This window comes from Pelobates fuscus, chromosome 10, assembly GCF_036172605.1.
Source record: "Pelobates fuscus isolate aPelFus1 chromosome 10, aPelFus1.pri, whole genome shotgun sequence".
Taxonomy (NCBI): domain Eukaryota; kingdom Metazoa; phylum Chordata; class Amphibia; order Anura; family Pelobatidae; genus Pelobates; species Pelobates fuscus.
The window spans coordinates 31,714,578-32,291,293 of NC_086326.1; the positions used below are offsets into that span (position 1 = coordinate 31,714,578).

General features: G+C 38.8%; 1 protein-coding gene across 1 annotated transcript; it reads left to right on the plus strand.

The window, feature by feature from the left end:
* Positions 1-8,403: 8,403 nt before the first annotated feature.
* On the plus strand, positions 8,404-479,295 carry SORCS3 (sortilin related VPS10 domain containing receptor 3). The gene is made up of 27 exons (XM_063435106.1): positions 8,404-10,952; positions 166,919-166,986; positions 194,793-194,892; positions 236,785-236,943; positions 281,012-281,085; positions 339,275-339,339; positions 371,938-372,056; positions 394,368-394,457; positions 395,264-395,443; positions 397,077-397,223; positions 397,757-397,859; positions 399,013-399,089; positions 401,308-401,399; positions 414,188-414,295; positions 429,806-429,923; positions 436,138-436,268; positions 443,131-443,244; positions 443,964-444,135; positions 449,110-449,296; positions 455,255-455,388; positions 464,368-464,491; positions 465,611-465,723; positions 469,981-470,112; positions 470,929-471,028; positions 473,268-473,373; positions 474,621-474,781; positions 478,021-479,295. The coding sequence occupies exons 1-27, from the start codon at positions 10,194-10,196 to the stop codon at positions 478,083-478,085; spliced, it is 3,798 nt and encodes a 1,265-aa protein (XP_063291176.1). The 5' UTR covers positions 8,404-10,193; the 3' UTR covers positions 478,086-479,295.
* The last annotated feature ends 97,421 nt before the right edge of the window (positions 479,296-576,716 follow it).

Genomic DNA, 576,716 nt, shown 5'->3' on the forward strand with positions numbered 1-576,716 from the left:
AAATTCCCCCTTGTGTTCTACTGCAGATTACACATGGTTAGTGCATTAGCTGTGGCATATACTCTTCCTCATTGTTACTGAAAGGGAATCTATATAAGAGCCCTGCAGGTGAACTCCATCAGGGGAAATCCTGATTACATGCAGGTATTATTAATAATGACTGCAGGGGCCAGCCAGCTCCAATAATAGGCAACCAACTATTCACACTGAATAGCACTGCGGGATACGATGGTACCTAATAAATACTATTAATACCTATAATGCAAATGGCTGAGATCATCATCCAGGGTAGAGGGTCACATTCAGTGACATGGTGGGGGTTATAAATTGAACATAGAGCTGTAGTAAATTACGTCGTGATTATATGAGTTGGAGGACTTCTCCAAATCAGCTCTTCTTGCCTAACTTTTGCCATATTGTTTGTAATTCCTTACAATTTTCTGTTAAACGTAATAAATGCGGCCTTCAACACAAACAAAATGGCTTCCACTCCAGGAAATGCTGCAAGGATCTGTGGTACATCGACTGCATGCAGACCTAGGGGGCTTATACTATTCCCTTAAAAGGTTACTCCAAACATTATTTAGCAATTTGTCCGACTTGGCCAATCTTGTTTTCATTTTTCATCTGGGTTGTCATGTCACTGAAATGCCCTGTTACACAATTGAAACTTTGTGTAAGAATGTGTTAGCAATGGGTTAATATCTGGGAGGAATGATTGATTTTGCCCCTGTCAGTTACCCAGACTGGGGAACATCTTATCTACCCGCAGGCCGACAAAAGTGGGCTTTTATAGTAACGTCCTGCGGCTCCTTCCTTCCGTTATTATTTGTTTTTCCTTCATTTATTTCAAATGACAAAAAAAAGGGACACGTGGAATACTGAACTTGGTAAACACAAGACATTTCAAAAGGGAAGCCTCGGGCAAACAAAATGTAACATGTAAAATATTACAACGTCCTTTAATAAGAATTCATTCAAAATATATTGACATGAGAAAGTTGAGTTAAAACTACTGTCATTCCTTAAACCATTTTTTCCATGCAGACTTTGTAAGTCCCAGCCAAGGGAGGTGTCGCTAGTGCTGCATAAACAAAACCAAAAGTGAACGTTAACTCCTACATGACAGAGATCTCCTTGATCTACACACCAAAACTGCTTCATTAACCTAAAGTTGTTTTAGTGCTCAGAGTGTCCCTGGTAAGACATGGTTAAAGTACAATTAGGATCAAAGGGTTAAACAAGCTTTGTGGGGTCAGTTACATTAGGGGTGTTTAAGGCTAGAGGGCTTAGAGTTGGGGGTCTGGGCTAAGAATGATTAAAGCGGATCAGTCACTTTTCAGTGTTTTATAAAAATATATTCCATTTGAAATGCTGATCAATTTCCAAGATACCATAAGACAACATTTGTCAAATCTTAGCAGCCATCACAAATGGTGGCAGTGGGATTCAGGCATTGACCTATGAAGGCTCCTGTGCTCTCGCAAGATCCTACATAGACCTCGGTGTTGCATTCTCACGCATGTGCGAGAGTAGAGCACTGACATGGCTCCTGAAGAGGACTGGTAGGAGGTAGATGGTGGTGGACTAAAGGGACAGCTTGACCCACATCGGATATGATACTTTAAGGTTAAAAGGAACTTATGCTTGCGGACACTACCATTTAAGATGTGGACCATAACTCATGATCCTCAGCCAGGTGAAGGTGTGCATCCAGTACTGGAATAATGCTGATCTTATTAAACTGTGCTGTAATAATGAGAGAGACCATTTGATAAAAACTAGATTTGAAGAAAAAGATTTGTAACATAATAACAAAGCAAAAATAGCTTGAAACAGAATGTCATATTGGAGCATAAACAATATTACAGTAACTAAATGACATAGGTATATTGTAAGGCAGGAGAATGTTTGTGCAGACAATTGCTTGAGGACAGTCTTTATAGTGACACTCTAATGTCACCTCATTAACCCCTTAGTGACCAGACTGCTTTTCAGTTTTCTTACCGTTAAGGACCAGGCCTGTTTTTACATTTCTGCGGTGTTTCTCTTTAGCTGTAATTTTCCTCTTACTCATTTACTGTACCCACAAATATTATATCTCATTTTTCTCGCCATTAAATGATTGTTCTAAAGATACCATTATTTTCATCATATCATCTAATTTACTATAAAAAATGCTAAAATATGATGACAAATTTTAAATACCACACTTTTTCTAACTTTGACCCCCAAAATCTGTTACGCATCTACAATCGCCCATGATAAATGGTTTCTAAATTTTGTCCGAAGTTTAGAAATACCCATTGTTAACATGTTCTTAGCTTTTTTGTAAGTTATAGGGAAATAAGTACAAGTAGCACTTTGCTATTTCCAAACCATTTTCCCCCCAAACTTAACGCAAGTTACATTGTAACCCTGATATCTGTCAGCAATCCCTCAATAACCCTTCAAATGTATATATATTTTTTAAAAAGTAGACAACCTAAGGTATTAAACTTGGGGTATTTTGACTCTTTTCATGCAACCATTTTACCACCAATCTATGCCAAATTAAAAAAAATAATAATAATTCGTGATTTTTTTTGACATACATAGCAATTTAAGAATACATAAGAACTTAAGGGGTTACTGCCAAAGAACACCCCAATATGTGTGCGCATTCCAGTTTTCCAACTTGGAATTTTCACAGCTGGTCATCATGCACCCATGTCCTATTTGGAACATTTTTTAAGCCGGCCAATGTAATTTACCCCCACCAAACCATATATTTTATAAATGTAGACACCCTGGGGTATTTCAAATGGTGGTATTTTAACACTTAACATGCACTAATTATACTAATTATACCAACAGTCTTTGTCAAACTTTTAGGTAGTCATTTTTGTTTGTTATTTTTCTCTCACATTATACTTTAGGCATGGATTCTCAGTACCATTATGTGTTACTGACAAAGAACACCCCAATATGTGTTCAGTAACATCTCCCGAGTACAACAGTTCCCCCAATGTACAGGTTTTATGGATTTTTGCAAAAGTTACAGGGGTCAAATGTAGGGCTTTCCCCTTTTCCATATTTGCACATTAAAATTTGACAGATTTGTTTGCTGGGCCTATGTTGCCTTTGAGACCGTATAGAAGCCCAGGAATGAAAATTAAACCCATAATACCATATCATTTGTAAAAGAAGACAACCCACTGTATTCAAAATGGTGTATGTCTAGTCTTTTTTAGTAGCCTCTTAGTCACAAACCCTGGCCAAAATTAGCATTTATATTTGTATTTTTTTTTTCATTTTTCGCCAATGATTTTATCAGTATAATACATTTTACTGCTCTAAAAAATTCATTTGTGTAGAGTGATGTCTCATGAGTACAATAGTACCCCTGAAGTACAGGTTTCATGGTGATTTGGAAAGTTGCGTAGCGGCAGACCGGACAGAGTGTCCATGATGACATCTGCTCACCACCGAAAGCGTCTTCAAAGGGGACGTGAGCATCAGAACTGGGCCATGGGGCAATGGAAGAAGGTTGCCCGGTGTGATGAATCTCATCTTCCTTTAGATCCGGATAGCCATGTGCATGTGCATCATTTACGTGGGGAAGAGATGGCAGGAGGATGCACTATGGGAAGAACACAGGCCAGTGTAGGCTCTGTTCTGCAATGTTCTGCTGGGAACCCTACCTTCTGGCATTCATGAAGATGTTACTTTGACATGCACCAGCTACTTAGATATTGTTGCAGACCACGTACACCCCTTCATGGCAATGGTGTCCCTGATGGCAGTGCCCCCTGCCAAACTGCACAAATTGTTCAGGAATGGTTTGAGGAACATGACAAAGAGTTCAAAGTTTTGCCTTGGCCTCTAAATTCCCCAGATCTCAATCCAATTGAACATCTGTGGGACGTGCTGGAAAAACAAATCAACGCATCCGAGCTGTTATGGCAGCACAAACGGGACCTACACGATATTAGACAGGTGGTTTTCATGTTGTGGCTGTAATTGCCGATATGAGACATCCCCACTGCAACACATCTCAGGAAGACGCTATGTTTGCATACAAGTATTTGTATGGCACATGTTGCTATAGAAACTGGTGTGGTTTCTAAAACTGGCTGAAATCCTCAGTTTATTCCTGGACTGTGTGTGGACTGCTCCCTGCGTAAGATTATAAACACTGAGTATTTTTTACTAGAGTCACCAGAACAACTACAGCTTAATGTAGTTGTTCTGGTGAGTATAATCATTATATGCAGACATTTCCATGCAAACACTGCCTTTTCAGAGAAAAGGCAGTGTTAACATTGCCCCCTAGGGACACCTCCAAGTGTGGGGAATCCAGTATCCAGAACCTTGTGGGAATTTTACCTACCTGATCTCATCTACATTTATCCAAAGGCGCTGTTGGTCTGAGCCTGCTGTAAAGCGGCTCAGCAATATGTGAGTGGGACCGATTTGTATTAATTTGCATTACAATTATTCAGATTTCACTATGGACAATTTTCTGTTTATATCTTAGGTTTTAGTTGATGCTAAAGTTGCATGTGTGCGTGTACTTTTTGTTTACACTGTTTTATCTTGTCATTGCAATTGTATTAGATACCACTGTATGTGTACTGGCTACATATACTTATTGTACACTTATCAGTGTGCTCTCACCATTTTATTTTGTTTTAATCACTTTTGTGTGTGGTCGGGTGACCTATGTACGGTGATAGTAGCACTTTCCCTATGGGAAAGCATTGGATTGGCTAAAGATCGTAAATTCTGATGATGTCACCAAGGAGATGGATCGGAACGGGGCCAACATCGGTGCTGGAAATAGGGTGAGAAGCCACCTAAATGTTGGATTAAACACTATAGGGTCAGTAATACATGTTTGTGTTCCTGACCCTATAGTGTTTCTTTTCTGCATGTTTTTTCATGCATTATGTATGTAATGCATTCAAAGGGCAACTCCCATGGGGAACCACAGATGTAGTCTTTAATGAAAATTAACTTTACTTGTGATCCTCTTGTATTATAGAATTGCACAAATGTGCTTAGGATATGTAAGTCTGTCAGAGCTGATATGCTCACTATTCACTAGATAGTCTCATATGCCGATTACCCACGGGCAAACGGATACAATTTTATTGAAGAGGAGGATCATGGGAAAGTTCATTCATTTGCATAAAATGCCTTGTCTGTGCCTATTTTTAGAATGTAATCATGATGTCAAAATGCATTTTGCCTAATACCTAAAAACTGAAGAGATGCGATTCACTCATTCCTAACAGGGGTCTAAACATCCCATTACTTTAGCGGAACACTAGAACCTGAGTAGTCAACCTTCAGCACTCCAGATGTTGTGCACTGCATCCCCCATCATGCTCTTACAGCTATAATGTTTGAAAAGCATCAGGGGAGATGTAGTCCATGACATCTAAAGTGCCGAAGGCTGCCTACCACTAGTCTAAGATATTGGTTCTGCATTCTTGCCTTAAACTGTTAAAAATCCCGCTGTTCGTTTAATTATGTAGGGTCTCTCGTACCCCATTACATTGTTACTTCAAAGAAAATTGATTATTTTTCTATTCATCTGTCTTTTCATCTCCAAATTATTCTGTCTTAACACCAGGTGGCAGAATTTGTGATTTAAAATTTCTGTGATGCAAAGGAACACTGCGATAATTTTCCTTAAGCAAAATACTTACTAGTTGGTGATTGTATTGTATTAGTGTGCATTTGTTTTGGTGGGTGGGGTATTTACACTCTGTGTAGGGTCACTTGTGACATTGAATGTCTATAATGACACTCTGTGTCTGAGAAGGGAGAGAAAGGGATAGCTTTCCAGAAATGAATATATTTTATCTGATTCCCAGCCGATACCATCACCGTGAGGATCAAACAGGAAATTAACCTTCTCTGAATTAAAAAAAAACAAAAAAAACACAGAGAGGCGTTATGATACATCAGTCATGATATATATACCTTGTACCTTATTATAATGGCACAGATAGGATTGATTGACTAAAACGGAAATAGCATAGAATTGACATGGGAAATGCAAATTGTAGACCAAAACAGCTAAAAAGGAAAAACGTTTGAGCTGTAGAATGCTTTGTTTGCCTTGGTTTAAGATCTGCAATTCCCTTGTGAATTATCCACAATTCCGAAGTTTACAGGGTTTAATTTTTTTTATTTTTTTTTTATTAAGGTGCAAAAAAGTAAATAGTAGAAGACAAAGTCTAGAACAGAGAGGACTAGATGCAAAATGGTAAAGGCTAGAACAGAGAGCCTAGAACAATATTTCTGACGCTGGATTGGATGCAAACAGGTAATGGTTCAACAGAGAGCCTAGAACAATAGAACTGATGCTGAGTTGCATGCAAACATAAAGATGCAGGAGAGAGCCTAGAACACTCGTTCTGGAACTGAGTTGGATATAAAGGTACAACACAGAGCCTGAAACTATGGTTCTGAAACTGAATTGGATGTGGACAGGTATAGCAAGAACAGAGAGCCTAGAACAATGGTTTTGGGGATGGATTGGATGTGAACAGGTAAACGCTAGAACAGAGATCCTAAATGGTTCTGGGTCTGGATTACACAAGAAATGGTAAAATATAAAACAGTCAGAGAGTAACGAATGAAGATTCTGGATTAAAAAGGTTTTTAAAGGGTTACTCCAACTGCCATGGCCAATTTTCAGCTTTTTGAAGAGGTCATAATGGTAGGAGAGTAGATGTGCAGGGTTTCAGCTTGTGCACTTGGCACATTGGCACTTGCACCGCCAGTACTCTGTTCCGCGGTGCCTAATGTCAATTCTGTGCATAAAAACCGTCTGTCGTCAGCGCGCACTGCATGATGGTGACGAAAGTGAAAATCTTCAGGCGCTCTGCCTGCAAGAGGAAGCTAGCACTCCCCTTTCTCTACTAGGTGAAGAACAGTGCTGGAGCAAAAGGAAAGTAAGGGGGGGCTTTAAAGGGACATCCCAATGCCTAAATAAAATAAATATATAAAAATCACTGTTAACTAGATACACCCTCAAATGAAAACATTAAATTAGTATTTTTTCATTGAGGATATATATAAAAACTGCTTGCCAAAGCTTCAGATTACTTGTCTGCAGTATTTGCAATCCCTCCCCTTCTAACCCCGCCCAGACTTTCTGTGGCTGTCCAATCACAGACTTCCCAATGCAGCTCAATGCGAAGTCTTTGCAAGGCAGGTGCTCTGGGCAATTGCTGCCTCTTGAGTTTAGCTCCACTGAGCTAATCAAACCAGGAAGTAACATGACCGGTCGCCTGACTGACAGCCGGGGGTGTAAAAAGTTAATATACAAAAAGTATGCTTTTCTGTTGAAAACCAGCACTTTTTGCAAAATGAAAAGAAGAGGACACACTCGTCACACATAAAGTGTTTCAGCAAGGGCTAAATACAAAATCAAAATTACAAATACACAGGCTTGGGAGGGAAAGAGTTAACCGTCAATGTCCCTTTTGCCTGTTATAAATGCATGAAGTAGATTCATTAATGTATTATTCATTCAGCTCCAACATACTCAGCAGCGCAGTACAATGGGTATTTAAACGGACCACGTAGATCACTAATTATCCCTACACCGTTATGTTAATACGACAGTTCGAATCTGGCAAAGCACAAAGAGAATTGCATTTTGCAAACAACTGCAGTGCCAAAGTTGGCCATGGCTGGTTTAACGTAACGAGATTTCTTACAGTTAATATAATACTGAGATGCTTATTTTACTAGAAACCATTTCTGGTGCTTTTCTATACATTTTAGGTTGTTTTATTATCGGATTGTGCGTGGAATGACTCACTGCTTGGGTGTTTTATAGTTATTGCCCTAAATTAGGGGCATCCAAGCATTTACTGCAAGACATGTAGTGAAGGCATTAATTTAACCCCTCACTGACCATATCATTAAAAGTTATGCTATCATGGGATAGGAGTTGTCTAGGAAGGGGTTAACTAATTCAGAGATAAAAAAAAATAAAAAAAAATCCATGATTCAATGAGCAATGCTGGCTGCGAGATGCACATCCAAACCTGATATTTGTATTTTATATTCCCACCAGCCTGCTGCTGCCACAATAAAGGAGACCTTCATAAATCCTTAAAGATCAGTTCAGCCCTCCCTTACCATTGGCATTATAGGAGAGGCATTGATGTGCCCCCTGGCAGGGATGTGTTAATAGGCTGGCAGGCAGACAGACAGCTACATGAGGAATAATGGAGGGAGCAGTCTGCAATCCCTGGGCTGCCCCCTGACTCTGGCTCCAGATGTCTCCTGCCCCCCTCTCATGCTTGCTGTTGGTGATGGGGGCTGGACCTGCCCCTCTGATTGTCCTCACACTGATCGCACCAATTGGGAAGATTTTCCTGAGGCTGGCTGAGCTCAGAGCATCACATCTCATTCAGCTCCAGCACTCACAGCACAGAGACTGCTGGAATTAACACTGCACTCATAGACTGCTGGAATTAACACTGCACTCATAGACTGCTGGGATTAACACTGCACTCATAGACTGCTGGAATTAACACTCCACTCATAGACTGCTGGGATTAACACTGCACTCATAGACTGCTGGGATTAACACTGCACTCATAGACAGATGGAATTAGCACTGCACTCATAGACTGCTGGAATAAACACTGCACTCATAGACTGATGGGATTAACACTCCACTCATAGACAGATGGAATTAACACTGCACTCATAGACTGATGGGATTAACACTGCACTCACTGCATACATACTGCTGGAATAAACACTGCACTTACAAACTGTTGGCATTAACACTGCACTCACTGGATACAGCCAGCTGGGATTAGCACTGCATTTACTGGATATAAATAGATGGAATTACTACTGCACTCACTGGATACTAACAGCTGGAATTAACAGCACACTTACTGGATACAAAACAGCTGGAACTGAGAAAGCACTCACTGGATACAGACAGGTGAAGTAAACCGTGCACTCAATGGCTACAGGCAGCTGGATATAAAAGCACACTCACACGTTACTGACTGTTGGGATTAAGGCTTCACTCACTCACAGGATACAGACAGATGGTTTTAACACTGCTTTCAGTCTGCTGGATTGAATCTTCACTCACTCCGCCTGTTGGATTTAACTTTGCAGTGAACTCGCATAATATGAGTACAGCCACTCAGCCTGCTGGATTGTAAACTGCAGCCACTCATCTCTGTCACTGCACTCACTCAGAATTTTCATTGGCAGCTGTCAATCATATTGCTCAGTACCAGCACTCAGTATCCAGGACTGCAAGCACAGAGCGAAATTCTACCTTGCACTCACCAACTAACACTGGGAGGACACTGCAATCCCTCATATTAAGGGTTTGCCCTTTCCACTCAGCCTTGAGTACACACTCACCCTCCTTCAGACAGGACTGCCTAGTGCTCCCACTAACTCTCCAGACAGGACTGCCCTGTGATCCCACTCACTCTCCAGACAGGACTGTCCTGTGCTCCCACTCACTCTCCATGTAGGACCGCCCTGTGCTCCCACTCACTCCAGACAGGACGGCCCTGTGCTCCCACTCACACTCCAGGTAGGGCTGCCCTGTGCTCCCACTCACTCTCCAGACAGGACTGCCCTGTGCTCTCACTCACTCTCCAGGTAGGGCTGCCCTGTGCTCCCACTCATTCTCCAAGTAGGGTTGCCCTATGCTCTCACTCATTCTCCAGGTAGGGTTGCCCTATGCTCTCACTCATTCTCCAGGTAGGGCTGCCCTGTGCTCCCACTCATTCTCCAGGTAGGGCTGCCCTGTGCTCCCACTCATTCTCCAGGTAGGGTTGCCCTGTGCTCTCAGTGATTCTCCAGGTAGGGCTGCCCTGTGCTCCCACTCATTCTCCAGGTAGGGTAACACTGCCATTCAACCAGGTTTCCATAGAGAGATACTGTGATGATGCTGGTGACATCTCCTGCGTGCTCACCTCATTCCATGACAAGCCGTGGTGGCTGATGGTGCTGTGTGTGGATGAACCTTTCTCCTGGAGCTGGCAGAGTCCATGTGAGGAGCAGTGAGTGTGGGGTCCCAGCTCTTGGCTTCAGTTCAGCTCCTCCCCATGTGGGGGCTCACTTGATCACATATTGGAACCTGTGCACTTTCACTGAAAAGCTATTTTTTTTAATAATAAAAAAGGATTTAGCTGCAGATGAGACTGAGGAGGAGACTGGGAGTCTGTGCTGAGCTCCAGGCTGGGGAGCAGATCACCCAACCAAGAATGGAGAGGAGGATGGGATTGTGCTCCTTCAGGATGCTGGCTTCTCTATGGATCTGTTTTCTTCTCTGCTCCTCCACCAGCGGGGACATCTCCTGTAAGCATTGTCACACCCGGATCCAGCCGAGAGATCCTGGATTAATGAGCCCACTGAGTGGGGGGGACCAGAGAAGGGGAATTAGAGAAGTTCTGCAGAACTCCTTTGGGGCTGAGGGGGCTGAATCACAGAACACTGAGGCGGACCCCCGACCATCTGGGGTCATTAAGATGCATTTTCTCAGTGAGCACCAGCAGCAGTCAAAAAGAGGGATCAGCAGTCTCTTGGGGGTCCAAAAAACTTCTCACCATAGTGGAGCAGATGGCAGTGCCAGGAGGTTCCCCAAACCAAAATTAGGACCTGTGGGAAGGGAGAGCAAACAAGGCAAAGTGACAGTGAGCAGGGTGAAGAGAGAACAGGCTGGAGAGAGGGTCTTCATGATGCCTTCTGACCCTAGCCAGGAGGACCCTCTGACTAGTTATCCCATGGAAGGACAGAAGGTCAAAAGGTCTGATGGAAAAGGCTCCAGAGATGAAGGGAGGTTAAACAGAGCCAGGACAGAGGAACTTCGCCTCAGTAGTACCAGCTTCGCTCTGACTGGAGATTCTGCCCACAATCAAGCCATGGTCCACTGGACAGGGGGAGCCAACAGCAGTGTGAGTATCACAGCATGCAGTGTGACCTGAGTGTGAGTGCCCAGCATTAGCTGTGAGCAGAATGTGACTATCTGTCATGCACTATGAACTTTATACCTCAGATTATCCCTCATGCCATGAGAACTCAGTGTGAGGTCATGTTTTTGTACTGTGAACTGAGTAGAACTCAAAACTTCTCAGTGTGGTTCCCTCACTGTTTGGTAAGTGTGAGGTTGGCCTGCACTGAACTGTTCTGTAAGATTACATAGCTTAACTCTGAGCTGAATGTGAGACAGCATGACTGCACTGTATACTGAGTGTGAGACAGCATGACTGTACTGTATGGTGAGTGTGAGATTCCATGACTGCACTGTATACTGAGTGTGAGATTCCATGGCCGATTGTATACTGAGTGTGAGATTCCATGACTGCACTGTATGGTGAGTGTGAGATTCCATGACTGCTCTGTATACTGAGTGTGAGATTCCATGGCCCACTGTATACTGAGTGTGAGACAGTATGAATGCACTGTATGCTGAGTGTGAGATTCCTTGACTGCACTGTATGGTGAGTGTGAGATTCCTTGACTGCACTGTATACTGAGTGTGAGATTCCATGGCCCACTGTATACTGAGTGTGAGACAGTATGACTGCACTGTATGCTGAGTGTGAGACAGTATGACTGCACTGTATGCTGAGTGTGAGACAGTATGACTGCACTGTATACTGAGTGTGAGATTCCATGGCCCACTGTATGCTGAGTGTGAGACAGTATGACTGCACTGTATACTGAGTGTGAGATTCCATGGCCCACTGTATACTGAGTGTGAGACAGTATGACTGCACTGTATGCTGAGTGTGAGACAGTATGACTGCACTGTATGCTGAGTGTGAGACAGTATGACTGCACTGTATGCTGAGTGTGAGATTCCATGACTGCACTGTATGGTGAGTGTGAGATTCCTTGACTGCACTGTATACTGAGTGTGATATTTCATGACTGCTCTGTATACTGAGTGTGAGATTTCATGACTGCACTGTATGGTGAGTGTGAGATTCCATGGCCCACTGTATACTGAGTGTGAGATTTCATGACTGCACTGTATGGCGAGTGTGAGATTCCATGACTGCACTGTATACTGAGTGTGAGTTTTCATGACTGCTCTGTATACTGAGTGTTAGACAGCACGACTGCTCTGTATACTGAGTGTGATTTTCATTAACTGCTCTGTATACTAAGTGCGCGATTCCATAACTGCTCTGTATACTGAGTTCTAAATTTAGTGTGAAGTTACTTTACTGCACTGTATGCTAAGTGTAAGGTTACATTGTTGGACTGTGTGCTGAGTTTGAGGTTACATTGTTGGACTGTGTGCTGAGTGTGAGGTTACATTGTTGGACTGTGTGCTGAGTGTGAGGTTACATTGTTGCACTGTGTGCTGAGTGTGAGGTTACATTGCTGCACTGTGAGCTGAGTGTGAGGTTACATTGCTGCACTGTGAGCTGAGTGTGAGGTTACATTGTTGCACTGTGAGCTGAGTGTGAGGTTACATTGTTGGGCTGTGAGCTGAGTGTGAGGTTACATTGTTGGACTGTGAGCTGAGTGTGAGGTTACATTGTTGCAATGTGAGCTGAGTGTGAGGTTACATTGTTGGACTGTGAGCTGAGTGTGAGGTTACATTGTTGCACTGTATGCTGAGTGTGAGGTAACATTGTTGGACTGTGAGCTGAGTGTGAGGTAACATTGTTGGACTGTGAGCTGAGTGTGAGGTAACATTGTTGGACTGTGAGCTGAGTGTGAGGTTACATTGTTGGACTGTGAGCTGAGTGTGCGGTTACATTGTGGCACTGTGAGCTGAGTGTGCGGTTACATTGCTGCACTGTGAGCTGAGTGTGAGGTTACATTGTTGGGCTGTGAGCTGAGTGTGAGGTTACATTGTTGGGCTGTGAGCTGAGTGTGAGGTTACATTGTTGCACTGTGAGCTGATTGTGAGGTTACATTGTGGCACTATGAGCTGAGTGTGAGGTTACATTGTGGCACTGTGAGCTGAGTGTGAGGTTACATTGTTGCACTGTGTGCTGGGTGTGAGGTTACATTGTTGGACTGTGTGCTGAGAGTGAGGTTACATTGTGGCACTGTGAGCTGAGTGTGAGGTTACATTGCTGCACTGTGAGCTGAGAGTGAGGTTACATTGTTGCACTGTGAGCTGAGTGTGAGGTTACATTGTTGCACTGTGTGCTGAGTGTGAGGTTACATTGTTGGACTGTGAGCTGAGTGTGAGGTTACATTGTGGCACTGTGAGTTGAGTGTGAGGTTACATTGCTGCACTGTGAGCTGAGAGTGAGGCTACATTGTTGCACTGTGAGCTGAGTGTGAGGTTACATTGTTGGGCTGTGAGCTGAGTGTGAGGTTACATTGTTGCAATGTGAGCTGATTGTGAGGTTACATTGTTGCACTGCGTGCTGAGTGTGAGGTTACATTGTTGGACTGTAAGCTGAGTGTGAGGTTACATTGTTGGACTGTAAGCTGAGTGTGAGGTTACATTGTTGGGCTGTGAGCTGAGTGTGAGGTTACATTGTTGGGTTGTGAGCTGAGTGTGAGGTTACATTGTTGGACTGTGAGCTGAGTGTGAGGTTACATTGTGGCACTGTGAGCTGAGTGTGAGGTTACATTGTTGCAATGTGAGCTGAGTGTGAGGTTACATTGTTGCAATGTGAGCTGAGTGTGAGGTTAAATTGTGGCACTGTGTGCTGAGTGTGAGTTTACATTGTTGCAATGTGAGCTGAGTGTGAGGTTACATTGTTGCAATGTGAGCTGAGTGTGAGGTTACATTGTTGGACTGTGAGCTGAGTGTGAGGTTAAATTGTTGCCCTGTGAGCTGAGTGTGAGGTTACATTGTTGGACTGTGAGCTGAGTGTGAGGTTACATTGTTGCAATGTGAGCTGATTGTGAGGTTACATTGTTGGACTGTAAGCTGAGTGTGAGGTTACATTGTGGCACTGTGAGCTGAGTGTAAGGTTACATTGTTGGGCTGTGAGCTGAGTGTGAGGTTACATTGTTGGACTGTGAGCTGAGTGTGAGGTTACATTGTGGCACTGTGAGCTGAGTGTGAGGTAACATTGTTGGACTGTGAGCTGAGTGTGAGGTTACATTGTGGCACTGTGAGCTGAGTGTGAGGTTACATTGTGGCACTGTGAGCTGAGTGTGAGGTTACATTGTTGGACTGTGAGCTGAGTGTGAGTTTACATTGTTGCAATGTGAGCTGAGTGTGAGGTTACATTGTGGCACTGTGAGCTGAGTGTGAGGTTACATTGTTGGACTGTGAGCTGAGTGTGAGGTTACATTGTGGCACTGTGAGCTGAGTGTGAGGTTACATAGCTGCACTGTGAGCTGATTGTGAGGTTACATTGTGGCACTGTGAGCTGATTGTGAGGTTACATTGTTGGACTGTAAGCTGAGTGTGAGGTTACATTGTGGCACTGTGAGCTGAGTGTAAGGTTACATTGTTGGGCTGTGAGCTGAGTGTGAGGTTACATTGTTGGACTGTGAGCTGAGTGTGAGGTTACATTGTGGCACTGTGTGCTGAGTGTGAGGTTACATTGTTGCAATGTGAGCTGAGTGTAAGGTTAAATTGTGGCACTGTGTGCTGAGTGTGAGTTTACATTGTTGCAATGTGAGCTGAGTGTGAGGTTACATTGTTGCAATGTGAGCTGAGTGTGAGGTTACATTGTTGGGCTGTAAGCTGAGTGTGAGGTTACATTGTGGCACTGTGAGCTGAGTGTAAGGTTACATTGTTGGGCTGTGAGCTGAGTGTGAGGTTACATTGTTGGGCTGTAAGCTGAGTGTGAGGTTACATTGTGGCACTGTGAGCTGAGTGTAAGGTTACATTGTTGGGCTGTGAGCTGAGTGTGAGGTTACATTGTTGGACTGTGAGCTGAGTGTGAGGTTACATTGTTGCACTGTGTGCTGAGTGTGAGTTTAAATTGTTGCCCTGTGTGCTGAGTGTGAGGTTACATTGTTGCAATGTGAGCTGAGAGTGAGGTTACATTGTTGCACTGTGTGCTGAGTGTGAGTTTACATTGTGGCACTGTGAGCTGAGTGTAAAGGTTACAATTCTCAGTATGCCATTTGTGTTGCCAGTTTAGTGTGAGGTCACATTACACACTTTGTGTGGTACTATAAGATTAATACTGAAATGTGAGAATTATTTACATTGCTGCATTGTGTGGTTACATTATTGTGGTGTGAGTTGAGTGTGAGGTTACATTATTGCAGTGTGAGTTGAGTGTGAGGTTACATTATTGCAGTGTGAGTTGAGTTAGGTTACATTATTATAGTGTGAGTTGAGTATGATGTTACATTATTGTAGTGTGAGTTGAGTGAGGTTACATTATTACAGCGTGAGTTGAGTGTGGTTACATTATTATAGTGTGCGTTGAGTGTGAGATTACATCATTGCAGTGTGAGTTGAGTGTGGGGTTACATTTTTGTAGTGTGAGTTGAGTGAGGTTGCATTATTGCAGTGTGAGTTGAGTGAGGTTACATTATTGCAGTGTGAGTTGAGTGTGAGATTACATGATTGCAGTGTGAGTTGAGTGTGAGATTACATTATTGCAGTGTGAGTTGAGTGTGATGTTACATTATTGCAGTGTGAGTTGAGTATGATGTTACATTCTTGTAGTGTGAGTTGAGTGAGGTTACATTATTACAGTGTGAGTTGAGTGAGGTTACATTATTACAGTGTGAGTTGAGTGAGGTTACATTATTGCAGTGTGAGTTGAGTGTGAGATTACATTATTGCAGTGTGAGTTGAGTGTGAGATTACATTATTGCAGTGTGAGTTGAGTATGATGTTACATTATTGTAGTGTGAGTTGAGTGAGGTTACATTATTACAGTGTGAGTTGAGTGTGGTTACATTATTGCAGTGTGAGTTGAGTGTGATGTTACATTATTACAGTGTGAGTTGAGTTTGAGGTTACATTATTGCAGTGTGAGTTGAGTGCGGTTGCATTATTGCAGTGTGAGTTGAGTGAGGTTACATTATTGCAGTGTGAGTTGAGTAAGGTTGCATTATTGCAGTGTGAGTTGAGTAAGGTTGCATTATTGCAGTGTGAGTTGAGTGAGGTTACATTATTGCAGTGTGAGTTGAGTAAGGTTGCATTATTGCAGTTTGAGTTGAGTAAGGTTGCATTATTGCAGTGTGAGTTGAGTGAGGTTACATTATTGCAGTGTGAGTTGAGTAAGGTTGCATTATTGCAGTGTGAGTTGAGTAAGGTTGCATTATTGCAGTGTGAGTTGAGTGAGGTTACATTATTGCAGTGTGAGTTGAGTGTGATGTTACATTATTGCAGTGTGAGTTGAGTGAGGTTACATTATTGCAGTGTGAGTTGAGTGAGGTTACATTATTGCAGTGTGAGTTGAGTGTGAGGTTACATTATTGCAGTGTGAGTTGAGTGTGAGGTTACATTATTGCAGTGTGAGTTGAGTGTGAGGTTACATTATTGCAGTGTGAGTTGAGTGTGAGGTTACATTATTGCAGTGTGAGTTGAGTGTGAGGTTACATTATTGCAGTGTGAGTTGAGTGTGAGGTTACATTATTGCAGTGTGAGTTGAGTGTGAGGTTACATTATTACAGTGTTAGTTGAGTGTGAAGTTACAGTATCATAGTGTGAGTGAATCCGGATTGTCAGTGTGTTCCTGAGTGTGAGCTCACATTGCAGCCCGCTCTGAATGAGTCCTGAATCTGAGTCTTGTTTTGATTCCCCCATAGAGATGGTGCTTGCTATGGGGAAAGTCTTTCTGGCTACAGAAATGCAATGAGTCAGCCTGGCACCTCTATAGCTGCTGTTTTACAGGCTGATACAGATAGATATTATCTTTATCTAATTTCATTCTGGAATAAAAGGCCAAGTTTCTGCCACAGTTCACATTCAATAAAAGTCTTCATTTTGGCAGAACCAGCTCTTTTTCTCTCTTGGACCTGGAAACTGGTCAGTTATAAACCGGATCAGACAAGTGGGTGACATAATGTAATCATTGCCAAGCACCATGGCACCCCCTAGCTACAAGGGGACCTGGTGTAAATTAGCAAAACTTCAGAGGGACAAAATAGCTGTTTTAGAACTACAGTTCCCATGATTCTTTTCCGGCCAAGAGCTGCAGTTCTAAATATTTGGGGATCATACCTGTTGGCTGGAACCCATAGCGAGAGAGTTTACTCCATTGGGATGCTGAGAGGGTTAAATCCCTATCTGCCCTTTAGCTATTCACATCACATGTCTAATTGATGACCATTGCACAACATATATAGCAACCCATCATGTTCTAATAGTCATAATGCATCACATTATCCAATACAGACAGTGTGCTCTGACTGCTGATGGGATGCCACAATACAGTAGCTGCTGGTGTATACCAAACCCAGGCACACAAGAGCCTCCTACCAGCTCCTACAGGCAGGGCATATCCAAAGGCTGGGGTGACCAGAGCTTAGTATAGTGACGCTAAACTGTCACATTGGAAGCATGAATAGTCAGCTCTTGGGCCCACAGTGCTTTGCCGATGGAGGCACTTTAACCGTGCCACCGAAGCTTACAAACTTAATCAATAACGGATTATTTTTTCTTTATTATATAATTGAGCAGTACAATCATAAAAGTTCATATTTTTAATCATGTCAAACTATGGCTCGGCTGCAAATTAAACAATCAATGTACCAATATTCGTTCCAATCATATATTATCTTTTAAATATAGTCGGACCCAAAAAGATTAACTGATTTTGAGATAGACAGATAGATAGATAGATACGTTTTAAACATCTGTTAGAAGAAAGTCACTGGAAGAAATCGTCTACACACTACTACAGAGATAGGCAACCTTCACCACTCCAGATGTTTTGGACTACTTCCCCCATAATGCTCTTACACCCATAATGCTGGCAAAGCATCATGGGAGGTGTAGTCCAAAACATCTGGAGTGCCGAAGGTTTCCTATGCCTGCACTAGTAGGTTATAATACAAAACATTTGCAAGAAAATAAGATCACATTAAACGCTTCCATATCTTGGATGGTTGACTGTTGTTTAGTAGATGGGCACTAGGTGGTGCTCTTGAAACCCTTTTCAAACAAATGTTACTAGTGTCTGTGCAGCTGAGATATTGCTGTAACTGCTCTGGTTATTAATGTGGGTGATGTAACTCGTAGCAGCAAATTCATTAAATAAACATATCACCGTTTATTAGTGCACAGTTTAGGAAAATGTTGGTGTATTATTCATATTTAACTTGTTCATTATCACAGGCGTCCAATCCGTAAAGTAGAGTTTGCATTACTCGGATGGTCTGTTGATGGTCTGTTGAAGGGTTAATCTAAGGTTTATGATAACAACATAATACTAGAGCCAATGGTTCCGGTTCGGAGTATTCAGATAGAATGTTAGTGATTTATTATCATTTTAGCACTTATATAATATAAATATATCCCCTCGCTGTATCTTTTCCTTATTCTAAGTCCTCTTTCCTTTTTCCATTTCCATTTCTCTTTCCCTTTTGATCTGTTCCTTAATTTAGGATTATCCATCTTTTAATCTAGAACCCCCCTTGTCCTGCACCAGTTACAGTCATATATCTGTTCCATAATCTCTGTTCTTCTCTCTTTATCTGCACCAGATCCATCTCTCACTTCCTCTATATCGATACATTAAATTCTGAAAACCTTCTCTCGTTCCTTGACTCCAATACATTTCCCTCCTTTGCTATCTTCTATTTAATCTAGAACCGTCTCTATCCTGCGCTAATTAAAATGTTCTCTTCATCTACATCCATATCTGAATCTAGGTAGGACCTTCTCTTGTTACATCTGTACCTCTCCCTCTTTATCTAGAGCCTTCTGTCTTTCCCTACCCTAGATACATCTCTCTCCTGCTATATCTGTAATTTAAAGGGACACATTAAACACTATAACCACTTAATTTTATATTTCACCATCCCACAGTTTATTGTTAAAGCATTTTTGAAATGTTTAACATGGAATAAAGGTCCTACAGCCCAGTCCCTTTCTACTCTTTGGCTGATTCTTCATATGACTGTTTGCAACCTATCATAAGTAGTGTGAGCTAGTATATTTAATACGGAGTCCCCCTTAGCCATACCGCCAGTGGAGGCTGGGCTTGTTCAGCGTTAAACCATTTAAAAACAATTTCACACTGAATCATGAGTTAGCACCAGTGGACTCTAGACACCATAACCACTTCAGTGAGATAAAGTGGTTATGGTGCCTAGAGTATGCCCTTAACCTAGGACTTTCAGTCTTTCCTTCCCACATCTTTATCTCCCCTCTATATCTCCCCTTAATGTAGGACCTCCATTCTTTGCTCTTTATCGAAGACCACCATTCTTTTCTGTTGAACCATTATCATGTTCTTCTCTAGTGAATTAATAGACTCTCTTCTTCCATGTGTCTATTATGCTCTATGTATCTCCAGTATTCCCTGTATTCTACCTCTGTAGACCATGTGTTTTGTACGGTTCTGATATCTGCTCAGCAGTGGACTCCTCTCTACACAGTGTGAATGGCTCGAAAGACATCAATCAATAGGTAGGTAAGGTAAACATAGGGACAGATAGCATTAGCAGCTTATTAAACACTCTACCTACATTGTGGCTTTTCGTTACCTGACAATGCGCGGTGTGTCCTTTTTCTCTCTTTGCTTTCATGATTGCAGGCAGAAGTAACTCTCCAATCTTCTCAGTGTAGTGATTTGTGTATAATTTAACCATTACATTTGTCGCTTTTGCAATTTTCATGTGACACAGATTAACTAATGTTAGAAGTAATGTCAGAATTATGTTCTCTGCTAAATTCTTTAATTATGAAAAGTGACTTGAGTAGCTACTGTAGGCTTCTAGACATTTTCTAATGCCATGTTCCAGAAGGCACTCTTCTCTTAACATTTTTCCCTGTAAGCTTGTATCTCCCGTGGGTCAATTCACTCTGTATTCTAAACTATTTCACTTCATTAACTACAATTTTCAATAGGTATGCGGCACTCACTTCGAGTGTCTCTTTGCCACCCCTCCCTCCGCCCTTTTATCATATTTTTAGGCTCTTAAGCACTTTTTTTTTTTTTTAGAGTTTTTTAACTCACTGTCCAAAACTTCAGTGGGACCATAGTCAATCTTTTTTTTATTTTATTTTTCTTATAATATTTCCTTCATAGGTTTCGACTTTTAACTCTTTTAGTCTTTAAGTTAACTTGATTAGAATTCTTGAAAGGTGTCGATATCCCATTCTAGAGTTTTTTTTTACTTTGTGCATTCACAATCTTTGGTGTGTTTCAGGCTAGAATGGTTAGTGCTCTATTCACCTTCTGTTATTTTTCATTAGGTAAATGTAATTCTTTACTTCCGTCTCATAGACTGTCTAGAATTTAATCACCAAGTGCCATTTCGATTCCTGGAAACTCCTGATAATCCCTGAAAATATTCTACATTCATTCACCTCACAAGCTAGTATTTCCATTCAGTAATGACCTGGTCATTCTCTTCCTAAATCACTTTCTTAAACTTCACTCAATGACTCATGCTATTATTACTAGGTACTTTTGTTTGCTATCATGGCAACCTTGGCGGGATCTGGTAGGCCAAAAAAACTCTCCTGATCTTCTCCTTGATTCTTGGATCAACATGGAGAGCACAGCATCTTCATTCTACCTGACCGTACGCTTTCTCAGACTCTTCCATTGACAATTCATAATTCAAGTTAAACATAATATCCCAAAACACATGTCCTCAATGAAGACTTATCTTTTTGTATTCATATTAATAAGCATCAAGTATAAGTCCTGCGCTCACTCCCATCACTCCTGGGCAGCAGCAACGACCACAGTACACATCAGCCCCAATATATGGTAAAAAACAAAGAAATAAAAAGTTACCTGAACTCTCTCCCTAATCCATATGTATATTTAGACAAATTGAGGTCAATTAGTTACTCCAATTGCCATTGGAGGGAATGCCCACCTGCCAACGTCAAGGTAGACCCCCCTAAGCGGGTCCTACACTGACCCTTCAACTTGCTTCCTTGAGCTTCTGGCTCAAGGTTTCAGTCTCCAGCAGTCAGCCACTAAAGGCAGTCTTAACACTGCAATAAAAACATTTTACATTGCAGGGTTAAAGGGACGGGGATACTGCAACGAGGCCCCAGGGATTCTGCAGGGTTTTTTGTGATTGCCCAATGAGATGGGAAAAACATCTTCATGATGGTCCAGATGGGCATTACAGCTCCTGCGGGCGCCCCCTTTTGAAGAGCTCCATAGGCAACTGCCTAATTGGCCTAATTGAAGCACCAACCCTGGGTATAACATTCTCCGGGGGTCAAGGAGCCAATGATGAATACTTGTACTGTCTAGAGTACATCTCCCCGGTATTTATGGGCCCAATAGACAAAGCGACAAATGAAGAAAGAGTTTGATTTTCTTTGATTTAATACATACGTCCTCTGAATCTTGCATTTCAAATACAACATCTTTCATTCTCACTGTTATTATATCTATTGTCCAAAGTGTTTTATATAACTTTCCACTATACAATAATGAAATAGAATGATCCGTATTCACTGTCCCCCACCCTGGCAGGTACTGCTTCTTTTATCTGGCTCAAAAAAACATCAATCAGCACCAATGAATTATCCATTTATTAAGGAACAACATGTTTCGAGAGAAGAAAAAGTCAGCCTGCTCCCCCCCTGCTGTTCTGCTGAGATTATTATATTTTTATGATAGATATTTTTTGAAATATCTGCATTTCTTGTCACAGAGAAATGTAATCAATGTGTAATGAGAATCCAAACACAGTTTAGGATTAGAAAGGGCTGACTGAATCTAATCTGATTCTAGCCGGAGGACCTATAGAAAAACGAATCTTAAATCTTAAAATCCTTCGCCTGTGCTTTAACAGGACCGAACAAAGGGCACAAGTTGCCATTTAGGCTGGCTGAGCATTATGGGAGCTGTAGTTTGCAATAATCGGGAGTGCCAATGTTGCCATCACTATTTTTTTCCCAGCTCTTTATGCTCCTGTTATTGTTTGGGATACAAAAGCCAACTCTAACAGATTTCAATAAAAGCATTTTTTTTTTTAACACTTGTTATTGCAACACTGATTTTATTATGTTATACTGTGGAGTCCATGCTTTATTATACTTTTTTGGGTTGAACGTGCAGTTCCTCAGGTTCTCAGTGTGAATGGACATATTCTGAAGGTGAGTGAACTGATTGCCAGGATGAATTAGCAGGTTCTCGGAATCTAGAGTCGAATGTGCATATTCGCAGAGTGGATGGGCAGGCTCTTATGGTTTTATGGTCATGGACAGAATTTAGGATGAATGGACAGATTTATATGTTTCCTTAGGTTCTCTAAATGGATTATTAGGAAGAATGAGCATGCTTTCAGTAATAATGGGAGATTCTTAGGCTCTCAGGGTTTATGGGCAAATCCACATGGTCTCAGAGTGAATAGGCAGATTCTCAGTAAGAATATGCAGATTCTCAAGCTGAACGGACAGATTCTCAGGGTGTCTCGGTGAATGGGCAGACTCACAAGGTTTCAGGATGAATTGGGAGTTTCTCAGCATTAATATGAAGGTTTTCTGGGTCTCAGGATAGAGAAGCAGATTCTCAGAGAGAATGAGCAGATTCTCAGAGAGAATGGAGCAGATCACCACAGATTCTATACCGTTATGCTCCAGTTAAACTCCCTGTTAGAATTATCAGGTGAATGAAATTTGACCAATTGTGTTTTTTCCTTAGCTATTGTATTTGAGCCATTATTTCTCAGTTGTTGAGCTGATACATAACATTTTGGTGATGTACTATGAAAGCGGTCATATGTTGACGTGTCTCAGGTTTATATCGGTTACACAGCATCCAGGTGATGTATATAAATCTTAAAATGACACGTGTTCTGCACAGATCCACGGCCTTTATACTGCAGTGTAGAAATCTGGAAATTATTAGAAATATCTGCTCAAAGTTTCCATTACATAAAGCGCACCAGGTTGGTTGTTTTTTTTTAACACAGTAGATAGTACACCAGATTCCATCTGCCAGGAATAACACAAGAAGAAATATCTTACACATGGTATTATTCTGAGTGAGATCACAAGTGTGTTTCCTGGTTGTTAGTATCAATACATTCTGCACAAGTTGCTCAGAAAGGGTTGGTGGCCCCTCTGGTCATGTAGAGGCTAAGAGAGAGGGTAAATAATCTCTCTATCATAGAACACATGTGAGGTTTAACCCTAAGCCATTGATGGCTAACCTTGCGACTGTAAATGTTTGCGTACTACATTCCCCATGATGCACAGTCAGCCATAAAAGATTAAATAGAGAGGTAGCTATGTATCAACTATCCTCAATTACCTATTGGATGCTTCTACTGTATATATCTGGATTACATAGTATCAGTGATCCTTATTTTTTTCCCCTTAGGTAACTAAATTATATTAAAGGGACACTATAGTCACCAAAACAACTTTAGCTTAATGAAGCAGTTTTTGTGTGTAGATCATGTCTTTGAAGTCTCATAGCTCAATTTCCTGCCATTTAGGAGTTAATTCACATTTGTTTCTGTTTATGCAGCCCTAGCTATACCTCCCTTTTGCTGTGACTGACACAGCCTGCACGAAAAATAATGTTTTCAGTTTAAACCAGACGTAACATACTTTAAAAGTTTTTATCTCCTGCTCTGTAATTTGAACTTTAATTACATACTGGAGTCTCCCGCAGGGTCCAGCAAGCTATTAACAGAGCAGGAGATAAGAAATTCTAAATTAAACAGAATTTGCAATAAAGGAAGTATAAATATTAGATCTCTCTTCACAGGAAGTGTTTAGGAAGACTGTGCAAGTCACATGCAGGGAAGTGTGGCTAGGGATGTATAAACCAAGTGATTTAAACCCTGTTTTTATTAAGTTTAAGTTGTTCTGGTGACGATAGTGTCCCTTTAATATATATTAGCATTAATGTATGATATGAGCTTGTGATTCATTAATTAATTGGAAGGTTAGATCAGTGGCTCTTTATCCTGATTAAATAGTTTTTTTTTTTTAAAACACCTAAATTAGACGCTTTCTAGTAGCAAAGTTACCATTGCACCAGGAGGAAGCACACAAACATAACTACAACTCCCATAATTCTTGGCCAGCCTTAAAGCATTATGGGAGATGCTGGTCTACAACAGATAAAAAGAGGCAGCCAAGAGATGGCTCTCTAAGTGATGAGAAAGTCGAGACTCCAGCATTACAGTGATGAATGTGACAAATAAAGAATTGCTAATAATTACTTATCAGACTTCACGTTCGTTTTGCAAAATCCCTGATGTACGACAGATTCCGTCAGTTCACAGCGATAATGTTTAGTAATAGATGAAGGGCAATCCTTTTTCAGTGATTCCGTGTACCTGTGTGTGTGTGGGCAGCTTTTATTATTCATTGTGCATCATAAACTATCATCTTATAAACATGGCGTCTGATCCTTGTCTCGAAGCAGCAGTTTTATGAATTATCATTTCTAAATAACCCATGAGACATGAGGAAAACGCCTTACGTTTACTGCGTGCTCGCAGACAATTTAACTTTTATAATTAGAACCTTTTATCTCATGGTATAGCATTCTATCCCGGCCCAAGACGGTCCGATTGAATAATCTAGACTAATAAACCAGAGCAAGTAAGCAGTCATCAAGGTTAATAAAATGCCTTTTGATAACTGAATCAAAACATTGTTGCAAAAAAAGGACCAGCTTTAGGGAAGAAATCAATACTCTTTAATTAAAAGCAGCATTTACTGATCTTTTTGTCCCATGCCCGAGGGTTTAACCTATGTGTCAGAGGGATGCACAATTTATTTAGTCGTGAAAATCTCCCTGGCGCTCAGAATGTGAACTATTTTAAATCAGAGAACCATTGGGGATCATATATAGTTATTTTTTGAGACATCGTTATAGAAAAAAATCCAAGCACCATAACCACTTACTAAAAGCAGAAATTTCAAAAGTGAATATTTTTTGGCATTTTTAAAGGGAAAATTTAACTTGTCTGGATTTAGCACCTTTGAGTAAAAAACATTGAAAATCACGTATAACTTGTGTAAGGTTTTTTCATGAGATACTGTTTTAGTTTAAAATTAGGTAACAAAGTTAGCAAATTACATAAACATTGCAAATGAGGAGGGGAAATTGAAACATTGTTGTACTTTTTTTTCTGTATCCTTTCTCTAAGCTGACTGTCAGCAGGTTCAAAGATCAGATTTTAGAACAATGACTGACAGGGAGCGTAGATGGAAGCAAAATAAAGAGGTGTAGGTTTATTTATTTGATTTTAATGTTCGCATTTCACAATTGCATATGTTAAAGATACAGGGTTATTCACTAAACACTGGATTTTGTCTGAATGGACAAAATCATGACAAAACAGCGAATTCCGAACGCATTGACAATTCTCATATTTACTAAAAGCCAAACGTGGTCAGGATTTGGTCAGTCTGACTGATTCTGTAACATTGGTTCGGATGAGTTTAGAAAATCACTAATATCCGTATCCGAACCAATTTACAGAACGGGATGGAGATATTTATCATCTACCACATGGGCATCTGATAATAAACTGAATGCGTTTGGCAGAATGCAAGTTCACAAATTGACATTTACTTGCTTTTTCTAAGAGAAAGCAGCCAGCAGGCAAATTGTTTGGATGGTTTATAAATTCATGAACAGAGATTAATCCTCCGAGCCTGGGGTTGGACCAGATTTCATGCGTTTAGCGGAGTTGGCCCGGCTTAAATCTGGACCGATTTCTGTCCCTGATTTACCAAATCCGGACATTGATGAATTCCACCAACATGGGCTGGATTTTGCAGTTCGGTGCAACCAGATGTTTTTGCCTCATTTGGTTTGGGGCTGTTCAGACTCTAGTGAATAGACATGACAAAGATAAGGTAAACATAATAAAAAATCTTGAGAAATTTTTGGGTGTTATATTTTATTAAATTATTCCCCCCGTATTGATTATACCCTTTGAGTTGCTGCACTTTTGTATAACAGAATTTAATTATTGGAGAATGAGATGATTGTTTGTTTGTGTTTGTTTTAATTATTCGTCATGGTTAAATGTCATGTTTTGTCTTTGTAAGAAAAAAGAAAAATAAATACTAATGATATATAAAAAATAAAATCTAGAGACGTGCCCATCTCCCCTTTAATATTTTTAACTAACCCTTTGCATGTTTTACTACATGATGTTCTGTAAGTCAGCAAAGTATATTGTTTTCAGCGTTGTTTTGACTGTTTGCGACATGTTCATATACAGGAAGAGTACACGTTTTGGCTGTTTTCAAAACTTTGCAGCTCCATTTTTGCGAATTTAATGAAAATCCATCCACGGTATCATTGTGCCGTTCTGTAGATAGATGCTCTGATTTTGATAACCTTTGATATTACATGATACATTTGTACTATTGTTTCTTTGTTGTGATTTTTTTAAAGCTTTGGATATTGATAAAGGATGAGGTCATAAACATTAATTTCGCGTTATTTAAGCATATTCATTCGTGCTTTTTCTGCTTTTAGGACGTGATAGCCATTCTTGAGTTAAATGGACACTCCCGACCCCTAAATGAAGTTCTTTATGTCTGAAGAGTGTGTTCTGTTTATTTTTTCATTTTACGAAAAGTGCAGGTTTTAATAGAAAATGCCATTGTTATAACTAGTCCAACTAGCCTCCAGCACACTATTAACAACATCTCTGTATGTGCAGAGTTTTATGCATACTTCTTCTACCATGACCACTTCAGATCACTGAAGTGGTTATGGTGGTTGAAGTAACCCTTTATATTTAAAATAGTTGTGAACATGGGGTAACAATAGAATAAAATCAGATTTATTACCATTATTACAGTAAGGTATTGGTCCAAGTCGAACACTCCAAATGTGATCATACACTTGCTGCTTAAAATACTGAATACAAATCTATATCTTTATCCAAATGTAAGCTGCAGAATGGTTCCTAGAGGACACTAACCTTATTCAAGGGAATCTGCATTATACACAATGCAATTTCAAATTTGTGAGCTCACGGGCTCTATCGAAAGTACAACTAGATAGAGCCCTGAGGTATTTATTGGAGATTGTAACCAACTCTGAATCCTTTTTTTGTATCATAGGAGTATAACAGAATTTCTCATTCCTCCGCACAGCCAGGTACCAGCACACAGCGCAAAGTGGCAGTTTAGGGGTATTCTAGGGAGCAAGTTAGACTATCAAAACATAACATTCTTCACCCATTTTTCCATATAACACATACACTTTTCCTTACCTTGCTATTTTTTTTTTTCCATGCTATGCCTATAACCAGGGCTGGACTAGAAAACAAATTCTGCCCGGGCATTTTTTCATCACAGCGGCCCACTGAAACGGGGGCGGGGCCAGGGTGTGTTTTGTTATCCCCAATGACGAACACGCCCCATCTCAAAGCTGAAGAGCTCTAGCCTGAGAAAAAGGCACTGCATTTGTTCTACACAGCGCAAGCAAATTTAATAACATGCTTGCGTTGTGTTTTCTTGAAACTTGTCTCTGGTGTCTCCATAAATGAGATACCAGGAGGCAAAAATGGAAAGAGTATTGTGCATGTGTTTGGAGCCTGCTTATGGGATTGCTTGTGTAGAGTGAGCTGATTGTGGTGTAGTGTTTTGTGTTAATAGGTTGGTTTCAGTCATGGTGTGTTTGTAGTGTAATGTAATGTATGTGTTTCTTGGTGATGTAGAGAGTGTGTGTATAGGGGGGCATAGTGTGTATAGGGGATGTAGCGTGTGTGCATACAGGCTGTAGTTTGTGTGTATAGGTGATGTAGTGTGTGTAGGGGTTGTAGATAGAGTGTGTGTAGGGGTTGTAAAGAGTATGTGTTTAGGGAATGTAGTATGTGTTTTCTTACAAGGAATCTAGTGTGTGTACAGGGGATCCAGAGTGTGTATGTCAGAAATGTAGTGTGTGTGTAGGTGGTGCAGTGTGTGTGTAGGGGACCTAGAGTGTGTTTGAAGGACCTGTTTGAAGAGACTGTGTAAAGGAGATCTAGTAAGTGTGTGTGTGTGTGTGTAGGATTCAGAGTGTATTTAGGGATCTAGTGTGTGCATATCTGTAGATGATCCAGAGTTGGGTAAGGGATCTAGTGTGTGTCAGGAATGTAATGTGTTTTGGGGTGCAGAATGTGTGTGAGGGGTTCTGTAGTATATATACATATATGTTTGGAAGTATTGTGTGTGTGTGTGTGTGTGTGTGTGAGTTGTGCAGTGTGTTTGGGGGCTGCTGTGTGTGTGCGAATGGGGTAGTGTGTATGTGTGAGGAGTATAGTGTGTGTGAGGGGTGCAGTGTGTTTGTGTGTGCGTGGGTGCAGTATGTGTGTGAGGATGCAGTATGTGTGTGAGGATGCTGTGTGTGTGTGAGGGTGATGTGTGTGTGAGGTGTGCAGTGTGTGTGTGAGGGTGCTGTGTATGAGTTGTGCAGTGTGCATCCCCAAGGAGGGCAAATATTGTCAGTGATATTCGAATGCTGGCATCGTTGCCAGTGTGCCGGCGTCAGAACATAGCGAGGTCATATCACTCCACTCCTATACTCCACTGGCTAGATAGTTTGCGCTGTGGCTGCTATGGGAGGAGAGCAGATGGACCTCCTGTTTTTAATATACCCCCAATGAAAAAATGCATAATTAAAAGGATATGTATTTTCATTTTGTGTATATCCACTAACGTAGAAAAAAAAAAAAAAAGACTACTCCTTTGGAGTGTTTGTTTAATTACTGTATGGTTGCATGTTCTTTATAATTATATTTTTTGATTTTATGTTATTTTTTGAGTATTCAATTAGTGACCTGTCCTTGCACTGTGCCCAGTCCCTCTCATTATTCTGGTTGTGGAGATTTAGAATAAGCAAGGTCAAGACAGACTCTTAATGTTCTTATTCATTTATTTGTGGTAAATCACTGGGGTAACTTCATTTTTAAGTGATGACTGAGTTTTAGTTTCTGTTTCGTGCTTAATGTTTGTCTGATGCCCCCTTGCTCATAAAGCATCTAAATTCAGGTGATTATTTGTATGCATTTTTGATTCTTCAGTATTTAAGATACAGTAATGATGGTTGCCATGACAACGGTGGTCTCAGACCTATGATTTCAATTTCAAATTGAAATGCTTCATCGCAAGTTGGTATAACTTTTAATGGACCGACACGTGAATTACTTATTGGCATTGCAATACTCACGCCTTCGGGAACTCACAGGTCACAAAATACATGGAGTACAAGATTTATAAACTCACAGAATGTCATGTACTGTGTACTGACACATAAATAAACTATACAGATATTCCAATAAAACAAAAAGAAATAATAAAGTTACTAAATAAATAAATTATCATTTTTGTTTTTCAAAAGCTGAAGGGTAGGTAAAGTTAAGGTATTACAGAATAGTATTGTTTTGCTTTGGTTTTCCAATCAAAATTCTGAAGTACCCCTACATTTGTGCGTTTATCAAAATTTTATAAATCCTACTAGTTTTTAGCTGCATGACTATGCAGGAGGTTACGAGAGTAAGGATATTTGGAGACCTTTTCCCAATATTTAACTAGTCTCCAAAATTTGAGCAGGGCCCTCAACCCCCTCTCTTCCTGTGCATCCAACTTGTCTGGTTACAAATACTTGTCTGTTAGTCCACCCATTGTACAGCGCTACGGAATTTGTTGGTGCTTTATAAATATTATTAATAAAAAAATAACGTACACACAATATATCACTAGCCTTCCCCACCCTTCACCACTTATACACAGGGCAGGCATTCATTCACTGACGCACTCCCTTTTCAGACATACCCACCAACATGGCATCACTTGTGAAATATAACACCCCTGCTGCTGCCCCCTACTTGCCCATCCAGCTTGGACACATTGTGGAAGTGTCCAAGTCAAAGTAAAGTGCAGTAATGCAATAAATAATATCCGTGTCGCTACAATCACCAGTGTTTTGTCACCCCAAAAAACACTTATAGCAATAATAGCAACATTGTGGAAATATGTTATACTCGCACAGACATATTCACACACTCAGATGCAAGCGCAAATGTTTTCAGCAACAAAACAAATAATCACAGACAAATTTAGATACCCTTATACTTTGACAGATACATAGACACTCAGTCAGACAGACTCACACAGACACATTTAGACACTCTTATACATGTTCTAACAAGCACACAGATATACCCCTACACTCTCACAGACTTTGCTATAGGAAAACAGGAAGGGGGAGGTTAACAGGAATACATAACCCCAGAAATTTTGGGAGAACTGACACAATTCCAATTATAATGGTCTAGCAGTTGTTAAGACTGTGTGTTTTATTTTTTAAACAATATAAAGAAAACTCACGCAAATAATCAAATACTCTTACTTTCTGTGTCAAGCATCTTTTACAGACAAATTCAGACTCTGTTACAAAGCTCTTGCAAATACACTATGATACTCTTACACTGTCAGTCCCACTCTAACTTACTCAAACTTACACAGTCGAACATACACAAAACCAATATGCAGTACAATACAAAACGTAAACATGAACAAAAGTAATCTCAAGCAAAACATGCCATAAGCATATCAATCAGATTCTTAGTTTTGTATCTCTTAAAAAGTGGTGTCTAATATCATGCCTCAGACTCACAGTGATCTCCAACTACCAGAATTCTCTACCAGGCAGCGATTTCGCTGGAGTAGGGAAAACTAGAGTTAGATGGTTACACAGCTTTGCTTTAGTAGATATTAAATTATAAAAATCCTTTAAGTGGAGCAAACCTAGTCAATTAAAGCACATAAAGAATGCCGTCTGCTGAGAATCGCACAATATCCCACAAACGCAGCTGTAGATGCGGCCGAGGCTTTGGAATATTATATGTATTTTTATAGGTCCTTCCGAGAAACAAAAATAAAAAAAAAATGAAAAAAAGCTAGAAAATGGCTACTTTAAAAACGTATATACGATTGAAGTAAAATCCCTGTTATTGGCGCACATTTCAAGACTCATTTCGTTTTAATAGAAAGCATCATATAATGTAAACTCAGGCGCAGTGTAAGTTTTATATTGATAATAACAGCTGTCTGCGCAGAACCATTTATTAAAGCGCGTGCAGACCTTTTCACTCTCCGGAATATGTGCGAATGCATCACTATTTACCGTCTCCTACCTTCCTAGGGGAACCTTTTCATTATAGCCTTTGTACTGGTGTAAATTGTTTTTAGAAATGTACATATACACCGATTCCTTAACTATTCGAGAACCAGGGGCCGGGGCACATGTCAAAACTCTCAGTGGCACTGAAAGAGTTAAACGTTTTATTGTGCAGCGAAAAAAGTGTCAATCAAGCTGTCACAGCTAATACTTTAATTTATTTTTATTGCATACATTATTTGGCACAAGCTGTGCTTCTCTATGAATCAAAACAAGAAGAGATAGGTTGCAAATCACAAAAAATTTAGCTAATATTTTGAAGGGCATGTAAGGCTGGATGAATTATCAACAGGAAGCTCTTTTAGTAACAAAAAAAAAAACTAAGATTTTTTTGTACCTTTTACATTTGAGAGAGGATTTCTGGGAATTCCTTCCAGAATCTGCACTTTTTTTCCCCCCACTAGTGAAAATATTTAGCAGTTGCACTCCATAGCTGTGGACACAGGAAGTGACTGTTTGTGAATATTTCTGATCTTAATTAACAGGAAATCCAACAGAAGTTAAAGGGCGGTAGGTATTGAGGATTTTGCAATCAACGTTCAGGGAATTATTTTCAAAACATTCGAGAGTCAATTTATTTGGGTGAAGGTGCACAGAGAGTTTTTTTTGTGTAAACTGCATGAGAAATGCAAATAATCAGCTAAAATAAGCAGGCGGGAAAAATGGCCTCTCCGTTAAAGAATGGAGAATGTTTGCAATGTGGTTTTAGCCAGAAATGTTCACTTTACAGCTAGTGTGGAAATGTGGAGTTACTCATTAATGAAGAGGAACTGCTGAAATGTGTTTACCTTATAGAATCGGAAACTTGGACAGTAAATATTCACTCATCAGTGTCTGCGTACTGTGCAGAATTTGCCCCTGAAGGTGACATCACCACTGGTGGTCCAGTGGTCCGTTGGCCACGCTTAGCAGCTAAGGGGGAGATTACATACCTGAACCTGTCCCTTGAGGGGGCTGCCATCTTTCTCACAATGCTCCTCTAACGGCTCTGCTCTGAAAGGGGTGACAAGGAAGTCTCAATGTCTGTTAGGTTCTACAGGATGTCTCAGTCTGAAACATCAAATGAATGTTGTAGTTATGGTGTGTTTTTTTAACTGTATGCTAATCTGCAAATTGGGAGCACATGTCTAATTGCCTGGATGCCATTTGAGTCAAGCTGTCCTTCATTCATCTCAGATAATGCTAAAACAATAGTGAACAAGAAGGTTATGAGAAGCGAATTAACATTGAGATGGCGTCTTCGATAGATGTCGCATTCAGATAGAATGGCAATGAGATTAAATAGTTCCTATATTATGATAAAAAGCATATCCACAATACTACTCGCAACAGCAGCAAATGCCAGCCAAAAATAATTAAACTAAATAAAAAATTCTCCAAAAGCACAGGCCTTGAAACAAAATATATACAAAAAAAACCAAACATACATTTCCTTAAGCCATGCATGCTGGGTCATGGATTTTGTCTTAAAAAAACAGTTCATAGTGAATTGCACATTTAAGGCCAATGTAGCACTACCTTGTTTTTTTCTAATTTGTCTATTTTGGTCTATATTTTTTTAATTTCCTTTGAATTCCCCAAAATTCTCACTTTAGTTAAGAAACCTAATACTGAATACTGCTGCACTTGGGAAAAAAAGAAACAAGGAATTCTTTAAATTCTTAAAATCTGTAGTGTGAGTTTACCCAAGTCTAATAGTGTTCACAAATGTGACATATATACACAGAATTAGAAAGAGAATTTATTAGTCACTGGGATGATGTGACTAGATGGTGAGAATTAAACCAAACGTCAGTCTGGAATGGACCAATTCCTTGCCAAAACTCTTGGCTCATCCAGAGTTCATCAAAGTTAATATGCTGTGGCTTGGCCTGTAAAATATTTACTAGCCCACTTTTTTGACAATCTTTTCTGGAATGGATCAAGGCTGCGTAAAATGTGTTAGCTTGGCAATCCATTCTTCATCTGTAAAATACTATGTGCCAGATTAAGGCCTCGATTTAATATATTTTGGGTAACCTTTTAAAATGGTGTCATAGTTTTGGATAAACTATTAAAACAATGTAATACTTTTAAAAAATATGTTAATATATTTTTTTCAATTAAATATATTATTATTTTTTTTATATTATATGATATATTTTTTATATTATACTATTTAGAAAAAAAATATTGTAAAAGTTTATCCCAAAATATCAAATCATATAAATTAAACTGAAAACCTGCTAAGGGCCCTTTGGTTTCTTATACCTCTATATGGAGGATAGAGCCAATGCCATGAGCCATTTAATGTCATCCGTTTCTTTTGATATAATCTGCCTCCTCCAATCAGTAGAGACCACCTGAAATAACATATTAAACCAGTTTTGGGCTTTGACCTAAAGGTTAAGAGCAATGTATCCTTTAAAATCAAACCTAATGCAGCATTACGAGAAAGGTAAAAAGATGTGTCTATAGCTGCAGAAATACCCTAGTGATTATCATGTAGGGGTAGGCAACCTTCGACACTCCAAATGTTGTGGACTACATCTCCCATAATGCTCTTAAACCCATAATGCTGGCAAAGCATCATAAGAGGTGTAGTCCAAAACATCTGGAGTGCCAAAGGTTGCCTATGTCTGGATTATAGGGTTACAAAAAACAAAAATCTTTTGATGTAAACACTAATTTTGAATAACAGCTATATACCTTTATCTGTCCCCCATAATTCCTTGTTTTTTTTTTTATTCTGTTTAACCCCTTAAGGACACATGATGGAAATATTCCGTCATGATTCCCTTTTATTCCAGAAGTTGGGTCCTTAAGGGGTTAATATTCTGAGCATATTACCCATATATTTTTCCTATGTCTAAAGAGAAAATAAAAATGTGCAGTATTCATTCTAGCTTGGTTCCAGTTGATAGAGGAATGTCTATCCAGCTGGTAAAATACATATTTGGACGCTACCTTATTGTGATATAAAAACATCTTGTTTTGGCTCAGTTGCAAGTGTATAAAAGCACAGCCAGCTATTCTATATTTTTAGCATGTGAGATTTTACTATGGCAACAGAAATGTTAATGGTTACTTTTGAATTCCGTGGACTATCAGTTTGTTTACTTGCAATTAAACAGATTATTATTTTCTTCTATTCCTTCTATTAGGATAGATACAATGTATATCTATGTTTTAAAAAAGATGGGCTATTTAGCTTTTTTTTTTTTTAAATGAAGATTGTCAATATTCTGATGATCCCTTTGATGCTGTGTTTGCATTTTACTTTATATGATGAATATAAATATATACCTTTACCTCCACAACGTTAGCAGATATGAAAGCAGGACCTGGAGGGACTGGGGCAATACGGGTTGTGCCTGTGACACAATAAGCTCGTCTTATGGCCCAGGGGGTATAGCAGGGTTGGATAGGTGACTACTTCTTTCAAAAACTGACATGATATTTTGGTATAGGGTAGCGCATGCGCAGAAAAACACCTGATCCAATATGTTTATATCTAAGCTATTTTGTTAAAAAAAGGTTAATTTCTCTGAATTCCAAGGAAACTATGGTTTGATAAATACCCCTTTGTGACTTTCCATACAGTACAGTACTGGAGAATAATAGTTAAAGAAATAAATATTTTAAACATTTAGTGTAATTTTGTAACATATTTTTTTTTTTTTTTTACATATTCGTACAATAAAATTATTAAACAATAATCCAATTACTTTTCTATGTTATTGAAGCTAAAGCCTTGGTACTTTACATAGTGATAATAATTTTGTTTATATGCGGAGACACATACAGCTTCTACTTACTTGCTAAGTAGTCTCATGTATGTTTTTTCATGAATGAAATTACTCATGACTCCTGAACTGCATATCCCATTAAATGTTCAAATGTTCACAAAAATAGATGATTTGGTCAGAGTGACTGGTCCCTGTCTTAGAAACACCACAACACTTGTATTTGACCAAGAGAATAGAAGATTAATAAAAGCAATCAAACTGATGTACCATACCTCCCAAAAGTGCAAATGGACATAGAGGGACAATTTAATGCTGGGGGTGTGACCAGGGACGGGGCTGTTCTAAAATTTGTTGGTGAATTATTAATAACAATTTTTGCAACTAAAATGTAATTTAGAATCTATTTTTTACAGATGATGGTTTTTAACCCCTTAAGGACACATGACATGTGTGACATGTCATGATTCCCTTTTATTCCAGAAGTTTGGTCCTTAAGGGGTTAAATATAATTATTGCAGTTTAAAGACTCATTTCTGTGAGTATTACTGCTGTGGAGCACTCCAACAATATGAAGCTCAGAGATAAGAGGGACAGAGGGATATGGGCCCAAAATAGGGACTGCCCCTCCTAAATAGGGACAGTTTGGAGGTATTTCAGAGTTTTATTGCACTGTATCATTGCCACAGCTGGTCCATTTTCCCCTGAATTTTTCAGTTTGGTTTTCAATTGATCAGAAATGTAAGCTTTTGAGAATGAATCCTCGAGAGTTAATTCTGTGCATTACTTGCTTGCTCTGAACCCCAAGCAGGATTAAGAGTTAATTTAATGTTTTGATAAATTGCAGCAGCTGTCCTGTGCTTCCAGACTCGGGTTCCGTATCCTACGCGCACCTATCGGGACTGCAATAATGAAAGCATCAAGTATTGCAGTTTAACTTCATTTCTGTCTCAGAGCTTAAAAGATTAGCTAATTTAAAGGCTGGGAATAATGCAGGAATGGGGATTTGGAAATCCTTGCTGATTATTTAAAATGTATTAACAGCAATAAAATATTTAGCCTTTAAACAACAAATTTAACAAGGAAAATTACATTTTATTTATTAATGCTGGTCGCAAGGAGAGTTGTAGGATTTCTGTTAAGCGAACTGTGCTGGTGATATTGCAAGATATAGTAATTAGAGGATATTTTCTTCAATTATTCATGTAAGTAGCGCTGGCATTAAAATCGCTTTCAATTCCTTTCTTTTTTCTTCCGGTCTTATTTTTTTTCTTCTAAACTATGAATCTCTAAGTAAAATTTAAAAGTTGAAAGTAATGTGAGTAAGAAAGAGCTTTGAGCTTCAACCACATTCCTTTCAAAATACTACGATATTATGTTTAAAACGGAGCTAAATCCTTCCCATAAACAGTCATAGGGTTCAAGGGTTTATCTTTCTGTCCCCTGGTTGTTAATGGAATATTGCAAATTATCTGGGCCATTTTTTTCTATAGACAAAGCTCTAGTACTGGAGATTTGAGGTCATGTTGTTTGAATATAAAGAAATAGCCACTAGGGCTCTGCCTAAGGCTCAGGTTTGTCCTGGACTAAATTGAAGGAACACTCAAAGTGTTATGGTACTTTTTCAGTAAACCAAAATGTTTAAGTGTCTATCTGTTCCTGTCCAAATTAAAGAGAATTGAATTGCGTATATACGCTGAAGTAATTCAGTCTGACACACGGAGTTCAGGTTAAAATAACTTCGAGGAAATTTATTGGCAAGTGCAGAATCAGCGGGCGCGCAGGCCCTTTTAAGAGACATTTTCGTCATCATTGATTATCAAGATATCAGTGAATAAACATCATTAATTGGATTAATTGTTAAGTGTCTGGGTTAGTGTCCACCTATCAATATAATTAATTGGATCAAAGGCTAAGTGGTTAGTTCCGTGTCCACCCACCAAGAGGTGGTACTTTTCCGGACACGGGTGGGGGACAAGGGGTCTTGAGCGTCATTTTACTCGGTCGGTGATGTCAAATCTCGTGGTTAGGTGCAAGGTCTCTTATGAATAGAACATTTCATTACTACTGTGTTCTCATGGCCTTTAAATTATATTATGTTGCGAGTTAGGGGAAATTCAACAGTTCCTGGGTTAGTCATATCCTTATGGAGAATACTGTCCTTGTCTATTGTATTAGATGTGCTGAGAAATACTGTCATGTAATGTAATTTTAAAATGAATAAGTCAGGTTAGGAGGACAAAATGGAGGATTGTCACAGTATAAGGTTAAAATGGAGTTAGTGCAATAATTGAATACAAGTACAATAAGGTTTTTTAATAATTCTACATCAGTCCCCCCTATGAAATGTTAGATTCTAAGAGATAAAACTTTATTAAGTTAGTACCAGGAAGACGTGTTAACCCAAAGGCACAGAAACCCTGTGGCCGCTAGCTAGGTGTTAATGCAAAGTGCAAGGCTGTCCCTAGTTCTGACCCTGATAGGCTAACTCATCCGTCAGTATGGCTCTCGAACACTTCACACCCATGGGTATCCCATGGCAGCTAATCCACCACTTCTCCAACACGGGGTCTTTACCATTCACTGACAGATGCTGTCCCTAAGTTAGTCCCTTCCTAGAATTCCTGCACTTTATCATCAAAAGGGATGGATTGCAGCGGCAAACAGGGTGAGTTGAGATCCTGGAAATCTTGGTCATAAACATCAAGTAGTGTGAAAGTGGGTGCCGCTTGGTCAACAGTCTTCGTGAGAGCTTTCCTTAGGCAGGGGAAGACACAACAAAAGAGAAGAGCAAAGATAAAAAAAGAAATTAGTATTGCCATACCAATATACATTAAAGCCTTTTTCCAACCTGTCATCCAACTAAACCATCTGTCCCAGGGATCTTTTATCCCAGAATTCCTTTTTAATTCTTCTGAGAGGTCATTTAATTTTGCTATGGCTAATGTAACTTTACCATTAGGACCTGTGTTTTCTGGGATGTAGGTACAACATGTCATGGTGTCGGGCAAAATTTTACATACCCCTCCTTTTTCGGCTAGGATCATATCCAGGGCTATTCTATTTTGGAAGGCCATTTGGGATGTTGCCTGCAATTGTTCGGCTAATCCCTGGAGGGCATCTCTGGTGTAATTAACAAAACGCTGTTGATTGTAATAAATGTAGTTTATCCAATTTAAGTTCTTGTTTGCAGTAACTATGGTAAAAATTGATTCAAATCCTGCAGCAACTTCATCTCTTGCTTTAAATTCATTGGGTACCCCCCTAGGCACCCCAATGGCATCAATGTAAATGTGAGGGTCAAAACTTCCTTTTACTGGGGCTTCACGCTTGGCCTTAGTGTGGCTGGACTCATGGGTGTTGGTGTGTGTGTCAGAAATAATGTGTATAGGCATAATGACCTTAGCCAATGTACACTCCCCCCACCACTCTGTGTCCATTCTGGATCTTAACTGTAAATCCCCACACAACCAGTAAATATCTCCCAGTGACCTAGTGTGCTGCTGCAGCAAACGTACAGGAACAGTTCTATATGTACTACAATAACCTGCGCGAAAGTTACCCACAAATTTACCAATCCCATCATGTTTGGCATAGCAAGTGTAATTACCTTTATATACAGTAACACCATGAGGAGGTCTTACATTTTTGGCTATAAGAGGATACTCCGTTGTCCATGCTTGACATTGAGACCTGTTGAAATTATATTGGTAGGCAAAAAGACTTAAAATGCATTTTTCATCATCTACTGGCAGGGTTAAGGGTACAGTGCCCAGATGAGGCCGGGCACCACCACACACATAGCATGCGGTTCGGTTATGTTTGTTGGCATTATATTTCATCCATTCTAACCATAGGTTAACATCATTAAAACCTGTTTCAGCGGCCATAGTATCTTCAAAGGTGGGGTTAGCAATGGCCATCATGTCCTTAAAGGACTGGATGTGTGGTTTTAATGGATTTGTGACCATATGAGTAGCTCCTCGCCACTCAGGGGAATTGCACATATCTTTAAGGTAGAAATGCCCTAATTTAGTATAGGAACCCTTTTTCCAGTACATTCCCAATACATACTGGTCTGCATCTGTTGGGCTTGGATGCTCAACATTAAGAATTAATTTCATTGGTGTGCCTCCTCCAGGCTTTCTCAGAGTCATTCTTTGAAGGAGGGACCTACCATGATCATCTACTTTAGATAAGGCACTTTTTGGCTTGTAGCCCCAGGAAGGCCCGGCATTCCATCCCGCCGCCCCCCAATGGCCACAATCATGTCCCCATTGTTTGTCAACTACACAAACATATGGATCTTTTGCATGAGGGATATCTCTATAGATATTCTGGATCTGTGTTGTAGTGAATGGGCATTCTACGATGTCACAATAATCAAAGGTATAGGTAGCCACACGGGTACATGATGAATTATACCAGAAGGTGTACCCACTAGCATCTTTAGTGATGGCTACTTGCTGGGCCTTAATTAAACTAATTAAGGAGACAATGTACCAGAGGTACATGGTTGTGCGGTATCTGCTTCCTCTGGGGCAGGAGACTTCTTGCAGTGGGAAGCGTGGATCCAATGTGGCCTGCCGGCCAATTTGACGGAAGTTGCGGTGATCAGGAGAACTTGGAATGGCCCGTCAAATCTTGGTTCCAGGGAGCTTTTCCGCACGAACTTCTTAACCAGAACCCAATCTCCGGGAAGCAGGTTATGGGTACCTGTGTTCAAATCAGGATCTGGAATTGAAGAGAAAACTTGGGCATGTATTTTGTTCAAGGCACTTGCAAGTTCAGTTACATAGTCTACTAAAACATCTGATTGAAGCTGTAACTGCTGTGGATAGTAACAACCTAGCCTGGGTGCTGTCCCAAATAGAATTTCATATGGGGATAACGAGTGTTTCCCTCTAGGTGTGTGCCTAACGCTGAACAAAGCTATTGACAGACTTTCTGGCCAGGGCATTTTTGTTTCTTGTGACATTTTTAACATTCTGGCTTTTAGAGTGCCATTCATGCGCTCTACTTTACCACTACTTTGTGGGTGGTAAGGGGTGTGGAAGGCTAGGGTCACTCCCAGAGCAGTCCAAATTTCTTTAGTCACTGTTGCTGTAAAGGCTGGGCCTTGATCACTTTCAATGACTTCTGGAAGTCCAAATCTACATACAATGTCTGTAAGTAGGCGTCTTGCGGTTGTTTTTGCAGTGATATTGGCTACAGGGTAGGCTTCTGGCCAGCCTGAGAACATATCCACCATTACTAGTGCATATTCATGAGACCCACTCTTGGGCATTTGGATATGATCAATTTGAATTCTCTGGAATGGGTACATGGGTTTTGCTAGGTGCTTTGCAGGCACCTTGATTGGTCTTCCTGGATTACATTTTGCACAAATGACACAGGCCCTGCAGAAGCTGTTGATCAGGGTTGTGATTCCAGGTGCTTCATAATATTTTTGAATGAGGGCGGCCATTAGGTCTTTTGACAGATGTGCAGGCCCATGGGCCCATTGGACAACTGCTGGGTACAAGCTTCTTGGAAGGCAAAATTTAGAATTGTTGTAGTAAATTCCGTCCTTTAGGACAGCTCCTTTCTTCTTCCATTTCTGGATTTCTTCAGGGGTAATTGTAGCTTGTTGTTCTCGTAGAATTCTTAGGTCAGTAGGAAGAGTTTGTAAGGTAAAGATAGGAACTTCTTCTTCTTGACCGGACACTTCTTCGTCCACTTCCTGCAAATCTCTGGCTGCTTGCTTAGCAGCCTGATCAGCCAAATGGTTGCCCTTTGCTTCATCTGAATCCAATTTCCCATGTGCCTTTACTTTCAAAACGGCCACTTCTTCAGGGAGTAGGAGGGCATCCATTAGTTCCTTGATTGCAGAGCTGTGTTTGACTGGTGTACCGGCAGTGGTAAGAAATCCTCTTGTCTTCCAAATGAGGCCGAAGTCATGTGCCACACCCAGAGCATATCTTGAATCTGTATAGATGTTGGCACGCTTTCCCTTGGAAATCTTGCATGCTGACGTCAGGGCTTGCAATTCAGCTTCTTGCGCAGACATTGCTGGCGGTAGAGGTGATGACTTGAGAACTTCCCCTGTTGTGGTTACGGCATATCCTGTATGGTATTTTCCTTCTTCATCAGCATATCTTGAACCGTCCACAAACAGAGTAAAATCCGGATCCGGTAATGGATTCTCATGCACAGTTGGTAAGTGTACTGTTTCCATTTTCATCTGTTCGAAACAGTCATGAGGAGTTTCTGGGTCATAGTCATTTGTTATAACTAGGTCTTTAAATTCTTTTTCTAGGAAGTGACGTGGCCATGCTTCCAGAAGGTCAGTTGTTGGGTATTTGACAATACCATTTTCCTGTAGCTGTTCTTCATCCATGGTGGCCCATAACTTTGCCATGGGCCCAAGATCATTCCATGACTTTGTCTTCAATTTGGTAACAGGAATATGTGGGATAGCAGTATCCCAATGGCGGTAAAGGTAGTTAAGTTGTTGAGGTAATTGGACCAAGACCATGCTATTGCCTTCAGAGTCACAATAGAAATCTTGAGCAGTGAGCTTAACATCAGTCCAATGGTAGAGCTCATCTTCATAGCAAGGCTCGGGAGTAATGTCTGGTTTGTACCACATGGTACAGAAGGCGTAATCTGGGCCTTCACAGAGAGGCTTTTCATCTTCATAAAATGTCAAATGTGGATGCATGACTTTCTTGATACATCCACAAAGCAGGTAAATGTAGGTTTCATCTGTGATAAATCCATAATAGATACCCCCCTCAGGGAGTGGAAGAAGAGTGGATGGGTTAAGAACTTGACATCTTTGGATGGAAATGTTGTCAGGTAGAAGAAGATGGCACTGCAGGCGTAGGTGTCTGGCTGGAGACACGTGCTTGAGCTGGACTTGGTTGATGATGGCAGAAATGTCATGAGGGGCCAAAACAACCAGGGGGTGGCCAAGGACCAGGTCTGAGGTTCTTTCTATGAGCTCTCTTGCAGCAAAAACAGCCCTGAGACAGGAAGGGGTCCCTCTGGCCACAATGTCCAGTTGACATGAGAAATATCCAATAGGCCTCTGGCGGCCTCTTAAGTCATTAGTTTGGGTGAGAACTCCTGTTGCGTGGCCTTGTCTTTCAGAGACAAATAATTTGAAAGGTTTGGAGTAATCAGGTAGGCCCAAGGCAGGAGCAGAAGCAATGGCACGCTTAAGAGATTTGAAATTTTCCAGAGCTTCGTTGGTCAGGCCGAATGGATCTGACTTGAGTGCATCGTAGAGAGGTTGCATAAGCAGAGAGGCCTCTGGGATCCATGCTCTGCAGTAGGAAATGAGGCCTAAGAAGGCATGAAGAGATTTTGAAGTCCTTGGGGGTTGAATGTCCAGAATTGTTCTGACTCGGTCCCGAGTGAGATGTCTGGTACCTTGAGATAGGCAATGTCCAAGGAAAATCACAGAAGGTTGACAGAATTGCAGCTTGAGAAGTGAAGCTTTGCATCCTTGTTCTGCCAAATAGCGAAGGAGACTAATTGAACACTTTTCAGTAGTGGGTATATCATCTCCACAGAGCAACAAATCATCCACATACTGGAGTAAAACAACTTCTGGATGTTCAGCTTGCCATGGGTCAAGAATAGTACACATGGCTTTGGCAAATTGACTTGGAGAATTTTGTGCCCCTTGGGGCATGACAGTCCATGTATATTGTTGCATTTCATGGGTGAAAGCGAACAGGTATTGACAGGATGGATCTAGAGGAACACTGAAAAAGGCATTAGCTAGATCAATGACTGTGAAGTATTTTGCAGAAGGTGGGACGCCAGAGAGCAGGGTATGGGGGTTTGGTACAAGAGGAGTGTCCAGGACAGTGGCTTCATTGACTGCACGGAGATCCTGAACCATCCTGTACTTTACTGGCTCACCTTTTAGAGTCTTTTTCTTCACAGGAAATAATGGAGTATTACATTCTGATTTACACTCCACTAAAGCACCCTTTTCCAGGAGCGCTTTGATGTGAATAGAAATGGCTGCAGCCTGTGCTGGTTTTAGAGGATATTGTGGTTTCCTTGGTAACTTAGCTCCTGGGATAAGCTTAACCACCACAGGTGGGACATTTAGATGACCTATATCCTCTGGGCCTGAGGACCATAACTTAGCAGGCACCTGAGTTTTTAACTCATCTGGGAAATTGGACCTAGGTTCTGCTGCTTGCTCATTGGATATATCTAATTGCAGCATCAAAGGTATGGAGCACAGGGCTGAAGTGTCAGAAACAGATAGAGGTGTAGACATTTCTACCTGTCCATCTGGAGTGAAGGTTATAGACGCCTGTAGGCGTGAAAGGACATCAGCGCCTAACAGGTTAATTGGGCATGTGGAGGAAACTACAAAACGAGCAAGTAAGCTTGTGCCAACCCGCAGAGGGGTTGTTAGAGGACTGTGTCTCGGTTGGCCATCCACTCCAACACAGGAGACATCAATACTTGACAAGAAAGATGGGTCTGGCAGGTCTTGTTCTCTGAGAACACTTCGGGCTGCGCCTGTGTCAATAAGAAATGTGGTAGGTTGGCCTTCAATCGGTAAAGTTACTGTGGCAAGTGGCCCCCCTCCCTTATCCCCTGTAAACACTGCCATGACAGGGGTTAATGACACAGGTTTGCCAATTTCCTAGTCATCATCTGGTTCCTCAACAATTGGAACCGTTTTCATGGTCTTAGGGGCCGGGGCAGGCTTGGGAAACTTTTTGGGCTCCCCTGTAGGAAACTTTTTGGGCTCCCCCGGTTCCCTTTTGGGTTCTGGACAGTCACTTCTGTAGTGTCCCTTAGCCCCACAATTAAAACATGATACGTCCTCTAACTTGACACCCTTGGTGCCAGGGGTGATGGGGGTGGCACGGGCCACCATGAGAGGAGCTGAATTGGGTCTTCTGGGGGTTTGGGCAGATTCCAAACCTCTAGCAACTAGGAGTAACGTATCTAGGGGAACAACCTTGTATTCAGGGCGTGCAGCAATGATTCCCTTGCGTATGGAATCTTTAACACCTTGGACAAACGCACCTGATAGCATTTGTGAATGAATTTTGTCAGTGAGATCAAATCCCAAATCTGTAAACATTTGATATAATCTTGCATGAAACCTTTCCACTGATTCTCCTTTTTCTTGCATAACATCAGTAAGGCCAGCAGCTTGATCTGCAAGTTTATCCTTAGCCCAATCTCTCAATTGATTGCAAAAGGTTACTCCGGAGGGATAATCAACATCACTTGTAAGCAGATCTGTACTGAGGTGGCGGGCCATGCTGGGCCAATATGCATCCCCTGCTTTAATAGCACAAATGCTCAGTAGGTCACGCCAGGCGGCGGAATAAGTCTTTTGTATCTGAACTATCCCTCGGTAAAAAGGCATAGGCTGTTTCTCTGGGTCAGGGAGAGATTTCATTAAAGCACTAGCTTGTGTGGGGTTAAAAGCGACATATTTAGGAGGGGCCTGTTCTCCCCGACCCTGATGGCCGAAGGGATCTTCAATAGAACGGTGGGCTCTCGCAGCCTCCATTGAAACCTGGGACAGCCTGTCATCCTCTCCCTCATCTAGCTCTATTATCTGGGACCTTCTGCGTGAGGGGATCACCTGAGGAGACAGGGCCGGGGGATAGGAGGGAGCTCCGGAGGCGGGAGTTGCCATTGGGTCATAATCTTGGGACCGGTAATCACCGGGAAGCACCGGCATCAGGGGTGCTGAATGGCTGGGGGCCGCCATATTGGAGGCGGGGAAGGAAGTTGCATTGGGGTTAAGGGAAGACGTGGCGGCCATGTTGGATGTGGGCACATCCGGGGCAGACTGAACCGGACTGGGCATGACCGGAACTTGGGGAGTGGCTTGGGGAAAGGGGTATGGCCAGTGAGGATAGGGGTATGGGAAGGGGTATGGCCAGGCCATTTGGGTGGGAGTTGGGGCGGAACCTGGAGTGGGCAGTGAGGTTGGGGAGGGATTAGCAGAGGGGGTGGGAACCTGGGCTGTGGTCGGGGCGGGCGAGGGAGAGGGTGGAGAAGAGTCAGTAGAGGCGGGTGAAGAAGGAGGAGCCGGAGTGGGATCATCAAGATTGACAGTGGCAGGAGAGGAGGGGTTAGTGAACTGGGCAGATGCAGATGGGAGGGTAGGATTATCTACGGAGACAAAGTGTGAGGAAGGAATGGCAGATAAGATGTTAGCATTAGACTCAGAAGGTGGCTTGGGGATGGATGAGGATGATGGGAATGTTAGGGAGGGAGAAGGGGAAAAGTAGGATCCATCAGAATTTAGGACCGGGCAAACGGGAGAGGTGACGGGATGGGGATTGGGAGGATTGGGAGTGGGATACATAGTCAGCTGGCAATCTCCCATTGCTGACTGGACCTTTGGGATAGACATCCCCCGGGCGCCATTTTGGGGCGCTGGCTGAGGAAGAGCCCCAGCAACACAATTATTATGATACACAAACAATTTCACACCCTTGTGAATTATTTCTTCCTCAACCCAACCTTCTTGCTGAATAGCCTTTGCTACTCTGTACCATGCTTCAGCTGTTTTTAATAAATTATAATTTGCAAGCTTGCCTTTCTTTTCCATCAACAATCTACGCCAACTTTCTGGTTGTAATCTACCACATGTCGGCACAGCAATTTTACAAACTTTTGCAATCTTTTCAACACCTTTAACCATCTCCTCACCCTCTCTGTCATCAACTAAATCACATGCTAACCAGCCCTTACTGGGCTTACCTAAATCCTGCCCCATAATCCCTTCTCCCCTACACCAGCGTCCCAGATATAGGGAAAGATAAGGAAAATTGAACCAGAACGTCTACAATGCTCGACTGCCACCTGAGAATCGTGGGTCTTTCTCAAGTGCGTCTTCCCAAAACGTAGACTAGTCACTGAATCCGCCTACCCGGGGTGGTAGACACGGATTGGAGCGAGGTGAGAAGTGTGTGACCAATCACTTCTCTATTAAGAGGAATGGGAGTGGATAGTACAATAGTACAGGAAGTGTAGAAAAGGTAAAGAGTAAGGGAAGAAAAATCCTTAGAGACAGATACAGGAGTTTAAATGACTCCACATTAAACAAACAAGACAACAATACAATTGAAATACAGTGCATGCATCACAGTTCAAATGAAATCAACAGTAATCCCTTTCCTTCTACATGTGCTTACTCCAAAGTCACCTTTCTCAACCTCGTAGTGTCCCCGCTCGGAGAATGACTTCCTCAAGTCTCACTACCAGCGGCCAAGGATAACAGCTAACACCGGTCCGAAATCCTTTCTAGCCTCCCTCGTTACAGCAGTCCACTTAAAGTGGCCACGCCACCCTCACTCCCGTAGTGCCCTTATAAAACCCACTCTATAAGTCTCACTACCACGTGATGCGGAAAACAAGCAATGCCTGCCTGAATCCCCCCAGGAAACTGAGTCCCCTGCCACAAGGCTAAGTCTCCTATCACAGTTAAAATAATCAGTGGACCTTTCAACTCAACTAGAGCCGAAGGGTCCGGGTCAGGATGTCCCCAACTCAACTAGAGCTGGATGGTCCGGGTCAGGACGTCCCCAACTCAACTAGAGCTGGATGGTCCGAAAGCGCACAGTGAAGCTAGCTAGGCTATCAAAGTGACACAAAATTGGATCACAGGAAACTATGATTCTACACAGATCCCACAATTCCACAAACTCCTTTTTCCTTACAGCCACAGCCACGAGGCTCCTAAAAGAAGTAAACAGGCAAAGAAGACCCCCAGGAACACATCCACAGGTCAACCCCCCTTTTTCCCTACAGCCACAAACACGTGGCTCCTAAAAGGAGTAAAACAGGCAACAGGACCCCAGGCAAATCCCCCGGGTCCACCCCCCCTTTATCCCAAAAAGGGGAAAACAGACAAACACAGGACCCTCAAGCAAACTACCACGGGTCCACCCCCCCTTTATCCCAAAAAGGGGAAACAAATAAACATTCAGCCCGGGCAACCAAACTAGACACACCCAGGCAACAGATAGACTAAATGCAGGTAACAAATGGGTAATAAGACTCCGGGCAAGATATTACCTGTCTTTGATGTCCTCCCGGGAAGCAGTCACAGACACGTGGACGGGTCAATCAAAGGGGCCGGAACGTACCGGTGGCTCTGCAGAAGTCTCTACCGTGTAACTGGAGGTGATCAGTCTCCCTTTCCTTCCCCCTGGATTCCTCCGTCCACCCTTGTCTTCCTTAGGACGGCTCACCGGCCAGACATAGCCCGGAGTCCCTGTTCGGGCGCCAAAGTTGTTATGGTACTTTTTCAGTAAACCAAAATGTTTAAGTGTCTATCTGTTCCTGTCCAAATTAAAGAGAATTGAATTGCGTATATACGCTGAAGTAATTCAGTCTGACACACGGAGTTCAGGTTAAAATAACTTCGAGGAAATTTATTGGCAAGTGCAGAATCAGCGGGCGCGCAGGCCCTTTTAAGAGACATTTTCGTCATCATTGATTATCAAGATATCAGTGAATAAACATCATTAATTGGATTAATTGTTAAGTGTCTGGGTTAGTGTCCACCTATCAATATAATTAATTGGATCAAAGGCTAAGTGGTTAGTTCCGTGTCCACCCACCAAGAGGTGGTACTTTTCCGGACACGGGTGGGGGACAAGGGGTCTTGAGCGTCATTTTACTCGGTCGGTGATGTCAAATCTCGTGGTTAGGTGCAAGGTCTCTTATGAATAGAACATTTCATTACTACTGTGTTCTCATGGCCTTTAAATTATATTATGTTGCGAGTTAGGGGAAATTCAACAGTTCCTGGGTTAGTCATATCCTTATGGAGAATACTGTCCTTGTCTATTGTATTAGATGTGCTGAGAAATACTGTCATGTAATGTAATTTTAAAATGAATAAGTCAGGTTAGGAGGACAAAATGGAGGATTGTCACAGTATAAGGTTAAAATGGAGTTAGTGCAATAATTGAATACAAGTACAATAAGGTTTTTTAATAATTCTACATCAAAAGTACCATAACCACTACAGACTGCCAGCACCTTCACAGAGTAAGTAGTCAAACCATTTGGAAAGAGTTGAACAACTTAAATGGGGTCCGCCAGGGGATGGTTGCCGGTCTCTTCTGTTGCCAGAATTTGCCTAGATTCAGCTAAGCCCAGCAGTGTTGGGCTTATCCTGTTGGTTGAGAGCACTCAGCGGACAATCTCTGCTGAGCTGGCTCTGCATGACACCGCATAGCTTAGTGGAGTTGATGGAAGCTACACGCAGAAGCCTACAGTTCCTGAAGAAGCTGTGACTGGCGCTTGATGGACCCAGGTAAGTTGTCAAGCTGTTCGCAAGTGGTTTGACTAATTAACCTTCCAGAGTGTGCCAGGCCACTCTCAGCACCATAACCACTACATAGGTTGTAGTGGTTATAACACTTAAAGTCAGTGCCGCAATTACTGTGGTTTCAGGGGTCGCATCTGCGACCTGGCCCATCACAGCTGTCGACCCCTGCAACAGTGAGCCGCCATAACTTCAGGACCACACAATTGCCAAGTGATGGGCGGGAGGGGAGCGCACATCACAGCGCTGCTCTCCTGCCGGTCACTGCATGTAGTGTGGCTGAGCAGATCGTCGTCTGAGAGGAAGTGCTCACTAAGAGCAATAAGCACTTCCTGTCAGATCGGGTTTGCTCGGCCAGGCTACATGACGTCAGAAGGTACAGGAGGGGAGGGGGGCAGAACGGGGGAAAAAGACTCATCGACGGACTGGGGGGATAGAATGGGAGAATAAGACACATGATGACGCTGGGAGGGTTGAATGGGAGAATAAGCACATGGAGGGGTGAGGAAAGGAGGAGACACGTGAAAGGGCTGAGGGGGCTCGATGACTTCTAGTAACGCCTCTGCTTGAAGTGTTACTTTAAGCAACAGAAAACTAAAGGCAGACTGACAACAGGGCCGCATAATCTGAAACTGGTGTTTTTATTAATTAAGCTGGGACAAACTAATCAAATGCTTTTAATCTTCACTGGAACAAATTGATCAGAATTTACAATGAATAAGACTCCCCAGGTAGATTCTGGCCAGATCGATTAGTTTGGGTGCAGATTACATGTAATTTGAGTTCTTCATCCCAGCTGAAACACATTTGTGCACAAGTCTCATATATTAATAGATAAAACATGTCCTTGCATACAGGTGACTCATCAAGTGGTATGTATAGGACCTGACACGTTGCAGTTTCTGTGCAGTATTTTTATAGTGCCCTCATCTCACATTTTTCCAGTGACACTTTCATAACATGTATCCTGCAGACACCCCAAAATCATTACAATCTAAAAGAAATGCCCCTGGCTAATTTAAGAGAGGACATGCCTTGATCATGGTATTATTGGACTTGCTGCTGATGATTACAATGGTCCTCTCTGATTAATTCTGATAGAAAGCACTCCTGAGCGTCTGGTAGAGGGACACTTGCAATATGCATTTTTAAGAACACACTTAAACCCCTGTGCATGTCAATCAATGTCTCGGCCCAGCCTACCTGTCCATCTGACAAACCCGAGAGCCCTCACCTCCTCTCTCTGACTAGTCACCAACTCTGAGTAGGACTATTTACTAAAAGTGAGACCTGAAAATTAATTTCACGTTACTCCAAACCTTTATTTCCCTCTTTATTAGCTTAAAGCTTTCTCTTTGTATGCAGTCGGGGACAGAGAAAGAGGTGGATGTGGTGAGTGTGGCAGAATGAAGTATACCACACTGCCACATGTTTACAAGAAGATGTTGGGCTGATCGAGAGAAGCAGCAAGAGCATTTGCTCAGTAGGCAAAGTCAACTTTACGCTAACTGTTTTTTAGCTAGCCAGTCTACACAAGTTTTGATCCTCTGAATCCCTCCTTAGTTCCTATACTTAGCTCCCTCTGTACAACGTCATAGAGTAAGTAACATTTTTTTTAGGATCAATGTGTTTTCGTTCCTTAGTCATGGGCCTGATGTTTCAGCTCCAGTAGGGCCTATATTAATCCGACGCTGGGCATTAGCATCGTAGAATCACTACATAGTATATTTGACATGCTGTGAAAGGTTAATATTTTGACGTATGATCCACTCATATTTGTATCAAGGTGTGTTAGGTGTATTCATAAAATACATAAATTATACGCATGTGCTCCACGGCTTGATATAGTGTTCTTGCTTTTAAAACAATGTGGATTAATTTAGAAATATTGGTATGACCGGCAGCTATTTATAAACAGAGCAGTAACATTTGCAATTCATTTCTAATATATTCCTAAATATATAGGCATTCCCAAAAGCCATTTGCACTTGGAATTTCTGTATGGAACCTCATCTATAGGTGTTATCATAGGTATTTATTCACTAATGTGAATTGAATAGAGTTATCAAGGGAATTGCAGACTTTAGGACAGGGGCGCCCATAAGGTAGATCCACAGATGTGGTAGAACTACAACTTCCTTGATGCGCTACATGTCTTTAGAATGACAAGGCATCATGGAAGCTGTAGTTGAAAACAGCTGGGGATCTAACTTTTGGGCAGCGCTGCTTTAGAATAACATTTTTTGAGTTGGATAAAAGCCAACACTGGAAAATATTTCCAGTTCAGCTATTTTGGTTCAAAATTAGCAATTCAATCATCAGTTCTGCAGAATCTCTGATGTGTCGAACAAACCTCGCGATTGTGATCTGAACCTGTAGACAGTATGCCCGAAAGTAAAGCAAAGATTTATAAGCAACGGGAAATTCAAAGAATAATATGCATTTCAAAGTTTGCCTGCAAATGGAAGAAATTGAGATAATTAACAAGTGCTTGTCTTCCTGCCTAATTATATAGCAGATTAAGAGCTTTAATTACGGTTGATTAATATTATCATTGAGAGCACTGACAATTCTATTTTTTGCCTCTGCCACTGATGCTTTGGTCTGTGTACTTGGTAACAAAATGACCTCTGAAATCAAGGGCAATATTAATCTGTCTCTCACTCTTGGCTCAGCTCAAATCTTGTGACCCAGATGACGAGTCGGGCTCAAGAGATCTTTCGAGTCTGACTTAGTGATTTAGCCTTGATTCTGACATGTCCGTTGGGGCCCAAACTACGCACAGTCAAAAGTGGAGATTTGCTGCATTGAAGTGCCAGCATTTCATTTGGAGGAACAAGAGGATTAAACTACAATGCCCCGCACTTTAGTGCTAGAGGCTTTATTGATACGTTGCCTGCTATACTTATTGGTCTTTCAAATGCATTTTAGAGAAATTAAATTCATGCTTTAAATTCTGGCAAGTGTCTGTTCACTGCTCTGAATTGAGAATATGCAGATTACAATCTTACGAATAACTAGACTGGCATATGCAACTCAGTTAAACAGAATAGTAGGAATTAAGTCATCACCTTTTCTAGATGATGGAACACAGCTGAATCTTCTCTGGGAAAGCTGTATTCAACAGGAGTATAAAAGCTGAGAGGCAAGCATGGAAGTCCCAGTTCAAAGGCAGCAGTCCAGTAACCTTAAAGCAGCCCTAAACTGATGTGTAAGAGAATGGAATGTCCAAGAATACTTAGCCAAGGTTAGAATCCAGTGAATAAAAAAAGCTAAAGGAGTAACGAGGCACATATACAGTCAGATGGTCCTTTATATTGGGCAAAACAAGGAGAGTTCAGTAAAGGTAGAAATAATGAACCAGGTAATCTGTATAATTGGGATTTAATCCCAAACGAATACTTCACCCATCATAATTGCTACAGCTCGCTGAGCAGGAGTACCTGGTGCCATTCCCTGATAATGGGGCAAATTGTTTTACAATGGTTCGCCTTCATAACTGGATCCGGATGGGCATCGGGAGGTCTTCTTTGCTGAGGAGAACTAAATAGCTTAGCTCCACATATTCAGCCTACACAACTGCCAGTGATAGGGACAAGTTTACATGACAGCATTCAATGTGTGCATGTCAGTGAGTGCTTGTGTTAGTGAGTGTTTGTGTCAGTGAGTGCTTGTATCAGTGAGTGCTTGTGTTAGTGAGTGCTTGTATCAGTGACTGTTTGTGTCAGTGAGTGCTTGTTACATTGTGTGCTTTTGTGCATTTGTCAGTGAGTGCTTGTGCCTGTGTGTGTGTGATGCTGAGTGCTTGTGTTGTGTGTCAGTTTGTGCTTGTGTCTGTGAGTGCTTGTGCCTGTGTGTATGTCAGTGTGTGCTTGTGCCTGTGTTTGTATCAGTGAGTGTTTGTGCCTGTGTGCGTGGGCTGCTGAGTGCCTGTGTTATACAAACACACATGGGTTGGGGGATAGGGTAAATTAAGGAAATTGGTCTTGGGGCAGTAGAGAGGGCAAATTCGATCCTGGATAGAGGAGAACAATATGGCGGCACCTGGAGACTGATATTCGGCACAAGGTTAAAAAGATAAAAATATAATATATACTATTAAACATATAAAGAAAGGCAAGCGTCAAGGAGTGGGAGTACAATCATTAAGATAAATAGGGATAATGAAAGAAAAACTGAAAGAATACCAGAAATACATTGAAGGTTTTAGCCTTCACAGTGCAGTGTGTATGAATTCCTCTAGAGGGCAGCAGCAGGATCCACTCTGCTTTCAGTGCTAATGAATAGCAGGGAAATTTGTGTGATAGGTATCAATGTCTTTCAACTACATTAAAAAAAAAAAAGTAACGTATTGGACGGGATCATAGGACATTTTTGGGACCCTTTTTGTTGTGTCCAATGTCATATCAAAGCTCATTAATAAATAAGAATTACTTGGTAGCCGTCATAGCCTATCTTGACACTGTACATGTTTAAGAGCGGCATTTCCCATGATGCTTTTAGGCTAGCCATCTCTGCTCCATAGATTAGGCTATGTATCACTTGTACATAATATACAGAGTGTTCTATAACTGGAACTAATCATATGGGATATAAATAAAATAAAAAAAAATAATAATAATCACAAACAATTAATATGGTATTGTATGGCCAATACACTGTTTTGATCCAGCTGTTCTGCTTATCTTAGCATTTTTCACTTACTGCACCTGCCCAGATGTGTGTGTGTGTGTTTGTGTGTGTGTATGTACTCTATATTTATATACGTTGTGGGAGACACGTTCAAATGCTGGGATTTATAGTAGCCTCTTATATTGACTTATAGCTGGCTTGTATTATACTGGTTTGAGTGTTTGTGCCCAAATGACTAAAGCCTCAGGGCTAATATCTTGTATGTTTATCTTGTTTGCTGATATATCCATTCTTTAATAAATACTGACTATACTGGTACCAGGCCTGTGATCTGTTGGTTTTAAATAACTGTGATTCTAATTTTATCAGTAATGGTTTCTGCTAATGTTACCTAATTATCTGAAATATCTGCCCCAGTGTATAATTATCAGGCAATATGAATATTTTAAGATGTTCAAAACAGATGTGATGATTGAATACCTCTATACACATTAGGTTTACATGGCAGGGTTTTATTGGGGCAGAGCTTGATACTAAAAAAAATAAAACATTATTAAACCTTGTTTAAATTAAATCTATTCTCTTTTTTTCATACCATTGATCATTGCACAGATCCCTCACCAAAGTCAATACTCAACTTACCTGGATCCGTAGCAAGTATACATTGTGAACAATCTATTATATATAATTCATATGTAAAGTAATTATTATATTTTTTATTCTCTGTCACAGGGATTCAGGGAAGTGCAGAGAATATGTATAAAAGTCAGAGTGACATTGTCTGTATTAAAGTGACACTATAGTCACCCAAACCACTTCATCTCGTTGAAGTGGTCTGGGTGCAGTGTCCCAATCCCACTTAGTCCTGCAATGCAAATCATTTTAGTCTTTGAGAAACTGAAATAATTACATTGCAGGACTAAGACTGCCTCTAGTGTCTGTCAATCAGATAGACAGATTGGTTGCTCACTGACACTGGACATCCTTATGCTCTGCATGAGAATATCCAGGGTCAGTAAAATCCCAATAGAAAGTCATTGAAGCAATGCTTTTCTATGGGGAGGGCCAGATGTGCTTGCAGCACTCGCCACGCATGCGCATTAGGCCCCCCTGTCAGGTGACGTTGATGTCCCACAGTGCTGGAATTGGGTACGTTTTTTTTTTAACCCTTTAGCCATCAGGGAGGGAGGAGTAGGGAGGGGTGGGGGGGTGGGGGGGGGGGGGGGACCTGAGGGCTCTACAGTGTTAGGAAAACAGATTTCTAGTCCTAACACTATAGAATCCCTTTAACACACTTCTGCTATGTAAGTGTAGTTCAGAATGGAACCTCAGAATTTTTAGTGAGGAGAAAGAATTACAGAATGCAGACAGGGAAATCAATAGCTTGGTATAAAGAAAATCAAACTGCATCAGGACTATAAGAACCTTTACAAACAGATGTCAAGGTGAGAAATACACAGAGAATGATGTCCTTAAAGTAAATATCAGGACACGTAGTCCAGAAGTCAAAGAGTTCAGTAAGAATTGAGACGCTGTAGTAATAGCTATTCATAGATTGAAGTCTCAGACTGTTAATCTAGAATTAGGGATAGCGTACAATATCCCGAGCAGGAAGGGTTTCACATTTCAGGCTTGGAAAGTTATGTTTAAAGAACCACTAAAGGCACCCAGACCATTTCATCTCTAGTCTCATTGCAGTTTTATAGAACACGTCTATATTGAGAAGATATAGCAATACTTTTGGGATTCAGCTCTTAGTCTAGAAAGCAAAAGAGCAATAAATAAATACACTGCACTCACAAGATCAATTAAGACAATTTTGCCTCTGGGTGCCTTTCGTTTGATTGCTGGGGTGCTATCAAGTATTCCTTCCTGATCCGGATCGTAAGCATCGTAAGCACAAATTCTCCACAAGGGAGCAAGCAGCCTGCCTACCCTCCCCAGAGTCAATCTTTAAATAAGGCTAGACCTCAGTCCCATTGGTGGTTTGTGGTGGCGGTGTCTTGTCCTTAGCTGTGTTCCATTGATCTTTGAATCCAAGTCCTGCAAACAGCTGTGTTCAGTTCCGTCTGTTGCGCATCTCCACTTCCGGCGTGTGCGCCCGAAATACGGTATGTAATGCGTTCCATGCGGCCGCCATTTATGTTACAAGTCCTTCCGGACGTTGGGTGAGGGTCGTTATTTGTATATATTATACACACATCTACATTGAGAACCAAGTCAAACTCTGTTCTCATAGAGCAACATTTAATTGTACAGTGCTGTGTTTTCCCTTGCATGCGCACTACCCTCCCAGTTCTTCCCCTTGAGGCAACATTGGATTGGCTGAGATGATCAATGTTGATGATCGGAAGCCAGGGAGATGGAGAAACTCACACACATGTTTGTATTCCTAAAACTATAGTGTTCTTTTAATTGACTAAGGTTTTAGGGATTTAGTGTCACTACTGGAAAACACTAGAACTCGATAGAAGAAACCATATTGAAACACAAGCAAGTTTAGACTTCATTTTCAATATTTCAGGTCATGTAGACACACCCAGTTGTGTTCTACTGAGGAGTTTATTACTAGCCAGTGAGAAGTAGGCACATTTAAACGAAATTAAAAATCTAATCTCATTTCATTAACATGAAAGTATTTGCAAAGCTATTTACAGGAAAAACTCGTTATGTTGACCATTCGTTTTGCACAGGTAATAAGATTGTAACAATGGTTCAATTTACATTAATTCAACCCAAAATCATCATTACTAAATCTGAAGATTGATACACCATTGATACACACACAAGACAAATGCTGTAAACACTCAACTTAGCATTTGTTGAATATATTTTAACTTACACACTATATAACCTCTTTCATCCCCAACATATTAATCTGGGGGGAAATCTCTGCTGAATCTTAGCCTTTCAGTAAAAGTTTAAGGTTTCAGGCAGGATGCACAAGCTTCAAAAAATTTGCAAAGGAATATAAAAAAACTTTTTTGTAACAAAAAGGGTAACAAGAAATATGCCTAAAATGGCCAGTGTGTTTGCTTATTTGTAAGATGTGCAGACATTTGTGGGAATACAGATTTCCAAAAACACAGAATGCTAATTGTTCACTGTGTGTGGATAAAAAGCAGGCATCTGAATTCTAAAAGGTTTTCAATGTGCATAAATGATGTGTAAGTCCAGAGCACACTCTACATTCTCTTTCCGATACTGTGTAGGAAGAATAATTTAATTAGGTGCTTGTACAGTGTGGAAAGAAAGTTGATAATGATTTTATTTTTAAAGGACCACTATAGTGCCAGGAAAACAAACTTGTTTTCCTGGCACTATAGGGTCTTTTGGTTCCCCCCCCCCTCAGGTTCCCACTCCCGCTGGGCTCAAGGGGGCTGAAGGGGTTAAACACTTACCTTTCTCCAGTGCCAGGCTCCCTCAGCGCTGGGGAACTCTCCTCTTCCTACGACGTCAGTGCTGAATGCGCATGCGCGACAAGAGCCGCGCGCCTTTAAACAGTTCGTAGAAATGTTTTTCTATGGACGTCAGCGTCTTCTCACTGTGATTTTCACATTGAGAAGCGCGGAAGCGTCCTCTAGCGGCTGTCAGTGAGACAGCCACTAGAGGCTGGATTAACCCTCAGTGAAACATAGCAGTTTCTCTGAAACTGCTATGTTTTCAGCTGCAGGGTTAAAACTAGAGGGACCTGGCACCAAGACCACTTCATTGAGCTGAAGTGGTCTAGGTGCCTATAGTGGTCTGATTCAGGCTTCATTTTTTTATTTTTCTTTACAATATTTTTATTCACATTTTGTAAATACATAAAGAAAAAATAAACAGAGCAACTGAAGCGATACAGGCAAAATGAAAAAAAAAACTTGAACCAGATGTACAAGAGACTGCTAGAGATGTTTATACACTGACAACAATAATTAAAAAATAAATCACAACTAAACAGAAGAATGACAACATAAAAAATAATTCAAAAAGTATATTTAGGAATATTATATCAAGAGGAAAAGAGAGCGATGAAAGAGTAGATCACGCCTGGCAATCTTTGGCTGCCAAAAAACAATTGAAAAGCACTTGCCTTAAAGGAGCACTATAAGGTCAGGAACACAAACATGTATTTCTGACCCTATAGTGTTAACACCACCATCTAGCCCCCCTGGGTCCCTCATGCCTCCCTAAATATAGCACAATCTTACTGTATTCAAGCCTGAAGCTGTAGCTCTGCATGCTGTTAGACTCAGAAAAACAAACAGTCTGCTGACATCATCAGAAGTGGTAGCCTGATCCAATCACAATGCTTCCCCATAGGATTGGCGGAGACTGACAATGAGGCAGATCAGGGGCAGAGCCAGCATGATTCAAACACAGCCCTGGCCAATCATCATCTCCTCATAGAGATTAATTGAATCAATTAATCTCTACTGTATGAGTAAAGTTCAGTGTCTGCATGCAGAGGGAGGAGACACTGGCTGTTTGGATGCATTTTAGGCAGCCATGACCCAGGAAGAATCTCTAACAGCCATCTGAGGAGTGGCCAGTGAGGTTATCACTAGGCTGTAATGTAAACACTGCATTTTCTCTGAAAGGACAGTATTTACAGCAAAAAGCCTGAAGGTAATGATTCTACTCACCAGAACAAATTCAATAAGCTGTAGTTGTTCTGGTGACTATAGTGTCCCTTTAACCCCTTAAGGACACATGACATGTGTGACATGTCATGATTCCCTTTTATTCCAGAAGTTTGGTCCTTAAGGGGTTAAAGATACACTAAACGCACCAAAACAACTTTAGCTTAATGAAGCAGTTTTGGTGTATGGATCATGCCTCTGCAGTCTCACTGCTCAGTTCTGCTTAATTCCCTTTGTTTATGCAGCCCTTGTCACTTATCCCTGCATGTGCCCTACACAGCCTTTCTAAACACTTCCTTTACAGTGAGATCTAATGTTTACACTTCCTTATTGGGAAGTCTGTTTAATTTAGAATTTTTTATCTCTTGCAGCTTTCTGGACCCTGCGGGAGTCCCCTGTGTGTGAATATAGTTCAATTACAAAGCAGGATATAAAAACCTCTAAAGAAAGTTAACATCTGAAAACTGAACCAATTTAAAAAAAAAAATGCAGGCGGTGTGACTTACAGCCAGGGGAGGTGTGGCTAGGGGCGCATAAAAAGAAACAAAAATGATTTAACTCCTAAATGGCAGTGAATTGAGCAGTGAGACTGCAGGGGCATCATCTATACACCAAAACTGCTTCATTAATTCAGTGTTGTTTTAATGACTTTATAAAAACTATATCATGTCCCTTTAATTAGGCAAAGAGCGGGTGAGAAGCATTGTCCACAGGACACAAGTTTGACCAATCTGGTAAGAACAATCCTGCAGAGAAGCAGTGAGTGATTACATAGAATGTAATTATGTATCTTTGGTGAAGGTATAAAAATGAGTGTCTTGTCCGGAATTAACAAGTGTTAGAACAGAGGTGACAGTAATGAGTTTAATGCTAAATATTTCACCTTACTTTACCTTTCACAAAACTAAACCGATAATGTGAATAAACATTTCACCCTAGGGATTTACCACTTTAGTGATTTCACGTAGGTTATTCTGTTTGAAACAAAATAATACAACAACACAGACACTTATGCTCATGTCTGAAATCCACACAGTGTTTTGGAGCTCGCTTTTTACTCATACACATTTTTGGCAAAATTGCAACTTTCTCAACACTGTAATTTGGAGAAGTGATGTCTGACAGCTAAAAGAATTCGAATTTCCATTAACCTTTAGATTACTAGGTGGAGTGGCTCACACACTTACAATTTCCCACCACCATTTACGTCTCAATCAAATGATTGCCATTTTCGAGTCTGCAGAACCCGGAGTGTGCCATAGTTACAAAAAAAGAAAAAAAAGACTCCCCTCCAAAATATATATTTTATACTGTTTCCACTTTAACCCCTTTGGAACTGGAAACTGTAATCGCTGGATGTGCAAACATCTGTTACAAAAATAATTTTGTGATAAATCTATTTCAGTGGGGACTTGACTTATGAGCACAACTCAACAACATTTGTTCACTCCAGTTATATGAACAACACTTTACTTTCAACATAATTTTCCACTAAAAAAATAATAATAAAAATAAAAAACAAATATGTACTTTTTTTTTACAACAGATCCTAAATGAATGTTTCAGCCGACCCTGCTTCTCTTATCACTTTTTATCGGATATTTACTAAACCCGTATGAATAAAAAAACTTGCAGTTGCAGATCTGTAATTGACTCAGAAAATGCCATGCAAAGGCCTCTGGGAAACATGCATGTTTTGTTTGGATGCAAGTTTTTAAACTACTTTATTGAACTGTACGAAGAATTCAAAGTGAATTGTAAATTTAAGGTCAAAATTGCCAAAACATTCCAAGACAGCTAGAATTTCAGTTTGGTTACTCTGGCCTTAAATTTAGTATTCACTATGAATTCTCACTTTAGTAAGTTATCCTGTACATTTTTGTTTAACAAAATAAATAATGAAAAAACAAAACAAAAGAAAAACATGCAAGTGGCATCATACTAAACAAAATAAAAATGTGTTATAATTTTAGTGTGAAGGAAGGATTTGGGAATAGTAGGTACCATGACTAACATTTATTTCGATCTGAAAATTCAAATGTGTTTTTTTTTTTTTTTTTTTTAATGTGACATGTTCTCTTTAATGACATGCACCTAAACCTGTAATTAGGTTAAAAGTTAAGTAAGTGTAACTAACTGCTTAATTACAGAATTAAAACTAACTTTGTGTTATTAAACTGCGCCCGTGTGCTTTTTCTCAGTGATGTGGGAATAGAGAAAGGACACTAATTCCCTTGTTCCTGAATCTGGGTTAATCTGTTTTTCTTAATGAAATTGTAGTTCTTTTACTAATAAGTATATTAGTGAACGCATAAGTCTAATGTATCAACTTAACTTATTTCCATTCACTGCACATGGCAAAATACTTTTTTTCTGAGCAAGATTAATTCATTGGGGAGATATTAAAAACGCCATAACAGCCCATTCTCTCTGCATAGGTTATTGGGTAAAGAGGCCCTTGTCCCTGTCGTCTTGCACACTGTGTATTATAATTGCATCTATAAAGTTATAGTGTAACAAGGTCGCCTGTCCCTTTCTCCCTGCACATGGTATATTATAATTGTATAACTGGTGTAAGGAGGTCCCCTGTTAAGGGGACAGAGACAAAAAGGCTATGGGGAGGAGGGGGGGGGGGAGGGGGAATAGACAGAGGGTCTGGGGAGGACAAAGAGAGAATGAGGGCTAAAGAGACATAAAGAGGCTAGGAAAGGGGCAAAAGAGACACACAAAAGGGGCTGGGGGAGAAAGAGACATACAGAGGGGCTGGGGAAGGGACAAAAGAGACAGAGGGGCTGGGGGGAGAAAGAGTCAAAATAACTGGGGAGATAAAGAGGCAGAGGGTTGGGGGGACAAAAAGACAATGAGGGTCAAAGAGACACATAGGAGCTAGGGAAGGGGCAAAAGAGACAGAGGGGCTGGGGAAGACAAGGAGGCAATGGGTATGGGTGGAAGAGACACAGAGGGACTGGGAAGGGCCAGAAAAGAGACATGCCGAGAGGAGAAAGAGAGTCTGTGAGGAAGGGCAGTAAGAAAAAGACAAAAGGGACCGGGGGAAGAAGCACACAGACGGACTGGGGGGGGAGGGGGGGTTAGAAACACACAAAAGTGGTTGGGGACAGACGGATTGGGGGGAGAAAGAAACACACAAAAGTGGTAAAGAGACACAGAGGTGCTGGGGGGGGGGCAAAGAGACACAGAGGTGCTGGAGAAGTACAAAAGAGGCAGTCATAGGCTGTGGGAGAAGACACCCAGAAGGGCTGGGGCGGGGAGACAAAGAGGGGCTTGGTGGAGGAAAAGACAAGGTGCTTTAGGGGAAGAGACACGCAGAGGGGTTTGGAAGAGGAGAAAGAGACACACACAATGGGCTGGGGGAGAAAAAGACATACAGAGGAGCTGGGGAGAAAGAGAAAGAGGGGGCAAGGGAGGGGGGAAAGAGAAACACAAAAGGGGCTTGGGGAAGAAGTACACTGAGGGTATGGGGAAGGGTAGAAAGAGACACAGAAAGGTGCTTGAGGGAAGTAAGAGACACACAAAGGGAAAACCTGGGAACAAGATATACTAAAGGGGTAAGACATTCAAAAGAGAGAATAATAAACACAAAAGGGGGTAAAAAAATCAAGAGGGGGATTAAGGGACACACAGGTGACGATGCATTTTTTTTTTTTGGGGGGGGGGGATGTTGGCCGCAAATGTATCTTCGCCTGTGTAGCCAAAAATGCTTGCAACTGCCCTGCTGTCTATCCACACATAGTGTACTATAACTGCAGCTGCAGCTATAAGGTTTTGGTGTAAAGGTTTCGCTGTCTCTCCATACACGGTGTATTATAACTGCAGCTGTAAGGCTTAAGGAGGTCCCTTGTTCCTGTCTCCTCACACACAGTGTATTGTAACTGCATCTATAAGGTTCAAGGAGGACCCTTCAGGGACAGATCCAGAACCTTATCTTGGGAGGGGCACTGGTAGATTATTTAAAGGAACAATCCAGGCACAATAACCACTACAGCTCTATGTAGTGGTAATGGTGCCAGCAGTGCCATGGTGCCCTCCCAGAGTGAGGAAGATAGACAGATCTATAAGATTAGGCAAAAAGGCAAAAAGAGGTTACGCAAGTTATAAGGACTTCCAAATCACACACAGAAGAGAAAATAGCACAGTCAGCAAAAAAAGGGGGACAAAACATTTTTTAGATACATAAATGAGAAAAGGAAGTAAAACAAGGAATAGTTAGATTAAAAACAAAAGAAGGAAGGTATGTAGAAGAGGATAAAGGTGTAGCTGACTGCCTCAATGAATATGTTAGTTCAGTATTTACAGAGGAAAATGAGGGAAAGGGGCCTCAGTTAGGAAAAGGGACAAATTAGTAATTTGTTACATGTGGGTTTAGAGAGGAAGAGGTTCTATTTCAACTGTCAAAAGTAAAGGTAAATAGGTCAATGGGACCTGATGGAATACACCTAAAGTTATTAGAAGAGCTTAGTGGTGTACTAGCAAAACCATTAACAGATTTATTTAACCAATCATTGTTAACAGGAGTAGTCCCAGAAGATTGGAAGTTAGTGAATGTTGTGCCCATTCACAAGAAAGGTAGTAGGGAGGAGTCGGGCAACTATAGGCCATTAAGCCTTACTTCAGTATTGGGGAAAGTAATGGAAACCATGTTAAAGGATAGGATTGTTGAACATCTAAAATCACATGGATTTCAAGATCAGAGACAACATGGGTTTACTTCAGGGAGATCATGCCAAACTAATCCTATAGATTTTTTTGATTGGGTAATTTAAATAAAATATCAGGGTGGTGCAGTAGACATTGCTTACCTAAATTTCAATAAGGCTTTTGACATTGTTGCACATAGAAGGCTTATCAATAAACTGCAATATTTAAGTTTGGATTCCAATATTGTTGAATGGGTGAGGCAGTGGCTGAGTGACAGGCAACAGAGGGTTGTAGTCAATGGAGTATATTCGAAGCTTGGGCTTGTCACCAGTGGGGTACTTCAGGGATCTGTACTTGGACCCATTCTCTTTAATATTTTTATTAGTGATATTGCAGAAGGTGTTGATGGTAAGGTATGTATTTTTGCTGATGATACTAAGATATGTAACAGGGTTGATGTTCCAGGAGGGATAAGCCAAATGGCAAATGATTTAGGTAAACTAGAAAAATGGTCAGAGTTGTGGCAGCTGACATTTAATGTGGATAAGTGCAAGATAATGCATCTTCAGAAGGATATTGATACCTTAGAGAGAGTTCAGAGAAGGGCTACTAAACTGGTTCATGGATTGCAGGATAAAACTTACCAGGAAAGGTTAAAGGATCTTAACATGTATAGCTTGGAGGAAAGACGAGACAGGGGGGATATGATAGAAACACTTAACTACATAAAGGGAGTAAAGGAGGAGACTATATTTAGAAGAAGAAAAACTACCACAACAAGAGGACATAGTCTTAAATTAGAGGGACAAAGGTTTAAAAATAATATCAGGAAGTATTACTTTACTGAGAGGGTAGTGGATGCATGGAATAGCCTTCCAGCTGAAGTGGTTAACACAGTAAAGGAGTTTAAGTATGCGTGGGATAGGCATAAGGATATCCTAGCTATAAGGTAAGGACAGGGACTAATGAAAGTATTTAGAAAATTGGGCAGAGTAGATGGGCTTCAGGGCTGAGCTCCTGGGTCCTCTCTCCCTCCCTGCTGGCTGTCAGCAATGTGCCTGCAAACCGGTGATGAGATCTCTGAGGGGCACATAGCAGGGACGGCGCTTGGATACCACTGGCCCTGCAGGGGAGAGCATTGGTTCTCGTGGGGGTGGGGGACACACAATTAATATTATGATATATATTTATTTTAACGCATTATCAATATAGTGCTCTATAAAACATGGTTCGTTCTGGCCTGGCATGTATTGATTAGTAATTAATTTTTTAATAAAAAAAAAATAACAAAAAAAGTAAACAAAACAAACAAACAACTAACCTTAAAGGAGCACTATAGCGCTAGGAATACACAACTGTATTCCTAAAACTGTAGTATGCCCATATTCCTAACTTTAGGCCCTCGATCAGTCTGCTCCTCCCGCTACATCACGCACGCCTCGCGCATTAGAGCCCACCCATAGGAAAGAGATGAATCAATGCTTCCTTGTGGGGCTATTGAAGATGCTGGATGTCCTCATACAAAGAATTCATGGGTCCCCCTCCCGCCGGGCTCTAGGGGGTGGAAGGGGTTAAACTTACCTCTTTCTCCAGCGCCGGGCGGGGGACACTCCTCCTCCTCTCCTCCTCCTCGGCTGAATGTGCATGTGCGTGAGGAGCCGCACGCGCATTCAGCCAGTCCATAGGAAAGCATTCTGAATGCTTTCCTATGGACACTGGTGTCTTCTCACTGTGAAAATCACAGTGAGAAGCGCGGAAGTGCCTCTAGCGGCTGTCAGTGAGACAGCCACTAGAGGCTGGATTAACCCTATTATAAACATAGCAGTTTCTCTGAAACTGCTATGTTTATAGAAAAAAGGGTTAAACCTAGCTGGACCTGGCACCCAGACCACTTCATTAAGCTGAAGTGGTCTGGGTGCCTATAGTGGTCCTTTAAGCTTCGTGAGAAGCCAGGAAGGGCCTCTAGTAGCTGTCTGCAAGACAACAACTAGATACAGTCTTAACCATGCAATGTAAACATTTTCACTTGCAACGTTAAGGGAACAGGACACTGCATGCAGACCACGTCTATGAAGTGGTCTGGGTGCCTATAATGTCCCTTTAAGAATGCAGGTTTTATGGTAATGTGACTCATTATGTGTTAATGTGTGTTGATGAGCAATGATGATCAGTCGCCACTATCTCCTATGTGTTATTCTTTATAGAGAGTATAAGACATAATATACAGAGTGCTGTTAATATAATTAAAAAAATTATATTCTTTATTATTTTAATTTATTCTACCAATATGGTTACTAAAACTGAGGAAGTCAATTCACTGTGCTGAAACATTCAGGTTGGAGAGAATACACTGTGTACCAAGTAACGGGTTGATATGTGAGTGCAATACAAAGTAGTTTTAAACATCATGTTAAATGTTCTGTGTCATCGATATACTCTTCCTTTCGCATAGCATTACATGTTTCTATTATCTCTGTCCCCAGACCCACAATAGAGTAACAGGAAGATTTACAGTTTTAGCTCAATGGACCATTTATAATCTTAAGAAACTTTCTTTGATAATTTGTTTTTCACTGGCTATTAGTGATGTCGCGAACATAAAATTTTCCGTTTGCAAACGGCGAATGCGAACTTCCACATATGTTCGCGAACTGTGAACCGGGCGAACCGCCATAGACTTCAATAGGCAGGTGAATTTTAAAACCCACAGGGACTCTTTCTGGCCACAATAGTGATGGAAAAGTTGCTTCAAGGGGACTAATACCTGGACTGTGGAATGCCGGAGGGGGATCCATGGCAAAACTCCCATGGAAAATTACATAGTTGATGCAGAGTCTGGTTTCAATCCATAAAGGGCATAAATCACCTAACATTCCTAAATTGTTTGGAATAACATGCTTTAAAACATCAGGTATGATGTTGTATCGATCAGGTAGTGTAAGGGTTATGCCCGCTTCACAGTGACAGACAAAACTCCCCATTTAACGCACCGCAAACGACCGCAAACAGTCTATTTGCACAACCGCAAACTCCCCATTTGCACAAGGTTGGATACCAAGCTAGCCATGTCCCGTTCCTTGTCCTTACTGATGTCATTGAAGGTCTCTTCCTCCACCCAGCCACGTACAACACCAAGGGTCCCGAAAGGTGACAACAAGCCCCCTATATTTTTTTTTTTTTAAATGTACACTGCTGTTACACCAGAACACTACTCCTAAGATTGGGTTGTACTAATGTCTCGGGTCTTTCATTTAGAATAGGGGCAGCTTCAGTCTCCTTCAACACTGACACTCCAGTGCATATTATTAAAAGATTGGGCAGATGGAAATCCTCAGTCTACAACCGATATATTCCTCATCCCGAGAAAGAAATTAGGAAAGCTTTTAAAAGTTTGGCTTTGTAAATTTGATGCAATAAGTGTGTTTTTCACTAATACCTTTTCACCCTCTTTGCATGAACCCGATTTACATATATTACTAATATGTTTCTGAACATATATATTATATTATTCACTCACTCACTCACTCTCTGGGCCGGCCTAAGACATCATGCTGCCTAGGTCCAACGATAAATGACTATGGGGGATAATGTATAATAAACACAGGTTACTGGCTATGGGGGGGATAATGTATAATAAACACAGGTTACTGGTTGTGGGGGGATAATGTATAATAAACACAAGTTACTGGCTATGGGGGAGATAATGTATAATAAGCACAGGTTACTGGCTATGGGGGGATAATGTATAATAAACACAGGTTACTGGCTATGAGAGGATAATGTATAATAGACACAGGTTACTGGCTATGGGAGGATAATGTATAATAAACACAGGTTACTGGCTATGGGGGATAATGTATAATAAACACAGGTTACTGGCTATGGGAGGATAATGTATAATAAACACAGGTTACTGGCTATGGGGAGGATAATGTATAATAAACACAGGTTACTGGCTATGGGAGGATAATGTATAATAAACACAGGTTACTGGCTATGGGGGATAATGTATAATAAACACAGGTTACTGGCTATGGGGGGATAAAGTATAATAAACACAGGTTACTGGCTATGGGGGATAATGTATAATAAACACAGGTTACTGGCTATGGAGGATAATGTATAATAAACACAGGTTACTGGCTATGGAGGATAATGTATAATAAACACAAACACAAAAAAAAAAGAATAAAAAAAAAAAAGAATGCAGCTTCAGAATTAATCTAAATTGTATGCTGTCTAGGAGGTGGGAGGGTCTGCTGCTGATTGGCTGTAATGTGTCTGCTGACTGTGAGGTACAGGGTCAAAGTTTACTCAATGATGATGAATAGTGGGCGGACCGAACATCGCATAGGTTCGCCATCTGTGGCGAACGCGAACAAGCTATGTTCGCCAGGAACTATTCGCCAGCGAACCGTTCGGGACATCACTACTGGCTATTTGTTAACTTTTTATTTATTCATTTTTTCCATAACCATCATTATTATTGTATTAAATGTTGTCCTTTAAACATATTTGTTGAGCAATTTTATTCTTGCTTCCCTTCTTCTCTCTTTACTGTTAATATAAGTCAATCTATGCAAATCAGAAGATAAAAAACGCTTCATCCCTAGGGCAGTGTCTTCTCAACATGCGTCTTTATTTTCCGCAGTTTCCTGCTGTGATGGTTAACTATTTAATTTAACAAATCAGCACTAATTATCATTGCATTTTATTGTTCTGATCTAGATTAAGAAGAAGCGTTCAAGGATTCAAGGACACTAACAAGGTTATTTAGTGTACTGGAAACTTGGGAGAATATGTATAGAAAATGCTAATTTTAACCCAGATCAGCCAAATTGGAGAAATTCAACGGTTATTGTGTCAGCTCAGCCATTTTTTTCAGTATTGCGAATTCTCTTGTCAATTCCTCAGAATGACATAATTAGTGTATATAAACCATAGTATATAAACCACGGTGCATTTGTACATGGAGGGACTTATTTACGAAAGATTGCATTGTAGTGGGGTGATAGCTGTTTGGTAATTTTTACAAATCAGCTCGTTGCTTAAATTTCGCCATGACTGTAGAGGAAACTTCATATTCAGTAAATAACTTGTGTATAACTTGTGGGACTAGTTTGTTTTGGTACTAATTGGAAGCAAATGTGTTTGAAGAATAACTGCAAAGTTTTTTTTTTAAACTATCAAGTTACTTTGTGAAATACATTGCATGTTCTAATAGATAAAGATTACTTTTGTATTGAGTTTCATTGCAGAAAATAATTGTGCTGTGGTGTCTGTGAGTTCCTCTGAAAACAAAACAGATACCCTTTCAAATTAGTACAACAGATTAAACATTTTGCTTACAGCCCCTCCCCTCATGGGTTTTTATTTAAAGTGTTTATTGAAAAAAAATCACAAACAGAACATTAAAGGATCACTATAGTGTCAGGAAAACAAACTCGTTTTCCTGACACTATATAACCCTTAGGTCCCCCCCCCCCCCCCCCACCCTCAGCGCCCCCCTCTCGATGGGCTGAAGGGGTGTGAACCCCCTTTCAGCTACTTGCTTTAATCCAGCGCCGGGCTCCCTCGGCGCCGGTTACCTCTCCTCCCACTCCGACGTCAGCTCCCGAGTGGAGCGGAATGCACATGCGCGACCAGAGCTGCGCGCATGAAAAACGCCCATAGGAATGCATTTCTCAATGCTTTCCTATAGACGTTCTGCACGCTGAATGCGATTTTTACATCCAGCGTTGCAGAAGCGCCTCTAGCGGCTGTCAGGAAGACAGTCACTAGAGGCTAGATTAACCCTACAATGTAAACATAGCAGTTTCTCTGAAACTATTTTTATGTTAGTCATATTGTTTTTTTTTATTAGATATAATGTTTAACCCCTTAAGGACACATGACGTGTGTGACACGTCATGATTCCCTTTTATTCCAGAAGTTTGGTCCTTAAGGGGTTAAAGACTTCAAGTAATGTAAAATATATGAAAACCCAAAACAAGGCACCCTTCAGTTTTCATGAGGGTAACTTACACCTTCCCCAATAATTCTGGGTTTAATCTAAAACCTTGGTTAAAGCTATCTATAATTTGATACCTTCCTGTGGTCTTCTATTGTTTAGTGTAACTGCCAGATATTGAAAACTGCATTTTCAGGATGCCTTGTTTTGGGTTTTCATATATTTTACATTACTTTAAGTCTTTAAAAATTGTATCTAATAAAAAACAATATGACTAACATAGAAACATAGTGAAATAAGATAAGAGCCATTTGGAGAATGTGAAGGAGATAAGAGCCTTGTATTAGTTCCTGGCCTTATCTTATAGTTAGAATAGCCTTATGCCTATCCCATGCATGCTTAAACTCCTTTGCTGTGTTAACCTCTACCACTTCAACCGGAAGGCTATTCCATGCATCCACTACCCTCTCTGTAAAGTAATACTTCCTGATATTATTTTTAAATCGTTTCCCCTCTGTTTTGCCAAATTGATAAAAGAATTGCAAAAACTTAAAACCTCAATGTGTGCACTGTGTAACACAAAGGCAAAAACATAATTTCATACACTTATCTTAACAATGTGTAACACATAAGGTGATTGCCACAGTCATCTACCAGTCACTCACCAGCAAAATCACACATTCTTCAAAAACGTGCAGGCACAACAGGTTGCACACAATGTTGCGTTTCGCACACTCGCTGTGTTACAACGTTTCAGCGTTACACACAACCGATTTCTGACATCAAATTATCACATTGTGAGCTTGGAATTCTCATTGTATTCCGTAGCAAGCATTGTGCTGTGACAAGACTCACATACAAAGCACCAATAAAATTATCAGGCTGAAATTAAGGGTGCCCATGGGGGTGTGGATACTATCTTGAAATGGCTGCCAGACAAACTCCGCATCTCTAATAATACCTAGGGATCATTTGGCTTTTCTTCAATATCTCCGATGTAAACCTATCAGGGGATTCAGACGAACTAGGGCATGGAATTTGAAGCTGGGTGTTTACAAAGCTCTAATCTAAGACGGATTCTGTTAAAAAGTATTCTGGTATCCACTTCATTGCATTTCAACATTTTTAAGAGTGATTTTACTTCAATTTTTTAAACTCGAAAATGTGTGTAATTTCACAGAACGTAAGGTAGTTCAGCTTCTATGGTGGCTCAGTGGTTAAGGGTCAGGGTTGCAAGGTCAATTTCTGGCAGGTTTAACTAGCTTTTTCATGCTTCTTATATCAATAAAATCCGTGCTATTGAAGTAATAATGACATCAATAGCTAGGGCTTAATTAACATTTGTATAAGCTCTGGTTAACCTTCCGATAATTAACTGCCACGGAATATGGCAGGCAACTCAGGTCTTCATTTAATATTTTTTGGATAATTCTTTTCAAATGTTTCATATTTTTGAATAAATGTTTGCAATGATTTTTTTTTTAAATATTAAAAAAAAATCACGTATAAAAAATATATTAGTTAATCATAAAACATCAAAATATTGAAATAATTTTATTAATAGAAGAGCATTTTATAAGTTTATTAAAAATATTATATCATTTGAAAAACGTATCCAAAAATATTAAGTCAGGGCCTTTTTTGGAGAAAAATGTCCAAATCCACTATTGTGACTTAAATTTACAATTTGTTTTTTAATTCACTACCATTTTCTTTCTACTTAATAAGCTTCTTTGTAATTTATAACTGTGAGTTTTGATGAACTGAACTGTAGACTAAATGCGTTGTAAGTGATTTTTTTTTAAATTTGAAAAAAAAATTGTGTGTGTTTTGTCACTTTTTTGGGGCTGTCAATGCACTGTCACTGGATATTTAGTGTGTTAAACCCTCTGTATCAACATGTCACAATTTAATCAATAGGGTCACCTTAAGAGATTTGCATGAGCTGTGATAATCAATGAAAATCCAATGAACTGACAATATGTACAGTATATATGTCAAAGATTACTTTAATTAAATAATAGCTATAAAATTGCAGTTCGTTCTGATTTCTCGCTGGAAAATTTATGTAAATGATGACCCCATCCCCTCCTTTTTAATGTCTTGGCTCCAATACACTAAGCACAAGGGGGTTACTAGGCCACCAAACACATTCATCAAGTGGTCTTGCCAATTTCTAAGGTTAAGGGTGATTGCAGGGCACATTATAATTACATATCTTCAGGAAACTGAAAGGCGTGTTGTCTGACAATATATAAACAATGCATGCTACTAGAATTCTGGACAATTCCATACACAGACAAATAATGTATTAGTTTTAATACACTGGATGGTACGTGCAGAATATTCGTAAAATAACTGAATTTTAGAGGAATAGACAATATAACTTTGCCAGTCGGCTTTATTTACTAAACAATGAGTAACGGTGAGTTGACGGAATAGAATAGAATCCACTAGGTAATGAATTACGTTGAGTTGAAATAGCTGTCTGGGGGGTCGCTGACTAAACAATAAATTGTGTAAATCTCAAATAACTGTCTGTGGAGTCAATTCAGTCAGGGTGATGTGCAGAGCAAAATCACTAAAGTGTGATTTGTGCAAAACTTGTAAAATGAAGGCCCAAATACCCCCGCAGGCTAAAAATCCCCAAGGCATCTGGTACATATTGTCTATTAATAATTGTCACTGTTTAATATTACATGTTTCCTTTGTATACAATTTATTTTAACGTAAAAGGAAATTGGGCCATATTTGTGCCATATCGTAAGGCTGACAAAGACAATACACACCAGAAAAAAAAAAATCTTTATATTTACTATGACTTTTTAAATTACCCCAGTTACCAATCTGGGTTTGTGTGAGTTTGTTAGGTTACAATGTAGCATGGCATCAGTGAATTCCTTGTTAGTGGGAGGTTTAGTTTCCCTGATCCATCAGCACGTCTCATCACAAATGCCATAGTTACGGAATTTACCATAGTGACACGGAAGGTCTGATATTTATCACTTTGCAATATAATTCAGCTTCTGTAATTGTGCCATTAATAACCAATTGTCTCCTTAATGTCTGAACTTTTACATATTTATGGATTATTAAGTGGTTTGAGAGGAACTAACATCCATTACTAATGGCAAACTCATTATAACACCCACAGTCCCCTACGAGAGGCATAGTAGATGCGAGCTGAGAGACTACAGAGGAATCCAAATTCTTTGTACAGTTTATTCGTCTAAAAATATGCAGAAAACCGAACGCAAACAAATATAAGCAGTTAGATAGAGGTTTAAAAAATAAAATAAAAAATAAAACCCCTCAGTAGGAATTGACCCACCGCACATGGCCTGGGTTAAGGCACAGCCTAATGATTTAGAGTGTTTGACATATCACGTCTTCATCAGGTATCTGTCAGGTATCAGGTATCATCAGTTAAAGAAACACTGCGGACACCATAATCACTGCAGTGTAATCTAGTGGTCATGGTGTCAGGAGTGCACTGGTGCCATCCTATATTACAGTTTGACAACTTACCTGGGTTTTATAGCCACATCCCTGCATTCAGTCTTTCAACAGGAGACAAAACTGTATTCCTAGCATTATAGCTCCCTTGCTCCCCCCCTTAGTGTAAGGAGTAAAAAAAACCTTAATGTACTTACCAATTCCAGCCCTGATGTCCCTCAGTGCTGGATCGGCACTCCGCCCACTCCATCGTCACCCGACAGGAGTGGGGGGATGGGGGCACTAGAGGCAGTCTTTTGTTCTCGTATTGGGCAGTGCTTATATTGCAAAAACCTGATACTGATTTTATAATTTCTGCCAAATACAAGTTCTGTAAATAAAACCCGTCCTTTTAAACTGTTAAAAGATATCCCTCTCTCCATTCCTTTGCTATCACTCTAATCATTATATATCATTTAAGGTCGGTTTTGAGAATCTGGCTACAGCTGGGAGCGCCCAGTAATTGTCAGTAATACTGGAATGTTTGTGATGATTTGTAACCTACCTCTTTGCAGCATGCGCACACATAAAAAACCTGAAATAAAAGCTTTTAATACCAATAAAAGTAAATGTTGCAATTATGAGGTATGAAGGTGGGATGGAGGGAGCTCAGCTGCCGAGGCAAAAAGCACTCCGGAAGAGAGGATGTATCAGCTTGAGCTGTAAAGGAGCCATTCAAATATTGCTATAAATGTGCTGAGGGCGGCAGAAACATCACATGGGCAAAAATGCCTTGCAAAGGAGTGTGCTTGTGTACTACCAACATGCCTTCACTTATTCAGAGACTTTTTCTGCTGCCTCAAAAACCAGGCACTTTTTTTTTTTTTTTTTTTTTTAGTGGCGACTCAGGACCTAAATCATGGGAATTGTATGGTGCTTATAATATTATAAACCGTTAATAGCTCCCGACTGATTCCTCTCTTGCAACTGTCACTAGTCTAATACTATCCTTACCTTTTGTGTCACTTTACCCCACTCCCATTAACATGTAAGCTCATTGACCAGGGCCCTCAACCCCTCTGTTTCTGTGTGTCCAACTTGTCTGGTTACAATTACATGTCTGTTCGTCCATCCACTGTAAAGCGCTACGGAATTTGTTGGCGCTATATAAATAATAACATAAAAATAATACATAAAGAAAAAGCAAACACCAAGGAATATGTTGAAGAAAGGCTGCGATCTTTATTGAACGAGCGTAGGGGTTAATAACAAAACCATAAAAGAAGAAAAACTACCACAACAAAAGGACATAGTCTTAAGTTAAAGGGACAAAGGTTTAAAAATAATATCAGGAAGTATTACTTTACTGAAAGGCTAGTGGATGCATGGAACAGCCTTTCAGCTGAAGTAGTAGAGGTTAACACAGTGAGGGAGTTTCAGCATTCGGTGGATATAAGATAAGGCCTGGGACAAATGAAAGTTTTTCAAAAATTGGGCAGACTAGATGGGCCGAATGGTTCTTATCTGCCATCACATTCTATATTACTATGTTTCATATATAAACCACAAAACCATATCATAATTTCTTTGCAAAACTCCCCTTCTGCCACTTCCACTTAATTACCGCCAATATCCACCCCTCTGTCTAATCTATGATCACAACACATTTAAAAAAAAAAAATAACTAACCTACTAGCTCCCGTGCTGCGCTACAGCCAATCAGCTCTACACTAACATCGCGTGCTACATAGATAAATTAATTTAACACTAACATGTCTGACTCTAACCCAAGCCCCAACATTTCCCATGAGAGACGATATGCTTATATATATCTGCTCTTAGCAGGACTGCTCTACAATATCAAATACTGAACAATCGAGACTGGTGTCAGGGTTTTCATGTGGAGATAGTTTACCATTTTTTATAGAATTTTATGCTTACCAAAATTGTCAAACCTTCTATCTCATTATACAGCCTATAGCCATACGTTGTTCTTTAAAATATTAGCACATAAAAAATTTGGGTCAAGTTATTGGATATGTGAAAGCCATTAAGAAATACTTAAGTCTACATTACTATCATTTAGTGGAACAGTTCCTGATGTTGTTATATGGAGGTAAGTTAGAGCTGATGGATCTCGTACAGTCTCACTATAGCTGATACCATTTGTAGAGGCTAAGTGGTCTTAACAACACACTCAAATAGGTCTGCAGAACAGGGAAAACAACATATATCATCTTTAATTTTGCCACTTTCCATGCGGACTAAATGTTTTGGAACATTGCTGTGAGCTGGTTTGTCACAGTATTTGTATAATGGCTCACTGGAGACTACTTTTACCATTAGGAGGGAGACGGAATAGAGAGAACTGGTTTCCAAATCGTGAATGATGAAAATATCTAGAGACATGTTTTCCACACGTACTACAATAAACTGCATCTACTGACAGCTCTTAATTTGGGTCTATATCCAGTTGGTTTTGTCTGTTGAATGCATTGTAGACACATTCTTACAATAAAGTTCGAGCTCTTCATAGATCTTTGTGTTCTACTAGATCTCAATTGTTTCGACATCTGGAAATTTGGAAGAATTAATTCCATTTGAAACATTAACATGACTGTGTTCAGATATTGTGTCCCTGTCTTTTTAACCCTGTAATGTAAAACATTCAGTTTTTTTTAGAAACAGGGTTAAATGCACCTGATACTGAAAGCCACTAGAGGCACCCCCACCCCAGTGTCCGAATAAAATTCAGTAACATGATTTGGAAGCCCCTATAGAAAAGCAATGATTACATGGGTATGCTTGGATGCACAAGGGAGACTTACCACACTCGCCACGCATGCACGTCATGTCACCAGTGTCCCACTGTGAGTTGCATTAGATTGGACCTACCATGCTTCCTCCATGATGTCGCGGGAGGCGGAGAGATAGGCAGCATTGAGGGAGCCTCAAACTTGAGAAAGATGTGTAAAAACCTAAATCTTTAATTCTCATTAAAGGGATCCTGTAGTGCAAGGAAAACAAGGCAGTTTTCCTGGCACTAAAGGTCCCTACAGTGCACCCCTCCTTCAGTCACTTACCTGAATCTACCGCCAATGTCAGTCAGCATTGGGTCAGGCTCCGCCCAAGCTAACGTTGGCGGGGGAGATCCAATGTGCATGCACAGCAATGGCCCCACGTGCATTAGATCTCCCCATAGAAAAGCATTGAATCAATGCTTTCGTATGGGGAAAAATCTGACGCTGGAGATCCTCATGCATAGCGTGAGAATGTCCAGTGTCAGATACTGGACCCTGGACCAGATTAAGAGCCCAGTGTGCCTGATGCTGACAATTATGAGGGGCCTAAGTACAGAACCTTATTGACCAAAAACACTCATACCTCTCAAGCGTAATGTATCTGATGGAGATGTTGCCGGAGGGAAACTCATAGGATGCAGCTCTAAGAAAACTCAGATACTCTTAAAATATGCTAATCTCTCTCTAATTCATGCTTTCATCTTTCAAGTAATTCCATACCCCCTAACAGCCGTGTCCAGTGAAGCAGGAAGTCAATTGGCGGTGTAAAAGAGTGGGCCATTGACGCAGATCATGTAACCAGAACTCCCGAAAGGGACGAACATGTCCAAAAAGGAGGTGTGTCTGCCTAAAGAATTGGAAGGCTTGCCTGGCATGAATGCATGTCAGGCTGCCTGCCAATCATGCATGCTGGCCAACAGCATCCTGAGCTTGGCATAAATACATCTAATGAGGTGCTCGCTCATCGCTTTCTAAGGCCAACAGCATCCTGAGCTTTGCATAAATACGTCTAATGAGGCGCTCGCTCATTGCTTTCTAAGGACTCACATGCCCACTTTTCTCCTTACCTTCCTTCTTACTAGCAGGCAGAAGCTCCTGGTATACAGTCTGAGACAGAGAAAAGGTGGATGTAGTGAGTGTAGAAGAAAGGGAACATGCCACAGTGTTAGAGAGAATAAAGTCAGCATTACCTTAACTAATTTAATTTCATCTAGTCCACACAAGTTTTGTTTCCATATATCCCTCTTAAGTTTCTACACTTAAGCAAGAGTATGTGAAAAGTAGTTAGGGTTGCCACCTTTCTTGGAAAAAAAAATACAGGCCTTACTAATTTGCATAACTAAATGTAATTTACATGTAAATCACAAGGAGTGACATAAGAGAAAATTCTGTAAAATCATCAAAAAACTACTTACAGTTTGATTATGTTGTATAGATGGATTGCTCCCAGTGTCTCCCTGTCTCCCAGTGTCCCCTTGTTGCCCAGTGTCCCCTAGTGTTTGTGTCCCCATGTCTCCCAGTGTCCCCATGTCACCAGGGGACACTGAGAGACATGGGGACACTGAGAGACATGGGGGCACAGACACTGGGAGACATGGGGACACAGACACTGGGAGACATGTGTCCCCATGTGTGTCTGTGTCCCCAAGTGTCTGCGTCCCCATGTCTCCTATCATCCCCTAGTGTCTCAGTGTCCCCAAGTGTCCCCATGTGTGTCTGTGTCGCAATGTCTCAATGACTCTTGTGTGTCTGTGTCCCCGTATCTCCAAGTGTTCCCAAGTGTCTCAGCATCCCCAGAGGTCTCCCTGTTTCCCCATGTCTTACAGTTTCCCCTAGTGTCTCAGTGTCCCCATGTCTCCCTGCAGCCTGCAGCCTTTACCCCATCCCTCACTTCCCTGAGCTGTAGGCTGTCTCTGCGAGGCTGGGAGCTGCTGTCTGGACTCTCTGTGCTGCTCCCCCGCGGATCAGTGAGTAGAGAGATGCAGGTATATGCTGTAACTTCCGATCCCTGCTTCTCTCCACACACACAGCAACCCCTACTGGCCGGTGTTGGTATTGCCGAGTAATCTCTGTTTATACTGAGAAAAATACCGGCATTTGTATTGCCATTATTACTGCAATATTGGCACCGGCCTGGCAGCCTCAAATAAATACCGGCCAGGTGGCAACCCTAAGAGTAGTGTGTATATATATATATTTTTTTTTTTTAAAGTACAAAAATAAATTACAATAAAAATGTTAATCTGGCCCTGACCCATTCAGGAAGCCCTTTAGTGGCTTTCTAGTAGACATACACTGTGGGCAGACTTAGAGTTGCATTGTAAACATTGCAGTTCTCTGGAACTACAATGTTTTACATTGCAGCACTAAGTGCAAAAGGGGCAGTGCACCCAGACCACTTTAATGAGCTGAAGTGGTCTGGGTACCTACAGTATCCCTTTAAATAATATGTGTTAGACTGAGTTAAAATAAGGATAGTAAAACAAGTTATTGGGAGTATTTTTTCTAAAAAGACAATTCTCAGCCTTTATATACATTTTTCAGCTCACATTTTCAGTTTACCTCAGTTCACGTTTAGAATTTGACCCTACCCATGCAGTAATTCCTGTTTTGATCAGTCACTATAGAAGCCTAAATTGTGGCATGCTGTCCATTTGTGTGTTTCTGCAGCATCTGTCTTGCGACAATAAAACACGTGTTTTGCTATTTTTGTATAATTTTATAAACTTGTGTTCTTTTCTTCAAAAAATTGCCTCCCTGAAGGGAAATCCCATAAAGCTTCAAATAATTATGTTGTTGCCTTGAAGTATACATGGGGAAATATATGATAGCATTGTCAGGCACATTAAATCCTTGCTTTAAGGACTTTGCAATACAATTCATACTCCCGAAAGCAACAGAAAAATAACTTGTCATTTGGGATTTGTTGTGAATGCTCCGAATGTTACCACAAGGCCTCAGGTACTGAAAAATGTAATTATATATTGTGGCAAAAGGAAGGATTTGGGAGAAATTTTGTTTGTCCCTCTATTGTCATTTATAATCCAATATTATGCTGGGAGACACATAATTTCCCAGAATCCTTTGCTGCCCCTTACAGATGCTTTCTCAGAGCATGACTCCAGGGAACTAAAGTGATAGTATTTATAGTTTTTTTTTCTTATATGAGAAGATTAAATCCATTCAGTCGCCATGTTGCCAAACACTAAGAGGATCTTTGATGGATAGGATTTCACAGATACATTGCTTGGTATTGTAAAGTGTAAGTATTTTACTGTTGTGTAAGATAATTCTTACTGTAGAGATTGCAGCTGTTGTTAAAATGCTAAAGTGTTCTCGTTATTATTTTAAAGAGACACTATAGGCACAAAAACAACTTTAGCTTAATGAAGCAGTTTTGGTGTATTGATCATGCCCTTGCAGTCCCATTGCCCAATTCTCTGCCATTTAGGAGATAAATCACTTTGTTTATGCAGCCCTAGCCACACCTCCCTGCATGTGATTTGTACAGCATTCCTAAACACTTCCTGTAAAGTGAGATCTGATGTTTAAACTTCCTGTGTAGCACATTCTGTTTAATTTAGAACGTCTTATCTTCTGCTCTGTTAATGGCCTTCTAGACTATTCAGGAGCTGCCTGTGTTTGATTAAAGGTCAATTTACAGAGTAATAGATACAAACTTCTACAGTAAGTCATATCTGAAACCATTTTGTTTCATGCAGATGTCTCAGTCACAGCCAGGGGAGGTGTGGCAAAAATCTCCAAATAAGCTATAGACAAAACTTGGCTGTTTTAGTCTATTTCCATTTCCATTTTTTTCACTTAATTTTAATCTGGTGTTTAGTGAATAAATTAAACTCATTAAAAGAAGCTTTTACCTAAAGTTTCATTTCCAGTTTTAAATTGTGTGTGCATAATCAATGCAATAGGTGAATGCATCCCTCTGAAACGAGGGATGCATGGGATCTGTCATCAGATAGAGGATAGATGGCTTTTGGCTGCTGAATTTTTTTCTTGCCAAAAGTCAGATCCAAAAACTATAGGGTTTTTATTTCAGACCCCAATAACCCCAATTGTACACACCTGTTCACTGCCACCTTCACTCACCCATAGCTTTATTTCCAAATACACGTAAGTCTTTAGAATATTTGTTTCATGTGCAGCTATCTGGTGTGCATTGTCTCTGCAGTGTTTGAATATTAGGTACGTTTTACATCAAGCCATCTGATATGTATTACTGCATCTGCTGTATATGGTCCAATAATATAATAACAGTTAGTTACTCTTAGTGCAATGACAATACCCCAGCTCTTGCTTGTCACTCAAGACACAATATGGAGAGTTGTAAAAGACCAAATAATGACAATATACTGCTTACTAACACTATTGTACTATTTAATATAGGCTATTTGGGTTTAAAATGTGAAATTCACTCAAATTCACGTAGGAATTCTGACAGGTCACCCTATAATAAATATCCCTATGAAATTATCACAAACAAGAGAACTGTCTGTTTTTCAATGTTTGTTCAACTGTCTTGGTTTGTAGCTATTCATCAGGTTAATTATAATAGTATTATTAGTAATAATAGTCTATAAAAAATGGTTCTTTACTACAGTGGGAATTCAAAGTGAATTTAAAATTTAAGGACAGAGTAGCCAAACTGCATATATAAGAAACTTAGAAGATTTTCGTTTTGCCTATTTTGACCTTCAATTTGAATTTAATTTTGAATTTTCACTTTAGTAAATAATCCAGAAAGACCTGCAGGGTTATCCACTAAAGAGAGAATTCCAAGTGAATTTCAAATTTCAAGTCAAATAAGCTAAACTGGACAAATTCTCTAAATAACTATACTTTAATTTCGACTACTATGGCTATAAATTTGAGATTTATCTTGAATTCAATTTGAATGATCAGTTTTTTAAATCTTATAAATTCAAGAAGAAATCCCACTGTTAAAGGAACACAAACATGAATCCTCCTTTGCCTCCCTAAATATAGTAACATTTTACTTGTATTCAAGTCTGCAGCTGCTGCCTCTGCCCCTGATCTGCCTGCTTGGAAGATATCAATTTAAGTCATTCTGTGAGCCAATCACAATGCTTTCCCATAGGATTGGCTGAGACTGTCAAGGAGGCAGATCAGGGGCAAAGCCAGCACAAGTCAAACACAGTCCTTGCCAATCAGCATCTCCTCATAGAGATGTATTAAATCAATGCATCTCTATGAGGAAAGTTGAGTGTCTGCTTGCAGAGGGTGGCGACACTGAATGGCAGTACTGCACAGTGTGCAGCTCTGCCCCAGGAAGCCCGTCTAGCACTTGAGGTATTCCTAGGCTGTAATGTAAACACTGCATTTTCTCTGAAAAAAAACCCAACAAATCAAGGCACAAATTTCCCATTTTTAGGTCAAAGAAGCTATTTATAATTTGTAGTGCTGGTTTCTAAATTTCAGTAGTGTTGCAATCACCTTGGAAACAAATGCAATATGCCCGCTGACCTCTCCAATTTAAAAACATTGGCCCAAAATGTATCTTTTCTAAATAATTTCTCAATAAAAATAACATAAAACAGTAATATTGCAATTGCTTACAATTGGAAGTTAAATATATAAAGTGCAGTTATGCGTAAAATTTCTTAAATAATGAAATAAATAAAATAAAGGGATCCTAAAAAAATAAAAAATAAAAAATCATCAAGAAAAGGCACAACTAATAATCCTTGCTTATCCCTGCAATTTCTTTTATGCCAGAGATAAAGTGATAGAGATTATTGTAACTATTAATTGAATGTTTGGAGATGGCAATGAAACTGTTTTTCTTCAAATCTTTTTGCAGAAAAAGAACATTTTTTGACTGTTGACGTCCCACATTAATTTTGCATTCAGCACAAAAGGCATGGAATAAAGAATTTTTCTTTTATGCAACGTCCTTAAATGTCCCCTTAATGTTATATAATATAGTATTAGTGTTTTATTATATAGTATAAAGCCTGCTTGTCATTTTGGGAGTTAACTCGTAGCGATTTATGAAATTGTCGATGAGACCTAAGCTAACAGCAGGCAATTATGCAAAAGTATTGAACAGCTGCTAAATAGCTTTAATTAAGAGCGGGAGAATATATTTTCATTGACTTTGTACAGGAGTGATATGCGCTGGCATAGCTAAGATTTAACTCTCATGTTATTAATGATTGAGTGAATATTAAATATGTAGCATATAACATGCTTCGCTAGAAGGAATAAATAAAAAGCCATTGCTTAATTGTTTGGGAACTATTTTGTAATGCTGAACACAGAAAAAAAAAACCCTTCTAATTTTTGAAGTTAAAGAAAAGTACTCTTAAGGTACAAAAATAAATGATGTCCCATATATAGTAAAGAAAAGTAGGATAGATGGATTTAAACCAGGCTTAGGAAACATCAGTACAATGCATATACATGTATTTAGATAAAACTCTGAAGTATTTTCAGTGGGGATAAAAAAGCAATCACAGACAGTCAGGGTAATTCTCTAGATTGGGGTGCCCAAAAGGTAGATCCCCAGATGTTGTAGAGCTACACCTCCCATAATACTTTGCATGCCTTGAGAATGACAAAGCATCATAGAAACTGTAGTTTTGAAACATCTGGGGATCTACTGTTTGGGCACCCCTGCTCTAAAGTGACAATTGCTGGGAATTCAGGGAGAATTTCAAATTTAAGACCAAAGTAGATTAACTGGAAACATAGCTGAGTTTTAAATTTTAAAAATTTTGGCCTTAAATGTGAAATTCATTTTTAAGTTGTTAGAATTCCCACATTAGTGAATTACTCTGTATATGTTTTCACAATAGTGCCCCCCACCTTCTCGTAGTGTAGAAGGGGTTGATGTCTCTTGGCGATGATGCCCACTTGAAGCTAGCTTTGGGTCCGCATTCTCCCATCCCCCTCCGACGTCAGCAATGGCCTCTCTCGCATTAGGATTGCCCCATAGGAAAGCATTATACACAGGGCCGGACTGGCCCACCAGGATACCGGGAAATTTCCCGGTGGGCCGTCAGCACCTGGGGCCGGGGAGACATGTGGGTGTCCTGCGGCCGCATGGAGAGCTTGGATGGCGGCCGCAGGGGAAGCTCTTCTTGCGGCCGCAGGGGAAGCTCTTCTGGCGGCCGCTGGGGGAGCAGGCTGTTCTGTCTCTGCTCCCCCTCCCTCGCGTGCAGCTTAATGAGACCGGGGCCGGAATATGACGTCATATTCCGGCCCCGGTCTATTTTTAGCATGCGAGGGAGGGGGAGCAAAGACAGAACAGCCTGCTCCCCCAGCGGCCGCCAGAAGAGCTTCCCCAGCGGCCGCCATCCCAGGACGGACCTCCCCCCGGTACCTCCTGCTCCTCCTCCCGGCCCCGAGCCCGTTCACCGAGCCGCCACCACCGCCTTCCTCCCCTCACTGCTCGCAGACATGTCCGCGGGAGAAGACTTCGGGAACCCGCTGAGGAAATTCAAACTGGTCTTCCTGGGCGAGCAGAGCGGTGAGAGAAACATAATATAATATAATATATAATAAATAATAATAATAATATAATATATAATAAATATAATAATATAATATATAATAAATATAATAATAATAATAATACACAGTGATTATAATAATATTATTATATATAGTGTGTGTACTGAGACATATAAACTGGGCTTCCTGGGTGAGCAGAGCGGTGAGAGAAACATAATAATATAATAATAATAATATACAGTGATTATAATAATATCATATATAGTGTGTGTACTGAGATATATAAACTGGGATTCCTGGGCGAGCAGAGCGGTCAGAGAGATAATAATAATAATAATATAATATACACAGTGATTATATTATTATTATATATAGTGTGTGTGTACTGAGACATTCCAACTGGGCTTCCTGGGCGAGCAGAGCGGTCAGAGAGATAATAATAATATAATAATAATAATAATATAATATAATATACACAGTGATTATAATAATATTATATATAGTGTGTGTACTGAGACATTCAAACTGGTCTTCCTGGGCAAGCAGAGCGGTGAGAGAGATAATAATAATATAATATAATAATAATAATATAATATACACAGTGATTATAATAATATTATTATATATAGTGTGTGTACTGAGACATTCAAACTAGTCTTCCTGGGCACTATCAGTCTGCCCACCCACCCACACAGGTAGCAACAAGTGTCTGTGTCATGCTGTGTGTGTGTCTGTCTGTGTCATGCTGTGTGTGTCTGTCTGTGTCATGGTGTGTGTGTGTCTGTCTGTGTCATGGTGTGTGTGTGTCTGTCTGTGTCATGGTGTGTGTGTGTCTGTCTGTGTCATGCTGTGTGTGTGTGTGTCTGTCTGTGTCATGCTGTGTGTGTGTGTCTGTCTGTGTCTGTCTGTGTCATGGTGTGTGTCTGTGCCATGGTGTGTGTGTGTCTGTGCCATGGTGTGTGTGTGTCTGTGTGTCTGTGTCATGGTGTGTGTGTCTGTGTCATGGCGTGTGTGTCTGTGTCACGGTGTGTCTGTATCATGGTGTGTGTGTCTGTCTGTGTCACTGTGTGTGTGTCTGTCATGGTGTGTGTGTGTCTGTCTGTGTCATGGTGTGTGTCATGGTGTGTGTGTGTGTCAGTCGTGGTGTCTGTGTGTGTTTTTAAAAATAGTGTTTTACTCACCTTTTTTTTTCCAACGTCGTGCTGGTCTCTGCCTCTATGACTGAGATCATCAAGCTTGATGATCTCAGCCAATCCGCACTGACACAGGAAGCGCCTCTAGTGACCGTCTGAGTGTCTGTCACTAGAGGTGTCACTAGGAAGCAATGTAAACACTGCCTTTTCTCTGAAAAGTCAGTGTTTACATTCAAAAGCCTGCAGGGACAGGCTATAGACACCAGAACCACTACATTAAGCTGTGTGTGTGTGCACGCCTGCTAGTGAGTGAGCTTGCTTGCATGTGTGTGTGTGCCTGCTAGTGAGTGAGCTTGTGTTTTTATGTCAATGAGCTTGTTTGTCTATGAGGCTATGAGGCTGTGTATCAATGAGCTTGTGTGTGTCAGTGAGATTGTCTGTCTCAATCATCTGGGGTGGCAAGACATAGCCTTACATATTACATGCGACAATATTTGGCGCAATGACTTATTGGGCTGGCATAGATTTTTTTTTCCAGGGCTGCTTTGGATCCCCAGTCCGGCCCTGATTATACAATACTGTCCTATGGAATTTTGGGTGATGTTAAATGTCCTCATGCATTGCGTGAGGATGTTCAGCGTCAGTTAGGCGACCAAAGGTTGCCTAACAACCCTAAGGTGCCTGTAGCGGCTGTCTGGTAAGAGCCACACGAGGTGGAGTTAACTCATAAAGGTATTTATTGCAGTTTCTGGAAAACTGCACCTAGACCACTTTAATGAGCTGAAGAGGTTTGGGTGCCTATGGAGTCCCTTTAATCATGTCGCCACTGGAGGAGAAGGTACAGGGGCAGAGTTAAAATCCAGAGCAAGGTGGAAATTCACGAGTGACAGGGGTATAATAAATGCTTTATTGTATACCCAACGCATTTCATCAGTAGAGAACCTAAACTTAAGTTACATAGGCATATTTAAATATATATTGTTTTGACTGGGGAGTTAAAATGTGTTATTTAATAGAATATTTGTAGATGAAATCAGTATTTTGATTCATACTACTGCATTGGAGTTAAATATATTTATTTTTGGAAATGATAAAATATCTTACAAAGCATAACTATCAAAAACGGCGATTAACTGATTATTACTAAGTCTGTTACAATACGGTAACAGTGTCTCGAGTTCTATTAATGGTAAAACAGGCAACAGAAAATGAGTAATTATGGCTTGCAGTTCAGGGATTATCACAGCACTAAACATTCACAAATAACATTCACAGAAATTCTGACATAAATTAAGTCTTTCACATAGCAGTGCTAAGGATAATTTGAAACATCTAAGGGTTTATTTGCTAAATCAGCATGTGCAGAGTATTGAAAGTGGAATATTAAATCTAACGCCAAAATAGCAGAGCTAAAAAGATATCGTTGTTATGTTTCAGGTTGGCTCTTTTGTCCAAAAATTTAATTTTTTTTTTATATATTACCTATGATTTCTTGTCTCTAAAATAACCCCTTACTAATTTATTTCACAGTCTTGGTCAGAGCAGGAACATTTTTTTAATGCTGTCAGCAGGCATGATTGCTGGAACTTGTACCCTTCTTGTGATATTAAATCGCCTTGGCGACTGATGCATCCAATGATAGGCTGAGACTGCAAAAGTGGATTAGTTGGTGGAAGGCTGGTCCAACGCATTTCACTACCCTTGCTGTACAAAACATTATGCAAGCCACTGCATAATGGAAATGTTTTTAGTGTCCGAAAAGCACCAGTATTTACTTTCAGTCTGCTGAAAAAATGGTTTAATAGTAACCATGCAAATACTATTAGCCTCTAATTTAGGGTAATTACAAAGAGTTGCAGTGGTTATGGTTTAAGAGCACCACTCAAGAAAAACCCTAGCACATGACTGAAAAGATGAATACCCCAGTTTGTAGCTATATGAAGAGTTGACACAGACTGCTTTTCTTCCTTATGTTTATTTATTAGAAATAATTCAGTAAGAGGACTTGTCACGTGGGCCTGCCAGATTATACTACCAGGAGCAAGAATTAAATAGGAATCATCTCACATGACTGGAGGAGCTTCTCTAATTGGAATTTTCAAGGACGTTTCAGGATACATTTATAGTTTTTTTTTTTTTTTTACCTTGTATGTCATTATCTTTTATTCCCCCGTGGAGATCTGACTGTTTTCCAATGGCGAAAAACCGTAGGTTTACAATGTATCATGCCATCCCATGTCACCTTCAAATTACCATCTTGCCTTGGGTCTTCATTATGCTGCTGTACCTTCTCTGTCAGAACCGAGATAGTTTGTTTCGATCCACAGGTTCCTAGTTAGGAGACAAATTGCGAGGATGGCATGGGGGAGGATTGTCTTTTATCACAGTTTTTAAAAACATACATGTTTTGCTCTTTCTTACTGTGTTATACCATTTACTTGTGTAAGTTTATTCTGTTTTATTTGATATCTTTTTATTTGTTAAATCATAACGAGGGAAGGCCAGTCAGAACAAGGCAGGCAAATGAATGTGTTCTAGACAAGAGTTGGATAATGGTATATGGATAGATCTAGGGTTAGGTCTGGAGGTAAATTAAAAAGAAATGGAGTTTTTTGCATTAAACTAACACATCTCTGTGTGTGCGATCCTACACATGCAACACATGCACTATATGAATTCGTGAGGTAAAGGCTGCTTGAGTGGTTAGGTTCGATATTATTTATCCCGGCATCCTCAATCAGTGTGACCTGAACAGTGTGAAGGAGCTTTCACAGAGATCTGTGCAAGACCTAGAGACACAGACACATTGTATAAATTACATCAATACAGAATTGTGTATTCCATTACCTCTCATGTGCAAAAGATGAAGCGTTCTAGGTTTCCTAATCCAAAAATAGATGATAGGATATCTCCAAAGACCTCCCCAAAGATACCTGTGATAAACCTAATGGGAGTTGATATACCCTTCAGAAAGATGGGTTAAAAAAAGGAGAATGTGTGAATAACACATTCCTTTCACAAGGTATATAAAAGTACAAAATAGACTTATGCTGCGGTTAAAGTCGTCTCCAACTAATGCCTCTTAAATGGTTACATTATATGAAAAACAAAAAAGGACAAAGAATAGGCAGTTTCCGGAGGTACATTTAATGAGGAAAGAATATGAAAAGTGAACAATTCCTTTAAAATGTTTTCATCTCTCGATGATAATACGGACACGAACGCAAGAAAACTGCGTTTTGCTACCACCCTGGTTACTTTATTCTTCAAACACCTATCAAAGACAGAAACGGCAAGTTTTACACGTATTGATTGCATGAGACGCAGTTCATTGTGTAGAAGCAATAAAAGCCAATTACTGTGGGGGTGTAATTTTACTTCATTCAACGTATCTCAATATGTTTAGTTATGCTTTTTTTTTTAAATAAAATTAAAAATAAAATGCAGTGAAATAAGGAATAGTACCTTTCCTCTCTGATCTAGCAATAAATAGTTATGCTAGCATATACATGGGTAAAGTGCAGCCATGTCTCTGTTGATTGATCCAGTGGGTTTAAAAATGTCTTGATAAATAACACAGTTCTAACATTTTAACACAATCTCTGTATGTTAATGCTCTGTTTGTATATGTCAAAATAATTGCGTGCAGTTCGTTGTCCGCCTTTTTTTTTTTTAATAGAATGAAGTTTGTAAGTACTATCGCTGTAGACACAATATCTGGGATTGGTACATATTGCAACATATAGCAGAAGGATTACATCTGTTCTATATTGAATGGTAGTTAGGAAACATTCTGCTGCAATAATAAACTGTCATGCCCCATTACATGACATTTATTCCACGTAGTAATTATGGCAATTTCTGTAACAGATACTCTTAATCTTCAGGACTTTATAATGTAATTAATTTACAAAAGAAATTCAATTAAGCTGGGATACATGGTGATGATCTTACAGTAAGCAATGCTGAAAAACAGGTATTGGACAAAACGCAGAAAGAGAAGGAGGGATGGTGAACAGGGAGAAATGGAATATAAGACGTGCTGAGGAGAGAGAGAGAGAATGGATCAGATGGAGAAAGAGTAGGAGATGGAATGGACAGAGGGATGAAGAATGTGGTGGAATGTTGAGGACACAAGTGCATAGAGAAAGACATGAAGTGAAGAAAAAGTGGGATGCCTTATCTTCATATATTCGACAAGCAGTCTGGGCGCCCCGAGGACTGCTAGGCTCACGACAACCATCATGATTGTTGGTAGACATGGGCATGGGGGAAATTTTCCTTTCGGCCAAATACGTTTGGGCGAATTTTTTTTATTTGTTTAGTCAGAACAGAATTTCGTTCATTGACTCATTCATTTTCGGACGCAATTCAGACATTGTTTTTATTTAGGAGAACCCATTCGGTCATTATTTCGGGAATAGAGTGTGAGCAAAGCATGGAAAGGAAGCAAAGGTAGGAAAGAACAAAAAGTCAGGTCAGGTTAATATGAACAATGACTGCAGTTAGAGATCACTATAAAAACAAGCACTACAATCCAAGCTCCACAATCAACAGCACACATGATGGAGTGCCTTGGTGCCACTCTCATTGTAAGTTGTAAAACAAAACTCCCTGCTTGCATGGGGTGTAGCTCAGGACAGGTAACAGAGGCTCCTGGCTCTCACCTCCGTCTAAAGGGAGGCAGGAAATGGCGGTTTCACTATTTACTACACTTGTGCAAATAATTTTTTTCCAGCCAGTCTGGATAAATCCATATCCAGATGCAATGATTTATCCGAGATTTACCCGTGGAGTCTTATTCATTGAAGGTAAATCTCAAATTAATTGAGATGTGTAGTGGTTGTGGTGCGTGGAGTGTTCCTTTAATGAGAATAATGGGAATATATAGTCAGATCAGATAAGTGGAAATAAAAGAAGGAGTTTGGGAAATTAAATTAAATTAATGGAATGGAGGTAGTGAAATCTGGAGTGTCTGAAATGGTAACAAATCCTCATGATGTAACATGTTCCAGCATAAGATTTTTACTTCTCCTCAAATAAATAGCAGAGCAGCCCAGCTTCCAGACATCCTACAATACACAAAGCTGGCTGCTCAGTCTTGGCTCTCTGACTACAACCCCCATAATCTCCTGCAAACGTTAGGCTGCTGTGGGAGATGGACAGCTGAAATTATACTAATACCAAAAGATCAACTCTGGACAGAATACAACATTCCAATTCTATTCTTCTGAGTCACGATCAGTGATGAGGATAAATCAATGACGGACATTTCCTGTCTATCCTCCTGCACATTCTATTGTAAGTTCTTTAAACACATTGCAATCATGTTCTTCAGGGAGTCACATACATAGGCTCTTTGTGTTCATTCAGTATTCTTGTGGAACAGTGAGAATCTATTTGATAGAGCAATGCAGTTTGTAAAAAGACATCATTTACTTAGCATTGATTTACACTCTTTCCATCTGAACAGCTGTAATGTGAGCAGCACTTTACATACTCAGTCAGTAATGGAATAAAACAGGTCTATAGATTAGAAAACACATCACATGAAGTTAACCCTGAAACAGAATGATCACCTGGCCGACGGGATGAATGGAATTCTAGAACGCTAATTGTGTTTCCACCTGGATATTCTCTGCATTTGTAAAATGTTATAGTTTGAAATGGTGGGTGTTCTGATTTTTAACACAAGGATGTCTACAAAAGTGTGAATTGTCATGCATTCCGAGTGAATTTCAAGTTTTGGGTCAAAATAACTAAACTCGAAACATTCTTCCAGTAGATATATTTTCAGTTCAACTATTTATTCCTCAAAAGTCTCAGCCTTTTGCCCAAGATCCTTTTTAGTACCCACTGGCCAGTGGGCTAGGGAATGCTTTGAAGCCTCAAGGTGCCATCTAGCCTAAAGTACTGGTCCCTCTGGTAATAGCTCTGTTTACTTGCATAGATTAGGGTACTGTCATATTTGAAGATGCATGGACTGTTGACGCTAAAACACGGGGTGCCCAAAATGTAGTTCCCCAGATGTTTTAAAACTACAGCTTCCATGATACTTTGTCATTCTAAAGATATCCTAAAGGCATGCAAAGCATCATGGAAGTTGTAGTTCTACAACATATGGAGATCTAACTTTTGGGCACCCTTGACCTAGATCATTCTTGAGCACTGTTCACCTATACTCCTCTTGTTGTCCAGGCAAGTAGGAGCATCTTTTCGCTTCCAGCTCAGTCCTGTTGCTGTCAATGGCTTTTAATTATCTATCGAGCCACAGTGCACCAGAAAATGTTTTGACTAAGTTTGTCTGTCTCTTTTTTTTTTTAAACTTCTATGCTTTTTTTATGGGTTTATTCGAACCTTATTCTGAGAATTCATCAGTGGGGCAGAGCCGTCAAGTTGAAAGATTTTAACCTTAAAGTCAGAAATGTTTGGTAGAAATGGTGGAGTTTAACCTTATTTAGTCTCCGCCTCTTCCTGAGAAACTTTAGGGCTTTTACTCCTCTGGAAGTGGGGCCAAGTAAAGGCACAGGGGCAGTGGCAAAGGGCCGCATTTGTGTTTTAAAACATCTTGACTAGTCTTGGTAGGCCAGAGAAGAGAAGAATAGTTGTAGCTTCAAACACTCCAAGTGCAGAGCTTCTGAAGACTGGTCTTGGCTTCCCATCCTGCAAGAGGTGCAACAGACATCTTGCACAGTTAATATAACTCCTCATACGCAATATTTGATCCAATTTGTGCCTGGACTGTACTGGGTTTTGATGCCATTGCTAAATCTTTTTAAAAGGAAACATCGCATCACATGAAAAAAAGGTTAAACCAAGTTATAGATAATTTTTAACGTTTTACTCAGTGCTGTGACGTCTAGAGAATGGACAGTTCCTCTGTAAGATCTAGAACCATGCTTTTGAACCATAATGAAATGATTATGACCAAAAACAAAAATGGCTTGAAAGATGATTAGGTGCATAGAATATACCTATAATTCATACTGTACAATGTTGCTAAGTATGTCTGCTTTTAATTAGCTAAATGATAGTGTAAACTATTAAAAGATCACAATCAAAATATTCTTTTGCCACCAATAATAAAATAAAAATGATTTCATACACACGCTGTATTTTATATGCACTGCAATATGCATTCATTGTTTATTTTTCTGTTTGCTCCATTTTGGAGATAATTTAATGTAACAAATATTATTGGAGAGGTAGGTGAGAAGTTCGAGGACATTGTGCTTGTTTCTTAGGATGATAAATGGGCAAATATATCACCGATTGTATGACAAGTTACAGCGGAGAAATTGCAGCCCTTAATGTTAGAATTATTCTAAACACTGAATTATGGCTTCCACCGGCAAGAAATCAATGTGGTTTTAGTCAGAACATTGATCATTATTGATATACAGTCTGATAACATAACCCGACTATGCATGGGATTTCATGCAAATCGGTTAATCTAGCTCTCATATGCTGTTTAACACTTTCATCACAAGAAGAGTGTGCAGTGAATCATTTAACACTGAAAGAGTTAAAGGGAAACTATAGGTTAGAAATACAAACTTGTATTCCTAGCTATATAGCTCCCTATAGTGTCCCCCGTGCTTGCGCGACCCCTTGCACAGTGCAGAACTCTCTTGTCCCTCGTCGCTGGGTCATGCTCAACCTAGACTCCTCCTACCCCGATGCCAGGGAGCTGAAGTGGTCTGGGTGCATGTAGTGTCCCTTTAACAGTACTGGTCTCATTTGAGACTAAAGTGGGAAAGGGGAAATTTTGTGCACGATAGCAATTGTTCATTTAAAGACGCCAATTTACTAAACATGGAGCTGTACTCAATTCGCAAAGGGGTATTCTCTAATCGGAATCTGAAATAGCTAATTTGTAAAGATAATCCACCTCTGCTATCGTCACAACTTTAGATTTTGGCTTTAACTTTGTCATTTGGATTTGCCAAAAGGTGATATGCAACAAGGCACTAAACATGCAAATATCTGCCTGATTTGATGATGCAGGCAGCGAGTGAAATTTCAGCAATTAAATATTCAGGAAATAGTGCCAGCACAATTGCATCCAATTGAGAATATACTGAGGTCGAGATGTTACAAGGATGGGAGTAAGTTCTTATTTATTTATTTGTTGCCCCTGAACAATGTGGTATTGTTGCCAGGTGGTGTTGACATGATAGAATATTTTGAAAGCAAAACATGATAGAGAGAATTAGGAAAAAAATTCCAAGAGACATTATAGTCACCAAAACAACTTTAGCTTAATGGAAACCATTTTGGTGTACAGATCATTCCTTTCAGTCTCACTGCTCAGTTCCCATTTAGGAGTTTGTTTATATGGTCCTAGTCACACTTCCCTGCATGTGACTTGCACAGCATTATGAAACACTTCCTCTAAAGAGAGATCTAATGTTTAAGCATCCTTTATTGCACTTTCTGTTTAATTTAGAATTTATCATCTCCTGCATTGTTAAATGCCTTCTAGACCTTGCAGCAGCCTCCTGTGTGTGATTACAATTTATAGAGCAGAAGATAGAAACTTTTAAAGGAAGTTAACATCTGATTAAAAACATAAAACTTTTTTTTAATGCAGGCTGTGTGAGCCACAGCCAAGAGAGCTGTGGCTCGGCCTGCATAAACAGAAACAAAAGGGACTTGACTCCTAAATGTCAGAGAATTGAGCAGTGAGACTGCATGGGGCATGAGCTATACACCGAAACTGCTTCATTAACCTAAAGCCCTCTTGATAACTATAATATCCATTTAATAGAAGCAAACAAAGATAACAAACAGATCATCTTTAAAGTTAAGTTCTTAAGGCCATAAACCTTTGGAATGAGCTAACAGAAAAGCTAAATAATAATCCATATTTAAAAAATTATCGGCATGCACATAGCATAGAAGTGTTGGGGATTACATATGTGAGGAGCAGGTGAAATCACTGTGACACAAAGTAACTAATGTAGTGGTTCAAGACAGTATATATAACTGTACTCACAAACCAGTGTTTGCCAATGAAGCCAGTGTGTTGGGGAGGGGGAGGAGGGGAAGGGGGAGAAGGAGGGGTATACTTTACTTTGGAAAGTGATCGTTTTTTTTCCCAGTGACTTTCAGATAACAGGTTGGCGGAAGGTATGATAGAATGAAAGGTGGGTATTATCACTGTTACAATTCTCAAAAACCAGCATCATGGGGTCTGTGACAGCCCTGGAGAGGGGCTAAATACATTTTAATAACACCTAAATCAATACAAGATTTAATTTCTATTGATGATAAATCTCATAGTCACTGTATAAGGAAAAGTAACCCGGACAAGAAAACTTGGATTATTTTAAATAAACGGAAGGCATACCTTATGAAGTACCACATGGGAGAATTAATGTGGTTTTAGAAAAAAGTAAAATTTTATTTATAAAACAAAAATTCAGTTATATTCTTTATTTTTTTCGCCTTTATCTCTGATGTCCTATCTAAGTAACAGCCATCCGCAGAGCCGGGATAATTCCCCGCAATATCATATATCTGGCCCAAGTTCACAGCAGAGCTGTAACAGACAGAGCAGAGGTTTCTGATTTTGATCTCTGCAATTAGTTTGAAACAAAGACAATTAATCGCGACTCTATTCTCCAGCAGTGATGATGTGCTAAGATCCTTCACTCTGTCATTACATCCCCGCAGGGAGCATCTCTCATTGGCTTCGGAATCTGATTTATGATTAAAAGTATCATCTGTATAATCGGATGCCATACATTTTTCTTTAAATTTTCTTTGTTCGTGCCAGAATGTTATAGATTTCTTGTTAACCATTGTCTGTTCCATTGACAGCAGAAGGATATTTTGCTGCTTTTATACGCGTTCATTGAATACATATCTATAAACGCCTCATTATTAGTCAAACAGATTTTAAAGCGGTATCTCTTGCAAGTATTTTTTTTTTAATTTAAGAAAAGATCCTTGAACTATTCACAAATGATTTTTCAAAAGAAATTTTCATACCAAAAACCACGTTTTACAATTAATTTTAAAATAAGCGTTCTGAATATCTTTATTGTTATTTTTGTTAAAGGGATTTCAAGATAATGTTCCCTGATTTGTTAAAATACGTTTTCTAAATATCTTTATTGTTTTTTTGTTAAAGAGTTTTCAATATAATGTTCTCTGATTTGTAGTAGTTTTACTACGTAAAAAGAAAATATGTTGGGTGATGTAAAAATCGCTTTGTATTTTAGATGAATAAAACAATGTAACTCCTGTTTAATAAGTACCTGGTACATTATCTTATTCATCAATACGCCCTAAAGACTATGCGTAAAAAAATATGCAAAAACACCCGATATAAAAAAATAATTATAAAAAATGCTCAGGATTAGAAGTTCATTATTTTTGTATAAATCCCACCACGGTACAACACCATCCTTGGAGGCTTGTCCCCTTCAAGATATATTCTTGTTTATGGATATGTTAGATATGTTTAACCAAGCACTAAAAAGGTTAAAGTGTAGGAGGGAGCAGCTAACGCATTTCAAAGTTCTCTGTGCACACCTTCAATTAGGTTTCCCTGTATTATATTCCTGACAATTAAACATCTTGAGGCATTTTTAACTGTGAATATTGCACAAAGGTCCTATCATGGAAATGAATGCAAGGCAGTACAAGTTCTGGTGAAATGGTTAAATAAAGACAGGTATCAAATTATTTAAGGAGATTTCAACCTTGGATGGGGCTGTATGGAACTGCAGTAATAGAAGATTGGGATATAGGCCGAATTCAATCACATCACAAAAATGGGAATCGGGGGCGCCCAGAACATGCATTTCGAAAAAGTGGTGCTGCCGAAAAAAACAAATCTATACAAAATACAGTTAAAGAAACCGCACACACGCACACACACAAACAAACTAAAACAGTATTACATTTTACAAGACTAGTTAAAATCACCAATCTTAGCAAACAAATATGGGGATTTGTCCCACCATATGATCATATCATGTTAAACCCACCACTGCAGTACACCAATATCGGTGGGTGCTACGCTAATTTTTAACATGGGAGATTTACATGTTAAAGGACCACTATAGTGGGCTCTAGGGGGTGGAAGGGGTTAAATGTACCTCCTACTCCAGCGCCGGGCGGGGAACTCTCCTCCTCCTCTCCTCCTCCTCTCCTCCTCCTCTCCTCCTCCCCTCCTCCTCCTTGTCATCGTCATCGGCTGAATGCGCATGCGCTGCAAGAGCCGCGCGCGCATTCAGCCAGTCCATAGGAAAGCATTCACAATGCTTTCCTATGGACGCTGGCGTCTTCTCACAGTGAAAATCATAGTGATAAGCGCGGAAGTGCATCTAGCGGCTGTCAATGAGACAGCCACTGGAGGCTGGATTAACCCTATTATAAACATAGCAGTTTCTCTGAAACTGCTATGTTTATAGAAAAAAAGGGTTAGTCCTAGCTGGACCTGGCACCCAAACCACTTAATTAAACTGAAGTGGTCTGGGTGCCTAGAGTGGTCCTTTAACTTATATTTACAATATTTACAGCTTCAACTGCTTTAAAATAATTCTCAATGTATGTCTTCCTGTGGTCACCTCCAAAGGGGTCACCTATAGTGAATGGGTGTGGTGCTCAGCCTAAAACCCTGAAAGCAGTTTAAGCTGTGTGTATTGCAAGTTAGTATGTGAATCTCCCATGTTAAATTTGGTGTAGAACCCATCGATATTGGGTACGGTGAAGTAGTGGTGGGCTTAGCTCAATATGGCCACAATAATGTAACATTTAAAACTGTATCTGATTCAATCACAGTTTATTAGACTCAATCTGGGATGGTATTGAATAGAACTGAACATATATGGGTTGTGGCAAGACGACATCTGGAAACATTTAGAGAGCCTTAGCCTTTCTGCTTCTGATGATCTCATATTGATTTGTAAAGTCAGTGATTAATACAGAGAGATATGTTCCACCGTCTTTAATGACCTTACAATTCTCGTAAATATGTAGAACAAAGTGGAGATGCAGCCATTCCTATAAGGAACACAAATAGCAAAAAATAGTGCAACACCTTGATACATCACCTCCCAAAAAATAAATAAATCATACACTCACAAACAAAAATATATAAAGAGAGCCTTGAATATAAATTGTATAATTTCCCAAGACAATCCATGGGTCTGGCAATTCCCTGGATAAATCTAAGGAATATAACTCTAATAAAATGGAAACAATATAATAAGGCAGGATGCACTTACATTTAAAATCGACCAAAAAATAATTGTGCATAACTTTATAATATAATCACAAGTATATCATAAATGGCACCAACAACTGCAGATAGTTCTTCTTCCCCATGTGCTTTCTCAAAATCGTGTTCTTCTAGAGTTCCAAACAGCTTTTATGATTTGCAGTAATAACATCCGTACACATAAAAACAACAAAGGAACACTGTGTTCTATATATCGTTACCCTCTTAAATCCCTCAGTTCTCATCCTCATCGGGTAACAGAAAGCAGTTGCACCAATTGGACGGAATCAGGAACCTCAAACAAGGTCCTCAATTCCCCGTGTGATCTGAAGTCTTGCATCATTGCATCTTCTGCGCAATTATAGTGTACCATCTATACCGTGCTATGGAATCCTAACATTCTATCGTATCCTAAAAGCTCAAAAACAAAGGACATTCCAATAACTCTCCAATAATATGTATCACAGTAGAATCTTACGTAGGCAGCTAGACTTATTGAGATACTAATGGGCCAATATACCCTGAGATCTGGGAAAAAAAGGAGAAAGTTGTACACATTCTGAATTGATGATGCCACATGTCTTTATTCAGCCGGGCGTATCAAATTTGGTATGTATCTTTCAGGCCTTTTGCTGAAAATAAAAATGTTAACCTTAAAACAATACATCTGGACATGTACAAAATATACATATATATTTAAACAGAAGCAAAACAAAGAAATTAAATAAAAAAAAATAAAAACAAAAAAGCAACAATACATGCTATAAAATACCTAACTTAATAGTACTCATGTTATTGATCTCGGTAGGGGCTTAGTTCTGGGAAGTGCCCCAAAAATTCAGAGATACTGATGTGGGAGCCCTACTCACAACTCTAAATTATAATTATATTCAAAAACAACTTTCTCTCTAATGTATTCATATACCTGAAAAAGCATATTCACAATGGAAGCCAAACCATCGTCAACTTCCATGATGGTAACTTTTTGTGCTATAATTAGGTGTTTTTTTGCTTGTAAAGAGAAAAAAACACTTTTTTTTTTTTTTGCGAATTGTATTTTCCCACATCCATTTTATTTTTTAAATTAAAGGCCACTACTCTCCAGGGGGCTTAATAAAGTTTAGGATGCTTTATAAAAGCTGTATTTAGCACGAGAAGTAAAACACTTAGATGTTTTATATTTTGAAATATTCTGAAGACTTGACTCTTGAATTGCAGCATTGTCTAGAGGTTACTATTTCTTTTATTATTTTTTTTAAAACCTACAAATATATTTAAGGAAAGTTACTTATGGTTGTTTATAAGGAAAGTGTCCACGTTCAGCAGATACAGTTGCATGGCTAAAACAAGGCATCTGGACTAGAAAATGGACATCAGGCTGATATCTTGGTGTCTACAACAAAGCACTTCAATTTAAGTGGTAAAATGTATAGTAACACCGAATGACCAATTCAAATCTCAGAAAACATGCTCAGGAGATGAGTTAAACGTCAATTCTCAACACCAAACATGCCCTTAAACAACCTGTTCCATGTCTGATGACGTTGTCACGTGTCACATGGAAGGTACAATCTAAACCATTTTTACCTTTTTGTTTGTGATGTTTAGAACCCTCTGGGTACATCAAGTTGATATTTTGTTTTCATTTAGAAATCTATCCATGGATTACTAACATGTTTAAGGAATAAAGCTAAAACATGCAACTTGTTTTCAAACATAATAGTTTTTTGTTTGTGTAAATTTCTCATCCATCCCCCAAAAATGAACACAAACACTTTAAAATTAACCCAGTATAAAAGCACAGAACCGCATGTATTGGATCAGGCTAGTCTCACCTGCAGTGAAGCCTCAACTTGTTTAAAGTCCCTCGCCAGGCCCCCGAGGGCTGTTTCAATGGTTCCTCTTTGTAACATCTTGTTTTATTTTAATATGCAAACTATATCATTCTGTGTCCTACATTATGGAGGTTATTTACAAACCAAAGATAAGATGGATATACAGGCAAGATCTATTCCACACACGCGCACCTGTTTTTTTACATCCTATTTTAGGTTATTTTATTGTATAACTTTCATGTCTGAACCCGTACATAGAGCAGAGACAATCATATTTTCTTTCCCATTCCAGGAGAAGCATGGGGATTTGAGTGTAAGCCTTTGGGATTAGTGTATGCTGTAAACATACTGCTCTTAAGCACTCAAAGCTTTAAACCCTCTTGACTGCTAACCCTATACACAAGTGTAAGAAGTATGTCTGTATAACTCAACACTATGTGTACACGTTTCACTTTTTATAAATTAAATTATTTTATTGCAATTTGTTTTTTCTCCAAAATATGGCCTTAATACACTCGGGCAGCCGGTAATGTAATGATAGATAGATAGATAGATAGATAGGTAGATGGATAGATAGATAGATGTAGATAGACGGATAGATAGATAGATGTAGATAGACAGATAGATAGATAGACAGATAGATAGATAGATGTAGATAGATGTAGATAGATGTAGATAGATGTAGATAGATGTAGATAGATGTAGATAGATAGATAGATAGATAGCAAAGTACATATGTGACAATCTATATGTGGCAATGGGGCATATATAGTAAGAATGTGTAATAATCAGGATATTTATGAGAGCATTATGGGGGAAATATATCATATGGAGCAGACTGTATCATAAATTATGAATATAAAAAAAATAAAAAATAAATTTATGATAAAAAACTTTACAGCATAGTGATATGTATATTTACTGACATGAATATAACCGAATTCCCTCGGTTCCTTTTAATTTGTTGTTTGCAAAGTGTTTGGCAACTAATTATTTAATAATTCAAAATGAGCTTATTTGCATACAGATGTTAAAACATACAGATGTTAATGTTACCCATATTCACAATTTGCTGAATGTTCCGAACGTTCTATATAGAGATCAGTGGAGATATGTATATATGTATTGTATTGTATTTCTTTATGCTGCGTCCTCCTGGTCGTTCATTTGGTTTGGAGCGTATTTCTGACTCGTTGCCTGGGATATCTGTGGCTGTACCTGCTGTTGTGGAGAATTGATTGGTTTACATTGTAATTAAAGGGATATCAGCTTAGCGCCCTGGAGCTACATAGCATTTGTATCACAGTTATGTTTGCTATAACAAACCTGTCAGCTCTCTGAGATTTAATTCTCAATGCCACAATTGTATTCATGTGTCAGAACACACTTGCTCATTTTATACATTATTATAGTCTGCCAATTCAGTGCTGTGTTTATTTTTTAATTATTCCAAGGTGTGAGCTTGGATAGTCTCTGATTACTAGTGATCTTGGACTAAACCCTGTACAGCTATAGGCAGCAACTTTTGTTATTTTACACACTCATTCCCTGTATGTGTCCTATACCAGGTAGTATTCACAGCACCATACACCTGGTTGGTGAAACCCTACAGTTGGAGATAATATAATTAGATGAGGGATGACTAGGAAAAGGCATGGACCAGTTAACGACTATAGGGGAGATTTATCTAAGTGTTCTAATCTAAAAAGTAGTCTAAAGTACCAAAGTACCTATGCTAAGGTAGCAGTCTGGAATGGCTAGATTCTGTACAATATTATAGTAGCACATTCTTATAATGTTAGTGATCAATATCCTGGCTTGAGCAAAAAAAATAACTCCCAAATCCTTTAACTGATATGTTCTTTGCTTCATTTAGGGAAGCTGAAAAATAAACACAAGTTAACTTATTCACCAAACTGTGAATTGTTGTGAACTGGTAATGGGATTGAGCTTTTTTGGTCAAAATAGTTCAAGAAAAAAACAAAACAGAAAAACTGAGCTGGAGATCCAATTTGATATTTTTGGATAAACTCTAAGTATAAAGTTCCCTATAATTTCCAGGATATAAAATAACCAGGAGTGGGATACATTCACTACAGGTAGAACTACTAGGGTTGCAAACGTTGCAATTACTGACCTCAGTAAAAGAGCCCAGGGTTACCATCACAATACTTTGACACATTCACTGAATGCCGATGGGAAGAGTGCTTACTGTGATCTGCATCAGACGTAGGTGCAGTCCACACACTCCCCCACTGGATCCCACTGGATACCATGAGAACCAAAGCTAGACAGGGATTCATTGATTATTGCCACTCCCTGCAAAAAGATAGACATGGGGGGTGGGAAAAAATATAGGTGGTCGTTTTTCATACATCTTCCCACACTCTTCCAACACATATCCCCTCACTATTCAAAACCACACATATCACCCTCAGCCAGTCTCACATGCATCCCAGTTATCGAAGCCCCACACATACACATCACATCCAGCCAGTCTCACTACCAGCCCACTCAGTGTAAACCCACACACATTCCTCTTAGCTAGTTCAATACACAGACACACATATTACTCTCAGCCAGCAAAACAAACATCACACTTTACCCACCCCCTGCATACACTTGGTAGGTAGAAGGAACACTTCTTCAATCCTTATAGTTTCTAGTCACCCTTGGCATTCACTAAATTGGGAATACGGATAGCTGACAAAGTTGCATATCATGGCCTTGAAGGTTTTTTTGCAGTTTTTTTTTAACCATTTTGACTATTATGGTGTTAAATTCTCAGTTTTGTGAATAAAGCTTCAACGTGTAATAATCAGATTTACTAATAGGTGAAACACTGGACAGGATAAATATAACTCTTTGCTCTTAGTGCTTTTGGGAAAAAATGAAAGCCATTGCAAAAGCAGCTTCAGCACTTTGGACAGCTCCTTCTAGATAGATCTGAACAACTAACAGTCCTCCCTCCAACCTGTTTTAGAGTAATTTATGAACTGGGGAGTTTCTGCAGGGGCTGTTATTTTTAATAATCATCTTTATCATCATCATCATCATCATCATCATATGTTTATAAAATATTAATATAGTCCATAAAAAAGTAGACTTAATGTAAAGAAAAATTAAACAATGATCGTGATGGAATGTGGTCTCTTTTCAAACTATATTACCAAGTCACTGTTACAAAGTAGCTGTTTCCATGAGCAACTAGCTGCAATATGGTGGGAGGGAATGTTTGGGGCCTCCTCAGCCATGATAAAGATCTGAACGATTTTCATCAAGATGAACTACTGAACAGATTTAATAACTTGCTGCCTATGTGCTGGGTCTCACTATATATAGGTTTAGTGTACTCGTGCCCTGCATTGTAAATTTGTAATGCAAAAATTAAATGTAAATACCTACTATAAAAAAATATAAAAACTTTAAAATTAGGTTGAATTAGGTGTTATGATATTACGAGCCTGATATTTTTGATTTTTAAATATACATACCTATGAAAACAAATCTAATTCCAGAGGGATAGAGAGCTCATCTTGAAGCAGGTACTACCTAAACAAAAAATTTAATTCCTAACCCTCCCATACTATAGTCTAGAAACCAAAGCAGGTATATACACACATATATATATATATATAGAAATTAACATCTGAATATCAGTAAAGATAGTGTATCATACTAACGGGTGTTTATGCAGATATACAGTTTTAATCAAATTTAGTCAACCCCCATTGAAAATCAAATATATTGACACAATTTACAGACTTTCAGCTGTTTGCCATGAACAAATAAAATAAAATAAACAATTGAAATAGCTCAAAACAATGAATGCTTCCAGGAGTTTCCTCAAATTCAACTGAAAATGCAATTTTTAATGACTTATCCAGTCTCAAAATTATTCAACCCCTTCATGGCAAACATCTTTAGTACTTAGTAGAGCACCCTTTTGCTGTTGTGACCTGCTGCAAATGAGTTGCATAGTCAGGCACCAGCTTCTGGCAGCGTTCCTGAGGAATCTTAGCCCTTTGCTCATGAGAAATGGCCTCCAGTTCAGTAATATTCTTGGGTTTTTCGTGTTGCCACTACCTTATTCGAATCCCACCAGAGATTTTATATGGGGTTCAAATCGGATGACCGTAATGGCCACTGTACAATTTTCCATGACTTCTTCTGCAACCAAGCCTTGCTGGAATCTGAGGTATGATTGGGATCATTGTCTTGTTGGAAGGTCCAATGACGCCCAAGCTTCAGCTTCCTCACAGACGGCATGATGTTTCCCTTTAACCACTTAAGTTTCATATGATAGGGCTCATTTATTTACTGCAAAGATTTTAATGGCCTATATCAATATGTTTTTTCCATATGACAGTCCAATTTAACATTTATAGCCATCAACATGGAACACAGATTAAGGGAAATATAACACAATATGTCATTGTTGTGTTTGTCACATAATTACTGAATATTGATATTCTTTCCTGTAAAAACACATGCACTTCATTGAATCCTGAGTTTAAAAGTGATTTTTAATTAGCATGCTTGCAGTTTTCCGTTAGAAGCTTGAAATATCTGTGTTACAGGCACATTGCGTAGTTCTGTCAGCTCAGTAGACAAGAGAACGCTAATTATGCTTCATTATTTCACAGTTGATATGACAATAATATTATTAAATTTTGATTTTCACAGCAAGGCCCCCAAACCTGGTATTGAGACTAGTACCTGCTTCAGACACTTCAAAGTTGATTTCTTTTTAACACCTGCCCTTTGTTCTTGAGATTTGCATGACAATACATATTCCACAAAGAGGTGCAGATCCTATGCTCTTTTAGAAGGAATAAGGAATGAAACCCCTGATTATTAATAGACACACAGCACAAAGTAGGCCCAGCATGGCATGTTCAAATTCCAATTCAGACAGAACAGAATATTTGCAGCCTTTACAAATTCACACAAAGCCTTTGTACTCCTTATAAAATTCAAACTCAAAGTGCTGGGAGGTACACCAGCAGAATACTTTTCACGTATTTAATAAAAAAAAGGGAGTAGACAAAATAATGGGGCGTTTTCACGAAATACTGAATTGTAGTGAATTTAAAAAGTGAATTTTTAAAATGTTACCCTTAAATGACCATGTCCTAGACTTTGCTGCCATACTAATCTTGCCCCTGTAGACTTCATGGAATCTTCTGTATATTTAACTTCAGTGTCTCTTTGCAAATCTGCATTTGTTTGATGAGTTGTCCATTCCAATTTGGAAAAAGATGTTCAATAAGCAGGCTGTTTTGATGGCATAGGGGTGGGGAACCTTCGGCACTCCAGATGTTTTGGACTACACCTCCCATGATGCTTTGCCAGCATTATGTGTGTAAGAGCATTGGGGGGAATGTAGTCCACAACATCTGGAGAGCCGAAGGTTGCCTATCCCTGCGACATAGACTATTAACATTTTTGTAAGGGCAAAAGCTAAAACATCCTAAATGGAACTATAGATAAGTTGTAGTTCTGAATACGCTGTTGCTGATTAAACTTTGCAATTCAGTTGTAAATTCATGACAATTTGTTTTTTTAGTGAATAAATGCTCAACTGCTACAAATCATATTTTAATTAATAAATATATTTTTCCCAGTACATTTAAAAAAAAAAAAAAAACTTTATCCTGTTTGGGAAAATGGATGTATTTCTGATATAAATTCAGTACCTAGACTTGCAGGCGTTTGTACGAAGCAGGCACAGATATTGCCGTCTGAGAGTTGTTTTCAAATGAAGATTATAAAGAAATAGGCTGTAGAGAGACATTGGGGTTTATTTAGTGAACAGTGAATTGTGATAAACTGAAAAACAAACTGTAAAATTTGGGTTAAAATAGTGAGGTCGAAAAGAGGACTGAATTTACCTTTTTCTGCCATTTTGGAGTAAAATTTACAACTTAAATGCTTATAAACTAAAGTCCGAACTCAAGGTGAGTTCAAAGCAAAATTAAACATTTAAGGTCAAAGTAACTGATATAAAAATATTCTTTAATCCAGCTTTGTTTTTCATTCAGTTATTTTGGTCTTAAATTGGAAATTCACTTTGAATTCTGTTTGGCTTCTCACTTTGGTGAACAATCCTGATAGTTTTTGATTCATCAAGATTTTAGGTTTATCTCAATGATGTGCACAGTATTTTGGGAGTTTGTTTCTGCAAGTAGCTGATTAAAATTGATTTAATACTTACCTGTGGTTACATTGATCAATCAGAACATAGGAAACTGTCACATTTACTTAAAGGGACACTATAGTCACCAGAACAACTACAGCTTATTGAGTTTGTTCTGGTGAGTAGAATCATTACCTTCAGGCTTTTTGCTGTAAACACTGTCTTTTCAGAGAAAATGCAGTGTTTACATTACAGCCTAGTGATAACTTCACTGGCCACTCCTCAGATGGCTGTTAGAGATCCTTCCTGAGTCATGGCTGCCTAAAATGCATCCACACATTCAGTATCTCCTCCCTCTGCATGCAGACACTGAACTTTCCTCATAGAGATTCATTGATTCAATTAATCTCTATGAGGAGATGCTGATTGGCCAGGGCTGTGTTTGAATCATGCTGGCTCTGCCCCTGATCTGCCTCCTTGTCAGTCTCAGCCAATCCTATGGGGAAGCACTGTGATTGGATCAGGCTACCACTTCTGATGATGTCAGCAGCCAGTGGGCAGGTCAAAAGGAAACAGGGATAAGGCCTGCAGCTCCAGACTTGAATACAAGTAAGATTTATATATTTATGTAGGCATTAGGAGGGGGCGGGGGGACTAGATGGTGGTTTTAACCCTATAGGGTCAGAAATACATGTTTGTCTTCCTGACCCTATAGTGCTCCTTCAAATAATTTACTTAAATCATTTTGGTAGTTTTAACATAAGCGTAATAACAGATTTTAGAGTAGTCTGTAAAATCCTCTAATTACCTGCATAACTGAACACCTTCTACAATACCAGCTATAAAACAAACTGAAAATGTTAAAATAAACATACACAAAGTACATAGTCAATCACAAAGAAGAAATTAAGAGGTGTACAAGGACTGTTTAGTTTTAATCCCTTAAGGACCAAACCTCTGGAATAAAAGGGAATCATGACATGTCACACATGTCATGTGTCCTTAAGGGGTTAAACTGCTCCTCTTAAAAAATCATGTATTTACGAACTATATTTCTATGCCTTGCAATGCAAAATGAAATCTAGCCCATTAAACCCCACATATCTTCCTTTCACCCAGGGCTGATCTTTACCCTGCAGAGAAACTATTTTATTTCCCAAGGCTCCAATAAGTCTCTGTGCCTGATGCAAAGGATTGAACAAGAAATTAGGGTTTCACTCTGTCATCAATTACTCTGTAAGACCTGGTATCGTTTACTTTGACTCTATTCTAAAGCCAGGAACATGTTGGAAAGGGCTCTGGGCACACTACAGGGCTTCTATGCAGGTTGCAATAACTTAAGGTACTTAAGAGTACTGTAAACTGCATGGAAAATTTTCAATTTTTATATTGATATAAAATAGGAACAATACCTTCAGCACATGACATTTTAACTTTTATCTACAAAATTAAAACATAGAAACATAGAGACATGGAATGCGACAGCAGATAAGAACCATTTGGCCCATCTAGTCTGCCCAAAAATTGTACCTCCATGAGGCAAAACGAGAAACTGTCCTTTGACAATTAGAAAAAAAATTATCTTTATTAGAATGCCTGTTTAGCAAGTCGTGATGTACTGTCAATTTTGATACAATGAAACATAGTAACAGATGAATCGCATCTCTTTTAAAACTGCAACCATGTTGCTATATATAGCAACTAATTAATATATTAACAATAATTGCCAGGGTTACTTTAACACAAAATCAGTTCAAAATGGTACAACGTGTGAGGTTTCTATCACTTGTTAAGAAAACTCTGTTTTTGGACAAACCCTTCCTATCCTGTGACCCCTCCCCCCCCACCCCCCCCCCCCCCCAGAAAAACAAAACAAAACAAAACAAAAAACATGGCTAAAGCTCACCTCTGCTCCAGCACAGAGGCCACTCTCTTCAGGGCAATGGATGTTAGTGAGGTTAGGCTGAGGAGAGGACATGGGCTTTATGGTGGGGGCCATGCTGCTATTGGCTGCCTGTTAGTGCATGCTGACAACAGCCACCAAGCATGCACAGAACCGAGATTAGCCAGCCTGGAACTATTGTCCTGCGCTATCTAATGACATCCAAATGATGCCGTCCGAGATGGAGTTACATCTCTGACAGCAGAGGGGTTAAACTATGTATGTGCAGTGCTTCGTTGCAAAAATATTGCACCTACAGACTCCATGCACCATCACCACTTCAAATCAGTGAAAGCTTGGAGGCTTTCATTTTATTTTTTTATTTTTTTTTGCGTGCATAAGGTTTACAGACATGCAGGTAATGCCACAATAGCAGGTACCGACAACTTGTATCTAACATATATATGGCATAGGTTGAATCAGCACAATTTTTAAATTAAAACATGAGGTCTTTGCACATTTTTAACATATATAACCAAGCTTAACGTTACGAGTACATGAGTTATCTATGGAAGACTTATGTCCAAGCTTAACAATACGTTGCGAAAAAGAAAACGGTTTGTGAAGCTAGCTTTAAGGTGTGGGTAGCTTAAAAACAAAGAGCAAGACATAAAAGCAGTGTTAACATTGAGAGTATTCTTTGCTGTGTAGATTGTCCACCCCATGTTGGGCCAGTGCAGCTAGTCAAGCGTCCTTTTCGGCATGCGGTCTGCCATAGTGGGACGAGCGGTGTAATGACTGTGGTGGTAAATACAGTCCCATTAGGTGTCCGAGTAGGGATACAATTTTTCCCACCTAGGGGCATTTGCTGTCCAGCCTGATGCCTGTCTTGTACAGGGGGAGAGTCCCAGCATGGTTACTTTAGGTTGTCAGGCAGTTTGTTTATGCCTCTCTGCGGTAAGTTAAGCGGCACAGTAGGGTAATCCAGGGCCTTAAAGCATTGTCCCATGGTGAGATTAGTACCCTCAGATGTTGTGTGCAGTAGTGCTGCGCCTCCCTGGCTTGTGGTACCTTGGTACTTAATCGCTGGTTCCTGCTAGTTCAGGGTCTGCAGTCCGCCTGTGTAGTATCAGGAGAGGGGGATGCGTCCGGCTGCTCCCATGCCAGAGTTGCCTGCCATGCGGTCTCCGCCATTTTGGGAGCGGACCCTCAACAATTTCGTGGCACTCCAGTGGGTCACAGGGTGGGGTCCGGGATCACCCTTGCCGGCCCAGAGGGGGGGGGGGGGGGGAACAGGGCCAGACCCGCCTAGCTTCTCGGTTCTGCTGTACCACTGGTGGGCAGGATAGCCGTCCACCCCGCAAACTGCCCGAGCGGTCTCAATCTTGTTTGACAGGGATCGTCCCACCGAAGGACTAAAACCTCACGGCAAGCCTCTCCCCGGGACCAGGGTCGCCTCTTGCGCTGTGGCACAGCTGCCAGTTGCTGGGTAAGGATTATGCCGGTTTTTAAGGGCTAAAACTGGGTAAATTGTCGGGAGCTATTCCTCTGTGCGTCCACTCGGCATGGCGGTCCGGCCCCGCCCCCGGCTTTCATTTTTAAACAGGACTGTCACTTCCAAGAATGCTTTAATAATTATATTTACTTATCCCAAGGTTGACCAGATCCACCATGTTTTCAAGGACACATATCACATTTACATATTGATGGGCAGCATATTGATGGGCAGCACATGAAAAAGGGTTGCCCTGTAGTATGAAGAATTCAGAAGAAGGTGTATTAGAGTTAGTAATTAGGCAATGAAGAATCCTGCATAATATGCATTATACATACAACAGGGAAACCCTTTTTCAGGCATCTCCATAAATATGACACAATTATATGTGTCCATGAAAAAGATAATTATCCCCTATTTGTAACAAATACGTATATGTGAGGTGAGCGAAATAAAAGAAATAAGAGAAAGGGAGAAATTAAACAACGTTTCTATGTTTCATTTTCATTTTTGCAATTTTTGCCCTGGCTTTGCCTTGTCTATGCCGGAGTATGATGTAGTTTGTTAAATATTTAAAGGGACTCTCCAGCCAAGTCTTTTTACTCACCTGGTTCCAGCGCCGGGAGCCTCGTGAAGCCGCGCCCCCTATTTCATCCAAATGACGAAATAGGCGGTCGCGAGTAGGGAGCAATCAGACGCTTCCATTTGGAAGCGTCATGGCGCACATGCGCACATACTTCAGAGGGCGGCATTTATGCCGCCCTCTGAAGTCCTGAGTGCAGTACCGCGCATGCACGCAGTGTGCGCGGCCGCGAGCTGAGCTGACTGACAGCTCAGCTCGCGGTCTTTGCCCGTCACCCTCCTCTGCTGACAGGCTGGAGAGAGAAGGCGCGCACACAGTGCCTTCTCTCTCCTGCACACGTCAGACGTATTTTAATACGTCTAACGTGTACAGGGCCTTTTTAGGACCCTGCATGATAGGAAGTCCCTCTGGTGGCCGTCTGAGTGACGGCCACTGGAGGTATTCCTATCAATCAATGTAAACACTGTATTTTCTCTGAACATTAGATTGCCTGCAGGGAGCTATAGATCATACCTGAACAACTACATTAAGCTGTAGTTGTTCAGGTGACTATAGTGTCCCTTTAATATAAATTAAAACAAATGAAAGCATCTTTAAAAAAAGATAAAAAAGATTAATTAAGTTTAATTCATTTAATTACGTTATATGTGTCCTATTCAGTGGTGCAACCTCCAGAGAAGTGCCAGTTCTCCTTTAAATCCAGACATTAGGAATGAATATTTGTAAATACTGGAGTTTATGCTTGATAGTTCCATTCAGCTGGAATGATACTAACTGCTCATGTTGCTGTATTATGAACGTGGTTGCACACATGGGTGTGAGTGCTTGTGTGTCATGTGTGTGTTTGTGTATATTAGCTACAGAAGCCAAAGCATGGAATTTGAGCAGGAAGCTAATTTTCGCCATAGAATATGTGCCATGGTTCTCAGATTGGCAGGTTGAATGCAAGACCTGCAGGGATTTCTGTATCACAAAATGTTTGTGATTCATTTTTATCAACTGAAACTTGCAACCTTAAAAAATGGAATTTGCTAGTAATTTATGGACGTAGCTGGCTAAAAACCCACATTGTGCCAGATCATTAGGATTTATTTAAGAGACAGGCGGCTATAGATCAGTGCGCCATCAGCAAATTTCCCATGATTTGAATGACAGCGCTTGCAATTTGCATTCATTTCAGACTATGGTTCATTCTTTGAAAATACAGATATTAAGCTGACCCGAGTCGTGCTTGTGCAGGTGATTCTGAGTACTATACTTACAGTGCTTATAAAATATTCTTTAAAATGATCACTGTTGCTTTCAGGAACTGTTATGAGATTGCTGTCACCTAATACTTAAAAAAAAAAAAAAACTGGCACAAGTGAGATTTTCCTTTATAGATTTGCTGAGACTTCAGCCATACCTGCCAACAATTTAAATGGACAAAGACAAAGAGGGACACTTTAATTTTAGGGTTGTGGGTGGAGGTGTGACCAGGGGCCGGACTGTTTCGAGAAATTTTGGGGGATTTACTAATAACCATTTATGTAACTAAAATGTTATTTAGACCAAGGACAATGTATCTTATTTAGACAGAGTGATTTCTAAACACATTTACTGTAGTTTAAAGACACATCACAGGGAGTATTATTGCTGTGGAGTTCTGTTACACTCAGACACACCAACAATATGGAGAGATGATAATTGGCCAGTTTGGTATTTGGCTCCATCCCTATCCCACCTCCTGGACTGAGATCATCAGTATTGACACTCTCAGGCAATCCAATGTTTCACATATGAAACCACTTGATTGGCTGAGATGATCAATACTGATGATCTCAGCCGAAGATGAGGATTGGGGGCAGGGCCAGTATTGGCAGACCTGTGCAGTCCTGGATATAAGGTGAGTTTTTTTTCTATTTAAAAAGAGTAAGGGAGGGGACATGCCACTTAAATAGCATTTTTAACACTATAGGGTTGTATTCCTGACCCTGCAGTGTTCCTTTAATTTCCCCATCAATGTCAATGGAAGCTCTGCTATTCAGTTACCAAAGTTAAATGTCTCAATTTGCATCAGTCACAATGTTTCCCAAATCAGTCCAACAGTACAGGTTTTGTCAGTATCTCTGTTGGAATAAAACAGGGAAATACATAAATCCTGTATTTTTGGTTGGTCATGAGGACTGGTTTGGGAGCCAGTGGCCAGTATGTCCCTATGTCTTTGAAACCTGACAAATTAATCTAGCACAGACATCATGTGGTGTCAACACAAAAACGCAACCAGCTGGTGTGGATCTAAGGCACGCTGTGAGATCATTGTTTTACTCATTTTTGTTTTAACAGATTTGGTATTTTGTTTTACAAAAAATAAGTGTGTTCTGGACATTTAACCAATGTATTTTGATTTCTCCTTTAATATAAAATGTTAGATTTCTTAGGAAATGTATTTCCATATATTTTCTTCACATGACAGTCATTAATAGTCACAGGTGAATTGTGACTCAAGAATTTCAGCACTTTAATTCGGTTCAATCTGTCAACTCTAATTGCAATTCCATTGAGGTTCTAACACAATAACCTTTTAATTAAAACGCCATTGTAAAAGAATTTATGAATTTCTGCATTTGGTTATATAATGAATTGAAACAGAAGTTTTACCTTTTTTAAATCATGCATTGACAGTGATAAACAGTGTATCGCAAACCTGTGTGAATAGGCATAATTTAACAAGGATATTTAAAGGGACACTATAGCTACCAGAACAACTACAGCTCAAAGGGAAACTATAGTGTCAAGGAACCAAAGTTGTTTTTCTGGCACTATAGCTCCCTATAGTGCCCCCCTTCTGTCACTTACCTTAGTCCAGAGCCGATGTCCTTTAGTGCTGGCTCTGGTCAGCTTCTGCTCCTCCCCCGCCCACGTCAGCCGGTGGGAGAGACCTAATGCTCATGTGCGGCAATAGCCACGCTCACATTAAAATTTCCCCATAAGAAGCCATTATACAATGCTTTCCTGTGGGGTTTTGGGTGACAATGGATTTCCACATGCATTGGATGAGGACGCCCAGTGTCAGCTAGGCGACCAAAAGTCGCCTAACGTGACCCGGAAGTCCCTCTAGTGGCTGTCTGGTACACACACAGCCACTAGAAGCGGAGTTAACCCATAACTGTAACTGCAATAATTACCTTTGCTGGGTTAAGGGACCTGGGGATATGCACCCTTGGGAACTGCAATGAGCTGAATTGGTCTGTGTGTCTATAATGTCCATTTAATGTAGTTGTCCTGGTGAGTATATTCTGTCCCTGCAGCCTTTTTGCTGCAAACACTGCCCCCTTGACAATCTCAGCCAATATAATACTTTTCCTATGGGAAAGCAATGGATTGGCTGAGATCATCAATTCTGATAATATCAGTCAAGGAAGCAGATCAGGGGTGGCGCTGGCACATGGACATAAGGTAAGTATTCTTATCTTTTAAGGGGAAAAGCCACCTAAATGGTGATTTTAACACAATAATATCCAGAATACATGTTTATATTCCTGACCCTATAGTTTTACGATAAGGGAGAAAGCCAATTTTCTTTATGAATAAAACAATTAAATGCAGTATTTGTTCATATTCCTGTTCTGAATTACACGTTTAGAACAGAATGGCAATCTAGAGAAATGCATTGTTAAACAAACCAATACAAATTGAAATAAAATCATGTACTATCTCTTTATATTCAGATGGTCAGTGACATCCAAATATCTATATTTTCTCTTTGTTACTTTGCAAATACCTATGAATGCAGTGGATTGGGGGCAATAGCAGAGGCAGCTCTTGAGTATTTGACCAAATCAGTAACATTTTGTCCAAATTTTGTGATCTGGTTTTTAGTTCACTACAATTTGGCATTCTATGTCTAAACCCTTTAAATAGGCGCATGACAGTTGACTTCACTCACTATTTTATATCATTAATGGAACAATTGAGTTTTTAAATATTTTATTCCTGAGCTCATCTCGAAGATAAAAATAGTCCTTAAAATAATCAGGATAAACTCACTGTGAGATACATTTGTCCCAGTGCATGTGGAATTAACCCTTATATTACTAAATTCTCAAGATTATATTGCAGGTGTGAGATGAGTTAAGCTTGAGTTTGTACAGCAAAAAAAAAAAAATGCAGTGTAAAAAGGCAAGTCGTCCTCTTATGATTTTATCTGCTAACACACCTTGAACCAAAAACCCATATCCGCATTAAGTGTGGCGCTGAATCAATCAGAACCTCTTCACACATAACATTTTCAGAGACGTGGCCATGTGGTGCCAAATTCATCAGAAGATTCCGTCAGATGCGTCACTGGACCAGATCCCGTTAGTCGCACTCGGAAGGTGAACGTGCTTTGTAGATAAACACTGCCTTGAGGTTTTAAACACATGACTCTTGCAGTAAGCGACCTGTGACCCAAGATGGATGCCACTCACAAATTGCAGGCATTTACAAAATGATCCAGAAAAGGATGTTAATAACATTTCTAGAACAAGATCATGTTTAACATTAGTTAATCCTTTCCACATTAGTTGAATGTCAGTTGACCATTTGTTATGCTGGTGAGTGCATCTTTGACTTTAAAGGGACACTACAGGCACCCGGACCACTTCATCTCATTGACATAGTTATGTGCATTGTCCCAGTTCTCTTAACCCTGCAATGGAAAACATCACAATTTTTGAGAAACTGCAATGTGTAGATTGCAGTGTTAAGATTGCCTCTAGTGGGTGTCTACCAGAGAGCCAATAGAAATTATTTGTGCAGTTTTACAGAGATTGACTCTATGAAACGACACGTTGCATGAGGATGTCCATCATCTAAAAAATCCCCATGGGAAAGCATTGAGGTAATGCTTTTCCATGGGGAAGACCTAAAGCACACGTGGCACTCCTGTGCATGCGCATAAGGTCCCCCCCATCAGCTCAGTGGAAAAATGTTTTTTAACCCTTTTATTTGCCACGGAGGGGGGGATGAGAGAGTGGGAGGTGCCTGAATGTACTAGATTGTTATGAACGCAGTTTTGTATCCCTAGCACTATAGATTTGCTTCCATTTTTGGCTAACTTTGGAACTCTGGATATTTCCAAACTACATTTTCCACAATGCTCAGACAGTTTTATAGACTATGGAATTATTATATATATATATATATATATATGATCATATATTGTAACTTAACCCCCATTATGTTTTGCCTAGGTGAGGTGTTTTTAAATAAAACTATTACATTCTGTGAGACTTGAATTTGCTGTTTAGTGAACGAGCAAGTGCTTTAGATCTTGTATGTTGTATGAATCGGTCCCAGTAGCATCCTTACAAGATATGCATGTTCCGATGAGTGCAGCCTCTTGGTTTCATATATATACATGGGTTAAGGGTAGAACTTTACTGTAAGGGCAGCACAGGGATATACATGTCCCAGGGCTGCCTGGGATTTGTCGGAGTTAGGTTAACTCCCACTTATGTATGTCACAGATTAGAGCTTCCAGATTGCCTTACGTAATCTGTGCATCATTTGACTATTACAATATCAAGGGAAAAAATTTCCACTCACCCACAAGCCTCTTGGCAAATGGAAATTCACTTCTGGTGGGTTTCTTATTCAGCCTTAATTGCCTTTGAGGCCTCTCAGGCTACATGGCTCTAACTATCAAGAGTGGTGTTAAACCACAGAGAGGGGCACAGGCAGCTTGTTGTACGTACCACATACAATCTCCAGACCTTCCAGACAAATTACAGATTTATAGGGGAGAGACCACAAAGACGTTCCTATCTCCTCTCCCTCATCTCACCTACCAGCTCCATTTCCAGAAGTCATAAAGTACAATATGTGCAGTTGCAAGTAAACTGTAGATATATATCTATCTACTCTCTCTAGCGCTCTCGTTTCCACACTTATCCCAGAATTCCCAGCTCGACATGCAAATGAGTACAGACAGGCATCATAAATAAGTCACAAACAAGTCATAAATGAAGAGTTGCATGCAAATTGACCTTTGTAGGAAACAGACTATTACAATACGTTGTTGTTGTTGGACTAAATTTATGACTATATAAAAATTTGGAGATACATCACCTTTCAGTTTAAGCTGCTAGAAGGATATAAATTACCTTTACTAAGAAATAAAATGTAATGTGAGGCATTATACAATCTTTTTCAGCTATAGTCTGAAAACGCAATATGATCCAGAATGCGGCTTATCAAACCATACAAAAAAAGTACATTAATTTTTATTAAAGAAGCAATTTTAGCATTCATTTGTGCTCGGTCATACTAGGTACAACCAAGGCATATTGTTAAAAATAGTTAAAGAGAGGAAAATCATGCAGAAAATTATTTAATCTTTTCCCGCATTAGAGCTTATTCGCTAAACTGAGAATTCTAGAAAATTAAAGGGAATTTGCGAATTTCAGTTCAAAAATACGCAGCAAAAATTCTGCGCACAAAGTTGAGTAAGCATTTATTAAACATGTAAAGTTATCACAAAACTCACTCTTAACTGAGCTCTGACAATTGTAGACATGAGGATAGAGGAGGGCCTGCTGGGAAAATTGGAGTTTATGACATCATCATGTGGTATGTAGTCATAGTACAACTGCTAGTGATGTTCTAAGTGGCCCTCTTGCCTGTACGATAACTGCACTCCTCACAGTTTTGCAGACTGATTTTCTAACAGGCAAATACAACTGGACTTAGCTTAACGAATCAAGCCACGGGATAAAGTCAATTGTATTTTTTTCGAAAAATGACACGAATTGAGACGCAAATCTAACTAACAATCTAACTACATCCCATTTATCACACAAAGACTGCCAGTTGGAGACGGGTCTTTGATAAATATGCTTCTTTATTGTTTCCCAGCTGTGCTCTGAATTTGCAGCTGGGAGGTTTTAATACAAACACTCGTCCCCCCTCCTATCCACACACCCCCTATGTTGTTTTTTTGTAACTTACAAAAAAAAACAATAGAGAATTGTCATTAAAATCAACCAACTCCATAAGAATTTAAATAGTTTCTCTCCTTTTCTTTTTTTTTTGTTGTTGTTGCGCGTCTCACTTCCATTGCTGACATTTTGCAATTCATTTCTCCGCATTTTCCAAATGAATGGAAAAGACGCTCTGCGTGGGGATATATAATTACATTTTGCTTGGTGCTCAAATATTGCATAGCAAAATCTGCCTCTTGTCGCTTATTGTTTGCTGTATTCAAATGATTTATCTGCAAAGTTCTCTTAGTGTTTATTAAAGGGAAATTAGTTTATTCCAGATGTGCTGTGATTATTTGTTTTGTAGTTTTTTTTTCTTTGCAACAGCTTTGCAGTCCTTGACTCCAAGAGATTATCTTGCTCGTCAATTTTAACCATTTAATTAACTCATTAACAGAATTGGACTTTCGCGGGTCTCAGGGAATGTGATGTTAAAGGGACACTATACTGCCCAAATAAATAAAACCCGCTCGAGTACATTAGGCTCCTGTATTGCCATTTAAATAATTTTTATAATAGTTTTTTCTCTTTTTTTTTCTCTTTTTTTTATTTCATAATTTTAAAACTGTCACATGCTTCAAATAGCAAGTATAATATTTGAATAAAAATGTGCACATATTAGAAAACCCTCTACTTACAGCCGCAATATTATATATATATTTTTACTGATTTAAAATACTTTATTGCATTTAAAAGTTAGGAAAGAATGCAAGGCTAACTTGTTGGACCTTTACATAGTTATTTACTAAAGTATTCATCGTTGGGAACTAAATTCACTAAAGGGAATTTAAATATTAGGCCAAAAATAAACAGATTTCTGTTTGGATTCCTAAAATTTTTGAGGTAAAATAAAACCTACTTTTGTTGTAGGATTGCCCATTTTTAATACTCTAAAAATATAAAGAGTGGAAATGGCTGCCTCTAATCATTTTAATGCTTGGCCTGAGGAGTAAGATTGACCAGTAACGTGCAATTATCAACAAGCAAAGACTAATCAATATGGTATTTTTTGTAACAGGCTCTGTCACACAGAGTCGCATTGGGTCACTTGTGATATCCAAAGGGGACATGTCAATCTGGCATGCATGTAGGCCACATTGACTGACCACAGCAGTGGCTGGCCCCACCGGTGAATGCCCTCAGTATGGTTTACGCATTTAATGATGTGGTGGCAGTGCACTTTTTGCAGACTTGGTCTCTACACAGATGTGGACACAAGAGACCAAACCAGGCTATTGGGACAGGATCACAAATTCTGAACTGCCCAGCTGTACCTGGGACTGTTCGGAGGAGTGCAAGCTTTTTCGTTGGTCTTCTGTTTATCAAGGAGATTTTTCCGATTTAAAAAAAAAATGATGCTAGTCTAAAATAAATTATGTAAAGACATACTGCATTACTCAATATAATATTTTGAATAATGAAACAACAAAAGCATTGTGCTATGTTAGAAATCATTACAGATCTAGGTAAAGATTGGCCAAGAGAACACTATTGGGAATTATACTTGTATCTGCATGACAAATATTTAATTGTTGCTACATAGCTGTGTACTAGTGCATGACCTCATTTATATCACAAGTGTTCACTGTAGTGGTTCAATGCACACCCATTTCACACTTCATCCAATCTCTCGTCGGGCTGCTTTTCATTATTGTACTACATTGGGTAGATGAGATGCTGAGAACTGCTCTGTCAATTCAAAAATGTGAGCCACAAACAAACCTAAAAATTTGATTAATTACAATAAGACATATGCAGCACAAAATCAAATGGCTGCTGCAGAACATTTTTTAAAACCAATATATATAACCCCTCCGCAATTCTTCCAGGGGGAGAACATCATCATCTACCCTATGATCTGACCACACAAGGTCAGTGATGTCTAACTTTGGCCAGATGTTTGTGACTTGCATTTCCCATGATGCATAGCCAGCTTTGGTCAAGGTCATAGTTGTCCCACAGGCTAGGCTCAGTAAGAGTAATGATAACTACGGTAGTTTAGACATGTTTCCTGGTCAGTAAGATAAATCACCCCTTCTAAACTCACAAAAATAGTAGCCTACCCTTACATTGCTTCAAAAAAAAACGTAACAGTTTGTGTTAAACGCAATTCTGTGTCAAAGTTCTAAACATGGAGCTATTGCCATGGAAACCAATAAAATCTTCCTGCAGATTGCTCAATTATTAGAATTTTACAACAGAAAAAGCTCTTTATGCAGAAACCCTCTGTCTTCATGAGAAAATATGTAAAAAAGGTGTCCTTTCCTTGCCAAATACATTGCGACGCGCCGCGCATATAAAACTATTTTAATAGGACGCTTCTGGATTAAGGTGCATAATAACCTGTGCAAAATTTACAGTCAATGGCTTCTGATAAACCAAAAACATGAACCTTTCCTTATTAAACTGTATCAATTCAAAATAGACTGTTTGCAAGAGTGTACAGATGACAGATAAGGCTTTGCGCTACTGCCAGGCTTCTTAATACGTTCACAATAACTTGTAAGCACAGACTACGTATGAAATATTCATGAAGATTTGTCTTCTCGTACAAGAGGCTTGAAAGCTTCAGAATGTGCGTTTGCACCATATGAAGTGTGTGGCAATGTTAGTCTCTGCTTAGCCTTGTGGACTGGCTTTGACCTTTCAATAGAAAATAAGACGTTTTTTTCCTTCTTTCCATTTCGATAGCCTTAGTGGATATTTTGTCCTCTGTTTAAGTGGCAGAATCTTCCCGTCTCGCGTCTTGCCATTTGATGAGGAAAATTTGTCATGGATTTTAGAATGCTTGTCTAGTCCTTTTTCTGGTGAATTTAATAAAGAAAAAAATGAACACAATGCTAATTGACCTTATGGAAGCAAATTATAAAGATAATTGGACAGTCTGAGAAAAGAAAACACATTAAAGGGGCTTATCCAATAAATGTCCAGTTACAATGTTTTTTCTAACCTGCGTGAACAATTAAATATCTGTCTTGGGGAAACGTGTGCAAGTCAGCCATTTACAAAAAGGACGTCAGTTGTAAAGTCACCTATTGCAAAAAGATAACAGTTTCTGGCTCAGTAACAAGTGGGTCCAGCTGGTTGGCTTTTACATTGATTTAACCTAGAGCAAAGTAACAATTTAGTAACAATGTTATTCACTAAACACCGGATTTTGTGCGGATGGGTAAATTCCCATGAAAAAGACCGAATTCTGGCCGCAATGGCAATTCTGATATTAACTAAAGCCCAATATTGTCAGAATTTGGGTATCCCATGTGAATCGGCAGCAATCCCCCGGATGCATCCGATGTCAGAATTAAAAGCAATGATTTTGCATCCGATACAAAGTACAGGGTTTGGAAGAATCACAATGCACCAGTTTTAATAAAATTCGTCAAAATGCATCTGGCAGGATTGTAAATTATTGTTCGATTGCTTTTGTGTAAGTGAACTATAATTTTAGTCCTATTTGCCGTCTGACACAATTAGCAGCCAGCAGGCAAAAGTTCAAATCCTTTGCAGCATGAGGATAAATTATGTGGTCACTGGCGATCGCTTGGCAGCCAGCCACCACATTAAATAGTAAATAAATAAATAAAAATCCATGGGGGTCAAAAAGACCCCTATAGTTTAAAAACCTCCCTATAGTAGAGACGTACTGGATACTGCACTCACCAAATAACCCAGGTGCTCTGAAGCAAGGGCCGGCCAGGCTTCCCTTCCAAGATATGCAGAATAAATAACGGTTCTGGCACTTTGGGATAACAGAAATAGCAGGGCAAAAGCAACAACGTTTCAATCTTCCGGGTCTTTATCAAGCTTAATAAAGACCCGGTAGGGTCAAAGCGTTGTGCTTTGTCACAATAAGGCTGCTAATTCTTTACCCCGGAGTGCCTGAACCATTATTTATTCTATAGTAAATAGGTGGCAACATATTTACAAAAAAAAGACCACAGCTGTCTCGTTACCCCAACCTTGTCCAGTGGTGTGTGAGGCTGATGTAATTTCACCTCCCATTAACCAGGGAAAATCTACTCATGGCCTCTCTAATCGCTTCCAAGCATATTGGAATGAAGCTTTCCTAGGTCCCCATTACTAGTCCTGGACAATATGACCAGGACATGGTATTTACTCAGCAGGTCACTGGATAATAACACTATTTACTCAGCAGGTTAAAAGAACACTACAATCACTATAATCATTATGTGATGTAGTGGTTATGGTGGCAGAAGTGGCCTGGTGCCCCCCAATATTAGTAGGCAAACCATTTTAGAAGCTGCCCTTTGCCTCCACTACATCAGCCACAGATCTGGAGGATAGCTCTTTGGATGAGAGCTTTCAGCCAATGAGCTGAGCCTTACACTGCAGGGCTTAGCTTAAACTGAGAACAGATGTTGGCAGAGGTAGTGGAGATGGGGAGCACACCTAGTCTGCCCCAGGCAACAAGGCATGCCTTATAAAATGACTTAACTACTTACAATAGGGGGTGCCAAGGCATTTCTGTCACCATAATCACTACAGCGTGCTGCAGTGGTTATAGTACGTGGAGCATTCCTTTAAGGCAGCATTCTAAGCATCATAACATCTTCAGCTCAGAGCAATAATTATGTCACAAAGGGACTAAGGGACCATGGGTACTATCTCACATTTTATATCAACCTAAACTAGTGTCTCCTGGCACTCACAGCCCCCCTCTTTCCAGCCATATTTAATTGATAATGGGTAAACTGGTGCAATTACCAATATCTGATCTGTGCAACCTGGTTTGGCTGAGAGCACTGGTGATCCCCAAAAGAAGGAAAATAGATATAAAGTATGCCAAACAACATGCATAAAAAGAGACTCTTTTCTTTTTTTTAACCATGCAGTGTATGTGGCATTACAAAAGAAAAGTATGGGGGTTAGGACACGGTGACCAGCTTTTGCCAAAACAGTTCCAACATTTACATTTTCCTTCTGCACTACTGATGTTGTTATATATTGGAATCATTAAAAAGAGGGCAAAATCACCTTGCAGACCCTCCTATCCTAGTGCAGGAGGTCAAATAACAAGAGATGTAGGTGTCCAATATCTTATTTGCTGATGGCTTTATGTATCCAATTTCAGGAAAGATAATTCATACTTTACATGTACGTATATCTGGTGACTGCTCAACTTTAATCTCCTCTAAGCAAACCCGAAAAGCTCTACTGCATTGATTGGCAACGCATTTCTTTTCATACCTTTCCTTTTTGATTTTTGCTTTACATACATTCCAAGTGTTCTCTGTCGTATTAATAATAAATGCAATGATATTAGTTTCTTTCGAAGCTTCGTAAGACATTTTCTAATACCCTTGGGAATGTCAGACCGGGCCATGCTGCTGAGTGATAGACTTTGTCCAATTACCATCCTACAAAATATTGCAATAACTGTCTGAAAAATCACTTGGGAGCAGTCTGCATGATACAGTTAAAATCCCGTTGTTAAAGTTACAGAATATTAGTGTATTACTTTACTTTGCACCCTGACGAGTTTAAGAAAGAGGAAGTTATGTTTTAATGGGATGCAGAAAGTCGCATGTCTATCATTTCCCCAAAAAAACCTCCACCATATGCGACACTGTTAAACCCTTTTTGCAATCTAATTAGCTTGCAAGACGCGCAGCAAAGAATTTCCTTGCAGCTGTAAGTACAGAAATAGAACCAAAGAGTTCACAGTTCTCACCCAAAGAAATCTTGTACCTTGGTAAGTGTCTCTCAAAGTCCTCCAAAACTTTGTAGTAATTTAGTACTATTATTCATCAAACTTCTTTATATCTTTTTCAAGTACATTTTTTTTTACCAGTGGAGGAAATAATATAGAGATAGTCCTGGTGCAACACATTTATTTATTTAGCACAAGGGTGGCCAAAATGTACGTTCTCGACTGTCCCCTGATGCTTTGTCAGCTGGGAATTAACCATTTGCCCATTCTAGAGGGTTGTTTTTGTGAGTAGTGTGTTCTAATGTAAGCATTATTTTGTATGGGGTATTTATGAGTGAATAAATGGGTGCTTTTGTGTTTAGGGTTGGATGAGGTTATGTATTTGCAGTTACTGTTGGCATTTGAATGCAGCTGTGTATTTGGGACGCACTGATGCACACCTACATTGACACAGATATTCACACACACATTGACACAGACATATGAACACAGAAAGAGATAAACACTGACACACAGCTGGTCGGCTGGTAGGTACGCTGATGCCTGTCCCCCTGGTCGTACTCGTGACCTTTGCAACCATGGATATTCCACCACTGGTTTTAGCCCTTTGACAGCAAGTAAAATGATTGTTTTCTTGGTTCTCATGATGTTATTTAGAACATTCTAGATTCAGTGTCTGTCTCAGTGTGAAAGTGCCCCTGCCATAACCATAGAATATTTTTTTTATTTAGTTGATTTATTAGCAAATACATCAGTATAACATTATTTATCCTTTTGCTATCCTCTCTCACAGCTAAGTTTTTACATAATGCTGCTGGCAAAATATTGTTTTAAATTGATTTACAATGCAAAACAAAGGTAAGCACACGCAGGGCCGGCTTTAGGCCTTCCGGTGTCCTGCGCAAGGTATAATGATAACACAATTGACAATGATCCTGACATAATATGGAAGGATGGTAACTCCCAATCTTCCACCTTCATGCAGTCTTCTGAAACCACTCTCCTGTACGGAACATTGTGGCTTTCCTGTCAGCTGTCGGACAGAAGCTAAAGCAGTTTTACTGTAGTAATAAAACATTTGGCAAATTATACACGGGCCATCCTCCATTTTCATTACCCACACATTCTGTCTCTCTGTTACCGCATATTTGATAAGGTGGCTGTGACCTTGTGCTGATAGGATTCTTGGGAGCTATAAAGACTCCGTCTTGTTTTACCGTCTTCACTTTCAGGTGGGGGGTTATACATCGTAGCTCGTAAGATTTGCTACAGACCTGTTTCTGTGGTCTACACTAGTGCAAACCTAGGGCAGTCTGGCTGAAAATTTTAGGAATTATGGTTGCACAGCAGCTGCAATTGCTTATCATGGGGATCAGTTTGAGTTTAGTGGGATGAGCTTGTCAATTAGGAGGAATGGCAGGATGTGAGTTTGGTGAGTGAGATTGTGGCATGTATAAAATGGAATAATGTTAGAACGGTGGGTGAGATGGTGACATGGAAGGAATGACATCATATGAGTATGCTGGGCTGAGAACGTGGCATGTGTAAACAACATGATGTGAGAGTGGTGGGCAAAGATGATGGTACGGGATGGATGACGGTGGGATTTTGATCAAAGAGAGACAGGCATGGCATCAAATATGCAAAGTGATAAAACCCCTTTATATAAGTTAGATATGGTCACACTAAATATGATAAATTTTGTCTGTTAGGCCTTAGCAATGCATAGTAAACATTGTATTTTTTTTTACCTTGAGGGGGTCCTTGAGTAACGTATGGCACCAAGTAGTGCTTCCAAATGTGCCACTGTATTTCTGTTAAAGAGTACAGGGGGAGAGGCTTGGGTTGAAATAAAGAGATAAAGACATTGCAAAGTTGGAGATAGATGACTACATGGGAAAGGATGCTGACGAAATCCTCATATGGCCGTATGCAGTATGACGTGACAGGGAGCAAAGAAAAAAGGCTTGAGATGAAATAAAAAATAAGGGAGTTCCAGGAAAGAAGATTTAGTGACGAGTCATGTGAGCAGGATGCTAAATTAGATGGTAATAAATATCCTAACATTATAAGCCAAACCCCTCCATTAATTCCCTGTGCACCCGTAAACATGGCCTGGGATCTCAGGTGTCTGTATAGGATCACTTCAACATTCCCTATAATTTACACATATGTTATTTACACATTTTTCTCAGTCGGATATCTTGCTTGAAAAGAAGCTGTTTTTCAGTTCCATTATATCTAATATTTTTTATTCTACTACTGTGTGTAGAATAAGAATTATAAGACACTCACTAATAAATGGATGATCTGCCGTGGTTCCAAGAAATGGAGCATTGGTTGCTGAGCCATTCTCAACGCGAGTCCTAATTATGTCTCTGTTATTTAGATTATCTTTTTTTCATGGCAATCTTTTATAATTTTTACTTTAATTTATAATCTGTATCCTCTAATGCAGTTGTTCTTAACTTTTTTTCACTGTGACACAAATTACATGGTGTTAGCCTTACATCACATTCTTTAATTGTAAATAACCCAGTGAGCCATTCTATAGTTTATATCTAATAGATAAAATATTTTCGGCAAAACCAAGGGTTTCCAAAGCACTGAAAAAGGCGTTCTTGCTACAGTAAGCTGTGTATTATGTGTAGTTGTCTGAACCCTCTTCAAAATAGGGTTAAAAGGCAATCCTCAAAAACATGAATGGCCAATAGTAGGACAAAAATTACCAACATGCTTTTAGCACATTATGGCAGCCGAGGGACAAACTTTTTGCTCAATGCTTTAATGTATATGAAATATAGTTGAAAATATTGGAGTTAGGAATGCTTTCATTTACAGGGTTAAAGTGAGAATTCAAAGTGAACTTCAAGTCAAAGGCTAGAGTGACTGTACGGAAAGCATAACCAACTTAGAGAATGCTTCCATGAATTGCAGGATAAAACTTACCAGGAAAGGTTAAAGGAACTTAACCTGTATAGCTTGGAGGAAAGACGAGACAGGGGGGATATGATAGAAACATTTAAATACATAAAGGGAATCAACACAGTAAAGGAGGAGACTATATTTAAAAGAAGAAAAACTACCACAACAAGAGGACATAGTCTTAAATTAGAGGGGCAAAGGTTTAAAAATAATATCAGGAAGTGCTACTTTACTGAGAGGGTAGTGGATGCATGGAATAGCCTTCCAGCTGAAGTGGTAGAGGTTAACACAGTAAAGGAGTTTAAGCATGCGTGGGATAGGTATAAGGCTATCCTAACTATAAGATAAGGCCAGGGACTAATGAAAGTATTTAGTAAATTGGGCAGACTAGATGGGCCGAATGGTTCTTATCTGCCGTCACATTCTATGTTTCTAAATTTGGCTATTTTAACCTGAAATCTGACATTTTCTGTGGATTCACCTTCAATCCTCAATTAGTAAATTACTCTATTAGTGGTGATACGTGAGCTGATTATTTGTTGCAGAACTACAACAATGTAATTGGATTGACTAGTCCTTTGTAGTAGAGCGGGGGTAGGCAACCTTTGGCACTCCCGATGTTGTGGACTACATCTCCCTTGATGCTTTGCAGAAAATGTGGCTATAACAGCATTATGGGAGGTGTAGTGCACAACATTGGGGGTGCTGAGAAGGTTTCCTACCCCTGTACTAGAGTAACTAGAGTACTAGTTACTAGACAACCTACCAATGAGTAGTTGATCCTCTTAACTTTAGCTACAAGGTCCTTATTGACCTTCACTTGTTGCTGATGTTCTCATGGACACTTAGTTTTACAAATGTTCAGTATACATTCTATAGACTGAGATGCACAATGTGCTTTAAATGGCTCTTGTCATATTCTTAATATTCCTGTTGAGACTTGGTGTCCTTCCGCTGTTCAGTGTGGGGGGCTTAGTCGAGGTGTCTGTCCCTTCCATCTAATTGGGAGCACTCAGTATTGTCACTGACCTGCAGGATCTGTGACCTGAAAACACTGAGCTGCCATCAGCATTTGTAAGCAGCGTATAACAAGCTCCTGTTATTAATGGCTGTGGACAGCGAGTCATGAATTATGTAATGTGATTTTTCACCCATCCTCCTCCTGCTTCTCTATTGTGAAATATGACAACTTGATGTACAATGGTGGTTACCGGCTTTTAAAAAAAATAAATATCTGTGTTGTTTGTTTTTTATTTTGCAATCAGTCCTTGGGTTTATTTTTTTGACTCTCCTAGCTTTTTATCTGCCAGTGTGCACAGTATGTAGAAATGTAGATTATATTTAAATATTACATATTCACTAAACTGGAAATTTTGAATTGCCAAGAGATTTGCAAATTTTCATTTAAATTACAGAATCTTTCTCGACATGTCCATTCGCAACATTTCCCAGTCTAGAGAATTTAGACAACTGAAATGGGCTGGATGGAGGCCATCGGTATTGACTCCTGGGCACTATAAAGTGATTGGCCTCTTTATATAACAGTTTGAGAGCAAATGTCTGTGTACAATTAGGCCCTATTCGCTTGCCTTTTTCTCTTTACGTTTATCTCTCCTGACAGTTAAAGGCCAAATGACAGCGGTGGGCCTCAGTCTGAGGCTGATTGGCCTCCAAGCAGTTTTGATTGTTAGGTCTTTATAATGCAAGTGTGGCCATATATTAAATATTTAGTTCATAAAAAAAGGAGTGAAGCAGACATAGATTTATTTGAGGTACAAGCTCCTAGGGGCATAGAATCCTTATATATAAATATATATATATATATATATACATATGTTGAGTAGTGATAGCAGTAGTAAGTAAATGATCAAAAAGAAGGTAGTTAGTAAACAGATTTATTTGAGCACTCAGATTACCTTAAAAGAATACTCCAAAACACCTAAAGCACTTTAGCTTGATCGAAGAGTGTGTCCTCTTTTGCATTTTACAAAAAAAGTATTAACCTTGCTACACCCACCATGGCTGTCAATCAGAAAAACAGTCTGTTACTTCCTGGTTCGGTTAGTTCAGTGAAGTTAACTCAAAAAGCAGCTATTACCCAGAGCATCTGCCTTGCAAGGCTTCTCATTGAGCTGCATTGGGAAGTCTGTGATTGGACAGCCTGCAGAGGCTGCAGTTTTTGCAAGCTGTTTTTAGAGTTACCCCAGGGAATAAATGCGCAATAAATACATGTTTTCATTATGGGTATACCTACTAAACTGGTGTAAACAAATTATATTGGAGTGTTCCTTTAAACATAGGCGGTAATATAGTTTTTAGCATACTGTTTCTTAAAATGGCATTTTTCATGTACAATTTTCTTTACTATTTTTCATGGATTACAATGAAACTCCCTCACATATAATAAAAAATTAGACAGAACTCTATTTCTGACTACTTTGTTCCTAAGTACAATAAATGTTTCAAATAGTATTATTGTATATAATATTATAGTATTGGTTAATATAGTCCTTGTATTCTTAATGAAAATCAATAGCTATCAATCAAGATAATAATTGTCAAGGATTTGCTTTTTAGGGAATCAAGAATGATCACATTGGGAATATCCTAAGGTCGGTTAAAGGGAAACTCCAGACACCAAAACAACTTAATCTAAATTAAGTTGTTATGGTGCCAGGAGGCCTCTGGAGGCACTGTCAACCGTTCTTGAACGGTTTAACTCCAAAGTTGGCTCCAGCAGAGAAATTCACTTCATTCCAAGCCAGTTTAGTGAATAGGGAGTTGCTGATTAGCTGAGAGCATCAGCTGACTGCACTCAGCCAATCAGCGGGGCCCTGTACTTCACACTTCCTGAATCAGAAATCTGCCGTCTTAGGGGGAGTGGACATTGCTGCTGGAGGCAACTTTGGGGTTAAACCGTTTGTGAACGGTGTAACCCCTTGAGGTAAGAGTGCATCTAGGGGCCTCCTGGCACCATATCAACTTAATTTAGATGAAGTTGTTTTGGTGCCTGGAAAGTCCCTTTAAGGCCCATGAGGCATATCAAAAGTAGAGGAAAAAGCGTGATGCATAATGAGTTTATTGCTGGTGTAATATGGCCCTGTGGAGGAGGAAACAGCAAAGGGCTCTGCTCAGTGTGGGAGCAGAACAATGCACTGCAATATGGGGTTAATGTTAGCAGTTAAAAAAACTCTGATGCCAACAAAACAACCCAACTTCACCCATTAAGGTCTCCCCGCACAAAGTCGGATTTTTTTTTGCATCAGGATTTTTTAACTGCTAACATTAACCTCTATTGTAGAGCATTATGTTCCCTTCTCCCACCTAGAGCAGCCCCTTAGTTAGGGTTTGAGTGCATGAGTGTCTAGTTCGACAACACAAACCTATACATATAAATATTTGGGAAACAACAATAACTTCAAAAAGGTCTTACCCAACCCGTCATACCCGAGGACAGCCCTAAAGGACAGAACAATACAGGCCTGTCCCTTTTTGGGCGCCCAGGATCTGATAGCTTAATGCAAAGCCAATGGGAGGTATTCAAAACCCTTTAATGCAGACTAGCCAAGTCTGAGAGGTCTTTACCTAGAGAATGGGGAATTTGTTAAAAAGAATATCCTAAACTCTTGTCATAATGTGTTGCTCTGCCCCTAAGCAGCATCTCCAGCAATCAATCAGGGGGTGAGGGAGGGGAGCAAAAAGCACACACTACATTAAAAGAGTGGATTTTGTTTGTATCACTACAAAAACTGGGGGTTGCTGACCCACCAGCCCCTAAGGACCACACTCCATTGCTGGAGGAAGAAGCTGCACTCTCCAGAGATAGGTCAGTACAGGGTTCAGTAAGAGATAGGACAATATGCATGAATCTGTAGGGAGGGAGAGTGTCTGTAGAATACAGTAAGTACACAGAGCTCTGCCAGATTTGGGAAGGAGCACCTATTTTTTAAGCAGGTAGGAGCGGTCATAACGCTGTGTCGAGGGGGTGCTGTACAAGACTCTGCAGAAAAGGGCATCATGTGACTCTGCAGAGGGAGACTATAAGGAATTACAGGAGACAGGACTAAGAGCAAAGCCTGCAGGGGGAAAGCACACTAGGCGAGAAAGGCTCTGCAGTTAAAGTAGCAAGGGATATAGAAAAATATGGCCCACAAAGAGAACGACATAGAAAGCTACAGCCCATAAAGTCGGAAATACAGAAATGTACAGCCCACAAACCTTGCTGGTAGCTATCTGTCACAAGCTGTTGTAATTCACAATAGCTGGCACCAATTAGTAATGGAAAATTACAGCCATGTTTCCAAAATTGATTCCTGTGGTCTACTGCTGGTAATGTGTGCTGCAACCGATGGTGAACATCCATAGCGATTACAATTCTGAACATTTTAAAAAGTGCATAGAACTATAACTGACATTAGTAACTGCAATTGGACAATGTTAACCTTCTTGAGTGCGGAAGTGGAGATCAGCACAATACACTGCTGTCTGGTGCAACACTGAAAGGAGCGACACACTTAGAAAATGAGAAAGTATATGGCCACCTGGATCACAATGATACCAGGTGTGGACAAGCCAAGTGACCACTACCCCATCCTTCATCCCATCAAGTGAAGGATAATAATATGGCCTAGGAGATGACCAGTCTCCGGGGACCATATGATGCCCCTGTACCGTGGTTCAGGAGATGCCCAATGTGTCAATATAATGCCCCGATAATAAATGTAAAATAATTAATAAAAAACAAACTGCAAAAAAACAAAAACCTTTTGTTTCGTCTGTGGTAAAAAAAAATGCCAAATAAAAATCCATCGTAATCAGCAAAACTGTTTAATATAAAAAAGGCCAATTTAAAAAAAGAAAAAAAAAAAAAAAAAGAAAAAACAGAGATGCACCAACAATGAAGCATGTGAGCTTATGGAGGGTTAAAGGCAGGAAAGGCATTTATAAAGGCCTTCCCACTCTTTGAGATTGCTTGGCCTTAGATTTAACTAATCACAGCACTTTGACGGGCAAGCATAGCCTCTTAGAAGCCATCCCTATTAATGTGTAACAGTGTTAGTTGGGAAAGGACTACATCGTTGGAGCAGGAAGTCCTGGCTTAGATCCTAGGTCCTAGGTCCTTTTGAATGTCACAGCCCCCCTGGGACTACAGACAGCCCGGGACAGGACATTGTGAGGGCGGAACAAAACTGCAGCCACCCAGGGCCAGACTGAAGCCCTCTTGCATCTGGGGACCACGATTTGCCTACCTGCCAGCAAAGAAGCACAGGAGAGCCTGGCAGTGGCACACATATGGGGCACAAACAAACAGTGACAAACACAGCATTCTGATGCATGGGCACTGGCTATGAGGCCTGAATACTGGCACCATTAGAGAGGATTGCAGTAGTAGGAAGGGTTCAAGGCAACTAGGGTGATGTTAGTAATAACAGAGGAGCTCCTAAGGGGAAATAATTATAACATACATTTTTATGATTAATTATATTTTCATTGCTTTATTAGCTGTTATACATTATGGGGGCCCTGTCATACTGGAGTGTGCCCTCATGCCTGATGAATTGGCATTATAAAACATGATATGAAATCTTCTATCGTATATGCAAAAAGCTTCCATAGTGCTTAGCTACAAGAAACCTGGAGCGATTCTTGTCTGGGAGCCGTCCTCTGTGTGTGAATAGGACACAGCATCACACTGATCAAAGCAGTAATGGGCTGTGACTGACTTTCTAGAGCTACTTTGGGATTAAGCAAATTCCTGCCTTCGGAAATTCACTTCTAAAATAAAAGTCCTGTGAGGCTGAGCAGTGACATCCCCTCTGTGATTCATGGCTAGATGGGATCTGTATTTCATTTATATAGGATACTTTGGAACTTTGTCTTGTTAAATTAGGTTCGGAATTCACTCAACCTTTTCCTTGCCCTTCAACAAGTTGAGATGTGACTTTCTGCCAGTCATAGACGCTATGACTGTAACCCTCGATCACTCACACACGGCTTCATCGGGCAGCTGTCTGTGTGGGCATCTCCGTAATAAATGGTGAAGGGACAAATGGATGTAACATATAATTTAACATGTAGTTTATTTTAGAGGGGAATTAGGTTCTTTCAATGGCAGCTAGTGACAGACATTTCCAATACTCTGGATTATTAGTGTTTCATAATCTGTTCAATCTTGTATATGCTTTATAACAAACAAGCCGTTTCATAGGAGACATATTAAAAACTCCCTCCACCTGGTGTACATGAAAGGGTTGAATTATATTATCATTATCTCGATTCCCTTCTTTGTTTTCTCTCCTCTGGTTTGTTACTTTCTCTACTTGTCTCTTTTGTGTCTCCATCTCACCTGACATCCATGTAAGTGTGGTACATCCTGCACCCCAAGTAAGGGGTTCAAGTCTCCAGGGGCTCTTGATGGGCACTTATTATCATGGCCTTGTCTCTCCTGCTGTTTTGTTCTGTTCCTCTTTTTCTGTTTGTCTCTACTTTTTATTGCCATTCTCTTTATATTTTTCTTCTGCTCTTTCCTTTCCTTCAATATCTGACTCCTCTCCTAGAGTCTCTCACCCTCTCCTTACTTAACTCACTCTCTGTGTCTCCCCCTTAATCTATCCCTTTCCTTCCTTACCCTGTCCTGTGTCTCCCTCCTCTGCTCTATCCTTTTCCATTACTTCTCTTTCTGTTTCTCCCCCTTTTTTTCCCCTTCCCATCCTTAACTCTTTCTCTATCTATACCTTATGTTATCTCTTTCCTTACTTACCGCTCTCACAGTGTCTCTCCCCTGCTCTATCTCATTCCTCACCCTTCTATCTGCCTCTGTTCTCTCATTCCTCTCCCCTCTATCTGCCTCTGTTCTCTCATTCCTCTACCCTCTATCTGCCTCTGTTCTCTCATTCCTCTCCCCTCTATCTGCCTCTGTTCTCTCATTCCTCTACCCTCTATCTGCCTCTGTTCTCTCATTCTTCTACCCTCGATCTGCCTCTGTTCTCTCATTCCTCTCCCCTCTATCTGCTTCTGTTCTCTCATTCCTCTCCCCTCTATCTGCCTCTGTTCGCTCATTTCTCACCCTCTCTCTCTGTCTATTCTCTCCTTCCTTCCCCTCTCACTCTATGTTTCTGTTCTCTTTCTCAATCCTTACCTCTCTCTCTCTGTCTCTGTCTCTATTCTATACTTCCTTTCCTCTTTCTCCCTGTCTCTATTCTCTCCTTCCTTACCCCTCTGTCTCTGTCTCTATTTTCACTCCATCTCCCTCCATATCAAGACCTGAATGTAATAATTCACCCTCTCCCTCATAATATTCAAGTCATTCCCTCCTCATAATCACATTATACATTCAGGAATGAATGAAATACTATTACACTGGGGAAAGCTGTGATCTCTCGCCTTTTTCATTATAAAGAGTTAACTGCTAGGTTATAGATAATGATATAAAAAAGTAATTGAGGAAAGACATACATTTAATAATAATGGTGCAAAATGTATGCAACATGCGCACCAACAGAGAAAACACATGCGCACACATACAGACTCCTACAAGTAAATAAAAAATTGCTATTAAAATTCTAAAAGTGGTGTGAAGGCGATGCCTTTATAGGTTAACTGAGAGAGAGAGGCCATTGCCAGCTTTCAAGACACTAAGGACTATTCTGAAGACTTGACATATGGGAAAAAGAAAGTACAACCGCTTTGATTTCTTTGGTTTTATAAACCAGGCCATAATAACTATCATATTTTCCTTTGCAGGTCTTACAAGTAGGTAAATATAACCTCAGATGAACAACAACACGTGGCATATTACACCGTGTCGTGATTTATTAAACAAAAATAAAGCCAAAATTTAGAGGCCAAGTGTGAAAAACGAAGTACACCCTTAGAGCTAAGGGTTCTTAGTATTAAGAGGGTAAGTAGCAGATAGGTGATGCTAATCAAATGCCCTTGATTCATTGGTCATCATCAAGTGTGACCACTTTTATAAAAGCCGGCGTTTTAGAAGTTAGCTGGTCTTGAGCATTCAGGTGTGTGTTAACACAATGCCAAGGATGAAAGACATCAGCAATGAATTTAGAGAAGCAATTGTTGCTGCCCATCAAACTGGGAAGGGTTTTAAGGCTATTTCCAAACAATTTAAAATATTTATGCAAATATTCAAGCCAGTTGCCAATATTCCAATGAGTGGTTGCCCCAGCAATTTTACCCCAAGGTCAGACCTTGCAATGCTCAGAGAAATTAGAAAAAAAACCAAGAGTTACGTCTCAGACTCTACGGGCCTCAGCTAGCATGTTAAAGTTCATGACAGTACAAATAGAAGAAGACTGAGCAAGTATGGTTTGTTTGCAAGGGTTGACAGGAGAAAACATTTTCTCTCTAAAAAGAACATAGTAGCACGGAATATGTTTGCAAAGTTGCATCTGAACAAACCACAAGACTTCTCGAGCAATGTCTTTTGGGCAGACGAGACCAAAGAGGAGATGTTTTGCCATAATGCACAGAGTCACATTTGGCAAAAACTAAACACAGCGTATCAGCACAAATAACCTTGTACCAGCTGCCAAGCATGGTGGTGGAGGGGTGATACTTGGGCCAACCACCACATAATTAACTCTTGCATTGCTGATGTTTTTTTTTTTTAACTATTTGACTGCTAGCTGCTAGTGCTGCCAGCAGGCAAATAGTACTCAAAATTATCATTCACTTGCATAAAGAACGTGAAAGATAATTTGCAAATGTGCATCCTGCCAGATTAATTTGGTTCCGAGTATTAGTTAAAGCGGCACCGTCATGCCCCCACCACCCACATAAATTAGTATTTCATAAAGATACTCACTATGACTGTGATGGGATTTCACTGAAATTCAAACCCAGTCAAGAGATATACTGAGACAAAGCAAGGACTACATTGTTTCTGTACATTTCCTCCTCCTGACTTTCTTAGACTCAGGGTGGAGCTACAGATTCAAGCCTCACAGACAATTGGCACTGTCTATAGATGAACCCATGGTCTCGGCGGTTTCTCCAAAGACCTCAATGCTGTACTCACGCACATGCGTAAGAGTACAGCAGTGACGTCAGTTCCTGGCCAAATCGTTTCTTCTTTCATTCTCCTGCATTCCCCTTCCTATCTCTCACTCCCGAGCCCCTCTCTTTCAGTGTCAAACTGTATCAAATTTGACTGGTCCTTAAACATTCAGTAAAGCACTGCTAATGACCACTTAATTTTTTTCTAGGGTTTTATACAATGGATACTTTATATAGCAAAAAAAGTTAGCTTGTTATTCTTAGTCCTATAATCTAAAAATATGCTTAAAAAAAAGAAAAAAATAGAATAAACTCATTTTCAGTACCATTCTTTCAATGATTTGGTTGGGAACTACGCATTTATTGGAGGTAACTGGGTGGTTTCTGCTCTTTGCGTCTCACTATGTTGAGCATGATAGAGCGGAATATTAAGCTTGTCAAGTTAGTTTTAATGAGGCATACCTCTCAATACATACATACATATTCTGGGCTGCATGGGGTGGGACATGTACTGAACTTTGCCAGTCATCATTTTACACAAATTGCAGGTATTGTAGGTCACTGTAGGTAAAATTGCAGAAATTGTAAGCCTCTATAGTGCTAGGAAAACAGCTTGGGGGTAGGGGAGGGCGTTACCTGACCACCCTGGAACATTATTAAAGATTACCCACTGTTGGCTGCTGTAACTACTGATTACTTCGTAAACAAGCCCACTGTGGGGAGGAGGATGTTTTATGGACTACCATGGAATCCAGCCCATGGTGAGTAGTTGTAAATAAGGAGTACCCTGCAAACAAGCTGTAGGGTAACTGGAAACATTTTCTTCTGGAATTATAGAAAGACGGCCTTAGTGATATGCATGTTCTCTCCGACTGGTGGCTTTATAGAGGTTTCAGTAGTGAAATGCTTTAGAAACCCTGAGGTTAAAACAGATATTTCTCCTGATAAGAATTTATTCCGGGTCACTTGTGTTATTAGAGCTCTGAATTATTGCACAGCGGTCCTTATCCATCAATTGTGATTTGGATAGGTACATTAACCTGCTGTTTGCATTGCTGTCCCTTGCACACTCTTCAAGGGTGATAGACTTTCCAAGGCAGGGGATGATAAAGATGGAAGACATTCTCTGTACGATATTGGAGCTTAGCATAGAGGAACAGCTGCTCGTTATTAATGGGGGTGAGCAGGGGTGACAGTCACAAGGAATTATACCTTCGGAGGGCATGCTTCTGAACAAATGTACATGTTAAGAGTCTGACTCTTCAAAAAACACGAACGGGACATGACGAGGGTAGTATAAATAGTAAACTGTCCCTTGCCTTATCTGAATATATTATAAAATAACTCAAGGCGTACTGATAGCAGTGTTGTGTTTATTGCCTGAAGCTTAGTGTAGTTGCTGGGATCATCGTAATGGGGATGGCTGATGTCTTGCCTAGGAGACACTGGCATGTATATTGAATTAATCATACTTAGAAAATGAATAGAATGTCTACAATCTAAAATGTGGCTTTACATCATGGGGTACTGAAGATTGCCAGTCATCATTTTACACAAATTGTAGGTATTGTAGGTCACTGTAGGTAAAATTGCAGAAATTGTAAGCCACTATAGTGCTAGGAAAACAGCTTGGCGGGAGGGGGTTACCTGACTACCCTGGAACATTATTGAAGACTACCCACTGTTGGTTGCTTTAAATACTGATTACTTCGTAAACAAGCCCACTGTTTTACCGACTACCATGGATCAATTTATACAACATTGTGTAGATAACAAAGAACTGTATATTGGCAACATACACCAATATCATTTTTTATGTATACTTTTTTATGCTGTAACATATGATATATTTATATATTTGACAAGACAAAAATGTATTCAATAACATCTTAGTATGAAATCACATAATATATAGTGTCCAGGTATAACATAATACGTTATTGCAGCTACAGTGAGACATCAGACTTGGGGAAATTCACATCAATTTAGGGTGGCTGCCATTTTGTATTAATGTGGGTCAATGACAATATAGCATTTTTTTTTGCTCGATAATGAGTTTAGTGTTTCTTGCAGTGTTTCATAGTTCTGAATGATATTCCATTTTTTCAATTTGACATCATCTTGAATTGCAGTGTACATCACCGTGACATCACAGAGCATTACATTTCTAATTTAACTTAAAGGGGAACCCCCACTACCCTTGAAATGTATAAAACATTGAAATATCAACTATGATTGTTATACAACCATTTTACGAGATGCTCCGGTTCAGTCAAAGCAGGACAAACACTGCAAATGAGGAGGACAAATAGAAACATTGTTTCATTTCTCCTCTTCTCTGTCTGCTCTCTCTATGCTGACTGTCAGGTGCACAGATAAGATCTTATAACAATAACTGGCAGGAATCCTAGACAGAGGCGACCATCTCTAGGATAAAGAGGTGGGAAGATCCAGATTTACATTTCTTTCTTACATTTTGCAAATACATGTTTGTAAAATGGATGTAGAAACACAATATTGCATGTCCTATGAAGCAATAGCTCCCATTTATTCTGTTTCTCTGGTAGTGTGTAACTAATCACCTGTACATTTTAGGCCTATTCGCTAGAAAGCAGCGGCGTTAGAAAATTCTCTACTTAATTCTTGACGATCAATCATGCGAGTAAATAACTGATAGAGCTACTTTACTGAGTGACATGATTGAATGTTACAGTATGTCTCAGTATGACATCATAGAATCATAGAATATTCCCTTTGTTCCCTGGTATCAATATAGAGTATTACATCGCATCTCAGTGTGACATCACAGAGTATTACTGTTACTAGAGTAGGCACATGCAGTATGTATGTACATTACTGTATTAAGCGTAGGATGACAGCCCTGGCTATTACTGTATAGAGTATAGGATGACAACTCTTATTATTAATATTATTATTATATGCAAGGACTGGCCAAATGGTAGATCCTTAGATGTTCTAGAACTTCAACTGCCGTGATGCTTTGCCAGTCTTTAGAATGGAAAAGCATCATAGAAATTGCAGTTCTACAATATCTAGCTATCTACCTTTTGCCATGTCCTATTATATACAGTATAGGACAACAGCATTGAGTATTATTATATACAGTATAGGACAACAGCAGTGAGTATTATTATATATAGTATAGGATGACAGTGAATAATATTATTACCGTATATACTCGAGTATAAGCCGACCCGAATATAAGCCGAGGCCCCTAATTTTACCCCAAAAACTGGGAAAACTTATTGACTCGAGTATAAGACTAGGGTGGGAAATGCAGCAGCTACTGGTAAATTTCTAAATAAAATTAGATCCTAAAAAAATTATATTAATTGAATAATTATTTACAGTGTGTATATATAATGAATGCACTGTGTGTGTGTATGAATGCAGTGTGTGTGTGTATGAATGCAGTGTGTGTGTGTGTATGAGTGCAGCGTGTGTGTGTGTGTGTATGAGTGCAGTGTGTGTGTGTATGAGTGCAGTGTGTGTGTGTGTGTGTGTTGCAGAGCCTTGGTGGGGGGTGGGCAATTTTATTATTATTTTTTTCAAATTATTTTAATAATTTTTATTATTATTATTTTTTATTTTTTTAATTTTTTTTGGCCCCCCTCCCCGCTTGATACATGGCAGGGCTCTCATTCCCTGGTGGTCCAGTGGATGGGCTGTGTAGGAGGGTGGCTGGCAGAGAGCACTTACCTCTCCTTATATTATTAGTGTAAGATAACAGCCTGGGAATTATTATATATAGTATAATATGACAGTGATGAGCATTATTATATATAGTATAAGATAACAGCATTAGTATTATTATATATAGCATAAGATGACAGTGATGAGTATTATTATATATAGTGTAAGATAACAGCCTGGGAATTATTATACCGTATAGGATAACAGTACAAGGATTATTAGATATAGTGTAAGATGACAGCACTGTTCATTGCTGAATTAATTTAATTTTCAGTGGCAGTTAAATAGTGAACATGCCACAACGCTGTAAATAGCAAATGTCTCTTTTTAGTAACAATATTAAATTACAGTGATTTAATTGGAAAGAGAGTAATATTTTTGATTGTAAATTCATGGGGGCCTCGGCATACGCTGAATTATTAGACATCGTCTTGTTATGCTGAGACACTAATTGCAATAAATTAGTTTCCATTTCTGTGATTAACTAACATCAAGTAATTAAATAGAAATATTCTGGTCACTGTAGAATTGAAATAAAGAGAACTCATTGTGCAGGCAATGCATCATAGGATTTGGAGTTCCACAGCAGTTTCATAGCCATGAATTAGCTTCCACCTTATGTTTGCTCAAATTCCAAAGACAGCAACTGTCCTGAATAATATTTTCAGCTTTAATATATAATACCTGACAGAGTTGGTATTAAATCTTGGTTTAAAAAAATGTAAATAGTAGGGTTTCCCAATCTTTGCCCCTGGGTCGAAACAACAAACATAAAGTAGGCATTTCATGGATGAAACTAGCAGAGCTAAAATCCCTACACGTTAAACTGGATATGGAAAATTTCATTTATTTTACTCTATTTAAATAAGATGTCTTCAAAAAAGCAAACATAATAATCGGCATATTGTCAATTTTCGATGATGACCTTAGTCAGGACACTACTGGTTGCTTCAAAACCATTGGTGTTATGTCTGAAGACAGAAATTTTAAACAATATTTCAGGCTCAGAGTCCACTGTGTTTATAATATTCAGTCCCTTGGGCACTCATTTTAAAGAAATCTTTATAAAGAAAAGCTTGAAGAGCATGTTTCTCCACATAATATCGGAAGAAGAAACCATAAAAATGAATTGGACTGCCCTTACGTGGAGCCAATTTAACCTCCATGGACTCTCTTCACTTCCCTTCCTTTAATTCATTTTTAGGTTTGTCCTTTTAAATAACACATAGCTGGTAATGAAAAAAATAGTTATGGATTTTTAGTTTAGTGAGTTATTATATAACCAATTAATTTAAATGTAAGGGTATTATACGATGAAAAAGAGACTAATTCCTGTACTTTTGTATATTGCGGTGCTCTTGAATTAAACGATAGGGTCACTGTAGAGGTCCGAGGGATCACCATTTCTGTTATAAATTTTATATTTTCTGATACCATAATTTTCCACTAAGAGGTAGCAGAGGTGTGATTTTATTCACTAGGGGTAGACATTGTTTCATCTTTTTAAACATATACGCACTGCAGTGACCTACTCTTGGCCAAGCTTTTACTGCCAGATATTAGCTAATGCCAGGATTCTGAATAAATACCATTCTGTAACTTGTGCTAAATGTTGCTAGTTGGTTCTAAACTCATTAAACACCAGTGTTTTTCCAATAAACCACTATGTGTAAAACTTGCACTCTGTATTGTTTAAATGGCTCCAATTTGATTCACTTAAGGACCTTGCAGTTTATCGCAGTTTCTCAAATTAATCCACCATAATTTCTATAAAGCAGTCATAATTTAATGCAAGATTTAACACTATTGTAAATTAATTTGTGGGTAGGGATTCCTCTTGTTGAGACTGATCCTGTGCAGCCTTAATCAGCTGTGTCTAAATCCAACTTTTATAGGAAGACATGTATTCCAAACACTACAGTGTTAAACGAATTGTTTAGCCCCCTCGCCCCCATCAGATCGCTTTGAAAATGTATTAAACATACCGTTTCTCCCAACGTCCACCAGTCTGGGCATGGCTGGCCCCACCTCCATGGCTGAAATCATCAATCTTGATCATCTCCACCAATTTTATGCTTTCCTATAGAAAAACACTGGGAGGGTATTGCACATGCGTGGCAAAAAACAGTGATGCACCAATCAGAATCAATGTATCTCTACGGGGAACGTTCAGCTACTCCATGCAGGGGTTGGAGATGTCTAATGCCCAGGAAGCACCTCTAGTGCTAGAGGTGTTACTAGGCAGTAATCTAAAATACAGTGTTTACATTGAAAAGCCTGCAGGGACATGCTATATACATCATAACCACTAGATTTAGCTGTAGTGGAACTGGTGACTTATGCCTCCCTTTAAGATAGCTGTCACTTTATGAACAGAAAGTCTTTAAAAGGCTCATTCACAAGACATCCCATACAAACCTTGTATCATAAATTTTCACTAACAATAATAAAGAACGTCGGCAACTTCGCCAGTCTGATAAAACATTTCTAATGGAGTACAGAGTCTTTAAAATAATCGTCACTACATACAAAGCCACTTCCGCAGACTGGCCTTCCAATTCATACAATGTTGACATTCACTGCGTCACTTTTGTGTTTTTTATTTCAAAATGTATAACTTGTTGTTCTTTGATCTTTGATCACTGAAAATTTAGCTTTTTAGGGCTCGAGAGCTAGCTGAACAAAAAAACTGTTTCAATAAGCTCTGCCTTAAGGTGTCCAAGGTATGTGAATCTTTCCATACTTTAAAACTAAAGACTAGAGCAGGGGTTCCCAATAAATTGTTTTAGTGGAACACTTTGACACAATGCGCTAACAACGTGGAACCCAAACATTTTTGGGCGCCGTAGCGCAGACAGTAAACAGTTAGTAGTACTTAGGAGCAGGTGTGCTTTTGTGTGTAAAGTTGGTGTATGTATATAATGTTAACGTTTTGATAAAGGGGTGTGTTTGTATATAATGTTAGCGTTTTGATACAGGGGTGTGTTTGTATATAATGTTTGCATTTGCATGCAGGGGTTTGCTTGGATTTAGTGTTAGCTTTTAAATGCGGATGTACATTTGTGTGTAGTATTAGTGTTTGAATGTTTGATTGTGTTTGAGTGTTTGTATATAAATTTGAAATTTTAATCCAGGCGATTTTGTATGTATTGTTTGTGTTTGCAGGAGTGTGTTTGCATGTTGTGTTGGTGTTTGATTGCTGGGATGGTGTTTGATTGCTGGGATGTATGCACATATGACTGCTGTACGGATGCCATGTACATACATACACAAAACAAACTAACACACAACAGACACACATATAAAAACATTGACACATACACACACACATTCATATACAGACTGGCATATACACACAGACACAAAGATACACACTTTGACACATGCACAGACCTTGACACACAGATACACACTGGCACATAAACACACACACACACACACCAATACACACATAATGACACACACACACACACACACACACTCAGACACACATACACTCTCAGTGACAAACACACATACTATTTGACAGACACACATATAAACACAGAATTATACATACATAAAACAAGTGGAGCTTTTAGATTTCAGCAGGCGTTCTGTAAAAGTAAAATACATACAGAAAATAGTGCAATATGTCTATAACACAGTATATAGAAAAGGGTTAAAATATTTGTCAAACTCACAAGCCTGGAGTCATACCCTCATATGACTCTGGTGGTATAAGCCTCTGGACCATTTGGGGGTTGTCCAGACCCTTCTTTGGCAGCGTGCTGGATGTTGAGTAATTCCTTTGGTGTCTTTCTGACTGGTTTCCAAAATAGGAGTAAGTACCCAGTGTGTCAGGATTTAAAAAACGATTTATTCCAAAGAAATATAAAAACAAGATATATATATAATAAAAAATACTTATCCCAGGTAATACTGGGTAGACTCAATAGTCTCAAGTTCAAGTAGATAGTCCAAAACGCGTTTCGCCTTCTCATAAGGCTTCCTCAGTTGGCTGTTCTGTGTTCCGTCTGTTCCAGTGGCTTTTTAAATGCCTTGTTTGCCGGTTTCACAAATTGTGTCGTTTACTTCCGGTTTCGGCACTTCCGGTTTCGGCACTTCCGGTTTCGGCACTTCCGGTTTGCGTCCTTTTGGAACGCAACGTGCGTTCCAACATCAGTTTCGTCGTTGGACTTCCGTGTGTGGGCAATTCAACAAGCTTTATTGACATAAGGAAGTGTCCATGTGCGAGAAATACTTCATATAGGAATAATTTAAGTAGAGAAGTTCGTATATTCAGAAAATTGGTACAGTATGGACTCATACATATAATATAATATTCATACTAATAAAAAATTAATTTAAAAGGTGGTTCTTTGCATTTTTGATAAGTGGACAAGCTGGGTCTACTAAAAAAAAAGGGATACACATATAAAGGAGGTAAAAGCATAATAAATACTAAAATGCATATTAATTCATAAAGTGACATAGTTCAAAATCTTTGTTTAGCCCATATGGTATCATGGTATTAAAATTGAAGATAAATTTCATTTCCTCCTTCCCTATCTTTCTAATATAACATATAAACACATATACACTCACATATACACTCACTGACAAGCACACATAGATTCTCACTGACAAACAGATACACACTCACACACTCACTGACAAGCACACATACACTCTCACTGACAAACACACATACACACTCAATGACAAACACACACACACACACTCACTGACAAACACGCATACACACACTCACTGACAAACACACATACACTATCAGTGACAAACACACATACACACACACACACTAACAAGCACACATGCACTCTCACTGAAAAGCACACATACACTCTTACTGACAAGGACACATACACACTTACTGACAAATACACATACACACAAACTCACTGACAAGCACACATACACTCTCAATGACAAACACACATACACACACTCACTGACAAGCACACATACAAACTCCTTAACAGACACACACACAATTTGTTTTTTAAAGTTCACTCAACACAGACTCCCTACCTTTGGGAGTGCTGGCATGGAGTCTCTATTTCCCTGGGGTCCAGTGGGGCTTCTGGGCTGAGTGGCTAGCGTGCAGACATACAGTGCAGGTGGTGAGGGAGCAGTGATCTTCCTGTTTAGCTCCCTCGCCAGAGTGATGTCATATTCCGGCTCAGACATCACTGCAGTGTGCACGAGGGAGCTAAGCAGGGGAGAGTGCTCCCTCGCCGCCCATCTCAATTATGAACGGCGGCCATTTTGTTTCCCAAAATTGCTTCTGCCGTGAGAACAATATGCAACCTGTCATTCTCTTGCATACTTGAAAGAAAAAAAAATTATCTTATGTCGTACTGCTGCTTAGCAATCAACAAATGCAATCACTGTAAAAGCGTGCAGCCCAACCATTGCAAGTCATTAAGGCGTGTCACATCTAATGATAATTTATACATTATGCGACTTGTAGTATTGCATTTATCAAACTATTTAAATAATCATGTGTGATTTCAGTAATACTTATCCGAACTTATGGTTTATGGTCCATTAGCGAAATTATCTTTCATTCTCCATTGCGACAGTCGAAATAACATGTTAACCCTTTTAAATAAAAGATTGAAGAACAGTGAATTGATTTCAAATCCTTGGCACACCCTCTGACAACTAGAGCGTTAAACATTTTTTCTGTAAACTTTTCAGGAATCGAGTCGGATAAGGTATTACTAATATTGTGATAGCAGGTAGTATACTAGTTTACAATGCTGTTTGTTTGAGACTTTATTCTGTATACTTTCGGTACTCGAATCTTACCCCCATATACCCCAATCATTCTAAAGGACACGTAAGCCGATTTTCCATTAATTCTATATCAAATTCTACCTATGCCCATATCCTCTCTTCCATTTCTCTTCTACTGGTCATTCGGTAAACAGAATTTTACCAATTTAAATTGGAATTGTACAATTCAGAGTTAGTCCTGTGAGTTCTACAATGTGGCGTTTCTGATTTCTCCCTCACTTTTCCCAATGTGAATTCTTAAGTGCCTTGTTACGATTTATCCTCTGTGATCTTATTCATATCTATCTAATGGCCATCCGCTTCTTTATTGTGATAGCCTAAACATGTTAATAGATTTTGGTAATGGCAACATAATTTAATATTACGTGTATGAGTGGGGTTGTGGCCAGGGGCAGGACTGTTCTGAGCCATTTTGAGTAACGTATTAATAACGATTTCTGCACTAAAATGTTATTTAGAACAAGAACACTGTATCTTATTCACACGGAGTGATTTCCAAACACATTTATTGTAGTTTAAAGACATTAGTTTAAAGTATTATTGCTGTGGAGCTCTGTTACACTTAGACTCACCAACAATATGGAGCTCCTACAAAAGAGGGACATTAGGATAGGATAGAGGGACAGAGGGATTTGGCCTGAAAATAGGGAATATTCCTCCTAAATATTGACACTTGGGAGGTATGTAATTGCCCAAATTTTCTTGTGTGAAATATATACGTTTTTTTTGTGAAATTTGTATTAGGCCAAACTGTTTCATAAACTGGCACAGGCCAAACTGTCCCACAGACTTGCAGGCACACTGACATAGGTGAAACTGCGACACAGGCAAAATTGTCTCACAGACTGGCGGAGTGACATAGGCCAGACTGTCAATCAAGCCAATAGACTGACATTGTTACAAAGCTGGCATAGAAGTAAAAGTCAAACTATCACACAGGGTGACACACTGTGTCAAAGGTCAAATTGTCGCAATGGCTGGTACAAAAACACAGGCTAAACGCAGCCAAGCAGTCTTTGAAAAGTGAATGCACGTGGTCATCGTTATGGTTTACAAATCAGTCTAGGAAAACTAATATTATGTTTTTCATTTTCGTTTGTTGTAAATCTCCAAATTTTATATTTGGAAATTAAAAAATTATTTAGAAACGTTGAAGGTATTCGAATTTTTGCATGGAATGCAAAATTGAATGCATTGTCCTTTTCAAAGACGCACCTTTTGCAGCAAGTGATTCTGAGAGGATGACATGCTATTGCTCGGGACCTGTTTGATATCCTTTCCGATGCCCTACGTACTCGCACTGTATCCTAAGGGCATGTTTCGCACATTATTCAGAATTATTTCAACGTTATTCACCAATCTGCATTTTCTAATGTCACTCTGTACTGATGGTGTGTCCGGAGACAAAAATGCTAATATATGTCAGTTCTTATTTCTCTGTAAGTACGATGTAACATGCTCCTTAAATGTGTTATGGTAATAGCTAAATTAAGCCACCAGCAATTTTCCTAGGCTTTTCAAAGTTTCCACACGCAATTGCTGCCGTAGCCTTCAAGCAGCAATATTGTATGACCTTAAAAAATCCCTTTAATGAGTAACTATTGTTGCCTTTATGTTACATGCCCTCACAAAATAGGCCCTTATTACCTTTTATTGCTCTGTAAGATTCACTCTATGCTGGTCTGTGAGTCACCCCATTATTTAGTTCTTTGGAACACGTTGACATTTTATGAATGCAAGTAACAAAGGTCATCTTGCTTCCTTTTCCCTAAAATATATTTTAATTTATTTAGGGTTAAGTTATTACCTGCTATTATCATCCGCTAAAATGGAGGTTTCTGGGTTTAGAATCTTTATTAAGAGAAAATGTCTGTTTTTTTTTACTTTTGTTGGATATTTTATACATGTAACATTTTGCCACCCACACGCCTGGTGATTGAGTGCACTGTTAACCATAAGAGGCACTCAAAGGCACAAACAACACCAGTTATAGCCTATGGCTGGTCCGCATGTTGTCTAGTTATACCACTGTTATGTTTTGCTGCTCTGGCTCTTTAAAACGTTTTTGAAATTTACTCTCTTAAAAAAAAATAACAGTTGGGCTCTCCACAGTAGGCCAAAAGAGGTTCACGTCCATTTGAGAAATAATGCAAGTGTTTTTCTTCAGTCACGCAAAACTTGCATTAGAGTCTATAGAAAATTCATAGCGTATTACTGGTCCTTAGAATGGCTGGGCTGAACACCAAATAGACAGAATTATCGTAAACAGTAACAAGCCAAGGTCAGGATAACAGAGGTACAAAAAACAAAACAAAAAAAAAACAGGTCAGGATAACAGGAAAACAGGAAGTCAAGAAATGAGCGAGGGTCCATGCCACAAAATTAGAAAACTAGAAAAGAAAGAGCTAATCAGGAACCAGTATAGAAACCACTACGGGGCCAAAGCTATGGGGCATAAAATGTAGTTATTGCTGAGGTGTAGTCTGATTGGTCTACATTATCCCTGCGACCCTAAAAAGTGCAGGAATAAGGCTGCAGGAATGACGTAGAGCTACTGTGTTTGGAAGTGACGCAATGCATCTTGTTGTATAGTTATGGCAATGCCGCAAGCGTGTAACATCTCTCTGTAGCGTGTAACATCTGTAACATCGCTACCCGAATTAGATCAACAGAAGGCTCAGAGCAGCTCGACAAGGCATGGCCTGGTAGGTGCCATCACAGCTTCATTTTTATAAGGGTTATTCTGTGAGTGGGGGCCAGGCAATTCCCTTCAATATGGCTCTATCCTTTTGCCCATGAGTTGGTGACTAAACATTATGGGATGTAGGGATGGACATAAAAAGATAAAGCTCAATTCACTCAGCTAATTCTGGTTACAAGTCGGCATATATATATATATATATATATATATATATATATATAATGGAATCATGTGTTGTCAGTTTCTGGTATCACAATAAACATACAAATGAGGTTAAAATAAAATAATCAGACCCCACTTATTTTTTTCTCCTTTCCAGCTCACCTATTAATTGATTTACTGGATCCTGATTAGTACTGGTTTGGGAAACACACGAAATTGGCATAGAGCTCATTATATTTCAATTAGTTTATAAGAGTAGGCAACGGAACACATGCTCTAGAGAGGATATATTATTAATAGCGAGATCCACCACCTTTGTCTGTAATCCTGGCCTTTAATAGGAGAATTAGCTACTAATAAGCAATGTACTGCTAATAGCTTTAAACTGCTTAGGGCATTCTCTGTGAAGGAACAAATGAAAAATAGAACGACTAGGGATAATACTGCGAAACTGGGACTAACAAGAAAAAAATAGTTTTTTTGTGAAATAAAGTCCAGATAGTTTTTTGGAGATCTCCAATCAAGTGTGTGTGTGTTTTTTTTTTTTTTTTTCGTATAGTGGTTTTATATTGTTTGAATACGGTACGAATATAGAAAGCTGATAAAATGACAACAAACTAAGATAAAACGTAGGGAAGAGACCATGCCCGGTACATTGAAATAGTAAAAGCATCAATAAAAGTTTATTATAAAGGGTGAATTTTTTTTGAATATTTAAATAAAGAAGAAAAGGAAAAAAAAAAGTCAGCAATCATGTGAATTGCAGAGATCGGGGAAGCTTGGAAAAAGTCATCTAGTTAGGCAGAGAGGATAAGTGGTAGAATAGTGGTGACCAGAAGAATAGAGAGGAAGCAGTTAGTTGCATAGTTAGTGATTGGCTTATTAGTTAGTAGAGAATGAGGGATAGGACTTGGTAAGTCAGGATAAGGAGTTTAAATTATCTTCTTCACTTCAGGGCAGCAAAAAAATGTTCTTCCTTAAATTAGCGCTGTTGAACATATTGGTCCCTGTGACAGAATGCCACCAGGGACAGGGAGCCTTGCTGAGACCAGGGTCATTCTATATCTTCTCCTGTTGGTCTCAGTGCGCAGGACCATCTGCCAAGGCCTGTGTCTTCCAGTCAGGTATCGACCTCTCTGTATGTCCTGCTTCCAACTACTGCCTTTACAAAGGCACCTGTGGCTCCCAGCCCTAACTCCTTTGTAACAGGTCACTGCGATCAGGAACTACTCTAGCCAGCAAGCAGGTCAGAAGACTGCTACCCGAATCCCTGAACAAACCAAGCAGGACACACAGTTCACGAGGCTTTTGTGACGTGTCCTTAAATTTGTACAATACAAATAAACAGAATATTTCATACATCAAAATATAGAAAACACGTTACTTTCAAACACAATAAATAAATGCATAGTTTGTAAAGTCATTGCTAATGTCATTGTCCCTATTTATTAAGTCCCTATATACACAGTCTCTAGAGCATTTAAAGTCTATGCACAGTTTTAAAGGAACACTCCAAGCATCATAACCACTACAAAGTGCTATAGTATTTATGAAGGCAGGAATGCCCTGTAGCTGCCCCAACGTTAGTAGTTAAACCGTTTTTACACAGTTTACAGTGACACTCAGGAACCTTAAAGCACTGGCTTGCTGAAGTGCTTTATGTGTAAAGAGCGTGTCCTCTTTTTTCCTTTTTACAAAAAGTGCAGATTTCAACAGAAATTGGCACATTTATAAATTAACCTTGGTACACCCGCCTGGCTATCAATCATACATCTGGTGCTGTTACTTCCTGGATTGTTTAGCTCAGTGAAGCTAAAATTTAAAAGGCATCAATTGTCCAGAGCACCTGCCTTGCAAAGACTTCTCATGGAGCTGTATTAGAAAGTCTGTGATTGGACAGCCACAGAAAGTCTGGGCGGGGTTAGAAGGGGAGGTCTTGCAAAGACAAAATGTGACAAAAAATATGTGGGTGTGGTCTGAAACCCACCCACAGACGATACCGAAATTCCAAGTAAAATGTCTTAAACATCGGGTGAAATAATCCTGAGATTATACAGAGGTGTGCGAAACGCGTCCAGGGTATTCACTCTTACCTTTTTGTTGGTGGCAGTGTAGGTGGTCTTCCTCACGTCTGGCAGCAGTAGGTATCACAACTACCTAATATTTCATTCCCTAAGTGTTCCTATTTTTTGCAAGTGTGTTGTACTTGCTTGGATATCTGTATATTCATCTTGTGATCATTATATGCTATTTGCATTACTCAATATTCCTACTCCTATATTCAGCTTTTTGGAGTGCTGCCATGGCTATTTTCTGCCATACATCGCTGCAATTTTTTTTATCTATAAATGTGCACTTTTTCATTATGTCTGTGTATTTTTCTGTGGATCATAATGGTTTATTCTTGAGTGTGGACTGCATTTGTTGCATTGAGGTCTTGCAAAGGCTGCAGACAAGAGAACTGCAGGTTTTGCAAGTTGTTTTTAGATGTAACCCAATGACAAAACACATATTTAAATGCATGGGTGCTTTCATGTGTGGTATATCTACAATACATAATTACATTTTTTGGACAGTGTAGTGTTCTTTTAATTTCTTACTTCCATGGTCCATCGGGTGCAGTTGCTTGCCTCCACTAAGGTCAACAAAAGAGGTAGACACACTCTGTCTGAGCCAGGCTTTGCAGTGTAGGGCTTAGCTCATAGACTGAGAGTGATTAGCTGACACTCTGTGCCAATTAGCAAATCCTACATTGTAGGGATTAACTCAGAAGACTTAATAGAAGCTCCTAAGCAGGAGCTTATGGCTATCCTGGCTGCTGGGAGGAGGCGGAGGAGCAGTACCCAGGGTACTCCAGCTAAGAAGTCACATCTGTAGTGGTTATGGTATTTTGAGTGTCCCCTTAAAGATCTTTTAATTACAGAGTTCAAATTTCTTGTTAAGAAAGGTTTTTTTCTGGCTCAATGTCTCCCTGCTCCTTTCACCTGATTCCTGCACTTGTTATAAAACTTAAACTGCTAATCAGGAACTCATGATCAGAGGTACTTGCAGGGAACTAACGTAATTCCAATAAATAAAATTAGGAAATATATTAAAACCAAGAAAATTCTAACTGATTGATTTCAGTTTTCAAGGTACCGGTATATTGTATAAAGTACAATATGTTCCCCATTTAAACTATCGACCAAGCAATGTACGGCATTGTGTTACAAGCAAGGGTTAAGAAATTCATTTCTGCATGGAAATATAAGATGTCAGTTAATCTGTAATATTTCATAGGTTTTATGTCATTTTTCATGCTGGATCCACGAACATACGCAGTCCATTCTGCCTTTATTGTTGCATAATGTGATATACTGACAATCACAGCGAGCATTTGTTATGCACTTGCAGCACCAGGCAGGCTAATTCATCTATAGTATATCTCTTTAAATTACTTATTCCGTCCAATGAAAACAACATTTCAAAATAGACTCCAGTTTCCTGCTCACTAGCTGGATCTATAAAAGTGACGAGTAAATAATTACAGTTCTTATAATTTTTAGGTGTATATTATTTGTTTGTGGCGGAATTTACTGTATATTTATGGAAATTAGCTTTGCAGTATTTCCCCCCCCCCCCCATATGATTGAAAATATTATTATATTATTATATATAGTATTTTTTTTTTTAGCATTATCTATCTACTCTGCTGTCTGTCATATACATCACCATACATCAACATACATCATGCAGCTATGCATGTAAGGGTCATATGTATAGAAGTCCCTCAAAACCCATCTTTTCATGATTGCTTATGGCCTCCAAGAGTAACTTCTATCTCTCAAACCTTCCTCTTGCTCTCTTCTAAAGGGCCACACTCCACTCTCTCGTCCAGTTCTGCTACTTTCCCACCATGTCTATTTGCTGTCTCCCTCAATACCATTGCTATTGTGTTTTTTTTTTTTATTTATGTTTTATTGTTTTAGTCAAAATGGTTTGGGGTACAGAAGAGAAAGTGGATGGGTTAGTCAGGCATATGTTACATCCATCGTGACATTAATAGTTATGTAACAGCACAATATAAATACATGTTGAGCATTTGTTCCATCATGACATGAATGGTTACGACACAGCATAATACAAGTATGCGTTGAACATTTGTTTCATCGTTACCTTTAACAATAAAGTGCTAATAGCTAGATAAAGCTTTAGGTGTCACCTTGCTCCACCCTTCTTCTCAAAAGTCTGGATGGTATGAACCTATTTTGGGGGTCAAGAATCTGTGAGGGGGGCCAAAATCAGAAAGGAGGGAATTGTGGGGGGGGATGGGGGGAGAGGTGGGGGTAGGAGGGATGGGGGGAGGTGCGTGAGTAACACCTATGGACCTTTGGTTGGTATCTTAATCCAGGGTCAATGTTATGGTGGGGGGCAGGGGTAATTCAAGACCTGCTCCTAGTTATTGCTTCTGGCGGGGTTAACCCATGGCTGTGCCCTTTCTTTTATCCCTCCAAACTCTTTCACCCATTTTCCCCAGGTAACATCAAATTGTTGTATTTTTACCGAGGATGTAATTGCCATTCTCTCATATGTGTGATTGCTCCACTTTATCCTTCAACTGGGGTAAAGAAGGGCAGTCTTGGGATTTCCAATTAAGTGCTAGGAGATTTCGTGATGCTAGTAAGACCTGCGCCATCATTTGTTTTTGACCAGGGTTTAGTCCTCTCGGGAGCAGTAGCAATAGGCAGATTGATGCCGTCAGTTCAAATTTTGGGATATCTAGTGTGTCCAAGATTGACCATGCTGGGGTCCAGAGAGGTTGAATGTCCCTACAGGACCACCACAGGTGAAGTAATGTGCCCGGGGCTGAATTACATCTCCAGCACATTGAGTTTGTAGTATAACTGGTGGAGTCTTTGTGGGGTCATGCACCACCGGTACAAGAGTTTCCTGTAGGCCTCTATGTGTGAGAAGCACTTTTTCCATTTGGACAACCCGTTTAATGCCTGGAGCCACTCTGCGTCTGACAGGGTCATGCCACAGTCCTTTTCCCATTGGACTTTGTGCGAATGTGGTTTTGTTGGCATGAGTTCTTGCCAGGTTTTATAGCACAATGAGAGTGCTTTAGGTTTAGTAGGTGAGGACCAACATCTGTCAATGAGTAGATGTGGGGTAACTTGTGGTGGGTCTTTTGAGTTGTGTGGAGTTATCGCGTGTGCTTGTAGAACACTTTTCACCTGCAGGTATGAAAAGGTGGCTCGGCTTGGGAGTTGCCACTGTGATTGTAGTATTGGGAAGGGTGTTACTTTCCCGTCAGTCATCAGTTGGGAAAAGTTTTTGATCCCTGCTTTGTGCCAGTCTTGTAGTGGTATGTCTGGTACTATTGCCCTGAGGGTCGAGATGGGTGATTTAGGGTGGAAGGAGGTATTGTAGCCTATTGCTCCCATAAATTCGTCCCACATTGCTATCGTAAGTTGGGTGGTGGGGAGGAGATCTTGTCGTTTCAATCTTAACTGTTTGGGCGTCCATAGATATTCAAGTAGGGATTGGTTACAGAATTGTGCCCTTTCCATGTCCACCCATTGGATTGTGTTAGGTGGTGCATGCAATAGAACACCTGAGGCCAGAATTGCTGCCCTGTAATATTGTCTAATGTTTGGGAGGCCTACACCTCCAGAACGGGTGGCTGTCTGTAGGAGTGCCATAGACACTCTGGGTTTCTTGCCCCCCCAGATAAACGCGCTACATAATTTTTGCAGTGTTTTGCAGCATTGGTTGGGAACTTTGAAGGGAAGCATCCTAAAGACATAGAGGATGCGGGGCAGGATCATCATCTTGTAGGCATTAATTTTCCCTAACCAGGAGATCATGGTATGTTTCCATTTGTTCATTTCTGTTTTGCAGAGCGTCAGCAGTGGTGTATAATTTAATGCTATTGTGGCTGAGGTGGAGGGTGCGACTTTTGTCCCTAGATATGTAATGGAGGTAGTTCTCCAGTCAAATTTGTATGTGGTGCGGAGGGAGTCTGTTTGGGTTTTTGTTAGGTTGATGGGTAGGGCCTGGGTCTTGTCTTGATTTAGTTTATAGTATGAGACTTTTCCAAATTGTTGTATGAGATTCAGCATGTGGGGTAATGAATGGGTGGGGTCCGTCAGTGCTACGAAGATGTCATTGGCAAATAGGGCTGGGCTGTACATCCTGCCTCGTATGGGAATTCCTTGTATGTCGGGGTGTAGTTTGATTTTACATCCTAGGGGTTCTAGGGCCAGTATGTACAGAAGGGGGGAAAGGGGGCAACCTTGCCGGGTGCCATTCGTGATGGAGAAGGGGTTGGACAGGAAGCCTCCATGGGAGACTCTGGCTGCTGGATTGTGGTACAACACCATAATACTTTTTATGGTGAGGTCAGGGAAGTTATATTTGTGTAGAGTCTTGGCCATGTACGCCCAGTTTAAGCGGTCGAAGGCCTTCTCCGCATCCAGTGCGAGGAAGAGGCCCTTCGAACCACCCGTGTCAAGTGTTGCCAACATGTTCAGAATTTTCCTGGTGTTGTCAGAGCCTTGACGACCTTTTATAAACCCTGACTGGTCATTATGTACTAGTTTGTGGAGGAGGTGGGCCAGTCGGTTGCTGATAAGTTTAGCATAAATTTTGGCGTCTCTGTTAAGTAGGGAGATAATCCTGAAATTTTTGCACAGGTTGGGGGGTTTGCCAGGCTTAGGGAGGGTGGATATATGGGCCAACAGCATCTCATCTGGCAATACACCCGCAGTAGCACAGTGGTTTAAAAGACTTAGAAGGTATGGCGTGAGGATGGTTGAGAATTTCTGGTAATAGGCATTCGTGAAGCCATCGGGACCTGGGGATTTGTGGGCTGGGAGCTGTGATATTACAGCTGTGAGCTCGTCTAGGGAGAACGGTTGTTGTAGCAGGTCTAGGTCTCCGTCTTTTAGTTTCAGTAAGTCGAGGCCTGTCAAGAAGTTGTCAATGTCACCATGTGTTGGTAAAAACATGTTGGGTCATTTTTGAGATTATACAACTCACTGTAATATTGTGCAAACAGATCTACAACACTTTGTTCAATGTCTTCTTTCCCTTATTATCTATTAGGAAGGCAATCCTGGAGGCGACACTTCTCTCCTTTAATTGTGAGGCCAGTTTGGCACCTGCTCTATTTCCATTGGCAAAAAAGTTGTGTTTAGCTTTGCGTAAGAGATACGTTGTTTTGGCTAATTCTTTGTTTTTCTATTGGCTTTGAAGGGCTAATAGTGTTTTGTAAGTGTTCTTGCTTCTCGTTTGTTGGAGTGTGTCAGTGTAGTGATTTCCGTTACCAGCGCGTTATAGTTTGCCAACCTTTTTTGGCGCGACTGGCATGTTTTATGAGACTACCCCGTATGACCGCCTTATGTGCTAGCCAGATCTGTTCTACAGAGGAGTTATGTGTCGTATTTTCAGTGAAATAGTTCTGTAGGTCTGTAGTGATCTGTGCAACTATGGAGGGATCTGCTAGAAGTGACTCGTTTAGTCTCCACGTGCCTGTCCCTTTATTGGGGAATGTTTCCTTAATGCTAAGGGTAATAGGCGCGTGGTCAGACCATGACATTGTTCCAATAGTTGCTTCTTCTATGTTTGGCATTAAGGTGGCGGGGATAAGAAAGCGGTCTATTCGGGAGTAGCTATTATGTGCCGTTGTATGGCATGTGTAATCCACCTCTGTGGGGTGGAGGATGCGCCATGGATCCACCAAGTGGTGGGAGGCTAGCGTTGTGCAGACTTTGGCTGCTAGAGCCGTTCTTTGCCGCATGGTACCTCGCGAAAGCCCTATAGCAGTGGACAAGTCAGACTTGCCATCTAGTAAGAAATTAGTGTCGCCTCCAATAACTACCTCCCCATATTTATACATGTCAAGTAATGCCAGAGTCGAGGTTAAGAATTCATGCTGGTTCTCATTAGGACTGTAGATATTGACTAATGTGTATGGAGTATTATTAAGGAGACATTGTAATATTAAGTATCACCCTTTTTTATCAGTTATCTTGCGGACCAAAGAAAATACTGCATCTTTGCTTATTAAAATGGAAACACACCGTTGTTTGGCTGTATTAAAGGTGTGGAAGTCATGGGGGAACCACTTGGAGGTAAATTTAGGTCTATCCTTCCACCTAAAGTGCAACTCCTGGAAGAACGCCACTAGAGCGCCACATTTCTTGGCCTCCTGTATGGCCAACCTACATTTGTTTGGGGAGTTAAGCCCTTTCATGTTTAGGGACATAATCTTAATCACCATAATGTAGTTGTAAGGTGTGCTGTACTCTTAAATATTAAGGACCCAGGGATTCGTTGTAAGTTGGGTATGGTACAGATCTTGAGTATACTCACAAGGGGGGGGGGGGAGTAACAGGGTAATAACTATGTACAATACTCCGTGTGTCACCGAAGTCACTTCTCAGTGACATATGATGCTCTAGGCAACGGAGAAATAGGGCTACTGGAGCCTTGGGGGTATACCTCTCAGGGAGGGATCAACAATAGTCTGAGTCCGAGCATAGTGCATCCGGGTGTGATCCACCCGACGCGGCTAAGGCTTTTGGCCTTCTAGTAAACCTTTCAATGTATTCTAAGGTAAATAGCATTTGAACATATAAACCAAAAACATACAATTGGTGTAAACTTGTACGATAAGTCCATGTGAATATTGGTGGTGTGGCACCGGTCTGTGAGCCTTTCAGGTTGGTGATGTCTCCGAATCGGCCGTTGTGCGAGATGTTCTGGGCACTTGTGACCAGTCTTTGGAGAGCGTCTTTGGAGCCTGGGCCTTCGCTTGTTTTTTCAGAGGGCTGTTGGATGAGAGCGGTATGTTCCACTCTTGCAGCATTCTTTTGCCGTCTTCTGTATTCATAATGGGTTTGACAATGCTGTTTCTTTTGATCAGCAGTTTCGCGGGGAAACCCCACTTATAGGGGATATTCACGTTTCTTAGCGCTTCTGTTATCGGTGCAAAGGTGCTGCGCTTGGTAATGGTTGCTGAGGAGAGGTCTGTAAATAGCTTGATGTTGTTGTATGGTTCTGCCCATGTGCTGGTGGTTCTGGCAGTTTGCATAATCCTGTCTCCTGACAGTGAAATGATGGACTGGTTATGGTGTCCCTTGCGGTGTCAGGGGGAAGGTGTTTGGGCTTGGGGAGCCGGTGTGTTCTGTCCAAAATCAAGTCAAATTCAGACAGGGAGGGAATTAAGGCCTTGAACAGGTCTTTGACATACCTGGGGAGATCTTGTGGTGTGATATTTTCTGGTATGCCCCTTATACGAATGTTGTTTCTCCTACTCCTGTCTTCGTGGTCTGCCACCTTTTCTTCCAGTTCTTTGATTTTGTTTTCCAGGGATGAGTATGCATCTGCCATGGAGTTGTGTGCCTCCACTAATTCCTCTGTCCTGTCTTCCAGACGGGTAGTGCGTTCCCCCATGCTGTGTATGTCTGCTTTAATATCTGCAGTCATCTGCATAAGGTCTGCTTTAAAAGAGGCTTGTAGCTCTTGCATGATTAGCCTGATGGAGGAGTTTGTTGCTGGACTGTTGTGTTCCTGCTGGCTGTCTCCTGCTTCAGAGCTATGGGCTGGTGAGTGCTGCCCGTCGGCGCCATTTTGATTTTTCGGCTCCGCGGTTTGCGGCCTCTCTAAGTAAGAGTTTAGCGTTTTTTGTTTAAGTTTTTTGGTAGCCATCGGGTCCCGGGGTATTTACCCTTTAGTGTGCGGATTTTTTGCGGTGTTCGAAGGTTTTCCACGCTGTTTAAAGTCGGTTTTGTGCCGCGGTCTGGGAGCGCTCCGGTTTACACGTCCGTTCACATGTGCGGCTAGGACACGCCAGCTGCTATTGTGTTTTTATACCCCACCTCCTCTAGACTGTAAGCTCATTTGAGCAGGGTCCTCAACAACCTATTGTTACTGTTATACTTTGATATTGTCTCATTTGGTAAATTTTCCTTTTATAGTAAAAAGTGCTGCGGAATAAGCTGCCGCTATATAAATACCAATAATAATAATAATAATAATAATAATGCTAATAATAATATGCATCTGTCTGTCGGTGTATACATTGATTATTTGTTGGCAAGTAACTGGATAGTTTTCTGCAAGCAAATATGGTATGATAAGAACATGTCTGCAGTAATCTTGGTAAAAATTGTGTTTTTTTTTTTTTAAATCAAGGGTTTTTTACAAAGTGCAATCCTGGACAAAGCACTTAAAGTTGGGTAATCAGCAAGAACATTCCATTGTTTTCGTAGTGATTGCAGCCGAGGGTTTTCTCTTTGCCCAAGAATTGCTCCCGGTTTGAAACTCTAATGTTTTCTACTGAGAATTTCTGTTTAGATCAAAGTTACATGGGCTACTGAGAACAAGAGATTAGGGTGCATGTGTAAGATCTAAGAATATAGCCAGTTAAAGGGACACTGTAGGCACTGTAACTGCTTAACCTCATTGAAGTGACTATAGCGTCAGGAGTTCTCTGTCCTTCCAACAATGGTGAAATCATTTTTAACGTTTTAATGCCAAACGAGAATCCCTTGCAGCCCATCCCCTCTGAGCTGCTTGGGCTATTGAGGAAGCATTAGCATGAGCAGCAATGACCAGCTGTGATTGGCTGAGAGTGTCAAATCAACACTTTCAGCCTATCACAGTGCACATTGTTGGTATGGATTATTACGGCTAGAACTAATTGTGTCTTAGACATTCCTCCAGGAGGAACCATGGTGTTGGTGGCCAGGGATCCTTTTTTAGTGTTGAACTGCTCAAAAATGGTTTAACGCTGAAAGGAGAGACAGTGCCAGGCACTATAACCACTTTAACGAGATAAAATGTTGTAGTGTCCTTTTACATATAAACACTGAAACATTGTGAGAACAGGAAAGGCCAAAAATGAGTAGACCTACCTGGACCACCTCCTGCAGGAGGGGAAGATTATGATAAGTATGAATGAAATGAAAGTATTTAGAAAACTGGGCAGACTAGATGGGCCGAATGGTTCTTATCTGCCGTCACATTCTATGTTTCTATGTTTCTATGTTTCTATAAGCTAGATCTTTCAGCCACATTTAAGATAAATTGCTTACCATACAACCTACTATTTCTAATCTAATCATACGCTTAGTGTGCCGATTCAATTAACTCAATCCTCTAAATAGTTCTCGCATTTTGGATTTGACAGAAAGCTGTCAGTTTGAGTCTGTTAAGGAGGTAAGTGGGATCACTATACACCCAGCAGTAAAGAATATCATTTGAATGACAATATATTGACATTGTACCTTCCAAGTCGATTCAATGCAAGTTTTTGTCAGACTGATAGCTGAATATGCAGAACATTATAGATGTCACTCTATTTAGAAAAGAATGCAGCTTTCTGATAATTGAACCTTTAAATATTGTATACATTATGCCATTGTTTTATTTTTTTGTAACATCAAGAGAATGTTACTCTCATCAGTCTTTATGATGAGATTTTGAGCAAGCGTGAGGATTTAGATTTAAAAAAGGAGGATTTAGAAAATAATCAAAATGTAATACCTAAAAATTATTCACTGTAGCTGCTGTTGATCCAAACAAGACAAATAACTCACTTAAAAGTATTTTTTTTCACTCCAAAATGGAAATCAACAAGCTATTATTTATATTATTTATGTTGATTTTTATAAGTCAATGTGTTCTGCATTACTTACACATTTTCTAAATCATATTGCATAGCAGCCAGCTGGCGTCTATATGAAAATCATGTCACTGTGTCACATTATTTGCTGTTTCATGTCATCTGTGTCTTCAATCATTCTACTAATGTTTTGGATGTCAAATGCCATTCCAAGCCTCCCTTTTTATAGTATGCGGTGATGACTAGTGAATGGGCAATGTTATAAAAACACCTGCATCATCTAATGACGCCATATGAAGCAAATTGCTATAATCAAACTTGCGCCTCTTTTTGCATGCCTTCTACTGATGCTAACAAACCACAGATGGGAAACAGTCTTCCAATGCCTATGTAAGCAAGGCTTTGTTATCCTCATGTGGTTTTACTTTGGTGGTTACGAACATACTGATTTTTCAAATGTTCCATATTCAAGATTTCTTTGATCGCTGGCATTTATCTGTTTCTACTCTTTATTTATCTTTACTCTCTGGTACCTGGACCTCAGCTTGCTCCTTGCTCATGCTTTACTTCTCCAGAAGTGTATATATATATATACAGTTGTCTTTGAATTGTCCATTCACTAATACAATTACTTCTAAAGAACAATGTGATGGAAAGCCACCAGGGATTTAGGTCTACCAGTGAAGATCACTCTTGAGACGGAGGTGAAGCCAGAGGTAACACCTACCGTAGCTTGGTAGGACGTTGGAAGGGCTTGTCCTTTCAGGCAACTGACTTATCTGCCAGCTCAGCTTTCACCAGGCAGGTATCAACCCCTCTGCTCATGCTCCACCTCCCTGGCAGGTGTCGACCTCTCTGCCCATGCTCCATCTCCCAGGCAGGTATTAACACCTCTGCTTGTCCGGCTTTCAACTTTACAAAGACACTTGTGGCTTCAGGACTAGCTTTTTTCTTAATATGTCCGAAGTCTATGCTACTTGAATCCCCCAAACAAACCAGACAGGACACAGCTCCCAATGGAACTAGCACACAATGCTTTTTTTTTTTTTTTTTTTTTTTTTTAAAGAAGGACTAGCCTTCTGTGACTTGTCCTTAAAAATGTGGTGAGAAATATTTAAAATACAAATTTACAGAACATTGGAGAACAAGTAATTATAATTAATACATAAAATATATAATACAAGTAACCTTTTCAAAAGCAATAATATATACATTCAACTACTTATTTGGTTGCACAAATTTGCATAACAGCATTATGTAAATGTAGGCATTTCTATTTAGTCAGCACATTGACTGCTACTGTCACAACACCCTGCACCTGTAATGGGTGCAGGGTTAAGTAAACATGACTCATCAGGGGACCTACATCCTACATAAAGTGTTAGTCTTATGCTCCCAGTGATGGTGACTATTGCCAAAACCACCATACATATTTCTAGCCCTCTTCTCTTTATTTTATATCGGCATACCAGGAGTGCTCTGTATTTGTAACCTGTTTTTCTTCAAAGAATCCTAGCATATGCTGTATGTGAAATCTTTTTCACTCAAGTTTCAGTAGTTTTGTTTATGAACTTCAGTGTTTGCAGATGACACAAAACTTTGTAAAGAAATAAAATGTGAGCAGGATATTGCTTTGCTGCAGAGGGATTTGGATAGATTGGGGGACTGGGCACTAAAATGGCAGATGAAAGGTTAAGAATGCACAAGCAACTTACACACTAAATGGTAGTGAATTAGGGATAACCACACACGAGAAGGATTTGGGAATTGTTATAGACAACAAATTAGGCAGCAATATGCAATGTCAATCTGCAGTTGCTAAAGCCAGTAAGGTTTTGTCATGTATAAATAGGGGCATAAATTCTCGGGATGAAAATATAATTTTGCCTCTTTATAAATCGCTGGTAAGACCACACCTTAAATATGCTGTGCAATTTTGGGCGCCTGTTCTAAAGAAAGATATCATGGCACTAGAAAAAGTCCAGAGACGAGCTACAAATTTGATAAAAGGAATGGAGCATTTTAGTTACGAAGAAAGGTTAAAAAATTTAATCTGTTTAGTTTGGAAAAACGGCGCCTGAGAGGGGATATGATAACTTTATACAAATATATTCTGGGCCAGTACAAACCTTTATCTGGAAATCTATTCATAAACAGGGCTATACATAGGACACAAGGTCACACATTTAGGCTGGAAGAAAGGAGATTTCATTTAAGGCAAAGAAAAGGTTTTTATACAGTAAGAGCAATAAGGATATGGAATTCTCTGCCTGAAAAGGTGGTTTTGTCAGAGTCACTACAGATGTTTAAACTGCAATTGGATAAATACTTACAAAAACATAACATACAGGAATATAATTTCTAATTAGTGGGGTAATAGCTGTTTGATCCAAGCAGACATCTGACTGCTATTTTGGGGTCAAGAAGGAATTTTTTCCTAGTTTGTGGCAAAATTGGAAGCGCTTCAGACTGGGTTTTTTGCCTTCTTTTGGATCAACAGCAACAACATATGTGAGGAAGGCTGAACTTGATGGAAGCAAGTCTCTTTTCAGCTATGTAACTATGTAACTATGTAACTGGTAACAAGTGAGTTTTATGTTCTTATCCTACATATACATATTTATTATTTCATATATATGTATACTTGGGGATGCTTTTTTTTACAGTAATAACATATACAAATTTTCGAATCTTACTTCATGACTGAAATCTTCAATTTCCATCTTGAAAACAGGTGACCAAAATTCCAAAGCACGTTCGTAAAGAGGCAAAATCATGCTTTTACTGTTTGATATTTAATTTTTATTTCTCTCTTCCTCTCTGTTTCCATGCTCCATTCTCAATCTTTTTTTCAAAAACTCTTTCATAGAATGATGTACATGCTAATGTTGCCAATGTAACAAAAAAGTACTGACAAAAAAACAGCGGAAGAAAAAAACCAAACAAGACTAAAAACAATCTATCTGTCTATTTACCATTTTCTATCTCAATAATAACTTTAATCTTTGCTTCCATCCAATTTCTCAGTTTTGTTCCGTTTTGAATTGCTTGCTCATACCTCTTTCTTCCAAACTTCTTAAAACTTTCTTCATGCATTGTCAGCTTCCCAGAAGCTTTTATTTCAATGAGTTCTGTCTTCCTGCAGCCAGCATTCAGAGAGAGACGGCTATGTTGTGGCTTCTGATAGAGTAACACTGGCTGTAATGATAGTGAACTGTGCTATCACTTCTCCCTGCTGAGGCACTTTGGCGGTAAAGAGTGTACTCAGTACAAGTAAGAATCAGGAAGACTGAAAGCTAAGAGCTTTTTCGTAAACTCCCGCAGTCCTCCAAGTATCAGAGGTTATGTTAGGTAAACTACAACACACAAAGAAGACACTGTGCATTCGCGCCACTTATTTTTGAACTACATAGTTGATTTAGTCGTATTCTGATCAGTGATAACTGTTGTGAATTCAAAACAAGGAATGAGTGCGGGTATTGAGAAGAGGCTTAACACAGTCACTGTCACCTTGGGTTACTAGTGCGTGGTGGTTTCTAAAATCCATTTCCTGTAGGAAGATACAGTGAATATACTAGAGGGGAGTTAAAATAAACATAGTATAGGCAGGGATAGGTAACTTTTGGCACTCTAGATGTTGTGGACTACATCCCTCATAAAGCTCTTACACCCATAATGCTGGCAAAGCATCATGGGAGGTGTAGTCAGAAACATCTGGAGTGCCGAAGGTTGCCTATGCCTGGTATAGATGTAGGTAAGGATGGATCTTAACATAATCAAAGCACCTGCGTATCGCAATTTATGATCTAAACTCATATTTACTGTAGAAAAAAGTGAGAGTTAGTCTCAGAAAAACTGTGACCAAAACTAAAAATGTTACCACCTGAATATGTAAACAGCCTATTTGAACATAACTTACATAAGAAAAAAAATTGTAACAAAAAAAAAAAACAGGAAAAACTTTATTAAATATAATGACATATATGGAAGCAACAGAAACTAAAAAAGAAAAACACTACAAAAACATCAAATAAACAAAAGGTAGTGACATATAAACACTGTGAGTTAATTTAAAGTGATTTGAAAGAGAGAACCAATAAATCTCAGAGCTTAAATATATCGATATTGAAAATTCCAGAGGATCCTCACTTAAATGATAAAAATCAGTAAATACCACCCACTCAGGGTATAAGTATAAATTGAAGCATGCTTAAATTTCTGATTAAAGTATAAAATATGTTAGAGATGAATTAGACCATAGAGATACTTAGTTATCGACAAAATAATTATTTCTAGTAATAAAGTAGAGATAACTAGTGTATTTCGAGGTTAGTAAATACATTTGGTTCACACTCTGATTAGGTTATCATGTGACTCAGAGGTTAGATTGTATCATTAAGGATGCTTATAGCCAGTTAGCAGAAAGCTGTATTTAGACACACAGTAGCAGAGTAGGTATGTAGATGTGGATTGGTCTTAAATGTATAGGTTGGGTGGAGTCTGGGCCATGGTTTACACCAAATAACTATATTAGACCTACAGTCACATTATGGCCAATATTCCACACATTCCACAATTATAGTACCCATTATTATTATTATTGGTATTTATATAGTGCTAACTAATTCCGTAGCGCTTTACAATATTATGAAAGGGGTATATTTACAATAAATGAGACAATTACACAGTGACACAGGAACAATAAGTAGATGAAGGCCCTGCTCAGACAAGCTTACAGTCTAGATGAGGTGGGGTACAAATACACAACAGGCAAACAAAGGTGACAGCCACCAAACAAGGTGGAAAAGTAGCAGAGCTGGAGGTGAGTGGACTATGGCTCTTTTAGGAGATAAGTTAGATAAGTTACTTTGGGAGTCCATAAGCATTTCTAAACAGATGTGTTTTGAGGGACTTCTTAAATAATTGAAGACTCAGGGAGAGTCTGATGGGGGTAGGCAGGCTGTTCCAAAATAAGGGAGCCGCCCACGAGAAGTCCTGCAAGCGCGAGTTAGCAGTAAGGGTGCGAGCAGTGGACAGGAGAAGGTCACCGGCAGAGCGAAGAGACCGAGAGGGGCATATCTGTGAATAAAGGAAGAAATCTAAGAGGGGTTAGAGTTAGTTAGAGCTTTATAAATCACACTATTAACCACACTGACATATGTTTAGAGCTAGGTCTGATATACTAGGAGTTGAAATTAAGTTTCATAAAACAGTAGAAAATCCAAATTTAGATCTAAGGTTTGCTTAAATCTATACTGTCACTGACATCTAAGCTGGAGTTTAACTATCTATAAATTCCAGCCTCTTCCCACCTTACTGCTTTGTGCTAGTCCCCCTCATGGTCTAAGTTGCTAAATTGTGTACTCAAAAGCTACATTAAAGATTTTAAGTATTGATTCCCTTGGATAAAAGAACAGTGGTGTCTGCTTGACTCGCTTTGGGGCTAGACTGCATATATTTACGGTATCCTACCCTCGGAATTAACGTACATTGGATTTTATCACCATAAGTAGCAAGACGTGTAGGAGACTATACCTCCCCTCTGCTTCCAATATTCTCTGCATTCTGACACTTCTTAGAGAGGCCGATTGGAATGTGGTTCATGAAAACCAAGATCAAATAACAGGGTGAGAAAAGAATAGATATTTAATAGTATTTTAACTTAAGTCTAGCTGACAAGTTGGTCATTTTTGTCTATTTTTAGGTATAGCTGATGTCTCTTTAAATATATGTGCGATTTAATATATACAGTGAACATAAGAATAAAATGGAAATATTGGAAGAATGTTGTTTGACCATTTGATCCCCGGGCGTTAGTTCAAATAGCAACATATGGGGTTTGTTAATTACTGTATTAGTCAGTAATGATTTGTATGTGTGTGTATGTACGGGTTGATAAGGCTAGGAAAACAGATAATACAGTAAATTCATGCAACACAGATAACATCAGATCTGAGTCACGGAATTATAAGCTAATGCAAAAGAGCAGAAAATTTCATTCTATAACACCACCATCCATGCCTCTCAACAATTCTGGATCCAACGGGTCAGTTCTGTTTTGGGATCTATGTTCCACCATCTTGAGTTTCTCCTCTTGTGTTTCACTATTGGGAACACCAGGGAAAGTGCCCAGTAAGAAATATTTGTGAATGTTACTGACATTCATGCAAACAGTGTAGCAAATGAAAGATAAAATCCCTGATAGGCTAGTCTCTCCTAAACAATCAGGGTTCAGATGTAGAATGCTCAAGGTTTGCATTTGGGCATTTATTCATATAATGTCAAATTTGTCCATGAGGTGCAGATATAATTCCAGCAGCAGTTCCAATCATGAAAAATTATGAATGAAATTTCCGGTTGTGACTATAGAAGCTCTATCATTAATTTCGTAGTAACCTACAAGGAAGACAGTCAGGAAAGGTGGAGCATTTGTATGCAGATGGCATGTACATTTTGTCCATCCCTGTCTCAGCTTGTTAGAAGGATGTGCCTACGGGTGAGGAATGAGAGAATTTTGAAAAATGACATACGGCTTATTTCCAGCACAGGAGAAGTTTCTCATTTAAAGTGAACATCACATTTTTTCGCTCATTATTAGACTCTCCTGTATTCATTTTGCTATGAGCTGCCTGCTGTGCCAAAAAGACCAGCGTATATAGTTCATTCACTATGTAGCTATCAATGGCCAGACAGGCAGTAGCTGTGATGGACTATGTTAATCCGACTGATTGAGAGTAACAGCAGTCCTGAGAGTGGGAATAAATTGTTGGGTGGTTATTAAGTAACAAGCTCTCATTTCTCTGTGCAAAGCAATCAGGCCTTGCATTGCGCCAATCTGTCTCTGTGATGCATGATGCACACTGCCCCTCACTTGTCACCCTCCCCTGGTGTTTAAGATTCCCGTCGCACCTGAGCGAAAGCTTTAATCCATTTGTGCTCAAAGCCGATGAAAAAAAAAGAGCCCCATATATCCAGATCCACATATGCAAAGCACTTTCACTAATTTAAAGTTGGCAAGATCTTCCTGATAGGTTTAATGAACTAAAGTAATTTTCCTTCATTGTAAAATTGTATTGGCCTGAAAGGTCTTGCAGTAGCAGAATGTGCTTACCAAATGCAGACTGAGCCCTGATTTATTAAAAGGAGTCTTTACAATATCTCTTATCCTAGGGGCCGTCCCTCGGGCTTAATGGGAGCTTCATTTGACAGTGTGTCGGAGAGAACCTTTTGTCATTTTGTCACCTGGCTAAGGGTTTTGCAGATGTAATTTGATCCTAAGAAACTGCGCATACAAAGAATAAAATGCTGTTCAAGTGACGCTCAATTAGTCTTACTGGATTAACTCCAACATTCCCAGTGGGACACATGGCTCACTTTAATGTAGTAGATACGTTTAAAAAGCAATTGTTTGCAAATATCAGAATGTTGGACATGAACAGAACTTTATGGGAAATGTTTTTTTTTTTTCTTTTGCAAATGCATGCGATTTAGAAGGCAAAGATTGTTACAAATTCCGTTCGCTGTACGCAACGGAGCCGTATAACCAGCTTGAGTTGCAAATACAAGATAATGTACCATACGCAATGTTCCCCTAGTTAATGATAGCTATTAACACGTCCTGAACAGAAGCCAAGTCATTAAGGTACAATTTATTTCTATGCAGTGTATGCAGTTAAGCATAATTCTTAGTTAATAGTTTAGCAGGTTCTTATCAAAATATGTTAGGGGTCAAATCATACCCACTTAGGGCATGAGTGATAAGGAACCACCCAGCTGAGACTTTTCTTACCCTTCTGATGGGATAGATATAGAGTTTGCAGACAGTGCAGAGAATTCTGTTTTAACAATTTCTCTCCTACTTTTTTTACGTTTTATAAGCAAAGTCCACTCTATATTGCACGTTAAAGGTGGTTTCCTAAAGAAACCACCCTTAATTCACTATTAAGGCACTGAAAGAGTGAAGAATGATTGCATTGCCAGCTTATGAACTGACCTGCAATATGTGTAGGTTATTTAAGAGAAACCCACGTAATTTCATTTCTTAGCTTCTCCCGTCAGGGGAATAAGGTTAAATATGGAGGCAACCTCTGCCTAAAGGATAAAAGCTCGAGCATCTGTCAGCGATTCATTATGGCTGATTGGGGAACAGATTCAAAAGGAATTGCCAACTTTTTTTTTTCCGGACGATTACAGATTGCACATCTGTGAGATGCTGTCAAGCTCAGTTAACGCACCTTGCAGGCTGCAATTGGATTTAACTTGCAAAATACATTGTTATCCTTCCTCGTTCCCCAATTCTTAGTATGCCCACTGAGTACACCTGATCAGAAATATTAAATGACACATGATATATAGCATATGACTGTCAAGTATGTAAATGAGATAGTAAGCTTTGTGGAGAGAAATGGTAGGGTAACATATTTCTCCAATGTGCAAATGGTACTAAATTTGAATTACTTTTAACACCATGGGGTACACAGAGTAGACAGTGACATTTTAAATGTCCAAACACCATGCATTCATATAGTTTACAATCTCTTTATCTAACTGATTGTCTTCAGGAGTCCTGGATTTAGGCTGACTGTCTTAATTTGCGACCAGAGTCCCCCTATCCTCACTTTTTCTGATGTCCTGCTTCATTAAACATGCTCACAGAGAAACCGTTCAAATGCTCCTGCATGTCAGAAGTGACAGGTCCCTGCCTCATTCTGTATTGATACTACTTACCAATGTGTGGACGTAGGGAATCAACTGTAAACGTATTCCTTTGTAATTCAGTCAGAACAAACAAAAGGCCAAAGAATGAACGAATGTTAGAAAGAGTGTCACGTATCTGGGAAATAACACACTGTTTTGAATCAAAGAAAAGAAAAACATTACTTTTGTGGTTATGGTACTTGGAATATCACTTGAATTTGGCGTGTGGTAAATACTCACATAGTAATTCGCCAAAGTGAGAATTTCAGGTAATTTAAAGTGTATTTCAAATTTAGGGCAAAATAGCCAAGCTGGTACACTTATCTAAGTCATCTATACTTCCTGCTAAGATTCTGTGGCCTTAAATTTGAAACTCAATTTCAATTTCCAACATTTCTCACTTTATCGAATAACCCTGATAGTTTCAAACTTGGGGTGTGTGGCATTTACTGGTTGGACAAAATAACAATCACAACAGAATAGTTGTTTTAGTTAATAGTTTTTTATTGTTTTTGTTTTTTTTAATAGAAAAACCGTTTAAGATTCTGAATTGTATCTCTTGTCTTCCAATTTTACAATCAAGGTCTGAAATGTTAAAATAAACTAAGATACACAATTTTGGCACAAACAGTAACTATAAAACAAACAAACAGATACCCTGCTGATAGGTATTTGCCAGATGGTATGTCTGACAGCGCATCTTTCTAAAATTACCACCTGAATGTTAAATTACTTAAAATAATTAATATATTTGGCCTTAATATCCATATACTGTGGGTACCCGGTATTTGATAAAATGTAATTACAATTTGATGGTAGCTATATGGAAGAGTTATTTACTATATTTAAAATGCATTTACACAGACCGCCACATACATAAATACAACCCCCACATTTACATATAATACTACTTTGCACTAATACAGGCCTCTGTTCATACACACTACCACACTACACTAATAAACCTCCACATTCACACACACTGTCACACTACACTAATAAACCTCCACATTCACACACACTGTCACACTACACTAATAAACCTCCACATTCACACACACTGTCACACTACACTAATAAACCTCCACATTCACACACACTGCTACAATTCACAAAAAATAGCATATTTGCACACACTTATAATACAGAATAATACCATTCTATATTTTTAAACATATGCTTAAATACACTTTGCTTTTCCACATAATATCACTACGCACAAACTTATATTCACATATAGATTAGAGCAAAACATTTTCTTTTGCCACTGACAAGCTGAAGTTTGGCCACAGCAAGTATATGGTTTGCATACCCACAATTCATTGGGCAATCTGTCACTGTGACTGTGTACCCTGTGCTCAGAAGGGATGGTGGAGATTCTACCCAACTGACAGCTGAGGCCTTCATGGTAGAGCAAGAGTTACTGTGACTCGCTCACTGTGCTCAGACCATTCCCTTCATTCTCCAATCCTTACTGATTTTACTGATTGCTAGAATACAGCCGTAAAAATTGACCTACAAAATAGGCTGTAGAACAGAGATTAAGAAAATGTAGATGCCCAGGTGTTGTCGTACTACAATTCCTAAGCCATAAGGTTAACCAAGCATCATGGGAGTTGTTGTTTTGCACAAAGTGTATAAAACGTGTCTGTTTTGAAGAGTGCTGTGAACATGGAAAAGTGATGGAGCCTCCAATGTAATGTGCTTACTGGTTCCACTGGTTTCCATAGTGACTTGTCTTATCTGCACAGTTTTTTTGTTTGTTTGTTAAAAGGTTTATAAGTTATAGGTGATTGTTCAATGTTTTATTTCAGAATGGTGACAATTCCTCTTTAACTAGTGTTTATAGCCGTAACATTCACGGAGACTTCTGCAAAAGTGCAGTGTAATGGAGTAATAGAGTTATCCGCATTCCATAATGAGATTCTTCTGGGTATTCTAATGAAAACATAAAAAAAAAAGTTAAATTGCTGCTATACAAATTGTAGTTTAATTTTCCCACTATCAGTATAAGGTTTATTTTCCCTTAGTTCGGCACAAAGATTGGCTGAGAGTCATGGAAACATACCTAAACAAATCCCGCAATGCCCGGCTGAGTCATCAGTGAATTAATCCCTTCTCTAGAATAACAGAGTTTCAAATATAGATTTGAATTCCATAGTGAGCAAACACAAAGAGAATTAACAATGTTTAATTGATTCCTTCCGGCAGGTTTAATTTCAGATTCAGTGTCTGGAGAATTAAAACAAACGCTGCTGGCTGCAGGACTGGCTGCGTTTAATGGTTTATTGCTAATATTTGATCTCCACTAATACTTGTGTATTAATGTCCTCGTGCTGCATCCCCTCTGAGTTATTTAACAAGTGCACACTGCTACCCAAACTAAAGATGCATTTTCCTTCTCTTTCAGGTGATTCTGATCCTTACGAAACTGTATGATTTCAACCTGGGCAGTGTGACGGAGAGCTCGCTCTGGAGGTAAGACCCAAAATACGTGTATTGGTGACCTGTAGTCAATAGTGAGTTTCCAGGGTCTTCGACTATACAGTGAGATGACAGAAACATAAAAAAATGTTAGGCTAAAATAACTTGAAAAAGAAAAGATCAAGTTAGAAAAAATATTTACATTAAAGGGGAATATACTTCTTCTTAATCTTAGTGTGTAACTATGCAGTGAACCATGGGGACCAGTTTTTAAGATAAAATCAAACAAAAAACCCTCTAAACTTATCTACAAACCAGTGTTGAGCTACCCTCCTCTTGACAGTTGCTTATCCCACTGTGAAATTATCCTGATAGATGATCTCAGTCCAATCCAATGCTTCTAGCTACATGCATTGGGAATCTGCCTTGTGTTTACCGCAGTCTCTGCCAATCCAATGCTTCTATCTACACGCATTGGGAAGCTACGTTGTGTTTACCGCAGTCTCTGCCAATCCAATGCTTCTATCTACACGCATTGGGAATCAACGTCATGTTTACCGCAGTCTCTGCCAATCCAATGCTTCTATCTACACGCATTGGGAATCTACGTCATGTTTACCGCAATCTCTGCCAATCCAATGCTTATAGCTACACGCATTGGGAATCTGCATCATGTTTACCGCAGTCTCTGCCAATCCATTGCTTCTATCTACACGCATCAGGAATCTACGTCGTGTTTACCGCAGTCTCTGACAATCCAATGCTTCTATCTACACGCATTGGGAATCTACGTTGTGCTTACCGCAGTCTCTGCCAATCCAATGCTTCAATCTACATGCATTGGGAATCTACGTCGTGTTTACCGCAGTCTCTGCCAATTCAAAGTTTCTATCTACACACATTGGGAATTTGCGTTGTGTTTACCTCAGTCTCTGCTAGTGATGTCGCGAACATAAAATGTTCCGTTCGCGAATGGCGAACGCGAACTTCGGCAAATGTTCGCGAACGGGCGAACCTGGCGAACCGCCATAGACTTCAATAGGCAAGCGAATTTTAAAACCCACAGGGACTCTTTCTGGCCACAATAGTGATGGAAAAGTTGTTTCAAGGGGACTAACACCTGGACTGTGGCATGCCGGAGGTGGATCCATGGCAAAACTCCCATGAAAAATTACATAGTTGATGCAGAGTCTGGTTTTAATCCATAAAGGGCATAAATCACCTAACATTCCTAAATTGTTTGGAATAATGTGCTTTAAAACATCAGGTATGATGCTATATCGATCAGGTAGTGTAAGGGTTACGCCCGCTTCACAGTGACAGACCAAACTCCCCGTTTAAAACAACCGCAAACAGTCCATTTGCACAACCGCAAACTCCCCATTTGCACAAGGTTGGATACCAAGCTAGCCATGTCCCGTTCCTTGTCCTCACTGATGTCATTGAAGGTCTCTTCCTCAACCCAGCCACGTACAACACCAAGGGTCCCCGAAAGGTGACAACAAGCCCCCTGTATTTTTTTTCAAATGTACACTACTGTTACACCAGATATAAGTTGCACTGGTGTGACACTGTGCCCTGGCAGGCCCTGAAACGCACACGTGTGAAGGAAACTGACTGCTATTATTTCACAGTCAAATTTCTAGTTTTTTTTTTATTTACACTTCTGTTACACCAGATATGAGTTGCACTGGTGTGACACTGTGCCCTGGCAGGGCCTGAAATGCACACGTGTGAAGGAAACTAACTGCTATTATATTACAGTCAAAAAAGTTTTTTAAATGCAAGCTATTGTGACACCAGATATGAGTGGTGGCACTGGGCAAGTGGGCACAATATACGCTGTGAGCCTGACACACACGCTGGCAGGCAGGCAGGCAACTGCAATTGAAAAAAAAAAAAAGCAGACTGATGTTCTAGCCCTAAAAAGGGCTTTTTGGGGTGCTGTCCTTACAGCAGAGATCAGATGAGTCCTTCAGGACTGTAGTGGACACTGAATACACTAGCCTAGCTATCGATTTCCCTATTAAATCAGCAGCAGCTACACTTTCCCTCCTCTCACTAAGAATGCAGCTTCCGGGGGGCGGGGCCTAGCTGTCATGGAGGAAAGACGCACTTTGTGTGAGCTCCCTCAATATCTCACTTTAAGCAGCTATCAACAAGCAAATTTCACCCCAGAAGGGGATGACCCAGCAATGTTGCTCCTACCTGACCGACCCGACATGCTTAATAGCGGTCAGGTAGATGGTAATCAGTCACATGGGCAAACAAGACAGGAAAGGGTTAAAGATAAATTCAAGAATTCAAGAATTCAAGAGTCAAGAACAAAGCCATGGTCAATACCAAAATAAACAAAATAGATCAAGGAACGCACTAAAGGGTACTGACACAGAAACCACAATAGGACAAAGTGGATAGGGCCAGGGAAGTTTTAATATCCTTTAACATTTGATTGGCCCACGTCATTCCTATGCCCCCAAAAACGTTCGTGTGTGGGGGTGCTGGAATGACGTGGGCCAGTGGGAGCCTGAATCAACTTTTGGCTCCCACTGCCCCTTTAAGAGCGAGCTTGTGACTCGAGCCGTGCTCCTAGTGCCAGGCGGGCCACGTGACCGATCACTGCGGTCAGTGCACGCGGCTAAGTCAGAAGAGGAGATCAAGCCGCATGCGGCTCGTGTGGAGGCAGGAGTAATCCAGCCACGCACGGCTCAAGCTTAGGAGCCAGGTCGGTCCCAGGATAAGGTAAATACAGCCACAAACACTTATCCCAATCACACACCTTTCCTAACATCCTATTCTATTAAAAGCATATTAACGCGTATTTAATAAAACAGATACACCCCCTACTTCATCCAGGTTACCGATCGATGGTTCGATATTCTGAGCCCTCTCTGATTTACTGTACACGACTATTCGATATTCCCACACATTTTATATAGCATTTTATGTTTGTTTGAGGCCACCTTAAAAATATTGGATATCGCTAAAAATCATGATCACTATATACTTTCTCTACAAACCTCTAAAACGAACCAAACTACTCATCCATCCGCTATACCACTTTATCCCACCTAGACCTAGTGCCCAGTTAAAATAATTGACTCTTACTTACCCACACTCAGTCATGCCACACACATTTCACCACTACTCTCACTGAATCCCTCTGACTACGGCTAAATTCATCTTCTACATCAGAACACTACTCCTAAGATTGGGTTGTATCCATGTCTCAGGTCTTTCATTTAGAATAGGGGCAGCTTCGGTCTCCTTCAACACTGACACTCCAGTGCATATTATTAAAAGATTGGGCAGATGGAAATCCTCAGTCTACAACCGATATATTCCTCATCCCGAGAAAGAAATGAGGAAAGCTTTTAAAAGTTTGGCTTTGTAAATTTGATGCAATAAGTGTGTTTTTCTTTAATGCCTTTTCACCCTCTTTGAATGAACCCGATTTACATATATTACTAATATGTTTCTGAACATATATTTTATATTATTCACTCACTCACTCTCTGGGCCGGCCTAAGACATCACGCTGCCTAGGTCCAACGATAAATTACTATGGGGGATAATGTATAATAAACACAGGTTACTGGCTATGGGGGGGGGGATAATGTATAATAAACACAGGTTACTGGCTATGGGAGGGATAATGCATAATAAACACAGGTTACTGGCTATGGGAGGATAATGTATAATAAACACAGGTTACTGGCTATGGGAGGATAATGTATAATAAACACAGGTTACTGGCTATGGGGAGGATAATGTATAATAAACACAGGTTACTGGCTATGGGAGGATAATGTATAATAAACACAGGTTACTTGCTATGGTGATAATGTATAATAAACACAGGTTACTGCTGGCTATGGAGGATAATGTATAATAAACACACACACAAAAAAAAAGGATGCAGCTTCAGAATTAATCTGAATTGTATGCTGTCTAGGAGGTGGGAGGGTCTGGAGGGAGGGTCTGCTGCTGATTGGCTGTAATGTGTCTGCTGAACGCGAACAAGATATGTTCGCCAGGAACTATTCGCCTGCGAACCGTTCGGGACATCACTAGTCTCTGCCAATCCAATGTTTTATCTACACGCATTGGGAATCTGCCTTGTGTTTACCGCAATCTCTGCCAATCCAATGCTTCTATCTACACCCATTGGGAATCTGCGTTGTGTTTACCGCAGTCTCTGCCAATCCAATGCTTCTATCTACACGCATTGGGAATCTATGTGGTTTTTACCTTAGTCTCTGCTAATCAAATGCTTCTCAAAGAGAAACATTGAGTCCATTGCATTAGATATCCAAAGATTAGCAGTGTTTGTTGTCATCATGCATAGCCAAATGTCAACACCTTCAATATTTTAAACGACACCGGTTTATTCACTAACGCAGTAATTCAAAGTGAACTCAAAGAGCACTTCAAATTCAAGGCAAAGATAGTGAAACTAAAACCAGAGCAGACATTTGGTTCCTTTGGTCCAAATTTTGAAATTTACTTTATTATATTCCCACTTTAGTAAATACCTCTTTATATGAGCAAAGACCTATACAGGACGCGTCCTTTATAGTCCGTAGAAATGTGCTTTCTTTCAAATGTAAGCAATGCAGTTTCCTAGAAATGTCAGTGTTTACATTTGTTACAGAAAAGAAACAGGGTCTCTACACAAAAAACAAGTCATTAAGATGAAGTGGTTTTAATTCTAAGAGTCTTTTTCATTCTTTAGCACATTGAAATTCAACCTATCACTGTACTTTCCTTGTGTCACATGACTACATTCTACATTTAATGTGATCCATCAAAAATATGAATGCAGTCAAGTCTGCCATATTTAATGTGTGGTTTATATTCATTGCTCCAATAATCAATAAGAATTGGGGATTATGCTAAAGGTATGGTGTGTTAAGCAGATTATATTGTTAAGCTTTTCTAAATAGTTAAATTACTGTCAAGCAACAAAGAGGTCGATTTCTTACTTGAGATAAAAACTCAGGTAAGCTTTAGAAAAAAATAGATTAATTCATTACATTTTGGATTTTAGAATTAAGCTTTTTCTCTCATGGATTTATTTACAAAACACAAAATTTTTGTGATCTGAGAAGTGAATTGCACAATTTAAACTAAAATAGCTAAATATAAAAAAATTGTCCAACTCAGGAATAGTATTAAGATTAAAATTAATGAATCAAATGCCTGACATAAACTATATAAACTCTGGGTGAATGGGCTACACTCATTGGTCTCACTCACTCGAAAAAAAACAAAAAACAAACAAGAAATAAAGAAAAATATATAAAAACAATCAGCTCAACTATCCTGGTTTACATTTTTCAAATTGTTTACCAACTCAGCGCAGGTCACAAATAGATGTAAATATGTAGGCACTACAGACCTTTATACAACATAGCTCTTATTCTTCATTAGTTAAAAACATAGACGTCCTGCCATTGGTGCTAAATCACTATATAAAAATAAAACCATATTCAAAGCAAAGCATAGAACATTTAACACATTAACCCTGGATCTATCCCATCCTTACGCATTTCGCACCAGTTTGAGCATTTATTTGTAGATGGATAAGCGCTTTGTAATTGCGACACAGCTCACAATGCCATGAGAGTGGACTTTGGACAATTATTATTATCAAATGTCTACCTTCTAAATATTTCAAGTTTTTGGAGGGTTTTTATGTAGGCTTGTGATACAGGACAACTCGCTGTTGAGTGTATAAAACCCTAAGAGAATACTTTGATGGAGAATCCAATTCCAATAGACCTCTCCATCCGCACACACATTGGAGTAACTCTTATTAAACTATCTTTTATTTGGGTCATCCCCCTGATCTCCCTAATTGCTTTCTTTGTGACTTTTAATGGGATTCTGATTTCCGTGTGAATTAATCTTGTTCTAGGAGAGCTAACCCCACAAAATATCAAGACATCCCTCAAGACAGTTAGTTTACTAATTTTAACAACACTGGTGATTTATGGCTGTGTGGTGTTCCCACAGATGTTACAGTTCTTTTTTCCCACTATGCTGATTCTCACTAAATCTCAGCCAAACCTGCAGATTCCGCTGACATTTTCCAGGACGTTGTTAATTAATTGTTCTGAGTTTAATCACTAAGGACTGCGCATTCCAGATGGTTAAATCTATGTGAGGATGCCTTAATGTTTTCCCTACAAACTAAAAAAAAAAAAAAAATTGTAGCACATCAGCATCCAGAAACAATTGGGATATCTCCCCAAACCTAGAGTTCTGTCTTGTAGGAGATACTAATTAACTGGGGAAGGTAACAGATCACAAATAGAAGCAGCTGTTAGGAGAAGATGAAACTGATTGGGATAGAGCAAAGATGGTGAGCCTTGCAACTCCAAATGTTTCAGTGCAACATTCCCCATAACACTCATCTGTCCATAACGACACTCAGCAATAGGATTAGCCAAAACCATGATTGTTTATTTAGATGGAATACACGTACCAGTTACACTGATCTGGTGGTCTATACAGCACTGTCAATTTGTAAATGTAAGCATTCTAAGCACCATAAAAACCTACAATTGTTCTTTGGGTTATGGTGGAAGGAAGTACCTTGACTTTCTGCATATTGTCTATGGTAACTGCAGCTATAAGGTTATGGTGTAAGGAAGTTCCCTATCCCTGTTTCTTCGCAGATGGTGATTACTGAAGCTTTAATGTTATGGTTAAACGAGGTCCTCTGTCACTGTTGCAGCAATAAGGTTATGGTGTAAGGACATCCCTGTCTCCCTGCACACAGTGAATTATAACTGCAGCTATAAGTTTATGGTGAAAGGAGGTCCCTGTCTCCCTGCAAACAGTGTATTATAACTGCAGCTATAAGTTTATGATGTAAGGAGCTCCCTTGTCCCTGTCTGCCCACACACAGTGTATTATAACTGCAGATATTAGAGTATCATGTAAGGAGGGCCCATTCAGTGACTGACATCACAGGAAAGTGCTGTGCTTCAACCTTTGTTGTCCAATTTCATCCAGCTTGGGCATATGACGTGCACATGCAGTGTGTATCACTACCTCCTCTCTCTGGCTCTTCGAAAGACTCTGACCCACGGTTGAGCACATTCTTGCTTGACAGCTAATGAGGTTGCTGAGGACAGAGCCCCTTTCACAGAACTCCTGGTGTTGTCAATAATCTGGTAGCAGTAACGGAATGGCTGCTAACAGTTTATTCAGCAATTATTTTCATCCTGTGTGTCTAACTGGTCACTGGTTTATAGGATAAGGTCAGATCCAAAGACCAAAGGAGAGGCTTTTGATTGGTGGCTCCTCTTCCTGGTCTAGGAGAGAAATGTATGCTGCTGCTTGGGTGTGCAGACAGAGCAGTAGAAAAAACTATAAAGGTGAGTATCCTTCCTTCCCTATTCTATTACAGGGACACTCCACTACAAAATAAAAAAAATAAAATAATCACGGTTTAGTATAATTTTTAATTTAATTATGCATTTTTGGAGTTATATCTAGAAACAGCCCTCCCCTTCTAACCCCGCCCAGACTTTCTGTGGTTGTCCAATCACTGACTTTTCAATGTAGCTCAATGAGAAGTCTTTGGAAGGCAGGTGCTCTGAGCAATTGCTGCCTCTTGAGTTTAGTTCCACTGAGCTAACCAACCCAGGAAGTAACAGGATCAGTTGACTGATTTAAAGTCAGGGTGCAGGGTTAATTTATAGTATACAGTAGTGCAAAGTTCTATTGAAATCTGCACTTTTGTAATATAAAAAAAAAAAAAAAAGAGGACACACTCTTCGATACATAAAACATTTCAGAAAGCTAAAGTGCTTTATGGGTCCATAGTATCCATTCAATCCAGTAATATATATGGACCTCTTTACCTGGTAATGTACATGACACTTTTCATAGTTCTGTTACATGGTTCCACCCTGCGCCTCTATAACTTGATCTAAATTAAATACCTGAAGAGCGATGGACAGAGTCCTGTTGCGTCTTCTCCTGTTATGTTGTATATATAAAAATAATGTTGACACTCCTTCACGTCAAGGCTGTTATAAGGCTTCCACCGCAAATTAGGACCTGTACACACTCTGCATAGCCAGACAATTAATTACTTTCAGTCTTCTCAAAATGTGAACCTTTCTATTACAACTCCTCACAGGGGCGAGAAACCCAATTACCATGTGGTAACATGCGATAGCATTGCTCTCGTCTTCCTAAGTGACATTCATTACATTAATGACTGGAATGCATTCTTGCGGTAGCTAATTAGTCCAAAATATCTGTTCCCTTTCTAGTAGCATCACACCTTCAAATTGATTGGAAAGCATGACTTTACATTTAGCATGAGGTTTCCCTGTCAGGTTGTTTCTGTGAGATAGTGATGCTTTTCTCACTCCTAACGTTCAACTCTTCAATCATGGCAATGGTTTAATCTACTAAACAGTGTATTCTGGGATACCAACAATAACATTGTGTAACGCCGGTAGAAGTAGGTAAGTTAGAACAATAGATGAGTCAGAAAACTTTCCCAAAGGGTTTTGCAAATTTTAGGCCAACTTAACGGGACTGGAAAATAATTTCTATCACTGTTTTTGTTCCACTTTGGATATATTGGCCTAAAACATGCAACTCGCTTGTGAAGGAACACTATAGGAACCATAATATCTTTCTCTACATAAAGTTTTTAAGGTGCCCAGAGGCCTCCGATAGAGACTTACCTTTGAGTTTTAAACCGTGTGATGTAATCAGGTTCTGGTCTCTTCATCTACTCTTCTGATTGGGCTAATATGGAAGCATTGGCACGAGCAGGGATAAGGCGGCAGTGATTGGCTAAAGGATTCAGAAATGGTTTAACACTTGAAGATAAGATTGGTCCAGGAGACTTCAGGCACCATAACATCATCATTGAGTTGAAGTTGTTAAGGTACTCAGAGTATTTCTTTAATTTCCCACACTTTTTGGTTTAGTGACTTGTACTTTCAAATGAAGAAGTGACCTATCTGACATTGAATTCCACTCCTTCGTACCTTTCACTTGACCAATTTTAGTTTTGGAGTCTGCACTTTTTTGGAGTCAGAGAAATTTCACCCTCAGAACAAAATTATTATTTAGTTCGGACGATGTGCCTCATGTACATCAGTGACCTATGGAGAGTTCCTGCAAAAATAGATGATTTGGTAAAAACTTTCCAGCAGATAAACAATTTAGAAGGAGGCTTGACAAATTTGTTTGGAATCTAGGAGCGAGCTAAAAAAGTTGGGAGCCAAGTTTATTTTAACTAATCAAGCTTCAATTCTAGCGACAAAAATACAATTCTTAAAGGGACACTATGGTCACCAGAACCTCTACAGCTTAACCCCTTAAGGACACATGACATGTGTGACATGTGATGATTCCCTTTTATTCCAGAAGTTTGGTCCTTAAGGGGTTGTAGTGGTGCTGGTGTCTATAGTCTGTTCCTTCAGGCTTTTCAATGTAATCAATGCCTTTTCACACTGACGGACACACACTCTTTCACACACTCAGAAAATATATATATTTTAAATTATTTTAATTTAGACCCATCCAGCCACCCTACCATTGGGAGAGCTGGAGTGGATCTACTTTCCCCGGAGTCCAGTGGGGCTGCTGTCACCTTCCTGCTCTGCTCCATAGTGCACTATTAAGTGATGCCTCCTCCGCTCTCAATCTGCTGGCTGCCTGCATTCTCCCTTGCCGCCTTCGCTGAACGGGCTGACATATCTCAGACAACAGGACAAAATTCCTAGTCACCGTGGCACCTGGGATTTGTCGAACCTTGGTTAAAAATGACTAATTTGTGCTTGAAATTATATCTTACTATCCCAGTGCTGACGATGACATAATCTGAGCCAAAATGGTTCACTTTGACTTCTGCCAGAAGCCATTGCAAGAGCAAATGATCTACTTTTAAATAAACAGCCACAATGTAAATATTAGCAACGTGTGCACCCACGCACCACATCGCCATCTTAATTAATAATCCCCTTAATGAATTTCTACATGTAGAAATTTATTCGAAATTTACTTTATGCCGAAATCGTTTAATACGTGCTAAGTTTGAGAGGTTTATATACAGTGTTTTGAAGATGCCGTGGTAAAGTTACTGCCATCAATATTCCAATTAATCATGTAGCTGTTAATTGAGCTGCGGTAATTTGTTATTGGAGTGGTTTGTGTTTACATCTCAGCTTTTAACGTTCGGGCCTGCGGACGCAATCTGAAAAACGGCTGTTCTGTTGGTTAAACACTGCATATTTTTTATGTTTCTCATAGAGGTTGTTCATGGGGACAAATCTGTTATGTTTATTACAATTTCGATGTGTTTATTCGTTTTCCTGAAACAAGTTTACTCCGCTTCTAAAATGAATGCAGTTGTGAAGCACAGGCAGCTCCTGGTTGTGAGCAATTTAACCTTTATGTAAAATGGAAATAAAAAAGAATACAGGAAATTCAACTTTAAAATCACAGTTTTGATCCAAGCTTCCAGGCTCTCTATCTTGTTATATTATTTTATGGAGTATGTGGAGTATCTATGTCATCACAGACAAGCAGCCCTATGTAAAGGTTAGCCATGGCTGCCCATATGCAGAGCTCTGTGGAAACCTGTTTGTTTCCTGGGGTTGCGTAGCACAATAATTAACAAGGACTTTTCAGCATTTTATGGAGACTTCCCTATGATGTTCCCTGAAATGAGACAGTAGACAAAAGCATAGAATAGAGCTCGAAATCCTGACTGATTCACTAGACTGGGGCAGTTGTCAGGAGATGGTCATGAGATGGTGTATATCATTGCTCCTCAATCTTCTCCTCAAGGCACACCTAACAGTCCAGGATTTACATATTACCTGGGTGTGTCTAAGGTGTTTTAAAAAAAAAAAACTAAAAACACCTTCAACTCTAAAGTGTTTTTTTCTTCTTCTTTTTCTAATCACCGTATACACACACCTTAGCCACACCCGGGTAATCCTTAAATCCTGGACTGTAAGGTGTTCCTTTGAAGAGAGGGTTGAGGAGCACTGGTGTATATGATTACATGCAGTTATGTTCATATAGCTGTGTTAAGGACACCAGCCACACACTATCTAGAAATAACAGAAATACGCATCAAAATGGTATTTGGTACCTGTGAGTACCCGTTTGGTGTCAGTAGTCAATTTATAGCCAAGTTGAAGAAGACCTCAGTAGAAGTCAAAACATCACTTATCTGTTTTAGAACCCTAGTAAACATGCATTCCTGATAAATTACTATGAACTGATGTAAACCAAACCACATCCTAGACAGTTTGTTGATTTGATATTTTTATGGTCTACTCTCCTCTGATGATATAACAGGCATTTTTATTTGATTTAGATTTTCATTTACAAATTGGACTTCTCTGTTGTTCAATGTTTTGGTCATTGAAAGTTTTAATGCAAAAAGTATCACAGAAAATGAGCTCTGTTAGTAGACTGGCTAGATGTAGCTGTAAGAGTAATCGTAACAAATTTACAATACATCTTTTTTTATAAAATGAAGATTGACAGGGATAGTGTGCATGCTAAGTCTGGTACATTGTTAATTTCCATGACTTATAAAATTATACTTCTATTTCAAAATAATATCTATTGAAATATTAAGCCCCCAGCTTTTCAATAGTAATAAATACTGAGAACGGACAACAGCTCAAATAGCCTGCCCCGTCGGTGGGTTCTTTCTTTAGATCTCAATCCGGATTTAGCTTATTTTGTGCCATTACAGAAAGAACCAGATCATTTGCATATGAGACTGATCCCAACCAAAAGGGCAGAACAGATCTGAAATACAAGCCGGATCTCTCTGCACGAGAGATACAACAACCCCAGATGATCGTTTCAACCTTGTTAGGCATCGTCAGTGAGGTATAGCTGATACCCCTCTAGGCCCACTGAAGGGCTGACTATTTGAGTTGTTGTCCATTCTCAGTATTCTCTTGCACTTTGTTTTTTTGCTCTCCCTAAGTTTAATGGGTAATCCAGACATGGACCCCTTGCTCACAGTGCCTAGAAGGATATCAGCTATACCTCACTGATGATGCCAAACAAGGTTGAAACGATTGTTTCGTGCAGAGAGAGCTGGCCTGCATTTTGGAACTGTTCTGCCATTTTAAGTGGAATTAGTTTGATATGCAAATGGCCTGATTCTTTTTGTAATAGCCCAAGATGAGCTAAAACCAGCTTGAGATCTGAGCTGGGACCCACCGAAGGGCAGGCGATTTGAGCTGTTGTCCGTTTCCAGTACTCTCTTGTATCTTGTTTTTTTTGCTCTCCCAAATGTAAAAATTGCCATGTCTCCAAAAGAGCAATGTTTTACATTGTCCGAGAAAAGGGGTCAATATCTATGCACCAAAACCAATAAATAATAGTGCAGTAGCTATGGTGCTTAGAGTGTCTCTTAGACCCCCTTTAATCCCAAGCATTGTCATTGTCTGTCTCTCTCTCTCTGTCTATTGATCTTTCTGTCTAGCTCTCTCGCTTTCTCTCTCTCTCTTCCTATTATGCAAATTACATTTCTCTAAGGTATGGAATGTGAGCAATAACCATTTGGTTATCTAACATTTCTCATTTCACTTATTAATGAGTCTTTCTTACAATACATGTTGAAAACAGAAAGAAGATCTAGCTCCTTCCACAGATTCTCCCAGCATTTCCCGTTGTAATTATTATGTGATGATTTCCAGGAGATGTTCATAGAGAATATTCACGTATTCAGGCATGCCATCTTATAACTGGCAGAAATTAACACGAGATCTGTGTGGACTTGAGCTCAGTTACTATGGCGCTTTGATGCTATTGTTGTTTGACATAATGTTTAACCTAATGTTCTAATGTTAAAATTATACTACACTGATTTATTAACACGATACTAGGTTACTATGTTGCAATAATATCATGTTAATTATCTAGTTTGATGCTAACGTATGATACTTTCATAGTATAGGACTAGTTACGGTATATAGGTGTAGATAAATATAATATTATGGCACTGTTTCACTATTGTACACCGAAACTGTTAATATGACACTATAGCTTTTCTCTAAGATGGTAGCCAATACACAATCTCACTTGAACACATAGAGGATTTCACATTATGACTGTAGAACACAGACCAAATGATGTAACAATAAGGTTCATAGACTGGGATAATATAACATTTATCTCATTTTGTGGTGACCCTGAAAACGTGTCTTTAACCCCTTAAGGACACATGACATGTGTGACATGTCATGATTCCCTTTTATTCCAGAAGTTTGGTCCTTAAGGGGTTAATAGCATGGAATTAACCCTCTGTAAAAAAGGACAAATATACAAGAGACACAGGCTCAGGATAAATATAGAGAGCCCTAAAATGATTTATCATACGGCCAAACTAGTTTTACAGCTACAATGACAAAAAGGAAAGCCTCTATGTCTGTCACTGCTATAGACTATTTACCCCTGACACTTTACCAGCATTATGGCTGCAAGTGCATTATGGGAGATGTAGTCTACAACAGGGCCGATCCTAGGCTCACTGGCAGCTGGGTGCAATAATAATTTGCTAACTCTCAGGTGGGTGGGGCTATACCGCTAACTCCTCCCCTACACGAATGTAACACTTTTAACCACACCCATTTTCTATGGAAACCACTCCAACTCTTTGAGCCCCCTAACTTAATCAGGTAGCATGTCACCCATTTCCTACAGTGACAGCTTTGCCCCCAAAAAGCTTATCAGTTCCATCTTTGTGGTCACTTCCCAGTGTCATTTCTGTTCACATACAGCTACCCAGAGCCATCTTTGTCTCAACATAGCAAATCAGTGCCATATTCGTGCTCACATCACTTATTAGTACCATCTTTGTGCATAAATCGCTTATCAGTGCCAGGGACAGACTCATAAATGGTCAAAGGTATATCAACCAAGTGTACAGAACCAATTCTCTATTCTCACATTTCCAGTGGCACCAAAACACTTTTGCAGGATAAATGCACTTTAAATAACATGACATCCTAATTAAACAGCCCAATAGTAACATTGTATCGCAGCCCTATGGCATCAAAGTAACTTTGTATCATAGTTCCCTGTTATCACAGCAATATTATGCAGTGACATCACAGTTGCAAAGTAACATCATATCATAGACTCTGTTGTCATAGTAACATAGCATCATAACACCATAGTAATTTTATTAATGACACGGAGGCTCCTATTATGCTATCTCTTTCTTACTTTATTCCTCAGCAGCAAAGAAAAAATATAACTGAAAGAGAAAAAATATGTAGAATATGAAATATATAACAGATACAACCATATCTGCCTAGTAACAGGGCAGCCAATCAGTCTCTAGGAACAGTCCATAAATCTCCATCCTTGTATTTCCACTTCCTCTTTCTTTGCTGCTGTCCTCAGACCAGCTAAGTATTATTTTTTCTCTCCTAAATTGTGTGCTTGATTGTATTTATTAGGGTTTTATACCCTGTGTTTACTACCCAATATTATTGTTGATTACAGTATTTGCTGTTTTTTCTGTATATTTTCGTTTATTTTCGTTTTATTTCGTCTATTTTTATTGAGGTTTCTTGTTACTGTTTGCCTCCCCTGCGTTTTTTCCGCCGCTTCCCCTGTCTGTGTTGGCTTGTCTCTCACCCAGACAGGGTTCGCGGCTAGCAGGGGAGACTGACATCGGAGTTTAGTGCTCCTCGATTCCCTTCCCTCTCCCCTCGCGGCTGCGTGTGCGGCCGCGTTTGTTTGCCGACCCGATAGCTATCTCCTCGCACCCGCTGGTGCGAGGGAGTTCCCGGCCGCGTGTGTTTCACGCGCTCCCCGGCCATTGGCAGGGGAGGAGCTTAGTGGCAGCGTGGCGCGCTCTGCACACGGCGGCCATCTTCTGCCTCATCGCACGAGGGCTGGGCGGCTTTTTTCTATGGGTCGGCTCCCTTACCTCTCCCCTATAACTGTTCTGTGCAGGTATTTTGCTTGTGGGTTAATCAACCCCTATTGTTAACTCTTTGTGTTCCCCCTAATACTGCCTTGACTCAATATTGCTCCGGTTGATCGGTGCCTGATTTTATTATTTAAAGGTACAGTACATAATTTTGTTTTCTCTGCTCTGCACATTATGCAGGCTGGAGGTGAGGGTTCTGGTAGCCCCAGTTACCCCATTATGGACCCCTCTCAGACTCCTCATGCAGGGGACTTGGGCCTTACTCCCTCCCAGGAGTTCCAGGCCCTTATTGATTCTACTATGCAGAGGGCTCTGGCTTCGGCCATGGGGACCGTGTCCTCGTCCCTCTCCCACACTATCCAACAGGCGTTAACACTGCCTTTGACCCCTGTCATGTTGCCTGCTCCCACGCCTGCAGTTCAGACTCAGGCGGGTCGCAAGGCTCAAACAAAGGTTAAACATGTCTCTCCAGATGTGACGCAGGTGTTACCTGCCCTGACTGACGTGCCCATGGCCGTCCAAGATGGCGCGTTTCCGCGCAAGAGAGACGCTGGCCGGGCAAAATCGGCCAGAAAATGGAAACGGGCGCGTGCCCGTGATGAGGGATCGGATACCGATCAAACTGGAGAGTCGGATTCGGACCCCCCTGACTACGCCTCCTATGAGGAGGGGGGCTCCGGCGATGAGGCGGAGTTTGACGCTTCGGCACTTCCTCCGGGTGAGGGGCAGGACATCTGTGATCCTCAGGGTTACCCCCTGTTCGATCCCGATGATCTCCGCCACCCTCGCTCGGCGGAATGGGACCCGCCCGCGCACATTGCTAGGGGCGCAGTAAATTGAGGGCTGAGTGCCCGAGACCTTCCGTGCCTGATGCGGCGTGCAAGACGCCAGAGGTTGACCCTCAGATCTCCCAATTCCTGGCTAAGACAGGCTGGAAGCCCAGGAAGGGGCTGGAGTTTTCATTACATAACTGCCAGGACAAGATCCTGGACACCCTGGGCCCCGCTGCCAAGCTCTATGAGCTTTTGGAGGCAGCTAAAGCTGGGACAAAACCCATCGACCTCGATGAGGCGATTGGGTGGGTCCAGAGGTTGATTTGCCTCCTTGGCAACGCAAATACGGCCATGTCGGCTGAACGCCGCAAGGCGATTTTGCTCAAGATTGAGCCAAAGTTAGTGAATCTCGCTGTGAAAGAGCCGGGTGCCTCGGCCAAAGGTATGCTCTTTGGGGAGTGCTTTGTCAAGGATTTGGGCTCCTTTGTGCGTACCTTCACCGCTCTTGATAAAGCGCAGTCTAACCTAAAGCGGGTTTTTGGCCCTAAGGTTTTCCATGGGGCCGGGAGGTATAGGAGCCGTCCGCCCGGCCGTGGAGCTCGAGGTCCCTCGCGGACCCACAGAGGTTCCTTCTCCGCCCCACGAACCTACCAGGAGTATAAGCCAACACCCTTCTTTCCCTCACGTGGGAGACCTTGGCAGAGTCGAGGAGGTCGTGGACAACCCTCGTACAGACGCCCTTACGGTGAGTACCCCAAAACGTATGTCTTGCAGAGCGAGTGTGGGGGGCAGGTTAGCGCTATTTCTAGAAACGTGGGGTATGATCACCACAGATGTATGGGTTCTGGAGACGGTCAGGGGTTTCCATCTGGATCTGTTGTCTCCCCCTGTCCAGACTTTTATCCCACAGGAACTGAGACTGCCGGACGATCAGTCCGAGCTAATTGCCGCGGAGATCGCGGAATTGTCTGCCAAACGAGCCATTCAAGAAATCCCTTACGACCACCCAGGTTTTCTGAGCAATTTGTTTCTCGTCGCCAAGAAAGGCGGAGGTGTCCGCCCGGTGATAAACCTAAAGCACCTACATTTTTTCCTCCGTTACCATCACTTCAAGATGGAGGGTGCCCACTGTCTCCGGGACCTGCTCCGTCAAGGAGATTGGATGGTCAAGTTGGACCTCAAAGATGCCTACTTGACTATACCCATGGCAAGAGAGCACTGGGACTTATTGCACTTTACGTGGCAAGGTCGTCGATGGCGGTTTACCTGTCTGCCGTTCGGTCTATCTTCGGCTCCATGGTGTTTCACGAAGGTGATGAAGCCCGTAGTGGCTTTCCTCAGGGCCCGAGGGGTCCGCATGATTATTTACCTGGACGACATACTGATTATGTCCTCGTCCCCCAACCAGCTTCTCAAGCACCTGGGATGGACGGTAAACCTCCTGGAAGGCCTGGGTTTCCTCGTGAATTGGGAAAAATCCATTGTGGAACCGGTACAGAGGATAGAATTCCTGGGTTTCGAGGTCGATTCGGTCACCCAGTTTCTGTTCCTACCAGAGACCAAACTTCGGGCGATGAAGAAGGAGATACGGCGTGCACTACGGGCCCCCTCTCTCTCAGTCCGACAACTAGCGAGAGTGATCGGCCTCCTGGCCTCCTCAATTCAAGCGATTTTCCCAGGCCCATTACACTACCGGGCTCTACAACGTTTGAAGGGTTCCCATCTTCGGGCCGGGGGCTCGTACGAGAGCGTATTGACCCTGGACGACGACTCCAGAGACGAGCTACGTTGGTGGTTGGACCACATGGAGGCATGGAACGGCCGGGCCATCTTCGGCTCCGCGCCGGACATGGTTATAGAGTCGGACGCGAGTCTACACGGTTGGGGCGCTCGCTGTGGCAGTATCTCCACCGGTGGAAGATGGTCCGAGGTCGAGTCGACCTTACACATAAATTGCCTGGAACTTCTGGCAGGTTCGTTCGCCATTCGGAGCCTATCTCCGACTCAAGGGAATTGCTGCGTACTTCTGCGCATGGACAATGTGTCCGCAGTCAGGTATATAAACCACCTGGGGGGTACGAAATCGAAACAGCTGGCGAACCTGGCAAGGGACTTCTGGCAGTTTTGCCTCCACAACGCTATATCGGTTACGGCCGAACATATTCCGGGACTGGACAACGAATGGGCGGATTGGAATTCGCGTTACCTGAAAGATTCAGGAGACTGGCATTTACTATCCTCAACATTCCAAAGGATAGACCGGCTTTGGGGTCCTCTTCACGTGGACTTGTTTGCGTCCAGACTGAACTCCCAACTGCCCCAGTACTTCAGTTGGAGACCGGACCCGACAGCCGCTGCGGTGGACGCGTTCTTACAGACGTGGCCGCAAGGGCGCCACTTTGCGTTCCCACCGTTCAATCTGATATCCCGGACGCTGACGTACGCGACCAGACAGGATTGCACGCTGGTAATGGTGGTTCCCCTGTGGCAATCTCAACCGTGGTTTCCCCGTCTCCTGGAAATGGCCATAGATTTCCCACGGATGATCGAAATGAGGCCGGATGTGCTTCTAGACCCGGATGGGAACTCGCACGAACTGGTGGATCAGAACTTGCTCCAACTCACGGCTTGGCTGATCTCAGGGGACCCTGGTGTGTCGCGGACGTTTCGCAAGCGACTGCTCGACTCTTGGAGAATGCCTGGGCGCCGGGTACCAGACAGGCCTACAAGTCCGCATGGCGCGTGTGGTCTAGCTGGTGCTTGGGAAGATTGCTGGATCCACTTTCTGCCCCTCTAACTGCTCTGCTCAGTTTCCTGACTGAACGTTTCGATTCGGGTTTGGCCTATCGTACCCTTAATGTTTATAGATCGGCTATTTCGGCCGGACACAGAGGGATAGATGGATCTCCGATTGGACAACATCCTGTTGTGTGTCGACTGTTGAAGGGTATCCGCTTCGCTAGGCCTCCAAGCTCTAGATACTCATCCTTTTGGGACGTTAACGTTGTCCTTGGTTTCTTGGACTCCTGGCCCTGTAATGAGGACCTGACTCTCAAACAGTTGTCATGGAAACTGGTCATGCTTCTGTGCTTACTTTCGTGCAAAAGGGTGTCGGACGTCAGGGCTCTGGATTGGAACGCGATTTCGTTCACCCCCGAAGGTGTGTCGTTTAATATCTCAAGGAGGACTAAGTCGGCTTCCAAGTCGGTGGACTACCCTAGATGCTCCGTCAGACCGACTTTGTGTCCTGTGGCTTGTCTCCAGGTCTATTTGGCTCATACTCGACAGTTGAGGCCAACGGACTTGCCTCCACTATTTATTTCCTTTAAGGCACCGTTTCTACCTGTCTCCTCGACTACGTTAGCCCGATGGGTTAAGGGTCTGCTTTCCGCTGCTGGAATTGATACTTCAATTTTTTCGGCACATTCGGTTAGGGGTGCCATGGCATCGAAGGCTTCTACGATGGGATGTCGTCTGGACGATATTTTGAGAGCGGCGGACTGGTCTAAGGAATCTACGTTCCGTGATTTCTATTTCCGCCCGATTGAACATGTTTCTTCGTTGGTGGTGGCTCAGCTTTAAACTAGCATAATAGGAGCCTCCGTGTCATTAATAAAATTCCCAGATTTTACTAATAACATGACGTAAAGTCATGATTTTATTAATGACACGGAGGCGAGTATTATTCCCACCCACCCGCCCATGGATCTGGGGTAAGTTCATGTTTATGGTTCAATCGGGGTGATCTTCTCACTCATGGTAAGTGCACTTGGTTTACTTGTTTTGAATGCATATTCTTGTCGGGTGTGACATATATCCTTATTAATCTAACTAGGATACTCGTTATGTACAGGTATTATGTATACGATATGTTACACTCAGGTCCTAAGTTTGGAGTTTACCACATATTTCTTTGTTTTTACAGCTTGATTTCGTTATGTGGAAGTTACCAGTTTGAAAGTTAATCGTTACTAATATGGATGTTTTCGGTTTGGGTCTTCGGTTCAGAAGGCAAAGAAGAGGAAGTGGAAATACAAGGATGGAGATTTATGGACTGTTCCTAGAGACTGATTGGCTGCCCTGTTACTAGGCAGATATGGTTGTATCTGTTATATATTTCATATTCTACATATTTTTTCTCTTTCAGTTATATTTTTTCTTTGCTGCTGAGGAATAAAGTAAGAAAGAGATAGCATAATAGGAGCCTCCGTGTCATTAATAAAATCATGACTTTACGTCATGTTATTAGTAAAATCTGGGAATTATATAGCATAACAAGCACAATGCAGTCTTCACTGTGATACTTTCTATAAATACAATAAAGGGAAACTCCAAAGAAATTAGTTAAATCCTTATTGATCAAAGCGGGTAGAGAAATGTCTCGGGGCACAAAAGATGTCGTGATCATTAGATTCGATCGGATGTCTCTGAAGCATTATGGGTGCTGTGGCAGATATTGATTTGTTGCAGACTAATAGCTTTTCTTTGGGTACTTGTTAGAAGTTTTTTCCATGTATTACGTACAGTCCATTTCAGGCTTTGTACCTGCAGTATGTTCTTTAAGTAAACAGTGATACCTGTGACATCAAACACATTATTCTTTTAAACCTACATATTATGGATTCTACACCCAAAGCCTCACCCACCCACATTGTTTCAGCTGGATATATATTTGTGCAGTGCACAAACTCTCCCTGATTTTACTCTTTGTCAAAGATATACAGACTGTCAAAATTAGATCACTCCGAGCCGCGCTTATATTTTTCAAGATATTGTGCTGACGAAAGACATATTTCTCTACATGCTTCTATCTGGAAATAAAAAAAATATAAAAAAAAAGTTCATGAATATTTCATCAAATTGCTTATGCTCGTGCTATACATTTTTTTTTATTTTTCACACAATCTTCTTTCATTGCCTGTAAAACACTGATATTGTATGAAAAGAAAACAAAATCTGCAGAGATGCATAAAATAGGGATTTAATGGCTCTTTTGCAGTTAAATAAATACAAGGTGGTTTGGTTAAATTTTTGGGAGAGCGGTTGTAAATATCACTTTACACGATTTATATGGTGTAAATTAACCATGTAGATGGTCATTTTACATCTCTCCTGCTCTTACAAAAGTAAGCCATAAAACATATCTTACATGCAGTAATACTCTTTTTGTCAAATACAGTAAGTGTGAAAAATAAATAAAAATGGTCAGTACAAATGGACTCGGTATTCTGTAATATTGATTCCTAAAACTGCCACCAGAATTTCACCCTACATACAGTAAGCACAGTTCAGTCGGAAACCATTAAACTCCTTAGATCTGAAACGCGACCCAACATACAGTAAGCACAGTTCAGTTGAGAACCATTAAACTCCTTAGATCTGAAACGTGACCCTACATACAGTATTATGTTATAATTTATTATTATGTGTATTTTATATCTATATATTATTTCAAATATTTTGTATTGTTTATATGCACATTTTTATTAATATATTTTTTCACTTTTCTTTTTCATTACTTTTTTTTTTGGCTATATTTGAATATAAATTCATATTGACCATACACATTTATGGTTAATAATCCAATTATTTGTTTACAATCAAATAAAACACTGAGCTTTTGATTTGATGGATTTAATTACCGTACCTTATAGTATCACACTATACATTTAAGACTAAACTTTTAGCAGATTTTATTTATATAGAAACATAGAAACATAGAATGTGACGGCAGATAAGAACCATTCGGCCCATCTAGTCTGCCCAATTTTCTAAATACTTTTGTTAGTCCCTGGCCTTATCTCATAGTTAGGATAGCCTTATGCCTATCCCACGCATACTTAAACTCCTTTACTGTGTAAACCTCTACCACTTCAGCTGGAAGGCTATCACATGCACCCACTACCCTCTCAGTAAAGTAATACTTCCTGATATTATTTTTAAACCTTTGTCACTCTAATTTAAGACTATGTCCTCTTGTTGTGGTAGTTTTTCTTCTTTTAAATATGGTCTCCTCCTTTATTGTGTTGATTTCCTTTATGTATTTAAATGTTTCTATCATATCCCCCCTGTCTCGTCTTTCCTCCAAGCTATACATGTTAAGATCCTTTAACCTTTCCTGGTAAGTTTTATCCTGCAATCAGGGCCATCTATAATATGAATAGGACCCTGGGCAAAGAATTTTGTTGGGCCCCCTTGGCCCTGCGACTCTCTCAATCCACCAACCCCCCAATTACGCCCAACCCCCAATCACACTGACATATTGACACATACACACACAGACAGACATATTAAAACATTCACAGATACATACTGACACACACATACACTGACACACAAATATATACTGGCAGACATATTGACACACATTCAGACATACTGACATACATACAGACGCACATACATACACACACAGACACATACACTGACAGATATACTGACACACATACAGACGCATACACTGACAGACGTATTGACACACACACACACAGACATGCTGACACACACAGGCATACTGCCATACACACAGACACACTGACACACACACAGGCATACTGACATACACACAGACATACTGACACACAGACATACACACATACAGTGACAGATGTACTGACACACACACAGACACATACACTGACAGAAATACTGGCACACACACACTGACAGAAGTATTGACACACACACAGACATGCTGACACACACACACTGACAGAAGTATTGACACACACACAGACATGCTGACACACACAGGCATACTGATATACACACGCAGACACACTGAAACACAGACAGACATACTGACACACACACAGACAGAAATACTGACACACACATAATGACACGCACACAGACAGAAATACTGACACACACACACAAACATACTAACATACATTTAGCCACCCTCCAACCACCCTTACCTTTTCTGGAGGGTGGTTTCCCTGGAGTCCAGTGGCAGGCTGAGGCAGTTGGGAGTTCCACTCTGAAACTCCCCTCCTCCCTGCCTTTCTCCTCCTGTGTGGCTCTAATCTCCGGTGGAAGGAAGTGACGTGCGGCACTCACTTCCTCCCAGCTGGCTGCCGAACAGGAAGGGGCCCGGTCGCGCTGTTTAAGCATAACAGCGCCCGACTGGGCCCCTGCTGGCACATGCCCACCGGGTGGCCCTTTGTGCATGGGCCACCCGGGGGCCCTCTTTAGCATGCGGGATGTTGCGGCTCTGTGCAGCTGCACTGCCGGGTCCAAGGGGGGCTGCGCAAATCGCGGGGCCCACGGAGCAGCTGGACCCGGGGCAGCTGCCCCGTTTGCCCCACGCTAAAGATGGCCCTGCCTGCAATCCATGAACCAGTTTAGTAGCCCTTCTCTGAACTCTCTCTAAGGTATCAATATCCTTCTGAAGATACGGTCTCCAGTACTGCGTACAATACTCCAAGTGAGGTCTCACCAGTGTTCTGTACAATGGCATGAGCACTTCCCTCTTTCTACTGCTAATACCTCTCCCTATACAACCAAGCATTCTGCTAGCATTTCCAGCTGCTCTATTACATTGTCTGCCTACCTTTAAGTCATCAGAAATAATCACCCCTAAATCCCTTTCCTCAGATGTTGAGGTTAGGACTCTATCAAATATTCTGTACTCTGCCCTTGGGCTTTTACAATAGGTTGATTGCACATTCTATTGTAAACCATCTGTAATGGTTTTGGGGCTGTATATATACCCAAAAATTAATCTTATCTTGAAAAAGTCCAATCGAAGGCAAAACTCTTGCAATGTTTTTGGCAGCAGCTTGTTTCATGTGTGGAACGTCCAGTCCCACTTTTCCTTCTGGGACTTATTGTTGCCAATGAAGGACTGACCTTGAATCGTATGTACCACCTTGGGACTATAGGAATTATACCATCTTTTACAGATGTGTGGTCTTATATTTCGAAGACTGGGAGGACATCCTTAAGTGGCTATTGTTTCATCTTTCAACCTACCGGCATACCAACTTATTTCAACAAGTATTACTTGGTGGATATTGTCATTGGAGAATACTAGTCCAGCTGTATTCATTTATCCCTTATTATATCACTGTTATCATATAACGCAGAGGTGTCCAAAAGGTAGATCCCAAAATGTTGTAGAATTACAACTCAAATGATGCTTCTCGTGCCTTCAGAATGCCTTTACAATGTCAAAGCATCATGGAAGCTGGAGTTTTAAAACACCTGGGGATCTACCTTTTGGGCTCCCCTGCTATATAGATACAGTGTTGTGTGCTACATTTTTATGCTGCTACAGTTTGTATCCGGTTACAATCGTATGCAGTTATCACATTTTCCAATGCACACATTTCTTTAAATTCTCTTCGTTAATAAATGTCACGTATTTTAGGGGGATCTTATGTTATGGTTTGTTGTTAAGTTATATATACAAGGTACGCTGCTTACATTTTGCAGTTTTTATCTTATATGACATTGGCCAGTGTTTTTGGTTTTCCATAACATTTTATTTGGTTGTCAGAGTCTGGGGATTCCTATATATATATGATTGACAGCCAGTGGGGTGTAACAAGGTTTCTGTTTGAAATCTGCACTTTTTGTAAAAAAGACGACACACTCTTTATACTTCTTTAGGGATATGGAGTGTCCCTTTAATTGCACTGGATTTGTGATGCACTTTGAAACTTGTATACTGGATGGACTTTATTGATGAACATTTTTATATATTTATTGCACAGTCACTTTAACATGTTGGGGACTCATGTATTAGATCGCATGGTCACTTTAAGCACTCCTCCCTTCTTTTAAAATGTTTGTAATGGAATATTTGTTTAAAAAGTAACTCAGGGGGTGTGTTGAACAGTTAAATAATATTTATTTGGATATATTTAGCTAGAATTTAAGTTGAAATCTAGGAAGTACATTTTGCACATGATTTTCTTGTTTAGATATTAGATTTGGTAGAGGGTTAAATAAAAGTGGATTGTAAGTCTCACAATCCTGATATTGTTATTTTACAATTTCTATGTGTTTGCATTCTAAAGCAGTTGCATTCTCCATTAATTCAAGGTGATATGGACTCTGTATAAGGGCAACCATAATACAACACCTGAAACATTAGGGATTTATTCCCAGATATAATATGGCTTGACATTGCTTGAACTGTATTTACAGTAAAATTCAGGACTGCCATTTGTGAATCTCCGTGACAGTTAACCGGAATTTCAGCAATAACTACACTTAAGATATAGTCTGATCTTCTGCTAAATCACAATAACAGACACTTAACAAATCTGCTTACAATTAAAAACAATAATATGCAATTATACTTCTTGTCAGTAATGAATGAATGGTTCAATTTGCACAGCTTAATTTAAATTAAAAAAAAATGTAAACTCTTGGTTTCTCTACAATTAAAATTACAATTATTGATATAGTTGCCACTATATTTCACACTGCTGTACAACAGCTAAAACAAGGCAATTCAAACAAATCATGTTGGACATGCAGAAACAGTTCATGAAAAGAGCACTGCCCAAGCCAGTGGCGTACACACAACCCATGGGGCCCCGGTGCGAAAACTGATCCGTGCCCCTCCCGCGCACACGCGCTTAGTCTCATTGACAGCCGCTAGAGGAGCTTCCGCGATTCTCACTGTGAAAATCACAGTGAGAAGATGCTGAACATCCATAGGAAAGCATTGAGTAATGCTTTCCTATGGGCGGTTTGAATGTACACACGGCTCTTGCCACGCATGCGCATTCGGAGCTGAGAGGCGGATGGGGGCGGAGAGATCCACAGCGCCAAGGGAGTCCGGCGCTGGAGAAAGGTAAGTTCTTAAGACACACAAACTCTCACGAACAGACGCATACACACTAGCCAACAGACACACACATTTACTGACAGACACACACTCAGTGACAGACATACATACACACTCACTGACAGACAGACAGACACCCACTCACTCACTTACAAAACACAAACTCACTAACAGATGCTCACAAACTAACACACTCAGTAACAGAGACACACACACTAACACTAACACACACACACACACACACACACTAACACACACACACACACACACACACACAAACACACACACACACACACACTATAACACTAACACACACACACTCTAACACTAACACACACTCTAACACAAACACACACTCTAACACGTTTAAAAATAAATAAAAATTAATCCTTACCTTTGGGAGTGCTGAGGGGATTCCCTGGGGTCCAGTGAGGCTGCCCAGTGGCCGGTCACCCGGCAGGCAGGCTGGCGGGTGCGCGAGGGAGCACTCTTACATCATCTTCCGGCTCCGGTATCAGTGCGGTGCGTGAGGGAGCTGAAGAGGAAGCACACAGGGGAGAGTGCTCCCTCGCGTGCCCACCAGCCTGCCAGCCCGGTGACAGCAGGGCCAGCCTCGGAGGAGCCCTGAGGTGGCCAGCTCCTGGGCCCCCCAGAAGAAGAGGCTGGCCACAGTGGCATACATACCGGGTCGCAGGGCAGCCGCGACCCCTGCGACCCCGGTATGTACGCCACTGGCCCAAGCAATCTTACAAACTAAAATGATGAAGGACAAACACACAGAGGGAACTGATGGAATCAAATAATCTAGATATGCTCCAACAATCGGAGGGGTGTTTGCAAGGTTGGAGCACAGCAGATTAGAGACAGCAGAGGAAGGTTTAGATGAAGAGTTAAGGGCGAGCTTCTCTATAGAAGTTTGTTTTAAGGATTTTTTTTTTAAAGGACAGCAGAGTTGTGAGAGATAAAGGTGGCTTTCAATAAGGAAGGGGCAGCCCTGGAGAAGTCTTGCAGAGGAGAGTCTAGGGTGCTGGTACGAGAATGGCTGGGACATATCAGATAAGGAGGGAGGAGATTCACTGATCAGCCACAAAACCACTGATCTTTTGAATGAATTAAGTGAATAACCTTCACGTTCATTACAATGGCACCTGTTAAGGCCTTGGATTTATTAGACAGCTATCTCATGTGTTGGAAGCAAGAAAAATGTGCAAGGAAAAATATCTGAGTGACTTTGACAAAGGCCAAATAGTGATGGCTAGACGACTGGGTCAGATCATCTCCAAAACAGCAAATCTTTGAGGTGTTCCCGTGAACTGGTGAACTGGTGTCAGGGTGAAGGGCTCCCAAGGCTCATTGAGGCATGTTTGAAACGAAGGCTGGTCTGTTTGTTCCAATCACAAATAAGAGCTGCAGTAGCTCAAATTGCTGAATAACGTAATGCTTGCCATGATAGAAAGGTGTCAGGACACACATAAACAAACATTATGCTTGAATCCTAAATGAGAAAGGGACAAACTCAAAAAGATGCTTTCAAGGGGGAAGTAAAAAGATTTGGTTATACACTACATATAAGGGGTTAAAGAAAGTTCAAGGTCAAAGAGCACAAAGAGACGACATATCTGCATGTTAGAGGTTATGGTAGCTCCGTTGACCTGACAGAAAACAGGGTCAGCTGTAACCTTAGAGGGAGAAAAGGCAAAGAGTCTGGTTTTGTAGTAACAACTTGCATGCACAACTGCAAGTAGCTCCATCCTTTAAAAAAAAGAAAAATTATGAAATTAGCTTGCAGAGTAGTTTTATTAATGTAAACATACCAAATCAAGCCTTGCGCTCAAACTCCCGCACCTCCAGGTCGCCAGCAATGACCATCAGCTTCAATACATACAATAAAAAAACAAAGAAAAGGGTTACTTTCTCAGTATTCCAAATCCCTACACACATTTAAATAATTGGAGGTTTTTTAGTATCCCTCCAATGGCCATTAAAGTGTAAGCTCACCTGCCACATCAAGGAAAAAACCTCCTAGGTGAGTCCTACTCTAACAGTTCTTGCTGCTTTCAGCTAAAAGGTAAAATCTCTAACAAAAGAGAAAGGGGTATTTTTCAAAATGTCCTCCTTTGGTTTGAGTTTTAGTAACGTGTTTTTTTTTGGTTTTTTTTCAAAAAATTTGATTACTTACAACTTGTAAACTACTATTCACATTGTTGCAACTGTATTCAGAACTCATAGTGGTTCATAACACAAACAATGTCTGAGTCAGAAAGATTTGAATTCCAGTCACTTGACTTCAATCCTATTTTTATCCGTTTTTCATCTCTAGGTCAACAGACTATGGGACGACTTATGAAAAACTGAATGAAAAAGTTGGTTTGAAAACTGTTCTCAGCTATCTCTATGTGAGCCCTACCAACAAAAGAAAGGTGAGTGTCTAATATGAGCTCATTGCTCAGGGGGTCAAATTAACAAGAAATCCATTTGATTCTCCAATTGGTACATGGTTAGATAAGAATTAGTTACTGGAGTAGGTTTGAATTAGTTACTGGAGTAGGCAATAATTAGTTACAGGACTATGTAAGAATTAGTTAGAGGAGTAGGTAAGAATTAGTTAAAGAATAGGTATGCATTAGTTACAGGAGTAGGCAAGAATTAGTTAAAGAGTAGGTAAAAAATAGTCACAGGAGTAGGTAAAAAATAGTAACAGAGTAGGTAAGAATTAGTTACAGGAATAGATAAAAATGAGTTACAGGACTAGGCAGAGGCATAACTAGAAACCCAAGGGCCTCGGTGCGAAAATTGTCCTGGGCCCCCCCCAGCCCTCTCGTCGTATCTCACCCCCCCCAAGTGTCTCATTTCCTCCTCCCCATGTGTAACATTCCCTCCCCCCAAAGCCGCTCTATGTATCTCATTCCCCCCAGGCACCTCCATGTGTCTTTCTCCCCCTCCACTCTTACCCCTCCATATGTCTCATTTCCCCCATGTGTCTCACCCCCCAAGTGTCTCATTTGTCTCCGCCCCAAGTGTCTCACCCCCCAAGTGTCTCCGTGTGTCTCATTTCACCCACAAGACATTCGAAGTGTCTTTCTCCCACCTCCACTCTTGCCCCTCCATGTGTCTCTCTGCCCCCTAGCAGCCCCTCTGTTTCTCTCTCCCTCCTCCCTTCCCCTGCAGTTTCTCAATTTCTCTCCCCCCCACTCTTTCCCTGGATTTCCTCCATTTATCTCTCCCCCTTCCCCTGCAGACCCTCAATTTCTCCCCCTTTCCTTGCAGACCCTCCATTAATCTCCCCCCACAGACCCTCCATTTACCCCTTCCCCCTTCCTCTGCAAACCCTCCATTTCTCCCCTCCCTTCCCCTGCAGCCACTCAATTTATCCCCATCCTCCCTTCCCCTGCAGTTTCTCAATTTCTCTCTCCCCCACTCTTTCCCTGCAGCCCCTTCATTTCTTGCTCTCCCTTCCCCTGCAGACCCTCCATTTCTTCCCCCTTCCCCTGCAGACCCTCCATTAATCTCCCCCCTGCAGACCTTCCATTTCCGCATTCCCCCTTCACCTGCAGACCCTCCATTTCTCCCCTCCTTTCGCCTGCAGACCCTCCATTTCTCCCACCTTCCCCTGCAGACTCTCCATTCAACCCTTCCCCTGCAGACTCTCCATTTCTCCCCTCCCCCTGCAGACTCTCCATCCCCCCTTCCCCTGCAGATTCTCCACCCCCTTCCCCTGGACTCTCCATTCCCCTGCAGACTCTCCATCCCCCCGTCCCCTGCAGACTCTGCATCCACCCCTTCCCCTGCAGACTCTCCATTCTCCCCCTTCCCCTGCAGACTCTCCATCCCCTCTCCCCCCGCAGCCTCGCCATCCCCCTTTCCCCTGCAGACTCTCCATTCCCTCCCTTCCCCTGCAGACTCTCCATTCCACCCTTCCCCTGCAGACTCTCCATTCCACCCTTCCCTGCAGACTCTCCATTCCCCCCTTCCCCTGTGCAAACTCTCCATTCCCCCTTTCCCCTGCAGACTCTCTATTCCCTCCTCTTCTCCTGCAGACTCTCCATCATCCCCTTCCCCTGCAAACACTTCATTCCCCCCTTACCTGTTTGCTGCGATCGCGGTACCTGTCTGAGTCTGACAGAAAGTGCTCTCTCAGCGAGCACTTCCTGTCAGACCGCTCGGCCGCACTACACACAGCGGCAGGAGGGGAGCAGCACAGCTCATCACTCCCCTCCTGCCGGTTAACCCGCGACCATGGGCCCTGGCCGGTGCTGCTGTGCACAGGCCCTAAAGGTCTGCTGGTGGCCCACGGTCACAAGGGTCACAGTGGCGGCCGGGCCCCCTGGAGTGACGGACCTGGTCGCAGCTGCAACCCCTGCGACTGTGGTATTTACGCCACTGGGACTAGGTATGAATTAGTTAAAGGAGTAGGTAAGAATTTGTTAAATAGTAGGTAAGAATTAGTGACAGGAGTAGGTAAGAATTAGTTAAATAGTAGGTAAGAATTAGTGACAGGAGTAGGTAAGAATTAGTTAAATAGTAGGTAAGAATTAGTGACAGGAGTAGGTAAGAATTAGTTAAATAGTAGGTAAGAATTAGTGACAGGAGTAGGTAAGAATTAGTTACAGGAGTAGGTAAGAATTAGTTAAAGAATGGGTAAGCATTAGTTACATGACTAGGTATGAATTAAAGAGTAGGTAAGAATTAGTTAAAGAGTACGTAAGAATTAGTTACAGGAGTAGATAAGAATTAGTTAAAGAGTACGTAAGAATTAGTTAAAGAATAGGTAAGCATTGATGCTAAGAAATGTATTAGGGGTAAATAGCAAAAGAGGCGTACCTAGGATTTTGGACCCATGTACAGAAATGTATGTTGGCACCACCCCGAACTGTACACATCATTTGAGAAACTGCATACACATTAATCTACACACACATATTCATATATACATACACATTTATATATACACACTCACATTCGCTGGTGGGGTGTGGGGGGGAACTATGCCCCCCTCCCATTACCGGCCCATCCACATAAGATGGGGCATTTCTAGCGTTGGGCAGTAATGGCTACCCAGTCGCTACTTTTAAGCATTTAGAAGATATGCTCCCACCTGCTGCATGGCCTTTTTAATTATTTATGTAAAGCTTTTTTAATGCGGCAACTGACTAGCAAGCTCTAGCCAGCAGAAGCATAATTAACCCTCACATTGCTAAGGGTTTTGAACTATTTGCTCTCTGGCTGCTACTGCTAACAGATGGTGTGACAATTGCCACTGGGCATTGGAGAGGACTTCTTGCTAGCCTCCTGCTCTGTGACTATGGCCCTGGAAGGTATTGCCCGTTGAGACTTGCATTTGGGCCTAATGGATCTTGGTATGCTGTTTCTGGCCCTTTAACAAAGAAAGGGTTTGTACTTTTAAACTGGCACTTCGAATGCAGTCGAAGTGCCGAAGCCGTCGAAGTGGTCGAAGTGGCCGCCATTAGACAGTCGAACACGTGGCGGCGGCCATTTTAATCCAGTCGAACGCGGTGACCTGTACCTTCCCCTACCCTTCGACACTGCGGCTGGAGGCTAAGTCCCATTCGAAGATTCGAACACCCGTTCGAACAGGACTTTGTCATTTTGGTGTAAGATAGACCTCCATTATACTATTGAACATGGCTGGAACGCAACCCCGGTTCCACTTCGACACTTCAACGAAAGTCGAAGTGAGTTCGACAATTCGAACGCCGCCTTCGGATGGGACTTTGTAACTTTTCAGGGCAGAAATAGACCGACCGCACAGCCTGAATCTGTGGAACTGTTTTGGGCATGAAAATGTGCTTGCGGTCGGTTATAAAGGACTTCCAGCTAACTCTTTAACCCCTGGATGGAATTAGCTGCATTTTGGATATGTTTGTAAGTAAAGTATGCTGATTATTAATATGTGGATGAATGTATGAAGATTGAATGTATAGTTTTGGAGTTATGAAAATGTATGTTTAAACTGTATTTTATAATTTGGTTACCTCTCAGGCTAAGGGGAGGGAATCTGTGGGAGGTAACCATTGTGTGATTGGGTAATGTTTAATTGGATGTCGGCGTCTCCCTTGCAGGGGAGAATTGCATAAAAGCAGAGTGTGTGTAATTAAACTTCAGACTTCTTCTTGACCCTCAATACGTAGCCTTGTCTCGTTATTGGAGGGAACTGCTATATCACACTGGGGATTGCTATGCGCTGCATATTCCCTTGTTCTTCTTCCTGTTACGCTGTCCTTGGAGGAGAGGTCTTTCCCACACGGTCCTGAATGCTGGAGGTTCATTTAGGGTGTAAGGAAGACAGCGCGGCTCCAGTTAAGCTACGGCGGTTGTGGAGTCTGCGGTGGTTGTGGTCAGGCCCGGACTGGCCATCGGGCATACCGGGCAAATGCCCGGTGGGCCGCGATGGCCGTGGGGCCGAGGCCGTAGGGGAGATCACATGATCTCCCCTGCCAGCCCCTGCAGGGCCAGCGCTATCCGAGATCAATGAACTCCCTCACCGGCCCAGAGACACTTCCAGGCGGCCGCCGGCAGGAGAGGGTGTGAGGGATGGAGGAGAGGACCGGCGGAGCTCTAGCCAGCCCCCTCACACACACATCGCCCCATCACACACACATCACCCCCTCACACACACATCACCCCCAGACACACACAGCACCCACAGACACACATAGCACCCACAGACACACACAGCACCCAGAAACACACAGCGCCACCAGAAACACACAGCGCCACCAGACACACACAGCGCCACCAGACACACACAGCACCACCACGACACACACAGCGCCACCACGACACACACAGCACCCCCAGACACACACAGCACCCCCAGACACACACAGCACCCTGACACACACAGCACCACCACGACACACACAGCACCCAGACACACATAGCACCCCCAGACACACACAGCACACTGGCGGATCCAGCCCCCCCTCGCCCCCCCCCCCCCCGAGAATCTGAGGTTCTCCCTCTCCCCTGCTGGCTAATGCCAAGCGCCAGCCCTGCAATGTGCCTTCATGGACCGGAGGGGAGATCAGAGATCTCCCTCTCCGGTCCGCAGGCACTGTTTGCTGGCCGCCGGCAGGGGAGGGAGAGAGAGAGGACTCGGGGGAGCTCAGTCTGCAGCTCCTCCAGGTCCTTCTCTCGCGAGCACGGAGCGTTCCCCACCGGACCACCAGGGATCGAGAAATGTCCCCCACCCTCCCTAAACAAAGGTAAGAAGGGAGGGGGGACATTATGTATATTTTAAATAAAAATAATAAAAATCATTTTATCAAATTAAAAAAAACATTAAAAAAGCCCCCCATCCTTATCACACACATACCCTACACACACATACACTACCCCCACACACACACATTGTCCCCCACATACATACACTGCCCCCATACACACACATTGCCCCCACATACATACACTGCCCCCACATACATACACTGCCCCCATACACACACACTGCCCCCATACACATACACTGCCCCATACACATACACTGCCCCCATACACATACACTGCCCCCACATACATACACTGCCCCCATACACACACATTTCCCCCATACACACATATTGCCCCCACATACATACACTGCCCCCATACACACACACATTGCCCCCATACATGCACATTGCCCCCATACACACACATTGCCCCACATACACACATTGCCCCATACACACACATTGCCCCATACACACACATTGCCCCATACACACACAATTGCCCCCCACACACAATTGCCCCACAAACACATACACTGCCCCATACACATACACTTCCCCCATACACATACACTGCCCCCACATACATACACTGCCCCCATACACACACATTGCCCCCACATACATACACTGCCCCCATACACACACATTGCCCCCACATACATACACTGCCCCCACATACATACACTGCCCCCACATACATACACTGCCCCATACACACACATTGCCCCATACACACATTGCCCCATACACACACATTGCCCCATACACACACATTGCCCCCACACACATACACTGCCCCCATACACACACATACACTTCCCCCATACACACACATACACTTCCCCCATACACACCCATTGCCCACATACACTGCCCCCAATACACACACACACCCTACACACACATTGGCCCCCCACACACATACACTGCCCCACCCTCCCTAAACAAAGGTAAGAAGGGAGGGGGGACATTATGTATATTTTAAATAAAAATAAAAAAAATCATTTTATCAAATTAAAAAAAAAACATTAAAAAAGCCCCCCATCCTTATTACTCACATACCCTACATACACATACACTGCCCCCACACACACACATTGTCCCCCACATACATACACTGCCCCCATACACACACATTGCCCCCACATACATACACTGCCCCCACATACATACACTGCCCCCATACACACACACTGCCCCCATACACATACACTGCCCCCATACACATACACTGCCCCCACATACATACACTGCCCCCATACACACATATTGCCCCCACATACATACACTGCCCCCATACACACACACATTGCCCCCATACACACACATTGCCCCCATACACACACATTGCCCCACATACACACATTGCCCCATACACACACATTGCCCCATACACACACATTGCCCCATACACACACAATTGCCCCCACACACAATTGCCCCACAAACACATACACTGCCCCATACACATACACTTCCCCCATACACATACACTGCCCCCACATACATACACTGCCCCCATACACACACATTGCCCCCACATACATACACTGCCCCCATACACACACATTGCCCCCACATACATACACTGCCCCCACATACATACACTGCCCCATACACACACATTGCCCCATACACACACATTGCCCCATACACACACATTGCCCCCACACACATACACTGCCCCCATACACACACATACACTCCCCCCATACACACACATACACTTCCCCCATACACACCCATTGCCCACATACACTGCCCCCAATACACACACACACCCTACACACACATTGCCCCCCCACACACATACACTTCCCCATACACACAAACTTCCCCCATACACACATTGCCCCCCACTCAGACTGCAACACACACACACTGCCCCCCTAACACACACACTGCCGTCCTCACGTACACACTGCAACTTTCACACACACACTGCTCACACAGTCCTTCTTACACAAACACACACACACTGCACCCCTGATCCCATGCCCTGCTACAGCCCAATTTCCAAGCAGACCTCAGGTAAGTTGTCAAAATGTTCTTAAACGGTTTGACTACTCACTCTGGTAGGGGGTCGCGGCACTACTGGCACCATAACCACTACTCTGAGCTGTAGTGGGTATTGGGTCTGGATTATTTCTCTAAAAAATCTGCAAGTGCCCCTCCCGAGGTCAGGCTCTGGATCCGCCACTGACACAGCACCCCCAGACACACACAGCACCCCCAGACACACACAGCACCCAAACACTCACAGCGCACCCAGAGACACAGCACACATCACTCACACACAGCACACATCACTCACACACAGCACACACTCGCTACATCCCCTATAACACTATGCCCCCTATACACACACTCTCTACAGCCCCTAGCCACACATATTACACCACAAACACAAATGAAATTGACCTATTTACACAATACCACACAACACTCTACACACACGCAATCCCACAAGCAGGCTCCAAACACATGCACCATGCACTTTCCTGGCCCTTTTGTCCTCTGGTATCCCACTTGTGGAGACACCAGAGACAATTTAAAAGCAAACAGCGCAAGCATGTTATTAAATTTGCTTGCGCTGCGCAGAACAAATACAGGGCCTTTTTCTAATGCCAGAGCTCTTCAGTGGTGCTCTGCGCATTGAACCAACTTGCTCACTTTGAGAGGGGGCGTGCTTGTCATTAGTAATGGCAAAACACGCCCTCTCTGGACCCGCCCCCCTGCTTAGGGGGCCGCTCTGATTGAAAAATGCCCGGGCCTAATTTTTTTCCCAGTCCGGCCCTGGTTGTGGTGTCGTCTGCAGTGCGTGGAGTCCTCAGGAAGCGCTAGGAGCATCCGTCAACGGAAGGTGATCCGTTACAGCAGGCAAAGAGCAGTTCAAATGATCAATTTATTTGTAAAAAAAAAAGCAAGTAAAGGATAATTTGACAATCTACTGGATGCATTTGGTTCAAAATTCTGTTAATCTTCCGAATTCTATACCTTGTGCACGGTTCTTATGCAAAAGCACTAATTTTAGTTCAGTTGTCGAATTTATCCAGATGATTGCCACGGAGTCACTCGAGACCCAACAGCAGTAAGCTTTAGTAAAAATGAGAATTGCCATTGTGGTCCGAATTTGGTCATTATTAAGTAAATACCCACTTTAATCATATTGTTGACCAGTATATGAAAAGCACTGTCTTGTAGTATGTAGACTTCATGCGGGGAAATTGGAATCAATTATTTCACTAAAAAGAACTACCCTATGATACATGATGTTAAAAATATATATATAGTGTATTCATCAACCCTTATGCAACAATCACGTTTGCACATGCATTTTTAAATCCATTCATTATATATTGATCTCTTGCAATTCAAATGCCAGATTAGTGCTATTAAAATCGTTAACAATTCTCAAAGACCACATTATGATTCAGATTTTAATTTGCTGTAACATGTCTGTTATTGGAAAACATGTGCCCCCAGATTTAGAAAAGAGTGAGGGGGGCATCGGTATTGCAATAATTTGTGTTCTCTGAGATTCCCTACTCTATTATAGATACAAATATATTTTTATACACTGGAGATTAATTAGGCATTCGTTTACTTCGGTATATGATCCAGATTTCAGATTTCCTTTTTAAGACTTGCTTAACAGGGTGAGCAAAAAAACAAAAAACAAAACAAAAAAAAAATGCCTTTTTTTCCCATTAAAAAATAATATCAAAATATTTCAGCTATAAAAGCAGGTGTCAGAACTGTGACATTAATTCAGAGAATTATTAGAACAGTGGAAGGAAATAACGGAATGAGATGCTTTTTTTCCCCCCCTCGGGTTAGATATTTATATCTAATTAGAAGAACATGTTTCTGGATGTTATTCAACTCAAGAATGTGTGACATAAAGAAACCCAGTTGTAAAAAAGAAAAAATGAAAGACATTTATTATCAGATCTTCCTGTCGCTATGCTCGATTAGCATTTAAATGTATATAGCAGAAGGTACATGTCGGGTAATCAAACAGTGAAGAAAAAAAAAAGATATAACTGAAACTCTATTGTAGAAAAATAACTAGAGTAGGCCACAGCCTTCCTTGAGTATTAGAATCGGCTATGTGTCTATGGCAGACTTTGATAAAGAAATGTATGGAATACTAAATCGGTTAGATTTAAATTATTCTTTCATTTATTGTAAAATGTATCCAATAAATAATTTGCTGAAGCAGAAAATCAATTCGTTTTCCATCAGCCCTATCATTCCTATTGAGTTAAAAAGTTGTGTATCAATATAATAAAATTAAATTGAGATCCCAGAATAAACTAGCTGGACCTGGTTTAGTTTGCTTCAAAGTGGATTTAAATTTTTAAGCTTCAAGGAAGTCCTTTCCTCCTTAACCCTTTGTTTAGAACAAACAAATGTTTTGTCAGTTTTGAAGAGCAAATTTTTGTTGGTGGTTTGGTGTTTTTTTTTTTTTTTTTACTCATTTCAGTAAATTAGTTTGCGGTGTTTCTTGTTGTGAGGTCTGCAACAGAAATACTTACAAATAGTGCATTCCTTTATTAGGCGGCTAACAGGGGCATTGAAGAGTTTCATAAACGTCTGGTGATAGAGGCCAAAAGAAAAACACAATGACTCCTACACTTATATTGAGGTGCAGATATCTCCCCAACATCGCCATTCCTTGGAGCATTCCCTGCAATATATAACATTCTGTGAGCTTTGAAATTGCTATTTAGTGAATGAATATGTTGTGTTTATGTGTGTATGTCCAGACTCTGACACTCAACTTAAAACCATGAAACAAAATAAATCTACAACCACCCAGGTGCTTCCCGGGCACTGATATGTACAAAAGTAGAGACAGGAGCACTCTCTGGGAATTTTCCAATTGTGTGTTCAAATTATATCAACGTTTCGACCCTCCTAGGTCTTTATATGGATAAAAACCCAGGAGGGTCAAAACAGTGATGTAATTTGCATATACAAATTCCCAGAGAGTGCTCCTGTCTTTACTTTTGTAAATATATAAGTATATATTTGTGTATATATTTATACATTAGAAAAATTATGCACTCTGAATATGTTTATTCAAACATACAGTCACACAGTAGTAGATCAACGTTTCGACCCTATCTGGGTCTTTCTCAAGATGTGATCCTGATCCTGATGAAAGTCCCGGAAGGGGACTGAAACTTTTATCCCTGGACCCATTTTTGCCTTAATAAAGAAATGTAATTCAAGAAGACTGTGATTGCAGCCCTTTCTAACATTTGATTTTCAAATATCTACGTATGTTGCTAGACCCAAATCTATCTTTTGGACTCCACATAGAAAAACTCTCATCAAAACGTTATTCAAAACTAGGTGCCCTGTACAGAAACAAGCCACACAGTAAAGGAGGGTACATCAAATGCTAATGCCAGTCATTGATTATGGGGATGTAGTATATGCATCTGCACCGCACACCCACCTTAATACACTCACTACATTGTATAACTCGTTCTGCTGCTTTGTGCTACAATGTAATTACAGGACCCACCATTGTGACATGTTAGAAGAGCTAAACTGGCTATCGCTGGATTCCAGACGCACCCGTAATCTTTCCAGCCTTGTGTTTAAGAGATTTTCTGGGAAACTCCTAGAAACCTAAGCAGAATGCTCTTCCCAGCTGTTCCCACCTTCTATAACCTCTGATCCAATACCAGAACTTTATTTAGTCTACCTCAATACAAAAAGAAAGTGTCTCGATTCTCATTTTCCTACAGAGCACCTCAATTATGGAACTACCTCCCGCACACTTTCAAATCTTCCCCAAGCCTAAAGTCCTTTAAGAGACCCCTCTCTACATATGAAAACAAAATGCACCTGTCATGGTTTATGATATATTTCTTACCTGTTATATGTTACATTTTGTAAAAGTTTTGTGTATTAATATTGTTTTTGTATATTACTGTACCCTGTTGTAACGATGCAATGTTTGTGGACTGAGGACAAACTTGAAAACAAGAGAAATCTCAATGTATCTTTCCTGTTAAAATATTTTATAAATAATTTGCAAAATGGATATAATTACTGTTACTATATTGTCCTCTCTCGCAAAAAAGAGGAGATGCAAAACGCGTAGGACTACTTGAAGATTTTAGATCTGAACCTTCAACCTATTTAAAAAGTCTAGGCACTTAACACAGGCATGTCTGCAATATTAATATCCATATATTTGAAGCACTGTTTTATATTATAAATATGAAAATATGTATATTATATGTATCAATATGTATATTTTTAGATAAAGGAAGTTAGAGTTTATTTCAGGGGCATAGGAAGGCTAAGCCTTTCTTTTTAGCATGCAAACCCTCCATTTATGTACAGATGACCAAGTTATGTTCTTACGTCTCGGTCGTAAAATGCACTAGAAAACATGCACTAGAATTCCCCTGAATATAGACCAGCTCACTGCAGGAAATTCCACACAAATCTACATTTGGCGAAAATTCTCCAAACGTGGACCAGCTCGCTAGAGCAAGTAATCCCTCAAATCTATGTTCGGGGGGAAATTCCGTGGGGAATCCCTCGAATCCCCGTGCTAGACAGCTGGTCATAAGTCCAAGCCGTAGTTATGCAGGTAAGTTGCAAAGTGAGGACTACCTGTGTTTTGTAAATCACTGTCAGCTGACGTGTTAAACATCTTATAAAACAATTAGCCCTGTGTGCGTGCCTGAAAATAAAAAAAATAAAAAATAAAAAATATGGTGAGAGCATGCAGAGAGCACTGTTGTCCCATTCTCAGTAGCATATTGTCTTTACTAACTGGTATGCCTTCTCCTCTAGAACCGTCCTACAGTGATACCATGCTTTATATGATGAGTACAGTTAGCAATCAACCTTTCTATTTGAAATAATACTCTTTAACCTTTGTATTCTATGAACTTACACCCCATTAGCTTGCTCTACCAGGGCACTCGTTAACATCACATTGTGTTCCAATGTGGCAATCTAGTTTTGTTACAATATTTATTTTGTTCTATAAAGTGTTGTGCAATCTGTTACCACTTATACTTGTTTCTTTAACAGTTCTTCTGAAGGGCTCTTACCCAGAATACTATACAATATCTGCAAAAAGTGCATTATACAAACAGAGGATAAATATCTAGATAAATAAGCAAATGACTAAATGAAAAAGAGCTCCACTGTACATTTCCATTTATTGGTGGCACCAACTTATGGGCATGTCATGTGCATGCATGACAACATTATAGGAGGCACTGCTTATAAATATTGAAGTTGCCACCACTAGCATATAGCAAAGATGACCAATATGCACTACGGACACTGTGAATTACATTTCCTATGATGCTTAAAGGGAAACTATAGTGCCAGGAAAACAGATGAGCTGAAGTGGTCTGGGTGCCTATAGTGTCCCTTTAATCAATGTGAGACAGATTTACTTGTGATTTACTTTTTGTTACAATCTACTCACATTTCTGATCTCTAGCTTTATTTGAGCAAGATTACATCTTTAGACATTCTTGTTATATTTATATAATATGTTAGAAACAGCCGATCAACCAATGTGAAAGCTAATAATTCGTCTTTTTGACTTGTAATCAATGCGTCTGACAGATTTAATATTTCAACCTATTTAGTCACCAAACTTTACCATACCTCCGAGCCTGCCTTGTTCATCATCTAACCCACTGCATGAAGGAAAAAGCTGTCTTGAAGGGATCAATAATAATTAATATTGAATTAACTCATTAATTACAGTTGGCATGTGCAGAGCTAGCAGGATGTAGACATCAGCATTCTTCTCGCTCTGTAAAACGCAATGGATGCATATACAATCCACATGGTTACAGTTTCTGACAATATCTGGATTGTTAAACAGTTTTTCCAGGGTTCGTTAGTGCCTGTGGATTAGCAGTAATTTGATGAAGTAATACGTGTTACATCCACTTGTAATTTATTTCCTAGGGAACACGATAATTGCTTTTGGAGGACGGCAGCCTTGACATAGATCAGAGTAAAATGCGTCTGGTATGTCATCACGGACATGCCAATTACATTGTAATACCTGTATAGAATTATCAGAATTATTGCCATTCATAATCGATCACAAAGACATTCTGCTGTATGATTTCTTATTCAAAGGTTACAACATTACAGTATCAAAATATACAGTAAGTTAAATATACATATGATGTAATTAGTGACAGCAGGCAGCTGTGACCTTTAAATTGATATTTCAGGCAGCATAAAAACTCCCTGTTTTCTACTGCTTGTAGCTGCTGCAATTTGCAAGTCAATGTTAAAGTTCATCTACCTTATGATGTCACAAGTGAAATCTAGGCTTATCCTAGACCTTACCTTATGATGTCACAAGGGAAAGCTAGGCTTATCCTAGAACTTACCGTATGATGTCACAAGTGGAATCTAGGCTTATCCTAGACCTTACCTTATGATGTCACAAGTGGACTCTAGGCTTACCCTAGACCTTACCTTATGATGTCACAAGTGGAATCTAGGCTTATCCTAGACCTTACCTTATGATGTCACAAGTGGAATCTAGGCTTATCCTAGACCTTACCTTATGATGTCACAAGTGGAATCTAGGCTTATCCTAGACCTTACCTTATGATGTCACAAGGGAAAGCTAGACTTATCCTAGAACTTACCGTATTATGTCACAAGTGGAATCTAGGCTTATCCTAGACCTTACCTTATGATGTCACAAGTGGAATCTAGGCTTATCCTAGACCTTACCTTATGATGTCACAAGTGGAATCTAGGCTTATCCTAGACCTTACCTTATGATGTCACAAGTAAAAGCTAGGCTTATCCTAGACCTTACCGTATGATGTCACAAGTGGAATCTAGGCTTATCCTAGACCTTACCTTATGATGTCACAAGTGGAATCTAGGCTTATCCTAGACCTTACCGTATGATGTCACAAGTGGAATCTAGGCTTATCCTAGACCTTACCTTATTATGTCACAAGTGGAATCTAGGCTTATCCTAGACCTTACCTTATGATGTCACAAGTGGAATCTAGGCTTATCCAAGACCTTACCGTATGATGTCACAAGTGGAATCTAGGCTTATCCTAGACCTTACCTTATGATGTCACAAGGGAAAGCTAGGCTTATCCTAGAACTTACCTTATGATGTCACCAGTGGAATCTAGGCTTATCCTAGACCTTACCGTATGATGTCACAAGTGGAATCTAGGCTTATTCTAGACCTTAGCAGTCTGTTATAGATAACAAAAAATGGTGGCAGAGAAATCACCATCACTACCTGGTCAAAAAGCTTCGGATTTACAAACAAATTAAATTCAAAATTGATTAACTTGTGGTAGGTTTTTTTTGTTTTGTTTTTAAATTAGTAAATTATTTTTATTTTATTGATGCATCTTTATCAATCCCTTAATTTCAACCCGGTTAATAAACAGGCTAAACTTAAAAATAGTTAATATTTCTGTAAAAGATCAATGCAGATAACATTTTGCCTTTTGTTTTGCATTATTTATTTATCCCTAAACAAAATTTTACAAGTGCAATAACTTTCAAATAAATCTATATAATTTTACAAGAAAAGCAGCAAAGGGATTAGTGTATATTTTTATATTGCATTATAAAAAAGGAAACCTTCAGCCTAGCTTTAATATGTTTTTTATATCCCATCAATAGTTTTTAGAATATGATTATTATTGCAAGATACAATCAGAAACAGTCAATACTTTTAATCAACATTTCAGATTTACAATAAAATGCACTAAATATGTTTTTATTGTAAATATCCAATATATTATTTGCCTAATGGAATATCCACTATTCTAACTTTTTTTAATTAACACTCTCTTGCTTTTGGCTAATTTAATTAGAATTTTCCAATTTCGACTGTGAGTGTAAATTTGCAGAGCTTGTGTAATTAAGAGTCTCACAGTCCAGACATGACAGGCAGAACCTTGTGCTGGGACTGAAAACCAAAGAGTCTGATTATACTTGTGGCGTAGCCCAATCAAGTGACCTTTCCTCTATTAAGGCTTCCCATGGCAAGCTTCAAATGTCTACTGAAAATAAAGACTACAAGGGAAGCCCCATTGTGTGCAGAGAAACTGAAACATGAGCCATAGTCTGTCTTCATCTCCACAGCAGAAAACCGCTCGTTATAGGAAATCGGCCACCAGCAGTCAAAATTAAGGCTGTCAGAGCTAAATGTACAGATATAGCAACTTTGCTCAGTATCACACATATATTTTTTTTTTAAATGGATATAATTACTGTTACTATACTGCCCATTCTCTCAAAGGAGGTGTTGCGAAATGCGTAGGACTACTTTTAAGATTAATATGGGCCTTCAACATATTTCAAAACTCTGGGCACTATTTAAATAGACATGCCTGCAATATTAATAGCTATATAATTGAAGCACTGTATTATATCATATATATGTGAAAAAAAATATATATATATTTGTATTAAAGTGGTTATAGTTTTTTTCAGGGTAAAAGGAAGTCACCCTTCCTTTTTGGCATGTAAGCAGCTGTTGTGTTAAGCATTTTATTACGCAATGAGTCTTGTGTGCATGCCTGAAAATTTTGAAATACTAGGTTTTAGGTAAAACCCCTAAATTTAATGAAACGAGAAAGAAAATACAAAACAAAAACAAAATGGTATATATGCTGTCTCAGCTGTCTCAAGATAGAATTTATGTAGAGTAAACTTAGTGGATATAAGGTTAAGCACCTTTCTCTTTGTTTGACGTTGTGAATGTTGAAATCTATTGACTAATTACAATGGTTTATTGGAATAACCACAGAGGAAATCTAAACATAATCGAACACATTGCCCGTTATTGGAGAAAAGGAAAAAGCAATACCCATTTTATATGCTTTCCGATCCGGGCAAAAGCAGAAACATAGCCAAACCATGAAAATCAATAATTTTATTAACTTGTTTTTCACAAACAGTCCGATAGTCCAAGATACTGTGCTAAAATGAAACAAAGTCCATTTGTATTTTTTTTGGAAGGGGTGGGGGGTGATTTTGTATTTGAATTTGATTTTTTCAAGGTTAGATTACAGACTTGTGTAATTTATTGCTATGCCCCAAATTTGTGTTATAATACTACAATCTCAGAAAGATTCACTGGTTCAGTTGTGTGTTTTACATAAAAAGCAAAACTTTCTAAAGTTTCTAAAAGGTTTCTCAGACTGCAACTCCCATCACTCTCAGCCACCCGAGCTGTGCCAGAAATAATAGGAGTTGCCCAGAAATAATGTAGGCTTTAATTATTCTGTCTAGTCTCTTTCTTAGCACTGCCTGCACTCCCCGATGCAGAACATGTGCAAAGTACCACCATCAGCACAGAGAGATCCATTTACTTGCGATCTATATATGGTTACATTGCTCTAGTAAGTTGGCACAATAATGTACGAAGTGTGCTGGACATCAAAGAGCAGCAACAGGGTAAAACTGAGTTTCTTAGCTCTTGTTTGTATTAACAGGCAATAGCATACTCTATTCCCTCCTATACGCAGTTATTAAGTGAACTTTTAAAATTACCAGTGTCTTCAAAACTGGAACTGTGCTTTATAAATCTATACTGAGATTGATAAAATTACAAACACTAACATCTCTACCCCAGGACATGCTTCAAATATGAGAAAATTGAATTGTATCCTTTCTGGCAAAATATTACACGATTATTAAATGTGATACAATGATTAACAGAAATAAATAGATTTCTACTATAGACGAACACCTCCCATCCTGGAGCTGGCAATGTGTGGACCTCAGAGCTGATTCGCTGTATCATGAAAACATTTACCCCATTCTGAAAACATTCTTTGTTCTTTTTCTCTTTCTATCTGTAATGCCTCACCTGCGTGTGATGATGTTTCCTTTGTGGTCAGATCTCCTGCTGCTCTCTGACCTTTCACTATGTTCCCTATAGTCAGGTCTCTGTCTAACTCTTTTTCCACTCTGTCTCCTTTAATTCTCCTTACCGTGTGCAGTGGATGGTGGTCTTCTTTGCTGGGGTCCTGGGGCATCAGCCATGACACTGTTTGGAAATTACACGGTCCTGCTCACAGACATGTTAGAATCAGGGTTCTCCAACTCTGGTTCTCCAGATATTGCTGAACAACTCCATTAATTATTAAATGACATAGAGAGCCAGAGAATCATGGGAGTTGTAGTTCAGCAATATCTGGAGGGCCTGAGTTTAGAGAAACCTGTGTTACATTAAAAGACAAAATGAAGATATATAGGTGTAACATCTCATTCCAACTCTGAAAAGTGGACGTCACCTCCCACGGAAGGCCTTGTATCCGAATACTAGTAAGGGACTCCTGTCGTTGCCAGTGTTTGAAGTCTTCTCCAGCAATTACTTTGTGAAATGTACCTTTTCAGTCTATTTTACTACCTTTTAAGAGCTGCAGACCATGGCTATGTCTCAAGACTTTCACATGTCTGTCAATCGCTGCCTATATTGTTTCTTATATTGAATTTAATGTTGTAAACCATTGTGTTCCTTGCTCCAGTCTACCTAAGGTTTCCCTGTGCTGTTTTGACCTGTTCCGTGACCTGACCTTGGTGTCCTCCACATCCTTGCATGCTTTGTTTGGTAGCGTGCATCAGCTACATTTTAATATCTGGACTCACTGTTTCAATCTAGTATTCATTTCTGTTTTTGCCATACATGTTGTACTATACATACATACATACTGGCTGGAAACTAACAAACATGTATGCCTGACCCTATAGTGTTTAACCCACCATTTAGGTTGCTTGCCCCCCCTTAATCCTCCTATAAAAGTTTAAAACTCACCTTATTACCAGTGCTGCGTGGGTCAGTCGGCAATAGCTCCGCATCATATGTTCTGACATCATCAACATGACATCATGAACATGGCCCATTTTTAGCCAATCCAATGCTTTTCCACTGGGGCGGGCCGAATGCCGTTTTGGACAATCAGGACCTCCGCATAGAGAGGCATTGAATCAATGCATCTCTATGAGGAAAAATCAGTGTCTCCATGCAGAACATGGGGACGGTGAACAGCAGGGCGGCCCTGAGCCAGGAAGCCCCTCCAGTGGCCATCTAAGGAGTAGCCACTTGGAGGTGTCCCTAGGGGAAATGTAAGCAATGCCTTTTCTCTGAAATGGCAGTGTTTACATGAAAATGCCTGAAGGGAGCTATTATACTACTCACCATAACAACTACATTAAGCTATAGTTGTTCTGGTGACTATAGTGTCCTTTTAACAGCTGATGACATTCTATTCAGGTAACCTTCTTGACTTACCTAAAACATATTAAATGGATAACATTATTTATAAATCATAATGGATATCAAAAAACACAATTCTACTATACTATGAATTATCTGGCTGATAAGGGAAGTGAAGTACAACTCATTCTAATCACCTGGTTTGACCAGAATACAAGCTTCAAATCTATGGAATGTTTATACTGGCTGATGATACTATAGTTGGTAATATCCTACATTTGGTTTCATCGACGTGGTCCATGCACTTTGACAGTTTTGACTCTGCTTTCTTTAGATTATGTTCTGATTTTAATGCTAAACGAAATGTTTCATTAATCTCCTTTCCTCCTCTAATACCACCCTGGAGAATTCTTCCCCATGCAGGACACACTTTCCTTATGGTGCCAACATGCTGTCTTTTTGCCAGAACATTGGTGCCTTACCAGTGACATGCTTTGAAAGGCATAAACACAGCAACTACAGCACATGCCCTGTAGCACGTCATGCCAATACCCATGTCAAGTTACTTAACATGTTTCATTTATTATAGCGCATTGTGCAGTCAAGTGATATGGAAGTGAGAGTCCCACTTCTGTGCTGGGCCTGTCATTCAATCCCTGTCGTCAGTCTCATGCACATCAGTCAAGCTATAAAAAATATGTTTTGCGGAGAATGAATATGCAATTAGGTGAGAGAAATAAAATTAATATGGAGAGAGGAAGTGGGGGAGAAAATGGAGAGAGTTAAAATTGTGGAGAAGACAATATTAGGAGAGTGACATTGAATATTTTATCTGTCTGTCTGTCTGTCTATCTATTTTATTTATTTTAAACATATAGTACCCCCTTGAGATTGGCTTCTGGATCCACTCCGGTAACTGCTGGGAAGGTAGAACTGACTGTATGAGGGTTCTCCTGCTATTCTTGAGTCTTAATTGTTAGAACAGATATTACATAGTTCTTTAACCCCAACAGTTAATTGACAGGTGACGGAAGGGAACATTTTATTTTAAAATACTTATAAAATGTATACATTTGCTAGCAATTCTGCTGACACAATGTGCAGATGAAATGTCATGCTCTTTTCCTAGGGAGTAAGTCAGTGTACCCGTGGCTGGTACACTTTAATACAATTCTCAGGAAACTGGTTGAGATTAGAATAAAATCAATCTCTTTAATCAAATCACTATCTGCAAACATATTAAATACAGGGTATGTTACATACTGACCACCATAATCAAGCCTTCCTCTGGCCACCATTTATTAGATGTATGGCTGGAATGCACAATCATGCATTCAATGCAGTGCACGCAACAAATGCTATTAATGTCTCTGCATACTAATATTAGCTGATAATCACTGATATGTAACAACATTACTGGTAATTGGAATCATGATTTGCATGTAAATGTATCTATTAGTATGTGTGAGATACTGAGCACCGGTCATTTCAATCCCCAGTTTCCATATATTATTACCCACCTGGCAAAGACTTTCTGCTAAAGGCAGTTAGATTTCTTGATGCCTTACACTAAAAGTTGAAATTATTGGCAAATTACAAGGCCTTCCTACTTTTTCTTAATTCTTAAATATGTAGACCCCCCCCCCCCCCCCCACTCCAAAAACCCTTCACTTTTTACGCCGACTCTCTGCGTCATGCTGGGAAACATCAAATTATTTGTCAAAACTCCCAATAAATGGTTTGAAAAGAAAATGGCTGTGTAAGTGCGCTGCTCTGCACAGGGTATGAATGGAATATAAAGAAATGCGCCATAGTCTGTGAGTGTTTTAAATCTTCACCTTCAGCTCCGGCACAATAAAGCACATTTGCACCTAACGCTTACTGCTGTGAAGCCATCTCATCTAAAGGCTGCCGTTCTTTGACTTCATACTGCTTTTTCATTATTTGCTTTGCCGTGTTCATGCTTTCTGTTTCGTGATTTTCTAAAAAAATCTCATTAGATGCCAGGGACCATTTTTCTGTTGCATGTTTCATTTTTTTTTTTTTTTTTATCGTGCTGATAAATAATGACTTTTAATATTTTTATGCTTAAAAACACGTTAAAAACCCATTCTAAGCCCGATCAGCCGACACAGTGTGGGGAATGGGTTAATAATTATATTTAAAGAAAATAATGCTCAATATACCTTAAAACTTTGTGAAGAAAACGTCACTAACAAATATAAATGTACTGGGGTTCAAGACAGTTTCCTTCTTGAGTTGAGCTGTGCCTTATACAGACCTCTGATCACCGGATTTCTTGCTAGCGTTAAAGGAAAACTTTAGTGCTCGGAATATAACGTTTTATTCCTTGCACTATAGTACCCTATAGCGTCCCCCTCATTTGTGCTCCTCTTCCATAGTGACGAAAGGGTTTAAAACCCTTTTGCCACTGAATCCAGCACTGATGTCCCTCGGCGCTGGGTCAGGCTCTGCCTCCACTCATCCTCTGCCCATGTCAGTCGGTGTCGGGGACCTGGTGCGCATACATGGCGAGCGCCGTTAATAAAAGGATTGAAGCAATGCTCTTCTATGGGATTTTGTTGGATGCTGGATGTCCTCATGCGTAGCATAAGAACGTCCAGCGTCAGTTAGGCAACCATAAATTGCATAACCACCCAGAAGTGCCTCTTGTGGCTGTCTAGTAGACTGCCACTAGAGGTGGAGTTAACCCTGCAAGGTAATTATTGCAGTTTATCAATAACTGCCAAAATTACAATTGCAAGGTTAAGGGTCCTGTGACTGTGCACCAAGACCACTTCAATGAGCTGAAATGGTCTGGGTGCCTATAGTGTCCCTTTAAAGGGAAATGTTACTTTTCTGCAAATTATACACTTGAAGTAAATATTAAACAACTTGTGTAACTTGTATTAAAGAACACTCCTCCCAGGGTAAGTAGCCAAAGTGATATAGGTTTGAAAACTCAGCTGAGGTCAGCTGGACACCTGCTCTCTACCAGGAAGTTTCCTGTACTGTTCTAACCCTGATGATACAGGAAGTACTTGTTGTGGTTAATGAACTGGCAGAGCACTGCGGGGCTTGGTTCAGTGAAGCTAATTGAAGAGGATTTGACTGATGCATGGTGGTCCCCAGATAAGTTTTAATCCATTCTCAAACAGCTTGACGGCTAACCCTGGGAGAGTGTAAGGGCACTCCTGGCACTAGAAACACCATAGCCTGCCATAGTAGTTATGGTTCTTGGAGTATTCATTTAACTAATTTTACTCATTTAACTAATTTTAATGATATGCTCCATTTTCTTTTAAATGTATATTAACAATTTAGCAATTAGCATCATAATCCTTTCAATGAGGGTGCACATGGCCCCCTGGAGCCTAGGGACGATGTCTAAAACCTTTTCAGAAATGTGTATAATTTCGTTTTTCAGGAAAACACTTTAAAGGAAATAGAGCCAAAACATAAACTGCACAAATGAATGCAGGAAATAATCTTTTTTTTGTTTCCTCTGTCCAAATATAGGTTAATAAGATATGTGTTTTTTTCCCCATGTTGCAGTTCTACTTATCATATAAGATGAGTGAAATGGCTAAATAAACTGGTAGCAAACATACAACATTTCTACACTTCGCATCCTTAACCAAAGAGATAAGTTTTATAGCAGTGTGAATATTTCAAATCAATGCTGCGCTAGGCAGGGCGACTGGATGAATCGCATTTGCAAAAGTACTATGGTGCTAAGACTGGCCCTTTAAGGATGGGTAGAAAACTAAATGAAAAAGTAAAACATTATTCCCATTTTAATTCTACAAACTTCTATGTAAACAAACACATGGAGTTATTTGTGCGAACATAAAAGAAATTTCGCAATTTTCACAAATTGCACTGGGACCTTTTTTATTCAAATTCATCCAGATCTATTCATATGTGTACATTAATCATACAGAGCTTACAATTGAATACTAGTTCTTACAAAGGATGAAACAGGAAAAGAAGGTGTAGCGCCTGAAGTATGTAAAGTATGTAAGTATGACAAAAAAAAGGAAAAAACAAAAAGCACCGATAGTGTAGCACGTTACAAACTTCTTGATAGACTAAGGACCATTACAAATTGTACACTCACACTTTCAGGGAGCTTAAATACAGCTCCGACTTGCAGGCCTGGGCGGAATGATCCCCGCCTATGGATATATTGTCTTCAAGTTTTCCTTATTGCGATGGGCATCCTCATAACAAATATAAGAGACAAAACAAAAGTACATGGCAAGGGTAGGTATGTAGATAGGTGTACACTCACATATTATGGAGCCTAAGTATTGGCTCCAGAAGTTATGCTTGAAGTGGTATGATTTCCACTCTGGGATATAGGTGATGTGGATATTCCTCTGTGAATGTATAAAACAGAAATAATAAAACACAATCAGACACCCTATCAGACAAGAGAGGCTCCGCTTTTGGTGATTGAGCTGCCTTTGGACTATATCAGTATTGCACAAGTGCTGATTTTTCCTGTTTTTATCTATATTTTACAAAGCGTCAGTTACTGACCCAGCTTTGCTTTTACCGAGGTTTCTTTTGTGTTTGGCGAGAGAGTAAAACCTTCTTCCCAACCAAATCGTCTTCCAATAATGGTGGTTAGGACATGCAAGCGTGTGCCTCATTGTAGATCCAGCCTGTCTCTCTCAGTGAATCTGAAAATCGAATGGCGAAATGCAGGCTAAAATAGTCAATCTGTAACTCCTGGAATTTTTCCAAATCAGCTATTTTATCCTAGTTGTTGCCATTTAATTTGCTACGGTCCAGAGATTAATTAACAGACCCATTGTCTTACGGAACTCTCATAATATAGAACGTAACAATTGGAACAACTCCCCCCACCTGTTCTTTTTGGCATCTCCCACTGACGGCTATACAGTCCACTGGTTAATCCCAATGACTGATAAACAAGTGTTTATAAGATAATAGAAATTCTGCTCACTGCCCTGTGAAATTTTAAAATAAATTTGTTAGAGTATAAAAACTGAATGAGGGCGCCACCATTACATTGATTGCATTGTCTTGCTGGAAAGCTCTGACATTAACGCATTAACCCTGTTTTCGCAATCTCTGATGGGGCTGGGCAATGTACCATTAGGAACGGTTAAGTTCCCTGATCAGCGAAGAGTTAAGTGCGTGATTTATGTCCCCTGTTCTGACTGATTAAAGAAATGCTCAGGTTTTGTTATACCTCCACTGATGAAAAATATGGTAATCTTTCTAATGAACCATGAAATAAAGTATTAAGTCATTGACTCACAGTTCATTGGGTTTGAATTGCTGTATGTTAATGGCGTCTGTAAAATGTAAAATGTGGCTTTTAAACACCAGATATTATTTTGCTAAAATAGGCACATGTGCAATTTACCCCTTCAACTAAGAGTGCGAAGTTTGGTAGTTTTTGACTTGTCATAATTTAGAATTGAATGGAATGCGTAGTCTTATATTTGCTGGTAAATAGACTGTAGATATTGATCATAGTCAAAAACAAGTGTTTACAAATCTAATATTAAAAATATCGCTTTACTGAGAAGATGGTGGGTATGTTACATACTGTTTTGGCATAAGAGGTTAACACAGTAAAGACATTTTTAAACAAGAAAGACAAACATTCTAAACGTCATACAAAATTATGGACTAATTGTAGTATGAGGTTTAAAAATAAAAATGCGAGGGACAAATGTCTTCTGTAGGGAAGGAAGGAAGCCTTGATTAATTTAATTATGAAGAAATATTATATTTAGAATAAGATCCAAGAAGTAAACAGGAGAATCACAAAGCCCCAAAAATCTGTCGTAAGCATTTCATGATTCAAGACACTTATTCGTAGCTAAGCTATTCTTATTTACTGCCAAATTATGTTTCTTTGCCTTACAAAAAGATATCATCAAACTGTTCCTTTAATTTACCTTGTGTTCTCCTTGACGATTAGTTCCACTAAGACCTCCTGTGTCTGATTATTCATTCGGTAATGATTTTCGAGACAGTTTAGAAACGGGGGCTCATGCCAACACTTTGCTATACATGTTGTACATCAAACCTCTAGGCAATTTAAAAAAAAAAAAAATCAGGATATATGCAACTTACATTGACGTAACGTACATCATGCTCCTGTGTCCAATCGATTTGCATGCGTCAAACCCAGACTTATAATATTCTCTGTAAATATTTAAATCACCATAATATTTGAAAATACCATAATATTCAAAGCACCATACCTGCTAATGCTCCAGTTCATGTTTACTAATACAACCGTATCACTATGTGTAATGATAGGAATCCACCTGAACAGGGAACCCCAAAAGGGAGATCCTCCAGACGTTGTAGAACTACAACTCCCATGATGCTTTGCATGCCTTTAGATTGACTTTAGAATAACAAAGCATCATGGAAGCTGTAGTTTTAAAACATCTGGGGATCTACCTTTTGGGCACTCCTGCACTAGAGTAAATAAACTTGAGTTTTCTATATCATTTATTTATATAGCAGTATACAACAGGAATTGTTATGTTATAGTGCTCAGTGTAAATCTCTCCATTATTTCTCAATCAGAAACTATCAGTTATTTATGTATTTTGAATATTTTCCTATAAAAACAGGGGCTATAAGATGATTTAAAGGGTTACGCTAACCCTTTTTTAAAAAACTAATTTTTACTTTCAAATGCCACACTGAGCATTATGCATTAGGTCCTCCTTATAAGCCCAGAAAAGAAATGGTAAACCTTCTTGGAATCCAGTGCCTGGCAAAGCTTACCTCACTGGATTCCACACCCTGTCTGACTTCACAGCCTCCCTCTCTGTGGTCCAATCAAATGCTTAGCATAGAGAAGCATTTGACTGGAATGTTTCACTAGCTCAGAGCACATAGACATGCTCAGAGCCGGATAGGGGAGGCAAGTGGTGGACAAGGGAGGGAGGGGTGGACAGATGGAGGTGATTTAAAAAAAAAAAAAAAAAAAAGAATTAATCATTTTCACTGTAGAGCTTCCCCTTATATGCATAATTCGGGCACAGAATTTACATTAGACAGACTAGAACAGGCTCCAGGCTGCCGAGGTCATATGTGTCGGGGTAATACTAGCCACCGGCACAAAAGTGCAATTATCTCTGGATGTACAGCGTTTCCAGAAGAAACTCTGCACATATATATATATTCCTACCACCATGACCACTTATGAAAGAAGCCCTTTAATATGGGCTTTTCAATGTGGCTTCCTTCAAGTATGATAGAAGTTACCGACAGATGTCTGACCCCGATTATTCGTAGCTTATAGCGTTTAAGGGACTTTAGGGGAGATACTGTTGCAAATTTATTTTAGAAACTGTTTTAATTAATAACCTTTAATTAGCCTTTAAAATAATTCAGTGTCCAAAGATCTAAAGGGCACTGCAGAACTATTGTAGGATAAATCAGACAATAACAAATAAAATATATAAATCTCATTGATGTTTTTGATTGGGTAACTAAAATTATAGATCGGGGGGTGCAGTAGACATTGCTTACCTAGATTTCAGTAAGGTTTTTGACACTGTTGCACATGGAAGGCTTATCAATAAACTACAATCTTTAAGTTTGGATTCCAATATTGTTGAATGGGTGAGGCAGTGGCTGAGTGACAGGCAACAGAGGGTTGTAGTCAATGGAGTATATTCAAAGCTTGGGCTTGTCACCAGTGGGGTACCTCAGGGATCTGTACTTGGACCCATTCTCTTTAATATTTTTATTAGTGATATTGCAGAAGGTCTTGATGGTAAGGTATGTCTTTTTGCTGATGATACTAAGATATGTAACAGGGTAGATGTTCCAGGAGGGATAAGGCAAATGGCAAATGATTTAGGTAAATTAGAAAAATGGCCAGAGTTGTGGCAACTGAGTTTTAATGTGGATAAGTGCAAGATAATGTATTTTGGACGTAAAAACGCAAGGGCAGAGAACAGAATATTTCATAGAGTCCTAACCTAAACATCTGAGGAAAGGGATTTAGGGGTGATTATTTCTGATGACTTAAAGGTAGGCAGACAATGTAATAGAGCAGCAGGAAACGCTAGCAGAATGCTTGGTTGTATAGGGAGAGGTATTAGCAGTAGAAAGAGGGAAGTGCTCATGCCATTGTACAGAACACTGGTGAGACCTCACTTGGAGTATTGTACGCAGTACTGGAGACCGTATCTCCAGAAGGATATTGATACTTTAGAGAGAATTCAAAGTAGGGCTACTAAACTGGTTCATGGATTGCAAGATAAAACTTACAAGGAAAGGTTAAAAGGTCTTAACATGTACAGCTTGGAGGAAAGACGAGACAGGGGGGTTATGATAGAAACATTTAAATACGTAAAGGAAATCAACACAATAAAAGAGGAGACCATATTTAAAAGAAGAACTACCACAACAAGAGAACATAGTCTTAAATTAGAGAGGCAAAGGTTTAAAAATAATATCAAGAAGTATTACTTTACTGAGAGGGTAGTGGATGCATGGAATAGCCTTCCAGCTGAAGTGGCAGAGGTTAACACAGTAAAGGAGTTTAAGCAGGTGTGGGATAGGCATAAGGCTATCCTAACTATAAGATAAGGCCAGGGACTAATGAAAGTATTTAGAAAATTGGGCAGACTAGATGGGCCGAATGGTTCTTATCTGCCGTCACATTCTATGTTTCTATGTTTCTATCGTTCGAACTCCAAGCTCAAATGTTGCGGAATTACCAAAATAATGAATATTTGATGAGAAAAATATGATTGATGGCTAAGGGACAGTCACTATTCACAGATCAAGTCAGAAATGACCAATATGTTGGGAAAATACCTTTGTATAGTATACATTTAGTAAATATAATATTATAATATATGTTGTACTTTCCATAATACTGTTAATATGTTTACACCCCATCTAGTGATTGTTTGCAATAATTCCAGTCCATTTTAGAAAGGAATCCATGTGACAATAAGAAGTACGTTGTTGTATCCTGCTAAAGGAGAACGTCTAGTCTAAGTATTTAGAAAATTGGGCAGACTAGATGGGCCGAATGGTTCTTATCTTCCGTCACATTCTGTGTGTATGAATATTACAGAAAGAAAAACAGCAAGTATGCAATCTTACCAACAGAAATGATGTGAAGAATGGCAGCGTTGGTGGAATGTGCGTGGTGGAATGAATGGGTGTATGGATGAATGAAGATTTCCAGCTATCCCTGTACTGATTACATACAATTTCCTTTTCCCCCAAATGATTACAATGGCTCTTGACTTGCTCCATGCTATATGGTGTGATGTGCTCTGTAGCTGTAGTCAGCGGGTACTTTACTTAGTACTGTCTGTTGTTAACTCCCAAAAAGTTGAAAGGAGGAATATAAAGGATTGTTATTTTTACAACGAAGCACACTACTAATGCTTGATCATATTTCACACTGTATTTACTTGGCTTGTGATACTGCTGTTACAAGCCACTACTATAGAGAACCACTATGATCTCCGCTAGGTTTGCTGTATTGTTATAGATTGTTTATCATCAATGGTGGACCTAATGTAGTGAGGGCCCTGCTGCAAGAAATGATTCTCTAGTGCAAAGGTAACCAAAAGGTCTATTTGTTGTACAACCATTTGCCCATCCTTGCAGGGTTGTATTTGTGAGCAGTGTTTATGTTTTTGAATGCAAGCATGTTTTTAAGTGGAGTATGCGTGTGCATGTAGGAGGGTGTTTTTATGTACCATTGCCATTGAAATGCAGTGGTGTACATATATCTATTGTTTGCGTTTGAATGCAAAGGTGTGTTTGTATATAGTGTTGGCTTCTACATGCAGGTGTACATTTGTATGTAGTATTGTTGTTTGAATGAAGGGGTTTGTTTGTATGCAATTTTTGCATTTGATTGCAAGGGTGTGTTGGCATGTGGGATGGCATTTGATTGCTTGGATGTATGCACATATACACATACATATTTACTCAGACACAAACACAAATGATGCACACACAGATACACACACTAACATACTCAGATATAAACATATATACACACTGACACATAAACACACTGACACACATACACACACACACGCGCATATAAACGCACTGGCACACATACACACACATATACACACACTGACACATGCAAACCTTACACACAGAAACATACACACACATACACACACATATATACACAAGGACACATACACACACTGACACACAGATGCCCACATATAAAGACACACATATACACACACACGTAGGCACATACACACAGATACACACGTCATAATTTTTTTATAATGTCAGCCACCTTCCTGATAGCATACGTTTTATGTGCAGGAGGCTTCCATGGGTGTTCCTGCTGGGCTGGGGCTGGCTGGAGCATGTTTCCTTGCTTCTTTTCCCCATGCTACCTGTGCCACTGCCTCTCCCTTCCTCCTGCACAGCTCCTTTTGTAGCTGGGAGGAAGTGACCGGCTATCACTCCTCTCAGCTCTGCCGATACTACAGGGTCCCGGTCATGTTGTTAGAGAGCCGCAGCGCACAACCAGGCCCCTCTTCAGCAATACTCTTTAGGTGACCTTAAGTGCATGGGCCATTTGATGGGCCACCAGAATGTGCAGGCCCCGGTGCAGTTGGCACAGCTGCCCCAGCAGTAGTTACACCGATTTTTGTCATGCAGCCCTAGCGACTACACTGCTACTTATGTGGCTTGAAGCATCATTGCCCCAGTACGCAAGGAGCTGGTATTCATTGGCTTTCAGAGCATGTCTGTCTGCTTAGAATAGATTAGATGTTATCACAGGAGTCTTCTCTCTTCATGTCTCTGTGTGCCCTGTGAGTTGTGTCCTTCTCATTGTGAGAAAAGCAACATTTGGGGAATTAAATAAATTGGAAAATATAAGCCTGTCATTGCATTGCTTTTCTGGAATCTCAGACTTCTCTTGCAGCCACTATGTGATATAATCCCAGAATCACGTCTCTTAAAAACAAAAACTTCTCAGACAGCATCCTGTCTTGAATAACGATGTATCTTTTCCTGATCTTAATAGTATGGGCTTGATCAGAGATCTCGTGGTATTAGCGCTTGATGGCTTAGGGAGATCATCCATGCAGAGAAAAAGGTTATTAAATTTATTCCTCAAAGAAGGTTTTCTCTCCCATAAATAGTTTTCTAGACACGTAGGAAAATACAAGGATGTCTCGAAGAAATCTTTAGCTGATCTGAATTTATAAAGCTGAACACAATTGCAACTTTATGTTTGAACTCAGAATACTTCGTAACCTTGTGAGTATCTCCTTTTCTTTATCAAGGACGGAATCCTTTCGGTCTCCTAGCCTAGAACATAACTTGCCTTAGGTCCCTGGATATTGGTCCCTGGTCACTCAGTATTATTTGTATCTAATCCACAAAGCTGACATTTTACCAGGATATGTAACTTTGCTTTGGAAACATTGAATGGAGTTATTGTATGTCTATTGACATTGTGCATAATATAATATAAATGGCAATTCAAAAATTTTGAGCATGGGTACCCGCTGCCAAAATGCATTATTTTATTCCTACAAATTTGTTCTAATTATTTTAACCGCCTAATTTTTTCTTAAACATATTAGCGAACGCCAGCATTCTAGGTTGATTTATATGAATAAGCTGCGCGTGAGGAGGCCCTTGCTAACAGTTTGCAAATCTCTCATGATGTTGGACGTCCCTACATTAGTGTATTTACAGTGGATCTTGTGTGACACCTTTCAGTTGAGAGATTCCTTAACCATATTGATAGACCTACAGTGCAGCAATATACTGTTTCTACATACAAATTCTGTCTACCTTTTAATGTTCTGTTGCCTCCGTAAACAACATTTTCCAGTAATTTATCATATTGCTAGGAGGCCACCATTCTATCACGTTCTAGGAAATCCTATCTTATTTATTTTTTATATAATTTAATTAAGATGTGCCCCTGCTGTGAGGTACATGTGTACACTGCCAGAATATACAGGTGGAGGAGCGGTTTCCCATTTGTAGGTATTCACTTGCAGTGCTGAGGAACCGTTAAGCTATTTGACTGCCCTGGTCAGTAAAGGTCAATAAATCAAATAGCTCTAAAAATAAACTGTCTAGGATTTGTTCGGCCAGTTTGAAATAAGGAAAGTGCTAAGCTCTAGAAGTATGCTTGACAAAATTAAACAGAACAATTCTAACGGAGATCATGATATGGACAAGCTAAGGAGGAATTCCTCCCTCGGATGTCTTTCAATTGGAGAGTGCTTCTTTGTTATCCTTTGCTTTATATGGAATTGTGTCTTTATTATTCTCTGGTAAATAATGTCTCTGCAGATCATATCTAAAAATCAACACAAAGATCTCATTACTGTAAGAAGAAGATTCCTTCTCTGGAACTCAAGTTCTATAGTCAACTATTACTGATAGAGAATGCATTATCTAGTACCCAAGAACCAAGGCCCACTATTATAGAAATAGTGTTGCTTTTGTAGTGCTCGGAGACTACAGTCTGCTATTACAGAAAATATGTACTTTCTGGAATTCCAGAGCTAAAATCACAAAGAGGCTATTGTTTCTAAAACTCAACTCATAGAAAGAGGGCAAAAATATATTACAAGAAGTGGAGCGACATTTAGGTAATCGGCCCCTTCCCACATGCAACCAAAATTAAGAAATGAAGGAAAGGTATACTTATACTCCTCAATGGATAGCAGTCGTACGTTCAAAATCATATGTAAAAAAATAATTTAAAAATAATGATAGTGCAAATCTGTACGTATGGTGTTTAGAATACACCCTTATACAAAGTGTTATTTAACACATTTGTATACTTAATAAATGTAATAATTGAACAACAAATTTCTCACATAAAACATTAAAAAATATTTAAAAAATACAAGATACAAAGCACTCAATGAAATGGTAAACAGATAACTGCTTACTAGAGTTGATGGTGAGTACAACGGTATGTGACTCACAAGCACGCTTCCCCACACTGGGAGATGTCTCCTGCAGGTTAGTCAGGCGAGATTAGAATATGTGGAGTCCAAATTGCGAGTTGATCCGCTGTGGTGCAGTCGCCGTTCAAAACCTCCCGGCTTCCACTTGGCTCCTCCCACCTTACGTGCGTGCTGATGTTGTCTACGCGTTTCGCCGTTCTCAGACGGCTTCGTCAGGACGTAATGAAGCTTCTTTCCTCCGTGCTCCCAAAGGCTTTTATAGGGCAGAATGTCTCTCTAATTGGTACACTTCACATTACATGTGTATCGTCCAAAACATGCACTGGCAATTAGCCTTTGAATTAATTTGATTCAGCAGGCACTTCATATTGCTAATGAAAGGCTGCTTTATCCCAAAACCATCTTTAACACCTTATATCACCATAATCAAACGATACACTATAGAAATGTTATAAAATATCATTATTAAATCAATATTGTATATATATATACAATTTTAAACGGAACGTGATTAGAATACATATTATAAATACAGTTTCAAATAAAACATAATAAGCATACACATTGTAAGTACCTAGTTGTGTGTAGATAAGGGGAAAAAACAATGTCAATAGCATTCTTACAAATGCATATTACCACTTATAAAGAAATACTATAACTATCTCCACTATCGATGCAATTTAAAGTGACAGTGCAAGTGTATACACAAGCACAAAGAAAAAGTGTTATGTGCAAAACTCCATTGAACAAATTAAATACAATTAAATAAAACTAAAATTAAGTCAGGGTGGAGGTGGATACTTGCTACATTCCCTCTATTGTTTTGCTTGGACTAAATATTATATTTTGAATTAAAAAAAATTTAATTAATTTAAAAAATGACAGATTTCAAAGTCATTGTTAAGTCCATTGGGAATGAGGGTGTTTAATTCAAATACCCACCTAATTTCTGTGCAACCTGGACTTTGAATAAAATTACCCCCCCTCCAGTTTTTATTTATCTGTTGGATCCCCATGAATTCCAACAGGGAAGGGTCAGAATTGTGAAACTTTTGAAAATGCAGGGGTACCTGATGCTGTTGGTACTGTCTCTTGATATTATAAGCATGTTCACATATCCTAATTCGTAATTGTCTAGTTGTCCTGCCTATATACTTTAATCCGCAAGGACAGGTTAACATATAAATTACATTTTGTGTATTACATGTTATCAAATCCTTTATTTTATATACCTGTCCATTAGCTTCAAAATCTTTAATACATTGTTTTCCGCTCTGGGTATTACGGCAGGCATTGCACTTGCCACACCTAAAAAATCCTTTTAATTGATTTAAAAAGTTGGGCTTAGATTTACCCGCATTCGGAATATTATCTGTTAAAATTATTTTCATATTTTTTACTCCTCTGTGTACTATCTTTGGATTGGAGGGTAAAAAAGTTGATAGAATTGGGTCCTTTAACAGCCAATGCCAATGTTTGGAGATTATCTTTCTAACTTGATTATTCTGAAATCCTGAAAATTGGCAAATAAATGAGATGTTTGATTCTTGTTCTTTCTTTTTTTGAGTTTTATAATCCAACAGTGTTTCTCTATCTATTTGCTGGGTTACTTCAACAGCTTTACATAGGGTGTGATCTTTATAATCTCTCTCTTTAAAATCTGAAATACGGTAATACGCTGGCTCTGATGGGCAAAAACATCTTGGTCAGTACAGTTTCTTTTGATTCTGGTTAATAGAAAGAGGGCGGAGATACCAGAACACCTAAAAGATGTCTACATTTGGGCCCCCATAGCTATTTTAGATGCAGATTTTAGAGAGAAGGAAGCATTTTGCAAGTGCCCATCATGCGATATTGTGCACACCTATTATCTGATTAAAACTGGCATTTCTTACTTGTAATATATGTCTATGTAAATAACTGAAGGACTGAACTGAGCAGTGGATGGGAGTAATGATGAAAAAGAACAGTAGAGAAATGTCTTGATACGAATTCTGCCGCTGCACTCTTCACCTGAAACTAAACATTCTAAACATCTTTATTAGACTTAAGTGACTGCTTCACAGGGAGAAAACACCATTAGCTGGAGGTCAGGCTCAAACCAAACAACAGCATTTCTCACTCAATGACAATAGCTTAACCCTGTGTTAGTCAACAGAGTGTGATTCCTAATGTTTTACTCCCCCTTCTGGCACTTAAAGGGTAACCTGTGTAACACACTTACCTCCAGTGATTGATAAATAGGTCATATTGTTCCCATAGCTGTTTAAAAGAAGAATAATAAAATGTGGATTTGACAGATCTCATTGAAGTCATAACATTACTAATTCACAATATGCCCTTAACATATTCATGTATTCATCCTAATGGATCCGCTGGAAGAGAAATTCTCTGTCTATTGGCATTTGTAGACATCTTGCAAATGTCAAAGCTTGTACTTGTTGCATAGTGTGTGTTGAAGGGTTAGAAGAGGACCGGGGACTCTCTGTCCTCAGCAGAAGGCCTGCTTCGTCTTTTGACTACATGGTCAGCCGGCGGAACCAATGTTTGTCTTATCTGAGCTATTTTACTGGCTTTCACCTCCTCCTCAGATCAATTTTCACTGAAAACAAAGGTCATTCTTTGTATTTCTACAACTCTATTGACCTTTACTGTCTGTTCTGACACATTACCTTCTCCTACAGTGTCCTGCAAAGCAGTTCCTCCTTGCCCGGGTAGCCAAATAATACTTAAGGCTCCTCCAAAGATTCTAGTTATATTGCGGCTTCTGGTGCAGGTATATTTTTGTCAACCTGATTAACGCATGCAATGACTGTGGACACAACGTTTTTGCACAGAAATGGAACCTCTTCTGTAATAGTAATTTAGTAGCTGTTTCATATTTTTCGAAGGTAGCTGATCTTTAGGGCACTTTGTAATGGACCTTGGATCTGCAGTTATATTGCTTTCTACAAGACAAAAAAAACATACTTATATCAGTTTTTACTGTTTTATGTTGTCTGGTTTTAAGAAAGCACTGGGGGTAGCTACCCCAGGAGCATAATAAAATAGCACAAAAGTTTGAAAAGTAAAACAAGACAGATTCCAGAAAGGAGGAAATAAATTTTACTGCAGTAATGCCTGATGCCTCATGAACTTTTATAACTATGTTGTGGGGCAGTGTGTGGACCCCTATTCCCACAGCCCAGGGTGTCCTGATGTACTACATCAGGTAAGGAGGAGTATCAGAAGTGTATAATGTTTTAATTAGTGCACTCACGTGTCAGAGAGCTTTAAAACCATCTCTAGTCTTAATAGCATGCACTGGCATAATCCCCACTTATGGATACATATGTCTCATTCGTGATGTCTATGGGTGAATACAAAAAGAGATAACATTGCAGTAGTGTGAGATGTGAGTATTAAAACAAATAAGAAATGCACTCAGAATGGCGGAGATTAGGTCACAAGCTCAATGTTTCTGGAATATGGTGATATAATACCTCCTTAAGGATGTATCTTTATCACACTTTCTCCAACATTAAGAGCATAAATATTAAACAGAAAAAAAAAAAACAATATGAAACAGTAGCAAATTATATGCAGTGGTCGATCATGCTACCCAAAATGTTGGCCTGGGCTCCCTTCACTACGCTCCTGTTATTAGTAGCAGGAAGGGATGTGCATGGGCAAAAAATCTGGTTCAGTTCGGATATTCGGGTAAGTAAAAAAATTCGGCACTTCGGCAATCCGGCTCGGCACTTCCGTAATTCGGTACGTCAGCAATTCGGAACTTCGGCAATTCGGGACTTTGGCAATTTGGAACTACAGAATTCGGAACATCTGTGGGGCTCCATAACACTACCCCTAACCCAACCCCTATCCCTAATCCTGTCATCATTCACGTAATTCTCCCTCCCTCTCTTGTTTTGCCATTTTTCAGAAATCCGAAGCACTTCAGCACTTCGGAAATTCGTTTCGGCACTTCTGTCATTCGGCACTTCGGCAATTCAGACATTCGGAAGCATCCAAATGTCCGAATTTGCCGAAATTCGACAGAAGTCACATTCGGAATGAATCAAATTGCACATATCTAGTAGCAGGATATGGCTCACCAAATCAACCAACCCACTGTTGAGAACTCCAAGTTCCCTGGACACAATATTAATTGGTCCTTATTTCCCCCTGGCCCTAATAAAATGACTCCTCTTTTCTTAACCCCTTAAGGACACATGACATGTGTGACATGTCATGATTCCCTTTTATTCCAGAAGTTTGGTCCTTAAGGGGTTAAAGATGATTCAGGAAACTTCAACTTCTTGATTCCACACTAAAAATATGACCTCTCCCCCAGTTTGCGAGGGGACCTCCAGTACACTTGCTAAATACCCAATTGGGCGGGGCTACAAGGCGAGGGCTTGCAAAGGTTACAGACAAGCTGTTTTTTAGATATATCCCAATGAAAAAAGCTTAATTAACTGATTGCTTTCATTGGGGGGTATCAACTAAACAATGTTTTTTGTATTTGAGCAGTAAGTCTAGTAAGTATCAGGCATGATGATGGCATCATATTTCTATTAAAACAAATCCGTGTAAATATGATTTCATAACTTATTATATGCAGCATTATTTCAGAAATCTTCAAAACCAATTGTTCTGCTTGTGGTAATAAACAATACATTAAGTCTACAGTTATTTTTATAAATAGTCAATGTAAAAAGCCAACAAACAAAAACAGCATTCTGCATATACTGTAAAGTGTACAGTGCAATCAATATATGTTATTTTTTTGGGAGATGTTAAGCCACTAATGCTTTTGATCTCCAGCTGGTAATTTTTATTGGTATTAATTACCTGTCTTCTGATCTTGGCTCTCGTGACCCTTGGTCATTTGAACAGACTGTTATATAGATGCACAGTTAAAAGATTACATAGTTACATGGGTTGCAAAAAGATTCCATCCATCAAGTTCAACCCTTTACACATCTGTTCCCACTGTGTGCACTGAGGTAGCTGCACTGCTGAACACGAATCCTTGACCCAGAAGTAGGTCGTCTACAAATGATTTAAGCAAGTGATACCAACCGCCATACATTTACGCTCCTATAACTTCTAACCTCGCCACTAGTAGAGGATTTTAGCAGATAGATTTTTTAAAACATTAGCAGTTGGTTAATTACTTATTTAAAGCTAGACTCCCCCTCTCTGCACTGTCTGCACAAACCTGTAGCACAAATTCAAATATTCAATATAATAATTTAATTGTGGAGTGATCACAAAGCAAGAAGAAGATGGGGGACAGACCCTTAAACATGAATTGTACCCACTTTCCAAATCTCAGGGACAAAAAAGTATATTTTGACAATCATTTTTCCCAATAACAGTATGTGCTTCTAAGTCTACCCAGCTGCCTCCTTGCACCCATATATTGGAACCTTTGCAAAGCTGCTGTAGAATAGCAGTTAGCAAAATCATTACAAAAATAAGCCCCTCTGAACTCTTATAAAATGTTCCCTGTGCACATAAGGTTATGACAGACATTACATGTGTCTGCTGACTGTTAGTACAATATGTAATCACACTGAGCATATGTCTCACACTGAGCCATTAAATAGTAACACACAGACATGCTGTGCTACAAGCCCCCTGGTACGGACCTCAATGTACGCTAAGTGAGTCCCCAAGGGTCTTCTTTACTGCAGTTTTTATATAATGTCCTCGTCTAATGTAAGGCCACGGAATGTGGGAAAAAAAAGGCAGATGAAATGTAATTTCCTCTTTAATAAAAGCTGTCATTTAATCTAATATTATAGACAATGATTAGATTTTAAAAAGCTATATATTACATGTGACATATCACTGGTTCTTCGTTTCTGTCCTCGGCGCGATTATTAATGGAAACGTTGGATTTTGGCAGGAGGCTCGTTCAAAGTGGAGTTTGTTTATTGGCACTTAATGAAATGCAATTAATCTTAATCACTAGTGGGGAGGATGCATTTGCTGTAGACCGATAATTGCAAGTGGCAGTATACCTTTTAATAAATGAGTTGATCTATTAGCCGCAGAAGTCACTTAACGTTTGTGGAGAGAAATTCGCCAGTCCTTTTAATCGAGCTTTATCCTCTGTGATCCCGCTTAGAACCACAGTTACCTTGATACTGTATCTCCCTTGCAGGAGATCTTCCACCGCAGATCGTAATAGCCATAATTTATTATTAAATAAGGAGATAACAGGTTACTTAGCGCCTTACAATAACAATTGCAAACAGACTGACACAGAGCAAGCATCAAATACAATATCACTAACATAGATATGTTAGAAATGACTGTTACATAGTCAGCTAAGTAACAATGCAAGTATTTTGGACAAAATGTAGAATTTACTTTGCATTCAGATTGGATTCCTGACAATTTAAACTTTAGTAAATATCCACTTAAGTAGACTGGGTTTTCATGGAGTGTTTGAAGCTGTGCAGAATGACTAGAGGCTAACCTAGTGCAATCTGAAATTACACATGGGACAGCCGTATCGGAATCTGTGAGATGGGTACATGGTGAGGTTGTTAGATAAGAAGAGGGGCGAAAACAGAAATCTCTCTGGTCCTTCTAAAATTTTATGATGTCTGTGAATCAAAATGCATATAGACCGTCTTGCTTTAGTACATAGGATTGTATATTAAAGGGACACTAAAGGTACCCAGACCACTTTATCCAAATGAAGGGGTATGGGAGCAGTGCTAATGGAGTTTTAGTCCTGTAATCTAAAACATTGCTGTTTAGTAGATATGGCGATGTTATAATTGCAGAGCTAAACTCATCTCTTCCTGACAGAGGAGCTTCCCTATTGAGAACTGAGTCTGACTTGGATTCAGTGCTTCCCTATGAGAAGCATTTGATTGGACAAGCTCAGTGCTCACTGTGCATGCCCATCTCATCCCCAATGCTTCTCTATAAGAAGCCAGAAAGAAGCCAGGAAGCAACGCCTTCAGGATTATGTCACTGGAGGAGGACCGGAGAGCACACTGAGTGAGTCTAAATGCTTGTATTCCTAATACTTTAGTTATTTTAATCAACTCTCTCTTTACACACACCTTTGGCATGTGCCATATTGAACATATTAAGTTAAAGGGACACTATAGTCACCAAAACAGCATTGGCTTAATGAAGCAGTTTTGGTGTAAAGAGGATGTCTCTGAAGTCTCATAGCTCAATTTCCTGCCACTTGGAGTTAATTCACTTTTGTTTATGCAGCCCTAGTCACACCTCTCTGCATGTGACTTACATAACCTTTGTCATCACTTCCTGTAAAGAAATATCTAATTTTTAAACTTTGTTTACTGCAGAGTCCGTTTCATTTAGAATTTTTTTTATCTCCTGCTCTGTTAATAGCTTGCTAGAGAAAAGTTCAATTTACAGAGCAGGGGATAAACACTTCTAAAGTAAGTTACGTCTGATTAAAAATGATTTTTTTTCCCCATACAGGCTGTGTGAGTCACAGCTAGGGAAGGTGTGGCTAGGCCTGCATAAACAGAAACAAAAGTGATTTAACTCCTAAATGGCTAAGAATTGAACAGTGATACTTCGGAGGCATGATCTATACACCAAAACTGCTGCATTAAGTTAAAGTTGTTGTGGTGACTATAGTGTCCCTTTAAAATAGCCAATTTGGTAATATAGCTGCGTGTATTTTGGCATTACTTTTTATATGTCTTTAACTCACAACCGTTTACTTATCATAGAATAAACCTTTATATTTCCTTTTGTGTAATATCCACCAGCTAACCAAGTGCTGCAGGTGGATTTCCGTTCAATATGCTAAGTATTGCTCTGTTTTGTTTTCTGGGGTTTTTAATGGCATGGGAAGGAGCCGTGAAGTGAGGAGGCCATTTTCAGTTGATTTGGAAATTATTCCACAATAAATCTGCTATAAGTTAAAAGCAGAAATTGGAAACACAATCAATGGAGCATATTGTTAAAACCGGCGTTCTGCGGATCTGCCTACAATAAAGGGTTACTGTGCTTTGCTTGTCGGCAGAAATGAGTAAGTGACACGATGCATCAACTTCATGAGCATAAAGCACTTTTATGGCTAACAGATTTGGGAGAAGCTGTCCAGATGTGTTTTATGTATGATAGCACTTCCAGCAGATATTGGAAGTGCTGGCAATCTAACACATCGTCCCTGGGTGCATTTCCTGAAATTTGTCACCTTTGTTCTATGTACTAATCGACTGTCCTGGGTTCTCTGTATTATTTTGTTACATCCTGTTAACGGCCAGTGGGAATCCTTAGACTCTAGTATCAAGTGAAAGTAAAATTACTTTGTATCCACAGAGAACTTCAAAATGTCTAAACAGATATGGTATTTTCCCTTTGGCACGGAAAATATTGAATTCATTTGCCACCTTTACAAAAATATCACTGCTTCTGATGCATGCTTCATGACCATGTTTGCACAAACATTTTGTCATCTGCATTTATTTATTTTACCACCTATAATTAAAGTTAATATATCCCATTGAAAAAAGAGAAGAAACAAGACAAAAAAAAAAAGGTTTGCCAAATAAAGCACAAAAAAGGCAATATGTAGAGCTTTGCAGAGATAAAATACTCCTTAACCAATAATTCCAAGATCTCTAAAACACTCAAAATGATTAAAAGACAACAAAAATCTCAAAGGTGACAAATCTTCTCTAAATTAAGGAATCATTGCAGTGAATTTGCCTAGAATAGAAGCTGAGATTAAAGTGCCGAACACGTTATTGTAAAATGATTGCTTCGCCAGACTATGCACAAAATCAAATTAGAAAAAGTAAAAAAAAAATAGAATTGGAAACTTCATTAAAGAGAAAAGTCAGGACCATAATGCTAAATCAAAAAGAAAGCAACTAGTGAGTTCAAAAATAGATGTGTTGCCAAAGGATGAATTTTAATACGGAAAGGCAAATGAATCAAGATGAAATTATAGCCAAAGGGGCATCAGCATATTTTAAAATATCTTACAGAATGGTACATAATCAGAACGTATATACTTCATACCTTCCAACTGTCCCGATTCCTATGGAGCAGTCATGATTTAGGACCCATATACCTTAGCCCTGGGTTATGAGTTCTTGCTTTGTTTGGGGACACCAGAGAAAGTCCCGTAGAAGTGCAGCATCAATCAATACATTAGTGAGTGAGCTTGAAACTGATTGAGGTCTACAGCAGCATATGTGTTCTTGAGTAGCATTATGTGCGACTATAGGTGTCTCCTTGATCGTCTGGAAATGTGCATGTGCCAGTACCATATGAATAGGGTTGTCTTATCCACCAGGGTTCCTGAACACATATAATATTATCATATTGACTGGCGGTGCATGGAAATGCTGCCCTGTAGTATGTATAATTTGTGTTCTACATGATTCACAAATTATTTACCACCTGCTTAAGTAAATAATACATTTGACTATTATATACTGCAGGGCAGCATTTTCAATATATGTGATTTCAACAGGGAATATGGCATCCCTGCTGTGTGTGCATAATGTCATGCTTTTTGGGATAGTGAAGTTCCATGTATGTAAGCCATATATCCCTGACTCTCCAGCTGCTTAAGTCCTGATCCTCTTTGTCAAATTCACGCAGAATGAGGATTGTAGTATAATTCTGTACTGAACCAAATGTGAACAGGTGTGTCTTGTTATTAGTGGGTTTGGCTAATTCAGCTTCAGCCATTGCTGGCTGTTGTATAACATGAAGTACACACTTCTCCGTAGTCAAGCACTGGTGATACAATGTCATGTACTTCAGAGCTCCGTAACTTTCACTAGTGTCACTATACAAGCACAATTGCACATACTTGGAGTGTGTTCACCATCAGCAAAAAACAAGCCACTTTGCACAGCAACGCCGGAAGAAAACGTTGGCAATCTAGTTTCTTGATTTAACCCAATCCATCTTTATTTGAATATAAATGAACTGAAGTAGTTGTTCTGCAATATCCTCACTTTGTGATGTTTTTGATAGATACCAATGTCTTCTCCTGTAGAGTTCCACGCACAATGCTCTCTAACTTCTCCTAACATTTACAAACCTACCAAACCAAAAAGTAAAAAAAAAATAGATGGATCACTGCTGACGAGAAACTGTTGTAAACTGCTTTACATTTTCAGGTGCAATACTCGTCTAAAGTGCAACAGGTGACAATAATGTTATAGCTAAAGTGGTGCTTGATTCTTGCTTCCAGATTCCCGTCAACCTTCGAAATTTAAAAAAAGATATAATAATATAGATAACAGTGCAGACTGTAGTTTACAGTGAAAATGTATTAAGTGTGGATTAATTTAAAACAAACATTTTACAGAGTCTTAAAAAGATGTCTCTGATCTTTAAAAAGGCACGTCGGTCAACTTCGATGTGACCTCTTCCCCTCTTTTTCGCTCATGGTTTCCTTGCAACGATGGGATTATTTTTCCATAAACCACAGCTCATTGTTGTGTGTCTTCTCTCTCTCTCTCTCTCTCTACTTATAGTACCTTTATAAAGTGCAAATTCTTGGCACAGTTGACATTACAACATACAGTACAGAAACTATACATCCATAAATAATGGGAGAGAGAAGGTCTAGAATCGGGTGTATTTGATGTAAAATATTTAGCATCAGAATGTTTTCCTAGTCTAGCATTTGATATACTTTGCCATAATGCTCTGAATGTGCAATTCCTTCTGGATAATATTGCATGTAGGTAAGATAATGCAGATATAAACCTCTGAACACCGAAAGACCCTCGGGAACCCAACCTGAAAAAGTACATGTCTTTATATGTGTTACTAACAATGCTTTACTGACTGCGGCTGGCCACAAATAAAAAAAAAGAGATTGTATTTCCTTATCCACTGTTTTGTGTTGTCTTTCAGATTATGCTGCTGAGCGATCCTGACGTTGAGAGCAGTATATTGATCAGCTCGGATGCTGGAGCTACTTATCAAAAATACCGACTGAATTTTTACATTCAGAGTCTGCTCTTTCATCCGAAACAGGAGGATTGGGTGCTAGCATATAGTCTGGATCAAAAGGTAAGGGTTTAACATGAATCCCAATGCTAGCCTGCTGAAAATGGGGTTCTTGCCTGCAGAGCTATATAGAAATAATGAAGGCAGAAAGAAATAATGAAAATGATACATGATATATTTGTAATATTTAATGCCTCCCAGATTGTAAAATAGAATAAATTATGATTGCCAGACTATCGATTCTTAATTTGTGATAAATTAATTTTAAGAGATAAAGATACTTTTGATCGAAAATCTAAATTTATTTTTAAATTTAGTTTGAACCTCAGACATTAATAATTAAAAGTGGAAATAATAAATGGACAACATCTTAAGTTGTGCTGACAGATGTTATTTTAAACATTTCAAATGTGTTTCCATAATTATGTTAAGCCTACTTCTGTAATTTGTGGTGATTTCTCAAGTGACGTGTAAGAATTACGCCAGGTTAGTCAAGTTTGAAAATAAATCTCTAAATATTTTCAGTTTTCTTCTTAACTTGGCTACGTTAACCTATGTTTGCCCATTGGTTGTCAGTGCACCTCACAATATTTAGTGAGTGAACCCCTTTATGTCATTATATGATTTACTCACAAAATTTGGAAGTGTGGAAAACTCGCAAGAAATTGTACATTTTAAATAAAATCAAGAGGAATTATCAAAACCTTAAAAATTAAGATATTTTTCCAGATGGGCACTTTAGTCCTAATTTTTCAATGGTTTTGTATTAAAAACCCTAGAATCTCTAGTACGTATCTTACACATGCCATCGTGATGACTGGTTGCCTACTTCCTTTGTAGAAAAAAGAAAGTTAAAAAAGCAAATGTTTGCTGAAAAAAATAATAATATTAATCTAATGTTGTTTTCCTACCCCAGCATGAAGAGAGTTCTAGAAATCACTTGCCTTTCTAATATTTAATAAACAAATCTATATTGCCTAAAAAGTAATTGCAAATTGACCTGCCCCACTGACAATTGAAAGTGTAATAGAGTCTAGACTTGGTATCAAATGATGGTATTTAAAAAGTTCCCAAATGGCAACTAGTGGAGATATAGAGAATAGGAACATATTGGCATCAAGTGATGGAATCTAGAAGAGTCTCAGAGTCTCTAGAAGAGTCTCAGTGAAGAAATCTAAAATAGCCAACTTCTGGTCCCTACTCTCTAGACGTATATCTAGAAGAGGACAACCACTGCATCTAGTGGCAAAATCTAGATGTTGCCAAACTTGTATCTAGAAGAAAACGTGTATCTAAAGAAAACTGTGATGTCATTTTACATTTCTACTTGTTTGTGAAGTATATTATTGTTATTTTTCATAATAATTGTCTGACAACTTCCCCATATTTCTGTCTGCAATGTTATTTTTAATAATCTTGGGTCAGAATCATCTGCATCCATGATCACTCTTACTAAACTCAGCTCTTCTAGACATATTTATTTTATACATTCTCAGGTATATTTATTTTAGTTTAAAAAAAAAAAAAAATTAAATATGCTTAGAACAGGGGTTCCCAAAAGGTAGATCCCCAGATGTTTTAAAACTACAGCTTCCATGATGCTTTGTCATTGAAAAGGCATTCTAAAGGCATGCAAAGCATCCATGAAGTTGTAGTTGTAGTTCTAAAACATCTGGGGATCTACATTTTGGGTGCCTCTTCTCTGGAAGATGGTCCATGCAGTAGACAAAGTAATGCTACACAGTCATGTGTACTTCAGGCTCTGAACACTGCTCAAGGAAAGACAACTTTCAAAGCTGCAGTCGGGCTAGTTAGCGTGACCTTGGGTTCTGATCCAAGATCATTTAAATTAGCTCTGCATTCATTAAAGAAATAACTGAAAATATAAAAGTTAAGTGCCACAAACAATTAAAAATCTAAGCTAGATGATGGTTTTCTTTCAAATGTAACTATTTAGCAATAGACATCACAGTCCAGTTCAGTTCAGACAAACAATGAATTAGAAGACATATTCAGTGTTATTTGCCAAAGTGAGAACTATCAGGAATTTAAAGTCAATTTGAAGTCAATTTAAAATTTAAGGACAAAATTGTTGCTTTGCAAAACATTCTCAAAGTCAGTTCAGAAACGTTGTCCTTAAGTTTGAAACTCACTTTCAATTCACTCGGAACTCCCGGCAATTCTTTCTTTAGCAAATTAACCTGATTGGCTCTTGTTCTTAACCTATCATATTGTTTAATGAAAGTAAAGGTCAGAACTTATAAGATTGATTGACAGGGAGACAAGATTGAGACATTCAATTCCAAGAAAGATCGAAAAGCAGTGTGCTTTTATGCATTCTGAATTTTATTTTTCAGACTTCACAAACACATATTTAAATACAAGGAGATAAGTAAACATAACATTAACAATTCTGGGTAGAGAAATTCCTCCCTTAAGTGAGACACACCATTATTATCTTTAAAATACTGAGTTGCTCTATATCTGATGTACTCGGGCTATATAATTTTTATGTTTTATGTCAATGAAGGGCAATGATATCATCAAGTGTATAACATGAGTTTCATCTGACCATTAATACTGATAACAGATCCAGCAAGAGTGTGTTGCACAAAATTGACACTTGGTTATGATCACACCTCGGCTCTTAAAATCTTTATAGCAATGATTGCTTTTTCTTGTTGACAACTTTGCATAAAGAAGTTATAAGACAGACTGCCATATACAGCTCATAAAGCCGAACGGAGAGAAGCAGAGATTGACTGTTACTCTATATCAAAACCAGGCTAAGATAGTATTATGATGCAACTACACTTGCCTCTGCATAATAAAACATTTTTATTTTACCTGCAAAGTCTATATACTTTTAATGTGAGGCAGAGAAAGGTTATTTAAAGAAAGAAAACAAAAACTACTTGACGTGCATTCACTAAACAGTAAAACGCGTCAGTTGAAAGCCAAACTGCAAAATTGAGGTTAGATTAGGCAAGCTGTAGGTGTTATACCTGAGTTGTAGAATTTTTTGAACTCGACTATTTTGACTCTATTTTTTCAGATTGATTTTGTAATTCACTGCAGTTGATTGTTTTGTGTATAGCCTTTTTGGCTTTCAGGTTTAGTAACTTTTGGGACATTTATTTTTCACCCACTGCGGAGCTGAATTATGCTCACTATAAATGGCTTCTTTGTTATGTAGGAAACTAAGAAATTATTACATGGATATGGAAGTATTGAGAAACATGCATTTTATGCATTATACTGCAGTGGGAAAGCCTTGGATTTTACAAAAATCAGGGAATCAGGCGATAACAATAGTGGGTAGAGACCAACAATAACTACTTGATTAACCTCTTATTATTCACATGATGGAAACACTCCATTGTTTCTGTCTGCTATAAAATGCAAACTCTAGCCATGAAAAATAAGAAAATCATCAATTCCATAACTTTACATATAAATGCAGATACTTTTATTTCATAAGATCTACCAACATTTCGACATTCATGTAATTTTAACTATGCAGAGGTATACTTGGAGGTTTTGATCAGAACAGGGTGGTCTTTTTATGATTTATTTAGCATCTATTTTGCCAGGTAGAAACACTTGCAATGCTGCTTTTCTGGGCATGGTGATCCTCTTAGTCCCTGCTCTTGGACTCTTGCTGTCATTGCACTTAGGCCACTTGTCCATTACCCTTCTTCCTTTGGTCTCTTACTCACAGTCACATCAGCCTTCACGTCTCTCACTCTTGGTGACAACTTATCTGCTCTGTTCCCAGATCTGCTACCAGTGACACAATTCCTTTAACTTCATTCTCCAAATCACTATTCTCTTATACGCAATACCAGTGTTTCTTTGATTTAGTCAAAATCTCCTACCTAAAGTGGGTAGGTCTAGCACCATAAGTGCCACTAATTTTTATTGTCAATGTAGAATCCCATTATCCTTAGTCTTCTCAATGCATATGACTCTTACCCATAGTGGCAAGGACACTTACCCTCAGCCACCCATGGCCAATGTCTCTTACCCTCAGCCAGCCAGCACCAAGGTCTCTTACAATAAACCAGCCATGGCCAAGGTCTCTTACCCTCAACCAGTCTGTCAGTGCTCAGCATCATATCCAGAGGTTATCTTTGGAAAATAGACTTAGGAGTGCTGCCAGCATTGCTGTAGAGGTTGAAGGGGTTGGGGACCAGCCTATCAGTGCTCAGACCATACGCCGCACACTGCATCAAATTGGTCTGCAATGCTGTCATCCCAGAAGGAAGCCTCTTCTAAAGATGATGCACAATAAAGCCAGCAAACAGTTCGCTGAAGACAAGCAGACTAAGGACATGGATTACTGGAACCATGTCCTGTGGTCCGATGAGACCAAGATAAACTTGGTGTCAAGCATGGGTGGAGGCAACCAAGTGAGGAGTACAAAGACAAGTGTGTCTTGCCTACAGTCAAGCAGAGTGGTGGGAGTGTCATGGTCTAAGCTTGCAGGAGTGCTGCCAGCACTGGGGAGCTACAGTTCATCGAGGGAACCATGAATGCCAACATGTACTGTGACATACTAAAGCAGAGCATGATCCCCTCCCTTCAGAGACTGGGCTGCAGGGCAGTATTCCAACATGATAATGACCCCAAACACACCTCCAAGACAACCACTGCCTTGCTAAAGAAGCTGAAGGTAAAAGTGATAGACTGGCCAAGCATGTCTCCAGACCTAAACCCTATTGAGCATCTGTAGGGCATCCTCAAATGGAAGGTGGGGGAGCGCAAGGTCTCTAACATTCACCAGCTCCGTGATGTCGTCATTGAGGAGTGGAAGAGAGTTCCAGTGGCAACCTGTGAAGCTCTGGTGAACTCCACGCCCATGATGGTTAAGGCAGTGCTGGAAAATAATGGTGGCCACACAAAATATTGAAACTTTGGGCCCAAATTTCCACCTTTAGAAGTGTACTCACTTTTGTTGCCAACGATTTAGACATTAATGGCTGTGCTGAGTTATTTTTAGGGGACAGCAAATTTACACTGTTATATAGGCTGTACAATTACTACTTTACATTGTAGCAGAGTGTAATTTCTTCAGTGTTGTCACATGAAAAGATATAATAAAATATTTACAAAAATATGAGGGGTGTATTCACTTTTGTGGGAAAGATACTGTACTTTCGCAGTCACAAAAGTTAAGCTCACAGGTCTATAATTTCCAGTTAAAGAGTTTGAACTCTTTTTGAATATAGGAACAACATCGGCCTTCCTCCAATCCTGAACAATTCCCAAAAGAAAATAATCCTGAAAGATTAAAAACAGAGGTTCACTTATTTCCACACTTAAGTACTCATGAGTGAATAACGCCAGGCCCCAGAGCTTTGTTTACATTAACTTTCTTTCTTTCGTTGCTGCAGTACCTTGTCTTGAGTCATCCAATCATTTTCTGCAAGTTTTTTTCCCACAATCCATTGCATATCTCTTGCCATAGGTTCATTCTTAATATATTCTGAGGAAAAATACTTATTTAACATGTCTGCCTTTTAACTAACATATCCGTATCTGTGTTCACTGTATCTACACTTTCATTTTTCTTTTTTTTAGAACTTTTCTAGTTTAGCACATCTAATCACATTTTTGCATGCATTATTGCCTTTCTTATATCTTATATAGAATGCCTCTGCTTGTCTAAATAAAATGCTTTAAATGCCCTTTTTCATTTTACATTTCTCGGTTTACCTTCCCACTAAACCACATTGGTTTTGTAACCGCTGGTTCCCTTATTGACCACTATAACATCTTAAAGCATAAAACTTAGCAGGGCTAACCATACAGATATCTTAGCCATAATTTTAAATAGTTAGTGTAAGAGATCCTCTATTTAACATATATAAATAATTGAGAATACAATATAAAATAAGGATTGTCTTGGAAACAATAAAGTTTTGTCTTTTTAGATATTTTTTATATAAAAATATAAAGATAGACATATAAAATCCATTACAATAATTTATAACAGAGTTTATTAGATTAAACAAAATGCTTGCAAATATCAATAAGAGAATAACATACCCTCCTGAACATGTCCTCATGTCAGCCTCTCTGTCATTTTAAGATGGAGCATCTGTCTCCAAATCTCTGCTCTGTCCCTTAACATTTAAAAGTACACCTATTTATACCTTAGGTGTCGTCATTTTAGGGTCACCATAGTTCATATATGAAAAAATAACTTCTTTTACTTTTATTCATATTAGGACCTCCCTTAACTTGGTAAAAATACAAGGCCATAACTAAAGGGTGTACACGTCATGGGAATTTGCCTGACTTAGGTCAAGATGGCATCTTAAAGTCTGAACATCTTTATCTACTTATGGTTTCCGCAGTATATTATGTACTGAAGTAGCATAGCCTTGAAGCTTGTTTATGCATTATTGTTATTGTATTTCATCTGGGACAAAATGGCGTAAACATATTATGCACTGAAGGTAAGTAAGAAGTTATTGCTTAAAGAAACATGTATGAAAAACAATATGTTCCATTTCTAACACCTTGTCAGTTTGCAATATCGCTTAAAGGGAAACTCCAGTGCCAGAAAAACGATCTGTTTTCCTGGCACTGGAGGGTCCCTCTCCCTCCCACCCACCAATCCCCAGTTACTGAAGGGATGAAAACCCCTCCAGTCACTTACCTGAGGCAGCGGCGATGTCCCTTGCCGCTGTCTCCTCCTCTGCGACGCTCCTCCTCTGTATTGCGTCGGCTGGTGGGCGAGACTGATCCCGCCCACCGGCCAAGGAGACCGCGCATGCGCATTCAGTCTCCCCATAGGAAAGCATTGAAAACGAATTTCAATGCTTTCCTATGGGGATTTGAGCGACGCTGGAGGTCCTCACACAGCGTGAGGACGTCCATCGACGCTCTAGCACAGGTTTCCTGTGCTATAGAGCAGGAAGTTCCCTCTAGTGGCTGTCTAACAGACAGCCACTAGAGGTGGAGTTAACCCTGCAAGGTAATTATTGCAGTTTATAAAAAACTGCAATAATTACACTTGCAGGGTTAGGAGTAGTGGGAGTTGGCACCCAGACCACTCCAATGAGCAGAAGTGGTCTGGGTGCCTGGAGTGTCCCTTTAAAGACAAAGTACACAGTTTGAGGAATACAATATTTCATTTTAAAACTTGTAATATTTGCATTTGCCCATAACAGTTTCAGTTTATTTGTTTTGTATTTATTATCCAATGGTACATACTGAGAAGTGTACTTTTCTAACATTTGTTTGAAGATATGCCATTTATACTCAGTTTTATTTTTCAATAAAGTGTTTATGCCAGTCAATATGTTGAAAAGCTGCCTGAATCTTATGGAAAATTATATGCTTTAATATATTTCCATTTTTAAGTTCATTTAAAAACACACACCATATTGTGATCACTTTTTCCCAAGTGCACCCTACTTGAACATTAGTCAAAAGATCAACATCATTTGTCATCCTTTTTAGTAGTTGCTTGTACCAGTTGTGACATGAAGGTGATATTTAACAGATTCAAAAACCTGATTTTCTTTGCTGAATTACTAGTCCCTCTATCCCAATTTATGTCCAAGTAATTAAAATATCCAATAATTAATGTGTTACCCAGATGGGCAGCTTTCCCAATTTGTTCTGACAGCTTTTCTTTCTCATCAATATCAACATTAAGTGGTTTATAACACATCACAACCAATAATTGATTTCCTTTCTTTTGCCCCAAGCAGATATCTACCCATAAAGCAGCTAAATTTTCCTCATCACGTTCCGCTTGCTTAATATTTGGCTTTAACTCATGGTTGACACACGAAGATACCCCACCACCTTTCCTGTTTTTTTCTATCCTTCCTAAATAATTTGTAACCATTTAAGTTAACTGCCCAGTCATGTGTCTCATCCCACCAGGTTTCTGTTATGCCAAGTATATCATATTGCTCTGTGTATGCTAATAGTAAGCATACATTTAATATTATCACGAGTCTCTTGTATGTGGATTTTTATTACTTGTATTTATATGAATTTTTATTACTATTACATACCTCCACTGTTCTGAACTTGCCCCTCCCCATCTCCATCCCCCTTGCACTGTGCTAAAGCCCATCTCCTTTCTGTACTATCTTCATTTTGTAGATTTCTGTGTCCCTCCCCCTACCTCTAGTTTAAAATCTCCTCCAACCTTCTAGCCATCCTGTCCCCCAGCACAGTAGACCATCTTGTGTTTAGGTGCAATTCATCACAGCTATGTGTAAAGATTGTACACAAGTGCAAAATCAGCCTGTTCTCTAATAAGTCCAAATTCTACTTTCTAAATCAATACTTCAGAACCGCTTTACCCTCCCTTATCTCCCACTGCCTTTCTATTGCAGAGCGCGGCACAGGCAATATACCACCTTGGAGGTCTAATTCCCTGAATTCATTTTTTAGGACCCTCCATTTTTCTCTGACTTTCTCAATGGTACCGATATGGACCATGACACCTGGGTCATCCCTATCACCTCCCAATAATCCCTCCACTCTGTCAGCAACATGCAGGACTCAAGCACCCGGGAGACAGCAAACTGCCTGGTTGAGACGATCAGAGTGGCAGATTACCCTATCTACTTTCTTAATAATAGAGTCCCTACCACCACAACCTGACTAGCCTTTCTAACATTCTCATCCACATCCATAATAAACAGGTTATTCACTTGGCTGTTAGAAGAAACAGCTTCCTCCAGTACACCTACTTCTAAGCTGATTCTCCCAACACCTTCACTCAAATGGGCACATCTTTTAGGTTCTAGTCAGAACTATCTAAACATTTCATCTTCCCACCCCCTGCTACTATGTAATACAGTTACACAGCTACATGCCTGTTTAAGAACTTTCTTATCGCCTCCCAATTAGCTAGAGGTATCCACTAAACTTTGCTCGGTAAGCAGCAGACCCCAAGATTGCCAGTTTGTCTCAATGTTGCAGTTTGCTTCACTAGATCTTCAATACAAGCTCTTCCAATATTTGTACACATCATTGTACATCATGTTATTAACATTTATTGAATGATGACTATAAACACTATAAATGGTAGATTTTGCCCAACTCACAGAATATTCTTCTGAAGTTTATTTGCTAAATCATTATGCAAATATAGGGAAATTAAAGCCAAAGTTAAATCCCAAATCACGCTGAATATTTTTATAGTCCTAATTAGTACACAGTATTTAGGCTAGCAATTAGCCCCCATCAAGCCAATTTGAAGTGAAAATAGATGCCTTGATTACAAAACTCATTAGTGAAGAAGTACCTGTCTTCATAACCAGTTCATTTCAAATTCATAAGCTAAATAATGCGAACTGCGTTTTCCGCATGTTTTTGATTTATAGAAATAATGATATTAAACCTTCATAATAATAATGTAAACGGTGCATTCCCAGGAGTTAACCAGCTCGGTATAATATTATAATTTTTTTGTTGATTTTATAAACCAATATTCTTCAAGAAAGTTAATTTATTGTTTATATATTATGTTGTGAAAAGTTTATTTTTTTAATATAACTGTTTTAGGTGTTTTGTTATAATAATTATTAATAATTATACTATTGTTATGGAAAATACTTATCTAATAACCCCCTTGCACGCACTGCTCTAAGATTAGTTGGACATTTTTTATAAGAGGTTAGTCAAGGAGAGATGCAAGCATAGTACTTTATAGGTCACCAATGCAGGTACATAGACAATTATTTCACAAACATCTTGAAAATTGGGAATCCCTTTTTTAAAAAAAATCTAAAAGAAATAAAATGAATGGAAAAACAAAGACATCAAAGACTGAGGGAAAAAAGGAGGAGCTTGGTTTGATGGGGAAAAGCCCTGCTGGATAGCTATATGTTGTTTTTTTTTTTTTTTTTCTAAATTTTGCGATGGTAACAAATGGTTCTGATATTTATGGAAGGGGAATTCTAGAAGTATGCATCATAAGCTGATGAAAACCGACCCGAGCAATATATTCTGCACAAGTTAATGGTGTGGCCAAATTCAGTTTTGCGTGAAAACGGTCTTTGATTGGCAATGGCGGTATTAAATTAGAACATATAAAAAAAGGAAACATATATAAATATAAAGTAAAAGATTTAATTGTAAAACTATGTAAGTAATATTATTTCTATAAATGTTTTTTGTGAACATTTCAAACATATGTAACGACACATCAGTCAATGAAAGTGTGACGCCACATGATATGTAGAAACACCAGAAGCTAAAAGAGTAAATGTTATTAATTAGCTAAGTAGAGTTAAAGTGTAAACATATAAGGAAAGTCATACATCTTCTTTAAGCATGTTGTACAAGTAAATTTGAAATACATTCTTTCAATACATTCATACCAGGGGTGCCCGACAGATAGACCCCCAGAGTTGCAAAACTTTGTTTAGAACGCTTTGTGATTTGTTGGGTCTGGTATGCTTTTCCTTGCATTATTTCGATCAATATAAGTGATGTGATTCCATGTGGGAGCTGTGTTATTAGCATGTCAACTCAAATGCTTTTATCTTGAAAGGCCACAAGTTTCATTGGATGAATTATATCCGGTGGTTTGAGAAACACATTTTCAGTTGTAGGAACAATCCTGGCCATTACTGTGCTTTAATAATTTCAGCTTTTTAACCCACCTCTACCCACATCCAACCCTGGAGAATTCAGAGAAATGAGCAATAGCAGTGTTAAAAATACTAATTGGTGGATTCCATGTTAGTTAGTGAGATCTTAAGATGTAATGGGACTATGCCCAATGACAGGAAGCCAATAGCAGTTCACTGTCTGGGAATGATAGCAGTGGTAATTCACATTCTTACCTCTCCCAATTTTCCATTTAGGAGCCCAGGTTTATTTTTCATTAGACTAGTCTCACAACCTCTTGTACATTACCCTTACTAACCAGGGCCAAGTGTCTTCTCTACCTTGCATCAGCCTTTCCTACCTTCCTCTCTCTCTTTACCATTATCTTTCTATTTCTTTTAATGGTTTCCTAATTCTCTTTTCACATTTTTTTTCCCCTCTATCTCATCATCAAATTTCCCTCATCCTCATGTAAAGTTTATGGGCCGGCTATTATACACTCAAAGCTAATGCTGAGAAACATTTTATTTTCTAGTAATGAAAGATACTATTTCAAAACCTCTGGTCAGTGGGTTTATTCACTAAACCAGAAATTATGAGGAATTGAGGAAGGGAACTCAAAATGTAAATCAAAATATCCAAGATTGAAAATAATTGAGCTGAACATGTTCCCCATCTGTTTAGGTCTATAATATAGAATTCCCATGCTAATCCTGCACGAGGGTATATGTCTGGGGGTGGCATCCTGTTGTAGTACATTTGGGTCTCTAGTGAGGGGACAGGGACTTTAGTGTGCTGGGGGCTAGTGGCTATGGTGGAGGTATAGGGGATGTAGTGGGGGTAATAAGGGCTGTGTGGGGTTATAGGAACTGTACTAGGGGGATAATAAGGGCTATAGTGGAGAGATAGAGGCTGTAGTAGGGGGATATTGGCCATAGTGGGGAGATAGGAGCAGAGGACAGTGACTTTAGTGTGGGTAAAGGTCCTACAGTAGATGAATTGGGGCTGTAGTAGGATATTAGGGACTATAGTGAGGTGACAGGGGCTGTCGTGTTGTGACATGGGCTATAGTGGGGTTACAGGCTGTAGTGCGGTTACAGGGCTGTAGTGGGAGGATAGGGACTATTGTGGGGTAGGTAGTGAGTATAGTGGTGAAACATCAGGCTGTAGTGTGGTGACAGAAGCTATAGTGGGGTGATAGGGGATGTAGTGGGAGATAGGGGCTTAAGTGGGTTGGTAAGGTATGTATTGGGGTGACAGGGTCTGTAGTGGGGTGTCTGGAGCTGTAGTGTGGGGACAGGAGTTATAGTGGGATAAAAAGGGGCTATCGTTGAGGATAGGGGCTATGAGGGGTAGGGGAGATAATGGGTGGGAGGGGCTATAGTGGGGTAAAAGGGACTGTAGTGAGGATGTTAAAGTTTATTCGGCCCTCTCTGAGGCTTACCTTGGGCTATGAAAGGAGGAATCCTGATCTTTGGTACTCCAATGGAGTAGGAAGCATATCTGCACCCCTAGTAGTTGGCTTCTTCTGGCGCCAAGAAATGTACCAGAGCATAGCTGTGGTCACCTGCTGTAACACTCTGATAATATAGTACAGACGAGGGAGATCTTTAATTCTCGCACCAGCCATGCTGCTCCTCTCCTGCTTGCCCCCATGAGGCCAATACTTTTGGTTAATCTGCTGCTGGCTGTGTGTTTGCATTTCTAAATCATGTCCAATATACTGAATTTGCCACAATCAATACGCAGAAACATCTCAAAGATGATCCAGAGAAATGGGATGCATCTGAGCTAAATTTCAAGTTTCGTAGTGAAGGGTCAGAATCCGTATGTAAATCTAGATAAGGCAGATGTAATGTTTGCTCCGATGGAGACCAGGGTTTTACTATTTCACATGAAAACCAAGAATTCTGTATTTAGCGACTCTTATTAATTTCTACGGGAGACATTAACCCCTTAAGGACACATGACGTGTGTGACACGTCATTATTCCATTTTATTCCAGAAGTTTGGTCCTTAAGGGGTTAAAACTTTTGACATCCACTGATTGCTGCTCCTTAAACATTACATTTGTAGCTTGAAAAAAGCTAGTAATCACGAACAATGGGGAGAGTCATTTTAGCGATTACGGTACTAACGTGTCACGTGATTGTGACAAGTTTGGAAACAAGCCAGATGTGTTTATCAGGAAAAATACAATTAATAGTACAAATTTAAACCACCGTGTTTAAGTCAGTCCCAAAACTGAGTTCCTCCATTTTTACATTAGAAATAAAAATTGCTAAAAAATAAAAACTATTCTGTCATTAAAAAACAAAACAAAACAAACAAACAAACACTATCAAACAAACAAAACAAGCAGCTTTGCACCTGTCAGCACATAGATCCTCCCACAGCAATATCTTCATGGAGGCAGAGATAATAGGTGATCTAGAGGGAACATCGTACGAGGAGGATAAATGAAAACAATGCTTGGACACCACAATTAACTGAATTGTGGAGTCCATTGCTAGCTCTTTAAAGGTTTACTCCAAGCACTATAACCACTTTAGTGAATTGAAGTGGTCATGGTGTTTGGAGTGTGTATCTGGAGTGTTTGAATGTTGCATGTACAAATATTAACCCTTCTGCTGCCTTCCTTAGCTGACTTGGAACAAGAGATTCAGGTATGTTAATATCAACCCTCCCTCCCCACTCACACACACACACATGCTGCCTTTACCCGCAGTCTACTATCACTGACCTCCCATCCCCTTCATCGAGGCAGTGACATCAGCCGAGGAGAATTGGGCTAAAGGGAGAATTTGTCATTACTGCTGGATGGTGGGGGGGATGGGTGGACCAGGCTAGGAAGGGTTACTCCAATCCTTTAATACACATTTGAAAGAAAACCGAGCTTCACATGCATTTTTAACACTAGTTATAGGTGATTTCAATGTTTGATTCAGTTGTGTAAGTTCCATAAAATATATGATTCTCCTTTAAGGCTTCATATGTTAACTTCGGTATCAGAATCCCAGAGATGAATTTTGTTCATGGGTCTAATATCGTTATTTATCATCCTGTAGCTAATGTCATGGCCACACTCCTATACAGCTCTTCCCCAAAGATATCTGCAGATTTGAGCAGTCACACTGAATTCAGGTTTGTTTCCAGAGATTCGTCACATTTAATAATGTGGCAGGAACCTCTGGGGTCGAATATTTTATGGAGGGCTTCCTGGAACTCGGGAGTTCTGTGTCTTCTAAATGATCAGAGCTCAGCTCTTTATCACGCTCTTCAAGTCTCACTTTCCAGATGATGTGGATACGCACTGCAAGATCGAGCAACTCTGCTGTAAACCAGTTTTAATAAGGTAATGTGTCAGAAACCAGCCACTTCCCAGGGGTAAAGCACCCGCCCTTGAATAATGTTTGTCTGCAAGTGTGTGTTGGGACTATATGTTCATTAGGCAGCCGAGCTGAACTTTCCTGCTGCTTATCATGTTGTCTAATTGCTTTGTGAATAAAACTTGGCTTCCATTTCTATTTATATCCCAGGATAACACGCAGCAGACCTGTAAATCCCTCCTACTAATCTGTGCTCAGTTTCTGATACACATGTTGCAGTTTCAATGCGCCAAACTCACTGAGACATCCCAGCCTGCCTGGGATACTTTTATACAAAGTGTATTTGTACAGTATTTATTAGGTTATTTTTTTGAAGATACTCTACAATGAAAAAAATAAATCCCAATATAAAATGTGAAAATTGCCCCTTAAAGGAACACTATAATCACCAAAACAACTTTAGATTAAAAGGACATTATAGTCACCAAAACAACTTTACCTTACTGAAGCAGTTTTGATGCATAGATCATGCCGCTATAATCTCACTGTTCACGTCTCCATTTAGGAGTAAATCACTTTGTTTATACAGCCCTAGTCACACCTCCAGGCATGTGACTTACACAGCCTTCCTAAACACTTCCTGTAACAGTCATCTCAAGTTTACACTGCTCTTATTGTAAATTATGTTTAATTTAGAATTTCCTATTTACTGTTAATTGCTTGCTTGACCCTGCAGAACCCTCCTTTAAGTATTTAAAGTTCAATTTACAGAGCAAGAGATAAAAACTTTTACACTACGTTACATCTGATTGAAAATGAAACCATGTTGTTTTTAATGAAGGCTGTGTCAGTCACGGCCAAGGGAGGTGTGATTAGGACTGTTTATAAACAGAAACAAGAGTGAATTAACCCTTAAATGGCATTGAATTCAGCAGTGAAACTTAAGCTAAAGTTGTTTTGGTGACGTTAATGTCCCTTTAATGAAGCAGTCTTTCTGTATAGATCATACCTCTGAAGTCTCACTGCTCAATTCTATTTTCAAATAAATCACCTTTTGATTCTGTTTATGCAACCCTAGCCACACCTTCCTTGGCTGTAAATCACACACCTTGCATTAAAAATGGTTTCAATTTCAATCAGACGTTAACTGCTCTGTAAGTGAAACCTTAATCACACACAGAAGGTGTCATAACGGTCTAAGAGACTATTTACAGAGCTGGAGATAAGACATTCTAAATTAAACAAACTATGAAATAAAGGCAGTTTAAACATTAGATTTCTCTTTACAGGAAGTGTTTAGAAAGGCTGTTCATGTTACTTGTAGGGAGGTGTGACTAAGGCTGTATAAACAAAAGTGATGTAACCCCTAAATGGCAGATAATTGAGCAGTGAGACTGCAGGGGCATGATCTATACACCAAAACTGCTTCATTAAACTAAAGTTGTTTTGATGGCTATAGTGTCCCTTTAAAGGGACACTCCAGGCACCCAGACCACTTCTGCTCATTGGAGTGGTCTGGGTGCCAACTCCCACTACCCTTAACCCTGCAAGTGTAATTATTGCAGTTTTTTTTTAAACTGCAATAATTACCTTGCAGGGTTAAGTCCTCCCCTAGTGGCTGTCTATTAGACAGCCACAAGAGGGAACTTCCTGCTTCATAACACAGGTTTTCTGTGCTAGAGCGTCGCTGGACGTCCTCATGCTGTGTGAGGAACTCCAGCGTCGCTCTATTTCCCATAGGGAAGCATTGAAATTAATTTTCAATGCTTTCCTATGGGGGGCGCTAATGCGCATGTGCGGCATTGCCACGCATGCGCGTTAGGTCTCCTCGGCCGGCGGGCGAAATCAGTCTCGCCCACCGGCCGACGTAAGCAGAAGGAGGAGCGGCGGGGGAGGAGGAAGCAGCGACGTGGGACATGTCGCTGTCTCTGGTAAGTGACTGAAGGGGTTTTCACCCCTTCAGCAGCTGGGGTTTGGGGGGTGGGAGGGAGAGGGACCCTCCAGTGCCAGGAAAACGGATCGTTTTCCTGCCACTGGAGTTTCCCTTTAAGTGAGAATGTTTTTATATACATGATGCCACATGAATAGTGATGTACCGAACTGTTCGCGGGCGAATAGTGATGTACCGAACTATTTGCTGGCGAATAGTTCTTGGCGAACATAGCGTGTTTGCGATCGCCATGGCGGGCAAACACATGCGCGGTTCGATCCGCCCCCTATTCGTCATCATTGAGTAAACTTTGACCCTGTGCCTCATGGTCAGCAGACACATTCCAGCAAATTAGCAGCAGACCCTCCCTTCCAGACCTTCCCACCTCCTGTACAGCATCCATTTTAGATTCATTCTGAAGCTGCATTCTTAGATAGAGGAGGGAAAGTGTAGCTGCTGCTCATTTGATAGGGAAATTGATAGCTAGGCTAGGGTATTCAGTGTCCAATACAGTCCTGAAGGACTCATCTGATCTCTGGTGTAAGGACAGCACCCCAAAAAGCCTTTTTTTGGGCTAGAACATCAGTCTGCTTTTTTTTTCTGTGTAATGTAATTGCAGTTGCCTGCATGCCAGCTTCTGTGTCAGGCTCACAGTGGATACTGTGCCCACTTGCCCAGTGCCACCACTCATATCTGGTGTCACAATAGCTTAAGCTTGCATTTAAAAACATTTTTTTTTCACTGTAATGGATTGAATAGCAGTTAGTTGTCTGCCAGCTTCTGTGTCAGGCTCACAGTGGATACTATGCCTACTTGCCCAGTGCCACCACTCATATTTGGTGTCACAATAGCTTAAGCTTGCATTTAAAAAACAAAACAATTTTTTTCACTGTAATAGATTGAATAGCAGTTAGTTGTCTGCCAGCTTCTGTGTCAGGCTCACAGTGGATACTGTGCCTACTTGCCCAGTGCCACCACTCATATCTGGTGTCACAATAGCTTAAGCTTGCATTTAAAAACATTTTTTTTTCACTGTAATAGATTGAATAGCAGTTAGTTGTCTGCCAGCTTCTGTGTCAGGCTCACAGTGGATACTGTGTCCACTTGCCCAGTGCCACCACTCATATCTGGTGTCACAATAGCTTAAGCTTGCATTTAAAAACAAAAACATTTTTTTCACTGTAATAGATTGAATAGCAGTTAGTCGTCTGCCAGCTTCTGTGTCAGGCTCACAGTGGATACTGTGCCCACTTGCCCAGTGCCACCACTAATATCTGGTGTCACAATAGCTGAAGCTTGCATTTAAAAACAAAACTTTTTTTTCACTGTAATAGATTGAATAGCAGTTAGTTGTCTGCAAGCGTCTGGGTGTCAGGCCTTCAGCGTGTACTCTGCCAACCTCTGCAAGTGCACTTTGCCACTCATATCTGGTGTCACTATAGCGTGCCTTTAAAAAGAAAAACGTTTTTCACTGTAAGCTAATAGCAGTCAGTGTCCTTCAAGTGGGTGTTAGGCCTTCAGTGTGTACTCTGCCAACCTCTGCAAGTGCACTTTGCCACTCATATCTGGTGTCACTATAGCGTGCCTTTAAAAAGCAAAAACGTTTTTCATTGTAAGCTAATAGCAGTCAGTGTCCTTCAAGTGGGTGTTAGGCCTTCAGCGTGTACTCTGCCAACCTCTGCAAGTGCACTTTGCCACTCATATCTGGTGTCACTATAGCATGCCTTTAAAAAGCAAAAAAGTTTTTCACTGTAAGCTAATAGCAGTCAGTGTCCTTCAAGCGGGTGTCAGGCCTTCAGCGTGCACTTTGTCACTCATATCTGGTGTCACAATAGCGTGCCTTTAAAAAGCAAAAAAAATTTCACTGTAAGCTAATAGCAGTCAGTGTCCTTCAAGTGGGTGTCAGGCCTTCAGCGTGTACTCTGCCAACCTCTGCAAGTGCACTTTGCCACTCATATCTGGTGTCACTATAGCGTGCATTTAAAAAGAAAAAAATGTTTTTCACTGTTATAGATTGAATAGCAGTTAGTTGTCTTCAAGCGGGTGTCAGGCCTACATCGTGTACTCTGCCAACCTCTGCCAGTGCACATTGCCACTCATATCTGGTCTCACAGTAGCTTGCACGCATAGTACCACTAATCCAAAAAAAAATGACAGGCAGAGGCAGGCCACCCCGCAGGGGCCATCGTGGTCTTGGTGCTGTGATTCCCTTTGGCCCTAGAATAATGCCCAGTTTTCAGAGGCCACGTACCCTGAACTTGAAAAGTTCTGAGGACATAGTTGACTGGCTAACACAGGACACCCAATCTTCTACAGCTTCCGCTTGGAACCTTGACGCACCATCCTCCTCCAGCTTAGCTTCGGGCACCTCTCAAGATACCACTCACCCGCCTGCCGCCACCACCAACACTAGCACCACAGCCGCTTCACTTGGTATGTCAGAGGAGTTATTTACACATCCGTTTGAAGAAATGAGTGATACGCAACCATTATTACCAGAGGATGTAGATAACAGGGATATATCTCAGGCAGGCAGCATTACACACATGGGCGTTTGGTGTGATGATGATGATGTTGTACCCGCTGCTGCTTCCTTTGCTGAGTTGTCAGATACAAGTGAAGCGGTTGATGATGACGATGCGTCCATGGATGTCACGTGGGTGCCCGCTCGGCAAGAAGAAGAACAGGGCGAAAGTTCAGATGGGGAGACAGAGAGGAGGAGGAGGAGGAGACGAGTTGGAAGCAGGGGAGGTCGTCGCAAGGAGCTAGTGGCACAGTCAGACAGCATGCATCGGCACCCGGGGTCAGCCCGACAGCACGCCAATCAATGCATGCTGTGTCCACCACCAGAATGCCGTCATTGCAGACTCAGCAGTGTGGCATTTTTTTGTGTGTCGGCCTCTGACAACAGCGATGCCATTTGCAACCTGTGCCAAAAGAAACTGAGTCGTGGGAAGTCCAACACCCACCTAGGTACAACTGCTTTGCGTAGGCACATGATCGCACATCACAAACGCCTATGGGATCAACACATGAGTACAAGCAGCACACAAACTCAAAAAAGCCATCCTCCTCCTGGTCCAGCATCTTCAGCCACATCAACCACTGCTGTCCCCCTTGCACCCTCTCAACCATCCGCCAGTCCGTCTCTCGCCTTGAGCATGTTTGAGCGTAAGAAGCCAATGTCAGAAAGTCACCCCCTTGCCCAGCATCTGACAGCTGGCTTGTCTGAACTATTAGCCCGCCAGCTTTTACCATACAAGCTGGTGGAGTCTGAGGTGTTCAACAAATTTGTAGCTATTGGGACACCGCAGTGGAAGGTACCCGGACGAAATTTCTTTTCACAAAAGGCAATCCCCAACCTGTACTCGATTGTGCAAAAAGAAGTAATGGCATGTCTGGCACACAGTGTTGGGGCAAGGGTCCATCTGACCACTTATACCTGGTCTGCAAAGCATGGTCAAGGCAGGTATATCACCTACACTGCGCATTGGGTAAACCTGCTGACGGCTGCCAAGCATGGAATGCGTGGCTCTGCAGAGGAGTTGGTGACACCGCCACAACTTGCAGGCAGGCCTGCTGCCACCTCCTCTACTCCTCCTACTCCATCCTCTTCCATAACCTCCTCGGCTGAGTCCTCTTCTGCTGCTGCGTCTTGCTCCACATCAACGGCACCACCCCAGTTCCCCAGTTACTATTCCACATCCCGGATACGGCAGTGTCACACCGTCTTGGGTTTGACTTGCTTGAAAGCAGAGAGTCACACCGGACCAGCACTCCTGTCCGCCCTGAACGCACAGGTGGAAAAGTGGCTGACTCCGCACCAACTGGAGATCGGCAAAGTGGTTTGTGACAACGTAAGAAATTGGTTGGCGGCATTGAATTTGGGCAAGTTGACACATGTGCCGTGTAATCTGATCGTACAATGCTTTGTGCATAAGTACCCAGGCTTACAGGACGTCCTAAAGCAGGCCAGGATCGGCTTGGGGATGTCCGGAGGAATACTCAAGGTCTGTTTGTCTGGATAACCCGTCAGCATTGCCATTTTGCTTCCCAGGGTGATAGTGACTTGTAAAGTCAAAAGGCTGTTGCGCTGGAGTTTGGCATTGTCTCCTGACACCCTGTTCAGCCACACCAATGGTTGTGATCTGTGAGTAAGGTAAATGGCTGTCCATACAAGTAAGGTTGCAGCTTTTTGAGGGCCCACACCACCGCCAGGCATTCCTTTTCAATGGCAGTGTATCTACTTCCCTGGGCAAAAGTTTCCGGCTTAGATAAGCCCCGGGTTGCTCGCCGCCATCTCCCCCGACTTGGCTCAGTACTGCTCCCAATTCAAACATAGAAGCGTCTGTATGGACGAGAAAGTGTTTAGTTGGATCAGGAGCATAAAGTACAGGTGATTTAATGAGTGTCGTCTTGAGCTGTTGGAAGGCCTGTTCACACTCTGGGGCCCATACTACTATCTTGGGGAGGTTTTTACGTGTTAGATCCGTAAGAGGTTTAGCAAGGGTGCTGTAATTAGCTACGAATTTCATGTAGTACCCTGCGGTACCCAGGAATGCGAGGACCTGGGTTTTAGTGCGGGGGGTTGGCCACTTGGCGACTGCCTCTATTTTAGCGGGTTCTGGTTTCTGTAGCAGGCTCCCGACTCTGTGCCCTAAGTATTGAACGTCTGCCATTCCTATATGGCATTAACTGGGCTTTAGGGTCAGTCCGGCCTCCCTAATCCGGTCTAGTACGGCTCCTATGTGGGTCAGGTGTTCGGGCCAGGAGCAGCTAAAAATGGCTATATCATCCAAGTAGGCACAGGCATACTCCTGAAACCCATCCAGTAGCCAATCTACCATCTTCTGAAAGTTAGCCGGGGCATTCTTCATCCCGAATGACCTTAAACTGATACAGGCCAAACGGGGTGACAAATGCCGACTTGTGGATGGCGTCCTCGGCTAATGGAATTTGCCAGTACCCCTTGCACAGATCTATTAGGTGAGGTACTAGCCTCTGGCCATTTTGTCTAGGAGCTCGTCTATCCGGGGCATAGGGTAGGCGTCTGAGGTTGTTTTATCATTTAGCCTCCGGTAGTCTACACAGAAATGGGTCGTGCCGTCCCGTTTCGGTACTAGTACTACCGGGGAGGCCCAGGGGCTGTCAGAGTGTTCTATCACCCCTAACTGCATCATTTCCTCAATTTCTTTCCGCATATTTTCTTTAACTGCTTCGGGTATGCGATAGGCGATTTGGCGAAGGGGGGTCTGGTCTAGGGTTTCAACTTTGTGAGTGGTTAACGGAGTGTACCTAGGTAGGTTTGAAAACTTGTCCCCCTTGTCCTGGATTAGTCTTTGGACCTGGGTTCGCTCCTGGGGGTCTAACCGTTCTCCTAACTGTACTTCTCCCAGGTCTCCGCTCTGGCCCTCTTGGTCTAGGAGATCTGGGAGTGGCAAATTATCATAATCTTCAGTGGCAGGTGCACAGATCGCGGTTACCTCTTCCGTGCGCTCGTGGTATGGCTTGAGCATGTTCTCATGGAGCATGCGCTTGCCTCCCGTGCCTGTGACCGCACCGATCACAAAGGTGGTATCACAAACCTGCTCTACCACCTTGTATGGGCCCTGCCAGGAAGCCTGCAGCTTGTCCTTGTGGACAGTGTCAATCCATATCTGCCAAGTGACCCTATGTAGGGGGAACAGTCCCTATTCTGCTCTGTGTCAGTGTGTATCAGGGTCCCTGAGGACAGGTGTCAATCCATACCTGCCAAGTGACTCTATGTAGAAGGAACAGTCCCTATTCTGCCATGTGTCAGTGTGTATCAGGGTCCCTGAGGACAGGTGTCAATCCAAATCTGCCAAGTGACCCTATGTAGGGGGAACAGTCTCTATTCTGCTCTGTGTCAGTGTGTATCATGATCTCTGAGGACAGGTGTCAATCCATATCTGCCAAGTGACCCTATGTAGGGGGAACAGTCCCTATTCTGCTCTATGTCAGTGTGTATCAGGGGCTCTGAGGACAGGTGTCAATCCATATCGGCCAAGTGACCCTATGTAGGGGGAACAGTCTCTATTCTGCTCTGTGTCAGTGTGTATCAGGGTCCCTGAGGACAGGTGTTAATCCAAATCTGCCAAGTGACCCTATGTAGGGGGAACAGTCTCTATTCTGCTCTGTGTCAGTGTGTTTCATGATCTCTGAGGACAGGTGTTAATCCATCTCTGCCAAGTGACCCTATGAAGGGGGGACAGTCCCTATTCTGCTCTGTGTCAGTGTGTATCAGGGTCTCTGAGGACAGGTGTCAATCCATATCTGCCAAGTGACCCTCTGTAGGGGGAACAGTCTCTATTCTGCTCTGTGTCAGTGTGTATCATGGTCTCTGAGGACAGGTGTCAATCCATATCTGCCAAGTGACCCTATGTAGGGGGAACAGTCTCTATTCTGCTCTGTGTCAGTGTGTATCATGGTCTCTGAGGACAGGTGTCAATCCATATCTGCCAAGTGACCCTATGTAGGGGGAACAGTCTCTATTCTGCTCTGTGTCAGTGTGTATCATGATCTCTGAGGACAGGTGTCAATCCATATCTGCCAAGTGACCCTATGTAGGAGGAACAGTCTCTATTCTGCTCTGTGTCAGTGTGTATCATGGTCTCTGAAGACAGGTGTCAATCCATATCTGCCAAGTGACCCTATGTAGGGGGAACAGTCCCTATTCTGCTCTGTGTCAGTGTGTATCAGGGATACTTAGGATAGGTGTCAATCCATATCTGCCAAGTGATCCTATGTAGGGGGAACAGTCCCTATTCTGCTCTGTGTCAGTGTGTATCAGGGTCTCTGAGGACAGCTGTCAATCACTATGTCAAGGTGTCAATGTGTCATATGTCAGGTGTCAATCCATATCCATTGTGATTTAGGAATGTTAGGTGATTTATGCCCTTTATGGATTAATACCAGACTCTGCATCAACTGTGTAATTTTCCATGGTAGTTTTTCCATGGATCCCCCTCCGGCATGCCACAGTCCAGGTGTTAGTCCCCTTGAAACAACTTTTCCATCACTTTTGTGGGCAGAAACAGTCCCTATGGGTTTTAAAATTTGCCTGCCCATTGAAGTCAATGGTGGTTCGCCCGGTTCGCCGGTTCGCGAACGTTTGCGGAAGTTCCCGTTCGCCGTTCGTGAACCGAAAATTTCGTGGTCGCGACATCACTACACATGAATACCTTTCAAGTTTTGCTTTTTCTAAAGCCATTTACCCGCTGTGATCTTTCTGTTTGTGTACAGAGCTCTACAGCAATACAATTTGCAGTAATATATGCTGGGAGTGAATTCAAATTCTCCCCAGCATGTTTATCAGGGTTGTTCACTAAAGTGAGAATTCAAAGTGAATTGATGTCAAAATAGCCAAACTGCTTTTAGTTTGGCTAATCTGGCCTTAAATGTTAAATAAACTTTAAGTTCACTTTGAATTTGCACTTTAGCAAATAACACTGTAGATGTTTAGTTTCAAAGATACATACATATATACGACTTAAAAAAATTAGATTGAAAAATGCATGTGTCCTTTGCGATAGGTTTTGAATAATATTTGTGCATGTGTGATTATAGCTTAAATTTTACATGTTTAACCATCCTCACATTTGACAAATAAAACAGTATATTTGAGCTTTTTTCTATTCTGATATTCATTCTTTTACATTATATACTTTTATTTTTATCCTATTTAATTTTATAGCAAGTACACATTTACCATCTTACCAAAATGCATTTATGCAATGAAGCCCATAAAAACCTCTTGTCCAGTCCAACAAACTTGTAAATGATGAAATTTGGAAAAAAAAAAACTGAAAACTTTGTGTGTTTTTTTTGTTGTTGTTTTGTTTCTAACTTTGATTGGCCTTATAATGAAGCGTCTTTTTTTTTTGGTAATAAGAACAACAGCTGCAACTTCCAGGTTTTGCTAGAAAAATACCTGGAGGAATCATAAAATTAGCAATGGTGCCTAAAAGATTGCAGTTAAATTAGCATGTATGAGAGTAAAATAAAGTTATGGATGTCGTATTATTGTAAATCCATCTTGTGGATATTGCTGGGAGAGTACACAGATGCTTATTTGGCACCGGCTGAACAATGTGCAACAATGGCTGAGCCTGGAGTAAAGTAATTCTGGAACCCATTAGAATTGACTATCAGAGTACAGAATAAGCTACAATGGTGAAATTTGATCAGGTATTTTTAATGCATTGTATAGATTGTTTAAAGGATCCCTGAAGGCACCCAGACCACGTCATTTCAATGAAGTAGCCTGGGAGCAGTGGCCGATTATTGTTAACCCTACAATCTAAAACATTGCATGGATATAGCAGCATTGTTATTGCAGGGTTAACACACCTCTAGTGGCAGTTTCCCTCACAGTCACTAGAGGGCTTCCATATTGAGAACCGAGTCAAATGTGGTTCTCAATCAAATGCTCCGTCTTGAGCAGTATTTGATTGGAGCAGCACAGTGATTTGTAGAGCATGCTCACTAGCCTCCCAATGCTTCCTGAGAAGCATTGAATTAGTTGTGGTCATCATGACGGATGATCTCAGCCAAGTAGGCGGGTTGGCAACGCAAAGATCTTGGCATCACAGGATATAAGATAAGTAATTTGCTTATTTTAACCCTTGCAGAGGGCCCCAGTAGTTTAAATAGTTAGAAGGAAACTATAGCATTAGAAATACATGTTTGTATCTTGGCACCCATAAGTGATCACCTCTTCGGTCACACTGGTGCACTTCGGCATTATTGAGTGCAAATCTGTATGACCTGAATGGCAATAAAAGACTAAGAATTATGAAGGTGGTTATTGGTGCCTACAAGTGCTAGAGCCAGATTACCCATTATGTGGTAGGTGTCCACCTAGGGCCTGGACTCAGACAGGGACCTGAAGCTCCAACTGTGAGGGGTCCATCTTTGAGTCGGTAGGGAGAGCAGTATATCTCCTATTCCCCTTCTTCTTTTACATGTAGAAGTGTTGTGGTTGGGTGCAGTGCTTCCAGGGATCCATCTCTTCAGCTCACCATACACTGGATCACTTGGGTTCTCACTCCCTCCTGCCAAAAGGTAAGCATGGGGCACACTATACGCACAACACTCAGATTTCTGTCCATACACAACACTCAGACTTCTCAACACACAAAATTCAGCCACCACACACAGTATTCAACAGGCACACAAAGGCACACTTAGCCTCCCTCACTTACAGCTCTCAGACACACACACACACACACACACACATCAGTATCTCCCTCAGACATACAACACTCAGCCACACACCCAACACTCACAGCATACCTCCAGAGTCTAGGAAAGAGCTCCAATCAGGCATACAGCCCAGGGCCCTGCACAACCTTAATGCAGTTCTGGTGAGTTTTGAGATTTTTGTCAACCCTTTCCAAAATATATTGACAAAACAATGTGGGATGGTATCCATAGACCTATATTATTATAAACTGTAGTGGTTATGGTACTTAGCCCCTTAAACACATGGACCAATCAGCTTTTGTTTAACACTTTTAATGCCACTTTAGTGTACGGTGCCTCACTGATTTTCAATGAATTAATAGCACTCCAAGACAATACAATTCAAAAGTTGAGTTTTAAACAAAAACTTCCAGTGCTCTTTATTCGTATCCAGCCCTGAGACACATGAATCACAGGAGGTTAGTAATCATTGTAATTCCATATTTTATGAGGACTAAACCAGGCAGTTAGATAAAACCACAGCTATATTCAGCCAGCCAATAAAATTGAACGATTATACCATTACGGCTCGTAGTGCACACAGATATTCTCATTTTAATTAAAAAAATACATCATAGAATAAAGTATGTCTAAGTACACAATATTTCTTCTATATAGACTTGAATCTATTCGAAACCGCAGAGGTCACAGGGTCATTGTTTTAATGAAAGGGTTAAGAAAGTATATTTTCAGGTATTAAAAATTAAGTTGAATTGAAACAAAAAAACCTTGAGAAACAAAGATCTCATGACATTTATTGAGGGTATTCTCAATTTGTCATAAGGGATGGTGAGTAAATGTGATTGCAGCTTTGTAACCCTCATTAAATCGGTCATCTGTCTGCCGCCTGACATTATGTAATGCGCAACAGCGCTGTGGACTGTTAATGCCAACTTATAGCAAAATGACAGCCTGAATGGTGGAAATGAATGTGTATTTCTTATCAACTAATGGAACATATTGCTAGAGTTCTTATTATTGGTGTAACATAGGCAGACACATTGAATACATGGTCTCCGAGCAGTTAGATACAAATGGATCATTATGTCCAACAAAGCCCTATATAAAACAGCACAGAATTGATACAAATATGGTTTAATTGCTGCTAGGACACTGCTGGACTATGATTTTAATTATTGCTCAATTATAGTGCAAGGTTCACTGTTTTATCTGTAAGGTCTGCTGGGTTCAGCGGTCAGTCTATAGAGTGTCATAGGGTTCAATGTCACATCTATGGAGATATATCATTGTGAGATCTACAGAGTTCAATATTCAGACTATGGAGAGTTGAAGGGATCAGTGTTCAGACTATGGAGATCTACAGAGTTCAATGTTCAGACTATGGAAATCTACAGAGTTCAATGTTCAGACTATGGAGATCTACACAGTTGAATGTTCAGAATATGGAAATCCACAGAGTTCAATGTTCAGACTATAGAGAGTTACAGAGTTGAATATTCAGACTATGGAGAGCTACAGGGTTCAATGTTCAGACTATAGAAAACTACAGGGTCCAGGGCTCTAAAAATTAAGAATTGAAGGGTTCAGAGTTCAGACTATGGAGATGTACAGACTTCAATGTTCAGGCTATGGAGAGCTACAGGGTTCAATGTTCAGACTATGTAGAGCTACAGAGTTTAATGTTAAGACTATGTAGAGCTACATAGTTTAGGGTTTTGAATATGGTGAGTTGGAGGGTTTAGTGTTCAGACTACGGAGAGCAGTAGAGTTTAGTGTTGAGTGTATGGAGAACGGTAGGGTTTAGTTTTCAGTCTATGGAGAGCAGCAGGAATCAATGTTTGAAAAACAGCAGGGCACATTGCTCATTTTGTAAAAGTGGCTGGGATCAGTTTATGAAGGTCTGAAGAGTTCCGCTGCAGTCACTAAAAACATGTTGATGCGGATTCTGTACTTGCTTCCTATTTCTTTCAACAAAGCAGTGTCTCTGTATAGTTTGCTGATTTATACCTGTCAGTGTTTCCAAGTATCAGTTAATTCTAGTTCTCTAGATCGATCTATCATATATCTATCTATCTATCATCTATATGTCTGTCTGTCTGTCGGAGTGCCACAATTGAGTGCATGGGATATATTGAAACTGCCAGATAAAAAATAAAAAAAAAGTCTCTAAAAAGCATACTGGCCTCTCCCAACTTGAATGCTCAGTTGGAGGCCAACCAGTCCCAAACATAGCGTATGGTAGTGTGAGTTAGCACGTGGCTGTGGTTTGCAACATGTGGAAACCAACTAACACTAAGTGACATTTTTTGCCCAGAAATGGCTTATTTAACTTTTGCTCTAATTTACCATAAACCATGCAAACTATGATTTTTGCAACGGGCCATGTCTGTTGTTTGACTGGGCATTGCGTGATCCTAGGAGGCTTATTGAGTCCATGCTGAGACATTATTATCCTTGTTTTTTTCCCTTTAGAATGTGGTGACTTTCCTAGGATATTGTTTCCGTTAGGATGTCTGCATTATACAGCGATTGATATGTTAAATACACTCTGCATTTACCTGCTGAGTACGAGGATATAATTACCGTGAATCACAGATAGCTGTGCTGGATGTCAGATTTTCTGTGAAAGATCATCGCTAATTTAAAATACAGTTAGCTGAAAAAAAATAGAAAAATAGAAAGGAAATAAAGAACCTCGTTTGTTTTCATTACAGATATTATTTTTTACGGCGTGATATAAATACGCGGCCTTCAATATACTAGTGTTTTAACCTTGAATTCACTATCCGGGCTCATAATTTGCTGGCCTTCACAACATGGGTTATGTATTTCCAATCTGCCCATGGCTGACGGTTTGCTGACTGATAGCCATCTCGTGTTTTCCCAGCAGCTGATCCTTGACATCCTTCGCACCGTGTGCCGTAAATCAAATGTTGCACGCCATCTTACAAATGAGCTGTTGATCAAAGCAAAATCTGGAGCTCTGCTTGTTTAATACAAAATATATGCAGGTGTATAGCCCAGTGTAATTGCTACCACTATGTATAAAAATGTTTTTGAGTAGCCTTGCAAGTTCAGTGTGGCAGATGGATAATAATGATGTGTTATTGAATACATTTTTTAATAGATTACTTTGGAATTCAGAATTTAAAAATGTATTTATTTAATTCTGTTATGCTATATAAACAATAAAAACAATGATATATACACGCACACACACACACACACTCTGTCTGTGTCTGTCTGTCCTCTATGATTAGACATATAAAGGTGTTGGAAGGAAGAATAGATCCCGTATGAAGAAATTATTTGCTATTATATAATTAATATAATTAGTTTTTTTACATTCTGAATGATGAGCTAGGTATCTTCTGTGATTAAGTCTACATATACAATGTAGTTTTTCTTACTCACAAACAGTAAGACATTTTGCCAGTTGCCTTCACATGTATTAATTATTAGTTATTTTAAAAAAGGAATTTGCTATAAGGTGTGAAATGTCTCCATATTATTTTATTAAATATATCTGCCGTACCCATGCACGGTTAATTCCATTAATTACTTCTCACTACGAATAATGAAAACAGCATCAGCTGTACTCCATCAACATACGTGCTCAACTAAAGTATTCGCGAGAACCATGGCAACAGGCAATTATGTAAACAATTGTAGTCGATTAGCTTCTCGTTTTAGAATTTATGATAAATACAAAAGCTGCTCAGTTCCACTTTCTGCTCCATGGTTCATAATTCTGAAATATGTTTAAAAACATATTTTTTTCCTGGAGGTAGCCTCCATTTTAATTGATATATATATCATTAGAAAATGCATTAAAAAAATAAGGAATAAAAACAATAAATACATTATTCCCATTGACGTTCATGCATTTTCTGCAAATCCTCAGGTTTTTCAGCTTCTACAGTAAGGTTTCTCCATTTCAAGAAGTGGAGCAGAATACTCCCAGTGTTTCAATGGGAGCTTGTCATATTCTATATATTCCATCTCCTTATTGGCAAAAAAAGCAATGTCTTTATGACTGAAATGTTGCTGTTTTGCCAATAAAAGGATATTCTCTGTTCACAAATGGAGTGCTGGATATCTTTTTTGCTTATTCTTTGAGACTTATCCTGGAAGATGAAGCCGGAGTCATTGTACCTTTATAAAAAATAAAAGTTAGTGCTCTCTTATACTATTGTTAGTCATATACTCCATCTTGATATTGATCTGTGGCATATGTAGTGCGGTAGTCAAAAAACATTGAGTTCATTAGGTAAGCCAAGGTAAAGTTACCAAAAGAAAAAGGCTTGAAATGTAACAGGAACAGTTTCATCATACCATTAGCACTTGCGTTAGTTGTAGTGGTCATAGTGCATGGATAGACCTTTTAAGGTAAGATATGGCATTGTGTGGTGCAGAATTGTGTTAGGCCTTGGGGTTATGGCCTCTGTGATGTACACAGCCGCTCCAATATATAGCAGGGGCGATCAGAGAATAAACCTAAAGGAATGGAGGCAGAATGTAGAAATCAATATTCAGACTAATGGGAAGTCAATAGACGTGTCAGAACATCAGTAACAAATGTCAGTACGGATGAGAAGCTGAATCACTTCCGATACGTTGCAGTTAAGCCTGGTGCTGTAACTCACATGGGAGAGAACACAGGCTTTCTCTAATTTTTTGTGTAGGATGTAACTTGCAGGGGAAGAAAGATCTCCTTACAACACTGGAGGTGATGTTAAAGTTTTATTTACAGTGGTTTACGTTTGGTTTTAATAGTAAGTAGAACCCTGTGGAAGATTGGTTTTAATATGTATCATAGTTTCACAAACTGTAAAACTAATCATATTTATGCCAGTTGCAAATGACATAGAATGTGTCTACTGGTACCATTAAGTGTAAGTAAGTTTTTTTTCTTTTCAGAGTGTTATGTTGTTTACAAGTCTTAGAGTAGGCCGATTGTTATGTACAACTGTGTTTTACAGTAGAAGCTGTGTTTACACAACGTCTCACTTCCGGGACAGAGGTGGGCAGGAAGAAAGCAGGCTACACAGATCACAATGCAGGGGCCTTGGCTGGCCATCAAAGTTGTGGCCTGGTTGACTGACAGTCTGTCCCAGGCACACCATGGACAGAGTGCTGCTAAAGTGCTCTCTGCATGGTCGTAGTGCTCAGAACCCTCCTGAATTTTGATAATTGTCAGTAGAATTAAAAATGCAATCCAAGTCCCACATCTTGGGGTACTGTCCAAACAAATTTAGGACTACAGGCACCTATGGAATATGCAGTTAGTATACATATGGATCATGTTATATTCTGCCATTCATTTGTATAGTAACATAGAGGTCTACAGGAAAGAAAAATTACCTACATTTTCTCCATCAGTTCTGACAGATGCCACCAATGTCTATTAACAATGCATTCCGTATATCTTTGCTGTTCCCTACATTTCTTCATTTTGCCCAAGACTGACTTATTTTTGCTTCTCTGCATCCCACCACTTCTGTTCTCCATCATCTCTTACTAGATGGGACTGGAACTCCTGGCATCACTCTGTCAGTCTCTCATTCCACAGCTGTAATTGTTCTCGAAAAACTTACTGTAGAGAACTTACGAAAAGTCCACCAACTTTACCCCCACTAATCTCTCTTACAAATTCCTAAAATGAATGAGTCTTATCTAATCTCCGACACAACCCTCACTACCATATATTGTCTATCACAGGTCGAATTATCTCACACTCATCTCCCTTACCACCTGTCTATCACCCCACCTCCTGTTAGATTTTAACTTCTCAAAGCATATGCCTTCCTTCTGTACAATTATGTAATTTGTGTATATCATGTTACACTTTGTGGTATATCTATTAAAAGAACATCCCAACCCCTTTAGGCACTTCATCTTATTGTGTGGTCAATTCAATTGGTAGGCCTCCTTAAAAGGAAGCATGTCAACTTGTTTGGGCGATTTCACACAGTGCAGCTTGTGCTCAGAGCTCTGTTGAAGCACCTTGAGCATGGACTTCATTTCTTTACTCGAACACGTCTAATGATGTGCTTGTGATACACTGATTGGGAACATTTTCCTGGTGTCATGAGATGTGGAACACCAAAGAACTACAAAATCAAAGCAGAAACATGGTGTAGATAAATAATACACAATAGCATTTGAACAATCTGTTCAAGAACCTTTTCAAGACATCCACCAGGTAACTTAGCTTTGATAATTAGACACAACCCTTAATTCAAGACAGATCTGCCAAACCCAGGAGAGTTTGGAGGTGTGGTACTATGGACTTCCCATTTTCATGTCTTTACCAATACTCATGTATTTATCCTACATCTACGATAAGATTTTTTTTAACAATGCTACGGAGGCAGCTGTTTTGAGTCCTCTGATAGGACAATACTTGAGCAGTCCCATTATTATACGTAGCAGCAAACTGTGTTGAGGAAAATCTATCCAAACTTTAGTTTTCATACAAACAACAACTACTTAACTTTTGTGTTAAATCATAGATTTGCAACCTCTAAATCGAGCAGTATGTGTTAGCCTTTGAAAAATGAATGACAGCTTTGAAAATGTTTATAATACTTTAATAATTATGTTAGCCTATCAATTAAGGATTTAAAGGGCTTTCATTTACCCTCCCTCCTTTCCCTTGGACCCCTGCATTATTTATACCCTGAAGTACAAGTAATTAAAACATATTTAGCATATGCAGCTTTAGAGGTATATGGCAGTTGCATTCTGGAATATGTTCCAAGCAAAGAGACAGGCAGCGTAAAACGTTTTAAAGTTTTTCTCCTGAACTTGCCTGGCACCTGGTAATAATATATCATGTAAAATATAAAGAATATATATATATCATCTTAAGACACTTGAAAGTTTGTTTTAACATACCGGTATTAACATTTTGTGTTTTCTTCCTTTTGTTAAATGTCTTTTAAAAAAAAAAGAAATAAATAAACAAATCCATTAAGAACTACCATATATAACTATTTGCATTTCTTTAAGACTTTGTACTTTTGTGTAAATCCCTTAGGCTGGCTCTCTGGAGTAACTCTGCAAGTGAAATGAGATAGAAAGCTATTTCTCTATCCGCGTAACTAAGGCTGAAAACAGTCTTGAAATCGATAAATGGTGGGGGAATGAGCCATGGACAGCAAACAAAGACCTCAGAAATTTGTAAAAGTCATAGTGTTTACATACAAAATCAGAAGTATTTATAGATTATTCTAGCAGAAAACATGAATCTCATGTGAAAACATACCCGAAAAAAACCAAAAAACAAACACTCTAGAAACACTCTAGGTACTATAACCATTTCATCTCATGGTTGAGTGATGGACCGCGGAAGGCAGGTGCTGTGAACCATGTATTTGTTTGGGAACTTTATTCATGAGTGGCTATCTTACACAACCTGTGCTGCTTTTGAAATAAGTAGATATTTACTAACCATACATATACTGCTCACTGGCATAGTAACTGACACAATTCGATACTCTGTATCACTTCTATTACCTTTGCCTCAGCTAAGAGTGACTTGTATCCCTTCATCATTTTTGATGATATCTTAAAGAGATCCTACTCTAAGATGGGGTACATTAACGTTGTGGCAGGTTTATGCAATGTATGATCTTATAATGTAACTAATTCCCATTATTTTTGCCTATATTAGGTGTTTAAAAAAACAAAAAAAAAAAAACGAATAAAATCTGTCATCATTGAAGTTGCTGTTTAGTGGTTAAGGTAGTGCGCTGGACCTTTTGTATTGTATAAATTGGCTCCCAACAGCACCCCATTTATTCATGTTCAGGTAAGGGCAGCCGCCTGGTTTCATATATATATATACATACACATACAAACATGGGGAAACGTTGTTTGTTCAATATCCAGAATGTCCCACATCTACTCTATTTTTGCCTATATTAGGTGTTTAAAAAAAAAAAAACGAATAAAATCTGTCATCATTGAAGTTGCTGTTTAGTGGTTAAGGTAGTGCGCTGGACCTTTTGTATTGTATAAATTGGCTCCCAACAGCACCCCATTTATTCATGTTCAGGTAAGGGCAGCCCCCTGGTTTCATATATATATATATACATACACATACAAACATGGGGAAACGTTGTTTGTTCAATATCCAGAATGTCCCACATCTACTCAAATTAATAACAATAAAATAATTAACTAAGAAAAGCTAACTCCCCTCAGTTTTCAAACACTTTAGGTTTTAAGTACTAAAACAGGAATAACACATTAAAGACCAAAATAGCAAAGCAAATGAAAAAAAATAAACAAAACAAACAAATAAAAATAAATAAATACCTAATTTGTAGTTATTTTCCTAGTTTGATTATTTTGGCATAGAATTGGGAAAGCTCTTGTCAATTTCCCTGTATCCCAGTTTCCCTGAATGTGTGTTAAGCCTATTTGAATAATATTGCAGTCAATGTTTCGAACTGTGCATCATCATGGTTAGTGCAGATTTAATACTAATATGAGACTGAGGTGTTTCTGGATCTGCTCTAGAACTGATTTGGGCAACATAGTAATTAGTGAAAATGTAAGATATTTTTAATGAGTTTTTATTAAATAATTGATGACTAAAGTTTTCTGATGACACTATGGGAGTTACACTAGTGGCTGGAGATCTATTAATCTGTTGTTCATTAGTGTTTTGTTAACTCAGTAAAAAAAACATCCTTTTTGAAGAAGATCTGTCAGTTTGTGTCTTCACATCAGGGGAATATGATCGCGGCATCGGTGCCCCCGTACCCACACTGAGAATTGTCCTGATTCTAATGTACATCTTCCATCTCTGTCTGTAGATAAGTAATTAGCTTTAGATTCTTCATGTTTCCAATGGTTTTGTGTTGCTAAGAATATAATCACCACAGTGGTGTCTGAAAATGTCCTGCGATAGCTTTTAGACATTTTTTTCTGTAAAGGTAAACCAGTTTGTTAGTATAATTCTGAAAGCTCTGTACGTTTCAGACACAGGGATATATCCATTGTACATGTGGTGAAGCATTTTAACCATGTGGAAAACGTGTGTTAGATACGAGAATCGGCAATTAGTTGATCAAGCATTGTGTAGGAAATATAGTAAAATTTGAGTTTTCAAAATGATTGATTTATAATATGAAAAATATTTTGTATAAAAAAATGTCAACAACATTTATACAAAAATTGAATACTTATGTATTATGTATGTGAGAGTGAATACATTGATTCAACTCCCACAATGCATTTCAGTATTTAAAAAAGGTATTTCGACCAGTCACAGAGTACTAACAGAGAGAGCAAAGACACACACACAGAGTTAATTTATAACATGGTTTACTTAAATGCAAATATAGACAAATACAAACAGTGTGACACACAAATAGACAGTGTAGATCTGAAGTTCAATTGCAATATAGATACAACATATTTGTCTCTATTAGCTTTGCACAAGCTCTTATCTTCATTCACAGTAATGTAGCCATGGGCTTACTCCTCTTTCAAAAATAGACTCTTCCTCATATCTCCACAAGCATATCTCCATGAACTCCTGTCCCACGTGCAATTGTTCCTTTTGTCCATATGTATATGGTGTGTCTCAAAGTGTAGCTGTTGGTAAAATGCTGGTTTATACCAATAAAGGGGGCAGCTTATATGCACTAAATGTATTAATTACACAGCAAAGTTCCCGCTTGCTATACATTGTTTCTGCATTTTGAACAAACACTTTAGACCTAGTTTATTTTATTTATTTTTGTTATTTTATTTTCTATTTATTATTTTATTATTTGATTGTACAAATTTCATGCCATTTGGACATTCAGATGCTTACAAATGTCCAAAGTGCCGAAGCGCCGAAGTTCTGAAGTGACAACGTTTAGTAGTTCGGAAGTGCCGAAGCTCCGAAGTGCTGAAGTGATTCGGATTTCTGAAAAGTGGCAAAACACAAGAGAGGGAGGGAAAATTACGTGAATGATGAAAAGAATCTTGACCAATAAGCTAATTCCTTTTGTGCAATGATGTCATATCCTGTACGCGTCACATCGCATGTTTGTCCCATGCAGTTTTTCATAATCTCTACTGCGCATCACTGCATCGGACAAACATTCGTAGCCAATTATTATATAAGATATATACAGTAGACATGTATAGTTTGTTTCATTCCAAAGTTACATTCATGTGAATGTCATGCCATTCGGACATTCGGATGCTTACAAATGTCCGAAGTGCCGAAGTTCAGAAGTGACGACGTTCGGCAGTTCCGAAGTGTCGAACCGGACCGAATGCCATTGGTCCGAATTGTCGAAGCAGACACATTTTTTTACTTACCCGAATTTCCGAACCAATTTTTTTGCCCATGCACATCCCTAGTCTGCACCACCCATTGTACAGCACTACAGAATTTTCTGCCGCTATATAAATAATAAATTAATAATAATACTACTGTGAAAATCTCCGATTGTATCAACTCTAAAGGAAGGACCAGGCTAATACGTGATTTCCACCAGTCCTGGATCTAGAGTGAGTACATCACAATTTCGGGCTGCATTTTTTGCCGTCCCTGGATGGTTCCTGGTGTCTCATATCATCATGAACTGTCCAAAGTAAGCACTGCATGAACACATCACGAGACACACTTAACTCATACTAAGTGTACTAGGACTGTGATAATAGTGTTTTTGCAGCATTCTGTGTCATTTGCTGTAAATATAGCAGGTCGGAAGGCAGTCAGTCAGCTTGTCATACATTCACGCAAGGCTGACACATACTTCTTTGGGAAATCCCACCTCCTTTCTGATTGAGCTTGCCCATTTGGGTTTTGCCAGTGACACACTCCTTTGTGCCCACCTATCCCCAGTCCTGAGTTCATACCTCTGAGTGTTTGGAGGTATGATAGCATACTGCAAGTCCCTGGGTCCATAAAGTGTCACGGTGTAATACCCCAACACGCAGAGTTTAGGATAGCAAGGGACAAAACTAGGATATAATGTATTACCGGGCCTTAGAATAGCCGGACTAAACATCAGACAGGGATAAAGCGAAATCAGAGACTAGCCAAGGTCAGGGTAACGGAGAGACAGCGAAAATGAGAACTAGCCAGAGTCTGGTACACGGTAATTAGTCAGATGGGCAAACAAGACAAGAAAGCGTTAAAGATAAACTCAGAGTCAGGAACAAAGCCAAGTTCATTACCAGAAAAAAAACACAAGATCAACGCACTAAAGGGTACTGAAACAGAAACAGATAGGGCATTGTGGATAGGGCTAGGGAAGTTTAAATATCCATAAACTAACATTTGATTGGCCCACATCACGCCAACCTCCCTAAAATGTGCGTGTGCGCATAGTGGGGGTGCCGCAATGACATGGGCCAATGGGAGCCTGAATCCACTTGTGGCTCCCACTGCCCCTTTAAGAGCGCGCTCTTGTCAGGCGGGCCCCGTAACCACTCACTGCTGTCAGCACACGCAGCCCGCTCAGAGGAGGAGATCGAGCCGCAGGCACCTCGTGTGGAGGCAGGAGTGCTCGAGCCACGCGTGGTTTAAGCTTAGGACCCCAGCTGGCCCCCGGATAAGGTAAGTACCACCACATAAAGATGGCCAAAGGGGGTGGGTGCATGACTGTTGGTGTGTCCAGTTTGATCACTTGCATTTTGTGGAAAGGGAGGTTTGGATAATATGCTTTCTCTTTTGCTGCACCGGTATTAATGTGAGTGGTACCCATGTAACTTGCTGTATTTTTTACCCAAAAGCACACAGCAACACTTCTATAGTATGTTCCATCCCTACACCATGCAAAATCATAGCTTTTGGGGGAAAACAATTAAAAATTGATAGGTATAAAAAAGAGACAGACAAAATTATATATACCCCGGTATATATAGTATATTAATATTTTATAAACAAAAAGTTTACATTTGCTTGAGAGAAATTATAATATAAGACACAGAAAAGGTTTCGGTGCTATCAAAGCACTCATTTATTTCAGGCCAAAGTGTTACCCCAAACCCAAGGTCCGCATGAGGTATCCCTGAATGTCAGCTATTCTGGCTTTAGTAAACAGCTACCAAACAGTTGCTTCCTGTGCTTATGTCTAGGATATTTCACATGGAACACTGAGCTATAATTGTAATTTGAAGATGACTCTCATTTTGACTACATGCCTGATTGATGTTCATAAAACTATTGTCTCCAGTTAATATAACAGTTTCATTTCTTGCCAACGCATTTGTTAAACAAAACAAAATAGCTTCTCGCATAAATGTCCAATGCAGCTGAGTGTGCACATGCTAAACCCTGAATAATTAGATTATTAAGCAAGCCAGCTCCACCAATATACATATATATTACCGACATAAAACCATTTCACAAAGCCGTTGAAAGACTTTGTCCTGGCAAGACTTGCGTCCCGTACTCATCACAAGCAACGCAAAACTTGGAGCATTGTCTGTACAGAAGCATTGATGCAAATTACCCAGCGAAATATCCTTATTATATTCTAATACATAATCCAAGAACCGCAGTTACAATCAGAGGAAAATACTTTCATTATTGTATCAAACATAATGCACTATCTCTTGCCTTGAGCGAGAAATCATTGTATCCTTTGGTAATAATCACCGAGAACCGCTTTCTCTCTTTTTTTAATGCAGCATTTTTCAAGGAAGTGATTACTTTAAAAATGAACCCATGGGATGTATTACCTTTTGTAAAAAAAAAAAAAAAACACAGTCTGCTTCAGTTATGTGTCTCACAATTAAACTGAAGATAAATGATTTTTCTTTTTTAAATGCAGAAGAGGTTTATAAACAGTGCTCTTGGAATATATTGGTGACTTAGACTGTGATTAATAACACCTCCCGATCTTTGGTGCCCCCTGCCATGCCCAATTGATTGGCCGCAGTACCGAAATTCAGCAATATTGGTCTGTCACAGAGGCCACAAGACCAATGGAAAAAAGAGGCTTCTGTGAGGTTGCTGCATTGGTAAATGCTAATCAGTAATCACGGTCTGTAAGCTGTAGATTTTCTTGCTTTTATACAGTATTGACTTTTTTCCACTAGTTATTCTTGCACTGTTATTTTGTTCGTCTATAATATGGTCATGGTGCTTGATGAAGGAGTGAGTCATTTATCCTGATCTACAAACTGTGTTATAGACTCTGTTCGGGCAGAAGGAAAGTGACAATATAAAAGGGAAGATAAGGACGAGCAATGGCTATCAATATACTTTTTTCTTCCTGGATAACTTGGTAAATCCCACATGTAGCATTAAATGGATTTACTAAGAGATCAGATTGCAAGCTAGTCGGTTGCATAATTTTACCACAGTTTTTTTTAATGGACTGTTTTATCACACCTCTTGGGAATTACTGCTGCTCCACAAGACCTCTGTGACTTAGTAACAGAATATGAAAATCCAACTAAGTTAGTGAAAAAGACTGCAGTACTTGAAGCATTTTGGGAAACTGACATGTGTGAAGGTAATGGGGACTGTGTAGGTAGGTTCCCACTTAAACATATATCAGCTTAGCCAATAAATAACTAGACCCAAGACGTAAGTGGTGACAAACAGGCCACAGCTTTATTACATATCATTAACTCAACATATTAATATAATATACCAGTAAAATTTCCAAACTTGATCCTAGCCAACCATTCCTAAATTATCTTGGGTGCCTCTCCTCCTCCTTCGTCCTATACATCAAACCAGCATCAAAACTGGCCTTACGTTAACATCAATGATAACCACTAGCTGGCCTTTTGCTCAGTGGACACGTCCATTAACCCATTCCTTATACCAGAGGTTAGGGAAGGGTTCAGCCCCAATCATCCTTTCCACTGCCCAATGGACAGCAAAATATTAAACTGTTCCCAAGCCGTATAATTAAGGTAGCTGGGCTACTAAGGGAAAATGGCTCCCTATATATATGACCACCCTGCTTGCATTACAACCACTACAGGACCTACCTTAATTGAAACCCATACTACCATCCCCCCACTCATACATGCCCCTCTTTCCGGCTAGCCCCTTGGCCTGCCTCCTCAGGGTCTAAGTTTGGCTCTTTTAGGCTCTATGGGTGAATAGACCAGGGCTCAGATTCATTCAGAGCTTAGTGGAGTAATTATAGTGATATACACCCAAATACTACCCCGGTTAGACTATCAAGTGATGAAACTTTAATTTTCACCAGATGCCCTATAACACAAGCAGTCTCCCCATACACATTTCAAAGACATAGTTATACAGAAGCATCCCACAATATGAATGCAGAGTCCATACATGAGACACGAGACACATGAGACACACAACTTCTAATAATACATACAGTCATGTGCATGTACAACACATACACACACACCTCCCATCACACACCTTCTATCACACACACGGTTATACATATACCTCCCATCACATCATAACGTTCATTCACACGTGCAATTTACATTACATGCAAATGATCTCCCTGTAACTTTGGTCAAGCACACACGCCACACATACACATGCTCAAATCCTGTTACACACATCCCCACACAGTCACATGTACAAATTTCATAACACGCTCTACCGAAAACAACCCCTAAAATAAAGAATACATAGAAGGATTATCAGAGAAAGAACCTAGAGAAGTAAGAATGTTTTGGAAAAAGAAACTGAAGGAATATATGTGATCCATGGTGATGGTGCCAACTAGAATGTTGCCTATGGGTTGTGGAAATTAATTTTAGTGAAATTACAGTGAAGTCAAAATAAGGGGGGGGGGCGGGGGGGTAATTAGAATGTTCTCTTAAAGACTGGTCAGACTTAGTCTGAAAATACCTTAACTATTACAGGGATTTATAATAGTTTTATCTGGCTGTAGATTATATGTCCACAGTGCAGTACCACACTCAGCTTACGTACTGCATAATATTGTCTAAATGTGGCCTGCTGCAGCAGAGGACTTAATAATGTAGATAGAAGAAATCCTGCAGAAATGCTGAATAGCCAGATGGAAAGCCATGCAGCTAGAGGTAGTTCATTTCACGATGGCTGGAGACAGGAATGTATCACTGGCGTGACTGTTACCATGTGAAGCTACAGCTGGTAGTTCTGAACTATTCCACACAAAACTGGTCATTTTAGCTGATACGATAGTTTCTATAAAAAATGGAATTATCTGATGATGCAGACATAAACAAATATTATTTCATTATTTAACTGCTGTCTCACGCTACAGAGGCCCAGAGCATTCTAGAATTTATCAAAGCTATTTTTATATCTTGGTATTCCCGGAGACTGTCTTTTATACACCAGGGATTTTTTTTTATATTCTACAAATCCTTTTTTTTTTATTTTAAAAATGCATTATAGTATACTTACTAACAGCATATACATAATCTATCCATCCATCCATTCAACAATCCATCTATTCAACAATCCATCCATTCATCCATCCATTAATCCATCCATCCAACAATCCGCCCAGGATTAAAAGATCATATGCTACTAGCCAGGCCTGAAATGTTACTGGGCACTGCAAGACATTGTATGCCCACCAAGAGTTATTCCTATTCACCAGAACTACATTTTCATTCACCAATACCTGTTGGTGAAATTTTGGAGTCCTGCGAGATCCATCCATCAATCCATAGAAACACATCTTAAATAGCACTATGACAAGCATAATGCCCTGTTGACTACTGACATCATCAGAACTAAGGTGTCATGTTGTGCAAGTGTGTGCACATGCCACCAAAACAAAACTTAAAAAATAAAAATGCATGAGCTGCTTTTCTTAAAGGGACACAAATACATTTAATGCATTTGATAGATATTGAATACATGTGCTGTATTTTTTGTACACTCAAAAGCCTGCAACTTAGCCACGCTCCCTCATGCCAACTCAAATATATGCATACAGTCTCATGACCAACAGCACTGAGTTAGCTGCTTTTAATTCACAACTGGTTGCAGATCATGTGTCTCCCAGGGTGTCCTTTCCCTCTAATGCAGGTTGTTTTGTAGTTCAGATCATTAAGTACTGTCAATGGCTGAGCTGTATACATACTTTTGATAAGGAAGTATTTTTCTAGAGTGAGGGGGCGTGGCTAAAGAGGCAGGCTTATGGTGCAACATGCTGCAAAACATTTTATTTTAAGCAAAACTATAAAGATTTGAGCACGTAAAAAATACAGCATAATAATGAGTACAAACCCTGTCAAATGCATTGTGTCCATTTTAAGTTGTGAAAATCTTATTTTCTTCTCATTTACCAGTTTATGGGGGAGGGAGGCACAGTTTTTTAGGGGATAAATATGGTGTGGTTGGAGGGATAAAATGTACAAGCTTGTCACACAATTAATATATATATGGTAAAAATAGAAATATATTTATATATATTTGTAAGTAGATGTAAAATGCATATAGGACACGGGTTCACAACCCTGTTGAATCTAACGTGTTGTTTTTTCCTTTTTCTAAAAACACATACAGATACAACAGGGTAATCCCTAAATCCTGGACTTTTAGGTGGTACTTGAGTTGGGAACCACTGAACTAGAAAAAGTTTGGGGAGGAGACAAGCCATTTGCAAATTGTAAACGTAAACATCTGAACTAAATAAAGCTCCTGAGATTGGTCCCCCCCCCCCCAATTCTGCTTTTGTTGGGAACGTTTTGCAGGTTAAAAAAACAATTCAAATAAACAAACTTGATAGTTAGTTTCACAATATGTCCGTATATTGGTCTAGGCATTGAAGCTGTACTTTATCTCATTGTAATATATCACGTACAGGGTTGTTCACTAAAGTTAGAAGTCAAGGTGAATTCAAAGTGAATTAAGGTGAAAATAGCCGAACTGGAAGAATTCTCTAGGTCAGCTACACTTTCAGTTCTACAACTCTGGCCTTAAATGTTTGATTCACTTTAAAATCTCACTTTAGTAAATAACCCTGTTAGTCTTTCTACAAACTGTATCCATTAATTCCCTACCTGTAGCAAGACAGATCCCCAAACAGGAGGAATCAACGCTTTGAGCACCACACTCATAATATCTGCCACCTATGTTCCCGGTGTTTGTTATTTATCCCATTAGTATATGCATATTTACAGGCATGGTGTGATTTCATTTTAGCTTTCCCCTGCAGTCTGTGTTCCACCAGGGCTCACGTTAGACGTTTCTATGATAAATAGAAGGATGATGAGCCTCGCACAGTGGGAAAAATCTAGAACACTTTATCTTAAACATCACACCGGAGCCAAGAATCACTCACACAGAAAATTAGTCAGCTGGAAATTGATTGAAATTGCAAATTCTTGGACCCCAAGAGGGCGCACAGACTTAACCTCTTCCTGCGCCACTGGAGGAAATCTCTCTGTGTGTGATAGATACGGATGGTGATGAAACCAGTAACCGGCAGAAATTAGTCAATGCCGCATACTTCTTGTCTCAATGCATTGAGCATATTTTCTTTAAAGCTTATATACAGTGGTTGGTGAAAACAAATACTCATTTACTTATGTTTCTGCCATACAACAGCGTCTCAGAATCAGGATTGGCATTATTTGGTTGGGTGCTCATATGTAGCAACACTATTAGTTCTAAAATAATACACCTTACCAAACGGTTTAACAAAATTCAACCTTCAAGGGACACTGTGAACACCAACCCAATTCAAGTACATTTGATACATTTTGGCTCCATATTCATGCAGGATATTTCTACATATTAAAATATTTTTTTTTCTTCTAGCTTTGCTAAAAAAAATAAAAAATGAAAAAAAATATTTTGCAGGTTTCTGCAGCATAAACGTCTTCCTGACTGGCAGTACAAAGTGTGTACCAGCTACTCAGCCAATGAGAGATCTGTGTGAGATAAGCTGCTGACATGAGTTTTTAGCAGAATGTAGAGAAAATACAGCGTTAATATGAAACCGAAAGTCCATTTAAGATGACACTAAAATAAAAATAAATGTTTTTCTTGCACAGAAGTTTTTGCTACATTAGTTATTATACACAGAAGTTTTTGCTACAATAGTTATTAGACACAGAAGTTATTTATATATTGTAGCCTAAATGGTGAAAAATAGTGTATCTTTTAGAACTACCGGTCATCCGGGAAGGCTTAACAAAATTCGATTCTCTTACATTCCCAGAGTGAGCGACTCTCATTTTCAGATGTAATTGGTTAAGGGCAACTAGTTAGGATCACTCTCCATTATAACCATATGAGAGTATGGGAAACTCACAGTGTTACTCAACAGCCAGTTCCCCTGCCTGATCCACATTGATGAATGAGGGTTGCGGGAATTGGGAAAAATTTTATATTTTGAGTAAAAAAAAAGTATTTCGATGGATTTGGAAAATGATGTTTGTTTCTACGTATATATATATATATTGTTTTTCTTTATAGCCATATCGACATAAAATTCATCTAGGAACTTTAATTCCGTATAACGGGGCACCGTTTATCACGGCATTAGGGTGAGCCAAAGTACACCTGGGCCAACCCCTTGCACATGTTTATGTTCTTCTTAAAATAATATATAATTTTATTAATGCTCAAAAGTGATGTCATAAATAGAACTCTCACAGTGTGATTTGTGTCTTCATGCCATGGAAGTAAGTCTGGCACAGCTGCGTATGCTCACCAGAATTACATTTGCGATAGTAGGACATTTATTTGATCACTTTAATTTTATACCTGTTTAATCATAACGTCACTACCTAATCGTCTCATGATTTGTGTTGGAGATGACTTGTTTCTACACCTGTCCCTGTTGTTTAGTTAATATGTCGTACTTTACAATGAGATATACTACAGCTTTGATACCAAAATCTATTTCTCGAAAAATTCTGCTACTAGTTGGTTATACAGGGAGTTATAAAGGCATAGTTCTCCACCAATGTATTGTTCAGAACCTTGAGTATCTGTCCTCTGTTATCAATATACAGTGGTAATGATGTAACTATCAGATTATACAGCTGGGAATTATGCAATGTGTTTTTTTAGTTCATCTTGTTTTTAGTATGGATGTAGGAAATCAAACTAATTGCTATTTCTATTTTCCAGCTTTATAGCTCAATGGATTTTGGAAGAAAATGGCATCTAGTTCACGAGAGGATCACACCAAACAGATTTTATTGGTGAGTTTTAGATAAATTATTGATCTTACGTAGACATGCAATGTTATGGAATATTACAGTGTCTGTGTTTCAGTTTTCACTGCAAGACATCTCCGAGTAGGGCAAATATTCTAATCAGAAATACTCTTGATGATTGGTTAGTGGTGTATAGTTTGTAGCAACTGCTTTGTCAGCTCTTGATTCGTAGAATTTTCTCATGTGAAAGCTACTGACAAAGGATTAGTCTTAGCAGGGCCGGCCTTAGGCCTTTAGGCACAGCGCATAGCCACACACACACAGTCACACACACTGGCAGACAGTCAAACACACAGACACACACAGGCAGGCAGTCACACAGACACACACAGGCAGACAGTCAAACACACAGACAGACAGCCACACACACACACAGGCAGACAATCAGACATAATTACCTCTGTTTATTATGGAGGAATGGAGGCAGTGCAACTCCTGGAGACAGGTTGTTGGGGAAGCAGGGACTCCTTCCTGCTTCCCCTGCAGCAGTTACCCGGCACTTTTAGCTTCGCACCCGCCGCAATATTGTTGTTTTTTTTTTTTTAATAATACTGGCTGGCTATGTGTGAGCTGTGTCGGCAGCATGGTCCCCCATGCTCCCATGGCACCCTGTGCGGCTGCACAGCTCGCACACCCCTAAGGCCGGCCCTGAGTCTTAGGTCCATCCGATGCATTGTTCACTATGGCAGCATGTCTTGCACAGGGACCACCAATTTATAAGATGTACTGCTGGAGTCATGGGTCTTCCACTTCAGACAGGGATCATTGCTGAGGCTGGGTACAAATCAGCAGCTTTATCTCTTGTCTAAATGGGCACGAATGCCTGTACCTCTTCCAAGGAAGGGACTCTGCTGCCTGGATGTCACTGGGCACCACCTTCACAAAGGAGTTGGTGACTCATTGGCCAAGTGAAACGGCTCTCCTCACCAACAGGTCCCAAGACATTGTTATCCTCCAATAACTGAGACAAAAACAAAACAGGAATAATGCGTTCATTAGATATAAATGGATTGTGAGTCTCTAGTATTTTTTATCTCTTTTATTCACATTTATCTTTTTTTGTGCAAATGGCCATTTTTTTTATTTATTTTATAAAGGATTCGTTTGGAATATTATTTGATGTATTTTATCTCAGAAATTTTTTATTGATAATAGCTATAAGATTTATAAGAGTTATAAAGATGTTTCTGGTGTTTTTTTTGCTCAGAGAATTGAACGCTAAACTTCCATAATAACATATTTATAGCTGCTCATTTTTATAAACTAGTGTGTAAAAAGTTTCCAATTCCTAATGTATTCATTTATTTTAAGAACATGGCTGTAAACGAGTGTGTTTTGCTTTTTCTTTGGAAGAATGCGATAATAAACAAGCATGCACAGTGTTTCCAATTCCTCACTTTACATTTTTGGGTGAAAACCATTACAGTTTCTCCTTTTTTTTTTTACATTTCAGTCTAGACTAGCATGTAGAGTTTTTATAGTTCCTAATTTTATGGGCTTTTGGGATAATGGCTCTATCTGTAAAGTAGCATGCAAAGTGTTTCCAGATTAAATGTTTGGGTTTGAAAGGATCCGCTCTAAATTAGAATAAAGTAGTTTCTGGTAACTGATTTTGGGTCATTTTGGAAAATGCAATATAAACTAAATGCAAAGAGACCAAAGCAGCAAGAGTAAAGTCAGTTTTACATTGACTAATACATAGTCAGCCAGTTCACCCAAATACCCCTGCATCCCTCCTAAGTTCTCATACTTAATTCCCTCTGCACTAATCAAGAGCAAGTGAAGTGCACAAAAAATCCCCCCAAAATTGTCAATGAGCCTATTCCGTGGGAAAGGGCCTGGAGCTACAGCTCCATTAGCTCCTATGTTAATCTGGCCCTGGTTGTGCATTCCATACGTCATCAGCTACTAAGAACAAGGTTCCACAATGTTACAACAAGAGTCCAAACTGATTATATACCAAAATATAAAAGACATACTGGTACCCAGCCATCTATCCACATCTAGACAAACATCAAAAAATTGGCTTACGGTGCAAGGCACATATCAGTGTGGGAGGTGTGTCGCGTGCAGCTTTATTGCTAAGGGGTCCAAAACGATCATGGACTCAACTGCCACCACCACTATCCCCATAAAACAGTTTTTTAACTGTAATACGTCAGGAATGGTATACCTTCTAACATGCAAATGCGGGTTGAAGTATGTCGGTAAAACCATACGCCCATTCAAGAAAAGAATCATGGAACACGTACATTCAGTGACAACAAATAGAGACACTCCAGTAGCCAGACATGTGAGATCTCACCACAGTGACACACCCCGCTGCATTAAATTTGCGGGCATTGAGCAGGTTCTTATGGGTAGGAGAGGGGGTGATCTGGACCAGGCACTCAAAAGAAGGGAGTGCTACTGGATCCATAAACTGGATACCCTGTCTCCAAAAGGACTTAATGAGGGCTTCACATTTACACCCTTCATTAGCTAATGACCCTTATAAATCCATTGCTGTAAATTAATATGTATATATGTATATAAGAATTTGTTTACCCTTGACCCATGTAACACCTAAGATACAACAGGGTTCTATTATTTAACATAAAGCTAACTCATAAAGTGACACTAGCCCAGTACATTTACTTCCCATCACTTAATAATGGAGGCATATGGACCAATGATGATCACCAAGAATAATACAGATACAGACCATATAAGTTGGAGATATACTATCCTAACAATAAGAGTCTGAGATGAGGATAACAGAACTATTCAAACCATATATGGTGATGGCTTCTGGTACCGCTATACACCTCGACCGAACTTAATATCATATCCTCCTTAAGTCTATTAATCTCTATATCGGGAGATGTACATCGTATGTTATTGTATGCCCTAGTAGTATCTCTTTTAGGATTTCTTATCTACCACTAATAGAGTAAACTGCACCCTAATCATATCCACATTCGAGAAAGCATATTGTTCCCTGGAACATGGGAAAACTTGAAGACATAAATGTTGGTACAGCAGGGCAAAAGGACAACAATACCCGTATACTCCCTCTCTATAATCTGTTGGGGTAGTAATTAGCGGCTAAGATCGATCTCTAGGATCGAGACAATGTACTACACAAATATTTCGTCCCCATGTACCTTTTTAGGTTATGCTAATTTCGGGTCACATGGGCGATAGTCTCACACACGCCCACAAAGACGTGGATAGGCGGAACTACAACACATAGACCGCCCATCAGAATTCTGGCGCGAGAGTATCCCAATAGGGGCGCCCACCGATTGGCTACCTGACGAAAGTAATGTGTTATAAAAACGAGCCGACGGCAGTGTCTCCTTTACCTTTGAGAAAGGCGCTTGCATAGCGCCGAAACGTGCGTTAGGTTAATGCTTTTTTAATTATCACCGAGCACTTTTGTGTGTGTTCACCAGGTGGGGGGAGGTAGATGAGTATGTAGGAGTCTGATGATTATATCAGTTTAAGAGTGATTCTGGTCTTCGATTTTCGTGGCCGTGTTCTTTCAGGTTCAGCACTACTATTTAGCACTTTGGCTTCATAAGTACCAGTGTGAGCGCAACTATCCCTAGGGTGTGCTGCAATCCCCTGGAGAGTTAATAGTTCAATAATGCCTGCATTAGTTCTATTGATACCGGCATAAGATTTCCAGCGGACAGACAACCTTTTATTAAGCAACTTGGGGTTTTTGACCCCGTCTGTAGATAATTCTACACAGATTTGCAGATATAGGTTTAATAGCCCTTTGGTTAAGAATAATAGTGTGTCTGTATGGTGCTTTCTTGGTACTAATGTAAGACTTATTATCTCTAATCAGAACGACAGTGGGGTTACACGCTAGTCAAGCTGGAAAGACAATAGTTTAATTATGCCTGCATAAGAACTAATGATACCTGCATAAGATTTCTAGCGGATAGACAACCTTGTATTAAGCAACTTGGTTTTTTTCCCCGTCTGTAGATAATTCTACACAAATCTGCAGATACAGGTTGAATAACTCTGTAGTCAAGAGCAATAGTGTGTCTTTATGGTGTATTTTTGGCACCAGTATAAGACTGATGATCTCTAATGGGCACTACAGTGGTGTTACACGCTAGTCGAGCTAGATACCAACAACTAAAACATTGAGCAATTAATCCAACAAGACTTTTCTAGTCCTGGACACAATTGATACAATGTTCTTAGTCTTATTACCTAAATGTATCGAGTGTTGATAACGTTATAGTTGTATATACTATTTCTTCTAAGGGCTTTTTCTCTAGCCCCCAACAAGCTGTGTCTATATTTTGCACAGACCTCTTAGATACATAAGTTACCCCTGGTTTAAGGGTCTTAGGTACTTGATCACTCTCTCCTGTCTCATTGATATATATTACTACCTCCCTCGATTTATATATATTTTTTTAGATGTGTTAGCTTCATTTATAAGTTTCCTTTATTTCGTTTGGGGAATGTGTACCCTATAATAAAGGTGTTTTTATTTTCAAACATAAGTAAACTCATAGAATCTTCCTTGGTGCCCCTGAGCCCCCTTTTTTTCGCATTGGGCTTGGGTCCACCAGCAGTTCCTACATTCATTTCGATATTAAGGGTTAACCCCTACATAAGATTCTATGGACACACAATAAGACCCTGTTTGATCAGGGAGCTTATTTCTTTACAATTATAACTACTCGTTCTATCCAATAGAGGTTTCAATACCACTACAGTGTGTCAACTCCTAAGTACATGATATATGGCAATGGCAAACTTTTTGTCTCAACTCAAAGAACCGAATCAATGGTGCACAGATGTGGAATCAGTCTTTTCAGATAAAGATGTAACATACCTGCCTGAACATGACAATATAAACTCAAAATTCAGGAACTTATCGAATATGTGTAAACAACAGATAAGGCTGGGGTGGGAAATAACCTCTTTACAAAAATATCAAAGTAAGTCCATGATACCGAGGGGACTAAGAATACAGACCACACCAAATATAGAAATGGATGACCCGGCCCTATTAAAAGAATGGGAGGAAGCGGCTGATACTTGTTCTAAGAAATTCATGGATATCCTGCAAAGATTTGAGGCAGCTAGATTAAAAACGGTCAATGAAAAAGTAAAGACCGCTATAGAGGATATACAAAGCTGCAAAGATGATCCCTCCTTTAGCACACAGGAACAGAGATTAGAACAAAATCTGAAGAAATATCAGGGCAATATAAAAAGCCGTAAACACGGGAAATTCATCCGTGATAATGATGATTATAAAAAAGGCAATGTGTATAGACGCTTCAAAAAAACTATACGGATGGACTCTGACAACTATGAAACATCTGAATACGAAACGTCTGACACAGACAGCGAACCAACCCCTTCCACCAGTGGCAATAGGAGACAACAGGGCAATAAAGGAATCCTCAAAAAAGGCGTGACTTTTTTAGGGCAGCCCCCCCGAGAGGGGGAAACACAAAACTACAGATTGACAAGAAACAGGGGAAGGGCACGCAGGAGATACTAAAAAACGATATGAGAATAGTTAACCTGTCAGATATCGCCCTTACCTCTACCCAAACAGAAGTACTGTTGAGAGGACTGTCTTTTGTGCCGATCCCTCCATTCAATCATTTTGAATGGATAAAAGATGTCAATCTGTTCGGCAGGAGACTAGCCCTACACAAATTCTTTAAAATCAAAGATGAAAAAAAGGCGAAAGAATTAGGCTTTAACCTAAGGGAGTACCAATGCCTACAGGAACTGGTTACCCTACTAGAAGAGAATGACGATACCACCATATCCACCCCCTATACAAACCTGCGACCCAGAAGCAAATTTACCCCCAACCTAAGGGAATACAAAAATATCGATATGTTTGTAGAATCTACCACAAATTTGATAAAAACAATTAATACAGATATGCTCACGATGCAACCCAAAGGGAACCTATCCAGGACAGAATGGAGGGCACTCTGCAGCCTAAAAGAGAATGAGAACATCATCATTAAGCCAGCGGATAAAGGCGGCAATATTGTGGTAATGAATAAACCACATTACATACAGACAATAGAAAACATTCTCCTAGACAAGAAGACCTACAGAGTACTCTCCAATGACCCATCAACCAAATATCAAATGGAGTATAAGCAACTCCTTGACCAAGCGTATGATGATGGTATCCTGACAAAAGAGGAACACTGTAGCATCTTTATAAAGTACCCAACAACTTCAACCTTCTATGGACTTCCCAAGATTCACAAACAATATGTAACACTCACTGCTAGACCTATCGTTTCAGGCTCGAACAATCTGACCAGTAAGGGAAGCATATACGTAGACAAAATCCTACGACCATATGTAGAAACCTTACCCTCCTATCTCAAGGACACAAAGGATACCCTGAAATATCTGCAATCATTGACTGTACCAAGAGGGTCTATACTCTGCAGTCTGGACGTAGAGAGCCTATATTCATCTATCCCACACTCAAGTGGGCTAGACCATGTAGGCTATTTCCTGGAAAAAAGGGGTCCCGAACATGACACCCATACCAAGTTTGTACTTAATCTCTTGAGATTCATATTGACTCACAACTTTTTCATATTCAAGGATAAGTACTACCACCAGGTGCAGGGGACTGCTATGGGGACATCTTGTGCCCCGGCATATGCCAACCTGCACCTGGGTTGGTGGGAGAAGGAGGTGGTATTCTCTGTACAAAACTCACAATATACAGACTTCATCTATGCATGGAAACGTTACATAGATGATATTCTAGTGATATGGACAGGTACCAAGCAATGCTTTGAGGACTTTGTAACAACATTAAATGTAAACAAAATAAACTTGAAATTCACCATGGAATTTGGTGATCAAGCCCTCAACTTCCTTGACTGTACATTCTCAATAACTAAATCCTTGAAGATCAACACTACCCTCTTCCGTAAACCCACTTCCACAAATAATATGCTCAGATGGGAGAGTTATCATCCGATCCCTCTGAAAAGAGGTATCCCAGTGGGACAATACCTCAGGCTGAGAAGAAACTGTTCATCAACGGATGATTTCAAGACTAAAGCCAAGGTACTGAGGGAAAGATTCAGGGAACGAGGGTACCCTATAAGATGCCTCAAACAAGCCTACCAAAGGGCACTGGAAAGTGACCGAGAAACTCTTTTACAGAAAAGTAAGAAGGACACAGACAAACAAATTAGGTGTATAGCTACCTATGATGCCGGCTGGGAGGAAGCAAAAAAGATCCTAAGCAGATTCTGGCCACTCTTGACACAAGATCCACACCTAAGGGACATTATCCCCTCTAGAGTATCGGTCACGGCCAGAAGGGGGAAAAATATAAAAGACATACTGGTACCCAGCCATCTATCCACATCTAGACAAACATCAAAAAATTGGCTTACGGTGCAAGGCACATATCAGTGTGGGAGGTGTGTCGCGTGCAGCTTTATTGCTAAGGGGTCCAAAACGATCATGGACTCAACTGCCACCACCACTATCCCCATAAAACAGTTTTTTAACTGTAATACGTCAGGAATGGTATACCTTCTAACATGCAAATGCGGGTTGAAGTATGTCGGTAAAACCATACGCCCATTCAAGAAAAGAATCATGGAACACGTACATTCAGTGACAACAAATAGAGACACTCCAGTAGCCAGACATGTGAGATCTCACCACAGTGACACACCCCGCTGCATTAAATTTGCGGGCATTGAGCAGGTTCTTATGGGTAGGAGAGGGGGTGATCTGGACCAGGCACTCAAAAGAAGGGAGTGCTACTGGATCCATAAACTGGATACCCTGTCTCCAAAAGGACTTAATGAGGGCTTCACATTTACACCCTTCATTAGCTAATGACCCTTATAAATCCATTGCTGTAAATTAATATGTATATATGTATATAAGAATTTGTTTACCCTTGACCCATGTAACACCTAAGATACAACAGGGTTCTATTATTTAACATAAAGCTAACTCATAAAGTGACACTAGCCCAGTACATTTACTTCCCATCACTTAATAATGGAGGCATATGGACCAATGATGATCACCAAGAATAATACAGATACAGACCATATAAGTTGGAGATATACTATCCTAACAATAAGAGTCTGAGATGAGGATAACAGAACTATTCAAACCATATATGGTGATGGCTTCTGGTACCGCTATACACCTCGACCGAACTTAATATCATATCCTCCTTAAGTCTATTAATCTCTATATCGGGAGATGTACATCGTATGTTATTGTATGCCCTAGTAGTATCTCTTTTAGGATTTCTTATCTACCACTAATAGAGTAAACTGCACCCTAATCATATCCACATTCGAGAAAGCATATTGTTCCCTGGAACATGGGAAAACTTGAAGACATAAATGTTGGTACAGCAGGGCAAAAGGACAACAATACCCGTATACTCCCTCTCTATAATCTGTTGGGGTAGTAATTAGCGGCTAAGATCGATCTCTAGGATCGAGACAATGTACTACACAAATATTTCGTCCCCATGTACCTTTTTAGGTTATGCTAATTTCGGGTCACATGGGCGATAGTCTCACACATGCCCACAAAGACGTGGATAGGCGGAACTACAACACATAGACCGCCCATCAGAATTCTGGCGCGAGAGTATCCCAATAGGGGCGCCCACCGATTGGCTACCTGACGAAAGTAATGTGTTATAAAAACGAGCCGACGGCAGTGTCTCCTTTACCTTTGAGAAAGGCGCTTGCATAGCGCCGAAACGTGCGTTAGGTTAATGCTTTTTTAATTATCACCGAGCACTTTTGTGTGTGTTCACCAGGTGGGGGGAGGTAGATGAGTATGTAGGAGTCTGACGATTATATCAGTTTAAGAGTGATTCTGGTCTTCGATTTTCGTGGCCGTGTTCTTTCAGGTTCAGCACTACTATTTAGCACTTTGGCTTCATAAGTACCAGTGTGAGCGCAACTATCCCTAGGGTGTGCTGCAATCCCCTGGAGAGTTAATAGTTCAATAATGCCTGCATTAGTTCTATTGATACCGGCATAAGATTTCCAGCGGACAGACAACCTTTTATTAAGCAACTTGGGGTTTTTGACCCCGTCTGTAGATAATTCTACACAGATTTGCAGATATAGGTTTAATAGCCCTTTGGTTAAGAATAATAGTGTGTCTGTATGGTGCTTTCTTGGTACTAATGTAAGACTTATTATCTCTAATCAGAACGACAGTGGGGTTACACGCTAGTCAAGCTGGAAAGACAATAGTTTAATTATGCCTGCATAAGAACTAATGATACCTGCATAAGATTTCTAGCGGATAGACAACCTTGTATTAAGCAACTTGGTTTTTTTCCCCGTCTGTAGATAATTCTACACAAATCTGCAGATACAGGTTGAATAACTCTGTAGTCAAGAGCAATAGTGTGTCTTTATGGTGTATTTTTGGCACCAGTATAAGACTGATGATCTCTAATGGGCACTACAGTGGTGTTACACGCTAGTCGAGCTAGATACCAACAACTAAAACATTGAGCAATTAATCCAACAAGACTTTTCTAGTCCTGGACACAATTGATACAATGTTCTTAGTCTTATTACCTAAATGTATCGAGTGTTGATAACGTTATAGTTGTATATACTATTTCTTCTAAGGGCTTTTTCTCTAGCCCCCAACAAGCTGTGTCTATATTTTGCACAGACCTCTTAGATACATAAGTTACCCCTGGTTTAAGGGTCTTAGGTACTTGATCACTCTCTCCTGTCTCATTGATATATATTACTACCTCCCTCGATTTATATATATTTTTTTAGATGTGTTAGCTTCATTTATAAGTTTCCTTTATTTCGTTTGGGGAATGTGTACCCTATAATAAAGGTGTTTTTATTTTCAAACATAAGTAAACTCATAGAATCTTCCTTGGTGCCCCTGAGCCCCCTTTTTTTCGCATTGGGCTTGGGTCCACCAGCAGTTCCTACATTCATTTCGATATTAAGGGTTAACCCCTACATAAGATTCTATGGACACACAATAAGACCCTGTTTGATCAGGGAGCTTATTTCTTTACAATTATAACTACTCGTTCTATCCAATAGAGGTTTCAATACCACTACAGTGTGTCAACTCCTAAGTACATGATATATGGCAATGGCAAACTTTTTGTCTCAACTCAAAGAACCGAATCAATGGTGCACAGATGTGGAATCAGTCTTTTCAGATAAAGATGTAACATACCTGCCTGAACATGACAATATAAACTCAAAATTCAGGAACTTATCGAATATGTGTAAACAACAGATAAGGCTGGGGTGGGAAATAACCTCTTTACAAAAATATCAAAGTAAGTCCATGATACCGAGGGGACTAAGAATACAGACCACACCAAATATAGAAATGGATGACCCGGCCCTATTAAAAGAATGGGAGGAAGCGGCTGATACTTGTTCTAAGAAATTCATGGATATCCTGCAAAGATTTGAGGCAGCTAGATTAAAAACGGTCAATGAAAAAGTAAAGACCGCTATAGAGGATATACAAAGCTGCAAAGATGATCCCTCCTTTAGCACACAGGAACAGAGATTAGAACAAAATCTGAAGAAATATCAGGGCAATATAAAAAGCCGTAAACACGGGAAATTCATCCGTGATAATGATGATTATAAAAAAGGCAATGTGTATAGACGCTTCAAAAAAACTATACGGATGGACTCTGACAACTATGAAACATCTGAATACGAAACGTCTGACACAGACAGCGAACCAACCCCTTCCACCAGTGGCAATAGGAGACAACAGGGCAATAAAGGAATCCTCAAAAAAGGCGTGACTTTTTTAGGGCAGCCCCCCCGAGAGGGGGAAACACAAAACTACAGATTGACAAGAAACAGGGGAAGGGCACGCAGGAGATACTAAAAAACGATATGAGAATAGTTAACCTGTCAGATATCGCCCTTACCTCTACCCAAACAGAAGTACTGTTGAGAGGACTGTCTTTTGTGCCGATCCCTCCATTCAATCATTTTGAATGGATAAAAGATGTCAATCTGTTCGGCAGGAGACTAGCCCTACACAAATTCTTTAAAATCAAAGATGAAAAAAAGGCGAAAGAATTAGGCTTTAACCTAAGGGAGTACCAATGCCTACAGGAACTGGTTACCCTACTAGAAGAGAATGACGATACCACCATATCCACCCCCTATACAAACCTGCGACCCAGAAGCAAATTTACCCCCAACCTAAGGGAATACAAAAATATCGATATGTTTGTAGAATCTACCACAAATTTGATAAAAACAATTAATACAGATATGCTCACGATGCAACCCAAAGGGAACCTATCCAGGACAGAATGGAGGGCACTCTGCAGCCTAAAAGAGAATGAGAACATCATCATTAAGCCAGCGGATAAAGGCGGCAATATTGTGGTAATGAATAAACCACATTACATACAGACAATAGAAAACATTCTCCTAGACAAGAAGACCTACAGAGTACTCTCCAATGACCCATCAACCAAATATCAAATGGAGTATAAGCAACTCCTTGACCAAGCGTATGATGATGGTATCCTGACAAAAGAGGAACACTGTAGCATCTTTATAAAGTACCCAACAACTTCAACCTTCTATGGACTTCCCAAGATTCACAAACAATATGTAACACTCACTGCTAGACCTATCGTTTCAGGCTCGAACAATCTGACCAGTAAGGGAAGCATATACGTAGACAAAATCCTACGACCATATGTAGAAACCTTACCCTCCTATCTCAAGGACACAAAGGATACCCTGAAATATCTGCAATCATTGACTGTACCAAGAGGGTCTATACTCTGCAGTCTGGACGTAGAGAGCCTATATTCATCTATCCCACACTCAAGTGGGCTAGACCATGTAGGCTATTTCCTGGAAAAAAGGGGTCCCGAACATGACACCCATACCAAGTTTGTACTTAATCTCTTGAGATTCATATTGACTCACAACTTTTTCATATTCAAGGATAAGTACTACCACCAGGTGCAGGGGACTGCTATGGGGACATCTTGTGCCCCGGCATATGCCAACCTGCACCTGGGTTGGTGGGAGAAGGAGGTGGTATTCTCTGTACAAAACTCACAATATACAGACTTCATCTATGCATGGAAACGTTACATAGATGATATTCTAGTGATATGGACAGGTACCAAGCAATGCTTTGAGGACTTTGTAACAACATTAAATGTAAACAAAATAAACTTGAAATTCACCATGGAATTTGGTGATCAAGCCCTCAACTTCCTTGACTGTACATTCTCAATAACTAAATCCTTGAAGATCAACACTACCCTCTTCCGTAAACCCACTTCCACAAATAATATGCTCAGATGGGAGAGTTATCATCCGATCCCTCTGAAAAGAGGTATCCCAGTGGGACAATACCTCAGGCTGAGAAGAAACTGTTCATCAACGGATGATTTCAAGACTAAAGCCAAGGTACTGAGGGAAAGATTCAGGGAACGAGGGTACCCTATAAGATGCCTCAAACAAGCCTACCAAAGGGCACTGGAAAGTGACCGAGAAACTCTTTTACAGAAAAGTAAGAAGGACACAGACAAACAAATTAGGTGTATAGCTACCTATGATGCCGGCTGGGAGGAAGCAAAAAAGATCCTAAGCAGATTCTGGCCACTCTTGACACAAGATCCACACCTAAGGGACATTATCCCCTCTAGAGTATCGGTCACGGCCAGAAGGGGGAAAAATATAAAAGACATACTGGTACCCAGCCATCTATCCACATCTAGACAAACATCAAAAAATTGGCTTACGGTGCAAGGCACATATCAGTGTGGGAGGTGTGTCGCGTGCAGCTTTATTGCTAAGGGGTCCAAAACGATCATGGACTCAACTGCCACCACCACTATCCCCATAAAACAGTTTTTTAACTGTAATACGTCAGGAATGGTATACCTTCTAACATGCAAATGCGGGTTGAAGTATGTCGGTAAAACCATACGCCCATTCAAGAAAAGAATCATGGAACACGTACATTCAGTGACAACAAATAGAGACACTCCAGTAGCCAGACATGTGAGATCTCACCACAGTGACACACCCCGCTGCATTAAATTTGCGGGCATTGAGCAGGTTCTTATGGGTAGGAGAGGGGGTGATCTGGACCAGGCACTCAAAAGAAGGGAGTGCTACTGGATCCATAAACTGGATACCCTGTCTCCAAAAGGACTTAATGAGGGCTTCACATTTACACCCTTCATTAGCTAATGACCCTTATAAATCCATTGCTGTAAATTAATATGTATATATGTATATAAGAATTTGTTTACCCTTGACCCATGTAACACCTAAGATACAACAGGGTTCTATTATTTAACATAAAGCTAACTCATAAAGTGACACTAGCCCAGTACATTTACTTCCCATCACTTAATAATGGAGGCATATGGACCAATGATGATCACCAAGAATAATACAGATACAGACCATATAAGTTGGAGATATACTATCCTAACAATAAGAGTCTGAGATGAGGATAACAGAACTATTCAAACCATATATGGTGATGGCTTCTGGTACCGCTATACACCTCGACCGAACTTAATATCATATCCTCCTTAAGTCTATTAATCTCTATATCGGGAGATGTACATCGTATGTTATTGTATGCCCTAGTAGTATCTCTTTTAGGATTTCTTATCTACCACTAATAGAGTAAACTGCACCCTAATCATATCCACATTCGAGAAAGCATATTGTTCCCTGGAACATGGGAAAACTTGAAGACATAAATGTTGGTACAGCAGGGCAAAAGGACAACAATACCCGTATACTCCCTCTCTATAATCTGTTGGGGTAGTAATTAGCGGCTAAGATCGATCTCTAGGATCGAGACAATGTACTACACAAATATTTCGTCCCCATGTACCTTTTTAGGTTATGCTAATTTCGGGTCACATGGGCGATAGTCTCACACACGCCCACAAAGACGTGGATAGGCGGAACTACAACACATAGACCGCCCATCAGAATTCTGGCGCGAGAGTATCCCAATAGGGGCGCCCACCGATTGGCTACCTGACGAAAGTAATGTGTTATAAAAACGAGCCGACGGCAGTGTCTCCTTTACCTTTGAGAAAGGCGCTTGCATAGCGCCGAAACGTGCGTTAGGTTAATGCTTTTTTAATTATCACCGAGCACTTTTGTGTGTGTTCACCAGGTGGGGGGAGGTAGATGAGTATGTAGGAGTCTGACGATTATATCAGTTTAAGAGTGATTCTGGTCTTCGATTTTCGTGGCCGTGTTCTTTCAGGTTCAGCACTACTATTTAGCACTTTGGCTTCATAAGTACCAGTGTGAGCGCAACTATCCCTAGGGTGTGCTGCAATCCCCTGGAGAGTTAATAGTTCAATAATGCCTGCATTAGTTCTATTGATACCGGCATAAGATTTCCAGCGGACAGACAACCTTTTATTAAGCAACTTGGGGTTTTTGACCCCGTCTGTAGATAATTCTACACAGATTTGCAGATATAGGTTTAATAGCCCTTTGGTTAAGAATAATAGTGTGTCTGTATGGTGCTTTCTTGGTACTAATGTAAGACTTATTATCTCTAATCAGAACGACAGTGGGGTTACACGCTAGTCAAGCTGGAAAGACAATAGTTTAATTATGCCTGCATAAGAACTAATGATACCTGCATAAGATTTCTAGCGGATAGACAACCTTGTATTAAGCAACTTGGTTTTTTTCCCCGTCTGTAGATAATTCTACACAAATCTGCAGATACAGGTTGAATAACTCTGTAGTCAAGAGCAATAGTGTGTCTTTATGGTGTATTTTTGGCACCAGTATAAGACTGATGATCTCTAATGGGCACTACAGTGGTGTTACACGCTAGTCGAGCTAGATACCAACAACTAAAACATTGAGCAATTAATCCAACAAGACTTTTCTAGTCCTGGACACAATTGATACAATGTTCTTAGTCTTATTACCTAAATGTATCGAGTGTTGATAACGTTATAGTTGTATATACTATTTCTTCTAAGGGCTTTTTCTCTAGCCCCCAACAAGCTGTGTCTATATTTTGCACAGACCTCTTAGATACATAAGTTACCCCTGGTTTAAGGGTCTTAGGTACTTGATCACTCTCTCCTGTCTCATTGATATATATTACTACCTCCCTCGATTTATATATATTTTTTTAGATGTGTTAGCTTCATTTATAAGTTTCCTTTATTTCGTTTGGGGAATGTGTACCCTATAATAAAGGTGTTTTTATTTTCAAACATAAGTAAACTCATAGAATCTTCCTTGGTGCCCCTGAGCCCCCTTTTTTTCGCATTGGGCTTGGGTCCACCAGCAGTTCCTACATTCATTTCGATATTAAGGGTTAACCCCTACATAAGATTCTATGGACACACAATAAGACCCTGTTTGATCAGGGAGCTTATTTCTTTACAATTATAACTACTCGTTCTATCCAATAGAGGTTTCAATACCACTACAGTGTGTCAACTCCTAAGTACATGATATATGGCAATGGCAAACTTTTTGTCTCAACTCAAAGAACCGAATCAATGGTGCACAGATGTGGAATCAGTCTTTTCAGATAAAGATGTAACATACCTGCCTGAACATGACAATATAAACTCAAAATTCAGGAACTTATCGAATATGTGTAAACAACAGATAAGGCTGGGGTGGGAAATAACCTCTTTACAAAAATATCAAAGTAAGTCCATGATACCGAGGGGACTAAGAATACAGACCACACCAAATATAGAAATGGATGACCCGGCCCTATTAAAAGAATGGGAGGAAGCGGCTGATACTTGTTCTAAGAAATTCATGGATATCCTGCAAAGATTTGAGGCAGCTAGATTAAAAACGGTCAATGAAAAAGTAAAGACCGCTATAGAGGATATACAAAGCTGCAAAGATGATCCCTCCTTTAGCACACAGGAACAGAGATTAGAACAAAATCTGAAGAAATATCAGGGCAATATAAAAAGCCGTAAACACGGGAAATTCATCCGTGATAATGATGATTATAAAAAAGGCAATGTGTATAGACGCTTCAAAAAAACTATACGGATGGACTCTGACAACTATGAAACATCTGAATACGAAACGTCTGACACAGACAGCGAACCAACCCCTTCCACCAGTGGCAATAGGAGACAACAGGGCAATAAAGGAATCCTCAAAAAAGGCGTGACTTTTTTAGGGCAGCCCCCCCGAGAGGGGGAAACACAAAACTACAGATTGACAAGAAACAGGGGAAGGGCACGCAGGAGATACTAAAAAACGATATGAGAATAGTTAACCTGTCAGATATCGCCCTTACCTCTACCCAAACAGAAGTACTGTTGAGAGGACTGTCTTTTGTGCCGATCCCTCCATTCAATCATTTTGAATGGATAAAAGATGTCAATCTGTTCGGCAGGAGACTAGCCCTACACAAATTCTTTAAAATCAAAGATGAAAAAAAGGCGAAAGAATTAGGCTTTAACCTAAGGGAGTACCAATGCCTACAGGAACTGGTTACCCTACTAGAAGAGAATGACGATACCACCATATCCACCCCCTATACAAACCTGCGACCCAGAAGCAAATTTACCCCCAACCTAAGGGAATACAAAAATATCGATATGTTTGTAGAATCTACCACAAATTTGATAAAAACAATTAATACAGATATGCTCACGATGCAACCCAAAGGGAACCTATCCAGGACAGAATGGAGGGCACTCTGCAGCCTAAAAGAGAATGAGAACATCATCATTAAGCCAGCGGATAAAGGCGGCAATATTGTGGTAATGAATAAACCACATTACATACAGACAATAGAAAACATTCTCCTAGACAAGAAGACCTACAGAGTACTCTCCAATGACCCATCAACCAAATATCAAATGGAGTATAAGCAACTCCTTGACCAAGCGTATGATGATGGTATCCTGACAAAAGAGGAACACTGTAGCATCTTTATAAAGTACCCAACAACTTCAACCTTCTATGGACTTCCCAAGATTCACAAACAATATGTAACACTCACTGCTAGACCTATCGTTTCAGGCTCGAACAATCTGACCAGTAAGGGAAGCATATACGTAGACAAAATCCTACGACCATATGTAGAAACCTTACCCTCCTATCTCAAGGACACAAAGGATACCCTGAAATATCTGCAATCATTGACTGTACCAAGAGGGTCTATACTCTGCAGTCTGGACGTAGAGAGCCTATATTCATCTATCCCACACTCAAGTGGGCTAGACCATGTAGGCTATTTCCTGGAAAAAAGGGGTCCCGAACATGACACCCATACCAAGTTTGTACTTAATCTCTTGAGATTCATATTGACTCACAACTTTTTCATATTCAAGGATAAGTACTACCACCAGGTGCAGGGGACTGCTATGGGGACATCTTGTGCCCCGGCATATGCCAACCTGCACCTGGGTTGGTGGGAGAAGGAGGTGGTATTCTCTGTACAAAACTCACAATATACAGACTTCATCTATGCATGGAAACGTTACATAGATGATATTCTAGTGATATGGACAGGTACCAAGCAATGCTTTGAGGACTTTGTAACAACATTAAATGTAAACAAAATAAACTTGAAATTCACCATGGAATTTGGTGATCAAGCCCTCAACTTCCTTGACTGTACATTCTCAATAACTAAATCCTTGAAGATCAACACTACCCTCTTCCGTAAACCCACTTCCACAAATAATATGCTCAGATGGGAGAGTTATCATCCGATCCCTCTGAAAAGAGGTATCCCAGTGGGACAATACCTCAGGCTGAGAAGAAACTGTTCATCAACGGATGATTTCAAGACTAAAGCCAAGGTACTGAGGGAAAGATTCAGGGAACGAGGGTACCCTATAAGATGCCTCAAACAAGCCTACCAAAGGGCACTGGAAAGTGACCGAGAAACTCTTTTACAGAAAAGTAAGAAGGACACAGACAAACAAATTAGGTGTATAGCTACCTATGATGCCGGCTGGGAGGAAGCAAAAAAGATCCTAAGCAGATTCTGGCCACTCTTGACACAAGATCCACACCTAAGGGACATTATCCCCTCTAGAGTATCGGTCACGGCCAGAAGGGGGAAAAATATAAAAGACATACTGGTACCCAGCCATCTATCCACATCTAGACAAACATCAAAAAATTGGCTTACGGTGCAAGGCACATATCAGTGTGGGAGGTGTGTCGCGTGCAGCTTTATTGCTAAGGGGTCCAAAACGATCATGGACTCAACTGCCACCACCACTATCCCCATAAAACAGTTTTTTAACTGTAATACGTCAGGAATGGTATACCTTCTAACATGCAAATGCGGGTTGAAGTATGTCGGTAAAACCATACGCCCATTCAAGAAAAGAATCATGGAACACGTACATTCAGTGACAACAAATAGAGACACTCCAGTAGCCAGACATGTGAGATCTCACCACAGTGACACACCCCGCTGCATTAAATTTGCGGGCATTGAGCAGGTTCTTATGGGTAGGAGAGGGGGTGATCTGGACCAGGCACTCAAAAGAAGGGAGTGCTACTGGATCCATAAACTGGATACCCTGTCTCCAAAAGGACTTAATGAGGGCTTCACATTTACACCCTTCATTAGCTAATGACCCTTATAAATCCATTGCTGTAAATTAATATGTATATATGTATATAAGAATTTGTTTACCCTTGACCCATGTAACACCTAAGATACAACAGGGTTCTATTATTTAACATAAAGCTAACTCATAAAGTGACACTAGCCCAGTACATTTACTTCCCATCACTTAATAATGGAGGCATATGGACCAATGATGATCACCAAGAATAATACAGATACAGACCATATAAGTTGGAGATATACTATCCTAACAATAAGAGTCTGAGATGAGGATAACAGAACTATTCAAACCATATATGGTGATGGCTTCTGGTACCGCTATACACCTCGACCGAACTTAATATCATATCCTCCTTAAGTCTATTAATCTCTATATCGGGAGATGTACATCGTATGTTATTGTATGCCCTAGTAGTATCTCTTTTAGGATTTCTTATCTACCACTAATAGAGTAAACTGCACCCTAATCATATCCACATTCGAGAAAGCATATTGTTCCCTGGAACATGGGAAAACTTGAAGACATAAATGTTGGTACAGCAGGGCAAAAGGACAACAATACCCGTATACTCCCTCTCTATAATCTGTTGGGGTAGTAATTAGCGGCTAAGATCGATCTCTAGGATCGAGACAATGTACTACACAAATATTTCGTCCCCATGTACCTTTTTAGGTTATGCTAATTTCGGGTCACATGGGCGATAGTCTCACACACGCCCACAAAGACGTGGATAGGCGGAACTACAACACATAGACCGCCCATCAGAATTCTGGCGCGAGAGTATCCCAATAGGGGCGCCCACCGATTGGCTACCTGACGAAAGTAATGTGTTATAAAAACGAGCCGACGGCAGTGTCTCCTTTACCTTTGAGAAAGGCGCTTGCATAGCGCCGAAACGTGCGTTAGGTTAATGCTTTTTTAATTATCACCGAGCACTTTTGTGTGTGTTCACCAGGTGGGGGGAGGTAGATGAGTATGTAGGAGTCTGACGATTATATCAGTTTAAGAGTGATTCTGGTCTTCGATTTTCGTGGCCGTGTTCTTTCAGGTTCAGCACTACTATTTAGCACTTTGGCTTCATAAGTACCAGTGTGAGCGCAACTATTCCTAGGGTGTGCTGCAATCCCCTGGAGAGTTAATAGTTCAATAATGCCTGCATTAGTTCTATTGATACCGGCATAAGATTTCCAGCGGACAGACAACCTTTTATTAAGCAACTTGGGGTTTTTGACCCCGTCTGTAGATAATTCTACACAGATTTGCAGATATAGGTTTAATAGCCCTTTGGTTAAGAATAATAGTGTGTCTGTATGGTGCTTTCTTGGTACTAATGTAAGACTTATTATCTCTAATCAGAACGACAGTGGGGTTACACGCTAGTCAAGCTGGAAAGACAATAGTTTAATTATGCCTGCATAAGAACTAATGATACCTGCATAAGATTTCTAGCGGATAGACAACCTTGTATTAAGCAACTTGGTTTTTTTCCCCGTCTGTAGATAATTCTACACAAATCTGCAGATACAGGTTGAATAACTCTGTAGTCAAGAGCAATAGTGTGTCTTTATGGTGTATTTTTGGCACCAGTATAAGACTGATGATCTCTAATGGGCACTACAGTGGTGTTACACGCTAGTCGAGCTAGATACCAACAACTAAAACATTGAGCAATTAATCCAACAAGACTTTTCTAGTCCTGGACACAATTGATACAATGTTCTTAGTCTTATTACCTAAATGTATCGAGTGTTGATAACGTTATAGTTGTATATACTATTTCTTCTAAGGGCTTTTTCTCTAGCCCCCAACAAGCTGTGTCTATATTTTGCACAGACCTCTTAGATACATAAGTTACCCCTGGTTTAAGGGTCTTAGGTACTTGATCACTCTCTCCTGTCTCATTGATATATATTACTACCTCCCTCGATTTATATATATTTTTTTAGATGTGTTAGCTTCATTTATAAGTTTCCTTTATTTCGTTTGGGGAATGTGTACCCTATAATAAAGGTGTTTTTATTTTCAAACATAAGTAAACTCATAGAATCTTCCTTGGTGCCCCTGAGCCCCCTTTTTTTCGCATTGGGCTTGGGTCCACCAGCAGTTCCTACATTCATTTCGATATTAAGGGTTAACCCCTACATAAGATTCTATGGACACACAATAAGACCCTGTTTGATCAGGGAGCTTATTTCTTTACAATTATAACTGATTTGCTGTTCTTCCTGAGAACATATTCTGAAGTTTAATGTTTTTTTCTTTCAATGTGAAACACATCCCTGTATATCAAATATTCAAGTGAACTCAAAAATGCAAACATTCTGAAAATTAGAAGCTCTATTATCTTAAAAGTGCAGTAAATGTGGACTTGAGGTCTCACAGAAGCTGCTTGCAACTTCACCTAGGATATACGCATCAACTTATCTCAATCTGTTGGGATTCATGACTGTGACATCGAGTTCTGCAAGTACATGCAAAAACAACTAGGATGTGCAATTCTCTGCCTAGAGAAGTTGTTTATGTAATTCAATAAAAAATTGCTATATGAATTTGACAGTTTGATAATCCATGGAGTAATCGAAAGGCCATTTTAGAGTCAATTATTTTTATTCCATTTTGGAAACCACTTCAAACCGGGTTTTCATCTTCTTTTCTATCAACAGTGGGAACTGATATAACTATATAAATATTGATATCTTGTAAAGCTTTCGGGTTGTCTAGCAAAATACATGTCAACAGCAATGCATGTATTGCAGCTTAGAACTCTGGTATATGTCCTATGATGCCTTGGAATGCTTATAACATATGCATTAAGATATATCATCAAAAAGGGTCATTTCAGGGAGTGAAAATAAAATTAAATCTGCAGGGTGACAGAGGAAACCGAGAGGGACGTGAGAAGTCAATCTATATAAAATATTATCTCACTTTATTCCCAGAAAGCTCTAAAATACATTATTATAATTCTGCCGTAGCTCTTTTGCAAATGAATAGCACGGAGCTGCTGAATTATTTTATTTTAGAAAATTTATATTTTTAATGTTAGTAAAGTCTTTCAGTGAAATATGCAGTTTGTTTGAGAAGTTGCCCAGTATTAATGATATTTTAAGTGACGCTAATGTGAATATCTTCCTCGGCAAGTTCTGCACTTGGTACATGATTCAAATACCGTCGTCTAATTACTGATTCATTTTCATTGCAAATTTCTTGGCAATCACTTGTTAACTGCAATATAAACTATAGCATCACTTTTCATTTTAATTAAAGCAATATTTCACATTAAATATGTTTCAGATATGTCAATAAATGCTTTTTACAGTGTTTTCTTAACAAGTTTCGTATCCCGTCCAAGGGCAAATAACTTAAGCGAGGAACAGAAGCCATTTTCCTTGTATAGTCCTCTAGTGGATGCATTGATTGCAGTCACTGGGCAGCTTTGTCTGAATCTATAATACTATTTAGTGTTGTCTTCAAGGACATTTCTACACACAAAAACTGGAAGCGAGAGAGAAGCCAACCTATAGAGACTTTGTCTGCAAGCTAATTTCACCATATATAGACATTTACACATTTATTTAAAAATAACTCCATGCAGAGATATGCATGTTGGTATTTGTGTATGTGTTTAGCATCCGTGTGTGAGTGGGCATGCATATATATACAGTGGTGTATCTTGGTTTTGTGCTGCCCTAGGCAGGACAAAACTCAGACACCCCCCCCCCCCGCGCGCGCCACCCCCACCTAACCCTTCCCCCCTGCCCCGCCTTCTAAATACACACACATTCACTGACAGATACGCATACACTAGCTAACAGACAAACACAGTCAGACACACACAGTCGGACACACACACAATAACAAACACACACAGTCGGACACACACACTAACAAACACACACAGTCGGACACACACACACTAACAAACACACACAGTCGGACACACACACTAACAAACACACACAGTCGGACACACACACACTAACATACACACACAGTGAGACACACACACTAACAAACACACACAGTCGGACACACACTAACAAACACACACAGTCGGACACACACTAACAAACACACACAGTCGGACACACACACACTAACAGACACACACAGTGAGACACACACACTAACAAACACACATAGTCGGACACACACACACTAACAGACACACACAGTGAGACACACACACTAACAAACACACACAGTCGGACACACACACACTAACAGACACACACAGTGAGACACACACACTAACAAACACACACAGTCGGACACACACACACTAACAGACACACACAGTGAGACACACACACTAACAGACACACACTGTCGGACACACAGTCAGACACACACACTAACAGACACACACACACTAACAGACACACACACACACACACACACTAACAGACACACACACACTATCAGACACACACAGTCAGAGACACACACACACACTCACATTAACACATTTTTTTTTTTAATTTACTCCCCCCCCAGCCTCCTTACCTTTGGGAATGCTGGGGGTGGGGGGGTTCTCCCATTCCCTGGTGGTCCAGTGGCTGTAGGGCGGCACTGGCGGGCAGGCTGGGCGGCCGGCGAGGGAGCTCTTCCCCTGAGCTCTCTGCTCAGCTCCCTCGCGCGCCGCCCGCAGAGTGAGACTGGGAGCCGGAATATGACGTCATATTCCGGCTCCGCCTCCCAGCCTCACTCTGCGGGCGGCGCGCGAGGGAGCTGAGCAGAGAGCTCAGGTGAAGAGCTCCCTCGCCGGCCGCCCAGCAACCAGCCCAGCATGTCTGTTAGCCGCAAGGCTAACAAGACATTTGCCTTGGGCATTTGGGGGCGGCGTTTTTTGCCGCCCCCTGGAAAATGCCGCCCAAGGCAAATGCCTTGTTTGCCTCGCGGCTAATACGCCCCTGTATATATATATATATATATATATATATATATATATATATCTATATATATATATATATATATATATATCTCCCGAAGGGCTTGACAGACCGACCGACAGACAGACATACAGACACATGCATACAGTCATGTATATAAATACAATCACAGACACATATACATCTCACTCCACACACAGAACATTGAATAAATGCTCACATATATATACATGCACAAAAATACAAAACTGCACGTGCATTCACATATACACACAGGCAGATGTTATATATATGTTATATATATACATTATATATTATATACATATACATTATATATATTATATACATATATTTATATATATATATATATATATATATATATATATATATATATATATATATATATATATATAAATATATAACATCTGCCTGTGTGTATATGTGAATGCACGTGCAGTTTTGTATTTTTGTGCATGTATATATATGTGAGCATTTATTCAATGTTCTGTGTGTGGAGTGAGATGTATATGTGTCTGTGATTGTATTTATATACATGACTGTATGCATGTGTCTGTATGTCTGTCTGTCGGTCGGTCTGTCAAGCCCTTCGGGATGTAGTGGGGGGATGACATTTATCTATTTGTTCTAAGAGAAAAATACTTACAGGCAAGGTTAGAGAAATATCACATATCTCATTAGCTTGGATAAAAAAATGGAATCTTACTAATATGCTATAAACAGATCTGTAGAAAACACTGAATGAGGTTTGCTTTAATGCATTATTTATTATGTCAAGGTTAACATCCATGTGAATGCCTCTTTTATTCAATCGATATTGTTTATTCTCTAACCAGGGAATTCTGTAGAATTGAGAGGTTGCCCCTATTTCTTAATGTATTGATCCATTTAAACATAACTTTTATTAAACATTTGTTAAAAAGGATAAAAAGTGAAAACCAGACACATGATTTTGTTACTTTTTATTTTATTTACCCGAAATAGTAAATAAATTGCACTTCTAGTGTTCACCTTCTTTTTGATGTATTTTTAACACATGTTATGTTTTAATAGATCACTACATTAAGAAATAGAGGCAACCTATCTCATAGTTGAACCCCAGTATTATTTAAGGTTGCCAACGGCTCAACTGGAAGTACAACTTCTGAGAGAATTGAGGGAAAAATTGTAGATCTGATGCCAATTGCACAAATACATATTTACAAAGGTTGTACTAGATTATTGGTGCTCTTTATGTGTGTAAATTGAGTTTTGACCCGCTGTTTCCTTCTGTCTGTGCACTGTAGGTGAGACTTTGGTGGATCATGGATGGAAGCTTGGGTGGTGTAGCTTCTGGGGTAGACAAATGTTCTGACAAAGAAAGACAAATACAATTATCTGTGGTGGTCCCATGAAATTGCTACATCTGCCCTTGATAATCGAGTTTGTTTACAAAGTTAGAGAAGCCATGTGGGAGATATTCAATAATGAGAGAAAACAGCAAAATTGGAGGATAAATGAGTCATTGATAAAGGGCCAGACTTGGGGTCATGGGATAAAAAGTTGATGGTACAACCATTCTTGGCCAAGCTTGTGCATTTTTATTAACATTAAAAACAAAGTGTAAGAGACAATTTCTTCCCTATTGACATGGGCCAGGGACACCAGCTACCTATATCACAATTTCTGGTTTGATTCCCACTTCACAGTTCCGCTCACTTAAATGTAATCTTCCCTAAGTCCAAGAATGAGTGCAATTAAGTTGAGTAATATATTTATATCTCAGTATGGGCCAGGAACCCAGAGCAGGCTAAATGCACCCTCCCGAGTTGTATCTTGTCTCCAAAACCCCCACATCCTATACCCAAGCCTACATATCCTTCCATCTGTCCCCAAAAAACTTTGAGTAGCTCCAGGACCGATGCTACTTGCCTTTTTTCAATTGTGCCTATCCCACAGAGTCTTCTTTCACAGTCCCATGAAATTTTTGCTTGTCCAGTACAGCAAGAGTCCACACAAAGTCGATGAAATAACAGTGCCAAAAGTGACTCCATGGTGGAAGGAGATAGATTAAATAGAATAAGAACATGATGATCAATGACAAAAGTTGAGAAAGGACTAAAGTTCCACCCTTTGTCAAGATTTGTCAACTTGGAGGTTATTTATAAGGAAACGTAGCCCCTATGGGTCCTTATGTATAATTTTAAAAATATTCATTTAAAAAAAAAAAATGGGTGATATTTGGACATACCAGTACAATAAAAGAGTGATATATTATAATATTAATTGATATTTTCTTAATAAATTTAGAATTTTAGCTAGTCTGGGATTGTTCCATCAATAACTCTTATGAGCACATGGCTTTAACTGGAATATCTCTTCAGATTGTATATAAATATATCCTTTGGAAACCCCGAAGATGCTTCTTGTAGATATTTGTACTCTGCTTTACTTGTCTCAGTCAACATTTAATTTATGATGATTATATTTAATTGCATGAAATGAACATTTAATTAGTGGCACAGAGATCCAGTCAGAGCTATTTTCATTCCAGTTGAACGTCGTTAGACGTTAGAGGCTGTCCTCCCTAGCTCCTGCTTATATGCTAGACCTAATCAGGGCTTTGAACATTAATAATCCTACATCTCCTACTGCAGCAAGAAAAATTGGAATTAATAAGTGTTTATGTTAAATGTGTTAGCACATTCAGCAGCAATATCCCAGCCAGGTATCACAAAACCCTTGGGTTTCATGCTCAACCAAAAGCAAATCAAATAATTTCTCCACCACTGTCAGCTTTATTTACTAAAATGAGAATTCAAGCTGAATTTGAAGGGCATTTCAAATTGAAGGTCAGAGTAGCTGAAGAAGAAGCTAGCTAACTTATACCATTTTGGCTGTTTTAACCATTAATTTGAAATTCACTTTGAATTCTCATTTTATACAATAATTGTTGGGGGTAATCGGCTAAATAGAAAATAGTGGGGGGAGTGAATGGGATTGGCATTTTTAAGGCCAAATAATTCCAGGTCAGTTTCTTGGCATAATATTTGCAGTTCCCTCTCAATTCTCCACATTTCATTGGTTGGTGAAAAAAACTCGAGGAGTTGTTTTATTGAATAGACAAAACCTAGAGGGTCCTGTGAGTGAATATAAAAAGTGAATATAACATGTTCAACAAAAGTGAGGGCAGTGTAAAGGCAATGGGAAAATAATCAGTAGAACATCGAGATCTATTTGGAAGGTGTTTGGTAAAAGGACACAAAGAATATACAAAGTGTCACTTTCAAATAAGCTTGTTACACAGTTAGAATAACTATGACAAAGTTCAACAAAACATAATCAATATGTCAAAACATAAAAACTAAAACTGAATTGCAAAAAAATTAACAAAAATGAAAATAAATAAATAAAATAAAGCAATGTCCATATGTTCTGTATATATAAAAATAAAAGTAATAAAAACAGATTCACAAATGAAACCCAGATGGGCGACCAGTACAGACTTCTAGAAAGAGGCAATGTGTCATCTTTAATGTGTGGGAAAATAAATACAATTATTTTAATTATGTATTTTTATCTTATGTCTGTGTTCAGAAATTGGCAGGTTTAGCTGACAGATTTATTTGTTATGAAGTCTAATCTAAAACAGGCTGAATTTTGCCTATTAAGTCATCTTTTAAATTTTTATATAATTTAATGCTGGTGCATCGATATAAGGCGACGTGCTGAAATGAGTGTTTCAGCTAGTCTAGTTATCGTAGTTATTCTTTAAAGTGTGAATTTTCAAGTCTTTAAAGTCAATTAAAGGGACAGTCTAAACACCAGAACCCCTGCAGTCTCTTTAATGCAAACACTGCCCTTTCTGAGACATGCTATAGCTTCCAGAAGTAGGCATCCTTCAGCACTCTTGATGTTGTGGACTACATTTCCCTTGATGCTTTGCCAGCATTATGGATATAAGAGCATTATAGGGAGATGCAGTCCACCTTATCTGGAGTGTTAAAGCTTGCCTACCTGTGGCTTAGGCAATGTCGATCATGCTGGGTATCAGCTGCTATTAATGCATTCAATAGGGCCGCTCAGGAAAACGATTACTGACTGTGGCACTCATTGGATGAGATGGTAGATCAATGCAGTTGGTTGAAGCTTTGGAAATGGGCTTATTATGTTATCATCATACTCCCATGCCAGACTGTACAAATGGATTTATTGTGTGTTATGCACCTTTGTAGTTTAAACTGAAATGTTTGACAATATATAAAAAAATCAGATCATCAATTGCTAAAAGCTATAGGTACAGTTATGTTAACCTAAATTTTGCATTTGGATTTTAAGTCAATACAATTTTCCCTGGCTAACTCCCTACAGTGTGCAGTTTTGTGAACAGTATTGTAAGGCAATACATGGCGCAGTCAGTGCTATCGGCAATGACTCTGCAGAGGTAAACATGCTGGAGGTACATGCAGCGAGTGAGAATTCAGGAGTTCTGTTCTTATCTTCTTTGCCTTAACAACTGTCTTTTCTCTGGAAAGGCAGTGTTTACATTACAAAGTCTGCAGGGACTTTGTAGTTGTTCTGGTAATTATAGTGTCCCTTTAACCTAGCCCAGACTTTCTGTGGCTGTCCAATCACAAACTTCCAATGCAGCTCAGTTTAAAGTCTTTGCAAGGCAGCTGCTCTGGGCAATTGATGCGTCTTGAGTCTAGTTCCATTGAACTAACCAAACTAGGAAGTAACATGACCAATTGTCTGATTGATAGCCAGGGGGTGTAACAATGTTAATTTATAAAAGATTCCAATTTCTATTGAAATCTGCACTTTTTATAAAAAAAAAAGAGGACGCACTCCTCACACATAAAGCACTTCAGCAAGCTAAAGTACTTTAAGTGTCTGGGGTATCCCTTTAAGTAGAAAAAGCTCAGTATATTCTAGATCAGGTGTAGGCAACCTTCAGCACTCCAGGTATTGTGGACTACATCTCCCATAATGGTCGTACAAAGCATCAAGGGTGATGTACTCTACAACATCCACAATGTTGGAGGTTGACCCATTAAATTTATTGAATTCCAGTGGAAATAGCATTGACCGACATAATAAAGAAATGCTACCCAGAATAACCTGCCAATGGAAGTAGTAAAAGCTAGCAATGATATAGAAAGGGTATTAGGATACTTCAGTGGAAGTAGTGAAAGAAAAAGAAAGGGAAAGTACCCCCTTGCGGGGATAAGGTAAGTGTGTCCAGATCGTATCTCAATAGGGGGTAACCCTTGTATTATATACAGTAAGACAGTAAAGGTAGTGTATACCGAAGACCCAAGGTCTAGGTAACACAAGTGAGATACAGATCTCAGAAGTCTGCTAAAATTGATAATCTTTAATTAGGTATACTTAACCATGAACAAATAGAACAACATAAATGTGAATACTTAAAGTAAAAAATCACCCAAAACAGTGCAAGAGGAGATTGAAAGGGGCTCAGGGAGTAATGGATGAGGTATCAACTTAGGCAAAAGTGCTCTAGATGTATACTCATTGTTGGGGAATATAAATGGGAGGTACCAATGTACACTTAACTACCCTGCTGACTCGTAAACAGGACCAAACCCTTAAAACTGGAAAGGGAAGTAACCGCTAGTATGATACTCCAACTGTGGAGTGCAGCATAGAACCGCAGAAGTGTATATTCGTGTGGAGGTATAGATACAATGAGCTATTAACAATATAACACTTCAAGGTATTGCAACCGGTAATGTTACATACTTGCTTAGTGGCCACAAGTGGATCATGTGGCCATTACAAAGTCACACTAGAGGGTACTGCAACTTAGAATGGTACAGAAATATTCATATGGCCACACCTGTAGGACAGTAACATTAAGTACTTGGTAGATAGTATAGATTTGGGATACTTAGATGTTCCCCTATTAAATATCAACAGACTCAACACTACTTAGAACTAACCCCAGTGCTGTATGCACTGACTGGTAGATAGTGTAGATTTGGGATACTTAGATGTTCCCCTATTAAATATAAACGGACTCAATACTACTTGGAACTGGCCACAGTGCTGTATGCACTGACTGGTCAAAGCAAGGCTAATAAAGTCGCATTGCACACTTGGTCTATGCGGTTCTATGCTGCACTCCACAGTTGGAGTATCATACTAGCGGTTACTTCCCTTTCCAGTTTTAAGGGTTTGGTCCTGTTTACGAGTCAGCAGGGTAGTTAAGTGTACATTGGTACCTCCCATTTATATTCCCCAACAATGAGTATACATCTAGAGCACTTTTGCCTAAGTTGATACCTCATCCATTACTCCCTGAGCCCCTTTCAATCTCCTCTTGCACTGTTTTGGGTGATTTTTTACTTTAAGTATTCACATTTATGTTGTTCTATTTGTTCATGGTTAAGTATACCTAATTAAAGATTATCAATTTTAGCAGACTTCTGAGATCTGTATCTCACTTGTGTTACCTAGACCTTGGGTCTTAGGTATACACTACCTTTACTGAAGTAGTGAAAGATAAAAATAATATGGTTCTTAGACGCTTGGAAAAGTGGAAAAGATAATGAACAACTAATGACATCAAAGGTGTAGTAGATGAAGTAGAATTTTTTGTTTTATTTTTCAGAATCTAATACATAATATTTGCAATGCATTATATAGAGGTGTTATAGTAACACAACAAACACATATGGCACTTCTGCTTGTTGGAGATCGATAGAAGAATATAAAGAGAGAAAATGAGAGTAAAAGAAAGGTTGAGAGTGTGGGACTGGAGCTAAACACTGGCTTGTTGTAAAAAATAACTTATTGATCATAGCAGCATTTTATATACAGTATCTTACAAAAGTGAGTACACCCCTCACATTTTTGTAAATATTTTATTATATCTTTTTATGTGAAAAGTGTACAGCCTGTATACCAGTGTAAATTTGCTGTCTCCTTAAAATAACTTAACACACAGCCATTAATGTCTAAACCGTTGGCAACAAAAGTGAGTACAAAAATGTGGAAATGACCAAATTGGGACCAATTAGCCATTTTCCCTCCCTGGTGTCATGTGACTTGTTAGTGTTACAAGGTCTCAGGTGTGAATGGGGAGCATATGTGTTAAATTTGGTGTTATCGCTCTTACACTCTCTCATATTGGTGACTGGAAGTTCAACATGGCATCTCATAGAACTCTCTGAGGATCTGAAAAAAAAAATTGTTGCTCAACATAAAGATGGCCTAGGCTATAAGAAGATTGCCAAGACCCTGAAACTGAGCTGCAGCATGGTGGACAAGACCATACAGCGATTTCACAGGACAGGCTCCATTCAGAACAGGCCTTACCATGGTCGACCAAAGAAGTTGAGTGCTTGTGCTCAGCGTCATTTCCAGAGGTTGTCTTTGGGAAATAGACGTATGAGTGCTGCCAACATTGCTGCAGAGGTTGAAGGGGTGGGGGGTCAGCCTCAAACTGCACCAAATTGGTCTGCATAGCTGTCGTCCCAGAAGGAAGCCTCTTCTAAAGATGATCCACAAGAAAGCCCACAAACAGTTTGCTGAAGACAAGCAGACCAAGAACATGGATTACTGGAACAAGATGAAATTATTTGGTTGTCATGGTGTGGGCCTGCATGAGTGCTGCCAGCACTGGGGAGCTACAGTTCATTGAAGGAACCAGGAATGCCAACATGTACTGTGACATACTGAAGCAGAGCATGATCTCCTCCCTTCGGAGACTGGGCCGCAGGGCAGTATTCCAAGATGATAGCGACCCCATACACAGCTCCAAGATGACCACTGCCACTAAATAAGCTAAAGATAAAGGTGATAGACTGACCAAGCATGTCTCCAGACCTAAACCCTATTGAGCATCAGGGAGGCATCTTCAAACGGAAGGTGGGGGAGCTCAAGGTCTCTAAAATTTACCAGCTCTATGAAGTCATCATGGAGGAGTGGAAGAGGACTCCAGTGGCAATCTGTGAAGCTCTAGTGAACTCCATGGCCATGATACACAAAGTATTGACACTTTGGGCCCAATTTGGACATTTCACTTTTGTTGCCAACGGTTTAGACGTTAATGGCTGTGTGTTGAGTTATTTTTAGGGGACAGCAAATTTACACTGCTATACAGGCTGTACACTTACTACTTTACATTGTATGCGGGATGTCATTTCTTCAGTGTTGTCACATGAAAAGATATAATAAAATAATTACATAAATGTGAGGGGTGTACTCACTTTTGTGAGATACTGTAGGTTTGTAACATGCTTCTTTTTCTACACAGCATCTTACAAACACATATTGTGTGTTAATTAAGGCAAGGGATACACATTTAAGGGACCTTTATAGATTATTAAGCTTTCTTTAAAGAAAGATCACTTACATTAAAAAAAGAACATAATGCTTACACCGAAACAAGATTACAAGCCAAATTTGTTAAATATTGTGTTTTCTAGCTAAACAGCTGCCAAATTAGATGCAAACTTAATGAGTTTCGCAAATAGTTTCCCAACAATAAGCTCTTTGGAAGAACATTTTTAACACTATCACTTTTATTGATAACATCATCAATGGAATCTGAGGTCCAAACATGGAAAAAACAAGTTTGATTCATCTGTCCTTTCATTGCTTAGATGGTAGGATTTAACTTTACAAGGAGGCATATTTTAGCTACACAGTGAAATATCTGTTAAATTACGATAAACTATTAACCATAAAGTCAGCTCTGGAAAGAAGATTTGAATGCCATAAATGTTCAAAACGAGTGCGCTAGCAAATATTTTACTGTAATGGCACAACAATAAAAGTTTTACTTTTTAATCAAAGCCTACCTTAAAAAACGAGTAAATGCAGAGAAATTTAATGATCGTGATGTTAATATGAGTGTTAAGTGAATGTATATAGAATGCCCTCTGCATCGGTAATTATTTTATGAAAAGACTTCAGGAGGTCTTCTTTGGCTTTTGGAAAGGTAACATTAAAAAGTAATGTGTTTCATGGGTGGTCTATCTCATTATTGTATTATTAATAAACTCCAGTGGCGTTGACTCAGAATCCCAAATTCTAGTGGCCTATTTTATTATATGTTCACTGTTTCTGCCCTTATTGTTAACAAAAAACAGCTTGAAAAAAAAAACCAAAACATAATAATGCACAACAAAGAAAATCTACAAAAAGCAGCAACTGTCTTTTAAAACCGTCAGTCAAAATGGAGATAACTGTGTTGTCATCATGTCAAAGTTGGCAATTTGGAACAATATGTTACCTGCTTGATATCTCTGGAACCCACATACACTGGCTGAATAGGGCAACTTGGCGAGAACATGATTCACTAAAGCACATTACCTCTCAGTTAGTTGTTTGGTTTTTGGTAGGCTAAGTGAGGCATCTGACCAAAGAGGACATAAAGAAAGTTAAATGGACAGTATAGTCACCAAAACAATGTTAGCTTAATGAAGCAGTTTTGGTGTGTAGATCATGCCAAAACAGTCTCATTGCTCAATTCTCTGTCGCTTAGGAATTAAATCACTTTGTTTATATAGCCCTAGTCCCACCTCCCTGCATGTGACTTACACAGCCTTCCTAAACACTTCCTGTAAAAAGTCATCTAATGTTTACACTTCCTGTATTGCAAATTCTGTTTCATTTAGAATTTCTTATCTCCTACTCTGTTAATAGTTTGCTAGCCACCTATAAAAACTTTTAAAGTAAGTTACATCTAAATTAAATTAAACCATTTTCATTCACGCTGTGCAAGCCACAGTTAGGGGTGGTGTCGCTAGGACTGCATGAACAGAAACAAAAGTGATTTAACTCCTAAGTAGCAGAGGTTTGAGCAGGGAGACTTACAAGGCATGCTCTATACACAAACACTGTTTCATGAAGCTAAAGTTGTTGTGATTACTGCTGTTTATTCATAGTGGAAATTGACTATTTCAAATTGTTGGCCACAATAGCCAAACTGAAATAGTTCTATTTGGCTATTGTGGCTAAATATTTGCAAAATCCTAGCCATTTAATAGATTAATGAATAACCCAGTATACATAATATTTGTCTTCTAAAATAGAAACCACTGGGCTGCAAGGTTCCTGTTATATTATCTGGCTCTGCTGCAGGTCTGATATCTGCTTTGAGTTATTGCCCTTGACTTATTGTGAACATGTTTGTGGTCTCAGCTAAACTTATACAGGTAGATATAGATCTGTTTATAAACTTCTAAGTAAAATCTAAATCTCATTCCAGTTTTGATTAAAAAAAAAGAAGACCAACGGAGCTCAGATTACAATAGTTTATTTAATATGTATTCTATGTATCTTTCGATGACCTTGACGTTGATATATGACGTCTGCAGCCCGCGCTGACATTAAAATCTATATCTCCCAGAAGGCTGCACTATACCAGCGTCTTGAAGGCAGCTATCATTATCGCTTAATAAATTAATAGTAATAAATGATCACTGTTTTTGCTGAGTTAGCAAGTTATTTACAGCTTGTTTGAAACATTGAAGACCTCCTATTGACCCTGCAATTTTTCACCTTTTAATCTATTCGTTGCGCACGATAACCATGGCTGTTTAAACCATCTTAAAAATAGATGTTTGCTCCATATTGACCTCTTTGCGTTTAAAAGGGCAATGTTATAATTCTATCAGCAGTTATTTATTTACCTTTCTGTCTGGCAATGGCGGGGGGAGTGCTAGCAAGCAAGCTCAAACCTATTTGTGTTTGAAAGCCATGATAGTTTGAGTGCCCAATCCTTCCTTTATATATTCCATGTATTATTATTTAAGAAATACTTTAAGCACGATAGCCACTATATGCGTCTGTAGTGGTTACGGTGCCATTGCAAGTAGTCAAACTGTTCTAGAACTGTTTGAATTCTCATACCTCTACCTGCAGGGCGGCAGAAAGGACTATAGTACAAGTGAAGCCTAAATATATACAATATAAAGAAAAAAGTTAGTTGCGCACTATCCCAAATAACAGCAGGATTCCAGTCCTGGGATCTGCAAAGAGGAAGGGGGAGCAACACTCAGTGAACCCCGGTTAAGATGGCAAACTTACAATTGGGGACACTTGCAAATATAGTCCCTTACTTATTAGTGCCTTGTCCTGGTTATTCCTCGGTAATAATGGAGGAATTCTTAAAATCGCTGTTCTTTTATTTCTCAATAATAATAGAGGGATTATTATGTCATGTTTATTTCTCACTCTTAATGGAAGGGATTTTTACAGCCCTGTCCTGTTTATTACTCAGAAATAATGGAGGAATTATTAGAGCCATGTCCCGTTTATTCCTCATGAATAATGGAGGAATTATTAGTGCCCTGTCCTGTTTATTCCTCGGTAATAATGGAGGAATTCTTAAAGCGCTGTTCTTTTTTTTTTTAACTTATAATGGAGGGATTATTAGATCCCTGTCCGGTTTATTTCTCATTCTTAATGGAAGGGATTTTTAGAGCCCTGTCCCGTTTATTCCTCATGAATAATGGAGGAATTATTAAAGCCCTGTCCATGAGTTTAAACCCTAAAAAAATAATGTTTTTAGTCATTATGGCTTTATGTAGCATCAATTTGTTCTTTATTCCTACCTTAGGCACTGTTTAGGTGCAGAGTCCCTTAACCCGCAGTCTATCAGGCACCCTACTGTCCCTCTGATGGCATATTATGGAAATATACAGGAGGGGGGGAAAGAGGGAGTATTGTGTTCATTTAAACATACTGCTCCCTGCTGTTATTAAATAATTGAGCTATTATTTACACTAAAGGCAATCACTATAATGCGCTCTTACCTGTTGAGTCGCGTGATTTATATTTCAATCTCGCTGTTTTGCATTAACAAGTCCGGTGCTGCCTGATGTGAATTGTCTGGGCCACTGTCCCTAAATTCCTAATCTATATTAATATAAAACCGATCCTTTTTTCACCCAGCTGACAAATATAGCTATTAATGTAGATTTCTCAGATATTGTCTCTCTGTCCATTTACCTACAAGAGACTTATTACTGAACAGCTTACATTGTATTCCCTCTTCATGCCGACGCTAATCGTTCTCATGGATCGGAGGAAGTAGATGGCGGAAATTGCTTTAAATGTTATTTTCATGTAATGTAGCTCCTGTGATTTTTATATTTTGTGTCCCCCACTCTCTCCGCCCTACACGTACTAAGTAGTACTTGAATTAAGTGGTTCTCTGACTTTATGTTCCAGATACTCTTGTGACATTATGTGCCGGTTTGGTGATATTTGATATAAATGATTTTTAGAAGTTTTACAGTTTGCATACTCATTACCCTTCAACATGCTTCACAAAACTTGATTTATAAACCTAAAAATTGGCTAAATTATTTAGCCAATCTATATATATATTATTTTTCATATTTAGCTATTCTGGAATGTTATCTCTACATGTTGCTAGTCGTTACTATAATTCTAAGATGGAAAAATGAATTGCATAGAGTTTTATTAATATGAGTTAATCCGCTTATTCGCTACAAGACTGAATGCCGCCTTAATGAGAGATCATTATGGCTGCCCTTGTCCTCGTATTTATTGTTAAAATGTATTTTCGACACAGAGAGGGTTAAGGTTGTGTAGCATGTCTAATATGCTTGGTCTCCCTGTGAAAATAGAATTATTAAGTGAAAATATGTTCTTTAGCTGATGCAATCATGTTGAGCTGCTATGGCCTTGTAAGAGAGGCCTCACTGATTATGTTTCTATGTATCAAGCAGTGTCCTATCGTTAGCCAAGTGTATCGTCAGCCAAGTGTGAAGGACAATTGAGGAACTCAGTAGCTGTAAACAGGAACCAAATCTATGCAAATATATTGCATTATCCTCAATACAATGGTTTACAGCAAGCAGGCTGTGGCCTAGTCAATTACAGCAGTGAGCCCTTTGTAATAAAATAACATTTTATACATATGATTCAGGTTTCTGTACTTCAATAATAATAGTTCAATAATTAACAGGACGAGACAATTTTAGGCTAACAATGTATGGACTAAGTAATGAGTTTAAGTGACACCCAAAGTGCAAAATTTAAACCAACATAGCCAAACTCATACCTCCCAAGTGCCCCTATTTAGAGGGACAGTGCCTATTTTGGGCCAAAATCCCGTTGTTCCTCTTTTCTATCCTAATGTCCCCCTTTTCTCCTAGCTCTATATTGTTGATGTGTGTGCTCCACAGCAAACATGCTTACGGTAATGTATATATAAACTTCAATAAATGTGCTTATATTTCAGTGTGTGTAAATAAGATACAGTGGTCTTGTTCTAAATTACATTTTAGTTGCATAAATTGTTATTAGTAAATCATTTACAATTTTGCAAAACAGCCCCACTCCTGCACCCACCTCCCCCCCCCCCCCCCCCCACTCACATTCCTTGATTAATGTAAAGTGTCCCTGTTTTTCCATTTGAAATGTTGGGAAGTATGTTAAAATTAGAAAATATAAATACCAAATTCCACCTTTATACCAACGCAGATAATACTGCTTTTTTTTTTCACAAGTCATTTCATTGCAATTCACTCATAGAGTTCCTAATCCTACGATCTCATTCAAATCAAGATATTAATATTTAATTTAGCAGAGTGAGAGTTGTCCCTGTTTCAGGTGATTTTTTTTATATATATATATATTAGGTAGCAGTCCTAAAATTATCAGCTCTGGTATTATTATTAACTATAGTTTTATGGAAAGTTTAGTTCGACCTAACTTATTCGATGAGTGTACCGGGAGTTCTGAGCAAATTCTGGAGTTTGTGCCAACATATTTATATATCCTTCCCTTTCTTCTTTAGCATTTAATACCCTTTGAATTCACTAAGGGTTTAAATCAGTGTTGCTGTTGCATTAAATCCTGAGTAAACACAGTGATCGAGCTCACCTCCGTAAATTAACCACTAAATTGAAAATGTTAATTAACGGAACGCGTTGGCAGTACTCACGCTAACAAATACATCCAACAAATAGTGAAACATATATTGAATGATTAGGCTCCTAGAAACAAATAGTATTTTCTGCTCAAAGAGGTGAAATAAGAAAATGTAGAGGAATGTAACAGCATGTCTCCTATTTATATTTATAACATCAAACTCTGGTTAAAGCGAACAACTAATATATTTGTTACTCTGAGGTCAGCAGCAGTTTGTGAGGTTAGCCAACTCTGTATAAATGCCCCATTCGCTGTTTGAATCTTTGTATGTAAATGTGTCTGTGCGCATATGACAATGCTTGGGCTTATCATAAGACGTGCTTGTGCTGCATTTAGAGTACTAACACTCTGCAGGGAACACTGAGCCGTGGAATGCCAGTGACACGATTGCATCCCTGCATGTCTGCCCTCAGTGGGCTAGCATGTCTGATTGGCATGCAGCCTGGCATGCATTAACGCCAGGCTGACCTGCCAGTAATTTGGGACAGTCCTGTCCGCTTTGGGTGGAGCCAGGGATGCAATAGTATCACTTGCCCCACCCCCTTTACCCTCCCTCCCACTGGTGTCCCATATCTCAGGATGTCAATGTTCGGGGAATATGATTCAGAATATTACATGAACCTATGTTTATAAATGTTACACCTGACACAACCCACAGCCATGCTGTATTAAATTAAATTCCTCCACCCACAGCAATATCCCCACGTGGTGCTGTATAATTACTTCAAATATGATGCACGTGCAAGTGGCACTGATACAAATGATATAATTGTATAATTTAGGCAAACAATGAAATGGTGTCAGAATTAGACCTGGGGCTTTTCAGGACTCCAACCCCTGTCAGCACCTTCTAGCAAAGCCAATGTGTTGTGTTTATATAGTGTCTATATACATTTGTCTGTATGTTTGTAAATCTGAAAGTTACTGTAGGTTTGTTTTGTGTGTTTTATGTGTCTGTTTAAATTCTGTGCTTGTCCATTTATATCTGTGTATAACTCCATCTGTGCCTGCTTGTATGTCTGTTATTTTGAAGTTATTTTACTTATATATTCATGTTGTTCTGGTGTGTCTGTTTGTTAGTCTGCATGTGTGATTGTAATTTTGAGTTTTTTTATGTGTGTTTGTGTATTATTGTCATACTTGCACATGTTGTCTGCATTTCAGACTGTATATGAATTTATGTGTGTTTGATTATGGTATGGATGGATATCTGTGTTTGTCTATGTGTCGATTGTGTCTCTGTGTGTATGCATATACTGCGTGTGCCATTGTGTATTTGTGTTTTATGTGTTTGTCTGCTTTGTGTTTGCATGTGTAAGTGAATTTGACATATCCCTGTGTGTTCATGCACGTGTGTGTATGCCTGCGTATGTGCTTGTGTGTTTGAAGAAGGATGTCTATAAAGACAGCAAACATATACTTATTAAAGAGCAATATTGGATTAAATTATCCTTTGATATATCAATATTATTCAAGTATATACAGCAAGGAAAAATACATGAATCAGGAATCCCACCATTATAAACTGTAAATCCATTCCCTGAAAAACCCATTAGTGCAATTCTAATAAATCAGAATTTTATATTGTTCCCGGCTGACATGTAAAATCCATCACAAGCTATAGAAACCGGAACAAGGATAGTGATGTGTGGTGCTTCCAAATTAAAAAAAAAAGAAAACAAAAAAACATAAAAACAAACAAACAAAAAAACAACAACAAATGGATACGCTAAATAGATAATTCCCTAAGGCACATTAGGATATATTTGCAACGTTTATGTAAAATAATCTAAAACTCAGCCAGGCATATTATGTGTGCCATTTATCATATGTGGTCCATAAGATCAGAGTTTTCGTTCCTCCTACCTGTCACATACTCCTCTTTATTTCGGAATACATTTTCAGAATTTCTGCACTCCCATTCTAATACAACACATAAAAGTAGGCTAAAATTGCCTACTGGGAAACCATGAAAAGTGTATGCATAAACGCATCTCTCTTACTTTGTTATTTAAGGACGATCTCCATGCACTTTAAAATCCCACATTTTCCTGTTCATTGTAGGTGACTAACCTATCCTGGAGTTAAATAACCCATACCTTTTAGATATCTGACTAGTAATCCATTATATGTGCGTACCAGTGTGAGTAGCCATCTTGAATTGATAAAGAATTGAAATATTTTGATGGTGGAGCACTCCTCATTTATTCACCTCAATAAAGTGAAATCATATCTCCTCTGCCAGTGACTGGTGAGGCCATTTTGGTCATAATTCTCCCAATATTTTGCACCGGTACTTGTGGCTCTCAGTCCACTTTAATAGTTGCTTTGGATGCCAGACTGTGCAACAAAACTTTGGGGTATATAAAATTTGAATATCATTTGTTTTTGTTTTCTTTTTAAACATAATGAATATCTATTTTAATTTAGTGGGCTATAAGAATTTGCATTTCTCTGCATAGTGACAAAATAAATCCTTTTTTAAATTTATTAATAATTACATTGTTTTTTTACTTCCCATTTACTTCAAATGCAAAGGTATGTTGGCACTTCCTGGCATGTGTTTTAAATAAATGCCCCATGATTATCTACCCTATTGAATCTGAACGGAGTATACTTGCAGAATAATGAATACATTATTTTTCGTGTCTCGTTCTGCTACAATAGACCACGATATGCACATACAAATTATTTAAATAGGCAAATTGTAGATTCAAAAAGGAACTGTCTCAATACAAAAATATAAGAAAACATACAAAAATCTAAATACCAAGCACAAAAATGAAGACTCACTTGGCAAAAGGAATAAAAGACTAGATGCTTGATGCCTTTTTGTACTAGCGTCCTGTAGAATGTTGAAGCTGGGTGAGACATTAAACAAATATGGGATAGCACCAAGTAAAATATATAGCTGCCAAAGAGGGTTTAACAGGTCCATATTGAGTTGTCGTTTGACATAAAGTGAGTTATGAGGAAATTATGCCGGACATGTGAGTCTGTGCAGGGCATCCTGGGAAGAGTATGACACTTTTTACCTGGAAATAGAAGTAAGTTTGTTTCCACCTACCTCCCCTGCATACCTTTACCCCAGTAAATACCATATAATGTGGTGGGTAACAATAAAGGTTTCAGTCACCATTGAAAACTTATACTATTGTGTAGATTGGGAGGTTTAAAGGGAATTGTCTATATTAAAACATCAATAATTAATGACCTATAACCTTATGTTAACCTTTTATGTGTGTGACATCCTGCTTTTTTATATGTTACATATTTAACAAAATACATCACAATCCAGTTCAGTCCATTCACAGCCAGGGCACATTAAATAATCAGGAGACATGTAGATCAAATGACATAGCTTAGAACGATGATTGACAGGGAGCTAAAATGGATGCACCAAGATAAAGAGGTGTTGATATCTACATTTTTTTTTTTCACATCTCACAAATACTTATGTATATGTTAAATTTAGGGGATGAGAAAATGTTATATTAAACCTTCTGGGAAATTACAGTTTCCCTTTAAAACATTGCCTGTATGTTGGTTAGGATTGCAGTTATATTTAGAACAGTCTCACAATCCAAATATCACATGCAGAGAGAGAGGATTCTATGAACCCAGTTTATGGGGATTTAGGCACTGTCTTGCAGACCTGCAAATGGAAAAAGTGGTGGTGATTATAAAATTCTATCTCTTGTGCTCTAATAGAGGATAGCCATTCACAATGCTTGCTGTCTCTCTGTGTGGGCAAAATGACAAATTTCCCGAGATTGTTTCTGTCTAAACTCATTATGCGATGATTGAAAATGCCGAGTCTGATTATGTATCAGACAAAGACAGAGGAGCAATATAGGCAAATATATTAAATTCCACTAAAACTTTTATAATGAAAATCTAGTTTAAATGCTGTGTATGGATATTGGCTATATTGTTACAGTAAACATATTGATAGCATTTTTTTTTGTCGTCAAGGAACCAGCAAAGTGTAGGTTCTCTGCAGATAAACTGTTTTTGTGTGTGTGACTGTGTGCGTGTAAGTATATGTATGTGGATGTAATTAATGTGTATTAATGCATTTGTGAATGTATATAGATATTTATGGCTACATTACCATGAGTTTTTCTGATAAGTATAAATGTATATGCAAATAAATGTATTTACGTATATATGCTATGGGTGTGAAAGCATGTATATATTTGGTTCTGTGACTGTGCGTGTCAACATGTGTGCATATATGTTTATGTGTGAATGCATGTGAGTGTACGTACTGTATTTAGACATTTGTTTTGCCACTATCATGTTTTCTTGCACACCCACTTGTGTGTTGTATATAGTCATGCATTTTTATAAAGATACTGAAACACAAACACACATACTCTCAGGAGGGTGACCCTGTCCCTAGATCTGTACCACTCTTTGCAATTATAATGTAAAAGATTAAAGGGACACTTTAGCAGTGAGACTGCAGGGGCATGATCTATACATATAAACTGCTTCAATAAGGTAAAGTTGTTTTGGTGACTATAGGTTTTTTAACTTCATCTGTACTGCTCACCTCTCTGGCCCCTGCAACGGCATGGGCTCTTCTGCGAAGGTCCAAATCAATGCTCAAGCTAGAGGAGCTTGGGACCTAGTGTGCATCTGCGGTGAGCAGTGGTGTATTTTGGATCTGTGCTGCCCTAGGCATGACAAAACTCGGGCACCCTCTCATTTACATTTGCCCCACCCCTTCCTGTCAATGCCACACCTCTTCCTGTTTAAGACTAACACACACTTTGACTGAAAGACACACATTCTCATATACACTGACATTGATTTCACACAATCTGACAGACACACACACTCACTGACACACACCCACCCACAGACACACACTTACAGGCATACACAATCACTCAGACACACACATTCCCTGACAGACACACACACACACTCACTCGCTCACAGACATACACCGACATACACACAATCACTCACAGACACACATTGACAGACACTCACAATCACTCGGACACAAACACATATTCACTGATAGACACACTTACAGACACACATACACACATACACACTGTCACTCAGACACACAGGCTCCCTCACAGACACACACTGACAGACATACACACACTCACAGACATAAACACTCACAGACACACACTGACAGACATACACACATTCACTGACAGACACACAAATACTTTTTATTCCAGAAGTTTGATCCTTAAGGGGTTAAATCCACCCAGCCTCCCTACATTTGGGAGAGCTGGGTGGATTTGTTTCTTACCTGGGGTCCAGGCCGAGCTGTTGTGGGCAGGGAGGGACGCAGGCGTGCAGACAGGCAGCTAGATGAGTTCCAAGTGGGCAGCGAGGGAGTGCTGATGTGTGAGCTCTCCCTGCTTATCTCCCTCACGCACCACAGAGTGATGCCAGGAGCCGAAATGTGACGCCATATTCTGGCTCCCGGCATCACTCCGAGGCACGCGAGGGAGCTGAGCATCGAGAGCTCAGAAATCAGCGCTCCCTCACTGCCCGCCTGGAACTCAGCTAGCTGCCTGCCTCGAGGCAAACAAGGTATTTACCTGGGCATTTGGGAGCTGCGTAAAGGCAAAATGTAAAGTGCCGCCCAAAGCAAATACCTTGTTTCCCTCGCGGCAAATACTGCGCTGGCGGTGAGTATTCAATGGGATTCATTGTATGCAATGCTTTATTATGAAAAAACACAGAAAGGATCAGCGCTGATATGACAATAGGAAATAAAATAGTTTAATATATAGGCAGCACACCTATAGAATGGGGGGTCCCCTCGAATCCCCACAGAATAATTGGGAAAAAGAAAAAAGAAGAAAGAAGGGTGCACCTTAAAAACAAATACAAATAATACTTATGTAGATATGTAACAGTCCAAGCAGTTCTGCAATAGTCCAATATTAGAGTGGTTCACGTAGGCAGAAGAAGATCCTTGTGGGACAGCAAGCAAAATATATGGTCACAATTGTGAACTCATAGTCCAGAGGTATATATATATGGAGAAAAGCAGAAGACAAAAGACTCCAATGGTGCAGTATGTCTTAATCAGAAAAAATATATCGGAAAAAATAAAAAGAAACTACTCACACTATCCTCAGATATAATCCCAGCTCTGGTTTATATGGCATGAAGTGGAACAATCCCCACTCAAGGATATGAGGAGTGTCTCTGGTGTTCTTCAGTATAGCAGTCCAATAGGATAATCCAGCTTGGGATAAAAATAGAAAATATAGTGCTCCCTGAATAGCTGTTATGGTAATAAAAAGTAGGATAAAATATACTCACGATATTATGAGCAGGCGCACTGCTCGATGGATAGCGTGTGGGTGGTATAATCCCCACCTCGGGATTCTTGATGCCTCTTGTGAGTCGTAGGACAGTGGTGTCAGGTCAAGATAAAAGGTAAAATAATAAAATACCAAAATTATGATAAAAAAAAAGGAATATGGCAACAATATGGAAAGTGGCCAAAAATTCCTTTATTTACACTTAACAATATTAAAAGGTTTCTAGACGCGTTTCGCCACTGCTGGCTTTATCAAGTAGAAACTCTTAGGAGCCATAAATAAATGCTTTATTATGGACTTCTATCTCATGTGACCAAATTTCTTAAAAACTGCAGTGTTTTACATTGCAAGGTTAAAAGGACAGGAACACTGAACCCAGACCACTTCATTAGATTCTAAAACAATAGCACTGAATTCCAAATGGTAACAGTTAGACAAATATAATATATATGATTTAGAAACATTATTTAACTCAGCTCTGGTACATCCTCACTATCTTTGTCTAGACCATTCTTCAATTTGGAGTTCAATCCACTACAATTAAGAGTTTCATGAATAAACCTCTAAGTATGGGTGAAACAGACTGACCATTGTATGACCATATTTCACTATTACTAAGGTGATATCAACATTCAAAAGACAGATATAATAATTGAGGACAACTCTGGTTACGTGGACTCTATCCCAGTGTCATTAGATTCTTTGTATTAATGGGAAGGTTCCATGCTCGGAGACAAATATGGAAATGAATATGAATTCCAAGATGGATTAAGATACCCTCCAAAAACATAATACATAAAAAGCACATTTTATTTAAATAAGCTGGGCCTAACAGCACGATCTATTGCAATGATATTTATACTCACTGTACAATATATTACCTGCATTCCTACAGGAAAATAAAGATGTGCCAAACTAAAAAAATGGCTGTATTGTATGTTTCTACCCATTTATGTTTTTGTGCCTGTTAGTGCGTATTGGAAATTGATATTTTTTGAGGGGTGCTCCTCTTTTATCTTAGATAAAATAATAAAATAAAAAAAAAACTAAATTTTCTTTCTATAGCTGTGGCAGTCTCCGTGACACAACCCAATCCACCCTTGCGGAGATCAACGTGATTAATGATCTGTTGTCCAATCAAATGCTTCTCATTGACCTAGCTTCTCATAGACCCACGGTGCATGTGCAGCAATTGCCACACTCAATTAAGCCAAATGCTTCTCTCTGCAACATCTGCTTCCACTTTGACCTACAGTGAAATTCAGTAACTCGGGACATTCAACATTTTGTCTGATTGACTGATGAGTACTCTAATAAAAGCACTGATTTCTCTTGAAATTGGAACTTTTAGAAAATAAGACAGATGGGACCTTCCAATAATCCATAAAGCATTCAGCAAGCTCTTATTTTTGTGGGTTTTCAAGTCTGATAATTGTTTGTGGGCTGCTTCGTTTGCAATATTTCCATTTGACTCTTCCAACATGAGCACTCTTCAGACATTGACGGAGAATGTCAAATTATTATTACTCAGTAAACCTAGGCTTCAATGTAAATATGTTTTACTATATCAATTTTGTATTATTTTTTTTTAATCAATAACAAGACAAGCTTCATCAAAGCTTTTGGAAAGACTTGTCTTTACCCGTGTGTCTCACTTCCTTAATTCCAACTCTCTCCTTGACCCTCTTCAGTCTGGCTTCCGCCCTCTCCACTCTACTGAGACCGCTCTTATCAAAGTGACTAATGACCTAATCTCCGCTAAATCCAAAGGTCACTACTCCATATTAATTCTCCTTGACCTCTCTGCTGCCTTTGACACAGGGATCTCTCTCCCCTTGTCTTGTGCCTATCCTAACACACATCTTTAACTGCTCTCTCTCTTCTGGCACTGTTCCTGCTGACCTTAAACATGCCACTGTAATACCTATCCTGAAAAAACCATCTCTTGACCCGTCCTCCCCCTCGAACTATCGTCCCATATCCCTGCTCCCTTACTCATCAAAGCTTTTGGAAAGACTTGTCTTTACCCGTGTGTCTCACTTCCTTAATTCCAACTCTCTCCTTGACCCTCTTCAGTCTGGCTTCCGCCCTCTCCACTCTACTGAGACCGCTCTTATCAAAGTGACTAATGACCTAATCTCCGCTAAATCCAAAGGTCACTACTCCATATTAATTCTCCTTGACCTCTCTGCTGCCTTTGACACAGTTGATCATTCTCTCCTCCTTCAAACTCTTCAATCACTCGGTCTCTGTGACTCTGTCCTCTCTTGGTTTTCCTCCTATCTCTCCCAACGCTCATTTAGTGTCTCCTTTTCCAAGGATACCTCCTCCCCTCGCCCTGTCTCGGTTGGAGTTCCCCAAGGCTCTGTCCTTGGTCCCCTTCTATTTTCTCTTTATACTGCCTCTCTTGGAAAACTTATTGCCTCTTTTGGATTCAACTACCACCTGTACGCTGATGACACTCAGATATACCTCTCCTCACCGGACCTCTCCCTGGCCGTCCTGCAACGTGTCACTGCTTGCCTCTCTTCCATCTCTGACTGGATGTCGTCACGCTTTCTCAAACTTAACCTCTCTAAAACTGAACTCCTTGTCTTTCCTCCTCCTAATACTGATCCTCCTCTCTCACTCTCCCTTCAAGTCAGTGATATCCACATAAGTCCATCCCTACAAGCGCGCTGTCTTGGCGTCATACTTGACTCTGGTCTCACCTTTGAGTCTCACATCCAGTTTGTTGCCAAGTCCTGTAGGTTCCAACTCAAAAACATAGCCCGCATCCGCCCCTTTCTTACGCAAGATGCTACCAAGGAGCTTGTCCATGCTCTAGTAATTTCCCGCATGGATTACTGTAACCCTCTCCTGATTGGTCTCCCCAAAAGCCGTACTGCCCCGCTACAATCTGTAATGAATGCTGCAGCTAGACTGATTTTCCTATCCAGTCGGTCCTCTCACACCTCGCCCCTCTGCCAGTCCTTACATTGGCTCCCTGTATCCTATAGGAGTCAATTCAAAGTGCTAACCCATACATTTAAAGCACTGAACAATTCCAGCCCCTCTTATATCTCTTCACTGATCCAGAGGTATGCCCCTCCTCGTACCCTCCGCTCTGCCCGCGACCACCTCCTGACCGCTGCTCGCACCCGTACGGCCAACTCACGCTTGCAGGACTTCTCACGGGCGGCTCCTCTCCTATGGAATAACTTGCCTACTGCCATCAGACTCTCCCCTAGTCTTCAATCATTTAAGAAGGGCCTTAAATCCCATCTCTTCAGGAAAGCGTATGGCCTCCCAGAGTAATCTCTCCCTTACATACCTGTCCCTATGGGATAGTGCTTTGCTCTCTCCTCCAGCTCTGCTTCACTCCTACTTGATATTTCCTATCCTAATGTTTCTAATACCCCACCTCCTATAGACTGTAAGCTCATTTGAGCAGGGTCCTCTTCAACCTATTATTCCTGTAAGTTTTCTTGAAATTGTCTTATTTATTGTTACATCCCCCCCCTCTCAAAATATTGTAAAGCGCTACGGAATCTGTTGGCGCTATATAAATGGCAATAATAATAATAATAATAATAATAATAATAATTCATGAGGTTATCTAAATCAAGCCTTGCCATGTTTTTATAATCCTAGGACAGTGAACAAGATATTCTCAAAGACTATAATGTGATTGGCATGGACAAGGGTGAAGAGTTGTCATAACTGTGGGGATGGAGAGGACTAGAGACCAGAATTGGTCAATATAATTAATGTGATGACTGAGTGGCCTGTGGACAGCAAGGTGTGAAAAGTCAAATTATAGCATAAAGCAATAGAGAATGCCCAGGGAAATAGAATTTAGCAAGAACTCCCATGTGCTCTTGGATACAATAACAATTAATTAACCATACGGAGAGGAGTACAGGAGAACCAAACTGGTCTGTAATGTAGCTCTGGAACCAACGTGGGGATTTTCCCTTGTATATTCTTATATGTCTGCCTTCCTTCTAGTTTAAAATGCACAAATGCATTTGCTTTTTATACATTAGATACAGTTTCTTATTGAAGAGTCTGGCTAAGAGAGTTTATTCAACTGAAAAGAGCATTTGTCTTAAAAAAAACCCAACCAAATCCCTTGAGACCTATTGCGCAGAGATATTTAGCATTTTGCAGGATGCTGTGTTCCAACCTGTTTCTCTTAGATGAAAGATTACTGCTCACAAACTGATACAAACGTTGCAATTTGTTCTGTCCAGATGTTTTCTAAGAGAAACAACTTGCAAAAGTATTTGGTGTTTTACAAAATGTCCTTCATTTTTTGGGGGGGCACTTTCAAACATGTTAAAGGACAGTTATTTATTTATTTTGGAATCTCTCAGATAGGATAGAACTGGAACGTATTAGCCCACTATTAGTAAAAGACTTAATGTCAACGATATTTAATGTTAATACGTTACAGATGACTAAGTTACATAATCACAAGACCAGATTCTTATTTTAATAAAGTTTGTGGCTATTAATAAAAACTCGATAGGTTTTGAGTTTATATTTTATGCTTTTCCAGCCACCAAATAATTGCAAAAGCTGTGGGCATATCTGTCCCAAATCGGCATAATAATGGTGCCAACTCACAACGAGTTTAAAGTGGATTACACTGGTAAGAAATATCACTGGCAGTCGTACAAGTAAAATAATATTCCCTATACTATACCCATTAGTAGGGCACAACTAACTGTAATTTGAATATTGTGCCCATCCAAATCAAAAGGTTACCCAGCTCAACTGCAAAAAGTCCTTGTCATGACCTTAATAATAATAATTATAAGCAGTAATTATTCCCTTACAACTATGTACTTTCTTGCTGAACTGTGTATTCAATAACTGTTGCACATCCAGTTAGTGCTGGACTACACATCCCATAATTCTTTGCCAACCTCATTAGTGGCTTAGTAGTACAGATTGCCACATAAAACTATCTCTGAAATTCCAAGCTCGTATGGCAGATGGTTTCTGAAAACAGACAGATCTTTTTTTTTTTTTTATAATTTCTCTAGTTTGAGTCGGAAAAGACAGAAGGGTCAGGACGCAAGTCCCCCATTACATATGTATTTAGAGATTAGAGAGAAATTTTATTATTTACTTTGAAGAAATTGAATTTTTTTGCAGACGCAGATGAATCTCTGAAATAATATTAATTTTTAATCATTAAACATACCTGGAAATCTAAGCTGTAAATTGAACAAATTGGCAGAAATAGCTCTTTACAAAAACAAATGTTCAGGTTTATCAAATGACTTAAAAAAAACATGAGCACCATACGAATGATGCCGAAGATATAAAATGAAAAGAAAGATAAATGCACGAAAAGAATTATTAAAGTACAAGTGGGGATAAAAACAGCAATCGGTAACTTTTTTTTTTTTAGTACAATCTGTAGTAGGTACTAGACTTTTCTGGAAAATGTCACCATGGCCTACCAATTTATCCTAAAACCTGATTTGTTGGGGACGGGGAACCCTATTTTGGCTGAATGTCATTTCGGCTTGGCAACTTTTTTTTGTACCAAACACTGATTCAGGAGCCAAATCAAACAAACCAAAAGGACACAAAAATATGCCAATCAGCGTACTGCAAAATATACACATAAAATAATGTTTGTTTATATTTTACAGTATACTGATAGGAGCATTTTCCCAGCATTTGATTCACAGGCCAAGTGAGAAAAAGTAACACATAGAGGTAAAATCTGGAGGAACAGAAAAAAACATATCTATATTTATATATTATCTAAATAAATACTATACAAATTTATAATAGATATTTTTATTACTACTTCTTTTTCCCTCTCCATTCTCACTTGAGTTTTGAATAAAATCAGCATTTATTATTTTTTATTATTATTATCATTATTTATAATGTACCAACAAATTCCTCAGTGCTTTACATTAGGTGGACTAACAGACAAAGATGAGATGGACACACAATAACACATGGTATTAAGGGCCCTGCTCAAACAAGCTTACATTCTAGAGGGAGTAAGGTAAGGGTAGGATGTATTTCATGTACGAGAAACAAATAGGTTACTAGAATAGTTCACAGTGAAGGGTTAGTTTATTGGGTGACACAGTTGCAGGAGATGAAGCAGGGTGGGTTACCAAGGTGGAAGGGAAAACTATTACCAGTTAATTGATATGCTTATAGCGGAGCTCCCCTTACCTCTGCATGCAAAGTGATTTCTATTGCCTTTACAAAGGCACTTGTGGCTCTAAGGCCTAGCCCTCTTGATTTACCCCAGGGCTAGAGGGATCATGCAGTCAGCCAACAGGAACGTCAACTCTGTGGCTGGGATCCATAAAAATCCACACAGGGCACCATTCCAAATGGAACTAACATACAATACTTTATTTTACTTGGGACTAACCCATATGCATACGTATACATATACCATACATTGTTGTGAGAAACATAGTAAAATTCAAATAACCAAAACCTGTCAAAAAATATACAGCAAATTATAATAGCATAATAACATATTAATAAAGCGATGGGGAAGACATTAATTAACAGAACATATCTCTTCTGCCTGTAGAATTAGCAATATGTAAATCTAATCTAAAATGCAAATTAGCAATCCTTGCTATTCAGGTAGTTCATAATGTGGTTGCTAGATCCTTGCAAACAACAGGTGGCGCTGTACAGGCTCGACAGCCAAATACACTTAGTTGATTGCAAGCATTAGCAAGACAGAAGAACACACTAACATTTAGACCTAAACAATCACATTACACACACAAACCCTGCACCCACAATGGACACAGGGTGACTTAAACATAGGAAGGGTCCTACATAAAATGTCCTTATGAAACCCCAGGTGATGTTGACTACCGTCACAATGCTTTCCTAAAGAAGTGAGTTTTTAATGATCTTTTGACGTAACTGAAACTGGGTGAGAGTCTAACGGAGCAGGAAAGGGAGTTCCATAGGGACAGTGCAGCCCTAGATATGTCTTGGAAGCATGCGTCAGAAGTGCAAGTATGAACATAGAATAGACAAAAATCTTCAGCAGAGCGCAGGGGCCTTGCCTGGACATACTTGTGTATCAATGAGGATAGGTAGGCAGGAGTAGCATTGTTCAGTTATTTGTAAACTAACACCAGAATTTTAAATTGAGCCCTATATTGTATGGGAAGCAAGTGTAAATTGACAGAGGGGGAGCATTGAAGGTGTGGGCAGACAGGAAGATGAGCCTTGTCGCTGCATTCATTATGGACTGTAAGGGGGCCAACTAGGAATGCATAAGACCACTGAGAAGCAGATTGCAGTAGTCAATCCATGAAAGCAGCATGGAGAACCACCTTGGCTGCATCCGGCGTTTGATAGGGGCGGATGTGAGCAATGTTTTTGTGATAGAAGCAGCAGGATTTAGGAGGTGACTGGACTTGAAGGGTGAAGGAAAGATTGGAGTCGAAGACTGCAAGATAGAGCCTGCAAGATAGAGCTAACAGTAATGCCATGGATTTGGAGGGAAACAGATGCAGGAATAGCATCACTTGAGGGAGGGAAGACAAGAAGCTCTGTTTTGGGCAGGTTAAGTTTAAGAAAATGAGCAGCCATCCAATTAGAGATTGCAGAGAGGCAGTTAGAGACACAAGTCAAGGAGGAGATCATGAGAGAACACTGACAGAGAGAGGTTGTGGAGGAGAGGAAAATCCAGAAAAAGAAACACTGAATGAGCGCTGGGACAGGTAGGAGGAGAACCAGGAAAGTGCAGAGTCTAGTAGACCAAGGTTACGGAGAATGAGAAGATGAAGTTGATGATCAACAGTGTCAAAACATCAGAATGGTCAAGGAGAATCAGGAGAGAGCAGCAACCACTAGATTTAGCAGAAAATTAAGTCATTGGATACTCTGGTCAGGGTAGTTTGACGGTCCCGTATCCATCAATCATCTTTTCTTACAACAGTCCTCTATTTTTGTTGCCTAATGGCCGGAATTCAAATTCATAAACTGAAACGGACATGCTAGGACATTGCATGGCTCATTTGGTTTGCAACTCAGCAATATTTCAGCTCAGAGTTTGGGAATTCAACTGATTATGCGATCGGACAAAATTCTAATGAATTGCAGTTCAGACTTACAAAAATCTCCACGTCTAGTAGGCACATGGATTAGCCTTCCCTAACAAGTGGTAAAGGATAAAATATCATTGGGAAATTTAAGAAAAACAAGGTATGAATCGTTAAAAATATTATTCTAAAGCTTGTTATCCGTCTCTGTTTTGGGTGAAGTGGGATATATTGGTGTATAAAGCAAAACATTGCAGAGTCCTCTTGCTCAGACAGTGTTAAATTAACCTACCAGTTTTGGCTGTAAAAATTGAAAATATAATTTTTGCGCCTTCATGCATTTTGGAGAATAACAAAAAAGCCGTGCAAGCTTGTACAATGAACGTAATAGCTTATTATATTCGAGCTGTTAATTGGATTATATATGTTTACTTGTCTTATAATTATTTCTGTGAACAATATTAATATTTCATGCTGCACACTCAGTCTGCATTTTATTAAACAATGAAGCACGCTGACTGCAGACTTGTTATGTAAAGACGCTGCTTATTTTGTATTCAATCCATGGAGTGAGTTTAGCATTAAATTCTAAGACGGGGATGGTAGTGTTACTGTGCAGCAGCGGGGAATTTGGCTGAACAAAAAACTAATTGGCATCTGGACCTGAGTAAATAAAAATGTATTGTTTATGGGTGGAGGTCATTCCGATAAGCATATTGAGAACATATTGGGCATGTGCAATGGCGTTACCGACGGTAGATTAGCTAATGGAATAGCACATTTTCTAAAATTAGAATCTCGAGTGTGAAAGCAAATGTTAATAAATGTTTATTCAACTATGTTAAACTTTTCCCATAAGCATCATGAGAAATATTGTTCAGAAATTTGGGGTACCAAGATTAATCACAGTCCCAGGTTCTACATTGAACCTCATATTAATCAGAGCTTTCTCACGATTACCACTTGACACGTACATTATGATAAAACATGACATCAATGGGGAAATGCTGTTTTGGGGAAGGTTAAGTTACTGTTTGTTCGTGATGTTTTACTATATCCCTCAGTAAACGTGAAGAAGGGTTTTAATGATGCTAATTGGAAAGTAAATCCCTACAATCATTATTTGCACAATACCAACTGCATCTCTTCCAACTGGTCCAAAGATGTCCTGGAATCTGAATATGTGATCCCATGCATGACAAGTGTATCGGCCTATCATTGGGTGCAGGAAAATTGTGCGTTAACTTTTTAGAATTTTTTTTGGCTTATGTTATTATTAGCAATGCTTCACAATTATACAAAAGGGATATTCAGAGGTGAGGAAACCCCTGCTCAAACAAGCTTACAATCTCTGAGAATTCAAGGTAGGCAAATGTATCTAGTCCAAGGATACTTTCTTGTGTGATGGTCTGACTTGGATTCAAACATGATTTACTGCTTCTACTGCTTTAACTAACCTATACATAAACACCGAAAAAATATGTATTTTTACAGGGGAATAAAAAATACTATTATTTCCTCGAATGATTTGACTATATTAACCCGTAAATTACAGAAAGGTGCAAAGAGCGCATAAAGAAACTGTGAATATTCGTAATTACAAAACAATTATAAAATTATAATTATTACTAATTTATTTAAATTACTTCTAATAACAACTAAACAAAAAAATGCACATTAGTAACGTATATTATTTGAAGTTGTTTCAACGTTTTACCTTCTAACATTTGATTATAAACAATATTTATTTTGTTTCATGTTTACATGGTAACTTACTTTTACATCTTAATAAAATGAGAATATTGTAGGAAGCCGTGAACTGGCATAAGTGGCTCTATTTCATCATGTGTTTAAACCACCTGGGGGTTAAAAGATGAGTTTAAATACAGGCTAATATAGTTTTTCATATCTAGTTAATTTTCCTTCTAGCTATTCCTTAGACTGGAACATCAGATAGAAATTGAAGGAATTTGATCTGTATTGTTTCCCATTTGCAACCATCTCTTGAGCAATCACTATTGAAATGTATCTACCTGACTGCAGATTCCTTCCTGCCTTAGTGTAATCTTTGTGCTAAAGTATTTACACAGAGTTGAAGCTGAACCCTTATTGTTCTGTCTTTGTTTGCTTGAAAGATTTCTCAATCAGATTGCATTATGCCTTTGGAAAATTTATGAATTATTTATCTTTTTTTGGAGAGACAAGTGAGTATATACAAGTAGAATTTTCCCCAGACTCCTTTTCTTTGGGGCACAAGTCTAAGCAAGTGTGAAAACTGATGTGTTTTGCAATCATCCCAGCAGAGGCGAATGCCCATGGGTTAAAATGGTAAATATAAAGCCTGCTTGTGTAGTTATTGCCCTGTGGACAAAAAATGAGGACAGCCACAGCCTCTGGGATTGTCATCTTTCCAAACTTCAAGAACACTTGCTTTTTACTTAAAATGAGCTATCGGGGAAATAGAGATGTCTACCCGCCAAGAACTGTCAAGGTCGTAAAAAAAAAAAAAAATGACCCGGCATGCATTGTAATAGGATTTGCAGTCAGTTTGAGTCATGACGAAAGCTAATAAGTTTGAACATGTTGCAATGCTAGACACAGCCTGCAGCTTTCAGATATTGTGCTCGGGCTGCGGAGGATTGCACGACTGGTAGACATGTCAGCAGATCTGTGACCTTTACTGTAACTTTCACTGCATCATCTCTTTTATAGACCAGTAATGGACTAACCCTGGTAAACATGATTTTTGTAAACTATATATTGTATGATGCTCAGCCATTGGTGGTCCAGATGTTGGTGGATCCCTGTGATAGTTTATTCTGAACCATTTACAGTATATTATGATGAAGTGTGACACTCTTATTTACTTATTTGATAAATGGTTTGACTGCTGAATTTCAAGTCTCCAAATCGTCAGCAACAATATTTCTAATTATGTTACAAATACAATTGAAGATCTCACTTCCTGCCCATTTTCAAAATACATTGAACATTTATCTATTTTCTTTTTTTAAATAATACAATTCTTCTATTAATTATGTGTATGGTATGGAGTCTTGGAGGTGACAGGTGACATATTTTTTTTTAATTGTGCACATGGGATAGTTAACAAGTGTGCATTCTTAAACTAATTTGTGGGCATGGTATAGATAACTCATGGGCATAATCTACTAAATTGTGTGCGCATGTGATCATTATATCCTGGGCAGAAAGACTCCAACTTCCAGTTAGCACCTACCTCACTACTGCTTAGGAGAGCTCCAATGATGTGCATTCTCCTGTGCTCAGAGCTACCAGCACCTGCCTTTCTCTGCTCCCGCCCTCCTCACTTAACTTCAAAGAATTTAAGTGGGAAAATTAGAACGAGGAGGGGGAGAGTCAGAAAATGTTGGTTTGCAGATGGGGCCCAAATTTTGATGAATGCCAGAGCCAACCAAAGCAGCGCGAGGTAGATGTTAATAGGAAGCTCTAGCCATGTTGCCTAGGATATAGTTATCTCATGTGCACAATTTAGTAGATCATGCCACAAATTAATTAAAGCATGCACACAGTTGAGCTATATCGTGGGTATGATCTACTAAATCAAGTGCATGAGAGAGTGCAGTGCGTGCACAAATTAAACAAATATTTACCAAGTCACCTCCAAGGCTCCGCAGTATGGTGTATTTTTTTCTCCTTTTTTTTTCAATTTCTAAACTGTTGTGTTAAACTATTTAATCATATGTTTTTCTATTCTTATTGTAATATTAGAAAGTTAGTTGGCTCCACAGAAATATAACTGGATTGTTGGACGAGATCAGAATGAGGTCAGCCAATAGATACATTTAATCATATCTTTGGGGAGCTGAACGAAGTCTTTAGCTTTAACATTCAGACTGGGCCTTACATGGCCTTCAGGAAGAAAAGGAGATACAATTAAATATTTAATGCCTTTATACAATATTAACCGATAAAACAGGACATTGCAAAAAAATAAAAAGAGAGAAGAAGGAAAACATATAGGGAGAGTCTAGAGAAAGAGTTTATAATGTAAAACAAACAAGCACGCCAGAACTGTGCAGGTACTTGTTGAAAGTTAGTTTAAGCCATAGTTTATTTAAGCATTTAACTTTTACAGATTCTGCAAACAGAAATAAAATTAGAACTAAAGATTATATTGTTTAGTTTTTTCATAGCATTAAAGGACCACTCTAGGCACCCAGACCACTTCAGCTCAATGAAGTGGTCTGGGTGCCAGGTCCAGCTAGAGTTAAGCCATTTTTTTTTATAAACATAGCAGTTTCAGAGAAACTGCTATGTTTATAAATGGGTTAATCCAGCCCTCAAAGCCTCTAGTGGCTGTCTCACTGACAGCCGCTAGAGGCGCTTGCGTGATTCTCACTGTGAAAATCACAGTGAGAGCACGCAAGCGTCCATAGGAAAGCATTGATAATGCTTTCCTATGAGACCGGCTGAATGCGCGCGCAGCTCTTGCCGCGCGTGCGCATTCAGCCGAATGGGAGGAGGATCGGAGGAGGAGAGCTCGCCGCCGGGCGCTGGAGAAATGTAAGTTTTAACCCCTTTCCTCTCCCCAAAGCCCGGCAGGAGGGGGTCCTTGAGGGTGAGGGCACCCTCAGGGCACTATAGTGCCGGGAAAACGAGTATGTTTTCCTGTCACTATAGTGGTCCTTTAACATTTTATGCTGTTATTTCTAAACATTATCAGAACTGTGTAATGGATACAATTTACTTTCAAGTGGAACTATCATAAATTGTCTTTATTTTATCATATAGTACTATACAAACGGTCTTTATTTGTGTTGATCATCTTTGAATCAATTCACAGTATAAAATAAATAAATAGGAACATCAGCTCTAACTAGCTAGTCTGTGTTTCTCCGTTCAAAATCATAGCAATTTCAAATAAACTTTTTTTGTCTTTCCTGCACAGCTGGACTCTGGGATACAAATAACGCATTGTGACTGGCTGCTGACACTCATGCGTTCTTACATATTTTTTTTAATGGTTACTGATAGGATTACAAGATTTTTAACTTAAGTGGGAATTTGAATTTCAAATATTGACCCAAAATAGATGAAGTGAAAACATAAGTGACCCAGAGTTTTTTCCGGTCCTGGATCTGTTGTCCTAAAATTTGAAATTCAGTTTGAATTCCTGACAATTCACATGTCAGTAAAGAAGTCCAGAAAAGTAAAAAAAATTGCAATGCAATTTAAAGATTCCACACCAGTATTAAAAAAATGATGGTAATTACAACCACATAGTTCTAGCTTGGATATATGAAAATAGTATTCATAGGTTGGGATCATTGTTTAAAATTGATTTATGTAAAGAAAATGTTATTGGCATAGCCCAAAAATATTTGTTTTGGCCGAATCACTTCATCTGAAATTGACAACCATTTAGCGACAGCTTATATTTCAGCCATATGGTGCGTCTGAATTTCGTTTACAAAAAAGATTCAAGAAAATCAGCCAGACAAAGGAAGAAGAAAAGTAAAAAAAATAAATAAATCTTTATTTATTATATATTTATTAAATATATCATACATAAATATAGTTTTTTTTTTTTTTTTACTGCTACTTATTTTTTTCCATAAATATTGGTCATTTCTCATTTGATCAACAGTTCGTGACTGTCATCTTTATTGACATAAATCTAATTTTTTAGTGCAATGGGTAGAATTCCAAATCGTGCATCAAAATGAACATGCTAGTCTATTTTCAATTTGTTTTGGTTCGTGATTCGGCTACATTTTGTCTTGGAAGTCAGAAATGTGTACAATCACCTGAATAATCCAATATCAGTTTGTAAAAAAAAAAAAATAATCTCCAAGTCTAGTTGTCAGAGCCAATTAAATATTGTCAGTTTTATTGAAATAGTGTGTCTTATCATTGGCATTAAACGTGATCCTAGGTGAGCAGTCCAACATGTCCTTATCCAGCCCACAAAGTGTGGTTTTTATATCAGCTTTGCAATGCTTTAAATATAAGGATGGACACCTTGCTGTAATGCAGGAAACACAAGATAACAGTCTGTCATGTGGTATATGCTCTTTTAAGAAAGCTTGGTGCGTTTCTTATCTTTTATAACCAGTATTTTTTTCTTTTTGATTTTGCCAATCATATGTCTTTCTCACTGCAAAATCACACACATTCTTCTGAAAAAAAGCCTTTATTAATATTAATTCACCTTGCATAGGCAATTTGCTCTATCTATGCCCCATTGGCCATCCAATTAAAATACAATGCAGTAAAGTATTGTGGCTATCTCGCCCAGCCTGTGCCGAAATAATCTTATTGTGCCCTTTCTCTCTCTCTCTTTCATTTCTTTAGGTCGGTAATGGGCTTAGATAAGGAACCTGACATTGTACATATGGAAGCACGGACAGCTGATGGACGTGAGTGCATCTGCTCGAATATAATAGAAATTGATGTATTTCACAATGCAAAATCATGTGCTTTTAATACTAAAATTTACATTTTAATTGAGTAGCAGAAGGTAAGTTTGGTTGACAACTGACATGCCCTCTAAACTGCAAACAGGTCCCTCTTGTCTAAAACAAAATACACCACTTTAAAATGGCAGCTGCTATTAATAATGAATCTTACGTCCACTATGCCTGAATTTTGAATTAATTTTGAATTAATTTCTTTGAACATTTAATAATTACACTGAGTTGCTGGTGGCCCTATAGGCATAATGGACGCAGAAGTTTCGATTTTTTTTTTCCTCCTGAAATATTGTAGTTTTTTCTTCTGACTAAACGTAAACAGGATTAAACGCATGTTTCCCTACGTATGGGATTTAGGCCACGCTGTTTGCTCTGCGTCTGAACAGCAAAGCTTACCTAAGCGTGATATTTGCTTACAATTTAACGTGCATCACTGGAAACATATTTCTTCCAGCTTTTGCATGTTTGCATTTAGGATTTCACGCTACCGTTATCTTTGAAAAAGCACGACCTGTGGATGTATTCTGGTGTTATTGTTTTTTTTCTCTTCTTTAGTCGAAATATTTACTCCATAAAGTATCGTTGTCTTTCAATGTTTGTTTGAAATTTGTAGCTGCTTATCATGCCAAAACGTCTATGGTGGAGCAGATAGCTGGTGATGATCTGAGGAATTTATTTAGTAAATAGTGAAAACTGTTGAAAGTTAGGCTGAATTACCCCACTAAATACTCCCATTCAACTATCAACTCTTGGCCAAAATCTTACATCATTGCTTCAACTCACTATAGCATTTTCCCATGAGTAAAACGTAAACAATTGTTTAATTGTATCCTTTATTGTTTGTGTCCAGCATGAAGTTTGATTTCACTAAGATACATTTAAAAAGAAAGATAAATAATTGGATGGGGAGAAGAATTTTACGAATTCCAGATGAACCTTACAAGTCTAGCGAAAATGTTTGTAGAAATGGATAAACCCTTTACAATGAGAAGGACTTGGGAATACTTATAAACAAAATAATAGGTAACAATGTGCAATGTCAGGTAGCATTGGCTGAGGCCAGTAAGGTATTGTCATGCATAAAAAGGGGTTTGAATTAATGGGACCAAAATTTGAGTTTGCATCTTTATAAATCAAATGAATAGTCTGTGCAATTTGGGCCATCTGTTTTAAAGGAACACTACAGTTGTATGAATACAAATTTGTATTACTAACTCTATAGGGCCCTAGTTACCGCTTAGATAACTGCACCACCGCTGCCAACGTTAAAAAGGTGAGTTTACTTCTTCTCTATCCTTCTCTATCTCTATCCTAACCCTTTCAGCGACGTGGGATGGGTGGCGGGAGGGAGTGGGGCACTCCAGCATTCAACAGTGACAGGAAAACGGGTTTGTTTTCCTGGCACTAGAGAATCCCTTTAATGACTTGGAGAAGATCTGCAAAGAGGAGTGGGACAAAATCCCTCCTGAGATGTGTGCAAACATGGTGGCCAACTACAAGAAATGTCTGACCTCCGTGACTGCCAACAAAGGTTTTGCCACCAAGTTGAAGGGATCAAATACTTATTTCACTCATTGACATGCAAATCAATTTATAACGTTTTTGATATGCGTTTTTTTTTCTGGATTATTTGTTTTTGTTATTCTGTCTCTCACTGTTAAAATACACCTACCATTAAAATTATAGACTGATCCTTTCTTTTTCAGTGGGAAAACGTTCAAAATCAGCAGGTGATCAAATACTTTTCCCCCTCACTTTATATTGTGTCTGGGGTGAGATCCGTAATCCCAAATCTGAATAAAGCTCAACCTTGACCCTATCTCCCCTTCCACCTACCTCCCGTCTTGCTACTACCATTTGCCTCCAAGATTCTTGAGAGAGTTGTGTTCATGAGGTTGACTGACTTCCTTGAATCCAACACCCTGCACGGTCCTCTCCTGTCTGAATCCATGCTTGTCACTCTGTCGAAATGGCTCTGACGAAAGTATCCAATGATTTAATTGCTGCAAAATGTTGTGTTCACTATTCTATCCAAATTCTCCTTGACATTTCTGCTACTTTTTACACTGTTGATCATCAAAAGCTTCTTCTTATCCTCGGTAATCTCAGTCTACAAGATACTACTCTCTCCTGGTGCTCCTCCTACCTTTCTCAGTGTTTTCTTCTATGGCTCTGCCTCTCCTCCCCAATCCCTCTATGTTGGTGTTCCCCAAGGTTCTGTCCTGGGTCCCCTGTTTTTCTTAATCTATACTGCCTCCCTTGGTCTCATCCGGTCCTAAGGCCTCCAATATCATTTATATGCAAATGACACACATCTATCTGTCATTTCCCAATCTCCCGCTGGCCCTCTTGACTCGTGTCATGGAATTCCTCTCTGCTATTTCTAACTGGATGGCTGCTTACTTCCTTAAACTTAACTTGTCCAAAACAAAACTTCTGCTGTTTCATCCATCAAGTGTTGCTACCCTTGTGTCTGTTTACCTCCAAGTTAATGGTGCTACCATCAGCTCTACCTAGCAGGCCCACTGTCTTGGTATAGTCTTTGACTCAAATCTCACCTTCACCCGTCATATTCAGTTAATTGCCAAATCCTACCACTTCCATCTATCTTCTGTTCGTACACCTATGTTGCTCACTTCCAGGATTCCTCTAGGGCTGCACTGTCCCTGTGGAACTCCCTTCCCTGCCAGTTAGACTCTCATGCAGTCTAATAAATCATAAAAAAAATCCACCTTTCAGGTACTCATATCAATTACACTGCTAATAGCTTTCCCTCCCCACACATTGATTCCTCTTCTGCAACTGTCATCAGTAAAAAAATAAATAAACTGAAATAAAAAATACAAAACACTAAGCTCTCAGTGAAGATTATTCTAGCAACCTACTTTCTTTCCCTACCCATACCTTTTGTGTCATTATAACCCACTCCCTCTATCATGTAAACTCACCTGAGTAGAGCCCTCAACCGCCTCTGTTACAATGCATCCAATTACACGTACATGTTCCACCCATGTTATGGTGCTTCGGAATTTGTATAATAGTGGATGTACTGTGTGTTGATGGATAGTGGCTGTACTTTGTGGGGGGGGGGGGGGAGGGGGTGATAAGGTCTGTAATGTGGGCTGAAGGCATACAAAAATAATCTATATATACTAAAATAATAAAAAAGATCCATGTTGGTCATGTGGATTAGGGACAATCTACACCTTCAGAGGCACAAACTGCTCCCTCTTGTAGGCTCTTGGGAAATTGGGTATCCCATGGCAATGCTCTCATACACTTCCAGGAGCAATTTACTGCAAGCTCCCTGGACTCACTGGTATTGTAGAGGACTGACCAGTGATGGACATCTTTGGCACGGGGCTCCTTTTGTGGGCCAGCACTCACGTAGCTTATTTAATCTAGTTAAATTATTTGATCTCACTGGTTGGCCTCAGGCCATGGTCAATGCACAGGACATTTGCCTGGCTTGCCTATCAGTGCACACATATGTACCCACAACCACTACTGCTGGGGGCTGAGTGAATGCACATATTCATGTATTAAAGGGACTCTCTAAACACCAAACAACTTGGTTGAAGCAGTTTTGGTGTAGCGATCATGCCTCTGCAGTCTTTCCTCTCCTTCTTCTCTTTGTTTCTCCTCACTTCTTCCTATATGAATTACTTTAGCTTACTATCTAACTCATCCTAATACCCCTGGGTCACCAAACCTTTCTCCCAACCTCTATACTTCACATTGCCATTCATGCTTCCTCCTAAATGTCTCACTTCGCAGTTCTCCTTCCTTCTTTCTACCACCTTCGTCTCTCCTGAACCCTTTTTCCATGCTCTAATATGTGTCTCTTTAAACTTCAAAATTCCTACTTTATCTTAAAATACCTTCCTTGCTTTTTGATAAATGTCTTACCATACATCTCTCCAACCTACCTTGCTTTTCCAACATCTCTTTATTTATCTCACCTTACATCCTATGCTTGCTTCACTATGTCCAACCATATGATCTTTACTTTGTTCTATGTCTCATCCTACCTTTTTTACCTATTCCATTGTATTGTCTTACTTTTTTGCTCACTTACCTAACATCCTTATCTCGCTCTCATTTCCTCGTGTGTCTCTTTCTTAGTTTCTCCACTCTTTCATATGTAAACTTCCTCTCCTCCTACCTTTTACCCCAAGTAATCTTCCCACCATGTAGCTCCAGAACAAGACTCCAGGGATAATTAAATAAATTTGACTCTGCTTTCAGTCGTCTGTTGGTTTTAATCTTTTTAGTAAAAGTTGCTAAATAAAAGCTAATTTCCTTTAACAAACTTCAATAAAAGGCAATATAATATTTCTCATCTCAAGCAAATGTTACTCGGAGGATTAATTAAGTTCTAAGCACTCCTATAAAGACCAGAGTTTTTAAATGAAAGCAAATAATCCCTAATTAAACACAGGCAGGATTCTAGCGCATTGCCTTTTTTTGTTGTTGTTTCGTGGTAACGTTTGAAAGAGATGTTCTTTTGGATTCAATTTGTGGAGTACAGGCTCTTTCCAACAGGTTGGTTTACAAATAATTTGGACCTGGAACAAAAGAATCTGTATTGACAATAGTTACTTGGATATATAACCCCTACATCAAGGCTTTTTCACTTCATCAACTGCTTCTTCATTGACTGAATGTACAAAATCATAAAGGTGAATAGGTGGGATTCTACAGGCTGTATATTTAGAATTTTTAATATACAGTATACCGACACAAATAATGTATTTACAAAGAAAAATATATTTCCAAATATGCATTGCGGTTTATATATTATTGATACCCAACTTAAAGTAAAATTTCAAGCAACCAAACAACCACAGTCAGTGATTATGGTGCCGTAACTGCCCCGTTGCCATTGCTCAGTGTAATTTGACAACTACTGTATAACTGGGCTGAGCTCAGAGCTGATAGGGTCCGTCTGTGAAGAAAGGAGGTTGGTGGGCTCGGCGGATCCTGGGATCCCATTCTACAGTAATTATATTGGGGATGCACTAGCATTTAAGGCACCATAACCACTACACTAGAGGTTCTGATGTTTAGTGTCATCCTTTAGACAATATGATGTGGCTCACAAAAGCATTTCTCAAAAAGATATTTCATCAAGTCTTCTTAATTCTCTTGACAGATTCTGTGTCCAGATATAAAAAAGACTTGTGTCCAGATATAAAAAACACTGGATATAGCCTGGGGGTAAACATATGAAAGATTTATTCAAGTTAAAACCGACACAAAGGTGACTATGACTGATACAGAGATACAATATAAAAGGTTACACTAAACATAAGTAACTGTCAGGTCACGAGCAAGGAAAACTGACATTGCAAGTCAGGCTTAATCAACTGAGATTTTCAGAGGAATCTGATAGTTATTAGAGGAGAGATCGTATGTTGCTTCCGTCTTTTGTAGTTTTAATTGTCATTGTTGATGATATTCTTTTATCAAATTTGTCCATTACAATTTATATTTCAAATAAACACCAAATATTAAAAATGAATAATTTAGTTTATAGAAAGAAGGTCACAGAGTTTAAAAAAATGGCATGCATTTTTCAAGAGATATTCATTTGTAAAGGATCTGAGGGCACTATTGATTGCAGATCAGATTGGTATGAATTGAACAGAAGATTGTTTAAAGTGACATTTGAGGATGACCATTCTTAAAATTATTAAAAAATTTCAAAGACATGGAGGGATTTTCCAATGCGTTTTGTTCTAAAAAAAAGTCCAAAAATGTAAAAAGGTGAGGAGTCACCAATTGAATGTGCCTATTGCTTACATCTAATCCATTGGAGTTACTAAAAAAAAAAAAAAAATTTATTTAAATATGCATAGGGATTTGGGCAGTGCGCAGGTAACTCTTTTTTTCCTCTGGTAATAATTTTGAACACTTTTTTTTAGAATAAAACAATTTGATAAATCTCCAAGATACTTTTAGAGGGAAACTTAACATCATTTAAACTATTCAAATAATAATAAAAAAAAACATACCTATATACATACATAAATAAATATTAATTCCCAAATCCTGTTGCAGCAAAGACCCAGGTTCTGTAGCATTCACTGCAATGTTTGCAAAGATCAGGAAGTGGCGTAGTCGTCTTAGCTGATCCTGTTGTACCAACTATTTTTATTTGGATGTTGGTATGCATCACACAACCCCTAGGCTGCATCGAATGATATTTTGAGCTGCAGTGATCATGCAATATGACACTTAATAACAGTTTTGCTGTGTAGTGGACAAAAAAAAAGTGTATATATATGAGCAATATACAAAACCCAACTAAAGCAATATTTGTATGTCCTACATAATGATAAAGCATTTGCTTACATTTCTCATGTCTAAGTTGATAAATAGCCCACTTTTTATAATATTAATGTAAAAATATAACAACTCATATCACTTAAGCTTTCATTGATTAACCCAATACTGGTGTTAGCACTGCCTGCAGTAGTTATGGTGATCTCATACTTAATAAGGAGTGCCTTATGCACATCTAAATCATTCTTGGAATCTTGCGACCTCTCAATCCCACTTTTAAAACTGTCCCAATTTATATCAGCTTTCATTCACAGTAGAATAAATGAAAAGAAATGGCTAAATGTGCAAATTAAGTTAATATTCGTACTAAAATGATAATTTAGGAAACTGACAAGTTTAATAACTATAAGTATAGGTAGGTAGCTTTTACCTAATTAAAGGTCATAGCACAAAGCAGAAACGTGTAACAAACTCCACAAATATAATAGAATCCACAGCTCTAGATGGTCCTTGGAGGAAACAGCAATCCCCTTCCTGCCACCAATCCTTTTATTTTCAAGATAAAACCATATGGGTCCCCAGAGATGAGTGCCTGAATTTAGGCTTCTAGATTACAGACTATTTATGCTGGTGTCCAGATAGAAAATGATTGTAGATAAAAAAAAAGAAAAATTATAGTATATTTCACATAAAACAAAGACATTTCTGTAATCTCGTGTACACAAGCAGCTTCTCTGTCAGCAAAATGGGTTAAACTGATTTAATAGGTTATTCATTTATTACCCTTTACTGCACAGAATTTGCTGAAGAGTGGTCTGTAACACGCAATTCAGGCTACTTATCAGCAGTTAAAAAAGCGAAAATTGCTTCCCGTTAACATCTACAGTTGCAGCCTCAATTCAAAGGCTAATTGTGTTCAGTTGATTGCTCCGTGCAGAAATGCACACCTGACATTTAAACATAATCAGATAAGTACAGTTTTATAATTTTGTGTACATAGGGTTTGAAAACAACAGAGTGAGACCAGGCAGTTTGGTACGGCAGACTCATATAATACAAGCTCAGGCATACCTTAAATAAATTAGATATCCTTTTCCTGACACGCAGACACTTTATCTTGCTAGTTTAATCATCATAAAGAATAGATGCAAACCGCCATGGCAGCTGCTGTCTTATACACTCTTTCCTGTTCAAGTGGTAGGATGTTCTGCAGCCCTAGAATTCTTTAAAGATATTCTCATAAATTACCACGGAATCGTTTTTGAGAATGCCTTAACCAGTGCAAAGGGAGGTCATAGAATTCTGGATGTTGGTGAAGACCAAAGGATACGTGAGAACCTCCCTTTAAAGTGCTACTTCTAATACCATGAGTACTTCTGGAGATCAGTAGATATACCCTTTGAGGTGGGTTGAGTAGACAGTTTAAAGCAGAGCTGTCACTTGGGGAATCCATGCATTGCTCTGAAAAGAACATAGTAGGAGTTAAATGTACTCAGATGTGGGAAAGGAGAAGACAGACTGAAGGTTTCATTTCTTGTTTGAGTATGTACTGGTTTTCAACCACTGGCCGAAGAAGCCACACTATGCAACATTTTTTGCATGATTTTATCATCCATTCTAACAGCTCATGATAAATGGTAAGATGCAGCAGGTGCTGATTGAAGCTTTATTTTATATGTTGACATATTTTGTGGAAAATGGACACACACACATATTTATATAAAAGGCAAAGTGAATAGTGAAATCCCAACACAACGCATATAGTTTTTTTCCAGAAATATTCTACTTTGATGAAAAACTCAGTGCCACTTTATTTACCATAATGCACAATAATTCTTTTATTTTTTTTATGTTAAACAATTGGAACCCCAAGCAAGGTTAGAACTTGTCCATAGTGCCGGTTAAGGGCTTTGACTTCAAAGAATGGTTACTCTTCACTGATACCAAAGAAAATAGTAAAAACAGTGAATATTAGTTCACATGAAAAATATGACTTGGAAGGAACAATATAAAAATCCCCTAGAGACACACTCACTTTTTTTTTCTCAAGAGCTAACCAATTGTGTTGCGTAAAATGAAGGTTGTTGGAACCTAATGATATCTGATTATATGTGTGTATATGGCAGGGAAAGTTTGTTTGCTCGTAATTTAGTTTGCTAGCTAGCAAACCACCAAGTAGTTCCCTTTGATGTAAGTCTGCCATGCACAATTTGTCACACAGGCCTTAAATAATGTGAAGATTTGTGTTCACAGTACCCACTCATTCACCAGGGCATATATTAAATATATTCTGAATTAAAAAAAAGAAAATTCAGAGAGCAGCAAAGCTTAAATTGGACTCTGAACTCATAGCTGAATAGACCTGTTGATTGCATGCCTGAATAAATATTTTAATTACATCTGTCTAAAAACCTAGTTGTCTGCTATGGCACACAAACATGAAAATATTAAAAAATAAAAATACATCAGTACACAAGTTAAGGATTTTCTTGCAAATCCCTATAGTTTTTTTTTTTTTTTTTTATATATATCTGCAGTGAACTCACACTAGTAAGTGGCTGACAATTCTGATGAGCATGTCCCACCAGTCCCTTCTGGGGGCTTGTGATCTGCAGTTCCATATCATACCTGCCAATATTCCCTGCCCAACTTCCAGGACAGAGGTGGTCAAGGAAATGGGTAGAAAGTTCTTTCAGGTGTGTCTACCTGTCAAAGGGCTGTGTCTGTCTGTGAAAGGGGCAGGCATGCCTATCAAAGAGGTGCATCTACCTAGCAAACGGGTGGGTCTGTTCATGAAAAGGGTGGGTCTTTCTGTGAAATGGGGAGACCTGCTTATCAAAGAGGTATGTCTGCCTATTAAAGTTCACAACTGAAGCTCCCTGGGCATGGTCATAATGCCTGGTCTCCTCCTGCATTTTGATTTTTGTCGACAGGTTTCAAAATGCAGGACTGGGTCCTATGTTTGCTGAGACGGTACCCCAACATTCTGGCCTTTTTACCATCTGCAGTCATCCGAACTGCTCCTTGAGGCTGACTCCTATTACTCACATCCACTGTGCTGGTAACCATTTTGGATTTTGTTCCTGACTTTTTTTTTACCTTGATATATTTTACTATTGTGAATAAACTGTTTTTTACTTCTACCCAGTTTTTATTATTATTATCGTTCTAGTGGCTTTTTTTTAGCGATATAATATCTATATTGCACAGCAAGAATCAGTTTTTGTAATAATGTTTCTTTTGCCTTACAAGGTCTATATCTTTTCACTGAAAGTACATTACTTGGTGTTTATTCCATATATTCTGCCTATAGCAGTCTTTAAAGGTATACACACCATACACACTGGTTGCACTTATTTCAGTTTCTCACTTTCTCTTTACAGAGATAGCGTTCATTTTAAAGTACTTTTATCTCTTTCTTTTATCTATTACTTTGTATTTCTTCATTACCAATATATCATTATTTTTTATATGTTAATCACTTCTTGCCAGTCAGCTCCTGGATCACGTACACTGCACTTAGGGTGTTACCCTTCAATACATTCGGCAATGTTTGCACCATGGAAATACAGGAATGAAACTCCTGCATCAGGTAATAGCGTGGTTTTGTTTCTTTTTACTTTGTGGACAACTCTATTCATGTATTTTTCATGAATCATGTATTTTTCATGATTGGCTATTTGCTTGGCAGGTCATCTGTGGAGGTAAAACACAGACTCTCCCCTAAAAAGCTGTGTGAAATTCTGACAAATATACCTTGCATTTAAGTTCCCCACTGTGACATAACGTTCTAGAGCAGGGAAAGGCAACCTTTGGCACTCCAGATGTTGTGGACTACCTCTCCCACAATGCTCCTACAAGGTTGTTCTAGAGTGAAGAGTGAAAGGGCCATGGGACCTCCTTGATCCATAAATGGTTAAAGGAGGATATACTGAAAGTACTTAGAGAGTCCCTTTTGAAACCTTATTTTTTTATTTTAATCGGCAACAATCCAAACAATAGCTTGTTGGTTTAGGATTGGAGAAAGCCCACTGTGAGTATACAAGAGTTTTATTTTACACCAGCAGAGTTGTTCTAATGGCTCACAAGTTTAAAGCTGTATTTGTCATTAAGTCAAGAGTGAAACATTTTTGGATTTCATGAATTTCAGTTATGTGTTTTATTGAATATCTCAGTCTTGATTGGATCCTTAAGGAATGCTTTTCTTCCTCCCGCTATGTTTTTAAATGGTGAGAGGAATACTAATCTTTTTTAACTAACACTCGCCAAAACAAATCTTCTGTTACCTGCTGATTCCTGCTGGTATCTTGCTGACTCCTACTTGTATTTTGCTGATTTTCAAAGATAGCTTGCTGATTTTTACTTATATATGGCTGATTTCTCCTGCCAGCTTACTTATTTTTTGATGACAGCGTGCTAACTTTTGCTGTTAGCCATTTGTTTATTTGAAATAAAAATAACATTAAGTAGACTATTAAAAAGATAATGTTTAATTAACCCCTTAAGGACACATGACATGTGTGACATGTCATGATTCCCTTTTATTCCAGAAGTTTGGTCCTTAAGGGGTTAAATAAATGGAATTATCATTTTTGAGGCAAATTGTAGCTTCACACTCATGTGTCAAATCCGGTATCTGTCCGTCCGTCCGTCTGTCTGTCTGTCTGTCTGTCTGTCTGTCTATCAATATATCAATCTATCTATCTATCTAGACCTGCCTGTCTTTCTATCTAATCATCTTATATTATCCAACCAGGGATTTACCTTTGAAAAGTATGAGCAGATCTCAACGTAAGAAGGTGTAAAAAAATGCAAAACTCACATATCAATTTACTAGAACCCAACACTGAAAAATTTGGCGTTACAGAAAAGTTATGCCATAAATACTATTCACTAACTGACATAACTGCAATGTACGGCCAATAAGTAAAGAGTTTTGACTATAGCGCAAGAGTTCCATATAGAACCATAGAAACCACACAGTCATTTCACTGTTCCACAGACTCAATATACGTTTACTAGTATAAATGCTACTCTTAGTGAGACCAAGTGTAAGATTTCACTTGGTTTCTCCTGTGGCACTGAAAGTGATAGTAAATTAATAAAGTAATACATGCTGAAGTCTGTTAGACCTCAGAATGTAATAAGAGAGAAATAATAATCACAGTTTATTAAAAAAAAATATCAATAATAATAAAAACCATTGGGGCTAATAATACCAGGTGGTGTCTGGCAAGTGGCCACTAACCCCTCCCTAATCCCATGTGCTGTGGGGTGAAGGATAGTAATTATTATGGGGCCAGGAGATGGTCCATCTCTAAGGGGTCAGAAAAAGCAAGTCCACGGTCTTTAAACCGCTAATGGGGCCAGAAGGTCTCCAGGGTCCAATGGGTTAAACCCTTACAGCCAGAAGGCTGACAATCTTCTTACTACATTAGCATGGGGCATTTTAGGTATAATGTATAAATGCATCTTCTAATGCGCACGTGCAACACATGACAAGCAAGTTAATGAGGTTGCCTATCTTCTATAAATATTCAGTGATTTCATGGACAAATGCCCATGCATGGACTCTTTCTGTCAGTAGTCTTCAGTCTTCATCTTTGTCTTATTAACCTTAACGGGTTACTAAAAGCATCTTAGCCACTACAGCTCATTGTAGTAATTATAATGTCAAGAGAACCCTGGTCCAGTTTCCTAGAAATTGGGCAAAACATTTAGCAGTGGTGGGCCCACTTACGTGGGTCTCCACCAGGCTCGGATGCTCTCAAGAGGTCCAGTGATGTGCAGAAGTTGTGTGGGGAGAGGGGGGGGCATAGTTGATAATCATTGAATCTCCTCAATGATGCTGTCGGAGGTTGAGTTAGACTTCCGACACTATAGAGTTAATCTCTCCATGTGCAGTGTTTCAAAATTAAACTCTGCCCATACAGACTCCAGCAACCATGACCACTTCTAATCACTGAAGTGATCATGGTGCTTGGAATAACCCTTTAACAAGTGAAAACACTTATTTTTATTATTTTTATTATTTTTATTGCTTCACATTCAAATTCTAGTTCTTAAGAGTACTTTAGTGAATCTGCTAATAAGCTGTTATGCATGGAAGAGCTTCGATTGTCTTTGGAATACTTGGAGAGAATTGTCAAGTATTAATCTTTTGAGATTAAAGTGACAGGTTAGTCCCCTTGAGACACTTCATCTAGCTTAAGTTGTTTTGGTGCCAGGAGGACTCCAGAACACTCTTATCTTCAGGGGTTAAACTGTCTCCGGCTTTTGAAATTTCAGTTTCAGGAAACGTGGAGTGCTGATGCCCTCAACCAATCAGTGACTCCTTATTCACAAAACTAGTTTGCAAGGACATGTACCTTTTGCAAGCCAGTTTTGTGAATGGGCAGTCACTGATTGGCTGAGAGTGTCAGCTTACCATTCTCACCCAATCTGCAGTACTCCTGCCCAGTGGCACTCCAGAGCAGAGAGCGGCACTGGAGGCAACTTTGGGTTTAAACTGTTTGAGAATGGTTTATCCCTTGAAGGTAAGAGTGTGCCCGGAGGCCTCCTGACACTACAACAACTTCTGTTAGATGAAGTTGTTTGGTGTCTGGAGTGTTCCCATCCCTGTAATGGGAGATCCTATATATCTTAAACTGAATTTCAACCACACTTCATGCTTTAACAATAATAATGACAAGACTAGCACTCCAGGCAAATGGAAAAAAAAAACAGAAAAAAAAACAATGTCCCTTTTAATGGAGACAGAAAGACAGAATTACTGTGGTGATATAGTACTGGCCAAATTAGAATCTTTGCATCCTGAACATGTAATGCCCATTCTCATGTAATGGGACTTTAGGAATGAGGTTACAAAATAATTTCTGGGCTGAAGCCCTGGGTGTTTCCAACACGTAGAGATTGGGATAAAATCTGCCTTATCTTGGCAGTTGTTATTAGATTACTATTTGTTTCAGTCTTTTTTATGCAGTGCAATTGCTATCAATAATACTGACATGAACAATATTCTGACCTTGCATTTCACACTCTAATCCAGACCTGACCTCCCCTCACTGACATCTTCCAACTTTTTCCTATTCTCCTGCAAATGTGCTAATGTTCAATTAAGTATCTCACAACCAAGGACTCTTTGACGCTTCTCTCTAAGAAAATAAATATTTACCTTCCACTACTTTAGTGGAGCTGACTCTCAGGATATTATATAGAGCATATGCACTTATCCATATCATATTTATTTTGAATAACTATATTTCAAAAAATTACTTCTTTTTGAAATTCTATTTATACGTAGAACCATAGATAAAACCATAGAAAAACTGAATCAAGCATACACTTTTACATTGATTTACTGTTTATTTGCTCAAAATTAAGGCAACAAACCTTCTTTCTCTTCTTTTCAACTTTAACCTTTTTAACTCAACCTTAAAAAAATTACAATCAAGAAATGATTATTACACATCCATTTAGAAAATGTAACAAACTAATGTATGTAATAATATTTCGGATTATTACAGATTCTCTTGTTTGGCATGGTCAGATAAACCCAGTATCATTCCCATACTTAGAGAATGTGTCCAGGGGTTCACATTTCTGTTCTATTAAACATCTTCAAAGGAGCATAAAATATTCGGACTGACGATTGCCTCCACGGGAACAGCTGGTTTTCATGTCAACATGCCATCTCTGTGTATTCATCTTACGGAGCTTTATCTTCCTGATTTGGCAGAAATATAGCACTTGGGATGCCCTAGATATGTATAGAAATTATTTCTGGCATTATGGAGTGCTTCAACAACATTAATGCTAAAAATATATCAACGTATCTTGATTTGTGTACAGGCTGGATTAGCCTGTTCCAATTCATAATCAGGGTGATGATTTTTTAAAGCAATTTCGAAACGGTTCATATAATCTTGCTGGACATATATCAGTACTTAAAATAAATAACCTAATCAAGAATCGTAAGCAATAAGTGATCAGGATGTGTTTCTAATGAAGCTGAGGTCAGTAGACGAAGAAATCATGAAATTCACCAGATAAAATAATTATTTGTTACATAAATGTTGCAGATAAGATAAGTCGGATCTGAACATCTAACGGAGTCTTTTTTTGCTAAAATCATTTATTTTCTTAATTAGAGACTAGAGAACAAACACTACAAATATAAGAAACTAGATACTAATTATGCATGCCAATCTGATTTATTTTTGTTACTTTGCGTGATAAGCCAGCCTTTCTTCAGTTTCTGTATTCAAACATTTGTGCCACTTTGTCCTGAACCTGCGAGGTATGGAACAATCTCGGTTTAAAGTAACACACCATTAAAATTGTTTATTTTAATATTTTAATTTTTGCAAGCTCTTTACCCTTTTTTCCCAGCACAGCCTGTAAGTGCTAAACCAAACACCAATCAGAGGCTTCTCGTTGAGCTAAAGCTATGTGCATGCACAAGCACAGTAATACAATGGTGGCTTTCCTATGATTCTCAATGAGCTATAGTGCCACTCATTAAGAAGGGTGGAAGGCAGGTGAGTAATAAGCATTAGCTCCATGGAGTTACAGGAACACTAAAGCGTTAGGAATACAAATATGTATTCCTAATACTATAGAGCCCTAGTCACTGTTTAGGTGACTAGGGCCTCATTCCGCTGCGAATAAATGGTTAATTAACCATTTATTTGCTTACCTTAACTGAGCGCAGGGCTCCCTCAGCACTGGTGACCTCTCGTCCTCCATCGACGTCAGCTTCCGAGTGGAGCCGAATGCGCATATGCAGCCAGAGGGGCGCGCGCATTCAAACTCACCCATAGGAAAGCAGTACTCAATGCTTTCCTATAGGGATCTTTTTTGACACTGGACGTCCAGCGTGAAATAAGTGTGATTTACTCTGTGTAAATCGCGGAAGCGGCCTCTAGTGGCTGGATTAACCCTGCAAGGTAAACATAGTTTCTCTGAAACTGCTATGTTTTCAGCTGCTGGGTTAAAACTCTGGTAACTTGGCACCCAGACCACTTTATTGAGCTGAAGTGGACTGGGTGCCTATAGTGGTCCTCTAACAGGAGGGGATGAAACCACCCCAGTGGCTGATTGACAGCTTGGTAGTAATTACTGTGAAGTTTTTTTTTTACAGTTTCCTATAAAAATTGGCACTTTTAAGAACTGTCACAAATATTAGACTCCAGCTCACATTTGTGAGAGGTGATACTTTGGAGGTTAAAACTTTATACTAACATAGTTATTGAAGATAAATCAGTTTTTATTTATTGATTTTATTCAATACAATATATAACATACAATAAGACAATACATATAAAATAATCATTAAACACATCCAATCATACATCCTATTAATGTATTCACATTAGTAAGCATACAGATAATTTGTTAAACCAGAGAAGCCTTACGGTACATCTACTTTTAACAATGAATTAATCAATTATCTAAATATATGACATCGTATCAACAGTCATCCTGTGCCATCTTAGTTCCCATTCAAACATCCCAGTGGCTAAAAACAAAAACAAAAGAAAATACTCAAAACAAAAATACATAGAGACCTAATTGAAAAGTTCCAAATCTTTCAGTGAAACCGGAGAGGAGGCTTTGAAATTCTTCCTCCCTTTTTCTTTTTCTATTTTTCACCCTTTTTCGTTCTCTTTCTCATTGTCCTTTCTTCCTTCACTTATCTTTCTTCCCCTTCCCTTTGCTTATCTTATCTTTCTGCCACTTTCCCCTTTTTCTCTCCAAATCCTCTTATAGAAACATAGATATATATAAACATAGAATGTGCCGGCAGATAAGAACCATTCATAGTCTGCCCAATTTTCTAAATACTTTCATTAGTCCCTGGCCTTCTCCCTCTTTTCCTCTTATACAACCATTTTTTCACATTTCTTTGATATAAATAAGATATGATGTGGCCTCCTTAAGTTCCTAGTCTGGACCCAGCCAGAAAACAGACAAATTGGATGTGTAGGCATCCCTCTATCCTTTAATGAAACATTTTAACAGCTAATCAGTGTTCCATCCCCACGTTGAGGCTAGCTTAGTTCATATTTTCTTTCTTTTGGTTAGTCACATATCGCTCTTCTGGATCAAATACACAATTGTTTAAACACTTTTCTTCTTGTCTTTTCCCACTTATCTTGATTTATATGTCAAGTTTCCTTTAATTGTTTAGTTGTTTGTAGCTTTTAACATTTCCCATTGACTAGATTCATCCATTGCCATCAAAGTACTGTCTTTAATTTATTTCCAAACTTTCTCAATTAACTCACTTCTCCATCCATACAGCATAATTTTATGGATCTTCTTAGAGTTCCTGCCCTGTTAAAATCTTCTCTGAATCTTCCTTTTCTTTTTCTGACCAGTGTTTACCCATCTTTACTCTTACCTCTCTGACTGAAAGTCGTGTAGCATCCAACTCCACAGCCCACAGAAACCACAAAAAAATCTAAATTACTTTTCTAAAATCCAATTTGAAAAAAAATGTATATGCGCCTACAAACATCTCCAATTATCTGCAGGGATCCCTTTCTGTTTAAGTTGTCAAGTCTTTTTATTAGGCTCTAGAAAGAAAATACGTTTATGCCACTTTAAAATGTAAATATATTTGTTGTAATGTTAACACACTTATTCTTATTTTACTTTTGTTTAGATTTCTTCTGCTTGGAATTAAATCCACACTTTTGTTTCCCGTAGTATTTGTAATGAATTTTTAAACATCTGGGGCATGTTTTTATATTATTGTTGTCTAATCCAGAGCTGACGTATATATGTATAAGTTAAGCAAGTCACATTTTATTGCTGCAAATTATAAAGCTGATTATAGGAAAGTATAGAATATCTGACTCGTTGGAATGTGCTGTCAGTCAATCAGAATAGGGCTATCATTTAAATGATGTTCATTAATCTGGCAGTTATGGCGTGGCTTCAACGCTGAAGAGAGCAGACGCATGTCGCCTAAGCTGCCACGGCTGGCACAGCATAAAGCAAATTTGGGGTACTAACCTACCCTGATTCTGCCCAAGATAGGGCTCAGCACCTCAGCTCGCAATGGGGAAGAAGGCTAAAAAGCTTAAAACCCTCACGGGGGCTGCTCCTGCGACATCGCCGACCTCCTAAAGCTGCGGCCTAGACTCAATATGGCGCCGCAAACGGACCAGCATTATACATCCTCAGAGGAAGAACTCCTTAATGCACCAGATGAAATACCCCACGCTGGTATATCAAGCATGTCAATTACATTTTTGTGTGTCTTACTACCCTGCCAGTACACCCCAACCTGATGCTTTTAACATGTTTATTCTTTTGTTTACTGGTGGAACGTTCATTGTGTTATGATTTTAAAACAGTGCACTACTAACCTATGTTTTGAAGTTATGCACACATGAACTATTGTGGCTTTGTGTGCAAGACTGTCCACTCTTTGCACAAGAAAAATAAAGCATTATAAAAAATTCAAATATAAAAGAAAAACCACTTTCGGAAACAAGGAAAGTCAACATACGCATGCTTAATAACAAAAATGTCATCTCTCTAGATGTGCACCTTTAAATGGTTTCTCTAACCCCTTTTCTGATGTCCTGCTTTTATGTTTATAATGTTTATATTAGTTGTGTATTAGTGTCTTCATTATAAACAAACTAAAAAAGGAATACCCTGCAATCCAGACGTTGTCTGACATGGGTGGTGCCTGATCGTGGTCCAATCAAATGCTTCTCAAAGAAAAGTATTTGAATGGACCATTTGCCCGGCTTAGAGTGCATGTGCGAGGGAGAGAAGTGGTGGACAGGGGAGAGAGGGGATTTAAGGGGACACTGTAGGAAACACTGTAGGCACCCAGACCACTTCAGCCCATCGGAGTGGTCTGGGTGCAGTGTCCCTATTGCACTTAGTGATGCAATGTTAAACATTGCAGTTTCAGAGAAACTGCAATGTTTACATTGCAGCACTAAGTCAATCTCTAGTAGCTGTCTACCAGACAGCCACTAGAGGGCTTCTTGGTTTGAAACTGTATCTGTATCTGACGCTGGACGTCTTCACGCTCTGCATTAGGATCTCGAGTGTCAGATTTTTTCCCATAGGAAAGCATTGAGCCTGCTCGTTACGGGACAGAGAAGGAGCTTCAACCTAGTGCCAAGGGACATCGGTGCAGGGTCAGGGTTTTTTACCCTTTATTTTCTGAGGAGGGGGTGGGCACAAGGGAGGGTGGAGGCAGGGGGAGCGACAGTGCCGAGATTGCAGCTTTGTATTCCTGGCACTATAGTATCCCTTTAAAAACGAACAAACAAAAACCCAAACCCAAAGAACAGTAAATGAAGAGAAGGAAGGAAACGCAAGTTTCCCTTTTCAGGTGCCCTGCCTACAATGAAGAATCTGCTTACATTTGTCGCTGTGTGTAAACTTTGAACAGAATTTACATTTGGCAGCAAAGTTCCAGGCTGCCTAAATTATGTCCATTGAACTTGTCCATTATGCTGGTGACCTTTCCAAGATTAACAGGTCTCATTAAGAGGTCTCTGCATCGCATTTTTTTCTTTGTTTTAGTTAAGCATAGAAATGTTCGTTTGTTCTTGTAGCTGGTTAAGGAGAACGTAAATTGATCTTCATTTTGTGGAGATTTTTTTTCCAAGACAATATTTATTGTGCAGGTAAACACGCAGTAGATCTATTTAAAAAAAAAGACATAAAATATATACAAAAATTGTATTAACAAAAGTGTATATAGCAAAGCAAATTTTTTTTTGTATTTGTAAGTATTCAACAAGACAGTTATTACAAACAGTTTGACTGTAGATTGTTGAAGTTTAGTTGAACAAATAAAAAGTTAAAGAAATTAAACTAAAAGAAAGCAAAAAGCTTTTAACAACATTTTTGTCTCATCTCTCAAAGGCATTACAAAAAAATATTCTTAAAGCATTTAGTAAGGGAAAGAGAATATACTTCCATTCCTCTATTAAACAAGTTGGCATTAGTTTTGATAAGTGTCCTATATGGTATCAATTTTGGAGTGGTGGTGGGGTTGAGTTAAGATTAGTGGAGTGGGATGTTTGTTATTTAGCTACAATATGATTGTGGGTAGATGGTTTAGGAATGGGTAGAGGTGGATTGGGAATTTGTAGAGTTACTTGTTGACTATAGTGGAAGTAGGTTAGGAGTGACAGCATAATCTGTTGTTTGTGGTGGACCAGGCTCAGGAATGAATACAGTTGGGTAGGAATGGTTGCAGTGATTTGCTATATGTGAAAAAGTTGGGTGAAGAGTGATGCTGTGATCTATTGTTTGCTATGGAGCTAGGTCAGTGAGGGTGTTAGGTGTGTACAGAGATCTGCTTTTTGGGGTGGATCTGAGTTAGTCATGAGTGGAGCTGGAATAGGTGCACGTTAGTTGACCTACTTTTTGTGGTAGAGCTGGTTGAGGGGTTGATGTGAAGAATGTCCCACACAGAACATCGGCTTTGTTATTATCATTTTTTTTTTTACATTGAAGCAAAATATTTAGTGAAATCAACTGTAAGTAGGGCCACTCACTACTACAAAAGACCAAGAGACCCTACATGTGCAAAGACCCACCTGAGGGAGTCTAATTTTTCTCCACAGATGCACACAGCACAACATTTCAACTGACTGAAATAGGACACATTGTTTCTGGAGTATGACTAGTTTGACAGAGGTGCGGGTGGGTCAGTTTAGATCAGGGGTGCCCAAAAGGTAGATCCCCAGATGTTTTAAAACTACAGCTTCCATGATACTTTGTCATTCTTAAGGCATACTAAAAGCATGCAAAGCATCGTGGGAGTTGTAGCTCTACAACATCTGCAGATCTACCTTTTGAGTACCCCTGGTTTAGATGACTTTATGAATACCGATAGCTGGGAAACAGCTGGTAATCAGTTGGAAACAACTTACAAATGAATTTCCAAACATTTCTAAAATTGTGAGTACCTGGTTATTCACTAAACTGAAAATTCCAAGTGAATTTAAAGTATGTTTAAGGCCACATTTTGGAAGCATAGCTGACTTTGTTTTCTCAATTTGTCTCTTTTGACCTTACATTTTCTTTGAATTCGCTTCAAGTTCCCACTTAGAGGGACGCTCCAGGCACCCAGACCACTTCAGCTAATTGAAGTGGTCTGGGTGCTGTGCCCCTATTGCACTTAGTGCTGCAATGTAGGACATTGCAGTTCCAGAGAACTGGAATGTTTACATTGCAGCTCTAAGTCTGCCCTCTGTGGCTGTCTAACAGACAGCCACTGGGGGCGCTTCCGGAACCCTAACAGACTTTTGGTCCGTTATCTGATGCTGGACGTCCTCACGGAATCTCCAGCGTCAGATTTTCTCCATAGAAAAGCACTGAATAATGCTTTCCTAAGGGGAGGTCTAATGCACATGTGCATCAATGGCCGCGCGCGCGTATTAGACCTCCCCTTAGGAAAGCATTATTAGCGTGGGCTAAGCCTGACCCAGCGCCAAGGGACATCGGCGCTGGATTCAGGTAGGTGGCTGAAGGGGTTTTAATCACTTCTGTGACATGGGATTGGGGGTGGGAGGGAGGGGGCACTGCAGGATCCTGCAGCACCAGGAAAACGGGTTTGTTTTCCTGGCACTGGAGAGTCCCTTTAAGTGTATAACCCTGAGTAGAGTTTAACCCTGAGTAGAGTTTGGAAGCAAAAGTAGAATGACTGCTCCACCTTAAGGAGGTTTGTAAATGTACATAAAGAGCCATTCAGCTCTGTAAAACTAGAACTTTGAGTATCTTAAACTTTCTCACTTGAGTCGGAACTGGAAACAGTCAGTTCATCTCTTGAAAAGATCAAATGAAATGTCACAAAATTCATTAAAAGCTGGCAGTGCAATGCAGAGCGGGCTCTGCACAGCTCGGACCCGCACCTGTCAGCATTTTCCTCAGCCCTGATCAATCAATTGGAACACAAACTGTTCATCCAAACTAGGAGCCTTTTCTAGTCTCTCTGTCCCCCTCACATACAGGGACAGGGAACACTCAGGGAGAGAAATCAATGGCTTGTTTTAATGATTCTCTGCTCATCTTGCATAACAATTAAAATATTTCACTGAAAGATATTCAGCACTTTCCAATCGCTCTTCAAACCGTTTGTTTGAGTAGAAAAAAACAAGTACGTTTTTATGAGTTGTAATTAAATTATTTACAAAATATGACACATTGCTCGGCGAGTTTTTAAATTCTATTCTTTAATGAAAATGATTTCAGTTTGTCGCAAACTCTGTTAGAAACCTGTTTAAGAGAATAAAAATGCAGAGGCTTATTCGCTAAACATTGACTTGTAATTAGTTGCAACTAATTATATTTGGAATTTCCCCGTTCAATGGATCACTCGACATTTATTGAATAATCCCTTTAATATTAGACGTTAATCCCACACACAATTAGCTCAATGTCTGTTATTCATACATCTAGCTTTTTGGTAGAGAAATGAATTTTTTTGAAAGGTTAAATTATCAGAGTATCATTAAATGCTATGTATACCCAGATATTCCTTAAATCCCCTGTTGACATTCTGCAAAGTCTCTGTTGCCTTAAGACTCAGATTTCAAATAACCGTATAGGTTCATATTATTATTTGCATTCCTTTTTCTAAACCTACATTGCAAGAATTTTGTATTTTTTTATTTTTTTTTAAATTAAGCTTTCTGTCAAATAATGATGGATTATTGGCTACCACTGGCATTGCAAATTTTTGTGAGCTACTATTGCCATAGTGTTTTTGCCAGATGAAAGGATTGGTAAACATCAAGGGAGATATGGTCCACAAAAACCTGTGAAATTTAGCACGAGAACATCTACTCTATTGATTCAAGGAAATTATGATCTGAATAGAATCTGTTGAACCTTATATTGTTCTATCTATCTGGTGGTAATCAGATGACCTTAGTGAGTTCTGGAATGCTCCAGAGCCTATGAGATTCAATTAGTGTTGCTTACATGATATAACTTGGATTAGTTAATTTCAATCAATGAGGTAAAGGCCAATAGTATACTGCAGTTAAAGGTGTAGGAGAATTTTAAGTTCACAAAGGATTTGGTGGGGTGTCCAGTTTAATATGGGCTAACAAAACTTCTGGTACGTTTAATTCCTTTAATGAGTGGTAATTTTTAATTAATAAAAAACAAAACAATGCAAATTATTTATATTAACCTTTAAAATCTAGAAATGACATTAAGGTAGCAGCCCCATTTAATGCAAAGTCTGACCTTTTCAAAGAAGGAGTTTAGACAGATCCAGTTTGGAATTTTACATCACATTTGGGTTTATGCATAAAAACATTTGCTTAAAAAAAGTATACAGTTATCATCTCCAGCACGTATTTCATTCAGAAACAGGTATCAATTACAGGTGTTGTCTAGAAAAGAGTTCAAGTATCCATTATTACATTACAAGTCAAGTCACCCAGTATCTCGAGTTATCTGGACTCTACTGAATACAATGTTGTTTCTGAACCCCTTTATGTTCTCAGGTATGAAGCCCTTTAAGAAATTCATACATTTATTTACTCATTAATGTTTTGTTTAGACTTTCGGGTAGAAATAAAATATGGGTGGATGCGTGTCATACGGGCACTTACTGTGTCTCCAGCCCAGTGTTAACCAAGCTACCAGGATCAAAAGCATCATGTGCTTGATAAAGGTGTTGCTAAAACCGAAAAGTCTCTGTATCCTGTCCAGTGTCCAGTCCTCTATTTTGTTGTTATTTAGATTTTCAGACATAAAGGTAAACTAGGACCAACTGGATCATGCTTAGCGATATAAACATTCTCGTTATTTTTATATGATTAAATGAAGATGGTACACGCTCCAACTCACCATCCAAAGTGCCTCCATTGAGCCTATCAAACCTGTAGCAATAAAAGGGTAATTTCATGCAGATGTAGTGGAAGTGAACCACACAAAGTTTAAGTTCCAAAAGGAACCACTATCAAGATTGTCCCCAGTCTGTTTCTTCTTTTTGCATTCTTTATATGTTCAAAATCACTGCTAATACTGTCAGCAGGTGTTATATTTAAAGACCACGTCTGGTCAAAGGTCCAACAGTGAGCTATGATCAAAGAATTTGTTTGAAAAAACTGAATAAAATAAAAAAATCCAAAAACGTTAAAGGAACACTATAGTCACCTAAATGACTTTAGCTAAATAAAGCAGTTTTAGTGTATAGATCATTCCCCTGCAATTTCACTGCTCAATTAACTGTAATTTAGGAGTTAAATCACTTTGTTTCTGTTTATGCAGCCCTAGCCACACCTCCCCTGGCTATGATTGACAGAGCCTGCATGAAAAAAAACAGGTTTCACTTTCAAACAGATGTAATTTACCTTAAATAATTGTATCTCAATCTCTAAATTGAACTTTAATCACATACAGGAGGCTCTTGCAGGGTTTAGCAAGCTATTAACATAGCAGGGGATAAGAAAATCTTAATTAAACAGAACTTGCAATAAAGAAAGCCTAAATAGGGCTCTCTTTACAGGAAGTGTTTATGGAAGGCTGTGCAAGTCACATGCAGGGAGGTGTGACTAGGGTTCATAAACAAAGGGATTTAACTCCTAAATGGCAGAGGATTGAGCAGTGAGGCTGCAGGGGCATGTTCTATACACCAAAACTGCTTCATTAAGCTAAAGTTGTTCAGGTGACTATAGTGTCCCTTTAAAGTTCAATTATTCTACAGCCTATCGCAGTTTCGCATTTTAAAGCATTCCTATCCAATTAAATTATAGCATCAAAATGCTTAGGTTTTTTTTCACTGGACGATGATTTGTGAAGAACTCATAATCAAATTGCAAATTCTAGACCAAACCCCCCCCACCTCCCCAAAAATATTAAAGTTTAAAAAAAAAAAAATCTATCTAATTCAGTTATTTTTCCTAAATCGTACTAAACCAAAAATAAATTGTTGGATTGATTTGTCAGAAGACACGTTTTTTATTTTACCGTAAAAAGACTATAAAGTAAATTATGCCCATTTTAGAAACACTTCCTTATCAGCAGCACTGAGTTCATGAGTTCCCAAAGGTGTCTGTTGTTTATGTGAACTTGTAGCATAGATCGCCTACTTGCAGCAACTGATATTCTCATTGGTTCTCCTCTGCTATGAAACATGTCCTATTAGTGCACCATATGAGCTCATAGATAGACTTTTTGAATAAGTAAAGTTTGATATGAAAATGAAAGGACAGACAAACTAATAGCTACAGGACCGGTGCTAGGATTTTTAGTTACACAGGCGAAGATGCATTTTGGTGCCCCCCACCCTCGTTTAAAATAAGGTTCATACAAACACAGAAATAATCATACAGAGACATACAGACACAAACAGAGACATACATGCAGGCATATAGACATACATACAGAGGCATACCGTCATACAGACACATACATACATACATACATAGACAGACATACAGAAACATACATACAGAGACATCCAGGCATACAGACACATACACGCATACAGAGACATACCGTCATACAGACACATACATATATACAGGTATACAGAGACATACAGGCATACAGACACATACATTTGTACATACAGAGACATACAGGCATACCGACACATACATTTGTACATACAGAGACATACAGGCATACGGACACATACATTTGTACATACAGAGACATACAGGTATACAGAAACATACAGACACATACATGCATACAGAAACATACATACAAAGACATACAGGCATACAGAGACCTACATACATACATACATACAGAGACATACACACATACAGAGACATACACAATTACATACTTACAAAGTAATGCTTTCCTATGGGCGGTTTGAATGCGTGCGCGGCAAGAGCATTTGGAGCTGAGAGGCGGAGGGATCCCCAGCGCCAAGGGAGTCCGGCGCTAGAGAAAGGTAAGTGCTGAAGACACACACACACTCTCACGAACAGATGCATACACACCAGCTAACAGACACACACATTTACTGACAGACACACTCAGCGACAGACATACATACACACTCACTTACAAAACATACACTCTCACTGACAAACACACACTCACTAACAGACATCAAACAGACTCACTAATACACACACAAACACACTCAGTAAGAGACACACAGTAACACACTTACTGACACTCACTAGCAGACACACTCACTGACACTCACTAGCAAACACACTCACTGACACTCACTAGCAGACACACTCACCGACACTCACTAGCAGACACACTCACCGACACTCACTAGCAGACACACTCACCGACACTCACTAGCAGACACACTCACCGACACTCACTAGCAGACACACTCACCGACACTCACTAGCAGACACACTCACTGACACACTAGCAGACACACTCACTGACACTCACTAGCAGACACACACTGACACTCACTAGCAGACACACTCACTGACACTCACTAGCAGACACACACTGACACTCACTAGCAGACACACACTGACACTCACTAGCAGACACACACTGACACACTAGCAGACACACTCACTGACACACTAGCAGACACACTCACTGACACTCACTAGCAGACACACACTGACACTCACTAGCAGACACACTCACTGACACACTAGCAGACACACTCACTGACACACTAGCAGACACACTCACTGACACACTAGCAGACAAACTCACTGACACACTAGCAGACACACTCACTGACACTCACTAGCAGACACTCACTAGCAGACACACTCACTGACACTAGCAGACACACTCACTGACACTCACTAGCAAATACACACACTGACACTCACTAGCAGACACACACACACACTAACACATGTTTTTTTTTAATTTAATCCCTCAGCCTCCTTACCTTTTTGGAGTGCTGAAGGGATTCCCTGGGGTCCAGTGGTGCTGCTGGGCTCCTGGGCTGGCTGGCTCCCTCCCTGGCTGGCTAGCTAGCTAGCTAGCTAGCTGGCTGGCTGGCTGGCTGGCTGACTTGCTGACTGGCTCCCGGGTGGGCGCGAGGGAGCACTCTCCCATGTGTGCTTCCTCTTCAGCTCCCCCGCGCACCGCGTAGGGATGCCGGCGCCGGAAGATGACGTCATCTTCCGGCTCCGGTATCAGTATGCGGCGGGCGAGGGAGCTGAAGAGGAAGCACACATGGGAGAGTGCTCCCTCGCGCGCCCGCAGAACCGGGCGCTCGGCCACGCTACAACAGGTCGTCGGTTGGAGGGGAGCGCAGTGCGCTTCCCTCCTTCCGGTCAGCCTGATTTTGCGCCCCCAGGGCCGGTGCGCCCTAAGGCGGCCGCCTGGGCCGCCTTATGGTAGCGCCGGCCCTGAATAGCTAGAAGACAGACATGCAGATAGATGACTAAATGGTCAAGAAGACAGACAGATAGAAAGACAAATGGACAGCTAGAACTCAGATTTGGTTGCATAGTCCAGTTGCAAGTTGCAAGTACAGTTTGAGCCTCACACATTTTGGGGTTCACAATACGAATACAGGAGTTGAAATTAGTCAATGATTTTGACCTAGCACTTTCATGATCTTTCCCCTTTTTTTCGGCTTTTGTAAATATTCTTACCCTTTTCAGTATGGTTAAAATAGCTTAAAGGACCACTATAGTGCCAGGAAAACAAACTCGTTTTCCTGGCACTATAGTGCCCTGAGGGTGCCCCACCCTCAGGGACCCTCTCCCGCCGGGCTGAAGGGGGAGGAAGGGGGTTAAACACTCACCTTTCTCCAGCGCCGGGCTCCCTCGGCGCTGGGGACTCTCCTCCTCCTTCGGTCGTCATCGGCTGAATGTGCATGCGCAGCAAGAGCCGCGCGCGCATTCAGCCAGTCCATAGGAAAGCATTCTCAATGCTTTCCTATGGACGCTAGCGTCTCCTCACTGTGAACATCACAGTGAGAAGCGCGGAAGCGCCTCTAGCGGCTGTCAATGAGACAGCCACTAGAGGCTGTATTATCCCATATGTAAACATAGCAGTTTCTCTGAAACTGCTATGTTTACAGCAGAAAGGGTTAACCCTAGATGGACCTGGCATCAGACCACTTCATTGAGCTGAAGTGGTCTGGGTGCCTTTAGTGGTCCTTTAATGTAGAATCTATAATTAACTACTATTAACATAACTATTTTATAAATTTATAGTTTATATATAAAGCTCAAAAGTATTCAGCAGTAATATTTTTGATGTCCAGTTAAACAATCTCAGCTCCCTATCTTTATTTAAATAAACACGTATTCAGTTAGTGGGCCAGACCCCATTGTATGGTGATTTTTTTTTTTTTTTTTGCTACAGCATTTTACTGGCTCTTGGTGACATGCCCGAGAATCAGGCCACTTCTGGGGATCCTGCTTGATAATTAAAAATAGTTCATTGCTTTTTCACTGGCTGTTGGGCAAGCAAGCACTTTCCTGGTATTGTCAGTATGAGGCTAATTAATCCTTTTGTAGCCACTTGTGAGTTATTAAAATGTTAACTGCAACAAGATATTTTCATGTTATTAGCACCGAGTGACCAGTTATCTGAGGATTCTGCTTGAAGTTGCGGTAGATGATTTAACCCTCTAGTTTCTGGCATGCAATTGAGTCAGAAACTGCAATGTATGAAGTTAAAGGGGAATTGTCACTTCCTAGGACTTTTTTTTTTTTTTGAATTCTTTATTTTTGTTGTGCATATATATGTCACAGGCAGGTAGGAGGTGCCCCAAGAGCAGTCCTCCAACTTTCCCCACGCTCAACATGCGGGGCATTAGAAAAACAAGCACATTTTATAATAATAACAAGTAGAAACAGTCGTTTGTGTAGGTAGCTATATGGTAAATTTAGGCTAGATCTATGCTTTTGATATCTAAACAGTGTTGGTTTACAATGTATATTGTGATTATTGGTAAATGTAGATCACTATAGCAAGAGTTGCGGGTGCAAGAGGTTAATATACATGACTGACCTAGGTTAGTAACATGCACAGTACTTTGCTAGTGTATCTATCTTATGAGGCAAGTGCTTATTAGTATATGCATGGTAGGTAGGCTAAACTGTGGGTCTAGGCGTATAAACTAAGGCTACAAAAGTGTAAGAAGAGATGAGATGCCTAGGGTTGCAGTTTGCAAAACATATATAAATAAAACAAGTAAAGGTTACTGGCAAATTGCACAGCGCGTAAGAGTTAATAGAGGGGGAGATCACCGGATTTTCAGTGTTCAGTGTCCGGTGCAACCGGCGGCCACCCGCCTCAAGTATTCAGTCCAGTGCTTGCTTTAGCCAATACCCAGTTGCGGTGTGGTCGGATTGCTAGCCGTCCTAGGGTCGTGGGACGGTGGGGGCAGCACTCTCCGTCCTTTCGGCCCCGGGATGGTTCGAAGGTTCCCCCTTCTGTGAGTTGTAGAGGGGTCCTCCGCCTGGGGTTCCCTCCTGCAACTGACCTCACCACATCCCGGTCAGCGTCGCGGTCGGTACCATGATTTCTCCTGTGTGGGAGCGTGTCACACTGGGCATAGGTTGCTGGGGCCACTGAAGGGCGAGCAGGTTGGGTGCTCCGGCGGTTATCGCTCTGGTGCTTGGGGGAATTGACTCTGGTGTCCAAGCAGCCTTGCACTGTTTCCCGCTGTGTTGGCCTTTGGCTCCGGTTCTGTCGGGGGGCCGTTTTGGCTCGAGGGGGATTTACTCCCAGGTGGCGTCGGATTGCCGGGCGGATCCATTCTGCTACCGCTCTCATCACCTGCTTTAAGGTCAGTCTCCGGGTGTTTAGCTGTGTCCAGAGGCTGGTTCGGAGCCGGTCATAGAACTCCCATGTACACTTAGGAGGCTCAGTAAGTGGGCACTTTGTTGTAGGCTGCATCTGTGCCACCATCTTGCTTGGGCCTCGCCCTCCACGTTTTGCTTTAGACATTGTCGCTTGGTCAGGCAATTTTGTGGGGGTAGTCACCCCCAGCGAGGACCGGGATATCCCCTGCCGGTCCAGAGGGGGGGGTAGCAGGGCTGTGTGGAGGTCTCGCTTGTGAGCGTGTCCTGTGCCGGGTGATCGGCCGACTCCCCTGGACCTCAGGCTTTTGCTCTGATGTAGGCCGCATGGTCGGCACAGGTTTTTCTGCGTCAAATTGGAACCGGACTGGTACCATTCTTTGTCTCATGGTGTCCTGGGTCGGTTTGTTGCCATCGTTAGTAGGTCGCTCTGTAGTAGCCCGATTATGCTCTTTATTACAGGAGCTCTTAGATTGTGCGACCGGTCATCTTGGCTGTCAGGCCCCGCCCATCCTTCCTAGGACTTTTAATATTGTTTTTACTTGTTTTACTACAAATATATATTTGTGAGAGGTAGAAAATCACGTTAAATGTAGAAATCCACACCTCTTCATCTTGCAACTGTACACCTTTATCTTCTATCACTATTAGCTCTGTCATTTGCAGCTGGCAGTCAGCATAGTGATAGCAAACAGAAAAAAGGGAAAAGAAACAAAACAAAAAAACAATGTTTTTATGTGTCCTCCTCATTTGCAACTTAGGCCATGACTATGCCTGGTCTCAACTGGATTGTGATACCATTTGCTGAATCTTTAAAATAAATTTGAAAGAAATGGGAACATCACATAAAGAAAAAAGTTAACACAACTTATAGGGGACTTTTTAAAGGACCACTATAGTCATTGAGCTGAAGTGGTCTGGGTGCCAGGTCCCCCAGGTTTTAACCCCCCAGATGTAAACATGGCAGGTTCAGAGAAACTGACATTGCAGGGTTAATCCAGCCTCTAGTAGCTGTCTTCCTGACAGCTGCTAGAGGCGCTTCCCCAAAGGTCAATGAAAAAATCGCATTGAGCACGCAGAACGTCCATTGGAAAGCATTGAAAAATGCTTTCCTATGGGCGTTTTTAATGCGCGTGCGGCTCTGGCCGCGCATTCGCATGCGGCTTAACTCGGGAACTGACGTTGGAGGGGGAGGAGAGGTCACCAGAGCCTGGAAAAAGGTAAGTGGCTGAAGGGATTTTAACCATTTAGTTAAACCATTTCTTATCTGGGATCTACACAGCACCCTCTCCCCTCTTCTGACAACTAGTTGCACTGTAGTGGTTATGGTGTTATGAATACTTTGGGCCACACAGTATAAGGAGTCAAACCATTTCTTAGCTGGGCGTCTGCGGGGCACCGCTCTCCCCTCCTCCGCTGTGGATAGCTGGAAACTTCTGATAGGATCCTCTGTTAGCTCTCCTCCACTGACGGTCTTTGCTCAGGTAGAGAGCTCTTTGAAAGGCAGGGAGCAGTGTCCAGTGGACACCAGGTAAGAAGTAAAACTGTTGATTTGACTACCTATGTCAGGCGCTAGGTCATTCTGTGGTAGTTATTGTGCTTGGAGTGTTCTTTTAACAGTCTGCATCCAAAAGATAGTCTTCAAACGGATCCAACAAAAAATTGTTATATATGTATTCTTAAGATTGTACTCACCTTAAAGGTAATTCAGCTTGTACTCTTCTGGACCTTCTTCTGGAAGTCTATCTAGGGCTTAGTTAAATTATTAAAATACTATGAAGGCTTTAACTTCTCTCCATAACTCTGCAAAGAGGAAGAGAAGCCCATAGTTATAATTAGTTCTTGTATTTATGTAAAATGAATATGAGGGATACATTAGGGAAAAAAATGACATGATTTACAAGTAGAGAGAGTCGTGTTGCTTTGCTCCAGTAATCACTTTTGGTAAAATGAAAATGTACTCCCAAAGCCTTCTATAACTTTTGGTGGGTTCTTGAGATGTATCACAATCAAACTTTTCACTGTTTGGCCAATAATCTCCAAACTGTCTCAACATCTGCGGAGGTCTTAGATTTGCTCCAGCAGTTCAAGCCGATGAGCGAGATCTGAAGACTTGTGAAGGGTATGATGCAATTTTATTTTTGCTTAAGCATAAGTTGTAGATTTGTAGAAAAGCCTTCAAGCTGCACTGCTTGCGTTAATGTGCAATAATAACAGAAATTGTGGGACATTCAATTTCATCTTTGTCGACGTGAATGTTCAGAAAATTACCTTTATTGTGCGGGCAGCAAATTATTGAAATGTCTAGAAGCATTTATTTTGCGTTTGTGTTCACTCTTCCTCGCTATTCTTTTTTTATGGGTAAAAATGAAAAGAAAAAAAAAGTACACCATAAAGATAAAACAGTTTGCGAGTGAGCATTTTCTGGAAAACAGTATTCCATTCTATTTCTGCTTTATAACGGACATAATACCAAAAAATAATTTCCCCCAAAAAAAGGTACATTTCATTTTAACTTGGATTCCAAGTCTATCTTTGATCGTCATTACCTCATTACCCATCATTACCCGTCATTACTCGTCATTACTCGTCATTACCCATCATTTGATTGACCTTAAAGGGATGAGTTCACTTTTCTTAAAATTAAACCTGCAACACTGAATGGCCCACGGCATATAACTGGCATCTGAAAATTATGTCACAAACCATAATATCTCTAATCAACATGAAGCTGGAGACATGCTTTCTTAGATGGATTTGACATTATCTATATATACAGGGCATTTTATATGAAGAAATAAATACTTGCCTACAAAGTATATTTTTCAGTCTCTCTTAACAGCAACAAGAGGTATATACAATGACCCCTGTGGCACATGTAGAAGTTCCAATTAGCATGTTCGTGCATGATATCACACACTTGGAATGTGCCATAATCGTCATGTGTATGCATAGGTAGAATTCAATGCTTTTCCTGGAGATAGCATTAAGGCACATACATTAGTGTTGGGAAGGGTGCATTGACTTCTCCAGGTACTACGATGTAGTATATTGCATGGGAATGGAGATACATAGGTTTAATTTAATTATTTGATAATATTGTAATATTAGTAATGATTTATCCTAGATAAAATCAGTATACACACAGCTCATTAAAATAGTTATTTCTGCCTGTATTTTATTTTCACTGTTCAACTCATTATAAGTCAGTGATTAATGTAACTATCTCCCATTATGTGAAAAACTAAAATGATTGCTCCAGTTTAAACACCCTCGTAAGCAACCCCTTTCTCCTTTTGAGTTAATGGTTGCAGTAGGCGAAATCACAAGGCGCTTTCAAGTAGAAAATGTCAGTGTTGCAGACCAAGAATTGTTTGTCCCTGTCATTCTCTGTAACTAGTTTTGGTCCCTTGTGAGTAGGTGTCTGGCAAAAGTAACATAATAACCAATTATTATTATTGTTCTTTTTTGTGTCTTTTCTTGTTTGGTGCCCTCAATAACATTGTATAATTTTTTTTCTGCTTCTCAGATGCCCATTATATAACCTGTAGAATACAGGAATGCTCGGAGACCACCAGGAGCGGACCCTTCTCTCGTTCTATTGATACCAACTCTTTAGTTGTACAGGATGAATATGTTTTCATACAGGTAAAGGGAATATAAAATAGCAGGTTTATTATTATTAATTATTATCATTATTTAAGAAAGTTATTAAGTCCAATACTTTATTTTTGACAATTAGATTTTATTGTAGTTGATGAATGTATCCTGTGGATAAACTTGTGGAAACGATCAAAACAAAAAAAAAATGTGTGTATATATATATTTAAGGCTGCTAATGAGATGAGCTAGGAATCCATGAAATGAACACTGGAAGGGGGCTTAGTATTAGACTGGGAAATAAACAATGTGTAACTCGCTTGTTGGAAACATTTTCTTACATAAAAGCCCTAAATGGGATTGTGGGCTAAAATCATATGTCAGAAAATGTAACATACAAATCTAATGTGAGTTCCTTTTCCTAAACTACACATCGCCCAACAATAATCCCAAATTAGACCCTGTAACACTGTTGTAAGTGTAAAAATGCTAAATTCATACATGGCTTGAAAAAGATACCTTGTTCTACAAGAAGTGTACACCGTCAGCTGCTTAAAACAATGCACTTTTACTAACAGCCCTGTTGTCGACTGAAGTCCAATTTTATAAATGTTGGATGTATGTTTGAGAACCACGTCCTACTTTAAAGCTAACCATGCCTTGATTGTAATGATTGCATTGTATTTTAATAATAGGACGCTTGTTGAACTGGTTTATATGTAGTAGTTATGGTATTACTGAAGTAAAGATGCTTAAAGAATAGAAAAGAGACTGAAGAAGACACTGATTGCTAGTGCTATGGCTTGCTGGACCTCCTGTCCCAGAAACCTGGCCAATAAGATATTCTTTTACTGTAGCATGCTAATTTTTCACTGGGGTACCACAGGACCTAATACTTGGGTTCAGCAGAAGCAGACGTAGTTGCTGGAAACAAAACGAGACTTTAATTAAATCTCCATGTTCTTAAAGACATGTGAGCAATAACTTCTTAGTGATGGGATTGCTTGTGGTGCTGGTTTACTTGTTGTACAGTGCTCAGTTGCTGGTGGTGAGCAGGGTGCTGGACAATGTTACCAGTTTTACTGTAAAATGCAGTTGATATTGGTTGATATTAATATTGGTTGTGTTGCCACATGGTCATGGTAAAAAAGTGGAGATATTCATAATAGCAATGTTATCAAGGGAAATGGTGGTGCTGCTAAAGACTATGGTATTAATAGTGTGTCATGGTGAAAGGGATGTTAGTAATGGGGCTGCTGCTGTTGTTGGCATTGCCAGCTAGTCAAAGAAGTTTTTTCCAGATGATAAATTGGGAGTATCTTTGCAGCTGTTGCACATATTGTTGCTGGGTGTATTTCCTGTTCTAGTTGAAAGTGGTGGTATTACATGTGGTTCTGCCAACTGGTGATTGTGGTGGTACTACTTGTACTGTTGGTGTCATTGCAGAAACTGATAAAAGAGATGGACACTAGTGTATATAGTGGTGATGGTGGTTGTTGTGGTGCTATTTTTCATTAGCATATGGGAAAGCCTAGTAGGTAAGTTTAAAATTTCTGAGGAAAAAAAATGTTTTGTTAAGTACATACCTTGTAATATTCCTGTTATGTAGTCAAATAAAACGATGCGAAAAGCTTGGCATATTATCCACGTGTATAGTACATTGCAATGTAGCTAATGTGGGATGCACGATTGAAGCACTGAGTGTCAGATGTGTGATTAAACCCCTCCGGGCACTCAATGGATGAAACTATTTATCCCTTTTCTAGATTTCTCTTGACTTGACACCACTAAGAAGTATTGGCAAACACATTCCTACATGATCATTAATAATGAATTGGTGTAATTGAAGTGTGATTTTAATCTGTCTCTTGACAGCAATGCTTCTAACGACATTGGCCTGGAGGAGAGAAATTTAGGATGCAGGGCATGATGAGATCGAAAAAGAGGTTATGGGAGAGATGGAGCAGATGTCTACAAGAGGGCGATCATGAAATAAATAAAATCCATGGAGAATGTTGTGTGTAGAACAGGAAGGTTGTTAACATATACAGATTACTTCATTTGAGGAATAAGATTAGAAGATTAATTGCTAGGAAGCTGCGCAGATTTTTCCCTCGATGACGGCCACTCACAGTAAACAGGCTGTATCTCTCTAGAGCCACCTCCATAGGATGTTGAATGTCATGATGACAGCTGGTCCGTGCCAGGCACCTGGTTTCACTAGCCTCTTACAATCAGTCCTGCAAACCTCAACATACAGATCCATGGCAATTTAGAACATCCTTCACTGGCTCTTTTACCCTGGAGAAGACACTTTTTAATCTTTTCCGTACAGCTGTAGAGAAGAAGAATGTAACACTCTTACTCTTCTCCTCTGGGATTCCTGGTACTTTTTATCGCAGTACTAAGAATGAACCCACCCACCCACCCACTTGTGGATGTTGTATTTGTCTTAGGCATCATTGCCGTTGAGAGCTAAAATACTGTTTTCTTTTTTTTTTTTTTCTGAGAAAATTCATATTGGCTCTAGGTTTAAGTCAATGATTTTTGTGACCGGAGATGTGCCTAACTCTGGCAGTCAGATAGAAACTCTCCCATTGTATCCTATCCAGTTACAAGGAATATACTTATCTCTGGTAGTAGAATTCAGGTCATTTCCCAGGTCATGCTCTGCCTTCTCTAAATATCTTTTCCATCAAGTTATCGCTTACCTTCCACCCATACTCTTCCTCAGGGCCGGACTGGGATAAAAATTCGGCCCGGGCATTTTTTTATCAGAGCGGCCCACTAAGAAGGGGCGGGGCAGAGAGGGTGTGTTTTGTCATCACTAACGACAAACACGCCCCCTTCTCAAAGTGCAGGCCAGGGCAGACCATGCGCAGAGCTCTGCTAAAGATCTCTAGCATGAGAAAAAAAGCCCTGTATTTGTTCTGCACAGTGCAAGCAAATTTAATAACATGCTTGCACTGTGTTTCCTTGCAACTTGTCTCTGGTGTCTCTATAAATGGATACCAGGAGACAAAAATGCCAGGAAAGAGTATTGTGCATGTGTTTGGAGCTTGCTTGTGGGATTGTGTGTGTGTATAGTGTGAGCTGATTGTGGTGTGGTATTGTGTAATAAGGTCGGTTTTAGTCGTGTTGTGTTTGTGGTGTAATGTAATGCATATGTGGCTAGGGGCTGTAGAGAATGTGTGTATAGGGGATGTAGCAAGTGTGTGCATACAGGCTATAGTGTGTGTGTGTGTGTGTGTATATATGTGATGTAGTGTTTGTAGAGAGTGTGTGTTTAGGGGTGTAGTATGCGTTTGCTTACAAGGAATCTAGTGTGTGTATAGGGCATCCAGAGTGTGTGTGTGTATATATATATATATGTGTGTGTGTATGTTTGGAAGTATTGTGTATGTGTGTTGGGGAGGTTCTGTGTGTATGTGAGGGGTGCAGTATGTGTGTATGATGGATGCTGTGTATGATGTGTGTGAGGGTGCTGAGTGTGATGTGTGTGAGTCCTGAGTGTGATAGTGCTGTGGATGATGTGTGTGAGTGCTGAGGGTAATGCGTGTGAGAGTACCGAGTGTGATAGTGCTGTGGATGATGTGTGTGAGTGCTGAGGGTAATGCGTGTGAGAGTGCCGAGTGTGATAGTGCTGTGGATGATGTGCATGAGTGCTGAGTGTGATGTGTGTGATAGTGCTGTGTATGATGTGTTTTGTGATAGTGCTGAGTGTGATGTGTTTTGTGATAGTGCTGAGTGTGATGTGTGTGTGAGTCCTGAGAGTGATGTGTGTGAGAGTGCTGTGTGTGAGAGTGCTGTGTGTGAGTGCTGAGTGTGATGTGTGTGAGAGTGCTGTGTGTGAAAGTGCTGTGATGGGTTTGAGAGTGCTGTGTGTGATAGTAGTGAGAATGATGGGAGTGAGAGTGCTGTGTGTGATGGGAGTGAGTGCTGTGTGTGATGGGAGTGAGAGTGATGGGAGTGAGAGTGCTGGGAGTGAGAGTGCTGTGTGTGATGGGAGTGAGAGTGATGGGAGTGAGAGTGCTGTGTGTGATGGGAGTGAGAGTGCTGTGTGTGATGGGAGTGAGAGTGATGGGAGTGAGAGTGTTGGGAGTGAGAGTGCTGTGTGTGATGGGAGTGAGAGTGATGGGAGTGAGAGTGCTGTGTGTGATGGGAGTGAGAGTGATGGGAGTGAGAGTGCTGTGTGTGATGGGAGTGAGAGTGCTGTGTGTGATGGGAGTGAGAGTGATGGGAGTGAGAGTGCTGTGTGTGATGGGAGTGAGAGTGCTGGGAGTGAGTGCTGTGTGTGATGGGAGTGAGAGTGATGGGAGTGAGAGTGCTGTGTGTGATGGGAGTGAGAGTGCTGGGAGTGAGAGTGCTGTGTGTGATGGGAGTGAGAGTGCTGGGAGTGAGAGTGCTGTGTGTGATGGGAGTGAGAGTGATGGGAGTGAGAGTGCTGTGTGTGATGGGAGTGAGAGTGCTGAGTGTGATGGGAGTGAGAGTGCTGTGTGTGATGGGAGTGAGAGTGCTGTGTGTGATGGGAGTGAGAGTGCTGTGTGTGCTGTGTGTGAATGTTAGAAGGGATTGAGTGTTGGGGGGGGTAAAATAAAATGTAGCATTATGCCCCCCCCCCCCTCCCCTCCCTTCTTACCTGTAGCCTGGGAGGTGGGGGGGTACCGGCACGCTGGTGAGTGAGAGGGGGGGACCGGCACGCTGGTATCTTCCCTGGCGGTCCAGTGGGTGAGTGAACTCTAGCCTGCGAGGCTAGAGTTCACTCTCGCGAGATCCGGTCGTTGCCATGGCAACGCGCCGGATCTCGCGAGAGGAACCCGGCGGAGCTGCAAGCTAGAGCTCCGCCGGGTCCTCTCCCTCCCTCCCCAGCCGCATGTCTCTCCAAGTGGGCCGGTGAGGGAGATCTCTGATCTCCTCACCGGCCCTTCATTGAAAACAGCGGGGCCGGCGCTCGGATAGTGCCGGCCCTGCATAGACCGGCAGGGGAGATCCTGGGACTTCCCCTGCCGGCCTCGGCCCCTGGCCACCGCGGCCCACCGGGCATTTGCCCGGTGTGCCCGATGGCCAGTCCGGGCCTGCTCTTCCTCCTTTTCTATCCTTACAGCCATCTTTCATTTGAGTATTATGTCATAGCAAATTTTCATTGATCTGGTTAAACTCCTCATACCACTACAGAACTTCTAACATATCCTACATGTTCTAATCATGCTAACAGGCACATTTTATTGACATATTCTATTCATGCACACCTGCATATTTGAACTGTGATAATACTCTAAACATCATATTCTGAACATTGTAACCATGTCCGCTTGCACATTCAGGTCATGATAACCTACGTATTCTAATTACAGTAGAATGCACATTCTAACTATGATGTTCGGTATGTCAATACAATGCTTGTTTTCCACACTAATATAATGAAATATCAAACAACACACCATATAAAGAAAAATATTAATATATCAAAATATTAAAATAGTACATCATTTGGAAAGTTTATCAAAACATATTAAATTGCGACCTATGTAAAATGAATACTCCATTTACCATAGCCACTACAGCTTGTATAGTGGTTATAATGCCAGGAGTCCAGGTGAACCCACCCCAGTGTTTTTGAATGGTTTCCCTTGTTACTTGGCGTTCCTTAGGCGATGCCCCCCGCCTCCTCTAGCAATGCTAGAGAGGCAGATGTTCCTAAGGAAGAACTTATCTCATTAGCTGAGAGTGGTCAGCTGATGTCCTCAGCCAATGTTCTAAGCCTGGCGTCGGGGCTCTCCTGCTGAGCTAGTGTAAATGTTCTTTAAACCAAATATTTTAAATATTAACCTGTACATTCTACAATAGTCTGCAAATATATATTTTTATTTATTCTAACCGTTACATTCCAACAATGCTAGCCTATGCATTCTAACACATGTAACCTGCACAGTAAAACGAGGATGGTCTGTACACAGTTTGAATTAATAAGAGTCATTGACAATGTATTAATACAGCACTAGCTTTCTGCAGCTCAGAACAACTTCAGGAAGTTCTCAACTAAATCAACATTTTACTGTGTGTGCAATTGTGTAGTAAATCTGCCTTATTATTGAGTACAACTGGCATTATTACAATGTAGGATTTTTTCCTGTAAATCAGCATTATTAGAGTGTGCGCTGCTTTCTGAAATACCGACTGCATTACAGTATCAACATGTAAATCAAGTTCTCTTAAAAATAAAGCTAAAAAAGATTTTTTCACTTCGGATTTATGGTTTTTAATGAAGGCACCCTGCCCAGTATTCAGAATAAATTTCACTGGGTAAGGTTAGGATTTTTTTTGTATTCCCTCTGCATTTCAATAAACAATTCTGCTTTACAAAATTTTGCAGAACAGTTTAAAAGAATACTGAAAACATTAGTTACCATACTGTTGAGTACTGCAAGCAAATTCGCTTGGAAGGTTAATTAAAAAACATGGAAAATCCTGTAATTAAAATGTTATTTACAGTGTTCACTAATATTCTAGTTTATATGCCAATTTATGTTGACCCATGGTTTGATATATATTGCTGTATATATTTTTAAGAGACATTTTATACAATTATGGTAATTTTTAGGCTGCGGATATGGTTGCATTATATTAAGGTGTACATTATTAGCCATTCCGTTACAAGTATTACAAACATGCAGAAATTGCACCAGCTGATTTTGAAATAGAAATGTTGAAATCCATATTGTTGGGTTTTCAAGTAAACCCAACAAATTAGAGCAGGTACATTGACAGGTCCATTCACCATGTTTTTACCAGGTACGTTGTAACACTCAATATGACGTCTCATCATATTTCAGTAGATAGTTTCATAGGATCACAGTTCATCAGGTACATCATGGTCACCTCACATCACATTTCATCAGGTACATCCAAGACACCTCTTGTCACACTTCATCAGGTACATCAAGAATACCTTTCGTCATATTTCAGGAGGTACATCAATGATAGCTCTTGCTATATTTCAGAAGGTACATCAAGCATACCTCTTGTTATATTTGAGAATGTATATAAAAAATATCACTTGTGACATCTCATTAGGTGCAAGAATTGTTGCTGCCCTAGGCTAAAACACATTTGCTCCACCTTTCTGTAAATCAGTGCTTGAATGTTACTCCATACATTGCCTTACTATAGATGGATATTTTCCTGATGATTAAAAGTGTGCATGAATGTTGCTTTATATGTATTCTCCTGCTTCGTATACTAATATATATGTGTAAGGATCTATGTGTTCCTTCTTCATACAAAAAGCATGCCAGCCTGTTAGCTGGCTTCCATGCCCATTTTCAAACGAGGATTGCAAAATTAAAGAATGTTCAGGCACTCCAAGACTTCAGAAAAGCAAGTTTGTTGGAGCCCAATTGCCTTTTGTTGGTCAAAATGTTGCTGCTGGCCATTTGGGTTCCAATAAATTTGCCCTTCTGAAGTCCTGGATTCCATGAACCTTCATTAATTTTTCAAACTGTATCTAGGGACTTGGTGCTGATCCCTGGTTTGGATGCACCTAAGTTTCTCCTAATGGATGTGTGTAGTTCCTGGTTTGGCTATTTTCATATGAGGGACCTAGGTAGACAGTGAGGACACATTATGTGTCCTCAGTGAGGACACATTATGCTCACCATATGGAGAGTATAATTAGGGGTACCAGACACACATTAATATATGTGATTAGAACATAGCCCCTTGTGGTGCACCCTAGACCTTTGCCTAATTGGCTTAAATGCGATGTTAGTCATGCCTCCTGTTGTTTTTCTTCTATGTTTCAAAGACCTAGCTGAGGGCCTTCTTTAATTATGAGGACTTGACAGGTGCCCACATTGTCTTCTGGAGCTTGTGGTCTTGGATCAATGCTCCATGCTACGTGCTCTGCTAGGATTACATTACTCTGTATGTCTAACTCTGGTTTCTAACTATCAGCTACAAAGGAGACCATCTCCCAGGAGAAAAATCTCTTTCTGAGCTAAAACAAATAGCTTTATCTTTTACCATTTAAAATAGCACAGACTATAAATATGTAACCTAGCCTTGCTCCAATTTATTTTCCAACAGCCCTGCTCTATTAGTTATTTTAAAAGATTTGTAGTATTATATATGTTTGTTCTACATGCTTTATTTTTGTTATGTCACATAAATACTGTGTGTGTTTAAGTATCTTTCATTCCCGGGGTTAAGAAAACATTGTTTGTGCATGGATTTGCATTCTATGTCTTTTATGTAATGTCTCAAAAACATCACACTTGTCAATTTAATGACACGCAGTTGTGATTTGAATGTTGACAAACGCAGGAGCCGAACGTGCAGGATATTTTGCTTGTTGGAGGTGTCTTATACGGTGATAATTTGTTTTCTCTGCTTGTATTGTTGCTCATTTTCCTTCTGAATATATTGCGCTCTGCAGAGACTTGCACAGGTCAATAAGTGCGGAAATTGGCTCTAGCCATTTACTTCTACTAAAAAGGATTGTGAAAATTCTAGTTTCTTCCCCCGACTATAATAGCTAGCGTGATTTCAACATGTATGATTGAAGTGTTTAAAAGATTGATTGTCTTGTAGTGTGAAGTTTTTCATTCAGATACAAGAGTTTAGAATATGATTTTATAATATCTGAAACCGATAAGGTATGGACTTACATTTTATTAAAAAAAAACAACAACAAGACAGCCACTGGAAGTTCTTCCTGGATCCTAATGGACCTTTGGTCCGATAACTGACGCTGGACGTCTTCGTGCTCTGATTTTTCCCAACAGGAAAGCATTGATTTAAGGGAGGTCTAATGTGCATGCGGATATAATTGTCTAAGGGCATTAGCTGTGTTAAAACAGCTTCCATTAATTCTCCAACATGGGAAAGCAGGTGTGTAACTTATCAATAAGCTATTAACATATTTCTTCCCAAACTCTGCTTGTAACAATTTCTAAACAATATAATTTATTTGTCCCAGAATTTTCAAACCAGTTCACCTCTGGAAGGTTGGCATTCTCTGCATAATATAACTCCCTCAGTTGGGCATGGCAATGTCAGTGCTACTGTATTGTTAGTTTTGTTACAGGGCATTGCTTTAATACAATATCTCTGTAATACAAAAAAGACTTGCAAGCACTTCCCTACTCTACGATTGGGAAGAAAGAGTCTGCCTTCAGAGCCACTGCTTACCTATACCAGCGGCTTCTTCATGTTCATCATTAAATGTCTTCATCCTATTAGTTCTATAATACGCTTTTAATGACTAGTTCAATAAAGGCTTTGGACCAGACCATTGCTTGGCAGCACCCTGCTTTGACGAGTTGTTCTTTAAGCAATTGATTGCTGAGATAAAAATCAATTGAAGCTAAGGGGCTAGAAGTTAAAAATAAATTGTGTGGATTGATTTCTCCTCTGCTTCTCAGAATTAAAAATAAAAAAAGACAGAGCAGGAGAAGTAAAATGTACTGTGCGTTCAGATATCTTGCACTTAATATAAATTGTGGCGTATGTGTATGGATTTCATCTTCAGAGAAAAGGCATGGCCTAGCGGAAATTCCAACAATATTCAGAAAATCAAAATGAAAATAAATAAGAGAAAGCTTGTCCGGAAACTAGACTCTGGAACAATGTACTGGATGTCTTAAACAATAACTGTATTAACAAGAAAAATATGTTGCAATAACGTTGCTCTGCGTAGAGTAGCGGTGAACTATTTTTCTGAAGAACCCTACTTATTGTGCAGTCAATAGGTCATATTTAATATAATTATTTCCTGACACTCGTGAAGAAGCCATAAACAGAAATATAAATATCCAGATCTTCTCCATGCCAGATGGACAAATATATATTTTTTTTTTGGTGGGGGAGAGCAAGGGGGGAAGGGGCAGGGTGAAATAAAGTTTAAAGGTATTATTTACAAGAAAGCAAATAGTTTCAACATGCCATGTATCTCATCCACGACTGAAGAAAATACATATGTGCATATTAAGCAACGTGGTGCTATCTTCAAAATTAGGATTTATCAATCTGTCTATCTATCTGTAGCTATCCGTCTATCTTTCTCGCTGCACTTTTTATTTTATTTTTTGACTTGCACAAGATTTTTTTGGTATTTGAAGGAGAAGTTCATACATGTGTGTAGAAGCTGCTGCCTTGCCTAATTTTTGATTATCTATCATCTGTCTATCTATCTATCTATCTATCTATCTATCTATCTATCTGTCTATCTGTCTATCTATCTATCTATCTATCTATCTTTTCTAATGACAAAACAAAATGCAATTGCTGTGAAATTTCTGTTATTCACTAGACATACCCAAAAATTGGAGCTGATACAAAATAAATACATTATGGCAAAATGGAAGGACTTAGGGTATTGGGAGCAAACTAGAGACTGGTCCTCCAAATTAGGGACAGTTGGAAGGTATGCGACTGAACTGACATTTCATTAGCCCTAAATGGGTCAAATTGTTAAAATACTCCTTTTACTCGGTTCTCCAAATCGCATCTTCTAAATGCAGTCTGCATATACTTGGGAAAGGGAGATAAAAGCGGCTCAAAGAGTGTGACAGAATAATCTAAGGAAGACAGATGTGTGTAATAGCAAACAGATTTGTCCAAGAAGATTCATTCCCCTTGGCCTAAGGCCCAATTAAACCCGTAAAAGCAAAATTCCAGAAAATTAGATTAATGAGAAAATCATTAGCAAGCGAAAAGCTAGATAATTTTGCAAGAACACGACTGATGATCACAGAGCAAATAATTGGATGACATTCATTAAATCTGCACTAAAACAGAGGATTTAAAAGAAAAGCCACACTAATCCAGGGATTTTCAATTTTGGCTACTTTTCCTTAAATTGTATTTTTTTTTTTTTTTTTTTTTTTTTATAGAAACGCTGTATAACCTTTAATTTCATCTCCTTTGCAATAGCTGCAGTCACAGAAACTACATGTACATCGTTAGTCTGATGAGTAATTTTCACGACTGTTGCAATTTATTTTGCTGCAGGCTAATATATTCCTTATAAAACTGATCATCTGTCACTTATGTTTGCATCTTTTTAATATCATTTTATTGCAATTGCAAAAAAGGAACAATAGTGATAACCCTATATTAACAGGATAAAACATGCAATGAATCTAAAACTAGTACAACATGCCTCTAACATAACTTGAATTTAAGTAAACTAAAATACATATTTAAAATTGAATACATACTCAAATATGAGTAGATAAAAATAAAATTATTGTGAAATGCACAAATAAACATGACGCATTTCACATTTTTGGATTTACTCATGAGAGATTATGAAAAAGCTCAAAGGTGTAAAATGAATCAAGCCTTTCTTTGAGTGGGAGAATACTGAGTAGCTCCACCAGGCCAGCTTCCTCTCTGCTACCACGGACTCTGAAGAACTTCAGACCCAGTCGCCGAAACTTGACTGGAATCTCAGATGGTCTCTTCCATTTGACCTACTGCAGCTCTATCCTTCCAGACACATAGATGTGGCTGGGGCTGGGCAGTAAGGAGGAGTTGGAGCTCTGGGAACAATGGTCTCTTGCTTCTCCATGCCTTGCTCATTATGCCAGTAGGGGGCTAGTGTGACCCATACCTTACCACTTTCCATCATTTAAACCTTGTCCCAAAAGGGGTCTGGTCCATACCTAGGACATTTCTCACTCTCTCCTAAACACAAACCTTCTATCGTACATATGTGCCTTCCTGAAAAACTACCTCCTCTGGGGAAGGGATTAGAGCTTTCCAAGCCCTCTGTGTACCCAGATAAGTTATCCACAAAGGGTTGCAGTAATAATCTCCTACTATGCATTCTACAAACTCCTTAGGCATTTCCCCATGCCTACGCTGTGGTTGTCTCTTCTGTTTACTTTTAAGTTTAAGTGTTATTGGCTTCTCTTTAGGACCCTTACTGCTTTCTTCCTGTCACATGTTAAATGATCAGTTAATTAAACTGAGGTATGTAGCTACTAGTAAGGCCAATACAATCAGCACAATGACAACCATAAAGCATATGCAGCAGGTGATGTACTGTGTCATTGAGATCAGAAGTCACCTTGAACCTTACACTGTGTTGTCTCGTTCATTGGGGCTCCTCATCAGCTGGTTCGAGATAAGCAGAAATACAGAGAGTTTGAAATTAATGTAAGTCCATGGCATGAGAGGGTAGAATTGCTGACCATGGGAATCTTCACTTCCTTACAACAGGTATTGTCCCCTCTGCCTTTTCCTAGTCTGTTCCTTTCCAAAGTAGGTATCAGCACTTTTGCCTACGCAGTCTCCTACTACTGTCTTTACAAAGGCACTTGTGGCTCTCAGGCTCAGCTCTTTCGTAACTTGTCCCGGGAATCAGGGATTAGTGCAGCCAGTCAACAGGTCCAGAAACTCTGTTACTTGAACAAAACACACAGGACACTCAGTTCCCAATCGAACTAACACACATTACATAATTTTGGACAGGGACTAGTTTTTGGTAGCTTGTGCTTCCACATGTGGTTAAATCCATATACATATAAACAAGCATACATAACTTGAAGAGCAAGAAATATAATAATGCTTACATGTATAACACAATCTCAACTTTTCAAGCTATGGAAAACACAGATATACAGATGCAACTGGACTTTTTTTTATTTTTTATTTACTAACTTGCAGATTATACAAATCAATTAATTTTACAATTTCACCAACAGAGGGTGATGGAGAGTCAGCACAAGTCTGCAAAAAAATCCCCTTTTAAAACAAGTATACGTCAACCATGCAATAGTGGCAATCCCAAGCCAGGGGTAAAAGCAGTCCAAATCCCCTCTGTGTACCTGCTTCCCCAAAACAGAACCCCTTTGCAGGCCAGGGCCCATGGTCGGTGGGAAGGAGGCTGACCGGCAGTCCTCTCCAAGTAGAAGGAGATTATTTAGTTTGTATATTCTTCCAGTATAGTGGCTGACAACCTCTCTGCCTTAGAACCCTGAGTCCCAGGTTTGAATCCCACTCAGACCACCTGAATGGAAACTGTTATCATTCTGTCGGTTATTTCTTATTCTTAATTGATGGCTAAGGGTATATTTTTTACTTGATTAAGTATTACGGAGCTTTGGATAATGTCCTCTATCGGTGTTTGCTAAGGGCAGTTAGTTTAGCTCTCCATATTCTGGTCCAGTTTATAGGGGAGTGATACCGTCACAATGACAAGCTGCATACCTTGACCAGTATGGAGGCAAGCTATATACCTCGGTGGGAAGGAATCCATTTGCTGACCGGCGGAAATATAATGTATCAAGTGCTTGTTTTTTTCTGTAAGATTAACTGAATAAAAACATTTTGATTTCGGATAAAAGCATCAGATGTGGAGGATCTCCTTCTTTATCTCTCGGATCCACACACAGACGCTGATACCATGATAAATATCTGAAACAAAACCAGTCTCGTCAGCTGCATCTGCCATCTTCATGCAGTGGGTGAGCTCCAGGCCTGCGTTTAAATTGAGTGCACGTCATTCATCAGAGAGCGGAAATGGTGCCAATTCCTCCAAGTAATACTTTTGGCTCAGTACAGCAGGTGTTATAGTGCTTTATTTGTCTGTTTTAATATCATATATAATATCTGTTTTCACCCTAAAGCGACACAATATAACTGCGTACCTTGTACTCTTTTTAATAGGATTGCATTCCCCCAGACAAAACTTCATGACATCAGGCAGCTGTTGCCGCATCCTCTTCTGTAGCAAGTATCATCATCAATGTGTTTACCTGGAATCAGTGAATATTTTGTGTACAAATAAAATCCAACCTCGGAAACTTCAAATTAGCATCTCGGTATAAATTGGGAATACATGTCCTAACTTGACCCGGATTTTAAAAGCACTACCAGATGTCTACCAAAATTACCAAGAGGGAACACATCAATCATACACACCTATTTATTTAATCGTATTATTTACTAAACGGTGAGCTGAAATACAAAGGATAATGCATTTTAAAAATGCATCTTTCCTGATTTGTAAACTGTACGTGAGAAAATCTTAAAAGTAATCTAATTTTTAATTTTCTCACTAAACAGGGAGTTGTTGAGAATCGGTGCAGAAATATTTAAAGCCAAAATAGCTCAACTGTAAAAAAAATAATAATAAAAAAAATAAAACAGTTGAATTGTAGAATTATTGTAATTAACGTATTTTGCACCACAGTTGACAAATCTCTCGTCATTTCTCCACAATTCCTCTTCATCACATTTATAGCTTGTCTGTGCATATATTAAGAACATGCACTTGCATCATTCACATATACTGTAGTTATACCAGGAACAAGTAGACTTGGTAAGGCAAAACATGTTTGTTTTCCGGTCAAACCACCTTGTGCTATATTAATTTATTTTGAGGGGCGACTGAATTTAGGTCATATGGTGGTTCAGCTCGTCTGAATCTCCTTAATTAAAAAGACGCCTCTCCTTTTTGTTAGTCCTTACATTGACTTAAACTATAGGGCTCAAATTTCAAACTCTGGTACTTGCTTATACATTTCTACATAACACTTCTCCTACTTACCTATCGTCACTAATACCAAAGTATGTCCCATCCAGAACCCTACGTTCACCCAAAGACCTGTGTTCAACCTCTGTTCGTACTCCCACCTCTGATAACCACCTTCAAGACTTCTCTAGGGCTGCACTGTTCCTATGGGACTCCCTTCAGTGATTCATTATTAGACTATCGACCAGTCTCCATTCCATGAAAAATCATTGAAAACTCACTTCTTCAAGAAAGGCATATCAATTAAACTGTTACCAGCTTTCTCATCCCACACCTTAGTAACCCACCTTGCTTCTTCTCTTGCTACTGTGTCATCCAAAAAAAATATTATAAACCTTTATAGCAAATACTTGTCCGTTAGTCTACCTATTGTATAGCACTGTGCAATTTGTTGGTGCTTTATAAATAATATTAATAATAATGATAAAAAAAAGGTTGTGAAAACAGGCCAATCAGTGTACTGTATAATATATACATAATATAGATATTTTGGATATATTTTGCAATATACTGATAGGTGCATTTTCCCATCATTTAGATTACAGATAAAGAGAGAAAAAGTAACCAATAGTACAAAAAAATAGCAGTAAAAAAAAGCTATATTTGGAAATTATAAATGTGTTAAATACTGGAGTTTGTTTGAAAGTAGGCTGTTTAAAGTAGTCTCTTTTAAGTAGGAGTTGAAACAGGAGTTTCTTAGAGAACTGTTGGACTGTGGTTGGTATTATTTAATACCAAGTGACTCTGCTAAAAGTGAAAATGTCGGTTTAATTTTTTTTTCATTTTTATTTAAACCTTTTTTTTCATCTTTTTTTATAGATATTTTTTATATTTTTTCTTTTCTGATTGTATTTAAAACTTTGTCCCTTTTTATATTTTTTCTCATTGCTGTTTTAATTTAAAAACCCTTTTCCCTTTTTCTTATCTATATTTGTATTTTTTTGCTGTTTTTATTTAAAAAATTGTTCCCTCTTTTTTAATTTATATTTTTCTCCTTGCTGTTTTAATTAAAAAACCTTTTTCACTTTTTCTTATATATATTTGTATTTCTTTGCTGTTTTTATTTAAAACATTCCCTCTTTTTTTTTGCTCTCTTGCTGTTTTTATTCCCCTCCTTCTGTGTGCTGCTGCTACTGCTGCTGAGATTAGGAGGAGTGCCCCTTAATGTTCACCTGTGTGGGATTTGTATTGCCAATATAAACCCACTACTGACTCAGAGAGCTTGCTCACTGGAGTTTGCTTGAAAGTAGGCTCTTTTAAGTAGGAGTTGAAACAACAGGAGTTTTTAAACTATAAGCAAGTTTAAACCAATGGGGTAAATATTGTTTTGCTGTTTTTGGTAACTGGGGATGAGTGCTAGCAAGATTGCGAGTTTTACTCCGTGCACATCCTGCTGCATCTATGCATGCCTGGATGAATTTGTCCAGAGTCCATACCTCTGTGGTAGGTGTGAGCGAGTGGCTTTTCTGGAAGCTCGGATTGGAGATCTGGAGAGGCATATTGCAACACTGAGGGAGATTGACAATCTTCAGAGAGTTTGGTGGAGGCAGGTAGTGGAGTGTAAGGAGATAAAACAGTTGGTGAACAGACACATAGCTGGGTAACAGTGATCTTGTGCAGCCCAACAGATTTGCCCGTTTGTGTGAAGATGTTGGGAACATCAGCTCAGGAGTAGCTGTACTGCAGGAAGCTGTTCCTTCTAACAGCCGTGGGAACAGCCCCTCTAGTACGGGTGGGGTTGAGAGGGTAAGGAAGGCTAGTCAGGTTGTGGTGGTAGGGGACTCTATTATTAAGAAAGTAGATAGGGTAATCTGCCATTCTGATCGTCTCAACCAGACAGTTGGCTGCCTCCCGGGTGCTCGGGTCCGGCATGTTGCTGACAGAGGGATTATTGGGAGGGGCAGGGGATGACCCAGCTGTCATGGTCCATATTGGTACCAATGACAAAGTCAGAGGAAAATGGTAGGTCCTAAAGAATGAGTTCAGGGAACTAGGAAATAAGCTAAAGAAAAAATTACCTGTTCCGCACGCTACAGCATTAAGGCAGCGGGAGATTAGAGATGTCAATGCGTGGCTCAAGTCTTGGTGCAGAAAAGAGGGTTTGGGGTTTTTAGAGCACTGGGCTGATTTTGCGGTTGGGTACAACCTGTATAGCAGTGATAGATTGTGCCTAAACGGAAGAGGGTCTGCTGTGCTGGGGGATAGGATCGCTAGAAGGTTGGAGAAGATTTTAAACTAGTATTGGGTGGGGGTGGGGGGAGCGTCAAAGCAATCTAAGAAATGGAGATAGGTCAGAAAGGAAATGGGCTTTAGCTCAGTATAAGGGGGAGGAGATGGGGGAGGGGAAAGCTCAGAAGAGAGGAGGTATGTAATATTGATAAAAATTCACAAAAAGTACAAATGACTTATGATAATATTACAACAATCTTTAGCAGGGATTATTATATATCCATCAACTGTATTATGGTATGTTCTTTTTTAATTATATTTTAGGTTTAGCAGCTGTATCCCACGTGTATCATATCTATATCCACATACAAGTCACATCCCCTGATTGCCCTGATCTGCATGAACAACATATCCAAAAACGCCCTGATCAGAGCAGGGGTTCAGGAAATTCCTGGAAGTCTCTTTTTGACTGACCGCACACATCGTTTCATGCCCAAAATAGTTCCAGAGAATTAGGCTGTGCAGCCGGTCTATTTCAAACAGTCAAAGTCCCCTTCAAATAGTCGAATGGAGCCATTCGTGCACAGAGTCGGTGAGTGTATCTGGTTCGGTAGATTATTTCTACCGAATGGCGCTCCATTCGTGCAATTCTAGTCGAACCTAACTGGAGGTGGAAGTTTTGCCTATTTGTAAATCTCTGGTAAGACCACACCTTGAATATGCTGTGCAATTTTGGGCACCTGTTCTAAAGAAGGATAGCATGGCACTATAAAAAGTGCAGAGACGAGCTACAAAATTGTTAAAAGGAATAAAGCATTTTAGTTACGAAGAAAGGTTAAAAAATTTAAATCTCTTTATTTTGGAAAAACAGCACCTCAGAGGGGATATGATAACATAATACAAACACATTCTGGGCCAATACAAACCATTATCTGGAAATGTATTCATAAACAGGGCTATACATAGGACACGAGGTCACTCATTTAGGCTGGAAGAAAGGGGATTTAATCTAAGGCAAAGAAACGTTTTTTTACAGTAAGAACTATAAGGATATAGAATTCTGTGCCAGAAGAGGTGGTTTTATCAGTCTATACAGATGTTTAAACAACAATAAGATAAATACTTCCAAAAACATAACATACATGAATATTATTTCTAATTTGTTGGGTAATAGCTGCTTGATCCAAGGAGATATCTGACTGCCATTTTGGCTTCAAGAAGGAATTTGTTCATAGTTTGTTACAAAATTGGAGGGGCTTTAGACTAGGTTTTTTGCCGCCTTTTGAATCAACAGCAAAAACATATGTGAGGAAGGATGAACTTGATGGACGCAAGTCTCTTTTGAGCTGTGTAACTCTGAATAAGGAACATGCTTGTCCACTGCACAAATTGTTTGTTTCATGATTAGTCTACATGGCGGTTCAGAAATCAGGATTTGGTATGATCCCTGATCAGCCCAAATTTGGCTGACTTGGAGTTCGTAAAAAAAAGTTTCTCCAAGTCACAAAAGCAGATACAGTATTTTTTTAAGACATTTTTAAAATATGTAGAAGTACTCAAATCTTAATTACCTAATTGAATATTATGTGAAGCATGTACTTAATAAATCATACAACAATATAATCATGAACAAATCATTGCTACTTTGTTTGCAATTTACAGCCATACTAATTGATTTATCAAATGGAGAGTTATTAAACATTTTCAAAGCGGCAAAATATATTCAGAAAATAAAACAAAACACAAAAACCTTTCCCTTGCTAACTGACTGGATGTTAAATATACACTGTTAATATGTTCTTTTAAGACCTTATATTTTTTTTAAATGATAGTAGTTAATTTTATGCACTATTTGATTATTTTATAAAACCCCCGTAAGGAAGATAAGAGGGAGCTATCATCATTATTTTTGCATGCGCAGCTCAATTTTGGATACTTTTTTTTTCAAACACTTGTTGATACACACCTCCTTTGAGGTCTCTTACCGAAAAGACTACTGGGCAACATCCATTCTGCGTTTTCTGTTCCAGTAATGCTTTGTCAGATTCTGTGTAGGATTGAAATTATAATACAGATTAAGGAGCAGAGCACACATAAAAATACAGTTTTACATTTTACAAGGCTACTTAAAATCACCTATGCCAGTAACAAAATATGGGGATTCAGTTCCACCATATGGCCATAGTGTTAAGCCCATCACTACTTCACAGTAACCCAATATCGGTGGGTCCTACACTAATTCCAACGTGGGAGACAAATTAAATAGTGCTAGTGCTAAATAAGCTAATGTGTATTTTAATTATCTGTTGTAAGAGAATTGTAAATATATATATACACACACACACATATATACATAAATAAACATATTGAAGAAAAAACAGGATGCACTCACAGGTCTCCAAAATCGTGAACAGTGGTGTTTAATAGATTAATTCAATCCATATAGGAGTTAATCGACGTTTCGACCCTGCCGGGTCTTTTTCAAGATCACTTTATGTGCAAAACAATCAAACTTATATACAGAGTGCAAAATAATGAACTTACCAATCAGTGAAGTGTAGTGCCTCTGTCCGTTACCTCTATGCTGTGTCACTGCACCTGGCATTTAATTATCTTGTCTACCACATAGCGTTTTGGTCACTATGGTAACCATGCATACTCCGCAGTGCGTCTAAACGTCTGACGTCACTTGCGGCTTCCATTCACTTCCGGGTGGTAACGGACAGAGGCACTACACTTCACTGATTGGTAAGTTCATTATTTTGCACTCTGTATATAAGTTTGATTGTTTTGCACATATAGTGATCTTGAAAAAGACCCGGCAGGGTCGAAACGTCGATTAACTCCTATATGGATTGAATTAATCTATTAAACACCATTGTTCACGATTTTGGAGACCTGTGAGTGCATCCTGTTTTTTCTTCAATATAAATACTGGACCATTATGGAAACAGTGCCCAGGCAAGAATTTGTTTTCAATTGTTTATAAGGAGAGTGCCAAACTTCCATTATTATTAAATATAAACACACATATATATATATATATATATATATATATATATATAAAATGCAAAGTGAAAGTGATATAATTTTCATAGAGCAAATATTGTATGTATTGTGAGTATATACATCAAAGCACAATATTCACACTTCATTTTTTTTAAATTGCATTTATCACATTGATTTTGCATTATATATATATAGATTCACAATGCTCTTACAACAGATGAATTACAGTCTGTCACCAAATATAGCTGAACATAAACAAAAAGTCAACTCCGCTTTGTTTCCATCTAGACCAGGGGTAGTCAACCTGGTCCCTACCAGGTTTGGGTTTGCGATTGCAGGTGGGCGGTGGTGGGTTCTGCAGAAAATGCCTGGTGGGCCTCGATGGCCGTGGACCAAGGCTGGCAGGGAAGATCCTTTCATCTTGCCTGCCGACCCATGCAGAACCAGCCTTGCTGTAACCCCTCTCAGGCTGGTGAGGAGATCAAAGATCTCCCTCATTGGTCCCCTGGCACTTAGTTCCAGCAGAGGGCGGGAAGGGCCTGGGAGACTCTGTATTCCCCTCCACGAGCAGGTTGGTTGGAGTGTTGCTGCACGTTACTATGGAAACGTTCCGATACAGTGTTGTGCTCACAAAAAAAAGCAGAATAGAAAATAGAATAAAAAGGGAAAAAATAGATCAATTTAAGTACATCTTTTAAAAAAACAAACATATTTTCTAAAAAAAAAAAAGCAACATTTGCATTTGCGCTATAAAATTAGTTACTGTGGCACTGGTGGGCAGTAAGGAAATTTTACCATCAACAAAGATACAAAAGTGAGCGGTAGATATTAAAAGGTTGACTACCTCTGATCTAGACTACATTGACACTGAATTTGCAATTTGCTATTACATTTTGAAATTTTATAGTTTTAAGGGACACTCCAAGTACCAGAACCACTTCTGCTTATTGTAATGGTTCTAGTGCAAATAGTCGGTCCCTTCAGTTGCTTAGTTGTAGACATTGCATTTACAGAGTTTGGAGTCTTCACCGAGAGATGCATTGAGTGTGGCTATTGTCATGAATACACAGCAGCCCCTCAATGCTTCCTTTTGGGGAGCATTGGATTGACTCAGATCATTAGTAATGATGTTTTGAGCCAGGGGAAGAAGTGAAGACATTTGCCATGGGAAGACTGGTGTGCCATGGGGCTGTAAAACTCTTTATTTAATTATTTTGAGGGGTGGGGGAGAGGGTTTTGTCGCAAATCTAAATAGCCTGGATATCCCTCTAACGTTATAAATACGGGTTTGTATTTAAACTGTTAGAGTGTTCATTTCAGTAATAAACCTGAGTGTATTATCAGTTATGGGATAATTTGTTATCTACATTAATATGTCCGACAGTTGTATTTTCCATCACATAATTGTATTTGTTCTAGTTGCAACCTTTCTCTGAGCCGATTGGAATCCACCATCTCCTTTTCTAGCTCTTCTTGTTATGAGTTCTACCATAAACTATGAGTTCTACCATAATGTAAGATGTCTAAGTATATGTGGTGGGATTGTAGTTTAAAGAGGATAAAAGTAGGATCCTCAAAAAAGAAAGAGAAGAATATGCGTTACTGAAATATTCTCACCACTGCTCATTACCAGTAAAACAAATCTCTATATTCGAAATCTTCTTAAAACAGTAAAAATAGATATACAGTAGAAAAAAATCCTGGGTTCTTCAGAGGCACCGCAAACCATCTACACGTTTCATGTGCAGAGACACCTTATCAAGTCTTGATAAAGTGTACGTGCACATGCACAAAACGCGTTGATGATATGCCATGACTCTGAAGATTCCAGAGTTTTTTCTACTGTATATCTATTTACACTATTTTAAGAAGATTTTGAATAAAGAGATTTTTTTTTTTTACTGGGAACGAGCAGTGACAATACATTTCAGAAACACATTGTCTTCTGTTTCTTTTTTGCAGATTATATTTTAGTTGGCTGACTACCCCTTTGGGATACTGAGCCTGGAGCTACATTACATAGAAACATGTCACATGGTAAATCTACATATTTGAAGATCTCTATTTGCTTTATGAAAGGAAGGAACCTTTTTTTTTTTTTTTCTTGCTCAAAGTAGATAAGAAAAGTAGGATGGCAAGAAGTATTTAATTTGTTGACCCCATCCAATCCAGTATGATAAAGTTACGATTTAGGAATTTCCCAGTTCTGTTCCAGTTTGGATGGATACTGATCAAATCCTAGACCATTGTGTGTCCTGAAAATTGCTCACAACAAGTTTAATGTTCAGCAACAATTAAGAGTAAATTGTTCTTTGCTATGTTCTGAGACAGATCGCTATTAGCAAAAATTGTCTTCAGTCAAGATGCTTATTTAAAAATTGTACCAGTGAAAGAAATATTTCATGATAATCTATATTAATTTGATCCTATCCTGTATCTCTGCCATGTTAATTTAGTCATCTTTACCTGTTTCTTACTGATGGGTGCATTGAGGCACCACATTTCTCTAAAATGCATTATTGAAAGGTGATCATTTCCATTTATTAGATAATAAAATGTCGTTTTAAAAAAAAAATATGACTTTGTATACAGTTTTTTTTTTTTACAACTGTTTCTCAAACATACTTTCATATTTTCAGGCAACTTCTGGAGGAAGAGCAAGTTACTATGTGTCATATAAACGAGAGGCATTCGCTCAAATTAAACTTCCGAAATATTCACTTCCTAAGGTAACCTATTTTATAATTTAATTGAATCTCACAGATTCAGGAAATAAGAAGTGAAAACTATTTGAGGAAAAAAATAAATCTATAACTACAAATGTCCTTATTTACACAGACTTATTACTAAACTAATTTATTGAAGTTATACAACACATTGCAGTGAATGTATTACTGCGAAGGCCTGTTATACACTCAGACACAGCAAAAATATCAAGAAATCCTGGAAATTAAAGGGACACTATAGGTACCTAGACCACATCTGCTCATTGAAGTGGTCTGGGTGCATAATCCCAGGTCCTTAACCCAGCAAAGCTAATTATTGCCTTTTTTTAAATAAACTGTGATAAATAGCTTTATGGGGTAACTGCACCTCTCATGGCTATCTACCAGACAGCCACTAGAGGGACTACTGGGTTGGTAGGTGACTTTTGGTCGCCTTACTGGTGCTGAATGTCCTCATGCTATGCATTGTTGTCTTTTGGCTATGCAAAGTTATTTTCCTGGCACTATAGTTTCCCTTTAACGCCTTAAGGACTAAACTTCAGGAATAAAAGGGAATCATGACATGTCACACACGTCATGTGTCCTTAAGGGGTTAAAGGTAAAGGAAATTGACACAAAATATGGATCAATTCTTAATACATATGTTTTGCACTTGTTTGCTTGCTGTGTTGTGTCTTCCTATTCCACGTCTAGGCTTACATTTTGCACAGGGAAAGATGGAATACACCATGAAGACTAACCATTAGCTTTTGGTGTAATTGCTGACACTCCTTCATGCAATTAATTATCTGTTTTACTTCTAATGACAGGATATGCATATTATCAGCACGGATGAAAAACAAGTATTTGCTGCGGTTCAGGAGTGGAACCAGAATGAGACGTACAATTTATATATCTCTGACACACGTGGCGTGTACTTCACACTGGCCTTGGAGAATGTCAAGAGCAGTCGAGGACTTGAAGGAAACATTGTTATCGACCTTTACGAGGTATTCTGGCTAGGTCATTCTGCAATACACCCTGCAGTCAGTGCTCAGACTTTCCTTTGGCGAAAATCCCTCGCCAGCTACATAATATTCACTATTTACAGTAACAGAATAATTTATTTTTAATGAGGAACATGCCAAGCTCCTTAAGGCATAGTTATTGCGGAATTTATTAAATGCTTAATGAAACTTGACTCAAAGTGTGCAGATGCATAATTCATTTTTTGTTTTACATTTTTCTAAAACATATAACTGATAATGGTTGTTACATATAATATAGCATAAACAATATACATGAGATTAACATAGGATAACAAATTTAAATATCCAGTCCAGAAAATAAAATAAATACATTAAATTAATTATTAAAGCATCATCTCTGTAACCAGTACAGCAAAAGTCAGTTTTGCTAGAATGCATTACATGGGAAGACGCTCAATACAACTAGTCTTTGTTGATTGTCATTTGCCAATTAGACTGTCTGTTGTACCAAAACATTCAAATAAATAGCAAAAGTTGGGATTTCTGTTAGTACATCATTGCTCAATGGGCTTTCTTATTGTTACGTGTCTTGACTAAAAATTACGGAAAAATCACATTACAACTCCATTCGGAGTTTGTATATCTTTATATTTTCAAAAACTATAGTAAGCAAATTCCTTTTCACTCAGAGAAAATTGAGATTTACAAATTGTTACTGTTTTTTTCACAGTAATTTTCATTGAGAATAAAATATGTGAAATTAGCAGATTTTCTGATACAATTTGCAAACTTATAATAGCTTCAAATTCACTTGGCTCAATTTAAAATTCTGGTTCTTGCTTTCAAATCTCTACATAATGTTGCTCCCACCTATCTATCCTCCCTTATACACAAGTATGTCCCGTCTAGGCCCTTACGATCTGCTGAAGACTTACGTCTATCTTCTGTCTGTACTCCCACCTCTGATGCTCACCTTCAAGACTTCTTGAGGGCTGCGCCATTCCTGTGGAACTCCCTTCCCTCCTCTGTTAGATGCTCACCCAGTCTCCACTCCGTGAAAAAAATCATTAAGAACCCACTTCTTCATAAAAGCATATCAGTTAAACTGTAAATAGCTCCCGACTGATTCCTCTCTTGCAACTGTCATTAGTCTAATACTATCCTTACCTTTTGTCACTTTACCCCACTCCCTCTAGCATGTAAGCTCATTGAGCAGGGCCCTCAACCCTACTGTTCCTGTGTGTCCAACTTGTCTGGTTACAACTACATGTCTGTTTGTCCACGCGCTGCGGAATTTGTTGGCGTTATATAAATAATAACATAACATAACTTGGCTTCATACTCTCCAAGTATCTAAGGGAATGTGTGGGAAATGTATTATGTCTCATACTAGGAATGCAGAATAGTTGTAACATTTACAACTCTCTTTTGGTAGAACTATTAAAATAAGAAATATTTTTTTTTCTTAGCAGTCTCTTTAAATGTAAAAGCTTGGTTGATTGAACTGATTGAAATGTCACTTTCTGCAGGGTATTTTGTATACTGAAGAATACTCCTCAAATGTTAGCATAGCAATTTTACAATTCTAAATGTTTCAGCGCAATTAAATGAATCTTCCTTCACTGTTTTTTTACCCTTTGCTCATTTTCCCTAGGTAGCTGGAATAAAGGGGGTATTTCTTGCTAACAAGAAGGTGGATGAGAGAGTGAAGACTTTTATCACATATAACAAAGGCAGAGACTGGCGTCTACTGCAGGCTCCTGACACAGATCTCAAGGGAAATCCAATCAACTGTCTCTTGGTGAGTACTTTCTATAGAGGTCTGGCAGATACATGTGGCACATCATAAGACGGGTTTAAAATAACCAACAAACAAACTATCCAAAGGAAAACAACATTAAAAAGAAAACAAAGGGGAATGGAAATATCAAGTATTTTCTTTGACTAATATTAAAATTCTGTTTTAACCTTTTAAGTATATATATATATATATATATATATATATATATATATAAATAAAAAAGATGATGTGTCTCTAGAACTAAAACTAGCACTAAAACAGCCATTGTATCTAATACTTTCTGCTGTAAAATGGAAAGTTAATGTCATCTGATAAAGTCACTGAACATTCCTTTCATGCAATGTAACTGTATTATCTTATTCTTTCTGACCAAATTTGATTTATGTCTGTTTCGACAATGTCTCCGGGATTAATTGAAATTCAAGTCTGGTAATATTGAATAGATTTGGGGCTTTGGTGTGTTTAATAATATTTTTACATGGTGATCAGAAACCTCCAGACACTCGAAAAATTACTTGTTCATGTCTTGACAGCCTTTCTGCTCTCTACATTTCAACCTGCAAATGTCAGAAAACCCATATAATTCAGGAAGTATATCGAGCAAGGTTACCGCCCCGTGGCTCATCGTGGCATCAGGTAATTGCCACTCGTCTGAGAAAATATATATGTCAAGATCGATCGATCAATCGATCTATCTATCTCTCTTTCTGTCTGTCCATTTGTCTATTCATTGGTTTGTCTATATGTCTATGACATGTTTACTCATAAGCAACCTAAAATGCTGTGCATATCTTCTACTGTGTTTTGCTCTTTGTCTATCTCTTTGCCCACACACAGTCCATCTTGTGTTTTAAATTATAGAATGAAACAGCAAAGAATGCTGTGAGTTTATTTCATTGCCCTCTATATCACAGCCCATATAAATTACCATTAGAGGTTGCCAGCTTTAAGGAATAACAACCCAGTTGACCAATTGAGTTAGTCAACCAATAGATAAGAGAGAAGAAAATATCTTCATCTCTGAAGTTTAGAATATATGCCCAGTGGACTGCAAGTGCGTGTGTAAATAGCCATAGATACATCTGTACAAACGTCTCGTTGTGTTGCTATGGATGCATTAGTTCATGCACTATTACTTTGTATACAGTAGATGTCAATATGGTTAGTGTTCATTGGTCCATGTCACAGTGATTTTGATTTGTATTTAAAAGAAAGCAAACCATCAGTTATGAAGCCAAAGCTCAGATTTGGGTTGTTGCGTTGGGTTTTGAACATATTCCATATACGATTGTTATTTCAGAGAAGAAACTGTTTTTTTTATTAGTTGCAATATGTCCAGTTTCATTACATGGAAAATGGCTGGAGTGACTGGCTATGTGGAACAAGAGAGCAATTTCTTTCCAACACACGTCACAACTGACATCAACATCATCACATTTTTTTGTGTAAGCCAATAACAGTCCACAACATCTGTGCTGTAACTGGAGATTTATTGGAAAAAAAAACACTTGTATGAGAACTAACATGAAATATCAGAATTAGCAAAGCCTACGCTCTTCATTGCAATGAAGTGACCAATGTTGTTTTATTGCATCTCTCATCCAATAGTAATTTAATATTGCTAAAAAAAGACATAAAAGACTGTAAACTTGATGTCATAATCTGTTCAACTGTCTTTAAGATAGGACATTTTTTCCTATGCTTAAAGTTATTGTATCTTTGTTTCTTTCTACTTTTAGTACAGTTCCAAAAATATCAATATTTGCTCACATATTTATATATTTTGTAGGAAATGTTGGTCCTGAATTATCCTCAACGGATACGAATATGTTCATCTCCTCCGATGGTGGAAATACCTGGAAACACGTACGCTCTTTTTTACATTGTCTCGCAGATAATTGATGTATACATTTAGAAAGTATTTCCAGCCTTCCTTGAACTTACTTCAAACTAACAGCACTGTGTCAATTAATTAACAATGTTTACATGGAGAACTTTTGCTAGATATGTGACCTCACTCTAAGGAACAGCATTGACAGTTGAGCTGTAATTAAAATGTAGTTCATGAGCATATCCTAAAGGTATTAATACATTCAGATCTAGAAAAAATTACAGATTCTGTAATGCTTTATTACTTAATTTAGATAACTAATATAATGCATGCTTTACTGACATTGGTACAAGACTGGTCTTCTCAGTGGTCAACAATCAGCGCTTGATTGTGTAGTTCAGGAAGCCCTGAATACCAACAAATGAGAAAGTCTACAGTTCTTCCATATATTTTCTCCACTAAAAAGTGACCACATTGGTTGTTAAGGAACTGCACTATGATGAGAAGATGAGATCTAAAATCCAACAAAAATGTATAGATAGTATAAGAAACCATAGGAACTTTATTGGGCAGGACACTGTCTGATAGCTAATCTGTATCTGTCAACATCGTCCTCAAAATTCCACATTTGTAAACCTACTCACTGTCTCTTCCACTCCCCTCAGTGGTTAAGCCATAGGTGCCTACATGCTAGGGATATCTCCCAATGTGACATCATTTTTGATACAGTACCCTTCAGCTGCACAAACACTTGTACTGGTTCCAGGTCGCGTCACTCTTGCATCATTGTTGAAGCAATCCCAGTGATCATACAGAGTCTTAGCATTCCTGAACAATTTTTTACGTGACTCAACCTGTACTTAAAAAGTGGTGTAATTTCTGCATCATTATTGCAGTGAGTCAATCTGTACCTAAAGAGTGATATCATTCCTGTCTCATTATTGACATGACTCAATATCTTGCATTGTTCTTGCATGATGTACTTTCCAGAACTCAGGAATGATGCAAACCAAATGCTTCTGGGTATTTAAACCACCCTGCCTCTATGTAGATGCCCTAGTTCTTGCTAGCCCAATAGCGTGTTCTTCTGCTGTTGTGATTGTTGGTCTTGACCTTGGCTAGTTACTCAATTATTCTCCTCTTTGTGCTACCAACCATTTGGTTTCTCTATTCATTTATATTGTTTTATCCTGCCCTTGACCTTGGTTCTCTGACCATTCTTACAGTTAAGTCCGGCCACTTTAAGGATTGGTAATACTGTCCATGCTGTCTGTATCTACTTTTATTCGAGTTTGTGTCTTATGGACCTCAGAGCCTGTGCTATTAGGTTTCAAACTCTTTCTCCAATTCCCCACTCTCCTGGTGTATCAAACTCCCACACTACCTCAATTCATTGTGTCTCATCTTCCCTGAGTATCTAGGTGCTCTACCACAGTATCACTAACTTTCCTGTATCTCAGTCTTCCTGTATCTCTATGTTTTAAATTCAACAACTCTTTAGACTAATAATAATAGGTTTAACCCCTATATATTACACTCCATCATCTATTTCCTAGACATCAAATTGATCCCTATCTCCCTGACCATCTTTCCTTGCAGTATGGTAGCTCAATCCGAGTGATCTAGATAAGAGGTGTGGGGTCTGAGATTTTTTTTCTCTTGCTTAACTTGTCTTTAAAATGCAATCACTAGATATATTGTTAAGAAATTATATCTAGTGGTTGCATCATGTCCATCCTGAGGTCCAGCTCTTATCATACTCATCCTGAGGACCTAGCACAGTGCGATGGAGTAAGGACACAGGGACCTGAACAGCCAAATTCTCAGGTTTCATGTTTCTTCAAAGACATGTAAAGGCTATAGTTACATATTCTTATAGCAGCTCTGGGTCTCTCACCAATGCAGGTATCCAGTGTTATTGTCCGACAGTAGTTCTCCTATGCCAAGTTAAGTGAGCTCTCCAGATCTTTTCATCCAAACCTAGTTGAACCTTGCGTTTGGGATCGGTCAAAGGCCGGGTTTAATAAGGTCCTTGTTGCCTATTCAGTGGCCCAGCTCAATATCGCTATATCACATTACTACAACCAATGTGTTCTTATTGGCAGCAGAATGAGATAAAGTTGACTTATTAGTTAAATGAAGAAGAAGAAAGCCAATATTGTCTGATTTATTACTGTCTGTTTATTTTATTCCATAGTTGAAAAGTTTTATATTTAGCATCTGGTGTGATTTCATCTTATTTGTTTCTGGCAGATTTTTGAAGAAGAGTACAATGTTTGGTATCTGGATTGGGGTGGAGCGCTGGTGGCAATGAAACACACATCTCTACCGGTCCGGCATCTATGGTGAGCTACTATCCCAGTGACAGAATCTCAGTAACATTTTCATCATCACAGAAAAGTTCAATACATATACCCTGAACAAAATTATAAACGCAACACTTTTGTTTTGCCCCCATTTTTCATTAGCTGAACTTAACGATCTAAGACTTTTTTTGTGTACACAAAAGGCCTATTTCTCTCAAATATTGTTCACAAATCTGTCTAAATCTGTGTTAGTGAGCACTTCTCCTTTGCCAAGATAATCCATCCACCTCACAGGTGTAGCATGTCAAGATGCTGATTAGACAGCATGATTATTGCACCGGTGTGCATTAGGCTGACCACAATAAAAGGCCACTCTTAAAATGTTTAGTTTTACTGTATTGGGGGAGTCCGAAAATTAGTCAGTATCTGGTGTGACCACCATTTGCCTCACGCAAGTGCAACACATCTCCTTTGCATAGAGTTGATCAGGTTGTTGATTGTGGCCTGTGGAAATTTGGTCCACTCCTCTACAATGGCTGTGCGAAGTTGCTGGATATTGGCAGGACCTGGAACACGCTGTCGCATATGCCGATCCAGAGCATCCTAAACATGCTCAATGTGTGACATGTCCGTGAGTATGCTGTCCATACAAGAACTGGGATGTTTTCAACTTCCAAGAATTGTGTACACATCCTTGCAACACAGGGCCGTTCATTATCATGCTGCAACATGAGGTGATGGTCGTGGATGAATGGCACAACAATGGGCCTCAGGATCTCATCACGGTATCTCTGTGCATTCAAAATGCCATCCATAAAATGCACCTGTTTGTTGTCCATAACATATGCCTGCCCATACCATAACCCCACTGCCATCATGGGTCACTCGATCTACAATGTTGACATCAGCAAACCGCTCACCCACACAACGCCATACACACTGCCTGCCATCTACCCTGCCTGCCATCTACTAAGAGAACACCTCTACAAAGTGCCAGATGCCATTGAATGTGAGCATTTGCCCACTCAAGTCGGTTATGATGACGAACTGCAGTTAGATCGAGACCCCAATGAGGATGACGAGCATGCAGATGAGCTTCCCTGAGACGGTTTCTGACAGCATGTGCAGAAATTATTTTATTTTGCAAACCGATTGTTGCAGCAGCTGACCGGGTGGCTGGTCTACTCCTAACCCTACTACTACCCCTAACTCAAACTTGTAGGGGTAGGGTTAAGGTTAGGGTTAGGGGTAGGTTTATGGGCAGGGTTAGGGTTAGGGAATTGCCGAAGTCCCGAATTCCCAAAGTCATGAAGTGCCGAATTCCTGAATTGCCAAAGTCCCGAACCGAACCGGTGTGCCAAAGTTCCGAATTGGCGAAGTCCTGAATTTCGGAAGTGCCAAACCTAAGTGCCGAATTGCCGAGGTCCCGAATTACCGAAGTCCTGAATTTTGGAAGTGCCGAACCGAAACTAATTTTTTTGCCCATGTACATCCCTAATCTTTAATGCACTAATTTAAAATGGGGCAAAACACTTCTGTAATTTCTGTCCACTTCACAAGAGATTACAAAATATTTTTTGTGTCAGTAGAAAGTTTTCTCACTTTTTCATCTCAAAGGATCTTTAACAACACTAAGTTTGATGCTGTGATGGAGATTTCCACCAGTGAACGAAAGCCAGTGTTATGCTGATGAGTTCATTCAGGTCATAACCAGAGCAGTGGCATGAAGAACCATATTTTAAATTAGATTGCCATTACAAACTGAGCTTATAGAAATGTGTGCTGGAAATCTGAAAAAAATAAATGCCATCAGTGCTCCTTTTGTATAGTGGCATTCGATTCTGTGATAGACTTTTGTAAATATAACCTGTCTCTGCTGCTTTAATTGGGACAGGTGTTTACAATATGCCTCAATGTGTTTACATGATGCACTATATCTATAGCTGGAAACCTACTTAAAGCAACACTCCAAGCACCATAACCATTAGAGCATTCTGTAGTGGCTATGGTGTCAGGAGTGCCTTGCTGCCCCCCAATGCAAGTAGTCAAACCATTTTAGAATGAACTTTTTACCTGGGTTCTATTTGGTGATGCACCCTGCCTCCACTACAGTGTCTATCTAGCAATAAACTTTCTGTCTTAGCTAAGCTCGGTGGTACAGTGCTTAGTCATTGGCTGAGAGCAAGCAGCTTCTGGCTCTCCTGGGGACTGAGAAGTGATGGAGAGCAGTGTCCAGAAAACCCCATGACATACATCAAACCATTCTAAAATGGTTTGACTTCTTACAATGTGGCTGGCTACCAGGGCACTACTGTCACCATAACCACTATGGCACAATGTTGTAGTTATGGTGCTTGGAGTGCACCAGTGTGGACATTTTGTACGTTTTTAATATCACCAGATCTCTAATAACTATCTTTTAGAGAAACTCAAAGTGCAGGCAATTTAACGAAAAGTCTCAAATGCCGAATCTCTGGGAAAAAAAAACAACCCAAAACACAAACAGACACTTACAGAACTGTATATAAGATTGAACCTCTCTGTCTTCTTAACTACCTGCAGCCTCCAAATGACACATTTTAACAAAGGAACAAAAATATTGTGACCACAATTTCTTTCATCGCCTCCGGCCGTAAACCTTCCTCTGAGAGGTGACATAATTTATTTCGAGTGACAGCCCTCATGGCTTCACAGAAAACACCTTCATCTCCTCTCTGTCTTCCCTGGTAATATGCCTGCAATAACCCGGCAAACTGTGAGAAATAACTTTAAAACATACATTATTATATACTATACCCTGTGGGTTCTATCAACTAAAGGCTGACATTTTAAAACAGGTGCATTTTCTTGAAGCGTTAAAACAACTGGGCTTTTAATTTGTCCTTATTCCCTAAAAAGTCCAACAGAAAATGTAAGACTTCTTATATAAATATTTTTACTATGAATTTCATGCAGTAAATTACGTCATTATTCACACACCGTAAAATGGCATTTTTGCCCCAATGAAAGCAACTCTGTAATTGTTTTACTAATCATTTTACATATTTTCACTGGAAATTTCCTGTAGTAATATTCTTTGAATGGCAAAATACTTATACTGACAAAAGTCAAATAGACTTTTTAAATTTTCTGTATCTAGATCATTCTAGCAGGGTCCTCATCAAACTATCGTTCCGGTCAAAATTGAGTAATAATTTGACTCATTTGTTGTTAAATTGTTCTGTTTATAACTTTGTAAAGTGCTGCAGAAAAGGTTGGTGCTAATAATAATAATAATAATAATAATAATACATTTGACATTAAAGGAGCCATAATCACCAGTTTCTTTTGTTTACAAAAATGCAAGCTACTTAGTTTCTTAATAGAATTGACACGTTAATAAAGTAATTACAATCTTTTCAAGTACCGTAATTCTAAGCACTGGAGACTGCCGAGTTATTTGTCATGAGATATGTACTGGGCTTCCATTGAAGTCAATGGAAGCACTTGCTGTAACTACGTACTGGCTACACATACTGAGCTAATTTACTCTAAAGACGTGCAGCAAATCAACAGTGGACTTTTTTTTTATTATTTAAATTTTTTAGTAATACATACTTATCTCCATGGTTCATTAATGAAAAGAGAGATGTTAATTAGGTGAGTAGATAATTATACAATAACTTCACAAATGTATTTTCATGAAATACAATGTAAAATAATATGTGACACACATATTGAACTATAGCTGATTGTGTCTGAGTTTATGACTTTGTGCATTTTTTATTTATTCTAGACTGTTACATGGCAAGAACAAAATAGAATAGAATAGAACAGAACGGAATGGAACTTCATATCATAAGAAGGACCTTAAAACATCTGACACTGTGCTGATAGATTTACATTTTAATCACTATGAGACTCACAGAGTAATGGGTACCATTAGCCATTACGTACAGACTGTTATTTTAGGAACAGCCGGTATGTCCCTGTTGCTATTCGTTTAATATTTCAGCCAGGAAATTGCCGCTATTAACTAATACTGGTTAAAGGCATGGAATTGAGTAGATTTTGGTCACTAAAAAGTTGCATTACAGTAAACGATTCCATAGTCTGCAACAGTTTACAAGGATACAGCAATAACATGCAAGAAAAAAGCATTTAAGTTTAGTCTAAATCAAAAGCTTAAAGTTTTAAATAAAGGGATTTATGATATACCGTATTTATTGGCGTATAACACGCACTTTTTCTCCCTGAAAATAGGGGGCAAATGATGTGTGCGTGTTATACGCCGATATACATATTTTTCGCTCAATAAGACGCACTTTTTTTCCCCCTCAAAAGTGAGGGGATATGTCTGTGCGTCTTATGGAGCGAATGTGAAGGTTTACTTACCTGTCTTGAAGCGTGGGCCGGTGTTCAGCGCGCACCGCGGTACTGGAACTTCAATTTCAGGTTCCGGTTTCCGGCGGGATTGAAAGGAAGTGCGCACTCAGTGTGCACACTTCCTTTCAGTCCCGTCGGAAACCGGAACCTGAAATTTAAGTTCCTGTACCGCGGTGCGCGCTGTGAAGCCGGCCCATGCTTCAAGACAGGTAAGTAATTATGGGACAAGGGGAGGGAAAGTGCACTATGGGACAAGGGGAGGGAGGGACACTATGGGAGAGGGGGAGAACACTATGGGATGAGGGGGGAACACTATGGGAGGTGGTGGAAAATACTATGGGGGGGAGAATACTATGGAAAGGGGGGGAACACTATGGGATGAGGGTGGGGGAACACTATGGGAGGGGGGGAGAATACTATGGGTGGGAGGGAAATTTCCTTCTTAACCCCTTAAGGACCAAGCTTCTGGAATAAAAGGGAATCATGACGTGTCACACACGTCATGTGTCCTTAAGGGGTTAAAATGAGGTGCGTGTTATACGCCGGGGCGTGTTATACGCCTATAAATACGGTAAATCTTGTTAGTACGCAGGAGATATTTTTTTTCTTTCAAGGTTTATCTGATTTGGGAAAAAAAAAAAAGATTTAAATTCTTTATAAAAAAAAAAAAAAAACAGCATTGTTAATCCACTTGCACTGATTAAAATATTTAGATATTGTATTCTTAATATAAAATATATACCACAAGCAAAACAATTTAGTGCTTTGTTACATTGTTATAGAAGTCAACACATGCTGGAAATGGTTTATCTAATAAATTTGTATGAGGGCCCATTGCTTGGTATTGCTAATTGTTGATTTTTTTTCTCTAAAATAAACATAATCTCCTGATGAATAGGGTCTCTAGTGAAACAATATGAATTGAAAAAATCTACTATAATAATATCACATCCAAGGGTCATCTTGGTTTTTGTGTTAAAAAAAACAAAGTGCTAAGATCCGTTGCACCCATCTGCACTCTTGTGAATGTCTGTGTAACCAATGCAGACACTGAGTGGCGCGTAGACAGTGGAAAATAATAGTCACAGGAACGCAGGACTCGTACAGGCATAAGAAAAGATGGTAATTGTATACCTATTGTGACACATCTTCGATAGATATCTTCCTCCGGTGATCAGAACAGAATGACATTTTCCACACTCTTGTCATTTTATTAAATCAGTCGGTATACAACAGAAATGGTTTGAAAGACCAGGGTTGACAAATAACAGATATGAAAAAATGAAAAAGATAAATGTAACAGAATGAATAGGCAGAGGCAGTGTAAGAACATGAGTTAAGGAGATAGTCGAATTTCAATTTATGTTTGCATCACAAATATCTATATGTTAAGTTTGAATTTCACAGTAGAGGGAAATCATTATTGTCATGTATAAAATGTATTCTCATGTAAGCATTCTATGGTCGAGGACCAAACTTGAATTCTTGTTGTTTCTAATTGGCTGAAAGCACCAAACAGTCATTCAGGATGACGCTTTTTTCGTGATCTTTAACGACCAAGAAGGCCTGGTTTTTAGAAGACTGTGTTGTTTATACACTCATTTTTTCAACATTCATAAAAAAAAAAAAAAGTTTTTATCAGAGAAAGAAAGTGGAGACTTTTAAGAACATAAAAATAAATACAAAAACTGTTTAATCACATTAACAATGTTTAAGGGATTAAAAGACCACTATAGTGCCAGGAAAACATACTCGTTTTCCTGGCACTATAGTGCCCTGGGGGTGCCCCCACCCTCAGGGACCCCCTCCCGCCGGGCTGGATGGAGAGTAAAGGGTTAAAACTTACCTTTATTCCAGCGCCGGGCGGGGAGCTCTCCTCCTCCGATCCTCCTCCTCTCCTCCCATTCGGCTGAATGCGCACGCTCGGCAAGAGCTGCGCGCGCATTCAGCCAGTCTCATAGGAAAGCATTATCAATGCTTTCCTATGGACGCTTGCGTGTTCTCACTGTGATTTTCACAGTGAGAATCACACAAGCGCCTCTAGCGGCTGTCAGTGAGACAGCCACTAGAGGATTTGGAGGCTGGATTAACCCATTTATAAACATAGCAGTTTCTCTGAAACTGCTATGTTTATAAAAAAAAATGGTTAACCCTAGCTGGACCTGGCACCCAGACCACTTCATTAAGCTGAAGTGGTCTGGGTGCCTATAGTGGTCCTTTAACATTAACTTTAGCAATAAAGTTATGAACACTCATAACAGGTGAGTGTTAAGAGCAGGTAAGGAACTACTGGTGAGGTAGCTCAGTTGTGAAATTCCCTGTCTACAAATGCTAGGTCACAGGTTCAAATCCCAGCAGGGTCAACTCTGCTCTTCATCCTTCGAAGGTCAATAAAATGAGTACCATCAATTGGGTAATTATAACATCTATTAATATTCAGCTGCCAATTTGGTTAATTTTGCAAGCGTGCACTGAAAAGCGCTTTGAGTCCCACTGGGAGAAAGGCGCTGTATAAATACTAGTTATTATTATTATAAATGGTGATTGCCTTGGCTTTCTCTGCCTACTTAACTATACTCTAATTTCTACCCTTCAACCGCACCTTGCTTTCCTTTTGTTAACCTCTCACTCTCTAAATTTTTATCCACTGCCTAACCTTCTTACTCATTAGCATTAGCATTAGCAAGTTTTTCTACTCCCACCAATGTTCCACCTGTGTTCCACCATGTTCCACCAATCTCAGCTTTTTAATAGCAGTATCGGTCTGCTTTTGTAATTATACAAAATTACACTGGACATTACTCATTTCACATATTACGCCATTTATAAAAAGCTATACAGACAATATTTTACACATATTTTCTTCTGACATCAGGACTAAATCTGCCTCTGCTGTAAAAGCAGTTTGGTTTGCTAATTTTGTATGCAGATCATAGCAGCCTATAGCTGTTCTTAGAGAACCAGTTAATAACAATTATAGAATAGCTTGTTGGTTTATCTCTGCATAATTCTATTTTTTAATATTACTATAATCAGTGTCAAATCTCTGAGTCTGTCTCTGCAGTTAAGTCAAGTTACTTATCAATGAAGACACTCCGGCTATTTGAGCCTGATGGAAACACTACAAAGTGAATGTTTTATTTTTTGGTCCAGCAGCCAATCATTTTAAGGGAATGCTCACTGACTAAACCAAATAATCACAAATTGAGCGTATAACTCCATCTGTCACATGCCGCGGTTGTGTGTGTGTGAAAAGCTTACTGATATAATCAGCAATTTTTTTCTGCTCTAACAGCTAAAGTATCAATTACAGTTAAAATATCTAGTTCCTAAAAAGCCAGTCCATGGAAGGTTATAATTTAGAATCAATACCCCTTTATATGTCTATGTCGCTTTGATTTGCTGCACAATGTCTTAAAGGGCTTATTACAAAAGGGACACAAAGTACAAAGGAAATGATGGCAACTAAGACCCATTAACAAGAACTTTCAAGCCAGGTGATTCATCCCCCTGATAATGATCCTTTTACCCTTATCGTGCAGTAAAGCATGGAGCCGGCAAGTACTTAAATATGGGGAAAAAAACAGAGAAACAAAGGAGAGTATTGTACAAATACATTTACAAAATGTAGTGTAGCTTGCCTTTATCTTATGTGAATTTTCAACCTATTAATAAACCCTTTGTGGTTCTTTACTATTTACCTTTCCCTTTGCTCCATGGCTGTTCCTCACCTTGCAGAAAAACAAATGTCTCAGAATGAGGAGCAGTTTTGATCCTCTGTATTTCTAGAGGAACTATAAACAGGGCTGCCATCAGAAATTTTAGGGCCCCTGACACAGCTCAAGATCTGGGCCCCCGGGGCCAACCACGAGTCCGCCCACAAGGATGAAGTGTGTGTGTGTGTGTATAGTGGATGCAGTGTGTATAGTGGATGTAGAATGTGCATAGTGGATGCGGTATGTGTGTCATGGATACAGTGTGTATAGTGTATGCAGATTGTATGTTTTGTGTAATGTATGTAATGTTTGTATGCATGCATTAGATGCAGAGTGTGTGTGTAGTGAATGTAGGTGTGTGTATAGTGAATGCAGAGTGTGTGTTTTTGTAGTGGATGTAGTGTGTATAGTGAATGTAGTGTGTTTGTAGTGAATGTAGTGTGTGTGTGTAGTGAGTGAAACATGTGTATAGTGAATGTAGTGTGTGTGTGTGTGTGTGTGTGTGTAGTGCAAAGTGTGTTTAGTGAATGTAGTGTGTGTGTAGTACAAAGTGTGTTTAGTGAATGTAGTGTTTGTAGTGAGTGCAGAGAGTGTATAGTGAATGTAGTGCAGAGTGTGTTTAGTGAATGTAGTGTGTGTAGTGTGTGTAGAGCAAAATGTGTATAGTGAATGTAGTGTGTGTCTGTAGCGCAACGTGTGTAGCGCAACGTATAGTGAATGTAGTGTGTGTGTAGTGCAGAGTGTTTAGTAAATGTAGTGTTTGTAGTGAGTGCAGAGTGTGTTTAGTGAATGTAGTGTATGTGTAGTGCAGTGTGTTAGTGAATGTAGTGTGTGTGTAGTGCAGAGTGTGTTTAGTGAATGTAGTGTGTGTGTGTGTAGTGCAGAGTGTGTTGAGTGAATGTAGTGTGTGTGTGTGTGTGTGTAGTGCTTGTAAGGATTCAGTGTGTGTGTAAAATAGGGGGAAGGGGAGTATGATTTTATTTATTTATTTGTGTATATTTCAATTTTATTCCCCCCTCCCTGGTTCTTACCGTGCCAGGGAGGGGGGGGGGGAGATCGCATTTCCTGTTGATCCAGTGGCATGGTGGAGGGAGCCAGCCACGGTACATTGAAGAGGGGGCCCAGCAGCACACATTGTCTTCCTTTCCAGCTCCTCTCTGACTAAATCTCACAAGACAGGCCTGCGTGCTGTGCGGAGCGTTGCCATAGTAACCCGTGGCAACGCTCTGGCAGCCGCAGGGTGCAGGAAAGTTAGACAGAGAGCAGCTGGAAAGGAGGACAGAGTGTGCTGCTGGGCCCCCTCTTCATCGTACAGGTAGCAGGGGGCACTTTGTGCACATATATATAGCGAAAATCACTATATATATATATATATATATATATATATATACACACAAGGTCAGGAGGGCTGCACTCACCTAAACATGCATTTATTCACGGATTTATTACAGGGTGCTACTGGGACCAAAATACAAAATACACAAACCAGTGCACTCGCTTATTAACTAAACAGTGATTTCAAATCCTACATAGTACTATTTAAAAACACCTCACCTAGGTAACAAATAATGGGGGTTTGGTTACATTATATGATCATACATTGCATAAGCCTGCCAACTGCATCAAAGTACCCCATTCTTGGCAGGTCCTACTCTAGCAGCCTAATGCTTGCTCTTATGAGATTAATCCACTTACTTGGGAAATGCTTCCTTACTGGGACTCTTGCAGAGAGTCCCAGTAAGGAAGCATTTCCCAAGTAAGTGGATTAATCTCATAAGAGCAAGCATTAGGCTGCTAGAGTAGGACCTGCCAAGAATGGGGTACTTTGATGCAGTTGGCAGGCTTATGCAATGTATGATCATATAATGTAACCAAACCCCCATTATTTGTTACCTAGGTGAGGTGTTTTTAAATAGTACTATGTAGGATTTGAAATCACTGTTTAGTTAATAAGCGAGTGCACTGGTTTGTGTATTTTATATATATATATATATATGTGCTTCTCTATGACAAGCGTTCAGCGTCGACATGCAGTGTTGAATGTCAGTGCTGCACATTTTGCAACACTGACACAGGAAGCGCCTAGGTGTTCATAGGCAGCAATGTAAACACTGCATTTTCTCTGAAAAGGCAGTCTTTGCAGCAAAAACCCTGCAGTGGTAGACTATACTCACCAGAACAACTACATTAAGCTGTATAATATAAATTAAGCTGTAGTTGTTCTGGTAACTATAGTGTCCCTTTATGTTTGTGCGTGCAAAGGGGTAGGGACTGCAGAGGGTGCCGAAAGGAAGGGGCTGTAAAGGGTGTGAGTGGAAGGGGCTGCAGAGGGTACAGGGGGGAATAGAGGCTGTAGTGGGTGCAGAGGAGGGACAGGATGTAGTGGGTGCAAAGGGTAATAGGAGCTGCAGTGGGAGCAGTTGGGTAGCCCACTAGCCACTACCAAAAGGGAAACCCTACCATAGCGCACAGTGCAGGGGGCAGGAGCTGCAGTGGGAGCAGGGGGGTAGGGGATGCAGTGGGAGCAGGGGGGTAGGGGATGCAGTGGGAGCAGGGGGTAGGGGATGCAGTGGGAGCAGGGGGTAGGGGATGCAGTAGGAGCAGGGGGGTAGGGGATGCAGTGTGAGCATGGGGGTAGGGGTGATAGGGGATGCAGTGGGAGCAGGGGGGGTAGGGAGTGCAGTGGGAGCAGGGGGATAGGGGATGCAGTGGGAGCAAGGGGGTAGGGGATGCAGTGGGAGCAAGGGGGGTAGAAGGTGCAGGGGGGTAGGGGATGCAGTGGGAGAATGGAGGTAGGGGATGCAGTGAGAGCAGGGGGGTAGGAGATGCAGGGGGGTAGGGGGATAGGGGATGCAGTGGGAGCAGGGGGGTATAGGATGCAGTGGGAGCAGGGGGGTAGGGGATGCAGTGGGAACAAGGGGGGTAGGGGATGCAGTGGGAGCAGGGGGGTAGGGGATGCAGTGGGAGCAAGGGGGATAGGGGATGCAGTGGGAGCAAGGGGGGTAGGAGATGCAGTGGGAGCAGGGGGGTAGGGAGGATAGGGGATGCAGTGGGAGCAGTGGGGTAGGGGATGCAGTGGGAGCAAGGGGGGTAGGGGATGCAGTGGGAGCAAGGAGGGGTGGGGGATGCAGTGTGAGCAGGGGGGGTAGGGGATGCAGTGGGAGCAGGGGGGTAGGGGATGCAGTGTGAGCAAGGGGGGTAGGGGATGCAGTGGGAGCAGGGCAGTAGGGGATGCAGTGGGAGCAAGGGGGGGGGGGGTAGGGGTTCCCAAAATCCTCCCAAACCTTACCTCTCTGGTGGTACTCTTCTGAAGGAACCTCACAATGCTGACACGCTGCCTGTAAGTCTGCTCAGGGCAGTTCCGCACAGCTCACTCTGCACTGTGACTGGTGATGTCACTTCCTGCAGAACCAGCCGCACGGAGCTGCCCTGAGCAGTTACAGGCAGCTCAGTGAGGCTGTGTTTGGAGACAGGCACACTGAGGGGCAGCCTAGTGGGGTCTTTGGGAGGGCCCTATAGCTGTCCCTCAGTGTGCCCTGCACGGAGGAGATGATTAGTAGCAGCAGGGGCCTGCGGACGGCTATGCGGGCCCCTTGCTGAGTGCAGGCTGGCTGGGGAGATTGTTTAACTCCCCAGCTCAGCCATTACTTACTGCAGCAGTATGTGGGGCTCAGGGCCCCCCAGGACCGCCGGGCCCATGACAACTGTTATGGTTGTCATGCCCTGATGGCGGCCCTGACTATAAATGCCACCCTCCAGCACCTTCCAATTACATTTGTAGATCTAACTTCAGGGAAAGGGAGATAGGTGTGTATTGTGTCACAAAAAAACAAACTGCAATCACCTCTATAGTAGAGAGGCTTTTTGTAACTATTCCAACTCTAAACTGGCAATATGCAAATAGTATGATGTTATTGGTCTATTTTGGAGACATTTTTAGGAAGCTGTCTTCCAGAAATATTTTGAAGTATGCCATTAGGATCCTTACCAATGCATATAAGAATTAAGTTTGATGAATTTTATTTATATCTCTTTGCCCTACCTATTGTATATGATAGAAATATGTGACCACTTCTATGTAAACGTTTGAGACCCTGACTAAAATATAGCAAGGTACAGATCTAAAAATACTAATCACACAATCTTTCTGAAAACATGAATAAATACATAAAAATGCCAATTTATTAACCACAAACTAGATATAAAAGTGTTATGTTATCTTCGGTGTATCTGTTTGCTACACATGTTTCAGTGTTTCACATGCATGTTGTGCTATTTTCTTGAAGTTAAAATAACTTTTTGGTGAAGAGGTGGAGGCAATGTTGCTAGCATACCATTTGGGTGATGTTTTATGAATAAAATTTGTGCCTCCATTGCCTGCTTGTAACTTGATAATAAATTAAGAGTATGTTTTCTCTTTGAAGAAGCACTCTAAACTACGTGCTACATAGAATCCAGTGGCGCCTCTCCTTGTCTGAACCCTTGGCCAATCATTGTTGTCCAGACAGGGTGAAATTGACATTGATAATGTAGATGAACTATCCTCTGAGATGGGAGTGACCCCAAGGCTCGAGGAAACCCTTTGGTTTATACATGAAACGATTGTTGAACAGTTTGTTACTAAACAAAGCAAAGGTGCCAGGTAACTCTAGGTAGCATCACTACTACCGTGAGTGTCTAGTTAAGGATTATGTGTTCTTCACTAAATATTTTCTGTAAGTAATATTTGCTGTCTTGCTCTGTTAGGTTGAGTTTTGATGAAGGCAGATCTTGGAGTAAATATGGATTCACATCATCTCCTCTGTTTGTTGATGGAGCGTTAGTGGAGCCTGGTGTTGAAAATCAGATCATGACGTAAGTAGAAAATGTCCCTCAAAAAAGTTGATACACAACAGGGAGTTTGCATTACGATTGATTATGTCCAAGAGATAAGTGGAGAAATCAGCAGGAACATCCATTGATTACCATGGTGATGGACCGTGCTATTTAGGTCTTGCTTCTCTATGAGTGGTGCTCTCTTTTTACAATAAGATTAAATAAGATACACTGCACCTGACTGTGTCTATTTCTACAACCCATTATGGATATTTAGTCTCCATAAAGTATTCTGATACTCATGTTCTTGACTAAATTAAACTGATAGATTCACTTTACTTAAAATGTAACATTATGTACAAAAATGTGCCCAGCTGCTAATTTCCATTAACTTGCTCGGGCTCAAATCTTGAGCAGGACTATTTGCTGTATAGTTTCCCTTAGAACTCTTCAGGAGAGATGCACTTTCCTTTTAGGTACTTAACACTTCACTTGGAAGGGGGAAATAAAATACATGTTTGTATTAGATATGTATCTTTGTATTGAGATATGCACAGGGAAAAAAAATCTTGCTTCATTTCGATTTGCTATATAGATTCAGAATATTCGGATCATCCTCTATGGGGAATGAATGAACGTGTCAGTCACAAAGTTACAAAATTCCAGTTTAGAGAATTATCTGCTAAACTATGGAAAGATCAAAATTAAGAAAAGCCTTTTCTTAATTTTGATCTTGTAGATATTTTGTAGATGAATAGCTAATTTGTTGCCCTTATGTGTGATTGCCATATTTAAGGACACCAAATAATGGAATTATTTGCTAAACAGGATCCTAGGTTGTAATCTTTAAATATGGCAGCCCCACATAAGGGTACGGTTTTTAATTAGAGATTTATATACTAAAAAGCTGAAAGATCAAAATTAAGAAAAACCCTTTTCCAAATTTTGCGTTTTCAGTTGTTTAATATATAGCTCTGTTATTTTGTATCCTTAAATATGGCATTCCTGCATAGGGGTTACGATTTTATCTAGGGATTTTATCTTTTCTACAAAAGAGGTAAAAGATCAAAATTATGAAAATCTATTTTTATTATAACTAATGGATCAGAAAATAATCGAATGATTTGTTACGAATCTGTTCAGTTTCATGATTCTATAGTTGATTCTATAGTTGACACTTCCAAATTGCAGAATCAACAAAAATTAAATTAGGAACGAAACAAATTGCATGTGTCTGGTCTTTTTGTATGGCCACCATTTTGTCTTCCTCTCTCATGTGTGTTGCTAAGTTCTGGAAACAACTGAGGCTCAAACAAGTTTGTTACAGAGATTCCTTTCCATGTTATGTCCCATCTTACTACCTATTAATAAACAGGGTACTTTGGGACCTCAGTGAAAGTTATGCTAGAAAGAAGCACATGTTTTTACAAACAATTATCTAACATGGTCTCAATGACCACTCTACCTAAATAAAGGGCAACCAAGTTCCTTAGCACCCTGTACCATTAGAGACACCATTCATTCCTCCTTTGTAGCCAGGTGAAGCACTTTACTAGTCATATTTCCTTTTGATATCAGGATGTTGCTTTGAAAAAAAGATCTGGGACTTCAGCTCCAAAATCCTCTCCCCCCCCCCCCCCCTAAAAAATGCATCTGGCCTTTCTGTCTGCCTGCGTTTATGTCATATTTACACAATCAAACCTCTCAGCTGGGAGGTATTAAATCGGGATGGCTGGGTGGGCCTTTAGAAGAGAGTGACACCAGGGAACTAAATCAGTACACTGGGACAGGACCCCAAAGTCGGGACTGTCTGACTAAATATAGGATATTTGGGAGCCCTCAGCACTATTACACATTTGATTAAGTAAAAAAATAAAAACACACTTAGTTTGTCCAGAAGAAGACTGTGATTTTATGTCTATCTCTCTAGCTCTTTAATAAATACATTAGGAATGTTTAATTTAAAAAATTGCAGGTCCACAGGTTTAGTGTGCAGTACATAAAGAACTGTTTGCAAACTACATAATGCTCATTGAGCCATGTGACTTGCTGAACATTTTGAGAGGCAATTTCCTGGCAATGCCAAGATTAGTGATCACTGATATATATTCTACATGTATTATGCAGTGTATGCAGCAGGACGGTGTGATGTTGGCACTGGAGCTAGAATCATAATAGTATACTGTTCTATCTTTTATAATGAAAATGTGCAACCATAAGCTACATTTGTAAATTCATAAGGAGTTCCTTGTTTAAATCCTTTCCATTACTTTTACATTTTTCCCCATTCAAATACAGGCATATTTTGCTCTCTGATAATGTACCTCTGTCCTCATAGTTCTATTTCTTGGTAATACATTCTCTACTCCCTGAGGCAGCAAAGGATCCAAGAAAAGAATGAAACTCTAGCTTATACCGAGTTCATCAAATTCTTTCTCATTTACACAACATAGACCTGCAGCTATCAGTGACGGAGGAAAGTGAGAGCCTTGACAGTTAAACTAAAGAAATTTGCTCATATTCAGTGGCCTCAGATGACCAGCTCTGTGCCAAATTCGCCAAAAAATGATTAAGGGTCATTGGTAAAGCATGTTATATACATGCAATGGGGACAAGGATTTTTTATGATTGACTTTAATGTTAACCACTAAGAGGCCAATGATATATCATGCTGTCAATCGATTTAGGTTCCTAAATGCAAGCACGGGACCACCTTCCTTTTTAGCATTTATACTCTATTCACCCCCATCCACTGTTACAGTTACAATTATTTATATAACTACAACAATATATTCTGCAGAATTGTAAATCAGGTAAAACAAGACAAACAAGTCTATAAAACACTTTTGACATACAGGAGCAGCAGAGGAAGAGAGCCATGCCCAAACGAGCTTACAATCTAAAAGGATGAGGGGCAAGTACACAGAGGGAAGTGAGGGGATCTAGTGATCTGGAGCTCAGTACCTAGGAGGCAGCAGAAGAAGCCTATCAGGGATGAGGAGTTAAGAGGAAAGGATTATATTGAAAGACTGCAGAGATGGGGAGCGTCAAATAGGGCGCTGGATCGCAATCCATTAAAAAGGGGCAGACCTGGAGAAGTCCTACAGGCGTGAGTCTGGATTTCAGGTACAAGAATGGGACAGTAACAGGTCGTGGGTGAAGCGGACATGCCGGGCTGGAACATTTATGCTAATGTTGGAGGAGATATAAACTGGAGCAAAAATAGAGAGTTTTGTAGGTACACATGAGAACTTTGAACCAAATTCTAAATGAAACAAGAAGTCAGTGACCAACTGCCAGAGTGGTGAGGTGTGAGATTGGCTGGACGTAAGGTAGAATAGTCTAGCAGAGACATTCATTATGAACTGAAGAGGGGCAATCTGGGCAACCTTCTGGCCAATGAACAGAGTGTTACAATAACAAAGGTGGGAAACTGTTAAATCAGCGAGACGTTCCATTTTGATAAGTTCTGGTTTCTTATGATGAAATTATTCTGCCCTAATAGCTAAATTTTTATCAACTATTTATAATTAGTGATGTCCCGAACTGTTCGCCAGGAACCATTCGCCGGCGAACATAGCTTGTTCATGGCGAACGCGGCGGGCGAACATATGCAATGGTCGGTCTGCCCCCTATTCATCATGGAGGTGGGAGGGTCTGGGAGGGAGGGTCTGCTGCTGATTGGCTGGAATGTGTCTGCTGACTGTGAGGTACAGGGTCAAAGTTTACTCAATGATGATGAATAGGGGGCGGACTGAACAGTGCATATGTTCGCCCGACGCGTTCGCCACGAACAACCTATGTTCGCCGGCGAACAGTTCGGGACATCACTATTTATAATGTAAAACATTTTAACAATTGAAAATTAGTTATAAGAATAATGAATTATTTAACAAAGAAAGACACCTCAATTTATTTTAGTTTGTGCAATGTTCAGGTGACAGAAGTGTTAGGATTTATTTTGTGGCATTGGGTTTTGATCAATATTTTGTTCAATAACTTTTAGTTTTGTAAATTCCATGTTCCTTGTTACGAGGGTTCTCGCTCGCAGTGTTTTTGTTTTTTTGTTTACGAAGAGATCATGTATTGGCAGCCACTTTAATAAAGACATTTCGGAAATGAAATGTCATCTTTTTTGAGTAACACTGAAAGAACAGCTAAATAACTCTCCCGTTGCTGCTTTTTATTAGAAGCCAAACTATTTTACTGCTCCGCCTGGTTCTGTCTGAAATTCAGATGAGGCAGATAAAACTACAGCATTTTACTGCTTATCTTTGCTCCTTTATGCTTTTGTTTCTCTTTTGTACTTTTTTATTTTGTCTGTTTCTCTTGATGAAAGTAAATTGCTGATCTTGGTGCCTATTCACCAAGCAGTGAGTTTAACAAGTGATTCACCTTGAAAATGTAGACTAAATTGAAGCATTAAAGAAGTCCAACATGTAGAAGGTTTAAAATTAGGCTCCTTTGGACAATATTGTGCAGGTCTGTTGTCAACATACCATAAGTCACTGTCTAATGAATAAACACCTAGTTTACAGTAGCCACTGTGTCCATCTCAAAATAACTCTCTATTGTGGAGGAACCAAATCAGAAGTCTAGACTGGAGTAGACTTGTGCACAAATTCATTTCAACGGGCACACACAAATCTAATTCCTTTTACTGGATACCTGAACTAATCGATCTGTCCGTGAGTTTACCTCCGGAGTCTAATTCAATTAATAAGATACCACAGGTAAATCCTGGTCATTTCGATTCGTTTGGTAGATTCATTTGGCCATAGGCTAAAAGGAATTTGATTTGTTCGTACCAGCTGAAATAATTTGTACAGATATCTTGTCTGGTGTAATGACTAATTTTCTCAAGAATTATGGTACACGTTGTCAAAAGTGGCTTTCAAAAAACAGATATTTACTAAATTATTTAAGCATATAAAACAATGGCTTATTGCACAGATGGCTAAATGTGCATGCTTACAACTTAAAGAAGATTTAAAATCAGTATGTCCTTTTTTTTCTTCTAAACCTTTATGAGATTATTCCAGTTTAAGTCCAAAATTCAGTTAAAGGAATATTCCAAGCATCATAACCACTACAGAGCGCTGTTGTGGTGCCAGGAGGTGATGTCCCTCGGCGCTGGTTTAGGGCCCACCCACGCTCCTCCCCCACCGACGTCATCCGGCGGGGGAGACCTATTGCACATGCTATCTGTGCTATAAACCAGGAAGTGCCCTCTAGTGGCTGTCTAGTAGACAGCCACTAGAGGAGGAGTTAACCCTGCAATGTAAATATTGCAGTTTATGAAAACTGCAACATTTACAGTTGCAGGGTTAAGGGTAGTGGGAGTTGGCACCCAGACCACTCCAATGGGCAGAAGTGGTCTGGGTACCTGGAGTAATTAATTAACTTGAAAGATAGCTGCACAATCTAATTATTATTGTGACAAAAACAAAAGCCAAGAAAGTTGCATCATTTTACACATTCCTTTATTTGTTTGTTAAGAAATATTCATACATGTTGAGACCTTATTGTGAACCAGATGCCTGAGTCGCAGGAATCCCACAGTTTAATGGTGTAGTCCTTGCCTGTGGCTATATTAGATGGACTGGTAAGCATTTTTTTTTACATTTCTGTGCAGCTTTTCACCATTACCTAAAGCAGAGCTTTTTATTGGCTCCATAAAATAAGAGCGGGAATGGCTATGCTAGGCTTTACTTTTATGTGACCATTTGCAATAGGAAAAATAGATAACCTTGACAATTACAGTGACCTGCATTTCCTCTTCATCCTGTGGAGCATCATGGGTTATGTTGTTTGCAAACATCTAAAGTTTATGGTTAGGCTTCGTTGTTCTGTAGATTCCTTAGAACCGTGCCCACAATTCTAGGCACCAGATTGCTTTAAAAATGTTTACTGTTTGTTAAATTAGCAGAATAATTGAATGTTTCTAGATTTTCTTTAGCATTGATGGTTTTGAAGCCATCTGCACAGCCTCTGAGACATGTTTTTAATTACCATTAATATTGAAACATTTGCTATAAATAATTTATGACGAGGGCAGCTGGTCAATTTGTACATTATGTGCAGGGTATTGTGCATTTGAAAAATTAATGAAAAGTTTAATTATGGTAGAGTTGCGACTGACCTTTTCAAAATTGCTCTATCATAAATCTGCAGACACGTCAGGTCTTTCTTGGTTTTCTTATTAATTAACCATCTCGTTAATGACAGATAGCAATACTAATAAAAAAGTGGTTCACGGAAAAAGGAATTCTCAGGTCTCGTCACTCACATACGATTTTCACCAACAGTTTTCTCTTCATTTTTTAACACAGGCAGAATTTTATTTCAGAACTTTGTGAAATAGCAGTAGTTCTCCAATGCCTTTGCTGTTGGCAAACTGACTGTCTACTTAGAAATCAGAGAAACCATGGCAGCTAAACAAAGTCCTTTTATGTATGCCTCTTCCCTTCCATCATGCATCTTTGTTTGCTGTACATTACAAAGGTTGAAAGTCACACACCTCAAGAGTCATAGACTTTGGAATAACAGAAACAGCTAAACACTATGCCAGAAGCAAATACAAGTATTGATTGAATACCTGGATAAGAATGTGTGCAGAAAACTCCTGCCTGGTAGGTGACCATTGATGATGGAGATGGACAATCCTTGTGAAACAGTGGACATCATACAAACACTAATGCTGTACTCTTCAGTAAAAAACATTGTGTTTTAATTAGTTTATTAGTTGTCAGTGGTAGTGAGGTAAGTCCATAAAACATGTATTTATTTTGCAGATGTAGAAATGCTTATCATATCTACATGACAGTGTTTTTACATGGCCATACTGATTCACTGAGGTCCACTTTAGTACCGCATCAAACTAAACTCCATACCCATACACATCGAATTTTAATTTTTTGTATTTTTTTTTTTTTACGAAATATGAATTTACAGAGCTCCTCTTCCCCCCCCCCCCCCCCCCCCCAATGCGGAGACAGTCTCCAGCCAGTACCACCTGCACTGAGATTATCAATTTTGACCATCTCTGTCCAATCCCAGTTGGGACGCATGGTGAACGTGCAGCAATCACAGTGATCTCCAGTGCAATGGTTCTCATAGAGAAGTTTTAAAGTCACTGCATCTCTACGAGAAGTACTCATTCCTAAAGATAAAAAAAAAAAACAAAGCAAGAAACCTTCCTGACTGTCAAGCAGGTTTTACCTAAGCTATTTATAAAAATACAGTTTAAAAAAAAAAATAAAAATAAAAAATTGGTACTGTTATAAAATAAGTAAAACAAAAAAAGGCATACAGATAAATCCTAAAGCACTTCAACAAACTTTAACAATACTTAACAGTTGTTTTTTTACTGACATGCATGGAAAAAAGCCTTATGTGACTCTGAATTTATCCCATAAACTCGGATTTAGTATTATAATTAATATATCCATCATTGTGGTGTTTGTTGGTACCATGTAAGTATATGATTAAATAATATTATAGCAGTCAGATCTACTGTCTATCTTTCAGAACCAAGTAGGTAAAAACCCCATTCAACTCAAGGGAAGATGTCTATTAGAATGATTTAAAATACATAAGGTATGGACAATGTCATCTCCATTCTCTTCTCCATTCAGGTTTGTTTCTTTGTTACTTTAACAATTTTAAAATGATCTTAGGAACAAACTGAAAGCTCAATCCTTGTTTTAAAGTGTGTAGTCAAGAAATCTAACCAGAGTAAAAGGGTTTCACCATCTACATGGAGATCTAGACTGGAATAACTATTATAAGACAATGTTATATTTTTCTAAATTTTAAATGTGAATTAAACATTTTTTGTCTCACTACTACAAAAATGTTGGGGTCTATGTATGTGGTTTTTCAGTTAGGTTCACCATTAATTACAGTTTTATATTTAGTGAATAACCCTCCCAGAAGTTACCCTTATAGTTGCAGCAGAAGTCATCCTGTTTTTGGAGCTCGGTGTTCCAGATTAGAATACACTTGCAAGGACACTTACAGAGTACACACTATGTAACAAACAGTCTTACCCACACATGCACATACTACACACACACTAGACTAAACAGCCTTCTCCACGCAAACATACGCAAACATACACACACACACACACACACACACAAACAGTCTTCATGCATACTGTGTGAGAAACGGACAGTACTATCAAACTACAGGACACTACGGACAGTACTATCAAACTACAGGACACTATAGGACAGCTCCTACCCACACAGTCACCTAAAGACACACATACACACAATCACATACACACATTATAAACAGCCCCCACCACACATCTAAAGAACATATAGCCTCCTACACACACGTCAATCTTTTACAAGCACACAACAATACAAGTAACCCAACCCATGTATGGTACCCCACAAGTAACCTCCCCATATGCAACACCAAAGGCAGTCTCCACTCATTCATGTAGAATCACAAGCAGTCTCTACAGTCAGACAGACAGACAGCACTACAAGGATACTTCTTCACAACAGCCTCTCCCCGTTTCATATCACTTTTGTTCTCTGTTCAACCACATGTTGCGCAAGCTGGTCATTAAATTAAGCTAACACTTAAACCATGTTCCTTTGTATTGTTCTGCTGTCCCTTTAAATGGCCTGGGCATTTTTGTCCAAATTCAGCCATGTTGGCTACATCATGCTTTGAACTCACTATGCCCACTACAACTACGGTAATTGTAAATTAGTATACTTGTCCCATGAAAAGTTGTTTTTTGGAAGAGAATGTTCAGTTTCATTCTTTGTATTATGCTATTCTATTCAATTTTTTATTTATTTTTTATAAGAAAAAAGCTATTAATTTAGAATTTAACCACATAGCTGCAGATTTTGCTATTTTTTATTTCTCTTTAAGCAGCTAATACAATGAAAACCACTACACTATTCAGTTTAAAAATACCTTTAATTACATCTCCATTTACATTGATTAAGATAATAATCATTTGGTCAATAATAATAATAATAATAATAATAATAATAATAATAATAATAATAATGTTCAAACAATGTAGACAAGCAAAAAAGTAAAAACTAGAGATATGTACCCCCAAAAAATAGCAATTATTATTTTTCTAAATTTTAAATGTAAACATTCTTTTTGATTGTTTGCTGTTTTTATTTGGCTTTACATATTTTATTTATCATATGGGAGCTTTATTATACCAAAGCAATTCAACCTCTCGGGAATTTACTTGACCTACTACTGAAGCTCGTGTCCATCCAAAAGTCACATCGAGGGTCTTGTGTAACAACATATAATTTGATTTAATTTTTCCTTACAGAAATCAGATAAAGGGCCTCTGTTCAGAATAAATCGGAACACACTGTGAACCATATTGACTACATTTGTAATTCTAATGCATCTATTTTCATTTTTGAAAACTGTTTGGCTAATTATTATTTCTGTTCATGCATCTTAATGAATCTTTATTATTCAGAGAGTGAATAGCTGTGCAGAGCCTGTCACTGGTAAAAGGGGATTTTGACATGCAGCCACCAGATGGATAGAATCCATTAGACACATTCAGTCTTGTGTACCTGTCTGCATGAGATCACTAGAAGCTAACGCCAAACGGCGCCGATAAAAAATGCAAAGTCATAAAATGTAATGCAAAGTAGAATAAAGTGATCGACAGATAAACTGATGTGCAGGCGGACGGATGGACACCTTCATACACATAATATAATATAAATAGGAAAGACTTAGTATCTTCTAAATAAAATAGATTACATATATCATATATATGTAGTGTGTTTACAGTATAAAAAAGTAACCACAAATACATGATGAAACCATCTAGCCAACTAGATACATTTAATTTTCTGTAATTTAACCAGCAAACAATTAATTACCGGGTGTCCGTGAAATGTAGATGGTTTTAAGTCTTTGTTACAATCGCATGCATTGTATGTGGGTTTATGTATTAAACAGCTGCCCTGAAAATTGTTGCATTTTGGAAGGAATGGGGAGATAGGATTCATCTTACAGTCTAAAATTGGCAAAATCATACCTGCCAAGCTGGAGATATGGACACAATATTGCAAAAGCATTATACTTACAACTTAGTATACAAAGCAATACTCACAACTTAGTATATAAAGTGACTTGATAACCCCTAAAGTGCAACGTGAGTGTGAATATATCCACTCTATTTATTTAAAATGTACATTGCAGAAATGTCTGATGCTGAGCCATATCATTAGACTGTGTGAGTACTTTTGTTTGTTTTAAGGCAACCATTTTTTCTATTTATCTTACATATCCCGTATTTTACATTTGATTAGTACAGGTCTTTGAAGTGGTCTGTGAATGTTACTTCCTAAATCGTACCATTTCTTAGAAAAGAGGCTCACCTGATAGCATGCTAGCAGGAATTAATGTATTTATTAAAAACTCACACAGCCACAATGATAAATGCAAGTTATGTGCAAAGGCACGTATTCAATAAAAATAAATTTGAGGTGATTTGGCAACTGGCTTGTAGCATTTAAAATATAATAGATAAACATACATTATTTACAACTTATCTAAGATGAAGGTTTTTCACAACTCAGCTGAATTTTGGTCTATATTTCGCTAATCAACATTTCAGTTCAAATCACTGTTTAGTTAACAGACTTGTCAGCAACTTGACTATTTTTCTATTTGAACTATTTTGCCATTAATTTTGAAAACTGCTCCTCATCTCACATAGCTTACAATTCAGTTATTAAATCCCACGTCTCATTATGGTCTACCTGCACTCTGCCACTGAGCCATAGTACACACAGCTGGATTAAGGGCCTATTGGTCCTGATGCTGACTATGTACAGAATAATTCTGATAGAAAACACTATAACAGCCATACCTCCAGAGTGTCTTGTATATGGTGGAGCGTGGTACAAGAGGGACACTAGCAGTATACATTTTAAAGAATATGCATACCCTATGTCATTCTCTCTCTTCCATCTCTCAGTCTCTCAATCCATTTTATAAGCCACATACCTTTAGCTCTCAAACCCACTCACGCGTTAATCAGAAACTCTAAATACTCAGTTCAGATTTCACTTATCCACCTCTCTCCTTCCCTTCTTACTAGCAAGCAAAAGCTGCCTACTGGTATGAAGCTTGAGATAGAGAAAGAGGTGGATGTGGTGGATGTGGCAGAATGAGGTATTAGTTCCCTCTGTACAACATCATAAAACAAGAGAATGTAAGGAGTGGAGAATCAAAAAAGGAACAACAATGCTTTTTTTGTTGTTGTTTAGAATCAGTGGGTATTTTTGATGGACATGGGACTGGAGTTGCAGCTTCATGAGCCCCTATGCTAATCAGGCCCCGGTAGTGGCTTTGCTGCCTCGAGTCCCCTGGCATTATCCCGCAGTATAATATCAATTTATCTAAGAGTAGTTTGATAAAATCGAGGGTCTTCTTGACACTCTCCACAGGATATATAATGGGATATACAATATCTCAACAGGATATATAATGGTATATTTAAATGTCCACATTATCAGTTTCAATTCTCGTTCAACCTGAACAACACTAATTGGCTGAAATTGCTCGGCTAACATTATGATCTTCCAATCCGTGTCATTCAGGATGGACAAAACCAAATCATTTCCCAACTGTTTGTGTTTAGCCCCGAATTGTATACTATTGTGATCTTGAATTACAATGGTGACATTCTTTCCAATTAAACCTTTCTGTGATTTTGCAATTAGCAAATACTTAACTTGCAACATTCAGATAAATACACACATTTTTCAAGTTACCTCGCTTTAAGCAAGATCTGTATTTCATGTGGAAGGGTAATAATTATTATAAAAAAAAATTCTCAGGTGTCAAGTGTATGAAATATGTTTTTTATATAAACCAGAAAATGAAAGGTTGTATTTAATTTGCATCATAAAAAGAAATCCAGTAGTTCAGAATTGCGCAGTTTTTCTTATTTCTACGAATATTCCATATTTAATATACTATGAAAACAGACGTCATTTTATCAAATGAACATTTCTACCTGGCAGTAGCAGGATTGTCATGTTCCTCATATGCAAATGATTAACTTTCAGACGTAGTTAATTTGCATAATGTGTTTGATAATGTCTCAAAATTTCTGGCAAAATAATGTATAATAGTTGCATTGATTTTTGTTTTTATTATTTAGCAAACTCTTACAAAAAGGATGGTAAAAAAAAAATTAAATTAAATATTAAATTAAATCCACATCAGAAAATTAAACAACATTTTTGATAGTTGCATAGTTTCTAATAGGAGTAACCTTATTAATAATTGTAATTTTCTCTAATGTGGTTTCCAAGAGACATTTACTTGCATACTGCAGAGTGTATTCACTTAAATACTAAATTAATGAATCGAAAGCCAAATTGCAAAAATTAAGCTAAATGTGTAAATTTGCAAACATTCTCCAACTCGGCTATAGATCAGTTACAGCTTGCCATCAGTCCCGATTTGCAAAAAATCCATATCACTCAGTGGCATTTGGACTTTAAAATCCAGAAATTGTTCACTAAATGTATCAGATTTGCAAAGCGGCATCCAAATGGACTTGAATGACCACTGCATTCCAACATGTTTGGATGTAACTGAACAACTGAAACCATAATTTGAAGACACAATATTCAGGACCGAATTATTAAAATCTGAACCCAAATTTTAACAATACAAAGTATATTACATGCAAAAATTGCTGATATTAAACTAGACTAAGAACATTAAAATCAAACTGTGCTCATTCCGTTGGAATGACTGAATTTACACTGGTTTTGCTGATGATAAATTTAAAAACGGCACATGTAGTCTGAAATTCACTGCGTTTAGAGATGCTGTAATTTTGCAGCCAATTCACTACAAATTGCTGGAGTGCATAAACCTCAAGTTTGTTTTAAGCAAGAAATTCATTTTTGGAACACTTCATTTTTTTTAGCTTTCCAAAAATGTAGTCCTTAAAGTTACAGGTTTGCGACATTTCCGCTGGGTTAGATTGAACTATACAGGAGAAAAATAAGATGATCCAGTGACTCAATCGTGATGGCGTCAATAATAAGAATGTAAGATTTATGGCTTTTTGTATAGAGATCTTTCCATTATCGCCACAGTAGGAGACCAGCTCACATTATCCATTATCTGCTTTTATAAATACCTTATTTTAACTAAAGGGAATTATTCACTAAACAATGAGTTACTCCCAGTTTTACATTTTTTGATCATATTAATTTTTGACCATTTTTTACTATAGCTATTTTGGCTTATATTTGGCCACTCACACCTATATTCTGTAGTGTATTGGGTCTAAATAATTCCAACTGAAGAGGTTTAAGTGCCCTCTGCCAACATGCATTTCTCACAGAGAGTATTTATACTACCCCAGCTCAACATATGAATATATCCATCATTTCTGGGTTCTGATGATAAATGGAAACATTTAGTCAAAAAAATGCTGATTTGGAAAAAAAATCTTTAAATCAGCTATAGACGTAGCTTGGCTGTTTTATGCTAAATGTTGGCATTCCTATTTTAATATTCCACAATTCAGAGTTTAGTGAATAAATCTCATAGAATGTTTAGCAGACGTTTAATAAATGAAGGCCACGTGTGATATTAGAATTCTGGTATGCAACCTGCTTCCTAAATTAATCTAATTGTTTATGTGTAACAATAATTAGAATCAGTAAAAACAAAACTACTAATTGCAACAGCACACACAACAGTAAAGGACATTCATCAAAAAGACAATCCCCTCATTGGCAATGCATTACGAATACACAACTATTCCAACCAGAATGTATATGTTGTATCAGGAGCAAACATAGTAACTAAAAGTTATGGGTGAGAAATTTGAAGCACGTTTAAAAGTAAGCTAGGAATCAAGGTCTACAGAAGTATTTATTAATCAGGAGCCAGTTAGAACATTAATACATTGTATCCCTATTGCTAATACTTGCTGCTTCAGATAAAAAAGGAGGAACATACCATTGTCTTCCCCCTTCTCTACCTCCTTTTTCCCTTTGTTTTCCTCTCTTTCCCCCACGCCTCCACAGGAGGGGACTATTGAACACCTTTATATTTCTGGCAACTCAATACTCCCTGTACCTGCTTATTCTTGGTTCTCAATGGATGACATTACCGCATAAAAGAGTCAGACCTTACTGCACACCTACTGATAAAAGAGGCAACATGTGGAATTTTTTACTATGCTTTGTCTTACTTCCCTTACCTTCTATTCCATAATATGCAATTAAATGGATACTATAGGCACACCCAGACCACTTCAGCTCATTGAAGTGGACTGGGTGCAGTGTTCCAGGCTCCTTAACCCTACAAAGCTAATTATTGCAGTTTTTAATAAACTGCAATAATTATCTTTGAGGGTTAACTTCACCTCTAGTGGCTGTCTACCAGACACTAGAGGGACTTCCAGGACTTTAGGCAACTTTTGGTCACCTAACTGACGTTTTACATCCTTACGCTATGCATGAGGACATTCAGCGTCACCCGAAACCCCATAGGAAAGTATTATACAATGCTGTCCTATGAAGGAAGTGCAAATGTGAGCGCGGCCATGCACATTAGGTCTCCCCCGCAAGCTAAAATTGGAGAGCCTGAACCAGCGCTGGGAGACATTAGTGCTGGAAACAGGTAAGTAATAGAAGGGTGTTTTAACCCCTTCGCACCACAGGCGGGTGGGGGGAGAGAGTGAGGGATGGTGTCACTATAGGGTCCTATAGTGTCAGGAATTTGGGACCTGAGTGTCTCCTGTGCTTTTTATTTTATACTACGGGACCTGCGAGTCCTCACACCCATGTTATATCTCAGCCCATTACTGGATCTTTACTCAAGACCTGCGTGTCTCACTATCTGGCACTACCTGTTTTAACTCATGTGCAATACTAAGAACAATAAATGGTCTTTACAGGATAGTGCTAGTACTATCTCCACTAACTAGCCACTTCCATCTAGATGGAAGTGTTTTATTTTAATTGCATCAGCAGCTACTACACAGTTTTACAGTGAATATTACATGTACAATAACCTCCTTGGCTATTAACTTCATGTAGATTAGTAGGTATTAAATGTTTCATTTTATTTGAATTTGTCAGGCTACAAATTGTATATTTTATATTCACTCTGTGTTTGAACCCGAGCAACACTGCATTATAGAGGGATATTTAGCCTTACGTCCATGATTCACAAATGCATTTCCCTCTCTAGTGGTCTTAGCTCACATCTTCCAATGTTAAAAGCAAACAATCTCCTCTCATTTTAAACCATTTGACACGGGAATAATATTGATCATTGATCTTCTCAATCCATTAGACGTTGGGAAGGAAAACTGTGCATTTCTCAGGCGTCTTCCTTAGAGTGGATTAGGAAGATGAATAAAATATTAATACTGTTTGTGAAAATATTCTTTATCCAATTTTCAAAGTTGAATGATGTGGTCTGGTGGAGTTTATTTTAATGATTTTATTTTATTTTTTCCTTCTCTCTCTCTCTGTACAGAGTATTTGGTCATTTCAGTCTCCTCTCCGAATGGCAGTTGGTGAAAGTGGATTATAAATCAATATTTAGCAGGAAATGCAATGAGAATGACTTTGAGAGTTGGCATTTGCATAATCAGGTATTTTATTAAACCCAGACAAACACTAAGTATATAAAAAAAAGAATAAAGTACAATAAAGATAAAGTAAGAAACTGAGAGAAAAAAAAAACTAGACAACAGATAATTGTTATTTTATTCACTTTGTGAATTTACTTTTATTATGACTCTTAAAAAAAACCAATGCAGATTTAGTTATAAAACAAATCTTTCTTAAAATTGACCAGAGATGATTGGTTGCAAATGAGACCCTTAAGGAAAATCTATTCTAATAAGATGATATGTTTAACATATGCATGCAAACTGTCGTCTTTGATTTTTTTACATAAGTTCATTTTGTTAGGTCTATCTTTGATTAGTAAATTAATACTGGTTTTGAATGACTTACATTAAGTAAAATGAATTGACAGTCAAATTGCTAAATTTAAGCCAAAAAGTCCTTGTTCAAAATATAGCTTTGTTTGCAAAACTCACACGGTTATTGATTTAAGGGACACGATAGACACCCCGACCACTTAAATTTTAGTTTTAGACATACAATCTACTATAGGGCTAAAACATCTCAATTGGCTGTCTTCCTGACAGCAACTAGAGGCACTTCCATGTTGAGAACCAATTATGACTCAGTTCTGTGATGTTCACATCATCAAATGTGGACCTTACGAAGCATTTGATCGGATGAGTGCAGCGTTCACCATGTACATGAATTTTGTCTCCAGTGCTTCTCTATGAGAAGCATTGGATTGGATGAGAAACTAGGATGAGATGCCTACAGATGGACATCATGGGGCGAGGAATGGGTATTTGCAATGAGTGAGTCTTGGTGCTGGAAAAAATATTTTTTTAAAAACCTTTTTATACTAAGTTTTAATCTAATTTAGGGGGTCCTGCGTCTAACTAGTGAAGAGCAGTGATAATATATATTAAACACTTTTCTGGAAAAAAATTCTCAGACTCCACTCCAAAATAGCTTGACTATTTTAGGTTAAATTGTGCAATTTAACTTGCCATTTACTATTATTTTGGCCTAATTTTATAATTAAGTTTTAAATACACCATAGTTCACAGTTTTGGAATTAAATCCCATTTTAGGCAATATAATTGCTGACGGAGAAAGCCTTTTCGAACAATGAAGATTGCAGTGAGATACATTGTACATCTCTATTGACAAATATATATTATATAATATGTTATCAAGGTATTTTTTTGTTATCAAGGTGAATTTTAACCAGAAAAAGGTAAAACACTTTACATGCTCGCTTGCGGCTTTCCAATGCTTCTCAATGAGCTGTAGTACAACTCTCTGAGAAGGTGGAAAGGCAGGAGTGTACTAGCACTGATTGGCAGCAAGGGAGGTGTTTCTCTCCCGAATTACAAAAGTGCTGAGTTCTTTTTATAAACTGTCATGAAAATGAAAGACTCCAGACACATAAAACATTTCAGTAAGTTGAAGTGCTTTATATATATGGTGTGTTCCTTTAAATGTAAAAAAAAAAACAGGTGTAGGTGTTCATTATAATAATTCAATAAATGACAGCAGTGAATCAACAAGGAATCCCAAAACCTTGCGTGAAATACAAAATGTCACAAGAAAGAATGTGCAAAACTGTGCCAAAATATTACACTAATTATACAAATAAAACCAGTGTTCAAAATGATCTTATGGTGCAATTTATATATAAGCTGAGTTATGTGAGTGGTGCCTAGGTCAGTTGTGGTAGGCTTGTAAAAAAAGGGCAAAAAGTTAATAGCTTAACACTTTAATATGTGTTGACATTACACAATCAATACTTTACATGTATCAGCATTTATAACCATACCTGAAAGAGAAAATGTGTTAGTGGGAGATACTGTATAACACCAAAAGACTGGCTGACCTATGTTATGCCAAGTAGCAAAACAATTAAGCTAAATTGGGGACTTGGGAATCTAACTAGTTGCAAAGTGGTGATGAGAGGCTTTACCTCTGATTTGGCCCGTTGGGTACGCATGCCACTGAGCGTTGTGGCGGGGTGTTGGCCTCACGGTGAGGATTGAAGAAATTTAAAATAAGTTGGCCCGTGACAGTTGAGGCCCTAACTGCTTTTGTCAAGAGGGCAGAGATGTGAGGCAGTAACTATGATTTGGCCCTAGGGGCGAATATCTCCGTAGTTGAGGATGGGAATTGGCCTCGCGGGACTGCTAAATAATGGCACAAAAAGCCCAAAACTATCTAGGGACACTTAAGCAACCCTAACAGCCAGACCAAGCTAAACACAAGTTGTGTAGAGCAAGTGGTTGTTGTAAGAAGGGAGTAGTATCGTATAGTGAGTCACATGCATCGTAACTTGAATAATTTAAATTCGAAACAATAAACTGTGGCATGATTAAATAGACATACCCTGGCAGAGTTGATGATAAGAATAAGTGAATAGAAAGGTATGGCCAAAAGAAAATGTGTACAGAGGTCCAAAACCAAAATCCCACAAGGGCTTTCATAATCCAGAACTATGACAAAACCGTGAAAATGCAATGTCGAGATTGCCGATAAGGTAGGTAAAGTAAGTGCAATGAGCCCAGAACACAAATACTTTTGATATCTGATACAAATTAACCAGAGGAAATTGAACTGTATAATAGGTGACCCAGTTGACCATACATGCAATGGTTGGTATGAAGTATACCTGGTGAGACTTGACATACTGATATACTCCTAGCGTGTTTTGATATGTAATAAAAGCCATAACAGGAGGTGGCTGGAATAATTGAACAACATGACCCCTGTTAAGTATATGTCAAGGCGAGGGTACAATCACAAACAGCCGCAAGCCCAGAGCAGGCAGGCACTGTGACAGAAAAGCATATCAAAACATAACATTGCGGACAAGTGGAGCAACTGAAAATTAACAGATTACCTTGAATGCTGAATACCTGATGTACTGAATCTAGCCCTGAGTTCCCACTGCGCATCCTTCCACTAGAAGGACCTGAAGTATGTATGAGAAAGAACACCCTGAGAAATAGACAACTATGACATAATTGAATCCCACATTGTACTGGATAAAGCAATATAACAGAATTAGCAAGTGACCCAAAGTGGAGGTGAAGTTAAAATGAAAACAGTTAAAATAGTGACAGAACGAAGAGGCCTGGATGTTAAATGCATAGTGATAGGTTCTAGTGAGTGTGTCGAGAGAGGGCTCTATCGGAAAGCTTTGCGTAGGTCTAACAAGGCCAAGTGTAATAATGGATTGTAGTATGAATGAAGAAAAGGAACCTGCCTAAATAGGTGAACCAAAGTGCTTAATGTGAGGTAAAGATAATGTATGGGATGAGGGATTACAGTTATCCCATGAGATACAGTCCAATGAGGATAGGTATGTTGTTGGTAACAAGTAGTATGACGGGGTAGTAGACAACCCTAGAAAGAAAGATATAATGCAAATGAAATGCCCAAACCAGGTGCCAAATTAGCCTGCGGCTGGTTGCCCACTACATGGCATATGAACACACATTGTAAAGGCATAGTGATGCCAGGAGTAGGAAATATGCATATAAAACCAGGAGGTTGCACAATTTGTATCCCGAGTTACAGGGTGGCTGTGCGGGCTGTGTTGGGATTAATGCGGGTGAAGGTAGGATGTGAATCGGAGAATGGTTGGGGAGTTTGTGTATGTAACTAAGACACGTTGGTGAAAAGATGGTAGAGAACTCGATAGTTACTAAATATCACCTAGTTTATGAAATGGTGAACAGAACAGAAACTATATATAAATACTTATAAAACATCATATAATACATACCCACTGAGTCAAATAAAACAAGGCATCGGGAAGACAGAATCAAAATGGGAGCAGAGGCCTCTAGAATACCTCTAGAATGCCATAGTGGCTGAACAGGCTAGAGAAAAAGCAGCAGACAAGAGAACTGCAGGTTTAGCTAGCGGTTTTTAGATTATACCCCAATGAAAATGGCATAATTAAATGCATACATGCTGTCATTTGGGGCATATCTACTAAACAGTGAATTACAAGGTTGGCCCAATAAGTATGTTTTGGCCTGACGTAGATTTAGACCCAGGGTCCTCAAATTCCAGCCCCCCAGATGTTGCTGAACTACAACTCCCATAATTATTTGAATTACATAGCCAGAGAATCATGGGAGTTGTAGTTCAGCAACATCTGGGGGGGGGGGGCGGAGTTTGAGGACCCCTGATTTAGACAGTCAGTTGCCACATAATTACTAAACAATGAAGGTCCAATAAGTGCCTGAATACCCAGAGGACAGGCAAAGAAAACTTTAAAATGTAGAATAACTGAAAAGAATATGATACATTTTTTAGTAAGATTGTTTAGTAAGAAGACGATTTTTAGACATTTAGAAGATATTTTTACATTTGTTTACATTACTTTCGACATTTTATTGTGTGCAGAGAATGTATATACTGTACACGTTAATATTTCTATTTTCTTCCACCACATGTATAGGCCTGAGTTTGGGCCTGACATAAATTTATACAGACAGTTGCAACACCTAGCCATATAATTACTAAACAATTTAGGCATAAAGAGTGCATTAAGAAAACATTAAATTGTAGGGTGACTAAAATGCATATGATAAAAGTCAGTATAGCCTAGTGAGGGCCAAATACAATAAGCAGAATGAGGCATCGCTGTGATGCGATGTACAATGGAAATAGGCTGAATTTGCATTAGTAGTGAAATTTGCCATATCCAAATAACTGAACAAACAAACTTACAGTTTTGTTGAAAAACAACAGTTAAGAAGCCGCGGCTGGGCCGGAATATGGCAGTGCCCCATGAGCTTCTACGTAGGTGGCTGTTGTTTACTAGAGTGAGGTAAAATGAATACCTGCGTGGACCTCACTAAGCCAAGACCAGCTTGTTTGGAGTTCAGGCAGTTTGTGTTGATGACCTTCGAACCGGAAGTAGATGGGTCTGTACTGAACCAGACAATCTCATTATATATATATATATACTTACATTAGTTAGGAGTCAGTAAGCGACAATTTCAACTCTCAGAAAACCTCATAAAAATAGAAGAAACAAACAAATAATAGTGCAATAATTCACATCTACTGAAAATATTGGTAAGATGTATAAAAGACTAACACACATTTTGAGCTACTTAGCTACTAAGAGCTCTGCTATATGGCACTTGGACGGTACAATCCCCGTCTTAGGATATGTGATGATCCATGCAGTATACATCCAGCGGTTCTCCCACATACAAGAAAGATAAAATAAAAGAGATCTGATGGTGTGGTATATCAATACAGTTATCAGTTGTGTAGAAAGGTATTTTTTAGAACAATGACTTGCTCTGGTAGTATATAGCCTTGGTGGTATAATCCTCACCTGGGGTATACAGGAACTAGGAAAGTTAATCAGCAGTAAAACAAAATAACAATGTATAATTGTGTCACTTCTGAGGAAGCCCTGCTGGGAGAAACGCGTTTGTATGTGTGGTAATGGAGCACTTTACCTATAGACATTTGTTTTATTTATTTTTTAATTATTGTTTTTATATATATATATATATATATATATATATATATATTTGTAATTATACTAAATAAACTCTTTATTATACTTAAGTCCCATTTTAACACTGTTTTATTTGTACATTTGTTTGGCGTGGTTGATCAAATTCTCTCTAGTCACATTTTTTGTTTCTTTAAATGTCTCTAACCATTTCTGTCTAAACGAAAGTGTATTTTGTATGCCATGTATGAAGGTGGCAATGTGTCACGCTAAATGCTACTGCGTATGGAACACTTGTACTGTCTTCTTAGAAAAGATTAGAGGACATTGAGTACATTGTGAGAGTTTGTTTCATTGATTTTAACTATGATGCACTTGGAAGCCAGTTAAACAGCATCAAATGTTGCTCGTTTCCCAAAAAGAAATAGAAATCTAAACAAATACTAGTTGCTCTATAATTATATTTTAATTAGATAGAGCGTAGGCGTTCGGCCTGATAGATGCTTATCTGTCAGCATGATATTGATTACGCCCACTTTATTTTCTTTGAGAAATGTTATTACCAGCACCAAAAGATTACAACAGGAAAATACTCATTTTAACCTTTCATGAAATAACATGAAATCTGTTAAAGCATGCTTAAAAAAAAAAAAAAGAAAAAAAAAAGTTCAGACATTATCTGAGAGGTTCATATTGAATGAATTTAATTTACTAACTTGTGTCTTTTTTTTTCTTTATTCCTTGACTTTAAGAGAGATTTCTGTGTCATGGGGGAGAGAAAGACCTACCGTAAACGGAGACCTGGTTTAAAGTGTTTATTGGGCAAAGATTATCTCCGAACAATTACTGAGCCTTGCCTCTGCTCTCACTGGGATTTTGAGTGGTAAGCTGATCAATATCCTTAGAAGATTCTGGGTCAATACATTTAGAACAACTTGACCAGTTCATTGTTTTGTTACAATGTAGCATCTATGTTTTGTTTTTTTTCTCTCACTCTGGCTTGGAATTTTAATATAATTCCTGAAACTGTTACTTGTGAATGCACGTTGTAAATATTAAAGCAGCTCTGTAGTCTTAACAAATTTACTTTAATCAATAGAGTAAAAAGATACATCTATGTGCTCTGTCAGCATTTCCTAAGAGTTCAGCATTTCTTTGCCATCCCGTTGTGTATCACATGGAGACATTTCACCATTTAGCTCTCTCTTGCTCCCTGCATTACCTATAGATTTAAAAAAGAATGTGTGCAACCAGTTAGAATGAGGTTGTCATGTGCATGCTGGGAGTCATCATGCTCTAGCACAAGTGACAGGGAATATAGCTATGTAATATTAATAATGTATGATTTGCAAACACTGAGAAAGTTATCTATCTTCTATCGATTGCTATGAAGATGTTTTATTTCAAGGCAAAGGTTTACTTTAATCCTGGAAAATTTTATTTTTACAACACAATCCTTAAATTATGTGCCATGATTTAACTGATACATTCATGTAAAATAAATCTTAATTAATCCGACAAAAGAATTAGAAATTTCTGGCCAAAATTATTAAACTGGAAACTTACTGAGTTAGAGAATGTTTCTTAATTAATCTGACAAAAGAATTAGAAATTTCTGGCCAAAATTATTAAACTGGAAACTTACTGAGTTAGGGAATGTTTCTTAATTAATCTGACAAAAGAATTAGAAATTTCTGGCCAAAATTATTAAACTGGAAACTTACTGAGTTAGGGAATGTTTCTTAATTAATCTGACAAAAGAATTAGAAATTTCTGGCCAAAATTATTAAACTGGAAACTTACTGAGTTAGAGAATGTTTCTTAATTAATCTGACAAAAGAATTAGAAATTTCTGGCCAAAATTATTAAACTGGAAACTTACTGAGTTAGGGAATGTTTCTTAATTAATCTGACAAAATAATTAGAAATTTCTGGCCAAAATTATTAAACTGGAAACTTACTGAGTTAGGGAATGTTTCTTAATTAATCTGACAAAAGAATTAGAAATTTCTGGCCAAAATTATTAAACTGGAAACTTACTGAGTTAGGGAATGTTTCTTAATTAATCTGACAAAATAATTAGAAATTTCTGGCCAAAATTATTAAACTGGAAACTTACTGAGTTAGGGAATGTTTCTTAATTAATCTGACAAAAGAATTAGAAATTTCTGGCCAAAATTATTAAACTGGAAACTTACTGAGTTAGGGAATGTTTCTATTTGAATGTATTCTATTTGAATGTTCCATGATTTAACTGATGCATTCCTGTAAAATAAATCTAAATTAATCTGACAAAATAATTAGAAATTTCTGGCCAAAATTATTAAACTGGAAACTTACTGAGTTAGGGAATGTTTCTTAATTAATCTGACAAAAGAATTAGAAATTTCTGGCCAAAATTATTAAACTGGAAATTTACTGAGTTAGAGAATGTTTCTTAATTAATCTGACAAAAGAATTAGAAATTTCTGGCCAAAATTATTAAACTGGAAACTTACTGAGTTAGGGAATGTTTCTTAATTAATCTGACAAAAGAATTAGAAATTTCTGGCCAAAATTATTAAACTGGAAACTTACTGAGTTAGGGAATGTTTCTTAATTAATCTGACAAAAGAATTAGAAATTTCTGGCCAAAATTATTAAACTGGAAACTTACTGAGTTAGGGAATGTTTCTATTTGAATGTATTCTATTTGAATGTTCCATGATTTAACTGATGCATTCCTGTAAAATAAATCTAAATTAATCTGACAAAATAATTAGAAATTTCTGGCCAAAATTATTAAACTGGAAACTTACTGAGTTCGGGAATGTTTCTATTTGAATGTATTAAGCTATTTTAGTTTGAAATTACTTTTCTTAGTTGTACGCAATTCACCTTCTTTGTAACCATTTTTAAAATGTCTGGAAGTAATTAGACTTGGAGATTTGCTTCGTTCAGAATGGCAATGGGGCCAAATTTGGGCAGATTGGGTAATCGTTCAAATTCCCAAACTCCGAGCTGAAATGTAGCCACATCATGAACCAAATGTAACACGTAATTGTTGAGCTGAATTCAACACACAGGGCCAAAATAGATAATTAATTTGAAAAAATATAATTGATGGTTAGGGAACTGTTACTAAATAAAGGGGAAAAAAGTATGAGCGTAAAATTTTTTATATTAATATATTTTTAAATTATATATTTAATAAATATATAATATATAAATATATTTTTTTCTGATCCTCCTGTTTTTCCTCCTGCTGATTACTTTGTCTCACTTGATCAGTGAATTAATTTGCAGGAAAATGCTCCTATTAGAATATCGCAAAATATATGCATAATATTTTTATTATGCATATTATGATGGCCCATTTTTGCATAATTTTGGTTTGTTTTCCAAATATTTTTAATTTTTTTTTTGTTATCAACATATGATTGAAATTTGCCCACACCGGAAATACCCCCCCCCCCCCCCCCCCCCAAAAAAAAAAAAAAATTAAAAAAAATTGGCTCATGCGAAAAAAATGTCCTCACCATGCAAATTAATCATGCATTTAATGTACTCACATTATGACAGTAAACATATGATATTGTGTACAACATTCTTCTCAATAAGAAAATTCAGAAAGGAATTCACATAGCAGAATATATGTATCCAATTAATATCTGAAGAGCAATATGATTGGCTAATGTTCAATAATTACTCTTACTAAAAAGTCACAGAAAAAAAGTTAAAAGTTTTTTATGGTCAGTGAAAAGTTGGCAATCAGTTCAGCAAGCTAAAGTGCTTTAGGTGTGTGAAGTGTCCCTTTAATGTCAGATAATGATGTGATGAAAAAATGATGACATTAATCTATCATTACGGGGTTTGAGTGCTTTTTGACTTTTGACCATGCTGTATATCCATATAGCTATCCCACTATTACAGACACAGCAAGACGTGATCGTTTTGACGCAATACATTTATAATACATACATACTAAGAAACAAATCTTGAGCGTGATATTTATGTTTAGGGAATTAAAGTATTTTTAAATCTTTATAATTTAAGTTTTCAAATTCAAGATGTTGCAGAAAAACCAAATCATTTAATAGATGTTTATAAAAAAAAGTAATGAACAGGAATTTATCCTAATGAGAAGTCAACCATGATGTTTTTAATGGTGTGAAATATTAATGTAAGCCTTTTATATGATTTGATAAAGCACAGTTTTAATTACCATATAGCCTGCAGGTGTGTTTTATGATGAGAGGCTTAAAGAGGCTTAAACATTCTGAGAGGTTTTATTTCCTGTTATCTGATTAAACAGCCTGCTCTCTTACTGCATATTAGTGATTTTGTTTTGCCTTTTCTGTCTTTATATCTCATATTCTAATGACACAACAATGACATTCTTCTAAACACAAGAGAGGCAGAACACACACGGTTTTCCTAATGGAAAAGTATAATTGGGACTATGCTCCTAATTAAAACCTGCCCCCTGAAATACAGCAGTTATGAACGTGTTGTTTGAAATATTTTGCATGAATTGAAAAGTATCTGTTTATGCAACACTTCATACAAAAAGGAAATCAAATAGAAACTGTGCCACCAATCCGTGTGCTGGGTAGAATTAAAGAGCCAGGCACCTTACCACTGCAAAAAAAAAAAATAGTAGTTATGGTGTCATTACATTACATAGAAACATAGAATGTGACGGCAGATAAGAACCATTTGGCCCATCTAGTCTTCCAGGAACTGGTTTTGTGAACATTTTCTGTTCTGTACCTATTCCAATGGACACTTCTTGTTGGACCCCTAAGGCCCCCTTTCACATTTTTAAATAGTACTGTTTCTTTGCAAAGTAAATGGGGAAGGCAATATCATCTTTACTTATAGGAGAGGGACTGGCAGCTGGTAAAGATATAAGAGGTGGAATGAGAGCCACATAATTTGACTCCACATCCTCTCTAGGGAAACAATACCTCCTGATCTGTTGAACTCATATGATCAGTCAGTTCTTGAATTTCATGTGTTGGAAGCAGGAAAAATTGAGCAAGCTATAAGATCTGAGTGACTTTGACAAAGGCCTAACAATGATGGCTACACAACCGGTTCAGAGCATCTCCAAAATGGGGTTTTCTCAGTATGAAGTGGTAGTACCTACCAAACGTGGAACAAGGAAGGGCAACATGTGAACCTGCATCAAGGTCATGGGAGCTAAAGCTCTTTTATGAATGTGACGCGCAAAGGCAAGCCAATACAGTCCGATCTCAGAAAAGCTACTGTAGCTCAAATTGCTGAAAAACGTAATGCTATCCATGATAGAAAGGTGTTAGAACACACAGTGCATTGCAGTTTTCTGGGTATATGGCAGTGTAGCCGCAGACCTGGCACAGTGCCCATGATGAAGCATGTACACTTCTGAAAGCACCTTCAATTGAGATCTGAGCATCAGAACTGGACCATAGAGCAATGGAAGAAGGTTGATTCATCTTGCTTTCTTTTAAATCAGGAGGATGGACGGGTGCATCATTTACCTGGGGAAGATATGGCAGGAGGATGCACTATGGGAAGAAATCAGATTGGCGGAAGTGATATTATGCTCTGGGAAATATTATGCAGGAAAAATGTGGGTCCTGGAATTAATGTTGATGTTACTTTGATGGGTACCACCTACCTAGAGATTTTTGCAGACCACAAACAACCCTTCATGACAAGGGTGTTCCCTGATGGCAGTGGCCTCTTTCAGCAGGATAATGCACTCTGCCACACTGCAAACATTGTTCAGGAATGGTTTGAAGAACATGACCAAGAGTTCAAGATGTTGCCTTGGCCTCCAAATTCCCCAAATCTCAATCCGATTGAGCAGCTGGGGGATGTGCTGAATTAACAAATCTGAGTTCTGGAGACCCCCACCTTGCAACTTGCAGGACTTAAAGAATCTGCTGTAATGTCTTTGTGCCAGATACGGCAGGACACATTCAGAGTTCTTGTGGAGTCAATGCCTTGGCACGTGAGAGCTGTTTTGACATGATCAGTGGGATATTGGGCAATTGGTTTTAATGTTGTAGCATATCATATATATGTATACCAACCATGAGGCCTGCACTCATGTGAACATGAATACATTGTAGGGTGCTGCTGGGGCCAATTTATACAACATACCAGATCCAGCGCACTCACTCATTCACTAAACAGCAATTTCAAGCCTCACAGGGGAAAAAACTAATGGGGGTTTATTTACAGTATATGATCATTCATTGCATAAGCCTTCCACAACGTCAATGTACTCCATACTTGACAATTCTAGGAACCTAATGCCTGTTCTTATAAGATTAATCCATTTACTTGGGTGAGGCTCTCTGCAGTGCAAGGTTAAATAGGGCCCTGGAATGAGGTACCTTTGGCCTGTGTAATTGGTCCAACTCTTTGACTGACAGAGATAACACCAGCACATTGCATAGGAAGGGCAATGACAGAGTTAACACATATAATTATGTATTACATAGGATGGAAATAGCTTAGATTAATGAATTGTGCTTTCCCTGCTCGGGTTTGAGAAATACATTTTCATCAGACACACATATTGGACAAGTGGAGCAAGTTTCTAGAAGACATGATATGTTCCTATTTGATAACACAGTAACAGCAGAAACACATAGTATTACTATTGAAACTGAGGCATAGCACCTTGGCTTTTCCCATATACCCTATTGGCTTAGGTCTTTGACTATTGGCCTTGGTTCAAATCTTGTTTAAGGTATGAAGGTTTTTCTCTTTTTTTTATGCATTTTTTGCTATATCATGTAAAACAAACATTGAGATATTACATGCACTGAATATATTATTTTACATGGATCAACAATACGAAAATAAACCTATTCATCCTTGCATGTTCACTCTACAGAAACCCAGTAACTGAAATTAATGTAGTTTATCAACATTTGAAAAAGAACATTCATTAAATATATAAGGATAATACATCTAATATCTAAATTACACTTGTGGAAACTTGTGAGTATAAAAACAACTCACAATGCAGGGATTCAAATAAAAAATCCTGGATCTCATGTCTCATGTGTACAAAAAAGTCCTCCACATGCAGGTATCACCATCACCATGCAATATCTCTAGGCTACCTTGTACATAACAGTTTTTAATAAGTGTACTAGTTTTGAACTTTGATAATATGGGCATCTTCAACAATGACCACTAGGGGCATACTGAACATGTCTGAGGAACGACCTAAATTCTACATGTATCCAGTTACCCTCAAAAGCTTAGTCATGCAGCCATAATTCATTACCACTGAGTCTTGTGTTGCAGTGTAAAAAGGGAGGGTGAATTATAGCACTGAGTTGCTGTATGGTGTATGTTTAATACTCGTAATAGAAGTTAACCATTTCCGAAAGAGGACCAACATCAGTAATTCACTATTTTACTACTGGCAACTGCAATAGATTATTATTTTTATTATGGCAACAATTATCCGGTGGAGTGCTGACCTAAATCTGTATATAGATCAGCCACCACTAAGCAGGGGTGTCCATCATTAGTCACCCCGAGGCTGGCTTAAAAATCTGGGAAGTGCTGTCAGACAACAGCTTGAGGGCTATGGATGAACAAACCCATGTAAGAGATAACTTGGTAATGTTAAGTGTATATTTACTTTACTGAATAAAATGATACCTGAATCCTTTAATTAATATTTATTGACAAATTGTAAGAACCAAATAAAATTGTAGGGTTACATTTTTATTTTGTAACTTATTTTGCAGTGACTATGGCTATGAGAGGCAAGGGAAGAATCAGTGCACACCAGCATTTTGGTTCAATCCATCGTCCATCTCTCGAGACTGCAGTCAAGGGCAGAGCTTTCTAAAAAGTAGCGGGTAAGGAAGATGCCCCCTGACCTATTGTCCATCTCTTTCCCGCACTGATGGATTAATTGGCCTGAAATCTTATTTATGTATCTTCTGTTTAAGAAGTTGCTACAGTTGCTTTGGTGATAAAATGGAAATTGTGACAAAAATGGTGGAAAATTCTATTTATGAATAATATTTTGCATCTTGTATACAAGCATGGATAATAGTTTGACCATGTTGGCCAAAGGGTATCCCCAACTGTTATATAGCTACAGGTCCCATGATGCTTTACCAGACTAAAGCACCATGGACATTTTAGATCTAACTGGAATTGTACCTTTTGGCTATTCCTAGGTTATATAATCCAGATATCCTCGATCATTAGTGGTCTATCATAATCCATAAAAAGTTTGGGATAACTATTTGCTGATATGGTAATGTGCCATGTCTATCTCTGAGTATCCTGTTGGACCTTTCACCATTAATTAATCAGATAATTATAGTTGGAATTATATATGTATTTTTTTTCAGCTCATGTCGGATACAGTTTCACCCCTGCTCAGAATATTGATCTAAAATGGGACTAACACAATGAGATATTTTATTTAATCTTAGACAATATGACCCTGACATTTAAATTTACTTAACATTAACAGCTAATTTTGACATTAAAAAATTATTTGTTTCACTATTAATTGCATTTTTTTTTTTTTTACTAATATCTGATTTATGTTCCCACCTTATAGATATCGAAGAATTGTATCCAATAACTGCACAGATGGGCTACGAGAGCAATATTCTGCAAAACCACAGCAGTGCTTGGGTAAAGCTCCCCAAGGCTTGCATCTCTCCACCAGTGATGGAAGACTGGGGGTACAATATGGACAGAACGTCACCTTCTTAGTGCACTTGGAAGAGGTAAAATCACAGAATTCTTTTTTTAAAAAAATACAAATAATAAGAGACAGTGATGCTAAGTTAAATAAACATACTAGTCATGATAACCAGTGGAATATTCCAATTGATTTTTCAAGTTTTAGAATTGTCTTTATGTATAATCACTGCTGAGTGCCCTTATGTCCGTCAGAGCTCAGAAGGTCATTACTTTTCAACAATCATCTATCAGCTATTTTAAGAGTTTACTAATATTAAAATATGGCTTATTTAAAGAAATGACTCTTTAAATAAAGGATGAGTAAAATATCCTCTGTGGAGAAACAGCAGAGAAGTTGCACTTCATACCTTTAAATGGGAGCACCTGCAAAAAAAAAATAAAAAAAAATACCTAAAATAACAGCTTTTGAGTAATCATAATAGATGAGAATGCAAATTATTGTAAAAGGAAAGTATTTTTTTTTCCAGAAAAAAAATAATTCAGGCAGGGGTTTTCTTGCAAAATCTGTGGGGTAATTTTTGATTTCTAAAATAAACAATATATTTTGTAAAGATTCAAACAATTTTGCAGAAACATTTTTTAAGTTTAAGAGTTTAATGTTGTTTTATGACATTTTTAAATAAGTATTTGTAATAGATTCCATTTTAAATTGCATTATTTAGCTCCAATCATTATAAATAGAAAATGTAAAAAAAGAAACAGAGAAATATGGAAAATATGGAAAACCAGAGCCAATTATAGGAGGTACATTTTGAATTTTAATGGGGCTCATGCACGTGCGTGATGCTTTTATTTACAGAGATGCCATCTGCAGGTCAGGAGGTCACTAGCTAATGATCAGCACAAAATAATACAAAAAAAAGTAATGGACTAACAAGCTCAAAAATGCCAACCAAACTTCCCCTCTGTGTCTACACAGGAGAATCAGTTCATCAACTCTAATATAATTAGTTTATCATCTGTTTGTCTTTATTTTCCACAGTGTTCTTTTTTAGTAGAAGTAGTGAGAAATTTAGAACTCTTTGGGGTTAAATTTAGAAATGAGCATAAATTCTTCCTGCAGATGAATATTTAATTTTTTTTGTTATTGCGCTCAGTTTAAAAGGATTTCACAGTAGGTGTAGATCTTTGCAATTCTGCAGAAATGTTTCAGTTCTACCATCAGACGATCTTATGATGAGAGTTTGATCTGCTTCCTTGCCGCGCTATATGGTGGTAAGAGGTTCGGAACAGGTTTTGCTGAATACTGATTTGAGCAATCTCTGCTATGATTATTTGAACGCTATCCTCGTGAACATGTGAAAATGGGTTCTAAACAATGGTTCACAGGTCAGGCAAAAAAAAGGGCTGTCTATCGAGAAATTGTTTTGTTGTAAATGACATGACATACAATGTCACTTTAATCTGCTTCAATTTCTTGTTCCCATTTCAATCCAGTATAGCAGATCATTTTGTTTAAAGATCCTCAAGGTCTGCCCTATTATATACTAGCACAAAGACCGGGTAATGGAATATGACAGACTGCACAAGACTTTGGTATGCCAGTGTGGTGTGAAATTTGTTTATCAGATCGGACTGGAAAAAGAGGATATGTAGGTGTTAACAAGTATGACATACGTAAATAAAAGGGTAAATAAAAAGAATGTTTATAAAGCAAGACAAATAGTGATTAACTAGCTTTTGTAGAGATCAGATTCAGGGAAGAACATGCATGGGTGATGGGGAAAACCTATATGAGAAATCTTGGAGAAGCTCTGGGGTTTAAATATAAGATTTGTTAGAGAATGCGGCGCGTTAAGGGACGTTAAATGAAAAGTGTATTTATTTGCTCTCTCGCTACACCAGTTTTAACAGATTATTCCGTTGGCGTGAATTGTATTGCACAGAGAGTCTCCACATTCGGTTGGATATCCCCAGTTGTGGTAGCATTTTGATTGCCCTGATGATGCTGTATACACAGAAATTAAGAGTTCACATCAAGTCATCCATTAAAAAAATCCATGGGGAATTTTCATTTGCTAGATCAGTGAAAACACATATGGGCTTATTCACTAAAAATGAACTGTAGCAATTTCAAATCTGAATTGCAAAATTTAAGCAACTATAGCTGATTTTTTTATTAAATGTGCAACTCAGCTTTAGCTACAATTTAACCTTAATTTGGCCGTTTGGTTTTAGATCCACTGCAACCCATTGTTTAGTGAATCAACCATTCAGTTATGACTTTTCAAAAAAAAAAAAAAAAAAATCTTAAATACTTTATTTTACAAGTAATTACAAATTCCTTGAATTATTTGAATCACATCTCAACCTTCAATTTCAACCACGCATTCAGTTCATAAATATCTTGTTTCTTTGAGCCTCATCAAGAGTTATTATGACACTGAATCAAAATCTGCCCTACGTGTGCATATCATCAGTTAATGTACATCTGAAATTTTTCATGGTTGTTCAATGGAATAATGACTCAGAAAAAAAATCAAAAAGTAATTGAAAATGCTCTAAGTCGCTGCAACCTTCCAACCCAGCAATCCATGACCTACCAATCTCCCACTGTCTCGTCCCTCATATACACAGAGTATTATATAGTCGTGTTTTGAAGTTAATGAGGTTTGGATGTCTAGTATAGGAATCTGTTGTACTATATGAGTATTACATGAATTTTAACCACTCATGAATGCAATAATGAAAAACAAGTACTAGGTTAATTACTTCAGACTGATTAGATTATCAAGACGCATAGTATACTTTAGTGCACTCTGTGGACTACATTTTGTTTGCAGTGGAGATTTATGAAGTACTTACAATAGAGCCCAGATTCTCTGAGTATTCTATGTCCATGCAAACAGGATTCTTTTTTTTTTTGCATTGAAATTGGAAACAATTGTAGCTCATATAAGATTGTGCCAAACAAAGGAGATAAAGCAACCCACCATTAGGGGCACTCCACTGCTCAGAGAAAAAAAAAAAAGCACTATTAGTAGATATACCCCCAATGATAACATGCAAGAATTTAATTATGCATTTTTAATTTTGGGAATATCTAAAAACAGCTTGAAAAAGCTGCACATCTCTTGATTACAGGTTTTGTAAGCCCACCCCTTCGAACCCCGCTCAGACTTACTGTGGCTGTCCAATCAAAGACTTACAAGTGCATCTCAATGAGAAGTCTATGCAAGGCAGGTGCTCTGGGCAATTGCTGCTTCTTGAGTCTAGCTTCCCTGAGCCAAGAAATGAGAAGGTAATAGGATTGGTTGTCTGATTGACAAGCAGACTTCTTAGGGGGTGTAAGAAGGTTCATTTATATAAAAAAAAAAAAAATTCTATTGAAATCTTCACTTTTTGTAAAATGAAAAAATAAAAATCTAAAACAACACCAAACATCTGAGTTGTCTCTAGGGCACTCAATTGACTGGGAAAAAGTTGAGTGCTATTTTCCTTCTTTTCCTTCTTTGGATAGTTAAATTCATGACATATGGGATAATTTCCTTCCCAACTCCCCAGCGTGTTCCTTCTTCTAGAACCCTCAGTTCTTTTTCTTCCTCACAGAAAAAAAGGTGAATTTGTTGAATGTGTTGCTTTTTACTCAGGTGTTGGCTATCTCCAGAACACATTTTCATGCAGCAATGGAATAACAGAAGTTTGTTCAATATTCGATTATTATTACCATTTACTTTTTTGCTTCTTGAGACTTACTGGAGGTGTTCACAGTCAGCAAAGCATTAATTGTTGGACCTTCAAAGTACATTTTAAATTTTTAGGCAATGATATTAGAACTGGAAACATTTGAAAGACTTTAGCCATTTCGCCATACAATGTTTAATTTGCCGAAACTTTACACTTTAGTGAATACAGTTTTTTTACTCAATCTTTTGTTAATTTACCTTTCATGAGAATCAACAGTTTTAAAAAAAAATGTTCTTGTGCCAAAAAGCAACAACTCTCACTGCATTGCAGTTGCCACAGAGTTGACAATAACTATTTCTATCTGACCCTAACAGGAGTTAGCACAACACCATTATGCTTCTACAGGAGTTCATAATATCTACTAATTATCCCTTTACTATTTATATCCTTCCATAATTGACTACCCCTGAAAATTACAATTGTCTGATCTTATACATCCATGTCCCAAAACTGATTCACTTGCTTTCTGCTACTTTTTGTTTGTGATAATTTGGGTTAGTATGAGAGATTTCTTGTGAATATTCTTGCCAGGCAGACATTGTCAGTATCCAGTATGGTATTTCACAAACCTTTTCTCCCAGCCTGATTCCCAGACATCTGAAAACATAGCACAATAAAGAAATAGATAAACGAGTTCTAATTTAGACCCTGTATGACCTTTAATGGGTTCTCTGTCTCTTGGACAATCAATATGACTGTAAAACACTTGGCCTTTTGAAGTGCGGTATGTGACTGGAAGGGCAAAATCCATGGATAAAAGTTTCTATGATATTAATGTCATCAAATTATTTGTGTGTGTTTATGTGTCAGATGAAAGTCGACCCTTGTAACATCAACAATTTACTTGACTATATCAAGCTCCAGGTGACATGTTTTCTCTAGTGTCACAGCAAGTCCTGAATGCTTATTAAACCCAGTTTGCTGAAACAATGCAGGGAAATGTACCAAATCTGCTTCCATACAATATGTGTGATTCATATGAGCTGTATTTGAAATGAGTTGACCAGTCATAGCAGTTCATTTGAGTTTTTAGTTATGGTTAGAATATTCATTTGGAGCATATACAATTGTCATTTTGGAGGCGAGTACTTTTATGTCCTTCCTAGCAAAACTCAAAATTCAAAATGAATTCAAAGTGAATTTCAGATTTTAGTTCAAAATTCTTAAACTGAGAGCATAGCTAACTTCGACATTTTTTAAGATATAGCTTTTTTCGGATTATGTTGCTCCCATAAAAGAATTCCTTCTGAAGCTGGCTAAAGTGAAACATTCAAATTTGTAATTCCTGCATCAATTTATTTTTCCCTCAGGGCGACCTGCAGAGGATAAACATTCAGCTGGATTTCGGAGACGGGAGTGCGGTTTCTTATGCAAATTTTAGCAAAATAGAAGATGGAATAAAACACGTATATAAATATGCCGGCATATACCAGGTCACAGCATACGCAGAGAACAATGTGGGGATTGATAGTGCAGTCCTCTACCTGCATGTGACAAGTAAGTTACATATCAGTATAAATGGCAAAGATAGATAAGATGCAGAGTGCCCATCTAAGTTCCCCATTTGGGATGTAAAAGCACAGTCTTCATTTTTGATTTGATTTCCTGCTGCATATAGCAGTGTTTTTATTCCATATGTTCATAAACTCACCAACAGTAATAGCTTCTGCCACCTCAGCTGTAAGGCCGGTAGGTATGTTTAGATTTTTTATTATTATTATTATTATTATTATTATATTTATATAGAGCCAACAAATTCCATAGCGCTTTATAAAATAGCGTTCTATAATGGGTGGACTAACAAACATGTAGTTTTAACCAGACAAGTTTGACATACAGGAACAGAGGGGTTGATTGCCCTGCTCACTGAGCTTACATGCTAGAGGGAGTGGGGGTAAAGTGACACAAAAAGGTAGGGGAAGTATTAGGGAAGTAGATTGGTAGAATAGTATTCAATGAAGACTTAGTGTGGGCATTTTTTGGAGCCATTAACAGTTTAATTGATGTACTTTTGTTAAAAAGTGAGTTTTTAATGATTTTTTGGAAGAAATGGAGGCTGGGTAAGTGTCTAAAAGAAAAGCAAAGGGAGTTCCACAGGAACGGTACGGCCCTAGAGAAGTCTTCAGAGGTGAGCGTTTGAACAGAAGATAGACGCAAGTCTTTGACAGAGCGTAGGGGCCGAGATGGGACATACTTGTGTATTGGGGAGGATAGATAGGTGGGAGCAGCATTATGTAGAGATTAGAAAGCAAGAACAAGAATTGTATATTGAGCCCTATATCTTATGGGAAGCCAATGCAGGGACTGACAGATAGGTGACGCGTGGGAGGTGCGGGCAGACAGGATGATGAGTCTCGCTGCTGAATTCATTATAAACTGCAATGGGGCAAGTTGGGAGCATGTAAGACCACTGAGAAGTGGATTTCAGTAGTCAAGGGGAGAGAGGACAGAGAACTTAGCAGCATCTGGCGTTAAGTAGTGGCAGATGTGTGCAATGTTTTTGAGATGGAAGCGGCAGGATTTGGCGATAAACTGGACATTAGGGGTGAAGGAGAGGTCGGAGTCAAAGAGAACACCTAGGCAGCGAGCCTGTGAGGTAGAGGTGATGTTAGCACCATTAATTTGGAAGGAGACAGAAACGGGAGTAACACTTCAGGGAGGAGAGATTGGAAGTTCTGTTTTAGACAAGTTGAGCTTAAGGAAGTGGGCAGCCATCCAGTTAGAAAATAGCAGAGAGGCAGTCAGAGACACTACTCAAGAGGGGCAGGGAGAGATCAGGGGAGGACAGATAGATTTGTGTGTCATCTGCCTAGAAGTGATATTGGAAGCCAAAGAAGCTGATAGGTTTACCAAGGGAGGCAGTATAGATCGAGAAGAGTAGGGGTCCAAGGACTGAACCTGGTCAGAGCCGTTTCCACAGAGTGCTGAGCGCGTAAACCAGACTGAAGTGGGTCGAGCAGAGAATTGTACTTGAGGAAGTCTGTCAATCTCACATACACATACAGTCTTTCAAGGATCTTAGATGCAAAAGGCAGTAGCACGATCGGTAGTTGGACGGGGAGTTAGGGTTAAGGGTGAGCTTTTTAGAATCGGGGTTCCTGTTGCATGCAAGTTCCAATACGGTGGACAGAGGACAAGTGTAAGGATAAATTGTGAAGAGTGTGAGTTCCTGGGGAAGGAGGTATATAAAGGGAATGGGTAAGGGTAAAATCAAAATGCATCAAAAGATGATTTTATCCATGACTAGGAAAGATTTAAATAAGACAAATTTCTAGAGAAGGGCCTATATTACACTTGAAAGGCAGGGGTGTCAGACTTCGTGGAAGACGTTAGGGGTGTCATTCATTTGGGAAGTCCATTTCTAAAGCTCCCTTTATTTTACGAATTGCTGTGGTAGAGGAAGGCATGCGGCTGTCTGCTCATAGTTATCCTATGGCTTTACGTGTTACAAGCGCTTTCCTAGCTGCTAATTTGTTTTCGTTTCTGGCGAATGTATCCAGCGGTTTCAATAAAAGTAAAAGAGCACAATGGTCTAATGGGAATGGTTTTCCCATCCCTTGTGAGAGTAGTGCTTGTATCTGTAACCAGAAGGTTTTACATTTTGGCCATGTCCACCAACAGTGAAAGAAGATTTCTCTTTCCCCACACTGTTTCCAACAAAGGTAAAAATCTATAATAAGACATAGAGGTGTGTTTTCTAAACTCTTGCATACGTATTAACCCTTAATAGAGAAGACATAATAGGGAACACAACCTCATTAGAGATTTTTACTTTACATATTTTTTGTATCTATCTATCTATCTATCTATCTATATCTATATATATATCATTAATATCAATTAATCAATGTTATATAAGTCGTGTTGAGCACACTTTTATTTAGCATGATTAAATTGACCAAAGGAAAGAAAAATATCCCAGCTCACATACCCCAATACCTGCTAATACTTTAAGTGACCCTGTCATACAATAAAAACTATAGTGACATTGTAGGCAATAAAATATAATTTTACTAGACAAATTGCTAAGTCATTTACAGTCAATATGTATTTAGTATTGAATATTAAAATAGATACCACTATAGCAGGGATGGTGAAAAGGGTGTCTGCAAAAGCTTGTGGGTGCATTTCCCAAGCTGCTTTGCCAGCCTACAGACTGCTATGTTAAATAATGGCTATACATTGTGGGTTGTTGTCCCTAATCATCGGCACTTTCAAGGTTAACTATTAGTGTTTTACTGTAATAGCATTGAGGCAGGAACCGTGGCTCTGTTAGTCAATGGGTATATCTGTATCCCACAGTGCATCTGACTCAGGCTCAGCAGGCTGAGTGCATGTGCGCAAATACCTGAAAATAATTTTCATGATATATCCCTCTTACACCAGCTAATAATGTAATCATAATATTACATTTAATTAATAAGTGAGGAACATAACTTCTCAGATTGAGCAATTTCTCAAAATGTTCTTTTTGTTAGGAAATCTTTTTTTTTTGCCCCTATTTAAAATATTTGCACCCCACATTGTTACATAGCTAATAAAGAACAAGGTAACTGTTGCATTTTAGCTCTGCAATGCATTCGTCTGAAGGATGAAATGTGCTTTGAAATTTTATGACCATAATAATTCCCTAAAAATCAATCACGTCGGCATTTAACAACCTGTTATTAAAATCGTTACCGCACTTGGCTTCACCTTGGTCCATTAACGAACAAAGGGATCTGTAAGCTGGCAATAGCAAACACATTTCCTTGGGATTGTTTTATTTTATCGGCAAAATCAAAGTTTACTGGCAAGATCCTTCACCTGATATAAGCCCCCTATTCCCATAACGCCAACTTGGGCATTGAGTTAGAGAGGAAAGAACAGATAAACACTCTATTGAATGGAGTTTAAAAGTAAATTAACCATAGGCAATCCACAAGCAGTAAACGGCATACAGTTACATAGTTACATAGTTACATAGCTGAAAAAAGACTTGTCTCTTTTAGAAAAAAAATTCTATTATTTTAAACTTTAAAATGAAGAATAATGGGCGGCTCAATGTTCTCAATGGGTTAATCATTTAGCTACTGTCGGAATATTTGGATTATTTTTGAATGCACACTTATGAATTTTATGAAATGTTTTTTTTTTCCAAGTACATTTTCATTTTAAGTTCCAGCCAAGTTTTCATTTTAAGCCCCCCCCCCCCCCCAAAAAAACAAACAATAGACATTTTGTGAAGCTCACAGTCAGAGGTTTTCCTGTTTCAAACCTCTGATGTGAACAATAAGCAGAGAGCAGAGCTTAAACGCACCAGACAGAAAACTTTGGTTTTAAACTGCTCGTTAACTGTTAAACTCCTAAAGATAAACTGGCACCATAACTATCTCATTCCATTAAAGTTGTTATGGTGCCTGGAGTGTCCCTTTAATCTTTCTCTGGAAGTACCCTTGTGCTGTAAGTTTTAAGATATAAAGGATTTATTTACTAGACATCAAAATATAGTTACATAAAAAAGGAATTGCAAACTTTAGACAACAGTAACCGATTTAAAAAAAATTCTCAATTCTGCTATTGCCATACCTTGCCTGTTTAAACCTAAACTTTGAATTTTTTTTCATAGTTCGCTACACAACACTCAAAATGTATTGTGGCTATATTGCACACATGCAGCAATTGCACGCGATCTGCCAGTCCAATGCCCATAGATAAACATTGGATGCATACTCAGCCTCCAGCTTCAGTACACATTGCATGCCCCTAGTGACTGCCAGAATATCATCCGCTAGAGCAGTGTTTCCCAACCCAGTCCTCAAGGCACACCTACCAGTCCAGGATTTAAGGATTACCCAGTTATGTCTAAGGTGTTTTTAGAAAAAAAAAGAAAAAACACCTTAGACAAAACTGGGTAATCCTTAAATCCTGGACTGGTAGGTGTGCCTTGAGGACTGGGTTGGGAAACACTGCGCTAGAGGAGCGGGGATCGCAAAACCTAAATAGTGTCGGTGTAAACATTGTTTAAAAAATAGCACAGTTTACAGTGACAAAAGTGTAGGTTTTCAAGAGATTTTTTTAAAAAATTGTGAGGTCTGAAAATTAAAATTAAATGTAGAAAGCTACACATCCAGAACTGAGCGGGGATCCACCGAAGGGCAGGCTAATTAAGCTGTTGTCCGTCCTCAGCACTCTCTTGCGACTCGTTTTTTTGCTCGAGATTGTGATATCAATTAGTTTCGCAAATCTCTTATCATACATTTAACAGAAAATCGAGAACCACATGAAGGAAACAAAAACATAATTTATACGTGATTCCCACTGTTTTATTTAATGGTGCAAAAGAGAAGTGATCTAGTTTGATATCTCAGACATAACTAATAAGTTGTTTTGGGAGTTAAAGAATTACACATCCTGTTGGGTTGTGATTTCAGGTTCTGCCCAACTGATTTCAGGTTCTGCCCAACAAAGTTGTATTCCTGGCACTATTGCTTCCCCTGCCTACCCCTCCCCCCCCCCCCCCCCCCCCGCATACCTTACTTTATCCGAGCACGAATGTCCTTCGGCACAGGGTTGATGCTCCACCTCCACTGACTTCCCTCGACGAGCGCATGGTAGACAGACACTGGAGGCAGACTTAGTGCTGCAATGTAAACATTGCAGTTTCTATGTAACTGCAATGTTTTATATTGCAGCACTAGCTGCACCCAGACCACTTCAATAAGCTGAAGTGGTCTGGTTGCCTTTAGTGTCCCTTTAATATAAAAATCCTTTCAACAAGTATTGAGAAGAAATATATATTTTAATGAAGTATATGTAAAAAAATGAGAAAAACTCATCCATACCTCTAGTATATGACAGGACCTGCATAGAAGCACAAAGAGACGATCATAGAGTCCAACTGTCGGTTTTCACACACTGTCTGACCCAAGCTGCATTTATATTGGTAAAAGATCCTGTCATTTACTAGAGGTAGGGATGAGTTTTTCTAATTTATTTATATATACCTCATTTAAAAAAAAAAAAAAATATTTCCTTTCAAAGCTTGATAGTCCTTTAATTAGTTTTCTGCAGTCCATGGCAATTTGCCAAACACACACAAGTCCTATGTTAAAAATAATTTTGAGAGGAGAATCATGTACATTGTGCCGATGTGACAATCTAAGCTTGCTTCAATTGTGACCACAGCAATAAAAAGTTTTTATTTATAGAAGGTTATATTTATTACAAAATTGGGCAGACTAGATGGGCCGAATGGTTCTTATCTGCCGTCACATTCTATGTTTCTATATAAATAAATCAGAGAGAATCATATTCAAATTATTGTTTGAGCTATTTATAGTGTAATAGAGCCAGTTTAATGGCATCTTTTTCGTAGAACTATGCATTTCAGATTATAAAGGGTATATTTCATCAGGAGAATAAGGATTGTTTTTTCTCTACCGTTGAACGTATTCATGTCTGTTCCTTTCTCAGGTCCGGTTGAACATGTCCATTTAAGAGTGCCATTTGTTGCTATCAAGAATAAAGAGGCTAATGTCAGCGCTGTGGTTTGGCCTTCACGTTCAGGAACGCTCACTTACTTTTGGTGGGTTGGAAATAATACAAAGGTACGATCAATGTCAATGTTAATGTCTGTGTTCAGTGGCTTTATTTTTCATTCAGTGGTCTCTCCAGTGTAAAAAACACAAAACAAAATATATATATATTAATAATATGATATCAGGTGGCTATTCCAGCTATTTTTAAAGCTATTAAATGTCAGAGTCATTCCAAATTCAAGATATTTACAACTTGGTCAATTCAGCCATCCATTTCATCCATTCAAGGTTCATAACATTAGCATAGTTGGCTTATTTAACATGTAGATCTAGATATTTGTGTTAATTAACAGAACTGGGAATTGGAGAGAATTGACAAAGGGATTACAAATTCGGGGCCAATATAGTTAAATTATAATTTTTGCCATCTCAGCTATTTTTCAACCTTGACTTTTTGTAGCTAAATGTTTAGCTAGTCTAATCGTTGGTCTACTTAATATATTCCTCTTACCTCAAAGCAGTGCTCAAGCTTCTGCCTTGATAGTCTTCGTGTTGGTTATCTTTCCAGGAGGTTTACAGAGCTGCCCCTCATGTGTATGTAAATAGACTAACATCAGAATTAAAAAGCAAAAATCTGACCTTGGAATGTTTGTCCATTTAAAGTTTAAAATGCTCTCTATTCAACAGTAATTGAGAGGCTTGCTTTATAGCTTGTGTTATGTTACACATAGTCACATGATCTACAACGCAAGATACTAACCATTTAAATTCTCCTAACCTGTTTCATTAATTAAATCACAAACTATTCAGAAATATTTTATATCCTTAGGCATAGAACAAATTTTTAAATCGAACCACAAGAATAATAACAGCATTTAAGTCTTTTATTGGCTAACACCCATACCCAAGACATTAATTGTTTACTTTAGGCAGTTTCTACATACACATATATAATAAATATCTGGATAAAAAAATAAATACATGGATTTTTATTTTACTTTTTTTTATGCATTGCTTTATCTGGGAGTGATTCTGAGAGTCGGATTTTATATGACATTGATGTCTCACCTTCAGCAAGTGTTTTAAGTAACTGAAATGGACACACTAATAACCAAACAAGTTTTACTTCATTAAGTGGTTTTGGTGTATAGATTCTGCCCTTGCAGTCTCACTGCTCATTCTCTGCCATTTATGAGTTAAATCACTTTGTTTATACTGCCTTAGCCACACCTCCTATGTCTGTGACTTACACAGTCTCCCCACACACTTCCCGTAAAAAGAGATCTAATTTTTAACGTTTCTTTATTGCACAGTGTATTCAATTTAGAATGTCTTACCTTCTGCTATGTTGGCAGTCTGCTAGTGCTTTTATGAGATTTGTGAGTGTGATTAAATTTCAGTTAACTTAGCAAAACATAAGAACTTGTAAAGTAAGCACACTGTGCTCTAAGTGAAATTAAATAAAACATTTTCATATTGGATATGTGTCACAGCCATTGGAGGTGTGGCTTGGTCTGTTTAGACAGAAACAAAGGATATTTAACTCCCAAATGGCAGATAATTGAGTAGTGAGACTGTAGGGGCATGATCTATGCACTAAAACTGCTTCATAAAGATAATGTTTTGGTACTTAGAGTGTAACTTTCAATTTATAGACTCATAGGCTCTGTGACCAATGGGTGTGGCTAAATATCAGTCCAATGCTTTTTAACTTGTTTATTGTTTCCCCATCTACAAAATTATTTAACTCTTTCAGAACTAAAGGTGTGTCTTTTTTAACATATTTTATTTTTGTAGTGCATAGCAGGATATACAAGCTTATTTTGACAATTCCAAGACTATATATAACAATGCACAGGTATAAGGAGACCATAAAATGTCAGCATACTGCACTTTTTATAAAAAAAAGACATGCTCAAAACAGATAAATGTCAGTAAGAAGGAAACAAAGAACTTGTGATACTGTGGATTTTACAAATTGACAATACAAGTGTCTAACAAGAGGGGGAAATACCACTGGTTACTTCAAAGTAAACTGCATCAGCTGGTTAGTATAAGCATTTCATTAATAAAGGTGAGGTCACAAAAGTGGACTAGTCAGCTCAATGGGAATAGCTACCCATGTCCTGTTTGAGTGAATTAGCAATGCTATTGAAATCAATAAAAACAAAAACACAACAAAACCAGGGAGCTATGAGAAAACAAGTTGCTGACTGGTGAGCTACGAACCCTGTTTCACATAGGTGCTAATAACGGCTAGTGCACAGAGCCTAATTCCCTGCCCACCGCTCCTAAGACACATAATTCACCCAATTGCCATGCTTGACGTGAGAGGCCCAGAGGGACATCGAGTTCCAATCTTCAAGTACTGGCCACTTAGCCGGCCCCAGGCACCAGAAGGAGCCCACATGCATGGCCCACCGATCTGGTCACTTTCAGTGCTGCGATCCAAGTTTTGGGTAGAGCGAGTATTCACCCTCCGGGCTTGTGAGAAATGCACTGGGGTTTGTCCCCTCATGGCCCTCTGCCTGGGGTAGCAGTTGGTGCTGCTAGAGACCTGGAAGGCAGCACTCTGTCCAGGATTCGTGGCGTCTTCTTCTGCTTCTTAGGGCAGGCATGAGTGGTGGCTGGTCGCCTGACAGCTGTGGCCCCAATTCGTAGGTGGACAGCAGGCAAGTATTTTGTGCAAGTATTTCAATTAAATGTTAGTAAACATGTTGATAGTTATACTCCTATCATCCTTTTATACAGTGAGTACTATTTGTTGTCTTTTTTAACCCTTTTATGGTCTACACACTGCTGTGACATTCACAACTCTTCACGTATCCTATAAGTGGGGATTGTACCGCTGTATGCCATTCATACCAGAGCTGGTTTTAAGCACTGCTACACGTGAATAGGACCACATTAGACCCTGCATTTTAAAATACCTATTTTACAGACTGTTCTCTTTTCTGCTATTGTTTGTGATTAGAGACTACCACCACTGCTATTGGACTTTTTAAATATTGTTTATATATTTTTTCCAGTAACGTTTTACATAGTTTTTTTCTTGGCGCTACCTTTCTCTGTTTACCTTGTTTACTAAGTATTGTGGTGTGCTTTTGCGGCATCTTGTCCCGGGATCACGATGACATGCACGATTTAACTTAAGCCAGAAGTCGGCAAATATTTGATCAAGCCGCGCCATGCTCCAGCGGACCTTGTATAGTGGGGACATGAGACTTTGTCGCCATCTTGGCAGAAGCGGTGTTGTCAGAGTTCGGACGGCTCCAGCAGCAGGTTAACTGAGCTGATTAGCTGGCGCCGTGATATCCCTCACCAGCAGGGGGAGATGGTAGCACTTTTTCAATACCACAGGAAATACCAGCGGGGAGAACGGCAGTTTTTCCATCGCCTGCACCTTGAGGTATGCCGCAGAGTTCCTTCAGGCTCTAGTTGGCAATCGTGCACCCAAAAAATGCACAATTCTACTAAGGAGTATCTGGCTTGTCTCAGGCACAGATATTGATCGTTTCTTCAGAGGAATAATCCTCAATTAAGATTAAAGTTTAACATACATAGGTCTCTCCACATGCAGCCATACAGCATGGCCGTCAGGCCCCGCCGCCCCAGCCCTATTTCTAAAGAGGTTAAAACATTATTTTGTTTTAGAAATCTGCCTTTTCTCTCTTCCTTTTCTCCTCTCCCCAATGATCTAGCCCATTCATTTACTGAACACAGACAGGTTATTCACTACAGTGTACATTTATAGGATTTCTATATGAATTCAACGTTTATTTTAAAATTTGGGTCACAGAAACTGAACGGAAAACATAGCTGTTGTGAAAATTGTCCAGAGCAGCTACTTTGGACTACAACTTGAAATTCACTTTAAATTCCTGACAATTTACACTTTGGTAAATAACCTTGATAATTTGAGCTTCCCACTACATACAGTTTTGAGACCAATAATGACTTGACATGTTTTACTAGTTAGTGTTCAACGCAGACAGTTGTTAAATGTAGAATGATTGAAGTTCCTTTTTTAGAAGTCTGACTGACGTATCTTAGCAATAAACCAGACATGGCTTTTAAAGGACATTCCATGATAGAATTTACAAGGAAAATACTCTAAAACAGAAAAAAAAAAAAAACTGAGACAGCTCATCATTTATCAGTGTGTGACCCTCCGCCCCAAAGTGAATAGAGACAATCATCACCGTACTTCAAAAAAAGAGAAATGGTATATTAGGTAGCTAAGGGAACTAATAATATACTGTTGCGTGCTTCCTAAGGCTGCAGCATGTTAAAAAAAAAAAAAAAAAACTGTTAAAAATGATTATATTTATGTGATAATAGTTCATTATTCATACAGTTTTGTGCTAAGTGACAAATTCCCAGGAGTGACATTAACATAATAATTGAAAGATACTTCATTTGATTTAGAAAACACAATAGAACTCAGATGAAGGTTATTGTCTTCTTCTAGCCATGTTCTAGAGTCTGAATCACGTCTCGTGATTTTACCATATTAGTTCAGAATGCCAGAAAACAGAACAACCTTTTCTCTAAACAATGTGTTTCCATGGCCGATTTTTGGTTTTCTTGTATTTCTTTTTACTTCCATTTTCTTCTTACAATGCCATTCTCAGCAGCTTCTATTCTACCTTGGAGATCATTAAAAGGATACTATAGTCCCCCAGACCACTTCAGCTCAATGTAAATCATTGCAGTGTAAATCACTGCAGTTTTAGAGACTGAGGACTAAGACTGACTCAATCAGACAGGCACTAGAGACACTTCCTAGTGGCTAACCAATTTTTGGTCGCCTTACTGATGCTGGACATCCTCACGCTCTACATGAGGACATCTGGCGTCAGTAAACTCCCTATGTGAAAGCATTTAAGCAATGATTTCACATGGGGAGGGCCTAATGCGCTCACTGCACATGCACATTAGCCCCCAGTCGGAATGACGTTGGAGGAGCTGATACACGGCCTCAGCACTGGCATCAAGCGAATAAACAATTTTTTTTTATCCCTTTCTATGTTGGGGGGGGGGCTGGGGAGCATGAGGGAAGGTGGGGGCCAGGCGAAACTATAATGTAAGGACTATAACTTTGTATTCCTTACACTATACAATGCCTTCAAAACCCATAGACTGTCTTAGAGAGTTACTCCAACCAAAAACAGTGTTTTAATAAAACACTTTTTTTGGATGGAATAACCTTTTGCTCGCACAATCGCTTCATTTAAAAATAAAACGAAAAAAAACTCACATTGATCCTCTTCAGAGGCCACATTCTCCCTGTAGTCCAATTCTTCTTTAATGATGTCACTTCCCCTTGCAGCAAGGGTATGGATGTCCTGAAAGCTTTGCTGAGAGGACTTCGGGTGGCATGGGGATGCATGTGCCACCATTGGTCATCTTCCACCAGCATGCTTACAAAGAACACAATTTATGCACATAATTAAAGGATCACTATAGGGTCAGGAACACAAACATGTATAGTTAAAACTCACCATTTAGGTGGCTTGTCCCCCCTTATCCCCTCTCAGAATGGGTTAAAACCCACCTTATTTTAAGGTCTCCACAGGTTCGCCAGCGCTAGCCCCGCCCCTTTGGTGACATCATCAAAATTTCCCATGGGGAAAGAATTGGATTGGCTAAAATCTGCAAGGGGTGGGGCCAAACACAGATTTGGCCAATAGCACCTCCTCATAGAGATGCATTGAATCAATGCATCTCTATAAGGAAAATTCACTTGGAGGTGTCCCTAGGGGCAATGTAAACACAGTTTTTTCTCTGAAAAGGCAGTGTTTACATGAAAATGCCTGAAGGGAGCTAATATACTCACTACATTAAGCTGTAGTTGTTCTGGTGACTATAGTGTCCTTTTAACAATTAACTTACACTTTTGCTGGGATGCTATTGACTTTGTCAGAGATGGAGTAATTGACCTTGCCAGAGATAAATTTGCAGTTAATTACCAAATATTGCACATATAGACTCCAAGCACCACAACCACTTCAAATAACTGAAGTGGCTGTGGTGCTTAGAGTAACTGTTCAACTCTCAGTGCCACAATAACATTATCCCTCTGACCGCGTAATTTTTTTCTTAAGCTTGATTCAAAAAAATATTTTATTTTTCTTTAAAAATAGTTGTTTTTTTTTAAAACCACTGAAGTGGTAGAGGTTAACACAGTGAAGGAGTCTAAGCATGCGTGGGATAGGCATAAGGCTATCCTAATTATAAGATAAGGCCAGGGACTAATGAAAGTATTTAGAAAATTGGGCAGACTAGATGGGCCGAATGGTTCTTATCTGCCATCACATTCTATGTTTCTGTGTTTCCATAGATTTACTAACCTTACTTTTGTTCAAACGTGTTTTTTGATATGATAGATTTCAAAGCATGGCTCTAAACGAAGTCCAAGTCCAAAATCCTTACACCAAATTCTGGTTTCCATTGTGATCTGTTTACCATTTTCATTCTTCTTTGAATAGCAACAGCACATTGTCGTCTTTGCTCTTTTTTGATAGCATTCAGTAGAATGTGGCTAGCAAAATGGCAAACTGTTAGTCTGAGTGGATTAGGAAATCACTTGGTTTTCTTTTGGAGACTGAATATTGGATCTGAATATTTTTCAATAAGATCCTCAACAAATTACGTACAAAGATGTCCAGTGGACTCAAGGTCCAGCAGACACAAATAGGATCCCTAATGGATATAAACAGAAAATAATATCTATCTATCTATATATATATATATATATATATATATATATATATATATATATATATATATTCTGTTTACATCCATTAGGGATCCTTTTTGTGTCCGCTGGACCTTGAGTCCATTGGACATCTTTGTACGTAATTTGTGTAAAATTGAAGGGTTACCCCCTAATTGAGGATCCCTCAACACACCACACAGTCTTTTTTAGGGACTACATTTTTTTCAAAAATACTCAACAAGCTGCATGCGGTATTCTACAAAATCAATCTTCTTTTGAGAAGAAATTTTGGTGAATATAATATAGGTAAAAAAATAGGTAAAATAGTTTGATCTATGAAATGCTGAGAAATGTTCTTGTAATACTTATGTTGTTGTTTTCTAGCAAAAAGGTAGTAAGACATCTCTTGATCAGAACGATCTACCCCACCGAAAGTATCATTATAGTGATAAGCTACTTTCGGTTTAACAACTTCTTTTCCACATCTGTGTTTTACCACTTTTGTGATAGCATTGTGAACTGTACTCAAAAGGCAAACTGTTTTTTTTTACCCTGACACTTCAGAGCCATGGCCATACCCCGCCGGTATGCTTAAATTTCTCTCCGTCTAATGCAAAACAGCTTTGGTAGAAATCGGAAGTTGATCATATTTCTCGTTATAAACCGTGCTAATTCCAGTGTATAAAAGAAAGTCTCAAATGTATCCTGACTCAGTCTCAAGCACCACAAATATTTTGAGCCGAAATCGAGTTCTTTTTTTTTGTGTTAAACATTTTTCATCCAAGACGGCCTTTGTACAACATCAAGCTCTACACCATTCTTGCCTTGGGAAGTTTACGATTTCTTGAAGTATCAGAATTCCAAAAAAAAAAAATCTCATCTCATTTTCAGAAGTTGGTGTCCACGTTTTATAAATTTATCTCTATTTTGGGGGATTTTTGCTAATGTACTGAGTAGTTTACCTGTTTGTCTCCCTTATAATTATGGCAATCATTACTTGATCAAAATAGAGTTCAAAACACTAAAACGGTCTTGCTGTGGAGTCTACATCCACAACTACACCTGGATTTGCAGTGAGAGGGAATCTTGCTGGTGGTAGAGGAATGTTCTGCATATTCACATCATACCACACTCTACTCTGGTCTAGTTCAGCATAATCTTCATCATTTGAATTAGAAATATTAGATAAATCATCATCAGTATCACTGTCACTACTACCCAGGTCAAAAGATTCCAAGTCTGAATTATCTTAATCAAAGACCTTCAATTTAATTTCTTTCTTCAAATTTAGGTTGCTACTTTAAGCCATCTTACGGCCTAATTATTCCTAAAATAAATACCAAAAATAAAGTTCAGAAATAAAAATGATACATTACGGAAAACTGAAATGTATATGTTATACAAAACACTTCATGCATAATCCAATAAATACATAAATACGCGCGAGCTGTGGAAATTTGCGGGAATGGGTAACATTATACCAGTAGGTTCTGCACACGGAAATCGAGGAATACTCAGTCAGAGGGTTATGAGTCTTCTTGGGCATAAGTTTTATGTTCACATCACATTTAGAAATTGGTCTATTTAAGAAAGGATTATGGAAATGGCACTGCCAGGTCTTCTATGAATTGGAACAATAGTGTTCATTTACTAGACAAAAAGCTGTAGCGAATTGATAACTGAATTAAAAATGTTGGGAAAAAGCTGCTTTTATAAGAATTCTCCATGTATGCTATTGCTTGGATGTTGAAGCCTAAATGTTGCAATTTTGCTTTAATTTCACTACAATTAGGTGTTCTGTGAACAACTCCCAGAGTGTGCAGCCATATTTGTCAAGTCACATTGGGACCATTTTTTTGCGTTGAAAAGTAGTATATATTACCAATTTCCATAGAAAGCAATTAGGTGTTATTTTACTGTTTCAAATCTTGCCCCAGAATTGCTCCATGAATATGGCCGGTTACAAATACATGAGATTTAATATTATTTATTATGGTGGGTCTTCTAGTGCTGAAATAGTTGATGTCTGAATTGGAAGAAAGGCATGAGCTCTGCAAGAAAAAAAGATGGTAATTACTCTCAAAAGAATAAAACATAAAGGGAGAGGAACATCTTTTTTTGTAACGCTTCTCTTTGATCTAATGCAGAGCGGCTAATGATTATGAGGGAGAACAAGAGAAAGAAGGAGATATTGCTAGCTTAATATGTTGGGGGGAGTAATTTAATATAACCATGCTTCCTTTCAGAGTCAGATAATGAAAGTTCTATGGACTCATTTAATGACTGGTTCCTGCATGGGTGATGAAGTTGTTCTTGATGTTTTTCAGCCTATCATCACCTTGGACAGCAGCATCTCATTGACATTCAGTGAAGAGGGGACGAACACCATTACCGTGCAGGTATCTTCGGGAAATACACTCATCCAAGACACCAAAGAAGTGGCAGTACACGGTAATTCCAATTTACTGATAAACCTCTTGCATTGAGCTGGAGTTTCCTTCATTCATTTTCTAATTTAATAGAACTGGCCTAATGATCTGAAGCTTTCCAGATGTTGGACTCCAGCTTTCCAGATGTTGGACTACAGCGTTCCAGATGTTGGAATACAACAATTGGCGACTAATAGAGAGTTGTGCTAGTTATTGTTTGCAACCATCTGGGGCAAAATTGTTTGACAACATTGCAGTGCATTGCATGGAATTTCTAGAGCTGGGCCAGTTGGAAAATTGCGTTGATTCCAAAGTTCTGTAGGACAAACCAGACTTTGTAAATGTCTGATTGATGTCATGTGTGCTATTTTGCACATTTGCCATGCAGACTTACATACCTTCAAAGTAATGCCAGGTATATTGCAAACTTTACCTTGCACAATTGTAATTTGACTCACCCATTGCATAAAAATACTAAACTGGATTAAAATCCTCTAGGTCAGAATTTAAAATTGCAAGTCATACACTACTAGACAGGCTCCATGACACACTCACCAGGAGTGAATTTCTACTCTCCACTGCTGAATTTACTCACCAATGGAGAGTAGGCAAGTGGATACATTGAGCCCAGCTCTAGATAATCTTTCAATTAACCCAAGAATTGCAATAGATACTCCGCAGAGAACATACCAGCTGCTTCTGCAAAATAAGTCAATTTAATTTCTAGCCAAATGCTACACACATCTAGAAATCTTTTGATTTGATAATCTGAATGTGAAACATTCCTGGTATAATTTGGCAGGAGAGATTATAAATTGTGGGTGCCAACAATACCTACATTTTTAGTCAAATTGCTTGAAAATGGTTTGACAACAAATATAAAGTGGCACCCCCACAGTTTCCTTGTACTATAACCATAACTAGCATCTTTAATATTACAAAAAGCTGTAGGTTTTAAGGTATTTGCAGTGTCCTTATTGTGTATGTATTTGACAAAGAATACAAAAAATATATGTCAAAACTGGTCAGTTATATTTAAATTATGCAAATCCATTTTAGAACTGTTAATCAGTTTACACCTTAATCTGAATAACTGGATTACACCTTGTGCTTGAATACGATTTTTCTTTATCTTTTATAGAGTACTTTCAATCGCAACTGCTATCTTTTTCTCCAAACCTGGATTACCATAATCCTGACATCCCTGAATGGAGACAGGATATTAGCAGACTCATTAAGAAAGCCCTGATCCAGGTACCTTATTCATTGCAACTGAAGGCTATATGAATCACACTGTCCGCTGTAGACCTGGAGAACTAATATGACGAATGCTGCTGATTCTGGTAGCTGTCAATGATCCACTCATACTAGTTACTCAATAAAATGCAACTGTATAGCACATCTAATAAAGACTTATTGACTCATACAATGATAACCACAAGTCTAAAACCATCCTGCCTAATATTGTGTAGGTCCCACTCGTGCCAACAAAACAGCTCTTATGCGTTGAGTCATGGACTCCACAAGACCTCTGAAGGTGTCCTGTGGTATCTGTTGTCAAGACAATAGCAGCAGGTCTTTTAAGTTGTGAGTTGGGGCCTTCGTGGATTGGATTTGTTGTTCCAGCACATCTCACAGATGCTCAATTGGATTGAGATTTGGGGGAATTTAGAGGCCAATGCAATGCCAAAAACTATTTTTGTTATGTTCCTGAAACCATTTATGACCCGTTTTTGCAGTATGGCAGGGTGCATTATGATGCTGAAAGAGGTCACTGCCTTTAAGGAACTACATTGCCATGAAAATGTGTATGTGGTCTGGAACAATCTCTAGATATGCAGGGTTATTAAAGAGCTGAGCTATATACCAGATATACATTGTGAATGAAGAGATGAGCGTCACCCTATATATACAGGCTTAATAAATCCTAGATAAACAGGATTAGTAATGAGCAAGCTATACCCCAGATATACAGGATTAGTGAAGAGACAAACTATACCGCAGATTTACAAAGTTTGTCAAGAGGTGAGCGATATCCCAGATATACAGGATTAGTAAAGCGCTGAGCTATATTCTAGATATACAGGTTAGTGAGGAGCTGTATCCCAGATATGCAGGGTTAGTAAAGAGCTGTATCCCAGATATACAGGGTTAGTGAGGAGCCAAGCTATATCCCAGCTATAAAGGGTTAGTAACAAGCTGAGCTAAATCCCAGATATACAGGTTTAGTAAAAAGCCGAGCTATATCCCAGATTTACAGGGTTAGTAAAGAGCCGAGCTATATCCAAGATATACAGGGTTAGAAAAGAGTCGAGCTGTATCTCAGATACACAGGGTTAGTAAAGAGCCGAGCTATATCCAAGATACACAGGGTTAGTAAAGAGCCGAGCTATATCCAAGATATACAGGGTTAGTAAAGAGCCGAGCTATATCCAAGATACACAGGGTTAGTAACGAGCCGAGCTATATCCAAGATACACAGGGTTAGTAAAGAGCCGAGCTATATCCAAGATACACAGGGTTAGTAACAAGCTGAGCTAAATCCCAGATATACAGGTTTAGTAAAAAAGCCGAGCTATATCCCAGATTTACAGGGTTAGTAAAGAGCCGAGCTATATCCAAGATATACAGGGTTAGTAAAGAGTCGAGCTGTATCTCAGATACACAGGGTTAGTAAAGAGCCGAGCTATATCCCAGATATACAGGGTTAGTAAAGAGCCGAGCTATATCCCAGATATACAGGGTTAGTAAAGAGCCGAGCTATATCCCAGATATACAGGGTTAGTAAAGAGCCAAGCTATATCCAAGATACACAGGGTTAGTAAAGAGCCGAGCTATATCCAAGATATACAGGGTTAGTAAAGAGCCGAGCTATATCCAAGATATACAGGGTTAGTAAAGAGCCGAGCTATATCCCAGATATACAGGGTTAGTTAGAAACCAAAAAATCTAAGTGATATCCTTAGTGGTCCACGCAGGAATAGTTCTAAATAAAAAGTGTTGTTAATGCAGGTTCTATGTTCTATACTGGGTGGTAGATTGATGTTTAAGCTCATCTAGGTAAATAAAGGTTTTAGTCTATTTCTGCCCCATGCATCTTGGAAATACTTTCCAATGGGAACATCCAAGATTTAGTGTCTCATTTATGCAAGCGTTGGCAAACATATTGTAATAAGACTTCCCTGTCTACCTGCAATTTACTACCTGCTCACTGTAAAATATTATATTGCTTCCCTCTAACAGTAAGAAGTCGATGAGAGTTATAACTAGCACATTTGCCATGTATTCTGTGCAGTTTGTGAAGTAAGACAAGAGCTATTCTTTAACCATATTGTTCCGTGTTCATTCCATTCTTTACTTAAGAACCACTATGTTCGGAAATTCTTTGAAATACAGATAGGCCATTTCCCCCAGCGATTTTTGAGTGTTAAACTGCAGATCTCTGTAGTAGAATATACTGAATGTACAATAAGCAATCATTTTCTATATTAAACAGTTTAAATCAATGGGCTACATTTTCAAGGGGCAGTTTGAGAATCTATTGATTGCAGTACAGAATATGATATGCAAGAATAGAATATAACATTTGTCAGGCTTGAAGAATATTGAAGACCTTCAAAGGAGTTATGCACATTGATGAACATGTATCAGATTCCTGTTAAGAAAAACCGTCACATTTTTTAATATTATTTGAAAGAAAAGATAACACGCACTTTGCCTCTTGTGTATATTATTTTTTATAATGTACACTTGTGGGACAATAACTCTTTTTTGTGTATGTCCTGGCTTACCTTTGCTCCCTGGAATAAGCCATCTGTAAGATCTCTTTGGTTACATGTACTGCATTTACAACCAAAGACCATATGGATAATATAAAGCTATTTCATATTCATGAACCCTGCCTTTTACAAGTGCCAGGCAGATCTAATATGCACTTTGAGCCAGAGGCGGCCATTTACATTGTGCATGGTACTCAAGGATAATGCAGGAGATGCACTAAAAAAAGTATGTCCTTCTGTGTATGTACATAATATTTCACAGAGGCTATAAGACATGTCATTTTTTATTATGATGAATATTTTTTTTGCAATATTTTTTTGCAATGCAAAAAAAAAAAAATCATTGGACAAATCAAGGCTACTGTGTCCTGTGGACATGACAATTTTGGCAAAACGTGGCACAACATGCCATTTTAACAGAGTGTTGGCATCTTCATTTAAGAGGGCGCAATAGATGCCTATACTGTCATATTGCATTTGTACAAGATTCTCTATGGAAGACCCTGTGATCCCGCAAGAGTAAGATTAAAAGGATACTCCCCAAAACTGGGTGACTCATATGCATGTTAAAGCTAAGCGTAAATACTTATCTTGGTTAATGTGCATGTTGGAAGTTGTCCACATTTTGGGGAGAAAAAGTTCTGTTTAACATAGGATCTCCATAATGCTTTTAGTAAAACTGGGGTCAATTCCAGAGTGGAATGTCCCTTTAAGCATTTTCAGTGTTGAACAGTGCATTTGCTAATAGCTGTTTGATTAATGGCCTTTGTTGCCAGAGAACGATTAATGCACTGCTCTGGTGAATAGTGGGTTAAAAACGGAATACATTATTAAATGCGTTATGGATTTCTACAGCAGAATTGTTTTATGGAAAACACAAAAATATGAAAGGCTGAAAAATAGCTTTTACATCGTAATTCACAAAGGCAGCATTATTGAGCTGTCACATCAGGAAAGCAATAACCCACTGAATAGAAAGTATTTGTTTGATTTGCACAGAGATACATTGAATCAGGTAAAACAGCACAATATTATCCTTATGGGGTGAAAAGGAATCAGTAAAAACCAGAGGTAATTCTAATGGGGTAAATAGGCACCAGTAAAAAAAAACCAGAGATACGTTTAATGGGGTATATGGGCAGCATTGGAAAACAAAAGAGTTACATTTACAGGTAGAGTTTACTTCTTTTTCTGGTTACATCTTAAAAGGTGTGTACATTAAACAATGAGTTGTGGTGAGCTGACATCCTGTAATGTTTCAGCCAATATAATCATGATGCAAAATAGTGGTTAGAGTATGAGTCGAATTCTGACCTTGACGGGCATAGTGTGGAGTACAACTAAAGGGATTGGCCCTGAACAGTTTAAAAGGGGATGTAACTGCTCTCACAGATTAAAAAACATGAAATTGGATTCAGAATGAGTAAAATGCCAGTGCTCCACATTTCTTCTTGACCTTAATCAGTGTCTCTAGGCATCATAACCACTACAACCTCCTGTAGTCATAATGGTTCCTGCAGGCCCTTGGTAAAATCCCCCCATTGTGCCTCTAGTGGTTTGATACTGGAATTCTGTTCGGCCACAGTGATGCCACAGTTTGACCACGGTTTGAGCCTGTTCGGCCACAGTGATGCCAGTTTTGTCCAACTATGGATGGCACATCATCTGTAGACAGAGGTATGAGTCCGCCACGAAATAACTCTGAAATTGTGTTTTCTATCTATTGTTTCAGGTCACAAGCATCCCAGAGGAGCATGTTTTAGTGGCCATGTTTCCTGGTCTCCCAACATCTGCTGAACTTTTCATATTGCCCCATAAAAATGTGAGCGAGAGACGGAAAGGGGGCAAATCAGATTTGGAGCAAGTGAGTTTCCAATGCATCTAAGCACAAATGTATGTATTTTGCACATATCAGTCACTGATTGATAGTTAATGAAAGTGTTTATGTGTCCCTGATTTCTGTAAGTAAGCTTACTGAATTTCAACCAACATACCCCGAACTTGACACTATCTACCCCCTTACACACTATCTGTTCCAGATATTCACGGTTTGTCTCTTTATGCACCATTTGCCTCAGTTACACACCCATACACAACAACCTTATCTTGTTACACACTGGTTGTACCCTTACACATCATTAGCCTTAGTTACACACTGTCTACTCCTCTACATACCATCTGCCCCCGTTAAACACAGTTTGCACCCATACACAGCACTGTTCTGGTTAACTGGTTGTACCCGTACACATCATCTGCCTTAGGTACACACTGTTTACACACTGTCCCAGTTACACATGGTTTGCCCCTTTATACACCATCTGCGCTAATTACACACTGTTTGCCCCTTTATACATATTGCACAGCATCTTCCAAAGCTATGCACTGGCTTTTGAATTGCTCCATATGTCCCAGCTACATACCTCAGCTAGGGACATAATATGCAAATACATAGCACGTGATCCACCTAGAAACTTTGATTCTGATTATAGGGCAAGTGCCCCAGTTATGCACTGTTTGCCCCATTACATACCATCTGTTTCTGTTTTAGTTATTTTCTCTACTATACTCTCTCAGCCCTTGATTTAAAGACCTGGTCAGGGTCAAAACATTGACACCATTATATGAATACCTGGGATCAATGAATATATTATTAATCGGAAATCTCTTTTATATATTACAGATTGTGGAGACCTTATTTAGCGCGCTTAATCAAAACCTAATTATGTTTGAACTGAAGCCAGGTGTACAGATCTTTGTGTACGTGACACAGCTCACATTAGGTAAGCATGCTTGGAAAATCAGTGACGCATATTTTAGATACCCCTAGTGTTCACGTACTTGTATTGCATGGCGTCTGCTGGATAGGTTTCTCTTATTCAAGTTCGGACCTTCTCTGAGAGGCTTCATCACAGCTTTCAGTGAAGGAGCTAGCTCTGCATGAGGTCACAACTACAGTTCCTTTCATGGAACTATAATTGGAGCTTATCATTAAGCTGATAGCAGCCACTTCCGAGCTGATATCAGCTTGGGCAACAATTACATTTACAGGTTTTTTTTTTGTGTGTGTGTGACTGTACTACAATAAACTAAGAATAAAAGATTAACTTTTTTGAAACTCTTGGGGGTTTATTCAAGCAGCAAGTTGAGGTGAAAAGACGAGCAACTTGAAAGGGTCTTTATGCCAAAATAAACACTTTGGGGAATTTTTCCAACCCAAATATTTTGAATTTGTGTAGTTTTCAAATCACATTTAAATGAACTTACCCCCATATATTGTAATCTCTGATATATTTTGATGCATTTCTCCTAGACTGTTGGCAATTAAACATACAAGCGTTAACTTTCCAAGTGTTTCAAGGTTGTGCTACTTACTAAAAACATTTTTCTTCGGTCTAAATGCAGCATTTTGCCAAAAATAATGACAGCTGCATGTATTACTCCAGCATGTTAATGCTATTGTTTCCTCTGCATAAAAAGACAATTTTCCTCTGCCTAACACACATTTAGTATTTTGCATAAATATCAAATTCAAATATTGTTGTCTGGGCTTCTAAAAAGAAATCTAATTTCAAATTTTCAAGGAACAACTTTGAGATTTAAGTTCAATGTGAGAGTGATTGCATTCCCCAATGCAAGTGTCAGATCTTCTGTAATACATTCTCATTATTCAATCTGTATAGGTAGCAGAAGATTAGGAATACATTGAAATAGGGTTGAGAATATAACATCCCTAACACATATGTTTGAGTGTTAAATATGGAGTATTAGAGAATTAAACTAATTACACTTTTGCAGCGATAGCCTGTGCGAATTATGTACACCTCCTTTTAAAGAGTGCTAGAGGTTTGTGTGTACTGAGTTACAGCCGCTCTGTCTATATAGTCTTTGTATTTTGTATACAGTATGTACGAATGCGTGCCATATGTCTATATATAGTGTGGTAGTCACACTATACACGTATATTCTGCGTGTTTTAACTCAGCAACTACTAGTGAGTGCTAAGGGTCTTTGTGTAATACGCTGGAATATTCAGTGGGCTTTCTATTCAGCCCCTATTAACAAGTCTCTTATACATTCCTCCCAACATTTCAAATGGACACTTTAATTTTAGGAGTGTGAGTTGCCAGAGGCGGGACTGTTCAGAGAAATTTTAGATTACTTACTTATAACAATTTATTCAGCAAAAATTTAATTTGGAACAAGAACAATATATCTTATTTACACAGACTTATTTCTAAGCACAATTATTGTAGTTTAAAGACACATTAGCGTGAGTATGATTACTTTGATGCTCTGTTATACACTCAGATACACCAACAATATAGAGCTTCTAGAAAGGAAAGATATAAGGATAGAAAAGGGGATATAGGGAATTGGGAACCAAATAGGGACTGTCCCTCCTAAATATGGACAACTGGGAAGTATGATCTTATATACTGAACCAATCACACTATGGCCCCAATTTATTTATTTGTATTAAACTTTTCCAAAGATTGCAGTCTGTTAATAAAACTTTTCAAATGATGTATACAGACGTCTCCATTTAAAATCTATGGGAATTTTTGTAGATACATAATTCAAAAAGTGTTTTCTAACAGATTGCAATAATTTGAAAAGCTTATCTGAAATGTTGAAATCAAGTCCTGTTTTAGAATAGTCTGCGTGCTTTCTAGACAGTCCATTGTAATGAGTGCCATAGGTCTTTGTGTATTGTGATAGTGACACCTAGTCTGCATGCTTTCTACACGGTTGCCAGTAATGTGAAGCAGATACCTTTGTATAATATATTGAGATAGTCACACTATGCGGGGGTAGCCTGTGTTCCTTCTTTACATACCATAGTAATCGGTGCTAGAAGATGTTGTATATGCTATAATTTGTGTGTGATAATTGATCTCGGGAGTTTTAGTTTTGGCTAATTGTGTCTGCATGTTCCCTGGCTGATACAAAGCAACTCATTTAACTCTCACACTTCATGTCATGTAATGTAAATGTTGCCATTTTGTATTCTATTTCCAGCCCCATTGGTGGATAACAGTTCCAGTCACAGCAGCTCTGCGATGTTGATGCTTCTCTCTGTGGTATTTGTGGGTCTGGCTGTGTTTCTAATCTACAAATTCAAAAGGTACTCTCACCATTGCTGTTACTGGTTTTGAGATTCTAATAAAAAGTGAACTATTCTATATAAATCATTGGACATTAATCATTTTTTTTATAACTCTGCACCCTATACCTTTGGTCCTCACAGCAGGATAGTTATAGGTGTAAGGTATATATATGTGGCCCCTCAACCTGTTTTCCACTGGAACTTTATATAACAGATACATCTGGATAGAAAAATTATTCAGGAAACGGTGAGTTTACATAGTCATAGTTTTATTCAGTTTTCAAAATATAAGATATTTCAGTTCTACCCAAGCAATATTTTTTACACTAATAGCATATTGATGGTTATACAACTGAAAACGGCCCTGCCAACTCACCAAACATATAATCTGTAAGAAACACTCACATTAACTGTGTTGGAATGTCATGACATTATCTTATGGTAAAGCCCGTGGTTGACAAAACTTGACAAAAAGCAGAAATACCACCGACAAGTTCTGTCAATTTCCCATAGCGGTCGTGAGTAATGGCTGTGAGAATCAGGCATCTTCTCTCTGAATGCATGATTTACATGATTATTTTCAAAAATTAGAATTATCAGGCATTTAAAGTGAATTAAAAGTGAAATTCTAATTTGAGGCTAATGTAGTAGAATTGGGAACATAGCTGACTTGGAGAATTATTTGTATAATTTGGCTTCATATTTAAAATTAAATTTGAATTCACTTTGAACTCCCAATAATTCTCACTTTAGCAAATAATGCTGTTAGTCTATGGAGGCTCCTGTGATCCTGCGGGATCCTAAGTAGACATCAGTGTTGTACTCTTGTGCATGTGCAATAATACAGCACTGATGTGGCTCCTGGAAATTGAGGCGTGTGGCACCCACAATGGCACCCACAATGGACACCTTCATGTATGTAGAGAGACCTTCCACTGTAACCACATGACTCCACAGCTAAAGCAAGAATGTTACTTTAGAAGTGTTTGTAAAATATGTAAAGACCCCCATAAGGTGACAGTCATTTTAATACATTCATTTTAAAGGGGACATAAAAATCAGGTGAACATAACCCATTCAGTATGGTGATAACGGTTTGTGTTTTTACAAAATAAATATGCCTAAAATTAGTAATGTCTCCCCAGCCATGATATTAGAGAATGCACTGTAAAAAAAAAAATATTATGGGCTTTAGATCACTCAGATTTTGGTTAAAATAATTCAGAGATTAATTTTGAGAACATGTTCCTTTTTGCTAACTGCAGGAAAATCCCATGGATTAATATTTATGCTCAGGTCCAACATGATAAAGAGCAAGAAATGATTGGGTCTGTCAGTCAAACAGACAACGCACCCAAAATATCTCTCAGCAACTTTGCAGATCCCGAGGAGTTGGCAGACAAAGAGTTGGACACACGAGTCATAGGTAACAGTTTCTTGATTACAATTTGCATACATTGTGGAAAACTTATCAAACTGTTCTGATCTTAAACATAGCACAAAGTTGTCAAAGTGGACCAAACATCTTGGAAATCAATGTAATCTGGCACATTCAATTGCTGCAAAGATGACCCTCCCAATAAGACATACCATTAGACATTCAGCTGTGTGTGATGTTCATAGTTACTCATACTTCACAAATATATTAATAGATAAGATTGATTATAACCAACGTCTCAAATACCAAAACAATGTACGTCAACATTCTATGGTTAGAATGACACCTTGATGAATGGTAGCTGTATGACACATTCATCCTTCATTAGGACAAGATAATCTGTTTGCTACACTAACTTGTGTTTTGGTCTCTAAACAAGGAAGAATGTAGAATGTTAAAGACACTTCTGTTTGCTTAAAGATCACCTTGGACTGTTCTTCATCAGTTTTAAAACATTTACAGCTGAGTTCGTTGACAGTAGCATCATACGTACACAATTTCATCATACGTTTTGAAGATGGCCAACATGACACAACTTTCAACTAACTTAAATCAAAGAGAATGGCTACTTTTAGATTAGAACCTTAGTGAGAGAGAAAGAGAGAGAGAGAAAATATATGATGATAGAAAACAAGACAGTTACAATTATTTATATACTGCGAACACATTGCTCAGTGCTGTACAATAAGTAAAACAAGCGAAAAAAAGAAACACCCCCTTACGGGGATAGATTCAGTGTGCCGAGATCTTGTCTCGATAGGGGATAACCCTAATAATATATAGAAACACGAACAAAAGAAAGTGTAGACCTAGGACCAAAGGTCCAGGAAACACTAGGTGAGATATAGATCTCAGTTGTCTGTTAAAAATATCATTTTAATCGGTATACATAATCATGAACACACAAAAAGAGATAATGAAAAAAATAATAATAATAATAAAAGTGAATATAGATCACCCACTCTGGAAGGGAGATCTAAGGAGCTCCGGGAGCTATAGGAGGAGTTTGTATAGGAGTATACAGCTGTAATCACCAAATCACTCTGTCAGCCGAGAATATACCGTACTACCTCTAAATAGAGGGCTGGTAGTGGTGATGGTGCCTACAATTTATTGAAAGGGACACCTAACTTTGAGAAAGGCGCTTTCTGTAGCGCCGAAACGCGTTAGGCAGGCAGATAATGTTTTTATAACCACAGCACTTTAATTTAATTCTTTTCTTCACGATGTTTGAGGTGTTTAGTTAGGGAAGTAAGAGTTGGAGCCTGTATGGAGTGATTCATAGGGGACGTGCTATCGATAATCCTGATTGAATTTTCACCGACTGTCTGACAGGTAGACAGTGTGAGACCATTGACACTCTGGTTGCTATCTGGGTATGCAGTTTAGCCAGCACTGGGCTGGATGGGGTTATTGTACGAGCTATTTCTCTACTATTTAAGAGCTCTTTCAAGTTACTTATCAGTATTTATCCACTCATTATACTGATCTAGTTCCAGATCATAGTGACTCGAAGGCCTAATCGGTATGAACTGTCAAATACCGGAATGTCTCCTTAACTCTTAATTGATTACTTCTCCTGTCCACCTAGTACTGGGAGTCTGAGAAATCATACCCACCTGTTGTCCTTGGTTACCTAAGAACACCGCTCTATCTAAGTATTCCTCAGTATAGCCTCTATGAAAGGCACGTTTGTTCCCACTTTAATGTTGGGAATATTATACTGATGTTTGCTCTGCGGTCATGAACCTAGTGTGATTCCAAAGTGTCGATAGTATGCTGAACTATACCTAGTATTTCACATGAGCTACTTTGTAACACTGTTTTAAGCAGTATTCTCACAGTCACCACTGAGACCTGATTGTCTCTACCCCTTTAGTAGGGAGCGTGCATTGAGGATTTATCTGCAATTACCAGTCAGTGTGTGCTAGGGGTAGGCTCTATGTCTTTACTAGGAGTTAGGTGTCCCTTTCAATAAATTGTAGGCACCATCACCACTACCAGCCCTCTATTTAGAGGTAGTACGGTATATTCTCGGCTGACAGAGTGATTTGGTGATTACAGCTGTATACTCCTATACAAACTCCTCCTATAGCTCCCGGAGCTCCTTAGATCTCCCTTCCAGAGTGGGTGATCTATATTCACTTTTATTATTATTATTATTTTTTTCATTATCTCTTTTTGTGTGTTCATGATTATGTATACCGATTAAAATGATATTTTTAACAGACAACTGAGATCTATATCTCACCTAGTGTTTCCTGGACCTTTGGTCCTAGGTCTACACTTTCTTTTAATAAGTAAAACAAGACAAATAATTCTAACAAAATACATTTGAGAACAGTAGGTGAAAATGTACTTTTTAGAGAAGCCAATTTTGCAACAAACTAAGAAAAAATTCCTTCTTGACCCAGAATGGCAGTCAGATATCTCATTGGATCAATAAGCTATTATACCACTAATTAAAAATGATATCCCTGTATGTTATGTTTTTGCAAGTATTTATCCAAGTAATGTTCAAAGATGTGTATAGACTCTGATAAAACCACCTCTTCAGGCAGATAATTCCATATCCATATTGTTCTTACTGTAAAAAACATTTCCCTTGCTTTAGACTAAATCTCCTTTCTCCCAGTCTAAATGCATGACCTTGTTTCCAAAGTATAGTCCTGTTTTTAGACATATTTCCAGACAATAGTTTGTATTGGCTCCAAATATATTTGTATAATATCCCCTTCGAGGCGGTGTTTTTCAAAACTAAAGATATTTAAATGTAATCTTTCTTCATAACTAAAACGCTCCATTTCTTTTATCAATTGCGTAGCCCGCCTCTGCACTTGTTCTAGTGCCAAAATATCCTTCTTTATAACAGGTGCTCAAAATTTCACAGCATATTCAAGGTGTGGTCTTACCAGTGATTTATAAAGAGGCAAAATTATATTTCCATCCCTGGAATTAATGCCCCTATTCATACATGACAAAACCTTACTGGCCTTAGCAACTGCTGATTGACATTTATGTTAGTAGTAACTTGAAAACAATGTTTGGTTTTTTTTAAAGCAAAACTAATACATAATTTCTAAATGAGTCAACCACAATTACTTCCTCCATTTAGATATAGATAAGGGATGTCTATGCAGTAGGACTGCAATGTTCTCAGATAGGATTTTATTAAATTATAACCCCCAATACTGAATATTAATCAATCTTTTTCTTTTGTTTTTAAGGCTGTATCTCCGCAATCGCAAACAGCGAAAGCACAAAAGAAATCCCAAACTGTACAAGTGTTTAACAGGAAGAGAAAAACATACCTGGGTCAAAATCCGGACTTTTTTATGAGACAAAACAAAACTTTCTTTTTCTTTTCTCAGTCTATTTTTGCTCTCTTTGCCACATTTATACATATGGCAGGTAGATGAGATGCATTTGTTACAAAAAAAAAAGACAGACAAAAAAATGAAAAAATGAAAACCACAGCCAATCAAAGAAGGACATAAAACATCTGCTTCTCTCTTTCTTCTTGAACTAAGAGCTTGTTTCCAGAGGAAATAAACACCTTTTACTTTGAGACAAGCTTGGTTTCTGAGAGTCTGGAGATACATCATGCGATGTTCATTTATATTCTTCTGATACAAGCTGCGTTTCATTGTGGGCTAGACCCCGGGGATATCCCTGTGAAGGTGTTTTGTAAGCCAGGTGTTCATTTGCATGGCCATGTTCAGAATGGATTATTACAGACACTGTGGAGTGTAAAACAGGAAATCTAAAATGTGGAATGTGAATCACCAGAGATTCCGAACTCAATATTTTGTTATTAGACTCTCTGTTCTATCTTAATTTTATGTTCAGCGCCGGCAATGAAGAATTTGTGCATCACTTCGGTGCAGATAAGAGAGAAAGCAAGAATCCATTATTCTCTTATCAGTATCTTTCATATACTACATCTAAAAAAAAAAAAAAAACACATCTCTTACTAATAAAATGCACATTTCAAGTTCCAGGTATTGGAGACAAGGATTGGAAGAAAAAACAAAAACAAACAATAAATCCCCAAACAAATAAAACAAAACAGGTTACTTGTTATTTTATATTGTTACAATATTCATCAGCCATAAAACATTTCATCTCTCAGCCTCAAAAGTAACCCTTTTAGTGCTACAGGGTTGTACATGACTACAGTTAAAGGGTTACTATCATGCAATTGACATTTTACCCCGGCTGCAGTCAAGTATGGCACTCTGAAAGATAATATAATTTGAGATGATGTCATGAGCATTTAGGACATGCCGGGGTGGGGGAAGGAGGTACTATCAAGTACTTGCTGTTATACCCTGGTGAGGATTAATTCTGGCACTGAAAAGGTTAATTGCAAAGAGGCTGGAGTAACTAATGCGTGCGATTAATTTGGGGAGGATTTTAAACTGGAAATACATTCTACTATGGCATAGCTTTTAGAAAATGGTTTGATTGTCAAACGTTAACCTGATTTCTATTTATTTATTTATGTTATGCGCATTGTTTTTTTTTTATTGTATTTTTTTGTAATTTTAATTGGCCTGAGTCACAAAATTACCCATGTTTACATTTATTAAGATACTATAGATTTTTTTCTCTGTCCTTAGCTATATTATATAATATATATATGTATACACATCATCCATTAACTATATATGTAATACATTTTTCTTTGTCCTAAACCTGTGCCAAGGTAAACTGATGGGTGAATCCTTCACTTACGGGTGGTCTTTGCTGCCACTTCTGTCCAAATGTTAATAAACTCTGTAAGTGCATTTCGCAATAGCCAGTTCATTGAAAGCCTTCTCACTCTGTGCATGTTAATAGCAATTCAGATGGCATCTTGTAAATATCTGTGATGTAAATAGCTTTTTAATTTCTTGGAAATAAATTAATGTTTAGTAATATAAATGGGGAAAATAGTCTGTTCTAAGCCACCCATGATATTGAACTAGTTTTCAGGGCTTTGAGTTGCTTGTCATGTTGTATCGAAATCCTGCTTTATCTTTTGGGAATATACATCATTTTTTGTTTACTCCAGGGATAATGCTGGGAGATTGTTCTTTTCATCCCTGCCTAAGCAACAGAGTGTGTTCTATTTATCTAAAGAGGTTTATAGAGCAGGTGATCCCAAAGGAGCTCTCAATATATCAATATTTACACTGATATAGAATTGGGTGTTCCCTACATATGTCACAAAGTAGCACTCTACTTGTTAATGACCAATGACATGCAACATGATTTAACACAAATTGCCTAACCCCTTGTTGCAAATGATTTAAAGGGGCAATTCAGTTCTTATCCTTCTACTGCAAGTTCATACCTTTCTACAGAAGAAAGCTGACAGTTTAACTATAACTCCCAAAAATCATTCTTCTACCCATAAATCACTGGTTGCAGGATAAGCTCAGCAGTACTAGAGCAAGTTAACAAAGCATCATGGTTGACTGAGCAAATTCTAGAGTTGGTGATTAATTACTGTAGAAGCTGCAAAAAAATGTAAATTTGCAGCAAATGCAGATACTTCAACGTTGGGCATTGTTTTATTTTTAATTATTTTTATTTTAAAATGTTTGCATATAATTTTTTGTGTAATGTATCAAACTTGAAAGAGGTATGACTCCATATGCTGCATGTATACTGCCCCAATGTAGCAAATTAATCCTGTATACACTGGTATAAATAAGGTAGAAAGCCCCCATAAACCAGGGCACAATATTTCAATGCTTACATTGCCAACCAAGACTAAAACTCAGTCAACACCTCAAGTGCACACACAGCATTTTAGTAATGTTTCCTACTCGAGGAGTGTCCATGGTGTGTCAGAGTGTATGGATGTAGGAGTGTAGTTTTGCGAAGTATGTGAGAATGCTAATGTGGCGTGCTGTGCATGTGATTGAATGAAGGGGGTGTAATTGCACCCACATTTTATTTCACATGACACAAGCCCACAAATTCCATGTCAACAGATCATTCTACACTCTCCCCATTTGCCAGTTGTAGCCAAATCAATGTGTCAACTCCAGATTCTCATTGCCAGTTGTAGACAATTCACAGTGTCAACTCTCGATTCCCATGTAGCAAATATTCTCTCTCCCTACTACCTGTAGTGCCTCCTCGCTCTTGCCAGTATAAGTAGCAGCCCATTCTCCCCTACTCAGTAGTAGCCCTTTCTCCCCAGTAGTAGCCCATTCTGTCTGACAGTAGTATATTCTAAAATGGTTTTCACATGTACTTCAGTAAAATGTTTTTGAGTAATTTTAAAGACTGGCTATGCAGTCAGGGCATAGAATTATGAGCCCTGATCTATTTCATTCATAATAAATACATTAGTAAACTCCAGTCTGAAGTGTTAATTTAAGGACTTACCGTATATACTCGAGTACATTTTTTGTGCTGAAAAACCCCAACCCGGCTTATACTCGAGTCAGTGTCTGTATTATGGAAATTTACATTGCCATAATACAGACTGGGGGCTGGAAGCGAGCGCTTACCTCTCCTGCAGCTCCTGTCAGCTCTCTCCTCCTTCGCGCCGGTCCGTTCAGCACCTCTGCCAGCTCCCAGTGTAAGTCCCGCGAGAGCCGTGGGGTCATAGTGCGGCCGTGAGACTTACACTGGGAGCTGACAGAGGTGCTGACCGGACCTGCGCGGAGGAGAAGGGAGCTGACAGCAGCTGCAGGAGAGGTAAGTAACAGCTTCCTGCCAGCCCTCCTCCCCCCCACTGAATTGCCAATGCCACTGGACCACCAGGGAGTGAGAGCCCCCCTCCCTGCCATGTATCAAGCAGGGAGGGGGGACGAAAAAAAATAAATAATAAAATAAAATAAAAATAATAATAATAAAAAATAATAATATAACAAAAAAATTTAAAATAATATTTTTTTTCAAAAAATAATAAAAAAAAATGCCCACCCCCCACCAAGGCTCTGCAACACAAACACACACTGCATCACACACACACACACACACACACACACTGTATCACACACACACACTGCACTCATACACACACACTGCACTCATACACACACACTGCATTCATACACACACACTGCACTCATACACACACATTGCACTCATACACACACACACACACTGCATTCATACACACACTGCACTCATACACACACACTGCACTCATACACACACACTGCACTCATTCACACACACTGCACTCATACACACACTGCGCACTCATACACACACACTGCATTGTTACACACTCACACACTGCATTCATTATATACACACACTGTAAATAAATATTCAATTAATATAATTTTTTTAGGATCTAATTTTATTTAGAAATTTACCAGTAGCTGCTGCATTTCCAACCCTAGTCTTATACTCGAGTCAATAAGTTTTCCCATTTTGGGGGGGTAAAATTAGGGGCCTCGGCTTATATTCGGGTTGGCTTATACTCGAGTATATACGGTAATTGTGAAGCAGTGCTTATACATACCAACCCTATGATCATTGACACTTGATATTGTTGTTAACTCTTTGTGTCTGGCTATCCTTCTCCTGTGGTAAATCTCAAAGTGTTTGTTATTCTTAATAATCAGGGTCTTAGCTTAAATTGGAAATAGGTATCAGTCAATCAGAGAACAGAAGATGACAAAGTATTTAATACATCTGATGCATGTGAATACTGTAAATCAGAAATGCAATTATGAAATAGCAAACATGATGTCTGAATATTGAATAAAAAAAACATTGAGTTGAGAAATAGATTTAAATTGATATTTTTACAGAGTGAGACATGGGTCTGGTGATGTAATCACATTATTTGAAAGTGGAGTTTCCAGTCAAGCATCCCAAACAGATGTATTTCCTATAAAATACCCCAAATGTTTTACCCTGGCAGAAATATTTCTGCTACACAGATCACATGTTGGGGAAACATTTACAAAATGTACTTAGATTATAAAATAACCCGTCAATGAGCCAAATAACTCGAATGAGAGCTGGTCAGTGTGGATAGTACCAGTTCTGCCCTAGGCTTTTACCCTAATAATAGTATATAAACAAAGTATCACCTGAGATCCATACAGAGCGGGGATCTCAAGTCCTGGTATTTAGAAAGTGAACTACTTGGATGGAACTTATATATAAAGTCCAGTAGGGAACGACAGTTAAAGATTAGCAGTATGAAGTAACCATCAATGAGAGACCCATCCAGGCTTTATTGTGCATTGCCTAAGAGAACCCCCATAAGGTTACACATTCACTGACTGCTAATTAAATTGAGGAATAATGTTTAGATAAAAAATGCATCATCCTCCCTGTCCATGATTGTAACCAAAAAAACAAAATAGACACCTATGAATTAGAAATTTGATGCAAAAAAGAGCATAGGTTTAACTTTATTAATTGGGTGTGCTTTAAAAGGAATATGCACTAAACTATCAATTTGACTTAGAAGTGCATACATAGAAGAGTGTAGTAATTATATGATAGGAAGCTAAGAGTAAATGATTTGAAAAAATTACTAACAAAAGTAATAACCACAATGGCTCAAAAATTGTATTCAATTAGAGGTTCATTCTACATATAAGAATGTATGTACCCATAGTATGCTAATCAGTCCAATTCGTATCACTTCTAAGTTCCTATAAAGTAGAAGGATGAACAAAGGATAGCATAGTGGAGAGGAGGCTAGATTTAAGATAGCTTGTAGTAGTAATATGCCTATAAGCACTCGGAATACACTAAAATCTAGTCACCTATAATCTAGGTTCACTGTGTATTATAACTATCATACACTCCTATTAGCCTCAATCTGCCTCAATCACTATGCTTAGTGCACTCAATTAGTATCCCTCAATACTCTTCCATTCCCAAACCCAAACCAAACGTGAACGAACAAGTGAGTCAGTGCATAGTGCTTTAAAAAAAAGTAAAAAGGATGTCATCCAACCAACCAAGAAAGTGAATGACAGGTGCATGATGGGATATTTCATGTTTTAAGTACAAGTATCAAGTAATGGAAGTTGAGATATAGTTTTAAAGGTATCTAACTCTTTCGAGCTATGTTGTTTTTAACACAATCACCAACTTTTTTTCCATGCTGTACGTTTAAATTGAAAGTGTATTTTTTTTGTTCTACCGAGAAGTCCATTATATTTTAAAAATGTATATTGGTTTAACACACAACGATGCAATGAGACAAGTTCATTACGCAAAAGTAATTTGTCTACGCATTTGTCTATGCATTTTACTGATGCAACAAGCTCTTTTTCTCAGAGAAAGCAGGTAATAAGAGAAGATCACAATAATAAATTTGACCCATATGAAAGCAAAGCACTAAATTGATTGGTTCGGTTTTCTAAGCCAATCAGGACATAGGTAAAATTCCTGGTCTGATCGGAGACCAGAAAATGCACATACATGAAGGACCTAATGGAAGCTTCCAGTTGTACAATAAAAAAAAAAAATTAAGTATAAAATAGGCATGTTCCATAACTTTTACACATACATTTGAATGTATCTAATGCTCTCTGTTACAAAAATCTAACTTAATATGAAGTCTTAACTTCACTTTAAGAATCGAGTTGCCATATTTTTTAAGCAGACATGAGAATTAGTCTAAATGATGTTAATGTAACATAGTAAAAAATTACTCAGGTGGAGGAATATATAAATGTGTTTATTGTATGGGATACCAACATATAACGTTCAGTATATATTTACGTATGCTGACATGACATTTTGGAAATATTCTATATATTACCAATCTATATTGTACTTTGGAGAATGTATTTTGTTTCCGTTTTATTTGAGTAAAACTAAGATACACACGATTAAAGATATCTCTTGAAAATGACCCAACAGTTAAATGTAAGACTGAGTTTATGTATTAATTATTTCGTATGTGTGGGTGAGATAGATATTAAGGGGCGAGAGGGTTGGATTAATTTATCTAGGGTCTCTGTTATATTAGGACTAAGACAATATTATGCATATAAAAATCATCGCTATATTTTATGAATTGTCATATTATATTGCAGATAGTTTTTTCTATTTTCTTGATGATATTATAACGTCACATTGAGAGACACTAGAAAATATAAATTTCTCATTATTAAATGCTGATTTTATTGGCAGGGAGGAAACTATTAGGAGAAGGAGACTATTCTATTTTTAGAATAATTATCAATTATTTTCAATACAGGTCATAAATAAATTAGTCTCTGTCGCATTATTCGATATAAGTTGAAATTCCTACATCGTTGCTCTGATATTTATTTTGATGACGCTATTAATAATGCCATCCATTAATAGGCACACAATTTTTAACATATTACTTTCTCAAGCTACGTGATACAAACAAATGATTAATTCTTTGATCACTTGATGGAGATACTGAGTGACTAACGTATAATCTGGAATAAAATCACATTTGGTAACCAAAATACAAGATTACAAATGTGTTCTAGCTTGACTTCTGATTGTCTGTACATCTCTGATAAGTTTTATTAATAAAATTACTTATAAAAAATGGTGACTTACACTTTTACATTATGGGGGCATGTCTTGTGTAGGACTGATTAAAACAATCCATTATCTCCCTAAAGGAATTTCTAGCCCAGCCTCATTTGTTATATGCAACATTTAGTACGCACATTTATGAACTTTATATAAATATGGGTTAAAGAGAGGTAAAAATGGTATTTGGACTGAGATTTAGATTTTGTCCTATCCTAGCGTAATATTAATACTGTATTGTCACTCTCTTTAAAGATCCGTATTTATTGAACTCAGTGGTGTCACTAGCGTATTCACCCACCATATTTGATACATATTTAACTGTTGCCAAAAGACACAATTTTGTTACACTTTTTCTAAACAATTCTTTATCATATTTCCCACTGTTTTTAGTTGTGTGTTTTTGTTACTGTGTAGTAATGGCATATTGCATATTATTATTTGATTATTACTGGTTTGAATGTTTTCTTCATATATTTAGTTATGTTTATGCTAAAATGTATATATTATTTCGAAACAAACCTTTGATAAAAAAAACAACTGAGTATGAACTGAGTATGTATTTTTCACTGGACAGTATTATACAGTAACCTTACAAATATTACAGCGCGCGTAATAAAATGTTCAGTCTTTTGTTTAGGTTTATTCAAGCCAAATAAAATCTACATCCATGATGGAGTATTGGGTTTAAATCTTTTTGTCACTGATACTCAAGGAGATGAATTGATATTTTGCTATATATATTCCTCTGGCGTTCAGCTATTAATAAGATTAAACAGTGTCAGTTTAAGTCAGGGATCTCATACTCCGGCCCCTCGTAAGTTGCATTGCTGGTGATGCCCCCTAGAAGCCACCCCTATCCTTATTACATATATACCAATGTTGGGTGAGGTGCCTTTACCAAAATGTTAAGACAATACATTGGACAGTTAAAAAGAGGTTGACTTATGTTCAAATTATACCCTGTTGGAGCATCGAGATGTTCTCGGCAAAATGGCACTGACCGTGAAATTGGAGATTATTTGCTGAGCTATGAATTGGTTAATTAGATAAAAAATTGCAAAAATTTGCGCATAAAAAGCTGAGCTGGAAATTTTCCATATTGTCTATTTTGGCCTTTATGTTCCATTTTTGTTTTCACTTCACCAAAACTCACTGCTTGGTAAATAACTCACACTGTGATGGTTTAACTCATGTGTGGAAGTAAACAGTCGAAAAATAAACTGTTCCATGCATATCACTACATCATAGTATTGTAATTTAGAATCACAGGCACTAACATTAAATTATTAAACCAATCTAAATATTTTCCTCTTGATGTCAGTGGTTAAAATATAATTTTACATTGCTACTGGCTGGTTTTGGCTCTGCTTGGATGTTATAACTAAAATAGACAATGTTATGGGAAAGATTAACTGATTCTCCTACTCTGCCTTCGAATTTTAATAGTTAAAATGTTTTAATGCACTCTACAGTTACTGAGATATTTCTCTGTGTTGGTTCATGATGTCAAGAGGAACATGGAAAGGGTTAAATCAATATCTTTCTTTGGGTTATAAGACTATCTGCTCTGTTTTGGTGCAAGCTTATAACATATAGGGATCTTCTTTTCACGTGGCTTTTGAGGTTAGCAAGATATTGTATTGAGTTGTTTGAGGTTGCAGTTGGATGTTTGTACTAAATGAGCAGACACGTCCATCAAAAGGGTTAAATCAATCTACTATTTTTGTCTGTTGGCTGTCAAGGACAAATTTTGTTTAAGGTTGAGATTTAACAACCAGAAAATAGAAGGAAGATGACAGAGGCACTCAAAGGGTTAAATTGAAACCATTGCTTTTCCTGCGACTTTCAGGATTGAATAAAACTAGTTCAAAGGGTTAAATCGAAACCATTGCTTTTCCTGCGACTTTCAGGATTGAATAAAACTAGTTTCTCTGTGTGTTTAAGCTGTTTGTATGTTCTCACAAGATGAGCAGGAGCTGAGAATATTTTCTTTGGAGAGTCTGCCGTCTTTGAGGCACCGTAGATCTAATATACACACATTGCTTAATTCCCCATTGAATATATTCTTTAGAAACCGACAGATATCGCCTGTGTACAGCAGAGACGCTTATACTTTCCCTGTGTCTACTAACCAAAGACTCCATGGAATGCTAATGTTAAACACTGTGATATATTGCAGACACGGATCGCTAGAGAAACAGATTTTTATTGAATTTGTTTCTTTAGATCGATGCGTGTAGGTTTTGCTCACATTTCTCAAATAGGATGTAATCATCCTCTGTGTAATATGGCTATAATTTCAGTACATAAACAATACCAGGAGTATTTTAAAAATACAATTACATTTCAGTTCTCTGCTTGGTTGACTGATTATTGTCTCAGTTTTATAAATTCAATATATCGCTGTGGGGATCAAGAACCTGTTTAACACTCAAATTGTCACATCTGAGGCTGCATTGCTCAGCCCCCCAGAAGTGAAAGAGTCATAGGAATCTAGAAAACCCAATGTGACAATTATTCTATACTTTTAGAACTGTAATAACATGAATAATTTAGACTGCATTTACCATTGCCTGTCTTCAAGGAGAGTCTGAGCAGGGGTTCATCAAGGGCCCTAGAACTATTTAATTGCCTACCTACTGCCTCGTGAGATCATAATCTTTCCCTGCTGATGGGAACATAGTAGAACTTATGTGAGGACACACTACCGACAAAAATTATAGAATCTTGACCAGGTTTTGGCTCAGCTCCAGCTGGGGATACCAGACACAAATATATCAACCATCACCACCCCTTAAATAAATGGAGAAAATATTAAGAAAACATAAACAACATCAGCAACATTAATGGTGTTTTTATAAGTTTAAGAACTAATGGCAATTGTACAAGCCTTAAAAATCTTATGCCCACATGGAATGTCACACTTATTTACCATCTGTAGCTCTGTAGAGTACTGCTAAAGCGAAACGAGGATGACATTCCATTCTAGAGTGTCTGGATAATTGCCAAATGAATAGGAATTCTATTTCATTGCATTCAACTAATGCTAAATGATTATGACGTTCTGTTCTTCCATTTTATACAACCTAGGTAAAACTAAATGACTACAAGAATCCATTCTATAGAGTATAGCTAATGTAAAATAAGAAGGGCATTCTACTTTATAGGGCCTGGCTAATGCTAAATTAGTATTACGTAGTCCGTCTATCAAACCATACTAATGCTAAAAGAGGAAGGTTGCGTTATTCAATAAAACCTAGTTAACACTAAAAGAGCAGTACAAAGAGCCCAGCCAATGCAAAGTTAGAAAGTCAGTCTATCTGATAGAGCACAATACATGACATAGAACTCTATTGATGCTAAATGCAAAAGCTATCCTGTGGTTTAAAGGTCTAGAATTGTATGCTGACATAGACCCTCATTGTTTTTCATTCTGTTAAACTAACAAAAAGGAAGTGTGTGATCCATGAACCTATTAATCATGAATGTGAGCATTTTTATTCAAGCACACACAAAAGTAACTACTTAAAATTGTTTTTTTTATCTGACTTATTTTTTAATACACAAGGATTTTTAAAACTTCATTCAACTTAAAAAAATGACATTTGAAAGGCAAGACAATGCATACAAAGGAATCTGTCTCATATGTTTATCTAGCTCAATAAAACAAATTGTCTCTAGTTTAATAAGGAAAGATCCTTCAAATCCTTCATTTCATCAAAGTTAAAGAATAAGCAATGGTGAAATACTTGCAAATATGAGTAAAAACCACGGACATTGACTCTATTTAACCATAGCAGTGATAAAAAAAAAAGTTCATTTGAATGAAATGCCATGTCTATGCCTTTTCAGAAAATCACAGTGATGAATAAAGTTTTATTAATCAAAATATATCTAAAACAAAATATAGCTGTATATACACAAAAAGCATCGCAAAAAAAATCCCTTTTTTGTTCCAGATTAATAAATCTTAGTTCTGAGGTATCTTTTTTTGATATGGTACAGTCATGTTTTAAAAATATGGACAGAGCACGTCTGATTTGCCCACACAGTTTTACTGGACTGAATAGCTCAAACATATTATGTTTTATGTTTTAGATAAACTAAAAATGACATCACTAGTTCTAAGCTTGCTGATATATTTAATAAATACCTTTAACTTCTCAATGTCATCCTTTGATTATCTGTATATCATTTCAATGTCACATTCACCCCAGGATAAAAGAGCCTATCTCAATCCAGTGGTACTATATTGATGTATACAACTCTGACTCACTTTAACTATTTATATTCTCCAATAAATAAATATTTAAATACATGTGCATCTGTTACATAGCTCTTGCTTTTGTTGTTCCATTTGAATATTTCTACTGTAAAAAAAGGCAGTGGTTTTGAAATTGTTGAAAATAAATGTATTTTTGTACATCAAATTCTAATCATTCATTTTCTTTTTTTGTGTGCTTACTTTTTATATTTAAAATCATGGAATATAACCTAAAGTGTCTTAAACCCATTTATGTCTTGTTTGACATAGACATGATAATATGCCAATTGGCCCAAGAAAGTCATTTTAGGGATGTGGTTGATGGTGTGGCCAGTCATGGGGCTAATCCAAGAAATTTCAGGACACTTTATGACCTACTGGAAACCATTTAGTTAGATGAAAAAGAAATTCAGAACAAGATCAAAGTGTTATATTTTTACAGATTGTTTTTTAGACATGAATGCAGTCTAAAACATATTAGGTGCGTCTTACTAATGTAAAACTTTGTTATACACTCATTCACTCAGACATTGGGTAGGGATAGGGGACAAAGGGACCTTGGCTTAAAGAGACACTCCAGACCCCTAGAGCACTTTAGCGTGCTGAAAAGCTTTACGTGTGAAGACTATGTCCTCTTTTTTCATTTTTCAAAAAGTGCAGATTTCAGTAGAAATTTACACTTTTATAAATTAAAATGGTTACACTCCCTTGGTTTCAAGGAGACAACATGTCCTGTTACTTCCTGGTTATGTTAAAGGAACACTATGCAGGGTCTAGCAAGCTATTAGCATAGCAGGGGATAAGGAAATCTTAATTAAACAGAACTTGCAATAAAGAAAGCCTAAATAGGGCTCTCTTTACAGGAAGTGTTTATGGAAGGCTGTGCAAGTCACATGCAGGGAGGTGTGACTAGGGTTCATAAACAAAGGGATTTAACTCCTAGATGGCAGAGGATTGAGCAGTGAGGCTGCAGGGGCACGTTCTATACACAAAAACTGCTTCATTAAGCTAAAGTTATTCAGGTGACTATAGTGTCCATTTAACTAAGTGGAGCTGAATTCAAGGGGCAGCAATAGCCAAGAGCACCTGCCTTGCAAGGACTACTAATTGAGCTGCATTTGCAAGTCTGCAATTGGACAGTCAGAGAAAGTCTGGATGGGGTTAGAAGGGGAGGGCTTGATAAAGCTGTAGACAAGAGAATTGCAACTTTTGCAAGATGTTTTTAGATTTACTCCCAATTAATGTGTTTGTTTGGAGTAAATCTACTAAACAGTGATTTTTATTTATTTTGTATTTGGGCAGTGGAGTGTCTCTTTAAAATAACAGGGACCCTTGGGAGGTATGAGAGAATACATGTGGTTATAAATAAGACTATAAATATAAAGGAGAGAATACTGACAAGTTCTTTGCATGGAATATTTATTGTAAAATGCTCACCTGCCCTGATTCACGTGCATCTTAAACATTTAGAAACAAAGCACCTGCAAATTCACTTCAAACAGTAAAAATAAAAATAGGAATCATCTATGTAGGGAAATGTAAAAAAAATAAAAATGGATTTAAAATGTAACATAGACATTACCATTGGTATTCAACTGCAGACACCTGTCACTCAAGTTTACTTAATATTTGTACAAGTAGCTAGGAATTTGACAAGCAGTGATCATATGTATATTCACATGGGATTAAATCAGAACCTCTTAAGAAATTTGCTTGCACACTGAGTTTTTTTCATAGGTCTATTTAAAGGGATTCTCCAGTGCCAGGAAAACAAACTCTTTCCCTGGCACTAGAGAATCCTGGAGTGCCCCCCTCCCTCCCGCCCCCCATTCCATGTCGTTGAAGGGGTTAAAACCCCTTCAGATTCTTACCTGACCCCGGCACCGATGTCCCTCGGTGCTGGGTCAGGTTCTGCAAACGCTCTTCCCCCACCAACGTCAGCCGGCAGGGGAGACCTAATGCGCATGCGCGGCAATGGCCTATGGGGAAAATCTGAGACTGGAGGTCTGTGAGGACGTCCGACATCAGATAACGGACCAAAAGTTTGTTACGAATCCAGAAGCGCCCCCACTGGCTGTCGGTTAGGCAGCCACAGAGGGAAGACTTAGAGTAATTTTTTTTACAGACTGAGTTCCTGACAGATTTTCTAACAGGAGTAGGTAAGATACACTATTTATACTTTCTCGCACGTTTATGAACATTTTTCTATGCATATCTTCTAAAAGAACATTTACTTGCGGTATTCACATTTTACAATACCTACATAATAACAGTTCCAGTGCAAACTTCCCAGAAGATGCACCTCCACCTCACCAAAGGAAAACAACCAAACTGTTGCAAGTTTTTCGACAAACAAAATGGAACATGGAGTTTTGTAGATGCTCCAAGCTATTATCTTGTAGTGTTACATAAATGTATATATTTTCATGATATGCCAACTCTATTGAGGTACAACCAGCATAACAGCTGAAATGCTGTGGGTGATGTTAATATGCAATAACAGGGGTTCTGCATTTGGACTCTATAAAAATAAATGTTTATTTATTAAAGGAACACTATAGCATTAGGAAAACAAACTTGTATTCCGATGGTATAGTTTCTCTGTCCCTACTTGTATTAAGGCCCCCAATCATAAATAATAATGAACTAAATAAAAGTTTTACTTCACTCAGTGCTGCTTACCTGTCTGTCTCCCTTTACGTCACCTAGAAATTACAACAATCTCCGATGTGGTCAAAACCTATGCTCCTCATAGAGGGATTGGGGACCTAATGCACATGTGTGGTCAGTGCAGTCACACACATTCAGTCTTCCCCGTAGAGGTGAATTGAACAATTTTTTAAAGAGATTTCTAAAAAAAAATGCAATGTTTTTCAGGGACTGCACACAGTCTACTTCATTGAGATGAAGTGGTCTTGGTGACTATAGTGTCCTCTTAATGCCTATGTAGGTTTCATTTAGGTGATACGCCTATAGATAATAGACTACATGAAGTGTTATCATAGAATGCTTATCCCATTAAGAACGCCTGAATGTGATGTTCTATATATGTTAAAACCCAGCAAATATTTCTTTAGTGTTTTTATGAGGTAACTAGGATGCTGAATATCTCATGTGAAAATAACTAGCGAGGCTTTGCAAGTACAATGGAGCAATGTCAAGTGAATTTTAATTGGGAAAATTAATTTGCATGTATAATTTTCTCACACAATTATGACCTTTAAAGCTGGCAATCAATTTAAGACATTGAACTCCCACTTTCATCACGCTCTACCAAACATTAGTAAAATGTATACATGTTATAATGTATATTTGAGGCGGATGATGTCTGTTTTGGTAAATTTTACAATGAACGCGTCTCACATTTAAAGCTCTTAAGCATGCTGAAGTGCTTTATGTGTCTGGAGTCTGTCATACTTGTGACAATTTAATAAAGTGCGGATTTCATTAGAAATCGGCACTTTCACAAAGAGGCAAATAGAGGCAGGAATACAATTTAGACGGCCAGGGAGGTTTTCTTCTTCTTTGGTTAGTGCTACATAGCTAGCAGACCTGGCTTGCGCGCTGGGCTAGTGGGCACCTGCCTTCCTCATTGTCAATGAGCTATAGTACAGTTCATTGAGAAGCATAGGAAAGCCACGATGATGTGCAGTTGTGTGTGCATGCTTGTGGTATCAGCACGTAGACTTTTACAAGAAGTCTCTGATTGGAAAATACTGGAGAATACTGAAAATCTGTGCCGGGGTGGTGTGGGAGGGGGGGAGGGCTTGCACACCCTGCAGACACCCGATCTACAGCTTTTGCCAGATAGTTTGGCATATACCCCTAAAGAAAACCTGTAAAAAAAAAAACATTATTATATCTACTGAATTGTTCAAAATAATCTATGTTCTACTTTTAATCAGTTCATGTTAAATACTTGACACAATTCAGATTTTGCAGTGATTATGAACCCAGTTGGCAAAGATAAAGGATAATATCGCTGATCTTGAAAAACCTCAAAATTTTGCCAAAATAACATTCTGGCTTAGATTTTGTAAGTCGGTTGCCATATCACAATGAATCGCTGATTAGTTTATGAAGAGCTTGTGCTTCTTACCCATAGTCCTGCTTACCTTTTGTTAATATAGAGTTGCAAGCAATCCAGATTAATCAAAACTAATAGCTCAGTCTCACAATATCATTGTACTGCACCTAAATGTTCAGGATAATCTTAATAATGATATAAATTTGAAGAGAAGCATTATGAAATGGACTTTAGCTTCTGTGTGAAACTGAGTGGGTGGAAACCTGATGGACTGTTCATTACTGGCAAAGAACAAAATAATAGATAACAGGCACAAATTAACTTTTTTTTGTCCAAATCACATCATCAAGTTATTGGGAAATAATGAGCCCTGCAAGATGGGAACAAACACTCTTGAAGATTAGAATTTACAGTCGTTAAAAAGAATCCTTATTCTGCTAAGTGAATTATTGCCGTGATACGTCCCTAGACTTTGTTTTTTGTGTTTTTTCGTTGTTGGTGTTCGGCATAAAAGATACATGTGCCGAATGAATTATAATAAAACACATGATTAAACAATGAGCTTAATTTATAAACTTTAAATTGTAGCTAATGAAAAAATAATAATTTCTAAATATTAAAGCATTCTCTAACGTATCTATAGTTTGCATGTTATTACATTCAGGTATCCTTAAAAAATTAGCCAAGTATTTTTATTTTTGTATTTATTTATTCCTCTTTTGATAAATATTGAAGGGGATACAAAGTTATTAATAATTATATCTATTTTCTTACAAGCTTTTAGGTGGACTTAAATCTTAGGTTAGAAAATATGAGGTTAAAAGCAGAATTACTTATAGCACAAATGACAAAAATAAAGAAATAGACATTGTCAAATATCAGGTTAAACTGTATATTTTGAAACTATACTTACGGATTATTTACTAAACTGTGAAATATTGGGAGCTGACAAGGGAATTTGACTCTTTATATTGTTTAAAACAATTAAACAGGATTCCAAGTGTCAGTGAACATTTTGATTAAATTAAGAAAGTTACAGAAATACTGGAAAATACTGGAAAAAGAAAAAGTCTGCCCCACAGTCACAGAATTTCCAGATTCCTCCTTTAATTATCTACAGGTATAGGTCATTAAAACAGGTGCTATTTTAGGTGCAAAGTGCTAGATGTTGAGTGACATTATATTGGTTTCCACGGTGACTGCTGCTTTTTTATCGCTGTGCCATAGAATAGAACCTGTTTTTGCCTTGATAAATCTCCCCTAATAGTTCTATCCACATCTCAGCTAGCCTTTCTTTGCTTAAATTGCAGCTCATGCGATGCTCTCATTTAGGGGTCTCGTTTACGCAACTAAGAATGGGCCAACAACATAAAATAAATGACTCGTGTATCTTTTAATTTGCACTTTCCATGTTCTATGTTCTATGTTGTCACCTTTGCTTATGTTGCCATGTCATCATCATGTATCACCCAATGTGCCATCTGCTGCAAAGTAAACACATTATAGATCTGAGTGTGAGCGCAAAATGTACAAAATGATATTGACACTTGGCCAAAAAGTTCTATATAGACCTTCATTGTTCACTAACCAACTGCTGGTAGGAGTATTTGTAACAAAATAAAGAATAAGGCATCTGAGGCCTGTGGTTTACTTGAAGGTGGTGATGTGTGAAATAGTCTGTCACTTACGACTAAATGCCTGCTGGGCATGAAATGCTTCGAGTGGTGCTGTGCTCTCACCCATCGCCAGTACCGATTTATAGCACTAAATAAACCTCTTATTTGCATCTATATGAAGTCATTCTGCATGCTGGGAAACCTCCCATTCCTTTTTATCCATCTGCTCAACCATTCAAATAGTTTGTTTCCACTTCTCTTAATCCCTTACCTTAGCTCCTATGTTCGTGTGTATTGAATAAGCTTGCTTCTTGCTTCACTTTGTTTGATTTTAGCTCTGTCCTTCACTCGCTTGACCAGTTGTCAATAAATTAGTATTTTGCCACTTTGCCATCTCTTGTATTCCCTGGTTGACTCTGCTATTTGCTGCACATCTTGACCCTTGCCTTACCTCCCATTGTTTGTTGTTTTTTTTTTTGCTCTTCTGTTTTGCTGTTAAAGACGGGCTGGATTTTATGTTTGCTGCCTAAGCAGACCCTTTCTTGTCTCTCGTGATTTCTGTTTTGTTGCCCACCTTGACTCATGTATTGCCTGACATATTCATATTCAGTTGGGGGTTCATTTATTTTCTGGTAAATTCGGAGCTGTAAGTAACAATAGGCAAACTAGGCAAGTGCCTAGAAGTGCATATCCTGTAGGGGGTGCCTGTTTTCAGAACTTATAATGTAGCTTTTTTAATTCAAGTGTGCTGGTCAGGAGAAATTAGTGGCCAGTGTCTTGTGTAGTCCATTCAAACACCTATGCTTGATAGCAAAGCTGCAGGGATAGTTATAGAGAGTGTAAAACTCAGTGCTGCCCAACTCCTCCAGGCTCTGTGTGGCTCGACAGGAAGTGGAAGGGATCACGCCCCACCTGTCCATTAATATCTTTTCTATATGAGCAGTTATAAGTTACAAAGACATGTATTTTAGACATTTTTATGATTGCACTATCCAGTTAATAAATTCATTAAGCTCACATTATCTATATTTTCAAACACAGTCTCCCTTCTGGAGAAAAAGTAGTTGAGGAGTGGCTTGAACTAACTATAGATTAGAGCACTATAGCATTAGGAATACAGGTTTGTATTCTTATACTAGAGTGTTTCTTTAAGCTGCTGACGGTAAACGTTTTTGTTTTATTTTGTATTTGTTGTTAAGTTGATATACACCAGTTCATTTACCTGTCAAATTCACTTTCTCCCTTAGCCGTTTCCACAGTTTAATTTGTACAGTCAGATTGAGGAATTGGGAGGTTAATTATAACCACAAGCTAAATATGGTGTTTCCCCATTAAAATGATAATGATCAGTACATCTTCCTGCAACCGACAAGACTTTATTTGCTAATTAGATTGCCTAGTCTGCGTTCATCACTCTGTAGACTGGATAATGAGTAACCTCCCACTAAGGGTCAAATTTCCTCATGAAGATGGTCATTTGTCCCTTATTGACCGGCAAGTCTACATGAACGAAGGTCATGATGCCACATTGCAGAGGCTCAGTATGGATTAATTACTGGTAAATTCACTAGTAGTCATTCAATCCCATTATATCCAAGGGTGATTCCGAAGCAAAGTAGCTTTTATCCAAAAGTTACTGGTATAAAGATACAGTGAAAATACCGCATATCTCACTGTGGAGTTTTCTGGGAGCTACAAAAAATATATCACAACACATAACTAGAAATCACTGGTGCCCGGGGCGAAAATTGCCCAAGCCCCCCCCCCCCATTAATCTCATCCCCTCCCAGCCCCTCCCTGCACCCCTCCATGTGTGTCATGGCCTCCATCCCAGCACCCCCCCTTGTGTGTGTCATTCCCTCTGTCCCAGCCCCTCAATGTATGTCATTCCCTCTGTCCCAGCCCATCCATGTGTGTCATTCTCTCCCTACTACTGTAAAGTAAGTCTGTTTCTATTTGTGTCTGTTTGTGTCTGTTTCTGCGTGTGTACACAGGATGCATTGTGTGTTTCTGTGTGTAAAAGGCATGCATATTGTGCTTGTGCATGTGTAGGGATGCATTGTTTGTTTCTGTGTGTGTATGTAGGGATGCATTGTGTGTGTGTGTGTGTGTGTGTATGTAGGGATGCATTGTGTGTGTGTTGGGATGCACTGTGTGTGTGTATGTATAGATCCATTGTGTGTGTATGTATGTAGGGATGCATTGTGTGTCTTTAGGGATGCATTGTGTGTGTGTGAGCCTCCTCCCCTTCCTGCTGTACAAACGCTACATAGACCCAGGGAAGGAGAACAAAAGATCTCTCTGACCGGGTCTGTGTGCATGTAAGGGGCCCAAACTTGTGAGGCCCTCAGCTGGCCTGGACCCCTTACAAGTGAAAGGGCTGTACCCCCCTTCTGGCCCATGGTTCGCAGCTGTGACCCCTGGGACTGTGGTAGGTACGCCACTGCCACAACATAAAAATAAAACTAAATGGTTTAAAATGTCTTGACCTGTCAAACAATCTGATCAGATTTTTCTTAAAGGGACACTATAGTCACCAAAACAACTTTAGCTTAATAAAGCAGTTTTGGTGTATAGATCATGCCCCTGCAGTCTCTGTGCTAATTTCTCTGCCATTTAGGAGTTAAATTACTTTTATTATGCAGCCCTAAGCACACCTCCACGTATGTGACTTCTACAGCCTTCCTAAACACTTCCTGTAAAGAGTCATCTAATGTTTACACTTTCTTTGTTGCACGGTCTGTTTAATTTAGGATTTCTCATTTCCTTCTCTGTTGACAGCTTCTTAGACCCTGTAGATGCCTCTTGTGGGTGATTAAAGTTACATTTATAGAGCAGGAGAGAAAAACTTCTAGAACAAGTTAACATCTGATTGAAAGAAAAAAAGTTTAATGCAGTCTGTTGATCCACAGCTTCACTCTTTTCTTCAAAGTACGTACATGATGATGTAGAAAGCTCCCAATTATCATGTTTCAGAACAATTGAGCAATTATTTACGAATTTAATTATGATTTAATACATATGCAATTTATCTTAGTACACTTATCAAACAGCACATTAGGTTATGACTAGATAATTCTCTCTTTAGTTAGCAGTAAATGGTGGCTATAAATACATATATTGTATGTATACCTGTTTAGATATGTCCAATTAGAGCCCCTTAGGCTAAAAATGACCCTCAGGTGGTCTTATAAATCACTAACTCTTCATGACAAAACCCAACCTTAGCTTCTCGATGGTCTGTTGATAACTACATTGCTCTAAAAATGCAAATCACTAATTTAGATAAACCCTTAAGATAAAGCCATTATTGTATGAGGCTCGACATGTATGAATTGTTGTTCAACTTGAACATTTTATAGCATTCAGCAGCGTTTGTTCTGAGCACATTTTCATAAGAAGCCCTGGATATAAAAAGTTAAGAAAGGATTCTTGGAGTACAGACATATTTCAATTCGACACTGATAATTAGAATATACATCTGGAGAATTCTGATCAGCGGACGACTAAAGAAAAATGCATTGATTGAAGTAATGTTATTTAAGGGTATACATATCTTACTGCTTACAGCAAGCTTACATAAATATAGAAACATAATAATAAAGACCGAATGAAGGCGCGTCCATTAGCTTCAACATTTCATTTGTCCTGTTGCCGTAGTTGGTCCATTAAACTAAACTGATCTCACTTAATGACTTGTAATGAACAATATGTATTCTTTTCAAATTTACTGGCCACATGCCTACAGTATAGAGGTTTGATACACTGGACACAAAGGGGCATGAGGCAAGTTAGACACGCACAATAGTGGTAGCTTCAGTTAATAGACTAAACGTAGAGATTGCTGCAGAAAGACGAAGAAAAGGAAGGGAGATGGCTATTTTATTCACAGCAAACTTATACAGCTGTAACTCTATATCTAATTTACTCAGACAACCATATCTCTATATCTAATTTAAGCAAAGACAACCTGCCTGGAGAATGCCAGTATCAGACAAATTTATAGCACAAAGGAACAGCAAGATATGTGAGAGCAGAAAAGCCGAAGATGTGTTGAATGTTGTTCAAAAGAAAAGCACTTTGGGGAAATATGGGGTTTAGGTTTGATAGAAAGACAGGGCTCTACGACTTGCCTCCCAGGGCATTATCTGGCTTGTATTAGGCTGTTTGGATAAAGGGAACATTATATATGTTTTAACAACTAACAGCTGTTTGTCTAAAGGAACGAGAACTCATTGTGCATCACATAAAGGAGCAGGGATGTGTTATGTTGGGACAATAGGACACACTATTCCTGCAATGTTCTGTTCCGCATTGATAGGCAAAGCTATTGTATTTTCTAAGCAGCTGAGTAGAGATGAATTGAATGTGATCAGGGGTTGAATATCCACTCCTGAAATGTACAACCGCCAAATTCGTAACTGGGGAATATCTAGGGATTCAATGTGTTTTCCAAATTGAAAATTATGTGGCTCGGATCCAGAGGAGAACTAATAAAGAAGGTTATTTCAGTGGAATGTCTGCCTCCCAAATAATACATTGTGCTTTGCTTCCAAAAGAGATTTTGAGGCTTTTCTTTCCGAATTACACATAGTCAAATAAAGGAAAATAGTCAAAAGAGGCAATTTTTCATCTCAATTCTGATATTTAATAATATTGCTGTCATCGTTCGCGGAGGAGGTAAAAATTAAACTGGTGGGATTACCTAGCATACTAGATTGTGAAAGCAGAGAATACATTCCCCATCCTGCCTGTCTCTTTCATTAATTATAGCTGTAATCAAAATTATTCAAGCCCCATTGAAAATCAGGTTTATAGTCAAAATTTACAGGCTTTCAGCTGTTGGCAATGAACAAATCAAACAAAAGCAATTAAAATATTTCAACACAATAAATGCTTCAAGTGGTTTCCCCAAATTCAACTGAAAATGCAACTTATAATGACTTCTCCAGTCTTAAAATTATTCAACCTTCTGAGTAGAATCCCCACCTGATACAACTAATCAAGGGTTTCATTAGTCTCTGTGGCGAAACCGACCTCGCCACGTGTCCTTGGAGGGGGCTGATTGCCCGCCTCTTGCCTTTGGACTATGGACCAGACTTTATGGGAATGTGATATATGGTTTTAAAGTTATGAAAGTTGTGTAAAAGTATATTTTACACTGTATGCATAATGGGATTATGTGTCACACTAAGGGGAGGGGATGTGTGGGAGTTAACATCTATGTCATTGGTTCTTTTATGCCTCCCCCTGGGTGTGGCCTGTATGTGTGAGTTGGAAATAAAAGCCAGGCTGGATGAGCCAGTCCAGAGTTCCTGTTTTACCCTCAAAGTGATGTGTCGTCTCATTATTGGGGGGAAGGATTTATTGCATGCTGTTCCAGTTGACTGCTAGGAGTACAAGCCTATTCGTATGGTTCCTATTCAATGGTCTACAGCATTCATATGCTTGGGAGAATTTAAAAGGTTTCTCGGATTCAGTGTTCGTGTGTCTCCAGTCGGGAGAGTGGTGTTTGCAGTAGCTGCCTGTGCATCTGGAAAGGGGGATATCGCCTAAACTGGGTTTTATCCTCTTGTAAGTGAAACGGTCCGTTACAATTGGAGAATTTAAAAGGTTTCTCGGATTCAGTGTTCGTGTGTCTCCAGTCAGGAGAATGGTGTTTGCAGTAGCTGCCTGTGCATCTGGAAAGGGGGATATCGCCTAAACTGGGTTTTATCCCTCTTGTAAGTGAAACGGTCCGTTACAGTCTCACCAGGTGTGCTTGGATCTGAAGCACTTGAAATACCTGAACTGGATAGGGGCTTGTTGAGTGTCACATTTGACTGCATGGTAGAAACATGGCTAAGTCAAAAGAATGGCCCACAAAGTTATGAGAAGAGAGTATCACCCTTCACAAACAAGGAACAGGATGATAAAATATAGCGGAGGCACTGAATATTCCTAGAGACACCGTTGGAAGCATAGTTCAAAGTTGAAGGAACAATGGTTACACTACCTGGACAAGGAAGAAAAAGAAAGCTATCAATGGCTGCAACCAGGTTACTGAGAAGGTAGGTTGTAAAAAAGCCTTGACTGACTGCAATAGACTTGCTACAAGACTTTTTGGCAACAGGCACTGAAGTTTCAGTGAGCACAGTAAGGTGTGTACTAAACGCAGAATTTTCCATGCCAGGACTCCAAGACATACACCACACCCAAAAGCACAAGAAAAGTCAACTCAAAAATACTCAATTCATATAAATAATTCATAGAAGTTTGGGAATTCTGTTTTGTGGAGCAATGAAACACAACGGGAACTTTTCGGCCCAATGAAGCTTGGACGTCATTGGACGTTACAACAAGACAATGATCCCAAGCAAACCTCAAATTCCACCAAGGCTTGGTTACAGAAGAAGTCCTGGAAAATTCTACAGTGGCCATCACAGTCACCTGACTTGAACCCCATAGAAAATCTCTGGTGGTATTTGAAGAAGGCAGTTGCAACATGCAAACCCAAGAATATGACTAAACTAGAGGCCATTGCTCATGAGCAATGGGCTATGATTCTTCAGGAACGCTGCCAGAATGTTGCTTTTCTAAGTACTAAACATTCTTGCCATGAAGCGATTGAATAGTTTTGAGACTGGAGAAGTCATTATAAGTTGCATTTTCAGTTGAATTTGGGGATTCCACTTGAAAAATGTGTGCTGAGCAATTTCAATTGCTTTTGTTTAATTTGTTAATTGCTAACAGCTGAAAGTCTGTAACTTCTGACCTGATTTTGAACTGTATTTGTATTTTTGAGTAATATTACATTTACCCTAAATGTTTTCTTCTTCATTGTATGAGTGAATGAGCCTTACACATATAGTGCATTCCTTTTTTGTCAGCATTTCCTTACTGCTTCAGTCTTAAACACATGCCAGCATTTTGAATTCCTTTGCTCGGTCAGTTTTATACACATCAAAATCATTCCTGTATTATTTTACTGGATCCGCATTACACACATTCCTCAGTTCCATTATTGTGTTACCCTTATATATCCCAGGTATTGTTCAGTTTGTTTAATGAGTTACGTTTATACACATTGCATGTTTTGTTTCATTGTTTTCCTGTGTTAGCCTTATACACCCTGAACATTCTTTACTTTCTTTACTGCATTAGCCGTATACACATCCTCAGCATTCTTTAATTCCTTTACTGTTCTGATCTTATACACATCCTCAGCATTCTTCAATTCCTTTACTTTTCTGACTTTACACCAATCCTGTTCTGACGTTACTGCCTTTAGTGTGGTAATCTTGTATACATCACAAGACTTCTTCAGATAGCTTGCCTTTCAGCCTTATACACATTCCACACATTCTTTAATTTTTTTTACTGTTAGCTTCATACACATCCCAAGATTTCTTCCTTTTCCTTACTGTTCCTTCAGTTCCTTCACTGTCTAATCATTCATTTACTGAAACATTATTCTAGATATCTACCACTCTTTTCATGAAGAGTATTTCATGTGCTCTTCCCTTAGACTTTAAATTGTGATCTCTTAGTACTTCACCGCCAGAAGGAACATTTATAAGTCTTCTGCCTATGGCAGACCTCAGTGTCTCATATAGATTGGGGGTAATGAATGTAGACCATGAGGGAAGATTAATCTGAAGTGTTCAGTAACTTTTTAAGATGCCTTTATCAAAACCCTAATAAGTGGAGGATCCCATGAGGCGAGTGGGGCCTACACAGACCATGTATTTTTATATTTTACCTAGTAATGACTTGGGGAAATGACAAAACTTGATGGCAGTAGCTCCATCCAAATTCTATGGGCATAGGAAAAATTAACAAGGCAAAGTAGTCCATAATTTTCCTTATGTATCTTAGGAGAAATAGAAGAGAAAAGAAGAGAAGAGAAGAAGAAGAAGAACAAAATGAGAGGGAGAGTCAGGAAGAAGAGAAGAATAAATTGCGACAGCCTCCGCAACTGTCCAAAGATGAGGAAGTTTATAGATGAACTTAAGTCAAAATGAGTTAAAAACTGTATGTTAGTGCATACCTAAGATTAAAATAATCATTTAGAGAAGATATACCCTAATATACCCAACGCTTGCTGAAATATTTTCACAAAAACTCAGTTCATTTTGCTGTGAAGATCAGACGGGCAGAGACATTTTAGGAGACATTTTTGTTCTGTTTGTCCATGCCTTTCTATCTCTATCAGATTCAATATTGTGTTAGCTTCAAATCTCTGGGACATTCACAGCCGGCCCATCATATTTCATCTTCGCCATAATCTGTCAGATCAAATCGTTCAGATCATGTTCCCAGCAGACACAGCAATGTGATTTATGTTCAGTCACATTGGCTTCGTTATAACTGCTGCATGTCAGCATGTTAGCAATGTCACTTTGATTGGTTACATGCATGCAAAACTGTGTTTGCTTATATCTGCATTTACATCTATAACCCTTAACCATATTTCGAAGCACTTTTGAAACCATTGACACTGACCGACTGGTATTTTTAGCAGACCACAGTCTGAATGAGAGTAATTCAAATCTGACATTCAAGCTTCAAGTTTAGCAACATCTTAACCACAGACAAAGAGATCTTTATAGACCTTTGCTACCAGTGTAGCACTGCATGTGTACACCAAGATAATATCCACCACTTCTAGCAACACAGAGAACACTACTTGTGGCAAAAATGACATTGCCACTGTTTTTTGGAGGGGCCTGTTTGCCAGCCTCCTGCCCAAAGATGGGTCCTGCAAAAAGACATGTTAAAAAAGTGACTTCCATGGGAAAATGTGCCTCTTCCCCACCCCCTTTTTCCTGTCCTATTGTTTCCCCAGTAGGGCGTTGTCCCAGGGACACTACCAGACCAGTTTAAACTGGCTGCTTTGTCCTTCCTCAATCTCCAATCAGCCCTTGCTATTGTCTGACCCCACCCTGCCTTTTACTATAGTGCTCTATGTAACCTATTATATGTAAATTAGGCTGTTGGGGGTTTAAATGTATGTATAAATTGTAAGTGCTTGCTTTGCATTAAAGAGTTCCTGTTTTACCCTCAACATAGTCTCATCTCATGTGTGGGGGAAAAGGCTGCATCTACCCTGGGGATTGCTATATCACTATACTCCCCATGGATTATATTCACTAAGTTCATTTAAGAGCTGTTCCTGCTTGACTCTCTGGAGGAAGAGAGGTTCACCCACTGGAACCTGGAGCCTTGTCGTAAATCCAGGGTGGGTAGGCGACGATGAGTTCCCAGCCAAGCTGTAACGCTGGATCTGGGGACTGCAGTGCTGATGGTGTCTGGTGGAGTGCTTGGAGTCCTCGGTGAGCACTAGGATTATCCGTCGGCGGAGGTACCCAACCGGGGTACAGTAAGCTCTGTTACACTGCTATTAAAGCATAGAAACAACACTACATTGCTCCACAACACCACTTCCAGCACACAGCCCCTACACATTGCCACATCGTGCACACAGCCCCTACACACTACCACTTCATTCACACAGCCCCTACACATGGCCACTTCCTGCACACAGCCCTTACACACTGCCAGTTCCTGAACACAGCCCCTACACACTGCCACTTCCTGCAAACAGCCCCTACACACTTCCACTTCCTGCACACAGCCCCTATACACTCCACTTCCTGCACACAGCCTCTACACATGGCCACTTCCTGCACACAGCCCCTACACATGGCCACTTCCTGCACACTGCCCCTACACATGGCCACTTCCTGCACACAGCTCCTACACATGGCCACTTCCTGCACACAGCCCTTACACACTGCCAGTTCCTGAACACAGCCCCTACACACTGCCACTTCATGCACACAGCCCCTACACACTGTCACTTCCTGCACACAGCCCCTACACACTGCCAGTTCTTGCATAAAGACCCCTCAACATACCACTACTTTCAGCATAAAGACTCTAAAGCACAATTGATTACACAGATCCTACTGCCATTCACACCCTTACATACCAGCATTTCCAAAATACCAACAACAACATAAATATAAGGATCCCTTTGAATTCCAGACAATGTAATGCTGTGTTACTTTTTTTTTGTGTTACAATTTTTTTTGTCAATCTGTTTTTTATTAATGCAAGTACAAGTTACAAGACAATCAGAAATGAGTCAGAGTAATATTAGACATGTAACGCTTGGCTTAGATTATTTTTAATTAATTAGATTTTGCAATTCATATTTTTTAAACAAACAGTCTCAGCAGTGATGGGGTTAATCATCACTAGTGAGTGGAGTGTGCTCGGGGGCGCAAAGGCTCATTGACGTTTAATTTGCCAATGAGTTACTTTCTTTCAGTTGCAGCACACACATACACATATAATACCACTGGGATCTTATCCTACTTAGTTTTCAAACCAGTATCTGTTTGTGTAGGTATAATATACATACAGCATTGCTATAGATAGCTATAGATATTGTCATGCATTTTGAGTGGGGAAGATCCCAGTGGTATCTTGAAATAGTCTTGAAATTGCAAATGTCATGTTTGTCAGTATACACATTGCTCCAAGGTATTAAAGGGGTAATTGTCAGTGAATAAAAATGTGAATTCCATGGGTGAAAAATATAAATAAGTCATTGGTTATTCTTTGTTGTCTGTCCTCTTGGCATTTGGCTACTAGATTATTTGTCTTGCAGGGGGTCAGAATTTCAGGGACACCGCACAGAATTCTAAATGACTTAAATCTAGAAAGAAAAAGAAAGTAAAGAACTTAATAACACGTAAATAACAACAACAAAAATAGGGATTGTCTAAAAATAACAAGAAGAAATGATAGCCGCTAATTCAGTTTTCACCTGACTACAGAATCGTTCTATTAGATACAAGATCTGACCCTCTGGCTACAGGTATAGGGAGCCGGCGAATCTTAAATTAGAATTAGATTTAACTGCAATGGTCAGGATTGAAGATGGCATTGTGCTGCCAGGTGTTTTGGGAGACAGAGCCATTTAATATTAAATATTTTAACCCAGTTCCCATTATATTTCATGTAAATTATGAAATATCTGCACTGTTTTCTGTTACATTTCTTATTGTTTCATGCAATAATACGACAGAGTGAGTCAAACATCAAACACCATCCAGATACCTATGAAACATTTAGACTTGTTTATACAAGATTTTCATATCTCAGGTAAATACATAGCAATTTCCTGAGTTTGTCAATTGGAGAACTATTATTCAGTTGCCAGAGTTAAATGTATCTCTTGTTCTCTATCTCCATGGTGGAAAGTGACATATTTTCAAATCACTTTGGGAATCAACTATGGAAAAGGATACGGAATAAAAAGGGAAAAGGGGAAATGTTTCTCTATCCACAGCAATATAAATATGTATAAAAATGGAACATTATAAAACATACACAGAAGTATGGTCATAACAAGTTATACAACATAGTTAAAATAACAACCCATAAATTGTACAATAGTTTCAAATCCAAAGGTTTATGTTAAAATTAGTCTTTTGATTAGAAATAACAATATATTTGTTAACTCCGATCTCTATAAACTACAGTGTATTCCCGCGTGAGACACCCAGTCGTCTTCAATTCAATTTGTACTCAGATGTTTCCCGTACAGGACTTCTTAAAAAAAGAGCTGTCACTTACTTGACCCACTATATATTTCTGAGCCTTGAAAAATAAAATGAAATGTAGCAATTAAGACCTGTTTATCCTGCAACTGTATACCACCATTTTAGATATGTGTCAATCATAGTTATTAACTTTGTCTTTTGCACCCAGCAGTCGTCTAGAGAAAGCATACAGAGTAGCGGAGAAAGTAAACAATGGGGGGAGATTTATCAAAGTGTCGCCGACCCTTTTGAGTCTAATTTTCTGCTTTCAGGGGCATCAACAGATCAAATACACATAAAACAGTTATACTTATTGATAAGAAATAAAGTTGTAGTACAAATCGAGCCACAGAGGATGAATAACTTTTTCAACGGGTTATTAGGTAGAGGTGAGCTATTGGCTAGGATTTACTGGGGGTGAACAAGTAGGGCTTCAGCATGGTTATACAATGTTTCTAGAACAGGGATTTATTCACTAGCTAAAGCTCTGGTAACTTTATAACCAACTTGCTAAATATAGACAAGTATATGGCAGAGGTAGAAAGAAAATTCCAAATCAATTGTTTTGTTTGTGTCAAAATGCTCTCTCGGGCAGATGAACCAAACTGGTGATCAACATTCCATGGAACTCTTGTTTTTAAAGTCTACAATTTGGTCTGTCCCCTTCTTTTTACTAATTTTATAAAACTTTTTTTTAGGTTACATTTCTTAAGAAGGCTATTCTGAGGTTATATGGGTGATGCCACCCCCTGTTGTTTGATGGGAAAAGTGTCTGCTGACAGCATGACAGGTTATAGTATCAGCAAGATAATTGAGACGAGATGATGTAAGGAATCATCTCCCGCAGAGTAAACCTACTGTATTTCACATTGTTTGTTCCTAGTGGAGCATCTTTCAGATAGCTTGTCTAGTTGCTCACAGCTTAGTCCACTGTTCTCAAACTGGATACCAATAGATCTTAAATCATTAAATCAAAGCAGAGTTTAATAGAGCACTAGAAAGGGACAAACATGTAAAATGTGTCCTGTGCTAACATTCCTCTCAAAAACCACCAAAGGAAGACCTTGAAACAGCCATAAAGGCGAGACCCATTGCACTTGTGCCAGACTGGTAAATTGTGGGTATGAATGAAAGGAACTGCTTTTTTAAATAAAATAGTTATGTCAATGATATGCATATATTCATTCTATTGAATTCACAATTAGACTCATGTGTGGTGGTATTTTTAAGTTTGGCCAAATCATTATTTTTCTTTTTATTTAAAATTATGTTTGCTACATCTGATGCTCGTTCATGTGATAGTTTGATTTCACAGAACATCGTTCATGAAAAACTATCTAGGAAAACATTTGGACAAATGGAGGGAAATATCAGAGGAACAATAGACAAAACATCTATATTTATATGTTTATATACTATGTATTATTTTTAAATATATAATATATAAATAGCATCTTTAACCTGCTCTTTCTTTCTGTCTATTGGTCATTTTTCACATGATCTGTAAATAATATCAACATTTAGTGGCTGTTGCCTAGCCATTAATCATCTATTTGCCATTAATCATCTCTTTTTTTGGAGTCATGGGAGGAGCCCCTGATCCTGAAGCGTACTAACATATTCGAATTCTAGGAGGGACATTAAATCCTCCTTGATATTATTGGTGTTAGGTTCCAAATACTATAAAATATATCAAAGTTGTGTTGGTTTATGGTGTGTACCTTTAAGCTTTACAAAACGGTAAAACATTTTTATTGATAACACTGTGATTGATTATTTCCCTACATTTGTCAATTACTTTTTATTATATATAGAGTACCGGCAATTGAGCATTGTTTTTAGCTATTGATTTTTGGTGCTAAATTATTTGAACAACTCTATTTACAGATTAAGATTGCAGAATAAATTCGAGACACAAGTAGAATGTTTATTGCTGAAAAAAGATGAAAGGTTTGCACACATTCAGTCATTTATCCACTCTACTCTATTTTATTGATTTCTTTAAACTGAACTATTCCATTAGATACAATTGCAGATGTGATAGCCACTAATACATTTTGTGAGCATTGTATTTATGTTCTATGTTATGGTTTATAAATGTTTTTGTTTTTATTTATCAATCCTATTCTTACTTACAGTTATATTTGGTCTAGATGGATATCAGAAGTGGTATGGTTGTGGTGTGATGCTGGGGATTATGATAGAAACAAGGAAGGATGACTGCAGTGGTGGTGTAATTAATTAGTGGTACTGTGGATGGTGATTTAATGGTACAATTGAATGGTAAAGAAGTAGTGTATCAGGGAGGCTGTATTGATGGAGTGGTTTCAAAGTGCAGTGCGATAATGTATAGAGTGTGATAAAATTGTGGAATGATGGCATAAGGTTTGATCAATGTTGGTTTGATGGTAGGAATGTGAACTAAGTGACCTCGCCACTGGGTCTTGGGGAGGCCTGCTTGCCAGCCTCTTGCCTTGTGACTATGGGCCCTGGGACGTATTGCCTGTTTGGGCTTATTGGATTTAGGGACACTTTTTCTGCCCATTTGAATCCATGAGAAGGTGTGCCTCTTCCCCTCCCCCGTTTCCTGTCCCATTGTTCTCTAGCAGGGCGTTGTCCCAGGGACACTGCCAGACCAGTTGGAACCTCGGTCTCTCATCAGCCCTTGCTATTGTTTAACCCATGGCGATTTGACTGTGTTCGTGGGATCTGAGCGCTGTTCGGCTTTAGTAAGCACTCAGATCCAAGCTATCTGGGGATGTGGGGGTTCAGTTCTATAGAATATTAGTTATGTATTTTAATGTGTTTTGTTGCAGTTGTGACTTAGTGATATTTTCTGTACCTGGAGATAATTGAGTTTACTACAGTTACTTAAGCTAATTATCTCCAGGATAGAGGAGAAAATTGAACGACCCGCACATCCCAAATCTATGGAACTGTTTTGGGCAGGAAAGCCATGTTTGCGGTCAGTCAAAAAGGATTTCCACCTAACTTTTAAACCACTGGAGGGAATTGTCTGATTTTTGAGTATGTTTGTATTTGGAGTATGCTGATGGAGATTGCATGTATATTTTAGGAGTTATGAATATTGCATGAAACTGTATATTTCCCTGCCTGGGAAATATTAGGTTAACCCATTGTGTACAGTAATTATATCAGAGGCAGAGGGAAGGGTTTGTGTGTCCTAACTGGGAGTGTTTGACTGTATTATAATGTATTTGATTGGCTGTTCCACAAGACCATGTGGGTGGTAACCTTGTGGGAAAACCTGCATTAAAGAAGCAATAAAGTCTCAGTGCATTCTGTCCCTGCTTAAACCTCAATCTAGAGTCTTGTCTCTTATTGGGGGGAATTGCTATATCACTACAAGGGATTGCTATGCTCTGCATGCTTCCTTGGATAATCACTACTAAGCTCTTTTAAGAGCTTGTTCCTGCTTCACTCTCTTGGAGGAGAGGTTCACCCACTGGAGCCTGGAGCCTTGTCGTAGGTCCAGGGTGGGTAGGAGACGGCGAGACCCCAACCAAGCTGCGGCGGTTTGCGGGGTCTGCGGTGGTTATGGTGTCTGGCGGAGCACTTGGACCCCTCGGGAAGCGCTAGGAGCATCCAGTAACGGAGGTACGCAGTCGGGGTGCCAGGCGGTCCGTTACAGGGTTCAGTCCTGATATTTTGGGTTCTGCAATTATCAACATCCCATCACATTCGAAAGCAAAAAAACAAACATAAAACAGATCACTTACATAGAATATTCCACAATATTGTAATATGATGTTTTGCTAACACAACTCATACTATGCCTGTCTGCGCTATCACCATCAAATCAATGTTTTCTGTTTTGAAGTTTCCTAGCTACTGCATGATTTTCATCCAGTCCAGAATATAGACAATATACATGTTACTTTTTTAATATCCCTGGTGCAACATCAGTGAACCCCTTTTCAATCCACAAAACACAGAGTGTATACAGTTGGCCATTTAAGGCATTTTTGCCATTCAAGGGTTAATCTTCTGTCCTTTAAAATGCATTCAAAATCCATCAGGTTAGTGTTGAGCAACAATGTTTCTTGTCAAATGTAAATCTCTGCATCTGACATTCCTTAATTTTGAAAACATTCTCTGCTAGTAAATCTCGGAATGCTTATGTATCTCTAGCTGAACAGAACAGTATTGTTGCCCTGAGGATATGGTCACATCTTTAAACATATCTGACTACAAACACTGCCAGATCCAGCTGCTTGCTGGCCATGCATATTGTGTGGTGGCTCCAGAGCAATTAAGTGTTTTATAACTCCTGGTATCAGCCAAGAACAAACAGCACAGCTTTGGTACAATTGGAATATCTGATCTTTAATATTAAAAAAAAAAATATTTTCATATCCACTTCTAATTAGGTTTGTGTTACATAGGTGAACAACTCCCTTTGTGGTATTGAGGCTGTCAACAACCAGAAAGTGTCTAACACCTCCAGACTTTCGTGGAAATGTATAATAATAAATGATTTATGGCTTACCCTTAGGGTAAGTAATAAACAATGCTAAAAAAAAATATTTATAACAATTTTGTGTTTTAAGTCACAGGGAAAAGGAAAAATAATCTAGGCATTAAATCAAATAATAAGCTTTTCTACTTATAGTTCTTATAATTACCGGGCTTAGTGTTTTTTTCTGGAATATTATTATAAACTTAAACATAGCAGCGTTTTATATTTTCACCCAAGGGTGTAGATTTATTAAGATGCAGGGTAATGAGCATCTAAGCCTTGTGTCCGTGTCCTTTAAATGTCCTATGGATTTATTCAATCCATAAAAGCATTTTATTGTTCACAGGTACACTGCTTGCACTGAATGTGCGATTTTATCGTATCATCCTCATGATACTAAAAATTGCTAGAGGACTAATAATAAATACTGGGGGCTTTATTCTCTAAATATTAGTTGTGGTAAAGTATCAATAGGCTCAAAAAAATTAGATTAATTTGAAGATTTTATTTCATCTTGCTTTCCAACTTGTTACCTGCATATGGACATAGCAAATCTCAAGTTATACAGCTCAGAGCACAGAAGACAGGTCATGTGGGATATACACTATTTATGTACCATTTTGAGGCTAGTATTAGTACATAGAGGGGCTACATGTGCTTTTGCAAGTACTTCACTTCCTCTATGGAAGAAATTAAAAAAATGAGTGCTCAATAAATCATGGTAGAATTTATCTTAGATATTACATTGTGTGGAAAAATGTTCTAAACTAAAATATCCAAACAAGTAGAAATTGTGAAATTATTCAACTCTACCATTGTCGCTGGGACCAACAGTTCTCTTCTGCACTGTGGTCTGAATGATTTAATGGCATATAATCAAAAGGCTATACTAAAAAAAGAGAAAGGTGAGAGGGAGAAGGGAGAAGATAGAGTCTGTTCCTAATAATAAACAATAAAAAGTCCTATAATAGTAAATGCTGGGACGTCAGAATAAGCTATCCCGGCAATGACTTACTGACAAAAAAGAGTGTCAGTTGTGGCAGTAATACAGAGTGTCTGGGTGGAGTATCTGCTTGTAACATTTATATGCACTAAAAAAAAAAATTTAAAAAAAATAATAAATTGAAAAAAATAAATAAAATGGTTGCAGCTTCCGAATGAATCTTAAATGGATGCTGTCCAGTAGGTGGGAGGGTCTGCTAGGGAGGGTGTGCTGCTGATTGGCTGGAATGTGTCTGCTGACTGTGAGGTACAGGGTAAAAGTTTACTCAATGATAAAGAATAGGGGGCGGACCGAACATCGCATGTGTTCACCCACAGCGGCAAACGCGAACATGCTATGTTTGCCAGGAACTATTCGCCAGCGAACCGTTCGGGACATCACTACTCACTTTATATATACAATTCATTGACCTTCATTATCTAATTTCCTACCTATTATTTTTTTTGAGAATGTACATGCTGTACCATGTATTTATGAAATATGAACATACCAGCATGCATAATTTGGAACCTAGAAGGTAGTATCAATCCAGTATGACACTTAGCATATTCCTTGTAAACATCTGGCTTACCACACATACACTTGGAAGATGCCTTATTTTACATCACAAATCATCTTGAAATGAACAAACACAGTTATTTTGATGTACAGTCATGGGAAAAAGAAAACACACCCTCTTCGATGTCTCTAGTTTTACATATCGGGACAAAGTAACGATCAGCTGTTTTTTTTAGCAGGTTTAAAATAGCAGGTCTTCTACTCAAGAATACTTTGATATACATAGTAATTCATGGTCGGTTCAATGACTACAAGTTTCCCAGGTCCTGTGGCTGCAAAACAAGTCCAAATTATCATCCCTTCATCATTTTGCTTGACAGTTGGTATAAGGTTTTTGTGCTGATATGCTGTGTTTGGTATTCATCAAATTCTCCTGGTAACCGTTCCAAATAAACCATACTTGTTCAGTCTTTTTTCAAATTGTACTGTTATGAACTTTAACATTTAACATACTAACCAAGGCCTGTGGAGTCTGAAATGGAACTCTTGCGTTTGTTACAATTTCTCATTGCATTGCATTGTCTGACCTTGGGGTGAATTTGCTGGGGCATCCTTACCAGGAATGATTGGCAACTGTCTTGAATGTTTTCCACTTTGAATAATCTTTCGCACTGTAGAATAATGGATTTTAAATTATTTGAAAATGGCCCTATAACCCTTACCAGTTTGATGGGCAGCAACAACTGCATCTCTCAGATCATTGCTTATGTATTTCCTCCTTGGCATTGTGTTAACACACACCTAATTGCTCCATACCAGCAAACTGCTAAGACTTTGGCTTTTATAGAGGTGGTCACACTTGCTGAGGGGCCTGCTACTTAGCCTCTTAATTCCCATCAAATGAGTAAGGGTGTACTTAGTTTTCTACGCATGGCTCCTAAATTTTGGCTTTATTTTTGTTAAACAAATCATGAGACGGTTTAATATGTCATGTGTTGTTGTTTATCTGATTTTATTTTTACTAAATTTTAAGACCTGCTAGGGAACCAATGATTGTTATTACATCATAATATGTAAAACTCAAATTCAAAGAGGGTGTGCTTTATTTTTCCCTTTACTGTATGTTACCCTACCGCTAAGTTTTCATCTTGAATGCATTAACAGTAAGTGTCTGCCGGTATTGGGGTGGTTCTTGACTTTTGACACAACCAGTAGTGTTAATAATAAGACTATCACAAGTACATATAATATTTTGCTACTTGTTAAAGGAACACTATAGCATTAGGAACATAAATGTTTTTAGGTGACTGGGCCTCCACTGCCAAGGCTAGAAAGGTGAGTTTACTCTTATTTTCTCCCTTGCAATGCTGGTTTAATGCATGATGCTCCTTCTTTCTTCGAGATCTCACCCAAAAAGATTAGATCTGCACATTTTAGTGCTGTGACTGGGCATGGATCAAATGTTCAACACAGATGGCAGAGATACTTTCTGGTCCGTTTGCTGTGCCTAGGTGACTGCAATTTGAAGGATAATCATTATTCCTGATTGCTTAATTGGAATATGTAGCCCTGGTATATACAGGCAGGGTCCGTTATGGACCATTAGAATTGGCAAAGACTTGAAAATCATAATTTTGTTTGTTATTACCAGGACTTTTTTTCCTTTTTTTTTTTTTTTTTTCCTTTAGTGCAGGAAATTATCAGACTATTTAATATTTCAGACAAAGCACATAATAGTAATATAATTATTAATGTGCTGGATTTGATGCTGTAATAAACAATCTTGAAATAGCTAAATTATAAAAGATGTGGATCGCTCAAACCGGCAAAGGTTTAGAAACACAGCATGTAAAAATATATCTGTAAAAAGAAATCTTAAGAAAACAACCATTTACTATGTATGGGCTTGATGCATTTGCAAAAAAAATATATTGAGGGTGTTGCTAAGCATCCAAGCACTCACGGTTAAAAAAAAATGTAATCTGAGTTTGTTGGGAATTTCAACTGAAATTTTCATGATATGAGTGATAAAACATGTTTGTACCCCCCTCTCGCTTGCTGGGTTATCTTCTTTGAAAAATCTTTCAAAAACTGAACATTCACATAAAAACCATAAATATTTATTCGTAAGTGTCCCCACATGCTGGACAATCTTTTGTGTTTCCTACTGAACATAATTTGTCTTTAATGGGAATGTTGTATTCAAAGAGCTGATTATGTGAGCAGCAGCAGTTCATGTGGAAATGTGCTTCTTAAATGTAATACAATTTCAGAAATGTTGCATGAATCATAATAGCCTCCTTGATGCAAGTATTGGAAATGCAATCGAAAGGAGGAAGATTCGTTCTTTGTTTGATAGCATATGAATATTGATGATTGGATGATTTAATGGTAAACTGTTCACAGATAGACAAAAAATTTAATATTTTACCTGAGAAGTGTTTTGTTTGTTAGAAATGGTTCTTTACACTAGATGTGAATATTGAGTGGAATTCACTAAAGTGACTTTAGTAAATTAACTGTATTGATTGGTGGGCCAGAGTAATCGGATGTCTGACATGCAGAGCTTGGCAGAGTGCTTGAATTGTAGCAACTAGTAACGCTCTACAGAATGTCACGCACACCGTTAATTCAAACATTTCAAAAGAACAACATGACCCGTTGTGCAATATTATTTTTAGCAAATGGTGCAGACATATATTCCTCCAGGGTTAGGCAACCTTTGGCGCACCAGATGTTGTGGACTACTTCTCCCATAATGCTCTTACAGCCATATGGTTGACAAAGCATTGGTGGGGCATCAAGGAACACAACATTCTTTATGCCCCCCCTTCGGCCATGAAAGACTTCTTTTTTTTTAATATATATATATATATATATATATATTTCTTTTGGGATTATGAATGCACGTCAATTAAGGTGAGAACCGTGTTGGTTCATCTAAGTTGTCACAAAGTGATTTTTTGTTTCAGGAGATGTGCACAATTGTTCAGTAATTGGTTAAGTCACACTGTATCTGCATCCAATCAAGAATAAGGGATATAGCCATCTGAACATTTGGCCAACATTATTGTTAGGCACCAGGAACCAGAGACAGAACCCAGATGCAAAACACCTTTATTAAAAAAATAGCAAAAAATGAAATAAACCAAAAGCAAAGTCCAGAAGGCAAGCAGGGGTCAGGCTAGAAAGCGGGTAGTCAGACGATCCGGAATCAGGAGAACCAAGAGCAGCGGAGTCAGGAACCAGGCCGGAACTCAGGAACCAGGAATACACAGGAAACAGGAAACCACGCAAGGGCAAAGAGATATTGGGACTTGCTGCTTAAATAGGCTGTACTGATTAGCAACAGGACTGGTTACTAACAACCAGGTGAGTAACCGTGGAAACGGTAATGAAGGAGCTGATCGTTAAAAGCAGCTGAACAGCTCAGACGCAGAGAAAGGAAGGGTTGCTGTTTAAAACAGCAGAGAAACCCTGACAATTATTATAGGTTATTGATTTCTCTTCTTTCATGAGTTAGATAAATTATCAGCATATGTGTTAAATTATTTCTTGTAACTTTCTGTACGTTCCTATATTAAGAGAACAATCCTAAAGCAGACATGTTGTATACATTCCCCAGACTGTTTGTCATGTAAGGCATGTTTGTTTTTCCCCAACAATGTCTTTTTTCTCCTTCCTAACATATTAAGTGACAGTTCCCAACAATGACAATCATTTCTTAAAACTACTATATAACTTTTGGCCTGTAACACATTCCAAAAATTTAGTTTTGAAACAATTTTATTCTTTGCATTCAATATGGTTATGTATCGAGAGCAATTCTTGTGCAATGCTTGAAAAGTAGGGAGGAAAAAGTAGGAAAAATCAGAAGGAAATTTCATTAGTTTTATGGTTAGATCTACACTTTTAGAACTTTGGTCAGGTGATGCTCTTTACACATACTCAGCTACGTTCTTATATAAGGAAGAGTCCTATATTAAATCTACAGTATTGAAGATTTTTAGGGAATTCATTTTATTTATTGTTTTACCTTCACAGTGTGAGCTTTCCATATTTAATTAGTGGGTTTTCTCTGTCTTTTACGTTCTAATATAAGTCATCTGCATGTTCTGATCCACAAAAAAAAAAAAAACAACCCCCCCCCCCACAAAAACTAATTCCTGTTTGGGTTTTTTTGCCGTAATAATTCTGTACATATTTTCAGATACACTGAAATACTACTTTACAATGGGGACACGTTAGCACATTATTCTTTTGCAAAGCACGGTGGGTCAGCCTTTTATTCATACCACAACTCACCTCTATTATCAAAACAATCAAATTAAAATGCAAAGTACAGAGACAAAAAAAAAAATAACTGATCTTTGTTATTTGTTAGATACCCCATGAATATTGATGAGCTGGTGAATTAATAGTAAACTGGACACAGATGAAGAGGGAATGTAATATTTTTTCCTGATAGTGCTTTGTGAGTAGAATTTACTAACATCCTTTTTGCATAAGTGCAGAGTGGTGATCAAGAAGGACAAATGTAACAATGAATTTTCTGTCGCAGCAATTTTACACAATTTTAACAAAAATCACAATTATCTTTTGGAGACCAGAATGTGAAAGTGGAATGTGTAACCTTAAAAGAAGTGTGCTGAATAAAAATTTAACTAACAAGTAATTTGCTAAATTTAGGCTATAATTGCCAAGCTATACAAATTGGTTGCAGAATATTTAAGAAGGATCTATTTGGAGCTAAATGTTGCTAATTAATTTGGCAACTTACCTCATCTTACTATCGGGTGATAAAATGTTAGCAGAAAACCCCTCTCATTTGTAAATAATACAAAAACTGAAAAAAACACCAGAAATGTGACAATTTCACACATTCAAATTCCCAATTAGATATTGATGACTAACGGAACCTATTAATGCCCATTACAGAGCTATGGTTCATGCCATGTCACAAGACATTAATGAACATGAAACCTGATATATTCATTTCAGGAGAAATGTAATGGATTTAATGTAAACCTCTTTTCACCTAAGAGGAGTACATTTTGAATGTACATTTTAGATACTACATACAGATATTTAACAAAACATGAGATGCTAATATTTTGAGGTGTCTCGGCTATCTGATGTTCTAAATATTCCGATAGTAGCTCTGAATAACTAAATTTCCACAGCACTTCCAGAATATTTACAGAATATGCAAATTAACCAAGTCAACATTTTCAATCCGTATATTATTTTTTGTAGTCTGCTTAAATGGTGGAATGCTATTTAAACAAAGAGTGTGGATACAAGTATAAAATAGGCTCCAAATTAGTTCGTTTAAGACATATACTCAATTGGATCACCTTTCTTGACAAAAATAATGGGGGTTTAATTATAAAATATATCTACATGCTAGATAAGTCTTCTACACTGCCAATATAACCCTGCTTGCTGGTTCTAGAAACATAGAAACATAGAAACATAGAATGTGACGGCAGATAAGAACCATTCGGCCCATCTAGTCTGCCCAGTTTTCTAAATACTTTCATTAGTCCCTGGCCTTATCTTATAGTTAGGATAGCCTTATGCCTATCCCACGCATGCTTAAACTCCTTTACTGTGTTAACCTCTACCACTTCAGCTGGAAGGCTATTCCATGCATCCACTACCCTCTCAGTAAAGTAATACTTCCTGATATTATTTTTAAACTTTTGTCCCTCTAATTTAAGACTATGTCCTCTTGTTGTGGTAGTTTTTCTTCTTTTAAATATAGTCTCCTCCTTTACTGTGTTGATTCCCTTTATGTATTTAAATGTTTCTATCATATCCCCCCTGTCTCGTCTTTCCTCCAAGCTATACATGTTAAGATCCTTTAACCTTTCCTGGTAAGTTTTATCCTGCAATCCATGAACCAGTTTAGTAGCCCTTCTTTGAACTCTCTCTAAGGTATCAATATCCTTCTGAAGATAGGGTCTCCAGTACTGTGTACAGTACTCCAAGTGAGGTCTCACCAGTGTTCTGTACAATGGCATGAACACTTCCTCTTTCTACTGCTAATACCTCTCCCTATACAACCAAGCATTCTGCTAGCATTTCCTGCTGCTCTATTACATTGTCTGCCTACCTTTAAGTCATCAGAAATAATCACCCCTAAATCCCTTTCCTCAGATGTTGAGGTTAGGACTCTATCAAATATTTTGTACTCTACCCTTGGGTTTTTACGTCCAAGATGCATTATCTTGCACTTATCCACATTAAATGTCAGTTGCCACAACTCTGACCATTTTTCTAGTTTACCTAAATCATTTTCCATTTGGCTTATCCCTCCTGGAACATCAACCCTGTTACATATCTTAGTATCATCCGCAAAAAGACACACCTCTATTCTAACCTACTAATTAATTAATCCACCCTCTGAGGCATCCATTATTAAGGTTATACGTTTTAGAGATGTTTTGCAATGTACTGATGAGTATTTTTTTTTTATTCTTTATTTTTGCAGTTTAAAGGTTTGTACAAAAAATCGGTATAAACGTACTGAGACATGTCATGACAGAAGTGTACCATTGCATACATTACAATATACATTAATGCATTTAGTCAGCAATATACTGTAGTCTACTTTAGTTTGTTTTGGTCGTTGGTATGACCTCAATATCATGACAGAGGGTGAAACACAACTTAATACATTACAATACAGTATTTCTTGTCGTTGAGACAAAGTAACATAAAAATTTATTAACATAAATGATTGGACTTGGGTGAATATTTTAGGTATATAAGAGTGACAGGAGTGCTATGTTTTGTCCACTTGGTATCTGTAATGACTGTTCTCTGATTGAGTTTGTGTGAGAGTGGATGACTTGAGTAATAGTCCCTCTGTAACGTCCCTGAAGTGTGCAATTGGTCCTGTTCATGGGTCGGGTGGTGGATATCAAGAGTGAACTTTTGGGTTTAATTGTTGGTAGGGTAGTGCCTCATTCACTGAAGGGGTAGAGGTAGAGAAGAGGAGCAATGAGACTAGGGGGAAATTAATGGTTTGAGGTAGTGGGTAAGGTTCAAGAGAAGGGTAGGGTCGGTCAAAGGCAGCTCCTGCCCGGGTCGGCCCCCTGTGAACTCAAAGAAATTTGGGTCACTCAAAGTGTTTGCTTTTGTAATGGATTAAGGCTGAGAGCCCATCCATTCTCTTTGCTTCTTCGATTTTTTGTTTCACCTCCCCAGAGTCAGGATCCTGTTGATGCCCCAAAGTTCTTCTATGGCCCTCCTGGTTGCGATCGCTATTTTAGCTATTTATTTATTTTGTGCTCTGGGGATATTTCAGACTGGTCTAGAAAGCAGCAACGTCCAGGGGTCCTTTGGGATGTCTGTGTGCAAACTTTTGGAAGTTAACTGTGAGATTTCTGCCCACAGTTATGCTATTTGGCGGCATTCCTACCATAAGTGGTAGTATGTACCTTTGTTGCTGCAGCCCTTCAAACATAGGGCGGATATAGTGCAGCCTATCTGCTTCAGTTTAAGGGGGGTGAGGCATTTTATAAACCTGCTCCTTATGGTTAATGCAGATCGTGACCGTGGCCGTAGCCTCCCAGATAGCCGACCAAGCCAAAACATAGGTCAGTGGGGTCAGGAGGGTGTAGATTGAGGAAATGTGGCCTCTTTGTTGTCTCTTGATTTGTATGTATCGTAAGAAATTAAAAGAAGTGAATGGTGTTTTGTTCGGTAGTTCTGTAAAGGGGATTATTTGTTGGCCCTGACAAATTGATATATTCGAAGAAGATCATTATCTTTGAATTGGGTGAAGTCTCTCAGGCTCATCCCTGGTGCAAATTTTTTGTTTCGCAGTATTGGGGCAAGGGGGGATGGGGTGGAGATGAGTTAGTGTTTGGCTGTTAGTTTGTTCCAGATCGTGATGGAGTTAGTAAGTGCCGGCATGGTCGTTTAAAGTGGGGGTCGGGCTTGACGTGGTAGCCCGATGTAAAGGGAGGGAAAGTTCCGTCCGAAGACATAATGCTCCAAGTCTATTCATCTTTTAAGTCCCACTGGGGCATGTAAGGTTTGTATTTGTGCTAGATTCGCTGCATAAAAATAGTTTATTAGGCTGGGTAAGCCCAGTCCGCCTGCTCTATTAGGGAGGTACATTGTGGCTTTTTTAATCCTAGCTCGTTTGTTTGCCCAAATAAATTTGTCGATTTGGGTCTGGATTGTTTTGAAATCCTTTATAGAGATATATATAGGGATTCAATGTCTTGCTTTGCTCATTGTATTAGTATCTGCTGGCAGATTTGTGTCCAGAACAATGGTGGGTGGGCATTAGGGATGAGAAGATAGGCTGCCGGAATAGAGGGCATGTTTTTGGTCTATGTGTTTCTAGGTTTCCCTGCATTTTAGTCACCTGGTTAGGAGGACCAATTAGTATTTTTATATTGTATCAATTGGTCTTAGCTTACACTTCATGCTGAGTGCAGCCTTTTTGTTTTGCATATTATATTAAAATTAAAATTGTAGTACATTTTTACCAACTTAGATTCTAGCACATCATTCTGTCACAGGTGTCCATTACTGGGCTCTTTCAAATCCACGAATTACAAAAAGTGTCAGACTTCTCATAGATGGATAAGATCTCAAGAAAAATCCTGAAAAATAGGATACTGTACTTTACACACAAATTCACATTTATCACTAAAATATGTGGGTTTTATCAACTTCACAAGAGAGAACCAATAAGATACTTACCTTGGCATATTACGATATGGTGAGACATTTTACCAATTTGAATGCTCCAAATATCACTTTCATTAATATTTTGTAGACTGGGTGGGAAACATATATTCCTAAAACTATAGTGTTTAGATTCAGGCTCCCCCAGCTGCAGTAAAAAATAGGGGGAAAAGGGCTTTCTACTTACCTTTTTTCATCACTAAGACTTAATTGGTGCTGCCACCTTTTTTATTCCTGCAACATTATGCAACAGGTGTTGTTTCACTGCCTTCTATGAGATGCTTATATGCATGCTTGACCAATCAAACGCTTCTCAACATTTATGTACGAGGAACGAGGAATGATCCTTGCTGGATGGAGTCCCTGGACCTTGCTCATGTAACACTTGTTGTAAAACAGAAATAAAATTATTTATACCAGGTTACAAATAACCTCCCACAAACTTGTTGCCATGTACAACAGGGTGGCTTTTACCCCATCAATATCTCCATTTTCCATCTCTTCAAGTAGATGCACCAAAATGATTCATGCTAGTTATTTATCAGAAATGCTGTATAGCACAATAGTCCTATTATACTTGTGACTAGTTTTGTTCATTGTTTTCAACATTGTTGGCCATTGGTGGTCACTCCCCCACTTTTAGAACTTTTGCTCTTTATATGTAGCTCTCTTGTAACAATATTTTCCTTACTATTACAAATAATATATATATATAAAGCGAGGTGCAAAGGTCTTTCCAATGTGCTTTTTTATTTGCAAAAAAATACTGTGTGTCCCGACCGACGTTTCGACCCTTACAGGGTCTTTTACAAGATCAATTTAGACAGTGATTACATTTGTTCTCTCTCTCTCTCTCTCTCTCTCTCTCTCTCTCTCTCTCTCTATATATATATATATATATATATATATATATATATATATTGTTCGTCAAGATTTATCTCATCCTAAATGTAAGCTACTACTCTGAGGAAGATTAAAGGTATGAAAGAGAATGCAAATTACTTATTTTATTTATTCATAGAGTGTTTTATCATGAGTAATATGTTGCATTTCTTTTTTTCATTTTCAAATACATCTTGGAGAACAAGTACAATTCAATTTTACACTCTTAATCATAAAATATGTGCAGTAATATGAAACATCAACAGTAATTGCACCAGCATTATTTTTTTAGATGCAAATTAAAGATAAATATTTAATTCACAGATATTTTGAAGTCTTTGAGATACAAAGAAAAATGTTTTGCAACTCACGGTAAAAATGCAAAATAAAAATAAAATGTTTCACAAATATGATAGATTATTTTTATTTTTTTTATTTTACAGATACACATCTATTATGTTTATAATAAATTTCTGTCTATCAATTTATTTTAAGAGCAGGATAATCACTTACACATGTGAAATTCATATCTACACGCGCAAGCACATATCATCAACATTAGCCAAACTGTTGTACTTTTCAACCCATTCTCAAACTGCTCAATTTTCCCAGTGTATCTCTATTAACGACCATTTATCATTGGCATAAAAAAATATTTTTAGTCAGCTTTTTAATTGCATTACTGGTTAACAATAATTAATCACATGCATTAAAATGTTGTAAAAGCTTTTGGAAGACATGTCGATCTACTGGAGCATAAATTTATGAATAATATATATATATATATATATATATATATATATATATATATTGATCTAAAATGAAGCATGTCTAACAGTGAAACACTATTAAAAAGCTATAAAAATATTTAAATTACATCATAGATTATTCAGTATCAGATTGTCTTACATATTAGTAAATCAAAGTGAATGTTCTAGCTAACATTTTGAATCCACCATCACCCCATTTAATGTCTGGATAGATCTGCCTGTTAAAGCCCTGTTTTGTGTAAAGAATCATAGTCTGACATTTTCAAAATCCTTGTCTCATTTTGGCCAAGTAAAAACGTCAATGAATGTCTTCAACGTTGAACTGTCTTCATGATTGTTATGTTAACTTATCCCTACATTTAACAAATATGTACTTGTGAGCGGATACAAGAATGTAGAAATCCACAACTCTTTCTCATCAAGTCGAATGCCTCCATCTTAACTCCCTGTCAATCAATAAGTTCGGTCCTTTGCAATTTTCAGAGAGAGTAGATTAGGAATGTAGAGAAGAGGAGAAATAAAATAATGTTTCTATTACTCTTGATTTTTTTGTCCTGAATTTGCCTTGTCTAAACCGGATTGTGATGTCATCTAGTATAAATTTAAAAGAAAATGGGGATAGAGGTAACTTTTAGTGTTTTATTCAATTATGTAAATCCAGAGAAGTAGACGTTCCACTATAAGGCATCTGTGTAACATGATAAATTCAGGAATATTGGGTTATAAGTAATTTATACAGATCCGCACACGCTCCTCAATAAGATACTTTTACAAATAGAGATTGAGTTCTCATATTCTCTGTTTTTTTGTTGCAATGAAACTTGCTGTGGTTATTCCTGAGCAAAAAAGGTAATCCAAATGTGGACATCATGCTCACTGTGCCTAGAAGAGATCAGCTACACCTTGCTGACGAGGCCCAACAAAGGCCAAAACGATCGTCCAGGTTTGCTGTATCTCTCATTGAGAGAGAACTTGCCAACATTTCAGTTCTGGACTGTCTTATGGGAGGGTTAAGTTTCATAAGCAAATGGTATAGGTTTCCATTGTAATGGCACAAGTGAGGAAAGACATTTTTGAGACCTGAGACAGAAGGGCAAGATATTTAGTTTCTCTTTTGTCTGTTCTCAGAGTTCTCATTTTCTCTGTTTTTGTTAAAAGATAGATATTGGTTCATCCTAATCTCCCATCCTTCTAAAAATGGACTGTAGGATATTAAAAAAAAACATTGCTAGACTGATATGACTGAACTTTAGTCGATTGGTGGTTTATCCAAATTCCGTTAACTTCAAATTGCTGTATGACCAAATCACTAAACACATGAAACAGACAATGCACAAGCAAACTGTCACGACTAGTAATGTGGTCCAGCACGCAGAAACTATGTAAACATATACATAAGTAAGAAAAGGAAAAATAACAGGATAGAGCATAAACCGGACCTTAGAATGGCCGGACTAATACGCTAGAGACAGAGAATGGTCAAAGGGAAAGCCGAGGTCAAGGAAGCCAGAAAATACTCAATACCGATAAAACAAGCCAGGGAAACCAGAGATCAGAATAACCAGGGAAACGCCAAGGATCAGGATACCAGGAAATCAGGAACACGAAAATTGCACTTTCAGGAAACCAGGAAACTGAAACCACAACATGGCAAAGTACTGGGGTGAATTAGGGGTTTAAATACCCCTCTCTAAGCTATGATTGGTCAGAGGGCGACCTCTGACCCCAGAACGTGCGTGTGCGTTGACGTCGTGACGTCACGCACACGTTAGTATAATTCTCGGGGGCGGGGCTATCCATAGACGCGACCACGTGGTCGGCGCCATATTGGATTCGGGTGTGATGCCCGGAAGATCTACGTGTGCGGTTCCCGGCTCGCCGACGAGCAGGTAAGCTCGTGTAGTTGGTGCGGTCGTGCCGGTCGGGCACGACCGTGAGGCTCGGCGGGCCGGTGACCGCAACGCAAACAGACAATGCACAAGCAATTTAATTTGATTGGTGATCCAGAGTTCTGTCCAATGGTGTCAAAAAAGGAGTTGATTGAAGGTTAGGAAAAAGCCACTAAATGTTGATTTAGCTCCTCCATTGTTGTTGGGGGAGGCACCCTTAGAGCAAATCTATAAATTTACAACATGTGAGTGTAAATTACCAGAGTGTCATTTGTCCTAATTATACTGTATTACACTATGTAAATTTAATGCGTTGCCAGCATTATGGCTGTAAAAGCTTTATGGGAGATGTAGTCCACAACATCTGGAGTGCTGAAGGTTTCCTACCCCTGAATTCTAAACAGTGCTCAACAGTATATATATTTTATTAATCTTTTTATATTTGAAATTCTTTATTTTTTAAAAGGCAGGCAAGTGAAGAGGGATACAGCAGGTATTAGACATGTGCAATTCGTTTTGTTCCGAATGTAAATTCAGATGAATTTTGTGAAATTTGGACATTCAGATGCTTGCGAATGTCCAAAGTTCGAATTGCCGAATTTCCAAAGTGCCGAATTTCCAAAGTGCCGAATTTCTGAAGTGCCGAAACCAGCCCAAATTGCTGAAGTTCCAAATTGCAGAATTCCCGAAGTGCTTCAGATTTCTGAAAAGTGGCAAAGCAACTAGTTAGGGTTAGGGATTAGGGGTCAGGGTTTAGGGATTAGGGTTTAGGGGTTAGCGGTCAGGGTTTAGGGGTCAGGGGTCAGGGTCTGAATTACCGAAATTCTGAATTGCCGAAGTGTCGAACTGAACCGAATGCCATTGGTCTGAATGCCGAAGCAGATACATTTTTTTACTTACCGGAATCTCCGAACCAAATTTCCCTAGCAGTGTTGCATTGCATTGTATTACAAAAAGGAAAGGAAAGTTGACATATAATGGCATTGGTTTTATTGCATGCAGGCAACACTTTGTTTGATGTCTCATAACGTCGCTGTCCCCCTCTCTCACCACCGCCTTGTTTTTCTAACTTTATAGGTTAAGGTAACACGTAGGAAGTGGGGATAGAAATAGAAAGGAAAGTAATAGTAAGAGATGTACCTGGTAGATATCCTGCTGGGCCTTGAGATTCCTCAATAGTAGTTTACATGAGGCGATATAATATTTTGTGTCATGTTTTATTAGTGTTATATTCGTCTAGGTAGTCGAGGTCTTAAGTTTTGGAATGTTTCGTAATGGTAACTGAATAAAAGAAAGAACTATAAGTTGGATAGAGAACAAGAGTTTTAAAAACATGAAAAAAAAATAAAACCAGCGTGTGTATGCATCTCTGGGTTACTTATAGCCAGGGTATGGTGAGGGTGTGTGCCCCCCATGTCGGGCGGATTCATATTCATATGTTTATTTAGCTGCTTCAGTGTCCAAAAGGATCGATTGGTATCTCTGTATGGTGTAAACCTTGGGCAGGGGAAGGGTAACTTGGAGCGAACTGTATGGAGTACCCGAAGGTGCCCACATAGCCGATTACAAATAATATCAGGGGAGATTGTTTATCTGATGGAGGGTAAAGTCTGGAGAGAGTGGCCTGGGAATCCGCACTCCTCCCCAGTATCCCATTCCTACCACCCTACATCCCCCATCAACAGCTCCCTTCAAGATGACTTAGCTTCTGCAGCTGAGCCAAATGCTGCACCAGGAAACTTTATGCACTGTTGGGCTTCCGTGTGTCTTTTCAGGTGTGAGCAGCAGTGTGCCAGTCTCCCGGTAGAATAGATAGAACTAGGTAAGCTGGAACCGGCAGTGCAAAGTCCGATGGTCCAACTTGAAAGAAGCGCACCAGGTCGAGTCCAGGCAGGATAGTATGGGTTTTTCCCACCACAATCTTTAAGGGATGCCCCCAAGGTGAAGTGGACGTTGTGGTTCCTCAGTAGGTCAGCCACCAGCTTCCAATAACGTCTCCTCTGCACGGTGGCGAGAGAGAGATCTTGGTATAGAGACAAGGTTGTTCCTTTATATGTGAATTTGTGGTCCCATCCATATTTGATAAAAGCCTCTTTGGTGGCAAAATGGTGGAACTGGATGATAATATCCTCCATCAGCTCTGCGGGCCCACAGGGTTCTGTGCACCCGATCTATGTTCCACTGCTCTTCCGGGATACCTGGGACTATATTTTTAAAATAGGCTCCATCTTCTGTTTTAGTGGGCCCTCCTTAGGTTCTTCAGGTAGGCCACGGACACGTAAGTTATTTCTTTGTGAGCGGTTGGATAGGTCTTCCACGATCATCTCCATATTATGCAGTTGTTTTTCTAAGAAGGAGGAATGGTTTACCACTTCATTGTTGGCTTGAGCCACAGATTCATTACCCAACTCTCCAGGGCCGCGGTACCTGTGCCTAGGGCTTGAATCTCTGCCTTCAACTCTTGAGAAATGTGGGAGATCTCCCCAGCCAGGTAAGTTTTAACCTCCAACAGCTTCTTTAAGATTTGGGAGGCGTCGCTTGTCTGAGACTTCGGCTGGCGGCCCTCTTGCTGGGCCTGTAGTGTGTGTGAGGCCATGAAGAGATCCACAACAGATGGCGAGGTTAGAGCCCCAAGAGGACATTAAGGTAGGTTTTTATGGGCACTGTTAGGTGTGATGCTGGATTACCAGTGGATTCGCGGAAGCCTTTGAGTTAAGCAGTCATTTAGGTCAGAAGCCAGACCATGCCCCTTTATTAATCCTTTTAACATTGATGTAATGCCAGGAAAATTAAATGAATTACAATTTGACAAGCCCATTAAAACATTTACATCCTTTGCATTTATTTTGTATTGAAATTAATTTAAATCAAACACAGTGAGCGTTTATCATTATTACTTACTATGATTGATTGAGATTGCTAATATAATTTATTTATTGTCTCATTACCTGATGTAAAACCTACATATTTTGAAGAGTGAGGGACACATTTTTGGTTTGATGATAACCAGGAAAATTCAAAGACACTCAGTGTCATGCTGTTTGTCAATAAGCAGGTGATGAACTCAAACAACAATAAAGGGAAAAGCACCCACCTAAATAAATAAATAGTAAATTCCAAGGGTGCAAGAGGACTATGGCTTCAATATCTGCCAATTTTCAGGGACACAAATGAATAAAATCTCCAGCATTCCATGTAATATGTTAAGATCCTTTTCTAGGCAAACAAAAAGGAGCAGTAACGTCTCTGCAGAGAACCTGATAGATTAGAAACTTCAGAAACTATTTAAAATGTAAACAGAACCGGTCATACATTTAACAAATATGCTGCCTAAAAAAGTGAGAGGATAAGAGAACAAAAAAAACTTCACAGGTAAGAAGAAATGACAAAAAGCTCCACTTAACTGATCATATAAAAGTGGTGTCTAGACTCTAGACTCCGGCTAGACTCCGGATCCCAGGACAAAATGCCACGATAAGCGCTCACTAAAATCCAAGCTGAAGTTTGGGCACAAAATCAAACATGGGAAACAAACAGACAAAAAAGAAAAAAACTTCTGTACGCGGTTTGGACTATTGCTATGTCTAAGGACCCAGAGGTCTGAAATGCAGAATTTTTTTAAGACTGATAAAGACAGGTTCTCTGCCAAACCGTTCTGCTACTTTTTGGGTGCCAATAAAAGAATCTTGATATACAACAAGGCGTACCGGACATTTTATTATTTTTGCAGATGATAAACTAATGGAAATTGCAGGTAGAGATCTAAATGGGAACAATGTGTATAACCTTGTACCATGTTGGTTTCATCATGTAGTAAAATGAAACCATACTATACCACTTACTCATGGGAGTAGGTAATGAAGAAATACTTGAATTGACAGGAACAAAGCTGAGAGATTTTTCTTGATATGGAGAGTAGTCTAACTATATGAATAGATGTTAAAATGCACTTTGCCTAAGATGTTTAGCAATTCTGGTCTCATCATATTCTCTTCAATGATTTCCATGGAAATTACTGGAATCGGAATTCTGAAACTACACATTTCATGGCACCTTTCAAAACAGCAAAGATACTGTACACAGCCTCAACACCATTTAACAGGTTAAATGTAATAATTTATTGTCTTTGTTGTGGCCTTCTCTATTGTATTGATTCTTCATTGTTAACCTTTCTTTACGTCTTGTTTTTATCCTTCCATTCCTTAACACATCAATAAGGAGCTTCTCATAAAAGACAAGAGGTAACAAACAGAGGCTTTGAGAAAAGGTCATGGATTTGGAGACGGATGCATAGTCTTGCTGGGAGGCATCTGTAATGAACAAGCAGACAGCACAGAAAAGGTTAGAGGTCTTCACGCAGGTGGGATTTGCTCATTTCTTATTGCTCAATGAAATGAAATTTCTGCTCCGAGCTGTAATGCATTGATTTGTGGTCATCTTTACTACCTTCTTTGAAAAAAATTGGCATGTGACCCCTTAGTAATACAATAGTTAGAGCATACACATGCTTAATTAACTGGCAATAAATATGAAATGTCCAGTTAAACAAGAAAGAACTCCAATGACAGATTAAAAATGGCAATTATGTGGTTGGACATGAAGGATACGGCTTGTGAAGAATATTGGCATTAAAGCAACTTAGGATATTGTGAGAGCAAAAACAAACAATTAGATAGAGAGCCAAGGCATTTGCTTCCAAATGATTGACAAATGAGGAGATTCAGTAACATTTTATTGATTGTGATATTGCCCATATTGCAAGTTTAAAAGCATATCCTCATTAAGCTGGTCCTTTGTTACCATTGCAATTTATAGATCAAGCCTCTCATTGTCTCCAAACTTTGGAATCTAAACAGGTTCTTCTTGTCAAAAGCCTGTTGCAGTAGCTTAAGATACATTATCACCTGGAAAAAATGCACAATATACATTCCACATATTCCTGGAAAAATAGTGAAAGCCATCTGCAAAACTGCTTTCTAAAATAATTAAAATAGTCTAGTGAGATTTAAATATCCTGAAAATTATTTAAACTGCCTGTTATAACACAAACAGAGAGCAGATATCCAGAGTATGTAAAACACCCCCATAGAATGTTCCTGGCTAGACCCACCAATTAGAACACTTTCATCTGAGTAAGCTATTATCAAGATATTTAGAAGTATCCCTCTTGAATTTGGCTCTACATGCCAAATTACTAATTTTTATATTATTTCCTCTACTCTTCAAGACCTACCTATACCACATCTTTTGCTGAAATAAGTTATTTGAGTTAAAATTACTTTAAAATATGTACACAGCCAGTAGTTAATGCCCTTTTGGCAAACTTTTCTGGTGGTGCATCTTTTGCACATAGTAATAATTTAGATTCGCACAAGAGATTTAAGTACTTACAGCACAAATAAATGAATTATCAACTCAATGTTGAGTACACTTGTGGAATATTTGAGAGTAAAGATAATCCCACGGGGGATGTGGTTTACTTTTCGTCCAACCAGTTTTGAGGAAATTTGTAAAATATTTTTTTAATAAATGCAGTTTGAGTTACTTGAGTTGCCCGTTGAACGAAATGAAAAGGATTTGACAGAGTTGAGACAAAAAAATGATTACCACCAGAAGTAAGATATTGCGTATTGAGGTTCCAGGAGCATTCAGTAAAAGGTCTGAGGAGATTATTGCCTCTTTGTCTAAACATAGAACAGATACCCTGAATAGAAAATTGCCCAAAATCAAAGGGACCCTACTGAATATCTTGATAATAGAGCTTATAATTGGCAATCTTCTGGAATCTAGGCTCAGAGGAAAAGTGTTCACACTATTAAGGCTAGACAACTGAGCAACTAAAAAATTATAACTTTGCTGGCCTCCCACCTCTCCTAATTTTGGTAGGACAGTCCCGATTTTCAGGATCTGTCCCACCATCCTGACTAAGTTCTCTGGTGAGACACTAGCGAACTGTCCCCAGGAGACATAGCATGAACGTTCAGGACACTGGGATCTTGCAGAGAACACTGAAGCAGCAGGCTGACCAGTAATTCAGGCATATGCGCCCCCTTTCTGGGTGGGTCTGTGATTAAGTAGCTGGCTTTCAACATTTACACCCTTCCTAATGATGTCCTTATTCTCTAAATGTGAGAGTTGGGAGGTATGACCTTGTATCTGGTCTCCCCATGGTGCCAATACTATAAAGAAAAAATGGAAAAAAATCCTTAGTTCAGAATTACATATAAATATTTATTTACAACTGCTAGAAAACACTCCAATCTAAACCAAGAAATCAGTGTAAATTGACAAGAAAGCAGTCACACCCAAAGTAAATTTTTCATTTACAGTATTTTAATGGGAAGCTACATTGAAGAAGCAGTAAACCACATTCTGTAGGTTTTAATGGTTAGTGTACAAAGGGGGTTACCTTGATATAGTTGATGTTTCCTAAATTGAATTACTCCCCTTCAAGGGCACTGTAGATACTATAGGTTATTTATCTAATTGAAGTGGTTATATCTTCTGGAGGAGACAAAGTGTCATGGTACCTGCTACTCAGACCTCCTTCTCCTCCAGCAATTTCGGCACTTTGGACGCCGGCCGCGATAGCCCCGCCCCCTTTTATGACGCGGCACAATGCCGCCGACGTCATGACGTCAATGACGTCACGACCCGCCGGATATCTCAAACCAGGACGTTTTGGGGGCGTGGTAATCAATTAAAGAAGCAGGGTATAAAAGGTACTCACTTACAGTGAGTCATTGCCCTGTCGTGGTTTCAGCTTGTCTGTTCCCTCAGTGCGTTTAGATTGATTGTTTCTTCGGTTATTGACTTGGCTTGTATCCTGACCTTGCTTACCTCTCCTGTCCTTGTACTCGGCTTGGCTTTCGCTTACCTGTCTTCTCATTCCCTCGACCTCGGCTCGCCCCTGACCATTCTCTGTTTGCTTGATGTTAGTCCGGCCACTCTAAGGTCCAGTACACATCTTTATAGTTTTTAGTACACTGCGTGTTGGATCCCTGTCTTGATCCTGACACAAAGAGACACACAGAGGGACGGGTGGGGGGAGGGGGGCAAAGAGACTCATAGAGGTGCAGGAGGCAGAAGAGAAACACACAAAGGGGCTTGGGGGAGAAAGAGATCCTCAAAGATACTTGGGACAAAAAGACACATAGAGAGGCTGGGAAAGGGTAACAATAGAAACACAAAGTGGTTGGGGGACAAAGAGACACACAGAGGGACTGGTATGGACAAAAAAGACACACAGAAAGACTTGGGGGAGAAAAGAGACACAAAAAGGAAGAGGAAGAGACATACAAAGGGTCTGGGGGGAGAGAGAGACCCATTAAAGTGCTGGGGGCAAAGAAACACACATAGGAACTGAGGATGTTGAAAAAGAGACACACAAAAGGGTTGGATGACAAAGAGACACACAGAGGTACTTGGGGAGGACAAAGAGACACAGAGAGGGGCTGTGGGAGAAGAGAGACACAAAAAGAGGATGACAAGAGAAAGCGACACATAGAGGGGCTGGGGGGCGAAAAGAAACCACTAAGATGCTGTGGACAAATGAGTTGGGGAAGAAAGAGACAAACAGAGTTGGCAATTTTGTTTGTTTTTTTGGATGGGGTGTGCAAGTAGCTGGTTTTGCCTAAGGCGCAAAAAAGTCTTGCACATGCCCTGCTTATGTGTGTTCTATATAGCCCATAACATGTGTGTGAAATGTAATTTTAGGGAACCTACCACCCTACCATAATAGCAGCTTAAAATTACATTTCAACATAAAATAAATGCATTTTGGACCATAGCATTTATCTTGCTGAGAAGGTTTACCCAGCCTCCTCAGGATAAAAATAATTCAGAACATCCTTTAACTAAAGAATAAGCTTATTTTCCTAAACTGGTGCAAAAATAGAGGACCTCATCATCACATCGAAGTTTGAATTTATGGACTGAATCTACCCAAAAGCACATTCTCGCAGAGCAGGTAATTATGATTTGCATTTTAAACGGATAATTTAAAAAATATTTCCACATCTGAAATTATTTCTATACGTGGATATTTTTATTACATTTCTTTGTTTCGGTAAAGTGAAATTGCATTACTTTCAGATGCACTAAGAACGATAAATAAAAAATAAATTTGCTTAATGCTGCACAGTTGAAACGAGCGCCGAGAATTCAGATAGTTTGTCTTTTACTGAATTATCTTTGTTGATTGTATTACGACAACTTGAACAATCGCATACAGGAATTACTACAAATAGCCTATTTTAATATTCACAAAATGAATAGGTATGGCGAAGGTTTACAATTACTTCTATCAGAATGCCACGTCGAAAGAATGCTGAACCCAGGGATCTGAAGCGCGCTGTCACTTTGGGTTTTTAATACCATATTTACTTATTCCTATATTTAACAAATATGTATTTGCCAGGTGCGAAAATTACAATTAAATGCAGAATTCTACACTTCTTTATCCTATAATTGAGTGTCTCCATCGTAGCTCCCTATCAATCATCGTTATAATCTCTGTCCTTTGCATTAGGCAATCAGCATGGAGAGAAAATAGAGAATAGGAGAAATAAAACATTGTTTTAATTTCTCCTCTTCACTTACAATGTTTGCCCTGGCTTTGCCTTGTCTGAACTGGATTATGAAGCCATTTGCTAAATGTTTAATATAAAACAAAGCATCTCATAAAAAAAAAGGTTAACGCAAATTATAGGTGATTTTCAATGTTTTATTCAGTAGCGTAAATCCCTGAGAAGTGACATTTCCCTTCTAGTGTAATGAGAGAGCTGCAAGTCACGCTGTTTTCTTGGGAGAGCCACTTACTATATCGTTCTCTTGGCTATTTTATGCTTAGTACTATTTAAACCACTTGTGTTAGTATGATACAATTATTATGATCCATTTTGATGGTGGAAGCATTGTTAGAAAATATATATAATAAAAGAATAACTTATACATAGCATTTTCCCTCTTTTATCCACAGAATATTAGAAATTATAGAAACTAGCAGCACTTAAAGACAGATTTAAGGTGAATTATGTATGTTTTGAATGGTTTAAATGAACAGTCCACATCTCTAAAGCACTTTACCAAAAGGAAAACAAATATGGATGTATTTTATTTGACCACACGGATAAAAATAGCACACCAACTATTTAAGGATAATATCTATCTTAGGAAATAGAAGGAAGCAATTTTACTCTCAACACTCAACAAGAGTAGCACAATTGTATTATAGCCAGTGCTGACTGGGCCATATGGGCACTTAGGACAACCTCTGCCAGATAATTGTTGTTATAATAAAACTAAATATTCCCAGTGGTAGAAAAGTAAACTTCTGACATCGGTTCATTTGCACATTTCCATTATAAATTATAAACATGCACCATACAGAACTGCAAAGCTAAAACATCCATCCCCTAATTCCCCTATGACACACGATGACTGACTGATAATGACGGCTGTGTCTGGAAAAGCTGATAAGGGGAACTAGGCATATGCAGAATTCAGGTCATTCATTAAAAGTGCCTAGAAGCCCTTTAGAGGTGATTTCAGGAATGCCCCATTTAATGTCCAATAAATGTATGAATTGGACATTTGTGTTCAAAGGAGCTAGAGGTTGTAATGCATATTTATTTTTATTTTTATTTTTATTTTCATTTATTTTATTTTTTATATTTTTTCTTTTTCTTTTTATTATATATTTATATTTATTTTTATTTTCATCTTCATTTTTATTTCTATTTATTTTGATGTTTCTATTTATTTTATTTCCATTTTTGTTTACTTTTCTCTTATGATCATTATTATTATATATATTTTAGAGTTTGCATATTCCAGTAACCCTCCCTTGTATGTCTTAAATCATCCCCATGACTCTTTATGTACTTCTTTTCTCCATATACCATTTTGATTATGTGTAAATCAAATCCTATTTAGTATACTTATACATTATTAACGTCTGACCTACCATTTATCATTAGGTTTAACTAGTGATGGGGGATTCATTTATGCTGTTTTTATTTATGTCAACCGTTTAATTTGTGTCAATCGATGTATTTGTACACTTCCTCTCTCTCTTCTCTACTTCCACCTTTCGGCCGCGGCTGGGGTGGAACGCACGTGCGTTCCAGCCGCGGCGAAATGACGTATCAAGAGATGCGCCGAAAAGAGAGGACCTCTTCCAGGTAGGTGGAACGCACGTGCGTTCCACAGCAATAATACGGAGGTCTATAGACGGACTTGAATTTGAGAAAATCTACAACACCTGCTATGGGACTTACAGATTGGCGGATTTTTGGCGTGGAATTTGGCAAAGAGGACCTATATAAGAAGACAGAAGATACTGGACTTTTATTGATGTATTTGTATTTGATTGTTTTATATGCTTTTTTGTTACTCCTCCTGATGAAGTCTAATATATAGACGAAACGCGTAGAGCTGCTTGAAAAATCCTGCAACCTGCTCCTTCCATTTATCATCCTAGAGGGAGAGATTTAATCTTTGATGAGCATTTTTACTTCTAACTTCTTGTAAGTTTTTCAATTAAATGTGATTTTTTATTTTTAAGATTTCACACTATGTCCAGTTCTTCTTTCTTCTGCATGTACCCCCGAGGAATTACACTTCAAGATTTAAAGATACCTTGATGGGCTTGAATTACTCCTTTATTCTGTGAGTGCAAAACATCTATAGCAGGGACATCTTTACTTAACAGTGTTTCCCTATGAGTGTTCTCTGCTTTTGTTTTATCCCTACTGGGATTGTCTCTAAAACAAGTAGTTGAGGGACCAACTCATAGAGAGGCCATGCTAGATTTAGTGTTAACAAATGGAGATTTGGTATCAGATATTACTGTAGGTGTAAGTTTAGGATCCAGTGAACACCAGTCCGTGTGGTTTTATATAAGAACAGTGACTGAGTCACACCACACAAAAACAAAAGTTTTAGACTTTAGAAAAACAGACTTAAAATTAGAATATGTGTAAAGGAGTCTTTGTCAGAGTCGAGCAGTTTAAATGGAGGCCATGAGAAATGGGATTATTTATATATTGCACTGCTGAAGGAAACAGAAAATTGCATTAGACTTGTCAGTAAAAGCAAAAAAATCCAAGAAACCACTGTGGTACTATGCAGATGTGGCCAAAATAGTAAAAAACTAAAAGTTAGCATTTAGCAGTTATACAAAAAAACAGAGTGAGGAAGATAGACAGATCTATAAGATAAGGCAGAAAGAGGCTAAGCAAGTTATAAGAGCTTCAAAATAACACACAGAAGAGAAAATAGCACAGTTAGTAAAAAAGGAGGAAAAAACTTTTTTTTTAAATACATAAATGAAAAAAGTAAATTAAAACAAGGATTAGTTAGATTAAAAACAAAATAAGGTAGGTATGTAGAAGAGGATAAATGTCTAGCTAACTTCCAAAATGAATATTTTTGTTCAGTATTTACAGATGAAAATGAAAGAATGGACCTCAGTTAGGAAAAAGGACAAATGAGTAATTTGTTACATGTGAGTTTAAAGAGGAAAAGGTTGTATTTCAAGTGTCAAAGGTAAAGACAAATAAGTCGATGGGGCCTGATGGAATACACCCAAAGTTATAAAAAAAGCTTAGTGGTTTAATAGCAAAATCATTAACGGATTTATTTAACCAAAATTAGTGTTTATTTCAGTATTTTATAATATCTCTATCTACCCTTTAGAATTGCTTTAATAACAGTTACAAATAATAATCTTGGTTGTTAAAGACTCAAGTCCATAAACCTCTGCTTTTCACACATCCAGTTCCGCTATAGATGGAAAAGAAGGTGAAAACTGAATTTAAAGTAATTTAAAGTTGTACAATAAAAAAGGGATGAAAAAAACATGGAAATCTTTATTCTCTTTTATCCTTGCATGTCCTTTTTTTTCTAAAGAAAGCATAAATGTTTTAAAAATATCTATTTATAAAATGTGATAAGACATAATCTTCCATTCTACGTATTACTTTTGTTGAATACCTCTTCACTGTTTCTATAATATCCTACGTTGCAATCAATGCTCATTTATATACTTCTAATGTTTATTTTTAAAGTGCCCATTGATCTATAATCCCTAACTTATCTACTACATCCCTTGCAAGATTTCTATAGATACAGAATTCACAGTAACAGTATATATATAGATTTCACAGTAACAGTATAGATATAGAATCCACAGTAGCATTGTCCAAATATGTTACAATCTCAGAATGTATATGAATATCATAGGACTCCACCACAACAGTCACAACAAGGTTCATAACCTAATCCACAAGTTACACGTATGGTTCAAGATTTAAGCATTTTTCAGTTCTGTTCTAATGCATGCCTTCTGGACTTGGTTTGGAGCCACTGTTGTGACTGTTGCATTTGTTCAAACATGAGTTTCAGTAAGTCAAAATATTTGCCCTTAATGACATATTCATCTGCTTACGTTGCTTACAGCAGTGCATTAAGTTTAGTAATAGAACAACACCCTAATAACATTTATAGCCTCACTCTCTAAAACAGATATACCTCTTTGGCCATTTTATTTGTTAAAATGAATTCAATTTGCTCAAGTGTCTGTATATCCAAGAGTTAGATGAGCAGTCCCATTTCTTGCATCTGTATACTCAGAATAATCACAGAGGAGATGGGGAATATGATAGCACAATGTTTATATGATGATGTGATGGACAATGTATCACTTACATTATCCTTTAAATGACACTCTAAAATTGAAATAAATGGCTGTTACTGGAACTCTTTTTTTGATTCTTTTTCATTTTTTTTCTTGTTTCACTGTCTTTTTGACTGCTCTTTAAACTACTGCAACATGGACTTATTATAGCATATAACTATGAAATAGCTATATTGTAATATATGGAACATCATAGGAAAAACTCAGTTTACAAACGGAATGCCCTAAAAATAATCCTCAGAATTAATCCATGAAAAAACTTTGCTAGTAGTTGATTTGTAAGAGAAATCTGCTGGCAGCTGATGCATATTAAAGCACAGAAAAATATTGCTTTGACATATAAAGTACAGAGGAATCCTGATCTGGAAGCTCTAAATTGGATGTTGCTGCATTCTGTTCCCTAGTAAAAATTCTAAGACTTGCTCAAAGCATTACCTATTTGATCTCCATGGTCTGTCAGAGCCAGGATCACCGTGCTGTACTCTGAAAAGAAAGACTTTCACAGAGCTAAGACGGTTTAAAAGAACGCTAAAACAGTACGCGTAAAAAATAAATAAAAAGGCTCGACTTTAAAAAAGCATATATGTGATCTTAAAAAAAGAAAAAGAAATGTGAGGTTATTTCAAGGTTAAAGAATAGATATATTTAGATTACATTGTTTTAAGCATTTGTGGGTCTCGGTTTAATTTTTATTTTTTTTATGTATGTACATTAAGCAATACTTAACACAATACAATTAACTTAATACAATACAAAACACAATTTAAAAAAAACAAAACATTGCAAGACCTGATCAATTTGATAACAAAAAGTGAAAGTACATATAAAAGTTCATGATTATGAAGGAAAATAATACTATACATTGATAATTTGGGGGATTAAAAAACTCTTGGTAAGCTGTGTTTAAATGGTCTGACAGCAGTCCAGTACTTTTTAAGGATTTGTTATACTGCTATGTCTGTGTCATTGCCATTAAACTTATTATACTCTGCCATTTAAAGTATATATTGATTCCTCTCCCCTTGAGTCAGCTATAAGGAAATAGAACAACAATGTAGAAATATCTTCAGGTATTTTTTATGATCAGTCTGTTTTAAAACATAACATCAATAGCAAAGACTACATAAAATAGGTGTCTTTTTGTGAGTCTCCTGTAGTCCGTATGGCTTTCATCTTTGCATTTTGACCACAACCTACTAGGACACTCAGTCTCCACCAGGCAGTTGGAGGTCATTGTAAGATGGTCTGCACTTTGTGTTCTTTCTATCTCATGGAACCAGAGGATCGATAAAAGGAATAAGGCTAATTTTCCTGATGGAAGTGGCACTGCAGCTCTCCCTCCTTGCAGCAGCCTGCAGTCCATTTAAGGTGTGGGGCCGCATTGCCTGTGATGAAGCGAATTTCCCACATATTGAATATTCAATAAGCATATGCCTAAAGGACAGCCACTTAAAGGGACAGGATTATTTTAGGGGATGTAGACATGGTTACCAACCATGTCCCCTGTGCTCAGTTATACTGTGCTCACTATTTGCACTCTACTTACTACCTGGTATTTAACCCATTTTTGCCCGTTTCCCCAGCAGTGAACCTGTGCTACCTGTCCTCACCTTTGGCCCTCTGCTGAACAAAATATTCCTATTGGTACCTTTGGCTTACTCCTTTCAAACCCCAACACCATTTGTTGAGCCCTTTAATCGATATATATTTTCTAGAAGGCACTAAGTCTTTGCTTTGTCCTAGAAATAATGGCCAAAGGGTTCTCAACTGTCTGTCCAAATAATGTGCTATCTACCCCATGAAAACAGTATTAGAAAGATATTCAGTTCCACTGATCCTCAATACCTAACAATTCATCCTCTTCCAGTGATAATGAGATGCCCAGTCTCTCCAATTAAAAATCACCTCCTTCCAAACTGCCTATATCCAATTGGGTTTGCCCATTCCTCATGGCGTGTAACAAGTCCTGACCTTACATCCATGATACATTGTGTGGCAAAGCTTAGGTTAAAGAATAGGATAGAAGAAGGATGATGCTTTATTATTCTTCTGTGTGTGAAATAAAGAGGTGTTAGATTTGGTAATAAATAAGGGTAAAAACCCTCTAAAATTCAATATAGATAATTAGATTAGGTGTGTGGATCCAGGAGCTGGCTGGTGACTACTGGCTATAGTGTATAAAAAGAGAGTATAATAATTTGTAGTATACACCAGATGGAGACAGGTTGGTATATAGGGTGTCTTGTACCTTTAAGTACAAATTTTAAGTAATACACATTTAAGTGCAATAGGAAAGGATAAATGCCAAAAACAAAAAAGAAATAATAATAGATAAATAAAAATAAATAGATAAAATAATATAGATAAAAATCAAGAAAGAAGAGATAAAATGAAGATTAAATAAATAAAGAAGAAGAGAGAAAGAAATAAACGAATGAATGAGGAAATTGGAAGACAACACTAAAACTGCTTAGAACAAAAAACAAAAAGGAGAGTGGATTCCTGGAGGAAATGCAACCGATTTTGTATAGAGCAGGTGTCTCAGTCCCCAATGTAGTTGGGGTAGATAAACCCTGTTCTAAATAATATACTTTGCTGTATCAAAGATAAAAAGTTAAAAAGTATCCATTTGGTTAAGCAACCCAGTACATGGAACTGTGTGCTGTAGCAATAAATACAATGTATCGCAAAAAAAGGCTGAAGCAATAGAAACTGGATATATAAAAAAGCCAGTTTATTAAACATTTAAAAACTATATTAATAAAGTTGCAAAAATACAGATTAGATAAAGTTCATGGATGCATTACCAGACTCCTGTGAATAAAAGAATAGCAAGAACCTTCGGTTTGGCTGAGGATGGATCCGGATAGATTTGGACAGATTGTCTGTATTCCGGCGGCCGGTAAGGACGGTGTAAATATGTGTGCACGTCCCGAACAGGAGCCTCGCTTGGAGAGACGTGCAGGACTGGTGATCCCGGTAGCAGTAGCTGCCAAAGGTTCTGCGTATAGAAATGAGTTGCTGGTAAATGCTGGCTGGTTCTGTATTCTGCAACGATGATCTCCCTAACGCGTTTCGTAGGGGGTGCGCCCTACTTCATCAGAGACGTGATGTTGACTATTGCTTCAGTCCTTCTTTAAATATTCATTTCATAATTGACAATAAAATATTCAAATCACATTCAGAGTGTGGGATACAGATTGCAATATATAAAAACAATTGTAATATGAAAGCATACAGAATAAAGATATGAATATGACTTAGAGTTCATTATAATACAGAAATCTTATGTAATAAATACATAAATGTCTAACATGAATTTCTTTAAAGATTGATGGTTAAAATTGTACATAAATGTAGAGTTGTCAAAATAATATATTACATATCAAACTAGATGGAAGCTGCATAAATATGATTGAACATAGAATATTTGTTTAGTGAGGAGATAATTAACATATTAGACCAACCATTGGTCTATAGATAGAGTAAAAAAATAAAAAATATAAAAAATAATAATAAATAATAATAAAATCCTTGTCATAAAGGATACGTGTGTGTATATGCAATGAAAAACAGAATGCCAGGGCATTAAAATTACCCTGGCAATTGTATAATATTAACCCTTTCTATAGGGAGAAATTATGGACAATGGATGTATATGGGGGTCACTATGTCCCCTGAAATTGAGACTACATACAATGCATAAATAACACATGATACAGTGTAATCAATAACAGTAAGTCTGTGTGATAGGAGAAAAAAAAATTGTAATTTTTAAAAAAAAATTAAAATAAAATAAATACATACAGAAAAATAGGTTGCGGTACCTAACATTAAATGGAAACACCTATGTTGAATACTTCCATTCTGAAATAAAGCAGAAGGATTAGTAATATAATCATTTATTTATAAGTAGATAAGTTGAGAGTGAAGTGTGAAGAATAAAGGCAATGAATAGATGTGTACAGTCCATATATGTTTAATTAGTTTGCTCACTTCCGGTGAGCATTAGATCATGTATATATATATATATATATATATGATGCAAAAAGAAGATGAGTACATAAGATACTCGTATGTGGACTTATATACTTACTAGTGTGTATAGGTGAAAGTGCTATGCGCCATGTGTATATAAAAATGAAAATTAATGAATTTTACCCTTCTCCCACATAGGTTTTTAATGAATCCCTATTGATTCCAGTTTTTTGAGCAGCTGAGTGCCAGTCTATCTCCCTCTCCTCTGTGTGTTACATTAGGTACACCAGAATATCTTGCATTTTTCTTGGTAATAATAAGCCTTGGTGCCAAAGAACATTAATGTGGTCAATGGGCAATACTTATTTCAAGTGCTAGCGATTGCAACAGTTGCCTTTAGAGCTTTAGAAAATAGAAATGTACATGGAGGCTGTTTAGAAATGGGGGGCACAGAGTCGTTATACTACTATACAAATTCAATGTGAATTTCAAACTTAAGGACACAATAGCCAAACTGAAAACAGAAATTGACTTGAAGAAATTTTCCAGTTCATACATTTTAACCTAAAGTTTGAAATTAGTTTTAAAATATATTTAAAATCCTTGGCAATTCTCATTTTTGCTAATAACTAAAAAAAATGTGCATGTAAAAGTAAAGCTGTGAAAATATAATACATAAACACAGTTGATCAGTAACACTGCTTTTATTCTTTACTGTAATATGGCACAAAGTGTATAATATCTGCATGTTATCAAACTGTAAATACATACCATATGTTACAAAACAATTATCTTATTGCTATCTAAAACAGTTGCTTTTTTTTGTGAATTTTGAGTTAACTCCCATCTTTTGGAATGGCAATACAGAGTTTTACCCCTTAAGGACCAAACTTCTGGAATAAAATGGAATAATGACGTGTCACACATGTCATGTGTCCTTAAGGGGTTAAGTGAAATCTAATATCTCATTATCGCATTATGGTTGACATGAGTGAAACCTCCCACCAAAATAATAGAACATTTGAACATTTTCACAACATTCCCATAAATATAACTTGTCTAAACCCCCAAGAGTCAAACAAAAAGGTTGAACTCTCTCACCCATCATAGAATATTGTAAATAGAAGTGTAAAAATATTTAATATTGATGCAAACTCTCTTGTGTATAAAAAAAAGTGAGTTTTTCCTCATGCTTAGTGAATATCAAGTTTTCAAACAGTGAGAAAATAAGTAACATAGGGATTTTTTTCAATTTGACCTCAAATTTGTAACCCCCTTGCCAGTTTTCCACAACTTCGATTCTATTGAATAGACCCAGTGGAGTGTATAAAATGCCATGAAGTACAATGGAAAAAAAAATGTTAAAATTAAATTTTCGTTTTAAGAAATTAACTAATCAAAACACTTTTAAACCAATCTTTTATAATATTTATATTCATCCGAAAAAAGAAAGAGTCTTTTCTTTTTTAATGCTTGTTAAGGCTAAGATTTATTTTTAATCCACTACAAGAAATAACAAGAAGAGTGTCCGTGAGCTCACATTGAACCCTTTAGAATGACATGTACTTTTTTTCTCAGTCAAGTGTCCTGGAACTTTAAGTGCAAGTGTCATTAAGCAACTGTCACTTTGAGTGAGCCTGTGAAATGACCAAAAGTGTTTCAGACCCAACTACATTTCCCAATGAAGGCTACAAGCTCTGCTCGCTGTTTCTTGAACTTTCAATGACAAACCTTCCTGGGATTGAAGGAGCTGATGTCAGCTGGTACAGGATATGGTTTAATAAACCTCATCTGACAGCACTGACAGTAAAAAAAAAATCATGATGTGGTTTGTTACTGCATCGTGTCAGTACAACATAAGACCACCAGCATGGGGGAAACTATGAAGTCAATCTTAAGTGAACACAATTCAGTCTCTCAATACTGTCATTTTATCAGAATGGTAAACCTATAGAGGGAAATAGAAAATACAACGATTGGTCACATAGGCACTCATCACTTAATATGTTGTATACAGATGCTGTTGCTCACAAAAAAATAAAGTCTAGATTAAATCTCGTGTAAAATAGTCATGTACAAAAAAAAATCTTAATAAAAGTGTTTGCATAAGTGCCTACGAGTGTTAAATCAAGGTAGTTGTGTGACCCCCGAGATTTTGCACATTCGGTTTAAGAAAATAAATATTCTATTCATAAATCTCCCCCTTTACATTAAAATTCTGCCCGTCAATATTTTAAAATGAACTCAGTTTTGTTTTATCTTTAAATGGTTCACTTTAAATTGTTGACCTTATGATTTATTATGAGAAAATATTTTCATTAAGAAAAAAAATTTATTTATGAAGTTGAATATTAACTAGTTGATAACAGAATAATTTGTTTTAATTTTCTATAAGCATTTTTGTATAGGCATATGTATTTCAGGAAAATTTTGTTGTGAAATATAGTTTGGGGATTGACAAATCGTGTTAGATGGTCATTCCCATAATAATTTTTTCACAACCACTTATAGTAATTATTGTATTTTTTTTTTTGTACACTTGTTTTTAATGGGGTATTAGGCTGGAGAGGCTCTAAATAGTAGCCATTCATGTCAGTATGTCCATTCAGCAAGAATTCTGTTTTATACATTTTTTAGTAATAGGTGCCCCTGCATGTTGGCCCAGCTCATATTGACATGTACGGATCATTATAGACTTTACCACATTAATGATAATGCTATAGGGTGTGTGCCAGTTTTATGAGCTGTGTCAATAGGAAACCTTTTCAAAGTGAGGCATTAAGGTGGTTTATATGCACCCCCGTAGATGTTTGTAAGCAGAATGCATGCAATACACTGGGTAGAGCAGAGAATTATGTACATACTTATGTGGGCTTGGTAATTTTCCACTTAGTCCTGGTAAAAGGCGTAGAGCGGAATGATCCATTTGTCACAACCAATGGTGTCTTACTGAATCAATGTGGTTTACTGCCCCTCGAAGGGCAAACGTGATTTTGCATATTTGATTGTTCAGTGTGCATGATAATTAGTTTAATATATGTAATATGATTTTACATTGCATAAATTACTGTGCTATATTGTTATTTTAATTATTGTCTATGTATTGTTAATACTGTGCATTTCTGGAGAAAACAATATAGATCTGGTAGTATTTGTTCCCATATATGTTATTAATAATATGCACTTTTATGGGTGATTACTAATGCACTATATTTTAAGATATAATGGTTTACTCTGGCTGTGGGAAACATTTTTCATATAATATTTTTAGATTTTATAAAGTTTTTTTCTTTTTTTTTTATACACCCTAATAAATGACCATTCACCCAGAGGCCCTGGTAACCTGCCCATTTACCTTGATACCATGTAAATGTTGTCATTCCTACTGTGAAACTGCCAATTCACCTTGAGACTGAAACATTTATTTTTTCCCATTTAGAACCTACTGGGTGCTTTAAATTCGCCAGGAACCCCACAATATGTTGATCAACGAGAGATCTAATAATCTGTTTATTCACTCAATAACCCCAATAATTTGTTAATTCAAGTTGAAACCCTGACCATTAATCCAAACTCCTCAATATTCTGCTCATTCAACTAGAGAATATGCTCCTTATAAGTCCTGAAACCCGCATTCCAAACTACCTATTCACCATGGTATTTTCAGAGTCTACTCTTTCAACAGTATTTGCACTGCTACAGTCAATGAATTGTTGGTAAACTTGGTCCAGTGTTTTTTTTTTTTTTTTTTACTAAACCAAAGTTGGTCTGAGTGCACTAAATACAGCAGGTTGTAATCCTAGGAGAAAAAAATGAACCACTAGTATTCAAAGGCAAAACCCCATGGGCTCATCTTGCCATGATCACTTGTAATCTAGAACCATGTCAATGTAAATGCTAATTTTATTGATACCTCTTTCAGCTTCTGTGATTAGATTGAATTGGGGAAAATGCACGGATGAGTTGGGTATGGTGAGGTTCATCTGGTTTAACACTTTACCCATTGACGTTGGTGTAAAAGAAAAAAAAAAGAAAAGAGAACCGACACGTAAAGAGAATAATCACCTGCCACTTGACTTTAACAAGTTCAACCCAATTGCATGATCAGGTAAGACAGAAATAAGACATAAAATGTCGAGGTCTCAAAACCACTGGCAGCAGTTTGCAGGATAGGCTTGATCAACGTGAACAGATGAATGATCAATACAACGTTTGTAACTATTAGTTGTAGAATGTTATCAAGAAATTAAATTCTATGTATTTCTGCTATGGGAAATTCATTTAATTCTATAAGTGACAGCGCTGAGAGCGATGTAATGCTTAACAACCAGGCACCTAAAGGGTGGATTGAAGGGTCAACAATTCAGCCAAGCAGATAATTGATTTCTTTTGTTTTGCTCAGGTTTGGTTAATAGCTGGGGAATTCAGTATAATAAAGATAAAAGTCAGCTTCTACAATATTAACTCCTTAACGGCCCTGTCTGGCGCTCTGCGCATCTCTGACGGCCCTGAGCTGTCTTGCTTTTTCTGCTGCACACATCAGTGCTCTGCGGGCCCCCAGGGGCCTTCTTACTGTGTAGCTGATGAATCTGACAGCAGCTACCGCATCACTAGGCACTGAACGCTGGTGTTGGAGTTTCTGCGGAAAGAGCAAATGACTAATCCTGACAGATTAAAAGAGCGAGCACTTTGAACAACAATAAAAAAATAGGCTTGTGGCATTGGGAATAGCAAGTGGTAGGGGCTATTTCCCCACTAAAAAAAAAAAAAAAGCATAAACAATTTACACATTCACTTTCTTCCCTTATATAAGTGGAACAACAAATTCTTTAAATCTGAAACGATATAGAGGATTTTCCCTGAAAATGACATTATGACAAATATATCTGATTGCCATTCTGTTCTCTCACTGCAAGTTATGTTATAAATGTGACTCAAAACAAGACTTAAACAGAGGGAATTACGGGTCTGATGAGATATGAAAACATGTAGGTGTATATCCACTGATCAGATTCTTCTGCTTCTTATACTGCACATATATATGTATATATATATATATATATATATATATATATATATATATATATAATTCTAATCAAACTATGTAATATTTAACTATTTATTAAGGTAGGAAAGGGATATAACATTTTTGTCAGATTTAAAGGTTGTTCTTGGCTCTCACTAAAATTATTACATTGGTTGTTAATCAATAATCTACATACCCCCATACATAGTTGCTAGGGCTACTGCACTCTTTGTCAAAGAATCCAACAAGAGATAGCCAAGCTTATCTTAATTTAAGTGCTAAATTGCTCTGCCTTACAATGATCTGTATTCAGTCAAAATGAATAGATGTCAAAGATGCTGAAAATCACCCCCTTCAGTACTACAAGATAGAGAGAAAAAGGGCTGGTCATCAGATTGACCCTGACTCTAAAACAGCAACTATTTGCTGACATTAATGCAAATCTCACTATGCTATTAGGGGGCAGCGTAACTACTCCGTCATTTTACGTTACCTTGCTCATTGCGTAGTAGACAGCATTTGTTTGTGTCACTATGGAAGCATGAACACGCTTAAAAGGACACTTTAAGCACCAAAATAACTTGTTTGATGAAGTGGTTTTGGTGTATAGATGAACGTATTTTAACTCTTAACAGTAGAGAAATGAGCAGTGAGACTAAAGGGTGTGATTTATTTACCAAAATTGCTTTTCATTGAGCTAAAGGTGTTTTGGTAATAGAGCATCCCTTTAATACAATAGAGTACACTAACGTTGATTGCAACAAAAACACCTCACAGAAATAAAGTTTAATGCAACAAGACACACAAGGTACACATATTCACTAAAAATCACTTTTTGATAAAAAAAAAATATAATAATATCAACATAACATGTATTTGAAGCAAGGGATACATATCTGCCATATAAATATATGACACAGCTATTTTGTACAAATATATATAATATGTAAATGCTGGAAATTTGTACCATTTTTTTATTTTTATTTTTTCACTTTCATTCAGCCTTAATAAAAACAGTGCCTTTTTTCACACAGTGTTAACATTTGTAAAAGCAAAAATATTTTTTTTCTCACATACAGTAGATAAAAAAAAAAAAGATTAATGAAAATGGTCAAATGTATTTGCTCATAGGTATTTGTGGGGACCCTGATGGCCATTACTATCAGTATAGCTTATTACAAATGACAACAGAACATAAAGATAATGTTGGCATTTGAGTCCATATACAGTAAATACAGATACATATATTTCTAAAATAAAGGCATTTAACAATGATGTAGCAATCTTTATCAATCCGTGGAATGCTAATGGAATTCCGCTAGTGAAATTGTAGAGTCCATTAACTTCCACTCTCCCCTGACTGTAGAAATAATATCACCCAATGAAACCTCTTGTACTGTTTGAAAGCAGGTGTAAACTTACATTTTTACATTAAATCAGGCTAGTAATTAGAATTAGAGTATACATAAGGATGAGTGAGGCGTTATAGATTTAATTTCATTCAATACATGAAAAAACAATTATACTCAATTTAGGTTGGGAAGTCATTCAAATTAAAAAAGGTTAACACAAAACAAAGAGGATCTTATGGTTATAAGTTCAAAATCTTGAGCCCCAAAGCTTTAATTAGGACCCTAATTATTGATTGTTGTAACATGAGTAAATTATATTTATTACATACATTTTAAAAACATAAGTAAAGACTCATTTTATTTTGAACTTTAATACTATCTTGAAACCCACCACTTTTTGAACTTGGCAATATTCTTTTGATCATCATTTATTTCTATTTAACTCTATCCTAAAATAAAGAAAATGCAAATTGGCATGCTTTAAAGACAGCACACTATCTATTGATTTAGCACACTTTATAAATGGAATAAAAATCCTGGAAAGTTATCACGATTGGAATGAAATATGCATGACCTTTCTCATGCTAATTTGAAGTATCAAGCGTAAATTTAAAATATGACCGACTTCATCAACAATGTTGACCTGGATTCATATTTTAACTTAGATTCCATATTTGATTAATTAGTTTATCCCTGCAAGTTCATGAATTAGATTCATACTATTTGGCCACCAATAGGTTAATATAATTAATTTCTTCAGTAATAATAACCAAAGACAGTATAGGAACTGGAGTTACACCACCCTAATTACTTGGTGCAGGATTATGACATTATTTACATTACATTTCTTTTATATAAACCTGTGCTTTGATAACTAAATTGTTCTATGCTCTCCTGTGCAAAAAAGTGAATGAAAAATTATCTTTTATTGCTTGGGTGGAACCTTTGCTGAGCCCCCACCACCGAATGTAAGCAGGGAGGGGTTGAACATACACACAACACTTAGACCTACACACACACACAAATTAACCAACACACATACAACTTTCAGACACACAAACACACCCAATTTACCCCATACAGCTACCACCCTTCTCTATACACTCTCACACGTATAACACTCGGCAAACCCACACACATCACTCACAGAAGCAGATCCCAGTGCTCTATGAGGTGGCCCTAACCTGGCACCCTGCCTAGCATAACCCTAATTTGGCTCTGGGCTCAGTGCAAAGGAGAAAAGGGGATCTACCAAGTAGCTATGCTCTTTACATAAATTAGCGTACAAAGGGTTATCCCTGCTCTTTTTTATTCTGCTCATTATTAGTGTAATTATGTATAAACATTTTCACTGGTATAACCTCGCTTGATATATGGAATGCTACACGTTGTAGAAATTCTTAATAACTGTACTGGTTCTCATTATGAAAATTAATCTGTTCTGCATTTAGGAACCTGCATGGACACAAATTGTTATTTCATAAAAAGCATGAATGAGCTGTTCTGTAAGCCGATATAATCAATGCTGCTCTAGTGGGTGGGCTGGTAGATGAAAATTAACAAAGTATTGCAGTTTCTTGTAATACCTTTTTTTATCATGCTAACTGAAATTTGTAGGGACGCTTTCAGGAGTTTCTCCCTTTGTCATGTCTAAAGCATTTTTGACTATAGTAAAACAAAAAACTAAGCTGGCTGTAATGCAGCCTGTGTGTTGTATGTGTATATATTTATATATATATATATATATATATATATATATATATATATATATATATATATATATATATATACACTGAACAAAAATTATAAATGTAACACTTTTGTTTTTGCCCTAATTTTTCAAGAGCTGAACTCAAAGATCTAAGACTTTTTCTATGGACACAAAAGGACTATTTCTCTCAAATATTGTTCACAAATCTGTCTAGATCTGTGTAAATGAGCACTTCTCCTTTGCCGAGATAATCTACCCACCTCACAGGTGGTGCAGATGGGGTAAAAAGCCCTTCTGTCACTTACCTTAGTCCAGTACCAATGTCCCTCGGTGCTGACTCGAATCCTTTTTTTACTCCTCCCCCGCCGACGTCAGCCGGCGGGGGAAACCTAATGCGCATGCACGGCAATGACTACGCTTGCATTAGGATTTCCACATAGGAAAGCATTATTAAATGCTTTTCTATGGGGATTCTGGTGACTTTGGAAGTCCTCATGCATAGTGTGGTAGACAGCCACTAGAGGAGGAGTTAACTCTAGCAGGTAATTATTGCAGTTTGTTAAAAACTGCAAAAATTACCTTCTAAGGGTTAAGGGTGCTGGGGCACTGCACCCAGACCACTTTAAAGAGATGAAGTGGTTTGGGTCCCTATACTGTCCCTTTAACCATGTGAGTAATATCAATAGAAACAGTTTCCCCCTATTGTTTCTTTGTCTATTTATTTATTATTATTGGACTTGCTGATGGCTACGCTTTATAGTAGCTCTGCAATGGTAATAACAAGTCAATCATTAAAGTACACTCCAAGCACAATAATCACCCCAGCTCACTGTAGTGGTCTGGAAGTCAGAAGTTCCTCGGCACCACTCTGCAGTAAGTAGTCAAACTGTTACTAACAGAGCTTTCGGTCACAGAGGAAATTATCAAATTATTCTTAAATAGAATTGCAGAGAATTTACAAAATAATAGAAAATGTTTGGTCAAAATAGCCTAACTCGAAAAATATGTGATTTAGATTTTTGACTACTTTTGCCTAGACTTTGGTGATCACATACAATTGGCTCTATCACCGAAAATTAACTTCTTAATTATTTAACTTATTATCTATTCTCATTCTTTATAGTTCGCCACAAAAGGGTATTTTTTACCTATTGTTATGAGTCCTCTTGTTTTCATAAAATACAGAATTAAAAGCAGAGACTACTTTTCTGTATGTATAGCAGTCAAGGTAATGACATTTGACAATGGGTAGGGGTTTATGTAAGGTTCTATTCAGTTGCCAATAAAAGTTGGCCACAATTCATCAGTAAAATGAATCCCAAGGAAGGGAAAACAGCAGACAAAAACAAAATGGCTTCGCCTTGATATTATATAGATCTGGCGCAAGTAAGAGAAGATAATAAATATAAAAAAGGCAATAGGCAAAGGGAATGTAATTACTCATAAAGATACAAAGGGAATAAAGAAAGTAAAACAGAACGAAACAAAACACTTTAATTCTCCACAATTTCCTGTTTAATAGTGAAATATTGGCTGAGCAATGTTTTAATGTCTCTGCAAAACAAACACTCAATGGGAGTAATTTAACAAAAAAGTTTAGCACAGCTGGGATTGGAAAATATGAAAAAAGTAGATATTCCATAACAAGATAAATTGCATGGATGTGTTGCCTAATACATATGACTAAAGTCATTGTTAATTAGTAGAGAAGAGAAATGAGTGTGGTTTAATCTCAGCTGGAAGAATTTTTTTCTTGCATATCTCATGACTAATTCAGTCTCGTATTCCGTAGACTATAGTTTTCTAACTCACTTCCTATAGGGCTTAAAGGGTGTGGGTTTTATAGATATTGCTGCTCAGGACCAGGTGCCACATTCAATATTACTCATTAAAGTGAAAAATATCTTTTTCATATGAATTTTACAAGCTGATATCACAGTGGTGCAACAATCGAGCAATCATCTTATCTATTCTGTTCGCATATAATATTTAATGGAAGCTATAACGTCTCTGTTACTTACACCACTGAAGAAAACAGTACAAATCTCCTATATCTTGTGTTGATATATGACATGATAATGCTTCTTTGTAATTTATATTAAGGATTTAGCAAATTACATCACAGTCCAGTTCAAACAAGGACAAGCATTGAGAACGAGGAAGCATTCTATATGCTGATTGCTAGGTGCAAAGAACAGAGCTTATAACAATTATTGGCAGAACGCTATGTTGGAGGCTCTCATGTGTAGGATAAAGAGAGGTGTGGGTTTCTAGATTTAGTTTAATTTGTCACATCATACATATAGATTTTTATAAATATAAGTAAACATAATATTACAATTCCTGAGAGGTGACAGTTCCCCATTAAGCCCATGTTAATGTTCATCTATTCAATACTTTGTAAGAAGATGTCTGGGAAAACATGAAAGCATTGAGAACCTCATGAGAAGATGCCTGCATAAGAGTTGGGAGTACCACTAAGTCATGTGTTTTATACTTCATTTTATGCATTGCTTGCCCATGTAAACTCTTCTTTAGCATTTATTCAGATGAGAGAAAATAGAGCAGGCAGCTAAGAACCATGAGAGGGCTGTTAAGGGGGGCAATTACACCCTGTATCTATAACATGGTAGGGCTAGAAGGTGTTTTTGGAAAGTCTGTTGGCCATGTACTGCAATAGTGAGGCACCAGGCAGGAATTGTGCACATGTACTGGTGGCCTTCTCTTGTAATGCTCTCCAGGCCAGGGCTGACCCACTGGGTTATTTCTCAAGTGACCACAAAGTAAGATAGGACAGTTCTAATTTATTTGATAATATCTGCCTGTTTCCATTGGTGTCAATGGAGACATGAGGGAACAGCCTCTGAGTCTCTTAGGTATTGACAGATCATGCCACATCCACTGCACAGGTCATACTAATGGTGGTTACAGGGATATACGATGTCACCTCACAACTCCGGCAGCTTCCATTGCATCATCTACAGGAGTAGGACCATCCACATTGAAATCTATGAGCTTTGTAAGAAAAAAGGTTATTTATTTGTACTCCCCAGGCCAAGTATTTCCAGCCCTCTCCTGTAGGTGCACCCTTTAAGCTAGCTAAAGCTCTAAGGCTGTATTGCCTCTGTTAATCATTAAATTATCAGCTTAATATATTTTAATTATGTTTCTTCCATTGTCCAAATCCTAGTTCATTGCATGCTAGAGAAACAGATCATAACATTGTGTGATGTTTATTTCTGCACTCTTTATGAAGCAAATGTAAATATTTTCTTTCTGAGTGTTCTATAAAACATACTTTTTAAAGATTTAAATAATCACGTCTTATAGCTTTTTGGATCTGTGCAATTGTGTCTTCTGTGCTCTTACACATGTTCCAAGCTAATTTGAATGCAAGCAAAACAATAGTTTTGCAAGCCCCATTCTCCCATGTCATACAGAAAGAGATAGCATGCCAGGAGAGTACGTTATAATTATATTCAGAGCTGCCGCAGTAACCTGGATGCTTTTTCTTCTGGTATTATAAAAATAAAAATATATATAAACAAAAAATTGGCAGAAATTCCTGATTTTTGTTGACAACTTTAGAATTAATTTATTCTGCATCATATGCACAGTTCTATAAAATATATGTCCGTGAAAAGTTTCTATTTATTTTTTAATTTATCATTAATTAGTTTAGAGTTCCAGCAATTCAGCTTCAGCAAAAATGTCAGAAAAAAAGAAAAACACTTAATAAACAGAGATTGTTGTAAATAAAAAAAAAAAAGAAAAAGTAAACTTGGTAAAAGTAAAAGTAAATGAGCAAACTTGGTAACTGCCTGCTGTCTATGCATTTTATAATTATTACAAAATATATTTTTTATTTTTCTCAACTCAAAAAAAATTACTCACAGGATTATTTACTAAACAGGGACTTGTTTAGTTTGGAATGGTCCACAGAACTATAACATTTCTGTTAAAATATCCAAGCTTATAAAATAGATGAATTGGAGAATGTTTCGGGTTTATAAAACTCCGTGAAAAATTCCTAGATAATTCATTGTCATTGTCAACATTGTTTATTACTCAAGTCTAGAACCAACTATTTTTGTCAAGAGTTCATTAAATGCCTCAGAAAATGAATTTTTCTTAGAACATTTATTAGGTGTCTTGAGTCATGATGACTCGACAGCATCAGACACGTTTTGCATATTTTTCAGCCACACATTTGTAATTGGTTCTTTTGTATTATTATTGTTATGCAGTGCTCTTGAAATATCCTAGTGAATGTGCCAATGTGAATATTGGTAGTCTGCCGTCAAGGGATGCCTAATACCAATACGCACAGTAAAAATAAAACACTCCTAGAGAAATCTAGTTTGTGCTTTGAAAACACTCCACTCACCATTATACCATCACCACCAATTTGATGTCTTGGCAAAGTGAATACATTATATAATACAATTAATACATACATGTGTTGGAACTCAACTGTCCATAGGTGCTGGTATTGAGGTAACCCACATATGTGCATGATTATACTCTGAATTATGTTTTTTTCTATGCATTACAGGAAGGGATTAGTGGTGTACATAGGAGGTTTTGGACTAGGGATATTTGTATAGTACTTGGAAGTATTGTGAATTGTTTTCTGCATTTGCTACATGTAGTTTTTTTTTTTTTTTAGGTATTGCTTTGTTAACCCTTTCAGGACTGCTGACGGTTCAGGACCGTCAGCGGTAAAACGTGCGTTTGGACCGCTGATGGTCCTGAACCGTCATAACGGTCTGGGGCTACTTACCTGATCGCCGTCGGTCCCACGGCGGCGATCAGTGCTCCACCCGGTCCATGGGGGTTGCCTGTCTGCCCGGGCAGTCCCCCCTCGGCAGATCAGGACCCCACGGCCATGTGATCACTCGATCACATGACCGCAATAGGTGTCTGTGTATCTGCCTGCAGGGGGACTGTCTGTGCTGACAGGCAGTCTCCCTGCAAGTGAAAAATCAAAAAAATAAAGTTAAAAAAAAACAGTGTAAAATCAGTGTAAAAAATAAATAATAATATGTGTATATATATATATGATATATATACATGTATTATATTTATATATAATATATGTATATGTATCATATATATAATGTCATATTAAGTGTATTTTTATATTTATATATACGTATATTAATATAAAAATACACTTATATTTAAATTACACACAAATATATACAATATATATAATTGCTATATATATGGTATATATATATTATTATAAAATACAAATAATATGTTAATAAAAATAAATAACAAAAAATAAAAATAATTTTTAATAATTATAAAAAAATATTTATATATGCAATTTTATTCTAACAGTATTTTGATATATATATATATATATTTATATCAAAATATACTTAGAATGTAATGATATATATATATATATCTATGTATAAATAAATAAATAAAAACAATACGAAATATACATATGTCCATATACATAATTACATAAATAATTTCATAAATATACACGTAGACGTCAAATATATAAATATGTATATATATTAAAATTCTACATGTGTATTTATGTAATATTTTTACCTAATTAAGTAATTTTAATGATTGCAATTTGAGGGACCTGCCTGCCAACCCAGGCCGAAAGTCCAGATAATTTAATTTGCTAGCACTGTGTTTAACCCTGTAACTTTCTATGACACCCTAAAACCTGTACATGGGGGTACTGTTTTACTCGGGAGACTTCGCTGAACACAAATATTAGTGTTTCAAAACAGTAAAACATATCACAGCGATGATATTGTCAGTGAAAGTGAATTTTTTTGCATTTTTCACACACAAACAGCACTTTCACTGACGATATTATTGCTGTGATATATTTTACTGTTCTGATACACTAATATTTGTGTTCAGCGAAGTCTCCTGAGTATAACAGTACCCCACATGTAGAGGTTTTATAGTGTTTGTGAAAGTTACAGGGTCAAATATAAGGCTTGATTTTACTTTTTTTTTAATTGAAATTTGTCGGATTGGTTAGGTTGCCTTTGAGAGCGTATGGTAGCCAAGGAATGAGAATTAGCCCCATGATGGCATACCATTTGCAAAAGAAGACAACCCAAGGTATTGCAAATGGGGTATGTTCAGCCTTTTTTAGTAGCCACTTAGTCACAAACACCGGCCAAAGTTAGCGTTTCTTGCATTTTTAACACACAAACAAATATAAATGCTAACTTTGGCCAGTGTTTGTGACTAAGTGGCTACTAAAAAAAACTGGACATACCCAATTTTGAATACCCTGGGTTGTCTACTTTAAAAAAATATGTACATGTTAGGTGTGTTTCGGGGATTTATGACAGATAACGGTGTTACAAGGTCACTATTGATACATTTAAAATATATATATATATATATATTGAAACAGCAATTTCCTACTTGTATTTATAGGCCTATAACTTGCAAAAAAAAGCAATAAAGCATGTAAACACTGGGTGTTTTTAAACTCGGGACAAAATTTTGAATCTATTTAGCAGTTTTTTTCATTAGCTTTTGTAGATAAGTAAAAGATTTTTCAAGTAAAAGTCCAAAAACATGTTTTTTTTTTTAATTTTTCACCATATTTTATTATTATTTTTAAATACAATATTGGACATAATACAAATAATGGTATGTAAAGAAAGTCCCTTTTGTCCTGAAAAAAACAATATATAACTTGTATGGGAACCGTAAATGAGAGAGCGGAAAATTACAGCTAAACACAAACACCACAAAAGTGTTAAAACTGCTCTGGTCCTTAACGTACAAACATCGCAAAAACAGGCCGGTCCTGAAGGGGTTAAAGACTTAAATACAGTACTGAGGTACCTATACCCATGTACCCATAACAAATTGTGCTAGGGAACCAAAGCCTGAGACCCTACATGCCACATACTTGATTTACAAATGTTTGCAAATTTGAGCTGTAATTAATAACACAATTCGATATTATACAATTACATCACATTCTAACTACCTTTTGCATGTCATAGGAATGTTCCATTCTTTTATGATCTAGATTTTGTGATCTTACTACCACCTCAACTGATGTGGAGAGTTGCTTTTTCCTCCGACTTCTCTAATTAACTTAATTTTTGCTTACAGAACAGCATTCAGTGTAAACTTCAAAGACCGTGGACTTAACACTCACATTCTAAGAGCTTCTGTTCTGGAGTAAGAGAGAGAGAAGAGAGCTGTTTCTTAGATGCTACAAACACAACGTGCAACTCTAGGAATATCATAGCATAGCCAATGTTGCTTAGGTCACACATTTCCCCCATTCTAATGTTTGGTGAAGCAACTAAACCACTTGAGTACCTCAGCATGCTTAATGTATTAAATTCAGTATGTATAATTCATTGGTTTACTGTTTGACTTTAACTAATAAAGTGGCCTTTTCCAATATCACATTTTTGGGGGCTGAATATAACAAATAAATGAGTAGAAATGTTGGCCTTGATCACCCATAACTATCCAAATCATCGCCTCTGCAGCACTACACACATATTAAAACAGAAGTAATTGTGATAAGCACATTAGACAAACAAAAATAAGGGGACTCAAGTGAGCTTGTAGTCCGCTTAAGCAATGGATTTATAAAAGGGTCCATCCTGAAAAGGGGCAAAAACTGCTTTAGAGGACTCACCAATGGGTTGTACCGCCTTGTTCCACTGGTTTCCATGGCAATCACAGATCTTTAGATCATTTTTTTAGAACAGAGCACTTTGCTATTTATTTATCTATCTATCGATCTATCTACTTATCTATATTTATACTAGGAGAAAGAGGTACGATATTTGAATATATATAATCATAGATATATTGATTGATTAAAATAAATTTACTTTGTTTCTTTGTTTTGTTTTATTTTAATGTCACTATCTTAAATTCTGAATAAACAGATAATATATAAACATAAAAGAACTCAAAGCTTTATGCAGCTTTCAGTTTCTCTTGCTAACTATTAAACACAACTGTAATCCTGTCTATTATATTCATTGCTGTCTTTACAAGCATTCGTGCTGGGATCCGAGAGGTAAATTAAACTCTAACCCACGCAGCATATTCATAACTAAAACACTGGCATAAATTTGTTTATGAAAACAAGCAGAATCGCTGGATAACATAATCAGTTATTTGTTCCTTGTTTGAGAAAGCAATATATTTTATTTCATTAATTATGGAACCAGCTTTCTTTAATAGTTCCGAAAGACACGCAAATGTTTTAGAAGCGTATGGTTGTCATGTCCCTCTTGTAGTAATTGGAAAGAATTATGACTCCAAAATGAGAATGGCAAAGTCAATTAGAGAACAGGCGCTCTCCCAGCACCTATTACCGGAGTTAATCGAACAGAAAAAACATTCACAAATTTTGAATTTTTCTTATCCTTGTATCTGTTAGCATAACGATCATTACAAATGGTGATGCTTTATCAACAAGGTATTGTAAATAATAATTTAATGGTGCTACATAAAAGAGATGAAAATTTGCATTCTCTGCATAAAAGTGAGTACATGCAAACTGGAGAGATTTGTTAAAGGGGAACTGTCAATCTCTGAAAATCGCAACTTTGAATAAAACATTTTAAATCACCTATAACTTAGGTCAACCTCTTCCTCATTTGATGCTACATTTTCTTTTAAATTCATTTTAAAGATTTAGCAATTGACGGCACAGTAAAGTTCAGTCCTGGCACTATTCATTGCAGAAGAAGAAATTGAAACATTGTTTAAATGTGTTCTCCTGGGCATTGATTATCTCTGTCTCCAATTTGTGGGAAGGATTCTGTGCTCATTGAAAGGGGCAAAAGCTGTCTCTATGTTTTTGTATTTTTAAAATCATACACATTGGTGTAACAAGATGGAGATACAAAGTTCCAGGATAGAGGTAAATACAGAGGTTTGGATTTTTTAAATATAGGAAGTAAGTAAACATAATATTAAAAATCCAGGGAATTGAACAGGACCTGACTGCCATCATAACTGCCTGCATGAAACAGTAGCCCTATGCATACCAGCATTATTTTGACTTGTGGTGCAACCCAAAGCAATTGAAACTCAGAACCAAACATGATTCTACTAGGGGCACCATCTAGAATGTTTTGATCCCAATCTAGTGCTTATAGCTGAGTAACTTTTTATGTTTCTGGATTTTATGCAATTTGCAGCTTAGCCATAGGGGCTGGGCAGGAGATGAAGATGACACTACTGCCACCATGACACTACTTATACTGTAAGTGTAAACTGTTTATCAGAGGCATCCCTGCTCCCACACACCTGTAAGGGTTGTTCCGGGACCCAGTGATGGAAGTTTATTTTCCTGTGAGTTGCATGAGTAAGATTTGGTTGCATGAGTAAGATTTAAAGCTGACTATAGTGACCAGTAAGCCACGATGACAACATGAAATGACATAATGAGATCCCTGCCCCATCTCAGAGATCTAAAGACGCTCTAGACAAGATTTTTGTAAATTGTGCACTGAAGATTTATTCATTGTTAGTGTCCCTGCAACTAATAACTCCTTCCACCGCTCACTCTTCCAGCTGACATGGAAAAGAGCAGGCTATGCTGGGCACCTAATAAACTGATGCCCCTTAAAGGTTCCACCGGGACTAGGTAGAAGCTTAAAGACTCAAAACAAAATCACTCACCAGACAAAAAGACTCATCGACCTGTCCAGTAATTAAAAGACCTAAAACCCATGATGAGCACACCCTCTCAGTCCATATGTCTTATCAGAACAATGCATTAATAAAAAAACAATACAAAAACACAATATATACATTATATATAATACAAAAACGAATATATAACATAATGAAAACAGAAACAGTCTTGTTGGAATTTTAGTTATTTTCTGCAAATCTGCAGTTTCTTCTAGCACCAGGAAGCAAGAAGAGATAATTTCCAATCCTTAATCTACTTTTCCTTTTCTCCGAAAGCACGGCTGTCCGGCAGGAAGATATCAAATATTTATCACAGAACTTTTGACATAGTGTATCAACATTGTGTGTGTCTGTATCTGTGTGTCATGGTGTATGTATTTGTGTGTCAAATTGTGTGTATCTGTGTTTGTATGTGCCGGTGTGTGTATCTGTGTGTCAGTGTGGGTGAATCTGACACACATACACACACACTGGCACATGGTAGCACACAGATAAACACATTGACACACAGATACACACACCTTGACACACAGTGTGCATCTGTGTGTGTGTGTGTGTGTGAGAATGTATATATGTGGTGTCAAAGTGTATCTGTGTTTGTATGTGCCAGTGTGTGTCAAGGTGTGTGTATATGTGTTTGTATGTGCCAGTGTGTGTTTGTATGTGCCAGTGGGTGTATCTGTGTGTGTGTGTGTGTATATGTATGTACCTGACACACAGATACACACACTGGCACATACCAATAAACACACACATTTACATACACACAGTGACACATACACACAACTCAGACACACATACTCTTTGACAGAAAGACATTCACTCTCACTGACAAACACACATACTCTTTGACAGACACACATATAAACACATCTACACTCTCACTGACAAGCACACATGCAATCTCACTGACAAACACATACACACTAACATACTCACTGACAAGCACACGTACACACTCACTGACAAACACACATACAAACTCCTTAACAGACACACACACATTTTTTTTTACATTTCACTCCAACCAGCCTTCCTACTTTTGGGAGTTCTGGCATGGAGTGTCTATTTCCTTGGGGTCCAGTGGGGCTGCTGGGCTTAGCGGCTGGCGAGCAGGCAGCGAGGGAGCAGTGATCTTCCTGCTCAGCTCCTCTACATGCCTCTTAGTGATGCCAGAGTGACGTCATATTCACTGTTGTGCGTGCTGCGATAATGGGCAATTATCGCAGCAGCCATTTTGTTTCCCCAAATTTTGGCGGAACCCCATTTGTGTTCTCGCAGAACCCTGTAACACCAATTGGGAAACGCTGCTTTACAATATTTCCCAGAATTCTTTGCTTTAGGGCAGCAGCACTAAATGCATACATTTTGGGACAATAAGCTATCTTAAATACCTTCTCAGCTCCATGTTGTGAAATGTTAGATTACGCTATATGTTTTATTTTCAAGTACTTCACGGATTATAACATTACTCTGAGACTTAGTTGCTCACAACACAAAATATTCCTTCATTATGTGAGTCAATTCCTTGCAAATAGAACGAAAAATAAAGTAAGTGGAATGAATCACAAAAAAAACCTCCTATCTGAAGCCTAAGGTAATGACAAAAGTCTTACTCTAATCAAAGTAGCCATGAGTGATATAAGAAAAATGCCTTTATGTTCATACTCTATTTTGTGAGGGTCCATTTTGCCCATTTTGGTGGTAAATAATTGAATTTATACCAAAATGTAACACGATTCCTCATTTCTGCATCTTTACTACAGCACAGTTTGAATTATGCATTAAACCTAAGGTCTTAGACAGAAACTGCTGCTATAGAAATGATCAGTATGCAAAAATAGAACTTTTTTTTATAACAAAATGACAATATCTTTGCTGATAATTGTTTGATCATTAGTGGAAAACTCATGAGAGTTACAGATTAATGGAGTTAAAAACCAAAATACAGTTACACAGAAGCAGGCTGTACTACTTTACATTGAAGATTGTCAAGAAAATTGTGTAAGTGTTGAGATATATATATATGAAAAATGTATTCATACTTACTGTAATTTTCTTTTCCTGGTCACAGGCCATTGCAGCAAAATGGGTAGCTCCTCCCTATCCCTAATTAGGCAGAAATTAATTAAAAGAAGGGTATAAATACCCCCTTCCACCCTCTCCTCCCTCAGTCTTGTCTATGGGAAGGAATTAAAAAAACACAGACTCCAAGTTATGCAATGCAAAGTGTATTTGCACAACAACCAAACATAACAATCACACAAAATGAGAGAACTAAGTCCAGTTTGTCCAGTTCTGTCTAAATATATTCTTAGACATCTCACCAGGTCCAGAGAGGAGAAATTCACTTTTTCCCCCATTTCTTGTACCTCTGGATGTAAGGATGGAAGCAGAATTCATCATTAGTATGAAAGGAGGAAGTCAGCTTTGGTCAGAATTCAGGAACTGTGTGCAATATAACTCTGTCTTTGTGGAAATCTGTGAAAGGTTCTTTAGCAGCTAAGGCCACCAATAATACTGTTTTTATGGCAAATGAATGGGGAGAGATCAGATCCAAGGTTCAAATGGATACGTATTTAGGGCTTTTAAGACCAGAGGCAGTTCCCAAGGAGGAGCAAATGGCGTAACAGGTGGATTGTCTTTGGTAAAACCCATGTATATCCATGTGTCTAGAAGTGGCCGAGGAAGATAATATGTCTCAAATTCTGTAGTATGTGGTATAAGTAGCGCATTTCCTTGCCATTAGCAGAGTATCAATAACTGCCTGGGAGAAACCTTCATCTTTCAGCCCTTCCCCTTTAATTTCCATGTCATCAGGTTGAGGGATGATGGATCTGGATGGAGAACTTTGCCTTGATGCATAGGAGATGGAACGTTTTTGAAAGCTGCTATGGGGGTTTCTTGCAAAGACTCAGGAGAAGTGGGCATTATGGTCTGGGAGGCCAGAATGGAGCTTGTCTCAATCTCCTTAGGATAGGGGAGATAAAGGGAGATGGTGCGAAAGCGTACTCCAGACTGAATTGCCAGCTGCAAGATTGTGTGTCTCTTTTTGAGAGATTAAGAATCGCTGCTTGTTGTAAATAATTTCTGGACCTTCCTGTTGCTGCGTGTTGCCATTAGATCCACTTGAGGATGGCCCCATTTCTTCGCTATCATCTGGAACACTGTCTAAAAAGCTCTATTCCTCTGGATCTATCTTGACTTTGTTGACAAAATCTGCCATGAATTCTGTACTCCCAGAAGATGGATGGCTCTCAGACCTGCCAGATGTAGTTGTGCCCAAGATATCAGTGGCTTAATTACTTTCATCATCTTGTGACTTCTGGTTCCTCACTGATGATTGATGTATGCTACAACCATGTGATTGTCTGATCTTATCTTTCCCCACTTGTGTCAAAGATTTTGTGATTTTTTTTTTATAAAGTGTTTAGGAGAATTAGTAGTTCCAGGAGGTTTGAAGGTATGTTGATTGTACAGAATTTCAACTTTTTCTTGAAAATGGGTTCCCAAATCCCTTTGGCTAGCATCCATCATTATAAAAGTCCATGGAATGTCTCCTAGATGGAAACCTTTAGACAGGGATTGCTTGTGTAACACCAGCTTAAAGACTGATAGACATCTGATAGAATTTTGATGGGTTGATGCAGTTTCCTGATGTGAATTGGAGATTTGGCTTGAAAATTCCTCATTCTCCACTGAGACCACCTTGTCAGCCCTATTGTGGAGAACATGGAACCTAACAGACTCATGTTTTTTTTCTGCTGAGTTAACACTTGATGTCAACATCTCACTAACCCTCCTCACCAGCCATGCACGTCTTGCTTGATAGAGTTGAACAGTCCCTGCAACTTGTGTCAAAAAGTCCTCCAAGTTATATAATGGACTGAGCAGGAGATAGATGGCTCTTGTTGACATTAAACTTCCAGCTGTGCTGTTGCAGGAATCTAACACAAATCTGATCATGGGATGATTAGGTTTCCTTGTTGTCTGTTATTATCAGGATGTCATCCAGGTAATGGAATACAGATATGCCCTGCTTTCTTAGTTAGATATGAGAACCACTAGAACTTTTGAGAATGACCTTGGAGCTGTATTGAGGAAGGAAGAGCTCTGAACTGGAAGAGGCTTTCTTCCAGAATGAACCTTAGCAATGGGCATGTGAAATGGGGAAGAGTCCAGCACATCTATTGACATCATCCATTGGCCTGGAAAAACTACCTTTATGATGGACTGCATGGACTTAATCTTAAACTTGCAAGGTTCTCCAACCTCCTGAGGCCTTTCTTTTAAGGGAAAAGATGTGAGTAGAATCCATGTGTTCTTTCTGACCTTTGTACTTGTATAATAACTCCTTCTTCTTAAATTCTTGAAGGACAATACTTTTTTTCCTTGTCCTCTTGCCATTTTATTTGAAAGGAACAATGTGGAGGTGTACTGTAAAATTCTATAATATATCTTCTTTGGATTAGGGAAGACGTGCCCCTACTCTTCCTGACTGGAAAGAAAACTCTATAAAAAATAACTGATGTTTTTGGAGTAAGAAGACCCTCTGGATTTCCCCCCTCTGAATCCAGACTGTCCACTTTTCCAGGGTTGAGACCTTCCATATTCCATTCCAGACCTGTAGGATCTGTTGTCGCGAATGGAATAATATTCCAAAGCTCTTTTGGAATGAAAAGGTCCATTGGCTCTGAGATCTTGAAAGAAAAAGGCCCTTCTACCTTCTGCTGCTCTCTTTGTACATTTGTTTAACTTCTTGTCTCCATGAAAGGGGAGAGTGCACAGAATCCTTTTGAAGGAAGCATCCACAGACCAACATATGAGCCAGGGCATTCTTCTGGCAGAAACTGAGAGAACAGTATTTCTGGCTCAGAAATAGTTGCTTCTGAAGAAAAGTCTATGGCCAGCTTCATATATTTTAAGATGCCAAGATAGAAGATTTGCTCTTGCCATCTCTAATGTCCTCCTCCAAATTGTCTAACCATATGTTTACCACCCTAGTCACTGAACTAAGGGCTACTCCTGGATGAAAGCCTCTGCCTGCTGCCACATAGGCTTTGGAGAGATTGAAGTCTATCTTTTTATCTATTGGGTCTTTGAATGAACCTGCATCCATCTTAGGAGCAGAGTGACATGTTCAGAGTCCTTATTATCAAACGGATAAAGAGAAAAAACCTGGATGATGTCAATAGATTTGCTGGACTCTTCCCCATTTCACATCCCCATTGCTAAGGTTCATTCTGGAAGAAGACCACTTCCAATTCAGAGCTCTTACTTCCTTAATAAAGCTCCAAGTCCATTCTCAATTGTTCTTGTGGTTCTTATATCTAACTAAGAAAGCAGGGCATATTTGTATTCTTTTTTTTTTTTTAAACTGTTAACCTAGCATATAGACAGTTTGCTATGATATATATATATATATATATATATATATATATTTAACTATGTTTTTACATGTTTATACAATAGAAGTATTCAAATCACAAAAATAGACACATTGATCCCTTTCATACCCATACAAAAAATGAAACTGCTAAGTTTCCTAACAGTGAGAGGGTGGTATTGGGGAATTAGTGGGGGATTTAAACTTTTGTTCTTAAATATCTAACCCAAGGGGCCCACATTTCATCATATTTCTCTTTGGATACTCTATGCCTGCTTCCATCCTGTATTGGAAATCCACTTGTATACATATGTCGTGCCAATTCAAGGGACCTATGTTTCTCCAGTTCCTGGCCATGACTATTTTGCTTGCCATAAAGATATGAATCATGAGAATTTTAATTTTTATATTAACCCTTGGCATGTCTAAATTGAACAAAAACATTTGGGCAGTTATACCAATTTGTGCCTTAAGAATAAAATTTACTAACCCAGATAGAATTAATTTCATAGGATTCAGCTCCTCACAATCCCACTGTGACGAGACCAATCTCGCCACCTTGCATTGGAGGAGCCTGGTTGCCCGCCTGCTGCCTTTGGATTATGGACCGGCCGCTAAAGGGTTAATTTTACTGTGTAGAAGGATTTATTTCTCCCTTTCTGCACAGCCGTTCGGTAGATTCTATCTACCGAACAAACAGCCTATTTGCAACCTCCCCAGAGCCGTGGGAAGCCGGCCGGCGCCGTTAATTGGCCACCCAGGAGCTGGAGTATGCTGCCAATTTACCTCCCTGAAGCTGCGGTTAACCGCAGCTTAATTGATTGTTACTGGGTGGCCGCTGTTACACTTAGCGGCCGCTAGGTGGCGGTGTTCTGGAGCTCCCCGGGCTTTTCTGCCCGGCTTTCATGCACCAAACCCGCACACTTTTACGTGCAGGCACCGCTGAACCTCCAGCCCCTGGTTCTAATTTGTATGGATTAAACAAATGCATGCAAATTCGGTATTTTGTGTTGGAGGAATGTTTTAACCCAGATAGATATGCCATGGAGCATATTAGTGTAATTAAAGACTTTGGCTCCATGGCAATTAAACTGTATTCGTGAGTATATCTGAGTAATAATGTGCACTCAGACCTGAGCTATCTGGGGATATATTACATGTATGTGTTTTATGTATAAAATGTGTCTTTATGTATTTTAAAGTGATAGTCTGTCTTTGTGTCCCCCACGTGTGTAATGGAGTTTTTCCTTTGTCCTGGGAGATAATTGAATTACTTCTCCAGGGCAGAGGGGAGGAAGCCAGGATGCATTGTGGGGATGTTTTACTTCTGTATGTCCTGAAATGCTAAATGTCTGTCCATTGTTACAGTCTTCCATCTGGTCCCCTAGGGGAGTTTCCACCAGGTGGGAGACCTGCATAAATACAGGGGCAGGTAGCCCTCAATAAACAGACCACTGCTTGACCCTCAACACGGAGCCTTGTCTTGTTCTTGGGGGGATTCACTGTATGTTGATAGGGACTGACTGCCAGGAGTGTAAGCCGCTTGGGAGCTTTTCCTGTTCGTCTGCCAGCAGCTATTCGTGAGGTTCCAGTTCGGGAGTTTGGAGTGCTACCTTATTCCCTTGTATGCAGTTCGGGAGTTTGGTGCATTCACTTATATCCAACTCATGAGTTTTGGTGATTTTACAGTAGCTGTGCCTGTCTGTGAAAAGGGGATTATCGCCTAAACGGATTTTAACCCCTTGTCTGCTGAAACGGTCCGTTACACCCACCATATGTGGGGGAATGAGCCTAGTGCCCTGCCACATCTCCAACAATCTGGTAGGAGTCTAGGTTGAAATTTGTGTAGACGAGTGGGCACCAAGTACCATCTATAAACGAGTTTGAAATACACTTCCTGTATATTTACCCCATGTATATGCCTTTTTACTAAGTGTAGACCCGATAACCAATCTTCAAGCGATAAAGAAATTTGAAATTCTTGCTCCCATTTGATCAGTGCTGACGCTTTATCTATTTGCTTTTGGTTTTTTACAAAGTGATTAAATCTAGAAGCTATTTTTTCCTATAATGGAATGCTATAAATTGATCGATTGGGGTAGTTTCCGAAAATTCTTTACTTAAAATTAAGGATTTTATTAGATAGTTAAATACTTCTTCAGAAGGGAGATTATATTTAAGCTGTAACATTGGAAATGCTAGAATTTGGTTTCCCACTAATAACTCCTCAAATTTTACAATTCCACACTTTTCCCATTCTTGAATACTTATATCTTTTACATAAAATTTTAAGGATGCTAGTGGGGCATTTTTTAATATATATTTGGTACCATATTTTTTCTTTAGATATTTTACTATGTAGATCATTGTGTTATTCATCGGAATCTTAGTTTTTATACAATTTACAAACTCACTATCGCACCATATGAGAAATAGAGGTTCGAGATTACCAGTTAAGTTGGTCTTGAGGTTGTAAAATTATCACACATAATTAGATGTACTGTCATGTTAGTCATATATAATTTTTGAACATCTGGAAAGGAAACTCCCCCCTCCCTCCAATCTCTCTGTAGAATTCCCAATGACACTCTAGGTCACCTATCCTGCCAAATATAATCTGAAATCTGTTTTTGAAGACCGCGTATCGTCTGGGAGTCCACCATCAGTGGGAGATTCCTGAATAGAAATGTCAATTTGGGAAGTAAATAGGAATTAACTGCCTTAATTCTTCCCATCCATGACAGTTCTACGCCCCTCCAGGTTTTAAGGGTTCTCCTAAATTGGGTAGCTATTTCTAAATAATTGAGTACTCCGATTTCCCTATATTCCAATGATAGGATTACCCCTAGGTAATTTATATTCCTAGCCTCCCAATCACACTTAAATTCCTCTTTAAGCATTTTTTCCCTAGTCCCATTTAGGCCCTTTGTCAGAATTTGTGTTTTGTTTATATTTACTTTATAGCCAGAAAATTTACCGTATTCCTTAATAAGACAGAATACTGCTGGACTAGATCTGATAGGGTCCGTAAGAGACAGGAGAAAATCATCTGCATAGTGTTATTTTATTATCCAGAGTTTTCACCTTTAGCCCACTAATATCCTCACTCTGTCTAATAGCGGCTCTATAGAAAGGATATTTAGCAGGGGTGCTAAAGGGCAACCCTGTCGCGTCCCATTTCTAATTGGAAACCATTTTGATTGAAACATAAATCCGGAGACATTGGCTTGGGGATCCTTATATAATGCCATTGTACATTACTTAAAAACGCCATCTATGACAAAGGCCCTCAGAACCTCTTCCATATATTTCCAGCTAACGCGGTCAAAGGCCTTCTCGGTGTCAAGGGTAACCAAAGCAAAGGGGGACGGGCTTTGACTTGCATGATATAAAACATTCATTATTTTCCTAATATTATCGGGCGTACCCCTACCCTCCACAAACCCGCTCTGATCTATATGCACAATATCTGGTATAATTCCTTTAAGTCTATCGGCCAGAATTCTAGAATACAATTTAATGTCTAAATTTATAAGAGAAATTGGCCTATAATTCAAAGTATGTGCTGGGTCTTTAACTGGTTTAGGAATTGGCATTATGGAGGCCTGAAGCATTTCTGATGGAATTACTTTATGGGTGGCAAGTTCATTGAATGTCTTCAACAAATGTGGAGGAGTTATGCCATTTAATTTCTTATAAAAAATCAATGAAAACCCATCTGGACCTGGGGCTTTGCCCACTTTTAAAGCACTAATAGTATTGCTAATCTCCTGTATAGAAAGATGACTATTTAGCTGTGTTAATTTCTCAATTGATATTTTTGGCAAATTTAATTTATCCAGAAACTGCTGTATTTCCCATTTAGAAGGCTCCTTAAGTTTTAGATTATACAAACTTCTACAATATTCTTCAAATGCATTGGCTATTTGGGTTGGTGAAAAAAGTTTTTTGTTTCCAACTATGATATATTTTATAGATTGAAATTTGTTCTTATTTTTTAATTTATTTGAAAGATTTTTTCCTTTTTTATTATTTCCATAATGCCATCCCTGCTTTAATATTATCATTGCTCTGTTTATTTTCTCTTGAGTTCTTACCAAGATTGTTTTTCTAATCTCCTCAATATCCTCCAAAACCCTATAGTCTAAAGTGATCTTATGGAGTCGCTGCAATTTAGCCAGATCTATATTAAGCTCATTCAGCTCTCTTCCTTTCTGTTTTTTTATATTAGCGCCCAGTTTTATAAGGCATCCTCTCATGTATGATTTAAAAGTGCACCACAGCATAGCATTGGAAACGTCCCCTGTATCATTATTCTCAATAAAATCTCTGACCTGGGTGCGCAGTTCTTCCACATTCTTTTCTGATTTTAATAAAATTTTGTTTATTCTCCACATATCTCTACATTTGTATTCAGCATTATTTTTTATTTCTAAAAAGACTGGTGCGTGGTCAGACCATGTTATAGGTATGATTGCAACCTTAATGACTCGCTCTAATGTAGCATCCCTAACCAAAAAATAATCAATTTGAGTGTAAGACTGATGAACATTTGAAAAGAATGTATAATCTCGCTCTTCTGAATGTTGTATTCTCCAACAGTCATACAGACGATTTTTAGCTAAGAAAGTCTTCATCATTGATGATCCTATTTTTTGACCATCAGCTTTAATTAAGGGCTTATCTCTATTCCTATCCACTTTAGTATCTATAATGCAATTAAAATCACCACCGATGATCAAACTTTCAGACGATACGCGGTCAACCTTTTGTATTAAACTGTCCAAAAATCTATGTGGGAGTTGATTTGGAGTGTATACATTTACCAGGGTATACAGTTTATCGTTTATTCGAGCTATGACTATTATAAACTTGCCCCCAAGATCGATCTCCTCATAAACAAGCTCATATTTCAGTCTACTTGAAAAAATAATTGCTACCCCTCTTTACTTGTGTTTTCCAATCAAGTTAGAGCTATGTATCACTGGAAATTTTTTATAATTCCATATCTTAGATGTAGAGTTTATCCAATGTGTTTCCTGAACGAAACCAATATCAGTTGTATTCATATTTGTATTCTATTACCTGGATGACATCCTAGATGATGGCATGGGTTGAACGTTTCATGTCTGTCCTCGACCATTCCTCCGTGGTAAGTTCTTTAATAGTCATGCACTGGAAAGATAGCCCTTTTTCTCCTAAAGTCGGAAAAATAGCAGCTGGTGATGGAAGAATTCCATTTAGAAGTCTCCTTTAGGTTCAAAGCCTTGTGAGCCCTAGATAGCAAATGGTCCTCAGAAGAATAAGCAATGTCTCTGTATGATTCTGCTTCAATATACTTCTCTGATGACTCATCCTGTGAATAGTCTGAAGAATCAGGATATATTGGTCTTTTGCAAGCTTTCCCAGCCTCTTTAATTCACTGAGAAACAGCCTGGTTGATGTATTGCATCATATCTGGAGTCGGTTGGAAAGACCCTGCTGCTGCCAATAAACATGCTGTGCAGAGGTATTTTCCTTCCAATGCTCTTTTATCACAGGCTTCACATTGGGTCCTTCTGGGCAATTTCACTTTGGACAATACAGATGCTTTATTTTCTGTAGAACTATCATGATGCACTCTTTTGTTTGAAATATTAATACATTTGAAATAGGCAAATATTAATAAACAATGCTTAGCTGTAAGCCTTAGAGTGTGACCTTTTTCAATGAGGGGAGGAATCAGATTCCCTGGAACAGGATCTCTCTTTATCCATCTTGAGAAATAGGAAAAGAAAGATAATTAGAATCTCATTCAAAAAAAAAAAGAAGTAATGTCTCTTTACGAGACAAGATCCCACCTTAAGCTGGAAAGAATCCGAAAACCAAACTGAGGGAGGATGGGGTTAGTTCATGTCTAGTTAGGAATAGAAATGAGCTACCCATTGTTGTGCTGCCATGGATATGACCAGGAAATATATATACACATTGTATTTAAAAACAATGCGTTGCATAAGTATTTAGACCCTATGGACATTTCCACATCTTGTAATGTTATGTTATAACAAAAGAACAATGAAGATCCCACATGACTTTAGTTTCATTAGCTATTTGTCCTCTCACCTTCACTCTGATTAGATGGGACGTAAATAGGGCTAAAAATGCTACCAGATTCCTGTCTATCCCTTGGATATTACATATTGCACAGCAAACAGATTTTTTTAGTCTGAAAAGGATCCATGCTGTGTTCCCAGACAAGTTTGATTTTAAATCTTTTTGAAAAATGTGGAAAGATGGACGTGGAATAAAATTTACAATCTTGCTGCAGAGTTAACAGATAAGTAGAATGGAGTGCTGACAGAGAGATCGGTTTCTCTGCAACGTGTACCTTTGAATGAGCAGAAAGTAAGGTTAGTGGGACTTTAGCATTTTGTTAGTATGAGTATATGCCTTGTTGGTAGGAAAGGTAATAATTCTGAATTTAACCTCCTATAGGCTAGATCATAATTCTCCAAACTCTGGCCCTCCAGAAGTTGCTGAACTACAACTCCCATGATTCTTTAAATTAGATAGATAGCTAGAGAATCATGGGAGTTGTAGTTCAACAACATCTGGAGGACCAGAGTTCGGAGAACCCTTTGCTAGATGATTGAAAAAAATAACAAACCATTACATTTCTTTAACCCCTTAAGGACCAAACTTCTGGAATAAAAGGGAATCATGACGTGTCAGACATGTCATGTGTCCTTAAGGGGTTAAAAAGGTTAATGTTAGAGCCAGGCTGGTTACATCCTGTAATCTCACAAACCCCGGCATGTTATCTTTTTTTTTTTTTTACCAATTTTTATTTATTTATAGCTATATTTACAGATTTATCCAAATAATTTTTGTGACATAGTGGAAACCTTCACTTACACCAGAAATAAAATTGTGCTGCCTAAGCCAAGTTTTGCCCATATGTTTATTACCATACACGAGGAAGTCAATAGGTTGAAGGAAGCGATATGACCTCAACCTAGTATAGTTTCTCTCCACGCCCACGCACAACAGGGATGGAGGGAGAGAGCATATGTTGGAACTCCCGTAATCCTATTATGGTCCAATGGACCCACATTGTTTTTAAATTCAGTAATTTAAGGGTGTTTACAGAGCAGGCAGCACTGTTCTGGACACATGCCTGCTATAAAGCAGATTTGAAAATTTTGAATGAACTGTGATTCTTACCTTCATGGTATCCAAGGAGTTAATAGAAATTCTTGCTGAAGTGGTCCTTGTACTTTAGGTGACTCAACAAGAGGAAGAAAATTCCAAGAAAACATGTATTATTATTTGTATTATTATTAGCCATCTACATTTAAGATGTATCATGTGATCTTATTTATTTTTTTTCTGTTCTTTGATGGATTGGTGACATTTTCAGACACTTTTTTCACAGATCTGAGGTTTCATTGGCCCTGAAGGAAACCATTTGTCAAACTGGAAACTTGTATTAAAATCAGTCACGCGTCCACAAAGAGCGCAGCGCAGAGAATTGTGTTGTTCTTTTTCATTACAAACTCATGATTGTTTTTTCTATTGAACCGAAAGTTTAATTAATCTATTTTAATAACATAAAATAAATCTGCTGGGCTACTTCAGAACAAATGCATTATATTCAGAATATAGAGTTACTATACAAACACTCTACTTTCCAGAGCTATTTGTCACCTGTGTAACATCTGCATTCAGTGGAGCCCACGGCAAACCAAATATAGTCTTTAGAACCGGTGGAATGCATTGTGTTCTCATTTTCATATGAATGTACAGTTTGTGCATGCAGGGCAGCTGAGTTTGTTCAACTCCTGTATGCCGTAGCATCATTAGAAAGGTCACAGGTAGTGCAGAGATAACCAGACTTGAGCCTTAAAGGAGCCTAGCAGATCTACCTGCCCCAACCTGCAGACTTGGTGAGCTAGCTTGATGGAGCAACCAAGCAGGTGACTAAGACAAAAAGCAATTTGCACATATTGTATCATCTATATTTTTGTTCAAATTTTCTCTGTTGGTCTTGTGACGGATTTACTACAGTCAAATTTGAAATATAAAGAATTTATCACAATAATTCACAAGCACTAAGAAACATTTTTCACTTCTGCTTACCCTTGCGCAGATGAAAATTATACCATGTTGCTTTGTGACAATGGCAAACAAAGGTCATTTAGTGTTAGCCACACAGATATAAAACTGCCACAACTTCAGTCGCCTCAAAAATCGGTTCTAGAAAACATTTGTCATCTACAAGCATTATGTAAGCACTTCCTGAAAGTCAATTTCAGAAGCCAGATACCACTGGGGAAAAGTAGATCCGGTGCTGGAGGTGCTTTGATGTCAAACCGTTCGACAATGAATTAACCCCTTCAGGTAAAAAAGTGCCAGGGACCTCATGGCACCATAACAACTACACTTTGATGAAGTTGTTATGGTGCCCATTGTGTTCCTTTAATAACATCAGCCATATTTAATTCTACAAACACATGCATTGTTTTACTCCTTGGAACATGTTTTGCACTTACTTTTTCACAAAGTTAACGTTTCTCCATTTTTAGCAGGTTTATACGCTCATCCAAAGAAAACAGGAATTGGTACCTGCTTGTTCATGCACTTTAATTTTTCGTACCATTTAGTTTTATACATGTGAAATTGTTATGAATGAACGTTCGACATCTGCTACAAGTTCAGCCTGTGATTATGTTTGGATCACGTCGTTTTGCTAGAGCCGGAGACAATGTGTGATAATCCACTGATGGAAAGGAGGACAATGAGATTGACAGGGAGCTATATTCAACATAAAGATCATGAACTCTCGGTGGGCTGGAGGTTTCAACCAACAAATATGATTTATCTTTTAGCAGAAACCATTTTTCAATATATTCAGTATTCCCCAACTTTACCAACACTTAAAGGGGCACTCCAGTCCCCTAAAGTTAAAATGCTGAAAAGCTTTATGTGTGTAGAGAGTGTCCTCTTTTTTTAGTTTGCAAAAAGTGCAGATTTCAATAGAAATTAACACTTTTATAAATTAACTTTATGTTACTTTCATGTTACTTTCATGTTACTTTCTGGTTAGCTCAGTGGAGCTTAACTCAAAAGGCCGCAATTGCTCAGAGCACTTGCCTCGCAAAGACTTCTCATTAATCTGTGTTTTTAATTTTAATGTATACTGTCAATTAAAAAAATGCATAAGCAAATGTACGCAAGTTTGCATTTGGAATATATCTATTAAACAGTGATTTTTTTTTTTCAAGTATTTTGTATATGGGCAGTGTAGTGTCCCTTAAAGTAGTAAGTATCAATGTGAAGTAGAGCAAAAATACCGTAATGTATGGCAAGAAACCACCACCAAAACAAAAAAGAAAGAAAGACAAACATGTTAATATCTCCCCCCAAAAAATAAAACAATGTATGTAGTTTCTTTACTAAACAGTGAATTCTTATGAATTAAAAACTAAACTGGAAATATTATGGCTCAACAAGTGGTTCAATTCATACTTTTACCTACATTTTGCGCAAATCACTATTTAAAAATTACATTGGTTTACAATCTCCTTTAGTACTTATTATGGTCTGGTCACTACTTTCTAAACTAATTGTCACTACTTTTAATGAGTAGGGTGTGCTAACCAATTACCAAATTTCACAGTAGCAACAAAGAGTTACCATCTGCTGCTAATGAAAGTTAGTTGATAAGCCACCGTTAAAGGCTCTTATGATCCTGTAAAGGAGTCACTACCCTCTACTTATTCTGACTGGTTTAGTTGGTCTGCATTCCCAGATGCTTCTAACCAAAAACACTTTACACTAGTCCCTGGCCTGCTGGAAAATGATTAATTAGAGCTAAATCTATATACACACTATTAAAACAATAAATCTTGTTCCAGCCCTCTTGTCTCTTGTCTGCCTCTGCTGGCCACTTTGGTTGAAGTGCGCATGCTCAGGTGTGTGTGTGTTGGTGCTTTAAAAGAACTCTGCTAATAAGTGAGTAGTTGGTATCTGTGTCGGCACCTGTTATTGTTGATAGGTTATGACATTTCAGCAGCAAGAATGTAAACTGGTGTTAATTTGTATCTGCTGTTGTTAAAAATGCCAGCCAGTGACTGCTACTTACAGACAAGATGGTAAACATGCCCCATATGCCATGTTAACAGTTTTAAAACAAAACAGCATTTTAAAATATTTTTCCATTTATCAACATTTATCACTAGATGAACAGTAGATGAATACATAGCACACACATAAAAGAGAAAACAAATATATAATGTACAGTGTATAACTAATACTAACAAAAAAAATATATCTACATTTCCAAAACTTTACATTTCTATTTATTCATTCCTTCTATAATATTGAGGAGATAGATATCTTCTATCTTTTACAGGGTCTGAACGATTACCATACAATAGTGATGACAAAAAGTGAAAAATAAAAATGGTCAGCTACCCTGCTTATAGTTTTTTTTGGAATAAACTGCTGGCCTTTTTGGGAATGCAGCTTCCTAAAAACACCACCATATTGTACAAATACTGTCAGTACACTGGCATAATGCCTACTTAAAGGGACATTATAGTCACCAGAACAACTACAGCTTAATGTAGTTGTTCTGGTCAGTATAATAGCTCCCTTCAGGCTTTTTCATGTAAACACTTTACATTGCCCCTAGGGACACCTCCAAGTGACCACTCCTTAGATAGCCACTGGAGGGGCTTCCTGGCTCAGGGCTGCACAGTAAGAAGCCCTGCCGTTCAGCGTCCCCACACTCTGCATGGAGACACTGCATTTTCCTCATAGAGATTGATTCAATGCATCTCTATGAGGAGGTCCCGATTGGCCAAAACGGCATTTGGTCCCACCCCTGTGCCAATTTTAGCCAATCCAATGCTTTCCCACAGGGTACAGTGTACAGACTTGCTCACCTTTAATAGAACCAGTTATACTAGGCTTTAAGTGTCAAGGCTTAGTATAACTGGCTGTATTAAAGGTGCTGCCACTTCAGTTTTGCAATCCTGCACTAGAGTGTCTTGTCTCCTTTTTGTCTCCATTTATCTGAGAACTACAAAGTAAAGAATCTGGACCTTACATACCCCTGCTTTTGAGACCTGAGCCTATCCTAGTAAGGCTCTATACCATGTGAGTCTAACCTATACCCCAGGTACATCATGTTTTGGCTGTTTAGACATACTGCACCCTTATTTGTCTAATTCAAGTGGGAGAACAAGCACATTTTATTAGCGCTCCACTGAGTGTGTCTTTCTTTGGTGGTGTGTTCCACCAGGTCCACTATTTCTTGGTATATCTATTTATGTAAATTTGGGATATTTTACACGTGTGTTGAGCGGCTCTATATCTTCTATATTTACTGTTAAGCACCTTATACATTGCACAAAGCACTTGTTTCTATTTATATTGAAATGCCTGCAAGGACTTACTATACACTAGGCTGCAGCTGCTCTGGTGACTATTGTGTCACTTTAACACCTTGAAGCACATTTTGCATTCACTTTCACACAGTAAACATTTCTCCCGTGTCAGCAGGATTGAACGTTTATCCAAAGAAAACAAGAATTGGTACCTGCTTGTTTATCCACTTTAATGTTTTCTGTACCATTTAGTTTTACACGTGTGAAATTGTTATGAATGAAAGTTCAATATCTGCTACAAGTTCAGCCTGTGGTTATGTTTGGATCACGTTGTTTTGTTAGAGCCAGAGATAATGTGTGATAATTCACTGTTGGAAGGGAGGACAACAAGATTGACAGGGAGTTCTATTCAAATAAAGATCATGAACTCACTGTGGGCTGGAGGTTTCAACCAATAAATAAGAATGATC

Bases quoted from the DNA above. Each gene is read 5' to 3' on its own strand.
- SORCS3 (XM_063435106.1), top strand. From the start codon at position 10,194: ATGAGACTGAGGAGGAGACTGGGAGTCTGTGCTGAGCTCCAGGCTGGG. The intron at 429,924-436,137 runs GTATTTTATTAA...CTTGACTTTAAG, and splicing joins GTTGGCATTTGCATAATCAG to AGAGATTTCTGTGTCATGGG. The intron at 443,245-443,963 runs GTAAGGAAGATG...CCCACCTTATAG, and splicing joins AGCTTTCTAAAAAGTAGCGG to ATATCGAAGAATTGTATCCA.